Source organism: Echeneis naucrates, chromosome 7, assembly GCF_900963305.1.
Source record: "Echeneis naucrates chromosome 7, fEcheNa1.1, whole genome shotgun sequence".
Classification (NCBI taxonomy): domain Eukaryota; kingdom Metazoa; phylum Chordata; class Actinopteri; order Carangiformes; family Echeneidae; genus Echeneis; species Echeneis naucrates.
This window is the reverse complement of record NC_042517.1, coordinates 9449337-9930372: the sequence shown is the minus strand read 5'-3', so window position 1 is coordinate 9930372 and position 481036 is coordinate 9449337. Positions and strand designations below refer to the sequence as shown.

The window sequence follows — 481036 nt, the reverse complement described above, 5'->3', positions numbered from 1 at the left end:
GGACCAACCAGTGGGAGCAAGCTGGCAGTGGGACCCCACAGCCTGAACTAAATTTTGAAATCCATCACAATGAAAAGGCCACTTGCATTGAGCACTCACTGCATATATAGATACTGTGGAGTTACCATGGTGCCAAAATATTTTTGACATTACGCAGTTGTTGTGCTGTATTTGCCTTGTGGATTCTTGTTGGAAAGGATCTCTATTATAATTCTGAAGAGATGTGGCCCAGAGACTCCTCATTAAACTGGCCACCCATGCAATAAACATATTAAACAAACCACAGATTAGAAAAGGCTGTCTTTTTGTTTTACCAGTCTCTCAGCAAAGAAATTGTCCTGCCCAGTTTGAGATGGATTTGATGGCTCTTAATAGTGTCTGCCTCTTTTTAATATTGCCTGGTCTACAACGCTAGACTATGCTTTATTGGTTTGTTTGAGTCCGAGCTCAGAGCCATTAGCAGGGTCCAAAATGGCCCATAAAAGTTGGACCAACTCTAATTAGCTGCCAGTCTTATAATGGTATAAAGTATTTTGAAATGCATCAACAATGCTCTTTAGTTATATGGATGTTAGACGTCTTCATGGTAATTAGCATAAACAGTCAATAACTGGTCAGTCACTGAAAAGGTCTGCGTAAAGACCTACACTGATGACTGGCCTTCCCCTAATTTTTATTTCTTAATGGTCCAAGTTTCAATATGGGGGTCAGGGCATTCTTCATTGGGCTTTCCTACGCAGGGTGGTGAACTTTATTTCACTTTAGAATTACATGCTTGGATGTGGAATGATTAGCATAATTGTCCCATGTTCACATATGGCTTGTATCGACAGTGGAGCAGAACTGCATATCAAAGAGGACTCCATAATCACCATAATTACAATTGAGGACGCAATTACTGATATTATTGCCTTATTAGTGTTGATTTTGTTTTGCACACTTATCAAAGCTGAATGGAGAAAAGAGGAAAGGGAATGGCTGTGCTGTATGTTAGTGGTATTATACTTCTTAAACTGCTTGCTGAGGTGGCGTTAATTCTTAACCTTCACTGACACGGCTTCCTTGTCCTCTTACTCAAGGTTAATATCTTTAATAAAAGTTAATATGTGGAAAAGCTAACACTCTTCTGGCCTGTCCCACCAGACTAAATTAGACTTTGCACTGGGCCCGGCCTCTCTGTATCATTCTTTGGGGTGACGTGTGAGGAGCAGTAAATTGCTTTCTTATGCTGAATGCTTGTTCTGCAGACAGCTTTGTGTTGTTTTTCTGACCTGTTTTGATTTAAACTTTCATAGCTGTGGCTTGGGGTTCAGTGGAAACTACAGTCAGATAATGTGTGTGCCGACCCTCTCATCGCCTTGCCTTGCCCATCACCTCTCCACCTTTCTTCTTGTCCGCCAAATTTCTCTGCGGACTACTTTGAGGACTGCTTTGTTTCTCCCAAATGCTTTTTCATTACAGCTCTTTCTGGCACTTGAGCAGAGATTTTGAGGTCTCTAAAGTCTGTTATACTGTGTGAATGCTCATGAAAATGGCAAATGTTTTTCTCTTGCCATAAATTTGCTGTTATTCTCCTTTATTTGGAGAGTTTGAGGTGAGATGGTACCGTGCCATTTTTTGCACCCCATTTCATTTCATCGACTTAGTTGCCCCGAGGAGGATGATTCAGCATGAGTTCATGCGTGCCCATGTGCAAAATATGGACATAATATGTGGTGTGTTTTTTGTATGTGATTAAAAATGATGCCTATTTGCGTGTATGGGTATACCAAGCTTCTTACATTTTCTCTGTATCTGTGTATGTGCAGATAGATGTGCATGGGAGCGTAAAGGCAGCATACCTTGTGCACAGAATCACACAATCAAAGCCTCGGGCCATGTTTGCACTGGGTGACAATAACCCCTTTTATTCTGCTTCTGCCTTCACCAATGTTTTGATTTCTACTTAAAGTTTTATGTCAGTGCCCTCCCTCAAGGGTGCCATTACCTTGTATGCTAATAGAGCTATGCATATTCTATTACTGCTGTCAGGGCAAGATAAGGGACACATTCTGCAAAGGAGCACTTAGGGGCCAATGAACCCAGCGAGGGGTCCTGCTGCTCCTGCATTATCAGTCATCTTCACATCTGAATGGAGCTGGCTTATAGGCCTTCTCTTTTCTCTCCCTCTCTCTCTCTCTCTCTCTGCAGTAATGACTAAGGACTCTCTTCCATAATAATCAGTCACTGGGTAACCGCCCGATCCCTATCTTACACACACCCAGACACAGACGGCCACGTGCATGCACACATACACGCACACACTGAAACCATGCACAGCTGCAGGCTCAATCTGAACCGACCACAAAGAATGCAAGAGCAGGGCAATAACACTAACACTGTCACACGGAGACAAACATGTCTCATTTGGGGTCAGTTTGGATGGGGCTAAGTAGGTCTTTATTTTCAGACTGACTGAAGTCTTCTCTCCCGCATAATGGTAATGAAGCCATATGGTATGTGGAATTGGATTACTAACAAATGTTCCATACCACCATCTTTCCCCTGGCTTTCTTTTTTTCTTCACAACCCCCCTCTTCTCTCACCCCCCACCCCCACCCCTCTGTCGCTGTCCCCCAATAAAGCAGCCATTTCAAATTGGAACAGCATGTTGTCTAAGAGTGCGCACCTCATTTATAAGATTAAATTAAAAGCTAGCCATGCTTGGATGGCATTTTGTGATGATGAGGAGAAGGAGGGAGGTTATAGGAGGAGGGAACAGTTTCAGCTGCACACAATCATCTTCCTGTCATGTGATTTGCTGGTTCCTGGTGGTGACACCTTCTTCCTGTCACCTGCTATGATGTGTCAAATGCCACACCTAAAACCATCAGCTAATGTATCCAGGGTTATGAGCTCTTGACTTTTTTTCTTTTAGTTTCACCATACTTTTTTGAATGGTTATGGAAGCCATTTTAACATGTGTTATAAAGTAGCTAAACATGGTTACAGGTTTGTGCCTTGTCACAGACACAATGAAATGATATATCACACTCTGTGCTAAAAGGGCCTTGCAAATTATACTCTATAAATGGAAGAAAATCTCATTCTGTTCTCTACCTAAAAACAGATGAACTTTTATTGAAAACGTGGAAGCGATTAGTTTAAGGGGCGTCTTTTAGTGTAATTCCCAAATGAAACGAGCAGACCCTGTATTTATGAAGCCCGTAGCACAAAGAAGGGTGCTCTTAATGAGGCAATTAAGCTGAGGGGTCGAGAGACTTTGATCTAGAGTGCAGTGATTTTTACAAAAACATCGCACAGTGATAGATACTCATAACTCAGGGGCCTTAATTGTGCTTAATTTGTTTGGAATAGGAATGTGCTTTCAATTAGAGTGTGGATTTGGGCCCATGTGTTTAAGGGAGGCTGTCAAGGAAAATTAAGAAGCAGTTTGGTTCCCCTCCTGTGTTACTGTTTTTTATCACGGTCAGAGAAAGAGAGTCAGCAGATAGATGACGAGACCAAATAAAAGGTAGAGAGAGGTAATTTGGCAACAAAAACAGACCCCTCTGTAGATTCCATGGATGGATGGATGGATGGATGGGTCAACTAGGAGAGAAGAGGAAACTATTTGCTGTTCCCCCCTCTCTTTTTCTGGTTCAGCAATAAGCAACTGTTCTTACAGCAGTTTGACATATTGGGATGTTATATTAGTCATATATTTGTTGTACATTTTATTGTATTGTATTGTGTTATAGCAGAATTTGTACTTTTTTACCCATACCCACGTTTTAAGTTTTAATCATATTATGTCACCAGACAGCTATTATATTTTAATATAGGTTTTTAAAACAAATTATTGTATAGTAGTATAGTAAGTATAGTTCAACCTTCTTTTCCATTACCACTAACATTTTAGGATGAGGTGAAATAAGGCATTGTTCCTTGTGGAGTTGAACAACAGAGGTTCTTCTAACTAAACTAAACTCAGCTATGGGCCTAGATAAAAGGGGCACAAGAAACCTGTTGAAAGGTGAGGAGAAGGCCAAATTGGGGTTAGCATGTGAAAATTTGGCAGGGATAAACCTGATGAATCTCCATAAGGAATGTTTTCTACCATTCATTACTTTATTTTGCTCATTTTAGATTGATACTTTTCAAATAAATTTATGATAAATTCATGAGAAATTAATATCCTTTTGTGCACAACCTTTTGAGAATGACTGACTCAATGAGAATATAAGAAAAAAACAAGGGACTGTGGCGGGCTGTGCAGTGCTAACAGGCAGATGGTCTCTCTTGCTGTCTCCTGAGGTCTTCTACTTCACACTCCATTACAGCCGTCTCTTCCCATCAGTCTGTCGTCTGTCATTCACTGCACTCTACCGTCCACTCCCACATGCTTTGCCATTCTCCTTCTTGTGCTCTATCTCTGTCTCACGCTTTTGCTCATCCTTCCATGGTTGTCTGCTTTGTTGGCTGCATGTCAACTGTCAGGTGCAATCCCAACTGACTGATCCACTGTGGCGTGTGTGTGGGTGTGAAACCAGTAAAGTGATGTCCTCTTCTCCCTCCCGTTTTCCCACATCCCTCCCTCTGTCTCTGGAACTGTCTGCATCAGTAAAGCCTCCTGTGTGTCGAGAGGCCAAAAGGCCCTCGGCAGTCTCCAAGGAGCTGTTTGGGTGAAATCCCTCTAGCAAAGATACTTGGCAGACATTTACAGCTGCTGAGGACTGAACCTCCTCTGATCCGGAGACCGTTAGTGAATGGAGTGCAGTCTTGTTTATTTTTTTCCCCCAGATTTACTCTTCTATGACAGCACTACCTTGTTATGCAGGTGTTGTGGCCACTAATGTCAAAGAGATTACCTTCAAAACCCAAAATGTGTCATGATAGTAATTCCAAAAAAAGTCCCAACATATTACATAAACTATGTGATTTAATGTACAACTTAGATGAAATTGGGACACTTGACTGGTAGATATAAAACAGGAACAACTAAAATTGCTGCAGGAGAGGGAAAGGTATCCTCGCCTGAAGCGTCTTATTTATGTGAAACAGTCAGACGTTGTCCTGCTGTTAAGACCAGTGTTGGGCACAGAACTTCAAAAGAGTAATTACTTTTCTCAAATAGTGACTGAGTTAGTAATGGCGTATAACTATTGTATCACAATAATTGAATGTACAAATATATGTATTTGAACTTTAAATTCAATGGCTTATTCAATTATTTATAATAAAAACTGAATATTACATGATGAATGAAATGAATGACACCTAATACAATAAATGATTTACAGAAAATATTGTTATTTTGGTACTTCCATTTTGAAAACGCTGCCTATGAAGTGTCTAGCCTTGCAATTACTGCACAAGTCCAAATCATTTTTGTGTGTGTGTGTGTGTGTGTGTGTGTGTGTGTACATACACAGTAGTTTACTTAGCCAATCATCATCACTTATAATGTGGCAAAAAATATCAGTAATGGTAACAGCATATATTACCTATTGCTGAAAAAAGTAATGCTATTAGTAACGCTGTTTATTTTAAGGCTGTTATTCCCATCACTGGTTCAGATGAGACAGAACTCTTTCTTCCAAACCCCTCTGCCAGACGGCATGATACAGTTGTCTTCGTAGGTCAAGTACTATCCCTCAGGATAAGTAAATGGCATGTGTAATCTATGGACTGTCCATTTTAATAATGCTCTGAATCTAATAACACTATCACCATTACTCAATTAACATTAACACAATGTCACTTTCATATCAAATGAAAATAGGCTGAATCTGGTTAATTCTCCTCTGCTCACTCTTTATTTACTGCACAATGTATCCTGTTGCTGTTGATTTATTTTCTGCCTTTGTTATATTATCATTTTAACCCTCACTTGGATCACAATGTTCAACACTTAAAAACTAAGATTACTCAACCACACAAGACAATTTATTCAATGCCATGCAAGCAGTGGCTTGGGGTTAGGGCTAGGGTTGGGGGCGTGATTGAACAACCTTCCTAAGAAGCGCAGCAAGACACACCTGTTTCTCACCACGCAGTCATCCCCCTCTTCAAAAAACTTCAGCTCAGTCTCCAGTACTCTGCCAGATACTTCCATCTTGTCTATTGGTGCCAGTTAATGCTAGGTCACCTCCAGTACCTATTTCCACGCGCTGCTTTGTTTTGCCGAGTGCTTTTCACAGTTTGGTGCCTCGCTGCTTTAGAGCTCTCCCATGTCTCCAAAGCATATGTCAGACTGCCTCTGCCACTGGCTGCAGTTTTTGCATTTACTGTTTTTCCCGCCATTGGTGAGGCGCACTAATAAATTGCTACCTAATAGCCAGGTCTCCTGCATTTTTTGGATCCACTTGTTCTTAGACTGCAACAGCACTATATATGTGTATATTTCATTTTTTATGCCTTCATTTCATTCAATAATTGGCAGAGGCCACCAGCAAACATGGAGACAAAGAGAGAAAGACTTGCAGCATAGATCCCAACCGAACCTGTGACGCTGCAATGACATGTACTCTAACCACTGAACGAGTAATGTTGCCAAGTGTCATGTATCATGTATTCTCTTTGATGTTTTTTCTAATGCTTGGCTAGTGCTAGAGTAACTCATCCTCTTTCATCCAATGAAAATACATTGTTAATCTACACCTGTAAATGTAGTTTAGATGTCAATAACAATTTTTGCATGATGTTGATGGACATATTTTACCAGAAAGTGGCAGCTTTCTCAAGGTTTTTAAATAGCTGGAAACAGTTTAGACCAAATCAGTATTCTGATTCTAACTCTGAAAATGTAATTACACAACTAAATAAAATTTAGTTCATTTGGCGCATATTTTAATCACATATATCTTAAATATGTGATTGTTCAGCAGCATTTGTTGCAAATTATCCAAACCTTTTTGTCTTGTAGACACCCACTAGCAGTAGGAGGTGGTAAGGCATTACAGTTAATTTACTAATCCCATCCTTCTATCTCTTTGGTGAAGTGTGGTAAGAAAAGTTTTTGAACATTTTGTGTCAAAATGGACTGAATTAACAGTTGTGAAAGATCTGTCTTTAGGAGCAGGCCTTTTAAAACTGCTTGTCATTTATTAGAGTTCAACTAGAGCAAAGACAAGGTTCTCCAAATTGTTCAAGTCATTGTCCCCCTGGATCACTGTATGCTAAAGATTTGTCAGCGAAGCAAATTGCCTGAGCTGTTTCCTCCTCCTTTCTCTGCTGGCTTTGTTGTAGAGGTAAACCTGGCCTCCCAGAAAAGAGAGCCTTTAATTAGCTTGAATAATAGCCATGCATGTGTGGACTTAATCCCTTTGGCCAGCGCTACTCTGTTAATGGTTTCCTTGTCACTCACCAGGCACTGAATAAAAGCACGATCAGCTTTTCACTCCCAACACCTTCCTTTCTTTCTGCACCATCCCTCCTACCCTCACCCGCCACTCCCAGACCCAAGCATCCTTCCTCATGCTGACCACCAAAGACTTCTTCTTTTATTCTCTCCTTCCATTCCTTGTCTTTTGATTGAGCCTCTGAATTATGATGAATCTGCCCCTCTTATGCTTTTGCAGGCTATCCTGCTTCTCCCCAACAATTACCGGCTGCATTTGCCTGTTAAGTTATGGTTGTCAAAACCACATTCAAAACACTAGCAGGGGAAATGTAGGCTTAAACTACTTTATTTATGAAGGCAAAGTTGACAGTATTCATTTGTGAAGTGAAGATACAATATCACTGATAAACTAATTGCAGCAGCAGTTACCCTCTTAGAGATTTTCATTCAGTGTGGCAACCTAGACATTTAATAAGCATTTAAATCCTTATGGTTTTTCACTGATCGTTAGATTGTTAAAATATGAAATGCCAGTGGGTGGCTTGCAAGACTGATGCATCATACCCTCAATCCATATGTTGACCCACTGACAGCAGAGTTGAGAGCAGATGCCACTGAGGAGAAACACCTCACATACAAAGTCCTCAGATGTAAATCAATAAGAAAAGGAGCAAGGCGATACATTTTCATTGTCGAGCCTCTTTCTGGACTGCCAGTGCGTGACCTGCTCCAGAGGGAGACGAAATATAACTCACCAGCATCTAACCAGGAGCAATATTGAACCCGATTGTCCATTCTATTCATTTTCTGTCTGTTTCTCTTTGAATTCTTTGTTTCGTTTTTTTTTGTTTTTGTGAAGGCTCAGAGGCACACGCTTAACATCAAAATACAATAAATAGCAATAGATGGCTTGCTCCTATAGGCAAAAGTCACTCTACCCCGGAGTTCTCGATGCTTGGTATAAATCTTTTAAATTATAAATCAATAAATAGTTAATACAATAATAGGAATCTTTATAAATATTTAACTAAGCGCATAGAGACAGAGTAAAGGTGGGGCAAGAAGTCAGAGGAACTGTGTGTGCTGGAGAGTGCACAAAGTGACGAGGCTGCATATGCTCACTCATGATCAACAGAACATGAAAAATACAAGAATGTAGAAGTTGGCCCACATTATGTATACTTTGCTTTTTGCTGTTATTTTTTTTAACCTATAAAAAAATGTCCCTGTTTATATGTACCCTAATTCATAATAGGTGCACACCCGTCCACAGAATGCATTTAGGTCCAATTGTAATCCAATTGTAAGTCACAATCAGCTTTTACGGGTATAAAATGCAGGAAATCAGACTTGGAGTGTAAAAATATGCTTTGCGGGTTAGCAGCGCAAGCAAAATGTGTGAGTTGTTATGCTGGATTGATTAAATGAGAGCATCTGATCGGTCAGGCTTGGATGAGGTGAATGAAGGTAAAACATGGCTGAAATGCTTTCTCTGTAGACATGAGTGAGTAACTATTTTAATGTTTAACAGTCACAGGCAATCGGTATTGAGTCAATGTCACTTTTTGTAAACACAGCAAGACCAGCATTGGCATTCATACTAGTTGACTATAAACAACAGCCATGTTTTAGCTGCAGACAGGGTGCTAATATGAACCAAATGCATCCACTGACATAATGTGTTTTAACACCATAACTGAGCAAATGAAAACACAGCAGAGACTCCTTTAAAACACTCTGGTGCTCATTTTCGCTTCTCTCGTCTGCCTGTTTATCCTCCCATCCTTCTATCTCTTTGACAGCCCTAACATCTTTCTCCTTCTCCTCCGGGAGCTAATTTGCCAGAACATTCCCACTGCACACTGTGATCGCCTTGTGAATACCCCCATAATTCTCTCTGCCTCTGCCTCTCCCTCTCATCCAGCCTTGGAAATGACACAGAGGGGTTGACAGTTCAATTTACCCGTAACGGATGGCAGCTATCACAGCAGCGCCCATGCTCCACCGCTTTCCTGTTGACTTTTATTTTTACCTGCCAAGAGAGGGATGCTGCTGGAGCACGTCCCACCGTTCACCCCTCCAGACTCCAGCAGTGCCTCATCATCACTGCTGGTCCTCTGGGGAGAGATGCTGCCACTTGTTTATGTGACCCTGTCAGTACCCCCCTACACATACATGCTCTTGTCCCCTGTGTACTTACCAAGCAAATTATTACTCCATCACCACCCCTTCTCTTCTCATCTCCCTGTTCTTCATAACATAATGGCGCTATTGATCTATATCTTTGCTCATGATGCCTCTCAGCTTGTTGTCGTTACTCCCTCAGCATGCCATTGATATACTCCCTTTCCTCCTCTCTTCTAAATGATTTTCTCTTTCCTTTTGCGTCTTTCCCATTATCCACCTCCGCTTTGCATAAATCCAGCTGGTCATTAGATCCATCACAAGCTAATGGTCATCATCTTTTTCCCTCCACTCCTCTCTTTTTTTCTCCACTTTTTCAGTATGACTTATTTTCTTTTTCCTTTCATGCACACACATTCTGATGCACATGTACACACAAACTACACAATCCATACGATATTGTTGCCATGGTTGGGAAGATGAAACATGTCCATTTGCCCATCAACTCTCACATATAACCTCTAACTGTTTAAATGTACTATTTAATGTGTAATTGCTGATTTACAGCTTTGCTTTAATGATTATCCAGATTAGGATCCAAAAGTAAAGTAAAATGTAGCTGCCTCTGGACTCTTCTGTCCTGAGGAGATGCTCCTTCCTTTTGTCACAGTTGTCAGCCACGGAGGTTGTCTGTTTGTGTCATTCATTACCGTTGTGTCTGCTTTACTAATAATGAGTTTCACCTTTAAAAAAAAGCTATTATCAAGATCTGACAAATTCATTCATACACCATTTCCCCGGCCCCCCTCGCCATTTCTCTTACTGTCCTCTCAGATAGACATTAGCATTTCAGGCTCACTTTGCTCTTCCTTTTGCTTGAGTGGTGTCAAAGCCTGTGCCATCACTCTGAGTGTGGGCCTGACAGACAAATGATGTACCAGGGACACATGTCGCTCATTTGTAATGTTAACCAGGCAGTCACAGTGCCTGTAAAATGAGCTCGCTTGCCCCTTTGATGATGCATGAATGTCATCTTGGGGAGTCGGTGGCCAGAGGTTTGTCATTGAATAAAGGTTGAGGCCCAGTGAAAAACTAACTAATTATGCCATATTTTGAGTTTGAAGTGGGTGTGACTCCATAATAATGATCCTGGTGGATGACTTTGTGTATTGGCTGGTAGCTATTTACGTTATGATATGATTGCTTCATTTGGGGCTCAGGTGATACCCTCGAAAAATATGGGCTCTACTTCAGTGCTTTTCAATATTCTTTTGTTGTTCAATTTGACCAATCAAGGAAGACGGATAAAAAACACCACATTTTAATATACCATGGATGTCCATACATTATCCAAGGAGGGACTTCCCTCCTTCTCAAAGTCCAATTTAACTGGTCATACAGTGGTAATACAAAGGTGGGCACACAGGGATGCAGATGTTTTTTTTTTTTCCGTAATTTGATCAAATCAAGGTCTGATTCACATTCAGTCAGGACACCATGTGAGAAAAGCTTCAAGCAGATCGCCAATCAGTGTACTGGCAGCAAGGGGGAACATCTAGTGTTCCTGGGGGAGACCCGTAGCTTCTATAATCACTGTAACAGAAGGGGAACTTTTGGGATAACGAAGCTCTTTTCATTCACCTGGAGGGTGGTCTTGACACATTTGAGGTCTCCCTCAGACCAGTGATTTAGGAAATAACGTTGTTTTACAATGCCTCAAGTATTTTTGGAAGTAAAATTCAGAATTAAGTAATGCCAAATGGTGTCAAAAACTGAAAATCATTCAAGTCTGAAAGTCCAGCTGAGTATGTATTTGATATTACTTTTGGATACAGATTCTTAATTCAAGGAGTACACTTGCTCAAACATACTCCTGTAAGGCCTTTGGTTGCTATAAAGTCCTTTAAATGTCTGATTAATTAAGATTAATAAATATATAGCCAAGTTGCTCATTCATTTATTTTGTATAATGTCCTTGTGGATTCAGTGAAGCAATTATAAAAACACATCCTATGAAATTACTTTCTAACAAGTTGTTTCCAAATATTTGGCCCAACTAAATTTAAATTTCATTTAATGAGTTGGGCATTTATTATGGACATATAGAGTAATATAAGACCACACTATCCAAACTTTGAGAGTGAACAGAACAAATTGACTAATGAGTGTATCATCCATGTAGGAAGAATTAACTATTGTCATATGCTGCCCCAATCACTGTGATCTATTTCAGGTCACAAGTTTTCAACATTTTTCCCTTCTATGGTGAAGAAAAAAAAAAGAAGAAAGAAACACTCAAGAAATTCAGCATTAGCCAACACATCCATGGATGTGCTTATGCTTATTTTCTATATTAGATTAGTACAGGATGTGGCTTTAAATTGGCAGAACATAATATTTTATATTATATTACATTATTAATCTCGTAATAGCTTTTAGGAAATTACCTACTTCCAGTTGGCAATACTTAATAAAGAGCTGTGACTCTGATGTGCTGTAATACGGTGCAGTGGTCAATTATGATCCATCACAAATGTATTGTCTCTGTAACTTAAGAATTTTAAATTACTAGTTTCATTTCATTGATAACAAAAAATATCCTCAAAGTTTAAAATGGCTTCTCTACAAATATAGATAAAGAAACATTAAGTACATAATGTGTGTGTGTATTTGCGTATGATGCTGTGCGTGCTATGAGAGGCTATCAGCTAAAGTGGGAAGAAATCCCCCCTCAGCACTGAGCAACCCATAAACTGCAGTCATAGCAGTGTAGTGTAAAGGGGAGGGGGTGGGCGGCTGAAAAAGTGAATTTTCAGCAGATTTTAGGCAAAACATTCCTTTCTCTGCTCCCTCTTGTCAGCTTTGTTTAAACATTATGGGCTGCCTATCCTGACCAGCAGGCCATTTGAATCTTTAAGTAGAAGAAGAGGATGAAATGCATCTCCAACGAAACCATGGTTAATGTTTAAAGAGAAAGTAATGGAAATACAATGTCGCGATCACACCAGAGAGAGTCAAAAAAGTGTTTTATTACTGGGGAATATGACTAAATAATATATCAGATGTGCATGTTTTACATCATTGTCAATATTGAAACACCGCTGAATGGGTGGAATGTATACATGGTGGTGATGACCCCTGGGCTTCAGCAGAGACAAGTAACCAAACAAGCAAACAAGATTTTAATGGCTAGTGCGGCGTGTTTGATAATGGATGCAGGAATCCAGGTGCATGGTTTTCTAGACAAAAGGAATGTGACATTTTTGCTTGCTTGTATTTTATTTTATTTATTTATTTTGCATCGTTGTTTTACTGATCTTAATGTATTTTTGAAACCTAGTTTTCAGTTCTCACCCAAGAAGGCTTGATCATCTGTGAACATGAGAAATTCATGTTTCCGAGACATTTAGGTGTTTTTGTTTTGTTTTTTTTTTTTTTTTATATCTTTCCCCCACAAAAATAACCATTTGTTATATTGGAGTTTTATTGAAATTATAGCCACCTTTAGTCTTCTTTTCTACCATCATGTTGTGTCCATTTCTAACCAAGCAGAACAAATGTTAACAAACATGCAGCAGCACTGTCTGTGAAGTATGTTCAGGAAGGTCAGAGCTCTCTGGCTGCCCTGAGGACTGCACTAAAGTCAATGAAGCCTGTTTTAGTGTCACCTTGTCACCCTGATACTCGCACACAATTTAGGTATAACCTGTGGCGGTGAAACTAAGTACAGGCCTGTTGTCTCTGATCACTCACACACAGTCCTCAGCTTTATGTTTGGGCAAAGTATCACAATATTGAAATACAGTTGCCCCTGTAAAGACATGGGTTACTTTTCCATATTCAAATACAGAAGGAGAGATTGGGAAAAAAAACAAACAAGCCACAAAACAAACAAACTGCTTACACATGTGAACTTATTAAGTTTGTAACAAAAAGAAAGATCACAGCAGCAGCCTTGACATTGGTTGGAGTTTAAACCCCTGGCACTAGGGGGAGCAAGTCTCCTAGAAGTTGCCACTAGAACTGCCATGTGAGCAGGGTTGTAAAGGGACAAGGTTTGAAGGACACGGTGGTGAATATGTGGTGGTTACTGTGGTGAATCTCATTACAGAATAATGTATCATCTATTTTAGATTTATAATCATTTTGCAATCAAAGCATATAGTTGATTATTTTTCTAAAATATGAGACACTGGCACAGTAGATGTACAGGTATTATATACGATTATGCTTCATCAAAGTTTCAGTCAAAGCAGCTGCCATGTCTTAAAACTCAAAACAAAACTGCAGGATGTTAAATGCTGACCCAAGGAGAAAACAGACGTTAGCTTTGGCTGTGAGTTTTTAACTCTTAGCAGTCAGGACTAAAAATAATCTGCGCTGTCCAAGAACATGGAAAGAGAGGGAGGCACAAGAAAACCAAGGCAACTACAAAATGGTGTCATTAGTTTTTATAGTTTTCTAAGGAAACACTAATAACCCGTAGCTGGTAAACCATTGCTGTAATTAAATGAGAGTTGAGGTAGGGCATGCTATTTACTTGTCAGCTATGTCATGCCAGGTTGTGGCTTGGATTCCCACACCTTCACTGGGATAGTTAAGGTTGATTTTTGGTGAGCCTTTTTTATGCCTGAGCCAAAAAGAGATACTTTCTACCTTTTTAGTGGTTAAACAAAAAAGACCCACATCAAGTTGAGATCATTAGAACTACGTAATGTTAGCCTTCGACCTTGGACATTAGCTACAACTACAAAGACAAAGGTTTAACAAACACACACTGATAAACACAATTATGAAAAAGGTTTTCATGGATCTCAAGCCCTTCAAAACCAGAGAAGTGAACTGGAAGAGAAAGAATGCATATTTTTTGGTGGGACTTCCCATGAACTTCTCATCAGCATGTGGTAGTAATTAGACAAGGAAGTGAAGGTGAGCCTAAGATGCACTCTGTCCATCCCCCATTCTATCATTCTCTTTCGCTCACCCAGTTTTAAATCTCTATAGCCTCTCACACTTTCTCCTGAGGCCCATTTTGCAGAGTCAGCTCCATATTGATCAAATATGGCTAATTGATGAGCATCCAAACAGGGATGTGGTGCTGGGCCAAACATATTTTCATCAGATGCCTGGCACTCAGTCCCCCCCCAATTTGGAACATTAGCACCGTGACCCATTCATGATCTGTGTTCAACAAATGCTTTGGGAAGTATCCAGAAAGTCATGACCCTCTGTGAACTTATTCATGGTGTGTCAGCCATGTATTGTTGTTTTACGGTTGCTTCCCTGTAGGTCTCTCTCTGCCCCTCTTTGTCCCTCTCTTTGGTTGTACATTTATTTGCTGAGTGACTGATCAAGTTCAATGGAGCGTCCAAAGGATGTGTCATGAGCTTGAACAGAAGCCAGTATCAGCGGCACTTCAAAGCCACAAGCTACCTATGCCCCCTGAGGTGACAGTAGCTCCAGGGGAGCTGCATTTCTGAACACAGTAGTTTTACCATCATCCAGTCCTTTAAAAAAAAAAAATTACCTTAACCTTACCCTTAGATCTTTGACTGAAGAAGAAGATAAGACTGCTGCAAGATCTGGTTGAAAGTTGCTGTATTGCACAAATGGTTGAATACTGTCGTGCCTTTCCTTATTGTTGCATTATTCTCTGTTTTCAGTTCAAATTCTGACAACTGATTGTGCACCTTTTGTCTTTGATAAGTGTTCCAGATGATTATGGTCTGTGAAAGAAAAAAAGTCCTGATTCCAAGGAGTTATTTAAAGGCAGCATTATGTTTGCATATTAGTCACTCTTTTTTGATTTAAGATGCTGAGCAGCTCATTTTCAGAGGAAGAAATCCCCCACAGAATTTTGTCAGGGTAAACTCTGGGCCCAGTCCAAAACGAAAGCTGACAGATGACATATCTCACCCCAAGTTAGGTTTGTGTTAATAGGAGACCCTCACAGGTGGAGGTCTCCTCTTACACAAACACCAGCCGGTGATTGCCTCCACTTAGGACCAGTAAAAGTAATAAATGATGACCGATCAGGTCACACAGTAAATTCTGTCCAGTCAGTCTGATGGATGGCCAGGTCTAGGTGTGGCCTGAGCCAGGTCTGGTAGGTTTAACGAGTGCTTGGTTTCCTCCCATGAGCTTGTGTCTGTCTGAAAATCATTCCATTGGGAAGTCACAGTGGAACATTTTTTTTTCCTCAGAGAAGAATCACATTTTTATGATGCATCGTACATTTTCCCTGACTCAATCTTCCTCATCCAGTGCTCCCTACAGTAATGTAAACAAGTTTTGCAGAGTTGTGGTCTCTCACTGGTTATTCTCAGAAACCTGCCATCAATTATTTTATATCTCAAAAAACTGTGACCAAGTTAACACACAATATGCAAAAGAGTGGGCAAAGCTGTGTCTGCTGACAGAACAAAAATATTTGTTAATTATCCAGCTATGCATTCCACTGTAAGCTTGGGGCAACAGATCAGCTCGTGCTTGTTTAGATGGCTCATATTTTGTGATATTTTCTCTATTTTTAAAAATTGATTGAATAGCAAATAAAATGAACTAGTAGTTGAGAACGCATTAGCAATACAACACTGCTTTTTCACTGTGTTATACACTGAAACTTTATTGTCCACGTTATGCAAAAGGTAGATCGAAGACATTTCAGATTAGAGTATCAGCCATAATCTTTACATTACACTTCAGTGTATACTATAATATTGAGAAACAACAATATAAAAATCCATCTGTTATTTGTTGTGGGCATTTCTATGTCTGTGTGGCCACAGTATTCAGAACATATTGGTAAATATCTGCACTCTTGTTTGACTTGGCCGCAACACATCCTGTGGGGATTGTGCTGAATCCCTTTCCCTTTGGCTGTGTGGTAATCTTGGTTTTACATTCAAAATCTCTAACACATTGCAGAGTTCTCTGTGTTTTCATATAAGTCCATGCAGGATGGACTTAACACTTGAGAGAGCAAGAGCTTAGTTTAAAATGATACAGCTCAGGCGTGATTATTGCTTTGTGATGTGTGAAATGGGTCAGTGCCAAAAAAAATGCACTTCTATAAGAGTGGGATGGATTTAATTAATACTTAAAAATCAAATCTATCCTTCTTACGAAATCTTATTCAGATCTGAAGTAAAATAAATAGTTTTAGATTTTTCCGCAACTTTTTATGCAAGAGCGGAATTAAAGTGGGCATTTAGAGCAGGTATTGAACTGCAGTTTTACTCAACACAAAGTAAATCATTTTTGTGAGCACAATTTAAAAAATCCCCCTTCTGTTGTAAAACTCCGGCAATATTATGTTCGTTTCTGCAGGGTTGCGATATAAATCCTTGCTGTCTGCTGCGATTCACTACGCCACATTAAATTCTTTTAGATCAATTAAACTTCCCAGCTCACTTTACAAACCACCAGTTTTAATGTTGGCTCCCCCTTTCTCTTTTTAGAGCAGGGGAATACTCTTATGGTGTAGGCAGCACAGGGAGCTCTGCAGAATTTATTGAGACATTGCCAAATTAACTGTGGGGGTTGAGCGAACACATGAATTCTTCATATTCAGCATTTTATGCATAGGAAGTGGGGATGTTGCATGGGATTGACCTCGTGTTGTTTCTTTTTTTTTTTTTTTTATTCTTTCCTGTTTTTCCTCCAGGAAGTCACACATGATCTAGAACATGTTTTGTGCGTTTCTGACTAAATATTGTATAAAATAAAAAAAAAAAAAAGTAAAATTTGACAAAGGACAATTTGTGTTCACATTTCAAAGAAGGCTGAATGACTGGATTATGTAAAATTGTGGACAGAATTGCTTTCTGGTATTCCAAACATAACTAAACAATGTTTCTGGTTTATGCAGTCATGGCTGCTTAACGGAAGTGTGGAGGCACATTATGTGTTGGTCTCACTCGGTTGCTGTTTACAACTGAGACTTGTCTGGATTCCTCTTCGTATTTTTAGTAGAGGGATGATCTGAGAGTGAACAGGTGGACTTGGGCTCCGTCACCAGTAGGCAGACAGATTTGCAGCTCTCCTGTCTGTGAATGTTTAAAATGCTATTAGACTGAAATATAGTAATGTAACGTGTGGATGTGATAGTCTTACATTTTTACCATAGCACATAAACTTTAGTCTACTTCATTTTTCAGTTTGATATCCTGTTGCTGGACTTGCACCCTGTGTGTGTTTGTTTGTGTGTATACCCATTGCACTTCTCCTGATCTGTTTGTGCGTAATGTAAAGGTCATTCTCACTCTCTTAGTTTTCACCCATAGTTATTATTCACATTCACAGACCATTAAACCTTTAACAAGCTGTAAGCCAAGACTAAATATCAATTATTCTTTAATCTACATACCAAAGAAAATATAATAATGCCAGGCTGTTGTTAATAAATTGAATAAAGCCAGGTGTGAGCCATGAACATATAGTGCACATTTCTGGGGACATTTAAGAATTAATTGCTGTAATTTTGTCCACTCTTCCCTCTCCCAGCCACCCCCTACAGCGACTTAAAGAGTTAAGGTGCGTGCTGTAGTCGAGCTAAGTAAATTCACTTTATGACACTGCTGTGACATGTGCATCTGTGATTTCACACGCTTAATGTAAAATTTACAGTTGCAGTATTGAATGTCACTCAGGCTGTGGGGAGAGCCGGGTGTAACCCGAGCCCCCGGAGAACAAAGCGGGCTTTTGGCCTGGTCCCCCCCCTTGCGCATGCCTCCCCGGCTGCCACCCCTCCCCGCCGCTCTTTACAGCTGTGGAGGTGTGATCCGAGCACGATGGTTGGCCTTATAACCATTAAGCAAGCACCACGGTGCTTCTAATAGCTAGAGGCCCTAATGACCAAAACACCTGGAAGTATGGGACTGCAGGGAAAACTTGCTTTTCTCAGGGAGCTCCCAGAAGGGGTGGAAGGGTGAATGTAGAACAGAGGCTGGCGCAGGCCCCATCTCCTACATAGCCAGCGACTGTTGCATATGCTCATCGGAGTGACCACGTCTTGCAGCCAGCTTTGGTGGGGTCTGATGGAATGGAGTCGTCATGTTAAGAAGAGAGAGGCCCACGCTCACTTAAAGTTCAAACATGGATTAGGCACGCTCGTCCCTTGGTGTCGTGTTCAATGGCGAACCTCCCCCTCAGGGAATTGATCCCCTACACTACCGTCCAGTATTGATTTAGTTCTATATAGATTATCAACCTCAATGGTGCGATTAAGCTGCAAGACCTGCATTGTGTAGATATAAAAAGGCTTTTAACAGGTGTTGTTTTCCAACTCAGTCAGGTTATTTGAGCTCTATTGCCATTAGAGAGATTAATATGATTGCTTACTGCATTAGCAGTGAAATTAACTCTTGCGCAAACACAGGACACAGGAAGAGTGTCCTTTTTCACATGTCTACATGAACTTAAAACATGTCTAACAAGATGTGATATTAAATATATGGAATCCAGCGTGAGGAGGGAAGGAAAGAGTTTTATCTATTCTGTTGATAAATGAAAGGATTCCCTGACACTGTATGCATATGTCCATGTGGTGTCCATATGTCCATGTGTCCAAAGGTGGTTTTTGAAAAGGAGCAAAATTATTGTGGAGGTTATCAAATTTTCCAGTAAAAAAAACAAAACAAAACAAAACAAAAACCCCAAGACAAAACCAGAAAAACCTTTGTCACAATGAAATAACAACAGCATAACACTTATCGCACATGTAGTCTCATCTTCAGTCTGTTATCAGTTTGAAAGTGTTTGGGGTTTTTTTGCCATCAAGTTTAGAAGAGACAGAGCTAACCAAGAAATTTTATGTGTTTGAAGGACAAACGTCTTGGTTAAATGCTACTTAACTCTGCAAATAATGATGTGCTTTGTGGTGGGTATTAGGCAGCAGTTACATGATTTGACAATCCCTTTTAAAGTTAGTTTTAGTTTTCTGAAGCTGTTGTTGGAGCCTGTTGGTGGGATGCAGAGATTGGACGAATGGGGTCGAGGTTTGGTTTTAGTTGACCAGCATTCTACCAAAAGTATGCTGCCTTCAGTTATTGAATCACTGGCATTTTGTTAAGTCTCCTACACCTTGTCCTCCTCCATTCCTGTTTCCCCATCTTCCACCTTAGGAAACAAGCTGGTGTTATTCCACCAGCAAGTTGTAAACCTGCAATAAAACCGTGCCATGGCCCCTATGTGCAGTATGGGTAATGCCCCATATACTTTAATGGTACACCGGACTAGGTCATATATTTCTTTTCTTACATGAGATTTAAAACGCTAAGGTTGAGGATGAGGTCTGTGGTCCATCTGGTAAGTATGATATACTTTGTGTGTTCATGAGCACCATCTCCTGAAATTGCAAATATTATACGACAGGCATTTCAGAAAACAAACTTTCCTTTCATTAAACACATAATCACATGGAATAAGATGGCCAAATCATCAAACTTGAAGTTTCTAAATGTTTCAGAATGTAAACTGAACTTCATTTAAGTTGAGCTTTTTAATGAAATCTAATTTACAGCATATTGGAATTTTATCATATATAAGCAATTTATAAAAATTTTAGTAGAAATTAACCATAAAATAAAGTAACTGAAATGATCACACATCACTTGACAACTTCAGTGTATACATAAACTGCACATTAAAGGGCTTTCCTTGTCTGTTCCACTAGTCAAAGGGATTTCCATTAGAAGCCTTGTTCAACATATTCATGTTCATACAGAGCCTTTTTCTACACACAAAGCATTTTTACCAGACACACACATTCATCCTGGGAACTCTGGTGCTCTTTATCTTGCTCAAGGACACACAGACTGGGCAAAGGAGCCAGGGATTGAACCACCAACCTTTTCATTTGGAGCCAGACCGCTCTAGCTCCTGAACCCCAGCTGCCCCAGCTGTGACTAAGATAAATTCTATTTATTCTTCTTGATCAACTTGTGTCCTTTTATCACCCAGAGTGTACATGATTAATTCTGTAACACTGCGCCACATGCATGCTCTGATGTTGACCATTTCTACAAATTTCATAACTACTAGAGAAGATAGGTCTTTCACCACTTCAACCACTAAACAAGCCTCAGAATTGGATCCAAATGTGGTAATAGACAACATGTATTTGGGAGTGTGGATGTAACTGCAGACTAAAGACATGTGATACTGAAGATCAGTGTGAAGTTGTGGTTGAAACAGATGTCCAAACAAACAAGTGTTGACAGGCTGAGCCTCAATGTTTACAGTTTGCCCTGAGGGAAAGATGGTGCTTTTTGGTTGTGAGGAAAAGATAAGTGGATGCACAAATCCAAAATGCCTTCTGCAGCTATACTTGTGTAGGAAATCTATCAGAAACATATTGTGTAGACATGCAGTGCGACCTTTGCTTAATCTCCATTAATGTTGAGTTAATTGTTGTGATGTCAAGATATCAGAAATGTAGTTTCAGCACCTACTTTTTTGATTAACCTAATCTTTAATTCTGTGAGTCTCAAAGCAAAATTTGATACCACAACAAAAATACAGGAAAGTTGAGAGGCTGCTGCACACACCTCCAAGTTTGTCTGTTTGCATTAGTTTAAAGTGACTAATATGTTAAGTAGTTTAAGGTGTAAAAACTTAAATCTAAAAAGCTAGCATTATATTTTGCCAGATTGAGCACTAAAGACAGTAGCCTACTATTATTGTGAACAGCCAGATCACCTTATAAACTGCTGGTTGCTGTTACTTTAAACAAGATGACACAAACTTTTGTTAATGTCACATGTTGTTTCAACAAATCTGTCGCACCTCCCAAGTGATATCATTGATGTTTTAGAACATGAACATTTTCATTCAATTTGTTCAACATGTTAAAAATGCACTTAGCCTGAATTCTGCTTGCAGACCAGGATGTCTGGCTTTGAGGCTCAATGGAACTCTTTGCATGGTATCTTAAAGAAAGCTATTGGCTTCAGTGATGTTTCAAACTGTCAATATTGCTTTTAGTTGTGCATAATACATCCATCCATCCATCCATCCCTAAATGAAGTATCCTGTTAATGCAGGGGGTCTGGAGCAATCCCAGCTAATACTTCTTGACAGTTGCTGAACTACCTGAACAAGTCGTCACTCTTGTTACTCATTCACTCAATATTATATACTTCAGTTATAAAGAAACGCTCCTATTTCCCTCTAGTTTAAAGTTTTGGCAAATGAGTTTCAACATATCATTCCATCAATATCTGTTCAATCAATCACAGACGTTTTGTCTTGTTAGCAAGGTGTAAAGCCTGAGCATTTCACCTGTTTAGCTTTCGCTTCCCAAGGAACAAAGTTGCATTTGTAAAACTACTTTAATGGAAACGATACAAGGAAACTTTGTAGTCTCACTGTGCTGAAGGAATGCTGAAAGGATTTAGGCCAAGCCCTGTGTGTCTGTCCCTCAGGTTCAGCCCCGTTTTAAAATTATACATGCAAACACATACAGACACATCCATATTCATAAGAGCAGTTTTTTCATTCCTGAATGTGCACATGGACGCAGTCTTTGTTCCATATACCATGTTAAAATATGCATGGTGTGGTTATTCATTAAACTGCGTTCCTCCACTTTATGCTGTCAAAAGGAAAGAAAGAAGGGATGTGTCAGCTACACTAAGTTTTTTTTTGTTTTGTTTTTTCTCCCCCGCCTGATTTTATAGGATTTGTTTGCTGCTCTGTGTATAAAAAAAAAAACAAAAAACAAAAAACACCACCACCCTGAAAACCCCCTTCAGCATTTTGACAACAACCCATAGTCAACATACTTTGACATAATTTGGTTCATTCCTTCTCAAAAGAGCGTAATACCACTTGGTCAGCTTTGTTTCGTGTCTAGATTTTTGTACAATTTTATGCTGCAAAGGAACTCTGCAGACAAGATTTCAATTTGGCACGAGTATCAACCATGACTCCACCATGTAAAGCTTCATGTCTGTGCTCTTGAATTACGCACCGCTATGGAATCCTCTAGCGTGTATTTTGGAATATGTGTATTGTTGTAAAAAAGTCTTATGCACTTAAAGTTATGTTTACTATAATAAAGCCACATATCAACAAAATTAAAAAAATGCAGGAACCACTAACACTAAATCTGTTAATTATTTAGCGTGACCATCTTTTTGCCTTTAAAACAATATGCCTTCTCCTTTACGCCCTTGTGCACATGGTTCGTGGTCAGTAGGCTGTTCCATGCATGTTCGAAAACTTGCCACAGTTCTTTTCATTGCTGTCTGTCTCTCCATGTAATCCAAGACTGGCTGGCTGATGTTGAGATCAGGGGTCTGTGGGGCATATACCATATCATGCTGCCGAGTGAACTAGGCTGATCAGATGCCACCACAAGTCTGTTGTGTGATGGATAAGAATCTAAATATCTATGTCAGTATTGTATATTCAGGCACTCACATTATAATACTTCACTGTAAACCTAATGGGCAGATTTTTTGCCTTTCTGTGAGTGAAACTGGTTGAGCCTTTTTTTTTTTTTTTTTTTTTTTTCATGTCAACAGCAATAATCAAGTTCAGGCTTATTTTTTACGCCAAAGACAACATAATATGTTTTATCCACATCCACACTAGATGCCCTTAGACAGTGAGATGAAAGACACATTAATCAAAAATTTGTCAATGTTTCTTTTGTAAAATGTTGGGGTGCACATTGGTTTTTAGAGTGTGAGCATGAGGTACAGGACAACCCTGGTGACCTCCAGCTGTGCTCCAAAAAGGACTTTCCCTTCATTTTTTTTTCACTCTGCCTGTCTCCAGATCATGTTTAATGTAACAAGAAGAGGGATAATCAAAACAGCAGCAGTCATTCATTCAAATGCTGGTGCTGAGGCTATGGCTAGACAGGAAATTGATGCAGAGAGAAATGGCTCAACGGCAAACCGTTACGATTAGTTCAACCATGTATTGCAGAGATAGGTTTACTCAGCAAAACTTGGGCTCCACGCAGACAGATTAAGGTTAATATTAAGGTTGTACCACAATGTGCTCCCCTCAGATAGGGTCGGTTCATACCTGGTAGTTTCCATCAAACCTCCACTCACTGATAACAGAACTTGTCTCTCTTTTTTCTCCCCTTGCACCTTTGGCCAGGCAGGAACTTTCACAACTCAACCTGTGTGGCCACCCAAAAAGTGAGTCTGAGTCCAAAGTTTTGCAGGAACTCTGTACAGCTTGGCCTTGGGTTTCCACGGGACTGAGGAAATGAGAAGAAGAGGAAGAGAGAGTGGATGTAACACATAGGTTAGCACTGTTGAGAGGGAGGGAGAGCTGCATGAAAGCACACCAGCGGAGAAGGAAACATGATTTATTATCACCAAAAATCAACTGCAGATGTCAGTTCACAGATTCTCCCTCTGCCACCAATTACAGACACTCACGCAAAGATCCGCTCAGCCCTACAGTTTGTCTGACATGCACAAATACGCAAACACACAGACTGACTGCAGCATACGTACCTGTGTATACAATTCCACGCATAGGCATGCGGACCCATTTGCACGCACCGTTTGAAATTAGACAAAAATCACAATCTACTGTGAAATCTGTGAAATCTGAAATTGAAGGTCTTTCACCCACTTGGATTATTTCCCACTGTGTGCTCTTGCGCTCTGTGAATGCCACTCATGGATAATGAAGATGTCCATAAAAAGTATTAGTGGTGTGATGTCAGCGGTAATACTCTGAAAAATCTCTACCCTCAAGCTTTTTTCCTGCTGCATGTTGTTCCACTGTGTCCGTCATTATGTGCTATTTCAAGTCGTTAGTATAATCACCAAACCATCTTCGGGATTTGGCATAATCTGTCTACAGATTTTTGAATTTCATTGTTTAGAGGAAAGAAGATGTGAACTTGATAATGGCTCACATAAATCATTTATGGGAAACATGGCTAAAGTGATATTCTATCCAGCCTTGTCCAGTGTTTGCACATAATCATGGAGTCACAAAAGAAATACCTTGACTTACTGATTGTTGAGATCCAGGAAGCATTCGGGATCATCCACTCTGACTGGCTCTTGTTTGCTTAAATGAGGGATGAACCAGAAGTAATATTGTAATGTAATATTGTCATATTACATTTTTGGCACACAAATATTCCTTTTGTCTCCCATTTACTTTTCTACCACGACTTCACAAGCCATAAAACAGAAAAAATTAATTTGTATGTTTGCTGGTATTCTTTAGTGGGCTCAAGGGATGAAGTAACAGCGCTCAACTGCGGAAATAGAGAAGTTATTATTCATATTGCAAAATATGCTATTCTATCTATTTTATAGAACTTGGATCAATATTTATTTATTCAGACATCAAAACAGTCCTTTTTTCTGGACAGGGTTGAGAGAATGCAATTTCTCCCCTCTTTGTCCCTGCAAACAATGAACATTCCATGATTATTGTTCGGCCAAACTATTGCTAACAACATTAGCAGTAATGCCAGCACATTCAACAGTTCGCAGATATTACAGGAAAGAAGGAGGCAAGGGAGGATGTAGAAAGGATGCAGAGAAAAGTCAGAGAAAGTTTTACCATTGTGATTGTTGGGGTTAAAGGAAGGATCATTTTGGCCATGCTAACTTGCATGTTCAGCCCACTCTTGTTGTGGACACTGCAGATGGATCAGGAAGAAAATATATGTTTACCAGGTGTTCATGACTATATCTGAAGCGAAATCCAGTTTAGAGAGCTGATGTCACATAATGTAATCATAATCCCTGAGCCAAGTTGTGGTCAGTTCAGTCTGAGCAGTCATGCTTGTGATCTCAGTCAGTGTGGAAAACAAAAGACAAATTTGTAAAACAAGCGCTGTCTGTTTGTTGTTGGTGTTGCATTGCTGCACTGTATTCCCAAGCTCTGACATCAGAAATTGAGCCTGACAACAAACTGTAAGCAAAGGTAGGAGTTGTGTAACAGCATAACATGACTGTGCAAGCCACTTACATCAAAGAAGTTCCTACTCTCAGCCTCAAATGTTTCAGCTTCTATAAAAAGCCTGTGAATGCACCATGATGTTAGACGTTTCAAATTAAAAGTAATAAACTGTGTAAAATACACAAGTTTATGTATTGTTTAAGGATATAAAAGAGATACGAGATAAGTGGAAACAGACTGTGCCTCATGCTGACTGCTTACAACATCCCAATGTTAGACTTTTTATGTTTTACAGTTTCTATCAATTTGACGAAAGAAAACATATAAATACAAAATATTGGCCACAGACTCATTGACCTGCTAATTAGAGACAGCATTTACAACATCACTAAATAAATATATAAATGTACAATATTATGGCTCCAACAATTTCCCTATTTATGTTCGCGCAGGTAACAAGAGAACTGTGCAAACGTACAGTGCTTTACCTGAGACAAGGAAAACAAAGATGATTTTCAGTAACAGGTACTCAAAAGTAAATCCAGTTACAGCTCTCTTTAACTATTAGGGAGGACCAGGTTAAGCTCATGAGCAAGTCAATAAAAAAACATTATTAATAAATAACACTGATGTGTGTACAAGTCTTTTTTGTGGTCCATGTGACCAAGTGAGATGCAGAAGGAAGGAAAGAAAAGCAAAAACGAAACAAAATCCTTGTTGTTTTGGAAAAACTCACCTGTTCTTAATTGTGACAACCACACAACCACATCCAAAACAATTTAGTAGTTTGCTTTTGTACTAATGATTGAAATACACACATGAGTAAAACATTTCAGTTGAGAATACTCCAGGACAACTCTGCGGGCTACTCTCCGTATATCAAACTGTATAAATATTATTGTGGGCAGTCCACCCACCCCTCCCCCTTCTTTCCCCCATTAAATTTTAATTGCTGAATTCTCAAAAATCATATATTTCTTCAACTGGACTTCTACAGCTCATGTCTCCTTAACAACTATAAATAGAGAACAAATCGTCTCCAAATAAAACAGTTAAAAATCTTTGTGTGCCATGGTATTTACCCATTTCTGTTTAAACAAACTGTTATTTCAGGGAAATGTCCCAAACAACATATTTTCTCAATGCAGACAGATATAAAATTTCATTCTGGTTAAAAAAAAAAAAAAAAATTTCAAAAATCCATCCTCTTACAATCTCTGCACCTCTGTGTTCTTACTTTTGGCTTGAAGATTACATTTGAAAGCGTCAAGATACTATTTTGATACTGTAGTTTTTCATGCAAGCACATTCAGTGTTTTCAAAGCTCCAGCCAACAGATTTCCCAGATTTTTTTTTCCTTCATTGGCCTCTTACCTGGAACATGTTGAGTCAAAGACATACTTTCACCTTTGAAAGAGAAAAATGATCTTGCCTGTAATACATAGCAGGCCTGGTTATTACCTATAAAACTATACAACCAGTTCACAATATCCAGGACGACTTGTCATATGTCCTCTTTGAAAGGAGGCAGCTGGAGTCTTATTCTAAGACCGGGACCTTTTCCATCGCATGGACAGTCCCTTTATTGTTGTTATATGTTCAGTGTTCATGGCACTAATGATTTGATGTGTAGTAATATGTAGCTGAACTTCTTTCCTATCTTCTTTCTCCACTCCTGTTTTCCCTGCTGTTTCACTTCCCTGCGCTGTATTACTTATTTATTTGGTCCTGTGGACCTGCACTCATACTGACATTTATATATCATATATGGTCTCCTACATGTGATTGGTGTTGCAGACATTTTGCCCATGTTGTTCTTTCTGTTGTTGCTGCTAAAGAACACTCACTGACCTGTTTCCATCCATTATAAATGCAACACAATTCAAGATTTATGGCTCCTACAAGTACGGAGAGGTAATTGATCAATGAGAAATCTTAGATGATGTGAGATCGACATCCAACAGTTTTCACTGCATTGTAACTTGTTTTACCACATAGAGGCTACTGCTGTGTAATGTGTTAGAGAATTACAAGTTAAAGGTTTTGGGCTGTCAAAACACTTAACAACATTGTATTAAATTAAGCCTTGGCAAAATGTGATAATTTTTACATATTTCAATGCATTCACAACTACAAGGATTACATGTTCTTTAATGTCCACGGTTTACACTGGCTCTGAAACATTGTAATTTGGTATATTTGTGTGATTAATGAGCAGGTCATTGCTGCTACAGGTGACTGACCCTCTGATGAATAGTATGTCCAGTGCCATGATAAATTGGTTGCAGTGATGACACAGCATTAGCGCAGCCTAATCAGAGCTTAATGTGTTAGTTTACACTAACTTAACGGTCTGTGGTCTAAATAACAATAAAACACAGTCTCATTAGTATGTTTATGAGAACACTTTCATTTTGATAGACGACCATGCAGTGTTCAGTGCCGCTAGCTAGCATGACTAGCCTAATGTAAACACCTCAGTGTCCAGCTCTTAGTGACATACCAAGTTGTAAAAACATTTACGGGATTAAGACTATGGTGGGGGGTCAAGACTGAGTTTAGTGTGTGTGTGTGTGTGTGTGTGTGTGTGTGTGTGTGTGTGTGTGAGAGAGTGAGAGTGTGTTTGATGAGGTCAGCTGATGGATTACTCAGGCATTTTTTCTGCTGAGTGGAGTGCTTGGGAAATGGTATTGAGTATTTTTTCTTTTTTTTCCTTGTTGGTGGAAACTAGCTGATGAATAAATGCCAGCACTGTTTCTCTGTCACTCCTCCAGGGCACCATGCTAATACTGTATACTGTATAAACCCAAGCACATACACACATACTCTAACAAACGCTCACTCTGTGCCCAATAAAATGCCCCTTGCAAGGCCCTGATTTTCCTTTGGGATATTATTGCACCCAAAATAAACTGACTGAAGTTGATGTGGATTTTAATAGCCATATATACATACATACATATTGGGGAAAAGCATATATATACCATATATATACCATATATGCAGTATATGTGTGTGTGTATAGGTATGTAGGTATTACTGCTACTGCTGTCTCTCTTTCATCAGCATGTTTTCCTTGAGACACTCCAGTCTAGTTGAGGAATTGACTCTGCACTGCTTTATAAGATAACGTCCTTTTTTCTTTTCTTTTGTTTTTTAACAAGACCCAAGAGCTTTGCTATGTTTGAAAAGAATGTTTCCATAGTTTCATATCGCGAGACCCAAAAAAGACCTCATGTTTGTATTAGAATATTCTAACTGTATATGGAAACATTATTCTGGGCCAGACCTTTTATGACCAAAATTATATGATCCCCAATAAAAAACCTTAATAGGCATATAAAGGAGCATACCCGCCACCTAATGCCCCTTTCTAAATAATTGATATTTCTTGATGTGGTATCAATTAATCAGCTCATATAACTGGTAGCCAGGAATACCATTTTACCGCATTTTGCATTAGTAGTATGTTAGAATGGAAGGTTTAATTCTTAAGAATTAAAATTTTAAGATATGTAATCATAGTGCGATATGACAAATATATTGTACTGTATGTGTTTTTCCAAATGATGTGAAATCATTCAGTAATACAATTTCTTTATATGTCCTTAAACATGTTTTATCATTCACTTGATTTTTTTTTTTTTTTTTTGAGCTCCACAAAATTTGCTTTTTATAACAGCTTTCCACATGCAATGTTATTTTTTTATATCTCTCAAAAGAGGTCACCAGCTAAACCTATTTTTCAGAAATGTGTTTTAAGATTAGCTTCTATTTAACAATGTGTGGAAAACACATTCATCCACAGCACAGAAAAACATCTTAAGAAAACCCCATGCTGCCTCCTCTCAAATGGTTGATTGATTTCTTGTGTTCACCAGTGGAGAAAAACACGTAGAGTATTACGGGGTGTTTTTAAAGCCATTGTGATGGTCCGATTTCCCTCACAGTTCACCAGTGTTTAGTCACAAGTGAGTGAACATCAATTTTCTGCGTAGTATTTCAGCTCAGACCCCCTAATTAGTTTAGCATTAGCAACCACAATCTAACATATGCTGTTCTCAAGTACGGGAAGTCATAAACCTCACTATTTACTTTGTGCGCCCCTGTTTGCACCATTAAAACAACTAATAGGGAACAATGCTTTTCCCCAGTTGATACCAAGTGTATTTAGTGTTTTCAGACTCTGTGTGGGTTGTTCTGCGTTTGACTGAAAACTTTGTGAGCTAATAGCACTACTAAGGCTAATTTTTATGCCAACTCCTCTGTTCTTTTTTTGGACAGTGTTGGCTCAAATTTTTTTGTAAAATTGGTTGTGCCAAAATATGTGTAAATGAAAGCCTAACATTTACACAGTTATGATGAGATTACGAACTTCAGCTCACCTCCTCTTTAACTGACCTTTTCAGCATGTTCAGCCTATCTAATCTTACACCCTGACATCTAGGGAAATCTCATCCAATATCACCAGCTAATGGCTGAAGGGTGGTTTGCCCCCCCGGCTGTTTAATGACTGGCATTTTTTTATGAGACCACAGTGGGCCTTGCAGCCCTGTGAGGTCAGATGGCACGACAGCAGCGGTTAGAATGAATGGCTCATTTCCTTGCTGTGGCATGATGGAGAGGATACAGCGCCTCTGGCCTTTCGTCTGTGCTGTCAATGACAAGACACACAGAGCAAATCTTAGAGTTTGACAAAGCACTGTGTGCCAGACCTGTTTCATGTACCCAACACCACATTGGTCATTATGAGCTGTTGCAGTGTGAATAATTCTCACAGAAGACACAGTCACAGGCCAGTTTGGTTCCAGCATCTCCCCCCCGACCCTAAAGAGCAAGCAGATGCAAATGGAATTAATACAGTCACTGATCTCAGCGTAGCTGGAAAAGGTAGCTTGTACTTAGCTACCCCCAGAAGATGTGGTTGATTTCATTTCATATGGAGTGAAACAGTGAGTCAGGACGGGCTACTGCTGAGCTCTCAATGTAAAAGGCAGCCATCCCATCTGGAGGTCACTGAGTGGGATTTGTATCAGCTAGCACTGGATATCCTTGCTGTCGGCTTTTATACATTCATAAGGAGAAGGAGGTGAAGAAGGAGGAAAATTGGGGGGGTTGGCGGCGCTGCCCTCAAAACGAAAAGGAATTCTGGCTTTTGCCTGTTGTGTTTTATGAGAACTCGGAGTAAACGTCATTGGACAACCCACTCACAGATCAGGCCCCCATGGTTAAAGGATATCTCTGGTTTCCATCATGAAGACGTGTGCAAACATGCACGAGCAAGTATAAAAGAACAATTATACACACGTGCCAACAAATCCATGCAAACACACACAGACTTGTTTATGTGTATGAGCCTCAAACAGAAGTGAAGCACAAATGAAGACTCTCCCTCACTTATTGGTTTCCACTACACATATATCAATATTGTATCAAATACACAATTCATTCTCTTGCTCTCTGTCGCCATCACTTACTCACACACTCTCTCACACACATACACACAGCATGCAGTGAAGGTCTGGGAGCAATCAAATCGCTGCACTACACAGCCTGTCTGAATCCTGTTTTCCTGTGCGTCTGCACCCATGTACCAGCGGTTCCTCCCCAGTGCTCCAATAAAACCTCACTAATGATCCCCCTTGCCCCCCCCCCATCCACACCCTTGCTCTGGCACCCGGCCTGTAGATGCACAAACCAAGGGGCAGTTTACGAGTCAGGCGGCCGTCCTTACCCGTGATGTCATCCGCAGCGCTCACTTAATCCCGCCAATCCCCTGAGAGTTGCCAGCCAGACACACCATAAGAATAAAGTTGCCATTTCTACCTAATTTTTCACCCCTTTGCGTTTCTTTTTCTTTTTTGTTTGTTTGTTTGTTCTTGTAACTTGACTGGAAAGAGGTCTGCCTATGTACCACACACTCTGAGTCTGTGGGTGGATGTTTTTATAAAGGGCTTTTCCCAAAATATACTGCTTGTCCTATTACTGACACATTAACTGCTTCTCATCTGACACACCAAGCAGCGAGCGGACACTGACTCACTGTTTTCAGAATGACTCTATTCAAGTGGTATAGAGGGATTATAGGTTTCTCTCTGCCCTCGACACAGCTACCGCCATCCAAATAGGAAGTACTTTGACATGCACTCACAGCCTGTAAATCTACCACCTCATGTTTCTCATTGGAAAAATAAAAGGGAATATATGATCTACTGCAGGTGACCATCCGTTTTTTTAAGTCAGCCACAGTATTTGTGTTTAAAATAATGTACAGAAATTGGAAAAGGTCATCTCTCTGCAGCAAGTTAATGAATGTCAAACTCCTCTTTAGGAAAGTGTACTTTGTTTAAAGTCATCCTAACTGTTGCCTTAACTTTCCCAGCTTTAAGCCTCAAAGCTGTATCTTTCAACAAATATAAAATAATAATCAGTTTGGTTTGCAAACTTTATTACTACAATTCAGTTAAATTTAGTTACTTTTTTTTTTTTAACAATGAAAGCAGAAGGGCTGCTTTAGTCATGAGTGGTAATTGTATAAACATTTGTTCCAGATTCAGCACCATGGGTCACAGTGTGATGTATGGCTGCTGTCGCCTAATCAGCTCTGGGAAATGAGCACACATCTACAGGCACGTACATTTAGTCACATTTGCACAAACACAAAGTAGCTGTTACATTGAAATAAATGCGAATAAATCCTTTAGTTGTCTGTTTTCAGAAAACATCACTGAAGATTTTTGTCCGTGCATTGGTTTACATAAGTGAAAAACTCTGAGCTGAAAAACCGCAAACATTCCACTATGCATCTATAATTTACATTATTTATAATTTACTATAGTAGACAGTAAATAAAGAGAAATAAAACTTAGAAAGTGTTAACATGGCCTAGTCCTCTGTTTCACACATACATTGTTTTCAGATACATAAGCACAACACCTACTCATACACTCAAACACACACACACACGCACACACACTTGCATTTACACTACACAAAATCCAACATTGATGGTTAATTATAGGGGAAATGGCCCTTACTCATTTGAAAGGTATCCAGACAAGCTCTTACAACACCTACTCAATTAGCGGCCATTTGTTCCCTGAAATGAATGACCCTATCGCTCTTCCTCAGCCACCCAAAACATGAACAGTGCGGTCTTTGATCTGCTGTTGAGTTGGATACATCTTCATCGCAAGTAAAACATGCCAACCCTTAACACTGAGAAACTGGTGCACTACACAGAATGCATATTATTTAAATGGCATACAAATGGTTGCAAATTGTGTTCCACAAAAAAAAAAAAAAACAACATAAAAATATATAAAGGTAGTATTTTTGTTGCAAGTAATTTAAACACCCTCAAGACGTTAAATTGAATAGACATATAGAAACAAATCATTAATTTATATAACTCATTTATTTATCTTCAACCGTTTTATCTGTTTCCATGTTGCGGGGGGTGCTGGAGCCAATTCCAGCTGAGGGCAGGTCACCCTGGACAGGTCGCCAGTCCATCACAGGGACAACACACAGAGACAGCCACAGAGACCAACAACCACTCACACTCAGACCTATGGACAATTGGTAATCACCAGTTAACCCAAACATGATGTCTTTGGACAGTGGGAGGAAACCCACACAGGAACAGGGAGAACATGCAAACTCCACACAGAAAGGCCCCAGGCCGGGAATCGAACTCACGACTTTCTTGTCTCATAGAACTCCTAGTGCATTATTTTTAAAATAAATAATGTATCAAGGGCATACAGGAACCATGTAGTCTTTAATTATGCCAGAGAATAAATAGATGACAATCATTCTAAACTTAAGAGCTAATATGTGAATGTAGCTTTGTAAACTTGAATGAGGGATGTTTTCATTAATTGCTTGCACTGCACTGATTGACATCTATTTGGTTGCAAAGAAATCTATCTAAAAAAGATGGTTCTTTGTAGCAGTCTCCGTGTTTTTTCCTTTGTGAAATCTCTTTAATAGTCTCTGGTCTGAGAGGGTGTTCAGGCCAGAGAGGACAGGTGACTGGCCTCTACTTCCCTTCCTCCTACCGCTGAAAGGAAAACAGTGTCATAAACTAAAAGGAAAAAAAAAACTTTCTCTGCTAAAGAATCCATGGGTTGAATGGAGAGAGGGAGGAGTAGATGGAGCGAAAGAGTCCATTAAAAAGAATGACGGCCAGAAAAAAGGAAAAAATCCCCACGGCAGCACACAATGCCATAGCCGGGGTTAAGTGCTAGGATTTCAGTCGATGGGGGATTTGGGGGTCCCTGCGTTCTTAAGCCTCTGTCCCCAAACCTCACCCTCATCCCACCTCCCTCCCCAGTACTCGCTCTCTTTATTTCTGTCCCTCTCTCTCACACACACATGTACGTCTCTCCTAGATCTACCATCTCCACCCCTCCTTCCCAAAGTCCCAGTCATCTGCCATAATCAGAACGATGATATATGGGCCCCATTAAAAGAGAGGGGCTGCTGACATGCAGGACAATAGCCCCTCACAGTGTGTCCAGGAAGCCTGCCCATCCAGGTGCACTCTCCCTTACAGCCAGAGGCCTGCTTCTCTCGCTGTCTCTCTTTCTACCTCTCTCACCGCGTCCCCACCCCCTCTTTTTTCTTTTTTTACCCCCTCTCGCTAACCCTCCAAACTCAGTGTGAGCCCATTGAGAGGGAAGGAAGAAACAGGAGAGGAGCAAATGGGGAGGGGAGGAGTTGTGTGGGCGTATGAAGGGATTTGTAGGACAGAGATTGGAGAGAGAGAGAGAGAGAGGGAGGAAGGTAGTGTTGGGGCTGGAGGGGCGAGCAGAGCTAGGGTAAGCTCAGGTGTGTTGAAACGGCAGGACATTTGAGCAGCAAATGATAGGGGCGGGGGTCAGTGAGTTTGAAACAATGGTGATAATAAAAGTCTCTCCTTTCACCCTGTGTGCCTCTCTGCCTCTTTCACTTTCTCTCTTTTAGCTCACTGCCCCTGCCTACCTGACCTACCGCAGCGCATCATGGGCCACAGGGGAAAGTTTAAGGGAGAGGGGAGGAAGACAAGGGACAGACAGTTAATGGTGGTGAAAGGCTCGAGGAGTGTGTCGCTGGCCACCCATCAGCATATCCTCACTGACTGTCTGCCTGGCTGTTAGCAGGTAATTGAGACCAAATCCTTCCCAACAATACACACACACATTTTTATATTTATCCATCAGTGCTCAGAATTCCTTATAATGATAGGCAGTAAACTTACTCCACGGCATGAAGCATTGACTTCGATCACCAACACCAAGTTAAATACAGTGAGTTTCAAATCTTTGATAGAATTTGACATGCAAATCTGAACAGCAGTTTGTTGTGAAATGATCTGTATTTACATTTAGAAATCAACTTCGGCTGTAAATTCTACCTCCTTTCAGTGAAGCACTGAGGGATACTTTCTTTCCCTTTCCCCTCAGTGCTTCATGGCTTAGACACTGTCACCAATACCAAGGGCCATCACCAGCCCCTCAAGGGCCTCTAAGGTCCACTGCACAAATCCTCCTTTGCGCCAACTAGTCCCCTTAATACAGTCTGACTATCTGCCTGAAGCTCTTTGTGTGGTCCTTGTCTGTGCTGCTATGAAGAGAAAAAGAAATGGTTAACAGAGATTGCATATCTATCTGAGATTATGTGCCTTTTTCTGGTCACCCATCCAGTTTCTATAGAGTTGTTATTTAGATAAGAAACACTTTATTTTCTTATATGGTTATTTCATCATCAGTATTTTTTTTTTTTTTTTTTTTTTTTTTTGAGCTTAAAAATCACATTTACATGAGTTGATGTGGCATCCCTGAGTTGATTTCTCTATTATTTGTCTCACAAATTCCAACTACTCTAAAATTATCATTGCTTTATTCCTCAATACATCTCGGGGTCTAGTGCTTTTTCCAGGACATCTTGTCTGTGTGCATTTTAAGGATTGCCTTTCTTGTCTTTCGCCAAACTGCACTCCCTCACCATCCTTTGCCTCCAAGTCCTTAGAGGGAAATGAAAGCTGGTTGGGGAGATGCAGTCAACAAGGTGGTAGGAATTTTAATGACTGGCTTTCTGCTGCCTTTTCCTCTCCCGCCGTTTTGGCACTCAAATAATGATCCGGCAGGCTTTGCCATTTGGCACCCACTGACTTTGCTCACTAAAAAGGTGGTGGACAGAATAAAGGGCAAGTCCGCCATACCCCCCATCCTCATTCTTTGATGAAAGACAAAGTACATTTTAATTAAAGCTAAGGAAAGACTGCTTAACTCATGGATGGCTCCCATTCTTCTGACAGCTTTACTTTTTGACTTCTACTTGTGTTTTGTTTCTTTACTGTTTTCCTTTTACTTTTGTTCCCTCCAAATCCTTCAAACAAGCATCACTTAAAGTCCATATCCAGATGGGTAACATGCACTGAAATGAACACGTAGGTTTTATGGAAACACGTAGTCACACATTGTCACACACACTTTATTTCACGTGTGAAACCAAGGTGATTGTCCATCAGGCCCCTTTTGGCAGACATTACATGGGTCCTATACTCAGAGAGCATTCGTTACGACCAATCAGAAAAGGCAGTCACGTTTGTTATTGGAACTCTGATTTTGGAGCCGGGGTGCTCACACACTCAGCGGTAGGTAAGGCAGACAAAGTCCTGGCTTGTGTGTGTATGTATGTGTCCCTTCGCAGTTGTGTGGCACACTCTTTTCCTATCAGCCTTCTCTCTCCTTCTCTTGAAGCAGAACAGATTGTCTGGAAAAGCTCACCCAGTGCCAGAGAATCCCTTTCACCCTCCACACATACATGCACATTTATTCTTTATTGCATGGCTCTCCTCTCTTTGCATATCTCCTGCATTGATCGAATTCTCCGTACATATTTTTCTCTGATTGCGCCCTTCTAGTTTGTATTCTATAGACATGCCTTCTGAGTTCCTCTGGCCGGGCAGAGCTGCTGGTAGCAGACAGCAGCCAATTGTCAATGTGAGGAAACATGTCAGTCTTTCTGGCTATGAGTGCCACAGCATATTGCTCTCTGAATGATGACGAATGCCGTGACATGAACACCTGTTTCTCTGGAAGTGTGTGAGACATGTGCACCCTTGTTGTTGCATCTGCACATATATTTCCAAAATACAATGACTGCTTTTCTTTTCAGTTTTTCTCTGTCAGTATTTGATGAATATTTTCTATTTCAGCATTCAAAATGAGGGCAAAGAAAAAAAAAAAACTAAAACAAAAAACATCTGCATAATTAGACTGAGCCATCTGTATTCCATAGATATTGTGTGATAAACCTTAGGTAATTCTACTTTCAAAAATGGATTTAGAGCGTTCTGCAAACAACCTCTTGCTGTTTTAATTCATACCACAAACACTGCTGTAGACATCCTACTCCCTTCAGAAGGGGAAAAAATCTGTACAGCAACAATTAACACAGAACAATTTGTTTTCCAAGATGCATTATGATGAACAAATTCATTGCTATTAGGTTTTGCATGTTAAATTGCAGAATTGCCTCACAAGCATTAAACAAACAGCCAGATTCTGGACAATCAGGAATTGTTGTTCACTGCAGGCAATGAGAAACCAGAAATCCATTTACATTTAAGTACCACAAAGACGTCAGTTGGTATTAACCATGGTCACTTCATTTCCTCCTCACTGGCACTGAAAAGTTGACTGCAGCCATACTGTTGGATGACATCACACACGAGCACAACACTAACAACCAGTCATTGAAATCACGACACTGTGATGTGGTGACTGTTTTATCATTCAATCGTGTGCTCCAGTACATTCACATCAACAAAGTATTGCAGTATAATGACTTTTCATCAAATAAAAACACTTGGCAACATGGGAAAGAACGTGGCTATATTTCAGTATAGAACCATGTTATTGTAGAGGGATTTGGGAGATTGATATTTGAGTTTTGTTTACTGTAGGCGATTACCTGTAGTTTAGATTTGCAGGAGCATGCACACACACACACACGTGCATATACAGCCACATACATGCATAGAACAGAGTGGACGATCCCAGAGGAAAAGTCGTCAGGTGCCACCGTGACCCCAGTTCTACAGGTGTGTGTAAGCCCTGTCTTCTACACTCTGCAGTCTCAGCAGCTGACAGGCTATAAGTGTACCACAGTAGCCTTGTTCCAACTGACAACTTCAAAGGTCACACTGAATGGGTCACAACAAAACATTGCTTTCAGCATATGTGTGACACGATGGTGGGGAAAAAATACCCAAAATAGAGTGGCAAGTTGTCCAGTTTTACCAGATGGCAAATGTCACCATGTGACATATATGGGCTTATGAAAATGGCAAGCGAGGACAGAGCAGATTGTGAGTCCAATCGTCTGTCACACTTTATTAGTACGACTAGAGAGACTGAATCTTTCCCCTCTTACTCTGGCACATTTGGTCAACAGATGAGCTCTGCTGTAAAACAAGCCATTGGATGTTAATAGAAACCACACTTATGAATAAAAATCCTTCCAGTGATGAGCAGTCGGCATTCGTGTGCAGGCCAATATTTGCATGTCGGCGTCATAGTGAGCAGCTGACAGGCTGTGCTCTTCCCTGGTCTCGCTGCACAAACATCACTTAAAATTCATTTGGGAGCTACACGTGCTGCACTTTGACATGTTGGCTCTTTTTTTTTCTGTGAAATAAGAGGAGAAGGTCCAAGTGGTAACAATTTGAAGTCAATAAACTCTTCTCTGCTAAAATACCCTGGCTTCAAAAGAGTAGTGTGGGTGTTCTGCACGGTGGTAATGGAATTGTTAAGCATGCTCAGGGTTTTGGCAGTAGGCTTCCTTCGGAAAAGAGCAGGAGTGCGGGATGACAACCTGTTAAGATCCAGTGTTTGGTTCTCTCTGTCTGTCTCTCCTGATGAGGATACTGCAGAGAACGCACACGAATGTGCAGTAACACAGGAAACAGGGTCTGTATGTTATAGCTGCTTTTAGTTCAAGCAATAATTATAAAGAATTTCTCTTCATAAATCTGCAGGTATTATATAAATACAGTATGTTTGGCATACATTTAAACAGAAAGGTCTCCTTTACCGTGCCAGTGTTTATCTTCAACCAGTAAACTTAGTGAAAGCCTAAGTGGCCTCTGTCTTGTGGCACTGAAGAAATTTCTGTTAGTGGAGGCAATGTCATTAACTGAAGGGAGAGGGACAAGCTGGGTATGAGTCTATTGTGCAACATGTGTTTGTACATCTGACACAGGAGGGCAGTCTTTCAACGCTTCCCTCCATCTGGGGACGAGACCAGCTGAGTTGCACTGTATGTTCAGAGCTGGGCCTCTGTAGTTCTAATTGCTCTAAAATGTATAATAACTAGATCATGGATCATTGTTGTTCATGCCTGCGTCTTCATCAACTCAGAAAAATGTATGTCTGCTTCTGGTCTGCAAATTAATCCCAACCATAGCTTTATTTGACTTCTATTTGCTCTCCACCTCTTTTCCCATCCTCCCTCCCAACTTTTGCTCAAGTTAAGAGCCACCTCCATCTCCAGTCTCCTTCTTTCACCACTAAGACATCACTTGTCCCTGTTTCTCTCTTTCTCAACACTTACAATTCCTGCTCGAGCTTTCACAGATTAAATGTGTCCAGAGTCGATATTTTTCAGGCTGTATGCAACAATATCTGCCATTTTAGCACTTGCTGTGCGCCCTCATGTCAAATGACATGCAGCTCTGATGCACACTAAAATGTTGTGCATGCATTTCTTCCTCCTGTCTCTTTGTTCCAGCAGTGCTCATGCAGACTCATTATGCAGTTCATCCACTCTGCAGCTGTGAGTTAGAGAAATTCTTCATTAACTCTTCTCTGTGGCCCCCATCGATCCACTGCAGGTTTATGTGCAGGGGTGGAGGAAAATTTTGGAGAACGGGGTGGTCCTACAGGGGAAGTGGCGGCGAACCCCAGGAAGTGCTGTTGTTATTGATGTGTTGCTGAAGTCCCACCCAGCCCCCACCTCCACCTCCATCTACCGTCAACCCTCCCCACCCAACACCCTTGGCTTTAGCGCCTATTAATCATCCTGTCAGTCCAGCAACACACACACTTGGTTTGTTACTGCAGATGCACACATACGCTGTGCAGCAAAACAAACAAATAAATAATGTTGCTGGTCACTCCCAGCCTACTGGAGTCTTTGGGGAGAGTGAGAAAATAATCTCTATGGAAATGGAAACAGTGCAGGAGAGCTGCCGGGTTTGTTTGCTACTTGCAGTGTTTGTGCTTCACTCGTTGAAACCTTTATTGGCCTTTGTTGGGCTGTAGAGTGTTTGGTGTTTTATGGTTTGTTTCCTATGTGATGTCAGGCCTACAGTGTAAGTGTGTAGCTTGGCCTAAGTTATTTTTTCCTTGTGATGGGGAAGTCATCTGCTCCTGTGAGGAAAAGAGCCTAACTTGAAAATGTTTGCCTTAGAGTACAATGCACCAAAGCACTTAGTGGCACAACACTGGACTGGTGTGTGTTACGACTAGGATTGTGCATTTGTGCGGATGTTTATCAGGTTGAGTTTTATTCATCTTAGTGATTTGCTGAAATCCCTTAGAGTGCCCCTCGGATTGAAGGCCTGCATACCTTGGCAGTGAAACCATATTACTGAAAAGCAGATGCAGTTTTAAAAATATCAACAAGACTTTTAGATTTAAGTAAGAAATAAATACTCTTCTACAGCCGACAGTGGCTTTACATGAATATATGTGAGACAGATACACACACATTGATATTTGGACAATTTTCAGAAAATGTTGCTCATGTTAAAGACTAAAGATGAATTATGTTTAAAGCAAATTAAGTGCATCATTACACATGAAATGTCCCGTTCAAGTCCCAACTGCTCAGTGGTGTTGATTTTCCTTCATGAGCTCGGAAGAGAAAACGCTTGCACACCAAGCCGTTCCCACCCCTCTCACTAAGCACTTTTATGACTCTGAGTATGTATGTGTGTGTTGTGTTGTGTTGTGGGGCCCCACTATAACAGGCTGTAGTGACGTCACTCCCCTCACACAGTATTATAATACGTTGGGGCAGTTTCAGTGCTCATATGGAGGCTGTGGGATCTGGAGCTTTTATGTTTCATCCATATTCCTGAAAAAAGGATTTTTTCCCCAAAAAATATTATTTAGAAATCGGAAACTGAAAGGGGAGCAAGTTTTGGATTTAAAGCCATGAATACTTTTTAACTCTTTGTCTTATTGAAATCTCTTTTGGGTTTGGATTTATGTATTTGTCTGTTTGGCTTTTTTTTTTTTTTTTCTTTCTCCTTCAAAAATTTGTTATAGTGATTTTGAATGAAAAGTTAATCATGTTAAGTTAGAGCTTCATGCCCTCATATAGTTCAGTTATATAATACACCTGAAGGTGCTATCCCAGCTATTCTAAATTGATAATATATAACTGTTAATAGTAAGACACAGCAACCTTTGCATGTCCATTCTACCTTGTATATATATACATTGCTCTCAGCTCCACTATATTATCACGGCACAGAAGTAGTGAACGGGGTTAAGTGAAGCTGCTATGATGGGAACAAAAACCCTAATCGGATCTTTACAGGAGGTGAGAACACGAATTTAAGGTTGGACCTTCAACAGGGTTTGTTTCAAACATGAGAACCAGAAATCCTAAAGGTCTCAGAGGGCTGCTCAGCGGTGGCAGACAACTCTCTGAAGTCCTAACCTGCTTCCATGCCAGCCTGGTATGAAATGGACACTTCTGAGCTCGGGCTCTTTTCGATCTGTCCACAGTTGTTAATGATAACATGCCCCAGCCCCAGCACTTGATGCAGCCCACATGAGCCTCTTGTAACCTGCCAAGTTTGGTGTATGTTCTTAGTGCTAATACTTATGCATCTGTGTTTGGTGGCTACTTCACTCATCCTCCACACTGACTGCAAGCCTTTTCATTCATCATTCAATTCATGTATTTCACCTCAAGACCTGTCACACCTCATAATGGTTCAATTTCAATGAGTCTTGAGCAAATTTTCTCTGTTAATGAAATACATTTTAATTAAAAAAAACAAACAAACAAAAAAAAACCAAAACTGGCACTGGAACTCAAATATTATTTTTGCTCAAATATTTTATTAATTTCTTTCGTTTAATGAATTCAAGCTAAATGATTATCTGCCACCAAAACGAAAAAATAAGAATATTTCTAAATTGTGAAATCAATGTTATTTACATTTTGACTACTAATTTCAGAATATTAAAATAGTTTACAAAATGTGTATTTTTTCATTATTAACTTTTAGACATTAAAACTGATGTCAGTAATTTTAGACAGTGTCAGTTATTTAAGAAAAATTGTTAGCAACGCAAAAAGGGGCCCGAAGGCCTTTAGGCCTGTCACACAAAAGGTTTGGTCTTCTCTGTAAATAGATTTTGTCCAGTCGGACACAAAAAGCTCACACTGTTGCAGGAGGCTTTTCCCCTACATGCGACTGAACCTGCATGAAGTGTATGCTCTTTGGCTGAGTTGTAAAATATGACAGGCTATTTTCTCCCTCCGCTGCAAACTAAAAGATTAACATTGTGATTCCCAGTGTCCCAGCAGACACTTTGATTGATTACATCATATTAAGGTCATTTCTACATCGGGGTAATTTTCACTCGAGCCTCCCGGCGATATTTTAATGTGCATTTGTTTGGCGGGGTTGTCGGCTCCTCTGATCTGGCGGGAAATGGATGGCGACATTAACGAGCGATTAATTAAAAAGCAACAACATTAATGATGATGACGGCCGAGGCGATGGAGATGCTTTGCATTTTTTAAAGGCACACACTAAGTTCAGTCAGATCTGGCCAGATTTTTCGTATTTTTTATTTCAATTTTTCCCAAACAGCTTGCAATATAGTTTTCTTAGTAATTAGGCTTTTGTTTTGGAAATCAACCGCACGGCGATGATGTTTAAAAGTGTATATTTGTTGGCATTTGTCATAAGGAAATATCGTCAGGTTACGCTGTAATTTTCACTGTTGCCATTAAAAATTATTTCGTTTTTTACGAAATTAGCAAACAGTTGTCACTGGAAATAAATCAAGCGAGATCATAAAATCAGATTTTCTTTCTTTATTTATTTATTTCCTACTCAGAGGGGGAAAATGAAAAATGATTAAATGGCTGTATGGGTTTATGTTTTGGCCTGGTCATAGCAGCAGTGAGTCAGCAGTGTTTGAGCTGAGCTGACAGCTGAATGTATGTTTCAGCTTTTACTGAACTGACACACAATTAAATAGTCCCATAAAAGAGCTTTTACCAGTGTTATGTTGCAGGAGACTCGGAGTGTTAATTGATGAAGATTTATGTACAGTATTTACCAGACCTGCGACTAAATATGTCGCGAAATGATTCACGTTTGACTCCATTATTTCAAATCATTGCGGGCTTGAAAATGTTTATTTTCATGCATCAATTTATCTCTTCCACCAGCACCTGGAGTCAACATGCACGGTTGCAACTTTTATTTATTTAGTGTGTTCTCTTCTTTTTTTGCCGCTCTGCAAATGGTAGCAGCCAGTGAGCCTCCTGCAGTGTGTGCATGTGTAGGCTACGTGTGTGTGTACAGTCCCTGCCCTCTAACCTCTTTCATATTCCCGCTATCAGTAGCTGTGGTGCAGCTGACAGCATGTTAACAACGCAGCAAAAGGTCCCAAAGAACCGTCTTGGATTAGCGGTCAGACTTCCCATTTTCCCCGAGACGAAAAAGGTCCTGAACCCAATTAATGGCTAATAATTACTAAGGCAGCATCAGTGAGCGCTAGAGAGGAGGGAGCCACTCCACACTCAGCTCCACACACACAGCTCCACACACTCAGCTCCACACACACAGCCACACACTGCTCCACACAGCTCCACACACAGCCACACACTGCTCCACACACAGCCACACACTGCTCCACACACTGCTCCACACACAGCCACACACTGCTCCACACACAGCCACACACTGCTCCACACACTGCTCCACACACAGCCACACACTGCTCCACACACAGCCACACACTGCTCCACACTCAGTCCTCAGTGAGGAGGAAGGCCCTTATCCTCCTCACCGCCGCATTTATCCCTGTCGATCTGTCCGTGTGGTGGAACCCGCTGTTTTATCTATTTATTTTTTTCTTGCCTGATGCCAAAGCTGAGTGTCACCGTGCGGGTCCACACATCACACCTCGGGCCGCGGGGGGTTCTCAGTGTGCGTTTGCGCGCGCGCGTGCTTAAGCGCCCCGCCGCAGCCGGTGACCGTCTTTACGCTCCCATTACATCGACTGTGGCAGAATTACAGTTAGCAAATTTACAATGCTCACAGCGCTCACAAAAAGGGGCCCTCTGTGGCTTTTTGATGTCCCCTGGCCCGCGTCCTCCGCAGGCCGGACCCACGAGGTGCTCCGTTTCACATATCTAATGTGCGCTGATGTTATCTGCGCCCTGCGTCTAATCCGCAGACCCGGAGCCCTTTCCACCGTGGATAAAGCTTGGGTTTCAGCAGCCTGTGTGTGTGTGTGGGGGGGGGGTACATCCACCGCAGTCTGACCACACCAGGCTACAGTGTTATAAACTTCTGTATACCTCCTCCCCCTCCTTAGAATCTTTGAGAATATTTAAAAAATTCCCATCCATGTAGTCGGTAATAATCTGCAAACTGTAAAGTGAAATGAAGACTCAGTCTTTACAAGCAGGCCTTAACCGAGGACCTAATAATCGCTTCATCATTATGAGATTAAGGAAATTGAACCGATTGGACGCAAATTGTGTCATTCATAGTTTGGACAACCCGCCAAACAATCAGCCTCCACATAAAAAGCCCGAGTGCCTATGGGGCCTACTATAGGAGCGGAGGACACAATATGTTGACATACAAACTGCAGTGTGTTGGAGAATTTAGTGTCTCAGGTCAGCTGCACAGGGGTCACATCGTGTCCTTTCCAGTTGCTGTAAAGTCGTTAACGAAAAAGATAGAATAATAAAATAAGCAGCCGAAATAAAGGCCCCCAAATCTTTTCATCATTTATTCAACGGAAGCGTATCGTTTGTTTTTTTTTTTTTAACCACTTTCGACTCATTATAAATTGACTAATTAGAGAGATTAAAAAGCGAATGAGTGAACAGTCGCCCAGCTCTCTCTCTCTCTCTCTCTCTCTCTTTCTATATGTCTCTTCCTCAGGGACGGAGGAGGCTGTGCTGCATTCATGCGCTCCGCACTGCGGTGGGACAAACGGGAGGGTGGTGGGTGGGGGAAGCCACATTTCTGGAAAGCAAATACTCCAAAACACCAGGTATCCCCGCGCAGCCGTTCTACGTTAGCACAGACCCGTGAAAGGTGGGTGTTGAAATGATGCAGAAAAGTGTCCCCCGGCGGGTCAGAGTCGGGGAGCGGCCCGTCTCACTGCGAGCTCAACCGCGCTTAAAAAAAAAAAAAGGTGTTGCACCGAGTCTGTCCACCTCCATGTGCAAGAAATATTCACAGGCCCGAACCGGCTGATGAAACGATCTGGACTAGAAGGGAGGAGTTCTGCTGAATTTACCCTAAAAAAAGTTTCCCTTTGACTGAAGCCAGAGCAAGGACGCGGTATCGACGAACCAATCGTTTAAGAAAATGGATTATTGATAGTGTGTCCCCATGCTCCCACGCTTCCTTCAGATATCAAGAAATAGGAAAAAAATTCAACAAAAACTCCACACGACATAATTTATTTATCTATCGACCCGTTTCTTACTGTTTATTTGTTCTTACTGCGTCACAGTGGAGCTCCTGTTTTTACAGTGTCCTCTGTGTTTAAATGAAATGTGATTTTAAGGATTTTCACAGAAAAACTCAGGTATTTAATAAGGTGACGAATTCCTGACACATAGGTGGCCAAAGAAAACACTACTTTACACGCTTCCTTGCACTCTGTAAGAACCTCTTGATGCCAAGACCAACTACCTAATAAACAGATAATGTATGCTAATTACTGCTGATTATTATTGATTAATGATCAAGGCATTCATTTTCCTTCAACTCTTGGGAAAACATCCCACGGCAATTTCTGTCCAATATAGTCTGGACACGTGTCTGATGAAGTCGAGCCTTTATTCAAATCAGTAGTTAGTTAATGTGCATGATAATGAGCAACAAGCTACGTCTCAAGCATGAAAACCAAAGAACCGCCATTTATTTGCTTTTGTTGGATGTCATTGTCATCATCAGTTAAGGCGATATATTATATTTATATTTATAATTGTTGTTATTGTCAAAGTTATTTTTCCACTGTGGATTTGAAATGATTCCATAAAAGTGCAGTGTAATTGGTGAGCAGAGAATTGACGCCGCTCCTCTCAGTAGACTGCAGTTGCTCCATCACCACCGATCTTTAATAGGCTCCAACATAGAGCCGCCTTTATCCAGCCAAACTAGACAGAAACCATTCCCATATGACAAGTGTGCTGAAGGCCCAGGCACCACATGAATATGATGTCCAGTCTGCAAGCATCCGTCTCAATGAACTTTATAAAACTACTTTTAGAAATGAATACATACACATTCATTTTTTAATAAGGCCTCGTCGTTTCCTTTTTTAAGTTTTTACTTTACTCAAAAATTCTCCCAAAAACAGAACTATAATAAATTTATCAGTGCAATATAATTTATCTTAATTAAACTATTATCATAACATCTATAAATAATATTCTATCAATTATTAACTGCTAATATTAATGCCAATGATTATAATAATTATCACAATGCATAGCCGACAATATATTACAAATTTAAAATCGAACAAAATTTAGCAGTAAAATTTTTAAAGGGTAAAACAAAAGGTAGGCCTAAATTGGAACTTCAGTAATAACAACAGGTTAATAAAAATAATGCTGCAACACCATGTATTTGAGCTTGAGTTTGAATAAATAAATAAATAAATAAATAAATAAATAAATATATATGTATATATATATATATATATATATATATATATATATATCTTTTTTTATGGAACTCTAAAAATTACCTTTTGGTCCTTCAGCCTGCTGGATGCACGGACTAACCTAACGGCGGTCTCCTCCTGCCTGCAGGACAAACAAACAGGTGCAAGGCAAAAGTCAGTCACAAATACAAAGTGTGCAGCCTCTCCGCCTCAGCTCTTGTGATCTGCGCTTAACAGTGAGCAGCAGCACTTCTCCAAGACAAGAAATGCTACAAATACGACTGTTGCAAATTTGAACTTCTCCCCGGTGCGACGCTGGTGGAGGCTCCGTGCATGTGTCAAACAGCTGCTGGCCGCTGCTTGTCCTGGGGGCAACACGATTTACACACACACACACACACACACACACACACACACACGACCAAATCATAGCTTGTAAAGTAGAACTCCAATCCAGCCCTGCACATTTTTACGCCTGCATGTGAATAAATGAAGTTAAAAATAACCTCGGCAACCTGAGCACTTTTTGGCACAACGCATAATGAGATATGAGCTGCAGCAATACAAAGTCCACGTTGAATTTTATTTGAGCATTTCATGACAAAATAGAAAACACAGGAAAATGCATAATACTGACAGTAATATCATAACGATACTAATGATCAGGTAGGTTTCCGCTGCTGCAGGCAGACCTTGACCTCACCATACCTCTGTGGCCACCGCCGCTTGGAGAAAACCAAGTTGTCGCTGTTAAGGGGGTAAAAATCCAAGAAGGTGCTGGCAGGAGCTGAATGGGGCGGGTGGGGTGGGGGGTGAGTTGAGGGGGGACGATGGCCAGGGGGGAGGGAGGGAAGGTGAGATGTTGAGGAGAGCGCAGGAGGAGGAGGAGGAGGAAGAGGAGGAGGGGAAGAGATAAGTGATCTAAAGGGGAGACGATAGGACAAAAAAGTGATGATGATGAATACATTGGAAAGTTTTTTGGCCCCGGCAAGGGTGTCAGATTGAATGGCCTGTGCGCATGTGCGAAGGTGTCCAAACTGACAATGCTGGTGAGATGAAGATAGTGTTGTTGCTGCTTCTGGGCTCACGGAGGACGACGAGAGGAATCTACAAGCCGACAAGATGAGATCCAAGGCGAGGGCGAGAAAACTGGCCAAAAGTAGGTCTTCTTTTTCCACCCTTCTTATCGATTTCACTGGCCGGCTCCAAACTCCCGTTGTCGGTAGATGTCCAATGTGTCCTTGTCATTTGTCATATCCTTTAAAGAGGAGGGGGTCGACTCTTTGTCCAGAGGTAACTTTTCTGGCTCAAAGTGAGTCCACCGCTCCGGCGGCTCAGCCTGTTTCCCGGCACGCCGCGGTCCGGTCTGGGCTTCGGTGCTTCCCAGTGTCACAAAGTTTCATGTGTGATGAGAAACGCCGCTGGTGCTTTCGCTGATCTCACCGCTATAAAGGAGAGAAACGTTTCCGTGCGCTCCTCAGCTCCTTTACATTTGTGCGTTTTCGGGGTTTCTGTCGGAGGTTCATTGCAAGGCGGCAGATTGGTTTCCCAAGTTAGCGAGAAAGTTGTGGAAATGGATAGTAACTTTTTTTTTTTTTTTTTTTTTTTTTTTGGTGAGCCGTTCCAAGTCTTGTGAAATAATGTTCCCGGCTTTTGAAATAGTGGGCGCTGTGGCACCGCTGCTGTTGCTGCTGCTGCTGCTGCTCAGCGCACTCTTTCTCAAGCCTGCAAAACGGAGACGCCAAAGAAGTGCATTTAGTAAGAAGTGGCAACATTTTAATGCAGATTTTTTTTCTTTTTTCTTCCTTGAGTCGGTCTTGCTTGACCCGCAGAACGCATCGCTCTGTGCGGCACCTTTATCCGGTCCCAGGGCCTTCGGACTGCTGCTGACTGGTTCCTCCTCCAGGGAATGCCAATCAATAATGCGTCTTGTGCAAGAAAGCGCCCATACTACAACTACAACCACTACTTAGTGGACTGCTGCTCGCGTCGCACGGAAAATTCATGTATTCAGCTCTGTGAACATGAGCACTCTGTTGTTGGAAATGGAGCATGTTTGTTGTTTGACATTTTGTTTATTGTTGGTGGGTTGATTTATGCATCGCGTTTATTTACAGCGTCTTTTTTATTTAATTACTGCATGATTGCACTTTGTTTTCTACGGACAGCTATGTGGGTCAGTCTGGGGTTTTTGGGGGTTCGCGATTCATTTGAAAGACAATTGAACATTTGTGTGGAATTTGCTTTTGTTGTGATTGTTATGTTATATCCACAGTGAGTTTCGATTTGTATTTAAGTGAAAATGTAGATATAAATTCTCCCTCGTGTTTAGTTTGCGTTGCAAGTTTAGTCAGTTAAAATTATTCAATTATTTTAAAATATACATGTTAGTGTGTTTGTGTTGGGTCTGATTCCATGTTTACAGGCCTTTAAAAACTTTGTAACTTTGCCAAAGCCACTGGTCTCCTTCACTCAACATGAGCCTCGATCTTAATATTAGACATTAAAATATTTACATTTACATTTTAGGCCTTAAGTGAAATAAATATTTGTGCACAGAGTTTCAAACCAACCTGACACGTGTTTATTTGCACTTGTTACAATGTGTTTTAAAAAAAATATTATAATATTTTTTGCGAGTTTCATAGTTAATGCGTTCAGATGAGAATAAAAAGGCAAACTGAACAACTTTTTTATGTAACACATTGACATTCTTATTTTTTTTGCAATCATGTTTTTGTTGTTACGTTTGCACGGTCTCCACGAGTGGTGCACAGGGATCAGGACTGAGACAAAGCTGGAAAACAAAAGGAGAATAAGAAAGAAAGACACGTATCAGACGCTAATTGAGCTACTTTGTGAAAATACTTAAACGTGTCGAGGATCCTACTTCTCATCAGTAATTGCACTTGGTCTTGATCTCCAAACAGCCTTGATAGTCTGTTGATCCGGGTGCTAATGAACACAAATACCTGGCTTTGTGGCACCCTCACATCGGACCACTGGAAGTCCCTGCAGCCCAGAGGCCTCAGATCTGTTGTGCTGCAGCGATGGCAGAGTGAAAACAGAACAGGCATGAAAAATATCTTGTTCTTCTTAACATTCAAAACATGCAGACCCACAGCCTTTGAATGCAACGCGTGGGAGGATATTCCACTCTCGCCTTTTCTCCCCTCTTTTTTTTCCTGCCGCTTAGGCAAAATAGCCAAGTCTCGCCTGTAGCTGAGGACAGCAGCCCCGCAGCCACAGTCAGCAGCTGCTTTATCATTTTATGTGGAAGCTCGGTGTTTAGGCCTCTCGGCAGATTGCACACATGGGCCGCACGTTTCGACCATGGCACTGTAGAAAGTGGGCCCCCACAGCTCTGACTGAGGATGGAGGATGGATATGAATATGCGTGTGTTTTAATAGGGGCGCATTGATGTGTATGAGTAACTCTGGTTTATTTACACAGGCTCAGGCTTTGGGGTCAGGATTAAGTGAGTGTGAGTGTGTTTGGATGATAATGTGATATTACCCTCACAAATCATAAGTGTTTGTTTATTTATTTATTGTCTCGCTTTGGGTTTATTTTTTTCTTTTTTTATTTTTCAGTTTCGTTTTTTATATGACTGTTCTGGCTCAATTACTCACGTTAATATTTAGTTTGTTTTTCTATTATTTCAGTGAATAATAATTTAAAATCTGGGGCTCTACCTTGTGTTTCTTTTCATTCCACGTCATTTAATTTTTAAAAAATATTTTCCTATTTATATATATATTTATTTATTTATTCTTTTTCAATAAATGAATGTAAATCTTATTAGAACTTTAACACAAGAGCTCATTTTATCCAAGATAACAGCTTTGATATGAGACTTGGCCTAATGTTAACTTAATAACACAACCAAAGAAAAGGGCAGTAGAAAAATCATTACTTTCAGTGTGGCAAAGATCACTGTACCCAAACGACAGTGAAATGACTGCACCTGAGTGTTCGGTCTCGGTGCTTTCCATGTTCCACGCGTGTGCGGGTTGTTTGTGTGTAACACTTGGACACCTTGCGGGTTCTCTGATTCCTCTGGGAACATAAGTTGCTTTAAATTGGCTTTGCATCAATTAGGACTTCTGGTTGGAAAAGTGCAGCTTTTTTTTGTTTGTTTGAGTTTAGTTTTTTTTAGCCCGCAATTTTTTCACCGCACAGGTCACACAGACTCGCACGCGCACGCACACGCACGAGCCTGCAGCCGAGCAAAAACTTTCCAGGAAGAAACGGAAACAAATGTAATTTATTCAAACAAGTGGAGTTTTTTTTTAATCCGCTCTCATTCTGAATGAATGTAAACACAAGATTGATATTCTAAACCTGTTTTAGTTCCTGAAGCCGTCTACGTTGTCAAGTCATTAAAAAATTAAGGCAGCGCCACGCATTTATTTACTACCAGTTTCTTTCCTCTTTTTTCCTATTTTATTTATTTGTGCTATTTTTGCACAAAATGAAGGCACCCCAACACTGTGAGCAAACGGACACAATTTATTTTATTTTACTTTCATTCACCTTTCCCTGTCTCCTTCCCCCTTTGGCCTGCATAGACCAGATATTCTATTGATCCTTCACTTAAAGGTCTTTATTATTTGGCCTCCCAGTCATGAACTTGGCTTGGCTCAACAGCTTCTGATGTTTTGACAGAAGTCATAAAAGACAACCCATAACAATTAAAAACCAACAATGGTAGCTATGTAGAAGTTCTGGCCAAACGCTCTTTCTGGTGCAGGCTGGCTCCCATGTATTACTGCTGTACAGCTGTAATCTGTGTCAAATAGCACTGCTCCATGTTCACAGATTAGAGCCCACACATAAAAATGATAGGATCATCAAATGAAAAGGAAATGTAACGTAGGGTGGTTATTGTAATGTACCATCTGATATTTGTGCCCTCAAGAGATTTTAAGTCACTCAATTACAGCTGCTTTAACTTTGAAGTCAGAGCATCAGCGAGCTCATGAAGATGACAGGAATCAATAAATTGTCATTGTTGTTGATTACTCAAATTTTTATGATTTGAGAAGACATTTTTATGTGGTTTCTAACTGATCATGGTTAAATGATGATTAACTGCATAGCACTTTCAAACACAAAGCCAATTTCCAATTCAGTTTTAATTTCAGTTTGTTTGGCAATAATGCAAAATGAAAGTAGCAGTGAACTCTTTATTTTATTGCTGTAGGCTGTTCAAAGATAAAACAGTATGGGAAATCTGAGACTCCTGTGGTTCCCTGGATCCCATTTGCATTCATGTGTGATGATGTGAATGATCTTTGCACTACTCTGAATCAACCAACACTAGTTTTACAGTTTTAAATCTCTGTCTAAAATGACTTTGTGACTGCTGTGATAATCAGTCTCAAAGCTTTCTGCCCACAGACCCGAAGCATCGAAGGTGATATCAGATTGCCCCCCCTCCACAATTTCCACAAATTTTGTTCACCATCCTATTATGGCCTTGCAGTGATTTGTAAAATTAAGTTTGTGATACAGAATCAGTTAATTTGCTTTCTTTTTGATGTTGCTGGAACGTTTGGTCTGAGAATCTTTTGAAGAACTTAAAAATAGTTCAAGTGTTGAAAATGTATGCAGTTTAACTAATTGCATCAAACCACATTTGGCATGACCACACATGCTGCTTAAGTACGTGATTATGCAAGTTTATTGGATCTAAGTTCCTCATCCCAGCATGTGCACGTGTAGGATTCACTGGTGTGTGTGTGTGTGTGTTTGTGTGTTATTAGCAGTGAGACTCCTAGTCTTCTTTTCATATTCATCTGTGTGTGCTCTGTAAAATATTTGTGTATACTGTCGATCCTGTATGGATGAGTATGGCATCAGACACTTTTATTCATAACATTACCATATGTTTGCCAATTTGTACCATGTTAATTTCTCATAGAGAAAGTCACTTTAGTTATGGTTAATTCAATGTCAAGCCACTGTTTGTGTCAGAAACATATGGTCCACATTTGGTGCACATATTATGGTACAAATAAAGATGCATTGCCTTTTGTAACCATATCTTCAAATTTGCTGTGAGAGCAGACTCTTGAAAAATGTTCTTTCCTGTAAAGTCTTCCTATTACTCTGAAATGTGGAGGACAGTGTAGTCTGAAGTCTCAGTTCTGCTTACTAGTTCTAAATCTTTGAAAGAGTCAGCCAATAAAGAAAACTTTCATGATCTCTTCCACCTGTGCAGTGAATAAACTGAAGAAAGACTTAAAATTTAAGGAACTTGTTACTCTATGAATTACTGAAGCTCTAAAGCTGTAAAAAGGAGGGATTAATTTTCTAGAGGATAGTTCAGATGATATATTACAACTGTTTGTTTAAATAGTCTGTTTTACGACTGCTCCATGTTTTCTTTCTAAGTACAGTATGACTCCCTCTCTTCCTCGCCCGCTACTGTGAGTTCAATGCTTTTATTATTCAGACAGTTACTGTTGTAAACGTGCTGCTGTTTTGCCCAAATAATCCTTGTAAGAGAGACCTCAAAGAGACTAATCCGGTCAAGTACAAGTACTGTAAAATGGGAAAAAAACAAAAAAAAAAAACAACCCACTGAGAAATTTGAATGTTGGAGTGACTTCTGGATGGAGCCCTGTATGTCTACGCCTATAGAGATTATTGTGCTGTTTCAGCTCTTTGGTTCATCCACTAAAAAGTGTGACATAAAGCTCTTCCACAATCTTATGAAAACGTTATCATTTTGGATAAAGATATAGTAATAAAAGGTTTCATGATCAAATAAAATGACAATACACTCATATGCAATACAACTATAGTATCCCAATCTGCAGCTGACAGTAGTAGTATTTGGAGACAGTGCTTTGTATCTGGTTTTCAGAGTGAGAAGAAACCACCACAAGCAGGATTATGAATGATAAAGCTTAAAAATGTTTGAAAGACTGGTTTCATAGTTTCCTCCATTGAAGTGACAAGTGCGAGCACATTCAAAAACCGTACATGTGCAGTAATGCAGTTGTGTACACACACACCCACACATGCATATGCACACTTTGGAGGTGACAGATTTTTGGGCATTGGTATGATTTAACCCCAATCAATCACAGACTAGAAAGGTTGAGTGTAAATGTCATCCAAACAGCAGGAGCTGGCACTGTTGGCTGGCTAGGTGTGTGTCTGTCTGTGAATGTGTGTATGCATGTTGTGTGTGTCCTTTTTTCACAGTTGTTGGAGGTCCTGTCAGTGTTCTGAGCTTTGACCTTGGCCAAGTTTGGCACAGCAATGGGTGGGCACATCTTACACCTGAATGTGAACACACCCACACACACACCCACACACACACACACACACATTTCAGCCCCATGCTTCCTGCCTGGTCTCATGCTGGCTAAGTCAAATTTTGAGTTGACATACAAATACCATTGCATTAAGCTCTTGCACATGGCTCTAAATCCCATTCATTCCATTGATACGTTGTCCTCACATTATCCAGTTGGCAAATATGCCTCTTTCCCGCCCTGGACCATGACTTCATCTGTCATATTCCTAAAAACACTGCAATCTCGCAGTCATTTGGCAACAAAGACTGTGGTATGCCTAAGAGAGAGAGATATGTCCCTGTTTTCTTTTTTAGCAGCCCCCTGTTTTTGCCTCTCCTCATATCCTTCGTTTTCAGCCTACAGTTAGGGGCAGGTTCTGGTTTAAAAATAGCTGAGCATTGCACCAAGAGTGGTATGTGTTGGCAAAAAGGAGTTAAAAAAATAAAAGTCATTACACTGCAGTTAAATGCATTTTGTCTTGACCTGTGGCTGCTTATCGAGTTACATCCAACCTCTGCTGGGCCTTTTCAGGAAGTTCCATCCAGCTTCTCTGGGCTAAGAATACGCCACGGCTGCTGGAGTCCCATACCTCATCTTTAATTCTTGAGTACACTGATTAATACTAAATGATGATCTCTCTTTGTGTCTGGTGTGATTGTGCACCACCCGCTGCTAAACGGTGTGTGTTGTTTGCAAAACAAGTGGCAAATGTGTCGAGTCCCTAATTAGCCCGCTTAAGCAGCCCTCATGATTCCCCCTTGCATTGTGATATCCACAGGATTGCTCAGCATTGTGACTAGTCTTATCTGGGTCTAATCCTGATTTGTTTGGTATTAGCCTGCTTGCTTTCTCTCCCACACTCAGTCTTTCCTTTAATTTCTTCATTTGTCCTTTTCCTGCTCTGTTCCTTTCATCCATTCCTGAACCTCCTGTCCTTTTATGTTGTCCTTGCTGTCTTTAAGAGCACAATGTATCCTGGGATGAAGACAAATATCAGTAAATTACAAAGGGCTGGACAATCTTCAGTATTATTGTTGAGCAGTGTTTTTATATTTTTAAATTGTAAAGTGTTCAGTGTAATTTAATGTAATGCTTATATTTTCTAAACTAAACTACCATCTTCTCATTAATACAGTATGACCAAGCCTTGAAGTTGGCTAATGCAGTCACCTGATATCAGATTGTGAGCGAACGGTTTTTTTTTTTTTGTTTTTTTTTTTTTTTAACAAATAAGAGTAAATTTAAAGCCAAAGTGAGAAAAAGGCAACGTGCAAGTATAACTTAACAGGAAGTAACCATAAAACCCCCTTTTACCCACAGAGACTTGTATGCTTTTACAATTAATTCTCAGTGAATACCCCTTTTTGTTGTTGTTGTTCTGTTGTGGTTTCGCAAATTGTTGCTCATCTCTGCACAGATAGCCACAAACAAGAACACTCTCACACACACACACACACACACACACACACACACACACTACAGTTCCAAATCTGTCTGAGTCCAAATCTGGCACTGCTGATGACGGCCCATCCTGTCCAGATATGATAAGCAGACAAACTGCTCTGTCCCCTGGGCTGTTTGCCTGCCCGTCTCCTACATAGACAGTGGTGTGTCGAGGCAGCACGGCTCTAAACTCCCCCTGCCCGGCTTCCCTTTTATCAGACCGCCAGTTCAAAGTCTTGGCTCCATCTTCACTTCTATCTCTCCCACTCCTCCCTCCTGCCCTCCCTCCCTCACTGCTGTTCTCACTGTGTTTCACTATAACCACAAAGATGGGCACGCAGTGTCTCATTAAAGCGGATTATAGACATCTCTACGTCTCACAGGGGCCAAGCGGGACATTTCTCTTCTCTAGTCAACCCCCCCACGCCCTTTTCTCTCAGAGATCAGGTTCTTTGATTTGGCCAGATAAAGACCTCTTTCATGTCGGTGGGGACGGTTAGCGATTACACTGTCAGGCCCATCGTTTTGGTGAGTTTGACAAATTTGCCGTGCTGGGTGGGGCGGCTGTGGGGATTGTGCTGGGGTGGGAGGCTACAAGGAGATTCACAGTAATTGAGCTGTCATTATTCAGTGACCCTGCCAGGCGCTAGTGCGTCGGGCTCACCAGTTCTCTATTTGTTTAATACTTGGCTAACTTTCTTTGTGAGTATGATGGATAGAAAGAGCAGGAGGGAGAGGGGGAGAAAGCGGAAGCGGGGTACTGGTCCCCAGATGAATGCCTCTGCTTATTTGACCACCTCTCTTGAGTGCTGCTGTCCATGAAAATTGGCTCCACTACATCACCACAGTAAGTTTCTTTTCTCACTCAGCTCCTCCCTGGTACAACACAATTAGGCCCATATCACCGGCTGCCATTTATTTTCATACAAAATGAAAACTGGTGGCATGTTGATTACTGAACTCCCCAGAGACAAAAGACCACTATTGCTGTGGTTTAATTTCATTAAGTAGAGTGCGGTGCACGGGATAAATATATTAACAGCTCTCCCTCATTGCAGGCCCAGCATTTACCTCAGCCACTCTGTATGCTAAACAAATTCTGCACTTGTGCCAACGAGGAGTTGAAACTAATGAAATGGTTTTGTTAAGGTGAGACACATTTCTATGAAATTTTTGGGTGGATTTTGAACAACTGTTTCCTGTTTTCTGTGCTAATCTTTGATGTACCCATTGAAAAATGAATACATCTTTTCAACGTGTATTTTTATTTATAAATCGGCCACTGCTGAAGTTGCTGAATTGACTGTACAGGGTGTCTATAAAATCTCTTTACAATTTAAAACATTTATTACAAAAGCAAATGAACAGACAAGTATGTAGAAATTATTCTAATATGAGAATTAGATATTGAATTGTATTTGCTTCATTTAATACACCTCTACATGGGCACCATTAGTTGCACGAAGCACATCAAGACAGTACTCGATTTCTTGCCATGTTCGCTATAGCGTAGCCTCAATAGTGGTCGCAATGGCATCAGTACCCTTTCGATTTAGGTCAGTGACGTGGTGCAGCTTTGCTTGATACACGATATCTTTAATATAACCCCACAGAAAGAAGTCCAGGGGAGTGACCAGGGAATCGGGCCATTCCTTCCAAGGGTTAGGGTTAGGCCATTAAACACTACCTGTTTCATCAACAGGGTAACTGAAATACACAAATGCAATGTGATTAAAAACTTTGATAAAGACTGAGTACATGCAGCAAATCTGATTAAGATACCTCATAAATTCCCTTTGTGATAATTTTTTTAAATTGTAAAGAGACGCTGTCGACATCCTGTATATTTGAGATGTGGGTGTCTGGTGTGAGGGAGGGAGACAGAAAAGTCTTTTCCTGGCAGGATAGTGTGGTTATATTCGTCAAGAGATTTTGATGAAGGAAATAAGAGCTGCCCTCGTTAACCTGGAGTCAGATTGGTTGTGAAGTGATGAGTAGGGTGGAATGTGTGTGTGTGCACACTTGTTTGTGTGTGTGTGTGTGTGTGTAGATGTTGGAGGGGTCTTGGCTAAAACATTTCAAGATGGCCCATTAGCTGGCGCAGGGCCGTCCCCACCCGACACTAGGATTCCTCTGTGCTGACCCCCTCTCCTTCACCCCTCCACCTCTCAGCCCCTCTGTCCCAGAGGCCCACATCCTCATCCTGCCAAGTGTACGGTTCCAAAGTAACGATGAAGCTGCCTGCGTGTGAAAATATTGAATTGCAAAAACATCCCTGGGTGAGAGGGTGTGTGAATGGAGCTTTCAGCGCTGGGCCCGACCCGGGCCCTCCGCTACTGACTGACGGACAACAAATGGCATTTTGTGTCCAGAGAGAGGGAATGAGGGGACAGAGAGGGGGAAGAGAAAAGAAAGGAAGAGGAGATATACACCGAGAGGGGTGGGGGGGCTAAGGGTCTTGAGGTTTTTCAAGCCTCTTCAGTTTGGGGCCCTATATGCAGGTTTGAAATGCCTTATCACATGACTTGTCTGACCTTTGGCCCCCACTCAGCTAAGGCTGTCAGGCTGTTCTCCAATGGGGATCACAAAGCCATACAGCCTCAAAGGCCTCCATTCACCCCCCTGTGTAGCCATACTCCAAAGGTAATAGGTAAAAGTAATGTCAGTGACCTCCACTTTCCTTCACTCTGCAGGAGGGCAAAACTCTTAAGATACCCAGATAATGTCAAAGGTAGAGAGTAGCTATTTTGGATCCTTATCCACTGCCTCTATTTAGCTCCCATGAGATGAATTGAAAAGGATGCTAAGCTACTATTTTGTGACTAATTCATTGTCAAAGCAACATTTTATATATCATACCTCAAAAACCAATGGGGATTTGAAAGGAAAATGATAGAAATTATTAAGTAAAATGCAGCATTGTTTTCTGCTGTTCTGCGCTGGGAACATAGTTGTGTAACTCAGCTCCATGTGTTATCCAAGTGTGCGTGTGGGACATTAGTGAATTTCTGATGTCTCAGATGACTGACTGGGTCACAGTATGACCGTAACCTCCTGTCTCGCTTTGCAACCCACACACTGGCATCTCTCTCTCTCCCTGTCTCTCTCCTGACTGGTCCAGGATTCTTTCTTCCCCTCTCTCTTTCCCCTTCTTCTCTGGAACACTGGAGTTTCTCTCTCTCTCTCCGGTCTCCTTTGAAAAGATGCGGCGTCTTTGTCTGGCTTGATAAAGGATGCCATAGTTCCCCTTTTCCCCTTCTTTGTGGCCCGAGGCTGGCGGCTCCTGTAGAAGTGCAAATGGTATCCTCTCGGAGGGGCTATCCCCGCAGGCCCTGGAGGGCCCTCTCTCTCCTCCAGGCTTGGCTAATTACCACCCCACCACCGCCACCCAGCACGCACGCACGCACGTACACACACACACACACACATACACACACACACACACACACAGCCCCCACCAACTCCGTGGTCCCTGGAACCATGGACGGCACATTCCCACAACCAGCACCTGGCCTTCTTTTCTCCTGGTCTGCTTTGATGGCTGACACCCCAGCCTACCCCTCCCTCCTTCCTCATCCTCTTCTTCTCTCTGCCCCACTACCTCATCTCTCTTTTTCTCTCTCCCTTTAACTTCTCCTTCTCTCACATCTCTCTCTCTCACTGACTCTCATTAATAAGGTTTTAAATTGCTTTCTGACCCTGACAAACTGCTCTTGTTGAAAAGGGAGATGTCGAAGAGGGAGGGCAGCGGATGTGGGGTGGGGGTCAAATTCGTAATGAGTTTGTGTATCTATGGTCTATTATATATTTTGTCAAATTGGAGAAGTTTGCCCTGGGAGCACTCAACCTGCCCTGACTGTAACTGCCCTCAGACAAGGAATATGGTATTTTAAAAGAGAGAAAAAATACTGTGACTGTACAAATATACTCACCTAAAATCCAACTATTTGTTTAGAATGCTAAAACAATAATGAAAAAGGGGTTGCTACATCTTCAAGATTTACAAAAGTGAAGAAAAGAGGTGAACAGATTTGTGCGATTGGGCTCATGGTTGTCTTTAATTAGATTAAGAAACACAAATAAAATAAAATAAAGCAAAACTTTTTGTGCATTGATTACTTCACAAAAAGTAAAAAAAAAATAAATAAAAATTCGAATGCATGTTGTGGTCTGTGGTTAATAAAACTTGACCAGTGGCTGATGCAGATTAAGTTGGTTTTATTGCAAGACAGACACACACATGTACACACACGCACACACACAAACACATTTCTAATTTAGCTGCATACTTGCGTTCTACTAGCCATAGGCTTAATCAATAACCAGCCCCAGTGGATTTGACCAATTCATAGCTGGCCTTTGTGCAGTCTAGCGGTCCCGGTGAGGGCATTTGGACAGCTTTCTGAGGAAAACAAATAGCTCTATTACAAGCTGGCGTCTGTTTGATGCTCAGCATCCCAAAGGCAAAGTGCTCGGCCCTTATTAATTGTACATACTCCACATGGGAAAAGGATGGGTATACTTGGCAGAACGTAGGAGGAGTGCTCTGCAAATATACTAAATTCAATAATGAGTAATAACAATAACAAGTTAAACTGACAAATTTGCCCAAAACAATATTTATATTATATAATATATTAATAATATTTAAAGTGTGCTGATTAATTTAGATAGGAACCTTAAAGTATATTTGTTGAAGCATTTTATGTTTAGCATTTACTGCAATGAGATCTCTATAATAGTTTTAAAGAGTGATAAAATTAGATTGTTTAATTTAGATATTTAGAATTGAGTGATCTTGAGCTGAAAAATAAAAGAATCTAATTAACTTCTGTCTATCGATCAAAGACCAGTAGTGGCGGTCTCTTTCCAGCGATACAAGACATACTGATTACACACAACCACTCAACGGTCCCGGTCCACAGCCAGACCAGTTACACTACTGTAGCTGAGTTTATCTAGACTGGGATTACGTTAGTAAGGAGACAGGCTTTGAATGTTCCAGCAAATTTAAGAAAAGTTTCCGCTGACTTTAACGTTCTATCTGTATGCTAAAAAAAAATCACTGGAACTTTTATGTGACTTTTTAGAAAGTGAATTAGCTTAGCTGTAAGTATCTGTGATGATCTCCCATATACTGTTAACCCATATACTTTTCTAGTTATTACTGTTGGTTTTTGAAGCACAAATAGTTTAATCCAAGACAGCTTGTCTGAGGCATCGCCTGCCATCCATCCTAAGTGTCTCTCTGTGGCTGCCATTTCCCAGCCACAGCTGCCCTTCCCTGTACACTTCACACATCATCACCTATAGGACTTGAATGATGTCATCAACTGGGCTGGGTCTTCTAACAACAGTCATCATTTGGATGTTGCGTCTATGTTGGATCATTCGGGCATTCAAGTGAAATTCTACACTTGGATATTTTTACACTAATAGAGATCAATTTGTAACATTTGATGAATTCCATTTGTTAATTTTCTCTCAAAAACATTTTTATGGAGAATGTGTATGGACTTCCACTTACTTGAATCCTAACTGATAAACAGTGGCATTCATTTTAAGATGTTTGATGTCTTGTGGCTGACTGAAAAAATTATAGCATCATAATGGCAACTCTGCATCTCTGGGCTGACACTGAAACAGGACATCTACTGTTGGCATTCACTAGTTTCTTGAAAATTTTTAACTCCATTGCTTGGTCACTTAGACGCCACTGTCTTTAGGGCTTGAGATGCTACATTTAGTATTTCTAGTTTGGTTTTAGGTAATGCTTCCCAAGTCTTATGTCTACCTCACACTCCACCTCTCTCCTCATCAAGTCTAGCCACATCCTCTCTTTCGAGTGCAGAAAAGGAAAGAGGAAGATCCGGTTTCTGAATTGTGTTTTATGAGAGGTTGAAACGGCCACTTCTGCGGTTTTTGTCTGTCCGCGCTGACCGTTCAACTCTGAGTTCCTGAGGTTTTTGAGATATGTCAATTAAACAGATTTAATTGGGTATATCTTATTCCAAACACATGTTTACACTCTTGGCTCTGCATTTTGGTCGGCTCGGTAGGGGTGGAGGGTTTGGGGGGACTGAAGGCAGACAGCTGGCTGCTACTGTTATTTCTTTCTTTAAGCACCACCTTGGCTTTGTGAATGTGTTTCTCTTCATTTTGCTAAATCCGAGGCTCACTTGGATGACCACATGCGCACACACGCGCACACACACACACACACACACACACACACACACACACACACACACACACACACACACACACACACATACACTGACAGAGGCATCTTGTTTTTCAACCACACTGGAGAGCAGTAAGTGTTTAAGAATGGAACGGTGAAGCAATGACAAAGCAAACAAAAGAGGCAGGTGGGTTAGGCTGCTGCTGGCCTCTCTCTTTTTTTATACTCTTATGGCCTTTTTATTGTGTCCAATATAATAACTAAGGTTCTCTAAAACCTGAAATTTCTTGATTTGTCGTTTTGACACATTTATACAGAACAAGCCCAATAGGTTTTTAACTTTATGTATATTATGGTAATTGAGTTACATGAGAGCATCACTGCTGCTGAACAGTGATCCCCAACTTTTCCCTTTCCCTTTGACAGTCTTCCTATCTCTCTCTTCCCCATGTTCTGCTGTACTGGTTTTCTCTATTTTAATTATAACTTAGTGTGAGGTTTGCCTGCCTCTCTTTTGACACCTCGCTATATATCTGCCGGACACAGGCACAGGGACCAACAGAAAAGAAGGGCAGATTTTTGTTTTCAGAGGACTGCAGGGAACTTTGATGCCAAGTTCCTCTGCGGCAAAAGGCAAGGCCCTGACCCAGCACATCTGAGAGTACTTTGGTGAAATAACAGCAAATGTTTGTCTTGTATTGTATGGCACGCTGCTGGAGGAGTGTTAAAGCCCTTTCTTCCAGCGCCTAAAGCACTTCTTAATAAAATAGTCAAGAATAACTCCTTCACCTTAATCTTCTCCTCAGATTATTGCACTCAGGGCGGGAAATTAGCAGCAGGCCCACACGCTTCCCTCTTTCTTTGACACTGTTACATCTTTACTTGCAAGTCCCTCCTCCTCTGTCCATCACTTTATTCCTGCTTTGATTCTTTGAGTTTTGTTTTCCTGCCTTTCTCCCTCCGTCCATCTACTCTCTGTGTGGTATTTCAGATGAACTTTCTGTTGCAGGAGGGACTATTAGGTCTGTATTAGAAGCAACATGTGGCTAATGGGTGACTGCATTTTCCATGGTCTGGTCCTCATCAGTGGATAGTTGGGGCTTAAACAACTAAACATGGCCATTGACAATTGATACAAGCCCTTTTAAGTGGATCTGCTTGGTTAAAGGGTGGGATAAGGTGTGTTACAGTCTCTGGGTGACCAAATACACACAAGTGTGTGCACATTATGCCTTTGAATTTTAATGAGGACTAGTAGACTGCAAACACACACACACACACACACACACACACACAGACAAACAGTATCCTCTTGGGAACATAGATACTAGTGTCTGTGTGTGTTCGTGTGTGCGTTTGTGTGTATCTCCCTTGTGTCCATTGGTGTAACTCATACCTTGAGTATGGTAGCGGCGGTAGCTTTGAGTGCAGTTTGTCCCATTGGCTGATCCTCGTAACCAGAACTATCCTTTACTGCTTCCTGTCCACTTGGCCCACCTTCCCTCTTGCCCGCCTGCCATCTGGGTCTGCCAAGGCATGCACACATGCACACATGCACACATGAACACATATGCATGTACGTGCGCGTGCACACACAGACACTCAGAGTAGTTTGGATAGGGTCCTCCTGCACTAGCATGTCCCTTCCCCTTACAACTGCCCCTTTGAAACCAATATCACACTGAGGGGTGATGAATGGATGCCATCTAAGTTCTCAGCTTATTGCTTTCTATTCTTTTATGTTTATATAAAGAATCAATCTGTTGACATGCAGTCTGTTATATTTAATTCAGATAACAGTTTTATACTAAGTAGAACCGTTTATATCTCTTTTATTGGTGATTTTCAAACACCTAAAGATTTTTGAAAGCTTAGAGGAACAGATTCCTAAAATATAGTTTGTGGTATAACACGTATCAACCATAGAGCTAGTTGAGTGCTCAATGCTTACCGTTAAATCATGCTTCCAAAGAAATGGAAACATCAGTACAGTAATTTAAGTCACTGCTGAAACATTACCTAATAAGCCTAAGATCATCTTGAAATCCTTCCATGCTCAAAGATTTGTGATAACAGCCTTTTGTCTTATAATGCCTTCCAAAAAGGAGTCTTTAAAATACTGTAACGACAGTATTTGATGTTAAAAATTCTTATTTTCAATGTACCGTAATTTCCAGATCATAAGCCGCTACTTTTTTCACATGCTTTGAACTCTGCCGCTGGGGGTGGGTGCAATATCTCCTGTCTGTTATCTTTTTCACCCTTGACAAGTTTGCTCCCCTGAGCACCTTGGAGAGCAGGGCGCACTGCAGGGGTTCAGTATCAGGGCCTCTGGTTGGCACTTTGATCACTTCCTCCTCTCTTCATACATTCATTGTGTTCAAGATCAGATCACAGACAAACACGCACACAAACACAGAAACACACCACAGGTGGGAGGAACAGTGTTAGGTGAAACAACACGCTGTCTGTGACAGTGACAGCGACAGTGTGTCCTCAAAGCTGCTCCTCCCATCTCTCTTCACCTACAGTCACAGTGTGTGAGGAGCATGCTGGCCAATAAATCTATTGTGTCAGAGAAAAAGTGCCATAGTTTGAACATTTGTGACACTATTTAATAGATTTACAAGTTCACGCTCATACCTCTGATAATGGTAATTTCACACACATGTTGAGGTAATTTTACTTTGCTTTTAGAAATGCAGGAAAAGTTCCCCATATAGAAATAGGCAACTTGATAGTTAGACCTAATAAATTGGACATAATTGTGCAGAAACCTTTTATATTTATTGATGATTAATTATTTACCTAATGGTTTACTGTGATAAAAACGTCACTCTTTCATTCTGAGTACACTGCTGCCATTTTTCGGTGCTATGAGCATGTTGGATGCACAGCATTTCTCAAAATTCAGATTCCCTGACTATTAAAGTTCTGCACCTGTTCAGGCCTTTATTTAATTAGTAAAATTAAAAATATTATTTAAAGCATTCAACCAGCATTCCAGTTTTACTGACATACTGAGATAATATACAAATTTACAAAGTACATTTTCTTCATTGACTTTAATTTAAAAGTTCAATCAAAAGTCCTGAATGTGTTTGGATGGTATAGTCCATGTACATGATGGAGGTGAGAAATGTCTCTTGGAGCATCATGAAGGTGTGTAAACAGAATTGTTTGCACAGGTTTGTCATGCGGTGATGATGCTGTAGGCAGAGTGAAAACAAAAAAGGACACTATTTATTTTCACTGCTGTAGGCGGACACTTGCAGGTAATTGGGTTCTTTTGGATGACTCTTTTACGCAAAAGAGGGTAATTTGTGTGTCTCTCTTGTTTCCAGAGGCCGTAACTGAAGTGGCTTGCTTATTTTAGTAGGGTCTCATGGTCAAGACTCGTGGTGACATATTAATGGAGCAGTTCCTCTTAAAAAAAAAAAAAAAAAGAAAAAGCCAATGTCATGATTGGTCCAGCGGTGTTTGTAGAGCTTTGAAAATTGGTTTTATTTGGCTGGAATGCTTCTAGGTGTTTATTTACACGCTGTTTCAAATGGCAGCTGACTTTCTAGCTCTTTCTGTATCTACATCTGTGTGTCTGTGCGCGCGTGTGTTTGGATGCACATATGGTGTGTTAGCTCACCTATATACATACACAACTGTATGCTACATGTTTGCATGTGGCACATAAAGACAGAGACAGGAGAGAAGAGTTGAGTGAGACAGTTTCCCGGCTCACCAGCCTCTTGAGTTTCCATGTAGCTAGTCATCCTTGCTGTCCACTTCATCCATTATTGACCACATTCATTCACACCAGCCAGTAGACCTTATTACAACTCTGTCAGACACAGTCACAGGGTCATATGCTGCTGAAAATGGCTTCCTATTTCACTGCACACTCAAAGCTTAGACTTATTTCTCTGGAGAAGAACATTGAGTAAATTCAGATTTTAGCTGCCTCTTTAATACATATTTGACATAAACAAAGGGAATTTTTCTGACACAATGCATGTTCCCTATGGAAAATAAGAGCTGACAGTCATTTTATACTTTCTATTCTTTTTCTTTGTGCACAGGCATAAGTAATTTAGATCTTGCACCAAACAGCTGAATAGTGAAGGGGAAAAGTTGTACAGGCCAATGACAGCAAGAGCTCAGTTTGACTTTCTAATGATGAAGTCCAATATTACTTTATATTCCTACCTCAGACACTTCATGTGCGCCTCTCTTAGGAGAAGTGCACATTAGTTTTCCCTACTTCTCTCCAAGGGCTGATATAATCAGTCTGCAGGTGTGCATGCATGTGTGTACGTGTGTGTGCTTGTATGTGCGGTCGTGCATGTGTGTTTGTGTGTGTGTATGAGCTCATCGTTGTGGCAAAGGTAACCACTGCAAAGTATAAACTGTCATCAGGCTAATTTGCAGATTTGTAAGTTGTTCCCTTAGCACTGCTGTAAAGTTGAGTGTTAGGTTCTGCATTCAACTATACTACACACACACACGTAAATACATATGTGTGTAAATGGTAAATTTGTAGGTTATTTTCTGAAACTTGGGGGAAAGAGCTCAGCAGTTCAGTGCAGCTGATGAGTGAGGGAATGTAACAGCTCAAACTCCTACAGTATATGATCACGGTTGCCAAGACAACAATTGTTTTAGCTGGCAATTCTGTGAAGAGGAACATTAGAATAACAACATGAGGCTTCGACAAATTATCCTGTTGGAAAGCTGGAAAAATGACACATTTGTTCTGTATTTGTTCTGGAGAGAATACCTTGTTTCAGGAAAAGGCAGATCAGAGTTTGCTTTCCACCTTTGCCCATGCAATTTTTAGGTGCATCATGGGAGGAACAATTTGTGTTGTATTTTTACAGCAATTAGAATGCAATTTGAGTTTTTGGGTTGACCCAATGGCTTCATGGACTAGATACAATGTTAATCTACAGTGTGGACACAACAAAAAAATAGTCTGTGCTGTGCTCAATTTGCAATCTCTCTAAGCTTCAGCAGGCAGCTAAATGATTCAGATATATTAGCTGTCCCAATGAAGTGAGACTGATCTCTCTCTTTCGCTTTCTCTCTGTCTCTCTGCTCAACTGAAGTATCAATAATAAGATTTATCTTCTTCCCCTACAGCCTTGATTCAATTATCTCCATCTCTCTCTCCCTCTTTCTCTTCCCATGGCTCCCCCCCTATTTGCCCTCCACTGTGGATCCGTTTCCAATTGAAGGCAGGTCATGCTTTGTGTTTCCCTTTGTCATGACAGGGTTCCTTAACGAGTGGAGGCTCTCTTCCAACGCGGCTTAATCAGATCGGAGAAGGAGTGAGGGAGGAAGGGTTGAGGAACAGTTAGGTGGGGGTAACCAGGTAAAACTGGGGTCAAAAGTAGTTTACCTCCGACTCCACATTGTCAGCATTTCCCCTTTTTTGGAAAATTAGATTTGTGTGGTCCCTCCACCTCCTCCCCCACCTTGTAATGTGTGTTTTGCGTCCGATCTGGAGCCTTTGAAGTTTCTCGAGTCCCCTGCCCTTCCACATGCCCACCTCAGCCAAACTCCCTCAACCCCAATACCCCCATATTATCCCCCACCCCCCCACCTTCTTCCAGACATACTTCATTACCTGAGGCAGTATTGGAAGAAAGAGTGGCAGCTAATCAAATTGACTCTGCTGGTTTTCTGCCATCAGAGGAGGCACTGGCCATTGAGAGGTCACTGGTTCAGAAAAACATCACAAACTGGAAAAAATTCTCTGAATCTCAAAAAAAATCAATGGTAGTCTTTGAATCCAGGTGATACATAACATTGTGAATGTACACAAATCTAGTCAACATGAGACACAAAGGATGATTATAGTCACCTTGAATCATGCTCATGAAAAAAAAAAAAAAAGTTCCATCAGGAAATTGTTTTGAAGCTTTTATACATTTGTTGCTCTGGTGCAACTGACTGTTCATACCTCCAGTCCAACCCACCAAAAAGAAAGAACCCGCTAATAAAAAGTGGGGCTGTAAGTTACAACCACCCTGCCAGTGCAGACAGCAGCCCTTGTTGCATGGCATCTGTCTGTCTTTATTTCTGATATAGATTTTTCTTCGACAGCTGTGGTTGGAGGTATACACTTTAAGCATTCGGCCACTGGACACTGGCAGGCCAACTTCCAGTTTTCAGGCGCATTATTTAAACTAAAAACTCAATTAAACAGTAAGTGGCATTTTAGTTGGGAAGTAATCAATTATGGCTTTTACCAGCGCACAGTTAATAATGTAATCTTGTCATGCCCACGTCAATGAAAACACAGACTCATTTTGCCACTTAAAACTCCTGTGAAACTGTGGATCTACTGGTTCCTTGAATGAATGCTAAGGCATCCCATCAAAACAACCAAAGGGAGAGTGAGTGAATTCAGAGGGACAGACTTGACTCTGTTTAGGATTGGCAGGTCTGGAGTGTGAACATGTTGAGGTGAACCTCTGGCTAACTTCATGGGAGCTGTGAATGGAGCCTTTCTGATGGCCTGTACTATGCAAATGGATGACTACGTACTCGCATGTCCAGGAAGTGCACACATGCACAAAGTGCCTCCTCCCTCAGAAAAACACACTTGCATTGACATCACTTGTTGGTACACATGAGGGACGAGGCTGGGCGGTGCAGCTGTTTAAGCAGCCAGAGGAATTAGCTGTTAGAGTTCAGTATTTTTTGCATTGGCTCAGCGTGTAGGTTTCTGGGGATGGGCTCTCGTTTGAAGGTTGCTATCCATTAGGATTTATGCAGGGAATTCAGTTAGATAGATACTGAGCATCTGTCCTAATGCTCATCTCTAAGTGGGAATCTTACTGTTTCAGAAAGTTTGGATTTACTCTTCTGCTGGGTAGATTACAAGCTCTGGAAAATTCCCTGGCCTGAGTTTTTGCTCCAGATTGTGAGGACAAATGCCAAATGAGTTACCATGTGGATTCCACTCAGATGTTATTTCACACACTTTTATCCAGACTTACAGTGAGACACAATGAATAGTATGAATATGTATGCACGGTTGGACTCAGAGGTGACTCTTATGTTGTGGGATACTTTTCATACCCACAAGGCCGTCCTGATCTTCCAGCACTGTCATGCCTACTTCTGCTTCCGTTCTGGAATAATATGGCTTCTGTTAGAGATGAGCATGAGCCACATCAATGTCATGGGTGGAGTCTTTTGCGTGACCGCCGTCAACAGCCTCATCTACAATGGCTGTGTCACATAAACCAATCGGCATGTTTATGATCTGTGGCTGTAAATTTGTGAATTGTTACCATCCATGGTGAAGTCATAAAAGTTGACTGGTCTGGAGAGCTCCAAGAAGCAACATTCACAGACTGGAGTGTAATAATTTTTACGGTGCATTGTTGAATCAGCCATTCACATCTCACAAATCATCAGCTTTGTCTGTTTTCATTTTTTTTTGTGTAAGAGAGAATTGTGGCTGAAAAGAGGAAAACATCATTCAATTAACTATTTATGTGTCATAAAAGTCTCTTTTTTCACAACAGTAATGTTTTAATATAGATGTTTTTCCTCCCTGTGGTTGCGATGATGGTGTGTGACTGTTCTTTTGACCTTTCCACTGTGTGTACAAACTGGCTTGCCCTTCTGTGGCTCTTCCCTTAGGGATCCACAGAAGTGGGAGACGAAGTCATGATGAAGGCCCCATTGGGCTGTGTGCATTTGTTTGAGTGAGAGCAGCACCAACTCGCTTTATATGCGTGTCGCCAAAGGCGAGCAGAGTCGTGTCACGGTCCACAAGCGTCCTCTGGTTTTGGCTTTATGTTGACCTCTCACCTAAATTAAACTTCCACAGTTCTCTCCCTCTCCTCCCTCAACCTTTCTCTGCTGCCCACTGCCAGGCACTTTTGTTTTCACATGGCCGACTTCTCAGGGAACACGCTCATATTTGTGGCTTTCAGGGTTGGCAGCAGTGTGTGCTGTGCCTGTCAAATTTTTTCACTGCGACTTACCCCAGCACCCAAATTGAACTGTTCAGTCATTTCCTGTCATCTCCCCACAACCATCTTCCCATCCACACATTTGCCAATAATGTCAAATTTCATTGTTGAGTCCGCGGTCCGGGCAAAATCTTCATGTCCCGTTATATGTTCTCCCTTCTGCGTCACCCACACTCTGAATTTTATAAAGTCAGTGAACTTCCGAAAACGCAATCGCCGAAAACCTCCAGATAAGAAACCGACTGACTGCTCATGGTGCGTCCAGAAGATTTTGGCTGCTGAGGAGCACATTTGTTTAAATGACCTACAAAGCAAACATAAGCATTTTGGTTTTTTTGAGTACCCACAAAACCTTTAGCTTGAGCACATGGTTGGAGGAATCCTCCATGAATAGGCCGAGCTCATCCAAAGCATATTCTTGAATGTGAGAGGGAGAAAGAGACATGCAAGAGCAAGATGGTTATCTGAAGTGAGGTCAGAAATGAAACATGTCATAGCAAATTAGAGCCATGTTGTTTGAATTACTCTGGCCTGCTTCTTAAAGAACAGTCTGCCCATGAAAAAATGGGCAGAAAGTGTGTTTTGAGTAAGAAAAGAAAAGTAAGAGAAAAACACGGGGAAATGAGGGAGAAGGGAGATATACAATTTTAGATAAAACATACAAGATACAAGTGGGAGCAAAAGAGATAAAGAAGTAGGAAGATAGGAAAAGAAAGAATAACAACACAATTTAGCAAGAGAGAAAACAGGGAGAGAGAAAGAGAAGCTTGACAGAAAAAAAAATGTTTTCTCTGGAACAAATAATGTGACTCGGGCTGAGTCATGGGCCTGCCGAGGAATGATGATGATGATGATGATGATGATGAGAAGAAACCTTGGACTCATTCCTGCTCCAAGCTAAGTTTGGGGCATCATTTACCAGACTACTGGAGAGGGGCCCCTGCGTTTGTGTGTGTGTATGTGCAATAATAACCACATTCTCCAAGCATCTTCGGCCACCGGGGCCTGTTTTTATAGCTGGGAACAGGGATGGGCCAACACTCGTTAGGAATACTATTTCGGAAGATGGGAGGGGAAAGAAAAAAAAAAAACAAAAAACAAAACGGAGGGCTTGAGGGGAGAATGATGAACAGAGGGGTGTGCAGAGGGACAGAGAGCCCACAAGCTCACAGACTGGACCGTCCAACTGCAAAGTGTTGCACCAGCGATGAGCACAAGATCTGGCTCTCTCTGAGAAACTGAGATCTTCACAGGCTTCCTGGACATGGATTTCACAACTGATAGAGTAAGAAACAGTGAGAAAGCACTTTGCAGAACAAAAATTGAAAGGTCAAACTGGTGGCTAAAATTTACCAGCTACAACATATAAAAAAGGCTTTACTTTGCAGAACCTTCTTTGTTTTAAATGGGCCTCGGCTTTGAAGCTGTTTCTCTCTCACATTTTTCTTTTCTCCAAATCCATCACACAAACACAAGTTATATGTGTGTGCGAGAAGGAGCTGGTCAAAGATATCTTGAATGCAGCATATTGTGCCACCACAAAGACAGGTATTAATGGATGCAACACACACACATACACACACACATTAAAAGGGAAATAGTGCAAAACATCTGAGGATAAGCTGAGCTGGTAATCTTTCCTACAACAAAGGAATGCATTTATGAGACACGTGTGTTTGTCTGTTTGTATGTGCCTGTTTGTGTGTAAGTGTGTGGCTGTGACTGTGTATTTGCACGCCCACAGTGTAAGTATCTCATTTTGCATTTGTATTGTGTAGCACTGTGCCACAGTGCTAGCCATGCCACCGTAAACACGAAGGGCGACGGGCGTCTTTGAATAGAAGCAGTGTGTGTTGGGAGGCATCAGGCGGTGAATCCATCACGTTACCACTGACAGGCCCAGCGATGGGAAATAAATATTTACTCTGAGCTTCCCCCAAATCACATCCAGAGATTTTTCTCTGTGTTCTGTCTCTTTTTCTCCCATCCTCTGCCTCTGTCGCTTTTCTATTCCAGTCAGTTGTCCCGTTTCTGCTTTTTTCCATGATCTTGTCATTTTCTTTCCACTTTTACGTCTGCATTGTTTTATTGACTCTCATTCTCTTTCTCTCTATCGTGGCCCTTGACAAAACGCATAGCAGAGAGGGGGCCCAAGTAAACGTGAAACACAGGTCATGTTTCCACTCAAGCACACACACCAGCTCACATAAAAAGGGGTACAAACATATACACAAACATGCCCACCACACATACACGCACACACGCACTTACAAACACATGCAGGGTCAGGCCGAGATATTCATCTGGCGTTTGTCATGTCAGACATGGCCCATGTCTCTCTCTTCTGTAATTATGGCAGTATTTATTTTTTCGGATCGTCCCGCTGGGTTAGGAGCGTCCCGTGGTGTGGTTTGGACATGGAAACACACTCTGCTCAAGACATCCAGCTTAGCAGAAAAAATGGCTCACAGTACATTGACTAGAAATTGGTAACCCATAATTCAGAGATTTAATGTAATGTGAGTGTCGGGTTGGTTTTTTTTTTTTTTTTTTTTTTGGAGTGTGTGTGTGTGTGTGTGTGTGTGTGTGTTAGCGTGTTTGTGCACAACTCGGAGAGTATATGAGAGAAAGTGAAAGAGGCTATAACTTTTCACAGCGGCATAAACATTTGACAGTTTTAGTCTCACCAATGCCAAAAGAGAGGGACTTGATATTATAATGTGTCCTTGCATTACATAACAATTAAGACTCGCCCGTAATTTCTGAATGGCTTTGTGACAGCTTCTGCATGTGTTTTAAAGTTCAGACTTTGCTGGTGTATCTGGTGTATCTGAAGAGCAAACGTCCATCAAACATAACAAACAAACTATGATGCACATTTGTTTCCTGCCTTCTTAGCTTTTGGAGGTCAACTGAAAGAAAAATTTGGAGTGCCTTAGATTTCCACATTGTCATCATCCTTATGGTCTTGAATTCACTGATCAGTAGTTATCAAACTGTCATTCTGAGTATGACCATCACTCCTGCCACTTAATTTACTCCGTCTTGTGTCTGTAGAGATACATAAGTGTCTATGCAAGTCAAAACTAATTGTAACTGTCCTCTTATATTCAGCCTCTTCAATGCCTAAGTCCAGTAGATTTAAGCATTTACTTGCAAATGGGAATGTAATTATTGGTGTCATTTGTCGTAGTTTTAAATTCATCTTGAATTGGGTTGAACAAAACTTGTAGGGTTCTTTTTTAGACTTGCATAATCACCTGTGTAACAGTATATTTATGTGCCTGCCAAAACAACAGAAATGTTAAGTCTGTTTCATTGTTAATGTGCCCCTTGTTTTGAAGTTGTGTCCAGACATGAGCTTCTTATTTATGTCTCTAAATGTGACTGATCAATAAAGTCAACACTTCAAACTGTAGTTTGTAATAGCTTTCAGAATGAAAACATTTTCAACAAAACAGATTAAAACCTTTATGAAAGTAGGATTTATAGGGAGACGATTAGACCACAAGTTACCTCATCTGAACCCCACCAAGCAGCAAATCCTGGAGAACCCTGTCCGTCGTAAAGATGAAGTCTCTTTTATAAAACCTTCCTGTTTTGTACTGGCCATAGTAATGGTGTGTGTGTGTGTGTGTGTGTGTGTGTGTCTGTCTGTCTGTCTGTCTGTCTGTCTGTCTGTCTGTCTCTCTCCCTCCCCAGATGAGTGGAATAACCCTCTGTCCTGGGCACATTCAATGACCTTGGCACTTACACCACCCTTTTAACCGTTCTCCATTCACTCTCCCTTTTCTGTCTGTCTGCCTCCTCATTTCTCCTCATCGTCTTACAAATGCTTTACCCTCTCACCATCTTTTTATCACCTTTCTCCAAGATCCCTTATTCCTCTCTTCACAAAAACACAGATGAGTCCCCTTGGGAAAGAAAACAAAAAGATAGAGATAATGGCTTATGTCCAATCAGCCCATGGTGCTAATCAGCAACCATCGTGGGAAAAGCACAGGGGGATGGGGGTGTTGGTGACGGTGGAGTTGGTGGTAGGAGGAAAACCAGGCCCATTGTCCCGGGGAGATTAAAGTCCCCGAAAAGGCGGCATTGTCCACTGACGGGGATAAATCTTCCTCCTCCCGTCACTCAGGGCCTGAATTCAATTCTCCACAACCCCTCCGAAAAGAGAGGCTTATCTCCTGCTCAATAGCTTGTTGCGCTACAAGCCAGGCAGGAATGCACCAAGTTGTATCCCTGACACCCGCTCACTGAGTTAAAAAGGAATTAGGAGGGAGAAAAAAGAGAGTGAGAGAAAGTGAGCGTCTGAATTGCGACCTCTATTTTGCCAGAGGATGTGCACTGGAAGGCAGATTGAGGTGCCGATAGAAGCTGACAGACGGGGAGGGGACGGGAGAGTGGGATTGATTGACTGCTGCCGGGGAATTGAGGCCAGTGGAGAAGAATAGCAGCCTGCTCCGACTAGTTTCTCCAGGGTTGCGAGCAGCATGGTAAACTGCTGCCCCATTGGAGAACAGACACAGGAAACACAGCGGAAGAAACCACTTGGGAGCTCCTGGCATGTGGTCTGGATGCCACCTAACAAACACCCTCCCCCTCTTTTTCTTCCCTTTGCTTTGCTCTATTGCTACAGCAGCATCTCTGTAGCTGCGGTCCAGGGAGCATCACCAGTTGCTAAGACCCACCGCTTCACAACACTTGGATGGTCCATACCCCCTTCAAACAGAATCAATTCAGACCCCCCAGGTCCCATGAGAAGGGATAGAGAGAGACACAGAAAGAATGGTTGGCAAATAAAAAGAACTTGTGCAGCCTCAGGCCCATAGTCCTGCTCTGTTTGGCCTGGAGAGGAAAAACAAGCCCTGCATTCCCATTTTCAACCCTTTCTCCTTTTCTCTTTGTCTCTAACACCATTGGAGCTATGTCCGGGAGAACCGAAAAGAGAGAGGAGAGCATGCAAGGAAAGAGATATTGATATAACTTTCACCGAATGCCCCTTCCCTTTACCACTGCTCCCCTTGGAAGAAGTGAATACAGGAATCTTTCCTCCAATTTTGGACTCTCTTGCCCCTTTCTACCCTCCTTCTATAAAAACAAAATAAAACAGGATTTTTCCGCTTTGCCACCATTTTCCACATTGGATGTTTATGCCCACTGTGTTCCTGCTTTCACAATGCACCCTCCTCCCCCCCCATTTACTGTGACTTGGCTCCTCTTAATGACGGGGCTTACACCTGCTTACAGGATTAAATTAATTAGCACGAAACGGGGATTGGTATGAGGGAGGGTGAAGAAGAGAAGGCGGGGGGTGGCAGAGGGAGGACAACAACAGGGGGTCACAAGAAGAGTACAGCAGGAAGAAGGCACAATAAAGAAGGGGCAGCTCGGTGACTGGTGCTGGGCCTCATGTTCTGCCGGATGCTGTGGGTGGTTGTGGTAGGAGGGGGTTGATGGCTTGTTTTCTGTGAAGGAAATGAGGTTGGCCAAAGGTATGGGGCGGCTGGTTGGTGTATTTGGGGGACAAATGGTCTTCTGAACAATGTTTGGGTGTGCAGGGTCAGAGGTGACAGCCACCATTGTTGAGACATGTCTGCACCCCAGCAACTCTACTGCTTGTTCCTGGTTTAGGATCTGTTTGTTCTGATGCTAATGCATAACAGAGCTCCAATGCTTAGTATGGAGCAGTCATTCCCAAAGTGGAGGCAGACATCTTCACAGGGGGTCATAACATGTATGCAGGGGATGGCAAAGGACAGAAAATTCTCCTTATGCCTATAAAACATTTACATGGAATCAGAGTAGATAAAATTACTCAGCCATGTAACCTTTGGTTGGTGTCACAAGAAGACATGGCTGTGTAAAAAGGGCTCATGTGCAATAATGGTTGGACAGCATTGCATCAAATAATACAGTGCAAGCTGTGAAGGTTCAAAATCATATGATAAGTTTAAAAAGGTCAAGTTAAACGAGAACAAAAATAAGTACCAATAGAATAAATACTATGATTCAAGCATCAAACTACCTTCGATATTCATGATTCATATATTAAGCCCTCATCAAGTAGCTCACATCTGACTTAACAATCATCATCCATTCACTCTGCCATCCATTATTGTTACCATCTTACAATGTGTTCTTTATTTAGAGAGGGGTTTATGAAAATGCAAAGGCCTCAGTTTTGCCCAACCTCTCCTCCCTGGGCTGGGCTGTCCTCTGTCATCTGTCTCATTTCTCATGACCTCGGTCTTCTCTCCATCCCTCTATCTCTGTCCCTCTCCAGCAGCTTGCTGTGTGGTTAGAGGCCCAGATCCTTCATGATAAGCACTTGCAGATGGGCCTCTACTATCCCTGTCATGCTAAAACAGTGAACTTGTTTCCTTTTGAAAAGCTTGGGTGTTATTGAACTGCATATGTCTGCAGACAAAAGCAGGGGAAAAGGTACATTTGCACACAGATAAACTTAGGTGTGCACTGCAGTCTGTGCAGGATTGAGCCACCAGGTCTGTATTGGATAGAAGATGGTCCTGATGTTGGTTATAAAGCTGTCACGCTGAAGTAAGAAAAACTTACAACTGTTTTAAAAAAATGCTTTTTGACAAGTACTTGCATACAAATATATGAAGTACACACACGCACACGCACACATACACTAGGCTCTCCTTACATGCAGGTCACAACTCAAAAATGACATTCATTGTATCCCTGCCTATCGATAGCCACGTGTCAAATGCTGATGTCTGGTGCCCAGCAAGATTCTTGGCCTCTATGCAAATGTTTCATACACACAGTACAGCGAACTAGTTGGTGACAGATAGTTGGTGTGGGTCAGTCCATTGTGTGGCAGTGGTCACTTCAATCCCTTCCATATGACAGTGATTAGGCAGGACGCACATAATGCTCGTAGATCCCTGCTCTGCCGTGTAACTCACAGACACACACACAAAGGCCAAGACACACACGTACACACACTCTCCTCCCACCTCCAGACTCCCTGGCTTAGCACATTCCGTACCTGTATTAGCAAACAGCTAAGCGAATTGCTTTCTGTTATAAGTTGTCGGTCTGTGCACCAGCAGATTGTGTGTCAGTAACTGATGAGAACAATGCTTATATAAGCATACTATTGTCAAGTGCGTTTGATCATTGTTTTAAATTTAATGAATGATTAGTTTTTTAGTTCTAAATATACATTCTGACTTGCTAACCCTTTAACAAGATTCCAATCGTCCATCTGGACGATTATTTTGCTTATTTTAATCATAAAAGAACCAGAAAATGTCCTGTGAGTAAGCGCTTTTGTTTATTTTCCAGAACACTAAGAAACCTCAATATCTGGCAGTTTGCTGTATGTCAAAAAGAATGTATTTTGCTTAACTATGAAGGATCAGATTTGCCGACTTATTGGAATTATTGTAACGAACCTACATTGGCTGTGAAGCGCAACTGCTCAGAATTCAAAAACTGCTGAAATTTCTCAGGTAGAGCAAACATTCACAAATTTACAGTAATTTGAAGTGCTGCTGTACAAATGTGCCGCTGGCGGCATGCTCATTTTAAAGGGGTTAATTCACAAAGTACTATTTCTTTTACTATGATGTTTAGAATCTGGATGAGGAGGTTACACTTGTGGTTCAGGGCGGTTATCATTATGATGTGTGAGGGTCAGGTATTTTGCTCGTACAAAGATGCTTGTTAGTATGTTGGTGTGTCTGTGTGTGAGAGAGTTTACAGCTGTGACAGTGTGTGGCCTTACCAAATCAGGCCTCACACTGATAACACGTTGACAAGATACCGGTAGACAGTGTTAGTGGATTGTCACTACAGCTTACTCCATCAACAGGTGAAGACCACAGGCTGTAAAAAGCCGCAGAAGAGTAATGTGAAACGTGTTCCACGACTGAATACGCTATGTCTCAGTATGACACATCAACCACAAACTTTACAGTGACTGCCAGAAGTGTCAGTCAGGTTTGTGGAGCTCTTATTGACTATAGTGGCATGTAAGGTTTCCATAGACACACTGTGAGTCGATAAAGAAAAATGATATAAATGTGACACATTTACTCTATATAAGAATGAATATGAAAAAGTGCAGTGGTAACTGTGATGAAGCGAAAACATTATAAGAACCTCATCATGCTGTCCTGTTCCACAGTAGCTATAAAGTAGGCTTCATTGTGGACTGAAAGAAAATTTTTTGTGAGAATAGATGACTGGAAATCATCAATGTGGCTGGTCAAAAGAGCATAATTCATCATTTAAACATTGGTGAGTTATCATTTTAGGTATTTGGCAATATATTCCACTGTAGTTGGCTGATTTGGTCTTTATCGTTTTCTTGTAAACTCTCTAAAAAGCTGTCTTTTTGAAGCATTCTTTTCCTCTTCTCTCTTTTAACTAAAGTAGGATTTCAGAGCACAGAGACTCGATGGCTTATTGGCTGCCCATTTCTTATCCCCTGCCGAATGCAATCAGCAGACACCGCTGGTAATAACTTTCGCTCATACACTTTTTCCTTTTCGATCTTCCCTCCTAGCCTCCCTCTTGCGTTCTCTTTCACATCCCCTACCTCTCTTTCCTCTGATTATATCCTACCTACCAGCTACGTTGGACAATGGTGGCCAAATGAATGGCGATTCGCCCTTGCATGATAAGTTACTTGCTCAAAATGAAACTTTGATTCAGCAAACAAATGTAAAAGAGAAGAAGGGTGTTGGAAGAGCATGGAGAAAGAGACGAGGGGAAAAAAGAGGTCCTGCTTATCCAAGCTTTTGCTTTGATGAAAGACACAACGTATTGAGAAAGAATCATGCTTCAAGTCCGACAGATGTATACGAGCAGATTAAGCAGGACACAAGATTGACTCTTTTTGCCTACTCCTCTTTGAACACACATTTAAAGATGTGCTGTATTTGAATTTCACACATTATTGACTGTTGATGTGTGGTGGTCATGCATATATTCACTTCCTGACTCAAAAGTAGAGATGGCTGCCTCCTGAACTGCTATTTGCCCGAACCATGAGATAAATCACACACTCAAATTTAGCATCAACGTAGGGGGCAAAAAAGACAAAAGCCCCCAAGGACCCAATGCCATCAAAGTGATTAGTGGCTGCCCAGGTAACCCTCCCTCCCAACTCTGCCCCACTTTTATCCTCTTGCCTCTTATCAGGCTAATTGAAGACAAGCTCTTTGAGACGGATGCACAATGGAGCCAACGGTAGAGTAGCATTTGAGACTCAACGGGTGGACTGGAGAAGGGGAGATGCTGGGGTATTCTATAAGCACCCCCACCTACCTCCTCGTCTAAATCCCTTTCTCTGTCCTTCTTTTATCCCATGGCGTCTCATTCAGCACCCTACTTGACATAGCTCGACCTCTGAACCCAGAGTTTATGAACTGAAGCAGCAGCTATTTATTTGGTGTGGAACTAATGTGTGGCTGTACCATTATGCGCAGATTTGGAGCAATGTTAGCATTGTGCTGGAGTTGCTGTGTGTGTTGGATAAGCTTCTGGTCAGCAGACTTTAGTGCTAATACCATTTCAATACCGCTGACAACTTGGTTTGACTAAATTGACATCTCTCTGAAAACCAATAAAATTATGGCAAAAAGACAAACGCAAAGATTTTTCAGTCATGGTTACTCTTCCATGATTTGCCTGTTTTTATTTGAATTTGAAATTCATTAAACCTTTTCTGAACAGTTTGACAGCTTTCTATTTTAGGTCATGAAAACATCAGCGGTGGCACCTGCCTTTTTTTTTCAAAAGTGGATAGCATTGCACCATTCTATCACTTCAAGAGAAATGCAGGCCTCCTCCCACTGAGTACACAGCAGCAATCTTCATAAAAAGATCTGTCATTGTGATTCATAGTTAGAAGGTGAGATTGTCATATTCTGCTATGTGACCACCTATCAAATTTTTCTTTGCTGTTTTCAGTCTCCTTTATTGTTCTATCTAGTTTGACAAATATGTTTTCATAGCTAAATGGGAGAATAATTATTAAAAAGTCAACATTCATCATTAGGTTTTCCTCTGTCCCCTTATTATTGCTTGTGAATTTAATTCATTTTTTTTTTGACACCCAAATATTAACAGTGTTTGTATTTAATTGAAGAGTATTTCCTAGTTTAATATCTGCTGTCTTTAAACCTAAAGGTGTCATAATCTTTCAATACTGTCAAATGTCGTATTTTAATATCAACGAGATGAGTGTCTTGAAAAGTTAAAGTCATGGCTAACAAGCCATGACCTGTCCATGTGCTATCCTCTTGTGTTATTTTGTGTATGCATGCGCACATGTGTGTGCGCTTGCGTTAAGGGAACAGGTTGGAGGCTAGATTTTGAAGTGGTTGTGTTGTAGCAGTCTCTTTGGAGGACATGCAGCTTCAAGCAAACACAGAGCTCTTCTTAAACAAACAGGGCAGGACAGGAGAGTAAGACTAATGATGGGATCCACGCAGCTTACGAACACATGTATAGACACACACTCAGTACACAGATGCACGTAGACACTTAGAAACTCGCTAGAGCAAAGACTAGAGGAATTTGTCCCCGGAAGAGGAGTGTTGGAGATAGACTGGTGATCTGTACAAGAGGATGAAAAGAGGGAAAAGTCCCTGTCTGTTCTTCAACAACAGCCTACCCTTCTTTCTTCACCTCACAAGAGAAGTACAATGTTTAAAATCAAGCATTAATATGATCATGGATCCTTTTTATCCCAAATTTTCACTCTTTTTGTGTAACATCAGTCCTCTATTTTTCATGTTATGTGCTCAGTGTAGCTTGCATTTGTGTTTTGTTGAGTGTGTGTGCACATGCATGAGTCCACGCCTGCCTGAGCAACCTGACGGCATTGTGCAGCAGAGTCCTTGACAGAAGTGAATTAATCAGACCCCTTTGGTCCATTTGTCTCTATTTGGGGGGCTAATTGGAAAAGAAGCAGGTGTTAATAGAGAGAGAGGAGAACCACACTAAGAGTGTGTGTATAAGCGTGTGTTTCTTGTGTGTGTAATGGAAGTCTCAGAGCTAAGTTAACCAGACTTAATTAGGCTTGTTCAGGCTCCAGTAAACCTTCCATCTTTCTCTCTCCTTATCTGAGGTGAAGCAGATGCAGGCTCTCTCTCAGCCATGGAGGGAAGTGGGGGAGAAACTGAAGACTCTAGAAAGGCCTTCTGCATGTTGGCTTGCTGCACTCATGGGAAAAAAAAACAAAAAACAAAAACACAAAATCCCTAAACTAAAGCACAAGCATGTCCACACAGATGCCGGCAGTAAACCTACACAACCACAGGAAGCTTGAGTTTGTGATGCTGCCTGCAGTTTAGAGTTAGCACAGTGGAATGGACAGGGTTGCATGTATAGAGAATGGGAAATACCACTCTCATCTCCGCAGATATTTACTTCCACTGCTGGTGTCTGGGATTGTTTGTTTGAGATGCTCAATTGCGAGTGTGTGGCAGGCCTGTGTCATGTCCTGTGGATAGCTAGCGATAAAGTTTGAACCTGTTTGGGAGCTCAATCAAAGGCCCCACTAGCTCGTTAGCTCCCTGCATATTTAGCTGTCTAAGTGATGTCAGCAAGCTTTAATGGATGGCAGCTTTTCTCAATTACGCAGGAGGGAGTCAAGCAAACTGTATCCAATGCTGTGTGTGTGTGTGTGTGTGTGTGTGTGTGTGTATGTGTCAGGGTGTGTGTGTATGTTTGTGTGTATCAGAGCGTGTGTGTGTGTGTGTGTGTTTGATGTGGTGTTTATCCAGTTGAAAGCTGTCTCCTGTGTGGTCTCGCCACAGAGTTATCCCCCTCCAGATCACACACACACTCACCTGGGGCAGTGCGTTTATGTATGTTTGTTGTGCATGCGTGTGTGTGTGAATGTCTTCATGGAGCGAGTAGGTGTAGGTTCAACGTGTGATGCATCTTTCTCTTTTAAAAATTTTGGTGGCACACTGCTCTTTCCACTAATGTCCGGAACATGCATGTACACAGACACACAAACGCACATACACACACTCACACACAGACATGCACATATACAAATATTGAAGACATAAACATACAACAAAATCTTCCATAATATTTAGATATTTCCCTACACACACAACTCCAGACATGTGCACACCCATGAATATATACAAGAAGACACATTGTTCCTGCTTCTTTCTATCTAACTTCATATCTGTTTTTGTTTCAGTCTCACACACACTCAAAAGTTTTGAGTCTGCAGCAGCTTTCTCGTGCTTCATCACTCAGACAACCAGTCCTCAATCCACCCATCCATATGACTGAGTTGATGGCTCGAAGCTCAGTTGTGTTTTGGTACTCACTGAAATGTGTCTGCAGTGTTTAGTATCACAGTATCAAAGGCTGGTGCTGAATACTTTGTGCTGATTTTTTACTTGTGCTTTGGTCGGACCAATTTTAGAGCTTGTTTAAAGTCTAGGTCACAGTTTTAGTAGTTTATTTATTTATTTAATGAAATAAGAGTTTTTTTATTTTAAATTAAGGGGTTTTACAACACGAGTATAAAGCCATAATTCCTTCTCAACTAATGTTGGCAGATTGTTCTTTAGGAGACAGCGAAGCAGTTCTGAGTTTTTAATTCATTTATCAGATTAGGTGTTAAATGTTACAGACATTCTGTCACTATCATCACTTTATCATAGATTTATTTCTCCCCTTCTTCTTGTTACTCCCACTATTAATTTCTTCCTCTCCCTTTCTCTGTTTTCCAAACTTGCTTGCAACAAGTGTGGTGGAAAATGGTGTATTGTAGTGTGTGTATATATATATGTGTGTGTGTGTGTGTTTTAAAGTTGTGTTAATGTGGCAAAATATGCATCTATGTGAACACTCTGCACTCTTGAACCCAGGATGCCCTCTGACACACACATTCACCCACACACACACACACACACACGCACACACGTGCACACACACACACTTACAGAGACACACACAAGCATTGACACACACACCAGTCAGAGGTGGGATGGCTGCAGGCGAGGAGGCAGGTCGGCAGCGATTAGAGGGGCTGTGTGTGTAATGGTTGCCATGTGCGGGCCCATCTCATCCACCATTACATACACACACACACACACACGGCGCCCACCTCCTGAATCCCTCCAAGATACCGTACACTTTTAAAAACATTAGCCACTAATGCTTTAATGCCCTCGCGTCGACATGGGGTTTGACTCGAGCTAAAATGGCAGACACAGAGGAATGCTGGCTTGTGTTTGCTTAGTGTATGAGGAAGGGCTCAGGCTTACTTTTGATTCAAACATGATGGAGCTGCAGCCTTGCTGCATACTCCTCAAAACATGTCATGGATGCATTAAACACAACAATGTAGTCAGCTTGTTTAATTTTGCTGTTTGTAAATTCTTTTGCATTTGTTGTCATTTACATTGCAACGACTACTGAAGCACCTTTTTTTTCTTTTTGTGACGCTCATTAATCAAACACTTCCATGCAAAATGGCAACCGGTGTGGATATTTACATTAGAATGGCAGGGCAATGCAGCAGAGCCAGTAATGACTAACGAATGCAGGGCACGGCTAGTGGCCTGTCTCTTCAGTGTGCCAGGTGTTTGTTCCAAGCCAGGCTGCATGAAAAGCAGAGTCTGACCTTGGGACGGGTGGCTGAAACCTGAGTTACCTCCACCACATCTAAATGTTGGGCACCTGAAAAAGTCTGAAGCTCCTCCCCTCCGCTTGTTCTTGTTTGCTTACTCTTTCTCTGCTCTGTACCTGTCTTTCCAACCTTGAAAAAAAAGTGGGAAAGTACCAGGGCCCTCCTCCTGCGTCTCCTCCCTCTTCTCCTCCTACTTCCAATGTACGCACTTACAGAACCTTTGGCCATTGGACGCTGAACAGCTTCCTTGTCTGTGAGCTTGGTGAATGTAAACACAACCAGAGAGGGCGCAAAAACAAAAGTGTTATTGCGAGGGATTCACTGTGTCAACATCTTAGCTGGTGAGCTCCATAAGGGAAAAGGGGGCACAGTCTCGACTATTTACTGACAAAAGGTGCTGCACACAAGGGGGTTATTTAATGTACAGTTCACCTCTACATGCCCCCAGTTAACTAATCAGTAAAACAACATTTTTGTCACGGAAGGGTGCTAAGATTCTTCCGGTAGATATATTACAGGGATGTCGCTGTGCAGAAGTGACCCACTCACAAGACAGCCATGAAAAAACACATTGTTCCACCCCAAAGTTTAAGGAGAGGAAATTGATGTAGAAAACAAGCTCTTAATGTTAGCTCCTATGAATATTGGCATTGAGGTGAAGACCAAGCCTTTCAGGTATCACCGATTTCTGCTGCTACATTTGCTAAACATCGTTGGTCTCTGGCAGAAAGTAGCATTCCTTGAAGCATGAATGCTTTTCTTGAGCTTGTTCCTGGAAGGCAGGGCAGTGAGACACATCAGTATAGAGAGAGACCCCACCCAACCTACAACACACACTTAGACAAACACACCAGAATGAGTTAGGTGTGGGCAAGAACCACCACAAAAGAAAAAAAATGCTTTTATCAGCACTGCATTTTAGCCAAGCACTGCTGCTTTACTGTTAAAAGTAATTGTTTCTCAGATCTTGATTAGTAATTTGGGTGAAAGGGTGGTAATGAGACTGCCAGTAACTTGGTACTTCAGTGTAATTAGGGAAATCAAATGGAGGTTAACGTTGACGTTGCAAGGTGCTCGGCCAGTCTGTCAGTAGACTGAACAGACTTAGCTTGTGCCTCCTGAAGCATTCATGTGTTTACATTTGAAGTCAATTGTCTATCACACCCATAGCCAAAACAACCAAAACTAACAACAGTTTACGCGCTAACGGGCTTAAGCTGATATCTTACATGTTTGTGGATGAAGGGAAAGAAGAGAGAGGTTGATGTTTTTGTGTCTTTTTAGAGATCAAGAGTGAGCAACTGAGAAACATCAAAACAACAGTTTCAAAGTGAGTCCAAGCTTTGTATTTGTTGTTTTCCACTGAGATTAATGATCCTTGAAATATCCTTCAGAGTGACTATTGATACATGCTGGGAATGAGCTTTTCACCTCTTCTCTGATTTTCCATTAGTTTGTTCTAATCTATCACTGTGAACCTGTGAACCTGTCGCCTTCAAACATTGATCAAGAAGGGATCAACTTTATCAATATAGAAAGAGCTCTCACTTGTTTGGCTCTGTTCCCGTCACAGTCTCTCCTTCACACTTGACTTGTCCCCCGGGTATAACAGATTAATAATGCTAGCTCTTTGGCTACTCAGTGGAATGCAAATGGAGAATTGTATAGAGGTCCTTAATGAACTGGGTGGCCACTATTGGCTTCAGCAGCAATTAACACAGCCTTTAATTATGGCTCTAATCAGAGCAGCTGAAGGCAAGAGCCCCTGCAACCCTGAATACATGTGCCCTGCTGAGACACACAGATGCCCACAAGCACATGCTCACACTTTGACTGCTGCGATAGAAAAAGAGTTTTCTTGAGAAAGGGCGTGTTCGTTTGAAGCATCATCCAGTCCTTACCCAGCCCCCCCACCCCATTTATCTTCCACTTTTCTGTCTTATTGTTCACCCAAGACCTGTCTGACCCAGCTGAGGGGGGTTGAAACCATATTTGGCCCCAAAATATCACAAACACTTTTTATTTAGAATCACTAAGGCAATGAGACAAGGGTACACGCTGCCCCCATCCAATAACATGAAGCAACAGGAAGAGAATGTCTACTGGAGTAGTCTGCCAACTTCCCAAGCAAGGGGAAAAAAATCTGTATTTTTATTACGAAGAGAGAACGATGACTGCCTGACAGAGAGCTCAGAGAAAAGTTCTGTCAGAAGGGAAAGACTGAGATTTGTGACAGGCAGAGGTAGTAAAGGGGTCACCCATTAGCGTTTTTCCTGAGCATAAAGCACCGTTCTTTGAGCTTAGTTTGTATGATTTCAGCTCCAGTTTTTCAGCAGCTGTCTAAGAAGCAGGAATGGCTGCCAGCTACAGTACTTGACTCTAGTAATAGGGATGGAAGTTAAGCTCTTAAATGTGTAAGTGCTGTTCTGGAATCAGTTTGACTTCTTTTGGATCTGACTCTCAGCCGGACCTGGAAAAGACTCCAGAGCAGTAACCCTCCTGCTTCTCTGGGATATTACAGGAGAATATATCATTTTTGGCATTGACAAGAAGTAATCTCAACTCTCTCTCACATGCATTTCATTTGATATAATTATGGATGGAGTGTAATACCTGCATGGCTAAGAGGTGAAATCTCAAAAGTTAGAAGACAACTATCCAGTGGAAGAGAAGGTCAAACTTTTTAAATCTTCTTGTTCACTAAAAGCTGAAGAGTTTGTTTATTATATTATACTGCTGAGGGAAAAACATCATAAGTGGCCGTGTTTCCCCCTCTAGTTTGTTGCAGGTTGTGACACTAACGGATCAAAGTCACATGACACAGTTTTTTCATGACTCCTAAATGCCAGCCTAGGTCGTGGGCATGTCTTATGTTTGGGGTTTTGGCTCGCGCACATGCAAAGCAACCTGACTTGTATGTTTGTCTGTGTGCACATGTTTGTGTGTATATATGAGGCCAGGTTGTTTTGTGAAATGATGCCTTATAAGGCCTCAGATCAAATGCCAAAGTAGAAACTTCTCAGAGGAGGCTGGAAAGAGAGAAACCAAAGTGAGCTTGTCTCATTCTCATCTGGCTGACGTTTCTATTTATCAATGCCATTTTTTTTTCTCTCTCTTTTTTTTTTAATTTCATCTCATCTAGCTCATTTTTGTGTCTCTTTTGAACTGTTAGCAACGCTCACCTACTGTTTCTAATCAGCTGCCTTTGCAGAAAGCTGTGCTCTAATACCAGAACATGGGTCACACTGGCAGCATGTGCGCACACACACACGCACAAATGCCAGGGGTAAAACACTTTTATAAAAATGCCTTTTCAATATCATGCCATCTGAGCACTGGCAGATATACGTAGATACACACACACATAGATACACATACGTAGATACACTTCCTGTATGTGCAGCAAGATAGCATAGCAGACAGAATGACATTAAGAATGACAAATAGAGGATGATAGATAGTAAGGTAGACAGGCAGAGAGAAACAGAGCCCAGAAAATGACCCTCTTTAAAGCCTGTTAGAAATCACAGCTGTCAGCACACTTGGAGCTGGCATTGCACACTGTCGGAAAACAGCCCGTCCATCTCTTGGGCCTTAAAAGCAGCCCTTCTTTTTCCTTTTCTTTCTTCCTTTCTGTGTCTCTTTGTCACTCTCCAACTTGATTGTACTTCCTGTAACCCTGGTAGCCTTTATTCCGTTTACTGAGAGAATTAGTTTGTAGTTGCGCTACAGCTCCTGGGGCATTGTCTAGATTCAGTGTCTGTAGTCTCTTTCATGCTGTAGGCAGCGACACTAAACCGGTGCAACCCTGAAACTGTCCTCCTCTTCCTCCACTTCATCTTTAGCCTTTAGTTGGGAAAATGGCCAGAAATCAAATCAAGCCAAGTCATATATATTCTGATAAATTTGAGGTGCAACAGATGAGGAATATTTCCTCTAGCCAAACATGCAATAGATGTTTTACAGACCAGAGAAACACAGCATTAGTGCCAATATGAAGTAACTAGACAGTCATGTCAAATATTAAGCCACACAAAGTATGATATCATATTTAATAAGCATTACGAAATGCAGAAAAAAGCTGTCTAATCTAAGACATAAGTAGTTATAGCAAATGTTTTTTTTCGCCAGGAAGTAGTTCATATATATTGAGTACATACAAATTGAGTTGGTTCATTTCAAAGAGCTCCTCATCTTTTCTTCACCTGCTGTGTTTCATTATATCAGCTTGTACATCCACAGGGGCCCCTATACTGACACACACACACACACACACACACTCCCCTAACCTAATTAAAATGGCCTGGTTAAGCACCATGTGTCAAGGCCTAATAGGGGAAGGTGTTAGGCATGTGGAGGAGGTGGGAGTTTTTCATGGTGGGGGTGCATGAATCTCAACTTAAACGCAAAGAGATTAGACAACTTTTGCAAGATATTAGCTGTTCAAAAATGAGAAAAATGTCTCTAAGCCTCTTGTACAAATGCTGGACTTGGTCAGACAAGGCCTTCTTTTGTTTCATAGTCGGGGAGCACTGTGTGTGATTAGTGTGTGTGTGGTGTGTGTGTCCGATAGTAGAGTCATCAGGGTTATAGTGTGCAGGATAAAGGCTGGGACAAGACTGATCTAGACCTGTGTATGTGTGATGTCTAAGGAAATTAATTATAATTTTTTTTTTTATTTATTTTATTTTATTTTTTTTTTTTTTTGCTTAACCACATCTGAAACATTGTCTAACATACACTACTTGCTATTGTGCTATTGTGTTACATTTTATTTTGAATAATTATTTTGAATCATGTAGCAGAGTAAAAAAAATGCTAGTCACAAGGTCTTCAGGAAACAAGCTGAAGAGGATTATATTGATATCAGAAAATAAGACTGGGCAAAGAGACTTACCTTGGATTGAACACTCTGTTCATCCTCTTTAAAGGCACAGATTAACAGAATATACAGTAGATTATGAGTTTAAATGGAGTTCAATAGCATTACTGGAGCAAAAGAGACAAACATATCACCTTTGTATAGTGATAATTAACACCACGTAGAGGATCATCAGCTGTTCACTCTTCTTTCTGTAAGACCTCTACAACTCTGGCTGCCTTAGCAGTGCAAAAACATTGTGAAAAATCCTTCACACCCATTTTCCACCTGTTGGAGCTGCTGCCCTTTGGAAGGCGCTTCAGGTGTATAAAAGCCTGGACAAAAAGATTTAGGAACAGTTTTTCTCCAGAACCATCACAACTCTGAACTTAGACAAGCACACACACACACATATTATATACATCTTCATTTGTTTTTTGTTTTTTTTGTATGCATGTGTGTGTTTGGATGTGGTCACCTTAAGTCGATGTTGAACAAACTTCATTGTATCTTGTGTTCGCGCTGACAATAAAGTATTCAAATTCTAATTCCAAACACTGAGGCCACCCACGAGCCACGAGCTCTTACTGTCTCCAGTGGAGGTGAAAGGTTTGCACCAGAGCTTCCGCACAGAGCGTCACCTCCCCATGTAAATTACTAAGATTGAAATTTACAAGCTGCTCTTTAGCCTGGAAAGTTTTTAGTTGATTAGTTAATTCAGTGTTGACTGTCACATGTGTATATGTATTACCTTTGCGTCACTCTGGGTGCGTTTTGGACTTGCAGCGTGTGTATTTGTTCTCAGCAGTAGTGCGTGTTGTTTTTGTCAAGCTACAGAGACAGAGAGAGATAGGGAGGGAAGGAAGAGGGGTATTTAATGAAGCCCTCTCTGTGTGATAAGGAGAACCAGCAGAGTCCCTGGTGTGTGACATGGCCTGGCCCCTGTCATCACAGAGCTCCTGTTGTGGCTGAGAAATCCACCTCTACCCCTCCTTCTCCCCCCGCCCTTTTCTGTCATTGCCAACCCGAAAGAGAGGGAGAGTTAGGGAGACAGTCCGATAGACAGAAAGAGAGAGTCCAGACAGAGGCCATGTGAGTGTGTGTCATATGGAACAGATTTAGTGCTAATGACCCCCCACCCCTCATTCCTCCACTCTGTGCCCACCGTCTGCCACCCATTCCTCCAATCCCCACCCCTTGTCACTCCGTCCTGGCCAGTATCATCCTTCCATAAGTAATGCTGGTCGGTTCAAGTCACAGCGTCCCCATTCAGATACCTTTTTTAGCCGTCCTCACCTCCCCTCCTGTTCTTGTCCTTCCTTGAGTCTTGACACTTGGACTTGAGTCAAACTTGAGTTTGAGTGAAACAAACCTGTGCCTTGAACCTGACTGTTTTGAGTGATATGAGTTTAAAACATTCATGCCCCATATTGGGCTGAGGTTCAAATTGCAGAACAATTAAAAATAAATTACTCCTGTTCCTTCTTTTTGTATCTTTGAATTGAATATATTTTGTTGTTTAAAGGTGAAAAAAATAAATAATTGGAGGGTGCCGGTCTGGATAATTTTTGACGTTTCTACTTGTCTCTAGTAACTTCAGACTTGACTTGGCCCTCTCCTAGATTACTTGAAGCAACTAGGCTTTTCTGAAGTCTTTGTGAGGTGATTTGGACTTACTTTGACTAACTTAGGACCTTGTTTTAGTTTGTCTTTATCACCACCACAACACTTGAGAAAAGGTCTCGTCTCTGGCAAGCACTATCACTGGAAGGCTGCAGCATTGGTGGTGGAGGGAGCAGATGCTTTGTCTGATTAACCCTTTAAACCAAAGATTCTTACTTTCCACCTGGACGTTTTGCTTATTTAACCATAAAAGTGCCAGAAAGTATCCTGTGAGTAAGTGCTTTTGCCCATTTTTCCAGAACACTTAGAACCTTGGATATCCAGCAATTTACCGTATGTCGAAAGAATGTATTAACGCTTAACAACGTACAAGCGGATTCGCCAACTTCCAGCAACAGTGTGAGTGGAATAACCGAAGTGACCCTATATTGGCTGTGAAGCGCAACTTCTCAGCTTTCAAAACCACTGGCATTTCTCCGATAGAGCAAACATTTGTGAACTTACAGTAATTCGAAGTGTCTTTGTGCCAATGTGTCGCTGGCTGCACGCCTGGTTTAAAAGGGCTGAGATAGGAGAAGAAAATGTTTTGACAGGGAAAGACTGGATTAATGGAAGAGGGGAGATGTATGTAAAAGAAGTTGAAAAGGATTAAATTAATGTGAGAAATTGTCAACAGAAGGTGTATTTCACCTGGAAACAGTGCTCTCACTTCTTCTGACAGCAGACATCACACAGCTCAAACAAACCTGCACTAGTCCCAGTCTCATTGGCAACAATTCCATTGTTTTTGCTTCAAATGACCTCAACAAATGCTTTTTGAGATAAATTACAATGTGGGGATTCTCAGTTCCTTCCAAACGTGGCAGCCTTTGAGTGTCCACTACTTTGGGACTTGACCTCGGCATCGCCCTTCACCCAGCACATCGGCCCACTGCACTTCCCGTATCTCTTTCACATTGACACCGGCATTCTTTCACGTTAGCGCATCGCAGCGCCACAGATAGGCCTGCCAGACACCCCCTGTGCTCGCCCTGTAGCTCCGTCACACACTCACACATGGTTAATTGGTAACCAGGGTTTTATGAGTAGCCGAGAACTTATAGTTCGACTATGCCGTAGGAAGAAGACTTATGAGATAATATGTCTGCATTTGGTGAGTTATGATCACACGTGTGACTGTTGAAGAAGTGTCTTTGATTAGAGTCCATCATGTGGAGTTTGAATTTGTGTTGAGTTGGTGTTGTTTTTATCCCATGCTGGTGTTTATCGAGAGGGACAGCTACCTAACATTTATATGTGCATAACTTGGGATAAAATATAATATTTGTGTTATGTTGTGTCTCTGAAGCTCCTTTAAGTCACACATTTGCAGTTTTCTTCTGTAGCAAAAAGCTATCATTCACAATTGCCACAATTCAGAATTGTTTCTCACACTTAACCTAATCCACAGTTTTTTGGGGTTTTTGATTTATTATTTTTTGTTGTTTCTTGATTTTGAGGGAAGTTCTTTTCCCTCTTTGACTCATCAATCAATAGCAATACAGCGCCCTAGTTATCTATTTTGTCCTCTTTCAGCAACTAAAAGATCAATACTCATCTGTCATGGTTTCACTCGCTGAATGTTATCACTTGTGCAGGAGATTAGCCTGTTGTAGCATCTTATCCTGACATTTTCTGTTATCCTGAGTTATGTGGGTTAGAAGGAGAGGTCTGTCTCACGCTTCCCAGGCTATAATTGCCCAACTGTCTCATACCAAAGAAATACTGTGTGGAGTCGCAGAGCAGTTTTGCTGTATATCTGGTAGTTTTCGCTTTTGCTTCTTTGCTTCTTTTAAGAAATCTTAAGTATGAAGTTATTTTTCTTCTGAAGATTTATGTTCAGGATTTTCATTGCTTCATAAGTTTAGGTTTGCTGTTTCTTTTCTTTTTTCTTATGTTTTTTATTTGTGTACACAGTTGGATGTGAAACAAAAATGAGTCTACAGTGTCTCTACGGGTTTTTTTTTTTTGTTTTGTTTTTTTTTTTTTTTTATCTCTGTCCTACATTATTAGTCTCTTGCTTTTGGGAGAATTATTCTTTGTTAAATTCAACAAATAATTCTATGTTTAATATGACTCTTGTCCCTCTCCTTCATCCCTTTGGGTTTAGTTATACACCAGTGTTTCAAGCACTACTGAATTAAAAGGATAAAGAAATAAAAGCCATATCCCTTTTCATCATGCTACCCCTTTTACTGTCACACCATTGAGGAAGGTCATCCATATCCCAGACTGTCACAGCACCAAACCAGGTCCATCTTTCATTCCCTTCTCATCCTTCAAGTCCTGACCACTCTCCTCCATCTGTCTGTCAGGCCAGGACTTGACCTCTGATCCTTGAAGGCCCGCCCATCTTGTTACCCCTAACCTTTGGTTGATTGTGTCACTGACCAGCAATGGTTAATGTGTCACATTTCTCTCCCGGAACAGAAAAGTTAGGGCACACACTTCACTGGGAATACAAACATTAGGAGCCTTATTGAAATCAAATATAAAGAACCACTGTGTGTCAAAACTAAAAGGGCTTGAATTATTTGAAAACATGGAAAAGTAGCATGTATAAATAGTAAGATGAGTTGTCTGCCCTTCACTGGAGAGTTGGGGTAGAATAAATCAGTTTGAAAAATCATGTCATAAGACGACATTATTTCACCTTCATTGTTTGACATGCTGTTATTTTATATGTGAAGAAGCATAAATTCAATCTCACTCAGTTACATTCCCCATATATCCATCAATGTTTTCATGCAAAGATGAAACAGATAAAAATGATCCACAAGGAAATTTTCTCTTCAGGAAGACTTGCCATTAGAGAGGAGTATAAAAGTGAAACAGTGCAGATATAAATTTCTCCTCCTCCTCCTCTTCTTCTGTCCTTGCACTGTGATTCCTGCTTATGCCCAGACTGATGAGCCCAATTTGGACTCGTTCTGCAGCCAGCTCAGTTTGATTAATGGCTCTGGGTGAGGCAGCATCGGTGCTGCATCGTCCTTATTTCATCACATACGTACACACCTAGCCGCTCATTGCCACCAGACGAACCTTATAATTGATGAGAGCGAACAAACCATTTGCAAACCAAATGTGGGAGAGGTAGACAGAACAAACTCTGCTTCAAATGCCTCTCCACCTTCCCTTTTCTTTTTCTTTCTCCCCCAGCCTATCGGTCTATCTCTCCACGTCCTCCCACTGTCTCTACACCTGCTCTTTCATTAGGCATTTGTCACATTGATATGAAGGGCCAGGGCAGCACTGTGACATGCTCAGGAGGCAGTATAAATATTTGATTAGCCCTAATGGAAATCGTCAGCGCGCTAATTGCGCCACACATTATCTGAGGTGCCATATCAGCGGCGGACATCCCCTTTGATCCTCCCTTTACCTCCCCCCTCTCCTCTTCCTTTTAGCCCATCTCAGCCTCGCTTTCTTTTGTTTATGTAGTTTATTTTGGGTCATGTGTCATTATCTAACCCCCACCCCTCCGTCTTCCTGCCTTTTCTTGTCAGTGGCCTCTCTTGTTGTCGTTATCGTTCTCACCGCTCCCTGACGTCTCTGCCTGATGAGCCTCTCCTTCTCACTCTGTTTGTGTCTTCCATGTTGTCCTCTGGTGCCCTATTTGCCAATGTTTTCCTGTATGCAGTAGCTGAGGATAAATAGCTCTAAGGGCTGCATATGCTACACAGACACACACGGGTGGAGACCAGAGGATACGATATGATAGACAAATGAAATGACACTTTAAACAGCGGTGAAACAAAAGAAAAAAAAAAAACAGTTTGAAATGTGCACATGCTGAGTGGACTGTATGTTTTTGACTGAACATTATATCAAAGGATATTTCGGCCAATAATCTTTTAGCCAAATTTTAGTCTTACATAAGGTGATTCCAAAAGGAAATCCTCCTAATTATTCCCCAACTCTCTAAAGGCTAATGTGTCAGAAATTGCCATACGTGCAACTCAGCCTTAATAGATTGATAGTCATGTTTTAAAATAGGTTGACAGTTACTGATTTAAAGGAAGTTTGTAGTAAGCAGTGAGTTGTTTTTTTAATCCAGTCGTCACTCAGCTCAGTCTATGCAACTACATCCTGACTACAGAACTCCTTGCCTTTATTTTGCTCACTTACTCTATCTTGAATTCAGTAATTCAAATAATTCTTTCTTTGTTATTGTATGATAAATGTGTATCCTTTAAGCAAATGTAATCCTTTTGATGCGCACACAATGACGTTTTTTTTTTTTTTTTTTTCAACTTGTCCTTCCTTAACCTCCATCCTGTGTGTATTTACTTGTTGTTATTTATGGCGCGTCTGTTTGGTGTCGGTCCTCTTTTTTCTTTCTCTCTCTCTCACCCTCCCTTGGACGTTTCCATTTAGCCAAAGACAAAACAAGTTAATTAGATCGGAAGTGCAAGCCTATCAATGGGGAATCAGTATTCAAATCAAGGCCTTGTCTGGACACAAACAGCAGGAAGCCAAACAAGACCCCGGTGCTGCTGAATGGGAGGATGGGAGAGGGAGAGACGGGGAGAAACAGAGAGGAGGAGAGCGACCCTGCTGTTGAGGGAGTGTAGGGGGGTTCAAATTGGCAGAAATATACGGCCATACTTTGAAGAAATGCAACTGATCCAGCACTAACAAACGTTAACTATTGTTGTGTTGGCTTGTGTGAATATCAGTTCAAACTTGACACTGTGTACCAGCACTATGTTGCATTTCAGCAATTCAATTCTTTATTTTGTCCAGTTGTAGTAAAGCTGTCATTTATTCTCACTGTGTTCTATTATTAGCCTGTGAGCTCCTCAAACACACCATTATAGGTCATCTGTGCAAGTGGCTTATTAAGAGTCAGTTACTTTTTATTGATAATCATATGAGTAGCAACAGAGAACATTTATATGCAAGGCGTATGGTTACTATCAGTGCAAACATAACTACTCATGCACTTGTATGGCAGAGAGAATCTCAGGTGTCTTTCTGTCTGCAGCTCCAGAGGGTCTGGATGTCTGGCAGCTCAGTCCTGATGATGTGTTGTACTGGTCCCAGCACCTTCTGTAAGGCTTTGCACTGGAGAGACCAGCACCAGCCCCTGCAGGCCACCATGCTGCTGGCTCATCTCATAGCATACAGAGGAACAGCTCTGTGCTGACAAAACACTGGACCGTGATTCCTAATTAAAACCAGTAGTTATTGTTTTGTTTTGTTTTGTTTGGGGTTTTTTGTCGGTTGTTGTTTATAATTATAATTATTGCTCTACATTTTCAATATATTAGTGACAGGCAACATTCTGCATGTTTATTATCGTACGTTTACCTTAAAAAAAGCTCCAACCACATTTTTTCCTATTACTAATTAAACCATTTTTGGTCCTAACCATAATCAGACTGTGATTATTCCATTGGCTTCATATGTCTACATTGTAACCATGACAACAGATCCCTGTCACCACAGGATCACTTTTTCAGGAGGCAGACATTGGGGACAAATGACCGATATGTTTATTTACACTGGAGGACTCAACAGATTGTGTTATTTTTTTAAGAAAGGTGAAGTAGAAGTAAAGTGTCTGTAACCTGTGGCACTTCATTAGCTATTATCTGAACAAGGTCAAAGGTCAGCCATGGCGCTTTTGAAACTATAATAGCTCAGATAATAATTAGTAAGATTTAAGAATTATTTTACATTAGTAAACATCTGGAGCTAAAACTGGTGCCTTCACCAGCCTGAATATTTCAAACTTTGCCGTTAGTTGGTGGCAAAAAGATATTTTGTGAGGACACAAAACAGGAGGAAGTGGTTTCTTCCAACATAGACAGAGCTGAAAGTTTGAGAGCATTAGCAAAGCCTAATTAAAACTTGTGGCAACATGATTCTTATTGTAATCTTTTCAGTGAAGTAAAATAAAATACAAAGCAATATCAGAGAATGGGGGCTTGTGCGTCAATGTGTGCACTCCAGGACAGAATGTTAGGGTTTGTGGAATATACACCTTTGCTGATCAAAAGAAGAAAAGTTCATTCATTCATTCATCTTAAGGCCACTTATCTGTTTCCGGGTCCTGGGGGTGCTGGAGCCAATCCCAGCTCACACTGGGTGAGGGCGGGGTCACCCTGGACTCAGGACAACACGCAGAAACAGGCAGAGACCAACTACCACTCAGACCTACGGACAATTTAGAGTCACCGATCAACCAAAACATGGAAACCCACACAGGCAAGGGTAGAACATGTTGACAAAGGACAGAAAGGCCCCAGGCCGGGAACCGAACCTGCAACCTTCCTATTGTGGGGTAACAGCGCTGAGCACTATGCAGCTGTGCCGCCCCAAGAAGAAAAATTACCTCAGATATTCAGATCAGGGTCAGAATACACTTCTACCAGTAGATATGTAAGTCAAAGTAAAGAGAAGTGTGAGGAGAAGAGGAGAGGGAAGTGGAAAGGGAGGGGCAAGAGGGAGGTAAAGGTCCCATTATCTCGTGTGGAGGGCCACCTGAGCTAAAGACAGCCATTTGTTCCCAAATCGACCTGTCGACCCCCGCCTAATTACCAGCCAATTATTTCCAAATGGACTGCATTCCCCCCACACCCTGCACATTTAAAGAGGAGAGAGACAAAATTGCCTCTCTCTCTCTGTTTCTTTAGTCCATTCTCCCAGTGCCACTGTCTTCCTTCATTTCTCATGAAGTGGGAAATACCTTTGCATTGTTGCTTTGTTGCATGATTTGCAGTGTGTTGCCCAACTAACAATTCACACATTCAGAATGGTGCACACCTAATTTTTATTCCCACCTCGCTCTGTGGTTCTTTGGCTTTTAATTAAGTAGCCCTAATTATGGGAAGAACTGACACTGAACCTGTGTGTGGGTGTTATTTGAGGTGTGTGTGTATGTGTGCTATTGCATACATATTTAAGAAACAGAAAACAGATAATCACCGTTTTCACACACATGTATGCTGGCAGAAATACATGTCAGGCTTTAAGTGCTGCTTCTTATTTCTATTCTCTCTCTCTCTCTCTCTCTCTCTCTCTCGCGCTCGCGCTCTGGCACCGGTCAGTCTCAGCAGGCCGATGTGTATCGATGGGTCAGGCATGCAGGAGCCAACCAAAGGAGAAGAAGGCTGTGCCCCTGTTCCCAGAATTCTTTGTGGTTGGCCTCCATTGTTCACCACCACTTGTATACAGTATTGTCAGACTGATTGTGAGCCTCCGCTCCCTCTCGCTCCACGGACGGCTAGAGAGCAGAGAAGGGAGACGGAGGGAGAGAGAATGAGGAGGAGGAGGAAGGGAGCAGTAAGCATTGTGTCCCTTGCTCGCCATTCTCCTGCCTTCCCATCTGTTTCCCTCTCTTCCTTCCTGTTTTTGTGGGATAGTGAACAGATTAGTAATAGTACCGGCACAGCTCCTAATAGGGGAAGTCATGGTCTGTAAATACGATGGATCGGTTAGAGATATCATCTGGCTGAGTGGTGCAATAGTTTTGAACTCTGACACCTAGCTGCTTGTTCGCTGACTTTGATCACTTTTGTGGACAGTGTGCGCTTGTGTGTGACAACTCCTGCTTTATTCATCTACAAAATATGTCTAAGTGTTTGTGTTGTCAGTCGATCTCCCACAATAAATGCTCTCATCTGTAAATAGGTTCTGTTTCCTGATCATCAGCCCAGCAAAACAAGAACTCTGACACTGAGCTTAACACACAGTATTTAACATGATTTTTCAATAAGCAACAACAGTATAAAAGTATTAACTATAGAAAACTGTCATTTCACTAATAAATGACACTTTGTTATTTTTTGGTTATGGATTAAAATAACTAATAATTTCAAAAGACTACCATGGAAAGGTTTCAGGTTTATATTATATAAAATGTCCCCCCAAAAATTAAATATCCCTTTAACAGTTTCCAAATCGCATGGTTTACATTTTTATATTGCTCATTTGATCTGACAAACTGATCCCATAACAGGAAGTTGTTGCTTGTTCAATTTCCTTTCATTCATTTATTGTCAGAGCAGTTTCTCCCCTTTGATAAATTAGTAGGACAATGTTTTATCTAGTTAGAGTCACAAGGAGGAATCAATTCTGTTCCGATAAAATGTCATCAAAATTTGAGCATGAAATGCTTTGCAGAGCCAATATTTACTGGAGGGCTATTGTGTTGATTTGTGTTGTATTTACAGGTGTGTTATGGTGCTAACCTCATGCATAGCCTGTGTTATCCTGCTCTCCTACTCCTATTTCAAACGTAATAACTTCACTGGCATCATTTAAGTGTCAGTTGATCTGATCTAATATAGCTTTCTGGATGATTCAGTGTTACAGGCTTTTATGAGGCTTTGTGTGTATGAGTGTGTGTTCTGGTGGGTGTACTGCTCATTGTGAGCTGAGACAGCGCTGCACACCGGCCTCTTGGCCAAGTTTGAAGCTAAGTGGATTAGCATATCTCTCCTGTCAGCTCCATTCACTGTGACAGCCTGATGACATGGGACTGTGTGACGACCTCGACCCACCTGACGTCCATGCTCAGGCTTCCCAGCAGGTGGTCTGGGAGGGAGGGAGGGAGAAAGACAGAGATGGTTTTATGAAAGGCAAAGTCACATTTTCAGAAACCAATGGTTTACTAAAACAGCCAAGTTACTTTTGGTCTCTTTTGCCCTGTGGTGGAGAAATTTTTTTTTTTTTTTTTGTGCCTCTGGGTTGCACAATATTGGTTAATACTTTAAGAAATAATTTGAATCATAACTGTTATAACTGTGTATAATATTCTGGCAAATATTTGTTTTACACAAAGTCTTTTTACATAAATGTCATAAAAAAAATTAGTGTGTTTGTGTGTGCCAGTGAATAAATTTAATTTATTTAAAGCAAACAGTGCTTTGAATGGCCAAATCATGTATTTGCCCAACTAAAATGTATATATATTGTATGCATATTGTTCATACAGAAATTATTCAAATTAAAAAAAACTTTATAACAGTTTTAGAGGCATTTTCCAAAAGCTTCTACTGAGCTATACATTTTTGTATTTCAATTACTTTTAAATCCACACAGACTTACTCCCATTTTTCTTTCTCTTTCTCCGGCTTCCTCTCTTTGTGACTCCTACCACTTTATCTCATGTCCTTTACCTCCCTTACACTTCATCTTCTTCTTTACGACCTTTCCAACTTTCTCTTCTCGCCTATTACACAGACTCACTGGTCTCCCATGACATTTTTGGCCTTCTCATACTCTCTCTCTTTCTTTTTCTCTGTCTCTCACTCCCACCATATTAGCCCACTGCCACCCTCCCCCTCCTCCACAGTCTCGTGCCGGCCCAACCAGGCAATGCTAACACTTTTGTCAGGGTGATTAATAGCACGTTGGATTGTTGTTAATTCACTGGCTAATGACTGGCGGGAGTGGGTGAGAAGAAGAGCGGGGAAAGGCTGCAGAGTAATAGACTGATGTATGGGTGCAGGCTGCTTCCAGTGGCAGAGGTGAATACCCCCAACCCCCCCCCCCCCCCCCCCCCCCCCCACCTCCAAAACCACGCGTCCATCCACACCAACAGCTCTTTGTGCACATTAGAACTACCTTAGACATAGAGCTACTGTACAAATTGGACAAACAGCCAGGACAAATATCAGGGATTCTGTTCTACTATTAGAACAGAATAGTACTGTAAACAGAACTATTAATCAGTTTCAGCATTTTCTGCATCCTGCAAAAATGGCGTTTTGCACTTTCTAGTTGTTTCAAATAAATTGTCTTAGATTTGAAAGGAAAGCTGAAACTGGTTTTCCAGTCTGATTTTTACAAAGCTTTTCGGCTTAGGAATCAGCCCTGCCTGTCTGCTTTAGCTTTGCAGATCATCATTTGACTGTGGTCTGTAAAAGTGGCTCTTAATTGGATTATTTTTATGTGGACAACTGTGGTGATTGGTAAAACTGCCACCATCTTTTGCAGAGAAATTCCAAGAGAAAAAGAAAAGAAAATTGGAATGAGCTACAAGTGCCTGCAAATACAGCAGGGCTCTCTTGCCAATACGAGGTCACAAACTGTCACAATGTGCTAGTTGAATGTAAAATGAAATGAAGGAAAAATGCACACAAAAAAGAGGGCAATGAAGTGAAAGCTATTAAGTTTGTTTTGTCTGCTGCATATCTATTAGATAGTAATATTCTGAACTTTTTCAACATGGAGAAGGCTGAAGTCCTGTAGTTTATAACTCAGACATTACAGGAGGCTCATGAAAATCTCTTGATTTTACTGATGGAAATGTCAATATTCGGTCACAACTCCACGATAACACTAAAACAATAGGTGTTGCCAAAAAGATAGCTCTTTTACACATATAAAGTGCGCACACAGGATCACCAGTCCCCTCTCGAGTTAATAAGAATGGATGGGTTTGTTCTGCACGCTGTCTGCCTTGGTGCTCCCTTAACTGGCTGCTTGGCCTGCTGAGTGGTTGTCTAAATGAAGCTGCACTAGAAGTGGGTGTTGGGACGTGGACACACACATGCACACACACACAAACGTGCACATAGACAGCCCAGCAAAGTGTAGCAGTTTACTGCTGCTTAGTGGAAGGTATTCTATGTTTACCTTCCATGCTGTCTAACTGTGGACAAATGTATATAAAACTAAAGAATTTTAACTCCATTCATAATTTATTGATATAATATTATTTTCTTGATTTTATTTCTTAAAATTAAATGTTGACCGAAAGACTATTAATTTTTATTACATTCCAGTTCATGGTAACACCCCACTGACAGTTTGGATGTGTTGCCTTCATGCATTAGAGCAAAAAAATAAATAAATAAACAAATAACCATATTGAAGGATTTATGAATTGTTTTACATGGTAGCGATGATTTGAATATAGTGGTGGGCATTCAAACTTCATTGCACCACAGTGTTTGTGTGAAGTGTTCTTTATGACTTGATGGCGTCTTTGGTCTGAATACCCCTCATAGTCTGGAGCTTTTCAAAAAGGGATGTATAAAAAATAAAGTTCATTCACACCAGTCATCATTGGCCAACATTACTCTCATTTGCTGCAAAGGCATCTGAAAGCAAACAAGCCTTGGTTTGAATGGACGCAGACAGGTGAAATGTGAAACTGCGCTCCTACTGTGAGGGTTCGGGTCTTTATCGTTACTGTTTCATGTACTGAAATTTTGTGTCTGTATTTCATTCTCCTGCTCCTTTTTTCAGCTCTTTTTTTCACTCCATACTCTTTCCCCCTCACCCTTCTTCCCTCAGGGGGATGTTTGTAGCACAATTTGGCAAATGTAACTAAATATTGATTATTATTAATATTTATCATGTTTGTGAACATGTTTTCTCCTAGTGCTATTAATCTGCCCTGTTAATAAATGTCTGCAGCAGCCTGGGCCCCGGGGGCCCTTGGGACCACAGGGCCAGCACACAGACACACAAACACGCACACATACACCTGCTCTCAGCTGCAGGAGGTTTCCTGCTGTCTTTTATTTGCCTGGAGGTTTGATGTCTTTCTCTCTGCCTCCCTCAATCACAAATACACACAGTATTGGAGGACAGGATGCCTCTTTGCTGCTAAAAGCACAAATATCACATCAATACATCAGCCATTTTGTATTGGCATTACACACAAATACAAAAGTGCGTACTCATGTATAAAAATTCACTATAGCTCCAGTCTGAAATGTTCACATGCTCTTGTTAGTCTTTTTTTTTTTACCCTTCACTCGCACAAGAGAGATAAAATAATATACTACAGGACTCTAAAGGACAATTCAGCAGATTTCAGGGCTGGTTTGACCTTCCTACCACCCGTGGAGGCGTTCTTGATTCAAGGCCGGTCTCAAGTAAATTATCTGCCCAAGTAATCCTGTAATTTGAGGAGTTTAGAGACATGATCTTAATTTTAAAACCTGTATGCTGGTCTCTCTGATTCGATTTATGTGAAAGAAACAAAAATGTGTTGTTAAGCAGAGCATCAGTTTGTGAGAATGAACCAACCTGGGAGAGTCACCATCTGGATGTTATGAAATGTTATGAATATTTTTTTTATTTTATTTATTTTTTTTTTTTCTGTACAAAACATGGCATACACAAGAGCAACAAACCGATGGCGATGTTCCACCTCATGTTTGTTCAGTTGTGGGGTCAGTTTGGTTGTGTAAGTTTCTGTGAGTTCTTCAGTCCCTGTAATCGTCAGCCTAAAACTGATTTGTAGTTTATATAAAAATTTTATTCAATCTGACTCTTTCTTTTTCTCTGTCTGGCACTGTGATCCTTGTTTCCCTGTGCTGAAGAAGCCATGTTGTAATTTTAAGTGTTGCTTGGAAATGTTCCCTGGTGTTTTTACAAGGGGAAACAGTGTGGCGTTCTCACTAGGTGAGGATTGCTGGTATTGTAGCTGACTGTGCCACCATTGCTCACTCATTACTTCCTCACTACTACCGTACACACAAACACACACTTTCTCCCCAAAAAACCCTCCTTTCCTTGTTGCATACTTACATTTCCATGTCACTTTGCATATATTGTACCCCCATGGCACTGAGGAAAGAGTTTTTCACCGCTCAGCCTCACTCTACCTTTCATTTGCACTTGTGTGATTTTTACAGCTGGCTCTCCCCTCTGCCCCCTCTGTTTCAAAGCACTGGGTGTTTAGGCTCTTTTGTGTTGAGACAGAATCATCAAAGGTCTGCTTGCTACAAAAAAACAGGGACCAATATCATTCTGTGGCCCGATAATGCAGCTAAGTGGGACCATATTGACACAATATAGCTCCACAAACAGCAGATTTACTTCAGCTTTTGACGCTTATATGCACATGTGCACACATGTATGCACAGAGCTCCCACATCAAAATGTTTTCTCATTTATTGCTCAACCAGCCACCCATTTTTCATATCTGTCGTACTCCACACATTCTCCCTCTGCATTTTTTTTTCTTTTTTGTTTGTTTCACCAGACGATCATTTCTCCCCATATTTGGAGCCAGTGCAGAATTTTGCATAGTTTTGCCATTTCCCTGGATACTGTCTTTTCATCAGTGGCTGACTTTTCTTTTGAATTGAAGCAGATCAATTTACGGCCAGGCCAAGATACAGTCTCTGTGTGCGTTGGAGAGAGAAGTTAGTAAAGGAAAGAAGATGTGTGCTTTATATGATGGCCATCACTGGCACACATGTCCTATTTCCAACTTTTCCCCCCCCTATTGTTTTCATAGTCATAACCCTGACTGCGGTATGCTGTGTACTGTCTAGCAAACACCTGGCTCTGAATACTTGGGCTTTTGTTACCAAATCTTCCAGTTTGTGATCTGCAGGATTTTAAAATCTGTACATCCTTATACAAAAGGAAAAAAACACCTTTACCTCTGTCAGCCCTTTCTTGATGCATTATTTTTAGGCTCCTTCACAGAATTCTTGGACGCTGTCAGTGTTTCTTTCTACCAGGCCTATGTCGACAATAAAGCTCAGTCCATATACCACAAGGCACATGTGTTAGTGTGCGCCCAGGCAGACGGCAGAAAATGACTCCAGATCTGTATCTTTCTGCATTTAAGTCTAGAGTGCTCTGATTAAACACAACCGCAGAACAATTTGCCCGTTTGTAAGGGCCTTCGATTAAACTGCTGATTTTCAGCACCGTGTCAAGTTATTTTGCCATGGCAACACTGATTACAATGTTATCAGCATTTTAATTTTTGTAGTTTTATCTATTTTTTAGGCTTGAAAGACATAATATCATAGATTTTTCATATATTTCCTTTTTCACATTGTGGAATACGTGCTCTGAAGCTTATTGTCTATTAATATGAAATCTATGTCATATCTTGTAATTCCACTGTGACATGCAGTAATTATGAGATATAATCGTTACCTACAACACCATCTGATCTCTTGCACATGTGTTTAGAGAATGGTAACAGCTCCTGCAGTTGCAAACAGATGTGTGTTTGTGCGATAGCCTGCATCTGTGTTCATATGTGCCCTAAAATCTTTGTTATTGCAAGCCATGCAACAAAGCAAAGAGCTCCGTTTATGGCACGCATTTACAATTTATCAAATAAATGGGATGCCTTCATGTGGCCTGGGCCCAGCTCTCAGGCTAGGCAACGTAGTTTTCCACTGGAATAACACCCGCTGAACAAGCAGCCCATTGTAGCCACAGCCAGCACCGGGACCCCCAAGGTGCGAATTAATGATTGACCCCTGATGTAATCAGGATAAATAGCTCCCTGTAAAAGAGAAAGAGATGGCAGGAGGAACAGAGAGCGAAAGAACAACATAAGGAGCCAGGGAGAGGAAGGCACTATCTGGCCTGGGTGTTTTTTAAGAAGCCCTCGGGGAGACGAACCTAACATCTCTTTCTGGGTCTTTTGAGACCCAGAGCTAACATACAGCTATTTAAAAGCAGCTCAGTCGTCAGTTTTTAGAGTCTTTGCCTCCTCCTCTTGGTCCTCTTCCTGGCCTCTTTCATTATTTTCCTGCTTACTTTTCTCAGCTGCAACCTTTTTCAGCACTGGTCGAACATGGTCAACTTGTGTTATTAAGGGGGAGAGAGAGCGAGAGCTTGTACCTATTTGTGAATAAGCTTAAAAAACAAAAACAAAAACCCCAGTTTTCTCCTCTGGCAACTTTTTTATGAGCTAACAAAGTTATGACTGAGAGTTCAACTTGTTTAATATCACATTGCCATGCCATTTCTGCCTCACTTTACTGCGTCATGCATCCTACAAAAGATGTTTTGTTCATTAAAATTAAGGAGGATTTTCCCCCCTCGTCCTTCCTCAGTTATTTGCCGTAGTGATCTGTACATTTTTGTGCACAGAGGCTCTTAAAGCCACATGGTATTTAATAGATTTTCCAAGGCTGTCTTTCTGCTCGTCAAAGTCGCTCTCAATGGGTCAAGTGCCAGTGGGAGTGAAGGAGTGAAGAGAGAAAGTAAGTGTAAAAAAAAAAAAAGTTTAACAACCTGAAAGCACTTTTGATTGTGCAGAGGGAGCAGCAGATAGGGCCGAGTAATAAAACTTTAATTGATCTGTGAAAAGTGGAAGCTACTGCTGGCTCACATGTTCCAATGCTTAATTGCGTGGCTGGTCTGAGCCCCTATGAAACAGTGATCATTAAAAAATAGGGTTTTTTTTCCAGTCAAAATCACTGGATGACGCAAAATCAGTCATAAAAGGCTGGATTTTACTGCTGCAGCTTTATATGATAAGTTTCCCGGATCTCCGTGGACAGGCTGCAGGTTTGCCAGGCGCTAAAAAGCCCTTGTCGCATGCTTTCATAGTTTCACATTTCACATTTAAAACTTACATGTCAGTTAATTTAACAGCTTTCACAGTCCACATCTGTCACTGGGCCCAAACCCAAATATTTATCAAAGAGCAAAAAGCTGATGTATAGTAGGATGAATGTGCTCTTGTACAAAATTCAGGGAGGACTCTTTTCCTACTTTGGTTTCTTGATTAGCTCATTCAATCTTATGAATTTACAATTTACAATCAATCAGTACAGCTTGTCTCACATTACCAGGCATGTACAGGAAACATATTTTGGAGATGAATATACTTTAAAACCGGACATAGATTTGATACATTTTTGTTTTAATTTAACATCAATATGATATAGTACATCTCTCAGGTAACATTTTATTCAAAACCCGTCATAAAGCGCCACATAATAACAAGCACATTTTGAAATGTCATGTTGGAGCTCCAGCTGAAACCTGGGATGCAATGGCAGGTTTGGCAACAGGCTGCAGAGGTTAGCAGAGGGACAGCGCTTGATTAGAACCACTCCTGCTGTAATTTTGGTCCTTGTTAGCCCTTTGATTGCCTGTCCCTGCATTTCGATAGTAAAACTACAGTGACTAAAAACACCAGGATGTGTCCAGAAATGGAAAGCATGAGACACACATAGATGTGCTCAGTGGAAATATATATACACAAACAAGTATAAAGCAAACTAGGGCTGGGTATTGAACTCCTGCACTCCTCCGGCTAAATGTATCAGGGAAGAGAGCTGGGGTGAAGTGGACCCCTGGTCAGTCTGATTCTGATGAGGTGATTTCTGCTTTGAATCCTAATTTTCCCACATTTATGGTCATATATTGCTGCTTGTATTCAATATTTCAGAGGTCTGATTGAAACATTCTGCAGAAAAACATTTTTATATGCTTCAAAATAAGTCAGCGGTGGTAAAGGGAACACAGAAAATGTGCTGGTATGTCACTCAACTGTGACAGATTTGCAAATGCACATTTATAACATTTAAAAAAAAAAAGTTCTCGAGAACACATACAGAATTGGGATGAAAATTAAAACTGATTGTAATGTTCAGTTTCCACACATGCGGAGTTGTCATGTGCATCATCATTTTCAATCATGCTGGAGTGGTGCCATCCTGAAGCGCAGGCACGATTGTGTTGTCAGTCCCTGTGCTGACAATCCTGACAGGTGACAAGGCTAACCAGGTCAGCGATAGACAGCACCATTATTTGTAAGATGAGTGCTGGCAGAAAACGGTGACTAAGATGGAACTGAGAAGTGTTTCCACCAAGGACTTGGCCAGCCTGAAGCTTCTTCTCTTAGTCTGTCTGGCTCTCCTCAGAGAACATTTGGAAACTCTATGAAGTATGACTTTTGTTGCTGAAGGCCATCAAATGGATAGGTGCTCTTTTCTGACAGTTCAGAGGTTTGGGGATTGAAGTTTTGTTTTTTTTTTTTTTTTTTTTGGTAATTTAGGGTCAACAAGACATCGGGTATATGGTGTCCTACTGAATGTGGAGATGTAACTTTAAATATTTGACTCTGTAAGTTAAAAGTATGTTGTGTTATCCGTTATTCTTTGCTTCTTTTAGGTAGTAATGATCTCTACATGTCTCTTTCTTAGATGACAGTGAGCCAGTGGACAGTATGTACGACACAGAGGCGGACCTAACGGGTTTAGCGGCTGGCAGTGGGGGTGGTGTTGACAGCCCAGAAGACGACGCCGAGGATGGCATCATCAGCATGTCCCCCCTGCCCTCACCAACTCCTTCCCATACAAACAACAACCACCACCATCTGTTGCACCCCCACATCTACGCCACCCACCACCACCACCTCCACAGCAACAGCAACAGCAATGACCAGGACTTCACCACACCCAAGGAGGGCTCACCCTACGAGGCGCCCGTCTACATTCCTGACGACATTCCCATTCCCAGCGAGTTGGAGCTGCGGGAGTCCTCTGTGCCCGGTGCTGGCCTGGGCGTATGGGCCAAGACCCGCATTGGTGCTGGTGAGAGGTTTGGCCTGCACAACACTTTGCATCATGGGACCATGGGGAAAGAAAGCTCCTTTGGATGGGAGGTAAGAACCACCAGAGACCTTGTGCTTTCTTTTGCTTTGTTTTTTTTTTTTCTTTTCTTCTTCAGTTTCACCAGGAATGTCACTTTCGCCCACAAACACAAATGCACATGAAATGAATGAATAACAGTGACAATGAAGCATCACTGCAGATGGTAAGTGCACGAATGAGCTGCTCTTCATTCAAGTTTTTACATTTCCAGCCATCACTGTTTATTCATTGGCCTCTATCTCTTCATCAGCAAAGATGCCAGTTCTATTTGCATCTGTATTTGCAATGATTGGACTTCATCTCTGATTCCTTCACACACAGACACGCACATACGCACACACACGCACATAGAAAACACACTCGTTCAGAATTCCAGGAACACAGCAATGTCAGATGGAAAAATCTGGCTGATTAGTGGAGGTATCAGCTTTTCTGGGCATTGGTCCGAGCGAGCACACTCATTTGGTCACGCCACCCGATATGGAAATCGAAGAAGCGTAGCCCAATGCGGTGGCTGCATATTGAACTATTAATTTTCATTTCAACATGACATTAGAGGATATTGAAGTTGCTTCAGTAAGCTCATTAGGGGAAAAAAAAGGGAACTCGTGATCTCTTTCTCTCTGTCGCTCTCTCTTATTCTCAGATGCCTAATCAGAGATTAAACATGGCCTGGCCTGCATTTTATTTCACTGACGCTTCATTTTTAGGGGTCGCATAGTCTAGAAGAAAGGAGAAAAGAATAATAATTTGACCACCATGTTTGAAAAGATGTAATTTGCTTGAATTAGATGCCGTCGGCTGATTACAAAGTTTTAGCAACAGACGGAACAATGATTTTTAGATGATGGTATCACACTGTGTGCATGTGTGTATGAACGCATAAATTGATGAGACAAATGATTAAGTTCACTTGCAGAGCAGGGAGACATTGCTGTTCACCTTGCACATCTCAGATACTTGCTACTGATTTGATAATAGCAGATTGAGTGAAATATTTGGCAGTGAAACTGAGTTTGAAACGAGTGGATGATAAAAGTTTTGGGTTAAAGGGTCAATATTGGTTGGTATATTTTCAAAACATGAGGCTCTTTTTTTTTTCTTTTTTTTTTTCCAGTTTCTCCTGATGAAAAAATATTGAAAATGTAACTGTTCACAAATCAGTCACTGAAATTTTTAAAGGAACTCCTGGTGGTTTCCACCACAGTCGTCATTTCTTTTTCACTCTGTTTTCTTCAGAGTAGGAGCATGCAGGCAATTAGTGGACGCAGACACACGCTATATGGCTGTTTGCCAGACTGAACATTTTCCTTTTTAAAGTTCATATTGTGGCTAGTCATTTGGGTGCAAAGGGCACCTCTCCAAAAGCTACACTCTCCCCATAGCTCTCATGTTTTCTCTCAGTTTTCCTCCTCCTTCCTTTTGTCTCTCCAGACTCTGACTAATGCATATTCATTATCTAAGCTTTAGCTCTCTGGCTTGTTGGAAAAAGGGCCACCTTGAGCTCTAAAGAAATCTATTCAAATGTGTGCTCATAGAAATGTCCTGGCATATACACACTAACCCTAACCCTAACCCCTCAGGACTGGAGAGAAATAGCATATTGTTGCACTTATAACATGTCTAGTTTTCCTGGCCACCTTAAGATGGAGGAACTAATATCTCACCACTTTTTGGGGAGGATACCATTACTACATGTAATTCAACATCACATTGCTAAGTATGTGGCTCTCTGGTCATTAGTTATTGCTACTGTGCAAATTCTACAACTGACTTTTTGTTGATATTTTGGAAGTGCCATTGTTGTTGTCAGTATGTATATTGCCCATTAGCCTGAAGTCAGTTATGTATTCCTTCAAGGTAAAATCTTGTCTTTCGCCTTCCAGCCTGTCAAAAGGGAACGATTGATCCATCTCCTCCACCTCCTCCTCCTTCTTAATGGTTGTTGGACGAACTGTATTATTTTTTTAAGATATCCTGTCTGGTTTGAGGCTGGAAGCCTTCAGGGGCTCTCCTCTCCCAGACTCTTATCACAGATAGTCATAACAGCCAGTCCATTGATAGTCATCAACAGACTCCCATAGGAGTCCCTCACACCCCCTTTTCTCCCCCCTTTCACCATTTACTACTCTACTCATCTACTGCCTCTGGTCTTAGACAAATAGACAGGGGAGGCGGGCAACAAAAATATAGAAGATGTTGAAGAAATGAGAGCAACTAAGATTAATGGGGATGGATGGAGGAAAAAAAGAAGATTCGGAGGAGTTAAAACTTGGAAAGTCTGTTAATATCTGTGTGTTATGCTGGTTCCCTTCCAAAACAGGGGGACGTGTTATGAGGGATGATGTCATCTGAGGTGTAAATATGATCGTATCTAAGACTTCTTCCAGTGCATTACAACTCAGGCCCTCTTCAAGGGAAAATGAAATTAGATTAAGTATCTTAAATGTGGCTGTTACAGTGATTAGTTTAACTGTGCTTCCATTTTATAAATGAGTAAGTTGCTGATGTTAACATTTTCCTCAACAGAAAGTGTTTCTAATAGTAAAACAACCTTTTCTTCTTGATGACTCAATTTTAAATTGATTGAGTTATCTTGTTATAGTTTGTACTTCACATGGACTGCAGCCCTCTAATCCTTAGAAATACAAAATCCCCCCAATTACAGTTACAAGGTTTTCACCCATCAACAATGATATACACCATCTGCAGCAGTACTCTTGAGTCAAAAACAGTCTAACTACATTGACTGCATTTTTGTGGATTTTTAACTAAGACTGGCAATAACTCATCATGTTGGCTTTGCAAGCACCGCGGTCTACCAATGAAACCAAACAGCTCTAACAATCTCACTATGTACATTGTAGTGTTTTCTGGATATCTCGATGGAGGTGTACGTTGGTGGAATAATAGAAAGAAAGAGTGAAAAAGCAGGAACAAGGGAAAGCAGAGAGGAAGCCTACTATTGTCTGTCCCCGGGCGTTGGGGACTGGAAGAGGTGTTAACTCATACTCATTTCAGCGAGACGGACAGCTCAATCTAAGAGCTGCTTCGCTGCAGGCCATGGCCTTTCTCTTCTGTCTCAGACTCCCTCTCTGGGCCAGCACCGAGTCATCCATTTAAAAACCATTACGCTCCCCCTTTAGCACAACATGATAGAACGCCAGGGCCCCAGGTCTACTGTATGTGTGTGTGTCTCTGGTGGTGTGTGTACAGGGCTGCTGGTCCCTTGGGATCGGAAGGCCTGAACAAGCAGAGTGAGGAGAGGGGATCTGCTGTCAGAATGACAGCTGCTATTATCTGCTTGGTAGATTGGCTTAACTTGCCCATTGATAGAGACATGTCACCATACAATGACTGCAGGTATTGTGCTGCTCACTGACAGACCTTCAGTGGCCTGATCACTGATCTCTTCAAGTCTCTTCTTGGTGGTTCCTGTCAAAAATTTTGATATTTGCATGTAGGAAAAATACCAGTAATGATAAATCCTTCCTTTTTTTGAGTAAGGCTGCATAAAGAGAACCACAACTGTTTGATCAGTAAAAGGAAAAACAATGAAAGTCTAATTTGTGTTCTGAACATTCATGGAGCAAGCAAACAGTATGGCCAAGCCTTTCTGATGTGATATTAATAGTATTTACTCTTCCGTCTCCTTACCCTGTGACCACTGGGTGTGTCTTTGCATCTCTGAATCATGGCTTTTGAAACTCCTCCAGCACCTATTAGCTTTGTCCTTTGTAACCGGCTTTTGTTTCTCCAGCTGAGAGCGTTACTCTGTCTTACTAACTTTCTGCCTGAAGGTCAATGTGAGGCAGCAAAATCTCACTAACCGTGAGAAGAGAGTCACTTGCGTGTCCCTATTGGGCGATTTACTGGCTGCTAACCTTATAATTGCCAATCTTGGTGTTATGGCATTGTCAGCTTACAGAATGTAAACGGTACAAAGCTCACAACCCTCAGGGTATCCTAGGTATCCTAAGGCATGATAAGGGGGATATAACAAGGACAAATTGTGGGTTTTGATTTTAGGGATGTGCATTGATGCAGGCCGTTTTAGAAAAGGTCAACGCAAATGCTTTCACACACAGAACCCTGTATCATAGAGTCCATGTCAGCCCTGCAGCCATATTTGCCCGCTTGCAGCACTGGACCTTGGGATAACTTTGTTGCCTGGCAAACTTCAGTCTCCCTGTTTCTCACTCTTTCTCTGTTTACTTTTTGTGGGGTGATTTTCCATATCAGCATCATTCATTTAGTTATGTGTGGAATAGGGGAAAATATGCTAGTTCTTCTGTTTGCCCTGTTATTGACTTAGTGATATGTTAAGACGTGTGGCCGGCGCTCTCATGTCACCAAGGTTCTCAGTCAGATGCCTATCCAATCATTGTAATGGCATCGCCCTCACCCTCTGTCAGACCCTAGATCTCTAGCTTGACAGCTCACTCTGAACATTGACGGTGTGCTCTTTTTAGTCTCGACCTAATCGCTAAGCTAATCTAATGTTCTAGTCTCCAAACATTTTGGAGAAGAAGTTCTGGCGCGCCCTGACATTTATCCGTCCTGACCCACCTTTCGTCTCCTAATGTTTGCTCGCCTTTTGTGTTTTGCCTCAGAAGGGTGGATGGCCAAGCACTTATGCTGTGAGATATCCCAATAAGGGCATTCAGGGTGCAGCTTGCAACTTGTCTGATCTGTTTGCCTTCCACAAAGGTGTTCTTTATCTTGATAGTGGGCCCTTAAGGTGACTGGTACCAACCTGATAAGGTAGAAACTCCATGGGACTGCCAGAAGACAGTAGTCCCAGCAAGTAAATGGGACATGCGGGTATAATGGGTAGAGAGGGAGATAATAAGATATAGAGTCATTTTCTGCTTGATTTGTCTAATTATTTTTAACAGTGTTTTCACAGTCATGTTCTGGTGTTTGAATTATGAATCCTGGGTAAGGTCAGAGAACTTTAGCAGTCACTAATACAGGAAACCTCAGTCCTTCATGAATCCATTTATTCATCATCCACTTTAGACACTCACACTTAACATTACTTGCGGTTAACTTTAACCCCTGCTGTGCAGACTATTGTATGGCCTAAGTGAAGCTTTTCACATAAATGGGCTCATTATCATGTCTTTTTGTAATCAAATCAGAGCCATGGTCTGATGAGCATGGCCTTCAGTTGAGAGTACTTCTCCCTGAAACCACTTAACATGAGAAACAGCAGGCCTATTAGCTCTATGTTTTCAGTCCTAGTTGTCTAAGAAAACAGAAAATAGGGGTATGTTAAAGGATCTGTTCACCTAAATCATACACTCCTCCAACAACAACAACAACAAAATTCAAAACAAAAAGAATAGCAATGCAATTATGGAGTTAGTTTTGAGATATCAATGACTGAGACTGCTGCTGCTCCTACACAGCAGAAGTGGATGGTGAATAAAATGTATTATGTTGCAAATTAATGTTGAAATGTTTTGAAAATTGTGGGTATAGAAATTTGAACCTGTCTTACTTGTTATCAACCAGCAGGGATAAATATTCAAACATGGTTTGTTGGAACTGTGCTTCACAATTCTGCTCAGGCCATCCACTATGCTGTGTATATAACTGACAATATCCAACAACTTACTGAAGTACACAATTACACCCTATGCATTCACATGCATTAGGTATCTTAGTTCTTAATCAGAAACATAACAAAAGGGGGGAAAAACTGCCTGAATACTTTTTATGATTAAGTTTTAAATTTAGATTTTTTTTAATTTTACAACTAACTGCATATTTTCATTCTAATACATGAAATTGTGTGTCAACATAAGGAGTTACTTTGGCACATGTGCTTATGGTCCCACATTGTAATGAAAGGGATATCAAACCTGTGGTTTCTAATAACAGTATTGACCAACAGCGTGTGGTTTTCTGTCATCATTATTTGACTTTGACAGAAACCCCAAGTTTACACACAGAGCAAAAACACCAGAGAGAGAGCGTAACACCACAAGTCCTGAGCCGGGGCGTTGTAATATCTTCCATTCACGTTCATTTTATGTAGGTTTTAAACATGCCATTAGCCAATTTAATCCAATTTTCCCAGCTTTCGGAGCACTCCAGTGGAACAGATTCCATCTAATATTAAACATATGCTCGCTGTTGCCCCTAGAAACACCACCGCAGCACTGGGCTTTTTTAAGAAGCTGTTAAAGACAAGCCTCCTGTGTCCGAGTGCAAACAATTGTCAATTATTTTCAGTGAACATGGTAATTGATAATGAGAAAGCAAAGCAGCAAATTAAATGTCAGGTTTGATTAGGAGCCTGATGCCTTATCATTTGTTCATAACTCATTACCAACATCTGTTAATTAGTTAATAAATTAATCTGCAGGGCTCAGATGAAAGGTGCACAGGCTCCCAAGGAAGTACATGGGGCAAAGTCATCCATCTTTGAAGAGAGCAGAACTCAACAAATATTGTCCCTGGGATTTGGGCTGTTATTACTTGGTCATTGGTTTCAGACCTCAGCCACTCCAGCCAAACATTCTCAATAGAACCTCATTTGCCTGAATAAACCCCCCACAGTCTCCTCACACATCTCCACCACAATGCTATCCTTTATTGCTTGAGGTTTCTCTTTGCAGACATGCTTTAAACATTAATTTAAGAACCCTCACATTGACCCATCAGTCCTCTGTGGCGAAGCACAGGTAACTCCTGTCCAATCCTCCTCTCCCCCTCGCTTTCACTGTGTATCCAGTGAAACCCAGTCGTCCATCATTGCCTTGATGAATAGTCCCATCAGTGAGGGCCTCGGGGCAGGAGCAGACAGTGATACTGGTCTTTGCCACAGTGGAGGATGATGACATTTTTCAAAGGCAGTTACTGCTGGTGATTAGATTGATGCTATTATGTAGAAATACCCTTTTCCACCTTCCCCACTCTTGCTGGGAGGGTTATATTTAGAAATCAGTCATGAAACAAGGCTCTTCTTACCCCAGCCCTGATTTTTCTGCTCTTTGTCATTTGAAAAATCTTTGTGAGCATTTGTGTATCGATATGTGTAGACGTTTGAGCCCTCTAATGCAAGACCTTTGTTAGTCACAGATCACTCACTCTTTCTTCCACTTTAACTCACTTTCTTCTCGCCCCCCCCACACTAAAACTCAATCCCTTGTGTTGCCTAACATTTCTGTGCCTCAAGCAGGAGGTGGTGACCTATTAATCTGGTTCCCGTGGTTGTTGTGAATGCCATTTTCCTTAATCAGATACACAACACAGCTCAAAAGAATTGGCCCTAAAAGTATCCAACTCCTAACCATTCTTGCACTGTAATGTAGACCTCAATTCATTAGGAGTGAGCCCTGAGAGAAACTGAGGCACAAGGCTTTGTCTTTACATATATATACATATATATCACACCAATATCACTATGTCACCTTATATCTTCTGTATACATGCGCTGCAGGGATGTGGTTTTATTTTATTTTTAGTATTGTCTTTGTGTGTACAGATTTTAAAGACACATTTATTTCACAATTCTGAAGAGAAACTCAATCTCATTCTGCTTGCCCCACAATTGTAACACTCTGCTAATGACAATAAAGTTTGATTTGATGTGACTGAATTACTTTTTATTGGAATATAAAGACTAACATTTCAGCACGTTGTGTGTCTGTCACAATCTAACATTGTTGAAGCAGACAGGATGAAAGCCCCTCCTGAGCATATGCCTGGAGGAGTTGTGTCCACCAACCAATCATCTTAGAGCTTAGAATAGTAAGAGTTGTTGTACATAAAGTATAGACGTATCACAGTTCTGGTGCCGTTTCTGTTCTTAGTTGTATGCAGTTTTATATTTGTTTTAAAAGCCACATATTAATATATTGTATGATTTGGTGAGTGCACGCTGTGTTGAATACACAGACATGTACAGGGATATATACTGTACATTGCGTGCACATACATCCACACAAACATATAAAGACACAGACAGACAGGGAAAAGACATGTTATTCTTTCCTCTACCCAGTCATTTAGAATAACAGGGTAGAGTGAGAAGCTGAGCATGATGACGACATTAGATGTAAAAACAGTGTTGAAGTGTTGAACACGCCGGGATGTCTTTACTTTGGAAAGTATCCGGAATCGCTCGAGTGACTTTCGCTCATTTTCTCCACCACTGTCATTGGGAGTAAGACCTGGCATCTGCTCTGCATGAGACAACAAGGAGGTTTTGACAGAGTCAAGATTCATGGATATGTGCATATTTATATTTGTGTGTGTGCCTGTGTGTCTATCTTTGTGCTCACAGACACACATGTCCACATTTTTGTTCATTAATCATCTTGGGCATTGGTCCACCCTCCACACAAGCCGATATCTGCCAGTTTTCCCAACTTAAACAGGATCTCACCAGGAGTTTGGTGTAGTATCTCAATTTAGGAGTGCTTATGTCAAGATGACAAATAACCGTTTAAACTAATGTTTCCCAGACATTTCATTTATGACATATCACTGCCTCTTTGATTTGTTTGCATTATTTTCCACACTAGTCACTGTGACAGTGCTCTTTGATGTGTAATGGCTGTACAGTGCATTGGTATGGTTGTTGATTATGGAATTTCTTTTCTAAGGAGAAGCACATACATTACAACAGCTATAAAAGAGGAATGTTATTGTTCGAAACTGGCTATAATAAAGGTCTCAATCTCCTTCAAACTGAAAGACAGCATTGGAATCTTTAGTAGTAGTCTTTTCCTAGTAAGATTACAGACCCCATGTAAACTTACATAACATAAGCAAGTTTTCTAAAAGTCCAGGTGACATAGGTGACCACAGTAATATTTCTGCATCATTGCCGAACCTTGCTGAACCATTCTGAATCAAACACCATGTGCAGTCACTGTCAGATAGACATGGAACTATGTAGAATTTACAATGACCATCAGTTTGGTTAGAAAAAAAAACTCGAACTAAGGAACATTTTTGATTTGATTTGATTAGATTTTTTCAATTTGACATGTTGAGAATGTTATAGATAGATGAACAAATGGAGAAACAAAAAACAAAACACGTGACCATAATGTTAAATGATTCTGCCCTGCCCAGAATGTGTCGCTCGTTCTGGAGAGGAGGTAAGCTGATGTCTGTGCAGCTGGTATGCAGCGGTACCCAGCATGCCACCTGGTACCACAAAAGGTTGGAAATAGCAACCCCTGAAAACTGCTTGACTTCTATGAGACTCTTTGGCTTGAGCCATGTGCTGCAGGAGTTTTTGTTAAACAGCAGATCATACGTATATACATATATATGCGTGTGTGTGAGATAAAGATCTAACTGTACACCATTATTTGTCCATATCAAATACTGAAAAAACAAAAGTGTTTTTGACACTGTTTGGTGTCATTTCAACAAATCTCAAAGCTTCTGATGACAAACGTGCCCCCCTCTGCTGGCCGACAGTTCACAGTGCCACTTTCTGAACAAGTGCCTTTAACTAACTGTGTAACTGATGTTGTTGCGTAAGGGAAGGAGAGAGGCCATGAACCCTAGTACAACTGTAGAAAAACATATCGTATCAGAGCACAAGAGCAAACACACACACACAACATTCAGACAACATTTAAAACAAGGCATCACTACGAGGCCCCCTAAACCTATCCCAAAGAATCTTGTGTTCAGCAGTACATTTGTATTCAAACTTGTTTATGTCCCATTACAATGCTTACAGATAGCTCTGACGGTGGTCTCTTTTTGCAAGCCAATGTCAAGTACTGATCTCTGTGAAATAGACATCATATGGTTTAGGACAAAATACTCAACATATGCTTTAATTATGCCCAGATGAAACCCAGACTCAAATCTTTTCTTTTGTGATTCATTGATTTTTTTTTTTTTTTTTTTTTCAACCGCCTCCCTCAACCTTATGTGGCCTCCCTCTCTATTTCTCATCTCTTTCCTTTCTTTTTTTTCTTCTCCTCTTTTCCTGGCCTCCGGGGTCCCAGTGCTTCTAATTCAGCCTTATCAGTGAAGTAATTTAGCTGCCACAGCTTGGGTTTCTGTCGCGCGGCAAGCGGCCCCATTGTCCTGCCCTGCTGTTGCTGAGATAAACCCTCAGATTGAACAAAGTCCATGCTGACCTTTGCAAACTCCCAAATCTCACTCTGTACACCCCACCAACAGAGATTCTCTTTGCCTCAAGCTCTTTTCTTAGGGTGGGGAGGCTTTAGGGCACATCAAGTAGGAGGGAGAAGGCGAATGAGTGCGTGTGCATTTGTATGTGTGTGAAAGAGTGAGAGTGTGTGGGGTCAAGGTGGATTGAGTGAGCGTGAGATGGACAGCAGAGAGGGATTAAGATGGCTGACTGAGCCTGTCTATATTTCCAATGGCACTTTGCTCCAAAAGGGAGGCAGAGAGGGAAAGTGCACTGCAAGCAAAGCATTCAAGTGTGCATTTTTCTGTCTCCTTCAAACTCGAGGCAGCTTTTATGTGCCACATGCTCTGGTCTGACTCAAAAAGAAATATGATTATTATTATTATTTTTTTTTTACAAAAAAGAGAGAGTTTGTGTCTTCCTTGTTCCTTTTACTAGCTGCTGAGGTCCCCGAAACGGTTCATTGAGCAAATCCTGACAAAGGCACTGTTGAACTCCTTGTCCCTCCTTTGTTATCTATCAGGTCATTCATTTCTTGGCAGAAGGCCCGAGAGGAGTCTGTCGAGTTTGTTGCTTTGACACAGTGAAACGACTAAAGAGGAACAGTTGAAGCCAAGTGGCTGGGGGATGGATGATGTGGGGATTGATTCTGTGCCGGGGAGGTTTGGGGCACAATGCCACAGGAGTACCCTCTCCATTGTGAACCACTGTCATCCTTCAGAAACCACTCAACTAGCTCTCCATGGCACAAATCCTCTCTGCTCTCTATTCCAGCCGTCTGTCGGTCAGGCAGGGAACCTCATCAAAAGGTCTTGGAGTTAGGGATTGAGACAGAGTAGGTGGAGAATGGTAGGGCAGCACAGAGAATGGGAGGAAAGAAGTGTTGTTAGTGTTGAGTCAGGGTGGTAGTGTGTTTGTCTGGGACTGAGGGCTAGGGATGGCGTGAAGTGCAACAGTAACAGGGCCCTAAATTCAGGTGTGGGATCAAGTGATTGAGTCTGGAGAAAGTCTGCATTCTGTTGGTCATGGTGGCCCTGTGTTCATCCCTCCATCCCTCTTCCTTTCCACCTCCCCCCACCCACCACCACTTGCCTACAAGCCACCACCAGTGTTCCCAGGGAGATGAGCGCCACAGAGAAGAAGGCCCACAAGGGATTAACTTTTCACATGGCTGGGAGTCCTCGTCTCAAAAGACCTGACAACCCCAGACGGCTTGATTAAAAAAGAAAAGAAGAGAAGAGAAGAGAAAAGGAGGGAGGGAGGGCACAGGAGGAGGAGAAGAGGGGGAATTCTTCACATGATGGCCCTGAGAGAGGGATTTTGGATATTGGGTGTCTATTTTTTTCACTTCATCCAAAGCCTCCATGTCTTTTTTGAGAATGAGCAAATTGTTCCTCCGGTTCTCTCAGCCGTCCCTATGTTGCTCGACCCAAAGATGTGGGTGGGCACCAGCACGCACTGATGGACCTAGATATATCCCAGGTCAAAAGAAATCATGGTGGAAGTGATGGATTTTGATTCCACCCCTCCTTGTTGGTGTTGTTTTTGTCTTCTGCTCCCAAATACAACAAATAACCAGAATATTCAGCCATTAATTCCAATTTTCTACAATGATGCCATTATATCATTTATTAACCTATCATTAATGTATTGTCAAAAGCCTTCTGTTGTTCTGTCTATGTCAGCATTGCATTACAGTCAAGAAAGACATTGGCAGAGAGACTCAGCGAACCATTGCCGGCTTAAAGTTCTAGTGTTCAAGTGGCAAGGCGCCCTATTTCCCTTCACTCTATCCCAGATAAATTGGGCCTCTCAGGTTTGTCTGTGAGAAAGAGAGCACAAAAATCAAAACAAACGCTCCCACTGAAGTGAAGATGGGAGAAGGGGTTGGTTTTCCTCTCTGGCTAGCGGATCAGCAACTCAACCTAGCGGGACAGCGGGCCACTTAATACCTCCCATCTTGTCCAGGTAAGAGAGTGGCCTGACAGGGGGGTCAGGGAAGGTAGCAGGGTATTGTCTTACAGATCACTACTCACCCTCTGGCTTCCTCCACATGGCTCACTTACCCTCTTCTATATCTCTGCAACTGGGACGCACTGACCCTCTCTTCCCACACCCCCGACTGAGGATACAAACATCCACTGAGGGGCTTCATCGATGTTTCTCAATGAGCCGAACCAAAAACTACACAAATGTGACCCGCCATTATCATAATTTTTCCCCATTAAACAGAAAAATACATCAGGTATTTACTATTCAGTTTGATTCATCTACGATCAACTTGAGTTGCAGACAAGAAGTTTTTGGCACAAGTTAGACAAGAGAAGCAAAGCACTGAATGAAATTCAGCGAGTGATGTCAGAAGAGGAGATAAGAAGATAATTGGGTAGTTGATTTCTCTGGTCATGAAAGAAATCTGAAAAGCCCAATTTCTACAGAAAAAGTTCTTACTCTCTTTGGTAACATCTGCTGTCAAAATTAGTTGTGCAAAGGACAAGAAACTCCATATCCAAGGGGTGACTAACACAGTCAATTAACCCTAATATCAGCCCAGATTTCTCATTAATCACGCTGCTTACCAGCCATATGGCCTCAGACTCCAAGGAGGCTCTGAAACCTATTTGCTGTGCACTTGACCTTGCTGATAGACCCAGGGGAACAGCAGAGTGGAGCTGTGTTTCCCAGGATGTTGTGTGTCCCCGCTTCCTGGTCTGCGGCCCAAATAGGTGAACTCACAGACAGATGAGTGCATCTTTGATCATTACAATGACCAGCAAACAATTTGTCTATTTCTTATAAACACAAACCAGCATACAGAGTGAATATGAAATACATTCAAACATCTAGTTAAGGGTAGTTAAGTCTGAGACTCGCCATCAGTTTCAAGCAGTACTGAAATGTGTATCAAAGGAATCAGTAGATGATGAGAAGAAAATCCTTCAGTAATTCATTTATCAAGAAAAACTGCCACTCATTTATTGATTTCACTTCCTCAATGGTATATTTGCACAAATTTGTTGTAGTTTTGATTTCAAAGTGAAAAAGGAGGTGCTTTAAGTATTGACAGATGAAAATTAACACACACACACACACACACATTATGACTGCAGAAGAAATTCATCTCTGTTGATTTGTGTTTCTCTTTTCTGTACAGCTGACAACCGACCCCTCTGAGCTGATCCATTAAGGCAGGTTGTAGTATTTATGATAAAAATTAAAAGTACATCCAGCGTGGACAGTAGCATGCAAGTGTTAATATGACAGGAGGTAACAAAAAGTATGTAAAGTAAGTAATCTCGAATAATATCTGGTCCAATCCTGGAACCCTGCTAGTCTTGAAGTGACAAAAGTGACAGAACTGATATGATGCACTGACTCCTATGCCCCTGACCATCATACTAAATCAGTATCCAATCAGTATTTCTTTGTCTGAGCACTCCTTTCCTGCAGCACAGCTATCATTAAGTGACTCATTTAGCCCATCACAGGTAAGCCCACATTATAGCCTGCTGGTGGCTTTTAATGGGGAATGGTGTTCTTTCCACTGTAATGCATGCTGAAGTAGCCGGTGCGAATGTGACCCCTATAGTTTGGCACTACATTAGTGCCAGAACTCCCAGCAGTGAGCTTTTAACCTACGGACAACAGGGCCATGATTATGTTCACCACAGGGTAGGCTTGGCCAGAGGACACTCAGCTATACACATAAAAGGACACACATGCAATGACATATGTGGAAACCAGGGCAATTATCAGCTGATATTTTCAGACATTTTCTATTGCAGTGTATTTTCAGCTATTGGAACCAAGTTTTAACTTCTGTTTCTACTGTCATATTGTATAATTTTATAGCACCTGTCCTCTCCAAAGACTAAGAGAGAGCTAATGAAGGGTTGATGTGATCAGTTTGTTACAGATTATAAGATTAATGATAAGAATTACAGCTTATACAATCAAATCATCAGAACAATCTGGCCAAAAATAACTGAAGAATATATATATACGTCCACTTGAACCTTGACTTCATGTTACACACACATACACACAGAGTCGGGTTCACCTAGAATAGGCACACTTACTCTGCCTGTCACATTTCCCACCTTGCCACTATATCAACTCTACAGTTACCGTGTTTACTGTCTCTATTCACTCACCAGCTCTTTCTCTTTTTGAATGCACACACTCTCACACACACACACAGGATCCAATCGTTTTTCAAGATAATTCTCTCTCTGTCTCTTTCTCTCTCGCCCTCTCTCGTGCTCTTCTTGTCTCAGTATCCTGAGCCACTAGACACTGAATGGAACACAGGGAAAGTTGATCTCACACACACATATTCATGCACATGCACGCACATACACACACAACGCACACACAAAACTGCGTGTGGTCCCACCGTTTCAGTCCTCACTGCGTTTTCAAATGCTTCATGAGGTCCCAAGGTCGGGGTCTTGGGCTTAAGACTAATCTTTTAAATTCTTCACTATTTCAGTCTCCTGCGTCTCAACAGAAGTCACTTGCTCTCCTTTATCGTTTTCTCTTCTACAGTTTCTTTTTTTGTAAGATTTCACCTCTGTGTGAGTACAAAGGCTTTGGATGTTTTCAGTTCCATCTTTCCCCTCTATGTCCCTCTTCTTTCTATTTTTTCCCTTCTCTTATTTCCTCTTTGCATAATTCAAATCAGAATCCCCATGTGAGCACATTGCTCTTGACCTAGCTTAGAAAGCTCCTGATTGCTTTAATAGCAGTGCTTGGACCTGGAAGGTGGGTGTCTTTAAGGAACTCTGGTGAGAATGTGTGCGTGTGTGTGTGTGTGTGTGTGTGTACAACCAAAGGGTGGTTGATTAGAACTGACCTCAAAAGTGTCAGAAGAAAAAGAAGTACAAATATGTAAAGTGGCCGTGTGTGCTTGCATAATTGGGGCAGAGAAGAGTGTAGTGAGGTCAAGTAGAACTAATGGTCAATAGCATGAACCCGGTCTATAAAAAAACACATGCTGGTCACTTTGAGGTTAGAGAGGTGACGCTGTGATGGAAAAAGTTGCCACTTCCACTCCCCACTCAGTGATGTCCAGTAGTGATGGCCTGCAGTTTGTAGTAAGAAGCTCCCTGATAGAAATAAGTGCAAGTGTGTGAGGAGTAGCGTAACTGAGAATGGGCTTCTGTTCTCTGTTTGCTAACTCCTGGCAAGTAAAATTTAAAATGTTAAATATTTTGCAGAAGAAGCCACAAATGCGCACAAGGCTAAGCCCTTCAACAGTGGGATTGCCCTTAGCATTAGCCAAAGTCAGGAGCCCCAAAGTAAGGCCAGCTAAGGTTGGAGTGAGGCCTGGCAAACCCAAAAATTGAGTCTGAATTAGGCCCACCATTCATAGCTACTGAAAGGAGTTCCTGAGCCTCCTATTTTCTACCAGCAAATTGGGAGGAAATCTGGCTATTGTGCAGAGTTTTGAAGAGGCTGGTGGTGAGGAGGGGGCTGCACACTGTGCTTACCTATAGAAGAGAGTGGAGACAAAGAGTCCTGGGACATCCAGGAGAGGCTTTGAAATCCCTCTTGGCTGGAGACAGAAGGAGCCTGGAGTAGCTTCTGGTGTAGAAAAGGTCAACAGCATAAACACCAAATGGAATGGGGATTTAACTCTAGAGTTTGCAAGACAATTATTTAACTGCAGTAAATAAATGAGAAACAGCACATTCATGTTTGAGGATGAGCTCATTTGTTTATATCAGCTAAATATGTGTAATAATATATATGCTCAGGGGTGCCAAAAACTTTGGTTACCTCTGTTGTCAGTTCTCTGTGACATTCTGAAAGTAAAATCATTTGGAATATGTCTTGAAAATATATATCCAAATATATATGTTACAATTTTTACTTAACATTCAAAGACTTTTCCTTCTGAAACTAACATGCTCACAGAGGATCATCATCATTTAATCTTCCTCATCCAAATACTACATTTACATTTTCTCTATTTAGCAAATATAAGGAATGTATTTGCAGCAGATCTGCATATCATATGAACTGATTGCAGTCAAAGCACAAGCTCAGCAAAGACGTCTGACACCAAAGCAACTCCTAATGATGATGATGATGATGATGGCAGCCTTTTAGACACACTTTGATGAATGAGGATTGATGTGACTTATGTTGAATCGTGTGTGTCTACATGCGTTTCTTTGTATAAGGGAAGGCAGACTCCCCCTCAGGCTAAATAGTCTCTACTAGCACACACAAACATATATTCTGATGGGCAGTGTTCACAGCAGCTCCCCTCTTCCTGAGCAGCAGTGCAGCCCAAGGCTCTTCCGGAGTCTCTCACCCCTACGACAGTCCAACTCTCCCCCGTCTGGCCTACTATACCAGTACCAGCCTTCTCTTCATTTTTTCTCTCCTCTTTCTCTGTCTCTCTCTCATTAATCAATGTCAAGCCGTTCAACAACAAGGCCGACATTCTTTCCCTGCCTACCACCTCTGTTTCTCATATATGTCATTGTGCCCTGACCCTCCCCCTCCACCAACTCAGCTGCCACCATCATCTTTTCACATGGCCGCAGAGCTGAAACCCAGGCCCACACTGCCAACATGAAAGGTTGTTCACAGGCAGCATGAGGAAGACAAGAACAGTGAGGAGGAGACATTTATCCCTTTTCTGTCTTTTCTTCCTCCCTTTCCTAGCCTTCCTCTGGCCGGGGGAAGAAAGGGATGCCATAGTCGTTTACATAATTCATGGCAGACACAGCAGAAAACGGGCCATTGAGCAGCAAAAAAAAGTTTGGATGCAGTGGTCATGGGGGGTGGAGGGACATGTATGCCAGTCTTTGTGCCCCCGAACCCATCTTCTCTACTTCTCTCCATTCATTACCACTCCCCACACACATAGTCATTGTTCCGTGTTCGTCATTAACCTCTGGTTTAAGTCGGTCGCCTCTCCTCCTATCAAGACATGTCTCCATGGGAAAGAAATCATTTCATCATGTCTTGGCAAAGTGGGGCAAAAGACATTTCATGGCACTTTTTCTTCTTCTTCTTTTTTTTTTTTTTTTGTTGCTGATATGAAAATTTTGATGGACACCAAGAAATCAAACTTACATGTGCTGTACCAATCAAGGGAGGATAAAGGGAGAAGCAGGTCTTTGCTTAGATGAAATAGATGCTGACCATATCCACACGAACATGGTCTCAGGCACGTTAGCATAATTTTCACACGTGACAATAACAGACCCAAAATTCTTCAATTCAATAAACTTTTCAAGCATTTTTAGATGTCCCTTCAGTAATTAGCATTAGCATGGGTGTCCTTTTTATTGCTGTGAGCCACTATAGCTTTTTGTTCCCAACGCAGTGTTTCCATTACTAACCTATAAAGCAAATCACACACCATCCTATCACTAATACTGTCTAAACACTTCACTGTCCAGGTTTACATTAAATATGAGACCACTTCCCGCATGAGCTCCTCTGCATGCTGTTTGTTTACAAAAACACAGATTGTCTCTAAATCAGCAGTCATTTCGGGGTAGCATGTGCTTGGAAATCCCGTTCATTCTCTGCGTCCTCCTTGCCTGAGCATCTGTATATATTTGCTGTACTAATGAATGGAAGAAAAGTTTCCGGGGGCCCCGTGGAAAGGGGGGATAACAGGGAAGGAGAAGAACTGTGGTGGGGCTGAAGTGGACTGTGCTGAGTGGTCAGTCGACATGAGGTTGACGGTGAGAGAACAGAGGACAGAGAGAGTGATGGAGACTTGATACGGCAACCTCTTCCCTCCTTTTTCTTGCCTTTTCCCTCCTGCCTCTCCACAAGCCTTCTCCCTAGATGATAGATGACCCTCCCTCTCATTCATGTCAAAAGCTCTTGCCCCTCAGACCTCCAAAGTTTTGGCTTTTGTCTGCACATGTGCACATGCACGCACAATCCACATACACACACCACTGTAGCCGTCTAGTCAATCTCCTCGTCAAACCAAAGACAATCAGTCTTTTTCATCTGTGCTTCTGTTTACTAAGACGCCAACCTCTCCACCTTACAAGCAGACCTGTAGACCTTGACACACAGACAGACAGACAGAAACACACACACACACCATTACTCCCATTGAGACCTTCACCTTCAGGCAACAGGTATGGATTTGTAAAGAGTTGGAGATGAATGAACGGATAGACAGATCAGGCGAAGTCAGAAAGAGAGGTAGACTACGAGGAGTGCAGAGCGGACACTGGGCAGTAAATTACTTTGCCAATCAATCTTCCCCCTGGGTACCCCTGATGAAAGCTGTCCAAACTTTCCCCCTCTCGCCTTAAGTAACCCACCTACAGTTTGTCAGTGGAGGGCTGGGAAATAGGGTGGACAAACAACTTGCAAGATTAAATGTTGGTAGGAGGAGAGTAGAAAGGAGTGTAAAAAGAAAGAGGGGACTCTAGGAAGCAGGAAGAGAAATAGGAGTGAGCGAAATTCTGCGTATGTGTGAAAGGATTTGGGGGGGATTGTACTGTGGGGATGGAAAGGGGCACTCATACTAAAAAAATAGCAAACTGTCAAGGAAGGTTAGCACAGAGGAATGCATCCTATTTCTTCTCACTTATAGTTCAGTAGCTTTTGACTCGCAGACATAGACACACACACACAACTCGGCTCATGGGCCTTCATGGGTGGCACGACAGAGTGACATGCTGTGACCTAAAACATGTGACACCTCCCAATTACAGCACAGTGCAGGGCTTAAACTATTGGGATCTGTGGCTGCCCAAGACACCCAGAAACACACACATAGCCACACAAGCATCATTTTTTAACTCCTCTCTTTTAGAGAGAGCTCAATGAGCACACACACATGCAAAACATGCATAATAAACACAAATAGCCAAGTACGTACTCACACATGCACACACTCCTATTTTCTCTTTTACACTTGCTTTCTGGCAACTTTTAGAGTGTCTCTGCCCAGAACTGTGAAGGGAAAGTGAGGGCTGTTGGGAATGTTAATTTGGTAATTTGTTGTTTTATATAAGCAGGGGAGGGCTGGTGGTGATGGTGGTGGTGCTGGTGCAGTGAGGGCACCATGCACAGCCTGTATGTTTGGGTCTGTTTGGGGGGAGGCTGTGGTGGAGGGAGAGGGTAATGCTGGTTGACAAGGTCCAGCTCAGTGATGCAGATGACTCCCAACCAAGTTATTTTTCTGCTAAAGAATTGGGCAAAAATACCATGACGGTTGTAGAGCAAGAAGTGCCTCATGCCCATAGAAGGTATTAAGATGTTTCTGATACATAGCTGCCCTCCTCCTCCTCCTGTTCCCCATGTCTCTTACCCTCAGTCATTCTCTCTCACTCCTAGATCTGGGATGGTGGCCAAGTGCCACCAAGGACACTAGGGCTAATAAATCATCCTTGTTTCAACATCTGCCCAATCCCAAAGGGCTGCCCACTGCCACCACCCCACCCCTTGTGAAGATGGGTCCTTGGCTTTATTCCTCTTTCAGCATCCCTCGATACTCCCCCATCGACACCCCCTCCCTGACTGACAAAACATCTATTGTCCCATGCCCAAGTGAAGAAGAGACCCTCTTTTCCCCTCTTTGACAAAAGCCGTCTGAAGCCAAGATGGGGACTGCCAGCGGAGATGCCTGGGACCCGGCAGGGGTGCCTCCTCCCCCTTTCTACTTTTCTCCCGCCTTCTGGTTCATCCATCCCTTGCCCTCGCTCTCTTTTTTACTTTTAATACTCCCCTCCTGTGGGGGTCACTCACTCAGCTCACCCCCCACCCTTTTCATAGTGGTGAACTCTCAGCCTTGCATAAAGACATCAAGTGACAGCAGTGAGAGAAAACAGCCAGATTTGGCAGAAAGAGATATTCGACATGGCTGTCAGTGGCCATTCTGCATGCCTTTTGTTCCCTTGGGTGTCGTTGAAATAGATAAATAAACAGTCATAGGCTGAAAAGCCGGGATCAGAAGCTTGTCGCATTTATTCATATTGAACGGAGAAGAAAAAGAGGCAAAAACCTGCTGTTGCCAATTAAGAAGACTGAGACAAAACTCAATTCACACTGTTTAGATTTGTTTTCATGGCCAGGCCTAAAACTGAGCTATTCAGTGTCTTTCTGTGGTTTGCTCTAAAGATGGCAGTAGGTCTTTAGCATTGTGGGTGTCTCCATGTGGCAAAGAAGATCTGGGAAGTTGTCTCTGGGCTCATCAGTTAAGAAGAACTCTTTCCACGGTTACTCACAAGGCTTCATTTACTGTGAATGCACAGCACTTTTTCCCAGCACCTCCAACTCACCCCCAACAACGGGGAGTACCGCCCATAACTATGCCGGGCCAGCCTCTGGCCACATTCACAGGACTGTCTGCTTGCGAAGAACAAAGTCACACCACTTTGACTTGTCAAAAGACTTTGATGGTGAAGCTTGCCAGGAAATTCAGCAATGCAAAGATGTACTATTTTTAAAAGTTTTAAAATATCACTTCAGCTGTCTAAAATATTAGGAAAAAATAGCCAAAATAAATGGAACATTTATCATATGTGTCACCATCTGCTCCATTTTGTGTACCCCTAAAAAAATTTTCATGAAGAAATTTGACAAATTTGATTCCTGGAGGGTTAAGAAACTGGTGGACATAATTACAAGATTAAGAAATGCTACATTGTTGAGTAATATTCAGTCACACTTTCTAGTGTTTACTGGTGGGCCTAAAATCTTAACTTTATGCAAATGATTTCATTTTCACCGAAACTTCTGAAGCAGAGAACATTTACCAACAAGGTCCTGTGATGAATTGGCCAATTAGTGTTGGTGGCATTTTTGGTTTCATATTTTACTGTGAATTATGTAGATTGAGGGAATGTAATTAATGTGTTTTTTTTTTTCTTTCTGTTTTGTGCCTGGGTCATTATGCATGGAAATGTATTTGCCTCTAATTCAGAGCTTTGAGTGTTTTCTCATTAAATGTGGCTTGGGCTTCAGGATGTAAATACATCTCCACAAAGGGTTTCTTGATAGACCTTGTTTACTGTATTCCAGTATCATATGGACAAAACAGGTTTTAATTTTTTCTTTTTCTTTTCTTTCTTCGATTTCCCACAACATACTGATGATCAGAATGAATTCATACCAAATATCATTTCATGAAAATGTTGAATGAAATGTGTAATCAGAATTTTTGCTCCCAGGCCAACCATAGCTCCTCAGCTCTTCTCACCGCTAAACATTTAGATTTCCAATTAGCCCCTGAGAAGAATGGCTAACTTAACACAGCGAGCGGGCGCCTGATGTCTCAATCTCCTGGGTGTCAGCACTGTGAAAAGGAGCACTCTCATGTAGGCACGCACACACATTTATGGAGACACACAACCCAATAAAAGAGAGCATGCTGTACTAAATGTGAGGGTGAGAACAGATCAAGTCCAACATGGGGAGTAGAAGAAAAAGCTAGACATTTTTTTCTTAATTAATGGAAAACAAATAAGAGAAGCCCGATTAAGAGGAAAAAAAGTCAGTGAAGAGGGGTCCTATTGAGGCACTACAGCGGCAGGACAGGCGGCAGTTCAGCCGTGGCCCCAGATTGACTCGTCTGTGAGTGGATAGCCAGCCAGCTCCTCCACACAACACACACATTGTCCGCTGGGCCAACGAGCCAGAGCAGCACTCCGCTCCTCAGGGGGCTGCCTGAGACGAACACATTATAGATACATGTTAGCCTTGGCTCGACCTTCTGTACACTGTGTGGAGCACTCAGCGGAAAGGAGACAGAGGGAGGAAGGAGGAGCTGAAGAATGCAACGCACATGGAAGTTATTGAAAGCTACAAAAAGGATAAGTCTATCCGACAGCTTAACAGCTTTGAAAAAGTCTTATAAAGAGAGCAATCCAATGACTCCTACATCTACTGAATTGAAGATTCTGTGAAACAAGATATGCCCTATCTGGATAGGGGGTGCGAACAGAGAGATAAAGGGAGGGAGATGCTATTTTATGAGACGAGATGTTCACAATAATCCATTGGCTTCATAAGCTAGTGGTTTTGGCTTTGGTCATCTGTCAGAATCAGTTTACTTGATCTTCCATCTTTTTCTTTGTGCCTTACAAAGCCCCCAGCATGTATTGATGGGGAACCTTGAAGCTGCAGCGCTATCATGCTGTGTAATGGTCACTAGCAAGCAGCCAAGTCACCTCCCTCGGCCCTGATAGGGGAGAAAGAAGAGGTATTCCTGTCAGGCTCCCACAACCCAAACAACATTAGTGGCACTGTCCCATTTCTCCCATTCTTCTTTTGCAAGCCTGCTTTTAAACACACACAGTTCCCCACAAAATGTTGTTGTTTCAGCTTTTATATCTCCACTGTCATTAACCAGAGGCAGGCTTACTGTCACTTTCTTCTCAGTCTATGTGTCTGCAACCAGTCCCTCACTCACTTAAGGCCCATCAGCGACCACAGTATTTATCTTGCCCAGGGCAACCCTGTGATAACACTGTTAACAACACTAATGTCTGGTGGGAGGGAGCCACTGGAGCTGCCACTGTCAGGGTGAATAAGTCAGGTCAAGGGCTTTTAACATCTGGCGATGTTGCACCAAATCCACTCCAGCTCCACTTTATGCTCCACATACTCCTGGGCTCTTTGCCTCTTCTTTTCTCTCTGTTCAAACTATTGTCCATCTTTTTTGTTTCATAACCTCTTCCCTTGTTTCTCTTCTTTCCAACGTTAACAGTTTGGAAGGGGAAAAAAAAACCTTGATGGAGCTGGGCAGGACTCAGGATTGAACAGGGCCTTCCCTCCCCACGTGCCTTAAGGAAAACACTGGTGTTATTTTAGAAATCATACTGTTAAAGATTAATGTAGGCCTGGAGGAGTGTGTCATCGTTCCTTAACGACAGAGCCGAGACGCTGAATAAAGCCGGCACTGTGTTCTGTCCCACAGCCCAAGGACAGATAAGTTTCCTCTCACCGAGCTTACCCCTCCTCCCTTGTCCAATAACTCTCTTCGTAAGTCATCTATTACAACCACAGGGCCAAAATAGAAGAAATTTAATGAGCGAATGGCTCCAAAATCAGTTCCTCTCCTGCTCATAGTGTTTTCGGTCTCTCTCTCTCTTTTTTTTTTTTTTTTTTTTTATTGAAATAGTCTAAGTTGTGGGCGAAGAATAGTGTACACTTTGGCTTTGCAAATACTAAATCAACAAAAAAGGGTCAATAGGGTGTTCACAAACATTTTCCGTACTGATTGCTCTAGTTAGATGACTAATGGAAAGTCCCAGTTCCAAACTGTGACCATGCAACTCCCCCAATAAAGTCATCTGTCATCATCCCGTAGACTGGCCAGACAGACAGCTATAAACCAAGGTTCAGAGACCATGACAGCGCATCCTATCTGTACATATCATGTCTTTGTTATTCTAACAGCCAGGATGATCATGATAGCTCTATATTAAAAAAATAAAACTACTATCACTGAGACCAATGAAGATAATAATAAGAGTTTTAACAGCCGATGCTGCCGATGATAAAGACCAGTGATGTTTGATGAGTCTCAAGTCTGAGGTGTGCAAATGGGACTTGGTGTCCCTTGCTTAAGGTTTTTGCTGATAACGGAAGCGCTCGATAAGCCAGGGAACATCAATCTTAGTGACAGAGATAGTCTCTGTTTCACACTAATAGGGTTGTAAAGGACCTTCAGCTTATATGGCCAGGCTGATAAACTCATTTGTGATGAGCCCGAAGGTCAACTGAATAGATATTAATATTCACCTACAAATTACAGGCAGGTTTTGTCTCTGACAAGCTATCAAGAATTTGGTAGTGGGACATACCTGTGATGAAGTGCTTAAATTTTTTAACTCAGCTGTTGATGTTACAGTTGTAACATCATAAAAGAGATTGAACTTTGGAGTGATTTGAGAATCTGTCAGATATTAAAATTCTACTTGGCAGTATCTCGCACCACAAAGTCCACTGTAGTATGCAGTTTTTCCATTCAGTGTCCCAAGGAAAGTCCGAAGCATCATATCATTGCTTTTGCAACATCATTGCCACGCAGTCTTTTGAAGTCTGTGACAATCCCTGAAATTATCAAACTCAATGTCGCTTCAACTCATCCCGGGTTTTTGATGAAAGTCATCTGACAATGGCCTTTGTACAAGGGAGTGGGACTCTACATTATCTACACTCAATTGTATCTCCTTCAAGAAAATCTACAAATCATAATGTCAAATCACTGGGGCTTCAAAGATGCAACTGTATCCCTGTCAAGTTGAGGCCGACAAGCTGTTAAAACACAGAGCTAGTTTGAGCCCTGACACAGATGATCTTTTGCTCGAGTTGAATAAGCAGGACAGTGGTGAATCATCACAATGTTCTGGGACATTGTAGCATTCTAATCAATTTCATTAGCTGCATAAATCATGACAGCTTGACATTTATTGTAGAGGTGATGGGTTGATCCTGTGGACTTGGAGACAGCTCTCATGGTGATTAATGTTGCTATCTCTCCAGAGTGAGGATAAAAGGAGTGTGTGTACAGAAAGATTGAGGGAGGGTTGAAAAGAAAAGTGTCACAGAGCATTAGGTCCTCAAAGAAGTGCAGGAAAAAATGTTAGGCTGTGAACAATGGATAGTTTCATCTGTTATTTCCCATTGTTACTCTGGTGCTCTTCAAATATGTGTGTTTTCCCGTTCTTTAGAGTATTTCCTATTGCCGTCACAATTTTTTCAATGTGGATTACCAAGTGTGGACTGTCAGCAAATAACTGGACAAAGAGCAAAGTCACAATAATATTGTTTGATATTCCGTTTCTATGGCCTGAAAAGCTGCAGAATATATTTAATTGTTAATGCACTTCACAGCTGGTGGAGTAAGGGAATTTGAAAACGACCAGCCACCATGATTTAGCTACCATTATATTCATTTGGCCCTCAAGTTTGCTTCTCTTTTCCTTTGCATAAACTGAATGGAAATTAGGCTCCTCACTGGCCACCATAGTGAAAGAAACCGTTTGTACCTAGTATCTCCAGACAGTATCTTTTGGCAGTAGCAGCTGGCTTAACTGCACTAGTCTTTATATGTTTCCACCATGTAAATAATCTGATTGGCCACCAAAGGAAATCACAAGGATAAATAGTGCAGTAGTTACACTCCATTTGTTATACACAAATACTTTTTGTTTTTTATCTCCACATCATACTCAAAATAATACACATGCTAATAGCAGCCATTAGAACTATTAAGTTGCCATTATTTTTGTTGGTATTTATATCGTGTACGTGCTTCATTCAGTAGTAATTGCCTTTGAATTAAGCCTTGAAAAAATATTTGATTTAAGTTTCTGACTGGACTTGCTGGTGGCATTTTATAATACTGAATCAATCATTTCAAGCTGAGACACACTTTTGATGTTGCATTAAGTGTTTCTCAGCATATAAAAGCGCTCTTTTGTTGTGGCTAATAAAATATAAGAAAAAGGCTGTGTTCAAGTGTGTTGGCCCAGTACAAGAGCTAATAACACAGACTACTAACAACGAGTGTCTTATGGACTGTTTGCACTTTCCTCAGCACACGCTGCACCATTCACCTCTGTCCTATTGATGACCTAACATCTAAGCTCCACGTCTTCCCTATAAACACAGAGGCTACTCCCATACAAAAAGAGCATTGAGGGAGTGAAGACAGGCTAAAGAACCAGGTGGATACTTAGTGTGTACAGTGGACAGAAGACCTGTGGGAGGTGTTTGATAATTTATTTGCATTACTGCTGCTACTGTAATTATGTGATGGTTTAAGTATGTGTACAGTTTGCCTCTTTTTGATGCATCAGATCAAACTTGCATCTCTAGAATACCCTTCATACAAACAAAAACACACTCATACCCTTGAGCAGGAACTCTACGGTCAGGCCTTGTTTATTTATCTGCTGGAGAAATCTCATCAGCAAGTCACTCGGCGTGGCTTTAGCCTTCTCAAGCATCATCATCTTGTGTAGGGCTTGACCTCAGTATAAACCCTTGGAGCCTTGGATAAAGCCCTTGCTTGTCCCGGGCACTGACCCACATAGACTTCACATGCACTTAGCTCCCAAGTCACAGGAGACTATTCGCTTCTATGTTTGGGTCCACACCCAACCTCCTTGTATATATGTGTGAGCTTAAGTGTGTACGATTCCAAAATGTAGAAAAGCCACTGGATGGATTTGCAGGGGAAGCCTGACTGACTAACAAAGCACACACACAGACACACAAATAAAAAAATGCAGTCACACTAACTCTCAAAATGTCTTTTCCTTTCCTTTCTTTGTACTTTGTCTAGCTTCTGTCCACATTTAGTCTTCTGGTGGGAGCCAGTTTTTACTTCCTGTATGTCTGTTTGATTTGAAGAAAGTGCAAGAGGAGAAATGAAGTTCCCCAAAATCCCTCTGTTCATGTTGAAATATACAAATACTCAGCCGGACTCTGATAAACGATATGTGATTTAGTTGCCAGTTATCCATCGTCACGTGACAATATCTCTGTGGCTGCTGCCCAGAAAAGAACCTGATGCGATGAGAGAGCCTCCTCTCTGTTTTTCCACATCTTTTTTTTTTTTCCCCTCATAGGAATTCATAGTTTAAATTGGGGATTCATGCTGGCACTAGGCAGATGGACAGAGATTGTGGTCTAATGTAGTATTTAAAAACATTAATTCAGTTTAGAAAAGGGAAATGGAAATATGAAACATGATATTGTTGGGCTAAAAAGGCAATGCACGATTTATGTTGCACATAAATGTAAACATTCATAAATGTATAGGCCACATAGGCATCTCTCTCAGCTGACGTATGTGAAATTAAAAGTATCCGGGCCATGACCTTTGATTCAATCTATATGCCCTCAAGTCAAAACCCTAAATCTTACATCCATAACCCCCTGCTTGCTTAGAGGCAATATGTGTCATCGGCAGAATAGCAGATCATTAGAAATATGGCAATATTATTTTTCTTCCAGCTACCATGTATCGATAAACTGTAACCTTTATCAAAATGAAGAGGGGGGATGTGATATATCATTATCTGAAAGGCATGCCACAGCAGCTGCTGATGCTGTGTAGGCAATCCTCTTAGGCCAAAAGGAAGCGTAATTTATTGAACTTCAACACTGTGGCTGTCACTACACGTGCTAGCAGAAGATCTATCGGCAACCCCTTATTCACTTATGATTATTACTGATCATCTGCCCAAATGACTTATCAATAAAGCAGAGGCCGAGCAGATAATTTATCTGTATGGTTTTGTCGATATCAAGTTCAGAGTCAACAGCCTTAAAAGGATAAGGGGCCTTTGGAGGTGATGGATTGCCGTACAAGGCCCCCATGAAAATATGACCCTTTTAATAAATCTTACAGAATCCCTCTTCCACTTCCCTGCAACACCCGTTTCTTTCACTCTTTTTCATGAAAGTGAGCTTCTTTCCTAAGGTTTGTTTGCTGACTAAGTGCAAACCTCACCTTGTAACATCACTTTTTTACAAAGACTTCAAACGCCCTTAACTGTCAAACCTATGAACACAAATATTTGATCCGCTCATTTGTTTCAAGTATATTACGTGTGACATGTAGACCACACATGCCTATGCAAGACCTGTGATTCATACAGGACATTGAAAATGATGAGACAAGCCTGTCCGGGGTCAGTGTAAACTCTGCCAGGATAATTCATATGGCATTCTCTTCATAAATCTTACTCTTAGGACATATGGGGTCACTGCTCGTTCTGTAAATATCTGCCGTTTGTATTTGACAAGAGGCCGTGACTTTCCAGAGTCGCACAATAGTTCTTCATGTTTGCCTTCCAAATCTAACCTTTGTGCGCTAAGCTCTATCTCACCAACAGCTCTCAGTTCCGTCAGAGGCCGCACCTTGCACAGACCCATCTGGATGCAGGGTTGGGTAATACTGTTAGCTTTAGCGGTTGATAAGTGTCAAGCCAATCTGATCTCTCCTTTTTCTCTCAGACAAAGACATCCAATACATTCCTTTGGCATCGGTTTCTTCTTTGCCTTTACTAATGAACTGTATAATTTTCTCACATTAAGCTTTGCAAAAAAGTGGAGATAGCGATAAGGAATCAAATAGCGATTGCATTCGTAATAACCTTCTCGACAAGCTAAGACTGCGAAAGAAAGAGTTTTCTATCAGCACTCCCCTCGATGTTTGCCTTGGCTAAAGCACCTTAAAGTCTTCCGCTTATTAAAGTCATGATGAATATATTCTATCTGATGGACGCCCAGCTTCCTGGTATTTAGCAGCGCAAATTTCTACCCTGCTTCCTCCTCCTCCTGTTTTAGTCTTCCCACCTCACTACTCAAGTTTTGTGAGCAACCTCATTGTCGAGGCATGTTTTTAAAAAGTCATAAGATTGCTCTTGTTTTGGGTCAGCTGTCAAGGCCCCTATCTCTGGGAAGTCCCAAAATAGCCCCATTTTACACCCTTTTAAAGGACAAGCCAGAGAAAGGAGTTGGAACTGCAACCAGGCACCAACTGATCTAATGCTAAAAACCAGACTAATACACATGTATATCCTTATTCAAACAATCTCTAAGAGATATTGGCAAGAAAGTGTAAAAGGTTCATTATCAGGGAGTTCAAGTGATATTGAGAGACCTCATAGAAAAACATTGGAGGCTTGATATCCCCATTTCTTTTTCTTCCTTTTTTGGGCAGTAATGTCCTTTCATTGATTGTGAAGTACTCCGATCAGATTTGCCAGTATCAGGGAGTCAGACGAGTCAGATCCATTTGTTGAGATCATGTTTGACATGATGGTTAGCTCCTATTTTAAAGGCTCCAGCAAAGAGAAACAGAGGCTCCCCTTTCATTTTTCTCCCTTTTTTTTAGCTCTCTGATACAAATACAGGCTCTCTGCAGTTTATTATTCAATACGACTCACAGTTAAAGGCCGTTTCCTCTCTCATCTATACGTCAAAGAGGTCAAAAACCCATCCAGCCATTGCCACCACAATGAAATCCTGTCAATGTGCCAAGAGGCTGCAAAAGTTCCCAATAAATGCATAGCAAAACTTTCAATTTGTGGCTTTCTTGGTGTGGCTCTTGCAGCCAATGGGTTGTCAGTCAGGGCCATGTTTCAAAAAGCCCTGAGGTTTGTTTGCTGCTGGTTCTTTTTGGAAACTTGTGGCTTTGTGACATCCGCAGCCATCCATTGGGCCATGTTGCAGTATTGCCTCATATTATCCAGAGTTGAGGAGAATTGTTTTTGGCAACAGAATGCTAACATTTTCCTATGGTACAAACCTCCAAGTGGGGCCCTCTTCTTCGCCTCATGCCTTAGGATGATGATGAGCATGCTTTGTCTTCTCATTGGTAAATTTCATGACTGGATTACTGGATCGGTCGTTTGTCTTGACCTGTACGTGCAAAACCACCGTGTACATTTCATGGCCTAAGTCATTAAGCACCCTTAGTGCATTTCCGCAGTTTTTTCATGTAAAGGAGCTCTGGAAATAAAATGAGCAGGATTTTGCTTCATCATGTGTTTTAGTCTACGACAGGTCTTGTGCAAACAACGAAGCAGTCCACACTAAGTGTCTTTCCCCATGTCGTGTTTTCTTTTGTCCACTTCTGTCCACTTTTGTCATCATGGCATGTCAATATGAATGGTGCTAAAGTGGTGTTGAAAAACTCCTGACTCTGTCCAATAACAAAAGCTGAGCTATGAAACACTAATAATAGCGGGGCTTTCCCTCCTGCCACACCACAGACACGGTAAGATATACATATACACACACTCTCTCACATACACAAACACACATTTACGCATACCCCTAATGAGGGTCTGGACAGCTCTTGGTGGAAGGATTCTGCAGGTGGCTGCACTTTCATCAAGCCACAACTGGATTTGTTTATGTTTGAGGTCATATGGGCCAGAGAGAGAAGTTTGTGTGCCCAGACATACACTTACACATACTTTCTAATTACTCTCGCTTCGGTGTTTTCTCTTTTCCATAAGACATATTGACATTTCAGCATTTAGCAGGGTAGATACAGAACAAATGGACAATTTTACCCCTCTCAGTGTAGTGGAAAGTCTATCCCTCTCAACATTGGCCTGGCTGTATTTGGACCTGTCTCACTGACACAGAGTAAAAGTCACTTTGAGATGACGGTGACAAGTGCAATAAATCATAGCACCGCCAGTCAGTGGTCAATCACATTTTCCCTCTCTAATTAATAGCTTATTTATTTGCTTGGCGGGGTCCCACTGCAAGACTGTACTATTCTATGTGTATGTGTGTTTCTGTGTGTGTGTGTGCACGCCTACATAAAATATCCCAGTGTTGACAGACTGTCTCCACCTGTCTTTATCTTACAGCCATTGTCGTCATTGCACAAGCCCTTGCGTTTCAGCACTTGAAACACACTTAACTGTCAATCTTTGAATTTTACTTAAAAAAAAAAAAAAAAGCAAAACAACTCATTGGGTCACTTCACATGGGGAAAACAATCTGGATTCAAATTGTATATAATTCAAAGCTTTACAATTAGAATTTTCCTGACAGTCAACTCAGCAGTGTTTCTAGTCTCAAAACTGAGGTTTGGACGATAGAAAGCCACACAGTCTGACCCCCCCCACCCCCTTCACCTGAAACTGAGGGGATATTAAAGAATCAGTAAAACCGCCCATGTCTGCTTGCATGTTTTCTACAGTTTTAGGTTACTCTTGTACAATTTGATACACACACATATTTACACTTGGCATGTAGCTGAGCAGAGCAGGGGGAAAGTCCAGAAATCGTCTTATAGTTGTTGAACGCCTGGTAGCATTTTAGGTGACCCAGCCAAGCTGTTGGTTTTGTAAACTGTTGCAGCTGGTCTTGTGCATTACAAGAGAGAGGAAGTGCATTCGCGCACTCGCTCTCTCTCTCTCCCTGAGTCCCTCTCACCATGTTCACAAGCCCGTTTTTTACATACATACCAGACACATTACCTTAATTTATCTTTCTTTTTACTGAACAACCCAATCAATTTGCTGCTGTATGGTTGTATTGTGTATCCCACAGAATAAGTAAGTGAATTAAAAAGAGAGAAAGTTTGTTTGCTTTAGGACAAAATAGCCATTTTGTAAAAGGCTTCCCTTGTTCATTCAAACCATCTGTGCCTCGTCTTTCAGTCTCAGAAATATAATATATACCCTCACAACATGCTGCTTAAAAAGCCAGAGTTGGTATTTATTTGTTATTTAATTAAACGCTATACAAATCTGAACAGCAGCTCTAAAGTTTTTCAAAAGTGTTTTTTCTTTACAGTATATTACATTACATTATGTTATTATGTATATTACATGCTATCTAAAGGTTACCACTCTATGCACCTGTTTCAAACACAACATGCACACAATAAATTCAGACTCAGGACAGCATACACAGATATAGAACATATTGGCTTTAGTTGCACATACATTTGATGATTTGCTTGTTCATTTGTTTTTTATGTGATGGAAATACATTGATGATATTTTGAATTGAGATGGTATTTTAACATGACCTGCTGTTCATCACTCACACATGTTGTTGTTGATAGAGTTACAAGTGAGAACAATGTGACAAATTTAATTGGCCTTAAAGGAGAATGCATCTCTTATGGGAGATGACATGTTTACTCATGATGTTTGGAACTGATTTCAGAAAGAAGAGGCTTCTGTAAAGGGTTAGATGATATGTAAGCAGGCTGAGAACAGTGTTGTAAGTATCTGGGGTGTAATTGCTCCCATTTGGTGAAGCTGGGAAATAGATCCCTTGACAGCTTAATGTAGGAAATCATGGTATATGCTACATTAGTGCACATATGGTCCATCTGGTTCACAAGTTTAGTGTCAGGATAGAAAGAACAATTGAGGGTGAACTTTTTCTCCAATGTCACAGGTCCCAAAAAATGGTTAAGCAACTGAAACAGAAGTTCTAATAATGGGAGAAGTGGTATTTTCATTGTGTAACTACTTTGACAGAAAAGAGCTAACATCCAGGGAGTGATAGTGAGAATACTGAATATTTTGTTTGTTGCTTCCATTGATTTAGAAGTTAATTTATTGGTAGTTTGAAGTGACAACTTTGGCTGCTCAAATTTTGTGGTTCTTATTGCAGAGCTCTCACAATAAAACTTGTGTCATTGTTGTGTTATTGTACTTCAAAAGGGCCCCCATTTAATTGGAAAATGAAGAAATTTGGTCTTGTGTTCATACACGAACTTGAATGTCAGTCTACTCATCCTCACAGATGGTTTCAACAGCTTTATTTTCATTGGTTGTAAGAAATAACATGATATGGGCCAACTAAGCCTAATATTTTGCTAAAAGTCTGAATTACATGGCTTACACTGCTTAAAAGACAAAAACCTCACATTGAGTGTGTGAGTGCACACAGCCACAAGCTGATAGACACAATTCATAATCACATCCTGGGAATTCAAGCCAGGTATGAAAAGGTGCATAAAATGCATTGCTGTTAGCCAGAATTCAAATAATAGCTCCACAGTTTCCATGTCAGATTCCACAACAGATAAAAGTCTCTTTCCCAGTCATGGTGGGCCACATTGGTTTAGGAAATACAAACTCTAATATAGAGGCCAGTCTTGTCACAACACCCAGACAACACACCTACTGTTAAAGGGCAGATGGGGAGGATAGGGAGCAGGAAAAGGGAGGCTCAAATATGCTATGTGTCTGTGCTTGAGGAAGTTTTATTGGCCTAATTTCTCTTAAACTCAGTGAAGTACCACGTCAATCCCCCACCCTTCCTAAAACTGCTCTGAAAACAGTCTGCATCTTGTCTTTGATCCTCAGTTGCCATCAATGGGCTTCAGAGAGGGAGAGAAAGAGACAGACGAATGGGGAGACTCTGGGTTGCCATTATATGTGAAATGCCCCCTCATTGCAGCAGAGCAGCCACATCTCTTCATCATTCCCCCACTTCCTTCATTTCCTCTGGCAGACACTGGGAGCATTCTACCACCCATCTGCCCCCAGTAAATATTGCTTGAAGGCTTAATTATACAGACACTCATAGACTCACACAGAAACAGTCTGAGTGAAATTTCCTGCTATGCTGAAGCGGAGAATTAACGTCAAATCTTTGGCGTAGTCATTCATCAGAGTGTGTGTGTAGTGTTATGTTTGCATCTGTGTGTATTTTTGTGACCTCTCAGTCCATTATTATATCCCTCTGGTGTCATTTCTACCCCAGAGGATTTGTGTGATGAACTGTGAACACTCTGTGCTCATGTCATCAAGTAGCAATGGTCACAATCCATGGCTACTGTCCCTTGCAGGCCAGGAATCAATATTCTCTTTGATTTAATCACAATGATTTAATAAACACATTTTCTTCTTAATCATATAAATGAAAATTATTCTGTTTCACTACATTAGTTTTGCATGACTGGGTGATTTTTGGGACCATGGAACACTTAAATATGTATCTATTTGTGTTTGTTTTTCTCAGCAGATGATAAATGACCACGAAGAAGCCTCCCCAGACAGCTGCATCAAAAAGGTAGGACAGTTATTCCTGCTAATGATTTGTTATTGTACAGGGTTTCCCTACCCATTAAAGGTATCCAAGTGCTTTTGAGGTGAAAGTAATAAGGTAGACGTTTGTACCAAGCACAAAAGGTATGACTTCAATATTGCCCACATTTGTTCCTGTATAAATCAACTTTACTTATACTGGATTAAATGGAAAGTGTTTCACTGTCTCAGTAACACAGTTTATTGAAGAACAGTAACAGACAATGACCTGCAATCGAGGAAGCCTTGTCTTCAGACAGACTACATGCTGACACTCAATACACCCTGTGACCGATACACGCCATTGACCAGTCACTGACCACTTTATGAGGTGATAAATTTATTGAGGAGGGTGGGCTGTTTGTTTTTACAGCCAGTGTCGCCAGGTCAAGACAAGACAGAAAGAGAGTTCATGTCCATCTAATTGTCCGTGAAAGAACAATGGGTGTTGCTGAGGGGACGCTCTCTCTTTCTAAGGGAGACTGAGGCTGAGCAGGGCAAGCTCCAGTCAATGGCATATCAGCTAAAACCAAAATCAATGGCTGAAAATGCAATAGCAGTAAATTATATTTACTTAAAGTAGTTCTTGTTTATTTATATATATTTTTTTAATTAGGTTCAAGATTTATGGAAGCAATCTATATTTGCATAATGGTACCAATGTGTCAAACACTGAAACCACCTGCATGCTCAAATACAAACGCCTAGTTTTGTCTTAAAAAGTGCAATATACAGCTAAATTCAGTATGTCATCTGGTGGCTGTGGATGTTGCTAGCTTATGTGCTTTGGATGTAGTGATCACAAAAAGTGGAACTGAGATTTGGACTTTGTCTAGAAAGTTTCTATGTGGTTTTTGTCTTATCTTTCATGACAGGATGGTCAAAACATCAGCAGCAGAAAATTGTAGACTAGTTTTCCACTCAAAATCCACCTCCCCTTAATCAAACCAGTGTGTGAGAGGAGAGTAGATGCTGACATCATCTCACGAGCAACCTTAACAAGACGTATTTCACTTAAAATCTCCTTTGGCATAATTGACAATTATGGCCAATTTGCGCCTCAGGAAAACAAAATCATGTAAATTTCCTCATTTGCATTTCAGGTCAAGGGTCTAGTTGCTCTACCCTCTACAAACAGGCAGGCATGCAAATCACACACTGCTTGGTTGATGTGAAATCCTGCATTAGTCAATGAGCTTATTTTAAGAGTTGACCACAAGTGGTTTGGGCTGTTCCCCACATGTTCATACAATGTGGAAAATCCTAGACAGTTCTAGAAACTACCTAATCACCTTCCACATGAGAGTGGCCCATGCACAAACCTTTATATGATGCCAGGTACGTAGACACACGCAGTGCTGGAGATGCACAGTGGTAATCCACACACTCAGACATAAAGTAAAGTTACCTACAGTGTGTGAAACACACACACTGGCCACATCTCATTATGCAGAGTGTGAGTTGCGGTGGGCCCTCATCAGGTGGCGGCAGACCACATGCCTGTTATGAATATGAATGAAATTATACATGAGGCCTTCCTTAAGACATGACTCATTCATCCACATCATACATTCACACAAATACACAGGGCATAGGCTTGCAAGTGTGCATGCACACATACATACGCACACAACCACACCTAAAACACATGGATGTAAACATTAACTTCTTCTGCCTCCAACATTTCATTACCTTTGCTATGCTTGATTAAAGCAGAATTTTAATTGAGTTTCAGCTTGTGAAAATAGTAGTTCACTGCAGAAAGGTGTGTTTGCACGGCTGTGTGTTATTAGTTCTCATTCCCCACTATGCTTTATATTATGGTAAAACAGATATGCTGTTGTATATATATCCACAATGTTATATTATACATAGTTAAATACTGCATTATTCAGTCAATGTAAACAGTTTCACCTTCTTTGCAGAATTGGAGTAAAAGCACTGGAAGCACAAAGATGCCTCTCTATTTAATTTACTCGAGAGGGCATTTACATAGATATGTGATAAGTAATAACATTTGTCCCATAAATACATGTCAATGTCACAAACTTCATGTTTGGCCTAAGTATTTTATTCTCAGCATAAAATCTCCACAATTATACCAGACAAAGTGTAGTACGCAGCACAGATAAACTCTGCATTCATGCAGCCAGAAGCTATTTACCATATATATATATTTACCACTAAAGGACTCTTTAAAACTGAACTTTTGTGATTAAGTGATTCAGAGAAAGATTTAAAGAATAATCAACAAAATTTAAAATCAATAGAATGAATGACAGAAACATTATGAGAAATATATTAAGTGGAAAATAACGATCGTATCAAGCGTGTTTTAAGAAAAAAAAAAGATAATAACCTCACAGTAATATTGTAGTTATTGAACTAAATTCAAAGCACAAAACACAGGCTCATTTAATGTTGTTCAGTCAGTCTGAAGGGAGTGTAAAGACAAGTTGGAGGAATCTGGGTTAAGGCAAGGGATAAAACAGAAGCAAAGATGTTATTGTAGCTTCTCCAGCCCACTTACTGAAAGCTGCCCAGAGCCTTTAGCTGTGTGTGTGTTTGGGTCAGTGGATGTCTGTCTGTGTGTGTGAGGTTTAAGTCCATAGATTCATATCCTGGCCTTGCTTAGACTTGGATAGAGCCATATTGGTTTAAACACATGCTCACATAAATACACATGCATCTTCGCGCTCGGCCCACAGACAGAAAATAAAAGGATCTGTTATCTGAATCTCCCTCTGCTTACCTCATCCATCCTCCTCCACTCATTTAATCCCTCTCTCTCTCTCTTTCTCAAGCATAGAGGTTGGTGTTGTTGGAGCTATAGATCGCTATCAAAAGCTATTGGTGATAGAATCAGGGATTATTTGGTTTGGTTTGGTCCAGCCATACAAAACAGCACTATCTGTCTGTTTAGCTGTCTCGGGCCTGCTTATGTATATTCTCATTCACACCCTGCACATATACTTAAGTCTTTGTGTAGTTTGTGTGTGTGTGTGTGTGTGTGCATTAATAGGGTATGGGAAGAGTTGTGTTTCTTTTTGGATTCCTTGGATTTAAAGGTGGTAGCCAGATAGGGAGACGTCCTCTGCTCCTTGTGTCTCTGTGTATGTGCGTGTTAATCCTCATCTTCAGAAGAGGGATGCTGTCCATCCCAATGTGTTTAAACTCTCCAGCAGATCAGATGGCAGATAATGACTTTCAGATAGACACCTTCCATTCAAGCAGCAGGGAAAATCAATGAGCACTGATTGCTTTTTTCCCAAGACAGTCATCTCCCCCCGGGGCTACTATCTGTCTCTCTCTCTATTTCTGTCCTTTCTCTCTCAATTTCTTGGTCTCTCTAGCCCATTCATGCACCTCTCAATACTGCAGAGATTGAATCAATTCATGCTGCTTTTCACAGAGGATTTACTGTGAAAAGATACAACGGTATATCTCTTTGAGGTCATCAAGTCTGTATTACTCTGTGTCGCTCTTCCTCTCATATTTGTCACTGTGAAGGCGGACATGCTTGCCTAACGCATCTCTCCGAAGCACTGATGCTTTCGTGATAGTCATACATTTCGTTTTTTCTTTGTTTACAGAGATGTTCTTTTATCTTATTCTATTCAAACTCTTGTACTAGTTATTCTGTCTGCACCATGATGTAAATTGCACAGTATATATGTGTTTCAGATGTTGTATTAGTTGTAAATGAGAAAAGGGCAGGGGTTGATATGAACTCTGACCTTTAATTACATTTTTCCCAATCTATGTTGAAAGACGAAGGAGCGAAATGAGGATCGGCTACAGTTGTGATTCTATGAGTGTGTATGTGCATGCACTTGTGTGTGTGAATATCTTTCTTTTCTAGGATCAAGCCGGGAAATTGAGTCTCTAAATACACTAGCTAAATGACCCTAAATGTATGAGGGCTATTATACGGGCAGAGGGAGGCTCATGGGTCACAGAAGTGATCCAGTGCTTCGGGCCATAGTTTACCCCCTGCCAACATCACCGCACTTCCCCATCCCAGCTTCTACTTAAATAGGCTCATGATTGATTGATAATTATGATAATTTGTTTGAAATGATTATCTGGATATTATAATCACTTGCCACCCCAGCGTGCCACGGGGCCAAGTCATTTTTCATAATGTTGAATGTTACAAATACCCCCTGGTTATAGGGGTGGCTCTGTGCGAGGGTGCTTGTGTGTGTTTGGGGAGGGGGGGGACTTGGCAGCAGGTTGCCCAGGGCCTGGACTTGACTGTTCAGTGATGAGCCCAAAGAATACACTCACAAACACATACACAGGCATGCACACACTCACGCACACACTACGGTCAGAGCTTAAAGCTTGGTTTTCTTTGACCACCAATCACCGCCCACCTCAATCCACTCTGAACGGTTTAGATACCGTACATATATGTATTAGATGGATGTATGAGATGTTTTGCTAATTGACTAATTGTTTTAGTCATAATATTAGCAAAAAAAAAAAAAAAAACGCCCCCAAGATCTGAAATATTTATTTGTTTTGTACACAGTTGTAATATAGTTGTAAATTGAGTGTCTTTTCATTTTGGAACCATTTTATCAGTTTTCTGACATTTTCTAGGGCAAAATAAATAATTAAGACGAAAGCATAAATAAATTAAATGTAGATTGGTGGATAGATTTATAGACCAAGATCTTAATGATTTGTCTCCTTCTTCTGCTGGGCAGGGTTTCATTTTAATGGCCCCTCAATGACATGTTTTCATTTGTCTGTGTAACCTGCCCCACAACCCCATCACCCAGGCTGCATCACTATCTTAATCCCCTTCCCCCTTGGAAATATGCACAACCAAGTCTTACATTATCTCAGCTTTAACGGGGGAAAAATGATGACCAAAATGTTCTGAAACCAGAGGAAGTCAACAGAGGTCTTCCATGTTTGTCTGGTGGGTTTTGGATCAGAGCTGGGTTCTTGCAGGCAGATGGATAAAGATGCATTGGTGAAAATCATGCATGGATGAAAGGATTTTTCAAGCATAACTTTTACCTGCTAACATCATCCTGTGCATAAATATTGAAGGTTGAATTGAGCATCAACTGAGATATCATTCAAAATAGTCAAGCATGCATGTTGGAAAGGTTTGTAGTTTGATCGGTTGCAGATGATGGCTGGTTGGCATAGGTAACAAAGGTTTTTCTTACTTCTCAAACCAGCACACAAATCAGCTCTTGTTCTTTGCTTGTGTATTGATTTTGATGCAGGAGTTTCTTTTGGCAGTTCAACAATTTTAAAAAAGATACTAATTTGTCTGAGCCAATCGATCATTTGAAACTGAACCAGTTACAGATGCATATGTCCAGACTTTGGTGGCCCATAGTGTTAATCTGAAGGTCACATGGTTCAGACAAAGTCAGGGTTGTCAGAGAGGAGGTGGGGAGTAGGAGGAGAGGTGAAAATGGAAAGAAATGGTCTTTCTCTTTCCTTGTCCGTCTTCTCTGTGGGAACTGTCCAAGCTATGGTTACTACAGAATGCTGTCATTATGCCTTGTGAGGAGCATTCACTCAAAGGCCACTGCTGTGTTTCACTCTGTTCATGTATGTGTGTGTGTGAGTGTGTGTGTGTAGTGCCTGAGTGGCACTTTTAACTTGCTGTGGCACTTTTAACTTGTGTGTGTGTGTGTGTGTGTGTGTGTGTGTGTGGGCCTTGACTGACGCATCTCTGTTGTTATCTCAGATCAAAACCTGACGTCACACTGGAGTGAAGCGCTGGGAGAGGAATTCAAGTGGGAATGAGAGAAAGAAAGAGCAGAACAGATAGAAAGAGACAGAGCGAGGGGGCGGAGGAGAAGCACGAGGTGATCGGAGGCACTTTCACATCAGCTGGCTCCCTGACCCTTCCCTCTCTTTCTTTTCTTCTGTCTCTCACTCTTTTTTTCCATCCCTCATTCCCTCTCTTGCAGTCTTTGTCTCTCCGTAATCTTTCTCTGAGTAGCCATTCCCACCACATTCTCTGAAGTCACCAAACAAAAGGAGGAGGGCAGTAGTCTGACAGTTGCAGGGTCTGTCATATGAGTTTGCACACACACATACGCACAGACACATATATATATATGTATATGTATATATATATATATATATATGTATATGTATATATATATATATATATATATATATATATATATGTATATATATATATATATATATATATATATATACATATATATATATATATATGTGTGTACGCTCACATACACACATACACACTCACTTATACTCGTGTTTTTATTTCTTTGTATAAGGACATTTTGTTTCTCTCTTGCTTAGCGCTCTCCACAAACATTCCTAAGGAACCAAAACTACCCTCTGAAATGCTTGTAAGTGTATCTTGTTGTGGCATGACATGAACTTTTTGTAATTTTGTGTAATTTTCTTTTGTCTCTGCTTTGTCTATGAATGGCCTGTCAAACACTGGTGAAGCTGATACAGTGACACCAAGGTTCAAGAGAAATGAAATCTTTTGCAAAAGGTCCACAAACAATAGCCTAAATATGCCATAATCAGCAGTCTGTTGTAGCCTCAGTCTGGAGCTATATTGCAAACAGGGCAGAAGACCATCTTGCCACAGAAAATACATCCTGTCAATTCATTCTACAAAGTTTGGAAAGGAGATGGCTACTAAAATGGGAAGTTTGGAGGCATTGGCTAAAATGAGCAACCAAAAACATGTCTCGCAATCCATCTGTGATGCACTAAAGATCAGAAAGCAATTTTCAGATATGAAAAATTAATCAAAGACCTGGACATCCAAATGGGTCAGTTGCCCCCAGATGGTAAGTCTTGGCGTTACCACTTGTTTGTAAAATGTCCTCACGGGCTGTGCTTTTAAGGACATTTGGTGCTTATGCACTTGAAAATAGGCACACAGAGTCCATTAAAGCAGACAGATTGAATGCAGAGGGCAGGCTGGTCAAGCACTGGTGATAATAACATGACAATCTGCATGGCGTTACTATGGAGACCAAGAAGCCAAGGGGAGGTGTAGAACAATAATTGTGTGGTCCTGCGCGTCAAAGATATTTTCTTATGTCAGACAAGGAAGATAAAGGTTCATCTGTGCATGAGAACAGCTGGGTGCATTTGAAACTCTGCATCACAAGGGGTAGTGTGTCTTTGTAGTTCTACTTCATAATGTACAGGTCTGTCTTTTAAAGTCATTTTCAGCTGTGATTGCTGATGAAAGAGGAGGCTAAGAACACCTTTATATCTCTAGAATATTTCAGGAGATATCTTGGCATTTTGTGCTTTAGGGATAGTTGATTAACTAATCAATCCAACTGAAGGAAAGACAAAAACAAACATAGATCCTAGAAGATATAGCAAAATGATAACGTCTATAAAGAGACAGAGTTAAATGAAGAAAGTGAATGTCAGTAAAGATGGAAACCCTCAGAGGGCAGGAGACAGCCGGAGACAGGGGGATGGGGGGGGCATGACAGGGAGGAATGCCAGAATGCCCAAGAGAGGCAAGAACTGCCAGCCCAGTCACAGACACAGTCCGTCTGGGGAAGACAGACAGAGAGTGGGGGAGAGAGGCCGGCCCTGCTAACACAAGGTCATGTGAAATAAGATCCAGCTTTCTCCGCCCATCCATCCATCCATGTGTGTACACATCATCCCTGTTGAAACGGTCCCTTTTGATAATTAAAAAAATTAAAATGAGAAAATAGGAAAGAAAACGAGGAAATCTGGGAGATAGAAGGGAAGCATGAGGTGATGGCAGGAGACAGTGGGAGTGTGTCTGGTTCCAATAGGTCTTAGGGGAGCTTTTAACGATGGAGTGGTAAGTGAAGTGTGCCGTGTGTTGAGGCTACTCTGGTTAACTGTCCTTCAAACTTTGAATATGAGCCTCAAACATATACATACTCATGGACACATGTATGTTCATCCATGATATGTTGTGATTTAGTGCGCCTGCTGCCTGAGATAGGCCAGAACATATATTGGCATTAGTGGCTGGAAGGTTCAAGTCACTGTAGCAAAGTTACTGGTGGAAGTACTTTTGAAAAATACAGAAAAGTTTATATGTATATATCCAGATTAATTCATTTGCATGATTAAGTTTAATAAAATTTTTAATGCAATTAGGGCATCTCAAAATCTCGGCGATGCATATGAAGTTTGTCCACGTGGAGTTGCCATAAATTGCTGTCCAAGATGGCAGCCGGCAGCACAGAGCAAAGCCTAGCATTAGTATACAAGACTGTTCCTTGAAAAGGACACAAAACCCTGGAGAAAGTTCCAATAGAAGATTCTGAAGCGACAAATGCGCTTTTATTTTGCATTTATGAATTAGTATCGATCCTTTATTAGAGGTATCGACACTCAAATGAATCTTGTGTGAGTATCATTATCGATACCACGGAATTGATGCCTCCATCACTAGTGGTCAGCTCATTCAGGAGCTCATGAAAAGCTGACACTGCTGGCTTGCAAATATCCAGGTAACACTGTACATAAGAAGCGTTTAGCTCTCCTCTCCGATAAACAAGTAAACAAGTGATTCTGTCAGCAGCTGGCTAAAAGATGAATAACCGGGCCAAGTTAATGTGAATAATTGTTTACAAAAAAACAAAAGAAAGAAAGGGGTGGTTTGTATTTTTATTTTTATTATTTATATAAAGCAATAAGGACACCATATTGGTCCTTTAGTTCAAATAAGCATGTTAAGTATTTATATATTGTAGTATTATTATTATTATTATTATTATTATTATTATTATTATTATTATCGTAGTATTATTTTTTTGCCCCCACAAAATGAAACACAATTAATGATGAATGAATATTAATCGTGATTAATCTAAAATTTAGTAGTTTGACACACACACTGTGTGTGTAGACCCTAAATCAATTAATCATGGCATTGAAGGTGTTTTTCTGTGTTTATTTATTTTTTATCTATACCTATGGCAGAAAATTAGGATACTTGATCGTCAAACACATTCTGCTCTGAAAAAGTGTATTTCTCTACCTTTCTTCCGTACTTGGTCCTTTATCCTTACTCCCCCCCACCATCCCTTACTCTTTCCCTCCAATCTGGGCTGAACAGTATGGTCTTTGACTGAGTCTTAATCTTCATTACAAGGCATTAGTCCACTGGGGAGGCCCTGTCTCGTCTCCCCACAGCGCAGCCTGGCACTGTCCCACAAGGCACGTCCCGCCACGGTACAGCACAGACACCCTGCCACCCCCCTCACCTCCCAACAGCTTCACCTTGGTCGCCCCTTCGCTCAAATGAACTGTTAAATAAATGGCAGGCCTTAATCCGCACGAAGGAGCAGGGGTGGAGGTGGTAGAGTAGGTGGCAGTGCTGGTCAGGAGAAACAATAGAGCTGGCCCTGGACGCCTCCATTTAAAGCCACCATCAATCATACTCACCATGAGACTTCACTTTCTTTCTTTTTTAGACATACATTTTATCATTAATGACTAAATCTCAGGGAATCAGAACCGCGGTAATCTAAGGCATGTGGCTTGGCACTCATATGCAGCCTGTGGACATCGCTTGATGTCTGATGAAACGTGTGTGTGTGTGTTTGCAAGGACTGTATGTGATGCTGATCTGAAAAGGAAAGAGACATACAATAGTTCCAACTTCCATTCTCTATATCCACTTAAACACTGACATGACCCAGCGTCTCATTTAATACCCATCAAAGAATTTTCTATCTGGTGAAACGGCACGCACACTTAAACAAACACAAAGCCCACACAGCCCATCAGCATAAGACCCATGCACTAAGCTTGCGAACAAGGACAGTTGACTCACTGTGAATTAGATAATTAAAGAGGATGGCTAATTGAGTAAACAGGCATCGGGGCCGTCACCCCTTATTAAGTGATTACAAGGAAGAACACACTCAGTGCTAATTAACACACACGCACTGACACACACTCCCCCACTCACACTCACGGATGTGTGAGAACATGGAGAGTTATCTGTTAGAGAAACAATGATTAGGCCGAGTGGGGGATCCCGGGAGAGACGGCCAGTGAGAGGGAAACACACACACACACAAAGACAGAATGCATCATCCCAGGAGAGGAGATTTCTGTCTTAATACCAGTTCCCAGAGGGTAATCCTTTTTATTCAGCCAACTGCATTGAAACTGAAGTTAACTAGGATTCACAGAGAATGACATCCATTTTGCTTCAGTCATAATGTCCATGGCCTTGACACTGAGAGAGATGGCAAATCAAGAGAAGATGCAGATATTTTAGACATTTAAATACAATTAGAACTCTGTTTCTTTTTTAGTGGTGATTGGTGTCTCAAACAAGACTTTCACAGAAAACATATTTTTCCAATTAAATCTTTGTGTACGTTGATTCTTCTCGACTGGGTTAGTAATGAAAAAAATAGATTTTTACCAAACTCCAAAAGAATGCTCTATACATTGAGTCTAACACACTCTAATTTCAGCTGTGACTTTTTCAATCAAGATGCTCACATGAGTATATTATCATGGAAAGTGTTTTCCTGGGGAGAATTATCCAGAACATTAGCCAGGGAGTCACAATGCTTATTTTGTTTCAATTCTTCTTGGGAAATATAACAGCATGTATATCACATAATTTATTATAACATAAACTGTATCTGGTCAAATGTATACTTCAATATGAATGACTTTTGATGAATGACGTTCAGGCAATTCTATCTTAAAAATGCAAAAAGGTTGGTCCACAGTTGAAACTGTACCAAATTGTAATTTTTTTCTTTGAGTCAAAATGGTCAATTTAATTTTACATAAAAGGAGATTATTACATATTTTCATAACTCATTTTCAGCAAGGAGTTTTTCCTGAATGCACAAGGTCAGCTGTAATATTTTTCCTGAGTGTACAGGATTTTCACAACAGAGTACAAAAGCAGATCAGCTTGGCTTAAAATCCACTTACAATGGGGGAAAAAATGCATTAATTAAGAATCGCTCCAGGGATGGAGTCTGATTATTTTCAGAGCAGAAAAGATTTCTCATGTTGCTCAGAATAACTGTGGTGTGGTGTTATCTGCTAACATCAAGGCCAGCCTTTCTACTCCCCTACTGGCACCATTGTAAGGCTGATTTAAGATCCCCAGCTAATGGGCATACCTGCCTGACAAACATGACTTCATAGCAGGTGACGCCTGTCAAGTATGTCTGAAATAACAGGTAAATGAATTAGCAATAAAATGGACTTAGGGGTAACAGGCGGGGGTGCCCATTATTACTGCTCCTAATCACTAAAGAGATGCCATTCACTTGCCTTAAGAAGACAGCATTTTTCACTGCTTGCTGGCCACCGGCCCCCTCAGAGCCACAACACATTTCTAATGGAAGGCTCTCTGCTTGAGCTCCAACCTCCCGAAAGCCCCCAACCATTTCTTTCTTTCGCTCTCTTTTCTCTTTTCTACCCCACCCCCTCCACCCCCCTTCTCTCCTGTAAGATTATCAGTTTTGATTACTGCCGGCAACAGGCTCTTACCAGCAGTCGGAAGCAGCGTCTCACAGACCTGAAAGGCCCTCAGCAGGTTGCAAGAAGGTTTTGAAATTATGGGGCTGGGCTCAGAGGGAAAGTGCTCTGCGCTGCACTTCGTGGCCATTTAATCAACTCCTGACTTTTGATAGTCAAATAATGGCTAATTACAGTAGCACCTGCCCACAGGGTTAAAGAGTGGAACAGATTTAATGAGAGAAAGAGAGGAAAGACGCTGAAAGGGAGAGAGGAGTAAAGAAAGACTATAGAGAATGTATATTATCTTCATGTCTTGCTGGTTGGGTGCACTAAGTCTGTGTGCCCAGGCATGCTCTTCTGTGCCGCCAGCACTTCCTCATAATTTGCAGTTGTTTTTCTCATACATGGCATGTGATTGATAAGGGTGTCATGGTCCAAAGGGAGAAAAAAAATGTGCATTGAAACACTAAAGATACATTTTGATCAATGGTTTGTGTTTCTGTAAATATAGGGAAAGCTTAAAAATGCTGAAGGATGTTTATGTGAGCTTTATGGTTCCTTTTTTGAGCCCTATAATAATTTTTTTTTTTTTTTTGGGGGGGGTGGGTAATATTAATAATTCATAAATTAATTAAGTGGTTTTTAATGACCAGGATTAATTTCAAATGAATAACTTCATGAAATTGGCCCTATGTCTCTTCATGGTGTCAGTCTATCTCTGCCTCCTTCTCTACATCTCCAGGGAGGCAGTTAGAGAGATAATGAGCGAGGAAGAATGGAGCTATTAAAGGGACAATTTGATAGTTCGCACACTGTGTTTGGCATCCTAAAACAAGATGTGCTTGATAGAGCACACCCAAACACCCCCCTAAACACACACATACATGGCCCAGCTGGGGTGACAGATCAAAGCATATTAAAAATGACCTATGTGTCACTGCATTGATCGAAGGCCAGGTGGCACCCATATATTGAGACTGAGCTGCTTGTTTTCTTTTTTACCCCTCTCTCTCTCTCTCTCTCTCTCTCTCTCTCTCTCTCTCTCTCTTTTTCTCTTTCTCTCTCTCTTGCACTCTATTGTTCAGGCACAAAGGCTATGTAAAGACACGTCAGCGATTACAAAGCTGCAATGGCAGAGCTCAATTACTCAAACACTGCTGTGTAGCGCGCTGGGATACATATGTTTGTAAGTGTGTGTGTGTGTTTGTAAGTGTGTGTGTGCAAGAAAAAGCCTGTGTACTCAAAGTAAGTGCATAGCCCATGTGAGATATTAACAGGGTTGTGGCTGTGTCAGCAGCACCGCACTGTTTTTAGTCTTTCATGTTCCATTTATTTGACCCCTGACCCTCAAACACACATCAGCTTCACTTCAGCCCCCTCCATACGCACCTCTGCACCTTTGCACACAAATACACACACAAACGTGCAAACATCCTTACATCTGCAAACACACCCATGCACACATCTTCACATACAACAGAGTAATCCATTTCTCTGTCTAACCCTCTCTTTGTGTGCTATCACAAACTATATTTGCCTGATCCAATCAGTTTGATTAATCGTGCACCAGACCCCAGGTTTGCAATCAGATGACTAGAGCATAGTACAACTCTCCACACATAAACACATCCACTACTACACACAAAGACACACACTAGTGCTTGTGGGGAAGTATTTCCCCATAGACATCCTCAGTGTGACAGCACTATAAACTGGCCATTTATCAAAGTGTCCCCCCAGTGCACATGCACACAAAAACAGATATATGTGAGCCGGTGTACACACACACACACACAGACACACACACACACACACACATAAATAACAAATAGCAACTTTACTGTGAAACTAAAACCAGTTTACAATTTCTCAACTTTGCTTAATACCATTATCATTAAGCAAGAGAATTAATTCTGCACTAATTTTACATGTATTATCAATATTGTGATGTTTTTTGATGCTGAGACAAAATGGCTCATATTTTTGCAAATGAAAAACAACAACAAAAAAAACAATTTAGTTTATTTTAGCCGTGACAGGAATTTGATGTCTGATCTTTCCGAGTGAATGTTCCCCAAATCTGAATGATTAATGTGTATGTGGGCAGCCTGCTTGTGTGTCCATGAGCCCATTGCCCTTTGGTAGTAGCTGCATAATTCTGAGGCTTGAGTAATGCAGAACCCCTGCTGTTCTTTATGGCGCATGGGTCAATAGTAATAATAAAAGAGATATTCATAGACAAGTGGGGGGCTCTCACTCTGGCATATGAACGGAAGATTTAAAAGCCCTGCTTTTTTCTTTCTCCTGCAGTCTCTCTTACTCTTGGTAATATTCTCTCTCTTTCTTTTTGTCTCACTTTCATTGTATCACTCTTTTCTCCTTTCTCCCCATCAACCTTTTGGCGAGGTTAGACAAAGTGGAGCGAGAAGGGAAAACAAAGAGCTCTCAGATATTCTGGCCTAGCTCTTTGCCTCACCATCCTATTGATTTCCATAAAAATGCATATTCACTTTTAAACAGTTTTCTTGCAGGAATTCTTTTTATTGAGACAGCAGCATCCTTCACAGCATCATATTTTGGGCAAAATAGTTTCATATCTGTCTCACAGCTTCTGCTCAACACTCTGGAGTACGGATCACATAGGTGGGTTTGAAGCAGCTCAATGAAGCCTTTTTTATTGCTGGTCTATGTTCCAGAGGGCACTCTGTGTCAGTAATCAGGATATGGGGGTTATCCTGGCTGACCTATGTATTGAGCCTGCTGGCGCAGCCATTTCCAGTTCTAATACTAGTTAAAAGCAACAACTCTCACTGAGAAGTGAAGACAGTCATTGGACTGCTGTCCTTAAACAATACACCAGGCCAGGAACAACTTACTGCTATCAAATACTTGAGCAGATGTTCAAAATTTTAAACAGACATAGTCAAGACAACACCTATATGGAGTTCACATTTTAATATGTAATTTATTGTTTATTTCTACTAGTAACTTAACCCTTGACTGTGCCTCCACTCCGAGAGTGCTTTCCAAAATGTCCATCCGTGTATCAAAGCAAAAAATAAATAAATAAATAAGACAGCTGCTGGGGGAGAAAACAAGATGTCAGTTGATTGTTTTCCAAAGGAATTAGCTCCGCCTGACCCTCTTGAGCTGAGCCATCTTTTGAATAGCTGACACTTTATTTGTTTTGTCCCTATAACAACAGAATCTCCCCAGCACCATAGTGCCCGCTCACCCTGGTATTGTCACAAACAAGTAGACTCGCTTTTCCTCTCCTTGTCTCTGTAGCATGGAAAAAAAGCCCCAGGCTTTTTTACACAATCACAGGAGGCAATGCTGAGGTATGTGTGTGCTGTGATAAGACAGAGCGATGGGAGACAGATATGGGAAGGGCAGCAGTGGTCATGCACTTATGCACGTAGAATCACACACACTGGCACAGCTAGTCCCCAGAAAGCAAGGCCAAGGAACATTATACTGAAGTTGTTGGTGCTGCAAAAGATTACTCAACCAGGATATCTACTATTAATATTTGAATATACTGTATATTTGATCAAAGATAATGAGTGACAGGGTAGACAAAGGGTGCATATACACAACCTTCTCTTAAGTGTGTGTGTGTGTGTGTGTTTGTTCTGTGTGTGGATGCAGTTACATTACTTGAATGTCCAGTTGTGTGCAGGCGCCCCCTATTGCTTATTGCTTTTCACTTTCCTCTCTGCAGAGAGGACACAAGGGGAAATGTTTCACTTCTGAATACACAGACACACTAACATGGACATACCATAAATGCATTTAGAAACAGTAACACAAATCACATAGTGACCAAAAATTCCAGAGTGACACATTCACACATTATCAAGGTAAAGTCAGACTTTATAGTGAAACAAAGGTGCTTAGCTTGTGGGGTCTCTCCCCACATCACTTCCCTCTCCTACAGCACCCACACATTCACATAATTCTCACCCATCAATCCCGGCATAACCCCGTTTCAGATTCATTAACAAGGATTCAAAACTTGCAGACACAGCAATCACCCCAAGCAAAATAAATTCCTTCATCGGAAGGAGAGAGTCTGTGTGTGTGTGTGTGTGTGTGTGTGTGTGTGCCTGTGTAAATTATAGCAGTGCCGTGTCGTCAACTGCAGAATGGAGCAAGGAATCTGTTTGGACAACTGCTGAATGTTTTGGTTCCCCCACAGTGCCTTGGAAAGCCATGCAGCCGCTGTATCTTTTACAAATTAGCCCACGCTGTCTACCAAGCACTTTCTCTTATCCCCAACGTAAGCGCTGTCTGCCCACCATGGGACAAACCTGGGTGTGTTTAAAGTGGGTGTGGTTTTGAGAGATGAAAGGGGAGGAAAACAGCAAATCATGGACATGACGCTGTTGGAGAGTTTGATATTCCGTCATTGTTTTCCTTCAATGATGCATTAATCTTGTTCTCACGATGGAAGTAAACAGAATCGCAACTTGTAAACATTTATATAAAGCAAAATCCCAATCACTTATTATTATCTAATAATGCATGAATGGTGGATCCACACTCATTTCTCCACACTATTGTTACTTCATGTGTATACTGTGCATTGCATAAATAAGATAGTATTAACAGAAGAGAAAAGAAAGTCAAAAATCTTCAGGAAAGATAACTAAAAAATTAAGTCAGATTGCTAACGTCGCCACAGCGAACAAAACTACAATGTTCAGGCTTGTATCAGTGTCTGAATTTCTTTCCATCTGCTGTCAGTTGTAAATGTCCATCTGTGTCTGGTTAGCAGAACTGCTAAAAGCTACAGTAGGCCGAGGTGGGAGATATTTGATGGAGAAGGTCAAAGCTGATCATGTGACGAGTGGAGCTGCTACACAGAGCGATGTTTTTACTACTGATTTATGACGTAAAAGCACTTGGGCTAAAAACCAATGGAAGAGATCCCATGTGTGAGTCAAGTAGTCGATCTGATGATAATGTGAGCAGAGAAAGTATGGGTGTGTATGTGTAATGAGAAGCGCAACTGTCTGTCTGTCTGGACGTCTGCTAGAACTTCAATATCACAAGCGTGTTGTCTAGCAAGTTGCTCGAATTGTCAAGCTGGATTTTTGTCGACAGATAAAAATCAGCAGGTGTGATTCAGGTGTGAATGTATCAGTTATTGTCAGTGTCGTGTCAAACAGGCCTCAGTTTTTAATAAGAGAAAAGGCAAAAGCTCAAAGCTCTCACTTTGTGATCCAAACAAAACAGAATAGAATTCACCCCACTTTCTTATTCCTTCTTTCCTGTTTTTTTTTTTTTTTTTTTTTAAATGCATGTCTCCTCCTCACGATGTAGCGTGTCACATAGTATTAGGTGGTCCACGGATGAAGAGGAAATCCTCTGGGCCGAGTTGAGTCCCTGCTAAACAGTTTGGGCATTGTTCACCTACTCAGACACCAACACCCCCTCCTCTGAAAAAAAAAAAAAAGTGAATCCATCAGGCTGCTGCTCTCTGAAACTCACAGCATGCCACAGTGGGATAAAATAGTATAAAGGTATGTGTATGTGAGAGAGAAAGATTGAGACAGACATTTATGCCTCATGATGGAGTGTCTGCTCTTACTGAACTTATGCATGAAACCTGTAAAAATGATCAAACTAATACAATTGCATGCTCCTGATTGTACACATTGGCATAATTAAAAATAAGATAAACGTGACAGTTATTCATCTTACTAATTTATACAATAAGTTAGACACATGGGGACGGACTCGTCTTCCATCATAAAAATGTTTATACACTACACAGCATGAATTAAGACTTCTATTTAAAATATCTATGGAGCTGTGGATGATTTGGACCCAAATATATCTTGGCTATTAGACCATAAATCTACTAAGGTGCTTTCATATGGTTTTAATAACGTGCTTATCCAGCACTTAATGTTTCAAGATGGTGTCTGTTCAACAAACGGATGAAACAGAGTACATCTTTATGTAAGATATACTGTAACAGACAGTCAGTACTGTCCATCGCAGCCCATATGGGCCTGACCTCTGCCTCTTATCAGTATGGCATTTATTAAAATGAAAATGTCACATAGCTTGAAGAGGGGGAGGTGAAGGAGAGTGAAAAAATCCAATTATATGGCAGAGTTTCTCTTTCACAAAATGATAATGTCAGCAGCTTCTATGCAAATGTATGTTACACAATCAAAGCAAAGATGAAAATAAGCACTTTTACCATTCATCAATTTTAGGTGATGGATCATTACAAAATGTGACAGTACCTCGTGTGAACTTGCTCTTGTCCTTGGTGGTTGTGCTAATTGAAAAATGCCTTACATCAATCCATCCCCTCCTGACACACAGTTGAATTTTTTATTTTTAAAGAACATAAATATGAGATGCATTGTGAACAAATTGTAAACCTGTGATTTTTGACAACTGTTAAATACCAAAGTATGAACTAGCTCCCGTTGCAGTGATTGTAGTCATAGATGAGCCCTCATAACTAACTCAAGCTTCTCTGTAATTGTAACCAGCAGTAACATGAAAATAACATAAACCAGAAGGAGAATTCTGTCTGGTCTGTATTCATCCACTTTATTTTAAAGGGTCCTGATGAGTGGTTGTCAGCTACAGTCGCTGCCAACATACAGGCTATGCGCTGCCGGCTGTTATCATGGCCAGTGAGTGAATAGTTGTGGTAATTGTTTGTGCCCTTAAAATCTTCTGCCAGGTTTTAATTGTTTTAAAATGCTGAGACTGTTGGCATGTTCTGCGATTTATTCTTTTTTAATCCAAAAGAAATGATGCCTTCATAAATAATACACATTTTCTTCAATGAATCATACACCGATTTGTAAGAAAAACGTAGGATAGAGCACAACAGCTCACTAATAGAGAGGGAATATAACAGGCTTACAACTGGGTGAGAAGTAATAGGATGACTACAAGTTTTTGGGGACCTTTTAGGTCACTGAGGGACCAGCCCACATGTCGATGACCCTCGTATATACATGGCTTCATACGCACACATAAACTTACACATGTGCACTCCATGAAATTCTGTCTTTGCAGCACAAACGCGTACATAAGCGCGCACACATACACAAAGTTAGGCACCCAAAGGCCATCGTTCTCTCTCGGTGGTGCTAGTAATTGAATCAAGCCAAAACCAAACGCTGCCCCTCCTGCCTCATTTCCCCGCCCACCCTCATCTCTGCCTTAAAAAGGTAAGTCTTGTGGCTGATGGAAAGCAGATGTGGACTGAGCCCTGCATGGTAAAGGTGCCGAGTCAGAGCCCCACATCCACCTCTGGCCAGGAATATATCTTCATTGAGGAGAATAAGGGTGTCCACTTACATGTGCTGCAGCACATCAAATCACACTCATCTGTGTGTGCGCGCGTGCACACGTGTGCAACAGAGAGCAGAAGGGTGAATGATAACGCTGAATGCGTCTACTTGTGTGTGCACGTGTGTGTGTCTGTGGACCCCTGGGATGTGACTGACACCCGTCCCTATCACCAGACCCTGACAGTTCCACACGTCTGGCTCCAATATCCTCCTGCTGTTTTTAAAGAAATACCATCCCACACAACCATCCGTCGCATAATGATACTTGTTAGCGCATGTATATGTAAGTGTGTATATGTGCGTGTGTGTCTGTCTGTCTGTGTGTGTTACTACCTTGGCTCCGGCAGTAAGATTGAGTTGCAAAAATTCAATTGGCAACCTGAGGCTTTTTGACAGCAACAGGAAGTTGAGAGTTAAAGTTGGGTGATATAATCTGTCTTCATTATTGAATCTAAAGAAAAAAATAAAAATGAACTTCTTAACTTTAGTGAACAGCATAAAAATAATAAAATCTGCATTGTATTTTTCAACATATGCTGCAATGTAGAGCGTTGATCACACAGAAATTAATTATGATGAATAATGGCCAAATAAGGAATAAGCAGTTCTGCTGACTAATTTTCAAATTAAAAAGAAGAAGAAGAAGAAGAAGGAAAAAAAAATCACCCTGTAACCATGTCAAGCTTGCACCACAAGCTCCAGCACAAGCTATATCACTAGCAGCCCTTCATCCTAATTATGCTATCTACCAGGCTTTTTCTGTTTCAGACCATTATGCTACACCTATGTAATTATGGTCTAAAACACTATATGTTAGGCCTAAATCTGGCTTGTCTCTTTAAAACCTCCGGATGGCTTTTCAAGACCTTACATAGCCTTAATTCTCTCCAGCTGTTGCATTAAACATATGTAGGATGTGAAGCGTTGGGGATGGATGGCATTCGAAGCCAGTGAAACCAAGACAGGGCTATTTTGCACTAATACAAGACTAACGCGGCTGCTGAATTTTAAAATGCGTATTCATATAATAACGTTATGAAACAAAGGTACTGTAAATCGATAATTGATCACCTACAGTTTATTGTGTGATGTGTTAACAGACATTCTTGTTCATTTTCTTTTAAAATAGTTAGGATTCGTTCCCTGTCTAGCCAGTCTTTGTCTCTTCCCATCTACACTGTTATTGGATCCAGGAGACACAACACAAACTCTAGGATTTTCCTTCTTTCCTCTCCTACTCCCTCAATCACCTCCTCCCTCCACTTCTACCTCAGAGGATTTGGCAGTTGCTGTGAGCGAAAGAAGGAGAAGAGTGCAAAACACACACTGGACTGTCAAACTCATCAGTTTTTAGAAAGTGAGAGAGAAAGAAATGTTGGGAGGAGAAAGGAAGGAAAAGAGAAATTTGTTTTCACTGCAAAGTTGTAAAGTCCTAGTTAGATCACAAAGGAATTTTCATACCTGTCACAAAAAAAGACTTGTATTGCCTTTTTTTTTTTTTTTTCTTGTTTTTGAGTGGGTATTTAATGTCTACCAGGGGTAAGCGATGAAATGTGTTTAAAACCAATGAATTCCTGAATAGCAATTTCATTTTCGTTTTATTTCTGTAACTCGTGTTTTCACAGCCTCTGTAGTTTGGTCAGTTCTATCAATGCCATTTTCATGGCAAATTTAAATTGCCACTTTAATGACTGAAGAAGAAACCATTGTGATTAGAAATTTCCCCTCTAGACATCCTATTGTTTCCCCACTTTGGGAACCAATTTATTATATATTATAGATATTATCTATGTATTTGTGGTTCAAGTAGCAAAGTTGAGAAACACTATAGTTTTTGTTCAGTCCTTTATTATAATTGGTCACAATGATGGTTTATAGTTGAATATATTATGTATTCCATAAAATGATCCCTTAGAGGGTTCATAGGACACAAAGAAACTGTGTAATATTTTTCACATAGACTAGTAGGTCATCTGCATGCATTCAGTAAAAACTGTGACAAAGTGTAGCGGGCCTTTGAGTAATAGAATAGTCACAGCAGACTTGATTAGCCAAGAAAAGTTCCTTTTGAGAGACAGATGAAACTGGGACACAGAGATGACAGAAAAATACAACTGAGATATAAAATGCAAGTGAAGTGCGAATGAAGAGTAGACAGATGAAGATATTGGACAAGCAAGAGAACGACATGAATGGAAAATACGGACTGAGCCAGAGAAGAGAAAGAATTAGAGCCAAAAACAAGGAAGGAAGGAGACGAGGACATGCCGAGGCAGCGCAAGAGGAGACGTCCCTAGAGAGATGGATAGGGTGAGTTAGCGAATGAGTAGCCCAATGACAGACGGATTGAACCGGAGATGAGAGGGGAAATCCCCTCCATGCACACATTCAATAAAATCACCCAGCTGCACTGTGTACGTGTGTTATTGTGTGGGATTGTGGGATTTTGTGTGTGTGTGTGTGCGTGTAGTGTAATTCAGACAGTCAGAGGGGTGTATTCAGTTTATACAGTGTATTCTACCCTGAGGACTCCCTGTCTATGTTATGTCATCCAAAAGCATTTATACAGACTCTCTACGGGAAGACACACACACACACACACACACTCTCAGGTCTCTCTGTCTCTCTCTCTAAATCACACACACATCCTCTGACAGACATACACACAGAGGCCCTAATGTATTCAGAGTCATAGAGGCCTCCCACTCTGTCAGATGGCCTCGGGTAGTTCTGTTCGTTTGGATGTATTTTGGCCAGGGCTTCCTGCCTGATTTTGTCTTAATGTTGTTCCACACTTTATCTGATGGCCTTAACACACGTGGTTTTTATGTCCCACACACAAGCACACACTCACATCCTCACATGCACACCTAGCCCCTAAGGATTGCACTGCCGATGTTATTGGAATATTTTCACAAATGTAGAAGTATCATTTACCGATGCATTTTTAAATGACATTATATTGGACACCAAAAGACATCAAGATTTTCTTTCCGTTTTTCTCAGTGGACAATTTCCTGGATGTAATTTGTTTAAGGGACTTTCATATATCTGCGCTTGGATCATAGTTTGTATAGAAATATGGTACATGAGCTGAATGATTGAATTATTTTATGGCCATTAATTTGTATGGATGTCCAAGAGGAAGTCAGCTCGGATGACCAGAAAATGACTTGTGTTCTATGGCCAAAGCATGAGAAAGTCTGAAGAGACGTGTGTGAATGCTTGAGGTGTTCTCATAGAAATGAAAGGGAAACTATGTTGTTAACCAGCATTGTTATTACATTTATCACTTATTACCTATTAGCTACTCAGCTGCAAGGTGTGCTGAATTTGTGCAAAGGGAATCTTTTTCTGGATAAAAGGTGAGATGAGCAAGAGACTCATTGCTGCAGTGATTCGCTGGAGTAAAGTGCAGGATGTAACTAAATGAATGCCAACAGTAAAAGCAATAAAGTGGGATCATCGTAAAGCCAAGGGAAGACATGAAGGAGGAAGACAGTATATTGGGAGGAGCAGGGAATAAAATGATCCATGGCTTATTGTGTCAGCCTCCCACAGTGTAGAAACTGACTAAATATGACACCTCTTCACCCTGACCCTGTCTTACAAGAGAAGAGAAAGAGAGAGCGAAAGGGAGAGAATACTTGGTAGTGACCCGCCTCGACCCTGCCAGCTCTTCCTGACCTCCCCTGTAGCCCCATGCTGCTTAATTCTCCCTAATTACATTCCTCACTGACAGAAAGTTGGCCCCTGACCACCCTCACCAAAAGGCCTAGGTAGCAAAACCTGCTGCAGCAAGGGAGGGGGGGGTCCATCTTCTGTAAGGATAAAGACATAGGGGGAATAACCAACGATGAAAAATTCTATAATCCAAGAGGAGAAAAAACAACAAACACACCATTGAATAGGCGGTGTGGTTGTACTGGTGCATCCAATAAGTCCAGTAGTACGTCGATATGACAGGTAGTGATGGATGGTGTTTAGTGTTGGGCTCAATGGGAAGTGGGGGCAAACCTGTTCCATAGTCACTTTGTAGAAATTGTGTGAATCTTTGTGTTGAGGCTTGAAGCAGAAAACAAGCAAGCGTTGTAACTTTTGCTGGATATTGGAGACAACGTGCGTAAGCTAAATTTAAACTCACTTAAAGTGGAAGTGCAAACAGCCATTTAGCATAAGCAGAACTGTTTGTTCTCTTTGACTTGAAACATTTTGTTCCATCGCACACATGATAGGAAAGTCCTACTCTCTGCCTCATTGTTTTTTATCAAGCATGCACTTCCAACCTGGGTACAGTTCAGCTGCATGGTATAGGGTTACAGGAGTTTGCCTGCATTTGTCTTTACAGTGTTATTAAGGGATTTTGGGGACCTGAGGCTTCAGAATGACAAACTCCTCCTGCTTGAGAGAGTTGGATGCTTGGGAAATCATTTGTCTATCAATTTGGGAAAGCTTATTAAGTAATACATTTTGTTGCCACCTTACAGGTTGTTGCTCTTGAAAGAACAGGGATTTGCATTTGCTTGTTCTTCTGTATGTGTTATAGAGACAATTGTGTTACTATGAAGTTGTATACTGCAGATTTAACTGTAACATAAGTAAGCTATTGGACTTGTCAGTCAGTGAGGTACACACATTTATCTCAGACTATTAACCAAAGTTCAAATGTCACCTCTGAAAGAGCAAATATTGTGGCAGAAAACCTGTGCATCCCCCTGGTAATTACCAAGCCTCGACTCAATACGACAGTATAGGCCTGCATTTGATATTCCATAAACATAATGGTCTCATGTGACTGTGTGTAGATAAATATCATGGACTTAGCCTGAGGCAGAGAAAAGGGGGGACGTTCCATTTTTTTTATATCACATAATACAGCTCTTGTGTTCCCACAGAATACAAGGGGGCCTTCTCTTGGCCCCCTCTGCTAAATCCCTCAGCTATCTTTCAAACAGTGATAGTTACGGAAATTAGCAGCGCAGAAATCCATAAGCGTCCATCATCAGGGGGCTTATTAGCATCTTTGTGAGGTTATGAGGGGAGGACAGAAGGCTCGGAGCACCGCAGGGGCTCAGCTGAGACACTGTCTTCACATAATACGCACACATGCACAAGTACAAAGTGCATTCAAAGTACCGCACACAGTCATATACATATATATATGAACAAACACGCACATACACACACATGTATAGATGGAAATGAAAATATCTCACTTTTTCCCCCCCACTGGGCATAGTGCAACTGTCAGACTGCATTTTTTTCTCCAAGCGGACCAAAGAAAGTCAGGCCATTCTGCCAACAGGAGTTGTAGTGATGTATCTGTCAGTGTGACAGAAGAGTCTAACTTCATCTACTGTATGTATGGTGGTCTGAGATATAACACCCCAATAACACACTCCCTTTCAAAAGAAAACACACAGAAAACAATGCTTAAACATAATTATCAGCAAAATCATAAATGGCACTGTGAAATTGCTAATAGGGAGGAGAATGTCTCAGATGATATCACTGTGTGTCTCATAAAAGATTTTGTGTTGTTGCTGGTAAATGATAATCTTGTTATGATGAAAGAGGGAGATTCTTATTTTCAGATAGAATTTGTATTCATAGAATTTCCGATTAATTTAACAAATTTCCATTTGTTCTACTCATTGAAATGTGCTCCTTAGGCCTTGTTATCATCTCAATTTACGAGAAACATTATCACAAGTACGTTTTGGGTTACACAGAGCTAATTAAAGTTGGAGGAAGAAACAGGTGCCAAAAAACATTACCCACTTTTAAAAATCTGCAAACCACTGCTTCTCTTGGGACAAAAGTGCACCCTTGTGCATAACCACACACACAGATTCACTAGCCCAGCGAAATTTCCATGCTATAGAACTTCCCAATATTCCACCTTCATCTCATTTCATCTTGCACCGTGTGTGCGTGTCTATATGTGTGTGTGTTTGTGTGCGTTGTTTGTTTGGGGTAGTGGGGGATAATAAATGGCGGCAGACATGGACATCGATTTCAGTAATAACACGGAGAACAGAGCAGAGGCAGTGGCAGACGTCAGCCTGAGGTCCATCCATCTATGAAACAGGACATGCCAGTAATAGGAAAACACCACACACCGTTATGGCCAGGGGCGAAGCACACAGGCAACTTATCACAGCACTGAACTTTGATGCTTCGCCGCACGCAGGGGAGAAAATATATATAATTCCATTATTTCTTCACAGATGATGAGACACGAGCTGTGCATGTGCTGGTGGGTGTGTGTGTGTGTATTTGTGTTTGGTGTGGGGGGATGTTGCACCTTTGTGAACTAAAAGGAGTCTTGCACATATCCACACACACACACACACACACAAAAAAGACTGTTACTGTTTCCGCTGACTTGGAAAATACACTTGTTTATTTATTGAATTATTATAATTCCTTTTTTCCCCCAAGAAAGGTATGCTCTCTGGGGGCATGGCCAATTGACTGGTATGAGTGTTTGAGCATCTGCGAACTGCAGTAGACCTTATTCCTCTTTGTAATAGTACCTTAATGCACATGTCATGTAACAATATTGTGCATTTATTTTCAAGCTTGAATAAATCAGAAAAAAACACCCTCCAATCCAAAGATGAGAATGAATGGCTTTGAACACACCAGGCTTACTGCTGGATACCAAGCAGACCATGGAGCAAAGCAGCTCTTACTGCTCCATAAAATAGAACTGGGTTGAACATCAAACACAGAGCTTCAGTGATCCTGCCAGCCAAACTGGATTTGGAGGCTTCTGTGTCCAAGACAAAAGCTCTAATACTGAGTTAATCAAAGCCTGAGACTTTGACTGCTCTAAGTACATAGAGGGCCCATCACTCTCCTGTATAATCATACCACAATTGCCTAGAAGAAGTAGGGTGTGGATTTCTTTGTAATGCATAACATCAGTCACTATATTATTGATATGCACCGCAGCCAGGTGATAATATGACAAAACATCCACAGGAAAATGTGTATTGAATTGATGAACAATTAGGGCTAAAAATGCACTTTATCAAACACAAGTTGGCTGATTTATTGCCAGCCGCGTGCTTGAACAATCAGAGGTCGCTTGTAGCAAAAGATAGAAAAGTTATAATTGAGATTATTGTTGATGTATTTTTTGATATATACATAAAAGTTCCACTATGCTGTTCTCATTAAAGTAATAAAATCCAAACATGCACAGTCTCCATTCATTATAAAATAAGAAGTTGGCTTACTTCCTTTTGGCAGCTTTTATTTTATTTTCTTCATTTAAAGGTTTTTGAACCGTAGCGCGGTATGTTCACTTCCATTAAATCCATCCAATGGCAAGAAAAGTACCATCATTACATTTCTTCCTTTTCCCAGCGCAGGCCTCCTAATGGGGAGACGATGTCTTGAAACATGTCACAGGATGAAAAAAGAATGACACATTGCTGCTTTTGGCTGATATTTGGCTTGATGTTTAGAGATTTGCTGAAAATAATTACACCGATATGCACATGCTCACAGCAGGTAACATGGAATAGGTTTCATCTAATCTCCCTGATAGTTCTCCCTCTTGAACTTTCTAGCCATGCCACACGCACACACACACGCCTCCTGTGTAATGAAAAGCAGATCAGTGCTGAAACAATCCCTGTTCTGTTATAGCCTGTCACTCACTCTCATCCAGATGAGCCTCTACCTCTTGTCTTTCATTCTTTCACCCCTGCTGTCTTATTTTCTCTGCTGATGGCCTCTTCTTCTGTTTTCCGATCTTGTCAGTGGCATTACACTGCTTTGTGTGTGTCTCCCATAGAAACAGACAGGCAGTAAAATATACCCCGTGTGATATCTGTCTTAAATTACATTGGGTTTCCTATCCAGGAACTAAATTGTCTCATGAATGGGCAAATGTATGACTGGCTCACCAGCCGCATGATATATTAAATAAAACATAAGAAATATATGCCATACCTGATGTGCCTGCTGTAACATGTTTCAACATTATAAAAGGGCTGAATAACTTCCTTTTCTTACTTATTTAATCTCTCTCCCCTACATCAAGCAAATAAACCAATAAAAAGTGCTGATTCAAGCCAAAAGCTGCAGAAGAGATGTGTGTGTGTGTGAGAGAGAGAGAGAGAGAGAGAGAGAGAGAGAGAGAGAGAGACACAGAGAGAGAGCATGACTGGCGGTGGAGTAAGGGGATATGTGGATGGTGTGAAAAGTATTAAGTGCCAGTAATAATTGGAAGCGGGCCTAGAGAATCCAAATATAGTGTTACAGCGGGAACACTTGTAATACATTGGTTCTGGAGATGGGCCCAGAACACACACACACACAAAGACAGACAGTGATTTTTTTCCTGGCTTTCTCTACTTGCAGATGCACCGACCATTGCCCTCCATTTAATTCTCAAATCCTACCCCCCTTTAGCTTCCATTTGGCCAAAAGAAACAAGGATGATATTTTGTCTGGCACTCTCCAAAAATCTTCTTCTGCTTTGTTCTCCCTGTCCAGGACCCACTGTCACTTTTCCTCCTGAAAGGTGACAGCTCTGGGGGGGGGGGGGTAAGTTTCACTGAAGTGGAAATCCACTAACATGATCTCTGCATAGGAAACAACAAATGACTGTTTATTCTGTGCTTTTTTTCCGCTGGTCAATCAATTAATAGTTTAGTCTTTTAGAAAACTTAACTTAACTGGATAACTGGTAACTCATATTAATATTTGATTAAATGGCAAATATTAATTAATTGTATTTTAACTAATCATTACACCACTGATGTGTGTATAAAAGCTAAGACTGTTGTTGTTTTCTTTCTATAGCTGATGTGAAACAAAGCAAGGTTGAGTTCAGTTTACAGTGCAGTGATCGCAGCCCTCTTTATGCCCTTGTGTTAAGAATAGGTCCGTTTATATATATATATATATATACATATATATATATGAAACTATAACTATAAAAAAGAAACCCTGATTGAATGAGACAATTGTTTTTAAGTTAACTAAAAAAAAACTGAGTAATGGAGATGAGAGAGGGTCTTGATGTCCTGCAGGCCTCCCTGGCAGGTGCCAACAGTGACTTGTCAATAACTGTTAGGAGGAAGCCAGTGGTTGGCCCAGGCATTCCAGCGGCGAGCCTGCCCCGGTTCCCTTGGCTCATACTTCGTGGCCCACCACAGAAATGCCAGCCTCTCTTTCACTCTCTCTCTCTCACACACACACTTGCACAGCTGTTGGACCTAACACTCCACCAATATTGTATTTTTAGCTGCTGCTGTTTTGAAAACCCTATTTAGTGCCCATTTTTTGCCTGGTGGCAAGAGTTAAAGGTTTATTTTAAAAGTGCTCGTATTTCGAGCCCTGGGAAGCAGGTACTGCTATCATTTTGTGGCTTTTGCTGCTATGGCAAGGCAGTCCAAAGCAGGGTGGCTTTTTCTTCTGCTTCCATACCTTGCCCTGTTTTTTTCCTCCTTTGGGAGTTTCTGGGAATTTCTCTTCAACAAAGCTACAGTATACTGTGGTTTGTGAGGTGTTCCTATTTTAATCTGCATTCCTTCTGTGATTGTTGAGAGTTTTCATCAAATTGTGCTGCCATTTCTTTTTCTTTCGCTCACTGTGGAGCATGCAGTCAATGAGCGACACATTTCCCTACAGATGCATGGCGGTTGTCTGCTTTCATGCCTTCACTTTGTGTGAGTGTGTGTGTGTGTGTGTAGAGCAGGATGCTGATAGGCCTGCTCTTTTTCATCCTAATTCCCCCAATTGAGGAAGAGGCCTGAGTCCCCCCCACCCTCTTTACTGCTCCCATTTACAGGCCCCATATCAGATGCCTCACTTTCTACCAGCACTTTATTTAAATAGTGGCCACAGAGCACAACCCTGCTCGCCTCGTCCAGCTGCCATTTGGGTGCACTGTGGACTGCAGTTGCAGTGGGAGTGAGCCCCGTCTTGTTCAAGCAGTGAATGTTTATTGAATTAGCTTGTGTTTTTCCAAGCAAAAGAAGGAGCGTAGTGCAACAATAGAGAGAAGTTTACGTTTAGTCTCCCCTCCTGCTTTGCTACCCAAAGTAGCCCAGCGCTCGTCTTTTCCCAAGAATGTGGAGTTCCTCCTCACGAACCAGTTTCCCGTTATTGCAAGAGCTACAATAAATCCCCTCAAACACCTGCTGATTATTTTTCTCTCATGTTGTTTTCTGTGGTATTTTCTCCTCCACCTTTTTCTTTTCCACCTCTGAACTCAGCCAATTATTTTCTCTGCATCCCCCACGACACCTTGTTCCTCTTTGGAGAATCTTGTCGGTGCTTGTATGTTTATCTGAGGGATGGGGACTTTCAATAAACCTGCACCCTGCACACATCCACATATGTGCAAGCTCATTTCTTCCTACAGACATACAAGCCTTAGTAATTAATCTAAGATAAACACACAACCTCGCACATACACTTGTGTTCGGCAGAAGTATCCTGTAGGCAAATAATCAAGCTGGAGAATGCAAGTTTTAGGCAAAGCGAGATCCTGCCACCGTGTACTTTGGATGGGAACACAGTTTGAAGCGATCTAGAGGACAAACACTGGTGTCTGTTCTAGAGACAGACAAGACTGCAAGCTGATAGCAGCCGCCACGTATCCTGTTACCTCACATGTTCTGCGTTTGCATGAGGTGGATTCCAAAACTGGTAGGAAGAAAAGTTAAAGGTCACAGGATAAAATAAATGGTGATGGATATAGTGTAAATCAGATTAAACATGGTCTTTCATATAGATTTAGGGTTTTGGATGAACATAAATAGTCGTAATGATGAGAGGAGGGACAGGTCATACAGGTTACTTCAGGGGTAAAGGGGCATCTCGAGGAAGGAGATCAGACTTCACACGCACATACACACACTGCCTGAACCGAGAACAAGCTGCATCTGTGAGCTGTGAACGAGGCATAACAGGAGGGAAAGAGGGGAAGAGACAGACAGACAGAGAGAAAGCTGAGCCGGTGGACCACACAGATAAAAGAGTGTGCTCTGTTCTTTTTCCTCCTGAAGGAACCTGGAGGAAACTCCACCTCTGGGATTAAGGCTTGTGTTTCCCCAATTTACTGCCATGGCTGCCTCAGACAATATATTTCTGTTCTGCTTGTCTTGTGTCGTTGCTTCTCTCAGCTTTTCCTCTCTTTAATAAATTTCCCAACAAAAATCATGAGAATTTTTAGACTTTCAGACATCTCAACATGGGAGATTTATTGGTCTCTTATTAACCAATAAAGGTGACTATTTCACAGTAACCCAGTACATTGGATTACCTATCTATATATTAATCGACCACAACAGTAAAATCAAGGTATCCGTCTCATGATATGTAATCACTCAATCAGCTGATATGCCCCAGCACCCGTTTGCTACACATTGTTTGTATATTACAGTTGGCGAAGTAGATAAACTGTATTGTTATGCTGGATGGGATAACCGTGATATGGGGGCATGCTCTGGCTCATTTGGTAGTGGAATTATCAAATTTGCTGTGCACTGCCCCTGAACCACCCTACCCAACCACAAAAAAGAACCAGAGGAGGAGACGAAAGGTCTACACAAACATGGATACACACACATGCACACATTCAGCCTCCCCCAGCAAAAGGGGATGCTCTGCACATTCCCCCTAATTGCTTGTTTCAAGCGGAGACTGATTGTGGAAAATTATACCCTTTGCATTTTCTTCTTCACTCCCCCTCTGCCTTTTCTTCGTTTTTCTTTGTGTCTGCACATACGTACATGTCAAGAGGCCAACTGTACAGTATGGGCTTTGACATGTATACTTTGGTTTAAGTGTGTCTAAATGCGTATGTGTTGATGTGTGTGCCTGTTCTGTACAAGTGTACCATCCATGTGCCTCTGCCATCCACGTGCATGTACTTTGAGAGCCTGGGTCTTTCTGTCCTTGGCTGTGCTCAGAGTTTTTGGTTAGATCCATATCCCCAGTTATTATAAGCTCATCGTCTCCTCACACTAAAGCTTGTGAGTTTTTGTGCGTGTGTGAACACAAGTTTTTGAAAATGCACAATAGAGTATAAATGTGGTAGGTCATTTCTATTCTCTGCGATGGTTGTGGCCAATAAAGCAACAAAGGCCATTATCTTCTACCTTTTCTTTCCTCCTGCTCCTCCCCTCCCTCACTCCTCCTCACCACTCCCTTCACCTCTCCCTCTCCAAATGTGGGGCTTCCTAACAGTGAGTGCTGCCAACCTCGTTCATATCGTATATGCACTGGCCGAGCATTAGCCAAGAGTAACGTATGGGTCTGGGAAAAAAACTGAATGTGTGTGTGTTTATGTGTTTGTACGAGGCTGTGAACTGGGTGCCTCTTGCCACAAGGTGGGCTTTGCAGGAGAGGTTGTGGTGGCTCCTCTACTGTAACTACATAAGTGAGGAAATGAATTAAGTGCACTTGGGAGAAAAGGTGTGTGAGTCGACAGTATATGTGTCAAAGTGCTGTATTTTCATTAAAAAAAAAACACCCATAAAAACAAAGTTGTGATTACAGAAAATGTCTCTACGCTGCTTGAGTCTCTCAAGGAGCAATGTATAAAGTTATAATAATATCAACAAATGGATGACTTAAACATACACTTATGAGCATACACACAAACACACACATGGGCACAGTCTGGCCTTAGAGGCCTCATCTTTTTATAACAATACCTCTCTTACAATATATGCAGCCTGGACTGTCTGGTGCGTTTAAGGGGCCAAGTAAATCTGTCATTTTAGCCCCTGAACAGTCAGTCTGACACACACACACACACACACACAGCCTGGCAGCTGGAAGAAATTAAGCTGTCTCTGCCTCTCTCTCTCTCTCTCTCTCTCTCTCTCTCTCTCTCCCCCCCCTCTCCCTACACCGGGTATGATAACCTTCACCGCTCGCCCTCTGTGATTGGAGAACCATTTATTTTAGCCATTAACAACATATCTGTTGGCCCCTGGGCTAATAGTTGAAAAGACAGAGAACCTTTAGTGTTTTGGTGAAAGGCAAAACTTGTCTTCTGTCTGGGAGTTTAGCTACTGTATCCTTCAACTTGCTTTTCAGTGTCTGGAGTGTGCGCATGTGTGTGTTTACATGCATAGGTCCATGTGTAATGTGTGTCCAACAAACACAACCACAAACACACTCAGAACAGCCTCCTCAAGTCAAACACCCTCCTCTTTACACTCTACTTCACTTCAATGCCACATGCTTTTTGGAGTCAATTTTAGACTGTCTGGTGATGTCACCAGTGTGCATGTGAATGGGTATATATGTGGACTTGCGGTGCCCCTTTGCAAACATGTCAGGCTAATCTGTGCTGGCATTTCAGCTGTTTGACAGATCCCCAGGTTTGAGGAACAAACTGTCCAGTTGGATGACTGGTTATCATGCACACAGCCTCACATATTAGTCTTTATTTGATACAGAGAGGCTTTGTGTTCACATGGACATGTTGTACATGAACACAGTGCCTTACATGCACTAAAATGTACAAAGTTCAGAGAATATAATATCATGTAGCAAAGTGAGTGCTATTTTGCACTTTGTGAATGAGAAGGAGAAAAGAGAGGAGGTAAGGCAGAAGGAATATTCACAAGTAGCTGTGTGACTGAAATACAAGCAGAATAAGCAAAAACACTAGCACTGATACAGTCACAATAAACATAGATTGATAATCACAGAAATGATCTTCTGCTCTACATGCACTGACACACAAGATGCAAGCATATGCTATCCACACACAGCGTGAGCGAGAGAGAGTGGGAAAGAGAGACCTTGTTAATGTCCAGCAGGCAAAGCAGAGCGAGGTGTAGATTATAGAGCACACTGTGACAACCAAATTGTCACTTCCTGCATAATGGTGCTTCAGGTTCCCACCCCCTGCCTTCTCTCTCTCTCTCTCTCTCTCTCTCTCTCTCTCTCTCTCTCTGTCACTTTCTTAAACATCTTCATATTACTTCATCATTCATCAACCCTTAAAATCAAAACAATTTCAAGTACATATGAAAGCTATTAAATGGATAGTTGTTGAATATATGAATTTCACAGACACAGAGTGGTGAACTAATGAACTAAATTACTCCTTTATGGTACAAGCATGAAACTGTATTCAAAATGCTTCTTACAACATAACTGTATTCTTTGAACTTTGCTTCTGGCAACTCAGTGTAATTGACAAGAATATTACAGATTAACATTCACAGCATTAATTATTTTCCATCTTAAATTACCAATTCATTGACTATGTGCATGGGGCTCTATAAGATTGTTTACGTATTTATAAGAGCGGGAGAATGGTCAGTTTCAGTAACTGCACAATTATAGAGCCAAAAATGTGCTGATGAGTCCATAACAAAATAGCATAGAATCAGTTTCCCTGGAAAGTAAGTGTGAACAGTTTTTTTTTTTATATTTATACAATAACCTGTTAAACATATTTTATGCATTTACAGTTGTGTTATCCTATTTTGTTATTCTTTATTTATTGTGTATCAGCATCCACTTAGAGATTGTGACATAATAGTTGAGTCCTCACACCGTCATTTTTCATTGTGTGATTGACTGAGACTTATCGAAAACAGCAGATTTGCACACAGCAAACGCCGTTGTCAAGAAGAATAAATATATAAAAACCCTGCAGGTGGCTGGGAAGGAGCAGACTTAGTGTGCATGTAACAATGAGCTCATAACAGTTTCTCAAATTCAGTCTTCAAAATGGATCTGACATCAGACCTTGAGTGAGGATGTTTTGTTCCAAAAAGGGCAACGGAAGAGAAGTTTTCTGAGCAACTGTAATGTCTTGATCATCTGTCCTTCTCATTTTGATGTGATGTCATTTTACCACTGTAACTTAATAGCGTGCCTTCAACGTAGATCACCAGCATTGCAGAGTGGATAATAATACCTATAAATACACCCAGCAATGGCAGCCAGGCCCTCTTTCTATCTCTACCCATCTCATCATTTTGGAATGTATGACCTTAAATAGTCATATATGAAGACATTTTAGTCCAAAATTGACTTGAGTGTTTATATGATTACAGGTACATAGATTTTTATGCTATATACCGTTTAAACCCTGTTTGACTCCATTCTCAGAAATTCGTATAATGTGTTATGCTTTTAAATTTCTTTTTCTATCTCTGTAATTCCACCAGATCATTATGTGACAACTGATCACTTCTCAGTTTGTTTAGAGGCCGCTTAGAAGCCAATACTGAGCTTGGGGCTTCATTGTGTTTCCAATACCTATTCATATCATTGTAGTTCCGATATATTCCCTCTGGCGTCAATTCTTTTCGGCTCATTCATGCATATTTTGTATTTTGTTCTCTCTATTAATCAAGATCTTTGTGTGTGTCTGTCTGGGTATTGTATTTGTATGCATACTTCAGTGACTGAGAGGAAGAGATGTATACCTTTATGGTTGTTAATAAAGCAACTTAAGAAAGAGCGAGACTATGAGAACATGAGAAAATGGGCAAGAATGCAGCCACTCCAAAGCATTGTGTATGTGTGTGTGTGTGCACGTGCACTAGTGTGACTATGGCAGGTGCGTTCCTTGGGGAGATCTCTTGGCCAGAATAGAATAAGGATATGAATATAGGATATGTGCAGTGCCGTGCACCTGCAGTGACAAAGACCAAATCCCCCCCCCCACACACACACACACACACACACCCACACCCACACACAGAAACAAAATCAGGAGGAGGGAAATTTCCTTGCATTTCATTAGCTCTTTGACAAACTTTACTAATAAGCAGTAACTTGTCAGTGTGGTTGTTTTGTCTGGTTTGTCTTTCAGCAACTCACCAAATTGAAATGGCATTGGTTTTGTTTATACAGAAATGAATAATCAGTTAATTCAGTAGTTAAGCAACAATTTTTTGTTGTTGAATCAATCATTAAAATAACTATTTTGGACTGTTTTAGTTCAGCAGATTGATGACCCTTGGGCTTTTTCACATTTTACAAACAAATGAATATAAAAAAAAAAAAAAAAAAAACACAATGAATTAATTAATAAGAAAAATGATTTGACACAAGCATACTTCATGCTGCACTCTGTGTTGAAGCTACATAAACAGTGTCCCAGGAGCGCTGTAGTCTACTGCTGTACTGATGTATCTTATCACAAGTGTTTAGACAGTTGGACAGTGAATAGACTGCCCTAATGGCACTGAGCTTACACACACACAGAGACACACACCTTGGTCCCGTTGTCCTCCTCCCAGGGGAGCGGTGGTCTCCATTCTCTCCCACTGCTGTGACTGTGAGGTCACGAGGTCTTCCAGATAAGACCACTGGGGTTTTGTAAAGGGAAGCTTGACTTTCAGGACACAGGAAGGAGGGATGAATAACTTGGAGGAAAGTAGGGAGTGAGGTGGACTGAAACTCCAAACCACCTGCACATCTGATAAGGCAGCACACATTAAGGTGAGCGTAAAAGAGAAGGTTAGCAGAGAAATGTCAATAAGCACCCAGAGAGAAGAGGGTTGGAAGGTGGAAGGAGACAAAATAAGGGAAAAATTTTGACAGAAAAAAGAATATGTCAAACAAACATCATGCACACAAAATATGAGGGGCAGAGAGAAACAAAGAAGACGCATGAATGAATTATCAGTGAAAGAAAGACGACAGCCACAGACGTGAATAGGTGATCTTTGACTCGACACAATGCTGCTTTGAAAAGGAGAAGTTCACAATCATTGGAAAACACCAAAAAGATTTACACCCACCATGCTCGGCAGTACCCTCCTGACTGAAATGTGTTGTCGTTTCTGCTCATTGACATATTGAGTGTTTATGACAAATGAAGTGTGGGGGACCTCAGGAAGGCTCTGTGTGGAACCATTGATTTTCACTATCCACACAAGGCTGTTGATTGATAGGGCAGTGCTGGAGTCATTAGATACATTCTCAACAGCATCTGAATACACATTCAGACTCAGGAGGGTGGAGTGTTTGTGGCTAGAGTGGGTAGAGGGAAGAGAGGCAGTTTGAGGGAATATATATCTGCCAAATCTAAAATGCAGCACTCATATCCATAAAAATGGCTGATTGCATACAACTACAAGTCACTGTAAACATGTAACACTCTGGTATTGTGTGACATGAATACAGGGAGTAAATCAGGAAGCTGACGATAGAGGATGAAACAAATCAAGCAAAACCATTTGTGTTGAAGATGTTCTCTGACGGCTACTGCTCTCTTTAATCTGGCCTGACCCTTTGTGCCTAGTTGTCATAAGCTTAGTATTTATTGAGGTGGTGTGAACTCGAGGCCAAGGTGGAGAGCTTATTTTACAGATCTTGCCATAAAACGGTCAGCAGGAAAATATGCAAGTCTTGGCGGGGGGGGGGGGCACAGCCAACCTTTGGGATCCTATTGCAAATTGGTCTGCTTTAACTGGAGATGGACAGGATGTGCGCCCAAGAGAGATACACGGTGGGGGGAGGATACAATGGCACACAATCACACACAGGTTTGTTGACCGAATGCATAACTCCTGTAGTCCATTCCAAAGATATGCATGTTTTCGTTAATGGGTAACTCTAAATTGCCCATAGGCGTGAGTATGCATGTGAGTGGCTCTATATTTCAGCTGTCCAATAGCCTGGCGACCTCTCCACAAGGACAGTGGACAAGTTGAAAATGAATAATTCCAGCAGCAGCATTAAGGAAGGAGCACTGTCATGTGTTCATTAGGTTTCTGTCATAAATTTCATATATTTTTGCTCTGCGTAAGCACATGACATGACCGTCTCCTTTATTGATGTATGTGTCTGTACGATGTGTTGTTCTTTTGTATTGGACTCTCAGTTTTTGGTCTGTTAGCCTGTTCTACATTTGGCTATAATATATATATATAGAGAGAGTACACAATTTCACTACTTGAGTAAAAGTACAGATGCTCTGTTGAGTCCGTTGAGGTCTGTGGGGGGTCCAGTCTCTGCTGGCTGTGCTGTGTGTTACCTCGTGTTGCTGTCTTTACTATTCACCTTGAATAATAGACAGTCCAGAAATGGACGCGAGAATTAGTGAGTTAGAATCGCGGCTAAACAAATATTTTTTAAAAAGGTGGTGACGGTGAAGGTGGGACAAAGTAGAGCAAAGTAAGAAGCAGCACAGTTAGCTTGTAACGTAAGATAACTGGCCAGCTCTAATTTTAACGTCCATTAGCCTAGCTCGACACAAAACATTATCTTTAACAGAAACGGCTGAGTTTGGTAGCTACACCAGAAAGGAAGAGACAGAGAGGAGAGGGCTGCAGCTGCAGTCAGGTAACAGAGAGAGGGACCGGGAAGGGATTTATTTAAATTGTTGGCGTTATTTCCGCACTTTCCGACAAAGATATTGGCCGCAAATTTAGAAGAAGTACTCCACTGCTTCAGACAACACAACAGCACACGCAAGGACCAGGACATTACTATTGTTAATGTTTTTTTGTACAGAAAGACAGACCAGTATTCAGCTGTGAGTGATGTCCACAGAAGACATCCAAACTCTGACTACAAACTAATGTGTGGTGATCTGAATGTAAAAGGTCCGCGTGTTCCAGGTAATAATACAGCCACAATATATAATGCAGAATGAGCCAATTGTTATGGAGAAATAATCCAGGTAGGATGAGGATTATACATCATGACCATATTCTTACCTGGAGCACGCATGGAGGTGTGCGTGTTACAAAAACAATTACAATTAAAAGCAATGAACAGTAATGTTAGAGTAGAGCAAAAGTAGCGAGTAACAAGAGCATCAATAGAAATGTAGCGGAGTAAAAAGGACTTCAAATGTAGTGAAGGGAAAGTAAAAGTATCCAACAAAAATAATACTCACATAAAGTACAGATACTCACAAACTGTACTTAAGTACAGTACTCAAGTAAATTTACTTCATCACTGTCCACCCCTGTAGGCCTAGAAAATTTTCAATTTTTACTGTTGCGACATTTCCTTCAACTGATTTTCTTTTTGTTTTGCTGTATAAAATTATGCAAATACATATACATATACATACATATACATATACGTTTGTTTGTTTTTTTTTTTTATTGTATTTCTGTTGAGAGACAAAAACATAAATAAATAGATCAAACTGGTGAGTCTTAGCAGTAACATATGGTTCAAGTGTCCGACTGTTGTACATCAAAATGTGACATTTACAGTATATTTGTCTGGCGAATCCTCACATGCTGTTTTCTGTCATGTGTGTTTTTGTGTGTGTGTGTGTGTGTGTGTGTGTGTGCGTGTGTGCATGCGTGCACGGTTCCCGCTTGTGTCCCGTCAATCAAACACAGTTTCTGTTCTGTCTGTTGTATCTGACTTTCCTCTGTTGCCACCAACACATCCCTCTGTTCCAAGTCACAACCTTTCCCGGGGTTGATGCTGAAATTTGACATTCAAATAATCATAGAGCCAGAGGGCCATCTTGGCCACTGAGCTGGAAAATGTTACCTTTTAAGAGGGATAAGTCAGGTTTTGAGATTTCCTTCCATGAGAGAGCAACTGTTTACTTATGAAGATGATGTACGCTGGAAATGAGCAGAATTAGTGGAAAGTGTTGAAAAGCGCTGCAAAGTTGGAATGTTTGCTTTATAAATGAGATGAGATTTCTGACTCCATCGTGCAGCCCAGACCTCTCTGGAGCCACAAGACGTCTGAATGTGTCTTTGTGAGTGAGCACACATTCACATGCACACGAGCCAGATGTCCATTTGGCCTTGTAGATGATCTCTAATTTCACACAGTTTCTGACCATCTCTCTCTTTGGGACTGCAGCCACCAGCTACGGGACTTCAAATTATATGCCATCCAAAACACACACATATTCACATACACACACACATCCATTCATCCATCTGTTTATCTATCTTTATCTATACTTTCACTATATCCATTTAATTTCATGTCATTCAGTAGTTTTCTGTCTCAAACTGTAAAGACGTGATCTGTTGTATCTGATGTAATGAAAGGAAAGACTGCTGTGAAATTCTGGACTCTTATTTTTTATTCCATTTCAAAATTCAGTGTAATAATATAATGATGACCAAAAAATCCTCTTCAAACTCCGATCACATTGCCGTAATTCCCACTTTCTGTAAAATGATTTTCTTCCATCAGATATGTGCATTACTGCTTCAAGACTCTATCTCTCATTCAGTGTAGATTCAAACTTTAGCCACAGAAGAAACAAAGCAGAGTCCAAAAAAATTGATTTGGAAAGGTATCCATCAACAAAGAAAAACTCAGTATGTGGAGCAAATATCCAAACGTATCATTCTGACAGCCTGTGACACTTTGTCTTGGAATCATGGCATTGAGGTCAGATGTATGTGTGTGTCTGTTGAAATTTTAAACGTGCTGCAGGTTTGAGGTGAAGCTCATTCACCCACTGTATCACAGACCTGAGGTCATAATCCAGAATCTGTTAATTGCTGGCCTTTTGCCCATATGAAGCGTTTCACGGATCAGCGAGCCCATCAGCCTACCCTCTCCTCCTCTTTGCTCAAATCTAAGCAATTATATTTGACATGTAACGTCAATAATCTCATTTATTTTCTTGTCCACCCTCCACCCTCCCTTACACACGCGCACACACACACACACACACACACACACACACACACACACACACACAGAGAAGGGTCTGCTTACTTCCATTCTCTTATCTGTGTCTGCAGGAAATGTGAGCCTCGATTCGATAAAAACAATTTTTTGCACCATTGATCCTACATCACTTGTTTCTTACTTGTGTTCGTTTCTGTTTCTTGCGGTTCTCGACTATGAAAATGGTATTTCTGGAGGTTTTGTTGTAAATGATGAAGTGAATGGTAGGATCTGGCAGTGTTTTATAAAGAGCAGCAAGGCGAAAGTCCGTGACAATTCATACTGAGATGGAATAATAAATCGCTATAGGAGACACACACCATGAGCTCAGACACCAGATGAGAGGGGTCACTCACATAGGCCACAGAATGTACTGTCTATGCACAAATCCCATACACTGGAGAGAGCGAGAGAGCGAGAGAGAGCAAGAGTCTGTGCACATCTGTTTGTGCTGTTTGTGTTTTCCTGTGGACACTGTTGGCATTGTCTCCACTGAGCAGAGAAGCCATGGAGGCTCAGTGGGTGCCACTTTCAGCTCCCTCCACCGCAGGGCCACAAATCAATATAGCTAAAGTCACCCACCTCCACACACTTGATCTGTGTAATCATTCCCTGCTCTGTGTTCTGCTTCACTCCCTCCATCGGCCAGGTTGTTGTTTATCCTATTATAGCCCTAATTGCCATGCTTATGGTAACCTTTCTTCAGCCTTCTACCCCCTGCACTAAACTAATGGGTAATGGCACAGGAGGGCTAATGTAAGCAGGCTAATTTGGCTGGGCTTATATGCCTACATGGACTCGTCACTCGAGTACAATGCCCATGTCCATCATTCTCTCACTTTTTCTTCCACTACGTGGCTTTCCTTCTTTTACAATGAGCTAGAATCGGCAGTCAGTGCGCCGTGTGTCTCAGAAGCAGGTTGCAGCTAATGAGTTACCTCAGTGCTCTCAATGCTATGGCTTTTTAATTAGTGTCGCAGCGCTAAGTGTCCCTCATGGACTCTGCCCAAGCCCCCTTCCTTGTCATCCATCACCCATTCCTTTTGTTTGCTTTTCATTTACATATATGCACAACCCCAAATTAGGTAGTGGCTCGTTAATTGCACATGTGGGGAAGTAAATGGATGGCAGTATGGCAGAGGAGAGGTGCAGTCAACATGTTTACCTCCTAAATACCCCCCAGGACCACTGAGCTCCAGCACACAGGGAGGTCATAGTGAATACGCCCCTTAGGCTAAAAAGATCCATTGTGTTGTTTGGAGTAATTAGTACAACTAACAAGCTCAAGCCCACATTAATACTCACAAACACATATAGATACAAAAACAGAAGTGTTTACATAAATGACAGCCATTTTGTTCAGTTTATTGTGGTTACAAAATGTGAACATGCATGTCAAACATACTGGTAAAAGACGAGTAAAACAAAGGCACTGTAGGAAAATATAAATACGGCTGCAGAGACGGAGCTAAATCTTTTTTCTGCATGACAGAACCTTGTTCTTTCATGTTACTTTTCACTGACTTTACAAAGTCTATCAAATTAAGTCTGTTGTTTTTCCATTGACGTTTTCTGGTTGAACTGATCGATAGCCAGTCAATAATAGATAATGATGTCTAAGTGCTGAGCGATGACCCGTCGCGCCTCAAGTGTCCTCAGTGTTATCGATCATCTTCAAGCTGCCTCATAGATCAGTTTGTAATCAGCTGTGTCATTTTTATTATTGTTTTCTCTCCTGTTCTACCAACTCCCAACTTTTCAGCAACTCAAAATAAAAAATGACAACCATGATGTGTTTTGTTTTGTTTTTTTTTAACTACAATCCCTTTTTCTACAATATTTTTTTTTTATACATTAAAAGCAGCTGCTTGAATCATACACAGAAAATTAAAACTTGTAACAAGCGACATGTAATTGTTCTCTCCAGTGCAGAAATATCACACACTAATCCAAATGGTTCTATTTCATTATTTCAGCACCTATAAAATTTGGAAATGTTTAGATATGAGTAATATTTAAAGACATCAGTGATCCACATGAAAACAAAACAGTCACCTCCTCGAAAACCTTTAATGTGTTAGTATCTCTTCAGGTTCCTGAACACATATGAACACTTCTATCATGAGGCAGCATCTACAGTTAAGGGCCGTGCACACCAACAACTATAACTATAGCTATAAATATATAGTTCTAAAAATCGTTCTTAACTCAAGTGGATGGCAGCGTCCGCACTACAACTATACCACACGACAACGATAGTGGTGGACCATATTGTTCGGCTCACTTTCAGAGCGATTTGATGAACTATAAAAACACTGACAGCCAATCAAAATCCATCAGGAATGACAGGTCGAGACATTCTTCACGTGACTACGTCACACACACACCCATTCAACGTGGCAGACGACGAAGGAGAGAGGCTTATCATTACCTGGATTGTGCATGGTCACGAAAATAACTTGACATTTATGGATAAGTGATAAAGCATACACATGCAGCAACAATTACATTTGTATTTATTCATCTGCTGTCACTGTACGTCTACCAACTTTAAGAACAAACGCATTATATTTTATTTTCAATTAGTCAGCCTTCATGCAATATACAAAACACTGTATATTCTTAAAAGATTAACAAGGATATTGTGTTGTGCCCTTTCTCCTGTTGTTGTGGTTTAAGGCCACATGACTGTATCCAACAGCCTCACTGTGTGAGGTATATTGTGTTTGTTCCCAATGTTGATTGGCCAATTATGCTTGATTGTGTTCCTTGAGGGAAGCATTCGCTAAGAGTTGTTGGTGAATGGTCAAATTATGCCTCAGCTTTTAATATGACCATGGGGAGCCAAAGACCACTTTGAAAAGTTTGTTTTGAGGGGCCTTTACAAAGCCACGAGTAACTTGTAATGGCAGTATTATTAGTCAAAGGATAGTTTGAAAGTCATTGTTATTTGTGGGTGTGACTTTCATGGCGACTTGGACACTGTGGGCTGTTTAATGAGTTTCCAGATGGGGTTTAAAGTTGGGCCTGTGCCCTTTCTCTGTCCTTCATGACCCATCTTTACTGAGCACAACTCTGTCCTCTCTGATGTCATTTATATTTCCTCACTGAAATGGGTCATACTGTATGTACACTTTAATGATGGATTCATGTTTGAGTTCCTGTGTTTGTCCTGTAGACACACTGCACGCATCAAATATCTGGCGCTGGTTGGCTCAGTGTTTTGCTGTGAGTGTGTGCGTGTGTATGTGTATGTGTGTCTGATGAGCTGTAAAAGAAAAGCGTAGTCTGGCATGCTTGAAGCAGTAATAGAGCATATGTTGTGTCACCTCCCCATAATCCTCCTCCATATCCTCACTGTGCTTGTGTGTGTTAGTGTTGGTGAGAATATGTGTGTGTGATTGATGACACCACTAATGGTGTGTCTAAACACTTGCAGCCTAGTTATCTCTTATCTGACAGAGAGGAGAAGGCTTGTGTCAACAGCTGCTCCTCCTCCTCATTTATCTCTCTGTCTCCTCGTTCTCTCTTCTTCCTGTCCTTTTTCCTCTCTCACAAATAAAAGGCTTACTCAGGGTTTGCTTCTTGTCAGGTTCTATTTCTGATCATTAGTTTTGATTGTATACCTTACTGAGTTATTTGTTGATATTTTTTATGAATGATGTAGTACATTTTTTGATTCGCACTTGTCAAATGGGACCTCTTGCTTGTTTTTTCTTACAAAATCATCTGCAATCAGTAAAATCAATCAACAGGCTAATCATTTCAGTGCTGGAGATTTCCTGTTGCTTTGGCACTACACTTTACCAATCTGTCTCACTACCTCTGCTGTTTTTTCCTCCACCATCCTGCCGTTAATCCATCCCCTCAGCAGCTGTCCTGAGGTGCCCAGTGGCTTCAAGGCTGCAGGAGATAAGACGGCCCTCGAGCCCTCTTGTGCAGCTCCACTATGGGCCCCATCTCCACCATGGGCCTCAATCACCTTAATGCATCCGTTTAGCCATTAGCTTCTCTGAGGGGGGCCCATATCCATCCATTCCTCCATATATCCCGTCATACATTAAAGGGCAGATTGATAGCCATCAGCCAGGCCTTGGCCACTGACGCACTCTTAATAACGTGTCTAACACAAACCAGATGGCTGCAGGGCTCTTCTGTAATACACACATATCCATGATAGACTCACACTCCACAACCCCGGTCTATTTGGTTCTTTCCCTCTCTCTCAGAAGAAAGGATGAGCGTTCTTAATTAAAAGTTGGATATATGGGGCTCTTGGTTGCAGTGGTCAATCAAGATGCATTACCTGTGCACTGGGGCCCTCCAGAGCCAGAGTTAGGGTGAAGGTTAACACAATGAGATGTGGGATAGAGCATGGGAGTGTGTTATTCCTGTCTGGGCTGTTTCCTGAGAAAAAAAATTAAGCATAAGGGGGGAAAAAAGGAAGAAGTTTGAGTCTAAATTGGTAGCTGTGGGTGCTAAAGCTAGTGCAGTCCTGAGCTTAGGCCAGGAGGTGCGATCCATGATCTCAATAGCTGTATTGTGTTCACACTTGAACGGGGGCCAAAAACCCTGTGAAATATCAGGGCAGAGAGAGGGAGAGAGAAGTGTGGAAATGAAACAATGGTTTATACAACAGTGAAATAGGTCTTTTCCTTTCCTTCTCACCAGCAGGCCCAACACTCAGAGAGAGAAAGCTTTATTGGCCCTCCTGTCCTGGTTAGTCTCAGCTGCTGGTTGTACAGAGGAGGGGAAGGCCAGCCTCGTGTGTGTGTGTGTGTGTGTGTGTGTGTGTGTGTGTGCGTGTGTAGGGAGACGTAGAGGCTGGTGTTAGACTGAGACACACACTCAGATAAGTAGACTTATGTTCAGCAGCCACACACAGAGTGCAGATGAGAACACACACATTAAATTATCCTTTGGTAGGGATGAGAATAGCCAGATTTTCTGCTAATCCTGCTGGAGGAGAGTAACATGCCTCATAGCATCACCAGTGGCTCTATGGGTACAGCTAATCCTACTGGGCAGTTATGTTTTTTTTTTTTTTTTTTAATGGCTGCAGAGTCTAAAGCTGACAATAATGATGTGCATCATCAGCAAACAGTGAGACTGGGCTTGTTCATTTGTTGAAAATTAGTTGTTGTTTTTTTTTTTAAAAGGAGTCCATTATCATGTTATCTTGAATTCATCTTTCATATTAAGTGGAGATCAGTCCCTTTATTCGGCATTGGACTAGGTGTGATTCCATTTGGCTTGAATTGAACTCAGCACTTGTTTGTGTTGTATCCAAAATATGATCCATGTGTTCACAGCTGCATTTTTTAATGGAAGGACTTTCAGTCATTGTATTACATAGTGAAACTGTGAAACAAGATTGGATTATGGATATTTATAGCCGTAGTTGTCAAGGCTATAGAGTTTCTGCCTATCAGTCCACAGCCTAGAAAGGCTTCTTCTCCTCATGAAAAAAAAAAAGAAATGAACACAGTGTTTGGTCAGGCAGATTAATCAATACAGCAACCAAAAAACTAGCCATCTGTATATTAAAAATATGTCGTCCGTGTTTTGTTTTGTTTTTTTCTTTTATAAGTTCTCTTTTTCTTGTGGATATATAATATTAGAGTTTAGAGTAGATAATTTTACTGACGAGGCATTCGTGACACTGAGAAGTAAACAGGTGAGAAGGAGCAGAAGAAAAAGGAGAGAAAAGAAAGTGTCTGGTTATTACAGTAAACAAAGATTTTGCTCAGATGGTTCCAATAAGTGTCAGGCCTGCCTCCACACAGGGGTCCTACCACATGCTGCCTGAGCCAGCTGCTGAGAAAAGCTTGTTTTTTACTTCACAATGCATTTTTGTCAATTTGGTCTCTCAAATATAAACCTCATGTAAAAGCCAGATACGAAATAGGTGATGATGGGGTGAGATTAAAAGAGGAAGAATAAAGGGCAAAAATTCAGGTGAAGGTGGGAGTTGGGAGTTGGGTGGGAGTTCTCTTTAGTTTTCAGGAATTATTGTCAACTTCATGGTATACCTTTCTTAGTGTGTCAGTGCTGTGATGTTCTGCCAACTCATTGATCTCGTAACACACAAGAACACCACAATTTTCTCCAATGCAGGACCCAAAAGTCTACCAAACAATCGAAGTTAAAGAAGATGCTTGGGGACAGTTCTGTTTTCCATCAGCCTGCTTCTCCAACATTCAAAGAATGAGGTAGTGGATCAGATAAATGCTGAGGCCAACGTTGATATGATACTGAGCAGGAACCGACATGAAGAGGGGAAAAACTCTTTCAGTTTATATTGTAAGGCCTGTTGTCTGGTTTGTGTCACTAGAAATATGATTGTAAATGAATATTTTTGTCACTGTATTTCTGTCTCTTGTTCTCTTGCCTCTGTCTCCCCCCATCATTCTCCATTGTATCACAAAAGCAAATGTTTTTGAAGGAAGTATTCCTTTATTCGGGTGTTAATGAATAATTGATAGTGTTACATGCTCTACAAATATGTCCTGAGCACCACTTCCCTATTTGTGTTTGCACAGTTCCAGGAATTGTCCTATTTTGTGTTTCACTTCCGATGCCAGTCGATAGAGTGGAGGTCAAGTTATATCAGTGTTGAATGCAAGCTTCCTCACTTCATTATTATTTGCCATTATTCTTGGCATGGATGCATTAGATTTGAGTGATTTAGTTGCTTTGCTTGAGCTCAGGAAATCTTAATTGTATATCCCAAATTTTAGGTTAAAACAGCAAACTATAACTGCATTAAATGAAAACATTTTAACTTAGAGTGAACCACACAAACGTGTATACACAAGAGGTATATGATTTTAGTCACAAGGTGAAGAATTTGAGATGAATGTGCTGACACTGTGTCATTCACAAAAAGAACTCCAAACATTGTGGTTGCAAGTACCAATTGTTTCTTGGTGTATTGGCTGCTCTGGAAACGGCACTGGTACCAATAAACAACTACGTTCCTCACTGAGCATTGCTTCAGCCAAAAAACGCCTTCTCTGTTAACTCTGATCCACTCTCCGTTAATATTTGGCTCTTGAACTAGTAACAATTGTTTTAGCAGATTTGAAAATGCGATAAATGTCGTCTCTTGATTGCAGGATTTCTCTGACCAGTCAGTCAGTTTCCTCTGTGTGCTTTTGACTGATTCACTGTTGTGCTTCTTTTAGTGACATGGACATAAGTCTGCCTGCTGGCCTTCAAACACCACCGACAGAGTGTGTGACCCTGATGTACTGTTCATTTATTTCCCCATTTACACTACACCTGCTTCACCATAATGAGCCAATATATCTGCTCACTAATTGCCCTAAATACATATAACATAAAGCCAGATCTGTACCAGGCCGCACATAACATGATGGCAACTGGTGCACACACATACACAATCTCACTCACACACACTCACACACACACACACACACATACATATGTGCACATCACACAGATGAAAAAACACACATGTACACAGGCAAAATTCATGCACATAAGCACACAAACCTACGTGTACACACAAAATATATTCAGTGGCATACACAAGCATGAGCATTTGCTCAAACACACAAGCGCACACACGAGGACACTCTTACACACACTCATCCAGCCTTTTAACAAGGGGCTGTAAATAACATAAAGCCATTTCATTAACGAGGTCCAGCCTGAAAACTCCCTGCGTCTCTTCTTTTAAAGCACTCACACTTCCTGTTTAAAGTTACCCTAACCTGGCAACCAAACACATGGCAACCTGCTCTTTGAGATGAGCTGCAGGGATGCGGAGGTGGACATGGTGGCGTGATGCTAAAAATAACAAAGTGTAATCATTGCCTACATATTGTTTAAATTACATGTTAGTGACTCAAATATGAAAACTGCCTTTTGGTAGTTTTTAAAAGAAGGATAAAAGAAACTTTTATATTATTTGTGCAAAAATACCCAACAGAGTCATAATTCCTGGGTAACAAAATCAGAATGTATTAATATCAAAATAATTTCTTAATTATTCTTTTCAAATAATATTCATATTAGTGGGTTTTTTGTCTTAGGTTTGCAATGTGTGGCATATAATGTAAAGTAATACATTTCTCTTGTTAATATAGTATAAATATAATTTAGGAGCACAAAAATATGCACAAAATCTGCTGCTTAATATATTATTAGATGCTACAAATGTAGTATCAGCACAGACCGTTTTATATTTATTCCATTACTCTGCCAATAATCATTGTGTGCAAAATGTCCGTCAAGTCCTGAAACAAATCATATCACTGTCATAAATCCAGCCTCTGTTTCTCACCTACATGAGCATTGTTGTCCAATTGTTGCTGGTCAGTCATACTCAAGCAGAACCAGATTTGGCTTTTTTCATGATTTTGTGAGTGTGAGAGATGGATGCTGGAGCGTTTCACATGCGGCTTTCAGTGTGGCACATGCACACTCACCACAAATGATAGCTGTGTGACGGTGACCGTAGAGACTCTGATTTAAGAGAAGCAAGTTGGGTCATTAGTGAGCCGAGCCACATTCTGACATTAAGTGCATGCAGACACACACACACACACACACACACACACACACACGTGCACACACACTACAGCCCAGATGGCTTTTACAAGGCCCCAGGCCCTCCCTGGCCTGCCTGCCTGGTTTTTAATTATGTCGATGGCTGACCAGCCCAGATAAAATGGGTCACATTTAACACGCCTTTACTCACCTTCACAGACACAACACATACACTCACACAATGTGAATACACACTTGCAAAGCCTTGCAAACATTTAGTAGTGATACAACTAACACCCAAAGTGGAAAGGCATGTTTTTTAAAGTGGTACTCACTTGTGCTTTTGACAAACAGTAGATACGGTGGGTGAAACACTGTATGTGATATCCAACATAAGGTCTCTTAACATGATAAAACGAAGCGTGTGTCTTTTTGTGTATGTGCATGTGTGTGTGTGGATTTACAGCCTGTTTCCTCTTTAGCTGTCATTAGGCTGCCAGACAAGGCTACACAGGTGTACTATTACCAGCATCAGTAATAGGCCTTACACACACACACACACACACACACTATTTTTAAAGGCCCAATCCGTGCTCACAGTATGGGTCCTCCTGATGAAACACTTTGGCTCTGTTTCTAACTCTTTATTTTCAAGGGAAATATTTGACATCTGAAATGTAAGGAAGTGGCAGACAAATGGTTGCAAAGGTTTTGCATGCATCATTAAATATGTGTGTATTAATAAAAGCCACATTATCAGCAGAATTTTTCAACTGTTTTCCTTCAGATTGATCAAATTTTTAGAAATAATTTCCATGCTTCAAAGACATTGGCAATGTGTGAATGAAGATAGGCTCAACAGAAATAAGAGCTTGTGTTAGAAATCTATGAGCCCCTGTCACCAATATGATCTTTTGTATAAATTTTATTTATTTTTTTATTCTTTCTGATTTTCCAAATCTTGTCAACACATGGACCACCTTTATTTTCTTGTATTTGAAATATGTTCAGAGGATAATATAGAGCCAAAGTGATGAAATTGTTGCTAAATTTGATTTCACAACCCCAACATCGTACTGGAGTCCATAGTTTCTCTTCATACAGATACTCTACAAGTGCTTACATTCATGGGCACAAACTCTTTGCTACAAGGTTTACTAACATGCAAGTAAAAATAACTGTCAAATTTTCTCATCAGTTAAGAGGAAGGAAGAAAGTCATACACTTTGAATTTACTACAATGGGAACTATCTCTCTTTCGCTCTTTATTTTATTCTCTTTTTTCCTTTCACTCTAAGAGAGGGTTTCTTGACAGGACCCCTTATGTGCCTGTCCACCTCTCACTTCCACACACACCCATACACACAAATGTGGAGGGACACAGTCATTTGGACTGCTGAGTGATGTGGCGGGGTAGGGTCATCTCTGCAGGCCCCCCCCCCCATCACACACTCACGCGCCCTCACACACGCACACACACACACGCACACACACACACACACACACACACACACATACATGTGAATGTGGAGGCTATGAGGATCTGTACTCTGTCAGCCTCTTTATTAGTCCGCCTGTGTGTATATATGTGTGTGTCTGCATGTTAAGGGGCCTCCCGACTGGAAACAGACCCTTTTCCAGAAAGGATATACACTCTCACACACACTTCTTTATTTCTTGTTAGTCATCCTGCACCTTAATTTGCAACACCTCTAACAACCAGCTCCGCAGCCCACTTCACAGCCACTCAATCTGTCACTGTCACTGCTCTTTTTCCATGACTGGCCCTCTCACCAGGGTAAAACAGTCCATGTGTGCGTTTGTGTGTGTGTGTGTGTGTACATGAAATTCTTACTGTCTCCCCTTTTTATATTGTCTACAACCACCTAGGCCTTGAGTTTCTGTATATGTATGTGTGCGCAGCTGCATGGAGGGAGAGAAGTTCATTTCCACCTCTCCTCTTTTTCCCCAAGAGCTCTCATTCCAGACTGCCCCCTAGTGGCTACACGAGGACATGCACAGACTCCTTTTCCCCCAGTTTAACATATTCTTGATTTAGGCAGATTAGAAATAAGATACTTATTGGAAGGCAATCTGCCACTTGTTTTTCCACATACCTTTGAGACAGCCTGTTTTCATTTGTTGGCCACTTCCCCAGGATTTCAGTTTGTGAACCGGGGGAGAGTCTCCTCATCTTCATGGAGATTTCCTCTTTTCCATACACAGAAACTTTTCTGAAAAGAGAAATGTTTTTGCAAATTTTTTCCTCTGTGGTTGTTATATTGGGATGATCGCTTTACTACCTAAGTCAACAAAATATATGTTATTAAACTCCCTGACACAGGATACAATTAACATTTTACAATTTAGGATCAAGAAAAAATACGAAATCATTACTATCATATATACAGTCTGTATACTAATTCATGCAAACTAGGATGTGTTCACATATTGAAACACAGTGAAGTAGAGCATTAAGAGCCACTTATTGAAAATATCCCTTCAGAGACCCACAATAAAAGCTAGGTCTCACACACAAAGTCTACTATAAGTCTACTCCTATCGCCATCTCACATCAAAATCACAATCACCCCTATGCACTGAGCTGCTGTTTCCATTTTCTGCCCTCCGTCAAACAGAAAATAATATATACCTTGTCACCAACGTCTACTTGTACAAGCAACTTCTTTCTACTAATTCAGCCCTGCGCGCCACACATATCCGTCAGATATATCTGGCGGGGGAGAAGGCATGCCGAGACATCCATTAAAGGTTCCGAGCTGTCAAAGGTTCCCCTTTGTGTTGTGAGGAGCGATATAAGTGTCGTGCTCTTATCAGAGCTTCCTGTGGAGTTTGCCCTGCATCCTGTCCACCCAGAGGTGCTTCTCTTTGACTGAGGTCTCATTGTGTCCGTGTGTGTGTGTGTGTGTGTGTCGTTGTGCGAGTTATACTTTGATGCCATTTAGACAAGAGAACTCTGAATTCAAAACGTTTAAAATGAGTTTGTTGCATAGGAAACCTAATGTGAGAAATATTAGAAAATATATGTATCAGGATTTTTGGGCTGACTGCATTTTTATCATTTTATCACCCTAGATGATATCTCCTTTTGTTTGTAACAGCTTATCGTCTTGTCAAATGTTTTGCTGTGATTTGTGTAAGTTATAGCACTGTACAATGAGACCTAGGGTATGTACAGGGTGTAAGGTGGGAAGGCAACACAACCATCACACATTCTGTCATTTTCTCCCCTAAATGACTTATTTGTAGAAATTTCAACACCAGATTGCAACAAGTATCACCAATTTTCATTATTGGTCGAAATTATTATCAAACCAGAAGTTGTGCAGATGTACCTTTTAATTCAGCAGAGGAACAAGGTTGCTGAGCACAAGAGCTCAATAACAGTTGGAAATTTAGACGGGATCTGCCCAAATGGGCTGAATGAGTGAATGAATGAATATGGTAGATTTATCAACGTGCAGTCAGTGCAAGCTGGGAAAAGTGTCACAGTGTCCCAGCTTCTGACCTGAAGAAGGAAAAAAACAGTTCAGGGAAAACTTTCAGTCGTCAGTTTTGCTTTGTTTTGGTGAGACCCTTTTGCACGTGGAGTTTTTAGCCAGGTCCCCCTCATCCACCCACATGACGTTTGGCGGGTGGGTGGGGCGGTGGGGGTGGAAAAGAATGGTAAATAAACAAACAATCAGCTGTAGGCTTGTTCTGGCTCTCCTTCTCTGTTGCACCTCATTTAAAACCTTATAAATCAGGCTTCCACCCAGAGACAGGGTGTTAGCAGGCCTCCCAGACAACACACACACACGTGCACTCACAATACACACAGGTCTGCTGCTCATTACGCCTATGATCAGACCCTGGGGTGTATGTAGGAGGAGTGGGAGGAAAGGGGGTGGTATTAATGTGTATGAATACTACCTTGCTATGTGTTGGTATGGCAGTATTCACACATATGTCAGTCGAACTTCCCCACCTGCCCTCACACACCCATACCCCAAAGAAAAAGTGAATAATACCACTTTGACTCCACCTGGATCTCAGTTTTTCTCCATGTGTTCATAAAACATATAGGATACCTGTCGCCGCTCCCCAACAAAGCAGTGACAAGTGCACTCTGACTCCACCACCTGCAGAAAAGATATTGGTTTGTGTGTGTGTGTGTGTGTGTGTGTGTGTGTACGTGTCATTGAGTGGGTATGCCTGTTTAGTTTTCAGTGACTGTTTTCACACATAAAATAAAAGCCTGGACTTGATCAAGCTGAGTGTTTTAACTTGTAATCTGGAAGTGGAGGAAGCTGTAGCTGTAGATGTGGATTTTTTTTTTCTTCCACATAAACTCACTATCATGTTATTTGTTTCTGGGTATCTCAGCGCAATTTATAGAAAGCACATAGGCACCGCTTTGCATAAACGGTTTTCTCCACTCTCATAATCAGTGAATACATTTATATGGGGATCAGCTACACTTTTTAATTTCACAGCCATGTGGAACAGGGTTTTTAGACGCAAGTTGTGGTTTGAAAAAGTATTTTTAGCCAAAGCACAAACAGGCATTATTACTCTAAAGCACGCATGGTTTCTGAAGGCCATAAACTCACACCTTTGTTCAAAAGAAGCACAACATTGCTGTTTCTTCAACCAAGCATTCACCTAAAACAGTTACCGTACTCACACAAGCAAGCACATGGCAGTTCTTCCACACCTCCTACCAGACCCTTTACATATATATTTACTCACCAAACTTGGCACCTGCACCCCCACCCATGAAAATACACATTCTGCACATGTCCCAGACAACAAGAACATGACCATTCACACTTTACGAGCTGGGGAAAAAACACCAACAAGTCTTTAGAAAAGGAGCCAGTTAGAGAAGTTCAGGAACTTAGCAGATCTAAAAACGTCAGTTGGTTTGTTGGTTCTTCTCCATCACACCTTGATTTCCTTCAGCAGACATTTGACTGTGATTAGGAACACAGAGAGTCGAGCTGGAGGTCAGTTCTGAACTCAGAATGGGCTGATTGGGAGTTGTAATTAGAGGAGTTGCTCTGTCTCGGGCCAGGTCTCCCCAGAGGATTCGCACAGGCTTGGTATCACGTGCAGCACTGGAGCGAAATTGGAGCTTCAACCCCAGCTTGGTGGAGGGGGTTAACTTAGGGGTTTCAGCCGAGCCGCCCCCAGATTCCTTAGCACCATTCAATTCCACGACACACATAGTTTCCAATGCACACACACAATTGCACTCAAAGGAGCCAAGACGAGCAGAAAACTTCTCTGACCATTCGAACAGCAGTCTATTTGAAATTATTGTCTAATGCAAAATATTTTTTCTTTTGTCAAATTTGAGGAAGTCCCGTGTTTCCTCTCAGCAAAACATAAAGCTTTGTTACGCCTTCCTGATATTCAGTCCACAATAAGCCACTCTTCTCTTCCTTCCCTCCTCCTCCACTTCTTCCTTCACCTCTATCTATCTCCTCCTCATTTTCTGTGAAAGCATGTAACGTTAAACCTACTTTCAGAGTCCCAGGGGGATGTAGGGGTTACAAAAGGTGATCAATATGTGCCAGAGAAAGTCTTTAGACAAGTGAAAGAGGCCACAGGTTGCCTACTTCTTGATTATTTCCCTCTTCCCTCTTCAAATTGTCGGGATTAACAAGGTGGCCCAAATACCCGCTGACATGTGTGTCTTAAGGCTGATGGACATCAAACTCCTTTCATTGCCTTCTCGTACGTGATGTCCCAACTTCAAATGTTACATTTCAACCTGCTTGGATATACCTTGGAATATAACATCTTTAGAAGTATTTCACCTGACTTGAATTGGTAGTTGATGATAACCTGTTAATGATATATGTTATCTCCCCATTTGTTAATGTAATTTGTCTCTATCCAACAGGTGGTGGTTGACATGGGCAATGTCAAGTTTGCACTGGACACAGGCCCAGACGCCACCAGCACCAGCTGGCTAAAATATGTCCGCTCTGCCCCGTCATTTGAGGAGCAGAACCTCGCCGCGTGTCACCTCACAGGAGACCAGGTGAGTGGCGCAGCAGAGATGTTCTGGCCAGGATTCGTAGTGCAGATACGAGAAAAACAGGATTAAATTGTCAGAAAGAGACAAAGAGTGAGGGGGAGTGGCAGTCGTTGGTTCCGTCCACTAAAAACTAAAATCTTAGGTTGATCTGTGTGAGTGTGTGTGTCTGTGTGTATTTGTGAGATAGCAAAATGTGTGTGCTGGTAATGACCAAGGAATGGCTCTATTGTGTGTAGCGTGGCACCTTGCCAGCGCTGTTAGAAAATGACCCATGTGAAGAGGCTGAAGAATAGCCTGACACTCCCGAGTCCCATAATGGCCATTATCCAAGGTCCGGTCTTCTTCTGTGGATGCAGCAGTTTCTGTCATTTGGCTTCCCCTGTCTCTTGCTGTCTGTCTGAAGAACTTGGATAAGGCATCAGATACTTTCGAAAGGATCCCCAGCCGGTGCCAATAAAATCCCAACTGCGTAACTGGGCCCTCACTCCAACCCCATGCAATGTGTGTCCCACATCTTCCAGCTGCAATAAGATATTTCTCCATTTTTATTTGTCCTGCAGAGGCTACTTCTTTTTGTTTAGCTTTGCCGACTCATGTCCAAGTTTCTGAAAATGAAATACTGCTGGTGTTACTCTGCCATTAGTTGCCACACATTTCTTGTCAGTTCATCTTGGTTCAGCTCAGATTTGTTTTGTCAGTTTTATTATGATAACTATACAAGAAGTATTTTAATGACTCAAAAAAAGTATCCAAAAGAGCAATGAGAATAAAGCACTGCCTGCACAAATCAAATCAAAGAGAAACACTGGCATAAGACACTCTGGAACATAACACAAAGCACAACAGCAATATGACAGTATCCAAATGCATCCGGATGACTTGCCTGTGTGTTTTCGCATTCCTGTCACTCTGCTCTTATTTGTTTCCTAATCCCTTCCTACACGACTCTTTCCCCCTCCTGTCTCAGTCTCTGGCTGCCTGTTCTCCACTGTCTTCATGTTCTTTCTCTGTCCTCATGTCTTGATCTGCCACCTGTCACTCTGTCACTCTGTCACACTGAAGGGACAGGCTAGTGTGGCCATTTAAGCTTCAGACATTAAGCCTGACCGAAACAGAGAAAAGGGGCCTGGACCAAGTAAGAGAGGAAACACAGAGGGGCCTCTGAGATTGACAAGCACCAATTGGCTGGCAACACCAACCCGCCTAATCCTTTTAAGATTTTCACATCAGTGCCCCCTGCCACTGCCACACAATGTCAAAGAGAGAATCAAGGCACTGGTGAAAATTGCGAAGAATTATTGGACGTAGAAAAGGCCATGTGCACAATGTTGGTTTTTTTTCATGTATTTTATGGTTGTTTGCACTCTGCAAATAGCTCTGCTTTTGTTTGCCTGACCAGTTGCTTGGTGAAGTGGCTCATAGGTATGACCCTATAATTTATTTACAAACAGCACACACACATCTATACAGCCACTCAGAGCTAAAATATATAATTTAACAGACTGTCCAGTGATTTTTCTTTTCTTCTTTTTTCCTTTTTTTTTCAAGCATGCACAATGCATGAGTTTATGGAAATATGCACACAGGGCAAATTTAAATGCAAAGAGTAACCTTTTAAAAAATCAAGTGGATAATTTATTTGTTTATTTATTTGTCATTTGTGATGTACAACAAACGAATGTATGCCTAATGATGCATAATTTAAATTATTTTTTTATATGTACATTTCCATACACATCAAGCCCGTACTGTAAATGTCCACCAGACTGAGTTTCTTTACAGTTGTTTTTCTTTCTTTCTTTCTTTGTGTGTGTGTGTGTGTGTGTGTGTGTGTGTATTCGCATACTTGTGTTTTGGGCAGGTGCTCGCAAAGAGATGTTACTTTCTGCTCCTCTCAGTCAGTCGACCCATTCTTGTTGCAAAAATCACCATTTTCACTGAATCCTGCTTTGTAATGCAATATTCAACAAAACAAGGCGAATCAACAGTGTGCCGTGTGTGTGTGTCGGTGTGTGTGTCGGTGTGTGTGCCTGTCTGTTACGGTGTCTCTGAACATGTGTCTACCACAATGAAACAGTTCCCATTCTTTGAGAACACCAACAATCACCAAAAACTGGTGTGAAAATCGAGGCCATTCAGTTGTTCTAAGGCCAAGTTGAATCTAGTGATGGAAACGGCTGAGAGAGAGAGCAATGGGTGGTGTGTGTCTGTGTGTGTGTGTGTGTGTGTTGGTGTCGGTGTGTGTGCACTGGGTGGATTGGAGATGGGGGTTTGAAAAGAAGACAAACCTTGTCCACCTTCTTGTCAGTACTTCATCTTATGTGGTTTGGAGTGGAGGCCTTTCCAACACCGTTTGATCTGACCTTCTACCCCTGATTGGATCCATCAATAAACAGACACTGTTGTGTGTCTGTGTGTGTGCATGTGTGTGTATGACACCACATTGGGGGATTATTGTGGGCCCTACGGCTGGCATTGATCGATGAGACATCTGTCTCCTGAACACTGGACAGAGACGGGAAGAGGTCAAGACAGGCCTGAGTGTGTAGGCCTTACTGTAGAGTGTGCAGACACACACACATGCACACAAAGATTCATAAAGATTGAAACTGATGTAAACATTACAAACATTAATTAGAAATCTAATTAAATCTTTTCTATTTTCTATTCTAATTATATTTGCTGATCCATAATCTCGTAATAAACCAAGGAAGATGAGTCATTAATGAAAAGCTATTTTATCAGATTTAAAATAAACAAAATGCAGGACATATTGCATGGCCAATAAAATTATGGAGGTGTTTAAACATAAAATGATATTGCGGCGTTGTTGTCCTTATAAATTACTCGTGTTTCTCTCCGGGGCACATTTTCCGGTCAAATTTCTTGCAATGTCTGTTTCTTTTTTCGCGACAATTAAAATCAAAATAATTTAGTAAAAATCAAATACTTATAATGCTTTTCAGAATAACCCAATAATGGATGTATAAAACGAGAACTCATAGAATTAAATAGAAGTGGGATATTTTCCAGTTAATATTTAAATTCAGCCCTCATCTCGGAGTGTAAAGACATTTTGTGTTTAGGCCAGAGTGAATGAAAATGAACGAAATAATGTGTTTAAGAAAAGTTAACCAACGTTAAAAGTCGCTAATAGGCCTGTTTTCGGTGATCACGCACACGTTTGTGCGACCTGCGTGTGTTTTTGCTCCGTGAACGTGTGAGAGCAGTGAAGTGAAATCAGGTCTGTCAGGCGGGTTTATCCATTATTTACATCAATAATAGATTTATCAAGCGGCCGGAGCGCCGTCTGGGATCGGAGATGCGGGGAGGGGTCTGCGCCGCAGATCCCTCAATCCTTTTGGCTGGAGATAAGACGAGGAGGAGTGGCCGACGGGTAACGGAGAGAGCACCAAGGGGCAACAGGGAATCACTAATGAGAAAGAGAGAGAGAGAGGCAGAGAGAGACATCATCCTCATCAAAGACGCGCTCACTGACTAGATCGGAGAGGAGCTCAGCGGAAGACCGCCGGGGCTTCATCCAGCCAGAGGGAACCGTCGCCGCACCGGCCGCCCTGTCCGCCCCAGCTCCCCGCTCCCTCTCCGGTAGACCTAGTATGGGTTGTGTCGCCAACTCCGCCGGGACTGAAGTGCTACTGCAGCTGGAGGCTCTCCGCAGCGCCGCGCAACTTTCCCAACTCTTCCGACTCACGGAGAAAAGAAAGGTCAGGACGAACAAGTTTCCAGAGGCTTCCGCAACACCGCCAAACCTTTGTTCACATTATTATTATTCATAATAATGATAATAAGAAGAAGAATGATGATGATGATTTAGCCTGCTGGTCTCAATTTAAACTCACCAGGTCTTCGAAGTTGTTTTCAACAACCTCATGTGTGTCTGTGTGTGAGCGTGTGTGGCAGTGTATGAGGGTGTGTGTGTGTGTGTGTGTGTGTGTGTGTGTGCTCTGCCCTCCGTTCTCCAGTATTGATACTGTTGAATTGGTGCAGAGCGCCCCCATGTGTTCAGAGACCACCGTATTTTGTCCGCCTGCTCTTAGTGTGTGTGTGTGTGTGTGTGTGTGTTTGTGTGTTTGTGTGTTTGCGCTGTGCTTTATTTATTTGTCATTAAAACACCTTTATTGTGAGTCGGTGGAATGCATCCTCTGTGGAAGAATTGTGTGATTGTTTCTGCTCAGGGTGCTTTGCAGATGTAGATGTTGGACAGACTGGACAAGGCTGGGCCGCTCAATGATTCCGCAATTTGTCATAATTTTATTCTTGTTTTCTCAGTTTTGCTCATTAAAAAAGACATAAAAAAAACCTCTTTGTCCAGGAATAATTTATGCTCGATCACACGAGTTAAACTGCTGCAGTTAAACGGATTGTTGTGAACAGATGAAGAGCCGACATTTCCCGATTTGCCGCAGCTGTAAATAAAAACGCAGCAGAGCAGCTGGACCGTTTGATGTTTATTTTCGTTTCATCCACCACTTTTCTTTTTCAGACTGTTTGTACTCGTTACAGCTGCATTTGTATGGTCTGGATTTTTTCTGCATTTTGTCTTTTTTTTATATTGGCCTAATTCTTCGTGAAAGAATACAACACCACAATTTAATTTTAAGGGATTAATAATGAGGGCAAAATTGTTATTGTTTTCTATTAGTTTTGTTTATTTTCTGGTTTGAAACAATGAGGGAAAAATATCATAGTCACAGTCCGGCCTTTAATTGGGAAAATATTGTAAATATTTCAGATGATATAAGATTTTTATGATCTTCACTCTGTTGCAGCGAGCATGCAGTTTATTTATGGCATTTATTGTGTCTCATTTTAGACGATATTAACATATAAATGTCATGAATTTCTGGACAAGCCTTTTCCACTAACTGTCAATCTATATGTGTATTAAGTCTCCCTCTCTCTCTCCCTCAGATTTATTATAAAGCAGTGCGGGACATTGAGGCGGGGGAGGAGCTCTTAGTTTATATGAAGGACGGTGTTTTCCCGGAGGGATCCATGGCACCCAACCTACAAGGTAAGATTAATGCGCGTCATTAGCGCACTTTTTAAACAAACTCCAACCTGCATCCTGTGCCGCTTCCGCGGCCAACGCACCGCACAACCCGACTAATGCGACGGGGAAAAAGACAGCATCTGTCTCTCCAAGAAGTTCCTCAAGAAAAGTGAATTATGCGAATCATAAATTTTCAGGATGGAATTTAATCACACGTTAAAACATTTGGTCGAAGGCCCTTTTGGAGCAATAAGAAAGGCTGCTGTAGACTTATGGGGCCTCTGTCCCTCAAACACCTTCAACTAACACTTGTCATATTCATTTCTGAATGAAGTTAAGTTGGGAGTTTGCAGCTGTTTATAGGTCAGAGATTTATAATTTTATAATTTATAATTTTCTCCAGTTTGTCCCTAGAAATGCAGCCTCAGCATTTTTGGTGGTGGACTTAGGAAAATCAGTCTTTACAATCCCTCTGGTGAATTAAGTGGCATTGTTAGAATTTCCCTGAATTTAAATTGATATTATTTTAAAATATACATACAAAATGTTTGTCAGTTTTCGTTTTGTTTTGTTTTGGTTTTTTTTTTCTAAAGGATGTACACTTATTCAGTAATTACAAATGCCCTTTGTGGTCAAACCTGGTGTAAGACTTAAATCCACTGTTTTTGTCATCTATTCTATCATCCTTTTTGTAGTAATGTCAAAATTGTTGGCTAAGTAAATTTCACCTTCAAAGTAATTTTTTGATTTATATATAATAGTTTGAGCCTTGCTTTTCCACAGTAAAATGTGTAAGATCGCAGCTTGAATGCGAAGTGCTGAAGCTTTACACTGTTGTCTCTGCTCACCTTTCATGGCCCCCCTCTGTCCTGCCCCTCCCTTTGAGTAACCTGATTCACTGTATTCACTACCTTTCAACCATGTCTCTATATGTCAGATTGAATATTTTCAATATTTTATCTTTCATCTAACTTGGACAGCTGTTCAATGTGGATCTGGGCTTTTCTTTCAAAGTTCACTTAAGCGTAAAAGGGGCCGTAGTTCCGCTGTATTTCCTTAAACATCTTGGACTTATTGTGCTGAAATCCTGTTGTCAGGTAACATTGTTTTGTTGTGTTTCCAGTCTTTCTGGAACTAGGAATGAAGAGAAATCTCATTACTCTGACTTGTCATTGATTATAAAATGGTAGAGAGAGAACAAGATGTTCGTGAGATGTTCTGCAGTTCCCCAGCCTCCCAGCCCCCTCACTCATTTATGTGATGTAAGTTTATGTGCAGCTCTCCATGCCAAAGGCACAGGAGGAAACAGGAGCTCAATGCTGGCTTGATTATTGAAAAGAACCAGATTGGCCTGTTGCAGTAGTGAGTCAAAGATGCTGCAGAGTTGTAATTGATTTGTTCAATTCCTCTTTGTCTATGTATGTAAAGCCGAGAGAGGGAGGCAGAAAAAGATTTTCCACCTGCCAGAAGATATATGTCAAAGGCAAATTATTTGATGTTGTATGTTGGCCTGAGAACAAGATAACATGACAGTTTAGCATCTGCTGTTTTAAAGATGTTTGTTTATGAGGGAGCGAGAGAGGAAAACAGGGAGGAGGAGAGAGGAGGGCAAAGAGAGAGACAATAGAAGTGCACTTACTACAGGGATGAAAGTGTTTGTTTTGTTTGCCTGTCTCCATCTATTTGCTGGAGTGAGAGGGACAGGGCGGTAGCAGGGCTGAGGAGGGGGGAGCTTGGCAGTGCAGCCCTGCTCTCTCTGTCTGGCTTATCGAAGAAGGAATTTGAAGTAGAGGACTTGAGGAGTCCCCTGAGACCTCACCCATGCTCCCAGATTAGCTGCTAAACTGCACATAATTGTGCTTCCCTTCGTCTCCCAGAGAGCTATTAGTCTCCCTTTTATAACCCCTCCACCCCCCCTCATCCCACCCCAACCGTTCAGACCAGACTGACTGAGAAAACACAGGCACACTGATGCACATACGCAAGCACCTTCATTCACATACGTCCTCACTGAAACACACCTTACTATCCTCTCCGCTCCCCTGTTCCTGGAGTTGGCGAGTGCATATTTGATGCTCACCCATTTTCCCACCGTTTGAATCACATTTTGTTTCAGTTGTGCGTGAGCCAACTGTCCCTTTTTCTTTTTCTTTGTTTTCCACCCTTAAGGCTGACAGACAAAATCTATCTGAGATGTTTGAGCTTCTCCGCAAATCACAACCAACCCTCACACAGTAAAACACTTGCTCTTCATGAAATATGTGCACACTGGTGTCACAGTGAGCTAGTTAGTTTAGCATTTGAGCACAGTGTAATGGCCCATTGACCAGAAGGTCATTTATCCTTCTCCCCAAGGTTAGATATGTTGATGTTGCAACACTAATGCCCTTTTAATGTGTCCAAGAAGTTCCAGCTGGATAAACGGTCATATGCAATACAAAGCAGGTGAGCAATGCACTGTAAGTCATTTTGGTCGAACCCATTTAGTGCAGCTTGAGATGATGGATGGGTGTGCAAGGTGTGTTGGGACACTTGGGGAGCCGAGTCAGGCGTTGGCTGTTTGGGTCATGGCAAAGAGGGTATGGCAGGTTGGTGCTGAAATCACCAAGGGGTTGGCGCCACTGTGCCCCTGCTTACCTCTGTTCCTTGTGTCTCATAATTTTTGGAAATTTCTCACATGAGCACATGTGCGCGCGCACACACACACACACACACACACACACACACACACACACATACACATGTTTATACCTCTTCACAAAGACACTCCACTGGGCTTTCCCCAGATCTGTTGGACTTGGCATCAGACTCAGGAACTTGCTATTGAAATAGCTAGCCTGAGTTTTATGCATTTGACCTTGGTGGTGAGAAGTATTGTAAAGGTTATCAACATGGAAGGGGAAGACCAGCCCTGACTGTTTCCCCTGTGTGCTATTACACCTACAGGCTCAAACAAACACTTACTTTAACAGGCAATTAACTGTGTTAATGAAGGCTTCATGTCAGAGTCAATTGATTTCCATTTTATGTGATTGTCAATTGCAGTATTGTTGCTTTTTACCATTTGAATGGGAGTCCATTTAGCTGTCACTAACAAACAGATAGGTAATTGAGGTGTTGTTCTTGCTTAGTATCATTGACAGTGTTTATATAGAGTTCTGCATCCTCAGAAAGGGCTGCGTTAGTTAGCAAATTACTGTCTTGACTTCAATAAGATGTAAGCATCTTCATTTGAAAAGATTTTATGCCAGTGGAAACAGTGGCTTTGTGTCAAACACAATATCAAAAGATTTAAACATGAAATGGTTTATTAGACATGAAATTTGTAAAACTTTTGCTCACCCAGTTAGGGTGAATTTTAAAGAGTGAGTGCCGAATCGTGCAGTTGCTTAACAAATCTGAATGTGCGTGTGTTAAATGTGTAGACGAGCAGATGTACCGCTGTGAAGACTGTGATGAGCTGTTCTCCTCAACACTTGAGCTGCGGCGCCACCAGAAGTACTCGTGCTCCAGTGGCGGCTCTATCTTTGACACACTGAGAGAGGACTTCAAACAGGAGCGTGAGGACAGTGACGAGCCAATCCACGAGTGTAAAGACTGTGAGAAGATCTTCCCAAATGAGTACAGGTACACAGAGACACGTGATGATATTTACCCACAACTTGGTACTGAGACACACAAATGTTCCACACATATACAGTTGTCCACTTAACCTGTAAGGACCTGAATGATTAATTGATCCTGTGATGACAAACTTGTGCTCTCTTTATCAAGTTTGGGCCAGCACATGATAGTCCATACAGAGGAGAGGGAATACAAGTGTGACCAGTGCCCGAAAGCATTCAACTGGAAGTCCAACCTCATCCGTCACCAGATGTCACATGACAGTGGCAAACGCTTTGAGTGTGAAAACTGTGATAAGGTACAGCATAACCGGCACGTAAGTTGTGCACAGGACACACGGGCTTTTTCTGCTTCAGAAATTCTGCTGGTCTTGTGTTTTTAGTCTCATAATGGTAGTGGATGTAGATTTAGGCAATCTAAGAGAACAACATCCTTTATGTAGATATTAAAGCAATTAAAATGCTATATTTTTAGCAATAACAAAAAATTGATTGTCAAAATCTAACAAAAAAGGGAAATTATGTTTTTTTTTTTTTGTTTTTGTTTGCATAGTTAATTATAGTTTACATTGTATCTTTATACGCTTATTTCAAATTTCAGGTGTTCACAGATCCCAGCAACCTTCAGCGCCACATCCGCTCCCAACATGTGGGGGCACGTGCTCACACATGTCCTGAGTGCGGCAAGACCTTTGCCACCTCGTCAGGCCTCAAGCAGCATAAGCACATCCACAGCAGTGTCAAACCCTTTATCTGTAAGTAAGAGCTTAGGAAGTTGGTGATCATTTAATTCCTGTCCATATAATTCTCTATGTACACCAACAATGTGATCCTGTTTACGTCTTCTGAACCAAACAGATGAGAGAATATATTTGTATTGATATTCATTTCAGTATGTTCTGTAAATAATAGATTTAATCTGTTCACCTTTTCTTTTTTTTCTTTTTTTTTTTTTCATTCAAGCAGAGCTGACATTTGGCTTCAATTAGATTTTGGACGACCAAAAAAGCAAAGATAATTTTGATTCATAATTATTACAGTTTTTTTTTTTTTTTTCCTTAAAGTAATTGAATGCATGCAAGTCTTCAGAGTTTCTTGCACATGTTTAGTAATCATTTGCCAGTGAATTACATCACAATGCAAATATAGTAAATCGGGTTTTGCAATTTGCAGAATGATCCACAGAAAACAGCTGTGTTCCTTTTGTAGAGCTATTTTATCAGCCGTTTCTATTCAAATATGTGTGTTGGAGTTGCTTTGATATTCAGAGTTAGAGACAGTGTTAAAATGGGTTTAACCAGGCCCTGATGGGCTGCGTCTTTTTGCTCCCCCAGGTGAGGTGTGCCACAAATCTTACACCCAGTTCTCCAACCTCTGCCGTCACAAGCGTATGCATGCTGACTGCCGCACTCAGATCAAGTGCAAGGACTGTGGACAGTTGTTCAGCACTACCTCCTCCCTCAACAAGCATCGCAGATTCTGTGAGGGCAAAAACCATTATGGCTCTCCTGCGGGGATGTTCAACGCAGGCATTCCCATGAGCTCTAGTCCTATCATGGCCAAGGCCAAGTCCCATCATCCCCATCTTTCAGGTCTAAACCAGTCAGGTTTGGGATTCACTGATTACTTTCCCTCCCGACCTCACCCTCACGCTGGCTTGCCCTTTTCCCCAGGACCTCACGGCTTCCCATCACTCCCACATGGTTTTCCAGGTATCTTCCCCCCATCACTTTATCCACGACCACCTTTATTGCCGGCCAGTCCATTGATAAAGAGTCCGCTGAGCAGCAGCAGTCAGGAGGTGAAGCTGCCTCGGAGTCCCTTAGATGCACCTCCACTATCCCTGGTTAGCTCGACAAACAGCAGTGGAGGTAACGGTTTGAATCAAGTGGAAGAGAAAGAGAACAAACTGGATTTGTCCTCTAGTGGAGAGGCTAAGCCAAAATCTAAGATGGTGGACTTGTCTGACGGTAGCGATCTTGAAGATGTAAATACCACCAGTGGGACAGATTTGGACACCACCACTGGTACAGCTTCAGGTGATGGTTCTGACCTGGAGAGTGATGGAGAGAGTGAACGTGAGCGAAGTGGTAAAAGGAGGAAGTCATCTGGAGCCATATCAAGTCAAGAAAGTCACCAATTAGAGGACACAAACAATACGTTGATATCAGCTGTGTCTAGTTCGGGGAACCTCTCAATCGATCGTCCATTTCTGTCTGCTGCATCATCCCAGCACTCCTTCTTCCCTCCACCAGATGAGCAAGCCCTCCTTCCCACCACCACAAATGCCAATCCAGCTACCACAGATTCCATCAAAGCCATTGCTTCGATTGCTGAGAAATATTTTGGTCCTGGTTTGATTGGTCTTCATCAGGAGAAGAAGATGGGTCCACTGCCCTATCATTCCATGTTCCCCTTTCAGTTCCTTCCCAATTTCCACAACTCCCTCTATCCCTTTACTGCTGATCAAGGCGCTCTTAACCCTAGTATGTTCTTTAAGGCAGAACCCAAGTCCCCTCGTGAACAGCTGCACAAGATAGTGTCTGGTCCCCCAGGAGTTCCTGCTGCCTCCACAGAGTCACCATTTGATCTCACCACAAAGCCCAAGGAGAACAAGCTAGCTATTCCCACCCCAACAAATTCCTCAAACCCTAACAGTAGTACTGGAAGCAGTAGTGGACCTTTAGCAATATCTAGCAGTGAAGAACAGCCATTGGACCTCAGCATTGGCAGCCGCAGCCGGGGGGGTCATAATGGTGTGGCGGTTGAGCCACAAAATCGAAAGAACCATGCTTACGGAGTTGGAAAAGGGGCCAAGGATGAAACTCCAGCTGGGTTTCCACACCCCCACCCCCAGTCATTGCACCAATCCTCCATCTCCCAGCACCAGCAGCCCCAGGCACAGCCTCATCAGCCTCCACCCCTGCATTATGCCAAGCCATCAGCCTTCTTCATGGACCCCATATACAGGTATTTCAGCCCCAATTAGACCCTTAACGGCTATTCCACATGAAGCTTTTTCAGTTCAGCTGAAGTTGGTGATTAGCTTGTGCTTGGAGGCCGTGCATGAGTCTGACCTTGGTACGTAACCCTCTGCCTTGTTGTTGGTCCAGCAGGGTGGAGAAGAGGAAGCTACTTGACCCCGTAGGAGCTCTGAAAGAAAAGTTCCTCCGGCCTTCACCGCCACTCTTCCACCCACAGGTAGGCTCATACACACAGAACACACAAACACACACACAGAAAATCTAGAAAGGCACTTGATGCAATTTTAGATTGAAACAGTTAATGGTGAATGCACTTTGAACAAAAACTACATCAAGGGAATACAAAAGAAGGGGATTGACCTCCAGGTATTGCATACAGGCTGATTATTCCCAGATGCTATCAACTATTCTTTTCAAATCATGCATTATGTGAAAATACTTCAGTCCTGCCTCCCACGCTGGTCCAACCTGAATTGATAGGGCCCTATGCACCATCATTCCTCAGTGTTGATGTTATTTTCTCAAGGGTTCTGTATGATTTCTTCCTTTGTTTACTGAATGGCGCCTGTGTACCTCGTCACTTCTACCTTTTTCTGAAGACACAGACTGTTATCGCAGCCCCTTTGATAATCAGTCATATTGTTTGACTGTCCCTAGACCCACCCTGCCGCTACAAACCTTGATTACAAGGAATGATAGTATTAATAAAAGAGAGAATAATAACCGTTTGAATTGTAACAAACTACCTCTCTCGGCCGCACTAATCTTAGTTGTGGCATTGTTTCATGTGCTGCGAGCCCACAGGCCAGCTAATAACTCAATCCCCTCCAAGTTTTTTTTCTCTGTGGCTGGCTGGCTGGCTAGATAATAGCACCGTGTCCATCAAGGACATCCTGTGTTTGTGTCCAGGAGAATGGGGGGCTCTCGTTGGGGAAGTGGTTTAATCTGACCTGGAAATCTGTGTCCTCAATCAACTGTGACTTTGCAATACACACATTTGGTGCAAATACAGATAAAGTTACACATGAACAAGCATATACATAAGGGGTATTACACAAATATGTGTTTTTCTGCCTTTACAGATGTGTAAAGAGTATAATTTACCAGCAAAGCATTCAGTGAGCTGGGGACAAATACCTACAATCTGGCTTGTCTTCAAGAACTTGCCACTCAAGTTGTTTAATTTATAAAGTGTCACTGCCATAACTGATCAACATCTCCAAGATAAAAGGTTTTCAGGCTTCCTCATAGAAACGTCTTATATGAGAGTGTCTTAGCTGCGATCTTCCCAGTGTTCCAAACACAATGCTACCTCTAATTCAGTCTCATGACGGAATCACCCTGCTCCCCCTCCACCCGTTCTCAGACTGCGAATAAACACGTCGAGACGGAGTGTCTGTCCCTGTGTCTCTCTCGTACTGTATTCTCTAAAAAGGAAGGATGTAAGCTGTTTTTGGCAAATAAACTTCTACATAACTGGTCCCCTTTGTTCACAAGCTTCTAGGGGAAGGGAAGCAGCTATCAGTTGGGGGTATCTTAAACTAAATTGTACAGCTCCAATTGGGGCTCTTGAATGCCTCATTTAGTCAGTTTGCCAGCATGCAACTGTAGCCTTGGCAGAAGAAGGTAAAAGGCAGAGAGGGTGAATTGAGGGGAGTATGGTATTTGATCATTTATGGATGTGCTACAGGTCATGGAGGTGTCTCGCCTTTAACACAAACAAGGCTAAGCTCTGATATACTGCTTCCTCAAAGCTTCCATTCTCCGTCTCGTTCCCTCTCTCCTTTTTTATCTGACATTGTTTCTTTGTTTTCAGAGCTTTCTTTTTTTAACACCCACACACTGCTACAGTGAGCTTGTTACAGCAAAGCTTACAATTGAAGACCATAAAACACTAAGTGAAACCAAATCTGGTTGAATGAAAGTAAATTCTTTATCTAATATGATTTGGTGATCTTACCTATTCCTTTTTTGTTTTTTTTTGCCCTCTCCATGGGTGCCTCCTCACAGATGTCAGCTATGGAGACCATGACAGAGAAGTTGGAGAGCTTTGGTGCTCTAAAACTTGACGCACCGCCTAATTCGCTGCAGCACTCAGCTCATCCACTGTTCAATTTCCGCTCACCACCACCTTCCCTCTCAGACGCCATCCTCCGCAAGGGCAAGGAGCGCTATGCCTGCAGGTTAGAGTACATGACAGCCGGATTCCCATGCAGCGGCCCACCAGAAACGAAACTTTACTCAGACTCAACAAATGTGAAAAAATAAAATTGCACATCATTGAAATTAGCAAACGGATAACTTTTTCTTACTACAGCGTGAATTTAACCTTTTTTTTTCTACCCACCCAGCACCATAATGCACATTAATATACCAGGTGTCAGTGAGTGTAAAAATGGCACAGAAGACAGCGCCTTACAATTGATAAAACCAGGGTTTTGTGCATTACAGGTAGTAGTAATGGCCATGTAGCCACTGTATTTCACTCCTGTAAGTAAGTGAGCCCATAAGAGCGTTTTGGCTTTAACTATCTTTCACCTCCTTCTGTTTAGCTTTAGGCCCATAGGTCAGAGTGATCCATTCCATGATCAATCAAACTGAAGATCTGTTTGATCAAGTTGTTTAATTCTTTGTTCAGTTCTTTGTATTTAAACCCCCCCACCAGGATTTAAAAAATGATTTCCAGTGTTGGTCATCAGGTTTGCAGTCAATATAAACTGGATATTTTATTCATGTTTCTCATCCATCCATTCTCCCTGTCAGGTACTGTGGGAAAATCTTCCCTCGTTCAGCAAACCTCACCAGACACTTGCGGACACACACAGGGGAGCAACCCTACAGGTATTATATTGTATTGTATTCTTCTTTAATTTTGATAAAAGGCTATTACTGTCCACAGATGCTCTCATGGATGTTTTTCCCTTTGTGTGCTTGTCTTCCTCTCATTCTCCAAATCTGATATCCCTCCACTGGTACTTTCTCTTTGGGACTTGTAATTATAATTTGTTAAGATTTGTTGGACTCTATCTGTGTTGTAACAAACTCTCCAACTCGTTTTATTTTCAGACTTTTCGTCATTCTTGGTGTGCTTGTGCTTGCCATGCTTGTAAAAACTGTACAGCTTCTGCTGATCCTATCTGGTTGAAATCAGTCCGTGCTCATAATGCCATGCTGCCTCACGTTTAAACCACGTTTCACCTTCTTTTCTCCTTTGGCAGGTGTAAATACTGTGACCGTTCATTCAGCATCTCATCCAATCTTCAGCGCCACGTTCGGAACATCCATAACAAGGAGAAACCTTTCAAATGTCACTTGTGCAACCGCTGCTTTGGTCAGCAAACCAACCTTGACCGCCATCTCAAGAAACACGAGCATGAGAACATTCCTGGTCAGTCTGCTACATCCATGAGTCTGTTTTCTCTGAGAAAAGTGAGGCTGTGAGAACTGCAATGTAGTTATTGAACAGGGAATGGCTATTTGGTGTTCGTGGACTGGATAATGAAAGGCTCACATTACGTGTTAGAAGAATTAAATCTTTACCTCAAGAAATGTTTACTTAGCTATTGTAAATTATTTAAAGTGGGGAAAACCTTAATTAATTTATATGCATGTACTTTTCCGGCTGTAGTGCCAAAAATAACGTTCTCTACCCATCATGGAAGTACGCCCCATTGGAAGGATGGAAAACAGTTTTTGAACTGAGTGATTGTATCTGTTAGTATTTCCATCCAGGTCATCTGTCATTCACAGTTGTGTTGACAACTATGAATTCAAAAGGACTCTAATGAAACAAGGCACTGCACTTACGCTGTTTGTCCCAAGTTAAGCTGTAAACTGCTGTGCTTTTCCTAGCACACACCAAATTTCTCAAATACCAAAGAATGCCATTGTTTGCCTTTAGTAAAGTATTTTAATAGGAAGCAATTCATAAACAAGTTCCTGTGGCAAAGCAACCAGATGTTTCCTGATGTGTCCTTGATGAGAACACTGCTTATTCTCATTTCTATGCCAAATTGAAGCAAACTGTATCATCTGCTAAAAAAAAAGTTCAGTCTCATCTGGGTGCTGTCATTAAACAGTTTACATGATCAGCTCAAATAATATGAGACCAACGGGCCTGTCTGCTCACACGAGCAAGGCAAAAAAAGGGAAGGGCAAAGCCTCTAATGCTGTAAAATATTTTTTCCCCTAAAGTCTGGTGAGAAAAATCTGTGCAGTTCATTTCATCTCAAGCAAAAGTTTTGGATTTCCTAAAACACATAGATTTAAAATAGCAAATCAGTATCAAAAACTGCATTTCCCAAAGTATGACAGTGTGCAAAAGTGGGAAAAAAGGCAAATGCAGAAGAGCAATATAAAAAAAATCCCCCTGTTAAACTATTAAAGGGTTTGTCTTTTGTTTTTTGCCACTGTTTGTCTTATCCACAAAATTCCATGATGGTCTCCACAGAGTTGTTAAAAATATACAATGTCAGTTTTTGGTATAATATTAACCTTTGAATTATGTGCATAATAACTCTCGTGATATTTAGTGTTCTCCTGAAACTCATCTATTATGTATGTCTGATGATCATCAAACTAATCAGCATACTGCTTTTGGTTGTGTGTACGTGTATGTGGCTGGTGCGCATGTCCATGTGTGTTTATGCGTGTGGGTGTGTATGTCTGCACGCTTTCCTCAACAGTGAGCCAACAGTCCGGGATACTTTCCAACCTAGGAACCACCATCTCCTCGCCAAACTCCGAGCCAGACAATCATGCACTTTTAGATGAGAAGGAGGACTCGTACTTCTCGGAAATCCGCAACTTCATTTCCAACAGTGAGATGAACCAGGCCTCCAGTTCCATGGATAAGAGGTAACAAAAAAAAAAAAAAAAAACACTCGCACAGACCGCATTTGTATTAAGATTTTTGCAAAGGCCTTCAGTGATTGCATGTGATCCAGGAGCATACCACTCTGCTTTTCATGTCAAGCTCTAATTCCTACCCCAACTTCATCTTAAATTTAACCTCAAACCACGCTCCAAAGTAGAAAGATCATTCAAATTACTTCACTTTGACTTTAAACTTCTTATCTTACCAGGATATATAGTGCTTACAGGTATGGGAATTCAGGGAGTTGGACCAAGTAAAAGTTGCAGCAGCTTCTTAGGTTTGTTTGCGACCTTTTCCCTCTCCTGTCTGCACAGCAGCATGCAGCACATGCCGATCCTTGGTACACAGTGCTCTCTAGTGGCTTGAAGATGGTTGGCAATAATCACCAACTTCAGGGCTACATCCCAGTCCCACCTTACAGTTGGTCACTTTTTAATGCCATTTTCATAATATCAGGTATATTTAGTGTGCATAGACTACTTAAAATTAAAATTAAAAAAAATTGTTTCGGTGACAAACACAAGAGTTCATCTTAACAAATAAAGTTTTTCCAGTTTGACACATTTCAGACGTGTCTAAGAAGATCTAGAGCTGTTAGTTGGTGAATTCATCTGTTCACCAGTAACTCTGGGGACATTGATCATCCTGTAGTTTTATTTTTTTTTTTCCCTGTAAAAAAATGAATGAAAAAAAATGGTTAATTTGAACCCAAGAGCAACGCTGGTCCTTGAATGAAAGGGTCAGCCTTTTGCTCTAAATCCTGAAGTGCTTTCAGCGTTAGTAGCTCAGTTGGTGGGAAGCTTCCAAGGTAGGGACAAAGAAGGTATCACAGAGGAAAAGGAATGTTTTTTGTCTTTCAGTCAGTGGTTTGCCTTCTTTCCCCAACTTTGTACACTCTTCATTTTTCTCTAATTCATGATGTGAATTCCTTTCTGGTAGTCTCACTTTCTGTCTGCCTCTTCCTCCATCATCCCCCCTCCCTCTTGTCAACACGCATTATGGCTAGCAGACCTAGTGGCAATTTAGCCCCTCTGCCATCTGGGATCAATACTGAGTCTCATCCACAACAAACTGGCCTGACATTTTAATATCTGTAATTCAGACTAAGTGTTATGCTTTCTGTCCTCCCACCAGACAGCCCACTGTTTATTCTCCCTCTGAGTGACTGAAGTCAAACGCCAAACGCAAACACACATTCATGGATGACTATCTGTAATCGCTCTTAACCGCCCTCGCAATGCAGTTTCTCCCTCTTTTAAACCCCTTTTTCAACATCATAGCCAGTCAAAATAAAAGTCCCTGGTAGCTGTTGTTTTCACATGAAAACTTTCTTTGACTAGTTTCCAAGCTGGGGACGTCATAGAATCTGAGGCAGCACTGCTGGTCTGAGGGTGGGGAGTTTCAGACAAAATAGTTAGGGGTTTAGATGTACAGGATGTCTCCAACGCTGGTATGTTGAAGGAATAGGAGGCGTCTGCCTCCTCAGGACCATAATCCGGGTCATAATTAGAGCTGGAACAAAGATCCAGGCCGTGGCCTGAGCGCTCTGGTTTGGACGAAATCTGGGACTGGGCTTCAGTGACTGGCAGTTTGGACCCTGAGGGGAACTCAGGTTGAGGCATTTATCTAGGAGATCCACTGATGATGGAGCTCTTCCCCCTTCCACTGGCCATACCCATAGCCCTAGCCCGCTAACACAAACACCCAACTGACGTGTTTAGACTAAATGACAAAACCCAGGGCCCCCTATGTCAGAGCTACGCTTCTTTCTCTGTACACAGGCATGGACTTTTTCCCTGCCAAACAGTTCTGCAATTTGATTATGGTGATATTTAATCTAGATTGAAAGAGGAGAACTGCACACCCCCTCCCGCCAAAAGTCCCCCCGCTTGCATTTACCCACCCACTGCGTGTGACCCAATCCTGTCCCTGTGCACCCCTTCCCAGAGGTAATCCTGTCTGATTTGATAAATGTCCACTGTGTGGAAAAAAATGGAAGGGGTAAATTTGCCGTCCCAGAGGAAATGATATCATGAGCCATGACATCGTGGTCTGAGGGTGATGGAGGGGGAGTGGGGGTGCTGGCTGGAAAATGTACAGATGGCAGGTCATAATGGCGGTGTGCTGATAGCCTATTTGCAGATCAGCCTGTCATCTTCCTTCAGTCACAAAAAGTATGCTCCGCCACTGCACCGAGTGCAGAGAATCAGTTTGAAACTGGTCATCTCCGGCTGCGCGTCTGAGGAGCCAACCAATTAATCATGTGTAGGCCGTTTGATCTCACACTGTCAGTACCCATGTTGTTTGTGTGGACACTGGAGTTCAACTGTGCATATGCTGTCAACAGATTATTTATGTTTCTCTTTTTGGCCATGATGAGTCATTTCTTTAGCCGCTCAGGAAATGGTAATGGCCACCTCGCTCCAGACTAGACATGGGCCCCAGAGAACAAACTAAAACAAGCTTCTTTAGTTCCTCTTTAAATCGATCTTCTTTTTGACTCCCTCCTGCTCACTAGACTGCTCACACTCTGGTCCACTGTTTCTTTCACAGTTTGACAATGGCGCAGATGGGATAAACAGAACTATTGAAATGAGACAACTGCAAAAAAAAAAAAAAAGAGGCACAAAAATGAATAACACTTCCTCCCTGTTGTGGCCTTTGATCCCTCGGTAGATGCGACCAGGCTGAGGAGGAACGCCCACCAAGCCACAGCTTGTCCAACTCTAAGCTGGGGCTCCATAGGCTGGAGGAAGAGGAAGAGGAGGTGGAGGGTGATGATGAAGAGGAGGAGGAAGGCAGCCTGACAGAGAAGTCTCACGATGAGGCGCCTGAGTCTCCATCTCCCGTCACAACAGGAGTGTATGAAGAGGATGAGGAGGAGGAAGAGACAGAGGCAGCTCCATTGGCTATGAGCTACGAACACACTCGCAGGTACTCATCTTGTTAACTACACAAAAAAAACACAAAAGTCCAAACTCTGGATGCTTTAACCCGAATCTACACAGAAATCATTACTTTGACCAACTTTCATTTTCACACAACACTCTAAGGACAATGGCACAACACGAACATTTTAAACACTTGTGTTTAGCTAACAGTAGGTCAGTCCTCTGGTTCTTCTCTCTTTATACATTCCCTCCGTCAGTCCGTCCCCTCTATTAATCAAATCTCTCCTTTTCTCCTTTTCTTTCCATCTTAATACCTTATTGCATTAACTCACCATCTATTCCATCCTGTAATTTTTCTTTTAATTTCTTCATCCGTTCATCCATCCATTTCTACCATCCGTGCATCCATTGATGTGCAGGTGTATAGAGGAGGCGGGCTCTCTCTTGGACCTGGAGGGTCTGCCCAGCTTTCCCAAGAGCCTGGATGGGTTACGTAAAGCAGCCAGTGACGAGCAGCCCTTTGATGTTAAAGACATATTTAACACTTCACTAGAGTCGGAGACACTGAAAGAGTCATTGTACAGGCAGGCTAAAACTCAGGTATGTGACTGGACAGAGAACACATGTTCTGAGATCACAGAAAAAAAGGACTAAATTAATCCTGTGGTTCCAGAGAGAAGAGATGAGATGGATCTTTGCTGATGTGGAAAAGAAAAAGTAGTTTTGACCTTTAACATCTTTCCTCTCACTTAACCTTCTAACATTTCTGTGAACTGCCCTTTTCTTTCCTTCGGCCCTCAGTTTTAAAACTGTCTAATCAAACATCATTACATTCTATTTTGTCAAGAATACATGTTGCCTGCGAATCTATAAATAAGTCCAGTGGTGCGAGAAATACAAGCAGTCATGCAATCGTATTATGAAATATCTTGACAGTTCACAGGATAAGTGGAGAAATGTTTCTGAAAAGAATTATTTCAAATATCGAACTGCACAGTTTTCTCTTTTAAAAGCCGTCTGATTTATCCCCCAGGCTTATGCAATGATGCTGTCTCTCTCGGAGAACAACCCTTTGCACGCGCCCTCCCAGAACTCTCTGGACGCTTGGCTGAGCATGGGAGGTGGACCGTCTGAGACGAGCAGCTTTCACCCACTCAACCACATCTAGACAAGAGAGAAGAAGAAGAAGTGGGAGGAAGAGTAGGAGGAACACAGGTTTCATGAATGGATAGAAACATGAGACTGAGTGGACATGAGTAGCGAGAAGACGTGGAGGTCGAAGAAGAATTCAGTCACATACATTCAAGATAGAGAGAATGTGTTTGTGTGGTTACGTGTGTTCATTTGTGTGTGTGTGTGTGTGTGTGAGTGAAAGAGAGAAAGAAAAGAGAGGAGGCAGCGATTGTCCCTGGGTGAGGGGTCTCGCCAGACTCTTTCAAAGAGAAAGCACTGCTAAGCTCCTGTTGATGTGAAGGACATGATGAATGCTTCTCAACAGCATTGAAACTCTGCATTACTCAGTTCCACCTTAAGTCCACAAGGCTCACTCCAGCACCACAGAGACCTGCATCGGGCTCTCATGAAGACACTTAATGACTTATGAGTCTCTAAAGTTTGTGTACACCACCTACTACAAGCACTGCATGTCCACAAGGGGGTGGTGTTCACCAGGAACATAGTAGGCGCGTGCACTAATGCTCCAGGTTTTCCCCACCATCATGGGCAACCCAGTCACTGACCTTGTTTCAGTTGTAAGTGCAAAATCAACAATAGCACCACGCTAAATATTACTTGAGGAAACTTGTGTGTGCTTTCTTCAATTCCAGTAGACTGTTGTGATTTTTGAACGATTTAATGGAAAATGATGTTCAGTGTGCAAATGTGCACAGCAACTGGTGATTTTAATGAACTATCTGGGACACTAGCCATTGTAATTGGTTGCCCAATTTGATCATGCTGAATATGAATTGAAATTATACTCAAAAAATGAGGAAGTCTCTCTCTGCTTTGTTTATTTCATCGTCATTTGTTAATTTTATTTACTTTCTTTCCTCTTAGATACCACAGTATTGTTTCTTTGTAGGCACCACAGTGCTAAATAGTTAATATAATTATTTTAGAGAAGGACCAAAATTGTATGATATTGTCATATGATGTAAAAAATAACCTAGATGTTCATAGCAAGAGTGGTATGTGCCAAATAACCCATAGAAAATGTTCTCTCTGACAATCATTTCATGTCCAAGGGGCTTACATTTGCTGTCATAGATTTTTTTTTTCTTATTACACTCTTATATATTTGATTTGATTTGATTGTGTGTATGTATTTATTTCTGGTTGTTTTGTCATGACTTGAGGAATGAAAATGAAGAATAGTCATTTTATCCCTCTTTTCTTTTTGCTGAAGGAATGAACGCCTATCAGAACGTGGGGGAGATTCTGAATCTCTGGTTTTGATGCGTTAGTGTGCCAAATGGAAAGAACCCATGAAATTAACAGTTTATTTATAGATTAAAGATAGCTGTAGTTAGCTTTAGATCCTATTTGGCATTGTAAAGTCCTGCATTGTTTTGTTTTGTTTTTTCCCCCAGTTCAACAATTGTAACCCAGTATACTGAATGCATCTAGTTCAAATTGCTTCAAGTGTTGGGGAGGAGGGGCAGACTCACTATGAATGTCAGAAAAGGGGCATTACTTTGTCGCACTATTCAATCTGACTTGTTTCTATGACATCAAGTTCCCTTTCCCTTTTTCATTTGATAGGTATCCAACAAATCGTCCTTTTAAAAAGGTCTAAAACACTTCCCTGCATGAACATCCGGTCATGCAAGAAGGATGGCAAGGACTAATGAAACCAAAAGCAGAGAGGAAACTAAACCACAGATAGTATTAAAATGGACATCATATTTCTGCTGGTCAGTCAGATTCTGGATGGAGAAAACATAAACACTTGATCATGAGTTTAGCATAACATTAAATTCCCTGTTATTTCTGAGATCATGCTGAGAACTCATTCCATGTGGACCATATGGTAGCTGCGCCATGGAGGGCATGAGTCATTTACTGTAGATAACTGTAGATAGCTGCAGGAGGCACGGGGGCTTGAGTATTGTTGATCATTGTTGCCTTGGTCCTTCCTGCGTACTGGGACTTTGAGAACTAGGCCTGATGCTGTATTTTCAAACTAGCACTTAAACCATATGGGTCTAAGCCATAAATTGATCAGGCTTAGGTCTCTAAAGCTTACAACACAGATCAATTTTCAGACGAGTTGAACTTTCAGTAGATGAGCAGCGTGTGCTCTACATGGAGAAATAATGAAAACCTGAAATGGAAGCACTGTAATTTTTTTTTTTCACAAAAGCAGGTGGTAGTGTGATGCTAGGACTGCTGCATCATCTCATTTTTCTAAAGACAGAAGTCTTTTTTCTTTTCTTTTCTTTTTTTTTTTTACAATTCTACTGAATGAGATTTCATTCATGGTAAACACATTGTTTTCCAATTCGTGGTAATAAAATGTAAAGACTTGGGTCGCTAAGTTTTTTGGTTGACTATATGTAGTAATTCATGTCATGGACTACTGTAATAAGTACGCGCTGTGTAAAGCAAAGGAATTGAAAGCATTGAAGTATTCCATTTTGCCAACTTCAGAAAGTATTCTGGCAGATGGTGGCTGAAATATATTTCAGCATAATAGAATATGGTTGCTATTTCCCCCCCAACTGTTACAGGAGAAGGTAAAAATATACACATTGTTTCTTTTTAACTGTATAGTATTTTGAAGAATGAAAAACAATGGTGCATTTGTCTGAAGAAGAAAAAAAAATCATTGAAAAATATGGGTTTAAATGGATGGTGCTTGTTTTGTTTGAATCTGAGTTGTATATCGCCTCTGTTATGTTTATTGCAAACAAACAAAAAAAAGATATTGTGCATGACATGTTTAGCAGTCATAATGATGTCCATTTGTGAAATGTGTATCAAATAAAAAAAAAAAAAAGGAAAAAAAAGAAAAGAAAAAAATAAATCCGTAGATGCACTTATTGTACATGTGGTTAGGTTAGTAGGTTTGACTTCAAGTTCTTGACTGCCTTACAGATGTTGGGCAGGTGGCTCTGAAAGACATAGTAAAGATTTGTGGGAGAAGACATAATGAAAAACAATAAAGGATTGTAGAATAATATTGAACAATTCTGAAATTGCAGTTCTTTTGATGCTTGTGATTATTGAAGATGTACTTTAGAGAAATTTCATTGAAAAGATATGACTCTGATGTTAATTCTGTAGAATAGCAATGTATACCAAATGTAATCTTTCCAATGCTATGAAGAATTTATACATGAAATTGATATGCAATAAAACCTGTGTGCTTTTTAAATAATACATCCACTGTGTGTTTGTGAAATATAGGTCAAACAAGAAGACTGTGTTTTAGCGCCTTCATCTTTAAAGCCATTACTGTCAGCTAATAAACCCACTATAAATGGTTTCTCATCATAAAGTTATTCTCTGGTAAGATGAATTAGTATCCACATATTTCTTTCACTGAATTAATTAATTTCTCTCAGAATCAGAAGGTCATACTTAACTTTTTGTCCACAGTAAACACCACCAGAGGTGGTGGAGTGAGAGCGTGGGAGAGAAAGACAAAGCAAGGAAGATCAATAAATGAGAGTAAGAGACAAATTATCTTCACATTTCTAAATAAAGACATACACATTTTATAGCATTCACTAAATATTCAGTTGTTGGTACTTTTTTAAGTGAGAAGCTCTTTTTAAGATAAAAATGCTTAGAGAAACAGGTAATATGTTTAAATTGATCTTAATGTGTGATCATTGCTCTCTTTGCCTTTATAAATAAGATACTTGCACTTACTGTTTTGGCCATACGAAGTCCTAAAGCCCAGATGATCCATCCTCATGCATTACAACGTTCTTCAGTGCTAACTCTGAAATCCTGTGCTGCCAACAACGTGACGGATCTGAGACAACCCCAGCTGTGCAGATTGCAGGCCTTCCAGTAAAAGCCACCATTGCTGTCAGAGGGAATGCATTCCTTCGTTTTACAGACCACAAAGAAGCAAATGGTACTGTGCCCTGTCAGACACAAAGCCAGGCCCACAGGATCAAGGAAGGTTTTGTCAAGCCACCATACCATTAATGTGCAAGATTACAAAGCCAGCCACTTCTGTTTCACTCTCTTCCCTGCTCCTTGTTGTGGAGGAGCCGACCCCAGAAGTCATCACTGTCATCACTGTCAACACTGTCAACACTGAGGGAGGGTGGCACGATGCTGTCCACTTCCAGCACAGTTATCACAATCCGGTCCTCGCCACACTGCTCCTCCCTGTGAGGGTTAGCGTGATTAAGAGGTAAAATCAGCAGCAGCATGAGGCATGTATGAAAGCAGGAGCAACATGCAAGTAAGGAGGAGGATAATGAACAAAAGCAGGGGGAGCATGACAGAATGCAGGATGAACATGGGGGAACAGAGGCATGTGGGAAAGCGTGAGCAGCATGGGGGAAATGAGGAAAAGCAAAAGGAGCAGCAAAGGGAGCAGGATGGAAATGTTGCCCCTACATGATGGGAACTGCGGGTGTGAAGGAGGTGGTGAAGACCGCGGCCATCAGCGGGCCACATTTTCAGAAAATGGAGGCTTAAGGACTAAACTGATGATGTTTGATCATTTGATCATTTAATGATGACTAGTTTTACTGTTGTGACCAACATCAGTGGAAAAATGAAGACTCTTCTGGACAAGGATAAAGACTTAAAGATGGACAAAACAAGTTACCACTGAGATACCTTTCATAGTTTTTTTACACGTTATCATGACAGATTTCACCGAAGAAAAACACCTTAAGCCTTTTGCAAAAAACATTTAAAACAAAAACATCCAATGTCCCCAATTTCAGAAAAAGCTCAAATTGATCACTGAACTGTTGCAGTCTGTCGTTCAATTCCACGTTTAATTGTATTTATCTCTCAGGATCAAAACACCACCCGATCTGTTTCTGAGTTTTGGGAGTTTATCTGAGAATCAATTTTTTCCAATTAATTGATTTTTAATCTGAAAAAAAGGGGACTACTAATGCAACAACTAAGAAATAAAGATTAATTGTTCAGCTCTGATAAAAGTTTAAAGCTTAAAGGTCTCATCGAAGCCAAATTTGGAGAATTTGATGCAATCAATAAAAAAACAACAGTATTTTCAAATCAACACATAATAATTAAAATATTCGGCTGCTGTCCTGTGAAAATGAGTCCGTTTTTATCCCCTAAAACTAATTTGACACCAAGAAAACATGGAGTGGCTCTCAATGCTGTGTTTTCCTCACAAACCGACAAACATTTCATCATTTTTAATCTTTATATTTAACAATTAACATGAATTTAGTGCTAACGTTGACCTGAAACCTTCTTTTCCAGAGTCCAAAGAGAAAAATGTATTTAAAAAGAACAGCAGAAGATGTCTCACCTGAAAAAGACCTGATGAACCGTCTGACTGCGTCAGCAGGAGCCTGCTCCATGGAGGAGGGGACTGCTGACTTCTGTGGACTTTTCCAGGTGTTGGCTGTTTGTTTCAGGGTTAATCTATAAACTGGAGCGATGAAGAACTACCTGACGACCTGCAGCTGCAGGTGGATCAGCAGCACCAACAGTGTCTGACCCTCCGGATCATTTCTACTGCTTTGGTTTTTCAATTGTTATTTTGTTATCATTCTAAATCTGAGAATAATCAGACAGAGTACTGTGGATTGTTTGATCAAGACCGTTTAGTCCAAACTATAACCTGCTCAAACTCAAGCTTTTTTCCGGTATGAGTTTTGGGATTTTTCCTATTCATGGGAGATTAGCAAGGCCTAATAAAGCTAAACACAAAGCACTATCTTAAAACAGGAGGTCGATTCTGGTTAAAAATCAATCAGCTAAACAACTTCTGTGTCCATGAGATTCTCACCTGGTCCTGATAAGCTCCTGAGCCATCCCAGTGTCTGCAACAGGACCCACTTCTGTTCAGCTAATGTTCAGTCAAGCAGCTACAGCTCCATTACAAGTCCAACAGGTTCAAAGACAAGATTTAGCCAAAGCAATGTGTATGTCAGCCACTAGAGGTCTCTGCTGCCCGTTCAGTGTGCTACAGCCAGTTAATAATGCTCAAAGATGTGCTGGTGCTTAATTTGAAGAATTCCAGTTTGATTTTAAAATGCTGATAATTATGTTCAGCTTTTAGCTCAGTCAGCAGCTGATTCCATGTCTTAGCTGTCCTTATTTAAAATGGTGTCAGGCCAAAGGAGACTTTTCTGTGATATATGGCAGTTTCCCATGTGTCCCCTTTAAGAGGAAGGCACCACTTCCTGATATCCCGCACAATCAAAACACTGTTGATGCGCAATGGGTGAGTCCGCATCTCCGTATGGACATTTTCTGATCTGACACACTGAACGATGAGACGGACGGCTTTCTGAGCTCAGCTGTATCCACATGGGGGAGGAGACACAGCAGCGAGCTCCGCCCAGCTGAAACAAAACAAAACAAACAAACAAACAAACAAAAAACACTGTCGAAATGAGCCAAAACGGGTGTAAATGCGTCTGGATGCATTTCTGCCTGACAGGCACGGTAAAGCACAAAGCTATATTTGACAGAAAAGCATCTCATTCAGGTCCGGGTCAACAAACAATTTTCATTTCAGACAGTAATGGTTGGGATGTGAGAAAAGCAGGGACTGACTCCATCACTGAAAGTCTCTCTTCTTCCACAGATCCCTCCAGATCTGCCTCCACCTAACGCTCATTACCTGGCCAGACGAAATTACAATCACAACTTCAGAGTAATTCCCAGCAGAGTATATATTGTTTGAATGATTCTGATCCAAATCTCACATTATACTGAATATTTCCTTGATAAAAATGAATTAAGCCTGGCCAACGTCTAATAAATAAATATAACAAGATTCGGCTCCCTTCAAAGAGCCATAAACTCCATCTCTCAAGGTCACCACCATCACATTTTAACAATTACATTACTTTCTGTGTTCATGATAAGAATGCTGGAATCTTGCCTAACATCAATATGGGGGTTAACACAGAAATAAAACATTTGTTGAAACAAAAGGAAATCGCCTTTCAGGAAGGCAATGGGTAGAAAATGGAAATAAGAGAAGGAAATATTTAATTTTTAAGAAAGCGATGACAGCTTGCAAAGACGAAGCTGCAGAGGAACTGAGGAATGGCAAGGTGTCTGGACACAATGATGGGAAGAAAACAAAACGCCTCACCTCACCGTGTCAGCCCCTGGACACTAATTATTCTAGCTCCTCATTCATGGACACTTTGGTCTGTCATCTTGTGGTTGCCAAAGCGCGTTACAGTGATCAGTGAAAAAGAAACTCACTCCCATCTCAGCATGTCCAGTCTTCTCAGTGGCCATCTTTGACCAAGCTTACATTTGGCTGACTCCTTATGATGATAAGAAAATATTTCATTTTGAAACACAGTTCAACATGTTTTAGAAGAAAGACTCACTTTTTTATTTAAATGCAAGAGACAAATGATATAATACATCCAAATGATTACTGCTGCAAAGCTTTATCATCCACATTTCACAAATACTGCAAACGAGACTTTAATTTACAGGCACTGATACAGTCCTGTATGTCAAGATATTTAGAAACTTGCAAAAAAGAAAATTGTATCAGTGACCATACTCAACTGGATCTCTAACTTTAACAACTCATGAACATTCAGGTCACTGCTAAACATAAATAAAAAAGCAGAGTGAAAATTTCCACAATTTTGTCACTTCCTCACATATTCCAACACTCTCAATCGCTCTGTATTTTGACGTAAATCCAGAAAGCGATTCAACTAAGCAATCAGGAAACTGTTGTGCCGCTCTGTCAATCAGCTACATAGAGCTTTCCTTCTCACATGGTGAAAAGCAGATGACCACTGAATGTGCTATGGTGATTTGTATTGTCAAAAATTCTCGCATTGGACCACAGACGCAAAAACACTACATCTCCGACCTCCAACAGCAGTGTGACACCATTAGCTGAGCTCCCATAATGGGATGGCTGGTGCTCATATGCAATAAAAATATGTTCTCCGTTCTTGACCAGCACAGCGCCTGAGGGATGTGAAGCATGTCCGTGTGCGCCTATGTAGAACTCAAAGTGGTAGGCTCCTCTCACTGGGGCAATGAAAAAACCTGTTGGACATCAGGCATTGTAAGTCAGTTTGAATCTGACAAAAATCTAAGGAATTTATTTACTCTTGTAGATTGGAATACCTGTATTTGGGTTATAAGCATTTCCGATATTTGAAACAACATATCTGAAGACCAGAGGAGTGTGTGTGTTAAATGGCCCCACTGTTCCTGAGCCTGAAGCCAGCAGAGAGGCTGAGAAGGCCACCTGTTTGACTGAGACAGAAACAAACACGGTTAAATTGTCTGGTGTAGTGGAAGGTTCTCGTTATTATAAAGAGTTTGTTTGGAAGAGATGGCAAACCTTCACTTGCTCTCCTCAGAGCCTCCACCTGGGAATCTGTCACATTTGCCTTAGTTTTAATGGTGGCCAGATCTCTGGACTGGGCTGAAATCAAATAAGAGAACAAAAAGTGAAATTCAACTATCTGACCATTTTTTCATCATGTTTTTCATGTTTCTGAGAGTTCGCTCCTGAATGCAGAAATAAGTAACAACACATATAGTTATTTTAAATCTAGGTATGGAATTCTGTGTTGTTGCTGTTTCAATATTCACATTTCACATATAAAAATCTGAATCACTTAAACTGTACCTTGGACCTGTTCCTTCAGCTTATCTAGTTCAATCTTCTGCAATTCCAGTTCTCTGAGTTTTGCCTCTTGTGCTGAAATTAAAAAGGTAAAATCATGAGATTTCTATTCCTCTTGCACAAACAGCTGTGACAAAGCTTTGAATCCACGTGCCATTTCTTCTCATTCCCTGCTCATCACTGTACCTTCACTCTCTCTCTGTAGCTGCCGTATCTCCACCCTCTGCTCGGCCAACAAGGCGCTCATCTCTCTCAGCACAGTGTGGATGTCCGGGTTGCAGGGCTTTTGGGGTGCAGATGTGTTTTCTGGTTGGCCCTGAAATTCAGGTTGCTTCTCACGAGGAATGATTTCATTGCCAGACTCTGTTTGAAGGTGAGCTGTGGAGAGAGGGCAGGTCAGCAGGAACAGTGACAAAATCAGGATCACCTCCATGCTTCGACTGCTGTCAGTGAAGTTCAGCTTTGTAGTTTCTGTACTAATCCCTGCCTTAAATAGTGTCTTATTCTGATCAATCATTATCTACCCACCTTATCTGTCAGTGTCACGGGGGGGGGGGCTGGAGCTAATCCCACCCGGCACTGAAGATAGATGGGGAACACCCATCTACCCAACACATACAGAGACAAACAGCCATTCATGCTCATACTCTTCCGCCTTAGAGTCACCAGTTTAAGTAAAGGTGCTTTGGACTCTGGAAGGACGGCGGAGTAGCTGAATCCAGAGCCTTCTTGTTGTGAAGCATAACATAACAGAGAATAACATAACATGACATATTTCAGGTCATGATTTGAAATCCATAAATGATCATAATCACTGACATGGCAAGACTATGTTAAACATCAATAGATCATATTATAGATTAAAGACCTAAACTTTTAAAGTTATTAGCAATAAGCATAACAAAAATTGTAAACTGAATAACTTCATATAAAAATGGTGAAGGAGTGTAGTGGCGGCAGAAAATTATGAAATACTGTCAAATCACAACAAAGTTACTTCAATGCACTTTGCTTATGGAGCAGGTCTAAACCAAACTCTTGGTTAAGGGGTGCAGAGGTGAGAGACAGAAGATAAGAAGAAGACAGGGAGGGGTAGAGAGAACGAGAGCAGGAGGAAAGAGAACACAATAAAAACACAAGTAAAACATACAAATGTGCAGGACATTGATGACTGATACCGCTAAAAGAGTATTTGGCGATATCAGCAGTAAGTAAAAATAACAGAGCAAGTGAAAGAAACAAAGTTAGTGACATGTAATTCTTTGCTATACATACAGAGAGAGAGGTGGCGGGGGGGCTCTTAGTCACTCTCTCTCTCTCACTCTCAACCCAACCGGTCGAGGCCCCCCTGAGCCTGGTTCTGCTCGAGGTTTCTGCCTCTTAAAGGAAGTTTTTCTTTGCCACTGTCACCAAGTGCTCGCTCATCGGGGGATCTGTTGGATCTTTTTAAATAATTTTATAAAGAGTTTGGTCTAGACCTGCTCTATATGTAAAGTGCCTTGATGCAAATTTTTTATGATTTGGCGCTATACAAATAAATCTGATTTGATTTGATTTGATTTAGTAGCAGTAAGTCAGTAGTAAAGGCCTACAGCAGCTTTTTTAACTGTAGGCTTTGTCATGGAGGAAGGCTTAAGCCTGATCTTTCTACAGCAGCATTCAGAATCAACTGAAGCCTTTTCACAGATTTGTTATATTAATAAATTACAGTAGTCCAGTCTAGAGGTCACTAATGGGTGAACTACTTTTTTCTGCATCCCTTTGAAACAGAGTGTTGCTGATTCCTGCAATATTGTGAAGATGAAAGACAGCTGTCCTAGAGACTTGTTTGTCTTTAAGGGACAAAGAACATTTCCTGGTTAATAATGACTCCAAGATTCCTTTCAGTGAAGTCTGAGGCCAAGGTACCATCTAACTGTTCAAACATTAAGTATTTAATCAGATACAGCAATCTCCTTCACGTTGTCAATTGGCTAAAATAAACTGAGACTTAAGAGAGACCAAAGTTTGAGCAGTAACAAAGAGTGTTTTTCTCCCACTGCTTCCTCAATAAATCAGTCTGGATGAATGCGATAAATCTGGCTTTTGAAGAGCAACAACACAAAGCTACAATAACCTCCACTCTTAGTTGGAGCACTGAGTTGTACAACAAATCTGATCTGATTTGTCCTCACTGACATCAACAAAAGAAAAACATTGTGTTATAAAGTTAGAATTTGACACCGTAGAGCTTTTGATCTAGAAATGAATCAAGACGCGTTGACAGAATTTCTAATCTCATCAGCATATGTCCCAAATCTACAACCTGGTCTCAGACGACTAGGACAAGCCAGAGCAGGCTCTATTGGCACAGGAGACGGAGGTCTTTTGGAGGAAGACCTCAGTAGGCCTACTCCTTAAGACCTTCTACGATACCGACGCGGCATCAGCCATCTTCTATGGAGTCGTCTGCTTGGGCAGCAGTATCTCAGACACTTGAAGGCCAGCTCTGTCCTGCGATGCTGTCTTGACTCAGTGGAGGTGGTGGGTGAGAGGAGGATGAGAGCCAAGCGCTCATTCGTGCTGTCTAACGGCTCTCACCCCCTGCGGGACATGCTGAGAGCACCGGGGAGCTGCTTCAGGGAGAGGATGCTCCATCCAAAGTGTGTGAAGGGACGCTATCACAGACTGCATCACAAACCACACCCCCCAGCACAATAAAAAGTGTGCCATACAACTGCCAGTTCTCTTTTACGTGTGTTGGTAAAATGTTGTTTTATATATTTATTTAACATCCTTTCTGTCCACTTAATTCTTTCTACCTTACATATTCTAGTTACTCCTGTGTGCTTCTATTCTCTGTCTCATATGTCTGATGCTGCTGTAATATGCGAATTTCCCCACTGAAGGACTAAAGAAGGATTATCTTACCTTGAATGTCATGACTACTGGATACTGAGCCAATCCTACCAAAACACCTATTAGGTAACACACTTCTCAGTATACAACTTCAGGCCATTTCTCTGACTTCCGGGTAATAATTATAAATAAAATAAAATAAAATAAAAAAAAAAGTCTAACCGTGGACTCTAAAGGTCATTAGTTATATTTGAAATGCTCTGACAAGACAACAAGCAAGCTGTGTTTCTAAGTATTACAAAGTGGATAAATGAACCAAAACCAACAGCAGTGCTTTAGCCATACTATATTTCTGACAGCGGATGGAGGCCAATAAAAGCATTGAAACATACTTCGGTTGTGAGGTTTCTGTACTCTTCTTATTCAAACCTCATAACCGAAGTATCATGTGTATCATGTTTTTCATGACAGTGTGACCATCACAGCACTGATCTGAGATCTGCTCTGATCCTCTCACCTGTTCCTTCAGCCATCTGTGTCCCCTTTAAGAGGAAGGCACCACTTCCTGATATCCCGCACAATCAAAACACTGTTGATGCGCAATGGGTGAGTCCGCATCTCCGTATGGACATTTTCTGATCTGACACGCTGCCGGGAAGCTCCGCGGAAAAACGACATGCTTCAGCTGAACGACACGGTGGATCCGGAGAGTCCGGGCGCCGCGGTCCTCCACCCCGCGGAGGCCGAGGAGGGGGTGGAGGTTGCCTTCACTCCGCCGGAGGCCGGAAGGAGCCTCGGACACGGAGCGTCCGTGGCCTGCTGCCCCCCGCTGCAAACGCTCACACCCTTCCATGTGCACAACCCCACGGTGCAAGCCAAAGTCAAGGACTATTTCGTGTTCAGGGTAAGTTGCTCGGCGGCAGATCGCAGAGTCAGGTGGGTGTCTGATGGGTGTCTGGGGTAAACAGCATCACTGTCTCTGCTCATCTCAGCCAGGCACCATTGAGCAGGCTGTGAGCGACATCAGGACCGTGGCGCTCCCTTCAGAGGACGGAGAGGTGCTCAGCGTCTGGCTGCTGGCTGAGTGAGTGCAAACTGCTTTACTACCAGCCAGTAACATGAAGCATCTGTCTGGATCAGCTGCTCCAACTGGGGTGATAAGTACTTTGGCAGACTAAAAGTCACGGTTGTGATCTGTTACCGTGTTTGATTAACTGTGTTTATGTTATTTAAGTCTATTGTGTGTTGGATTTCTACAGAGTCGACCACTGGAACAATGAGAAGGAGAGACTTGTGCTTATAACTGATAGGTAAGTAAAGAGAAATTATACTGTTGATGCATAAGCAGAGGAATCATACCTGATTCTCACACTGTGACAACCGGTCATCTCCTGGCTGTGTGGGCAGGTCACTGCTGGTCTGCAAGTACGACTTCATCAACCTGTTGTGTCAGCAAGTCATCAGGATCTCTCTCAACGCTGTAGACACCATCTCAGTGGGCGAGTTTGAGTTCCCACCTAAATCCTTCAACAAGTAAGCTCATGTTTGAATCAGCCAACAGCCAATGAGTGTTTTCTCTGTGGTATTAATGACCTGGCCACCATGAAATTATATAAAGCTAATAAATTTGAGAGAAAATTTGACACTCGTAAGAATGTTTACAAAATTGAGTAAGTCAAGCTACGTGCTACATTGGTAGACATTAAAGATTGCAGGAATGCACAGCCTGGCGCCCTGCTGGCCTGCCCTCACACTGCCGTTATGTTTTTGGTTTTTAACAGGAGAGAGGGCTATGGGATTCGCATCCAGTGGGACAAACGTCCTCGTGCCTCATTCTTAAACCGCTGGAACCCCTGGTCCACAGACATGCCCTACGTCACCTTCACGGAGCACCCGATGGCCCGCGCTGATGAGAAGGTGGCCTCTCTCTGCCAGGTACAATTTCTGTAACTAAATTAGGATTGTTAGGTCCCTTGGTTAAGGCTAGGGAAGAAGAGGGAACAAACCTGACAAACCAAGAATTCCACTGAGTCAGTTGGCCGGGGAAGACCGTTTATTTAAACTAGTCTGGTAAAGGTTTCATAAAGGTTTTTCACAGAGGACTCAAAATGTGGGGGAGAAAAGGGTGCCAAAGAAAAACGACGAAGCAAAATGAGGCCTAGGCTACCTGCCTTTCTGGAAATCAACATGATGAAATGAAAATCCTAATCTAATCCTAACCTATCCTACAAAAGGGCCTCCAAAACATACACTACCAACCTAATGTCTCTAGACAGGGACCGAGGGACTCACAAGGACATAGTTGCATTTTGAGTAGTTTATCTATCAAATGAATTGACACTATTGAAAATTTTCAGCTTAAGTTAAACATGTTTTTTTTTTTTTTGGATTGGCTTTATTAGACAAACATGTCCTTATTCAGAGCCATTAGTTGTGCAACGTGTAACGAACAGACTTAATTTGGCTGTAAGTTTTCTCAGAAATCTGTCAATCTAACCACTTAGTTTTACACAGATATACACTGTAACTATGATTAGAAAGCATCATTGACCATTTTTTTTCGCAGTGGTTGTAAGTATTTTTTTCTTCTTCTATGTAAGTTGGACAACTTCAGGACCCAGCTGGTCCAGGCAGTGAAGAAAGCCCATAAGGAGCACCCTATCCCTGGTCGGGCTAATGGTGTCCTGATCCTGGAGAGACCCCTGCTCATTGAGACCTATCTGGGCATTATGTCCTTCATCAACAACGAGGCCAAGCTGGGCTACTCTATGACCCGCGGCAAGATCGGCTTCTAAACGCCACAGTTTGTCCAAATTGAAAGAGTTCAACCCATGTGTCTGTGTTACACTGCACTGTCTGAGGGAAGCTGTCGCTCCACTCTGGTGTAATGCACAACCAATCAGCGTGTGTAAGTTGAGCCCATGAGATGTCCACACCTTCTTAAATTGGTGTCACAGACAAGTGGTCAGCCTACGGTAGGTAAATAATGTGGAGCACTGCATGGACTATCTACTTGTCCGTTTTAGTCCCCTTCGGTCCCTTCCTGTCAGAGAGCCGTGCGCAGATCTGTCACATCACTGAGGAGTGACTGTTGGAGAGAAAGGACACAGCACTTGCATCAAATCGTTAACTCCATACTTATTCTAGAGCTGAGCTATAGAGTTTTGCAGTCTCATGCTCTTCGTTTGACAAGTAGCTGACAGTATCAAGTTTCATATTGGCTAAATTAATATAGTCAGAAATGAAGGCTCATATTACAGAGCTGGAAAGGAATAACAGTATTATGTTTAATGATCATTGCAATTAAGACTACTGAGATGAAAACTACACTTTTACACTGAAAAATTCTGGGCTCAGCTGGGTTAAGCTGTGGAAAAAAAACAGCCGGATTAACTTTTCAGCATGTTGTGACTTTCCTCTCATGTTGGTCAATGTTGTGCTCCCTCTACTTACATTTGCCTAGATGATATCTGTGCTCAGTGTAGGGAGCCACCGCCTCTGCGTTTACTAAAACAGTCATGTATGTTACAGATGCTTCATATAACATGGACTTTTAAACCACATATTTATGTTTGTTTTTAAGTTGTCTTCACAGTTCTTTAACTTGCATTTGCTCTGAGTATACATTTGCACTTAGCTGAATTCAACTCTGCAGAGAATAACGAATGAGTGACAAATTACAACACATGCATACAAAGCTTTGTAATTAAACTTGTACTGTATGTATCTTGTGAATAGGATTTAGGTGATTTTCTTATGCTGCACCCAATAACATCATTATGCTACCAAAGGTAATGGCCCATACTTTCATCTTCAACAATGCCAATGAACCATTGTGCCCCAAAAAAGCCTTTTTCTGGTCTTAACTTGTGCATGTTCCCTGCACGTTGAGTTTGCATGACAGAAATAGAAAAAAAAAAAAAAAAAAGATAATAATAATAATAACTTGTAAATACTAATAGGCTTTTATTTCTCTCCAATTACTTTGATGAACTTAGCACATAAATTATTATAGAAATTTAGTATTTTATTGAAGGTTAATTATTATTATTAATGTAATTTAGGGATTTTAAGAGAGACTATAAACACATAAATGTGTAATTTTTTTTCCTTCTATATAGCTGTAGCACAGTACACAAAGAATAAACAATGCTTATATGTTCTTGTCAGGGCCTGGTTGTTGTAAAAACTAACATTATGTTCATACTGTCTAAGACTACAACAGTAATTAATTCATGGTTCAAGTGGTTACACAGTGTGCTTTTATAAATGTGACAGCATACAGACACAAGACCTTGATGCCAATTAATATGATTGAAATATCTTCAGTCTGGCCATTGATTTGTTCTTTGGATTTCTACTGGTATTCCACTTTTGTCACAGTACGTGATGACTACTGAATTCTTCCAGTAATAATGCAGTTTTTGCAGATAGAAGATAATGTCACTCATGTAAAATAAAGAATCGCTTTCAGATTACACATTGGAAAAACTGTATTGTCTTTTTTTTGACCAAGCAGATCCAACACCACAAACACCTAGGACTGTGTTTCCTATGAGGATTCATTTGCTTGAATTTACAATTTTCTAACATTTACAAGATACTCATTGACCAATTTGTTTTGAAAAAAGTTCAGTGACTTAAGTCTCTTTGTTTGACAAAATTTATTCAAAATGATTAAACAATAATTCTAATATTCATACAAAATAGGTCAAACTAAAAGTACAGCGAAATCTATAAAACTTTGTAAACATCCATCCTATCACAGTGTTTGGAACTAGTGCTTCAGTATAAACTTGTTTATTAAAAAAAGTGATATTTACCCAACATATTTGCCGCTTGCAAAGAAAGGGAACATCTCAGTAACCGGCACTAAGAGCCTTTGAAGCTTGCTGAGCAGCTGCATGTGAAAAAGATTTAAAAGAGAGTTTCCATCAGTCTTTTAGTGGTCACCCCCCAAAGTGTTTTTGGCTACATAATGTTAGCCAAGTATCCCCGATACTGTGTTTTATGTGTCTTCCTGGTCAGTGTCCATGTAGCATATACACAGCTGCTCCTTTCCAAGCAGTACCAGGGAGTCTCCACTGCAGTGCCAGCTTAGTGACTGGACCTGGATACCAGCTGCCAGAACACAGACGAACAACAAATAAATAAATCAATAAAAAAGAATTTGAAAAGCAGCGTAAACTATGCCTGGTGTATTTCTACAGTACAGGAAAACTCTGTTTCACTTCATCCAAAGTGTGCTCCATTCTAGAAGTTCCCGGATTCAATTAACAAACTGGCAAAAATGTAAGTATTTTGTATAAGACACAAATTGATGTTATACACTGGAGCAGGATGTAATTTCTTTGGGAAGGTTTTCAATCTTTAAATAGCATATATTGACATTAAGTGTTCCTATGTGTACTATGTCTAATTCTAAGCCAGGTATAATTCTTTAAGGTGAACTAAGCAATTTGTGATTGGTGAGTAAGCAGCAGCTGTTCTCAGTGAACCAGCATGTCACCTTCAGTGGGGACCTGGACGGAAACGCAGCCTGCTGGGGACCACAGATAGAGTTTGGAGTTGGCCGCACACAGAGCCAGCCGGGGACGTCGGGGGTCCCACTGAAAGCAGCGCACTGCTGATGCCTGCTCCAGGACGGCTTCCAGGCTCATCTTCTGCATGTCCCACACCCAGACAACACTGGCCATGTTGTCTACAGTCACAAAAACATATTTAAAGACATAAGATGTGAGGTAAATCAAAACAAAAATGGATGTAATGCCCCAAAATCATGATTCCATTAATACATATTAAGCGGATTTCCTGGGCTCCCCATGAAGGTACAACTGTGAACTCTTACCATTTTTGGTGGCTAGAAAGCGACTATCTGAGCTGAATGCCAAAGTAGACACACCAATCTTGGGGTTTGCTCGGTCTGGGTCTGGTTTGGTGACTGGAATTTGGACAGGCAGTGGGCAGATTTCATCTGAGTGAAGAAAAACAATTTTCAGACCGTTACTGGACAAAGTTTTTTACTTGAGCCTTTTGCTGCCTGTTAAAACAACAGAAAAAGATATACATTTGCTCTGGGTGTTGAAGAGGGTTGCGCCAATTGTGATGTTATGTAGTGACAGGTCATCATTGACAACAGCTGGTCTTTTCTCCACTTCTTTATACACAACCTAGAAACACAGAAAACATTAGTACTTCAACTGTAATAACTTCAAGACTCAACTGAAATGCTGGAAATTACTGACCGCTTTTGAGCTGTTGATGGTGGCAGGGTGGTCAAACTGTGCAATTTTCTTCCATGTGATGTGATTGAGGATGCGAACCTGACATGAGGCACAGGCAGAGTGGCAGTTAGTAATGACTCAAGCAATATTACAGAAGTAATATATTTTTTAATATTTGTCTTAATTCCTGTGTTGTATCAAGCTACAGTGTGATATCTTTTTTCTCAAAGTCAGTCATTATTTTTCCGTACTTTTTCATCATAGCTGCCAATGGCCAGGAATTGGCTGCTGGGGCTCCAGGTCACGGACTTGACACCCAGTGACCAATCATAAGCGCTGTAAGTTGACAATAATCGGCCATCCAGAGAATACAGCAACACCTTGTACTGCAGAAAAGATACACAGACATGAAACAAGAGCACCTTCCCTCTCTTTCCAGGGGCTTGATATTAAGGACTAATGAGTGTTTATATAACAGGTGAGTCCTTCTAAAACACAAGTAACTATTTGAGTTAGTCAAAAGTAACAAACTTGTACATTTTCATGATAATTACAGCTCTCTGACTGTCAGACCTTTGCAATATATTAATCCCAATCAGAACAGCTGCCCACAGAAGCATAGTAATTAGCATTGCTGCCCCACAGCAAAAAGTTCCCAGGCCTGGGGCCTTTCTGCACAGAGTTTGCATGTTCTCCTCGTGCTCCCACCATCCAAAAAAAATTATGTTTAGGTTAATTGGTGACTCTAAATTGTCTGTCGGTCTGAGTTCGAGTGGTTGTTTGTCTCTGTGTGTCTCTGTGTGTCAGCCCTGCGATGAACTGGAGACCTGGCCAGGGTGTACCCCCTCATGTACCTGACCTGAATGTCCTGAATGTCAGCTGAGATTGGCCAGAAACGTAAAGTAGTAGAAGATGGATGAATGAATGAATGAGAACAAGTTACTTAATCCTACCATATATCTGTTCCTATAAGGGCATTTTAAATTTTTACTTGCATAATACATTATATAATAGATGTCATACTATGGTGTCAAAACTCCATAATTTAAAAACGTAGTTACTGACAGGACTGGATTGTACACCAAGCAGAAAAAGTAACAGCCCAACAAAAATGTCTAAATTGTTCACCCCCCTACTCTCAGAATATTATGTTTGTAAAGTACTTACCTCCAGACAGCTATCCCACACTGCAAGCACACAGCCATTAGGAGACCACTCCAACCCTCCCATGTCCTGTGTCTCAGTCTCAAAATGCTGTGTTGTTATGAGAAATGTTAAATGAAATTAAATTTAATTTAAAATTAAATTAAATGTTAAATCAGTCACATCAAAATGTTAAATGAAATTAATTAAATACAATGACAGGAAAAAAATGCACATTAGATAAAGTCGTTCTGAAACTAAGACAGCCAAGACAATCTTCAAAGAAAGTTTGAGTAGAAAACAAAACTAAACTGTTCAACGCCTTCAATACTTTCTTTAATTGACAGAAACAGGCCTTCTAAGCACTGCTATCCAAAACCAACACTGTGAACAGATACAGGTTATTTCTCTCCTGACTTGGGGGTTACAAAGCTTTAAAAAAAGTATCTGACATGGCACATGTAAGGCACATCTATGAAAAAACAAACTGATTATCACATGAGCTACTGATTAATCACTCATAAATCGAAAATCATTGCCCATACCCTGTCTCTACCTTGGTTAATGCTATTTTCAGTTGCTTATAGTCTGAGAGATGAGGAGGCAAAGTTCATGCTTCATATTATTCACACTTGCTGACTCAAGTAAATTTAAATGAGCATTAAGCTCAAGCAACTCACTTACTCTGAGCAAATGCCAGTCATCACACACAAATACACTAACATAGTCTTTGCAGTCACGACGCTCAGCCAAAGCCATATAGCAGCCGTCTCTGCTGAAGTCTATACCTGTGGATGAAAGACAATGGGTGAGAGCTGTTCTTTTATGGGCAGCTAATAGTAGTTGCATGTAAGGATGATCAAAGTCTTTAAGTGGCAATAATACTGTAATGATCAAATTTAACTGGAAAAATATTGTACAGTTGACTAATTCAATCAACACATCAATATTTTATCAACATTCAATTGATAAAATATTGACAAAATTAACTTTCATTTGGTCAAAACATTATGTGTCAGCTGTAAAGGGCAGTAATCTTCATAATTGAAGCTTCCTGAGATTTTCAGCCAATGTATCATCTGAAATGTTGGCTAGATCGGGTCGATGGTATGTGACCATCATGGTCATAATATCTATATAATGGCTCTGAAAAGACATAGGTTGCAGAGGGCATAGTGTTGCATGTGGAAAATGGAGAGAGTCAGACAATAATTTTTCCCCTAGTTGCTGACAGGCCTGTTATGAAGAGCATGCCCCATTTACTGAAGAGGGGCACAGCTGTCAGCAGAGAGGACTGTAGTTTGGCCATGTACCCAGGGTCGTGCCACAACGCAAAGAACGGCATGTTATTCATGGGGCATGCAGTGGCAATCCGACTACTGGCCCTGTCCTCAGGTACTCCTGGTAATATAGATACAGTACACTTATAAGCCATTGGAAACTAAATAAAACAATATAATTCTCCTACTCACCCTTCTGACATGCTTTTGGATACTTGATGTAAGACACTGCTTTGGTGCACAGGGACCAAACAGTGATTCTCAGCTGTTGAGGCACAAAAATGTAAAAGAAAGTCAAAATAAGTGGTTACCAAATGGCTGAGATTGTGATATGTAACTGTTGAAAATGCACTTGTATGGGCTCTCTAGTGGGCAAACTGCTAAATTGCAACACAACATTCAAAATTTAAAATAAATAAAATAAAAACAAAAATCTTATTTTATCGGCCATAAAATAAAACTGGGCAGTTATCTGTGAGATGCTGATATATCATTTGAGTTCCCATCAAAGGAACAAATCTAGAAGACACATTAAGACAGGACTGGGGATTGAGTTTTTAAGTAAACATTGCTTTTACATGGCAGTTTGACACAACAGCATGTCCATTTGCAATTTGGTTTATGTCATATATATTCAACCACTGATCACTGCGTAAAGAAGGGAACTGAGGAAGCCATCCACTAAGCGAAGCTTCTCCCAACACCAGTCTTTAAATCAGAGTTGAATCAACCAGGCCACTTGCATAATGAGGCGTCCCAGTGCTCCTCTACACTGAAAGGCTTGTCTATCAGCTGGGCAGATCCTAAACACATCCCAAATTGGCAATGTTGATCATGCCTGTGTCTTTTTGTCTTTGAAGAGGTCACTGAAGAGGGAATGAGACACTAACATGTACCAAACCCATCAGCAGTCCTGTAGGACCCTGAGTGGACTGAGTGTACCTTCACAGGAACTGAATTCATACGTTACAGGGTTGAAGTCACTGACAGGGCTCAAAAGAGATTATACTGATTAAATTAAATTAAATAAATATACATTTTTATAAATAATAAAATAAAAACATTAAATTAATAGAGAATCTGAAGCAACCACTTCCCACACAGTAGGACAAGTGGACTGGTACATTTAGTAGCCAAGAAGTAATCTTAGACAAGTTTTCTATGTGTGCAACAAATTAACAGGAAGTTGTGTGGCCAGTTAATCGCAAAATAAGAGAAGCAGTGCCAAAGACTTATCTGGCCATAAGTCGGCATAACAAAGAGACCACGTGTTAATGCTCAGTTTTGACAGCAGTCACTCAAATAGCCACAAGCCTTACTTTAGCAAGGAGTGATGCCAACAAAGGAAGGTGGCATAGATGCCAGTGCAGCATATTTTGACACAAGAATCAATATGAAATGCAGATTCCTGAAAAAATGAAAACGGGTACTTCTCTCTAACAGTTTTTGGGTGTTGAGCTGTTTTCAAACTGAATTTTTGTTGTAGTGTCACTGTTGAAAACAAGTCTAGATGCTGATAGCATGTATTTTGTACACATAATGAATGTAATAGGACATATGAGCTGTCTTATGAACAGTTATGGAGTTTGGTTCATGGTTCAATAGTTAAGGATCACTTTCCTGACCCTGCACAACCAAGAGATGTTTGTTTGACTCCCTCTAACTTTTACAGTATTCATTACAAAACAATCCAGACAGCAAAGGCATGCAAATAAAACACTGCACCATTATGGGTGTTAAACACATGGTCCTCATACCTTCCTTTACAGCTTACAGGAAACCAATATAATATGGGTGCCTGTTGCCCTGTGTGATCATGCTTTGAATGTAAAGGTGTTAAACGTTGAACTAAGCTGGTTGTATATGTGAGACAAAAGACTCTTAAACACATTCCATTTCTCTTAAGGAAATGTCAAATAACAGGTTTAAAATAAAATGTAATTTATGCTCTTAGCCAAAGTGCTTTCAACAAATAGGCATGTCTTCTTTCATCTTATAGGATAAGAATTGATACAATTTTAACTTTCCCGTGATCTTTGCAGTAATCACTGTAGGGCACCACACAGAAGTTCAGGTGTCAGCAAAATTGAGGTAGGCTATGAAAACATGTTTAGTTTCTAAATGACACCTATGACCCTATTTTGACTAAAACACTGTAGATGGACATCAGAAAAATGCTTTTGCTGGCACAGAGACCGGGTTAGGCCTAGCTTAGGTGTCATATCTTCAGCTGTCAGTCAGATCTCAGTTTTGTTTGAGGCTGTCTGACATTTATTCAGTACTATTATTTTGCAATGAATTAAAAGCAATGTGCAACAAAGTTTCCTCTCAGTTTTTGTTATTTGCATATACAATGCACACCTTTCCTTTTATACAGGTAACGCACATTCAGCCAAGTTATGTGAATAAGTATTTTCATAAAGATTAATATCTATATATGTTGTTTTTCCCAGTACCTGGTGTACTATACAATATCAAATCAAATAAAATCTATTTATACAGCACCAAATCAACAAAGTTACATCAAGGCACTAGATGTAGTTTCTGCTCTGTTCTGGGCAGGCAACCGCTCTGACCAATGCGCCGGCGAGCGTGTTAAACTGCAGCTCTGCCTCCTGGTCTGGACTCGGGAACATCGACTTTCTAGTATATTCAGTCAGATTCTTTGATGTGGGAGCGGCCCCCTCCACAGTGGGACGGACACCATCTCTCCTTATCAGAAAGTCCAGTTATCTATGTAGCTCACATTACCCACATTGTTTTCTGGACACCACCTCGACAGCCAGCAGTTGAATGACGACATGCAGCTATACATATCATCACTGGTCAGATTGGGCAGGGGTCCAGAGAAAACTATGGGGTCTGATTTCGTTGTTGATAAATTACATGCCAACTCCACATTAATCTTTGTGTCTTCTGACTGGCGCTGTTGAATGTTGTTACTGCCGATGTGAATTACCACTTTATCATATTTGTCGTTAACTTCACGTTCCTCACAACAGACTTGACAATAACTAGAGACGGTTTCTCAGCCGGCGTGTTGCTGAGTGGGGATCACCTGTTGGAAACCTGGGCTGGTTGCTGGTGAAATGGGATGCAGCCTGCGGCTATGCCTCGTCTCTGACAGTCACCCAGCCATCGTGACTAGATCCCGGCTGCTCAGGAGCTGCTGGGGGGGAGTAACTCTCTTAACTTCTGTAGGAGCTGCTCACGGTTAGCCTGCAGACTACAGGGGACCAGATAGGTACAGTAGCACAAGTCGGACAAGCTACAGCGCGGCACCTCGCCTCTAACTTATTAATACTGCCATATCTATCAAAAACCTGCATTTATGACATGTACCCTTCTCACAAGTAGAGGAGCAACTAAAAAAGAAGCACACTGAGCAGGAGAAAGTGAGAGTAGAAGAGGGAGAAGAAGAGAGAGAACGGAGAGAAGAGAGAGAGGAGGGCAAGAGGCCATTGGTTATTGCTAAGATAAATTAGCAGAGCCAAAGAATTGCCTGAATAATTTAGACATTAGTGGAAAAAAAGTGCGTAACTAACTGTAAGTGAGTCAGTGAAAGTTCACTGTCACCAAGTTTAAGTGAGTGGCAGATTTAAACCACAGACACCCACAGAGATAGGCGACACGAAGTCAAACAGCACCACCAGTGATCAGAAGTGACGCAACATGCTTAGTGCCAGGTAAGGTATAACAGTGGGATTAGCACGGGACATTTGTAAAATGCCTCTCACGGAAAAAATAAAATAAACAAATGTGCAATGAGGGGTTTGTGCTCTTTTTTGACTTGCAAAGCGCATGGTCTGCAAACATGTATGTACAATGATTCTCCATTACAATTCCACTTTCAAGATACAGATGCTGCGCATTTTTGTTGAATCAAGCTTATAACAAATTTAACAACATTATAGCCAGATATTCTGGACAGAACCGTGTACATATAAAAAAAGGTTATAGTAGTTCATTCTTTTTTCATTTTGAGCAATAAAAATTGCCAACTCTTCATTCCATAATTTGCCCTAAAAAACACTTTCCAAGTGACAAGGTTTTCATCAGTCTCCACACAGGCATTTGAACTGGGATTGAACTGGACTAAGTCTGTAACATAACTGAGCTGAAGTGTCAACCCTCCTGTTTGGTCAAGATATCCAGCTGTGTAAACCCTGTAATAACACCTCACTGCACGCTTCTTGGACATCCCCTCAGAAATGGTGCCATGGCAACCAATATCAACATTGCTCAAACACAAACACACTAAGATGCCTTGAACCTGCTACATAGGGGATGCAGGGAGACCAATACCCAAAAGGCAGCGAAACCTTAAACTGGGTGGAGGAAGGGTAGCATGAGTAAAATAGGTGGGAAATGCTTCTCCATGTGGGGTGGGTGGTATGCAATAAGATCCTTAGTTAGTAAAGCTACACTTAAGATGAAGTATCCTCACTGAAGGTGAGCACCAGCTTGGGGATGGGCGTAAGGACTCGAGGGTGGGGTGAGAAGGCAAAACTCCACTGCAACAGCTGCTGTTTATCCATCTCTGATCCACCTCTGATGGGTAAACAGCAGGTTAACATAAATGCAGCTGGTGATCAGCACATTTTAGTGATCACTAAATGCTTACATTTTAACCAAGTTACCAAGACAAAAATCTTAAAATACTCCCAAATTGGACAATTGCAATACATTTCAACCAGCACATCCATTTGACATCACAAGAAAACAACAGTTTTAACCACACTAAGCAGGAAAAATGTGCGGGCAATATGATAGCTATAATTGATTGTGGACTGAAGGTACTGACAGCAAGCTGAGATAAAACCTCTCTATCAGCCATTCTTATTGTGTGCATTGGCAAATGCAAGAGAATGGGTGAGTATATTGATGCCACATAGGCCTATCTGTCAGCGGAGGATTAGACTGTAGGCATTCCAGATAGGAAGCCATCTCAAACCAATATAGCCTATTTCTCCTGTTACAGCCTCATGCTTCTACCAAGGAACTGGAGCTTCTCGCAGCCCACACATAGGTATGGGTAAGCTATTGTCCCATGATGCGGTGCAGCAGCTGTCTACGTTTGCAGTTTAGTCCAGTAGTGTTTTTGGCAACAATGCTACACGTTAGCCAGGCTCCAGCAGTACTGGCCAAGAATGCTATTGCTAATCCGAGCCCAACAATGTTAAAACCATTAGAGCGGTTTAGCTCAATGCTGTCCTTGGCTAGAATTTTTCCACCCACAGTTTACTACTCCTCAGATTGTAAAGGTGGATTAACATGGATGTGCAGGCGACATTTTTGTGAGGTCCTAAGATAAAACGACTGGAATTCAAATAGGAGACAATTTGCGTGAAGTCTTACAATGGATAAGGGTAGATATCAGTTATGTGACTTTCTATTAAATCGGTTACATGGCACCATACCATATTTCAAAACAGCTGGGTGTTTTTATACGTCCTCCAAAAGTGGTAGTTACACATTGAAGCTTTTAAGGCTCAACAACATTCTACATGCCTTGTCTGTCTACTGTTGTTAATGAAATTCCTGTTAGAATCACTGACCAGTACACCTTTTTCCCCCCCTCCTCCTATTGTCACAATGTTCATTTTGAGTCTATTAATTCGTTTATATCTGCAATCAGAAACCTCTGAAGATATTTTCGGGGGGTTAGAGAGGGGAAAAAAAAAACAACAAAAAAAAAAACATCTACTCAAAAATAATGACACACATAAGCCAGCTAAGCAGATTTACTCACACATAGACAGACAGTCAGACAAATACACACACACACACACAGGCATGATCCACACCACAGGCAGCTGTCCCTAAACAAGTTGATATAGCAGGTTGTTTATGAGGGGGGCTGAAACTCAAGCCTGACACGAACACCCGTCTGGCATAGTCTTAATGAAATTTTGGGTTGGGGTGAAGGTAAGTTCAATAGTCCCCTTGGCAATGTGGTAGGCTGGTACCCCTGGTAAATTAGTTTTGCACATAGACTTTAAATAAAGCTGGACTTAGCCTCCACTATGTCACTTGGCTGTGGGCTTCCGGTTCTAAAGCTGAAAGTAGGCTGCTTCACCATCACCATATTAGCAGAGTTAAACTCAGCTGAAATATGGAGACTTTTTGAGTCAAGTGGCAATTTGAAAATTTGCTGTGTTAATTTGCTGTGTTAATGGCCAGAATTGTTTATTCAGACAACTATAAAGTTTAGATGTAAAATGTCACCACCTCATGATTTGATTTTATTCACATTTGTCATGATTTGCAGAATGGATTCTTGATCTATGTTAAAAACACGTCAATAATTAAATATAATCAATTCATCTATGCATCTAAATGAATGGTGTTACTATAATATAGCCTTCACATGAATGACACAGACAGACAGCCAGATGACCCAAAAACATAAAATCTCCAGCCCTGGCTGTGGCAGAGGCATTAAATACTTCAGTATCTGAACTTTTTTATATCTGAGGTCAAAAACAAAATCACAGCAAGTCAAGTTGCAATCAGATTCATGAGACGGAGTCAACACTGTTACAAGCAGCTACCAAATTTCCGCAGAATGAAGACTCGCTTTCTTTCCCAATCAATTAGTTTTTTGTCTTTATAAGATGGAGACAGACACAAAGCAGACATGCCTCAGACGCCTGCACTCACTGCTCCCCTCTCCACACCAGACACAGTGGTGTTTTGGGCCACAACACCTGTCAAATGATTCCTGGAGTCAGGTTCAGCATAACAGACGTGGTCGACAACGCTGCCCCACATTACTAAAGTGTAGCTGCACAGCCACGACAACACGTGATTACTGTGCAGTGAATTTAAAACAAGAACTGGGAGGCACAGCTAGTATGTAAAGCATATTTATTCATCTATATATCATTATTCTGAATACTACTCAAAAACACTAAACTCTTGACTTTTACTTTTCTTTTGTATTAGATCAAACTGCTGCTAAATACAATGTATTATACTTTCCATCAAAACTTTGTTTTGTGGAAGGAATTAATTAATTTACACAGTTATGTTTATTTTTTGCCTTACATCCTTCAGTAGCATCTAAAGTGCAACCTATAGTACAATGTCACTGCACTGTTGCGGTAGATTTCTGGTGCAATCTGAGGATATTGGGCTTGCAGATTAACTAATTTATTAAATCATGATTTTTCACTTTTCCTTCCTCTAATAGCCTGCTAATAATATAACATCATTACAAGGCCTTGTTGCCAAAGAAAATACCAGCCTTATATTAGAAGGGCACATACACATTGCACCCATGTACAAGAGGTACTTGAGACTCATGTATGACAGGATGCTAACAGGAGGGAAGCTATGAAATCAGACTGAATACATGCAGCAGGTGGGGGGGTGTAGCGGCAGTATAGCAAGGCTCTGGTGTCTGGCTATTTTCAGGTCCCCCTCACTTGTGGGCCAGCAACAGTTGAAACCAGACAAGCATATGTATAAACACACTTCTGTATGCATGAATGCATGCACACAGCAACTTCACACTTACATGGAACTCTGTGGTGTTGAGAACGTGACGTCCGTCTGGACTCCAGCGTGAGGAGACTAGTCCTATCGAGCCCTCATCAATCTTACAGTGCCAGTCCGGCTGTTCAAGAGACCACACCTGAAGAGAAAGACAGAGACAAGAAGGAGAGTAACTGAGGAACAGAAAAATAAACATCACTGATGACATCCCTCATCCCATAGCTCCCAAAACTTGATTTCAAACAATAAGAAAAACCATTGGACATCATGAAAGACTGGCGTTGGATACCTCTTCAAAGGTAAGCTGCTTATGCAGTGACAGATGAAGCTGACATAACTGACATTAATCTACAGAACAGTTTTGTTTTTTGAACTAGAATGGATATCAATTCAAAAGTCATATCCCAACTTTCAATCTTTAAATGAATTATCGCTGTTACTAAAGAAAAAATTAAAGTTTGTATACAGAGTTGGATTTAGATTTTCCGCTGCATCCAAATTTATCATCGGTGCTGTAAAACTTTCTTTAACATAATAATGATAGAATTTTAAAAATAAGGCATAATAGCTGGGCCAATTCTACCTGTGATGTAACATAGGAAAGTTCAAGAAAATGCACTATATGAGAGCAAAAAAAATTAAATACATAGGCATTGTCAGAGAAAACATAATCTACTTGTACTTTTGCATCTTATTGAAAGATTTTTGTTAACATCGGAAGTAAACTACTCACCAGAGTAGCACTTAATATAAATTTTTCCTATTTCAACCAGTCTTTCATGTCTATCAGGAAAAACTCCAACTTGTGCTTCATTGCACTATTCCCAAATTATAATTAGAAAAAGAAATTAGCTTTGCATGTCTAAATGATATTTTCAATATTAATTAAGAATGTTGTGCTTTCATAATGCCTCTTTATTGCCTGAAGAAGTTGTTTCATCTTAATATTTGTATATGCATTTTGTAAGTGAATAGATTTTATCAACTTTTCTTTTTTAGAAAAGAAAATGTATTGCTTACTACATTCTTTTTGCTAATCTAATAGCCAACCAAAACACATACAAACCATTAAATGTCAAATAAACACAAATAGAGTGCATGGTCACTCCCAACTTCTGAAGCTTAAAAAAATTTTACTTTTTTAAAGATAAAGTATTCAATTTAAAAGTAAAAATAGTGAAATTGTAAAGAGTATTTTGATCGTAAAATATATAGTAATAGCAAAAAAAAGTCCATAAACCTTCTAAACAGCCATTAATTAATAATACCAATACTAACAGTGTTAATCTAACAGACAGACAGGCAGTAAATTATCAGGTATGTGACTAAGCAGTACGCTACGTGTTCATGCTGAAGACTCTTCTCCTTCTTCATAACCTACCTGGACTAGTCCTCTCTTGTACATAGCACAAAGAATAAAGAGAGAGTCAGAGGACCATTCCATGTGGGATATCTGGTCCAGGCAGGTGAAGAGCTGCAGGATCTGCAAAGTGCTCACATCACGCACAACCAGCCTGTACTGCACACAAGTAGCCTGAAGGGAAAACCACAAGCCATGTAAGGGAAAACAAGACTTCTGGATGAATCCAGCAACCGGACATTGAGATATAGAGAGAGTCCGGGGTATTATTTACACTCCACAATCGCACACATTCCAAAACTAAAAACAATATGTGGTTAAAAAAAAAAAAACACTTACCAAATATTTCCCATCAGGGGAAACTTTACAAAGCTGGTTGGATTGCTTGAAGACTTCAGAGAAATTCATCTTATAATCACAAATGTTCCTACCAAGAAAAATGTATTAGTTATATAGAACATATTTAATCAAACCATATACACATAATATATATGTATACACATAAACAAACAAACACACACAAATAAAAGCTTGCAGTCTTTCGTCGGCCCTTTAACATCCTAAGGAATAAGCAGCATGAGTCTGCTGAACTGTCGCAGTTTTCATATATGAACACGTGATGGCACCATCAGTCCAGTCAATAAAAAGCATCACCAAGTAAAACCACACAATCATAATACACTGCCCTTCCTGTGCAAAAACAGAAAAGTACTGACCCGAGTCAAACCAAGCACAACTACAGATCACTGACTCGTTTGGTTAGTTGAATAAAGCCTCGAGCAAAATGAAGGATAAAGTCTAAATTGCGACTCCACTTTCTCTAAATTCACTCCAAATGATATTTCGCAGCCAACTCTACACCAGCAGGAGTGAGAGATATGTTGGTTTGATAAAACACTCACGTTAGCTGTTTGTTGTCACTGCATTAGCATGTAAGGCTAATAGCAGTTTAGCCGTCCAGGTAGCTAACCGTCACGGTTTTTCCTGCCAGCAGTTAAACTTACCTCAAACCTCAGGTTTATTCTAACGTGATTTATCAGCGGAGAGGTGCGACGAGCTAGACACGAAGTTCAGGAGAGTTTTTTCCTTCGCATTGTTGTCTCCATGGCGCAGGTTGATTATCTAACTGTTGCTAGTTTGTGGGTTAGAGCCGGTGACGACAGACAAGAGCCAGCCAATCAACATCTGCCTGCAGCCAATGGCTTTCTGGGAAATGTAGTTTATTTGTTTCTTTCTGGGAGAGACCGTGTGCATGAGTATGTCTGTTTGTGCACAAAAAAATCGTATAGACGCAGAAACAAAACACATTTTCTTATGACAACTTGTCAACTTGAAATTAACGAATTTGTGCTGATTTGTATGTTTATATTTCCCACAGCCTGGACGCTCCCATAGTCCTTTTATAGCCCACCCAGTTAGTTTTCTTCACACCATCTTGCAGAACAGTTTTATGATTTGATACCATTTTTCATCTGATCCCCAGCGTTGTGTCTGTGCAGCAGGTTTCCCGCTTGTGTGCGCCGAAACCGCGCTACCGCCTCCTGCTCCCTCCAGCCCAATGAGCGCCTCCGCCGCTCAACTTCCCACCAAATGCACGCAAATCACTTACCCTCCCTCAGCCTCACACTGAATTTAACTTCTCTGAAAGATCAATCATCTCCAACCACTCGTATCTATCATTATCTGATTTCGGTCGATATTGGGTTGTTTGTTCTTTCTTTTTCTTTTTTTTTTTTTTAGTTTTGTATTTTTATGGAGGGTCACTCTCTTGGTATGTTCGATGATAAACAGACAGGTGCTCGGCGCAACACAATCCCAGTGTATTTGGATTGGATAAATAATAACCTGCAGGTATGTTGATTTGTTTCTAATGTACTAACGGAGGTACTGATCCGGACTTGTATCTGCTGTGATGCTTTTTTAAGGCCTTCAGTTTCCTGGTAGACAGATTTCTTAACCAAATATGTCAAATGGTCTGTTTTTAAAGGAGCGTATAGACAAAAACCCCAGGGAGTCAAAGAAGGATACGATTTTGGCAAATTTTAAAATACGTTGCTCTTACATTGTCTTGTATCTTGTTGATTTGATTTTGAAGTTGATCTTTGTTTAGATAATGGTTTACTAAAAGCTGTCTCTTTGTATTCCTATCAGCAAAGAATAGTGATTAAAATAAAATAATAAATAAAATAACACAAAGGCCTTGAAATTATCCATGCAATAGATATTTTCACCTTTTATTACCTTGCATGTCTGATTGTTTTAAACGTAGACCATCGGCAGCTGTTATTCTCTTGTTCAATAACATTTTCAGAGGGTGAAGATTATCACATCGGCTTTTTAGTCTACTACTTTATTTTCTAGATGTTTTGTGAGGATCAGAAGTGACACACGCTGATGCACTTAAAACGACCATCCGCATCCTCTGAATCCTCGTATGAAATATTTCACCTGGGGCTGAGGAGCTGGAATCTAAAACAATTTTAAAATTAATTTCCACTCAGCTGGGACTATGTATTGTCTTTCATAAAATGGCCCCAGGGAAGACCGTGTGTGTGTGTTGTCATGGGTGCCGTAACCGAGACACAAAGTATAGATAGGTGAATGTCAGAGAAGCCTTATGTCAAACTCCCGGAGAGGAGAGGCATTCAGGCAAAGAGCCAGTAGAGGCCGTGCTTCAGAAATAACAGGCCTTACCATGAACAATATTAATGAATAACGTGTCAACAAGTTCTCATTTTTATTCCCCAAATCCATAATTAATTTAAACTAAAGGCATTTAAATGATCTATCTATAATATCAACTGAGATTTTATATGGTGTTGGCTGTTATCATCAGTAGTTACACGTATTCATTGTTTTCCATATTAAGAAACAAACAAACAAAAAAAAAAATAACAAAAACAAAAAACAAAACCGTATCTATCGTATAGTCATGTAATGTTATTTATAATTATATATTATTTTATAGATGATAACATGTACTATATTCTGTGTTATGTCATAGTGAATATTACATGTCAGCAGTGATAAATAAAATAATAATAATCCTTGCGGCAGTGCAGGCCAGAGTAAGTCCTCCCTGTGGTTCAGGGGAGAAAATCCCGGTCCAACTGGGTTTCTGGTCCTTCAGCCTCGGATCCCTGTTCGATCACAGGAGCTGCTCTGGGATCTGCCGTCTGTGTATGAGGCCTTGGCACCTTCCCCTGGATCATCACCATCCTCCTTTAGATCATGAACGTGTATTAACAAAAAGTTTATTAGATGAGCTTACATGTGTGGCAGATCACAGGAGCAGACTAAGGAACTGAAAAAATCAGCCTTTGTTCAAGAGCCACGACATCAGTGTGTGTTTACAAAGCTGCCTATCTTCAATCGATCAGTGCAGACCAAAGTGGAAAGAGACTTTGCTACCTGTCGTTCATGTGGAGATAAGGTTAAACTCACAAGGTCGCTCAGAATCCAATTAAAACGTATTTGTATCGCAGAAGGCTAAATGTAACGCATCCGGAGGAAACCTGCGGTGTGATGAAGCGAGAGGAGGGCTGAGTTCTGGCTGCTGGCTGCACCTTTGCCACAGTTTTCCTGAGCGGCCCTTCAGAGTTACTAAGGAGATGAGACGCTGACTGTGTTCACACAAAGAGCCACAACACGGTCTGTGCTGCATGGGCTTCTCAGGATGGACAGCAGTTTCATTTCTCTTTAATGTGACCACAAACACGGATTTAAACGTTCTGCAGCTGTCGGTATTTTGACTCAAACACCATTCTGCGATACAGCTTTCACGATCACGTTAATGTCATCTGCTTTTTTTTTTTTTTTTTTTGTCTTTGGACAATAAATAAAGTGTGGAAACGTGGGCTTGGAAATAATCCGCTGCTCTTCCTCTGTAACTCTGTGCCCACTGTGGTGTTGCACAGCAGTGCAGGTTGTGTTGTTCTGAGACAACAGGAGGCTGTGTTCAGATTTTGAGGAGGTGATGAAGCAGGCAGGTCTGGGCAGGCTGGCCCCCAGACACCAAGTGCCACCTCATTGGGACTACATTGGTGTGATCACACCTGGATGACTGTGTGTGTGTGTGTGCGTGTGTTTTAAATTGCTTCTCATTCTGACTGATGCGAAAACACAAAATAAGATGTAGTTCATCTGTTGCTTTTTGATAGGCATTATTCTATCAATTGTAAAAATGCTTATTGTAAATAATCTTGTGTGTGTCTTCCCACTCTGCAGAGTGATCTGTCCCTCACCAGATTGCCCTTCCTCTAAGATGTCCCAGTCCACCATCACTGAAGAAGGAGGGACCTTTGAGCACCTGTGGAGCTCCCTGTGAGTGTCAACAAACATGACTTACTTTCCATGTGATTTTCCAAATCACATAATGGCTTTATTACAGATTGGAAGATTCATTTAAGTCTGTCATCACCTGACACTTTTTTTTTTTCAATGACCAAAGTGGGTTCGGGCCAGTCGTAAATAAATACTAACCTACAGTTTGTCTTCATTTGATATTTTAGCTTGAGTTAAGCAGTCACGTACATGACAGCACACATGCCAAAAACACTGAACCAAGTGTTTGACCAAGTGTTTAAACAGCATATGTTCATCTGTGCCCTCTAAAAATAACAAGGTGCACCAATAATTTCACAAGAACATTTATGAAATCACAGCTGCCATAACCCCCATTTGTTGATATTAAATAAGATGTTGGTTACTCTGTAAACATTTGATGGCTTCATTTTCTCTTGGTAGTATATATGAATTTCCTCCATGTCAAATATAAACACGCCAAGAACTACAGCTGGCAAAAAATGATGATGGATTTGTCTCAGTAAACTTTATAAGTCATTTGCTCTTTCTTTTAAAATAAAATCATCCATAAAAGGTCTTTGTCTATAAAGTTATTTTATCATCGTCCTGCAACTGTATGCTGCATGTTTTATGATATGTCTGTGGTATTTTACTAACTTTATATTGGAGTAAGCTCATCACATTGATGACTTAATTTTATTAAACTGTACTAATATTGCTTCTCTGCATGTTAGTTTTTCTTTTTTTTTTTAAGTTCTACTATCATTCCTTGCTGCTTGAATGGCATTGAAATAGTGTTGTTTTGTTGTATTTTAGCACTTTTCACTGCTTCCAGTGATGTAGATTAATGTGCATGGTCAACTAATAAATAAATCAAATAAAAAGACGTGACACCATGCTCATTCACGATGTTTGTGTTTTCAAAGGGAGCCAGACAGCACCTACTTTGAGCTTCCCCCAGGCAGCCAGTCAGGTGAGCGGCCAATGCCTTCGACCAGCACCCCGGGGAGCCACCGCTGCGCTGCTGAGGTTTCAATGGACGTGTACCACATGAGGGACATGAATGACAATGTGATGGTAGGAACACGATCTCCTGTTGTACTTCAGTTTGTATCTTTGTGTTGTTTTTGCTTTGAAGGAGCAGCAATTTATTTGTGTGTTGAAGGGCATTGTCAGATCCAATCACTTGTCACACACACACAAAAAAGAGAGAAAGTAAGTACTTTTTACATTTTGTTGGGAGTATCCGTTTACTTCCCTCCAGTGTTGAGGAGATTCCCTCCATGCAGATTCCCTCTCCTCTGCTGCCTTTTCCCTCTCTCTGCCTCCCTGCTGAGCAGCCTGTAGGGACTTAGGGATGGTGCATGTGTGTTTGTGTGTGTATGTGTGCTCTGGAGGGAGGGGTTAAGGGAGGACTAATTAAACCCCAAGCCAGGACTACATGCTGCTCCACTTTAGAGCCATCTGTAGGCTGGGGACTGCCTGTGTAAACGTGTGTGTGTGTGTGTGTGTGTGTGTGTGTGTGTGTGTGTGTGTGTGTGTGTGTGTGTGTGTGTGCGTGCGTGCGCGACTTAACAAATGTATGCATCTGCTGTTACGTTTACTTTTTGTTTCTTTACACTTTTTTATGTAAGAGGCTAAATAAAGCAGTTTTGAGCTTGGCCACCACAGTTGTTTTAAAAGGAACAGAACATGTTTTGAAGTCAGGAAGGGGCCTGATGCTGCTGCTCATGGTGAGATATTCAGTTAGATTGTGCAGTACCACACTGAAAGGCATCATTGATGCTGGACACTTCCTCACTCTATCAATCTCTGTCTGTCAAATTATACACCAGCAGTCTCTCCAGAGAACACCTTCGGATCTGTATTATTGGTAGGATCTAATCTTTAGGTGGGCAAGCCTGAACCTGCCTGCTCAGTTAATGAATAGTCATGACAGGAAAAAAAGGAGGTGGGGCAAAGATTTGTTGTTAGATGCAAAGCAAGTTTAGAGGGCCCAGAGAGGAAAGGGGAAACAAGTAGAAGAGAAGAGAGACAGGACCTATCATCTATCCTCCATCATGTCCTGCTCCGTACAGAGGCCGCTTGGCCCTGGAGAGCCTGACTCTCATAGTTACATTGACCACAGTGAGAATAAGTCTAAAGAGACTTTGTAGAAACGCCCCACTTTATCATTCAGGAGCCTTAAGATGCTGTATGGTGTGGTAAGTTGACAGAAGTCTTCTTCTTTTGACATCTCATTCTTCTTTTTTTGTTGTGTTATGGTTGTGGAGATTGTTTATGCAAAGTGTGTCAAACCTCAGATATTAATTGTGTCGATGAGCTCAGCATTGGCTCAGGATTGTTGTTTTGAGTCAGAGGCAATCAAGCAGGTGAAATCTGTTTCGCGGGTTGGTGGTGTTCATGTTGTGTTTGTGTTGTATTCAATCAGGATGATTGATGGTGGCAATCGTCTCTGACACATACATACATACAAGTTTTTGCTAAAATAACTTAGAGGATGTTTTTGTATTTTACACCAATTCACATAAAAAAAAAAATATATATATATATATATATAGATGTAGATGTGGCCCCTCTGGGAATAAATGGTTTACTCCTCTGTCCTTTTTCAACTATTCCCAACAGGGGGCAGCGTTCTTACACGGCTCCCCTGTGTCCCACTCTCATCTTCACCCTCATTTAACATAGTCAGAATCGCATTAAGAATTGATGGCACAATTTTTATTAATGTAGCCTAAATTTTGATTTCTCAAGATGTTTATTTCGACAGAGCCACATAGGTGTGTTGGAAAAAAATAGTTTTTTCGGTTTTATTTAATGAGAGGGCATTTGTGTGCTGACAGCCTCTTCATGCTCAGACTATTATGGGGCAAGTGAGGGTTGTTGCGTCTGGCTTATCACTGTTTCTAAGTGATACCAGGATGGATACTCATATGGGGCATCAGATTCTGCTGGGGTGGGAACACTCACTGAACACACACATAGTTGCTCTCACAGTTGCAGCAGAGGCTTTAGCTCTGTTTCAACTTGTTTCACATCGATTTTAAGTATTAAAACCAAGCACACCTGGGAGTGTGAGTGTCAGTGTGACAGTGCGCATGCCTATATGTGTGTGTCAATTGTCTATTGCTGACTTACCTGGGCTTACCTTGTGCCCATAAAGCCCCTTTAACAAGACCTGCCTGAGTGAGATTTGTAGGGAAGTACAGCGTAAGGTATAAGACATTAAACGTAATGAGACTTTATACACAAAGCACAAGAAAAGGAACATATGCCACTTAGAAACATAGAAATGTTAAAATTCATATTTTTCATGAGGATGAACACATTTGGATCCAGCAAATGCTGCAGCTGCTCTACTATATGAAAGCCTTGCAATTCTGCCAATTAACTTATCATTTAATGTACTGTTTCGTCTTGAAAATATTAAGAGACACATAATTTCTTACTTCGCTAAATTAAATCTAAATTTTTTTTTAATCCAACCAACATCCATACGATCATATTTCACAAAGCACATCACAAAAGTCTAACTGGTTTCCAACTAACTGTCTGCAAATGAACCATTTGATGAATTCACTATTCATTTGAGCTTTACAGTTGTGCGATGTGTGTGATTTGGCAGGTAACTGTTTGAGACTGGAAGTAAAAAAAATCCACGGCATTTTTTTCGTTTGTTGTTTTAGACTCAGCTGTTTCCTTTTGATGTTTTGTCCGGCATGTGGTCCAGGACATTGGCTTGTCCATTACGGTTCATCTAATGAACCACACCATGAAAGTGTACATATCCTTCTGTACATTTGCCTGGGTTTTATTTGTCATTGTCTGAAGTCGAACGCAAAAAGTAAAGCTGAGCAGCAGCATGTCAGAGTGAAATGTGGCTATACATTGTGTCAGGTTGAACTTTGTATCCAGAGAACTGTACGGGTTAATGTAACACACCAATATTTTTAGATTGGTGCTGGCATTTCTCCTTCTAATTGATAATTAATCAATTGACAATTAATATCTAAATAAGCCCAGAAAGCTTATTTGTAAAATAAGTGTAATTACTACAGGTTCTAATTCAGATGAAGTGCAGAGCACAACGAGAAAAAAACTTTGTTTGGCTCTAAAACATCCGTAGAGTTTACAGTTAAAATAAACCTTTTATGCAGATTGTTTCCATCATTGATCAGTGTTTCATGCCCAGAAGTAAAAATGTTCAGCCTCACAGCTGATTAAATCCAACATTGATGTACAATAGTCAAATGGGGTCAGGTTCTGACCCTTGAACTCTTGTTCCTTTGTGTTTGCCTCCTTGCCTCCTCGCACTCTCTCTCTCTCTCTAACTCACTCAGACCAGACAGTGTTTACTTAGTGCAGGCCTTCACAAGGTGTTTTGGAGCATGTGTGTACATGTGCCACAGCATTGCCGTCTATGTCCGGGCATGCCATAATTAGAACGTGGTACCATTTTTTGGGTTCCCATCCCTCTTTCGCTCTCTTCTTCTCTCCCCTTGTGTCAGTTTATCATTTCTCTCTCTCCACACCAGTCCTCACCTTTTTCCTGCCCTGACTCTACATGTGTCTGTGCGTGTGTGTGTGTGTAAGAGAGAGTGTGTGGTGTGTCCACTGAAGCACACCTCACTTGAACTCTCTGGTTAGGCGATGGTCCTGCACTCTCTTTGCTTTTTTGTGTTTGGACCTTTCTGATTGACGAGTGGACTAATGAGACCAAAGTACTAAAGGATGTACTACGTGAAAAAGAAGGTAAAGTTTTTGAGTTTTTCTGTTCATTGGGTAACTGTGTGTAATTGTGTGGCTATTCCAGTAAAAGCAGTCATTTTCGGTTATCTGAAACATACATGTAAAACACAGGCTGTAAGGCGAAAGCTGACATCTTTACTTTCATAATCTTGGTTTGGTTTGGTTTCATTTCATTTCATATCTTGTCAAGTGGTTTCTCTTGTTGAATCAGAACTGGCTGTAATGAAATCTAAGATATGAGCTTGATCATAGATAGTAAGTGTTCACATTCATTAGCAGAGCAAGGTGGTTAACTTGCTGTTGTTGGCTATTTGTGTTTTCTGATATCTCTGCACAAGTAAGATGACAAGGAATCAACCATTGAATGTGGATATGGAGACAAAAAATTGACAGAGCCCAAAGGGTAGTTTTGCCTCTATGTTATGGCAGTCAATCTATGGGCCTCCCAGAGTGTGTGGACAGGAATGTCACTGCACACACTTCAGTGCAACAAATCTTCCTTCTGCTCAAACACAGTACAGAGGACAAGAGGGGAATGGCAGGCAATTAGGAAGAGCGCAGATTATGCCCATGTTTTACAACTCTCCTCCTGCATAGCCCCAAGGAGGCTACTGTGACAACCTCACTGCAACTGCAACACGCACACACAAGCGCACATAAGCACTCAAGCTCGTGGTCCTCAGCCTTTCGTGATTTCTTCATCTGGTTCAGTCTATTGTAATGCAAAAAAACGATCCAAAAAGTTGCTCACCACTGATCAGGGACCTTGACAGTTTTCCCGTGTACCCTCAAACATTCAGCATCACACACACCACTTACAACACTCCCTTCCCAGTGTAATCCGACCTCCCTCAAATCCTTTAAACTCCTGTCTCTTCGGCACCTCTACCTGTGTCCTCCCTCCGTCTCCCTCCTCCCTCCTTTACCTCTCTCATTCTCTTCCGTCTTCTTTTCTCCCCAGTCCCAGTACAACTTGCTGAGCAGCAGCATGGAGAGCCTGGGGAGCCGCGCTACATCCGCCAGCCCCTACAGCTCGGAGAACGCCTCCTCGTCGGCCGTGCCCACCCCCTCACCCTACTCGCAGCCCAACTCCACCTTTGAGGGCCTGTCACCAGCCCCAGCTATCCCTTCCAACACCGACTACCCCGGACCGCACACTTTCCAGGTGTCCTTCCAGCAGTCCAGCACCGCCAAGTCTGCCACATGGACCGTGAGTACACACGCTTTCCTTGGTTTTGACGTGCACTCAATGTGTACACAAGTGGGTCTGTTTGGCAATTTTGTTACACTCTTTCACCCTCACTGTGCCACTGAGTAACTATATTGAAAACACATAAACATGCACACAAAGACGCTCTTTCAGATGCAGATGTGCACTCACTCACTCAAGCCAGCACATGTGCAGGCGTGTCACCTGCAAGAAAAAGTATAGCATCATTCAGTGATTCATCTTGTCCTTTACTCACCTCTTATTGTCAAACACCATGTAAAGAATGGAACAGAGAAAGTTTTGCGTGCGGCCAAGATGCCTTTTGTCCTGTGTTCAGTTTAAAAACACCTTTAGAGGCCATTTTGTCTTGTGATGAACATTATGTAGAAAAAGTAGCCACTGAAATTGTAATAGGGATGTTCCTAGTTTAATTTAACGTGAATAATGATGAAGGAATTGTTCCATAATATATACTCACTACATGAGATCAGTGCATTACATTGATCCCACAAGGTTTGCTTGTTTGTCTTGGTTATGTCCTAATCTATATATGACACAGTTGGTGTTGTCTGTTTTGTATTGGAACTCACTGAGTTACTGTATTTGCGTTGACCCTTTGGAACAAGACTCACTTACACACCTTATCAGCCTACTGAGAAGAAGGGTTTGTCATTTTTGCATTGGGACAAAGCAGCACATATACATTGAAAACATGATGAATACCAGAAGTAGTGGTTGTACACAAATCTGAGGAATTTGAAGTGAGGAACTTAGAGAAAGACACACCTGATGAATGCAAACACACAACTGCCGGTGATGTGACGGCGCTGAGAGACAGAGTGAAATGGGAGCTGTGTAATTTGTCAAGACCCAAAAGAGAAGACTCCCACTGGAAAGGTGTCACCTCTGACTGTCACACAGTTGACCTTCCTGAAACAAGAGGAACAAGAGACAAATGGCACTTCCTTCACTCTGTGTGTGTGTGTAAGTGAGTATCTCTGTGATTCTGAGGGGCTCCCCTGTGGTTGTGTTTGCTGGGAGTAACCATGCGTGCTGGGCTGTTTTACTCAGCCCTCAGTGATGTAAGAAGATCTCCCTTTGGACATTAGCGTGGTGGTCTTTGACCTGCTGCTTTTCTTCTCTGTGTCTTCCTTCTGTCACATCTTAACACGCACTTATGGCCATCACCTCTGGCACCTAAAGTTTCTCCCTCCCCCCTCCTGCAATGTCTGTCACCTCTTTTCTTTCATGTTCATTTTCGGACTCTCGGCCCCACTACATCTATAGAAGGAGAGACAAATATAGACCAAATATATCAGCTAGAATAATCTGACAAAAATCTCTCAATGCTCCAGGATATTTACTACTCCGTTCTTAAGTCTTGCCTCACTCTCCCAGAAGTCCCATCACAATGTTTATTGTTCCTAAAAATTTCATCTAAAAAGGACCTGTGGTCCCATGTACTGTTGTGTAGCCACAGCTTTGGTTCACATTGATAATAGTTTGAAAGTGATCCCAGATTTACAAACAAAAACAAGAGCTGAGCAGTTCAAATCGACGCAGCTTCGTGTGTAACCAGAAGAGCAGAAACAAAAGAGTTTTTGACTGGCACACGACCTGCGATACAGATGATGAGGCAGCAAAAAAAAAAGGACTGTGATTGAGGAAACCTGTGATTATTCAGATTCCTCTGCTGCAGTTAAACAGGAGGGATTAGAATGAGAGAGAGGCCTGGTGATTGCTCATAACTTCAATGGAGTTCACTGTATACTTTGTTTTCATCTTGAACATCTGATTATAAGATTGACAGCGTAAGAGAGGATGTATTTAAGGGTTATTATACAGTGGCTATAGAACAACAAAAGTTTTTGTGTGTGAGATGATTATGTTTAATCTTATAGGATAGGACGTCACTGATTAGAAAATTCCAAGTATAAACGACCAGCATGCAACAATTTATTCATGTTTTATGGGGAAAAAACGAGCAAACGTGCAGGCCAAATGCTTTTTAAAGGTTTTAGAAGTGTTCGTTTTCAAAAGAACACAGATTATATTCAAGCCTCTTGGTATGCATACGTTTCTGCTAATGGGAGGGGATTCCCCAAAAGTAAGACCAGGGTTGCATGAAGACTGTGTGTGTGTGTGTGTGTGTGTGTGTGTGTGTGTGTGTGTGTGTGTGTGTGTGTGTGTGTGTGTGTGCCCATGTATCTGGGAGCATTTACGGAAAAAAAAAAAAAAAAATCAAGTTTGAACAGGCATGTTAAAAAAGGATGAGTAGTGAACCAGACTGACTCACCCTAACTAAATGAAGGAGTGGGTTTCTTCTGATTCCTTGTGGTCTTCTTGTGGTCTCAGGCAGTGGGGAATGCAGATTCCCATCGGGGCATTTTGACTGTAGTCAGTTACCCAGTGAACAGTGAACAGTGAATAGCATGCAGCGCTCTGAGTGATTATGAGATAGGGAGCTGCTTTTTGTAGAAAGAACTTCTCATTAAATCCCCTCGTCTCAGGTTTTTCACCATATCACTGACTTGAGGTGAGGCTTGTGGCTGAGGCAGCTGGAAATCAAGTCAGTCCACATCTGCTTCACTATTTAGAAGGAGAGCAGAAGAGAAGAGAAGAGAAGAGAAGAGAAGAGAACAGATCAGGACAGAGGACAATTTTTTTCTCCTCATCTTCCTTCATGTTTCCATGTGCAGTAAGTCCATTCAAGCCTATGCTGAGCTTGTCTGGTAATCCTCCATTCCTGCTCCCATCAAGATTCTGTGTATGAGGGATAAAATCTCTGAAGATGATGTCTTGGCTTGGATAAAGGCCAGCATCACCACAACTGGAAATGGGATCTAACACCTTTGGTTTCTCAAATAATAAAACTTATTTCCATATACTTAGACTTAAGTCAATGTCTGTGTGTGTGTGCGTGTGTGTGTGTGTGTGTGTGCGCGCACGCTTGTACAGTATGTGTCAGAAGAGGGGGGTTGATGTGGTGGGGAAGCAGGTTTGAGCATGCACTGTACAGCGGCTTGTCAGAAGCTGCTCTTCTCAGCTATTAGCCTATCTCCGTTAAAACACAGGCCCCAACATGCCCCACACAATGCATCCTGCCCCTCCTTCCCCCACGCATCATCCTCGGCCACATCGCTGGATGAGCCTCTGACCTGGGAAAATATGCTTATGTTAGGATATGTTACACTCATTTCCCACTTTTGATGACGTTCAGTGCTTAGATGCCAACTCACAAGCAAAGAGATGAAACTGAGCGAATTTGTGTGATTCAAATCAATTTATACAGCAAATGCTGTATTGTGTTTTTACAGCTGATCAGTAAATAAAGTGCTTTAAGAAAAAAGATCAGCCATGCACCACAGGATATATTATCCAGTATCCTCTCTGGCCATCATCCAGGAAATGTTTTACACCTCACTATTCTGCCATGTGTCCTATAAAACTCAGTGTAACACTGAGTATATGTCATGCTGTCAGAAAGACTGAGCTTTCACATTCCTAATGGACTGTGCTAGTAATGTGAAAACAGTGAACAGCAATCAGCATGAAGCCACTTTTTTTTACTACCTATTCTAATAAGTAATAAATAGTTATCTTCACACTTTAGGGAACAGAAATGTTTCTCTCATAACTAGAGATTAAGGTAAAAAAAAAGGGACCTTTGAATAAGAGGAGTGAATTTTAACTTAGTGCGATCTGAAGCAAAAAATCATAGGACTTAACAACTTGCTAACCAAACCAACAAAAACGAAAACAATCTGGTCATTACATCCCTTTTTCCCAAACTCCCATAAAGACAAACAGCAATTACTCCAATGTCAAAGAAAGTGCAATTTTCTATGATTTCAATCCAATATAATTACAGACTGTATTGAGAGACAGCTTAGACTCTGCTGATCAGTACAGCATGCACACTGTTTGTGTGTGTGTGTGTGTGTGTGTGCGCATCAACATATTTGATATTTGGACAGTTAAGTGAATTTGTGGTGGGCAAGTTGTTTCTTGTGCATATGGATGACGGTCTGACAATTATCACCCTGTCTCCAGATGCCTGTCAGGACCTGCCTCTGCTAGCCTACTGTGTGGAGGCAGGGATGGGGAGATGAATGGATGGACTGAAGGCTCAACTATCATTGATTTATAATAAAAGTAATAATAACTGACAACCGAATGGTTTGATAAAGATTTAAGCAAAGCTCGTTTAAAAACCTGATCGTATGAATTACTACATAATTCTACTCCAGAAAAAAAGAGCGAGTGATTCATCCATCCATTTTCTACTGCTTAACTGTTTCCGTGTCGCGGGGTGCTGGAGCCAATCCCAGCTCACACTGGGGGAGGGCAGGATCACCCTGGACAGATCACCAGTCTATCACAGGGCCAACAACCACTCACACTCACACTCAGACCTGTGGACAATTGAGAGTCACCAGTTAACCCAAACGTGACATCTTTGGATGGTGGGAGGAAACTGGAGTACCCAGAGGAAACCCACACAATCACAGGGAGAACATGTTAACTCCGCACAGACAGGCCCCAGGCCTGGGAACCGAACCCGCGACCTTCTTTCTGTGGGGCAACAGTGCTAAGCACAACAACAACAAGTGATTTATTGCTTATATTGCATTGTATCTTTGTTCGTAAAACAAAACCTCCAGAGTGTATCTGGTAAAATGTCACCTTCTGTGCTAGACTGTTGATTTGGCAGGCCTTGTAAGATCAAAACTACAAAGCAAAATGTTTCTTTGCAAAGTCTGGAAAGCTGACGTTGTTTTATGCTGGTTATTTTACAAATATTAGGATTTCTTAACTTTAGAAATGTGTCGTGTACTTTATTTCCAATCTGACTGTAATCCAATTATTTCTTCTCTTTTTGAATTTCCTTTTCTAACTCACCTTTTTGACAAAGGATATAAAGTCTTTAGTCTTTAGTTTAGCATTTGCTCCCTTTCCATCTTTTTTCTCTCCAGCCTTTCATCCTTTTCTGTCTTGTAACAAAGACCATCTTATCCATCACTTAGCATTTCTTGTCCGAACAGGAAGATACACGAGATGCGGTTGTTCCTTTATTGATGCTTCATTCCTGACAATAACAAATTGAGCTGATCTCACAGATTCGTGCACGTGTCTGTGTGCGTGTCGATTCGTCTACGGTGCATGTTCTCACTAGTTTGTGTCCTGGACGAGTTGAGACGTCTCCCATGGCATCTGTATCCCAGAAGTATGAATACACAAAAAGTGATTTAAGATTTTTTTTATGAAGTCTAATACGTCCGAACTGCTGATCCCTACTGTTTCCATTAAGTATCAAGAACCAATGCAATGGTTGCATTTAATTATGGACGGGCAGGATTTTAGAATAGGCTGCTGATAGGCATGCTGATTACTACTGACCTACTTAGGTGATATACTTAAGGAAAAGCTCAATAGTTCAATTATACATAATTCATGTTATACAGCAGTATAACAGACAACAGTCTTGTCACTTGTCCCCTCCTCTATTACAAAGCATCCTTAGTTGTTGCTCTAAGCTTTAGCTGCTTATTTCTAATTAGCTCACATAGGCATACATGTCTATCAATAAATATTTTTATATGAAAGTGTGTATAATAATGTGGTTGCATAGCTATTTTAGTCAGTGATGTTTGATACTATACAGTAGATACTAGTTGTTGCTTGCACAGTCAGAAAGGTTCCTGCATTCCTCTACATTCAACAAGTTATTAAAGAACCGCCATATAACTTCTTTATGCACGGCCGCCTGCTAAAACCTTAAACCACATTTTCAGTATTGTGAATGTTAAGAGTTCTGCAGGCATTACTGTGCAGAGAAAACCAATGGATCATTATTTGAGATTTTTTTTGTTGCAACACGAAAAGTCGTTACGTCTGTAAATAAGATGTCTGTCTCGCTGTTGCATCTCAGAAAATTTATTTATTCATGGTATGGAAGGTCTGTTGAGACTTGCCAGGGAAAGTTAGGTGGTAAAAGGTAATGTTGTGCACAGGTATTTCTATTGTCCTCAAGGGTGTGCTCAGGGCTAAGGGCGTGTGAGTGTGTGTGTGTGTGTGAGAAAATCTGTGTGTGTATGTCTGTGAGGGGGCTTAGTAACGGTGTTGCAACAAGGAATATAAGCAGTCGGTGTAGGAATGAGTTGGGCCAGAGGCTGTTTGGTGAGTCAAATCAGTGTGGATTAGAATAAATATTCATACATCCAGAAAAAAAAATTCTCAATATTCATAAATCACTGTAAATAGACATTGTAATTGGTGGTGAAGGATCAAGGTACAAAGGTCTGACTTACCAAGTCCAGAAAAAAAAGTCTGGACACATTGTCCAATTCAAATGAATTGGAAAGTGTGTCCAAACTTTGACTTCTCTTACCTGAAAAGTTTGTTGTGATTAATCTCGGTAGTAGAGTCATTTTCGATGAGTGGGAGACAGATGGCTTTTGGAATAAACGGCAAATATAAAGGATTAAATGGGCATAAAAGGAATTAAGGGGATTCATGAAAGAAAGAAAAAATCTAATAGTTGAAACCAAAGCACTGGAGGGGAAGAAAACCTGACTTTCAGTCCTTAACAGGGTCACCTGCCACCACACACTCTGCCACCAATATGCACGCTTTCAAACTAGACACCGTCAGTCTATTGAACAACCTTTGCGTTAAAATGCCAACACTCAGAGAACATTGAAATAGGCATTCAAGGTTTTATTTTGAAACGCTGAAAAGCTCTTACAGATTCAAGGTTTTGGTAACCTTGTTTAGCATGCCACACAGACCAGCCTCGCTGAACTTGAGCTACCCAAACAAATTTGAGTTAGTTTATCTAACTAATGATCCAATCTAAGAAGAAAAGCAGTATAGAAGCAAATCACCAAACGAAATAACATTTCCCAAATAAAAACTTTGAAAGTAAAGCTGCAAATAGGCCTCTGTTTGAATTTTTAGCCAGAATAACTGGACGAGCTGATTTCTCAGCTCGTTTGTCTTTATACCTGTTCAAAACCATTAAATCAAAGAGAGAAAAAAATGACATTTAAAAAGAAGGTGTGATTCCAGTGCAGTATAGCAGATATGGAGCTGTAGGTGCCGTACTTCTGCCGTAAGGTGCACCATCGCATTTGTATTCTAGCTCATCGCAGCAAGTCCATACAGGGCAACTGTCTTCTCATGTTTGCTTCTGGAAGGTCCTACTTTGATTTCCACAGAGAAGATTTTTAAGATTTTGTGATTGTGTTGGGGCATGTTAAGGCTTTTCTATTGCTTGTCCCAGTGTCTTTTGGCTGCATCAGAAAAAGCATTTATACACACACATTTACACATACATGTGCATGTGCATGTGTAAATGTGCACATACTGAGGAATCATTTTAAAATATTGTCTTTAACACATTTTCTGACCTAAGTGATTGTACTGAAATAAGGTTTAGTCAGATGTTTTTGGATTTTTTATTTTTTTTTAAATCAGATATTGGGCATATTTTTTTTCCTAAGTGGTACTCACGCAACACATTGTCCACATTTTCCAAATGTCATCTGCACTATCCCAATTTAAACATGAACCTGCTCAGGTATATAATAAATGCTTATTTGTTCTAAAAACATAATAATTTTTACAACACAGACTGGAGTTTACCACTGGCTGTTTTACAGACATTGTGTATTTTCCCTTTCCCATTCTTCAAATGACACACTATCATGACTTATATGATAATTATAGTATCATTGTAGCTGCACCCAACTATTTTATCATCATGTTAAAGGCACTTGTCTTCAACCTTTTATTTTTCTTGTGTCTGCCGCGATAAATGTCTTCATGTTAAATCGCATTAATTTTAGTGTGGCAGCAAATACTTTGAGATGAACCTTCTCTCTCGTCTTTAGATTTATATATAGCTACTCCTTAACAAATCAACTTCAGGTCTGTGTCTTTCATTTCTGCATGAATGTGAATAAATTCATTGATATTTGCTCGATAACTGATCAGATTCTTCAGGACATCTTCCCTGACTACTTTAAAAGTCATTCTGGACATGGACATCAGAAAAATTCCTGAATTGTTAGAATCCAAAAAGAAAAAAAAAAAAGAAAAATCTCCTGCAGTTGCGTGTTCACATTTTAACTGAATAACTGTGATTGACAGTTTGGTGGGTAGTGTGTTTGTACACATGCTAATGTGAGTGACTCGTTGTGATGTGATCTGAGAATATCCAAGTCCGACATTCAGGACATTAAGATTTGTCATTGTTTCGCTGTGAATCTGTCTGTCCCTCCAGTACTCCCCCTTGCTGAAGAAGCTCTACTGTCAGATTGCCAAGACTTGTCCAATCCAGATCAAACTGTCCTCATCTCCTCCACATGGCAGCATCATCAGGGCCATGCCCGTCTACAAGAAGGCGGAGCATGTCACAGAAGTGGTCAAACGCTGCCCCAATCACGAACTTGGACGAGATTTCAATGACGGTAATGACAGAACAGATGAAACTTGTAGTCTGTTGATTATAATTTTGTTTTGAATTTTGCCTGAAACACAAACCTTTTGCGCATCAAACCTTTATATAAACAAGACTATGTGGTGTCTGGATGTGTCGTGCTTTGATTTCCATCAGCAAACTTCATCCCGACCTTCCTTCTTTCATCCTTTTCAAAGGTCAGTCAGCTCCAGCCAGTCATCTGATCCGTGTGGAGGGAAACAACCTTTGTCAGTATGTGGATGATCCTGTCACTGGGCGACAGAGCGTCTTCGTGCCCTACGAGGCGCCACAGGTTGGTGGTTCATCAGCTCCTGTGTGACACAGTCACACAAACTGCATTTTATGAAGTACCTTAGGTTCCAGACTTAAACTTTAGCCATCAAAATTTACTGTATGTTTAAAATGGGCACAGCATTTGGGATATAATGGCCCAAATATTTGGTGTATTTAGGTTAAGTGTTCTTAATCAAGACACACAATGGCTCAGTTCATAACAAAGATATTGGTTTCATGGTAGTATTTCATAGAAAGCACGTCCATGTTGGGCATGTTCAAACAGTCACACAAGTGAGAAATCATCATGTCTGAGACTGCACCTGGGGAGGTGGAAAAGCAAATTGACTGCACTGATATCAAAGTGCCCTGCTGCACTGCCCTCTGGTGGTGGCTGCAAGGGCTTTAAAATTCAATGGTTGGTTTTGTTTTAGCCAAAAATTTCTTGAAATTTCTTATGAATGCCACACTAAGAAAAAAAAAACGACAACTGTGTGTTGCAGGTGGGGACTGAGTTCACCACGATCCTGTATAACTTTATGTGCAACAGCAGCTGTGTGGGCGGCATGAACCGGAGACCCATCCTCATCATCATCACTTTGGAGACCAGGGAGTAAGTCATCGAAACACGAGCCATCTGAACAGAGAGTTCAAAGAAGTGCCAGCTGTTTGTCACTGCTCTGTCACTTTAGTTCTTTCTGGAGCTGGGTACTTGGGTTTATCAAATATGTAAATCTTGTAGAGCAGTGCACAATTGTACATACCAGTAAATCACACAGGACGAACCCACATTTCATCAGGAAGGGGAGAATAAACTACATTTTACAGAACAGTTTATAAATATTATTTCTATAACTATCCATTGCTGTTTGCCATCATTTCATTTCAATCTATGGCTGCAGCCATAGTCTTATATATTAGTCTTGATATATTTTAGTAAACTTTAATAAAAATGATAAATGTAGACCTACTGTCTATTTGAGCTTATCAAGTCCTCAAGAGTATATATTCTTCCCCAATTATGTCCCCAGTGGTCAAGTTTTGGGCAGGAGGTCATTTGAAGGTCGGATATGTGCATGTCCTGGCAGAGACCGGAAAGCTGATGAGGACCACTTCAGGGAACAACAGGCCCTGAATGAGAGCGTGGCCAAAAATGGCAGCGCCAGCAAACGCAGTATGTTGAGATACTGCAATATTTTAAGATGTTGGTTGTTTGTTGAGAAAAATAATTACATTGTAAAATGCATTAGAATCAGCTCTGATTATGTTTCTGTCATCTGCAGACTTTAAACAGAGTCCACCAAATATCCCGAGCCCAAATATAAACATGAGGAAGAGACGGCATGGAGAAGAAGAGATTTACTATATTCCTGTAAGATTCATACAGATTTTATTTTACATAACAATCTGAGCTGCATAAAGTCTTAAATTGCAGCTAATTTACAGTTAATATGTGAAGTTTCAATCCCCTAACCTAAACCAGCCATTCAGCCACATATGTAAATATTTTAACTGACTGACAGACTATTGTTTCAAATTCTGAAATGTACCATTGCCTATGCTGCCTATTCCCTGCTTGATTACGTTATGTGCTGTGCCTGATGCAGGTTCGTGGCAGGGAGAACTTTGAGCTGCTGATGAAGATAAAAGACAGTCTGGAGCTGGTGGAGTTGGTGCCACAGCCCCTGGTGGAGACCTACAGACAACAAACACAGCAGCAACTACTGCAGAGACCGTGAGTCAGTCCGTCACGTACATGCATTAACACAGATATTACTTGGTCCACCGACACACTGAACATGCTGTCTATTCTGTGTGAAACGTGCGCAAATATACCAAAAATCATTAATGTCATTCTCATTTTGCCAGTTGAGCATACAGTTCAACACGTAGATAATCCGTCTTTATGTGAAATTTCAGTTGACTTTATAAGTTCAGGATAGCAGGATAAAAGCCTCACAAAACGCTGAATGAATCATAGAGCTGTCGTGAAGTGACTTTGACACTCACTAACACACACACAGCTAACTAACCTCTAACACAGTCCCCTCTTTTCCCTAGGAGTCATATAGCATCCCCTTCCTCGTACTCGCCACTGTCTAATATGAATAAGCTTCATGCCCACGGAGGCCTAAGCAAACCACCCTCAGTCAACCAGCTGGTGGGGCAGCAGCCCCAGCAACACGCCCCTGTCCCAACCTCCATAGCCCATATGGGTGAGTCTGAACTGGATGTGATTCAAATCTCAATAGATATCTTCATAAAGTTGTCTGATTCAAAGAGAGCATTACAGTTCTTTGTGGCATTTTGCTGACAACCCCTTCCCATTCACAGGTTCAAACATGCTCAACAGCCACCACATGCAGGCCAATGGTGACATGAACGGTGGCCACAGCAGTCAGACTATAGTGTCTGCTTCCCACTGCAGCCCACCCCCTCCGTATAACCCTGACCCCAGCCTCGTCAGGTACCTCACCCTCCAATGACACTCCTTTATTTTCCTGTAAATGGTCAGCAGACAATCAGATGCACTTGTTGGGCTAGATACAAACAGCTGCCATGTTGATGCCAAATCAACTGCTTTGTTTGACCATGTTCGTACAACTTTGGTCAAATTGTTGTTGTTGTTTTGTTTTTTGTTTTTTTAAAGTTCATTTTTGCAGTGTAATGATTAGATGGAACTGTGTTATACAAACAGTTTGATTTAATTATGGCTGCTCTGTAAAGAAAATTACATCACTATTCTCTAAGCAACCATGGCTGGTGCCATAATGAAGGTCCACTAGGGAATTGCCTCCATGGAACTGATGTCCATTTTAGTTCAGCGAGTGGAAAGGTTGTTTGGGATGATGACTAGGTTAATCGAGTAATCGAGTTAAGTAAAAATTCCCAAAATTTTTGCCCACTATGATGTACAAACTGTCCTGACTCTCGTAGTACAGGATAATAAGTTTCTGTCTTTGTCTTTCTTAGCTGGGCAGGAGCAGCTGGTGTTCTTACACAAGCAAACTCTTACTAGTTGTGTCTAACTCGGATGCGTTTCATGGCGTCTCAAGAGATGTAGACCTCCACTATGGCTGCCAGAAACTTGATGTGACACTAAAACCCAAACTGTGTGCCATACACTTGCATCTAAAAACATTCACACTGTCACTGTGTGTATATCCAACATTTACCTTGCAATGCACTAAAGCAGTTTTTTTTCTTCGAAAGGAATTTCAATTGTTTATGTTATATTTAATTTAAGACTCTTTTTCAAATTTTTTAGCAAAATGTGCCACTGCAGTTGTTTTCGCTTTGACTTTACATTTTTGATATAGTTAACTTTGTCCACAGTTTTTTTCTAGATCATTATGTTTATTTACAGTTAAATTGTACAGGTAAATTCATTTTTTTTTATTACATTGTATATTTCGAAAACGTCAACATTTCATGTATTTATAATAAAGATTCTTCACCAAAGCAAAAATTGCCTTATGAATCATTAATAAAAATGCATGTTCACGGTTTTACTTTCACTCCAACAATCAATACATATAGCTTCTGAGATTAATTGGTGCAGTAAAGCTTACACTCAATTTTAAAATAACTAATAACAGCTTGAGAGGACAGTTAAATAATGACACCTGATGCAACAGATGCTTTTCTTTTCATTTCAGTCTAACAATACATTCTGACCCTAATAATAGTTAGAATATATTTTTTTCTCCTCAAGAACTACTGTACCTCTTTCATCAGTGTTAATTAAGTTACTTTTTATATTTAAATCCTTCTTTTAGTATTGAAGCTGTGGTCTAATGGCAGTCTAAGCAGCCCTGCTTTTCTCCCCATACAGTTTTCTTACCAGTCTGGGCTGTCAGAACTTCATTGAGTACTTCACCTCCCAAGGCCTCCAGTCTATCTACCATCTTCAGACTCTCTCCATGGAGGTAACTACCCTGTTCCCGCACCCAGAATTTCACAGTGAACTAGTTTCATAGAAAAAAACAACAAAAATGAAAAAGACACATTAGAGCAAAAGAGCAGTAGTGATGATGAAGTGACGATTGAAAACTAGATAAAAGTGTCCCAAGAAAGCTTCTTTTTAATCTTGTGATATAAGAATATGTTGGCCTGGTGATATCAAAAGGATAACGTGAAGGGTCTGACCAATTCTAATGTATATACAATAATCAAATACAAAAATGCACATCAACTCCTGTTGTGTTGTCTTCTTCTTTTTGTCATACTATAACACACCTTTAATGTATACTTGTGCCTTCTTTAGGATTTAAGTGCACTGAAGATACCAGAGCAGTCTCGCCTTGCCATCTGGAGAGGTTTGCAGGACATGAAACAAGGTGCCCCCATCCAACTGCCTGCCCCTTCTCATCACCATGACTATCACGGCCAGCAGATTCTTCGCTCCAGCAGCAACATGGCTGCATCTGCAATGGCAGCCATTGGGGCTGCTGGAGGGGAACTGCAACGTCAGCGTGTCATGGAGGCTGTGCACTTTCGTGTCCGCCACACCATCACAATCCCCAACAGACCAGGTGTTGTTGGGACGTCAGGGATGGCAGCCTCTGCTGATGACTGGGCAGACTTTGGTTTCGATATGCCTGACTGTAAGATGGCACGTAACAAACACTCTATCAAGGAGGAGTTTATGGAAAGCGATGTTCACTGATCCTGATAACAATCTTGGGATTGTTTATTGTCACAATCAGATGATTTCAAAAGCATGTGGACAGGGCTTCTAAATGTACTGTTAGATGTCAGTGTCAAAATTTATCAGTGCTTTCACAGACAATCAGGTTTTGATTTGAATGTGAGACATGTTCAGTGTGTCAGTGCACTTTCCTGTGCAGTCTTTATTTTTTCCTTGAACATTTGTTCCAGGATTGGATTCCCGCATAAGATGTTTCAAGTCTACATAGCAGATACAGTGCAACAATGCCATTCTCAATGCCATGGCAATGAATACATGAATGGTCTGAACTGTACTGTTTGGAAGCCTGCGAGTGCGTGTTAATAGAGGGAAATATCAATTATTCTTGAAAGTGGGATGTTATTTGTTCTCACTGTGCAATAATGGATGACATTTTTTAACAGCACAAAGTTACATTTAAGGTAAACAAGTGTAGTAGTTGTACAATCACACAAATCTCTGAGTAGATATTTGCAACTTAGATGAGACAATCATCCAGCTTAATTTTTTTTATCATAAAACTAGTTCTCAGCTGACTTATTTATTGGTTTTTTTTTTTTTTTTTTGTTGTTTGTTTTTCAGTTTTCATTAAATGTACAAATGTATATACTGTATCTTATAAATGGTTTGGACTAGATGTGGTTGAAAAGGGGTATTTAGTTCCAAAATGGCTTCTCTCCTGTTTGACCCAAATGTATAGAGCTGAATGGTAAATCAAAAAGTCATGTACATTTTTAATAAGCATGATAATGTGATGACTTCTAGTTGGGTATCGTTTCATTGTTAAAATTATGTAATGGGCTTAGGTCCAAATAGTGTGTATTCATGAAAACTCCTGATGAAATCAAATACAATTGCTTAGTGAGACATTCATTTCCATAAAAATCCTCTTTAAAAAATTCAAGGTATGAAATGTTGTTAATTCTTGTGGGGAGACTACTTCTACTACTGCTGAGAGACAAGAAATCAAAAACAGTATTATGATAATCCTAGACAGTAGACAAGACCGTAGCATTGTTGTCTTTCTCTGTGTATTTTGAAAAACCTTGCAGGGCAAGGTCCTCATATATTAATTATAGCTAGTTGTGGACCTAGTATATATCTTCATGGCACTTGTTTGTGGATATTCAATAGCAACATTCCAGTTTTATTACTAGATTGCCATCCAGCACAAGTAATCATGATACAATTCTTGCATGGTGTCAAAATTGTTTTGAGTCCTTGACACAACATATACTTTCACCTACTAACCACCAACTGGTCAAAGAGAGAGCACTTTAATACTTTAAAGGAAAAATAATTTAGGGTTATTTGTGCTTATGATCAGTATTAAGCATTAACGTGGTGTAAATAATAATTCTTTGTTTTGATATATGTATTTTTAATCAGTTTTCTGAAGATTAAGGGACTACCTTTGTAACTGTTGCTGTTCATTAGTTTCTGAGCTTGTTAATTTCAGTGTTGTTATTTTTTTCTTAAAACTGTGGATATTAAAATATTTGCTTTCCTTTAATGTCTCTTTGTCAGATTTTCGACAAATTACCGGGCTTCATCTCATTGGACATTCAACTGTCATGGATATGGGCTAAATGTAGACAACATGAGACGCGGATCCAAATAGTCTCTTTATTACTGAGGTAATAAGAGACAAGCGTTTCTGTTGTGACGGGCCAATACCCCGAAGTCCTTTTTACTGATCGACGCACAGTCGATCGTCCTGCTCGTCGATCTACTTTTATGTCTGGCGTTTGTTCAAGTCCTCGAGGAAGTACTGACGTGTTCACACCAGTTTGCAGGAGAGGTGGCTAGTTTAGCTAGCTAGGTAGAGCCGGGTAGTGACAATAGCGGCCGTATCAGGTAAGAAACGACCGTCATTGATTATTTTCACAGCAATTTCAAACACAACGAAGTGACGCTGATGGATGTTGAAACTATAGAGAAGGCTGAAGAAAACTACATTACTCAGTGATTAATGATGTGGTTACTAAAGCAATTTTTCATTTGTAATTTTGCTATCTGGCTAGCTGTGGAACCGATAGCAGTATGATACCGTGTCTCCGGAAGTGAGTTGTCAAATGATCGAACTCCTCGCTGGTACTTGTAGTTTAACGTTTTCCTCTTGTACATTGTGTGTGACGGGGAGACCGTAAGCCGTGAACTACATTTTATTTCTTTCGGGCTTGAATTGGCTCTACGCTGGGTTGTGGGTATTGTAGTTGCACAAATCCATTTATGGAATGGAAGGGGACCACCGAAACTTTAAAAAAACTACATAACCCATGTAAACGGTAATATAGGCCAAAGGGCAAAGGCATTTGAATAGATTGTTAGCTTTTTCTAAGCTAACGTCACTGTGTTTTTTAAATAAATTTTCTCACGATATGCCAGTAGCAGTTACCGAATCATTTATTCCGATCGTAGGCACATTGTCTGTCCTCCAAAAGTCAATTTTGGTTAATGTTAATTAATAGCTGCCTTTCCTGCCTTGCCTAAGGTTGTTAGCTAGTTATGCAGCTAACGCTAACTAGCCAGAACCTCCAACAATTCAATCCGGCGTTTTCTTGTTTTTCAAGGAAGAGTACGTCTCATAAATCGATATTAAATATACTGTAATCGCAAAGGTTAAGACAGTGCTGTTGGTAGTCAGAGTTATATCCCAAGAAAATTGATTATCTTTTCGATTCTAAATCAGTGGATCAATGACGAGTCCTGAGTCAAAGTAGCCGATACATGTCGCTATTGGTCAGTTTACACGTAATGTCATTTGTAACAAGAGTTAATACTAGATTTTGTTATGAAGGTCACTTCCCCAATGTCTGTAATTTTCGTGCACTGGTTGTATGTACCTGACATGATTAGTGATGCCCATCTGTACTCACATTATTACTGTTTGCAAAAAAAAAAAAAAAGTAGATGCCAGTGTTTGCCACGGATTCTGTAGAAAAGACGGAGATGCATCACCTAGAAAAGTCATGAATTTCTATGGCCTCCTATGGTTCATCTTTTTTTGGAACTGCTTTCAGCATTACATTGTAATACCAAGTGATGTATCAACAACTAAATTCATTACATTTGTAATTCTTATTTTTCAGGATCATGAATTATAGATGAGGCCAGACGGATTTGGCTGACTCTCTTCCCTTAACAAAAGATAGATGCAGTAACAGTAGCACCTTGCTTTCTAGAAAAGTTGACTGAATTTTGTATGGTCTACTCCAGTAATGCTAGCCAAGCACCTTATATTTCTCAAATCAAAATGTATTATCTGTTACTTATAATGGGAAGTAAAGTTCTTCTTCTTCAATGGCAGAATGTCAGAAGGGGACAGTGTTGGGGAGTCAATCCATGGGAAACCATCCATAGTAGCTGCCTTCTTCACACGAGTTGGACAGGTAACACACCTATCGCACACATTATTGAAGCAATTAGGGATAAATATAGTTGATCCTGAATGCCTCATGTATATCTTATTACCATCAAGCCAAAATATTAAATGCATGTCAATGAAAGTGATGGTGATTAAGGTCAATTCCATTGACTGAATTATATTGTAGTCCCATGTAATTGCTCTGCACTGGATTGTTACAGTACCAGTGCTGCTGGTACTGTAACAATTTAGCTTTTTTTATGTTTCCGTAATATGATGTAATGTTTATTTCAGGTTTATCAGTCATGGCTAGACAAGTCAACACCATTCTATGCAGTGCGATGGGCAGTCACTCTTCTCCTCACTGCTGTCTACATGATCAGAGTGTACATACTACAGGTAATTACTTATTTGGCTCGTCATCTTCTTCTTTTTTTTTACAAAACTAATTTACTTGCCCTATGATAAGTACAACATCTAAATACAAATGAATGGATGGTGTTCCTTGGCCGGATGTGGGGTATATTGACTTTGTATTGCATATCGATCAAACAAGATATAGAATATGACAAAATTGCATGACATGCCATGTTTGCCTTTCTAAAAGCTGCGCTTGCATTTGGGCTCTCTACACAACCTTGTCCCCATTCTCCACATTTCCACGCAAATGAACATTTTCAAACAGGGTAGACCTGTTATTTTTGTATTAACATCTTCTTGTTCTTTGCACAAATACGTATATTGTTAGCAGGATGTTAAACAGCCTAAAGTGAAGAGATTAGCCTCATTTTATTCAATAAATGAATTGAGAAATAAGTCAAAAAAGTAAACCCTTTCTGCATTCTCTTTTGCTGACTCTGCTTTAGTTAAGCTGATTATGGCAGCTCATGTAGCTTTGAAAACTGAAAATATAGTCTGCTTCATAGAAAAGTGTGCATAGTGTGCATCAGCCTAAAAAACACCAAGATTTTGAACATTTTTGTTCATATCACCTATCATATCACTCTTGCTTTGGATGGGTATCATTAAGATTTTAATGGTAATACCACGACTGATATATATTTTTTTGTCTTGAGTTTTTTATTGATTCATACACACATAAACATACAATCAAACTCGAAAACAGATACCAACATCAGCAGACAGCATATCCAGCATACAACCATATATACAAAGGCCTCCTGCAAATCAACATTTCCTTTTTTGAAACAACCACAACATACATTCAGACCCATGTCAATTTTTCCTTATGTCCTATCTACAAAACAGTACTTTCCCAGGCCCTACATAAAAAATGTTCCTCTTCGTTGTTAATTCTAGCTAACATGCGTTCATATGATGCAACTTCTGACATCATTTCCATAAATTTTTTAACATCTGGGACGACTGTACTCTTCCATACTTTGAGAATTGCACATACAGGTCACTTATTTTGCATATCCCTCCTACAAGCCACTAATTCCAATAAACAGATTTCTTCCCAATATGTACAGTTGGGTTATACCATAGAGAGGCGTAAGGTTGTCTCAAGTGCAAAATACTATATATCTTATGAATTTCTCTCCAAACTGCTTTAGAATAAGACAGCACTGGGTTTGAAAAATAATTATGTCCAGAAGTTGTTACATCATGTGAGAGGACATACAGAGGTTCAAACGGGCTAGTTAGTTCCCTTTCAATTTTGATCCAGCTTAGCTCCTGATCTATCCCCTTCTAATGTTTTATCAATCTAGACATTTCAAATGATAGATTATATAATCTTACATTAGGTAGACCCAGACCTCCTATTTCCCTCGGTGACCACATCTTCTTTATATTAATCCTTGGTCTCTTTTTATCCCATTAAAAAGTCTTTGATAATTCTATCATAATGTTTAAACAGCTGTGGTGCTATATTGAGTGGTAACATCATGGAAACATAATTGAATTGTGGTACAACCTCCATTTTAATTAGATAAAATTTTGCCTCACAATGTGAGCTACAATTTTCCCCATTTATCCAGGTTCTATTTTATTTTCTGGAGGAGTGGTTCCATATTTGAGAGCATCATTTCATCCAGATTTGAATTTGGTTGAATGCCTAGCTATTTCATACCTGAAGGTAGAAACTTGAAGCCATATGAAGTGATAATCCCAGAGTGACATGAATGCAATATCGGCATACATACCGTGTCAGTGAGGCGCTTCCTGTCAGCTCGTGACAGCACAGCTCTTCCTGCCTCCCACAAATCATCATCGTTACCTTATTCCCACAGATTCACACACCCTTCGTCTCTTTTCATAAAGTCCCCCGGTTCTCTAATCAGTATCTCACACAAACTTCTCCGTGTCCTTGCTGTCTCGAAAAGTTGTGTCTTTAACACAGGGCCTCAATTTTCAGACTAAGAATGAAGTGTATGTCTCAAGATGTACATAATAAACTGCTGGTCATGGGGAGCTCTCCTACTGTGCTGCCATTTTCCCTGTGGTCCCACGTGACCCCGATATTATTTGTTGATTTGCTATTTATGAAAAAACATCCTTAAGTTATGTGTATTCAATTAGAATTAATTCTTGTAGGTAATTCAACAGAATTGATTGGATCAAATTCCAATTAGAGGCTGATTTTATAAGGATGGAAATGAAAATGGATGCAATAGACTGAATTACTTAACTTTAATAAACACGTTTTTCAGCATTTCATTTTAAAGTGCATTTATATTTACTGTGCGCCCAAAAAGCCTTTCTAACTTGTTGCCATTTCTCATTCTGCTTTTCAGGGTTGGTATATAGTAACATATGCTTTGGGAATCTACCATCTCAACCTCTTCATTGCTTTTCTATCACCAAAAGTGGACCCTTCACTGCTTGACGAAGGCAAGTTGACTAAAATGATATGACTTTTTTTCTTGAGTAGTCATGTTGTGTGCTTGGAAATAGGTTCCTTTTTAAGTTACCTGTTTATTCTCAAAAGCTTTTGACTCATTGCTCTTATGATTAGTAAGGAAACATGTAATCCCATGTTTTTCCCAGCAAAATAAGTGTATGCATTTCACTCCTTAGACCTCCCTAATACACATGTATGCAATTTTTCATTTAATCTTGGTTACGCTAAGGAAAATGTAGGTTTTATACTTGGCGACAGCTGTTGCCAGTGGGAAACCGCATGGTCTTAAAATTCATAAAGTTAACCTATTTACACATATAAAAGATAAGAATGTCTCTAATACATGTAACATATTCTTGGTAAGTGGGTTCGAAAGTTTATTTGATACATGAAGAAACTATGGCAGTGCATAGTGAAGAAAACAATGCAATTACTGTATTTTCAAGATAAATAGAATTAACAGCCAAAACCTTCGACACCAAGCATAACACTATGACTATGTGTTATGCTAGTGGAAACAAATGTTGCTGCACTTACATTCACTCTTTTTCAAAAGATATAATAATATAAAAATAATATAAAAAAAGCAAAATATTTCAGTAATATCAGGTAATGAAGGTATTCTACTTCCTCTTGTTTGAGATTGAAGTGGGTGTTGTTCCAAAGGTGCACACAGGAAGTAAAGTGGCCTGGTCGTGTGACCATCCACAGTAGTTACATACAATTTACTTTCTTTTATTTTAAAACTTGCATTAGCTGTCCAAAGCCAAAACAACAAAATTTTTTTGAACTTCCATAAGTAAAAGAAAACGTCTGGCAACAATTGTTGCCGGTGGGATTAAGCTGTCAAAGCACAAGCAGTATATTCAAATAACATACAGACAGACACTCACCAACACGTGGCAGTAAGTTGAAACAGCTAATGAAATAATAACTAAAAAAAAGTTAGGTTCATGAGAAACTGGTATGTTTCAACTTGGAATTTGTTGGTTTTTAATGCTGATTTCTGGCTGAATATTCTTCCTGTTGATTAAACACCACATCACCCTGTGACCTACATCTCCTGCAGATGAAGGCCCAGCCCTTCCTACCAAGCAGAATGAGGAGTTCCGCCCCTTCATCAGAAGGTTGCCTGAATTCAAATTCTGGTAAGCCTAGTCCATGACAGCTAAAGCCGTCACTTCCATCAACAGACACTGTTATATATTCTTTCAAATGAACTGTTTTTCCAAAGGTTAAGTTATGCAGAGCTCATTTGTAAAGGGAGAAAGCCTAATGTCAACCCTGGATTCACTCCCATCATCTGTAGACAATCCCAGTAAAGCAAACATCTATTTTCTAAACAATACATTTAGGATAAACAAGTACTAATTGATGATCAAAGCCATATTTCTTTGTTTATGATCAGTTGTGTGAAAACTTCGCTGACAGAAATGTGTCTAGGCAAAGCCTGTTTTCTGTTATGTACTAAAGCGTGAAGAGAGCAAAATTGTTTTGCATTTCTCATCAGCATGTATCTGGTCTATGAAAGGATCATCTTTGGTTCCTGTTTTGAATGTTTATCATCACTGTATGATCAAAAACTTGTTTTGAAGTTGACGTCAGTTGTTTGAACACCAGTAACTAGAGCGAAGAATCAACACTGGATTGATTATCGAATCATTAGACTATATTAAAACATTATAGCAGTTGAGTTTGTCACTTTCCGCTTGTGCTATCTTGTACTTTTAATATGGATTGTGTAATAATGTCATATGGCCTTTGTTCAGACTACTATCTCCACATTGATCCCAAAATGAAGCATCCAGTATGCAGACATATTGCACATACATAAGAACATAGAGTGAATGACAGCGTTCTGCAGGTTGTTGTTGACTTGTTAAGGTTCAAAATAGCAATTTTCTCTTCTAACTGGGGCATTGTCGCTTTTCTCGCCAGGCATTCTGCAACAAAAGGCATCGTCATCGCCATGATTTGCACATTTTTTGATGCCTTCAATGTGCCAGTTTTCTGGCCTATACTTGTTATGTACTTCATCATGCTCTTCTGCATCACCATGAAGAGGCAGATCAAGGTAAAAAGCTCACATTGATCAACACTTCCATACTCTTTATACGTTGAGAATGGCTGTAGTAGAGTCAGCCGTGAAAAGTGAATGCTGCGGTTCATCCAAAAAGTGATTGTAGGATCCGATGAACACAAAGTTAAATTTTGTAATGCAAATATGGAAAGATGTTCCTTTTCTGCAAAAACAGGAAATCTTAACATTCCAAGAGAGTATAGTTTTTTAGGATGCAGCATGCCGTCCAATATTTTTACATTGCAAATACCTTGTTTTAAGTATGATTCCCTTATCTTTTTATATTTACTTTTTAAAAAGAGGCAGTCACCAAATTTCTTCATCACATAGATTAAATTGGTAAAATGTATAATCAGACCTGAGAACTGCTTGTTAATTCTACTTTTCCTTTCCATCTTCTATAGCATATGATCAAGTACAGATACCTACCCTTCACACATGGGAAGAGGACATACAAAGGCAAGGAAGACACAGGGAAAACTTTTGCTAGTTAAAAACTCCCACTTAGCCTTCTCCTCTTTATCATTTGAAATCCATCACTCACACCTGGTGGGGAGTGACAAGGGTTAGAGATTTTTTTTTGTGGGACAGTAACATGAAAACATAATGTTAAAAATAAAAGTTTTGATCCATGGTTCAGTGTTGGATGAGGACGTGAGCAGCATGGATCAAATTAGTTTGGGAATTTTGCCTTTGTCTATTAAAGAGTAGGGTTTTTTGTTTTGTTTGTTTATTATATTTTGGAAGATACCACCACCCAATACCACATTTTAGAATACATTTTTGATTTTTTTCAGTAGTAGGAGAAACTAAGTGTGGCTTTTTGCCTTTTTGAACCCATGGGGTAAGTATAAAGTCATCAAAAAGGACCACACTGAAAAAGAAAATGTAGTGAAGGTTTTCTGTTGTTTTTTTTTTATTAAGTTAGTTATTTTGCCCCAGTGGTGATACCAGTACATGTCCTTCTCTCAAATGAAACAAATATGCCAACTTTTGATTAATATATTGGTTCCTACTTATTTGTAACAATTTACATATTGAACAGCAGTAGTGTTAATAGCAAAATAACATGATTGTGTAAGATGAAATATGAAAGAAATGCAAGTCTTCAAACTGAATAAATTTATCTTTTGAGACAAAAGCGCACAGCTGCTCTGGCTTAAAATTGTGTCAGCCAGTCTTCTGTGCCAAAAGTGGACCCTTTGGAGAGGCTAGTCACATAACACTTGAATATGCATTCATGACAGGTAGAGAAGAATTTTCTTACTTCCATCTCTTTAAATGACCAAACGCAACTCAGTGATCATTGAATTGGCCACTACATTTACCTGAGCTACACTGCTGAAGCCAGCGTTAGGAGAATAAGGATGAGTGCTTAACATTTACTTCATTTGAATTGTCAAGCCACCCACATCACTGAATGCGTAGTTCAAGGCAAATGTTCCTAATCCTGACCCATTTAGTTTCCTGTAGCCTGAAGTCTACCTTTTCAGACACTTCATTCTTCCTGTACACCTTTAAGTTTAACAGATGGGATACTGTGTTGTTGAGCACCCCTACAAACCAAAATTTTAAATAATAACAATTGGGGGCATTTAGTTTGAAATAGCAAATCAATTAATTTGCTTTACCTCAGATTTTTACTGTTAAGATGATAATTATAAAAAGTCCAATTTATGAAAAAGCAAGTCTACTTTAACCACAACAAATTTTTCTCTACCCATCTGTGTTTGAAAGTCCAGGCTCAATTTGATTTGTGTAGACTAGTTGATGTAGTCCTTTATAATCTGTTTACTTTGGAAAAAGTTGTGGTAAATAGTCATTCCAAGCAATCTGTTGTTCTCTTTCTTTTGCAGAGGAAACATAAGAAAACAGAGATTCAGAGCTTTTATTATAAGAAATGGATGAAGTGGGTGGCGATCACTTTCTTTTCTATAAACCTGTTGATTTTTTTTTTTTTCCATTTTATCACAATGCTGGGTATTATCTGTAATTACTAAAATTTGATCAGAACTCTAGTAAGGGATCAAAACATTTTCCTGTAAAACATTTTTGTTTCAAAGGATTGTCTGGAGGATTTGTATATATATATATATATATATATATATTTTAAAATATAAAATTTTTTTGGAGATTATTTTTATTTTTGTTTTTTCTTCCAACCACCATACTGTTTCCTACTTTTAAATCCATTGACAGCAGAACTGGTTAATTGGGTTCTCGATTTGATGAATTAAATGTCTTTCTCATGAATTGCATGTTCATGTTTTCTTGTGCTACAGTTATTAAAAAATAGATTTTAATAACTCAAGTGTAATTTTTTCACTCCAAATGCTATTAAAGAGGCTGTGTCCCTTCAAACAGTATATCGGTGTCATGGAATCATATTTTCATACTAGATATTCATTCAAGAGAGTTAAAGGACAACCAAACAAAACACACACCTGAAAAAAATCTAGGCCTCAGTCTTCAATAAGCTTCTATTTTCTGTCATCAAATACATCCCTGTACAGTTCATTATTCAGGTAGCATTTTCCACTCAAACCTGTTGGGTTATAAGATGTACAGCAAAAAAGATCAAAAAAAAAAAAAAAAAAAGAAAGACGCTTTCTGTACCTCTCACTGGTCAAAAGTTAAATTTAGGCTTTGTGGTGACTTCCAAGTTATTTGTGATAGAGATGTTAAATATTTAAACAAATAAAATTTGTATTTATATTGATTTACATTGGCGCCATGTTCAGAACCTTACATGCTTTTGCATACTGATTTGTGAATTCATTTCCAAACATGTATAGCTCTGAATTTCACTCCCACATGTATGTAAATGATCACCGAGGCTTAGTCTTTAGCAGTGCCTCATCTCCAAAAGCAAATCTTTATGTAGTTCACATCTGACAGTTAAGCGTTAACTGCAACAATGAAATGTCCTCCTTCTCTGTGGGTCATGGGATCTCTTCTATGTGCCTTAACTCAATGGACTGGGGCCACTTCAGAGTTTCAGCTAGAAGGAGATTATGTGATAGGAGGACTTTTTGGTGTTCATCATGTCAGTGCCCCCGTTGATCATGACAGACCAGAAGCCATCAAATGCTCCAGGTAAGTCTGAAGAGTCTTTTGAACAAATCTGCCTAAATGTCTTTTTTTAGGTTTTATACTTTTAAAACCTGGTGTCATAGCCTAACTAACTGTTGTAATTACTTAATATACAGACACTGCCCAACTTACGAACAAGTTACTTTCCAAACAGCTGTTGGTAACCTGAACTATTTGTAAAATTTTGTTCATAACAGAGCACATCTTAGTACTAACGCAAATACAAAGAGCTGTGATGCTAGGGTGGATAGCAGCAAAATGCTTAGTAAGCAGAGGAAGCACGCAGAACAAAATCTGAGCTCATTTTAACTGGGTTAAAAATTCCGTATATCTGAATGTTTGTAAAATTAATGTTTGTATGATTGTATTTTCAAATATATCATAGGTCTGCATTATGACTTCAGTTATTAAATGAAATTTCTGTGAGCATCCATACTTAACATAAACAATATACATAAATTATTCAACAAATTCTTCACACTCTCACTGTTCACAGAGAAAACTTGACAGAGTCAAGTCATCGGAGGTTTCAGTTGATGAGATTCTCTGTAGAGGAAATCAATAACTCTACCAACCTTCTGCCAAATGTGTCTCTTGGCTATGAGATATTTGACCACTGCTCAGACATGCACAATTTTCCAGCCATTTTGCATCTCATCTCAGTCAACGGCTCGATCCAACCTTGGAGTGAACCACACAAGAATCTATCCAGTGTGTCCAAAGTGATAGCTTTGGTTGGCACCTACACAAGCCCTAATGCACTGACTGCTGCTCCACTGTTCATGACGAATCTGATTCCTATGGTATATTTGACAATTATTCTATGTTGAATTAAAACTGCTTAAACAGCATTTTAACTCTTGAGACTCTCACTGAAAATATTAACGTATCTCTCATCATCTCTCATCTCTCTCAGGTCAGTTATGGAGCTTCTAGCTCTGTTTTTTCAAGAAAACAGACTTTTCCCTCTTTCTTCCGAACAGTACACCCAAATAAAGATGTCATAAAAGTGATTGTTGACATCATGCTGCACTTCAAATGGCGCTGGGTTGCATTTCTTAATGTTGATGATGATTATGGCAACGATGGGCAAAAATTGTTCAGAGAAAATATAAAGAACACTCAGATCTGCCTGGCGTACACCAAAGCCCTAAATCATCACACAAATCACTCCAAAACACTGAAACAGATAGAGGCACAGAAGATAAATGTCATTATTGTTTTTGCTCCTGAATGGACTGCTGAACCTCTCATTCAGTCAGCAATACAAAATAATGTCACCAATAAAGTGTGGATAGCAGGGGATGCCTGGTCTTTGAACAAGAAGCTCCCCACGGTGAAAGGAATCAGAAATATTGGAACAGTAATTGGAGTCGCAGAACCACGAATGAAAATACCTGGTTTCAGTGATTTCATATATTCTTCCAAAAGCCAGTCTCACTTTGAAGATGCAGCACAGCAGGAGTTTTGTAATCAGGTTTGTGACTGCAGTAACCTAAGTGCAGCAGATATCCTGGCTGCAGATCCATCCTTCTCTTTTCCTGTTTATTCTGCTGTATATGCCATCGCTCATGCCTTACACAACGTCTTGGAGTGTGGAGCCGGCACATGTAATGACAACATTACAGTGTACCCACATATGGTAAGTAACAATTTGACAATTCAATGAATTAGCACGTATTCCAAAGGCAAAAAAACGTCAAAAATCAAAGAGAATGGATTTGCACATACTACTAATGGTTTCCGATACTTCCAAAACATTTGCTTGTCATTATATTGAGTAAATACATTTGTTAACAAATGTGCATTTGTTATGTATTGGTCCTTCACACCTGGGTTCGAAATCTCCCCAAAATCCATTTGAATAGAGACATCACCCTTTTCTTGATCCCTCTTATTAAATCAAAGACCCCATTTAATCAACATCCCCAATGTTCATTTTGAACAAATTTTAATTATATCTATTTTGTGTACCTACATCAGGTTCTAGCAGAGCTCAAGAAGTCGAATTTTACACTTTTAAATCACAATATTCAGTTTGATGAGAATGGCGATCCCAACTTTGGAACCTATGCCATTGTTTTCTGGAACCACACTGGAGATGCACAGGAGGTCGGAAATCATACACTTCACCCATCAAACAAGTTCTTCATTGACGATGCCAAAATTAAGTGGCACACCAGTGAAACTATGGTAAGTTCCTTTTCTCCTGCCAGTAGCTTATATTGTGTCTGTGGTCATTTAAAAATACTTTGCCTTTCTTTTTTGTTTTTGTGCACGTGCATATGAGTTTGGACATATGCAAAAATCTCTCTGCCAAGGAGGTTATGTTTTCAAAAATGTCTGTTTTTTTTTTGTTTTTTTTGTTGTATGTTTGGTTTCCAGGAGGAATACATTCTGCAAAGAGTTTAAAGAGCTAATTTCTGTGAAAATTTGATTGAAACATTGAATGTTTCACTTAAGTTTGGTGTGCCTTGGTGAAGTCATGAAGCAGGTTTACATGCAGTTAAACCATGCCATGGTTATAGGTTGACAAAGCCATCTCATCGGACTTCTGCCCTTGTCCCTGTATAAATGCACGGGAGTGAAATCGATTTATTTGATGAAATCATGTCGCCTTCACTAGGTGGCGATATGCACTCTTTCGACTTGTGGGTAATGGGTCACCTCCAATTGACCTATGTTGTCACAGACAACAACAGAGGTGGAAAGAAACAAAGACCGGTGAGCTAGCAAGTTAGCGACTCAGAGGTAAACTGGCACGACGATGCATAACCACCTTGTAAATTTGTACGTAACTTTGCCACGTTAGCCGACTGCTTTTGTGTGACTTCCTACGTATGCGTTTACATTTTAAATGCCATTCGACTTCATCAGCCCGTTTTGGTCAGTTTTTTTTAGGTGTCATGTAAAAACGTGCTTATTTTCTAATCAGCCAATGGAGGCTGGCCATGTTGCATGTTGGAGGCTTGTCTAAATATAATGTTTATAATGATATTTACATTTTAAGAAACCCATTTGGAGCTCAACAATTGTGTTGTACAGGTGCCTATATCACTGTGTTCCCCAGAATGCCCCCAGGGATACGCTAAAAAGCATGTTGGAGGACACAAATGCTGCTTCACTTGCTACATTTGTAAAAATGGAAGCTATGTCAACAGCACAGGTAAGCCAACCCTCACCCTAACACCCAAAAATGAAAAAAAAAAAAAGAAAAAGAAAAAGAAAACTTTGCCACTTCACTGTTGTGGAGGTGTTTGAGTGTGCCTAGTGATCCTAGGGGCTATGGTTTCAGTGGCAGCATGCCCCTCACAGGGTCTGCAAAGACAAATTGGTCCTGGGTGAAGATTACTGAGAGCTAAGAAAATCAGAACCCAGAGTACGTGGCCAGGGAAAGGGCCCAATGGTGAGTGCCTGGCTAGATTCAACCAGAAGACCCGCTGTTTCCACTGTACTGTGGGATGGGTCCTTGCCAGTCTGATAAAACTGGCTCTTGAGATAAAATGTAACTTCTCTGGTGGGTAAGGAACCTGAGATTCTGCAAGAGGTTGAGAGAGACAGGCTAAATATTGTCAATCTTTTTGAGTGGAGCTGGATTCTTTGCTGGATTTGCATCAGGTGAGAGGTGAGCGGTAGATGTAGGTTCACTAGTAGCTTGCCAACTCTGGTAGTATGTTGGAGTTGTGCATATCTGTGCCTTTAGGTCAGGGATTGTGATTGGCACTTATGCACCAAGCACTACCTTTTTGGAGTCCCTGAGGCGAGGTTGAGGACCTGGGACTTTATTTTTCTACTCAGTAAATTTAATGTCCTCGTGAGCAACAACAGTCTGTCCTGCAGTGGTCTGTTCGGGATGAATGTCTTGCCTGATCTAAACTTGAGCTGTGTTCAGTTTTTGGACTTTTGTGGTAGTCACGATCTGTCTATAACTTAGACCATGTTCAAACATAAGGGTATCCTTCAGTTCACCTGGCAGACCCTAGGTTGCAGGTCGACAATCAACATTGTGGTCGTATGACCTTATCCATGACCATATATTCTGGACACTCAGGTGAAGAGAAGCTGATCTATCAACTCATCACCACCTGGTGATCAGGACAATATCTGAGAGACCCAGCAGGCCCAAAAGAATAATGAGCGTCTACTGGGCACGTTTGACAGGGGTCTCAGTCAGGATGGTCTTCCAACTCCCAGCTCCCAGCAGCTGGCTGCCAACAGGCCAGGCTTTCTGCAGTTTTGGTAGTGGGGGAAAACTCGACTGAGAAATGAGTTGGGCAGCAGAAACTATATTTAAAGGATCTCCTCAGTTCCACTAACATATACACTCACCGGTCACTTTATTAGGTACACCTGTCCAACTGCTCGTTAACACTTAATTTCTAATCAGCCAATCACATGGCGGCAACTCAGTGCATTTAGGCATGTAGACATGGTCAAGACAATCTCCTGCAGTTCAAACCGAGCATCAGTATGGGGAAGAAAGGTGATTTGAGTGACTTTAAACGTGGCATGGTTGTTGGTGCCAGAAGGGCTGGTCTGAGTATTTCAGAAACTGCTGATCTACTGAGATTTTCACGCACAACCATCTCTAGGGTTTACAGAGAATGGTCCGAAAAAGAAAAAATATCCAGTGAGCGGCAGTTCTGTGGGCGGAAATGTCTTGTTGATGCCAGAGGTCAGAGGAGAATGGCCAGACTGGTTCGAGCTGATAGAAAGGCAACAGTGACTCAAATAACCACCCGTTACAACCAAGGTAGGCAGAAGAGCATCTCTGAACGCACAGTACGTCGAACTTTGAGGCAGATGGGCTACAGCAGCAGAAGACCACACCGGGTGCCACTCCTTTCAGCTAAGAACAGGAAACCGAGGCTACAATTTGCACAAGCTCATCGAAATTGGACAATAGAAGATTGGAAAAACGTTGCCTGGTCTGATGAGTCTCGATTTCTGCTGCAACATTCGGATGGTAGGGTCAGAATTTGGCGTCAACAACATGAAAGCATGGATCCATCCTGCCTTGTATCAACGGTTCAGGCTGGTGGTGGTGGTGTAATGGTGTGGGGAATATTTTCTTGGCACTCTTTGGGCCCCTTGGTACCAATTGAGCATCGTTGCAACGCCACAGCCTACCTGAGTATTGTTGCTGATCATGTCCATCCCTTTATGACCACAATGTACCCAACTTCTGATGGCTACTTTCAGCAGGATAATGCGCCATGTCATAAAGCTGGAATCATCTCAGACTGGTTTCTTGAACATGACAATGAGTTCATTGTACTCAAATGGCCTCCATAGTCACCAGATCTCAATCCAATAGAGCATCTTTGGGATGTGGTGGAACGGGAGATTCGCATCATGGATGTGCAGCCGACAAATCTGCGGCAACTGTGTGATGCCATCATGTCAATATGGACCAAACTCTCTGAGGAATGCTTCCAGTACCTTGTTGAATCTATGCCACGAAGAATTGAGGCAGTTCTGAAGGCAAAAGGGGGTCCAACCCGTTACTAGCATGGTGTACCTAATAAAGTGGCCGGTGAGTGTATTTGGAAGAGGAAAGAAAGCTGGGTGTCTTGGAGGACAGCCACTCACCTTTATGTCTGAAGTCATTGTGGCTATCAAACAGTTCCTTTGAGGCAGCACGTCAAGGATGCATGAGATCTACCTTAAATTTCTTGCAGCTCTGGATGCTGTAGGGTTGACTTGGGTGACACGCCTCTGCCACTTTACATGCACACTTGGCACAGTGGAGCAGCAGAAGGGAGACCAGAGGATGTATTTTAACTATAGGAGGATCACACTCAGCAGCCTACCTGGAAAAGTCTGCACCAGGGTGCTGGAGAGGCAAGTTCATCCGTTAGCTGAACCGCAGATGCGGGAGGGACAATGCAGTTTTCACCCATTTGGTGGCGTCACAAGGGTGCTGGGAGTTTTTCCCAAACTTACATGAACTTCAGGATCTGGAGAAAGCACATCTCCCTCGGTTTTCCTGTGGTTTTCTCCAGGAGTATGGGGTGGATGGTCTGCTACTATGGGCCATTCAGTCCCTGCACTATCAGAGTCAGAGTTTAGTTTGCATTGCTGCTGTAGTAAATCAAACCCATTCGTGATTAAGATTGAGCTCAGCCATGAGTGCACTCTGTTGCCAGTTCTTTTCAAAAAGTTTATTGACAGAATTTCTAGGTGCAGCGAAGTGGTGGTAGCCTTAGGATTCCATCTCTGCTGTCCGCAGATAACATAGTTCTCCTGGCTTCGTTGGACAGTGACCTCCAGATCTCACTGGGAAGGTTTGCAGTCAGGTGTGAAGCAACACAGAGAAATTGCATGTCTCACCTCAGGATTCTCCCAGTGCAGCTATAGGAAGTGGCTGGGGAGAGGAGTATCTCGGCTTTCCTCCTAAGACTGCTGCCTCCACACCCCAGAAACGGATAAGCCGTCGAAAACCATTCTTTCCATTATGGGAGCTACAATTTCATAGAAGTTGTAGGAAGAAGATTAGGAGCTTAAGGAGTTATTTTACGTTGATCAGAAACTACATACAGTACCAGTCAAAAGTTTTGGACACAATATCCCACTCAAATGAATAGGAAAGTGTGGCCAAACCTTTGACTAAAGATAAAGTTTTGCATGAAGTAGAAATTGGTTTTAGGAGAATACAGTGTCACAGATTAAACATGCAGTGCTGTTTCCTGAGCTTTTTAATTTATTTGTTTTGAAAAATGAATCTCACTTTTGAACAAATTGTCCCCCTTTCATGAAAACAGAGGATCCCTATTCATGCATCAACTGCAAGGACACAGAGTGGTCTGCAGAAGGAAGCACATCCTGCAGTCTGCGGGTGGTGGAGTACATCCCATTCACAGACATTGGAGCTATACTGATTATGTGCGGGGCCTGGTCCTTCATCGGCCTCACAATAGCCACATCTGTTCTCTTGGCCATAAACTACAACACTCCTGTTGTCAGATCTGCTGGGGGACCAATGTGCTTCCTAATTTTAAGCTGCCTCACTCTTAGTAGTCTTAGTGTGTTCTTTTACTTTGATAAACCAACAGAGTGTTTTTGTATTTTAAGGTCCTTACCATTCATTTTGTTCTATTCTGTTTGTCTGGCATGTTTTGTTGTTCGCTCATTTCAAATTGTTTGCATTTTTAAAACAGCTGCTAAGTTCCCCATGCTGTACAGCTGGTGGATGAAATATCACGGACAATGGTTACTAATCACAGGTACTTTTGTTACTCAGGCACTCCTACTTCTTATTGGCTATTCTTGTGGACCACCCAAACCCTACAATGAAACACTTTGGTACCCAGAAAAAATTATCCTTAGCTGTGAAATTGGTCTGAAGGCAAACTCTGGTCCTGTGATTTTACTTCTATTTCTGGCCTGCCTTTGCTTTATTTTCTCTTACATGGGAAAAAACCTCCCAAAGAACTACAATGAGGCCAAAGCAATAACATTCTGCCTGTTCCTTCTGATCCTTACCTGGATCATCTTTGCCACTGTATACATGCTTTACCGTGGAAAGCACATTCAAACTGTTAATACTTTGGCAGTGCTCTCCAGTGTCTACTCCTTTCTGTTGTGGTATTTTTTTCCAAAATGTTATATCATCATTTTTCAACCGCACAGAAATACACAGCAGTACTTCCAAGGTCTTATTCAGAATTATACCAAAACTATTAGCCAGTAGCTGCCTTGTGGAAACATCTCTCTAGAGACAGAGGAATAATTGGGCTTAAGCCAAATTGAATCGTTTCATTGTAATTCTAGCATTTTGGCCTTTCATAATAACAGCACAATAGCTTACAGTATGTGGTAGACATAAATGTGCATGGATTGAATGTCACTCTTCTGTATTTTTTTTTTTTACATTTTTTTGTATCAAACTCAATATTATGATGCAGACATCAAGAAAAGTTTCATGTTTTAGGTACAGAACTTTGTTAAAATATAAATTCAAAATGCAATTCCGATTAAACTCATAATAATGTATGTTCGTGGACATTCTTATTGATGCATTACATGTAGTTTTCACTTCTGAAGCATTATGTTATGCACCTCCTTGTACAAAAACAATTCTCAGTACACTTAATTGTGTTACTGTAGACAGAGGAACCAAAGTACTTCAGACCTTCTTGATACTTTTGAGAAAATATAAGAACTACTTTCTTTGGAGAAGATGGTAAAAGAGGTACATACCATCTGTCTTCTTTTAGTGCAATGTAATTGTGGTATCAAATAAATAAATACTTAAAAGAAATAAAAATTCTATTGCTTATTTCTTTGTTTTATCTGAGAATGTGCTGATTCTCACACAGGGTTTCTTACCAAGTTAAAGCGATTCAAGGGGAAATGTCTTTCAGCTTCTGCGTTGCTCACTGCTTGGACCAGCTCCCAAAAGATATCACATCAGGCCAAAAGCCCTGCTGGCTTTACTAACAAGCTAAAGGCTGCTCCGTTCTTCACTGCCTTTTTGTATGATCTGATTCTTTTTTGATGCTCAGTGTAAAACACACTGAACTCTGTGTATGATGATGTGCTATACCATATGTGTCAAACTCAAGGCCAGCGGGCCAGATCTGAGACCTGAAAAGGTCTGATTGTCTTAAAATAAATAAGTCAAAAGTGTGCATCGACCATAAACTATTTCCCAAAATGCATGCCGATTATGTTACTCGCAAAGTGACAGCATCCCGCCACTAGATTGCAGTGTATCCAGATTAATGCGATTTTCAACAATTGGAATTCACAAATACAAATGAGCCCAAAATGTCCAGGATGAGAGAAACTGTCGGGATTGGAAGGCTGTTTCATGAAAGAACAATTACTGGTTGTAACGTTATTCTGCCCCTCTCAACTGTGACAAATACGTTTTGAACAAAGTTAATGTCATAGCTGGTGTTGGATGATATTTTTCTTTATTCACTTGGATTGTTTGATCTTTGATTGATTGATTGATTGGAGTAATGTGGGTTTATTAACCTAACAAATTAAACAGATTTATGTTATAATAACAGATCAACAAGCAAATATATATACATTTTACATCTATGCAAATGCATGTGTAATATTATGTGTAATACATTCAGATTTATTTAACATTTAGGAGTGGTTACATTTATACTGGCTTACAGTTACATGTGGCCCGTTCAGGACAACCATTATGCTGATGTGACCCTTGATGAAAATGAGTTTGACATCCCTGTGCTATACAAATTAACTTTCCTTGCCACAGCTCTAGTCTGAAATCTGTCTATGAGTGCTGAACTAGGACAGAAGTCTACAGCCAACATCAGCATCCTAACATGGTCAAAATGGTAATGCTTGCAGCAGAGAGCAGGTCTTGTGTTTGGCAGACAGACAGCCAGACTGCTGGGTAATTGGCACCAAATGCTCCTATTCATCAAACTTCAGTTTTTAACAGATCATGGCACCACGTGAAAAAAGTTGAAAAAACACCAAAGTAATTAAATTGCTTCCATTATTTTGATTTTAGAGCACATTATTTCATTGATGGTTTCTGAATAATAAATCTGAGTAAGTGATCACTTGAAATTTTCACTAGCACCCCTATGAAATTGACATTTTGTGGTTTGGAGTGAACTGTCAATTACATGAATGTCCACATCATTTGATAAAACATGACCTCTTCGAGATGAATTACTTTTGTATAATTTATCACTATCAGCTGACACAAGTAGTGTGATATACTCTCATCTGTTTCTGTTTCTGTTCAGTTAGACACCTGCAATAGTCCGTGTTCATTTATGAAAAAATTTATTATATTTTCCATTACAGTATCAGAACCTGCAGTAATCATATTTGTGCTGCTGCTGCACAGTTTTGAGCTCTTTCACACATTGAGAGTTTAGTCAATGATATTATTTCTAAGATGGAACTGTTAAAAAAAAAAAAAACAAAACAGTTTCTTTAGAAAATAGTTTTCTTTTTGTTCATCTATATAGTCAAATTGTGCTGGGGTTAGGGATTACAATTTATGTAGAGGACCACCCGGTAGCTTTTATCTTTATATCACAGTCGCAGCACTGTTGTGACCAAACAAAAATCTCATGGGCCTAATGCAGTCTTTTCATCAAACCTACTTCCTTTAAACACCGCTCTAAATGTAAAGGGTTAAATAGCATGACAGAGGAGCTTAAATGACATCACTGGCAGTCAGCTCACCTCACAATTATCAGAAGAATTTTTTGATACAAATTTTGAAGGTATTTCCAAGGGTACTGCTGTCACATCAAATAAGTAAGGCGTCAACATTTACTGCGCCTGAATGCAGCATCACAGAGCTGCTCTTACTTGTGTATGATGACATTGCTTATTAAAGAGGGGATGGATACAATTGAACTGATTTTCCATGGCATTCCAAGGGAGATTTTTGCTTTCAAGTATTTTGTCATTCAAACTCAAAACCCAAACTTCAAAAATGCTGAAATGAGTACATGAGTACAAACGGGTCCCAAATACACACGAGAAAGAACTACGCATACAGAATAATTAGGACAAACTATTTTGGGTTTTGCTGTTGCTAACTAACCACATGAAAGCACCACCTCACTGTGATACCTTGTACAAACTAGATTAACTCCCTAGGTCCAAACTTTTGGCTGTCAATTAAAATATCATCCATTCAACCCTACAACCCTACGGAGTCTGACCAAAAGTCAAAAATCCATTGATTGCCTCCACCGTCTCTGCCTGTTGGAAAACTTTGGATACTACAGATGTTCTCAACCACAACCTAGACTTTATGAGAAACAAAGTCCCTCTGTATCTTAGCACATGGGGGCAGAAAAGAATCATCCATTTCCATCACCTATTCCAGGACAACATACTTATGACACAGATAGACTCAGTTGAAACATCTGAAATAAGAAACAGACATTTTCTCCACAATTAAGAAGATCATGCCAATGCTTCAGAATACTACAGTGGTATGAAAAAGTTTAGGAACCTCTGAGCAGTAGTGAATAAGGTTTATTGGATTAACAGAAAATGTGCAGTATGCATCAAAACAAAATTAGACAAGTGCATGGTTGGACAGGTTTGATGGTTGCCGAGCATGCACAGCGTGCTTCAAATCATCCTACAGATTTTCAAAGATATTCAGGTCTGGAGACTGGGCTGGCCATTCCAGAACATTGTACTTGTTCCTCTGCATGAACGCCTGAGTAGATTTTGAGCAGTGTTTTGAGTCGTTGTCATGTTGAAATATCCAGCCCCAGCGTAACTTCAACTTTGTGACTGACTCTTGAACATTATTCTCAAGAATCTGCTGACATTGAGTGGAATCCATGCGACCCTCAACTTTAACAAGAGTCCCAGTACCGGCACTGGCTACACAGCTCCATAGCATGATGGAACCTCCACCAAATTTTACTGTGGGTAGCAAGTGTTTTTCTTGGAATACTGTGTTCTTTCGCCGCCATGCATAACGCCCCTTGTTATGACCAAATAACTCAATCTTTGTTTCATCAGTCCACATGACCTGCCAAAATTAAGCTGGTTTGTCCAAATGTGCTTTTGCATACCTCAAGCGACTCTGTTTGTGGAGTGTGTGCAGGAAAGGCTTCTTCCACATCACTCTCCCATACAGCTTCTCCCTGTGCAAAGTGCGCGGAATTGTTGAACGATGCACAGTGACACCATCAGCAACAAGATGATATTGTAGGTCTTTGGAGGCAGTCTGTGGGTTGTCTTTGACCATTCTCACCATCCTTCGCCTCTGCCTCTCTGATATTTTTCTTGGCCTGGTACTTCTGGCCTTAACAAGAACCATGCCTATGGTCTTCCATTTCCTCACTATGTTCCTCACAGGGGAAACTCACAGCTGAAATCTCTGAGATAGCTTTTTGTAGCCTTCCCCTAAACCATAATGTTGAACAATCTTTGTTTTCAGGTCATTTGAGAGTTGTTTTGAGGCCCCCATGTTGCCATTCTTCAGAGGAGAGTCAAAGAGAAGAACAACTTGCAATTGACCACCTTAAATACCTTTTCTCATGATTTGATGAACCTGGCTATGAAGTCTAAGGCTTAATGATCTCACCAAATTAATTTTCTGTTCCAATTAATCACTTTTACAGGTGGTCAAATCAACACAACGACAAGGGTGCCCAAATTTTTGCACGACATATGCAAGACATATAGTCACTCTCAACCACCAACCCAATGCCTCTAGCAAAATGAGAAAAAGATCCATCTATGTACGCTAACTTTGACATCTGACCCAGATTTGCCAAAATACATTTAAGATGACAAACAATTCTAGTTTACAAATGATCCAATTTAATGTACTCCACAGAATACACACCAATCAACATAAGATGCATAGAATGGGCTTCTCTCACACTGATATATGCACTCAGAACACAGCAGACATCTATTTCACGGCTCTTTGGCTTTGTTCACCTATGGAGCACTTTTGGTCAACAGGCACATGGAAACTCTGCTCCATCTTGGACTGCAGACTCTCACTAATTCCTAACCTTTGCAAATTAGAAAGCTGACGATAATTAACCTCCCAAAACATTGATCATGTCAGGTCACATCACAAGGAATTGATGAATCCCGGCACAAATAACCTGAGCTGTTCTCTCAATCTACAACTATATCCACAATCTACACTTTGATTCAGCTCTTTTGTTAGGACATTTTCTCTTATTTGGACTCCCAATTCTTCAAGGATCAACACACAAATTCTCTGGAATCTTATAATCCCGATGGGAGTGGCAGGAAAAACACAGCAACTTTCACTCCACCATATACTACCAGCACCATCTGCTACCCTTCCCTTGTTCATCCTGCTGCACCTTGTCTGTTCTTTGCTTCCTGCTAGATTCACTGTGGCGTAGCAGTGGGTCAACAAGATCAACAAAGTAGCTCCAAAGGAGGGCTGCTGATGGTCACAGACACACACTAAAATGCTAAGCTGCTTAAACATAATAAAAAAATAAAATAAAAATAAAAAAATATATATATGTCAACAACACCAACTCTTTTCAAATTACCTGAGTGGTTCAATTTTCATTCATGCAGAGCTCATTTGTAAGAGGATGTAGCATTTTAGCATAAACCGAAGATACCTGGTTGAATTAATTAGCTGATTTGTGTTTATTTGCTTGTGACCTTTTGTGATCTCATAACCTCACATCAAGTCTAAATCTTTATTCCATCTTTAGATGATCCCATAGAAAATCTTTCATTAAATAAAAAAAGTTTTAATACTTTTCAAACTATCACTTTGACAAATGTGTGTTTATATAACTGTGATATATTCTTTCATAAAGTATTAGCCGCTATGGAAATCATATTTCAAGGTAAAATATCACAAATGGCTTGTTTAATGAGCATCATGAGTATTTGTTGGTTAAGTTTGTTGAACCTAGTCTGACTTTCAAGCCTTTATGTACAATGCATTATTAGTGAGTCTTGTGTACTAAAGGGTTAGGGTTAAAGAGGAAAGTGGGTTTACATTAGTTTACGTGCAGCCAGCGTGTGTGGTGTATCTTACATTACTCTGCTGAGCTACAGCTGGAAGCCTAAACATATTACTCTGGATACAGTGTCCTTAATTTCCTAGATGATGAGAAAAACGAAATGATGAAATATTGAAAACTAGGGCCCTGTAATATAGCTCTTCTGCGCAACAAATCTACTGTCCTGCATTGTTACGTTTTATACACGCTCACACATACACAGAGTGCAGAGTGCATCTTGCGTGCTTTTTGCATACTAATTTGTGAATTCTCTTCCAACGATTTACAGGAATGTATTCATCTGAAGTCATGCATTCTCAAGTGCATGTAAATGACCGGAGGAGGTTTTCCATTACAGCCATGCTCTGTTTACTAACAGCAGACCAGCAGTAACCAAAGACACATCAGATTGGTAAATGATGACTACAACTATGCCGAATTTTCTCCTTTCTCTGTGCATACTGGAATCTCTTCTACACGCCTTTACTGAAGTCAATGTCCAAGCCTCAGAGTTTCAGTTAGAAGGCGATTATTTAGTGGGAGGACTTTTTGATATTCATCACGTCAGTACTCTTGTTTATCATGACAGACCAGAGGCCATCGACTGCTCCAGGTGAGTGTTCCCAAAAATCTAGCTAGATATCTTATGACATTGACATTTATGACCAATTTAGCGAACACTGAGGATCTTTCCCTTAATTGCCAGACTAAGAGCTGGAAAACCCTTTTTCTATTCAATCAGCGTACAGGGCTTAAGAAATCGTGTTCAAATAAAGTCAATTTTGATCTCCTGATGTTCTTCTTTGTCTATAGAAGCCCCTTATTTCTGTCAAGTTATCGGAGATTTCAGGTGATGAGATTCTCTGTAGAGGAAATCAACAACTCCACAGAACTACTGCCAAATGTGTCTCTTGGCTATGAGATATTTGACCACTGCTCAGATATACAGAACTTTCCAGCAACTCTGAATCTCATCTCAGTCAATGGCTCAATCCAACCTTGGAGTGAACCACACAAGAATCTATCCCGTGTGTCCAAAGTGATAGCAGTGGTTGGGCCTTTTTCAAGCACTGAGACATTGACAGTAGCCCCACTATTCATGATGAATCTGATCCCTATTGTAAGTATCGTGTTCTAACAGTAGAATAAGTAAAATAAGTCGAAAAGTCAACTTATATGAATTATTAAAGATTTATTAATTTGACATTTGGCTACTTATTGTCACTGAAAATTACTTCTCTGTCACTCTTTTAACAGGTCAGTTATGGAGCTGCTAGCTCTGCTTTTTCAGAGAAATCAAAATTTCCTTCTTTCCTGCGAACAGTACATTCAAATAAGAACATTATAGAAGTGATTGTTAACATCATACTACACTTCAACTGGCGCTGGGTTGCTTTTCTTAATAGTGACGATGAATTTGGCATTGATGGCCTGGAACTCTTCATTAAGAGGACTGAAAATACTGACATCTGCATGGCGTATATAAAACTTCTCAATGACAATGTAAATTACACACGAATGTTCAAGCAGATAGAGGCACAGAAGATAAATATCATTATTGTTTTTGCTCCTAAAAGGACTGCTGAAGCGCTCATTGAGTCAGCAATACGACTTAATGTCACCAACAAAGTGTGGGTCGCAGGAGACACCTGGTCCTTAAATGAGAAACTTCCCAAGGAGAAAGGAATCAGAAATATTGGAACTGTCCTTGGTGTGTCTCAGCCAGTAGTGGCGATACCTGGTTTCAATGATTTTATCTATTCTTCAAAAAGCTGGAATGATTGTGAAAATGCCGGACAGAAGTTTTGTAACGAGTTTTGTAACTCCAGTAGCCTGAGTGCAGAGGATATTGTCTTCATAGATCCATCCTTCTCTTTTCCCGTTTATTCTGCTGTACATTCCGTTGCTAATGCCTTGCACAATGTCTTGCAATGCGGAGTTGGTAAATGTAATAGCAATATTACAGTCTACCCACACATGGTAAGTACACATAAATGATGATTTATTACATGAATCCTTTACATATATAAAAGCAGCTTTAACCTGTCTATAAATCTATCATAATTAAAATGTACAATTTATACATGTAACCACAACATGCCTTGTTTGAATCCAGCTGGGGATATATGCTGCGGGCCATTCCCTTCTTCCCATGTTTTCTGTCAATCTCTTATGGACTAAAATGAAAGCATAAAAAAGTCCACCACCACCCTTGCTGCAAAAAATAAAAATCATAAATGTGTATATGTGTATTGTTACCATATATAGGGTATGTGTGAAATAAATCTGATAGAAAATATGAGCTGTGTATTTTACAGTGTAAAGTTTTATGCCAAGCTCAGTCACAGCAACAGCTGATTCTTCTACCGACAAACTATTGTTGACAATACATTTAATTGCATATATAGTCATTGTTCATACATGCACGCAATAGTTGCCTGTATTTTGTGTGCCCACAATAGGTTCTGGCAGAGCTGAAGAAGTCAAACTTTACACTTTTAAATCAAAGTATTCAGTTTGATGAAAATGGTAACCCCAAGTTTGGACGCTACTCTATAGTTTTCTGGAACCACAGTGGAGCTATAGAAGAGATTGGCTTTTATACATTTTTTCCATCAATCAATTACGTTATCGACAATAACAAAATTCAGTGGTACACAGATGGAAAAGTAAGTTCTTTTTTCCTTTCACTAGTTTAAACTATGAGTTTATATCATATTGCATTAAAGATGTGTTGATCATGAAAACACAATCATCTGTAATATAATGCAATAGATTGAGGTTTTCTACTGTATTCTCTGAGCTTTTATCATATCTTCCACGTTATTTAATTTGTGCAAAGACGCCTACTAGTTTAATAATTGCACTTGATAAAGCACCTTATCAAGAAAATAAGCAGATAGAAATGTTTACATATTTTGTGTACTTAAAAGGATGTTTATTTTTAAGAAAAGACATTTAAAATCTGATTTTAAATTTTCTTCACTCTTCACACCATTTTAAACATATCCGATTTGCTGTTGAACAATAATGTTGTACAGGTACCTTCTTCGCAATGTTCCCGAGAATGTCCCAAAGGATATGCTAAAAGGCAAAATGGGATCCACAAATGCTGCTTCGCTTGTGAAATATGTCCCAATGGAACCTTTGTCAACAGCACAGGTAAATGGGTACATGGGTAATAACCCATGTAAAATATATATTTTTTTAGTTTTGATGGATGCTGGTTTCAGATGGGTGCTAAACATATAAGGCTAAATCACTGAAATTATTTTGTGGACACACAAATACTGCACAGTACTGTACTTCCAATGACCACTATGGGTATCAATTCAACAAAGGACAATGCATTAATTGTTTTATTTGTATTCATTAGTAGGTTTTCTTTTGCTCTGTCTTTAATTTTCATAAGTTAATTATAACTGCTAAAATTAAACTCTCTCTCACATAAAAAAGATGATCACTACAAGTGCGTCAACTGCAAGGACACAGAGTGGTCTGCAGAAGGAAGCACATCCTGCAGTCTGCGGGTGGTGGAGTACATCCCATTCACAGACATTGGAGCTATACTGATTATGTGCGGGGCCTGGTCCTTCATCGGCCTCACAATAGCCACATCTGTTCTCTTGGCCATAAACTACAACACTCCTGTTGTCAGATCTGCTGGGGGACCAATGTGCTTCCTAATTTTAAGCTGCCTCACTCTTAGTAGTCTTAGTGTGTTCTTTTACTTTGATAAACCAACAGAGTGTTTTTGTATTTTAAGGTCCTTACCATTCATTTTGTTCTATTCTGTTTGTCTGGCATGTTTTGTTGTTCGCTCATTTCAAATTGTTTGCATTTTTAAAATGGCTGCTAAATTCCCCATGCTGTACAGCTGGTGGATGAAATATCACGGACAATGGTTACTAATCACAGGTACTTTTGTTACTCAGGCACTCCTACTTCTTATTGGCTATTCTTGTGGACCACCCAAACCCTACAATGAAACACTTTGGTACCCAGAAAAAATTATCCTTAGCTGTGAAATTGGTCTGAAGGCAAACTCTGGTCCTGTGATTTTACTTCTATTTCTGGCCTGCCTTTGCTTTATTTTCTCTTACATGGGAAAAAACCTCCCAAAAAATTACAATGAGGCTGAAGCAATAACATTCTGCCTGTTCCTTCTGATCCTTACCTGGATCATCTTTGCCACTGTATACATGCTTTACCGTGGAAAGCACATTCAAACTGTTAATGCTCTGGCAGTGCTCTCCAGTCTCTACTCTTTTCTGTTGTGGTATTTCCTCCCAAAATGTTATATCATCATTTTTCAATCACAAAAAAACACCCAGCAGTACTTCCAAGGTCTTATTCAGAATTATACCAAAACTATTAGCCAGTAGCTGTCACAAGAAAATACATGTGTCTATAAACATATAAACTTCTGCTACTGATTTAGCTTTTTAGAGGAAATTGTAATTGAAATGTTTGGGATTTTCTTCCAGGAGTTATAAATGTATGTTTGGGCAATGCAAATTCTTTATTGAAGTTTGAGGACTACAGTATAAAAAAAGTCTTGAAATTGTTTAGAGTAGAGTGTTAAAAATTCTGAGCAGTACACTGTATATATATATATATATAATATCTTTAATTAAGTGCCTTCCTCTGATAAGAAATAACTCAATATGGTATTTTTGATTACATGTTTCTGGATACAGTCAGACTAAGTTACCCACCCACAGGCTGAGGCCTCATATTTACCAAAATGAGAGTAATATCAATCTTGTCATGTAACTCATAGAAAGATGGTATCGGTATAACTGGTATAACTTTAACTAGGATGGTTTCAATTGAATTATTTTACAGAATGAGCAAACAAAAACACATACATTTCTGGATTTGTTGAGTGTTGAATCAATCAACTCAAATATGTCCATTTACATGAATAAGAACTTGTTATAACATGTATTTTTGCCCCTGAATAAATAAATGCAAGAGCATATGTGCTGCATATGTTGAAACTAACCTTTGGTTAAACAAAGACATAAAATATTATGCATGTTTGGCTTTTTTTGCAGCAACAATCCCACCGCATAATGGTGTCTACATGCTGGTCATTTATTCTGCCTTTAACATCCAATGTGGAATGCTTGTCTCCCCCTTCTGTCATTCAGAGTAATAACAACATTAAATACACGCGAAGTTCCCCACTTCCAAGACAGTATTCATTTTCAAACAAAGTCACTGTAACCATTTCATAGCCCTAATTTCTATTGCAATTCGTTTCACTGCCTTTCAACATGCAAAAGCTATATATCTGCAAGCTGCTGGCAACATTATGCTGTATGCTACAGCGAGACACATAAAAGGCTCCCAGCCCATTTAATTGAGGAACCTTGAGCATGTTGTGATGTGTGTCAAAAAGTGTGAGAGTAGGGACGATAACATAGTAAACGCATCTGTCTATACGGTGCCAAAATGAGCTAGTATTGTTGCATGCATTGCAAACAGTGCAGTTTTTGTATGAGTTTATTGCCTCTGTATTCACATAGGTATAAAAGTGAAAAATAGTGTAAGATAAGATAAAATAAGACATTGCTTAAGTATTATAACCCTCAACATTCATTTGGCGAGAAAACACTGAGAAACTGGTGTGGAGGAGGCTAGTACAGCTAACAAAAAGACACAGTAGGACAAATACACAGCTATTCAAGACTTCTTCCAGCCAAAATACATTCACAACTTGAATTCAACTGAATTCAGAAACTCGTGCTTCATAGGCCAAATTTGTTTAACAGAAACTTTAGTTAAACATAAAAGTAAAATACTACCATTCTTCCTGAAGACAGCTCACTGCTCAGACTCATTGGTAAATATTGGGTTTCAATTATTTATAGTCCACCAGAAAATGGTACAAATGTAAAGAAACAGAGATAAAAAAAATAAATAAAAAAAATAAATGTTTAGGGCTGTAGCTGAAATTTTGTATTTCATTGTTGTTTTTTTTAAAGATTAAAAGAATAAATTGTTTTACCTTATTAAATAACATAGGAAAAATTAAAGACAAAAAAGACATGTCTCTAAAACTAAACAATCAATTGGTTATTATTCCTGGAGATTCCATTTTAAAACCAAAACTAAACCCATTTATTGGATTTGACTTAAGTGCCTGAAACAAATAAATGAAAAATAAGAAGACGAGCACAGCAATATTTCATTTGTTTCCTAGGTAGGAATATCATAAATATTAATCAATATCAACTCACTTTTTTAACTAGCTAGTACAAATAACTGCTACTGTTTGTTCCTACCAGCATTTATGTCAATTAGCTATTACTTTAAATGTAAATGTGCACATTATGTTAAATTTTACTACCCCGTGTCAGTTCCACAGTGTGCCTTTGGTGCTGCATCATTGTAGATGTGGTGCTATGGTTTGCAAATTCCATTTCACAGTGGATGCACTGGAGAGTTTTTTTTGTTGTTGTTTTTTTTGCAACTTGTAATGGTCCCACGCCCTTGACTTTTCCTGACTTTGCTCCACCTTATCTATGATCACACCACTGAATTTGAAAACAACTCAACTCAAGCAGAGCATGGTGTATTATGTGAAATTTACTGAATAAAATGTTTCTATGAAAAAATTTGATTATTTTCTGGAGTCAGATTATTCAAATCTCAATGATTACTCAAGTAATCATTTCAACCCTACACAAGTTAGAAGGAGTTACAAGGTGCAGTAAATAAATAGGAGCCTGGTTATGCAATGAAATGTAAAGGTAGACACAGCTGGTGAACCAAAAACTAAAATTCTCCATCGACCAGACTGTCTAGTTACAGCTCATCCTTGTCTGCCAACAGGGCTCCAAAGTGCCTTGCTTCCAAAGGGACAGGCATTAAATTGAGAAATTGAGAATTGAGAAACAGTGTTGCATGAGTGCACAGAAAACATTTCAGTGGCATTTCTCTGTCCTTTATACCACATGCTTCTGGTGAAACAGAAACATCTATTACCTAGCTCTAAACCCTCGCAGTTTACTCAGACTACACACCAGCAAATGCAACCCAAAGGTTTTTGAAGATAGTGCATTTACCTCTATTTTAATAGCATTACCAAAATCATGGTGTACGAAGATTGGAGCACTTTCAAACTGCCTTATGCTGATTCAGACCTTACCTCCCATATACACTGTTCATTTCATCTCATCTCAAACATATCTACAGCATGAAACTGATTATGACCAACTTAATAAATATACTTCTACCACTTAGTGGAGTGCTTAACACTTTGTTCACTGTAATGCTAATGTTATTCCTTGAAACCTCTCAGATGGTATAGCATGGGAAATGTAGCTGCAAAGAGAGACTGTCTCCAAGATTTTTTACGTGTTTAATTTATTTGTCATTGTTTTCTGACCATCCAGATTTTTCTCACAGAATTAGTTCAAGAGCTTTTGCATACTGGTTTGTACATTTTCTACCAACCATATGCCAATACTCATTTGATTCCCACATGCATGGAAATTTTTGCCAATGCTTAACCATGACCAGTTTCTCATGAATTAGTTAAGGCAAAAGCAAATCTCAAAATTGTTCTCATTAGATTTGTAAAGGATAGCCAAGACAATGAACCATTTCTTTGCTGGTGCAAACAATGTTTTGTGAAGCTACCCTAAAATTAAATGTCAAAGTAGGAATACCTAACTCTCCTGCTGACATTTAATAAGTGAATAAGTTAAATCCTTCACTTTAACCCTTGTGTCCCTTTTTGTATATCCTAACTCAATCATTCATTCTTTCTAATGATTGGAGATTTCTGTTGATGTGATGCCAAAGAAATAGCAACTCTACTAATTGACTGCCAAATGTATCTCTTGGCTATAAGATATTCAAATACACACAAATAACTGTAGTTTTTGCCAAGTAATGATATACTGATTTTTGTGTACAGTGTACCAAATGTTTCATAGTATATACTGTATGTGTAAATAGACATATTTCTAAAGACATGTTCGTATGTATATTTTACAAAATGTCTTCAAGATATTTTAATGTTATATTGGCCGAATTACTATTATGATCAGTACTTATTACCTATTTCTGTTCTTTGCTTTACTTGTATTTTATCTGCTGCTAACAATTTTGTTGCACAGGCACTTGTATCACTATGTTCCTCAGATTGTCCTGGAAGAGATGTTAAAAAGCAAGATGGGCTGTACAAATGCTGCTTCACTTTGTAGAATCTGTCCCAATGACCAAAAAAAACAAAAACAAAGACAAATAAATAAATCAATAAATAAATAAATAATATATATATTTTAATTGCGTGTGTGTGTAAATATATATATATATATATAAATTTGGACATCTAATTCCAAAATGTATTAGTATTATATATATATATACACACATTATATATTATATAGACCATTTTTAGAGTTATTAGACGCTTTCTAAGGAAATTGCTATTAATTTATGTACCTTATTTGAGATAGTGTTTCAGAGCGGTGTTGCATTGAGTATATTTGTTCTTCTTGGTGAGTCACGCTTAAAACGAGTCCCCTGCTCTGACTTCACTGTGCACTCTGTCTCACTTGATGAGGGCCTCTCCCTTCCTACCAAGCAGAACGATGAGTTCCGCCCTGACATCAGGAAGTTGTCTGAATTCAAATTCTGGTGAGTCCAGGCTATTCATCACCATCAACTACTGAGCGGCTGTAAATTTCCTCTAGTGTGAAGATAGAGTTGAACTAATGAATGAATGAATGAATCAGCTTGTGACTGTCGTGTTTCATCTTTTAAAAACTCATCTCTGCTCGGTGAGATCATAAGACACAAATTTCCCCTAAAGATTCATTTAACATCCATTGCAACAACAAGTTGGTGATTAGCATTAAAGTTTTTCTGTTCCAATATAATAAAATAACCATTCTTGAGGATCGTGCATGCAATTACATGCTTTTGTAAAGCAAAAAAATTGATTGTTATTTAACTTAAGTGTTTTAACACGGTTTGGAGCAACTCTTTCTCTCTTGTGGGGTACACTATTGACTGGGCAGCACAACACCATCTAATGTGATTTGGAAAACTAGTAATTTATTCATTTAGATTATTTTAATTGTGTTTCATTCAAATCTGTGGGTTATTCTGTTTATTAATTTGTTTTTTATCTGCACCATGAGAGATTAAATGGTGGCAAAAAACATTTTATCTGTCTTCCGTCTTTCTCTAAACTATATCAATTCCTTGAAACCTTTGGGATGGTATAGGCATTTCAAGTTTTGCAGCAGCAATATAGCTGTCCCTAAGATTTTCTAAACATAGAGTACTTACATACAGAGTGAATTACAAAATTTAAATTTATTTGCAATAGTGGGTATAAGGACACTTTTGTGTTGTTTCAAATAATGCTTATATTTATGCACTATAGGGCAATTGCACCTTCTCGTTTATATGTTTATAATGAATGGTAAGCTGCCTGCTTGTATACAGCAGGGACTCTCTGGCTGCAGTTCAGGTGCTTTTGCATACCGATTTGTGAATTCTCCTTCAACCATGTATAGGTGTGAATTTCATTCCCACATGCATGGAAATGATCACTGACACTTATCCATCAACTGTGCCTTATAAATTAGTCAAAGCAGAGGTACAATATAGGTCACATCAGATTTGTAAGCTGTAACTGAAACAATGGAACATCTTTTAGCTATTCTGTGTGTACTGGGATCTCTTCGATGCACCTTGACAATATGCACTGCCCCAGCCTCAGAATTTTTTCTGGATGGAAATTATTTAATAGGTGGGCTTTTTGATATTCATCAAGCCCATACTCCTCTTTATCATGATAGACCAAAAGCCATTGACTGCTCCAGGTGAGTGTAATAACAAACTGATCCAGTTAATTTCTGCATGATCAAAGGCAAGCTATAACATTTAATCTAAATTCAGTCCTTGTTCAATAAAATCACAATGTAGCATCCATATTTCAAGAAAGATTTGCAACATTTGAGCATAACAGAAATAGCATTGGTTGAAGCACTGCAGCAACATTGTTTCAAATAAGTTAAATTATTTGACACGCTGCTTAATGAATTACATTTTTTAATCTTAATCCTTATTTCCCTTTCTCTGTCCTCAGTCAACCTTTCATTCTTTCAAATTATCGGAGATTTCAGTTGATGAGATTTTCTGTAGAAGAAATCAACAACTCTACTATTCTACTGCCAAATGTTTCTCTTGGCTATGACATATTTGACCACTGCTCAGATACACTGAATTTTCCAGGCATTTTAAACTTAATTTCAGTCAATGGTTTGATCCAACCATGGGGTGAACTACACAAACAGCAAGGAAATAAACCCAATATGTCCAAAGTGATAGCAGTGGTTGGTCCTTTTTCAAGCACTCAGGCTCTGACTGTAGCCCCACTATTCATGGTGGATCTCATTCCGATGGTAAGTTTTTTTTTTCCTTACACACATTGAATGAATGAACAATTGAGTAGATGTTAATGTTTTCTTCAACTGAGTTTGCTTTATTCTTTTTCAACAGGTCAATTATGGATCTTCTAGTTCTGTTTTTTCAAAGACATTCAAATTCCCATCTTTCTTACGAACAGTGCAAGCCAATAAAATCACGATAGATGCAATAATTACTATTCTACAGCACTTCAACTGGCGCTGGGTTGCTTTCCTTAACAGTCATGATAATTATGGCAACGATGGCTTAGAATTGTTCCGCAAGAGCATTGAAGACACTGAGATCTGCTTGCCATACACCAGAGGTCTTAATGATAATACAAATTATTCTCTGATATTTAAACAGATAGATGCACAGAGGATAAATATCATTATTGTTTTTGCTCCCGAGAAGGCTGCTGAAGCTCTAATTGAGTCAGCAGCAAGATTGAATTTCACTAACAAAGTGTGGATAGCAGTGGACACTTGGTCCTTAAACAGGCACCTGTCTAAGAATAAAGGAATCCAAAATATTGGAACTGTACTTGGACTGTCTCACACAGTAGTGTCCATACCAGGTTTTAGTGATTTTATCCATTCTGTCAGAAGCCAGATTGATTGTGAAAAGGTAGAAGAGAAGCTTTGTAATCAAGTTTGCAACAGCACTAGCCTGAAAGTGGAAGATATCCTGGCTGTAGACCCATCTTTCTCTTTTCCTGTTTATTCTGCTGTATATGCCATCGCTCATGCCTTACACAACGTCTTGGAGTGTGGAGCCGGCACATGTAATGACAACATTACAGTGTACCCACATATGGTGAGTATACAAATTTGTGTATTACTTTATGTAAGTCAGTCTCAACATAGATGCATGCATACAAGGTCACAGACCAATGTAAACTTCAATACTCTATAAATGAATGAATAAACTAGGGAGAAGCACAGTTGAAAATAGGATGACACATTCACACACACACACACACACACACACACACACACACACACACACACACACACAGAAGATGAAGATGTCACTTGATTATGCTTGATTAACATTTGCACATTGCTGGGTTGCTGCTTTCAGCATCAAATAATTTTTTCAGTACTCAGCAAACATACTTTCTACATACATTTGAATGATGGTCATAGTATAAATATGATGAGCAAGGAACTGAATTATAGGAAAAATCTCTCTCTTATTCTTCCCCCACAGAGATATTTAGATACTTTTCGAAGCAACCATATGCAATTAATGGTTGTCTATGTTTTGTGTGCCCAAAACAGGTTCTAGCGGAGTTGAAGAAATCCAACTTCACACTTTTGAATCAAAGTGTCCAGTTTGATGAGAATAGTAATGCCAAGTTTGGATCCTTTTCTATAGTTTTTTGGAATCAAAGTGGTGATGCACAGGAGATCGGCTTTTATCATTCTCAGGAAATGGTCAATTTCTTCATCAACAGCACTGAAATTCATTGGTACACAAAAGGAGAAGTATGTTCTGATCTTTGTTATAATCTGTGCAGTATGAGGTGTAACATGAAATACTGTTTTAATATTGCACACTTTTTAATACAGTGGTACTTAGACAGCCTTTGTTTTTTTTTCTTAAATCTAACCCTAACCCTTCCACAAGGATGTGTGTCTGTGTATGTGCATTAGAGGTGGCACAGGACATCTATACAGATATAAAGAACTACGCTTTATCATGAAAACATACTGTCACATGATCAACTCTTCCATCCTCATTTAGAGCTAAATTCCCACAAAATAAAACAACATAGTCTAACAACATAGGATCAGAAAAGAAAAGTAGACAGATAATTGAATCGTGACCTTAAAATTGAAAATTAAATCAAACTGAAGGTTTGGAGAACTGTGGCACCCCTAATGTCTATGTACAGTATATTTATGAGTATATTTGTTTACAATGTTTAAATGGTATGAAGGTTGAATTATTCATACTTCTAGCATGTTAGTCTCTACACCTCAGTATTTTCTTTGCTGAGCTTAATGTATGATTTGCTCCTTAACACTTGTGTTGTGCAGGCACCATCTTCACGATGTTCAGCAGAATGTCCTGTAGGATATGCTAAAAAGCAAGATGGGCTGCACAAATGCTGCTTCATTTGTGAAATCTGTCCCAATGGAACCTATTTTAACAGCACAGGTAAATTACTATACATGAGAGCAAGACAATTATTATTATCACCTCGCAATTTTCTGGCTCTACCACCAGCAAGGTTTCAGGAAATCTCAGAAATTCGCCTGTCTCCAAAATATAATGGGTCACAGTGAAGATCTTGGATATATTAAAAATTACTTTAAACACGGATTTATATGAAAGTACCTTACCATGGAAAACCCAATATGTTCACCTTTCAGTCATCTTTAAGTAATTTTGAAAATAAATATATAAATAAAGTTCTAAAAGTAACTCCCATAAAGGCTAAAAAAGTGCTGTTTTAACTCGTTGTGTCTTTATGTAAGTAACAAGGACAGAGGCAATATGTACTTACGTTGTTGGTCCATCTGTCCTTGTCAATGCAATATATCTGGAATGTCATAATAGAACCCCTCCAATATTTAATTAAATTACTGAATTGGCAAAAGTGTTCGGAGGTCAAAGGTCAAGTTTACCATGAAAGCACGAAACATGCGTGATTGACCACCACGAACACTTTCTTCAGATTAATCACAAAGTTTCACTTACTCAAAGATGATCTTATTTATTGTTTAATTTTTTTAAGTTAACTAATATAAAACATTGTCCCCCTCTCTTATAAAAAAGATGATCCCTATTCATGCATCAACTGCAAGGACACAGAGTGGTCTGCAGAAGGAAGCACATCCTGCAGTCTGCGGGTGGTGGAGTACATCCCATTCACAGACATTGGAGCTATACTGATTATGTGCGGGGCCTGGTCCTTCATCGGCCTCACAATAGCCACATCTGTTCTCTTGGCCATAAACTACAACACTCCTGTTGTCAGATCTGCTGGGGGACCAATGTGCTTCTTAATTTTAAGCTGCCTCACTCTTAGTAGTCTTAGTGTGTTCTTTTACTTTGATAAACCAACAGAGTGTTTTTGTATTTTAAGGTCCTTACCATTCATTTTGTTCTATTCTATTTGTCTGGCATGTTTTGTTGTTCGCTCATTTCAAATTGTTTGCATTTTTAAAATGGCTGCTAAATTCCCCATGCTGTACAGCTGGTGGATGAAATATCACGGGCAATGGTTACTAATCACAGGTACTTTTGTTACTCAGGCACTCCTACTTCTTATTGGCTATTCTTGTGGACTACCCAAACCCTACAATGAAACACTTTGGTACCCAGAAAAAATTATCCTTAGCTGTGAAATTGGTCTGAAGGCAAACTCTGGTCCTGTGATTTTACTTCTATTTCTGGCCTGCCTTTGCTTTATTTTCTCTTACATGGGAAAAAACCTCCCAAAGAACTACAATGAGGCCAAAGCAATAACATTCTGCCTGTTCCTTCTGATCCTTACCTGGATCATCTTTGCCACTGTATACATGCTTTACCGTGGAAAGCACATTCAAACTGTTAATGCTCTGGCAGTGCTCTCCAGTCTCTACTCTTTTCTGTTGTGGTATTTCCTCCCAAAATGTTATATCATCATTTTTCAACCACAAAAAAACACTCAGCAGTACTTCCAAGGTCTTATTCAGAATTATACCAAAACTATTAGCCAGTAGTACCCTTCAGTAATCTGTGTCTGGGGAAGGAGAAATCTGAAGTGATGTCTGTAAACTACAATGGAACTAAAAGTGTTTTAAAATAGAATATGTTGGTACATTTCCTTGCCTCCTTTTGCTTAAATCTATTTGTAATATTTTATGAGGAGTATGTTGTGGACTGTATTGACGAGGAGCTTGGCCTACAGTGTAATTAAATTACATTATCCAAAAATATAAGGCAGATATAATTCATAAATTATTAATTTATCAATGAACATGTGTTTGATGGCCACTTATTGCTTTAAAATTGTTTGAGATTAGTTTGTGTGTAATATTATAGCCTTAGGTCATTCAGTGAGAGCCCGTATCAAGTTTGAGTTCCAATGTTAAGTGCTTGTGCTTTTCAGAAATTTTTGTGGACACGTGTAAGAGTTCCATAACAAAATAACTAATTAAATAAACAGAAAATTGAGTTTGCATTTTTGTCATAGTATTAATTGAACCACATGATAACACAATGTGTCTACAGGCTACACCACATGCTTGTGTGTCTGTTTCCTTTAATAACAGTATCAACCAATGTAGAACGCTGATGACAATTATTACATTTTATATTTTTCAAGAATTAAATGCTCACTTTTACCCTTATTATTAATATTAGACTATTCAATTTTTATTTCAAATGGAAATTACAATTGGACAAACCAGATTTGCCGTTTGAGTGTTTAAGTTCATTCTCAATACTTGTCCAGGCTTTTACAAAAAATATGAAATAGTAGTAAAAGCAGAGCTAAACAATGATTAAATGTATATTACATTCACACAAAATAAGCAATGTATTCCAAAACATATATGTGCCATATAGAGTAAGAGCAGCATGATCAGACGTAAAGCGGTGGTAGGCTTCATGTGAGCCCAGTTGGTTATATTTGAGCTATTGTTTGAGTCCTCTGTACAAAGCATTATAGTTAGGAATCCTTTGTTTAAAGTACATTAAACAAATAAATATGTATTTTTGGCCCTTTTTGCATAGATGGCTATGCAATCTTTAGACTAGTAGAAGTGTAGCATGCATTGAATATTGTGGGAATTCACGTATTTTACACACATACGCACAGTTTACTTCAAAAATACTTTACAGTACATTTGAAACATCTATGGGGTACCCAGTATTTTCCATACCTTAACTATTCTCTGTCTGTGCCACCAAAATTTGAATTTAACTCCCTCCTGGTCTCTTAATGTTAATTAAAGCACCCTTACCTCTGTTTCAGACTTGGCAGTGTGGTCAGGACAGGTCCTACTGTTGGTTTCTGGGTCATAAACTCTGTGCAGAGACCCTCATGCCCTAGAGGAACAATATTGTTATTAGAAACCCAAGAAATCGTGAAGTTTCATTAAATGAAATCTACTGCTTGTTTTTTGTGATTCTAATGAAGTGCTTACACTACCATGGTCAGTATCCCTGACTTAATCTGCTGTCAATGTTGTATGTTATATGTAACATGGCTGATCAAAACATGTGCATAGTATTTGTTTATTCAGGGCTTGCTGGCCATTTCTTCCCTGGTCCCTAATTAGGTCTATTACATGAATTTGATATCATGTCAGCCTTTCTAAATGACCAGCTGAAGGACCACACAAGAGTATTCAGCTCAATCATCTCTCTCATCTCATTACCTTCCCATTGCAATTATTCCATGTACTGGAAAATTAAATGTGACACATAATGATGACAATAGGAACGGGTCCAAATGTCTCACTAAGTGATGGGAGTCACCTTCTCTCTCTCTTTTGAGTGTTCTTAGGTGTTCTCAGGTTTGTCTGACTTTGTTTCCAGGTCACTATCGCATAATTCACTTGTGTGATGTTACTTCAAACACTAGATGGCAGGACTTGACTAGCCCTGACTATGTTCACCAGCTAGTTCCTAATCTTATGCACCTGCTGTTAACTGGTGTAGTGAAAAGTGTTTTTACTTATCGGAAAGTTGTGTGCTGTGATGGAAAATCAAACTATAAGCATAGTGACAGAAACGCTTAATAAAGCTGAGGAGGGAGATGTTGGAGATTTTTGGTAAACTCATCACAAAACAAGGTATAACAATGTTTTACAATGTCATTTTATATATTACCATTGGTAGAATTTTCTTGGTAGAGCCAAAAACAATTGTTGACCTTGAGTGAATCACGTAATGGCTTAACAACTGCTGATGCTGTAGTTGTTAAACTGACGAATAGTTTCTCAAATATACAGATCAAGTTTTAAATAATGCATTCAAAGTTTGTTATTGTTTTAAGAAAGAAAAACATAAACAAAAACAAAAGAGGGTACTGGACAAAAATTAAGTAAATGTCAGCTATCTGTGGAAGTGTGGCAGTAATATAATGGTGTTTTACTATCTGCTGTTGTCATTCTTATTTCATTAGTAATGTTATTAAACCTGTTTTGGACTGAATCGAGTTTCCTGCAATATTTGTCTGGCAGGTCAGCATGTTTTACCCTCTTTCTGATGTCCACATAAGTCTAATAAATAAGCCCTACAAAGAAGAAGTACAAAGTGCTGAAAAATACATGTTGCAAAACTTGGAAAACTTATTCAGGTAGAAATAATACCTGTCTTGTCTCTTCAAACCAAGAACTAGGAAAACCTTTCAATTGTTGCTCGTTGCTGAAAAGAAAAAATAAATACATAAATAAATCGGCCAAGAAAAGCAGAATAAATGTTGATATAAACAATAGAAACTAATCATTATATTCAGGCAATGACATGTTTAAACAGGAAGATAAGTCATCAGAAAAATCAAGACAACAGACAAGATCATTGTTTGTAATAGTCTTTGCCTCTTTGAAGGAAAGAAGCCAAAATTCCAATTTTAGTAATTTCTTATTGTAGCAGGCATTCATTTGATGCACACAATTGTATTAATCAGGTTACTTGAGATTACAGAGATGGATCTATATGATGCAGTACTGTTTGGCACAAACAACTTCCTTATACAGATCACACAGTCTCTATAACCAATTTCTTCATAAGGTGAACATTATAACAATCAGGTCATAATGACTTACTACTGGAGCACCACGATAAACTGCATTCATTTTGGTTCGGAACTGGACATAATAAATTTGCAAATTGAGCGTTTCCAAAAATACATAAAGGCTATGCAAAGGTTAGCTTTTCTTTCTGCTGACCATGACATATTCTGCTGTGATTGCCCTTACAACCATTTTACAATTTATGCAGACCGAGAAGCTTCAAGCATTTAGATTAGAAGTGAAATTGATGGCAGTGTTGTATTACATCAACTTTCAGTCATATGGCTCTTAAGACCTGGGAGGAAATTTTAGCTCACCATTGCTATCAAGCCTCACTTGTGCACTTTAATGCACTTTTCATAGCTGTGACTTTGTGGCATACAAGATAATAAATAAGATTTTAGTGGAATACCACTCAAAATCCAAATTATTTTGAGGTTTAACGTCAAAGTCTTCTTTAATTGATTTACATTTCACATCAAGCTAGCTACTAGCTTTAGCATGACGAATTACCCGAAGACTTAGCTGCTGCACTTGGACTGGGCTCAGCTCAGACTTTATTAGGACCAACACTTTCCATTGGTTTGATAAAACAATGTTTTTACCGACAGGTAAATCCCTCACTGTCAGGAGGACCCGCAGCAAGCATTTACTAATGGACTTGTTCCCGTTTGGCGCCGTAGCTCACCTCCCGCCGGGGCGGCAGGTAAAATGAGATGAAGCTACATGTTAGCAGCTAGGAAGCAGCTTAAAATGGCCGTATTTACACACCCAGTTTACATTCTCACATATCGCAGGACCATCTGCTCCAATAACACGTTATGACAGACTGTGAATGTTAGAGCCCATAACGGAGTTTTACCTTTAAATTATTTAGAGAGAGGGCCTGTAGTAGAACGGCGCCTCCTCCTGTGTGGAGTGTGTGATGAGCTGCACTGAGCAGCCATGAAAACACTTCCGGTGACACTGAACTAGCTTCTCCTCGGCTTCCGTCCAATCGTTATTTTTCCACGTCCTGCCGTAGAAACATTTGGAGACACCTGACCACGGATTGGCTGCAAAGAGTCACGTGAGACGACGCCTTAAAAACAGGCGTAGTGAGTGTGCGCAGGATCACTTCTGATCGTGTCGGTGAATTTTGTTTAGATATTTAGTAAATGGGTGGAAGTTTCGTACATGATGGACTTTTTATAAAGAGCAACATTATCGTACAAATACGATAATAATCGTACGTCTGGCAGCGCTGAGAATCAGATGACCCAGTTGTAGGACCCTATAAATATTTTTTAAATCGAATTTTGAAGGTACTTTGTAACAATTGGCAAATCGATGTTCCATCAGAAATACGATATAACAAAAGACTATAACACAAAGTAGTTTTATTGGTTTATTGCACCAAAACACTTTCTGAAAATGGATTACAGTTTTAGAGATTTATATAATCCAAGAAAAAAACATTTAATTACTTATATATTTCAAGGGTTGTTTAATCAAAATACAGGCGCATAACGGTTATTGAGACTTGTGATGAAGCAGCACCATGTAAACTAGTGCATAATCTATAGATGGCAATTCGGGGCTGCAAATTAATTGTTTTATCATTTTCTCAAATTTCTTTTGCCCACACTTTAAAGTCATCAGAAAATAGTAAGGGTAGAATCAGAGAAATCTTACATTTGTAGTCTCAAAAATATTCTTGTTACTTGGAAAACAGGTCCAAACATTCAGTTTACTGTCAAAATAGCAAAAAAGAAAATATTCACATTTTAAAAGCTACAATGTAAATATGCTGGCCTTTGAAAATGAATCAAAAAGCATAACAGCATAGTTTCCAATTAATGCAATAGTTGGCAACTAATAGAGTAACCAGCTAATTGCTGAAGCTCTTGACTATAACACCAATTTCTCTGTATGATGTAAAATACGGAACACATAAACACACATTCAGAAGCACAGATCAAGAATAGCTGTTAAAATTGATCAGAAATTGGAACAGATTATAAAAATTGAACATTATTTAGTCATAATTAACATTGGAATGATATTGAAAAACATGTAACAGCACAGCTGTTGCTGGCATACAGGTATGAAAACAGACAATCCTGGGCCAAAAGGAGTAGGGTTCAAGTACTGCTGAAAGAAAGAGAAGGAAACCAAATAGAACGACTGACTTTGCCCCTCAACACTCAAACCTCAGATTGTGTATTTATGCACATCATGTTTGCATGTATGGCTACTTATCAGGTGTCTGAAACATTTGATATTTATGCTGCGCCTGTCCTGGCTAGGATACTCTTGTAAAAGAGATTTTTAATCTCAGTGAGGTTTTTCATGGTTAAATACAATAAATGTGATGTTGGTAACAGCACTACTTACCAGTTTTACCTCTTTGTTCAGTTGTTAATCGATTGTTGGAGTGAAAAAAAAAATTAACTTCCAGTCTGTGGGAGGGACATGCGTAAGCTGCCTAGGCCAGGAATCAAACCCACAACCTTCTTATTATGGAGCAGCAGTGCTACCCACTACACCATCATGCTGCTCGAGGGAGTATTGCACAACGTATTATAAAAAATATTATATTATTTTGTTATTATGAATATGATATATTTTATATTTTTATATTTATTTGTCCTGAGGGAAATTCACTTACATGCATCATTCACACAACAAGACATACAGAGACATGCTGCCTCTTACACTGCAGTGTGCTTTACTTCCCAACATGACAGACAAACAGTTCGTTTTTGTAGAGATTAGATGATGAAAGGTTTACAAACTCAAAATAGGCTCAGCAATGGGAGTACGATATTGAAATATCTTTTGATGCTTGTGGCACATGAGATATTGTGCTAAAACAGCTGGTTAATGTCCACACAGCTCCACTTTATGTGATCGGGGAAGAGGCAGAAAACTGGAGTTTGAATTTCTGCGTTTTGCTTCCTATCCGGCAGGAGTCAGTCACAAAACATTTACTATACGGACACAATGAGCACAGTCTGAAACTGCGGGGGGTCTGAGGGTCTGAGGGTCCAGGCCGTGGAGGTCACTGGTGATTGTGCTGTGTTACCTCGTGTTGATTAATAGACTGTAAACAGTTATCAAACTTATACTTAGCTAATCCAGCTGTTTTCTCTTTTCCTCAACTGTCCAGAAGATTCTGAGAATTAGTGAGCTAGAGTCGCGGCACCGCACCTGAGCTAGCTCAGCGTATGCTAGTTTAGCTAACCGCCCCTCAGTAGCCAATGCGGGCCGACCGAGAACAGCTCCTACGGCAGCCGGGAGAGTCTCCGCCCCCCAGCAGCTCCTGAGCAGCCGGGATCTAGTCAGGGCGGCTGGGTGACCGTCCGAGACAGGAGGCATAGCCGTAGCAGCAGCCTCGGTTCACGTTTCCCACAGGTTCTCTCCACGCAGCGACACTAATCTTTTGTATGACTCGGGACAAACAAATCACCTCATGCGCACCACAGAGCCAGATTCGTTCACGAATGAGTCCTTCTGCCGCATATTCTCTGTGCAGGAATGGCTAAATTATTCACGACTCAGAAAACAGGGTCTTTGGGTCTGAGTCTCTCGGTCACTTGTCTCAGTGTAGAAATTTGTGATTCGTTCACGACTCATAACTACTAATGATGGGAATTCCGGCTTTGTTTAGAGAGCCGGTTCTTTTGGCACGGCTCACTCTTTCGGCTCTAAAGTGGCTCCTCAGAATTTTTGTTGCTTAAATTAATTTATTACCATAAATAATGCACAGTTATATGTTAAATTCACTACTAAATGTGAAAAAAACATACATTATATCAAATGTTCATTATTCATATATCTTATAATACTCAACATGGAGCAGAGTGCTCCAAAAAATAAATACGAAAACTAAGTACAAAACAAAGACTCTTCTCAATTACACAAAAGGTCCAATCTCTGATTGTGTACTTATTTATTCATCAACTTTTAACTATTTAGTGTAACACAACAATAAATACAAAAAGAACAAAATAAAAACAATAACAACACAATAACAATAAATAAAAATGTGTAAAACAAAAAGAAAAACAGGTAACAGTTTAAGCTAGTCTTTACAGAAGATTGGCATGGAGAAAGGCCAAGTGCCTGAGCTTTGAGGATCTGCTTCTGTTCCTTCTCTCTGTAATTATTTGCCCTGTTTTTTAGAAGATTCGCTCAGAGGGGACGGATGTGGCTACAATACGCTCTGTGTCTCTGTGCCATCACATCATCATTATCATCATCATAACTACGGGTCTTCCGGTCTGTAGTTCATGATTCACATGGTTAGAGCAGTAACATGACCAATGCTGTTATTTCTGACATTAGCTATGTAGCAATGGGATAGATGTTTAGTTTGTCTTTCCTTTGGAATGAATTCATCCACCACAGGTCTTCAGTGAGCAGGTGGACTAAAGTGAACAGCCTTCATAAAATGAGATTTTTTTTTTTTTTTTTATGATAGGTGGAGCTCTCTCCTACTGACAAATGAAGTAATCAGTAATTTCACCTTCAGTAGGCTATGGTCCAAAATGGTGCTCGATAGTTTAACAATAGCAAACTTGTGTATTATATGCCAAGTGGAGCAAGCCATGTTGCTCTTGAGTGTTTGAGAGCTGCAGAGCCACACTGGCTGCAATGAACGAAATGAACGAATGACTTGAAAAAAATATTATTTCATTTTACTTTAACGATATTATCAGACCTGAGTCAGTAAAAAGATCCTTCCCATCACTAGTTTTGCAGTTTTGTAATCGTTCGGTTTGGAGGGTGGTGCTGTGGCGGAAATCCCGGACCTGCAGCTATACTTGCAGCTATACCCCACTCCAATAAACACCACAGAAGAAGAGAGGAGGCGAAGTGTGACGTCGAGCAACGTGCTCGTTTGTCCCTCCTCTCGTTTGAAGGCCTCTCTGGACTATATGCTCCAATCACTCCACATCAGCTGGTTTAAAGAGTCAACCTGGACTTTATTCTTTTGGCTTCGTGGACTTCTGATTTTTAGTTGATCTATATAACGTATAGCTCTGTTTCCAATCACAAAGTGAACAAACTCAACTTTAGTGTCTTTCTGTTTGGAGCAATTTAAAGATGATGAAACTAAAAGAAATTTTTTATAAAGAGTTTTTTATGGTGGGCTTTGGGATGTGATTTGGGACCAAAAAATAATTTCTTTTCTTTGAATCAGGATATTTTGCTCGTCTTTTTTTTTTTTGACTAGGTGGCCTAGTGGATGGTCTTCGAAGTCCAGCCATTGCAAAATTAATAACAAATGAAGCCTACATAATTTCAATTATATTGATAAATCAAAATTATCACGAATCAACACTCAAATGTTGCTGAATGAATAACTACTGTCAGGTTGCTCAGTTTCAAGCAAAGTTTCACTTTATTTTGAACATAAGTATGTTTTAAGATGATCAAATCCATGTAGAAATTTCGCTTCCCTAATTCTTAATGAGCTTGTAGAATCGTTCATTTCGAAAGAGTCAAGTCAGAATTAAAAACGTGTTACCCACAACTGAGATATGTGAGGGGGAAATTGTATAAAACAAATTTCTGTATTATTATTTTAATTGAATAAATGATTTGCTTTTTAAAATCTCAGTCTGACGTATCCCTGAGTGCTTAAATGTCAAGATTTGATTTTCATTTCCTCATACGTTTCGAGTTGTGACAATGATTTGCTACATTGCAGCGTCCTCATCGCGGACACACACACACACTCTCTCTCTCTCTCTCTCTCTCTCAGACCCCCTGCCAGTGTCCCAGGGAGGATTTGGTTTCGCCCCATCGTAGGGGGCTATGTCACTGAATTGCCATTTTGTTCTGGGTATTCAGTTTCCTGGCGGGGAGAACGGGAGGATGGACCGTGAAACTGGGAACGAATTGGTAAATGGTGCCACTCAACGCGGTATACGACTCGTCTAAGGAGCTGAAGGCTGACACCAACAAATTGACAATTTCATACCAATTTCAGTGTTACATACGCCACACACGTTGACAAGCAGAACTTGCTACAGTGTTGGCACAAATCAGCCAGGTTACACTCAGACTGATAAATTGAGCATTTTAAATATTAAATATAGAATAGTCTAATTGTTTAAAAAAAAAAATCGAGTACATGTTCACACCACAGAGGTGTTTTTGTGGCCAAAGTGTTTTGCTTGTTTCCCCCTTTAAAAGAATCAATTGGTTAAAGTTTCCTCTGCTTAGGAGACACATATTTCTGTTCTACAAAATACGGACCGAAGAAAATCGCAGACACGCCCCGCGGCTTTTCACTTGTACCTTTCAATTTTCCACTTTGCCCAGATTAGGACAAAGTCCTGGAGGAAAAGTTGGCGTGAAACAGGCCCATCCTTTTGCGCCAACGCAGTTAAAGTGGAGGCCGAGTGCCTTTAGTGGCCACATGAGAGTTTCCCTGAAATGCGTCTCGTATTGAATGAACAGATCCCTCGATCATCCAGGAGCCTGATGGTCGGACATGTCTAAACTTCAAATAGCCTCCAGCTGTTCTATTTCCGCATCTAAGGATCTGGGGCAATCTATTTCAAACTCATCAAGTGATCAGTTCCCCTGTCTTTATTAAATTCACTAGCTCCAGTCTATGAGTGTGACCAAGCACAAATTGAATTCACTTTTGAGTAGACTTCAATGTTTACATCTAATTAGAACAGACACGAATCATGTCAGCCACGGCAAGCAGATGGAGTTCATTTTAACCCGTAAAGAGATGGAGAGAACAGGATAGGTTATAAATCCATCAGTGTCAGAGCTGGACAAAATAATCTCAAATATCAAGTGAAAATCGAGGCACAGTGAAAAGGCTAATTGATTCCCTGTTTCCGTCTGTTTTTAATCTCAATTTCCACGTTGGTCATATGCCTGTTATTTTACGCAGGCCAAAGACAGTGCGCTCAGGGATAGTTGCTTATTCTCATTCAAATTGTGCTCAAGTCGTTCAGAGTAAATGGCAGATGTTTTGCAATTCAGGGCGCATCAATACCCATGCGCTTTAGTGTTTAACAATGGCGCCCTCCTTTTGTTAGGCACGTATGTCTTTCACTTCAGAGCTCAACAAAGGCTTCATCCTCCAGCGAGTTATAAAGTTACTTTCCAGTCAGTTCATTTCGTCCCCTGAAAAAACCTTAAGCGATGTTAATGTGCACCTCTCGTCTTTTCATGCGGTAACCCCGGCACACACAGGCGAACAGCGGCCATTGTTTCCCCGAACCAAAGTAAGAAGTCTTTAAATAACCCGGAGAGCAGTCTATAGAAATTCATGATGCTATTTCTGTTTGATGTTTGATCGGAGCTTCGTCAACAGGTCTGTCGCGTGGCTGCTCAGGAAATCCTCTCTATATTTCTAATATTTTTCCAGTGCACATGTCTGTGTACCTGCTCCTTTTACTGTGACCTTGTTCCTCACAATGAGCGGTTTGGTCACACCACTGCTGGCCCGGCTCTCTGTCAATGGAAGGCGTACCGCCCGATTTGATCCGCTGCTGGTGCGTCGAATCACGAGCCTGTGGCTGCATATTTTAACCACGGTCCTCCTCAGACATCCAAACATGGCGAGGACTAAAAAAAAGCCTTGTATTTCTAATATAGAAATCAAACTTTGTACAAGGTGTAAGCCTATAGGTAATGCTTGAAAATCACGTGTTTTATATCCAACCTGAAATTTACATGTTGCTAAAAAACAAAGCTGCAATTGTTGTCTATTGTTATTCTTAACCATAATTAGGCTCTAACTGTTTTCCTTCAAGTTCTCTTCAATGGCTGATGAAGGTAACCTTAGCATTTCTTTTATTGCAGTCAACCGTTTGGTGTAGGTCTAACCATTGGCTTGCAAATGTCTCAGTTTCTCTCCAGGAGGATAATAGTTTATTGCAGTAATTGCATAATTGCTTCACTAATTGTTGTTAACAAGTTCCCCAATAGTCCAATTATTACAGCAGCTTTGTCAGGCTCCCGCCGCAGGCTTCCATGACAAAGGCAGGAGAGGGTTAATCAATGACCCGAGGCTGGAAAGAGAAACTGGAGAGAGAGCCCGAGTCTTTTTAGAAACATACACTTAACTTGTTTTTTAATGGCACCTGCATTATTACGTCAAATTGGGACACAGGTTTCTCGTTGTGCTTTTCTTCTGGATAGATTGCAACATTACAACTTCTAAGAGAAGTCTGGGCTGCATTCCTCCACCGCAGGCCGCTATTATTTATTTAATAAAACCACCAACTTTTTTTTGTTATTCATTCTTAAATGCGTCGTCTTGTTTGGGAAGAGCCGACACTAATTACAATTACACCGAGTAATGTGCGGAGAAACTGTCCTGTGTGGCCCAATAACAGGACAGCCGGGGCTGTGATGGCGCGGCTGCGCGGTCTTGTGTTAAAACCAAGCGTGAAAACGCAGATAATGCGGCGTTCAGATGGGACAAAAGACAGCAGAGAGCCCGCTTACACCAGGACGCCTCACCCAAATTTCATACCGATTAAATGCTTTAGTGTATGGCACCGCGGCGATGGCCTGCAATGTTTCGGTGCATTTTACGCAATTAGTGTCGTACAACACGAACCCGACCTGTCTGTGCTTCAGCTGGTGTCTGAGGGAAACTGCTGCTTCCGCATCAAAGTGGCCCTACAAGCACTCAAACAATCTCAGCAAACACGCGCTGACTCCAGTAACAGGCCTGCAGGTAGAAAGTACTGTGATAAAGCTGGGAAAGAGAACGGAGCCAACGCAGCAATTCTGGAGATGAGCAGATATGACGCTAAACTGCAGAACGCTGTCAGACGGAATGAAGAGAAGAGCAGCTATGTTAGTTCACTTCAGAAGTGGAGGGGATCTTTTTGATGTCCACACGTTTGTGGTCACAAAGCAGAAGAGAAGAAAAGATCAATGGCGCACCATCATTCACTGGCCCCTTTTCACCGGCGCTCTCTCCAGACTGAATACAAACAGCCCTCCTTCAGCCATTTTTACACACGCATTGTGAACGGAACAACACTTGAGCAGAGTGAAGTGGTCATGTCAGCTTTGTCCTGTGGTTCTGGAAACCATCTGAGCCGTTTTCTACACCCGACCCCCACCAAAAAAAAACAAAAAACAAAAAACTGACTAACAAACCCTCTGAAGTGATACCACAAAATCAACAAATTTCAGTGTAACCAGATGATCATATTCCATAAGTGAGTGTCAACATAGCTTTGATTCACCGCCAGAGGATATATTCAGATAGATGTGCGCTCAGGACGTGCGGTGGTCTGAATGTGGGCCTATAGTCAGCACATTGTTTCAGTTGGTATGACTTTCCCAAGCCTTCCCTCCTTTCAGAGACAAGTGTGGAAAATCGGGAGGCGAGGGACCGAGGACAAGGGGCGGCCCGCGATTCTCCTCGGTGCCTCAGTGCTCCTGGTGGGGAAACAAAAAGTGGGGGCGCACAATGGCGAAAGAATCCCGAAGTGTTAACTATTTTTCTAAACCTCCTGGTTACACGAATGGTGTTTGTGTATAAACAAAGAGTATATCCACTCCTTTGCTTGCAGTATGGGCTCAGGTAAGCTGATTGTAAAGCTCTGCAGGTGGAACCGTTTTTCTCTCTATGTGGCCACCAGAAAATCTAAATGTTGTGTGGACACGCAGGAAATTATCACGGTGCTGCCTTCGAGCGGGTGGCGTGAAACTCACATATAAAGGACTGAATATAGGAGGCAACGGTGCCCACACTGCGCGAGAAGAAACACCATGATTGCCCATTATGTTTATGATTTATACGGTTCTCCAAGGTTTTCTGCCCCACACGTTGTTTCTTGGCTATTTGTGCTTAATGTAACGATTCTGCAGAAAGCCAGGGCCTCCATTCAGCCTTCTGCACAACGTGCATGTGAAATTATCTGATGTGATGTGCTGCAGGTTTTCCTTTCTCTTTTTTCCGTTTTGTCTGAAACCTGCATTCCAAAATTTGCTGCTAAATAAAAATCACAGAAGAAAACAACTGGCAAATTTAAGAAATGGGACAAACACAAATGACAAAACTTTGCGGAAACTAAAATGAACTTAAACCCCCTTTTTTTAAATGATTCATTTTTTCTCTGACCTGGTCTTTAGGTTTTGTCTGTCAAAAGAGGTCAGCGTCTGTCTCCTGAGTGCAGGAGACAGGCAGAACTGTTTGCATTGAGATGTTAAGTGGGTGTCTCTATATAAACCCACTCAGGGTCAGCTCCTTCATTCGTGCGACACAGAGCCAGACAGAGTAAGTTCAAGAGGAGCAGATAAGGACTAACAGGATGGTGGCCACTACAGACTGTGGAGAAAAGTCAAAACCCATCTCTGGGCTCAAGGTGAGCAGACCGACTGAAGAGGAAGAGGATTATTAACAGACACTAGAAAGCATACGAAGAATGTCGTGACCAACATTAATTATTATTTAACAGGTATCCAAACCGCTCATGGAGAAGAAACGAAGAGCTCGAATTAACACGTGTTTGGACCAGTTAAAGTCTCTTCTGGAGACCTATTACAGCAGCAATGTGCGTTCACAGGCATTTAAAGCAAACATAACAGCCTAAGCATTAGAAGAAACCTGTCTTAATGATATCACTTCTTCAAACAGATTCGAAAGCGCAAACTGGAAAAGGCTGACATCCTGGAGCTCACTGTGAAACACCTGAGGAACCTCCAGAAGATCCAGAGCTGTGAGTTATGAGACCAAGCCGATATTTGTAGCAGATGGATCATTTAACGTGCTATGAATTATTTCAGATCGGTTTCTCGGAAACCCTTGAGCCTTTCCAACCCTCTCATCTTTCTAAATTGCTTTCAGGCGCAGCCGCTGCTTCCGACTTTTCTGATTACCAAACCGGCTTCCGCAGTTGTTTGGCAAACGTCAACCAGTACCTGTTGATGGCGGACACCCTGAATGGAGGCGACCGCTGGATGCTGTCTCAGCTGTCCAGTAAACTGAGCCCTTCTCCGGGACAGGGGAGCGCCTCCAGCACCATGGACAGCGGCCTGGGCCAGCTGGAGATCCGGGACGAGCCTCCATCGGGGCCCGAGGAGGGACACCGGTCCAGACTGAAGGGCCCCTGGCCCCACAGAGCGAGCACACCTCGGCTTCCCTCTGCAGCGAAACGGGATGTCGCTGCTGCGGCGCCTTCACCGCACAGTGCGGAGAAAAGCCCCAGTCACAAGAAGCGTCGGTCGGTCAATCACAGCAACGGAGCCGCAAACTACCAACAGAACGTCTGGCGGCCCTGGTAGAGCTGGTGGGAGGCTGTAGACCCTCTAAGTTATAGTTTTATTACTGCACTGCATAGATTCACACTATATCCTATTACTGTACACGGTATATGTTTTATTTTCTTAATAAAATTGGCCAAATAAAGTGCGTGTGGTGTTTTTGGCTCGTGAGTGGAGTAGATGGACAGAAAAGTCACTACACTGTGGGAAACTGGCAAACATGTGAACCTGGAACAGGTTGGGTGTTTCTGCTCATCGCGGCCTCGGTCGGAATTCCAATGAGTTATTTATCCGGGTGTCTTAATCTTAGAAACTCAGGGGGTGACACGTTTCATAACTTATTTGCTGCAGCTGCATTCAACATATTGTGAATGAAATGGTCTACAACGTGGAGCTGGCACACAGAGAAAGGTGGACTGAGCGTCTCTCCCCATTCTTCCACACTTTCACACATAAGTACCGAGACAATGGTGAGGAAATGTTTGTTGGACAGCAGAAATTTTCCGCTTCAGGTTGAAAACTACACGCGCATCCTCTCTATCTTCCCGAGGACCTGAAAACACACGGTCCCCGTTTCCTTGTTCTTAATTTCTAAAGAAATTTAATTCTACATAATCCACCCAGCTCCCGAAATTCGTTGCCACTTTCACCTTCAAGACAAAAATTCAAAGAGGTGCAGTGCAGAATGTATCTGTGGGTTTCCATTATTTTAATACAGACTGCACAGGGATTTGGGCCATTGGGGCCAGATCACCAGATCTATCACTGGACTATAGTGTTCTTCCGCTGCTTTGGTGGGGATGTCATAAAGTGTCTCCATTCTTAAGGAGCTGTGCTGGAAAGGATGGCACCTCACAGCGAGGAGAATCGCTCCACGCCCACAGCTCATTCAATCCGCACATCCTGAAAAGGCTGTTCCCCCACAGAAGGCCGCTGCTGCCTCACACGTTTTATGTTCGCCAACCAACAATTACACAATTCATACAACTCCCATGATAAACCTCACTACTCCTTTTGTTTGGCACAACCTGTAAATATTCCTATTTCCTTTATGCACAAAGTGCAATCTGCTCTTCTGATGAGGCCAACAGGGGGAAAATAGGGAAAACGTTTGTTGTATGAATGAAGACTTCTTCAAAGACTGCACCACTTCAGTTTTCCCAAGAATTTCTATGAACTCTTCTCAGAAAACCTGACCTAGTTTGGTTAGCCGTTATAATAACAGGGAATATTAGATGCTCAGCCGACAGCCGAAGGAAGGCAGAGAATAAGTTATTAGCATTTGACTGGGACCAGTCAGGCGACCCAAAGAGAGCCGAAGTTGATGAAGTTCACTGCAGACTCCGCCGTGTCCTCTTCATCTCCCGGCTAAAGAAGTGTGTGAACTCTATCTTGAGCATTTAAAACATACGTTTTCACCCAAAGCCTGAAAACAAAGCGTTATATACAGCCAATGGGGCCGGCAGAGACCCACATGACACCATATAAACACCATCAGCTGATCTGGGGTCCGATTCAAGGAGAGCCAACAAACTAGTTTAGACTGCTTCAGTCAAGAGTAACTTTTCAAGCTTGAATATATGGACTTTTTTTTGTTTTTTCAAATTATATCACACCTGTAATATAAGTTAAAAAACTGGAGTAACTATTGAATTTAAAATTAATTTAGGTGCAAATTAGAAATTATGAAAAGTTTTAAACCTATATGTTTGCTTTTATTTAATCTCCATAAAGCATATTTATTCAGCTTACATGGCTTTTTCATTTGCGCACTCTGATGGTTATAAATGTTATACCTTTGTGGGGCCTCATGCCATAACACACCTCATTGGACCTGAAAGTCCGCTGCTCAATACTTTAAGTGATGCCAAATAGTAGCTTAAAGGAAACTGAACCATAATCATATCGTCTACTGTCACAGAGGTGTCTGAGGTGAATTGCATTAATTACTGGAAAAATATTAGAAAAAAGAAACTGCTATTTTATTATTCGTATGAAATAAAGAAATCTGAATAAAATGTCAATTTCTATTTCTTTGACTGCTCTTGGTGTTAGTGGTGACTTAACCTTTGAAGTGATTCCGACAAATATCTGCAGGCTGGATGGGTTCCTCACTGGGGTCTTGGTCTTGGTAGGTCAGGGTTGTGCTCGCCTCTAATTATCTTATTAGTTTGGAGAACAACATATGCTACAACAATGTCACAGGCCCTCTCAGAGTTGAATTAGGCACTGGAAACAGGCTTTCAGCAGGCCTGTAACCATCTCCACCCAGGGTCTCATCCTGCAATGGGCCACGTTAAAAGTGCTGGGGGGGCTGGCTCAGGTTCAGCAGAATGGGCTGACATGGGTACCCCCTGCAACCCAGCAGAAGGCCTGTGAGTAAATATATTTTGTTAACATAGTCTTTTTCATATCACAAAGGTCTCGACAGGGTCATATAAAAGCAAGCATATTCTTATTGCGGCCAAAGCTTCAGGCTGCTGACTCATTCGAGTCATTTGTGGGGGACTCACCATCTATCCCTGACCCCTGCAGAGACCAGGACACCTCACCTCCACATACGATTTTGACTGTTGAGCCTAATGTTAGCCGGGGCATGGTGTAGTCTTTGACATTTTCCGACGGTGGTCAATGTACCTGCACATCAATACTTTGAATGGCCTTCCTATTCACATAATCACGTCATCAACAATTTGCAAGTACTGCATGTCTGTATGGGTGAAATTACATAATAAAAATAAACAGAGGTTAAGGAAACATGAAAAGTCTTTATTGCGATCATAGAGTCAAACCTCCACTTTGAATGACATGCAGTCAGAGAGAACCTCACCGTGTAGACATGATATGCACGAGCCGGGTTCATTAGCCATCTCGTGTTAGCCTTGGCCACTAGCTAGCCCCAGTCCTTCTTAAAATGTACACATTTATACAACAATTCAGTGTAATACTTTCGATGCAAAAGAGGCGATGGTGACACGTGATGGTTGTGACAGTAAAGATATCAATAAATATGTAAAGACGTTTGAAGGAATAACAAACTCACAGGAATCTGAGTGCACTGCTGGCAGATTATTAGCAAAAGAAATGGAGTGCTGCATGCATATAATTCAGAAAGACTGATCACTCCTTTTCCAGACACAGGATGGCAAAAATGTATTAAATCAGTGTCTGAGTGGAAAGATTTACACACTGAAGAGAGCCTTATAGCTGAAGAGGTAGCATGGAGATTTAACTTTCACAGCCAGGAACCTGCTGAATATGCTAAATCAGCTAATGCTGGCTATCACAGGGATTGCTACATCCATTTTACTAATATAACAAAAATAAAGCGAACCAAAAAGAGAAAGGAAAATGGAACAGAAGGTTGGTATCAAACATGCAGTGTGAAACTGTAAATGTGGATCTTTAACGCTGAACCTGTGACCAAAGAAAAGAAATTAGGAGCTACAATGAGATCCTCTCACACAATCAGGTTCTAACAACTCAAGTTTATTGTGTGCAACTCGCTGTTCAGACATAAGCTTTGTATTTCATTCTACTCAAATGAGCAAAACCATAGTGAAAATCTATTTGTTAAATCAGATCACTGTATTCTCACCCACTTGATTCCATTACAGGAGGGAGTGATTTGCCCATCTAGCTGCAGTGAACACTGTTGAGATGAAGAAAAAAGTAACTTAAATTAATCCCCTCACTCATTCACATTACTTCTGAAGTCCAAAAAAAAAAAGTGCTCAGTAACATTTAAAAACAGCCAGAAAAATACATGCAGTTATTTCCATTTAATCTCAGATAAGGTGACCAGATTTCTGAACTGAAAAACAGGGACATTCAAGTTCAGAAGTCATTAAATATCATTATGAAATAAAAAATGGGGGCAGTTGCGGTTTCATGGATTTTGACGACTTTCAAAAAATGCAGTGGACCACCGTGTCATTGTCTACGGGTGTAAATGTTTTGTTTTTTGTTTTCTTGTCATTAAAAGGAAACTTCCTTTCCTGCTGCTTCCTTTTACTCTTCCATCAGTAATCGTCCTCTCCTAAAACTGAGCCACATCATAACAGCTATCACACGGTAATGTTCAAAAGTCACTATTGCCTTTTCAAAAACGTTACTTTTTTCCGTTTAGCTGTTAGCTCTCTTCTGCTGTTTCCATTAAGGTTATGAGAGGAAACTGATTAAATGACAACATTGTTTACACATCATCATCATCATCATCATCATCATCATCATTGCTTGTTTGCTGGGTTTATGAGGCTGATGTTGGTCAGCAGATAATCTAAGAAACGTGTTATTTCTACCACAAGGACTTAGAGACCTAACGTAACCCAGCGAGAAAAAGGACGCAAGCCAAACTGCTAACGTTACTTTTACACAAAAAGTCACCATACGTTTGAACCCAATATTGTCCAAAACAAACAAGTTGCAAACATTTTAAATAATATAATAACGTCACTTACTTGTCTCCTCCGTCGAACAGCTGTGCTCAGTTCAGCTAAAGCCGACAAGCTAACGACGGCCCTCCCTTCAAATCTTAGCTTTCTATTGGTCAAACTGTTATAGTAGACTGCGGCGTTCGCCTGCATATTAATCAAACTTTAAATCATAGTTGTGGACAAATGTGCAAGAATATCGAGTGACAACAACCCAGATCTAATTAAGAATAAAATAATCTTCACAATTTTACAAATCCAGGTTATCCCTGCCGGGGGATCATTATTTTGTAAAACTAACGCGGTTACGTGGCTTAGGGCCGCCGCCTATTAGATCAACCCTGACTATGTATACGCTGAAATTGAAAAGAAAACAGAGCCATAGACATTTATATCAAATTAGACCAACAGGAATCCAGAGCAGGACTGGGGGTACAAGAGAGACCGCTCAAAAAAAAAAAAAAAAAAATCATAGCAGAGGATGGTTTCGATCCATCGACCTCTGGGTTATGGGCCCAGCACGCTTCCGCTGCGCCACTCTGCTTGGCATCAGTAACCACTCCACATTCATATTAGTCTTTGAACCTTCATCATGGCGCTTGAGGTCATGATATTTTGTCTCTTATGCTTCACTTTCCATCCAGCCAGTCAACCCTGTAGCTGTCATCTCTTCTACGCTTATGCTAGATCCATCCGTCCGTCAATCTGTTTTTGCGTATCCGCTCCCATTTTGACCACTATATAAATGTGTTTCTATAAAACCTATGCACATGTTACAATTTGTGTTACATTGTCACATTGTGGAGGACACTGAACCTACCTGAGCTCCACTTTCATGCAGCCAAATACCAGAATGTACCTTTGACATGTTCCTCTCACCAGAGGACGATACATGCCAACTGGTGCTCCACAACATGCACGTAAAGGTAACAAATGACGTCCATCTGGCAAAAATTACTCTGAAGCATCGTCTTGTGAATTTAATCATTCTTATCTTTTTAACAAAGTCATCATCTGAACAATAAAATCATAACATTTAACATCATTCCTATTTGAGTCATAAATCTTTGAATATGTTACAAAATTATATTTCAATATTGTAAACACAACAAAATGCAAAAACAAAAACAAAAACCCTGACAAAGCAAAGTTGGACAGGGGAATGTGACTTTATGTCTCCAAAGAATATACATTTCAGCAAACTGTTTGGATGGGCTGCAATGAGCGAGCTGTAGACCATTACATGAGAACTCAAACTGAACAGTTAAGTGACTGTGGATGACTTGAAATGTCTATGCCAAACACGTGCAATTGTATTACTTGGAAAGCAATAGCAAATCTTTTCAGAACTAATAAGACTGTCAATTGGGATATTTCAATTTCATATTATCTTTTTATTCTGAGGCTAATCATTTATTTTAGAACATACATCTAATTTGTGCAGACACATTCACTTCAGTGGTTACTCTCCATGAGAGGACAAATTTTGAAGTTTATATCTTTATTGTTGTCAGAAGAAAAATGTTTGTAGTCACCAAATTGTCACATTTGCTAAAGAGAAGTGCTTAATTATTTCAACAGTGCGATTTGTAAAATTCACGTCAGCATCCATTTTGAGTAAGTGTATTTTGAGGGAATTTCTCAAAATTTGGGTTGACGTTTTGAAATTCCCTTTGATGTGACAGAATCACATTCTCTCCCCAAAATATATACTTAGACAAAAGTTTTACTTTTATTCTTTGTACAACATACCTAACTGAGGCTTCATTCACATTACTTCATGGGACATAGTTCAAATCGGGTAAAAGTCTGTGTGGATGCAGTCACAATCATTTCCATTGTATTCACAATATTACCAAGCTTGTGGGTTTAGGTATGACATTATCACTTGAGTTATCCTACATATAGTCAGCCTGAAGGCTGCGATTATTGAATCTTTGGGCATTTTTAGATGTTCCTTCTTGTCTATCTAATTTAAAAAATCATTATCAGTGCTTTTTAAGATGTTATTGAAACAAATACAAGGTAAGGTCTGGGTGACATACTTAGTTGATGCATGTAATGCATGTAAATATATAATGTGCTAAGCAGCTATTGTTCTTAAAGTAAACATGAAAAATGGAATAATAAGAGAAGGGAATGTTTTAAGCAAAGGTCTCATTAAACATTAAAAACACCAAAACCATAAATCCAATATCCTTCATATATACATGACGTGCTGATGTTCTTTCAAAACTGACTTCACATTTTTAGTAAGAATTTTTGGGGTCTTCACATGATTTCTCAATTACTCACACAGCAAACTGGAAAACTGTCAATATTGATGTTAGGATTACCACTCCCAGTTTACCTTGAAAAATGTTCATGTGTTTTGAAAATGAGCTTATTCAGGTGCAGTCAAAATAAGATTAATATGTATGATTTTGCAAACCCATAAGTCAATCTCAAGGTAAATGGGCAGTATTCATGAAAATTTGGTTCAAAAGCAAATGTGTAAATACAACAAAGTACACAACCGTTACAGGCGTAACAAAATACAAAGTGAGTTTAAGTTGTAAGTGCAAAAACAAGTGAAAAAAAAGAAAAAACACCACCTTAACAGCTACCTCCAACCAATTCTTTGAGCATTTCATAATAAACAACATCAAACAGCAAAAACATGATGTGTGAATGTTCACTTCATTTAAAAACAGTTTATTTGTGTTAGTGCTGGGCCTGTGAAAGGTCAACAACAGGACTACTCAAACTTTTCACCAGCCTAAAAACTAAGTGAGCATTAGGCCCATTCAGAAAATATGTCCAAAACAACCAAGGACATTTGGCAGAATTTATACTCATGGGTGGTGGGTATAGTAAAGCAGAGTAGTGGCACAAGTAAAATGGTCAATAATTCACCAATATTCAAGTGGCTTTCATTATGATAACAACCTTGATAATAATGCTGACTTTATGGAGGAAAGTCTTTGTTTTTAGGTGGAGCCTACAGAATCCGAGTGAAAGGTGATGTATCCCAGAGAGGATGCCGAGGGTGTGCTTACAAAACTGTTTGTGCTTCCTTTACTGTTGGCCTTGCTCAGCTGCTGTTGGTGCACCCAGTCAGCTGCAGCTCCCCCACCTGTCCTGGGCCTGTGGGCAGACTGCCCTTCAGTCTGCTGGCTGACTTCGGCCTGGTCCTTCCCATCCTGCAGGCACTCCCAGTAACCTTTACCACAAGCCCCAGGGCTCCTCTTCCCGCCACGTGTGTCTGGTTTCGGGGACCCCTCAGGCGAGGCCCCTCGACTACTGCACCTCTTGTGTTCAGAGAGCCGCCGGAGCGCGTGAGGCTCCCGCTCGAAGTCTGTGAGCGGGAAGTGAGGCAGGATGACGGCAGGTCCGTACACGTGAGGAACCAGTGAGATCGTGGACGTGCGGCGCGGACTCTTTCTGGGACTCGGCAGCGGCGTCTCGTCGATAAAGTTTATCACCTCGTCTCGACTGAAACACCGCAGTTCGTCCTCGTAGACCTCCCCGCCACAAACCACACGTGGCAGGTGCTTGAGAGAGTGCATACTATCCTCAGAGCGCCGCCGCTTGCGATGTGGGTGGCGGTGATGGTGGCTCTCCTCGTGGCAGGAGACCAGGCTGCTCCTGCGCCTCTCGTGGCGCGGTAAGGTGGAGCTGTACTGGGCACTCACTATCATGTCCTCTGTGGAGCCCCATCGATGGAGATATGAGGGGATCCGGTCGCTGGTCCACATGTCTGTTTCGTCGTGGGAGTATCTTCTTGTAGGGGGCACCTGGACGGAAGACACAGACCCAGACCAAACCCTTCAGTGTCTAAATGACTGACCGCCTTCCACCTAGTTCTCCATCTAGCCTGCACTTTGAATAATGGAGCATAACATCATTATTACAGACTGCAACTCACCTACGTTATCAGTTATAAAGATAGTACATGTAGGCTTTATCAAAGTTATGTGACTATGACTGGCACTGAAAATTTTCTGATAAGATTGATTTTCATCCAGTAAGCAGGAACCCCAATGATCTGTGTTCTGCAAATATTTGGGTTGATGACCTTTAGCTCAGAGGAAATCTCTTTGTCATGTTTCCTCTAAAGAAAATTTGTTCATTTTACAATACAGCCTGCCTTTGATAGCTGCACTATTTAAAATCCTACGTTTCATGGAAAAGGTTTTTGTTCAAGATGTTAAATGCAACTTTATAGTTGTTTTTTTTTTAAGTTCAATTAACCCCTCAGAGGTGAATCTTAACATACATGACAGACATCAACAGGGTTATAATTACACTAGTGTCCACCTCTATTATTTGGAGATGAGACTGTGAAGGTTGATAGTTTCCTACATGTTATACTCACATTCCATTCTGTTCTGACAACTATGCAAGAGAGAGAGGGTTTGTCAAGGTGATGTCAAGAGCCTCAAGACTGATATCAGCCTGCCGCCCTGCGGTGGCTTTTAGTAGATGCAGAGAAATGAGACAGCAGACGATACAGTAGCAGTGAGACTGTAAAAGAGGAGGGCTAGACAGCAGAGGGCAGCAAAAGCATTGGAATGGATGAACGCAGGACAGCTTAGCAGGATGGAGGGAGACACACAGACAGGCAAAGAGACACTCACACAGGCCAATAAAGCCAAAGACTTTATTCTGCTATGAAATCACTTGAGAAGTGCCAGAGAGATTCTCAAATGGAGTTGCTACTCATTAATGACTTGAAGGGTTTTGTTGATTCATAGTCTAACTACTGTAGACCTCAAACCCTCCAGCAGCAACCAAAATTGTGTCATTGTTCAGCCAGTCAACCTGCAACTGAAAAAATGCACCTCAATTGTTTCACAATCACACATTCAAGCAAGAAGTAACAGTTAAATTTTACTTAGCAAACAAAGGAGTCTGATGCCATGGTGTACTGGACACAAAAACATGAAGGTGGAGAATGTAATGAAGTGACAGCTACTGTATACATCTCTGTTTCAAAGTCAAAAGTAATGGTTTATTGGTTTTGGAATTGTCCATTACAATGATGAATATCTGGGGTGTTACACCAATTTAAGATTTTTTTTTCAATATATATTTGGAAATGTAAGCTTTGTGGGCTTCAGGCTCATTAACAGAGAAAAGTGAAGCCCTTGCAACGTTGTTTGACAAAGATGACACAGTGTTAAGATGAATTGTTAAGGTTAATATTGTGAGGGCCGTATCAGTTTCCTCTAAAGTTACATATCCTCACCACAGTCCTCCAGGTCAAGTCCAACAAGATTTGTATTGTTATCACATTTCTGATCAGTAATTTTCATTCATATTCATTCAAGGTCTTGTTCTGGACCAGAATTGAAATCTTTAATAGTTAAAATGAAAACAAAGGCAAAAATAGGATTATGCTGTATTGCCCTAGAAGGCTGTGCGTTAGAACAAGCTTTGGTGTTAATGCAGGCTGAAAAGAAGCATTTGACAGCTCTGCACTCTGAGATGAATGCTGGATCAAATGGGCACAATGCTTTTTGGGTAGAACATGAGCAGATATTTGTAGCGCTTTCCTGAAACCTCAAGGAATTCCTGAAATGTAAAAGGTAAGTCAGTTACTAAGCTCTTAGCATCTCACAAAAGAAAAAAGTGGCTAGGACATACTTGTTGATATAAGAAGCACGTCTAATGTTGATGGGACTGCCGATGGTCATATTTACCAAACATTGGTCAGCCAGAGTGTATTTTTGATTCACGTAAAAAGGACAAAAATCAGTGGCATATCTGGGACAGATAGCATTACAAAATGCAAGATGCAAGATATTATTAAGGCCCACAAGGCCATTTCATCATGCACATTAGCAATGTAAATATAGCTCAATTGATCAAGTAAAGCAAATGAAGAAAATCAATAAAATATACCTGCAAATACTGCATTTTATCTTCCTGTTGTTCCCTCAATGGATACCCTTGCAGAACCCCCCTTTCTAAGGTTGAGAACTCATACTTGGCATTACGGTCTATCATCACGATTTCAGGCGCCGAGCTATAGTCATATGGTCTGTCATATATTAAGTCGACATGAATTCCTCCATCTTGGCTGTTTTCTGCAAAGTGCAGAAAAGCACGAACGTCAGGATTAGAGAGCAACGGACTCAATACACAAGACAGACAGACAGACAGACGAATAGATAAAGAGACAAGTTCAATTGTTCTCTGTTTTGTTAAATTTTGTTACGAGCCTCCTCAGGAAAATAAGATTTAGATTTAGAAACGTATACAAAAATCACAGATATTTAATTTAAATGTTCAGAGAGGAATGAAAAAGTCCCAGAATTCAGAAATCGTGCCAATAGTTGAAGAAGCTAAGAAAGGTACAGGGCTTAAATTCTGAACAACAAAAGCACACAGTTTCAAGTGTTCCTGGTGTATAAATACCCATCTACTAAGTTTATTTTCCTAATTACTGCACTCATGTTCATTCAAGATCAATTGGAGATGGGTGTAAAATGCTGATCTTAAAGAAAATGTAGGCCAAAAGATGGAAGATGAAAGTGGCTATTTGCACAGGCAGCTTGGCATGCAAGTCAGTGGCTTTGGAAAAACAGGAAACAATCCTTATACATACAACTGTGATGAGTTATACATGGCAAGCCCTCTGTAAAAAAGCAGAGAACTAGTAGTGTTAATTATCACACCGAATATTGACTGCACTGTGTTTCTTGTGGCTCCTGCTGGACAGTGAGCATTTACTGGGAAAGGTGTCAAGAGGGAGAGGATCAAAAGGTTTGGAGGGTGAGGAACAGGAGAGAAGGGGTTCATGTTGGGGTCAGTTTAAACAGTGCCAATAGAGAAAAAGTCTGATGGTTCATACATTAGTTTGCATCAATAATTAAGAATTATGGACCCAGTCCACGAACCTTTCTATGATTATCATGTGACCTAATTTTGGGACCAAATTTTGCTGACGTGTCTGTGATTCCTTGTGAAATGTTTTTAATTTAGGAATACATCAAATATTTCCGTGATGAAAGATGGAAGTCTTCAACCACTTTGTTCTATTTCTGCCTCAAAATACACAGTAAATTGTTCATTTAGTCACTATGGCCTGACCACTAAATGGGAGTGCTCAAATAAATCACACAAACAAAAAGTAAATTAAAACAAAACAAAACCAATAAATAAATAAACATATATATGAGAAAAGTTCATCAATTCTTTTACAGTTCTCGGCTGTATCCCTTTGTGACTTGAGGGAAATATGACCATCATAATGTAATGAAAATGCATTTCGGCGTTCCCGACAAATAAATGGCGAACCATTTATTTTATCATTGTTTCGTGCCAGGGCATTTCAGAGGAAGATTGCCCAGATTAAATGCACTCAAGTGAAAAAGGACAGAGTGCTGCAAGGTAAATATGTCCTTTGTCCAGCAGTATTCTTTTCCTTTCTTTATTTCCATCAATCTCTTAGCATGGTAAGCAAAACATTTTATTAAGTAAACACCATGTACAAAAACAGAAGACTATATTTTGTATGAAAACTTATATTACACAGACACTTGTCACTTCAGTTTCATCTCCTGACCACGAAGGTCACATGATAGGTCACATGATAACGTCTGACCACTGATTTTAGACCTCAAACAAAAACAAAATACAATGCAAGTAGTAAAGATCTCCCACACACACATCTATATCTTCAAAAGGTTACATTATACCTTTACCAATTTCCAATGTTTTGACATGTACAGATTTGTTGTTATTTTCTGGGTAGACAATATATTGCGGTCCAGTTTGATATACTTAAGCTAATTCAGATCAAGGATTTGGGACAAGCCAGAATCCATACAAATAATGAGGTGGCATCACCATTTCTGTGTCTTTTTGCTTGTTTTTGATTGATCTGCCTGAATAAAGACTGAGAGAATACAATTGCATGGTTTAGTATTTAGAACAAGCGAAGCAGTGACAGAGGGTCAGGATGTACAGCTGGAGTTATCTAGAGTCAAGGAGCAATTTAAATAATGAGCTAGCTCCCAGGAATATAGTATCACCCAAAGTTGCGTAAAAACATCCACAGAAATTCTTAAAGCATCTCTTGGTCGTCTCTGTCCAGAGACGTACTGCTGTAATTGTGCAGACATGTCACATGCAATATCACAGATATTAATCATGTTCTTAAAGTTGAACTCCTGTGATCGGATGGTCATTTTCAGACGCTGCTGTGAATGTGCAGTAATTCACAGACAAGATTCAGCAGATTTATCTTGTCACAAACCATCGGCAGTGGTTCATTTCTCATCATTTTATGAGGTCGTATTTTAATTGAATTTTAAAATCTGATGCATTAAAGAATGTCTCAAATGCCAATTCCCAAATAGATGCAAGTAAATGCACCTCTCTGGATTGTATATCACAGAGATCACATTACACTGTACCTCAAAGACCAGCGGGGAAGATTGTATCCAACATCACGCTACAAAGCAAAGGTTTTATTTTAGCTTGACATAAATCTTTGTTTCCTTCCTGGAGCATTTCTACCCTTAAAAGTCCAAGTACAACTGCTCCCTAAGATAGACTCAAGAACCAGACAAAAGAGTTCCGGTTGATGAGTCATATTTGTCAGTGCAATTCCTATAGCCAAAGACAGACCAAGAGATTTAACAACCTAATTTTCTGTTTCCTAGAGCTGAATTCACAGTCATGCTTAGTGTTTGATTGTCAGTAAGGCTTTGAACCAAATTATCTGCAACATATTGTGCCGTTCTGTGGAACAACACAAAAACCTACCAAATTATCTTTGGGGCCCCCTTGTCCACACAGAGCAATGAATAATGCAAACCATACCTACTTTTACTGACACACACTGAACTTACTGAGGAAATAGGAATCAGTCAGATCATCGGGTGAAGAGGAGGAAAAAAGGAGTCAGGAATGGGGTTGGGGGTTGGGGGGGGCACCTGAAAATGACTTACCCTCATCTGCATCGTCGTTGGACATGATAGCAACACACTTCTCCCACACCATGCGGATGTCAGCCCTATATCGATCACAAGCCCAGAGAAACATGGGCAGCAGGATGGACTGGGCAATGGAGCACCACAGCACACACAACACCATCCAGTTGTAGGAGCGGTCGAACTTCAGACTGGCAAAACTCACCACCTGCATCGTGTCAGAAGACGGTTGGAGAAAGCCACTTTTACGTTAAAACACACAAAGACAAACTTCAGTTGTAGCAAAATGGTTTGGACTGACAGGCAGTAATGAGAAGAAGTCAGGATCACAAAGCTAATGAATGCTGAATAAGTTCTCTACCTGCACGTGAACTACAAACATTTTGTCAGGCATTTGCATTTTAGAAGGTGGCAACAATAAAAATTGCCAACACATCGAGAGACTGAAACACGGCGGCAGTTTTTTGATTTTCGGAGCTCTTATATGTATTGAATATCAGCAGATTTCCTGGTTTCACGAGACAAAAAGAAATAATACTGACTCTAATGGCAACGTGGAAATGAATCTGCTGTGTGTAACTGAGTCAGAGTAGATTCTGTTATATCATATATTGGATAAACCTTTTTAAAGATAATATTCTGTACAATATTATAGTATAGTACATTCCTAGCCAATTAGGCTATCAAATTACTTTTTCGGATACTTTTAGAATATGAGATAGGAGTTAAGATAATTCAAATTCTGCAAACCTTCCAGACATTCATTTGATGCCATTAATTATAGTTCAAATTCAGCCTTATCCAGAATAAAACTTTAAATTAAACAGCTAGTACTTTAACTGCAGTTCTTTTATCACTTTCATGAATAAATTAATTGCTATAGAGAGTGAAAGATTAGAATTCAGGTTGGACAATCCAGGCAATCCAAAAAAAAAAAAAACAAACAAACAAAAAACCCAACAACCACCAAAAAACCAAACAGATTTCCCAATGTTGGATCTTTCTGCAATAGGATTCTGTACACTTCACCAAAATCACAAAATTTTCAGAACTGTAATCAGTATACTAGAGTTTCTGATGAAACAAGAGCAGCATGTGAATGATCTTATGACATATTATAGTTGTTGTCTTTTGCTTATTCTGTAAAACTGGTTTCATTCAGCGTGTCTGCTCAGGACAGACGATGGCCAACCAGAGCCACAGTGGACTGATCACCATATCACAGTTGTATTGATCTCTCTCCCTGTTGTTCTCTCTTGCCCTGGCAGCAAAACAACCAGCACCACTGAAAATGAATATCCGTGCCTGACATACAACTAACAGAATTGTTTTGTTTTTTTTTTAAGTCACACTAAATGATCTAGATTTGCAGCAAAATTAAATGTATAACTCCCCGGTTGAGGGTCCCCCAACAGGTTTTGTGCAAGTTAATTCTTTTTTTGCATAATCCTCTTGACAGATATAGTTTTGGGAACTACAGTCCTACTGATCTATTACCCCACCACTTCAGTGGGATCTTTGTATTGATAAAAAATAATTATTTATGAAAACAGACTGAGTATACCTCCACAATGATTCCTTACTTTTCAAATTTTTTCATAGTTACACCTCACACATCAACTTTATCAGATGTTTTGAGGATGAGCCACTGCATGGGAACTGCACTTCCTGGAGGATGTGGCTACATCTTCCTTTCTTTCCCCTCTAAACTTCTTCAGGCTCTCTGCGCTGGACAACTGGCCATGAAGATGTCTCTACCTCTCCTAGTTGTTGGTGCCTCAGTTCAAACGTTATGGCTCTGGAACTCTGCCCCCCTCTGTGAATTGATCTATTTCAATGTCACATGTGAGCAGTATGCTTGATTTTGTCTTTTGTAAATTTGTATCATCCTTTTCCAAGGACCTTTTCATGAGGGAGGCCAGTTGTTGTGGCTCACGATCTTCCAAAATCATATTCTTTATTGATGTTTCTTTGGTCCCTGATATTCTTTCCTCATCCACATTAATGACCATAATACAGAGAGTGCTTTACTGCTGAGCAGACAAATTTGGGATTTGTGGCATAGGGTGATATCAGTACAATATGGCTTGAGATGTGATACGTATTGACATCATGGGTGATTTCCGGTATTGACTAAAACAACTGTGAATCCTCTGCAGCACATTTAAAGACTAAATTAAAGGCATCTGTGGGCTGTCACACCTCAGGGGCTCCAGCAGGAGGCTGGTTAATGCAGGCGTGTGCCACCACAATTATCAGACATTGTACAAAAGTATCAGCATGGGGTGTGTGGCAGCAGGATGTTTTGTATGCTACTGTATGCTAGACAGCAATCTCACAAAACTCACAATCGTCTCAGTGAAGCATCATGAAAGCATTAATTATTTTCTCATCTTGTTTAAAGTGGGTGATCACAGCATTGGTCTGCGGGTCAAAGTCGAACCCTGGGACCTATTGATGCATGTCACGCCCCCCCCACTTCCTGTTGGCCTCCAAGCCACTTACTGGCGTTGGAAGAAAAGCATAAAAGCCCAAAATAATGTAATAAAGTGCGTGTGGTTATTTCTCCTGGAGAAGTACATCCAATTGGAAAACATGGCATCCCCTGGTGCCATAGGGTGGCACCCATAAATATAACAAATAAACTCTGGGAGAGTTCAGACAATGCCTCCCAAAACTCTAAACTTCAAATTTTATATTGGCTTTAGTAGCCATGGGCCAGCACTGCTTCAAAATATTTCTGACTGTGCTGATGTGCTGCTGAGTGGCATCACCTCATTCTCAGTTGCTAGTGTTTCTCTTATTTACAAGTTAAGATCTATGCTAAGATCCCCTTTTGCCCCCCCGCCCCATTACATGACAATTACTTTCAATTAATCTGCTAATTACTTTCTCAATTAACTGCTCCACTGCCTATAAATCATCTATCAGAGAATTCCTGTCTTTGGTATCATGACCGAAAACATCTAATCCTTACATGTGAGAATCTGGAACCAGCAAATATATTACAATTTGGCTTAAATATTTAGAATCTATTTTTTAATTAACTGCAGATTAATTTGCTGACAATTTAATTAATTTACTGGTTGATTAATTAATCAAATAATGGATGGAGCTCTAGAAGTCAGTTATATCTCATTAACCTCTTCATTCATTTGTGCACTCGGCCACAGGACCATGTCTTAGTGCAGGGAAAAGTTACCTCAGTTCAGCCATGACACCTTTTCCATCCACATATTAAAAACACATTACACTGTGATCCTGGCAAATTTAGATTCTAACTTGTTGTATCTTACAAGTGGTGGTGTCATACATGTGCTGCAGCATACTAAACTAAAGGTTTCCTTTATATAGTCCATGAAATAATAATAGTATCGATGAGAGCATGGGATCAAATGACTATTATGAACCTTATTATCAGTCTCTTTGGTGTCATTTCTAGTTTGACCAAGATTACTATGTGTGCTGAAATACCGGTTTCGAAACATATTTTTGATTTCCATTATCACTCATAAAAAAAAATAAAAATAAAAAAATAAAAATCACTCTCCATCTACCAAAAATGATTTATAGACTAAATTCTAAAATATGGGCATTTAAATTATGGTCATATATATGATGAGTCAGTGATCCTAACTATTTTTTTCACAAGAGCCAGATTGGCAGAGCAAAGTCGAGGGGAAAGCCAAAGATTTTACTCGGAACACCTGACGTTTCACTGCTCATCCCCTCTCTTCAGCGTCTTCATGTTGATTTGCATTTGCTGCTTCCTCAGACTCTTTATCCTCGCTGTTCGTTACAATGCTGTGTGTCTGTCCGCCCGGTTTTTGCCCCTTTAAAATTAGAAATCGATCAATTTTGCGCCTGCATCTCACTGCACAGTCACCAAGTGTGAGGGTGTTGTAGACAATGCCGTAAGCGCTCCAAGTTGCCAGGTTTGACAGTGAAAGGAGAAGTATAATGCAGATGTTTGTAGTGCAGTGTTCAGTGAATATTTATGTAGCACATAAAAAAATCAGTGTGTATCTATGGTTTCCCAACAGTGGTGATTCTCTTCTGTTCTCATCTATCAGTCATCAGTATTTTTCAGTACAACACCACACGACTGAAAACAACTTTATATGTTCATTTGTTTTTGTGTTACAGCTTTCATGCATTTAAATAGCTTATTATACCAGGCCATAAAGATTGCAAACAGACCTTTTGTTGCTTCTGTCATGGCACCGGAAATATGAACCTTTCATCAGCACTGCTCTACGTTCTCTGTTCTGCACACTCAAAACAGGATGTTATTTTCGAAGTAATTTATCTTTTCAGACAAACTCTTTGAACGTCCAGCTTGTAAGACAAGCTCCTCTGATCCTGAACTTTAACAGGTCAGTATATGTTTTCTGACATATTTTCAGGATCAGTGACAACACAGATTATATATGAAGAAATACAGCATATGTTATTCATGTTGAATGCTGAAATCCATTCATAATTATGAATATTAATATTAATTCATAATTCATAAAAAGTTCATTTCAGTTTGGAATATTTTTGCCTGACAAACAGCAACTGTGGTGACTCAAGACCAGTCAGCTATCACTGCTGTGTAAACACCTATTACTTAATAACGACGTTCACTCAATGTCTGTATCTTTATTCACATTCAGTTTTTGTAGAAACTACATCATACAAACATCGCCCCCAAATATCATCTCATCAAACACTATGAACGCATGTTCCTTGCTATGAAGCAAGAGAATTTTTGAGGATGACAAGATTGATAAGAGTGGAAAAGACACCAAAGAAGCAATCACAGAAATTAATTTGTCAGCTTATTAAAAGGGAGACTTTTTGTTTAATGGAGACAGTAACGTATTTAGTATTAGTTAATCAATATGATTTAGTATTAATTAATCAATACGATGTGCTAGGGCTAGCTTTGACAAAGCTTGCTGTACTCCCCATTGCTTAAACATGAACATGGGCTGTTTACTGGAACAAAAAAGGGCGAAGATCTTCTCCTTATGGAAAGGACCAGATGATGGTGACTGGGTTTTGTGATGACACGATTGTTGATTTATCTTCATCTCAAACAATGAGCCTTGAAGTTTCTATCAACTCACAATTCTCTGTAGACAACCTGTGAACCTGTGACTTGTTAAAAAATGAATGAATTTGCAAACCAAATGGCGATCCCTTTCCCCAGGAAGTAAAGGGGAGTCACAGTCTGTTTTTCAAGTCTGGATTTCCCCAAAACACAACACACTCCAGTATTAAAGTGTAACCTCTGACTGGGACAACAGTTCAGGGTCAGGTCTGTGACCTACACACATTATGTCCCAGGCCAGGACAAATTAGTCTGTTGGGGATTTTACAAAGTGTTCTGAGCCTCATGATCTTGATATCATCATCATTGCCACTGTTATTTGCCAGACTTTATCAGCAGTTTGCCCCTTTTCCAAGAGACATACTAGACACTTCGTAAAGACACACATACCACCCATACACATATAGTCACATATAGGCCTACATGAACATTTCAGTTCATGTAAATAATAAAACTGTGGTATGGTGACAGGGTCTCCAGTGGATAAATGCCAACCTCAAACACTTACAGCTGTGTTGAACATTTGATCTGTTGGCCAATTAGACCATGCCCAAGGCAGTACTTCATTAATACAATACTAATATTTAAACAATGGATTTGAACCAGCCCTATCAGCAGCTGCCTGTTTAGACAGTGGACTCACCAGGATGGGGAAGCCAGTCAGAAAGTCGTAGATGAAGACGATGCCACTGATCAGGTAGGTAATCTGCAGCGATGTCTTCAGAGGCTCTGATCCATCGATGGACGATCTGCGCTTCCCCTGGGCATCCTCCACAACTATGGTGGGGACATTGAATTTGTTCTTGTCTGCATTGTGGCCTGCCTGAATGGAGAAGGTCTGGAAGAGGGCAATACCAATGCAGATCACACCCATGGCCACGCTGCCGCCGATTAGCAGCAGAAAGCACACGCCAAAGCCCAGGCCAATCTCTGTCACAATGAATCTGCAGTCAGAGGTGTAGAAGCGGTTGAATGGGTCATGCCAGCCCACTGCTGGAAGGGTGGACAGGATGAAGGACACCATCCAGATGCCCATCACTGTGTGCACTGCCTGCTTCTTGGTGTTACTCAACCTGAAAGCAGAACCATAGTTTTCAGTGTAAAATAGGTTGATTTGCCCCTTAGATATTTAAGTCACATTGGTTTTGGCATTTTTCATGTAGATCTTGAAAACCGATACTGGAGTTGAATGGAGGGAAATCAATTGTTTGCTGATGGCAAAAGATTGCTTTTTACAATCCCTCGGCCTATTTGTCATCTAGGTCTATTTCAGTGTGAAGGGATTTCTATTTCCTCTCACCTCCAAGTAATTGTTACAGTTGAGCAATTTGCTGAATGTTCGCACGTCCTCTAGCTGTGTGGCATTTTTCAAGGTTTGCAACGCCACACGTACATCTAAAAATATGGCATGAAGTGACTGCTGTTCTTATTGCCAGAGCTTGACAAAAGACTGTGCTATCCTGCTAAATGTGAAAGTAGTGAGGAGGTGTTCAATGCATTGGCAACAAAGCATACACCGAAGCTACTGAGTCTTACCTATTTAGTAAAGCATCTGCAAATAGGCCCCACTGAAAGTGATATTTGTTTATTTGTTTCAATTGTGGTTATGAAGGAAGACAGTGAATGTCCGTTGTCTGAGAGCAAAATTTTGGCAGGAAGCCCACTCTGTCTTCCTCCAGAGAACTAGGCATGGTGCCTATCATCTTCTTCCTCTCATTAAAATCCTCTGAGGAGATCTGGATAGATATAGCATATATGCCTCACACTCACACAGAGGGATCCTCCATCTTTGCATTATGGCTTTGTGCAAAGACAAGTGGGTCTTGTTGTCACTGTGAGTAATAATGCTAGCCTTTCCTGAATGTGCCTGAGGTGCAAATGATGGGGAGGTTACGTCACCAAGCTGCTTGAATCTATTACCAGAGAAAGAGCGTTGCGAGGGAAAATGCTCCTAAGATATAGTGAGCACAGGGTGATGAGAACAGCTGCCAAAGTACAAGGCTGGAATTCATAATTCAGGCTTTCAGTGTGTGTTAGTGTCAGAGGCAAGGCAGCCGTGCTGGGTTAACAGCGCAAATGTGGAGTGATTAAATCAAAGATGAACAGCAAATACTTGGTGCGTCACCTGAGTTGCCACTGTACTGTATTGTTTAAAGTGACTTGAAAACATATAGATGAGCTGGTGAGACGAAAGTCAGTCTTCCTAACCAGGAGATGAGGCAGTACAGACAGATGAGTAAGATGAGTAACCAAAGAGAAAGTCATTCGTGTAAATCCTGATATTTCTATGTGGGTGACAGCCAATAGTAACAGCTCCACAAGCAATATAGATAGTAAGATCTAGCATATATTTAAAAGTTTGCATATCTTGCTTGAATGTCTGCTTATCTGCACAGACCTGCAAAACTGGCCAAGCTGACTCTAGGCTGAGCATCTGCAGACATGATGCCACAGGAAGTACAATAGCGCTTTGTTTTTCAGAAAGAAAGGGAGAGCGGTGCACCAGAATACTGATTCTCACCATATTTACCACAGCAACAGTTTCTGCACCATTTCAATATCACACGATTGCTTCTTTGTACTCAGCAGATATGAATGCTATTTTTACATTTGCACAATCTGCTTTTGACACTGTATTTGCTCTAGAAATGCATTCATCTGCAAATGATTGTTCTGCGCCTGATGACCAGAAAATAGCCACAAATAACAGCTGGACTGCAACAAACCAAGACCTCTGGCATGTGCTTCAATGTTAGATTTTCCGAAGATACACAAATTACAACTTGCATATTGATGGATGTCGAGGTATTTCTGTGCAGCTAACATTATAAATTATGATTGCAGACGTGAATCTAAAAATGTAGAAGTCAAACCAATCCAAATGAATGTTATAATCATTCTTGATAATTATATGAAAAAGTAAGATCATTCATAATAGTTTTTTGTAACTGTCCATGTCAAAGCAACAGATTCCCAAAGCATTGGATATTAACAAGAAGAAGAATGGTGACCGTTGTTTAATGATCATTAGCACAGCTCATGTTAAAGCAGTTCTGTTGCATCCGTGAATACTGACAGAAATAGCATCAAAATCTTGGTTCAAAGGAAGCAGCAGCACCGCTCAGAACATCTGATAATGTGTGAACAGCAGATGTGGGAGCCTAACCACACAAAAATTGTGTTACTGCAGCGGGGTTCTGATTGTTAACGTGAGGCGAACCTGATCTTGATTATTCAGTGTTACTTTGTAAAAACACTTGGTGTGAGGAGGCAGATAAAGCCAGAAGCTGGAGTTGGCAGCTGCTTAGTCTAGGAGATTTTACACGGTATTACCCCAAATAACTGAAACTGGCAGATGTGTTGGCAGGAGGCAGATTTCTCCTGATGGAGAACCTCCCTCTCAAAAACTGTTGTCAGCAGTCAAACAAGTGACAGTTAAGGAAGATGACCAAATTTGCACCTGACATGTGAAAATTTTGTTTTCCTAGGTGTCTTCGGTAGATTTTGTGTTTATGACTGTTTTTTTTTTTTTTTTAAACAACAAATTATACAGCAAAACAAGTACCATGAAATGAAATGAGCAGATTCACCTTCAGGTATTATTTCACAAAACATAATACATATTTGTCACTTTCGTCTTACTGTAGCTCCAGGAGCATGGAGATGAAATGTAGTTTCTATATAAACATTCTTAATCTTTGGAGGAATTCACAGTTAAAAAAAAAAAAAACACCCCAAGAAATCTCAAGAGAAAGAAATCTAAAGCCAAAATGATCTCAACTGCGAAGATACCTCGCTATACAACACAAAAGGTACATTTAGAATGTGTCTGAAATCCCCCTTTAAAAATGGTACCACCTCTGTCAAGAGTGTAATCGGGACAGACACACAAAGATCATTCTCGTAACAACAGAATCTAACTATCTTACCTGTAGTTTACAGGCCAGCGCACCATCCACATCCGGTGATAAGACAGCGAGGTGACGGAGAAGCATGTGACCAAAGTGAGAGTGTAGAAGGTGGAGACAAAAACCTTGCACAGCCCCTCGTTCCACTCATAGCTGGAGTGTTGACGGCGCAGCATTATGACACAGTACATGGTAATAGGGATGGCCATGTTTAGGATGTGCGTGCCCGCCAACGTACAGATGAGGAACTCCAGCGGCTTCCACTTTTTTTGCTTGGCACTGACACTAAGGATGCTCCAAGTATTGGCCAGGATGGACACCCCTGAGCAGACCAGCCAAGGCAATGTGTTGGCATTGATGACCTCATCCTTCATGGTGGTTACCTCATCCACCATTTTGGACTGGGGCAGGGTGGAGCCTCTGGCGCTTCAAGGAACTGTTGGTAAGATCAGGTACACGCCAGGAGAAGGACGAGGAGGTGATGGGCATGAGGGGAAGCAGGGCAGCGGACAAGGCAGGCATCCTAACTGGGTGGGCGTGCACTCTCCATGGGCTGGCCACAACAAAGAAAGCACATAGTGGTGCGTCACAGTGCGATGTTAAAGGGGCAGTATGGCAGATCCCAGCCCTAACAAGAACATAGGACAAGAAAAGAATGAAAAGAGTAAGGCACAGTGATTAGAGAAAGGGAGTGAGGATAGAGGGAAAAAATAAAATTAACATTGATCCATTCGTCGTCTACCGCTTTTCTGTTTCCAGCTTCCAGAGTGCTGGAGCCAATCCCAGCTGACATTAGGCAAGGGCGGGGTACACCCTGGACAGCTTGCTAGTCCATCACAGGGCCAAAATAACATCAGTCAATCCAATCCGAAATAATGTTTAAACATCCATCCCTCATCCCAGGACATTACAGCAGTTTCACAGAAAAAATGCAATCAGAAGTGAGAACTACTCTTATGGTCATAAATAAACAAAATGCTATGGCTGATGAACAAAATAACAGAAACAATAAAATAAACCCAAGATTTGTTTCAAATGTGAAGACCACTGTAAATTGAACATCTTTTGGCCTTTGGGCTATTACTCACCAAATGATTAATTATAAATATATGAATCCATTGTGAGTTACAATGGTACTCATGGTGTTAGTATTGCATTGGTCCTGTTACAGAAGTGCTGATTTTATTCAACAGCATATCAGGAAGAGCTTTCTGGTGCTGACTTCATTGTCAAGTGTTTTCCACGTCAGTCAAAAAGGTCAATTCGTTATAATCCCACAGAGAATACTGACCCACTACACAGACTTGACATAAAGTCTCCACTCATTGTGTTTGTCTTCCTGCCTGCATCCTTACTGTTTTGGTTAACTGCCATCTCACTTCTAATTTCACTGGCAGCTACGGCCGGCAGTGAAAAACATCTAAAAAACTCTTCACGGTACTGATCCAAAGACTTTTTTTTTTTTTTTTTAAATAGGTAATATCGATGAATCTGTGTTACAATATGGTGATCAGCTTTTGGAATGTGTTCCCACTTGTTCACACTAACTATTTGTTAAGTAGCACTTTGTGGTGCTTATTTACAAAGTTTCACTTTATTAAAGGGCTTTCTGTTTTTTTTGTTTGTTTGTTTTCTTTCTCCTGGTCTCACTTTCCCTCTTTCTACAATAGACCTGTGAAAATGCTGATATCATTGAACAAACTCATATGTACCGTAGTCTTGTTCAGCAGTTATAAAAAGAACACACACACAAAAGCTTACAACTTTAGCTTTGTGACTTTACAACATAGCTGCAGCCAAGAAATCATTACAAGAGGATGACTTTGGTTCCCTCAGTGTGGGGTGAAAACTGCTTGGCAAAGCTAGAGCATGTTGTCACATCAATTTCCTGTCTTTTGGCTGGTCCAAACAGTGATGTGCTGCTGGCAAGACCCCTGAGAGGGGACACTGGAAATGACAAGAACGTCATCGTTACCCTGCTCTAAATTCCACTGATCTAATCCTCCCCTCTCACTCTTCCCTCCAATGGCATATAAACATCTCTCAGCCAATCTGATTCAGTCCTGCTGATACAACATCTGTATGCTCCTTCTGGCCAGTAGCCATATGAATTGAAAATACACCATGAAAAACTTTGAGCAACACCAATATGTCTCCAAGGAAAATCTGAAATGTAAAACCTGACTTCATACTTGAGTTAGGATAATTGTATGTCATCAACACACCTTGTAATGGAAAAGATGCCAGCTAGTGGTCCCTCCTGCATGGAAATCTTTTGTAAACTACCAACAGCTAACACCTTCACACCTATGATTTTATCGAGGGTCATATATTAGCATATATGATAAGCCCACTGACAATTTCCAGATTCCTTTTGATAGGTCTGTACAGTATTTTCCTGTTCTGTTTGTGTTCATTTATGGCAGAATTCCATATCATCCCAGCAAAAATTTGATTAAATCCAACATCCTCCAGCAGCACTTAACCAGGCCAAAAGCAGCTGATTAAAATGCAACACGATCTGCTCCACTGGCTTCAAAATATTTTTTATTCGCTGCACATTTTCTGATATCAGAAATGCAAAATGGTTAATTACTTTTACATTGTGGTAAACTCTGCAATAAAACCTCAGGTACGCTGATGATGCGCTGTTGTTCTCTTCCTGTTACAGGAAAAACCTAAGTATAACTGAAAATAAGGATAGTAATCGCCTGCTTGGGAAATGGACACCAGGAAACATTAGGAGTAAAAGAATATATGGCTCAGAAATTATAAAAAAACCAAAAACAAAACACACACACACACACACAAGGGGGTGATATTTCCTTTGGACTTTGCTGAACAGTATCTGACAATTATGGTCTTTTTTATTCTGATATATGCCATCAAAATGTGTGCAAGTCTGTTTGTGGAGTTTAATCTGCTGAAGATTTGAAATCCCCATGTGAGGTATCCTCTTTAATATATGTCTCCAGGCTTGAAGCCAAACAGCTCATTGTTTATTTTAGTAGAAGAGTGGCTGTAGCCTTTAGTGTGGAAAAACACATACTGTAAATACTGGCAGTAACAACCAAGAAGATTTTGTTTAGATGCAAAGTGAGTCTAAAGAGCACCCAGTAAAATTTCAGCAGTGGGTTCATTACAAGCCCTCATTAGTAAGTCTTCGAAGAATATGCAGAACAAATGCTCTGTTGTTTTACCATTTGTTTTTGTTTTAGGCTGAAGGAGTCTGGGTCATAATCAGCATCTTATTTGCATCTGCAAAGCACATAAACGTCTTCACAAGAAAAACTTGCTTCAGGTGGAATTCATGGACAGGAAGCTTTTTTCCCCAATGCTGAATGGTAAAACTGAAAAACAGATACTTACAAATATCATAAAAGCAATGTCACAACAGTTAAGTTGCAGTAGTTGGGTTACAGTGGTAGTTGTAGCACTGGTTTTAATTTAACAGACTTCTTTAAAAAAAAAAAAAAAGGAACTAACAGCTCAATCATCCACAATCCCCTTGGCCTTCGAGCCAAATGTGTCCTCTACACAAGGGAAATCAGCACCAACAATTACACACATGCTGTAAAGACTTTAGCTCCAACATCAAGATAGTGAATGTTAACAGCTGAACGGATTCATCGAGGTGTTCGTCGAGGAAGATGTGTCATGTATTTTTATAATTGCTGTTTGCACATACACACGCATATATTAACTATAATAAAATCAATTAATAAACTAAATTGCTTCAAATTAAATGTAATTGAGGAGACCTGATGTCTCCTCCTATATATTCCAGTGCTTCAATCCCAGTTTTTGTGTTTTAGTACAGACTTAGCAGAATTACCTTTTCATTACAAGGCACTGTGCAAATCTTTTAAAGGATGACAAAGTTATCACTTGCACATTCATTTTTTGAAGAAAGTCTTTTTCATTCTTCATATCAAACTATAATCAACTGGGATACACAGGGAGTGAGAAAAGGGTGGCTAGACAGATTTCTGCAGGCATGAGGACAGAGCCATCTGCTAAAACAAAGGCTAAAATGGATGACAGTGTGTCTGAATGAGATCAAACCAGTAAATACTCAGAACCTGTTTCAAAGAGCACAGTGAATTTCAGGCACAAACTAACCACATACATCGGTATAATGTCAGTCAGTGTGTTCGGCGTGATACAGAGTAAAAACCAGAATATGTATGTGTTGTTGACCCACATCTCTCAGCTTCAAATTTGCAGGAGCTGGATAGACGGCTGGAGTGGGCCCTTTTATAAACTCCCTGCTGACAGGTGTGATGCTTTGGGTCTTATTGCCAGACCAGTCACCCGTCCTTGGAGCTGTCAGAGAGGAAAATACTCTGGCCCAGGAGGCAGCACCATTTCCCCAGAGCACAACTTGTTTAACCTGTTTAATATTACATCTCCAGAGCTCACCCATGACAGGTGCTTAGTCTTAAACATTCATACTACAGAGCAGCCCAGTGATAATATATTCCTTTGCATTCATGTTCCTCTTTCATTCAACATCAAAAGCATCTAAAGTTACTTACTGTTTCTGTTCCTTAATCCTGGAAATACACTACTCACAGTAAGTTAGGGATACTGTTATTTACACCGTTTTGCTTACCTCAGTCCAAATGTTTCCAGGTGCTCAGTAATAACCCTCAAGATTACAAGATCAGAGTTAGTAAACTGTAATTGAGAGTTTTCAATGTTTCAAGCTTGAAATTGGAAGTAAAAAACATAAAAATGTGCTTACCAGGATATTTGAGCAGTGTGCTAAATGGTGAATGTGCAGTTTGACTGTGGTCACTGCTGAAGAACAGAGGTTTCTCTGCATTCACCTTAAATCTGAGCTTACTGTGCTCATCAGCAGGTTTGTGTTATCTCAAGTCGTTTGGACAACAATCTTGGTCCTGTATGTAGCTTACACTGGTGTGATGTGATAACCTGAAGCTGGAAGCATACAAATGCAGACTTTTAACTGAAACAGCAACACAACATGTGTCAAGTGGTTGAACTCTCAAAATGTAAAACACTTGCAGAAAAATGACAAATTGTTAATATGAATCTGGACATTATGTTATTTTGGCTGTGTGTGTGTTATTGGGTCGTGATTTGGATAAGACAAACACATTTAGTTGTGGTGCTTGCCTCTAACTCGACCAAGGTCAGCACAGAGCCATTTTGGCCGATGACTGAGCCAGGAAATGGTTATCAGCAAATAGTCTGTGACGGAAGTGGACACCATATTTTACAGACAATACTGGTATTAAAACATATCTCTATTCAAACGCTTAAAAAATGTTACAATTCAAAGGTTTTCTTCATTAATATAATTTTCTCAGAATTGTTGAATATCTGTATAGACAGTGAAGTGAATAAAATATGATGCAAAGCTGTTTTACTGAGTTTACATGTTGTGCATCGTGCCACCCTAACAGTGCAAAGAGAGAGCACTCCTTCTCCCTATAAAGGGATTACAGTGGCCCTCAGAGGCCAAAACACTATCAATCATACTAATCTCCAGTGCACACTCATTATGTAGTTATAAATGAGAGTCCCAAAGATGTTCGTCCTTGTGTGACAAATGAAAAACAAAAATGGATTTAACTCACTGTCCCCTCCAAAAAGGCCAAGTTAACTCTTACAATGTACCTCTTGCCATGAGGTGACCTTTGCGGTGCTGTTGGTTTAATATTTTTGTGAATTAGTGTTTTTGCAAGACAGGGAGAAGAGAAGAGAGTCAAGTCTTCCCTTTGGATTACCCTGAATTGAGTTTAATGTTGTATTGTGCAGGATTACTTTGTTGCAAAAACAAATAACAGAAACATTAAAAGGAAACAGGAAGATTACTGAAGTAAAAATCTTTTTTTTTTTTTTTTTAAACCCACTGACATTTTTTCCTTTCCAATACTGATTGACTGGTCATTACAAAAAGTGGCTCTACTGTATGATCTGCTTGGCCTACTTTACTGTCTATCAATTTTATTATATGTGGCTCCTTTTAAACTACCTTTTATACCCAACAAAAACCAAAAATGGGCCAGCATTTAATTAATTAAGATTGACAATGACATTTACAATGTCTTTCACTCTGCGCTCTATATCCAAAGGTGGAAGCAACGGTTTATAAAGCAGACAGTAAAGACCTGCTCAACTTCCAGCAAAAAAAATGCAGGTAGTCGTGTAGTTAGTACACATGCCATGTTATTGCAGCATCCCGGGTTCGACTCCGACCCGGGGACCCATGCTGCATGTCATTCCCTTCTCTTGCTTGCTGCTTTCGGTTGGCCTCTCTGCCACTTACTGTCTAGGCATTAAAAAAAAAAACAAAAAAAAAAAAACTTTCCCTCCACAGCCAAACGACCACAAATCCCAGCTGTTTTTATTTACATGTCATCTACAGGTCTTATGGTGTCACCAATAACTGATATGTCCTCATTATTGCTTCATCATATCAGTAGTTGGCAAAGTTGGTTCAGTCTATTGGAACCAGACTGGATCTCTTTTTGTGCATGTTGCATAGCAACTTGATCACTCCTGAAGAGAGCATTCAGTGAAAAAAGCATTATGTTTGGATCACACAGTCACAACAGTTACCCTTATAAGCATAAAAATAAAACACTTTCATTGAGAGATAGTGACATAACCCATTCTAAGACATAAAACTGACACTGATGCTCTCTGTCTGATAGCACTTGTACTACGGCAGGCCAAGAATTTACAAGAGCAACGTAATTCTTGCTGAATAGTGCCAAAAATCCAAGAATGATAATTACAATATAATTGCAAACTCAGCACAGAAAGGCCCCGGGCCTGGGAACCGAACCCATGACCTTCTCATTGTGAGGCAACAGCGGAAACCACCCAGCGATGCTGCCCTATTCCCTGTATAAAAATCAATGGAGTTTATTTATGAAGCCTCATCATCCAGCATCATGACTACACAAACATGTGGTTTCAATATCAAATGTCGCAGTTTTCAAGATCAGGCTTAAAACCTTCCTTTACGACAAAACCTACAGTTAAAAATTGAAGGTGTAATTACTCTCCCCCCCACCCCCGTGCATGTACATTACATCATTACATGTCTCTAACTTTGTCTCTTCCAGTAGTATGTGTTTTGTCCCTCCTGTCCCCGTCCTACAGGTGCTGAATCACCTCTGGTCCATGTTCTTTCTCAGCACCTGCTGCTGCAAGAGTTTCCTTTGGTTATCATTACACACTAAAACCCTCTTCCCTTTGTAACCTCTTCTTCTCCCCTGCTGCTAATATTTACTAGTGCACATTTAAAACTACCAGGTTGCAATCACTGTATGCCCAGTTCTGCCCGAAGTTTCTTCCTCTTACAAGAAGTTTTTCCTAGCCATTATTGGCAAGTGCTTGCTCTTGGAGAGATATGTTGGGATATGAGGTTAATTTGTCCAAATTGGTGAATGGATGAAAATACTCCTGGAATACATGCCGGGAAAATAAAAGTCACTCCAACTCTATTTGAATACCCAGATTTTTATATCTAACCAATAATTTTGCTCTGTCCTCACAGTGCAGAAAAAAGGCCAACAATCCTTTTCCTTTTTAAGTATCCATGTGCAGCAATATGAAACTAGACAGCTAAAATGAAAAAATATTCATACTGCTGTGGGGAAATATCCCTTCTGGCCTGCATGACGAGCTTGCAGCCTGCTCTGAAAACCAGCTCCTGTGTCAGCCCAACTGCACTTCAGTCTCTAAAGTTAACCAATAGCAGGTCCCTTCATAAAAAAAAAGAAAGTTCTCAATGGGCTCTATGACCTTGAGCTCTGACCTTTCTGTTAAGAGAAGTAACTAAGAACGATTCAATATTCTTTTGCTGTAGGGTACACATCAATACAACAAACTATATGCAATTCAATCTCTTCAATCAATAAGTTCACAACTGACAAGGAAACCACTTACTGTAAATGAAACAAATAATTGTCATAGCACCATGTCTAAAAATAACTTATATTTTACTTACTGATAAATCAGGCTTTCTTAAAAAGAAATAAAATGGTTATACCCTCTAAGTTTTGTAATATAAAAACCATAGTCTTACTATCAAGTTTGAAACCAGTGTGAAGGAAAAATGTAAACATCAGCTCCTCTATCTGGCGAAGAGGACAAAATGGGGCATGGCTCATGGCAAGACGTCAAGAACCTATCTCTTCCTTTTAGTTACTTTGGTGCTATTAAGTTTTTTGGTGTCCTTTCAGTGTTGTTTTGTTGTATGTTTGTTTAAATTAAGGGTGTTAGGTTAAATTAAGCAGTGAGTTTGAATGGAAAAAGGCATTTCAATGCATTCATTGTACAATGTGCTGCAATGTTCATGACAAAAAAAGCAAATCTACAATCTACAAAAAGCATCAGTCAGTCATTAATGAACTAAGTATTATCAGGGTATGTTGTCAAAAGGCTGTAAACCCTGATTCTTCTTGTGATCTCAAATATCAATCACAAAAGATTAAGTACCACTGATTAAATACTCATCAATTAATACCAACAGTATTTCACTCAGAGGAAATCTAAAACTCCAGCTCTTATTGGCTTTTACATTGCAGAGAAATTAAATGGAGTTTGCAGTGCTGCTCTTCACATTGAAAATAAAAAGGAAAACCATTACAACATCCTCAATGGATATTTGGTTCCACACATAAAAACATTTAAATTTTGATTGAATTTGGTGCGAGTGTGGTTTGATAATCTATTGAAAAGCTAAGTGAGTTCACACTCCATCATTTGAAAGAGAAAGTGCCTATTTTGCCCTGTGAGGATTCATCAACAAACTTCTACAAACATTGCTTTCTTAAACACTGAGGGCAGTCATTAGAAACACCAGGCTTCCAGCAATCATATGCAACACCTAATTTCCATAACTCATAAAGCTGCAGGAAACACCATAGATTAACAGCTGTGTCAACGGATGCCCTACCATAAGTTTACTGATAAGGTAAGATCCGTTAAAAGATCACAAGGCAGGATCCTGAATACTGTTTGATGTTCCAGATTTGGGTATTGCTATTAGCTGAGCCATAATCAGTAAGTAGTTGAATTTTCCATCACAAGTGTAACCTTAGAAGCACTCTTCCTGTTTATGTTAAGCTACCTCTAACTAAGAGCTGGACCACTTGCTGGGCACCATATGCCCGATTGTTTAGAGTTTATCTCAGAATCAGACAATTTTTAAGCTGATGGAACAATGGAACACTAACAAATGAAAAACAAAACAATTGATGAATTTCAAAACAATACAAGGGACTAATAATTTCTAAATGTGCTCTTTGTCATTAATGCCATGTTATTGTACAGTGCTGTCTTGGGAAAGGCGGACTGTTTTCAGTGTGTTGTGGGTAAATCAGAGCAGTGTGAACACAGGGTAATGCGGTCACAAAATGACAGAGCCAAATGTGTGACAAACAAAATGTCACATATGCCCTGTGAAACACTGAGATTTGTAGCGAGGCTTTGTGTTGAAGCAGCAACTGTCACATGTAGGCTATGGCACTCAGTCTGAGAAGTGAATGTCATAGATTGTCTCCCGTGGCTCCCCTCAGACTTATGAGTTCATATTGTTTCCATTATTAATATAACATTTAAAAGAATGGGAAGTCTCTTTTTATTTCCATGGGGTCCTGTGAAAAGATGCTGGTATTACACACAAGAGACATTTAAAGTGCAACTTCACCTTTTCTAAATGCCATGGTGTAAATTTGATATCTTAGTTTATTTTGATTTATGTCACAAGCTTGTGTCAACAAAATTTCTGGACAATGATTTTAAATAATTTGCTCTTAGGTCTCTGAAAATGAATTATTATATGCATGCTGAAAAATGATTTGATACAAAAAAAAAACTGATTCTTTTTATTAATTTGACCTTATTTGTGCCCAATATCTTTAGCACATCATTAGTCTTAATGGTACGGTATAAATTTAAAAACCAAACATGGAAGTTGTATTGCTAAATTCTACATACTAAGTATGCTTCTACTCATTTCATTTCATTTTCACGTTTACGAAGAAAATCAGCGAATCTCATTTTTGCATTTTCCTTTTCCAGATAAAGAAATAAGTGATGAATCTCTTTATGATATCTTGAAGACAACCCTCTTGTCCAAAAAAAAAAAACAACCAAAAACAAAAACTAAGAACTGACTCTACATTCAACACGAGGTGAGCTTGTCCCCTTGATGATGTGTGCAGTAACCCTGCACCTACCAGCTGTGTGATCACTGTCCTGCTCACACAACACAACACAACACAACACAAAGCAGCTCCTCACTTGTCTAAGTCAGTGGGACTGTGTGGTGTCTTTAATGGTTAGTGAGGCTTGTTGGCTCAGATGAGACCACAGCTCGGCTTCAGGACGCCACCTGTTTTTTGTTGTTTTCTTTTTGTTTAGTTTTTTGCCCCCCACCTGTCCTAATGAGCTGACCCCCGTCGGTCTGTCGGTATTACCGGCAGCTGTGTGGGACTCCTCTTACCTTCCCGGGGAGCTGCGGACTCCTATCGGCTCACGGCTCGGACAGCCGGCGGGGGAGGAGTGAGGTCTGCTCGGCGGTGTTTGGAGCGGCCTCCCGGCATTTACATCCAAAAAGAGAGCGGCGACCTGCTAAATGAAGGATGAGCCCGGAGCCCCCACATCACCACAGCTGTGTTGCTCTCCTGTCTTGTTGAAGGTGGAGGGGGGGGGCAAATTATCGACGTTGTTGGGTAAAATGTCACCTTGCTGACCGAGCGGCGGGCGGCAGGAGCGAAGAGTCCGGCTAATGAGAGCGGAAAGGCGGATCCGTTCTCCGGTTTTCGGCCGCCGACGAGTCGAGACCAGGCATGACTGCTGCGCGCTCCCGACAGCTCAGGCGCGTCCCCGGGTCGGGCGCTCGGTTGCAGTGGGAGTGAACGCGATAAGAAATAATTAATGGAGGAGAGGTCGGACTCTGAAGCGCTCCTGCAGGTTGCACATTAGCTCCGAATTAAACCAGCTCCTGTGATCTCCGAAGGAAAATGTTAGTTTCATTAAAGGTCTAACGGTCTGATTAAGGCGTACTTCATTAAGCTTTAACCTCAGATGCGTCTCTACCTAAAACACATTCATCCGTTTTCATCATCCAAACACTTTTTAGAAGGACAACTACATTGAGCTCACTTGTCAGTGGTCTAGGTGCACGTTATTTCTCATGCTCCTTCAAATTGGCCCTTTTCATTGACATGGCACAACTCTGTGTGTAAGACTGGATGATTTGTGTGAGGGACGGTTTATCCCCTCAGGGCTTAGATTGTACCCAGAGAGAAAACTAATAGGCCGGATGCGAGAGGAGACACACACACACAGGCCCCTGCTGCCTTTTCCTCTTACAATTATAAGAATTATTCTCATGGTCCTTTTTGTGTGTGTGTGTGTGTGGATGGTATGGTAAGTAGAGCTCGCTCGCTCTCGCTCTCTCAACTACCCATTAACTAAAATGTATACACACCTGGGAGCTGCCAGTGCAGCGCACTGTTCAGCACTGAAATACTTTCAGAAGAGAGGCTGATCTAGGTACTAAGTCAGGGTAAGAAACCTCCACTGAGTCTCCCAGCTTATCCAGTCAATACTCAGATTCAATTGATGCTCTTGTCGTTTTTCAAATGCAAAATGGCACTCCAGCCAAAACATCCATTATCTGATTTATTGCTGTAAATTTGTCTTGTTTGCCAAGATTTGCTTAATTATACTTGATGGCAAGATTTATTTTTTACTTATTTATTTTTTCAAACTTTGGCACAAAACCACATAATTATTCTGCCGAAAAAGTGGGACTCACCAAAAGAGTCTTGTTTTCTTCACAGGGAAACATGAGTGAGGAGGAGTGCTTTGCTTTTAATGTTACTGGATGGAAAAGGGAAAAATGATTACTACAAATTAGATAACCCAGAGTGCAAAATTTCTTACAAAATCAATCTAAAACTTTTTAACAATTTAGTGAATCACTCATGCCCTCACTCTTGCCTAACTTGTAACAAAAAGAAACTGTAACCTGACAAACCCTCAAACAGTTTCTAAAGTACACAATTGGGTTTTTAAACCAGATTTTTAGATTTAGATGGTTCAACCTGTAACATTTACACACATAGCTAACATTTACATACATTTTTATGCATTGCTTGTTTATCAGATAAAGCGTTTCAAAACTCTGGTTGTCTGGCACTCATGTTGCTCACATTTGTTTTATTCAGCAAAGCTGTCTGATGTCACTGCATCCTCTCAGCCACAGCAGTCAAACTGGATATAGTGAAATGGATAATAGTTACATTTTAGACTGAACGTTCAGCAGCCACACTGTGACGTAATGTTGATAACATGGCTCACATCACACCTGCAGCGACTCACTCACTCACTGAGCAAGCTTTCTTTCACAGAGGTAACATGGTGTTCATTCACTGCGATTGCACATAATAAAAACTTCAGATGGTGGTTTATACGTTTTGAGGGAACACAATGAAACAAGATGAAAGAGCAGAAGCCATTATATGTATGAGTGAAAGAGAGGGCAAAAGAAGGTTGTGATGCAACAAGGGTGTAGAGCTTTTCATGATTGCACCCACATTTTCTGACTACTTAAAAAGCAAATGACACGCTTTGGTTCACAAATTTGTCCAGAGCATAATTTCAGCGAACAGCAGTGTCGACTGTACTCTGCTGAAGTCAGTCCGAATCTACCTTCCTCATAGAGACTCAGTGAGATATTAATTCCTAAGTAAAGTGATTCAGGGGAATTGGTCAAAGAGTGGCTGAATCAGCAGTCCATTTACAGAATTAAAACAGATCAATCATCTCTTATTCACTATAAATGGCCCGTAATAAGTCAAATCTCTTGCGAGCAGTTGTGCAGATGAGCAAAGGCAGTGCAGTGTTATGTTTGAGGTTTAAATACGTCCATTGTCTGAACTGGACAGGGCAACTGAGCCTTAATTTGTTAAAAGAAGAAGACTGTCTATATCTAGCTTCCCCTGTGTGATGCTAGGTGACCTGGAAGTAAAAACTAACAGAAGGCATTCCCGCCCACTGGCTCTGCTGGCACTGGGCTGCCCTCTACTCTCACCGTCAGCTCCATGATCACACATCACATCACACACACACACACACAAGCATCCTCTGAATGCTAAACACTTTTGCATATCTTGCCGTTGTCCTCTTTGCCACCCCTCTGTTTGGACGAGTGCATGTGCCTTACAGTCAGAGGTAGTCTTATTTAGTAGTACTCCCATGAAGGTCTCCTGAGGATGTTAAAAAAAAAAAAAGAAAAAAAAAAAGGATAAAATAAAGGGAGGTTCCAGGCTAGACAAAGTACGGCCTGTCACCTACTCCTCTGCAAGGATGCAAAGGAAGACCTGCTGGCTCTGAGCCCAGCGAGCAGATGAGGGATGAATGTAGGACCTGTATCTCTGGTCTGTGAAGGTGTTCCAGGAGAAACAAAGGCAACTTCTTTTACAAACAAGAAACATTGAGTCGGTTACCCGCACTCTATATGACGCTCAAATATTGACACACTTCTTTTAACAAGTGACCTTGAAGTATAATGTGCACACGGTTCAGGTTTCTGCGTCTTGTTTCATGTGTGGAAGTGGAGCCCCTGCTGTCAGAAAATGACTGACGATGGAGCTGCTACTGGACCGTACACACACAGTGAGGAGAAAATGCGGGTCACTTGGTAATGAAGGCAGAGACGTTTCTCAACACCGTGTCACTTAATCGTTTGTCCTTCCTTCAGCATCCTTAATGGTTTTTTCCCTGAACCAGAGGATCATTCATCATCTGAGTAGCCTGTAGTAGCCTGTCTCTTTATGCTGGGCTAGAGCAATGAGAGGGCTGTTATCCTATAATTTAGATGCAAAGACATGAGTGGATATATGATATCAGCTTATGACAGGATTTCATTATTCACAGGTGTCAGTTTGATGAGTGGCTTGCTCTGATGTCTCTGTGTACTGGGCCCACTGTGTGTCAGTTTATTCACAGATTAAAATGTACTTTATTCTACATTAAAACACATCTCACAACCTTTATTGCTGCCTAGAAGAAAGTGTCTATTTTCTGATGATGGCATCTCTTTTATTTCAACTTTGTACCTCCACATAAGTAACCATGGTAAACATATTGTTTTTACATATAAAAGCCAGCTGTTCCCAATTGAAATGGTGTAAAACAGTAATGAGCACTGCCATGAATGACAAGAAATGACACTCATATTTCAATTTTGTAATATCAAGTCTGCATCTGGCATCTGTGGTGATGCGGTACATCAGGCAGATGCTGTTCAATAAAGGTCATATTTCCCAGAAGTCTTATCTTGCCATCTAAGATGGATCCTGTCCCCTGTCTTCTCCTTCTCCCACCAGATGCCTCAACTTCACTGGGGTTAAAAATAGATATATCCCCCCAGTGCTGCTTGAACCTAACTTTATTTTCACAGAGGGGGATGAGAGGCGCACATGCTGTGCTGGAGAGACTGAGGGGATGAAAACAATAACCTTCAAGATCCAATGATAAATCAGTTTTTATCTATATAAGAAAAACAGTCCAAACAAAAAGACTGTGCTGAGGTTTAGACCTGCGTGACACTTTACTTCAAAGAGCTCTCTCATTTTGAGCTTTATAATATATATATATTTTATAAAAGATGGAATAGATGAACCATTTCTGATCAAGGTTTAAATCTAAATAATCCCCTAATAAATCAGATTCAACTAAGTGTTCTCATTACACAGCTAAGAAACTAGTCCTGATAAATATTTGAACTAGGGTTTTATGGCAAATTTTTAATCAGACCTGTTTCAGTCCCTGCATGTCAATATGGATATTGATGTCTCACTGCTGCTGACCTAGATTCATATGTCTAAAGCGACAAAAGTATGCCTGGATGTTTTATTTATTTATTTATTTATTTATTTATTTTATTTTTAGTTCTGGCTTTCATACGCATGATGAGGACACCTCACAGCTTATTTGGAGACAAAGTGTTTGAGAGGTAAGGTGATGATTGGAGGGAACAGTGGGACAAACAGTAAATGAGATACAAGCAAATGACATGCAAGGGAATGGAGATGGATGAGGATACGACAGTAACCAGGAGAGGCAAAGGAGAGCATGGTAAGGCAGAACAAATGCTAGAGTGTGCGTGTGACAGACAGGCAGAGGAAAAGGAAAACAGAGAGGACGGAGGGGGAGGGTGGGCGTGGGAGAGATGCGAGCTGAGTGAAAGCCCCTAAGCTTCCCTGATTTCTCTGTGAAAGACACAGTGCTGAAAAGATGGATAGCATGTGCCCTCTCTGCCAAGGCATGCCCAAGACAATGACATCATCATCATCATCATCATCAAACTATCAAGGACATGAGGCGAGAGCCCCAGACTCACGCTTGGATCTTTTATTCATTATTATTCACTCACTTATTCATCATTTTCCTTCTGCTCAGACTATCACTTTGCACTGACAGTCATCAAGTCTTCATACTTAAAAATCTTCTTAAAACAAAATAGTACTCTCCCACATACAGTAAGATTCTAATTTTCCACTGACAGTGATCGTTAAGCATTCATACATAAATAAAAATATGCCCAATTTAAAATATGTACTTTTTTATATATAGATATGTGCACACTTTGGTGTATAGCACAGGAAAACATAATCACAGGTTTAACAGAAGCCTACAGTTACAGGAGGGAGAGCTTCACTTCCATTATACCGTATGTGTGCTCTGTGGAGCTGATATACTGTTGTTGGAGGCGTTACATGCTGGTGAGGAGCGGCATCATCACTGCTGGCGCTCCTTCTCTGCCATTCTCTTTGCTTTATTCTGCATGTAACGTGCTTTACCCTCCTCACAACGTCTCTGCTCCTGTTCTCCTTCAATCTGAGAAACAAGCAACAGCACAAAACAGTTTTCAGACACATTCATCAATCACATATATTGGAATGCTTCCCTGCTTTTATTATATAAACTGTAGGCATGAAACTCTCATCTAATTTACCAGTCTGAGCTATTGACAATGCCAGGAGCAGGCAGAACAAAACCACATGAAGGTATTTGCAGGATATTTGCTTGATATCGACACATTTCACATTCCTTTATGTGCATTTTAACATATCAGACAACAATATCAATGCAAAGGCAGTTCTGCAACAGAGAAAGACCTACAGTGTGGATGAAGACAGTCAGTCAGTCAGCCTGTCTTTTAGTCCAGCACTTTGGAATATCTTGAAATATATGATGATGTGGATATATCATCTAGACGACTCACCGGGTTGCACGAAATTTTAAAGGGAAATTACAGCAAAAGTTTAAAAAAGTTTTTGGTGGCTGCTAACTTTTCATGCCCACCAAACATTTGGGTCCTTAAAAAGGTAACTCAGTAATTTACAAAATTCCCCAACGGTGACTGAGGATATTTTACTGGATGAATCTGTTGTAGCATCCTTTCTAGGTGCACTTTAATGCAGTTTTAGTGTTTGTATTATACTCCCTTATATTGATCGTACAGATGTAAACAGAAAAACGTGGGAGCCGCCCTAAGATTGACAGCTGCTTTGAACCACTTTTAGATTTCTGTTTGATATCTTGAGCAGCACGTTCAAGCCTGGGAAGAACAAATCTTCTCTTTCGCCTTCACTTAGCTCAGTTTTTCTCCTGATTCGTGGGAGGACATACTAGCCTCCACAGTTTAATTAGACTGCCTGGCAGCCGCGTGACTTAAACAATAATACCACCACTGATGACAGTGTCAACACTTACTTTTATGAGGCTTACTGCCTTCCCACTCCCTCATCAGCAAACTGTTCAGAGGGAGCAGGAGAGTGTGTTTTACGTAAGCATGTAGAGAGACATGTTTGTGTTTGTTTTTTAATGTGAACTGCCCTGTAAAAGTGAATACTCACATAACAGCATGCTCAGATGGAAGACTGAGACACACCAGGTGATCAGCAGATTCGGGAGCACCTGCCACTCAGCAGCTCACCGTTTGCAAAGCCGCCAGGTCACAAATTTAATGCGGTGAGGATATTAAAATAGTGCAGTTGAGCTACAAACACGATACCAATGGGAATATTTTCTCTGCAGAACAGGTTCAGGAGTTTGGAGCTGTAGTATTGGTGTGTTTGTTGTTTGCTGATTATGTAACATACAACATACTGCTTAGTCAATTTAGCTTTTGCCATTCATCCAAAAGTAATGGTTCATTCCAGTTCATTGACTTTCAAAGCAAAAAAAAAAAGAGACAAAGTTTCTCCACCGTATTTCCAAACATTTACATAAACACAAGCTGCTCAGAAAATCTGTTTTTTCGGTGTATTTCCTCAATCCTGATCAGTTCACAGATATGAAGCTGAATAATAAATAGTGTAATACCTATAGAGAACTTTCAAATCTCATTGTTAACGATTTAACAAATTCCATTAACATATTTAGTTAATGTCTTGTTGCTGTAGTTTGTAGTAGAGTGTAGTGAAAAAGTAATATCACATTTTCTGTTTCGTTTCTGCATAGACACCAAGCTTTTTCTTCTCAAAGTGGTTTCCAATGGTTTCCTGTGTCCATGTTGGAAAGGAGGCAATAAAAACAGGGACTCCACGGATTGATGGATGAAAACGAAAAATGTCCAAGGAAGAGGAAACCACTAGCAGGGAAAATGTTTGATGATGATTGACTGACCCTGGCTATTGAGTTATTGGACTTTACACTTACACTATTGAAGTGATGGACAGTCCTGTGTGTCTGTGTGGATTTTTGTGCATCCCCATGCTGGTTTTCAGGCTTTTCTCACCTCACCAAACAAACCTAACAATAGACTCAGTTATTGTTTTTATTCAAAGATAGATCTGTCAGGTTATTAGCGTGAAATGAAACTATCTGTTGTGTAAAAAAGAAAGCTCCTAAAGTGGTTTGACATAATTATAATGTGACTCAATCCGGCATCTAAATGCAGGTTTAAACACGACAGAAATGTTTTGGGGTTTTTTTTTAATTGCTAACATAGTTGTCGTTAGTAACGTTAAACATCAGTTATAAAATCTTCAAAGATTTAAAATGATGTTCCTATTTCTGTAAGTGTATGTCTGTGTGTACAAACAATTACTCCATTTTCTGTTATGAAAGCATGACTGTTAGACTGCATAAGTGCACGCATGTTTATGCTAATTTACATCACATTTGCATAACACAATGACACAATTCAATGTCAAATTCAAATTGTCCTTTTGGTGTTCACATATAGTGTGTGTTCCCACAGTGGCTCCAGTCTAATAACTATGATTATACAGGATCATCAACATCTACTGGTGGTTCTGACACAGAACCCATGAACCTTGCAAAAAAGCATTGTCTTGCATTTGAATATTTCCCATCCCATTATGTATCAGGAAAGAAATTTCTGCGCTCTGACTCAACTTGTAAAAAACAGTATACATTGCATTAATTTAAGACATAGCTCATAAACCATGCCTGAGGCACACTGTACCGTGAAGACTGGCTCCATCACATCGATCACAGACAGAGCTGGGGGAGCAGCAGACCTTCCTGTCCAATCGCACTTATTTCGGAATTATCTTGTTACTGTAACTCAAATATTTCATCTGGCATGAATTATTTTACTCCTATTTTGCTATAATTTTTAATCACTCGATTGAACCAAGCACAAAATGGCATGAAGGGACAAAATATTATATTTAAAAGCTGTTAATATAGCCTAAAGTGCATCACACATAATCACAATGCCAATGGTTAAACTCATGGCAGTAAGATCGTTGCATCATCGCTCTCTCATCGTGCCCTCTGCCTGTAATTGTCCCCCTTTGGAGCACACAGTTCACAAAGGTGTGGCCATGAAGTTCAGCGTCTCTAGAGGTAGACCCAAAAAGAGATGGTCCAGTCCTATTTTTATCCTTATATTTGAAGGATCCCACTTATTGTCTTTTTAAAAAGTGCTTCATCACTTGAAAGCAGTGAATATCCAGACAGTTTGGACCACAATGGGTTGTTTAATAATTAACCAAACATTAGACAAAAAAAAAATTAAAGTTCAGGTTATACTGTCCAACAGACATTTTATTCAAAATAGAAATTGTGAAAAATCCAGGGAAGCAGAAACAGCTGAATGTTGATATAAAATTCAACAGCAAAACATCTTTACCATTTTTTATTTTATTTTAGTCTGGACTGGATTGGCTAAAATCAAAATCAATAAAGAATACAATTATCAATAATTCAAAGTTAATCTGTCATCCATTGCACTTACACAGCCCTTGAAATATTAAGACGAAAGTCTTCAACTGGGAAACAAGCCAACATCAGACATTAAAGCTACGGCTAATCGGGGCAAATGGACAAGGAAAACAGCTGTTTCACCTGGCGTACTGGTGGTCCAATAAGTGGACAGTTGAATGGAGTGCAACAAACCAAATGCTGCAAAGTTGGAACAGTGACAAGGCTTGTAAAAGGGACTCGCTCAGTCAAAGCTAAATGCTAGAAGGGCTCCTTTGTGTTGGCACAAGCTGTTATTAGAGTGGGCATGAGGCATCAGTGGCTCTGCCAAGTGCCTGTGTCTCAAAAGTAGAACAAAGCTGGAAACTAACAGCTCAAAATATAACCATCTGTATTGTGCATTTGTCAGAATATTTACTTACACTACAATACTCTCATACCCATAGGGTGACATTTTAGACAATGCTGCATTTCCCTTATAGACAAAAAATTAATCATGTCAGTAGCTTTTCTGGATCCATGGAGCCATCTGTTTACCCAAGATTAATATTTTTACACTGTCTGCATGAAATGAAAAGATTATAGATCCATCTTAAACAAAATGGCTGGTTGTTAGTGCTTTGCTTCATCCTAGGCCACTTCAAGGTTGCTAAAAATGTAAAAGTTATATATTTTAGAATTCTCTGACGAAGACTTTTCTTACTCATTTGGAATTTTTTTTTTTTTTTTTTTTTTTAGATTTGTATTTTCTCATCTCATCTGGCGTTTAGTGGATTTTTCATTCCATCTGAGCTTTAATTTGTAACATCAGCTATCAATCAGGTAACAGTGAGCACAGTAAAAACGAACCATAATCAGCAAGCTCAACCAAATCTTATTTTCAGGCATGAATGGAATCCCCATCATTATCTGAAAAAGTCATTCAATAATTCACACAATACATTTATATAAAGATGTTTCAAATTTCATTTCGTTTCATGAATTAATCATGCAAGAAAAGCAAGAGAAGTGATTTTCATTGTCAGGGAGTTGTTCAGAAGTTAATATAATTGTAATGATATATTTCCAAAGGAGAGAAGCACTGGGACACGGATGAAAACCTAGTCAATACATGTTGGCCTACTTTGTGCTTGATTCTCGAAGATTAATTGAGTATATTTCCCACCTCAAGATGGCGTGTTTTTTTTTTTCTTGGCTGTCTGTATCATATCAGGATTTAGTTTGTTCCATGTCCATGTATAGAATTTCTGTCGAATCATTTATTGTCTGTCTAAGTGTGTGTTCTGTGTATACTTGACACTCATATAGTTTGTAATATGGAACAGTGAACAGTCTAGCTCTCTATGTATCTTTATGAAAAAGGTTTCATGAAAAGTTCCTCATTTTAATAATAAGCCATCCTTAACAGATTCATGCCATGACGTGCCATGAACACGGTTCAGCAGGTTCTCCGTGTCATGCCTTGAGTTATCACAGAGACAGAAATATCTGCAACCCTGGCACGATCATACCCGTTAACCCGTTACTGATTGTCTTGAATGGGAGGCATCTATAAATAAATGTGAATCAGTTCCTGTGGACTACAGGAGGTTTCCATGACAACTAGGCTTGTTTTCATGTCAAGGGAGGCCAGCCGAGCCTCTGCCAGGAAGGAGGGAGCAAGATGGAGGAGAGGGAAAACGAGAGACGAAGAAGCGATGAAAAGAGATGATGGGATAAAAAGCAAGGAAGTAGAAAAGATGAATGGTGGTGAATGAAATGAGAGTAAAAGAAGGCAGAAAGGAGAGATATAATAAAACAATGAACAATGAAGGAGAATAATGATAAAGTAAAAAGGCCATTTATGTTAATCTGGGAACTTTTTGTGCAGAAGGATTGCTGAATGAGCACACCTTGTCATTCATACAATAGCACACACCCGCACCCACCCAGTGTAACCACAGGCAACCCCATTCACCCATCATCACAGTGCCCTGCGTTTAAAACGTAGACATTTTACTAACAAGCCTTACTTTAACCTTGAGGCAAGCACTATGCCTTTAAAATCATCAGAAATACAAGCGAGACAAAACGCTAGTCAAAAGTGCTACCAGGCATGTTCAATTATTTCTATACCAGCCCAGTGCGTGCATATATTTTTTCAGCACTTTTCAAGGGTACTGCTGAAGAGAGGAAAAGTATCCCCCCTGATATCCTCCATTCTGCTCAGGCTGTCCTCTTTCCCCACTTCAGCACTACGCACAGTATGCTAACATTAGTGACAGCTCATCTACAACCCCCCACATACACGCAGAGTCCCTAACCCCCTGCCGAGCTAAAAGAGGAAAATCTAAAAATAGTAAATGCAGCAGACTCACTCGAGAAGAAGCGAGAATGAGAGAATGGGGGGAAAAGTACCTGCAGATAAAAATAGAAGAAGCTGCCCTTTCGATCAGGATATTTATAGCACACAACTGGGGCAAAATCTGTCACGGTGTCATGAGAAGAACCATTGGTGAAGGTTCAACATTTATTATTTATTTTTCCCTCTGGCTTTGTGTTTAAACTTAAGGATTCAGTGAATATAAGTTAAAATAAGATTAGATGTTTGGTGTCTGTATAGTTCATTCTGAAAGTATCCAGATGCGTTACAGTCTGATGTTAAAATGACATCGATAAAACAATCTTGGTCTCTGTCTGTCTCTGTGTGTTGGTCCTGTGATGGACTGGTGACCTGTCCAGGGTGTACCCCGCCCTCGCCCAGTGTGAACTGGGATTGGCTCCAGTGACCCCCATGACCCGGAAATGGAAGTGGAGATGAATGAATAAATGAATGAATGAGTAAACATTGGCATAAGTTTTCAGACTCTTAATATTGACCATTTGAAATTTAGCTCAAGTCTCATCCATCCTATGGGTTGATTGAAGCCCATCTATGATGAATTCAGTAGATGGGACATTGTTTGAGGAAAGACACACACTCTGTATCAGGTCTCACAGATGACAATGTACATCAGAGCAAACATCAAACAGCGAGACCATGAAACTGCCTGCAGAGCTCAGGGTTGTGTTGGGGCACAGATTTGGGGAAGGATGCACAAAATATTCTGCTGCATTATTCTGAAACTGAAGATGTTTGGAACAACAAGCACACAGCCAAACTGAATAACCAGGGAAGAACAGCCCTGGCAGGACAGGTGACCAACAACCTGGCTGAGCTCCAGACATCTTGATTTGGAGAAACTTCTCAAAAGACTTCCATAGAGACAACCAGATCCTTCAGATTGTACATTTTAACCTGGCCTAGAGTCACCACTTAGAAACTGTAGGCTAATCTTCGTAAGCAACCTCCCACCAACCCTCCTGCTCTATAAATACCAAAAACACCTGGGCTCTCCCTCTTTGTCTCCAAACTATCAACACCGAGTATCCATTAATGAATGCAATGTGTCTTTGATTCTTTTTCATTGTAAGTAGTACTTTATCTCTCTTCATTTGGATTTCAATGTTTAAAGATCTATATCGAGAGAGTAAATAATTTGCTCAGTTGTTTTATGTTTGAAAATGTTCAGCTTGTCATAGATTTAAATATTAATGATATTGTTTGCAAGCCTTGAACATTCAACGTTGAATTTAGAATTTGATTGAGCAATTTATTTTTTCTGTCTTAGAACCGTGGCATTCATCATGTGATTCATGGACTAACCTAACATTCAGGGGAATAAAGTGTATCTCTAACTTTCCCCTCTTTCCTGGTGGTTTGGGGCTCCAGGCGTTACACACACAACACCTAGTGTGCATATGTTTGGGAAATAAATTTGTTTATGTAATTTCAAACACTAGATGTGATCAATACTAAGAATTCAATGTGACCTTAAAACCTTAAAGAATAAATCCTCACCTTGAATAAGCATTTAGCATAAAGGTATTTTATGTTATCATAAGGCTTCTTAGCTTATTGTAGGAACTTTCAGTGTAAGAGCATCTGAGGGACAGCGATGGATGAAGAAGGATCTATTGTTAGAAAATCAGACAAGACAGTTTAGCATAATCTTATAAGGATGTTTGTAATTTTTAAAAATGTGTTTATTTACCTTTTTTGCCAAGAAGTAGATGAATACAACTCTCTCAACTGTATGCTAAATACGATGCATCAGAGCTGAGAACAAAGACAGTGAACTGCTCATCTGAAGCTCACTAATTGGAGCTCCTTTTTTAAAATCTCCTATTAAGAATCAGCGTGAAAGTGCTGTCACGATAGCACAGAAGAGAAATGTCTTGCTCTCTGGAGGATTATTTTTGGGGGGAGACTTTTTGTAGTCATGGAAACGAACCCCCCTAGAGATTATTGTTCTTATATGGGAGTAAAAACTACAGCTGCGATGATCCTTAGAGGGTTTATTTAGAAAGCTGTATTGCTGTTGGTCGTTTATGCCTACAGCCATTTTTCCCCCGTGGTGAGCATTTACACAAATATTACTGAAATTAGTGCATGACCCTGTGGACTATACACACTGCATATAACATACATGAAGACAAGAGAATTGTGGTCTTGACAGCATTTGTTGTCCTCTGTTAAGCTCTGCATTGTCTGTTTTATGAAGCAAATTGATGTCATCACATTTCCATCCCTCACCGTCCTGTTTCCGCTGTTAGGAGAAATCTAGGTGTTAATTGGGTTGGCCGGATAAACCTTATTTCCTGCATGTGTCACAGCTCTTTTATCCACAGAGGGACTGACATCTGTGCATACATTTCAGACAAACACTCCCTCGTTTTGAGACAATCTCGTCCCACATGTAAGGCCTCGGTAAAAATTCATAAAGCAAGAAATAGCTGTGATTGAGCTTTGTCATCTCCTTCCCGCTCATATAAATAAACCCACGAATATGTGCCCAGTGATCTGTTCAAGAACGTGTGCATCCACACGCTAAGCTCTCTCTCATGCAAACAGACTTGCACATGCAGGAGCTGTGTTGGTCTTTCTCTGAGACACAGACGAAGCCTGTCTATGGTATATCTGTCCAACATTTTCTCTTTCTCACATGCACACAGACAAATTTCTCTATTCCCACGCTTGTTGATATGACTTGCTACATCACAGCCATGGCAGCCCAAGCCCCATTTAGTTTTCCATTTATAGTGTTGAGGATGATTTATTAACATCACCAAGAGATTCTTTTCTGCTTCCCTTTTCATAAAATTGAGGTGAACGGAAAATTACAGTTACTCTAATCATCTCCTGAAATTCCCTGCCATGCAGCTTCTATAAGACGGAAAATCAGGTAATGAATTCATGGAGGGAGGCCAGCCAATAGATGATCCAAATATGGAGCTTTTGTGAAATGGAAATGTGGAGACTCACAGGCACTTTAGAAAAGGCTGAATGGCATAGACACAGATTGGATGCACATTTCTATATGACAAAGGGACAAGCAGACGACTCTGATGTCGATAAAAATGTGTCATGAAATAAAAAATGTATGCTTGAACCTTTAAAATTAGAAATGAATGTTGATATTAAGAAGGGTCACTGCAGCCCTGGGTTGCTTGACTACAAATTTGCAGCAACTATTTTCCACGCTTCATTCTCAGCCACACTGCCAAACTCTGATATTTAGTCCCAAGAATTTCTTATTACACACTTGTGTTATTTGAAACATGGTATGTCATGGTGCTGTGCTTCTATTAAGGCCTTAATGTTGTATCTTTCTACAGGTTTCGGTTCATCATTGTGGCTGGTAAAGAGAAAATATGCAGGTCAACCCAGAAAAAGCATTGTTCTCGCCTTATAGTTTTCCCTTCCGATGCACTCCACTGACTTATTCAGTACTCTGCACACACTTAAAGTTTAATGATTAGCCAAGTCTAAATTCTGTAAACTTCACACAAGGTTGCACTTGATAGAATACGGACATACTGTGGATCTGTAAAATTACAATGAACCCCCAGAACTGACTCTGATCATATTACAAAGATTTATTCTTTGTGTTCAAGTGGATCATATTCCCCAAACTAAAAGAAAAGATTCAATGAGCTTTCAACCAAGATATCAAACAGAATATGAATTACGAAGCCATAATTATTGACTAAATGTTCATTTTCAAATGATTTGCAATCCACTAAATTTTTTTTTTTTTTTTTGCGTCGTATTCGATTCTTATGGGTCATCACAGACACAAACAGGTTGTGTGATTGGAGCCAGGAAATAATTTAAATGTGCTGAGTTTAACAGATGGCCTGTGCATACAGAACAGTGTTTGCATATAAACAGGGTGTGGACCATTGTGTGCTGAGTAACAGCACAGTGGGCCACCCTCTCCTCTTTGCAGGTAAACACACGCGCTCTGCATCCCAGCAATATGTGCTGAGTCGGCAGGACACTGCTGTCCAGGGATGTCTGGAGGATATTAACAGCGAACCTCCAGTGCTTGAGGGTAACACGCAGACAAAACAAAGAATGTAATGCACTGGCAAGAAACAAAAAGGCAAAATTGGCAAATTAAGGATAGTGTCTCAAAAACTTAGAGCTTTTTGAAAAATCACAGGCAGCTCTGGAGAATCAAATGTTTAAAACTGTCTGAAGTACTGAACTGTGTGTGTGTGTGTGTGTGTGTGTCTGTGTGTGTGCCTGACATTTAGTTAGTAATGATTTTCTGTTAGTTGAGTTCAAAGCAATTATGTTGCACAATTTTGATCTTTTAAACATAATTTAGTTTATACATATTCTCTGTGAAGTAAACTTTATTTTTCTGAATGTTTTCTTATTTAGAAAGTTGCCAAAGGACAAGATGAATTATTCCTAATTAGCTCTCATTATGAACAAAGCTGAATAGTGCGTCAAATCTTTTAAGATGATGCCTACACAGAGACTCATGATTTTGTCATCATGAATCAGCTGAGGGAGTAAGAACCAAACAATCCATCTGGATTTAAAATTATGAAAATGATTAATAGTACCAAATGTATTTTGCCACCATTCAGGTTTTTTATGGGACAAGCAGAGTCTGGATTGTACTCACCTTAAGAGGAGGAACAGGGAGCGGCTTATTGTCCTTGTCCAGGGAGATGAAGGTGAAGAAAGCTGAAACAGCACGGTATTTCTCCTCAGTCCCCACCACTGTGTCAGCATCTACCAACACTTCAATTTCCATCGACTTATTACTGACAAAGGTGAGCCGGCCCGTCACTGTCACCACATAGCCTTGGAGAGAGTAAAAATAAAATACATCACATTATCACCTTAAAGGTCAACACAGGTATCACTATTTTTTAAGTTAGCACGCTGCCATAAAAGACATTTTCATTTCAGACAAGAACAGAATTTCATTGCATTTAAAAAAAACTTCAGTCTCATACTCATCTGTCCATCAGCCATCCACAGAAAATGTATTTTATTGTGTTACCTGATACCAAAATTACCAAACTTTCAGATCACCTTAAAAACTTCATGGATATTTATACTGAACACCAACTGTTCTGAGTTTGCTAAGAAACATTTTGGCATCTACTTCACTCTGTTGCATCATGGACATCTTGAGGTCTGTTTCTGAGAAACCAGACAAAATGACACAAGCCAGCGATCTCTGACTGAGGAGTAATTGTATTAGAGCCAGTCACTCTTTTTATTTCATATTAATGCTTTTGTCTGTGCTGAAGTAGAACAGAAGTTTTAAAATGAGTGAAAGTTAAGTATAATTTTAGAAAGGTCCTTTTCAAAGCAGCTTCTTTTGATTTCAACCTGAGATTCATCTGATCCATTTCAGGTTTGACTGATCAAAATGTATTCCTCCTCTCCCTTTGTCAGTGAATGTAGTTGGAATGAAGCAGTCAATTGAAAGTCCTGTGCATTCCTGATATGTTTCTTTCGTCCCTTTCATGTGTCTCTACTGTATTATTACAGCTGTTGCCATAGAAACGGTGAGAGAAGGTGTTATCCCTGCAGCCTGAGACAGATCTGCATGGTTTTGGACTGAGATCTTATGAACAAGTCAGAGTCTTGAATAATGAAATGTGTACATGGAAAGTGAAAAACTCTTTTGATCAGAAAATGTGCTGCAAACCAATCTGACGTTGTGCGAACAATTTCTAAAAGAGGTGCCGCTGTTGTTCAGTGATGGAGCTCTGGTGTGCATACAGGCAACTCTTCAGATAAGTCATGACAGTGTGAAGATGGATAACAAAAATAACAACATTGGCCATCAAATGATTAAAATACTTGATGTATGTTGACCGAGGCTTTCCTGGCAAGCAACCCCTTGTTCTTGTTCATGACTCTGACACAAGAGACCGTGGTTTGTTAACAGTGTTAACTGTTTTCTTTTTCCACAGCAGTGATGTGTATGATATAATATTAATCATGTTTTTGCATCGCTGCAGCTCAATACAGAAACATTCTTTTGCCTCTTCTGTCACCGTGCACCTATATATATATATATATATATATATATATATATATATATATACACATTTATCCTCTCTTCCTTCTCCAGCACAGATGTTTTGGGCTCAATGAAACATGGTGTGCTCAGTGACAAGACACCAAAAGTGAACTTTGATGAGCCTGGTTGATTTTTTTAAGAGCCTCATGGTAAATAATTGATTTATGCAGAAAGTAGATCATGGGCTTGTGCAGCATCGTGAAAATCTGGCAGGGGCCCGTCTCTGAGGAGCCGTTTGATAGGGTTAATCTGTGAGGACAGTCCAAACCCAGGCCTGATGTTGTAGGCACCAAAATGGGACTGCAGGGGGTCGGCTGGTTACAGCGCATGTCACGTAAGCACAGCGTCTCACATTTGAATCTGACTATGGACCTTTGCTGCATGGGCTCAAAGTGGCAAAAACAGTAGTTCCCTGAATGGCCAATTGAGACTGATTCGAAAAATGATTTAAGTCTCCCTTCAGAACAACTGCCTGGGGCATTCATTTTTGTATAACTCACATGTTTAAATATTATTAAGTCATAGTTCATTAATTATTCAATTCAATGATTAATTTTACATAACTGAGGTTGTGCCACTTTGATCAGTGCATTTCCATTGGTCCATGTATCCCTCTCTCACTGTCACTGTCCCACTGTCTTTACTTAAGTCAATACACACTTCAGAGAAATGGGAGGTTTGTGCAAATCATGTCGGGAAAGAAAATTTGATCATTGGGAGTTTTTATTCTGCTTCGCTCTTCACCTTCAGTCTTTGGTTTTTCCCCATGAAATCTCCTTCATCTACCTTTTTGAAGTGCTGTTCCTTTCTTCTCAGTCTTTGTCCCCCTGGGCATTTTGCTGGGATGGATAAAGGAGCGCTGAGCTAACACTGATTGGTGCATCTATGGCCAACACTTCCACAACTTATATTTACAGTTCAAAATAATATAGATTTTTGTTTGGTGCGACATTTTGGTTGCTTCATTGCTTTTCATTAACTGTGAAACTAATAAACAAGCGAATAAGAAGCAGTGACATGAGCATGGCCATTTTCTAATGTGTCATGGCTGATAAAAAAAAGAGTATCATTAATGAATTTGCACACATTTTCACATGCAGTAGTATTATTATGAATTCTCTAAATAATACACAAACCTCTATTTAATCAAATAATGCAACAAGATACAGACAAGATGAGGACTTCCTGCAATCACAGGACACTTTCTAAGAAAAAAATGATTTCCTTGTTAACAAATCAAATTAGCTTTTTTGCATAATAGACATCACCAAATTATCGAAGGGACAATATATAACAATATATAAATGTACTTTTATAGAGAGACATATTTGAGTATGCCATGTCTTCCGGCAAATTTGCATGTTGATAAAGCAGACGTTTTGACAGGGAAACAAATTAGTAAATTCAATAGCAAAATTTTGATTGATAGATTTTTACTTATTCACAACTGTATTTGTATTATTTGTTTAAATAATAGCTTTCCGATTGAATAAAGTGATGAATGAAATAACTTTCCAAATACATTTTGATGGGCCTATTAACCCTTTCTCTGTGTTGTCACATCGCCTCCCACTTCAATCCATGACCACAATGCATTCTGGTTTTGTGCTGATTATGCAAAAGAACAAAACAAGAAATAACAAAGAAATATATGAGGAGATTCTACTATATTTTATTGGGATCAGAAACTAAATCCGTTCCAGCTCTACCTTAATTCATTTTGACTTCTTTGGTTATTTATAGTGTGGAGTCTCGCTCTGGCTGCATATGAAGTTATTTCATGTGGCTTTGTTCATTATTAAACTCTTGAAATCCTCTTTCTGTAGTTTAAATTCAGGTTGCTTTCTGTCTGATATTTCTTTATGTTGGAGTTCTGACCTCCTCGCCAATGATTTTTCTGCTGCTGCCCATGTGACTAAAAATCTGTACAATTAGTTAAGTGCAATGTGCAGGCTCAATACAGTAAAACAAATAAATAAATAAAATCATCCTCTACATGAGCCTTGTACAGACGCAAACCTCAGTCAGCTCTGGGTTCTTTTCATCTCATGCAATTTATCTATCTTCAAGCTTCACACAGGTTTTGAATAGAATATGGCCAGCGCACAGATTTCTGTCAAAGCACTGATTATACACCTTCTGGTATTTTTTCATCCTTGGCAGGGACTGCATTATAATCTGAACAACTAAAGTTTTCTGAACGGTGCGTCATTATGCCTCGTCCACTGTTCTTTCATTCTTCAGACCTTTTCACTATTCCAGTATGTTACAGTATGGAATTCTAAATTTTAACCCCTGGTAAGAAAATCACTAAATGTTCTGAGCACAAATACACAGGATGCTGCTGACCTGCTTGTATAACATGAGGAGGATCCTAATATCCTCATCCTCTCCTTGATTATCCTGAATGATTTTAGGTATAAGTAGAGAAATAATGTTTTTGTAATAATGGAGTTTGCCCGGCTCTGGTTCTCCCATTTTTGCCAGATCCCAACCTGACTGATCTTTAACACTGGCACATTTAGTCTATGTAGTCTAATATTACATTGTGGTCTTCCTGTAAAGACTTTCTATCTAAAAAGCACTGCAGATGGTGAAATGTGCTACAAAGAAAAAAAAATTAAAATACCCAGCTACGCAAAATAACAATAACACAGAAAATGAAATGACAAAATAAATTTGGAGGTGCAGCCTACAACGCCAGTAGCTGTTTTTGTCTGGCTTTGTTTTGATCTGCGCATCTTGAGTTTTTTGTCTGACCAAGTGAAGCAAAATGGAAAATCTACTTGTGACATAACACTTGAGCCACCGTGGAAGCCAGGAGAAAACACGTCACTACCCCCTAAGCTCAGAGGACTAATCGAGGCAGCAACTGGAACGTCCAGGAGAAGCTGAGAACTGTGGACATGGATCTCAACCGATATGTTCAGCTCATTGCTCTGCCCCTGAAACTCACTAACGACTAAGTGACTTATCAAGCTTGAACAAAGACACCTGAACCTCCACAAAAGGCAGGACAATAATTCAATATCAATATATATTGCCATAAGCCATATGTTCATATATATGGCATTGGAATCTTTCATTTTGACCAAAATTTAGATGTGTATCGTTCTATAAATTTTTGCCATGTCGTCCAGCTCGAGTTCCACATAGTTTATACTCAATGTTTTGTAGATGACCTGGTTTAGTTGAACTGAGCTACAACTCATTCGTCCCACTTCATATTTAAAAATGGTGAGAGCTATAGCTGGTCCATTGTTAACATCACATCCTAAGTAATCATAACATCAGAATGTCAGCACTGGATGTCTGGATCAAATCATGTGCAGCATATGAACAGAAAACACACACACTGAGCTCACCAGAATTTCCACCCATAAATGTAATACAGCATTTGTCACCTCTATAAATGAAGTGCTATATATATAGATATATATAGCATATATTATAAAACTATAAATTCTTCTGAGAATTCAGTGGGAATAATATTTTGTGTATATATCTCGTCTGTGGGTGTGTATCTAACTGTCCTTAAGGAACTTTGCGGTCCAAACAGTGCTTTCGATAAAACCTTTCACCCAGTGTGAAACTTTCAGAAGGCAAACACAGTATGAACAGTCTCACCATCACAAGTGGCACTTTTGAGCCACATTCATGCTAAGAGCTACATGGACTATAGTCCCTGTCGAAGCACTTAGATGAGCCTTGAAACACGAGGCTTATGGAAATACGGCATGAATGATCTCACTGTGAGGAAACAGCGCTGGGAAAAAGGTTGGTAATGGAAAAAAGTTTAATCATAACAACAATGCGTCTTTCCAGATGTTGCAGCAGAACGTCAATACACAACTGGCCTTGATTAGTGACAGCCCGATGTGTGTTACCGTTTGCTAGCCCAAATTAACAAAAGGAATGTCTGAGATTGAATTTATAGATGGCTGAGTTTTTCCACATTATCATGTCATCAGGTTTTTAAGAGAGTGCAATTCATGAGTGGGAAAAGAGCAGTTCAGTGGAAGGTCAACATTCTGCAGCACTGACAGCGTTACCTGATTTTTAGAGGTACACTACAGACATCTTCATCTATCAGTAACTTGTGCTCTGAGCGGATTGTTTGCGTCTTGCTCACCTTTACTGATCTTACGATGGAAGTTTATGGGGCCCACAGAGGCAGTGACGACATTGGTTTGGCAGTGGCGAGTGGCAACGATGCCGGCGACATCATCCATCAGCTTCATGGTCCTACCTGTCAGGCAGACAGGTTGACTTTATTAAGAGACACAGTAACACTTAGCCAGAAGATTAATAAATGTTAATCTAGTTATTAAATTGGAGAGATTCTCGGTGATGTTTGACACAACTTGACATTGATGAGATAGTTTGAAGTAAAAGCTAATAGGTTTCCTGATCCAGTTGCTACTTAACTATGAGAAATGTGGTCTGTACCTTTAAACTATGTATGATGATGATAATGATGGTGAATGAATTCTTGACACTGCAGATTGCCATACTTCTTAAGCCTGTTACTCTCTCAGGTGATTTTAAAAAGGGGAGCTGATGTCTTGAATTGAATTGTATAATCCATTATCAAATAAATAAATAAATAAATACATACATACATACATAAATAAAAACGACTAAACAAACAAAAAAAAAACCTATTTTAAAACACACGTAGAAGATGGGAAAGGGGCAAAAGGATGTTTGACAAAATTATGACTGTGAACGTGTCAGTACTAATCTCAGTGAGGAATATGACACAAAATAACACAAAATCCATTACAAACTAAATCTTTTCTGAAGGACAACTTCTATGGGAGCTTCAGCAAGAAGCAAATACTTCCTAAAATAAATTGGAAAATCAGTCATTAACTTTAACCAACCAGGAGCCTATTGGTTGCCTACATAAAGAGAAGCATAGCTGCACTGATGTCATCCATGAATTTCTATTTACCATGAAGACTCCAAATCCTGTTTTCTGTGTCAGATAAAACTCCAAACATTAAGCTGTCACCTTTAAACCTACATGCGAGTAGCTGATACTGAAAGACAGATGTTGGGTTTCACTTTTACAATGACCACTCTTGGTGAACACGTCCATCAAGGAAACCATCATTAAAACTTACAAAGCACTTTTCTGCACTAAAAGCTTGAAAATGAGTTGAAGTGTAAGAAAACACTTTGAGCAGGAAATCAAATGCAGATTATAATACGGCTGAAATAAACTCCATTAGACTGTGACACACAGAGTCTTTTCAGCTTGTCATGTGTGAAATAAACAGTTATTTGTGGGTTTCACACAGAAAATGGGACATCTTGGGTGGGTTGTACATGAGAAAACAGGAGAAGAGTGTCAGCATCTGTTTCTCATCCCTGAGAACGTGTGTGTGTGTGTGTGTGTGTGTGTGTGTGTGTGTGTGTGTGTGTGTGTTTATGAATGTATTACACATTTAAAGATACTCAGACTCTTCCCTGTCTCTCCAGTTGCCCAAGTCATTTCCTTTGGGCCCCTTATTCTATCTCTTATGCTACAGAAATTCAATAAGTCTGCCTGCTGATGGCTGTTAGGGAAAAAAAAGGCTTTTATCATCAGATTTATTTATGACAGCCCAATGTGTGGGAGTACGAACAGAATGTGCTGCTCACTCCCAAATGCAGTGGACCTGCTGAGTTGATTAAGAATTAAAAATGCAATTACTTTAGCATTTTCTATCCAAAATTGTTAGGGCATCATAACAAATTGTATTAATGTGCACGAAGGCTGGCTGAAAGTAATGTGAGATTGTGACGGCACTCATTGTCTTTACCACCATTGCCATAGTTATAGTCCTGTCCATCCATCTATGTATCCAACTTTGCAAAACAATGGAAAAGTTGATTGATAATGTCAATCTTAAAAACCACTGTTGTTCTGACACAGTCAGATGGTACATGTTCCCTTGATTAAAACTGCAAAGAGCCCTTCTCACACGCTCATACACTGATGGAGCAGCCATCAGGGCCAATTTAGGTCCAGGTTCATGTTCTTCGACTGGAGGAGGCAGGGACCAGGCTGCCGTTGACACAGGTGACAGCAGCATGTCAGCTATGAGTGGGTAAGGGAATATCTTGTTTTCTTCCTTAAGTTAGTAGCGGAGCCTTTCCAAACCCATCTTTTCTCCCTCTCTCTCACGTCTCCACTTTTTGTGAAGATCTATGATGTGAAAATTGATGGGCTCTCACTGAGGATTTGAAATTTCCCCCGGGCACAAGTCACAGCAGGTTGCTGCTATTCAAAGCCTGGAGTGGTCGTGTCTAACACTTCATGGAGACCATGACCTGATGAGATGTTCAAGGGACAATAAACAATAAACACCTTATTACACTAAAGTAAATCTAAAATTTCAGTCAAATTTGAAGACTGACTCTTTGTTACAGAAATTTCCTCACAGCTAAATACTCCATGCTATTTGAAATTTGTGAATGAAATGACTTGTAAAACTTGATCTAATATGTCTCAAAAAAAGTTAGTCTACCTGAAAGCAGCATTGTTCTGCTGCCGGGAGAGCTTGTTTTTAGAAATAAAATGTTCAAAAACGGGGAAGCACGGAAGCATAGTGATTTGTGCTGCTCCCTCACAACAAGAAGGTTGCTGGTTCGATTCTGTGTGGAGTTTGCATGTTCTCCCCGTGCCTGCGTGGGTTTCTTCCCACCGTCCAAAGACATCATGTTTGGGTTAACTGGTGACTCTAAATTGCCTGTAGGTCTGAGTGGTTGTTGGTCCCTGTCTGTCTCTGTGTGTAGGACTGGCGACCTATCCTGTCCATCAAGACCCAAAAACAAACAAACATGGTTTCTCTCCCTCCTTCTCCTGCGAGATCTGCCTCAATGTACATATTTTTTTTGGCATTTTTGATGAATGAATCAAAATGCAATTGAAACCTCTTTGGTATAAAAAGACTTGATTGCAGGGTGCATGCTGTTGCACATTTAAAAGCCCCTGATTGGTCCATATTTCAAGGAAAATCTGTTGTCGTGAAATTTGCTTCTCTTAAAATAATTACCATCCTTTTAAATCATCCCTTAAAGAAAAACTGCTGAACCTAAATAAGAGCCAAACAAAGGAACACACCAATAACTAGATAACAAATGAAATCTGAAAGTTCATTCAGAAGCTGTCTTGAACCCACAGCAGAGCTACTTTTAGTAGCAGGACTCTACTCCAGTGATAAACGCCAGTGATTCTAAAAATGAAGTGACCCTACATTTTTAAGATTTAACCCTACATTTTTCATATTTCTAATCTAATATTCCAACTGTGACTATTTACTGATAAGAATTAGATGACTTTTGATATATGTTTATTCTGTTTTTCTGTAAAGGTCTTTTGCATGGTCACCCGAGGAAAGTAAGGGAATCATAAGGGACGAGAGAAAGCACCACTCAGCATGGTATGATATGAAAGAAATGCTAATGTTTTAAAGCAGTCAAGAAAATGATTTAATGGCATGACATGGACTCTAACTTTGTTAGAAACAAATAAATAAAACTGCATGGAGGACTCCTGAGAGATGCTAAGACTGAGTGGAGCAGAGAGAACTGGGCTCCTTTGGTCTTCTTCCCCAGCTCCCCAGTTTGCACAGATTTTAAAAATCTTAAAATTGAAAAAATGAGTTTGGTGGGTGTAGGGGGATAATTGCACTCTCACTCTTCACTTTACCACATTTCCTGAGAGTCTTCCTATGACTTAAAAGTAGCTATGAGTGGCTAAAAATGAGCAAGTTTAGGTTTCAAAAATGCTTATTATGTTATTTTACCAGAGTTAGCTCTAATGGCAGAGATGAGTGTGTTGGAGAAAGCTTCAGCAATTTCCCAAAATGGTTCATTAGCATTAGTATTGTCAGAAGCAAGCTCCCCATATGGATCCAGGGGAAATGAAGGAAAACGCAGATGTGGTGTCTGAATTTGACACACACCATCCTGTAACTCCAGACCTCAGTCATGACAAAACCCTTTCAACAGTAACCGCAATGTGCATGACCTTTGCTAACCATAATCTACCTTTACTCTTTGTTTCCCTGACTTGAAGTCCTTTTAATCTCTAAAAGCACAATTTTTTTTAATATTAATATTACTGCTGTCTGGTTTGGTTTCAATCAACCGTCTTTCAAGCAGCAGGCAGCCATAAGTTTACCTGGTGCAGCGGAGAAATCTGTGACTAAAATCCTGAGGCAATCAGGTTGAGAACTGCACTGTCCTTGAGTACCAAAGATGCTTGTCTTTATTAATCTCTCACCATCAGTGGAACTGTAATTTCAACTCCTGCAGAATGCACTTTCCTTGTACAGTCGATATAAAAGGTTTAAACAAGGCTCAATGTGAGACTACAAATGAGGACAAGCGAGGCCAAGACAGCCCTGGGCCTGGCGTTACACATTCACAGGGTGACATGGCACACTATGACTCTCCATTTGCCGTGGGGTGGAAATGCGAAAGGCAGAATGTGGGGGTGGGTGGAGTGGGTTGCAGTGGGGTCGGGTGGGGGGAGGGGGTGTGGTGGAGGGGTTATAGAGATGGTGTGTGAAGACAAAAGACAGCTCACTCCAAATGGGGCAAAGGGGCAATTAGTAACCATGTCCCTAGTACAGCGCAGTTTGCCAAGGGGCAGAGTACCTCTCTGATTAGATCCCTTGTGAGGATCTCCCTAAATCTCCACACACAACGGCATCTATCAGTAAAAGGCATGAGAACAATGAGGAGAGTCTGCCAGGCAGCTCCTGTCACCCATCCACAAACTTCAAGCCTTTCTAAGTGGAAACGGCTCAGGCACAGTTCACAGTAGAGTGTGTAAGAGTGTGTGTGGCTTGAGCCTTCCTCCTTCTCTTTGTCCCGTTCTTCCCCCTTGTCCATGTCCTTGCCCCCCGGCTGCCTTTATCTAACACTGACAATTCTCCGTCTCCCTCTGTCCCTCTCATCGCTTCCCAATGAGTGCTTTAATCATGGACAATATCAAATGGCTCAAACTGCCTGCTAATGAGCTGTTACTATAGAAACAGCTCTACTTAACATTACAGCCGTGCAGCAGCCCACTCACATCTTCTTGTAAAGTCCCATAAGCTGCAATTTTCTATATTTTACACTTCCAGCTGCGGTGAGCTTTATTATACTTTACAATATCAGCAGATTACTGGAAAATCACTGAGATGTGCCTTCTATGGGTCCTCTGTCAGAAAGAGCACTGAGATAACACTATGATGGTAAAAGTCATCAGCTCCTAGAGATGAGCTTCCAGTTTGTAATAAATATGTAATTACCGTTATCACCACTGAAACATCTTCTCTTTGATTAACAGTTGGATCATTTTAGTGACAGCATGGGTGTTTTGTCCTCATTTCTATTTATAATCACATTTTTGGGACTGTGTATTTTTGCACTTTCAGTTTGACTTAGTTGTCTCTAAAAACTGTTCTCTTACTCTCACCAAAGTAATACACACCCTTAATCTATAAATATTAGTGACACATGATCACATTAAATTGAAATAACTTGCCAAAGATGAACTGTTCATCTGTGTACTTCAGTTGAGCATCACTGGTGGGTTCTTAGCACCCCTCAGTCAATCAGCAGTGACAGACAACTGGCAGCGCGTTTGAATTGCTTAAACGTGTCTATTTCATTTCTACATTTCTTCCTCCTTCCACCCACAGACCGCTACACACAGGCCTTATTATACCAGAGTACAGATTGCTGTGCTCAATCAATTTGATCCTGGGAGTTATAGTTGGATCCTTTTCCCCCTTGATTGATTTTATGTCAGTGTCTTGCACAGGGGCTGTCAACCTTCAGCATTAAAAGAGCCATTTGAGGGAGATTCCCACCAAATAAAACCCACCTGGAGCCACAAAAACTATTTGACCACTATAATGAAGATAGTTTCATTAGAGTCATGTTATTTCAATAAGAACTGTAGTTTGTTGGAGCATTTATGAAATAAAAGAACTATGTTCTGTTTTCCTCAGAAACCTTCCTTTTTTTGGATGTCTCCATGGTTAGTTTAATGCTCAAAATAAGTCACCTGGCTGTCAGCAACAGGTGACCCACACAAGGTGGGATGCATATTTTGATCAACAAAATATATATAGAAAAAACCTTTTATTTCAATGTTACAAGACCAACTAAATCTCCAGAATCATAACTATTCCATTGAAGAAAAAAAAAACTAAATAGAACAAAATATATTCAAATTAAATTGCCATTATTTATTCACATTATTTTCTCAAAGCCACGGGGAGCCACTGCAGAGGGATGAAAGAGTTGCATGCAGCTCAGGAGCCGCAGGTTGCCGACCCCTCGTCTAGCAGAAGTAAACAACCTCTGTGTTCAGTTAATGGCTGGTTTGAAGATGGTGAGACTGCTGGGTTTTTGGTCCAGTTCATTAAAGAGCAATTCACTCAGTTGAAACCATATTCAACTTTCCACACTCATTTCACTTCATTATAATTAAATCACTTTTTCTTTCTTTTTTAGTTAGTTCACTTTGTAACTTTGATTTATTTTCTAAAAATATCAGCTTCCCATTGGGGTTAATAAAGCCCTCTGTAAATCTATGAGCACCAGGAGAACAGACTGTAGATTAAAGTGGATGTAGACTGAAAAGTGAAGCCAAAACTGAAGAACCTTAAAACTGCAGCCTGTCTAATGACCCCACTGGCTGTATGAAGAAGTACGACTGGAATGGTTTTATAATGGGTTTATGGTTTCAATCACTAGGTTCAAGTCTTCAACACATTTTTTAATGATGGCCACATTTAGAGTAAAACAGACCATAAAGCAGGTAATGCATTAGGGCGTGACTGCCATGTGATCGACTCTACAACCCTATCAGGTTATTTCTGAGTTCATGTTGGTTTTGAAGGAGAGACAGAAGCCAAAATACAGGAAGCAATCCACTTACTCCACACATAGGTCAGTCACACAGGCTCCAGTGGGCATTTCCCTGTCTCCCTGAATTCCTCTGTCTCAGGCAGTGACTTGTTTATATTCTGACTGAGGACAGATGTGAGTCAAGGAGAGGTAATATATGGAGCCACAGTGAAGCAAGCTCAGTTCTGACACACACACACACACACACACACACACACAAGAGAAAGTATGTATAGCTTAAAATTCAGTTGACTAATAAATAAAAATAATAACATCCATCAAAGTTTATCTTGTTTCAGAGAATTTTTTTTCCTTATGATCTATTAGTTTTGATCAGATGCAGCAGTGCCAGCCTGTGGCAGTCAACTAAGGTCTCCATGAAAACAGGCAATACACTTCCTTACAAGTGGGGAGAGAGGAGAGCGATCAGGAACAAAGGAAGTGAGTCCATGAGATAATGAAGAGAGGTCATAAAGGAAGGAACAAAGAAAAAGAAAAGAAAGAAACTTGTGTCGGTGGACACTGTGTTGGGCTTGAATGAATGTTTCTGATTTTCCTTCTCTTAGATTTAGAAAATATCATTCCCCCTGGTGTCATCTTGGTCAGTTCCTTCTGCAAAAACAGCTTTGATTGATTTATAAATCCTATTAAAACTTAAATTTTTGCCAGAGGCTACAGTCCACCACCCAAAACTATCTTCTCATGTACTCACTCACGCATTGAAATATTACATTGAAAACCCGTGACTGTAGAAAATCTCTATTGCACAGGATCATCACAGAGGTCATCGTTTTTCACAATGATTGTTTCCTGAGAAGAGAGCAGAAATCCAACTTAAATAGCAAAACTTCAATAACCATATCAGAACTATATATAATTGTAATTAATAGGGTGGTAAAGTCTGTTCATGCCAACCAATTGAAAAATGACTAGCTAAATTAGGAATATGATGCTCCCCGTGGCAGTATAGGATTGCAATTACCTAATTAATCCTAACCAAGTAAAATGCATTAACATTACATAAATATATTGCATAGCACTCGCTCACATACTCAAAGCACAATAAAAATGCTTAAAAACAAACATGCCAAGAAACACAGTATACACACTGTGTTTAGAGATACAGTATTTCCACTGCTCATCATCTCAAACTCTCCGCCTTAAAAAACCTTAAAGATTCTTCCTAAAAAATTAACAAACATTTTGATTTCAGATGCTCAGGTTTTTGAGGATGAGCATTTAGCCTTCTTGGGCTCCTGCTGTAATCCAAAGAGGAGACACTAGGTAAATAACTCATTGTCATGGAGAAGTCAGTTCTGAGCGAGAAAGAGTAAGACAGACAGAGAGAGAGAGAGAGAGAGAGAGTTCCCTGGCTGCCTAACCTGACACAGTCATGCAAACAAAATAAGTGTAGTGAATGCATCAGCAGCGAACAACAGGGAACATTGCCTGATAAACAATGGCATGTACAGAGAGAGCAGTGGTCTGTGTGTGTGTGTGTGTGTGTGTGTGTGTGTCTTCTAAATGACCTGCATTCTTGTTCCACATTTGAGTCTTAATTGGACAGATTTCTCAGTGAGTTCTTCAAATTAAATAGCCAACTATGACACATGCTGCATTTACCTGTCCCACTCTCCTCCTCCTCCTCCTCCTCCTCCTCGTCCTCCTTTCCTTCCCCTGCTCTATTACGTTCCCTCTCTTACTTGGTCAACATCTCCCTTCTGTTTTTCTTCCTCACTATCTGGTGTCTCTCTGATGGCCTCTTTACATAGGTGACCTCAATAGAAATGGCAGCACGAGTTAGGAACATCCTGCCAGAAACAATGTACCTCGACTGATAAAAAGCATCTGTTCTGTGCTGATAAAAGTTGGGATTGGCTACAGATACCGTCAGAATGGTTTCTAAGCAGGGTTTGCTTTTTAATGTTGTTTGGGACATCAGATAATCAAGTTTATTTGGCCACGGTATGGTTGAGCCATCATATATGGATATGTACTTCACTGCTGTCATTCACTGCTTTATCTTGCTTTTAATCCTAGTTTGATCACTGCTGTCTTATTTTTTCTTATGTTTTTTTGTGTGTGTTTGTGGTTGTTTTTATTTATTTATTTATTTTTTCAGGAATCTGGCTCGGATCCAGTTGAGAAAATCGCCAAAGGAGAAACAACAAAAGCAGAGAAAAAAATATCACATTTGCAAAAAAGACTGAATATGTGAAGCAAGCATCCCCCGAATGTTTGTGAGATAGAGGCAAGACAATAGGCCCAACTTTAACACGGGGAAAGCAACAAATGATTGAGGAACCATTTAAACATTTGGGTCGACCAGGTCTGTAAACAAAGTACAATAAATGTTCTGTTACAGCGGCTTCTAGTTTCCATTTGCTGTTCCAGTTGTCTGTTCTCTGCTTTGTCCATTACAGCCATGCTCACAACAGCACAGAAGGCTGTCAATGCAAAGTGACACAGAACTACAGGAGTGTGAGCGGTTTGTTCAGCAACACAGCAGAAAACAAACATTACAGAACCGAAAAACCATTTCTATGCTTTCCTCCCCTAACCATTCACATAAGGGAACATTAGCATTAAAAGCCCTGAAGGATGTTTTACTTCTGAGTGTTTCTTCCTCTGTGCCTCTGCTGTGTCACCACAGGAGACACTGCTCCAACATACAGTCTGCGTTTAATGCCAAAGGCTATAAAAGTTGGATCAAGCAGGAATAAACAAAACAATGTAAAGATGAAAACATATGTGAATGTGAACTGTGTACTTGCATATGCTTGTGTGTGTGTCTGTGTAATTATGAAATGTTAAATCACTCATTGCAGATTTTAGCCTTAATCTCCTCAGTTTGTCTTTTCTCTCCTCATTCTCTGTATCAACACCTATTACTTCCCAAGCCCCCCCTGCTGTAGGTGTCTCTGTGTCATCCTCGCCCACTGCAGGGTTTCCATATCGTCTGGCGTGGCTTGAAAACCAAACAGTGAAGCTGTTTATAGCTCTTTGTGTTACACGTGCCAATAAAAAGAAATCTGACAGATCCTGGAGACTAAGTGTCAGAGGGTGACTTGGAAACACTGAGCGCTGAGCAGTTCGTCAGCAATTGTTCACACCGGATCAATCACACTGCAGTCGCACACTTCGAACAAACCAAAGCAGATATAAAATTATGCAGTGGACTGAACTGAATATAATGGAAATTCACATCACTATACTACAATGTAATATATACATTATTAGTTTTTTTATATGTCTGTCTTTGATCTACACATTGTGTAATTTAGATTTAATCTAATTTTAAAGCGATTACAGCTGAAACAGCCAGTGAATTATGTTGGAAACACAAAAGGAAAATAATACATGTAGCCATCCCAAGACACTCATGTTTCACAGCACACCTGCAGATATACTGCTTGTACAAAAAATTATGTTCAATTAAAGTGAATAATTGTTTGAATTAATTCATATGGTTTTTAGAAATTAGTTTCTGACAACCACATGGCAGAAAGGTGCCTGTTAACAATTGATATGCAGCAGGAACAGAGCAGATTGAGCTTCCGGTTAATTCTAAATATAATTTGGGTAGTCACTGCTCGACAGCTCTGGTTTTCTCACCAGCATGTGAGAAAGACGTAGAATTGTAGGTTTTCAACTGCTGTAGATTCAGTGAGTTCAGCACTGTGTGACTCCTCAAGCTGCAGGTTTCCAACTCATAATATCAAAAGATTTGCATAATTGGCCTATAAAGCCTACTCATTTTTCTCAGCAAATTGTTATGGGCCGACTCTGGAGCTGACCTAAAGACCAGATCTACCTACAATGTGGAAATGCAGTTGCAGTTGGACTCACCTCCGGGAACATAGCTGTGTTGTGTGCAGTCAGACGGCCCAACAAGGTGGATCAGGCTTGACTGACTGAAACCAACAGTGTACTTTTCTGCAATCCAAAAGCACGCATACAAAACAGGAGAACTGTAAATACATTTTTGCAGGAAAAAGACAAATTCTAGTGTGTATTTGTCACTGCAGTGGCCTGAAATACAACCTGCTGAGCAAGTTTGCACACCTTTTGCTGGATCATCTTTGGTGACGCAAACACAAGACATAACTGGCCGATGTCATTTATATTTTGGAATAAGCAAAAATCAATAGAAAAATCTAATCTGAAAGTCCAAATGAAGCCAAACATCAACATCAAGTTGTAAAAGTGTCTTATGGAAATAGACATAGTGATGTGAGCCATGTTTTGTTGTTCTGTTGCACTTCCGTGAATTGATACAAATGAGTAGAACCCCAAGATTTGCAGATTTAACCATATTTAATTTCCCAACGACAGCAGTAGCATAAATTGGCAGATCTATGGCTGAATTTCAGTCTCTATCTCCAACATCTGTCACAGTCCATGAGGGTGTAAATCCTTCAGCTTCAGGTTTCAGTTGCTTGTTTGAATTAACTATGGGCCCTTGGGGTGGGATCTTACCTGGGTTGGTTGGAGGTAGCACTACCTCTTCGAGCCTTGCTTTGGTTTCCAGTCTCTCCATCTTCTGAGCCTCGTAGCGTTTCCTTCCCTCCTCCATTTGCTCTTCACTGACATACTACACACAGAATCAGATCAGATTCGTTATTTTGGTGTAATAGCAATTGGTAGATGGTAAAAGGCAAAATGTGAAGGTAAAACAAACACAACAGGAAATTTACAGGGTAAACATGTTTATATATACTTGGCTGCATGTAAAGTATTGAGACATAATTCATCAAATCGACTTTCTAGACAAACAGGATGAATATGCTGATTTAACAAGGCCTCTCTCATAGGGTCCCTCTCCTTGACTTCCGGTCATGTAGTTTCTTAAATATATTGAAGGAAGAGAGTGAAACGGAAAGAGTGAAGTTGACAGGTAAAATGCCATTCTGTCTCTGAAGGTCAGAGTGGATGTACCTTGATGGGCGGCACCTCCATGATCTTGTTGACATTTTGCAGAGAGCAGGGGACATACCACAGCGCTGCTTTGTTGGCCAGCCTCTTGGCACCTGCAGTCACAGAGAAAAGGTTGAACTCTTGAGCCGAGGAAAATGTCAGCTTGGAAATTTACAGCTTTGGTCAACCAAATAAACGACGGAAGAATTTTGTGACTGTAAACCAAGTTTTGACGAGGCTTGTTGTGCAAAGCAACAATGAAAGCAAACCATTTTCAAATAGCTGTTGTCAAAACTCAAAACAAGACGCTTTCTTGAATAGCCCAATAAAAGCCAATAAAATTTTTTACAAATCCATTAGTGCTGCCCAAAGATTAGTCTTTCTTTTTCAAACAAAGGAGCAGAAAACAAACGAGGACAACATTCAAAGGCAATCATTAATGTCTATTCAGAAAGCAAAACACACATTCACTGAGCTTGTTCGGTTTGCACATTGAGCACAATCCCTTAAATCCTGAACTTTCTCTATTCTTATATTGTGAATATGGATGGAATACACAAACAACTCCCTCATCAAATTCCCTGTGCAAACACTCATTGTTTTCTGGCATCCGACACATTATTAGTTATATTGGATTTGTGGTTGCTTCCAGTCACAATAATAAGGATTTTATGAGGATTTTTTTTTTTTTAGAATACACAAATTGTAACTGTAACAAACAGTCCATAGTAAATAATGATGTTTCCACATTATTCAGGTACACGCTTGGTTAGCGTTCCTGATAATCATTATACGTCAGTGATTGTTTTGATTTTCTTATTTTTGTTCTGTTTTTCCCCTCGAAGTGTAATGAAGTCTTGCATTTTTTACAGCTGAGGTGACCAGTTATTAGAGATAAGAGAGACTTAATGATGACGGTTATTCAGCAGCGAGGTTATTACCTATTTACAGTGTGAATGTGTATGATAAAACATTTGGGCTAAATATTAAGCAAATGAAAAAGATTGCTCAAAAAAAAAAAAATGCAGCTCTGAAATCCATAACATTGTCACATCTTGCAAATCCCAACATGAAACAAATGAATCACATCCCATGCATCTGGAAAACAGACAGTTCTGATCTCTCTGTATGAATCTGTACAGTAAATGAGACATGATGGTGGTTTGAGGCTGTAGCCTCAGCTCTGCCTTCCTATGGAAAGTTAAGAGCCATAAGATCAGAAATCACATCTCATAGCAATCAGGCGGAGGGGTTGTCATAGTGATATCTGCTCTATTCTGCCTACACTTTTTCACTTAATTCTCTTGCAGAGAGAGAGAGAGAGAGAGAGAGAGAGAGAGAGAGAGAGAGAGAGAGCACAGAGCCAGCAGGTTGAAATGAAATAGCTGTCGAGTGGTAAAGGTTTTTACTTTATTCTGCATGTCTGCATGTTATGAATGTAATGGTCAGTGTCATTATCAGAGATAATAAATGGTGTGATTTGTTTGATGTTGAAATTAATATAAATCTTTTTTTTATCTGATCAATTATGTCTTCTTTGAGTGTTTAGTTCACATATATATTACACATATAAACATATAGGTAAAGCAGCATGAACATCAACACGATCATAAATGCCTCATGAATAAAAAGCTGTTTTTAATGAAGATGGTAAAACGTGGTTGACTGCATATCGGCCCCAGACTTGAATGAAAGAAATGGGAAGTTGGGAGAAGAGAGTGGAAGCAGCAGCTTATGGCAGGCTGCTCTTGGGGAATAACATTTGCATTTTACACCCGAGTTAAAACCATGCAGGCACCGGCAGCGTTGCCATGCCGACTGTACTTCTCTCCTCCTCCTCCTCTTCTTCCTCTCATTGGTTCCCGCTCTTGCCAGCAACCAGGAAGTTGCCCACAGGAGAAAGGGAGACATATTTACATATCCTTGACTCTACCAAGACTGAGTGACTGCAGTCTATTATTAGCTTCTGCTGGACCTTTTACATGAATTTAGGATGGAGGTAAGAAAGGGAGTAGGAACAGAGTGAAAAGAGAAGAGGGGGATGCGTTGGAAGGAACCAGTGAGCTAAGATGTTCAACGGATTACCTTTTTTAACCAGAAACTAACAAAGGAACTGGCTTTAGATTTGAAATCCCTCCGGATCCATTGGAGACCACATCAGTCTTTGTCTTTGGCTTTGTCTGCACCCTTATTATCTTCTAAGTACACACTATGTTGGGCTAGGGAAAACAAACCTAAGGCCACAACATGTAACTAATAACTTTAACACGTAGAATATATTCCTCCGTTAAGAGATTCTTACCACTGTGAAATAGTACACAAGTACACAACTTCACTACTTCAGTAAAAGTACAGATACTCCTTGTCAAATATTACTCCAATAGTGAAAGTAGTAAAACCTTTAAAATATAAACAATACGGAGAAGCTGGTTTCTCTGTGATAACAGAGCTAAACTCAGACACAAAGGAATAAGAAGGGAGGACAGCTGGTTTACTTTCATTAGCATTAATGAATTAGTGAATAGGAAGACTTCGGCCGCATCAGCCCTGAACACAAGTTCTACAAAGATGCTCACTTAAATTTCCTCACAGTGAAAAAACAGCCTGCACACTGTGTGCAGGGTTTTTCATGTTCATGTAGTGGCAGCTTTAAAACAAAGACTTTCATGAAGGTAAGAAGTCAGTTTGGCAGTGATGATGACAGCTGAGAATTTCAAAAACCGATGGTACATTGGTGGATATTGATTAATTTGTGACCGGCATGCAGCCATGCACTGAGTTCACGGATGTGGAAGAAGAGCAATGCATGAGTGGAAGGATATTAAACAGTCAGCAAACAGAAAGTGGCAGAGCAGTTATCAAACTGTAAAAATACACAGCTGTGAACATGAAACCACAAACTCTCATCTGTCAATGTGTCTATCCCAAAACTCAATGCTCAGCTGATTACAGGACAAAAATCCAGCAAATCTGGCATCAACTGCAACACAAACAGCAGCAGTGCTGACACAGGCAGACTTGATAGGCAGCCAAATTCTCAAACACCAATCTCTGTCATATTTCATTATACATGTTCACAAGCGTGCTCTATTAGAGGAAATGTCTGCCTCTGCATCATCCAATCCCCTTTAATCTAAGTTTAAGGCATCAATTATGAGTTCACAAAATTCTTTAAATCCCCTAAATGAACATTTTATGTTCTTTGAATGGTTCCAAATCCCACTCTGCACATCTCTAGGACCTTTAATCACTGATAGGGTTGAGTTTTTCCTCCCCTTTATTCATTTCCTTTACCTTAGTCTATTTCCATCCATTTCTTTCACCTCAAGCAGTTTTACTTGATCTAAGTCACCCTCTCTGCTCTCCTTTGTCTCTTCCCCACTACGCCTCATTCTTCCTACAATCAGAAACCCCCCATATTTTCTTTTCTCTTTCCTGAAGAGCATGTTCCCAGCTCAGGGATAATGCAGTAAGGCTCGTTTTTAGTGCTTGATCCCCATGATCTTAACCATAGATTTTTCCATTGTGCTGTGCCAAGGCTCCATTAGTTTTAACTACATTATAATCCCAGTATGGGACGTTACAGCCTGATAGGAATAGATGAGATGAAGCCAGGAGTCCTGGGACAGAGCTCTTCTGACAGAAATAAAACTCCAATACTTCATACTCAGTTTAAGCATCATGTTACAGTGATGAAGATCAAGTTAAATTGTGAGACATAGAAACGCTCCACCACTGACACATGGCAGAGTGATCTCAATAAACTGCTTTCCACTGTAGATCTGTTATGTTCTTTTATTTAGTGTTTAAATTTAGATTTGACACATTTTATAAATCACAGAAACCCCTTCCCATTCCTCGTATTGTGGGAATGATGACTGATTGGACAGTAGAATTATCAGTACAAGCCTAAAACAATGCTTTCTACTCATCCATTTTCATAATATGCATTCTTTCAGTACATGCAGTTGTGTGACCCACTGGGATCATGGCATGAACTGTCATGTTTATTTTAAGCTTCAACCTACAATGCATCACTCTCTGCTGTGTTTATGCATGTGTGCATGTGCACAGTGAGGGAGGACAATCCATGAATGCTGTGTTTATGCAAATGTACGCCTGACTGGGCATGCAGTACACAATTTATTACCTCTGTGGGAATTTGGCCTGGGTGTGTTTATTCCAAGAGCAACTGTGGACAAACGTGCACCAATTCCTACATTAATCTTCAGTATTTGTTCACTGTGTGACAATTTCATATAGGATCATGGCTGCTGATCGTGTATGTCTGAGTACACACACGTCTCTAAATGCATCTATGTGTATCACTTTGGAGCCGTGTATGTTTATGTCAGTGTCCATTTTTCCAGATATGCGTATTTATACACATTTCCATGCATGTTTGTACTTACATGTGTGTATTCAAATTTGTGTGTGCCAATATTTGATGTGTGTGTGTGTGTGTGTGTGCATGTGAAGTATATTAGTGCACATGTGCTATTCCCCCCAGTGGGGACAATCATCACGGCTCGTGCCCACAGTAGGCAGCCTTTCCCTGGGGGGCCGTGACTGAGGCCTGCCTGACGAGATGCTGCCTGACTGACTGTGGAACCTGGATGCTTGCCTCCTCCCCCAACACACACACACGCACACACCCATACACACAAACAATTGGAAACACATGCATTAAACATGAATGCATAAAAACAAAAATACAGTAATATATGTACACTATAGCATGCATGTTAACATACACAAAGCTGCAAAAACACACAGGGCTGCACACACACTCACCCTTCAATGTATGAAAGCATGTATAAAACTATAAGTACAAACTGCAAACAAATAGTCATCAGGCAAAGTAACATGCTGTGCCCCTGTCTAAAGCCTCCATCAGTCTTTTGCCTGGACAGCTATGCAGCCATGAACATGTGAAACCTTGCCAGTCCTGTCTCAGGAAGTCAGTTCTCTTGGAAAGAAGGGGAGTGTGTATGTTCGCTGTGCATATGTGTAGGTGTGAGAGTGCATAGGTGTATGACTTTCTTTTTTTTTTTTAATTATTATTAAGAATGTGTCAGCATGTACAGATGGAGGTCCATTTGCACGCTGGCCGTCCCTAAAGAACCGTGAGTGTGTGTGTGTCAGTGTGTCGAGTACGAGCATGTGTCGCGTCAAAGCATGTGTGCAGGTACATCCACTTGGCGTTTGTGTCTGACTGGGCCACAGTGTGTGAGGCCTGACACTAAATTGACATGACAGAAGCGAATAATGTCTGCTCCCGTTATCTTCTCTTCCCCTCGGCCCTGCAGGAACCTTTTAAAGGGCCAAACACTGATGAAAACGCATACACATTCCCACACACAGACATATACACCCACAGTGCATATACAAAGAACAGGACTCAACAATCCTGCTCATTATGGCTGTATCGTCAAACACACACGTTTGTAGCTGATTAGTTAATAAGGTACTGGTGTTATATTTGCTATTGTTAAATTCCTTTTCCACAAACAAACATTTGTCTTATTTTGTATTTTGCCAGCATATGCCCGTAGTTTGTTGTCAGCCAAAGTTGTGAGTTTTGTTGTTTGCAGCACTGGCAATGGAAAACTACCTCATCCTGTCTGCATGGTATTTATTTATTCCTACAACTGATAAGGACATAAACTGACCAGCTCACTCAACACATAGCTAGAAAATAATTTTATACTGGTAGTCAAACTCATTTACTTAAAATGGGGTATGCTGGACTTGTTTTCACCGGACTAAAACTATTATCTTATGAAACATGAATCGGAATGATGGCAAGGTGAATTCATACATCTAATATGGGCTATAGAAAGAGCAAATTCCACCAGAGATATATTTGTCCCATGCAACATCCAAAGAGCTCCAGAGTAAAGTGTAGCATCCCAGGGGAACTCACCACTATGCCTGCTTTCAACATGAGCATGAGCTATGCTCATCTTCATTACACTCACTGCCCTGACACTGAACCTACACTTGGACTTTAGAACTGTTTTACCTTTTTATCTTACAAATCATCATGATTATTAATGTTGTCATCATCATCGCAAGATGGATTCTGTTTCTTTGAAAAGTGTTGGAACTTCTCCAAAAGATAAATCATTCGAATCCATCAACCCCAGCGGTGCCTTGATTATACTCTGCCCATCAGCTCTCTTCCTGATTGGGGTCCTCGCTGACAGTGCACTGATTTACTGTGGTGGGGTGTCCGTTTCCATGCCTGTATCCATGTTTGCTGCTCCACCTGTCATCTCATATCTCTGCCTCCACCTCCGTCAACCTGCTTCCAGCCCAGCAACCAGCCAACCAACCAGTACAAGCCTGTTGCTAGGGCAACAGCTGTCTAGGGGATACTTCTTTTGTTTCTCACACCTCCTTTCCTTCATCCTTCTTACTGTCTCCTCCCTGCTCTCCCTCATTCTTCCTCTTTCATTCCTTCTGCTATCTTTTTGATCATCGATGTCTGTCTGCTTCTGTCCTCCTTTTATCTCTCTGTCTCCCTCATGCTGTCTTGTTCTCTCGGTCACTCTCTTTTATCTCTCCAACAGTAGGCTGACATGTTGTCTTGATGACACACTAACGCCTTATAACAAATTCATTGATTGAAGTTTTCATGTAATCCAATGAGATTTCCTGTTTTGCATGTCATCATGCACCTCTGTTACTGGAATTCATTTAAAAGCCCCATTTCAATGATGCATAGTGTGTGATTACATGTATTAAAAGGTTTGACATGGTCAATCCAACTTTTATATGAATTCAAGCCACTTGCAAAACTTCAAGCACATGGCATTTTGTTACTTCCGGCAGTCTGTGCATCACTGTAGCCATTGGCATTTAAAGGTTCAGAGATAACACTAGCTCAGCCCAATGTGATCCTCCCTGCGCTCCCAGGGACTCTGCCTACATACATATATGTGAGAAGGCATATCTGTGCACATAGCACACGTTAAATGTGTACAAACCTTTATCAGCAGTGATTACAGACTGCATCACTCGGCAAATATTCTAAAACTGGAAACCAATGTTGCTCTTAAAGCAGCACCTCATGTGCTGCATATCCATCTTTTCTCTATGCAGGAGCTGCATTCCTAGTTGTGTGCTGCCTTCTACTGCTCAGATAGCAGAACATCAGCGTGAGGTCATTCTTCTGTCTCTTAACTTTAACAGACTGAGCGATGGGCATAATAAATAGCATTTGATACAATAAATAAATAAATAAATCCTCTAATTAAAAATCCAAACGGCAGTAGAGTGGGGGGCAATAAGATGAACCAGCCAGAGTAAAATATGTACCACGTTACCAATTATGGTGAGTGACAGAATGACACTTCAGACATCAGACATCAGTTACTGGTTACAAGATTTAGTTGTCAATTATTAAAAAAAAAAAAAAAAAAAAAAACTGACGCCAAAATACTTGTGACTAACAAATAAATGTATAAATAAATAAAATGAAACACAAATCTGTAAGTGTATGCAGTTTCATGCAGCGACCTGATTGGTTCATAGGTAATATATAATGAGCGTATATGACGGATATGACACCAAATCACTTTTCACAGAACCATATCACTCTGCGGCTGCACTAATTGTGATGCTGCTTTGATACATCACATTGATACATGGCTATGAACTGTGAGAAAAAGTTGGTGCAAATGCAGAGAGGCAGACATGACACAATTTAAATGTTACATTAATGTAATTAATTACATTAATAAATTAATTTCAAGTACTGCTTTGATCAAGTCATTCATTAAAAATATTTTAAAGATCCTTATGCTGATCAAAGGTAAAAGATGAGCTACAACACACTTCAGTGGTCTTAACAGGACATAGCAGCTGAGTTTAGACTAAATCACATGTGCAGTGTAAACCCAGACCTGGGAGGAATCAGTGAGATGGCATGATTGTTCCAAAATTTAAAGGATTAAACATGAGGGTCATTTTCACCTTTGAAATTAAATTACAAAGATTACCGTGGAAATAATATTATTCTTATAAAGTAAAGAAAAGCAGGGACAGTGGTAACACCTTCAAATTCTTCCTGCTTCTACATTCCACTTGAACATTTCTCGTTGATTTTTTTTTTCTTCACTCCTCAGCAGTGATGCGGGTGAGAACGAGGCTAAAGGTGAAATGCTGCAGGCTTGAACTCACATTTTGACCGGAGGTATAACAGCATTAAGAATAAAAATGTAATTTGAATCATTTGAGATTAATTTGAAGACAAAACACATTTAAACACATGGTATTATAGACTAATACCTGGGACTCAATATGTAGTAATTTAATGCTGTGAATGTTTCAAATGTGAAAAAGGAGTCACCTGTGAGGATGTTCTCAGCCATGACTTTGACCTGCACTTCCAGGGAGTGCTTGGAGGTGAAAGTGATCTCAGAAGTGACGTGGGCAACCTCACCAACGAACATGGGGGACAGAAACTCCGCCTTCTCCACCCGAACCAGAGCTGCAAGACAGCGGTCCTGAAGAGTAGAAACAGCCAGCCAACAATTTATACAGATATACACACAATCACAGCTTTTCTTTAATGACACCGTTTAGCAAAAGAGACTTTCATCTCTCTGCTGATGAAGAGTGAAGTAAATATAATCTTGAAGTGTTGTTTGAATAGAAAATTAGCTGAAAGCCAAAAGGTTTATTGGAACTCCCTCATTAGTCTTGTGGGATCAGTTTGCACTGTACAGTCACATATCAAATAAAAAATAAATAACCTAACTTTATTAACAGCATAGGAAAAGCAACTATTCTTGTAGGAAAGGTATCTGACCAGTTCAGTCCTATTGAGATTAACAATCTTCAGTGCCACCATGGTGGCAGTTTCATGTAGTTTTAAAGGTACTGTGATGTCTATGTAAGATAAAACTATAGTGCTCTGAGCAGGTATGTGGCCGGACAGACACTGCTAAACCACTAAAATGCATTTAACTAAATTTGACTGCAATGTCACATGTACCCATTCTCATTCCTTATTTTAACAAAACATTTTAAGTGTCTTTATGAAGCAGATAAGCAGACTATGATCTGAATGTTTGGCAGGTAAGATGAGATGATTACAGACCAACAACATAAGTTGGCTAAAGTTCACATGATGGTCACATGATTTTCTAAAATTCAACTTCTAACAATTTCACTATTGACACCATGAAATATCTCAGTATAAGTTCTGAAACTTGCTGTAGTTACTGACCCCATTCTGTATATTGCAGTGCTGTGTGCTCACAATGCATCCAGCTTCCTCGATCATCTTCAGGATAGCGCCACCGTGGACATTGCCCACAAAGTTTGTATCATCTGGCCGCATGATCCTGCAACACAGAGCAATCCTTAGTATGACTGATGGAGGCATCACAGCCTTTGCATCATATCTTATAGGAGTCCTTGTTACTGCTCCCAGTGTTTTCAGAGCTATGAGAGAGGAAAGTTGCAGAAGGTTGAAATATCACTGAGTAATTATTTCAAGAGCCACACACAGTTTTGTCTTCTCAGTGTCATGGAGAGATAATTTTAAAATGCCTTCGTTAAAGCATAGTTTTCAGTTTAGTCACTGAGCAGTTGCTTCCTGGTACTGCCTGCATTTAACACTAGAACCGCCAAAAGATCATTTTGACCTCGCATCACTACAGGCTTTATAATTGCAGCTGTGTCATAACGTAAATGCCCCCATTCCCTGCCAGACCCCTCCCGCACTCCAACCCAATTTTGCCATATTGGGATTTATTTGATTTTAGCAAAATAGCAAGTGAATAAATGCTTATTTATTTTGATCACAGCGTCCAAATTCTACCAATCAAAGCTCAAGGTAACAAAATATAACAACAATTCAATTTAGTTCAACTATCAAACTATCATCATTGATGTAATAAAGCATGAAAGAGCTGTCAAACAAATAAAAAATGAGCATTACTGATAAACATGAACATTTCAATTTCAATCGTAAGTTCCCTAATTGTAGTTCCCCAATATTGCTATTTTTGGGAGATTGTGAGCGTGTGTAAGAGCGTGTGTAAGAGTGGGGGGCATTACTGTAAAGTGTTTTTAGCTGTGTATCTGACTGGCTCTACAATGTATATATACATATACATATGATGTATATGTATATGATATGAATTCAGTGTTTTTACCATTTTTGCATTAGAATGAATGGAAGTCAAAATGACCTCTTGGCGGTTCTTGGTAAAACCACAGTTTTTTTTGTCTCTTTTTTATTCCAGAATCAAGAAAAATGCACAATATGATGTAGAACAGAACTTTAGGAAAAGTCATGGACTGGGAAACATATGGGTTTTACTCAGTCAGTTACATGCTTTTTAAGCGGCAAAAGAGGTTAACATGACCTCACAGCAATTCTAGTGTTGAACACTGCAACATATTAAGTTCACTTGACTGTACTGATTTATTTGGCCAAATTAGACTGATATTTAGTCAAAGCCTTAAATTCCAGGTTCAGTTCCAGCCTGGGACCTGTGCTGGGTTAGTGTTAGGGTCATTTCCCTCTCTGCCACTCGCTAACTGAAGTCAGGGCATACCCCCCCCAAAAAAAAAGACTAGAGAGTTGCCTAACTATGATGAAAAGCTTTGGAGAGTGATGGAGGAACATATCTGCTGAGTCAAAAAGATTTCTATAAACCATATTTCATATATCAGTGAGCTTGACAATGAATAGTAGGATGAATGTAAAGTATTTTCCACAAAGATAAAAGTTTGTCGCCACATGACTCTGAGTCCCTCTGATGTTGACATACACTATCAGCTGTATCTAATTCTTTGGTGTATGGGTTAAACTAGTTTTACCCTTCATAATCTAACCTGTTACTCAGGTTATACTGAACTCATACTCAGTGGCCAGCAAAGGCAGGCACCATTTAACCGCAATCTGGCGATCTGTTTCACCTTACTGTGAAGATGAGCAGATGCTAAATCTTCCTTTGTTACACAACTTCCTTCATCAACAGCATGAGGCAGAACTGCATGAAAGTCAAACTCAAAAACAAAACAGAAGCCATAAAGGAAAGATACTATAGTTGAGAAGTATTTCAGCATTTTTAAAATATAACTACTGAAGGTAGCAAATTAAAATGATTACATTTGATTTAATGTTTCGAAGTTTAATAAAGTACTTTGTGTCAGTATAAGGAGACTTGTCAGAATTGTGTCTGTGTCAGAGTGACTAAGAAAAACATTTCATACATTAAGCATCCATGTGTGTGTGTATGTGTCTGAGTGTGACTCAGACGTGAACTACCTGCTGAGTTGATATTTGAACTGCTGCTTAGCCCCAATCTCACCACCTTCCATGCCATCTCTCCTGTCTTCCTGACTTTGTCTTGCTTGAAGTTTTTCCTCCACCACTTTCTTCTTGCTGCTCCGAGTCCCAAAGCAACTCATCTTTGCACTGTGACTGTCTGTCAGTCTCACCCTCTGCCCTGCCTCCCTTCTGTACGAGCTTTAAAGGTACGGCTTGTGAGATCTGGGGCCTGATGTCGGTACATTACGTTGTGTCATGCAGGGTTTAATGTTGACCCCGCCTTCAACATCAGGACTAGGCAAACTTGATCTCACTGGAACACTTTGCAAAGCGCAAGCTTTGTGCACCTGCTGCCAAGCAAATACTGTGCAGTTAATCCAAAAAAAGTTGTTCCACTCTGTGAATGTCTTCAGGCAATATCTGCGTCAGGAGCTTCATATAACAGAAGTGAACCATCTGTCTAGAATTTTTCTTCAACAAGTGCTAATAAATATATAAATATATAAATTAAATTAAACATATAAGACCTGCGTGTTCACCATAATCCAAAAGATTGTTTGAATGGCAAACAAACCAGCAATTTACCAGGAACACTAAACCATGGCTGTTCAAAAGGAGGACGTGAAGAATATGCCAGAAATATGTGAAATATATCTAATAACCAAGCCGTTTTTCATCGCGCGATAAGATAGGTAGTTTACGAAACACTGCAACATGCGGATTGATTGTAATTAGCAGCGCACATGGAAGCAGTTCATTTAGAAAATTTTAAATGTACACAACAGTGTGATTTTCTTTAATTATAACATATTTAAGATTTGCAGCTTGTGGTTTAGCTTTTCACCTGCCTGCATATCCGCTTTGAAGCCTGAAAGGGCTCAATAGGCTTCAGTGTCACTTCTGTACCAGGACGCAAAAGTCACCCAGCACTTTGGGGCTTTTTTTATTTTTATTATTACTCCAACATGACCAGGTCAGTCAGGTGTTACGCTAACAGGCACAGCTGCAGGCAGCCGAAGGTAGACTTGTTAGCTTAACATAACTCATCTTAGATTTTACAAGTTAAATAGACATTCACAAAGTGGTGAAGGCCAGCTAACGTTATGTAGCATACCTGTAGCTTAATGTGATGGGTCCCGGCGCCAACGCTAACGTGGGTAAACTCATTGTTAGCATTAAGCTAATACCTACACGCCATGGGGCAGCATTATTAGTTAGTATGTATTGACTGCTGACTGCATGTTCAGATGAGCTTGTTCAAATATTTCTCCAGTAAGAGAAAGACAACTGATGAAGTCAGGTATCATTTAAGTTTTACTGACTCATAAATGATGAATCTCGCCGGATAACTTCACAGATAGCGAACAAAAAGACTCAGTAGTCTGAACTCCAACTTGAGTGTATTCTCCCGATTCTTGTTTTCTTTATAAAACTGCAACAAACACAATAATACGACAGAATATGTGCAACAACATAACACTTTCCCCTCCACAGGTTTCAGATGAAGTAGAAATATAATGCTTTCCACAGTCTTTGGCCACGTAAATACGCTAACATCCTTTACAGAGTTTCAGGTGAATTAACATTTCTTTTTCACATTTTGCGACTAGGAGAGCAAATACAGTAAATATAATGAGGTAAGCTAACAGTTAACTCAGAACTCAGACCAATAAACATAAATCCTCTATTATGCTAGCAACCATTTAATTCAGTAAAGGACGATTTATACAAAAGCTATTTGTAAACCGTTACAGTGCATCAGTAAAGTATTTTTGCTCTGTTCCTAAATAGAAAATAGGAAATAAATAATCAAAGTCTGTCCTAAGTCCTTTTTCTGTGAGGACGTCTTCACCCGGCCTCCCTCCGTCATCGGCCTGGGTGCTGCGTTAACGAAAACTCGGAACAGAGAGCTCTCTGTTACAACTCGGAACTTCCATATCATAGCGTTCACGGCACAGGTTAACTCGGAGGAGTAAACATACTCATAAAGCATATTTACACCGTTTTCTGGACGCTAAAATATGTGCAGCAGCTATTTTTGTTTATGTTGGAAGCAGTAATTTCCGAGTTTGACAGCTTAGAGCTAATTTTCCCCAAATCGCTCAGAATGCAGCCCCCTCCCCTCCCCTCTCACCTCTGATTGGCCAGTTCGCATTGGTAGGCGAACTCAATTGGCTGCTTGAACCTGACAATGTCTTGCATCAAGTTTTTATTTTTATTTTTTATCTTGATCGTTTTTTAAAATCGCAGTCCGACGACACTCGCCGGAATATTTTAAGCCCTGACACCTACTGATGGATCTACACAAAGTTAAAAAATAAAAAAAGTGGTGCTGCGCTCTGCTTGTCTTTGTTCTCCGCTCAGTTTCACTGTTCACACTGAAATCAACCCGATGCTGCATGTTGAGATTTCTTAAAGCTACAGTACCTCACTGTTAGAAGGCTGCACGAATCAACAAAAACTGACTACAGTCAGAACAGAAATTGTAATTTAATGTTCACACTTGTAATCAGATGTGATGTGACTGTAAATCAACTCAAATTCGTACTAAACGTTTTAAGCCTGCCCCCGCTGCTGAAAAAAATCCTAGAGGAAACGCTGCAGCTATATAAACACACTGTGACAGCCTGTACTACATAAGAGTATACACCTCAGAAACACCCATCCGTTCATTCATTCATTCGTTCATCCATTCATTCATTCATTCGTTCATTCATTCATTCATTCATTCATTCGGCCTCGGTTTGCGCCTCCATTCAACTCTCCTCTGGTTATCAGCTCAAGCAGGAGTGGAGACTCAGACTCACACCATGAGACCAGAGAGGAGCAGCAGCTCATGTCTGAACCAACGTCGGCCGAAATCTGCACTCTCTCCGCCATCTACCACACCGTTCAACCGGCATCAGCTGTTCACAGCCGGATGTGATGTCACTCTGAGCGGCCTGGACTGGACCGACCTGACTCCGGACAACCGTGAGGATGAAACAACAGTTTTTATTGTTTTGGTGTTTGGTGATCAAAAAGTTTCGAGTTAGCATCATAATAAATAAACGCTGAGTTTAACTAAATCTTCCAGTCAGCTGGTCTGTCCTCACTGACTGTCGGTACGTGCACAGAAAAGGGGTGGAGTTATCACCATTGACCAATAGGGAACAAGCACGAGTTTCCGGCAGAGCGACTTCCTTCACTAATGAAGATATTAATCTCAACAGTTTGAAGAATTTAAGAACATAATAAAACCTGAAAGCAAAACTAATTTTTATAGCCCGGCTTTCCTTCATTATCTATGGCTTTATCTTTAATATTGTTATTGATTTTACCCGTCTGTATTATAATAATGTATTATGTGTGTACATATTCTTGTAATATTTCGATTTTGCTCTCTACCCTATGCCAGAGTAACAAACGGAACTTCCCACAGGGATTATTAAAACAGTTCTGATCCTCATGTCTAACCTGCCTGCTGTATCATTAAAGCTCTGTTGTGGCCTGAGCTATCTCAACAAACCCATTTAACCTTTATTATCTTCATAAACGGCTCTGGAGCAGGTTAGGTTGGATGAAGTTAGGTAAACTTGATTCGGCTTTGTAAACTCCAGCTTTAACCTCAATTTACCTCAATAGCTCCTAATCCTGCATCTTGGTACAGGCCCCAAAATGTAAAACTCTGTAAATGCTTATGTGTAGAAATCTGTGTACACACTAAACCAGAAACATGCAGCCTTTTCGTCAGATGTATCAAACCCCACATCTGTCTGTCTCAGACCCTGGCTGGCAACACAGCCCCAACTTTCTGGTTTTCAAATAAAAGGCTGGATTTTAGTTTAGTTTAGAAGAGAAATTAAGAAATCGTTTAAGAAGCAACCAAAGAAGACTTTTGCCAACCGTAAACTTTCATTCATATCAGCCATCAACGTGGGAGAAGAAGCATTTTTACTCTGCTGCTCACATTTTAGTCAACAAAATGCTTAAACCAGGAAATCATGATAGGTCCCCTCAGGCTACATCACTTGATGAGCCTTGTATTAGAAGTCTTTACACAATAGTGGGCTATTGTTTATGGCATATAAAGCTATAAACTCATACTGATACCAAACAATTAAATAATCAAAGGTTCTGGCATTCTGGGTTGAACAGTCTGAATTGGATATTTAACCATAACTCTGCTTTAAAACCAATGAAGACTCATTTTCATTTTATAGAAATTTCTAACAGAGGCAACCAAAATGGGGTTTTATTGCGTGATTCACTGCTTAACATGGCATTTACTCGGGTTTTGCATAAGTAAGCCTGAGCATAGGCGGAGTTTGACTTTTGAGCTGGGGGGGGGGGGGTCATTTTAACGTGACCGTTTTGTGTTTCCAATTATTTGTGTAGGAAATTCTGAGCAGGCTGCTTGGGACAGCAGTGCTTTCGAGCATTGTTACCCGGTGGTGGCTCGGTGGTGGCTCGGTGGTGGGCCCCGGTACGAGATGTGGTGATGTGGAGTTAGCTGGGTTTGCTATTCCAGAGCTGGTCCCGGGTGTTTCCAGGTCCGGATCACATGTAGGCCCAGGCGGCTCTTGTTCAACTGCTGTTGAAGTTGAAGGGCGCTTTAAAAATCGCCGAATATCCATTTAGTCTTCACCACTGAGGTCTTCACTGAATGACAGCTAGCTATGCTATGAATGAATGCTAAAATTAGCATGTCACGTGACTGCTCAAAAATGAACTTATTACAAAATAAAATATAATAGGATTCATATTCATTTCATACAATCCCCTTTTATTGACAATTTGAAAATATTAATACATTAAAAAAAAAATAAATATTTGCACTGGCCATATTATAGACTTAATGTCGTGACATATTTCAGCCACTAAGGGGGGCAGTGCCTCTGAGCCTGCGTCTCCTTCCTTGAACCTAAACTTAGACAGGGTGGGTTAGCAGCAAGTCAAGATGAGGCATTAAATCATTTGGATAAACCATAAAACAGCTTGATCTGCTCCTGCTCTGAGAGAAATTACAGCTGTGGTTTTTGATGGATGGGTCGAAATAAATAGTTTATTTCCCACGCAGTGGCGCGGCTGCGGGCCTCCACCTACAGGGCAGCACAGGCACTGAACGCCCCAGAGTGCTGCTGGCAAAGGGAGCTTATTCATCCCGAAGGTATTTTAATAGACACCAGTCTTTGACTGCAGCCGCCTAATCGCACGCAAGTCGCAACTTTCTGTTCTTGTTGTTCTTATTTTCCTTTCAGAGATAAATTGACACGTGATTTTACAAAGCAGACTAGCTATTAACCGGAGCCACATTTCTCAACAGGAGCCAAATAGCCCGAAGCCTCCACTGTAAAATCTAACTTTTATAGGCATGTCGAAGAGGTGATGGCGACCTTAGTGTGTCCTTGGCAGTTTGAGCGCGTCGCAGCGGTGATGTGGTCACCGAGAAGCCTCCGAAACAGAAAGCCCCATCGGATGAATGAACTGAAAACAACCCTGTTTTATGAGCCGACACTCAGACATTCAGCCGCTCCAGTGGCCCAGAGACCCGCCGGCCACCGACAATAAGCCGGTACCGGTGTGTGTGTGTGTGTGTGTGTGTGTGTGTGTAAGGGCGCTGCAGCGGGACACAGCGGATGATGCGGCTCATCACCCCGCTATCAGCCGCGGGCTGCTCCCGTGCGGAGGCGGCTCACCATCAGTTCACCGTCCTACCTGCATAACTGAAGGGAGGGCGCTTCCGGGCGAGCCTCCGGGACCGACATGGATGTGCTGCTCTGGTGTTGGACCGAGATCCCTGCTTAATGTGAGACTCAGTGAAGAGTGCCCTTCACTGACCGGCCGCCGGCTGTGCGCAGGCTGTCACGGACTGACGGCTCGTCCGCACCGGGAGCAGTGGTGATGGTGGTGGTGTGGCTGAGAGGAGCTGCGGGGATCTGCGGGGATCTGCGGGGCAGAAAGATCCCTTCAGAGTCTCAAACGACTAAGGCCACACACAAATTGGAGAGAGGCCTTGCAGAGAAGCAGCCGGAAAAACGACGAGAAACCGTGTGCGTGCCCGTCCCGGCCAGAAGGGGGCAGGAGAGACCACAGGAAGCAGCAGGACCGGGGCCGGTGCTCCACGGAGCCGAGTGGGGGCGCCTGAGACTGCAACATCCGTCCGAGTGTGCCGTGTATTCTGTTCAAACCTGCTTCAGATGTGTCTGAACGGGATAGTTCACACTTCAGGAAATGCTGGCTCACCTCCAGCAGCCTCGAAACATGTCCGTCCCTTGTTAGCTTTAAGTCACAGCAGCTTTTTTATGTGAATAGTTTTTTTTTGCTGTCATTGCAATTTCTATTCAACTCACATTCATTTTCGGTGTTGTGTTTGTTTGTTTGTCTTTTCTCTTTGTGTGGCACCCCGGATGTCATTAATGCGTTAAAGATGGACACGAAGAAGAAATTAGTGTGTTGACAAAAAGACAACAGAAGATTTAACCACGACATCGTAGCTTTATTTGTGTTTACATAACATATATACAACATTTGCCACCAAGAGCAAAAATAAAACATCCCAACCGAGATACTTTTAAAGTGACATAGATCATGTCTACAGCTCCATCTGCACAGACTCAGGACACTGACGTCTGTGGTGCAGATTCATACATACACTGACCCCCGGGGTCTTACAGGGCTGTTTCGATAGCCCTTCACCATTTAGTCCACAAAGAGGACTAAATATTAAACGTACACATACATGCAGATTTAAAAAATACGACTGTCTAAACTTGTCAACTCAAACAGGACAACAGACTCGTGCGCAAACGTAAGTATATAATACTCCACCAATACGATCTAACGATGAAATCTGGCTTTTCATCAACGGAAGCGAGGGATTCATTCACTGTGTATATTTACAAGTGACGCTAACTCAACACGCTGCCTGCCTTTGCTATGTTGTGTATTATGCATTTTGCTGGCTTTTCACTTCCCCCCCCACCAAAAAAACCTGACCAGTCTACCAAGGCCTCCACACCGCAGCGCTGACCGGCTGCAGGCCCTGCTGAGCTGGACTGGGAGCCGCTGCCGCACTGGAGCTGCTCCGGGACTGGATGTCCGGTCTGGAGCCGAAACTCGACTTGAAGCTCAAGAGTCTCTGCTGGATCTCAGGGAAGGTCTTGAAACTCTGAGTGCAGCAGTTCCGGCAGGTTGGGGTGACGGTGGCTGACATGGACTGATGAACGAAGTCGTTGACGCGCTGGCACGCGTCCTGGTCCAGGCTGGTCTGGGGAAGCAGCGCGGAGACGCGCTGGAGACAGGCTTTGTAGCCCTCTCTGTAACTGTCTGCGGAATCTAAAAAGAAGGAGAAATGTTAGTTTGGCTGCTCAAATATGATGGAGACGGTGTCTATACATCTGGCGACACAAAAACATGACTCACCTTTGTTGTTAGTGCGCGGCATGTCACTGAGGAACCTCACGGTCATTTCCAGGATGTCGGCTTTTTCAAACTTGGAATACGGAGTCTTCTGGTGAAAACAATAAAATTTGATTGTTAAACATATGAGCCTAGCTGCTGCATTGACTAGAAAATATCTGAAAGCGGTTGGTTTTCTTATATTGCAACGATAGAATTGCTTACATTTCTGCCTGTGAGAGGAAGGATGAGGTTTTTCAAGTGGTTCAGGCTGTCGTTGATTCTGGCGCGCCTTCGTTTTTCCATCAAAGGTTTCATAGTCTGAAAAGATCAAATAACACTTAGTATTGATACAAGACATATGAGATATTCTAAGTAAAATGAAGCAAAACTGAGTGAGATCACTTACCTTTCTGAGCTCAAGAGCCTGTTTTCTTTTGGCCACAGTTAGCCCTGGAGAAAAAGTCTGGAGGGGTTCACAAGTCATGTTTGGAGACATCGTCTTGGTACCAGAGAGGTGTTCTAGTCAGAGGTCGGGGAGGATCTGTCTCTAACGGCCCAGATCTGCGGTATATATGGAAGTCCTTGGCGTCGGTCTCCGTGCGTCACGGCTACGCCCCCAAGCCGGCACAATAAGATTTGAACCAGCTACGTATTCGATGAAAACAACACAAACGCTTCACATTTAGATAGATAACCATCTGTCTTCTACTCTAATCCAAGCGTAACAACTGCAGGGCGTGTCTGCGTTATTATCCATAAACTATATTTCTATAAAAAAAACCTGCCAAAAGAGTCAGAGCAAATGCGTAAAGACGCTGGACGCACCAAAGGCTCATTCACCGAATGCAAATTCTGCAAACTCTCCTACAGCTTTGTAAACAGTTAAATGACGCTTAATTTAGTTTATTGTAGTAAACAGTGGCTTTTATTAGTTTATGCAAAGACGATATAATCGGTCATTGTTTTGAGTGTAAATACTTTATTGGCGCGTAATTGCGCATTAACCAAAAGAAAGACCGAGCCTATATAATAATTGTATTTATTATGACAATTAAAAAATAACGATTTATTAAATTCGTAACAAACCACATTAAAACGAACATCTTACTTGTAACATATTTTGAGATGCAAGCAATAGGATTTGGACATGTGCGCATTTTACTTTATATCTCATTAGCTATTTGTCCAAATTGAATCATATATTTCATTTAGGTAATGGTGATTATTTTAGATAAATATCTGCACTTTTAACAACAGAGTGCAATGCGTACAACTCTGACATAGGGGTCAGGCTTGCGTGTAACCAAAAGTGTACACAGACAGCAGACTTTTACTCCAATCACATACCCAAGCCACGCTACTTTTAAATAACATCTGCTCTTTGATTTTGACAACAATAGTTTTGCATATGACGTTTAATGCAGTTTCTGCCCGGGGGAGTCTACCTGTAGGGTGTATCCCCCTGCTGCCAACGGCCCGCACATGGTGGTGGGGGCTGAAAAACAGAGGGTGGGGAGAGAGGGATGTTCCTCAGTAACAATAGCCACCAGAAAACATAAAATCAGCCCAGGTTAAAACGGGGGTTCAAAGCATTTTAGAATGTATTTATTTACTTTTTGCCTTTTTAGACTTTTGGGCTAAGACCTTATGTAGTTAATGACCCACCATCACGTCCTGTGAGGGATGTGTCAAATGTTGAATCAAAGCTTTGAGACTTTGCAGATTTCAAATAAAAACTGAAGCGACATGACAGCCCATCAAATACCACTGCACTCAGGGGAACCACGCGCGCAGCACGCGCCACAGGGACCAGATGGTTGTGTGTTACCGACCCCCGACCCCCCCCCACACACTGCAATCCTCCTCCATTCGCCCCTTACTCCAGCGACCCAACCCCCACTACTGCACCACATCGGCATCCTCGACACCCAATCCCCCTGTCCAGCCATAGTGTACATCCATATCCTGCCCATGACACACACACACACACACACACGGTCTCAAACTTTACACGGACTGCGCAGGATGTCCACGCAGTTATAGCGTGGGTGTCCCATCTGCATGTGTCTAATGGGTCCATATCCTGACCAACTGAAACCTCCCCCCGCTCCAAACTTCATGACGCACTCATCTCCTTTAACTTGACTCCTGGACATTTTAGCGTCCACGCCATCATGAAAAGCTTCTTTGTGAATATCACATGATGCCGGCGACACAAAGCTCAATCTGTTGATGGGAATGAAAGATGTTTGTCTGGAGGAGCAACCTGCAATACAGCTACTTTCTGAATGAGCATTCAATACAAACCAACAATGAAAACCTCTAACAAGGCGACCACCTCCCAAAATATAATCCTTAAACACCAACAAACATGAAACTCTGAAACATAAAGAGGAAAACTTCCAACCAAAGGATCTGTCTTTCATTGGCACAAATGAATGGTCAGCCATAATAAATGCGCTGACAACAATATTTTTATCTTACAGAGACATACGATTATTTACTATATAGCAATATAAAAAATATATATATAATCAATGGCAGACCATTAATTTGTTCATATATATGGGTATATACGGTATATGGATGTTTATAATTTGGGATTTTGAGCCATTTCAGCTATTTGATATGAGGAGTATAAATTTTGAGAAATTCATATTTGAAGAGGCAACCTCGAGTCAACATCATCTGGTTATGCTGCCTCAGAAAAAAAAGCCCTGCCCTGAAATTGAGAGGCACACTTGCTGCACGCGCCCCTCAGCTCCGCTGGGAGCGGGGGATGATGGGAGGGGGTGGGCCTCGGTGGGTGCAGAGCAAGGTGGGAGGGTCACTTCTCTCGAGTTTGGCTCTTACGGTTAGGGTCCTCTTTTGTCTTTTCAGGCAAATTGGGCGTCGGTAAAACCATCTGTGCAGGCCGGATAACAGGGAGCCTTTGTCTGGAAATGTTCGGGTACTTCATGGGAATTAAGAATCACACATGCGGACTGTCAGTGTGTTAGTGTCAGGGGGTGAGGTGGGTGAGGGGGGTGAGGGGGGTTGGGTGCTGTGAGACTCCACCTGACTTCTGCTGCTGGGTGATGCGATCTGAGTAACAATGACATCAAAATCTTTTCCAACTACAAGACCTGTAAACAACGTTTAATCTCCATATGCTTCGGAGCTAAATGGTGTATGAAGATTGTAGACTTCAGCCACCAGACTCGGTATGACCAACAGATACAGCAGATCAGCAGTGCTCCACAAACACATCCAGTTACTGTTCACTTTTAGGGATTTCATTGGTTTTGTCAGAGCACCAAGTTAAAATGATCACTTCTACATTTGTGAACAAAAACAGTTTTCATGGTTTTACAGTTGTTCAGTTTTAGGACTGAGCATCAAACTGGATGTTACTTATCCAGTCTGTTAAAAAAATGGAGTTTAATGTTTGGATAGTTATAGGACATCTCCAGTTAACCCCCCAGCCTGATCAACTGAGCAAACTATAGAGGTTTTAATTGGTTGTAGTTCGAATACATCAGTCAGGTTCATGGCAAATTTATAGAACAAAATCAAAAGGAAGAGTCAAAACTACAGCACAAGACAAGAAGAGAACTAAGCCACACTGACACATAACAGATCACCAGAGTGAAAGGGGCAAGAGAGCTGTCTCCGAAACCAGACCAACCTCAGTGGTGGGTGGTTTGAGCTTGTTGTCAGCATTCACCCCACTGCTAAGTTACAAGCAGTGGGGTGTTACACTTACAGCTGGAAGGCTTGTGGACGTAGATGGTAAATAAATGAAGCTAAAATTAATCCTGGCGATGAGATTACGAACAGTGAGCCGAGACAAAAATCAAGTGAATAGCATGAGCAATGCCCAGATCCATTAGACTGATCCGCACAGACTCTATGGGAGGAATCCCAAAACACACAAAAAGCTGCAAAACAAAAGTTATCCAATGTTTTTCATGTATTTTAGGTTTTAAGAACTGTTTTGTGTCTAAGCTATAAGCACAACTTTGTGTTTCTGCCTTAGTTACCTGTAAGAATGAATTGATTACATTTTTAGATTTGAATCTTTATGGGAACAATGAGCATTTAAAGCCAAGTAAAAACAGGTCCAGCTCACTAACAACTAAAAGAAAACATTCAATAATTTCAACTTACTGTGACCAATTATTTAAACTTTAAGCTTTAGTCATATGTAAGAGCATATTTTTAAATTTTGTGGAGCTTCAGCCCCCTGTGTCAGACACATTAGGCTTGTGAAAATTAGAGCTGTCAAGTGCAAATATACTGTACGAATGGTGAAAATGCAACTAGATAAACAAAAGATCCAATGTCTAACATCTGCCAGCACAATATTATCATATTTGTAGTATTAAAAATAACAAAACCATTTCACTATCTAGTCTGTAGGTCTGATGTGTGAGTGGTTGTTGGTCCCTGTCTGTCTCTGTGTGTTGGCCCTGCGATGGACTGGCGACCTGTCCAGGGTGTACCCTGCCCTCGCCCACACAGAGCTGGGATTGGCTCCAGCACCCCCCATGACACAGAAATGGATAAGCAGTAGAAGATGGATGGGTGGATCTCACTATCTGTACCATTTATGACCTAGGCGGTGAGTGGGTGCTGACATTGGGCAAAGGCAGGCCACACAGCACACACACAAGCCAGGCCTGGGAATCAAACCCAGAACCTTCTTACAGTCAACAGTGCCAGCAAAAGTTTAGTGTATTGGGTCATGTACATATTATCTCACCATGTGGAGTGTCGAGGCACAGCTTGGCAAACCTCAGGCAAGCATCTGAATTGTTTGAGGGCGAAGAACAGCTTCTTTCACTGTGATCTGTCCATTTCTAAAGTTTGGAGAAAAAAAATCGAAAAATGATTGAAAGTCTTTGTTGTCTTGAACACTTGTTAATGTTATGCAATTCAAGCAAGCAAGCTGCTTTCGATTTGTACAACAGAATATAATTAGAAGCGGTGTGTATTTATCCTGGCTGTGCACATATGATAGATGTCTGATGGCATAAAATGGGGTTTGTAATTAAAAAAAACAAAAAGGTGATGTTGAACTTACTCTTTGGCTGAACTTGCAGGTATCGATGTTGAGAAAACATTGATGTGTCCTCCACTCTAAGCTCTCTCTTAAGCAAATGCTGAATTAAATTTACTAAAAGAGTCAAAAGGTAAGGAGAAAAAACTGGTCCGCTACACAACACAATTTGAACTCTTCTACCAACAGTTCAGACCAACAACTGCTCATGACCCAGACAAAAATCTGTATCTCCCTAAACCATAAGGAGATAAAGAAACGCAGGCAAAAGAGAAAGAAAGTCTGCTACAAGTGTGGGTAGGTGGCAAACTGAGCAGTGGACTGTTCTGAGAAACAAGCAGAGGCTGATTGATGGAGGAGCAGCAGGAAGTGAAAGAAGCATCTGGGTTTGACACAAAGAACGTAATGAGAAGCCAACCTGCACTTCAGACACCAACACCGATACAGACACACAACACCGCTAACCAGAACACCTGTGTAGAGAAGCTCAATGAGCTCGATGCAACACACACACACACAAATACCAACATGCAAATAACGTTCTCTTAGACTCAGGTGCCTCAGAATCAGAATCAGTTATTAGACAGATAGACCACTGCCACTGACCTCGAGAGAAACATGTTAAGACGATCTGTTATGTGATTTGGGCCACCTTTGGGCCAAGAGAAAGTTTTTTACATGCAAACACATTGTCCACCAGACCTTGTTCCGCTTTAAAAAACACGCTGTTGGTCCAGGTGCAGCTGCTAAGGCCACAGAAAAAACGAAAGATAACAACTGCTCAATATGTCCGTGTATATTCTGATTCATCCAGGTCATAGTCATATCCGGCCAACAAACTGAATTGAAAGCAAGTGGACTTAAATTTTTCTAAGACTAGTGACAACTAGTCAGACCGATGCGTTGAGAACTGATGAAGCCCCCTGGATAAGAGGCGAAACGTCTTCTTAAGACAAATCTAAGTCCAGTTGCTTTCAATTCAGTTTGTTGGCAGTCTGCTCAATATCTTTTTCCTCACTAAGGAAAGTTAGCACATGACAATATCTGTGTCAAAAGTGAGTCGTACAGACAAATTTCTTCACAAAGAGTTTGTATAACCTCTCACTACATTTTTGCAGGACCAATGTGAATTGTGGCTTTAACTGGGCAGCTCCTGATAAACCATTTCAACATTTGCAATATATATATTATATATAATAGCACGGGAAAAATGTTGTGCCTTGTGACTGCTGACATGTTTTCCAAATGGGTTGTGATGTTGCAGTAAAAAGTGCTGCTGAATATCTGAGTAATGACATGGCCGCCATTTTGCTTATCACCAAGCCAGCGAAAGTGTATAAGTCCTGTTGCGAGAGAAAATGGAACACTGAAAAATAAAATAGACTTGTCAAAAGCTGTGAAGAAATGAGTTTGTGGTCATTTTCCTGCATGAAAAGCCATGAGAGAATCAGGAAAACCACAGGGACAAGCCAAGAAACTGAATAAAGAGAACTATATGACATCTCTGAGACAGCAAACAACACCAGAATGACGACTACAAAAAGACTGAACAACAACAGCTGCTATGTGTGCGCACCCTCCACACTGATCCTATTCCTCTGGACCTCTCAGGGACATTTAGGCTTATGGCCGCTTCAGACATAAACTGAGGTTCTTTGAAATAGTTACATTTTCTTGGTCCTGCAAGAAAATCAATCTGAGGTGTGTTTCAATTGTCTGCACGTGGATTTTCATTGACCTATAAGGCCTTTGATAATGCCTTATAGGCCAATAGTTGATAAAAGCTTATTACTTCAAAATGTCCTACAACAAAGCAACATAATCACATAAAAAAATACAGTAATAATACTTAACCAAGTTCTTTTTGAATTCACAGACACATCTAAAGACTGCACATCTTATTTTCATGTAAAATTACTTGATGCTATTTCATGCTAGAATAAACACAATAATAAATAATGATAAAACAACTTTCACTTCTATCCAGTACAGTCAGAATGGTTTTTGCCAAATAAGCTGCAATAACAGTTACAAGCTGTAAAATCCATTTTGTTAGAATAAATTAATCTATAGGGGCCAGAGTTGCTTCCTCCCATTATAAATAAATCAGGATAACTAACTGGGAAGACCACAGAAAAACTAAAGCCTCACCAGCATTTATTACTGTGAGGCTTTGGGCTTTGAAATTGTGTGACATGGATATACCAACTCTTTATTCATTTGGAAATAAACCTGTGTAAGGTTGCTTCTGCTCTATCATTGTAATTAAAACTGCTGTGATCTCAGTGTTTCCCGTCACACAGCCAGTTCAACTTCTTCCCACCAATTTGGCGGCAAATGTATTGGCTCCGCACACAGGCAACAATGGAGCAGCTGCTCAGCTTCAAAAGGCTCCAGCTGACCTGCGCCTTTACGCGTCTGCGCGCCTTTTTCCGCCTTTGATATCCCCACAGTGCTCTCTGTAAGGACTCCGGGTTTAACGATAAACTTAAGAACATCCCAGAATAAAGATCACAACACACATCCATCCTCAGAGAAAGTACGTTTATTGGAAATCTTTCGTTCATGAAACAAAACGGGGTTTTCTCTTACATGCCACCAGCAGATGATTTCTAATCCTACTGAACACACAGTGTTTACAGACTATTCTGTTGCACAGACCAAAACATTTTGAAGTCCATCGTGCAAACCTCATACAATTAACCCTTGGGGTTTTACAAAAGTGTTACTTACAACCCATATCTTTGACACCCCAAAGAGGATTGCGTTTTTACAAAGTTCATAGACTTTACAGTTTCTGTGAGATCTGTGCTCTCGTGGCCTCCGGCTTTAACCGCAACATGGGCCAAATGCTGTATTAAATCATTAGGCAGCCATTATTCTTAACTTGTTTACAGCTGCTAGGATACGGCTACAGGGAATATAACAGAAAATAAATAAGACGACGAAATGAAAGGCCATCTGATCTACCAAGGCCTCCACACCGCAGCGCTGACCGGCTGCAGGCCCTGCTGAGCTGGACTGGGAGCCGCTGCCGCACTGGAGCTGCTCCGGGACTGGATGTCCGGTCTGGAGTCGAAACTGGATTTAAGGCTCAGGAGTCTCTGCTGGATTTGAGGGAAAGTCCTCGAGCTCTGAGCGCAGCAGTTCCGGCAGGTTGGGGTGACGGTGGCCGACATGGACTGATGAACGAAGTCGTTGACGCGCTGGCACGCGTCCTGGTCCAGGCTGGTCTGGGGAAGCAGCGCCGAGACGCGCTGGAGACAGGCTTTGTAGCCCTCTCTGTAACTGTCTGCGGAATCTGGGACGAGCAAAGAGGACACTTGGTCAGCAACTGTGATTTCAGGAGGGGTTCGCTTGAAATAAGATATCTGGTGTGATTAACGTTAAAGGTGAAGTGCTGGTGCTCACCTTGGACCGGAGAGGCCGGGAGGTCTCTGAGGAACCGGACGGTCATTTCCAGGATGTCCGCTTTCTCCAGCTTGGAGTAGCGGGCGTTGTCTTTGCCAACAAGAGGCAGAATCAGACTCTTCAAATGACTGAGGCTGTCGTTGATACGTGCGCGTCTTCTCTTCTCCAGCATCGGTTTGAGAGTCTGGAAGAAATGACGGGAAAAGCATTATTCAGCTGCACTTTTTAAAGACAGACTCAGAAATGGTTCCACAGACTGTCAGTTTCATTTTTCCTCACCTTTCTCAGCTCGTTGGCTTGCTTCCTCTGGGCCACGGTGGACCTGGCAGGGAGAGGCTGGGTGGCCTCGGTGGTGATGCTGGGACTCATTTTGTCTCTTGGGTGCTGTGCTTTTGGTTGGGTGACCTGCTCTCTGAGCGGCTAAGCTGAAGTGTGAGGCAGAGCCGGAGGAGGCTCCTATTTATGAGGCTCCGGAGCGTCAGCGCGGAGGGACAAGCCACACACCCCAGAGAGGGGGGCAGGGGAGGGGCAGAGGGCGGGAGGCCTCTGGGGGCTCCTGTCTGGAGCATCTGGTCCCTGTGGGCCTCCGTGTTTACCGCTGGTATGCGCAGTTTCGCGATGGTGTAGCGTTTTATTGTATTTATAATTCTGTATTTAAACGTCAATCGCAGATACAACTACGCCTACAGGCCAAATGACGACCGGCTTCTCTGAGCATCTGGACTTTTTTATTTATTTATTTTTTGCAAAATTATTTACGGTAACTTCTTTTTCGCCGTGCTTTGTTTTTGAAGGGATTATTCTTGTGGTTATTGCTTTTCATTGTTGCATAAAAAAAAAAAAACATCCACACGAATCAGTGACCGAACCAGCCAAATATCAGTTTGTACGACGACACATCTGAAAGTTGCATCTCTTTGAAAGAACCATTAAACACACAAGAACAAAAATAACGAAAATACGCCATAAAGCACATATATTCAGCTCTGATGAGCTTGACTTGCCTCCCCATCACTACTACAAAAGACAAAACCATGGTGGTGACAGCAGTAATCTATTCCTGAAATTAATAAACCAGATACCCAAGCCACGCTATGTATGGATTAACATCTGCTTATGGACCAGCAGCAGCTTTTTTCCAATATCAACTGCATTGTGTTTACCTGGACCGAGGGGGAGGAGACAGTCACAACCTGCAGCAGAGCATCTGCACAATGTGACGGACAAAGAGACAGCAGAACACGCTGCTTTAACACCGCGTCAATGGGCACCAGAAGACACGTCGCCTCTATTTTTATAAAAAAAAAATCTAACTTGCTACATTTATCTTAAATATGTTTCAGTCAAACGTGTTTGTGGACACTGAGTCAATCTCTGCTGTTCCCCATTGCCACCAGTGAGCCACCAGTGAGCTTCACGCGTTCGGCACGCGCCACAACCCGCAACAGATGGGACCCCCCCCCCCTCCTTCCTTCCTTCCTCCACCCCAAACCCTCCCCCACCTCCCACTGTCCCACTGCTGCTCCCATCAGCATCCCGGTGTGGTTGGCCGTCACGACCCCTGTCCAACAACGTCTTTTTTTGGGGAGTGGACTCGGTGCAGTTACTGAGGAAGAGTATCCTCAAACTAACTGTACACCTATGAAAGTCACAGGCAGAATAATCAATCCAGTTTGAAAAGCTTTTTGAAAGTAACATTATGATGAATCCAAATGACTTGTGACCTTTAAACCAGATTCAGTTTTATGTTTTATATTTATAATGTCCCTGGACATGCCAACTCCGTCTTCACGCACCGAAGCAACAGGGAGCTTTGCTTTATACCATTTAACTTAAGGTGGCTTGCTTTCATTGAGACAAACAATCTCATATCATTTTAGTAGAGATGAGCTGCTCTCTGGATGCAAGCTGTCCTGTTTTAGCTTCAGGGTTTTCAAGCCTGTTATTTCTTCAGGCGGTAATAGATGCGCGGGTTTGCACGCGTTGTGCCCCATGGGGCCCCATACAACTGCCACCAAGTCCAGTCTGGGAACAGGCCCTCCGAGATAAGAGCAAAAAAAAAAAAAAAAAAGTTCAGAGGCTTCGGTTGGGAGCCTTTTTGTCCTGGTTTCAGCGTGGGTATCCATCTGTGCAGGCCGAGACACACTGATCCTTTGTTGAAGGACGTATAGAAATGTTTCCAGCCACTGTGCGAGAAAGAGATGGGCTTTTTTTCTAGTTTCACTGAAGGCCAATTAATTCAGTCTTTCTATTTGTGGAAGATTTATGTCGACTAAATTTATTTTATTATTATATTATTATTATTATTTACTATTAAAACAGTGGCATTGCCCGCTTCATCAAGAAGAAATCTGGGTCAAAACGGGAAAAGGTGATTCGAAGCCCTTCCACAACTCATTTTCAATTTGAATGGGTTTGGGAGAAAGATGAACATAAGTGAGAATTTGGGCCTATGAAGGGCATGAGACTGACACGAGCCAAAGACTGAGACAGATGGGGGCGGTGCGGTTTACTGATGTGTGAAAGCAAACGGGTGGACCGGCTCAGCCTCGCCGAGGGGGCTCCTCTGAACACGGAGCCTTGCAGAGCTCTACGTCTTCCCGCAGCTCAAAGCATGTTTGGCATCCCGACCCAAAGTCTACACCGACATCCTCCACATGACAGCTACTGAAGTACTACTGAAAATACTTTTGTTTCAAATACAACTACCACGGTTTCATAAAAATCCTAAAATAACGATAACATTCACTGGGAGAGAGGACTCTGTGTGAAATTCCAACTAAAACACAGACCCTACATTTCTCATTACTGTAAATGTAACCCACCTGACGTACACTGAAAAAGAAATTCTTTTGAAAATTAAATCTGTTTTGGCCACATAAAAATCATGTGCATGTTTCAGGAACAGCATATTATGCTTACGTGATTGTTTTGTGTGTGTGTGATTTTTTACATATTACATATATATCAAATATTTTTTATTTCCTATTTATTTCCTGGAGATCTATCATATTATACAAGAACCTTTTTATCACTTTAATTGGATTGAATTTCCAAATGATTAACAAGAATAATTATTTTATGTTCCTTTAAAAGTAACCTATTTTTCCATCACTGAATAATACCATAATTTTGCATATCAAAGACTGCAAGCAAACCACATCTTCCTTGTGCCACCTACAAAATAATCTACATCTTTCAGAGAATAAAGTGAAGAAAACAAAATATCTTGAACCACTTATTTTTATCCAAAAATGTTTTACACAACCTAAAGCAGCCAAAAACGTTTTGGTGCTAAACACCAAAGCATTACAAACATGTAGTGGAGAACAACTTACAGGTCGCCCAAGGTGTCGATTTGAGTTTATAGTGGTTCAATAATGCCAATCTTACTTTAACTGCCACTGAGCACAGTTTACACTGCCACATACACTGGTGAAAGAGGAAAAAATAAAATAAATGCGATTTGGAAATGACTAAACTAAAGATGTAATCAGCTGAAGTTGACAATTTATAATTACAGCAGAAATACTAACAACTACAGAGCCTTGAATGGGCAATATATAATTATATTGAATTCATCAGTCCTGCTGACATTAGGAATCTGTAAGATATCACAAAACCACATTATGGCTTAACACATAAAAATTTATATTTAGCAAATATGGATGCAAGAGAATGATACTTGCTTAATATGATTATGTATCTCACCTCACAATAATTAAAGCCTTTTGGTTATGTTAGTTTATTACCTAAATGTCCATCTTGACATGCAATGGTATGAGAAAACTAGTACTACAGGTCCTGAGAAACAGACAATTACTCCATTGATTAAAAGGTAAAAACAGACCTGCTGTGTGAATATTGCTCTTTATCCATTTCCTGAAATGGCTAAAACATTTAACTCTGTTAAACATTTTTTCCGTCTGAATCAATCACATGGTACCAACTGGCTAAGCACCAAGTCAAAGACACAAAATTGACATCGTATCTGTCCACAGTAATTTACTTTATGTTGTGACAATTGCAGACACGGTGAATAACATTCAGAAATTCAGTCCGATCACAACAGAAAAGGTTGCTGCACCCAAAAGTTGGCTAAGTCTGCCTGGTCAAAGATAATACACAACCCAAGTGTACAGTCTTTAAACATGCGGCTATCAATTTGTGATGTATACGGTACACATTTGCATCAGCAAATGTTTGTGTTTAATGGATTAAACACAAACTAGGAAAATATATTTCGCAACGTTGAGTCGCTGCTACAATGCTCCACAACATTTAGTTTTGTTGTATGCCACACCTAGCTAGTTTGCTACAATCACATATAGCTGCACAAAAGGACTAAATCAAAGGTAGAAAAGAACACATTGAATTAAGTGTGCTATTCTCCAAACCCCATAAACGTTTCATAACATTTAAGAAGTCCTTACCTTTTCAAAATAGCAGCTTGGAGGTAACCAAAGTACCTGTAACCAGTGGAATGGATGTAAGATGGCTGCTGAGTGTGGCGGTCACAATGTCATGACATTTTACTTCAGAGAGAACATCCTCCATAAACGGTCAAAGTCCAATGACCAACTCATGTTTACCCCTCAAACATAAAACATCCAGAATGTAAAAGCTGCATTCATAAAAAGCCACAACCCCCATAAGACCAAATTTACAGTGTAAGTGCTGTCAGGTTAACTGGTATATCTAAATTTCTGGGTTGTAAATAGGGAAATAGCGTGTGATAAAGCAGAAGCATACAAAAGCATTACCCAAAGATTATTTTGATATATATTAGATCAGTTTTGGTGAGTAGTGGATATAAGACCGGAGGTGAAGCTGACTGTGAAGATGAAGACCCGGAAGCAGCGCGGTAAACCGAAGTAGGCTAACTCAGTGAACCCTCCTTTTCAAAGTGCACCGTGTTGTTTAAAACGAAGAACACACTTTCAGCCCCTTCATCGGACTACTGGCCTATTCTGACTGGGTCTAACACTGTAAAGCAGCGACTCTCATCGTTCACGACAACAGGGTGCTAACTGGTCGTTAGCTAGCACCTAGCTTACCGATACACACTCCGTCTGACAGATCGGCAGATCTGTAGCTGTTGTATAACTTCTCTTCTGGCTTTCAAATATAAAGAAATAGAAATATTTTTTTGAGGGTTCTACTCCAATGAATATGATTAATCTTGTGCTTCCACTTTCCACACAACAGCTACCTGATCGTACTGCCACTGCGCTCCTTCTGGAAAGACGACGGAGGGGGGGAAAAAAAGTCACATGACCGTTCCCATTTTGTGACGTCACACCTGACAGACGACTACGTTGTAGTAATTTCCACCTGGCGATAAAATCAAGGCTTACGAAATATCAGAGACACGCCAACAAACAAAACAATAGAATATTTTAAGAGCAAGTAAATCCAATGTAAAATAATTAATCAGGCTACACAAATGTGCAGTGACATTTTATTGAATTGGACTTCAAAATTGGTTCTGGTGCGTTTTAGCTGCAGCTCAGTTGCAGGAATATGGTCTCGAACTCGAGATGGATGGAGCCTGTGGACTAAAACATGTCAGTGAAATGTGAAATATAACATATATAATATATATACACACATGTATATATACTCCGTTTATTGGGAGAATTTAATATTCTGCTTTTGCTGAAACCTTGCAGTTTTTAAAACTTTTTTCAAGGAAACAATTTATGGTGCTGATGACTTATAGATGTGTCTCTATAATTCTGTCCACCATACTGTAGGCGAAGACAATAAGAACAGCATCTCTCTGTACAACAGCATCAAAACTATATCCTCCAACATCTGATTGAAATCCTGTCTTCGGAAATTCAAAGCAATCATGGAGCTGCACTTTTTTTTTTTTTAATAATAATACTTAAACAGATATTAGAATAAGTTTCTCAGTTTTTCCTGTTCGCAGAGATGTGTTGTGACATTGTTTCCCATGCATCTCCCTATAAACATGAACAAGAAAACCTATTAAAATTTGTTATGAAGCTTCCCAAGCCTAAACTAACGCCATGTTCATGAGGCGTCTGTCATCCGTGATGAGAACCTGAACTTTTTTTTATTGTGCAAGAGTCCATCTGACGTCACTGGTCGTTTCTCTATCCACTTCCATATCGCCACAGGTCACGCGATGAATGATACAGGAACAAAGGATCCAGATAAACCAGAATAAGCTGAAAAAAAAACAAAACAAAACAAAACAAACACACAAAAAAACAATACAAAACGTATTTTAATAAGCAGCCACAAAGATCACTGAGAATAAAGCTTGTACTATAAATAAAATAAATATTTAAAAACACTCAATGACATGAGATTGGTTCAGATCCCTTATGTCCTCTGGACAATATTACGGTTCCTTAAATAGACCTGCCTTCTTCCAATCAAAAATATGAATAGCACATATGCCTATAATATAAAAAAAAACCTGAAGCTGAAATTGACGCTACAGAGCTGTGTGTTTCATTACACATAGAGAGCATCTGCCCCTTCAGACATGAAACAACCCAAAATATACCATAAACCCGGGCCCTATTCTCTGACGTATAAATGCTCAGCGGCTTATGACAAAACTTTGTGTTTCATTAACTTCATAATTTATCAAATTCATTGTCACCGTCCCACTGTTTGAAAATGAGGTCCACTACAGTGCCAAGCATCAAACCTGGCGTCGTCTGCAGGGGCGGAGAGACATTTCCGCGGATTGGCTCAGACAGGATTTGAATATCGAAATAAGACTCACCAAGCCAAAAACCAAGCTGCGAGACAGAGCTCACATCTGGTAACGCACGTTTGTGTTGTTCCTCTAAGTTGACAAAGGTAAACGTATCGCGTCGCATATGTTGGAGGTTTCTCCTCCACCAATAGCTGCTGAGCTCTGATGGTCCATCGGGCCGCATGCACCAGCACTGAGGTTCACAGATTACACAGACAGGAACTCAAAACTTCAAAATCAAGTTTGCTTTATTTTATCATGTCTGGGCAATAGAGGTGAGAGGAGAGCCATCAGAGGCTTGATGGCTTTTTCTTTCTTTTTTCTTTTTTTTTTATTGAATTTCTGATTGAAGGGGATTCATTGTGCTGTCATGTCAGGGGCACGAGAACAGCACGAGCCAGGCAAACAAAGGCGGCAGATGGCTTTCCTGCTCCGACGAATTATTGTGAAGTTACAGATACACAGGGGCCATTAAAGGCTGTCCAGGGGGAAATGAGAGAGCCAGGGGTTTATCAGGAAAATACATTTGCATGAAGGCAGGTATGTATTATTTCTACAATGTCAAATATCGAAGAATATACCATCAAACGCGTTTAATATATTGTGTTTCACACTAAAACGACGAGGTATATGAGTTTAAAAGCCTTAGGCTATTAATACAAGCTGGAATAAGAATAAAGAATAAAAAAAAACATTGGAGTGGATGGATATTTTTCCATTTCTGCCAGCTAGTTTATTTATTTATTTCCAATTTGGCCTCTACAAATTTTACAATTTGAAATGTTAATTCTGTATGTCGTGCTTGGCTGCAGCAGGGACCGGACCTAAAGGGGGCGGGGCATGGATAAAGTCTCCGCCCACAACGACAACGCGCCCCTGTCATTGAGCCACAAACATCGTGTTGTAAAAGGGCGCTCAATACAACTTCAGCCTTCAACCAGCACCGAGCTGCACCTCACTGCTTCACCGCAACCAAGCCCGGTAGGTTCTGTTTTCGTTTTATGAACTAACATTATGATCGGCTGTGTTTTGAACATGTCGCTTTTCTGTTAGGACAGAAGAAGTTAGTTTACCAATAATACCAATATTTACACGAAACCTCACTCTATCGGTGTAACGTGATAACCGCTAATGTCTTTAATATTCAAATATTTGTCTTGGTATTTCATGCTGCCACTATCATGTGAGCTTGAAAAGTTGAAAATGTGTCAGTCTATAACCAAAGCTTTGAACTGAAAAACCTGACTCTGAGGCTGGACATTAGATCTTGTAATATTGACACGCATAGAATCTGCTACAGTGCTTTTGTTGTAGCTATAATAAAAGTATCAGACCTTATATCCTATTGAATAATGTCAATGGAGACATAGAAGCTCTTTAAAGCCATCTTTAACATATTTCCAGAAAATTACATCACACCAGAGGGGTTAGTCTTTTTTCTTTTTTTTTTTTGACTTTTATTGTAGACACTGCTTTGTTAAAATGCCTGTCTTGTCAAATTAGTTGTCCTGTATCTGTCTGCTACTAATGAGCCTGAGTGTGAGAAAGTCTGACCACAATAATTCTCACTGCAGCTTCACGGATGACTGGGTCACTTTGGGAGAGACATCCTGCCTGCCTGGTGTGTCCAGGGTAAGAAGACGTCTCACTAATGTCTCAGAAGAAACAAGGGATGATATGAATCATCTGTTATTTCAGCAACCAGGAGTTAGGCTACTCATTTCTGCTTCTATTGTTCTATCATTTTAAATACCTGTGCATTAATATTTTCATAGATCAACCCTAAATTATATATTATCATGAGTATAAACTCTCCAGGAATGGCTTTATCCTTCTATTGGTTTACATTAGTCAGTATCCTTTTTAAATTATTGACAGAATTACATTTTTAGGAAAAAAAAAAAACAAAAAAACCCTAACCCTAACCCACTTGACCATATAAAATAAAATAAAAAAAACATTAACATGACAGAGGCATTACTAATTCTACACCTGATCTACTGTATCTGTTCCCAGCAAGAAATCCTTTCTCAAACAAAAAGTCAAACTGTAAAAACAGTTTATATTTGGTCAGATTAATCACAATCACTCCAAACGTCAGCAAACTCTAGCAGATCAAAATGAAAAGTCCAATCCATCACAGTTTAGATAATCAGTTCCTGTGAAGTATAACCTTCACCAACCAGAGTAGCTTAAATAAGCCGTACATTTTGAGGAAATATAGTAGCTTTTTATTTCTTAGCCTTAATAAAAAGAATCACTTTTTATGTCAATAACGATTATAATATATATTTTATATCTTCAACTTTAAAGCAATGTTTGCAAAGTGTGCAAAACTTAAATTGAAAAAAAAAGGAACCTTTTTTAATACATTTAATTTGATTTGATTCGTGGATATGTGGATGCATTTGAATGTAGTAGTAACAAATTAATATCAGCTTCAGCAAGGAAACCAGGAAAAGAAAGAAAGAAAGAAAGAAAATTCAGGGTTGATGGATGCAGAATGATAAATAAAGTAATTTTCTGTGTGTGTGTGTTGGTCTTCTTTCAGCTGCTTAATAAAGTTTATTTTGCCTGGTGTCTTTCTTATGAACATATGTATTTAATCTTTATCATGCTGAACCAAAGGCTGTGTGATGATATACAAGCGATGTAGTCATGAGCTCCTGTAGCTCACACAGTGAGGGACAGACGCTTCTCCGAGGAGCCCAAAATACACTGAAGGCCTCTCCGTTGCACGCGCCCAGGTTTACTCAAGCGTGAGCCAATCGCTCCACGGCACGCGCCAACCAGCTGAGCCGTTGCATACAAACGATGACGTAACATGGACGTTTTTTAAAATGTGCTGCCTGCCAAAGAATTGCATTTTGAGGAATAGCTATAATAACAATATATTACGATGGTTGTTCCATAAAGCCCAAATAGATTTATCAATTGCCATCACAAACAAATAAAGAGGATTGTGAATCAGCATTAATGTTTAAATTGCCATTTATCCGTAACAAATATAAGTATGAGCTAAATAGTGTTAAAGCTCAAATTTAGGAGCGCGATGTAATTTTTTTTTTTACTTGGAAATACATCAGGATTGGGATTTTATTTGTTTGTACCTCCGTGCTGTCCGTTTCTTGTTGCAAAGAGACAGTTGGCTGAGTTTTTAGCTGATAAGCAACATGAACTTGGATGGCAAATGTCCTGATTTGAATGTTCCCGCGCAGCAGCAGATGTGACTACACAACAGAGGGGGCCCACGCGCTGAATAATTCCGTCCAATTTGAATAACTGTCGCATGTCCGACGCGTGCAAGAAGTTCCCCAGCTTTCCCAGGATTCCCGGGAAGCCGTTGGCAGCCCCTTCACAGTTCAATGGGGATTTAGCTCCTCAGTGTTTGTCTGTAGAGAAGGCTGGGAAAGACTTCATTAACCATGGCCTCTGTCTGCGCATCATTAGGGCAGGAGGCAGACAAGCAGAAATAGACAATCTGTGGCATTAAGCTAAGCTAAGTTTATTTATTGGTTTATACATGAGGATATCCTAAGTTATCAGTATAGTAAATGCAGTTAGTCCTTTCCCACATTTTTATTTAAACATGGCAAACCAGTTATTAACCAAAAGCCCTAATATGAAGGTGATTTTAAAATACTTACAGTAGTTCATATGTACATATAAAATAAAAACCTATTTTTTAATCTTATTATAGACTTACGTATGTATATATTATGTACGTATATACATATACATTGGTATCTTTCCTATGAGCCTAATAAAAGGTCCAAAATATTTCAGGCTATTTTGGCATTGATGGACTGTCCCTAATTTGTGTCGGAGGGTTTCCATTGTCCATTTCCATCAGGGAATTGTAGCATTAGTCAGAAATACTCGTGGGAATTCCCCTTCCCTCTCCCGCTCAGGCGCGCGGTGTCTATGACAGTTGGACCAATGCAACAGATGGGCCGGCGAGGCACGCGCCGAGCACGAGCCTCGCCCAGTGACTCTCACCCACCCCCACCCTAAGGTCCACACCCAATCCTGCAGATCCGAAAAATCTGAAAACGCAGGAAGCTGGTGTTTAAATACAAACCTTCAGAGCCGTGAAACCGGTCCGCTGTTTTGACAGGTGTGTGTATATCCTCCCTTCAATTTGATTTATTATAAATAATATAATAGCTCATTTTAATGGGGCCGAGGCTGTTAAGTGATTTAGAGAAAGTACTGCCTGATGGCACCTCTGCAGGTAGAGCTGCACCTGCACAATGTGAGGCTTCCCTGCCACCAGTTGGTGGATCGGAGTACGACAGTTCACCGACAGCGGACTCAAACTGAAAATATGCTGGAAAGCAAAGAGCTAAATTTAACAGCATGTGACACTGTGAGTAAAAGAAAACAGTGTCTAAAAATGTTTCACTGGGCGGCTTTGCGGGCTTCAGTGGTCTGCTTCACCACTCGTTAAGTCATTTGACTGGATGAGTGTTGAGGCTTTAACTTGGACTTGGGGTAATATGTGACAAAATCATTTCAAGACAAATGTATTAATATATGGTATTAAGAAGCCTATTAAATTGTTGATTAACTAACACAAACACTGGAACCAAAAAGACAGTTTTTAAAGGCTATATAAAAATAATCTTGATCCGTGGTAACTAATACTATAATTGTCAGACGAAAATAGCTGACCACCACTAAAGCGTGCATTAAGTGAAAATACATTGGTACTTGTGATTACACTAAACTGTGTATGTGTAGTTCCACTACTGCATGCATCAGGTCACACAGAATGTCGTATTTATACATATTTAATGACAAAAATTTTCCTTTACCAACCATTCATAATTTGATATTCAGAGCTTCTCCACTTCCTCAAACAGAAACGGAGGCCTATCTGATCATTGCACAACGACGCAGTGTAACTCACAGAGAAGCATCATAGAGTCTAATTCCTCTCATTCATATCTTTACTAGTTTCTGAACTTTCAACCTAAACCAGATGCTGATTTTTTACACCCTGATAAGAGAAACCTGCAGGCTACAGTTTCATGAGGGACCAACAGATGGACCTCTACTGTGAGGAGACTGAGTGTCCAGAGTCCACTGATCCTGGTTCAGATATAAAATGAGGGACAGCCAGCATGCATGCAAAACAGACTGCTGGTGGGCCCAAAATGCTCAATGCTGATTATATCCGTGTAGTTGACAGACAGCCACTTCCATACTTGCATCTTTCCCTGCGGGGCCACCATCAGAGCTCTAAGGGCCCTGTCCCTTTAACTTGTTAGCCGATTTGAAGAAAGCAGCAGGATGCGGTAGGCTCAGTGATCCTCCCCCTGATGGATTATTTAACAGGCGCACAGTCCCATGTCGACATCTGCTATAGGAGGAAAACACTGCCGAGTACTCTCTGAGGCACATGACACACAGTTGTTTTTCGGCAGGTAAACAAAGAAAATAAGTGTTCATCGGATCACAAACACCAAACTAGCGCAACAGGTGCCGTGCGTCCTGCGGGCTTCAGACGGATTACAGAGAGAGCAGGTCAGTCGATCAGCCCCATCAGTTCAGCATGTGAGAGGTGAAGCCTCTTATAAAGAAAACCTGTAGTTTTGACCACCGAGCTCCGGAGCGATGCGCAGCAACAACTGAGCCATCCTGACAAACCACCTGCCTGCAAACATCCGCCGCTTTGTGAGTATAATGCCGATCCGATCAGCACCCTGAGGTGACCGGGCCACAGCAGGAGCAGCAGCCATGGTGCTGGAGGGGGACCGGACGCTGCTGGCCGCCCGGCAGGGAGACGTGCCGACGCTGAAGCTGCAGCTGGCGGCCAAAGCGCTGACCGGCGACGTGAGGGACGCGCTGGGGGCTTCGCCGGTCCACCACGCTGCTCGGGCCGGAAAGCTCAGCTGTCTGCGCTTCTTGGTGGAGGAGGCAGGACTGCCGGGAAACTGCCTGGCCAACAACGGGGCCAGCCCGGCCCACGACGCCGCGGCCACCGGCAACCTGGCCTGCTTACAGTGGCTGCTGACCCAGGGTGGATGTCGGCCGGAGGTGAGTGACCCGACCGACTCCGTTTCCTCTGACCTGGCTGCTATTTCTCAGCCGGGGAGCCTGCCATCCAATCCCTGCGCACTTCGACCTCAGCAGCTCGGCCAGTCTCACCTGTGTCAGAGTGTTTTCATGTAGAAAACACACACAGTTGGTGTATTCCAGCAGAGTTTACACTTAAAAGCTAAAAGACTAAAATAGGGCGAGCAGCTCCTTCAGCAGATTCAGATGTAAGTACTGAAAGCAGAATCCTTTTATCCGAGGAGTGAAAGGAATGAAGGAAGACTATTTCGTCCAAGATGGTAACTACTGATGACTAAATTAATCAATAACAGATTTAGCAAAAAGAGTTGTGTGTACAGTGTTCACCTTCAAAAAGAAGGGATTGTCAGGAATTGACAAGCAGCTGAATGCTGTTTTGTTCCAGTTTTGATCAGACAAATTGAAAGGCAGCGCATGTTAACACTGATATGAATACAGAAATCTAAAGTATATAATAAACATCTGAAAGCCATTTTAAAAGTAAATTTTAATTATTGTCATCTATGGGTCAGTGGAAATGCACTGAAAAGGCTATAAGATCTTAATGCTCAATTATCAATGTATGGTAGTTGTTGAAAACCCACTTTACTGCTCTGGCTCCTGTCCACAGGGTAATGAAGTATGCAAAACTGACTTTGCATGTGTAATAATCCTTAATATAACACATACTGTGAGGCAGAGAGAGCACAAGCAGGAACAAATAATAGCAGTGTAGTTAGATATGATAGTGGGCAAAATGTTTGGTACATAAATTACTTTGGGGAAACTTTACCATGATGGATTAAACTTTATGAGCTCTTACGACTGACTCGGTTACCTAATTTCTATATCCCTGCTGGTATTAAGATGCAAAGTATTCATTCCAGTGAAGGAATGCAGCAGTCACTTTGAAAGAGTGCCCTGTTCTCCTCATAAGTTTCCCAGTACTGACACAGCCTTTATAGTTATCATCTGTTGAGAATGTAATTCTAGTTTTTTGTTTTTCTTTTTAATACAATGTCGCTCATTACCTACACAAACTAACAACCTTTAATTTTCAATACTTATGACATATTGACAGACAGAATATTTACAATCAATTACCACCTTTCACCTTTATAACTGAAGAATGAAAGCCATGCAGGTATGTGGAGACCATGCAAACCCTGCACAGACAGGACCAGGTCAGTTCCCTCCTTACTATAAGTGTCTTTGGTCTCCAGCTGACCAGGTAAGCTTCAAAATGATTCATACCAACTCAGCAGAAACAGAAAGACCACACCAGAGTCGGGCACACAGTCTGACTTGCAGTAATTCGCGGCTCCAAATTTGAAACACACTGTAATACGAGCTTTATTATCTACTTACTGCATCCATTACTTTTGAGAACTGCCTGACAGAGCAGAGAAGAACAACAAAGAACCTCCCATGTCAATAACTAAGTGATAAGATACTTGGCTGACATTTAGTAAAACCTTTCAATTACTAGTGTCACTTCAATTAACTTGATGGATAGTCAATGCAGTCTCTCACTTTTCACTGTTGTCTTTTGCTTTCCATTACTGTACTCAGGCTCTGATTTGGTGATGACGTTCATTTGGTCAATGTTTCGATCAGAAGAAAAAAGGTTGCTGAAATGTTATGGGAAAATTCAAATATCAAAGAGGAACCGGGAAGCTATAGCCTAATGTTTTTTTTTTTTTTCCCATATCGGGGCTGAATGAGAGAGTTTGTAATGTTGTGTGTTTTTTTTTTTTTGTGTGAGGAAAAAAACTTAAATTACAGCTCTGTTCCTCTTATGGCTTGATTTATAGGACAGGGACAGTTCTGGTGCCACCATTCTCCACCTCGCATCCCGTTTCAGTCACCACGAGGTCACTGATTGGCTGCTGAAGAGTGGTGAGGTTGACCCCGGGGCCACCACTGATACTGGCGCCCTACCTGTTCACTACGCAGCTGCCAAGGGAGACCTGCCATCTCTGCGACTGTTACTGGGGCACAGCCCAAAGTAAGAGCAACATGCTTTTATCTTTAGAGCAGCGCTTCAGATTCCCGTCACTCTGCTCAGTACCTGAACTCTCATTCAGAAGTTATTGGTGTGGTGTTTAGTGCAGAACACCATCTCTAAAGGCAGACTAGGCATCATTGATTGTGTGCAGGTAAACATGGAGTCATCCGTGCAAACTCTTTTTTTTACTAGTGTGTGAGAAATTAATTAAAAGTTAATTAGCATTTATTAACAGAGGTTGCTTCATGTTTTCCCTGTCTTTGTTTCTTTCGCCTGGTCTTTTCAAAATCTGCCTGCAGTCAAGAAGTAAGCCGTGCAAATTAGATTTGAAATGACTGACAACCTTAACTCTTTGAGTGTTATAGTCAGCTTGATCTTGCTGTTTGCGACTGGAACAGACTGCAGTCGTTTCAGGGGCCAGATTCAGATTTCACACTTTAGCAGTCTAAATTGATATTTCAGAAGCTTACCAAATAATTCAGGACTGATACAGAAAGAGTTTTCTTAGTAGATCAGCTTCTGTCTAACTGTAGGATAATGCTTTTGGGGGTCCTAAGTCTAATCTGTTTTACTTTAAAGGTTGTTGATGTGAAGAATCTGCAATGTAACGTATTCATATCGACAGCTGACAGTGGTGGGGCACAACCTGAACTTTGCTTTGGTGCAATCTAAATACTGTCAAATCTTATAAAAAATAAAAAATGTAAGTAGTCTATATTTCCCAAAATATCACACACTGCAAAGACCCTATGTGCTACAAATGACAGATCTAGAACTGACCTGTGTGAGTCCAATCAACCATCAGCGTGGTGTCCGTCCATCCAATGCCCTACAGAGATAATACCACCCAAGTTATAACTTATATCTGCAGCACTTCATACAAATGAACACATTTACAGGGAAAGTTCAATGTCCTGCTCATGGGCATCTATATACCCTGCCTGGTTAGTGATTTAAACAATGAATGCTTGTTAAACTTGTTTCTATTTTAGTATGTTGAAGTGGATTTAGTACATCAACAAACCTGTCTTTGTTAAATTATAGCGGCAATAGCACCAGCCATGTTCAGTTTGAGTTTAGTATTATTGATAGGAACACCTGCTTAGTCATAAAAAAGGAAAATAAGGACGGCTAATTGTTTACTGACAGTTGCCATTTGGAAAAAGAAATGAAAACCTCTGAGTCTAAAAGTTAAACAGCTTGGCCTGTTGAATAGTTCTGACTTTGCTGACATGTCAGGATGAGCAGCTTGTCCAGGCACCAGCTCCGTGCGCTGCAGCTCCCAATATTGTCTGCTTGCACCCCAGACAGGTGCATAGCTGCTGAAAATTTAATGGGCCTCAGGGACACGGCAGCTCCCTGATAGCCGGGTCCCATTCACTCTTCTCCACCACCCCGCCCTCTGTTGATGTTTACCACCATCACCATGGCGACACACAGAGGCGCCAACCAGCGATAAGATAATGAGGAAAACAAATCCATTTGAAAAGATGGACTGCTTTCTAGCCGCTGCCCTCAAGTATTGTTTGGAGAGCAACTTTGCAACAGTGCGATAGCATTCTTAGTTCAGCGTTTATTGCAAGCCGCAAATCAGCTAGCTTTCAGAGGTAATTGGACAGAGATTGTTCTACGTGTAAAATAGATATCACAAGGATAACATAAGCCCCTGTTACATCATCACTCTGTGCTTCTGCACAGAGGCAACAGTACGTACACAACAGTTTGTGAGCAGTTAAACAAACAGCTTCCACCACATTTCATGTCATTTGTTTCAAGTTATATTTCATACTGTGAACCTAAACACAGCTTCAAGGCTGTGAATCAAACTCGTACTTCCACCAAGGCTTTGACCAATACAGACTTATTGAAGCTCAGCGGCTGTTTTGTTTGTTCAGGCTATATATCACTTATAAATGATTACAAAATCTTCAAGAGTTTCTCCTTAAATTGAAAGAGCCTATACAACCAAAATTTACAAGTAAAAATAGTTATATTCAACTGTATAAACTGATGAAACAATGGTCAGATAATAATATTTGGCACACTGAAAGACTTGCAGACAAATGTCTTCAAAAATCTGTCTTGTTATCATGAAACTACATTTCACTGCCTACAATTTTCTGCTTGCCATGCAATCTCTTCCCATTTTTTAAGATTTAAGGGATACAGATGCAGCTGTGTTCGCTGATATTTTAGGGATGGTTAGATTTATGAGGCACATTTGAAGCCGTAGGTCATTTGTGTTTGTCTCAGTGACCCAAAACCAAACACGCTTGTGTGCTGTGTGCCTGCTGATAGTCTCAATACACAAAAGACTGAATGAATGAAAGAGAGAGAGAGAGAGAAAAAGAGGAGGGGGGGGGCAGAGAGACAGAGAGACTACAAACAGGTTATGCAATCAATTAGTGCAGATTAAAATCTTTGGCAAAGCCATAATTCCAACTTGCGGTTGAGAAGGGTAGATTTTTGTATTAGGATATTCTCGACAGTTACCATGTGAGGCTAAAATAGTAGAGATGAAAAAAGAAATGGAAGTATTTTAAGTTCAAAGATATTTGTGCTCTCTCTGACTCCAAGATGCTGAAATTAGTCCTTAGCTTCATGGCGTTCAGCGCTAACTTCAGAGCAAAGGCAGCAAAGGGGAAACAGGAGAGTCATTCAGTCTGCCAAATTGCACTTATTTTCTCCAATTTTAATCTTCTTAATAACATAATAACTACAAATCTTTTTTGTTCTATTTTACAACAGCAGGTTAAATGTGCTATTTTCATATGCTTGAGGCAAAAGGGTCACATTATTAAAACTGTATACTATATAAGAGCATTGTTGTCAAGTTCCAATATTAGACGTGCTGCTCTTAAAGTGAAAGACTTCATGCCTCGCTACAGGTTTCAAGATTTTGGAGAAGCTGGCAGTCAGCACGAGCATCGAGGTGAACACGAGGCTGTTATATCTCATCATTATATGTAGTTTCACAGAGGAATCAGACCGTAAAGGGGTCTGCTCATTTAGAAGCATATAAAATATCGTATGCTGGTGTGTTTAAGGCTGCTGTCAATGACTGACTGAAGAAATTATAGATCCGAGTTGAGTTTATTATTATGAAATCTACAAATTTCCTTGTTGCATTATGGAACAACCTCTAAATCCTACAGACACTGAAGTCACATAAGTAAATAAGGTGTATACATCTTCCCACAAAGGTTTCCATTATTTTCACAGGAAAGGCGATTCCGATCACCCAAGGTCAGCTGGTATTGGCTCATAGGCCACTGAGAAGGATAAAAGCTTTTATCAGGCAAGAAGGCCATTAGTGTGACATCAATTACATTGCTTGTAATGAAGATGACCCCAGACTTTGTTACCATGCACACGGGAGGAATGGGAGGGGACAGTGTACTGAATTATCTGCACTGAACAGGAAATATATCCAATGTCTGGACTGTCTGGACAGTGTTTTTTTTTTCCCCCATTTGACTGACAAAGTGACGAACAGGGACTCACCCAGTGTGTCACTTGCTAACTTCACACAAGACTAAACTCTTTCTTCGTCCTTTGAAAGGGACACCTATTCTCAAAAGGTTCCTCCTCAATCGAGCCACTTTATTTTGAAGCAGGGACACAGCTTCTGCTTCGTTAGAAATGTGTCTGGTTTAGATCAGATATGCTCAGGTTTGTCTCTCAGAGTGAGGTTGTGTTGTTGTTGCACACAGACCTCAGTGGAGGGCTGCAACTTCAGCTTACTTTGGTTACAGTCGTGAATAATTTAGTGTCCACAGCACTGCAGCTTACTTCCCGTTCTTATTTACCATATATTTGCTTTTTACTGAGAATTTCTCCTCCAATCATCCAAGGAAAGCAATTTTTTCTCAAAGACAACTGAACTACATTTATTGGTATACCTTAAACTTCCACTAATGATTTTTTTTTATCTCTTTTCTGATTCAGGGTAAGACTTGATTGATCATAAGCAGGTTAGATTTGGACAACAACGAATCATCGTCCAGGTGTAGATTTAATGTAGGGCCAGTGGTGTTGGTTTGAGCCACAGCCCTCTGAGGGAGAGCTTGGTCAGGTCATGTTTGTGTCTACAGGATCCACCCCCTCTGTTTACGCCCTGCCTCTCATTTCCCTCAACTTCTCCACACCTCTTCACCTATTCAGTCCGTCTTGGCCCCTGCAAAGCCTCCGTTAAGCACACAGCAAGTTAGGCAAAGCCAGTGGAGTGGTAATCCTCTTAGGAGACTCACTGCTCATTTGCCAGTGTCCAAATAAAGCACAACCTTATGGGATTTAGTGGGGAAGCGCTCATTCACCCCCTGACCTCCCACTGTTACTGGAGAGATCTGGGACAAGGAGGAAACTGCGTATTGGACGAGCAGGATTTGGCTCGGCATCAGTGTTGTCTGCTCTCAGAATAGTTACATGCTGACATGTTTTCCTGTCAGTTACCAGTTACCTTCAGACTGCATCTACTTTTCAGCTAAATAAACTTTCATTTTCAACTGAAAAACTTCAGAAAATTTGTGTTTTACTTTTGATCTTCCTCTCATTTATCACTTTTATGGTGCAATAGTGCATTTCTGTTTCTGCTGATTTTTAACTGAAAGCGTACAAACAATTTGTGTATCGGCTCAGGAGTTCATATAAATGTCATCTTGCTTTAACCTGCCATGTTCAAATATTCTACACTAAATTTGTTTAGCTCTGGTTCTTACTGGCAACAACAGAAGATCTAAAATATTATTTATTATTCTACATCAACACTGTCAGTTTTTATTGTAAGGACAATACCAGAGCGGAAATGTTGTATTGTCTCTTTTGCTGGATTACACAATGTTTTTGCATTCAATGTAAATGTTGCGCTGTCATTTGAAACCCAGGAGCTTTCCTCTTAGCTCCTTGGCTCTGAAAAATCTTACTGCCAGCAATCTATGTTTTCTTTCTGTTGAATACATACATACATATACATAAAGCCATATGTCTGGATGTTATTGGATCTTACATGTCACAAATGTGGTTTATTTGATGTGGACTATGACTAATTGACATTGTTTGGGCCCAATTAATTACTTCAGTTGCAGTAAAGTGGTTAATAGAGGATGGGCTGGAACAATCTGAAATCTGGTCTCCAGTATCTTTGCATTTTATTCCCTTGCAGCGTTGTAAATTCCCAAACTAAGAATGGTGCCACGCCGCTCTACCTGGCCTGCCAGGAGGGCCACCTTGAGGTCGTCCAGTACCTGGTCAAGGATTGTGGGGCAGACTCGAGCATCAGAGCCAATGACGGGATGACACCACTGCATGCTGCTGCCCAGATGGGCCACAACACTGTCATTGTTTGGCTGGTATGCTGATATGTCAGGACACTACAGATCAGACCGCACTGATTTATACTCAATGTGTTCTTGTTCTTCTGTAAAACTAAAACTGACAAAATGCACATAATGGTGTATATGTCCAACAAATGAACATTGGGGTGTTTATTTGTTGGAATTTTATTTAATTATTATTATTATTTACTTATCTAATGCTTTGCAATGCTTTGCTTTGCAATTGATACGATGAGTTCTATTCTAAGTCTATTAAGTATTTTGTATCCAAATAACTAGCATCATTATTTAACTTTAGACTGTATAAAATCTAAAATGCTATTTTTTATTAAATAAATAGAACTTTATACTTTTATATTTTAACTATAAATTTACTTTCTATTCCTGCTTTAACTGTAAGTTGTGACACTATTTTTTTAGATGAGTTTCACAGAAATTAGCCTGACAGGTAAGGACGGTGACGGGGCCACAGCCATGCACTTTGCAGCCAGTCGTGGCCATTCAAAGGTGCTCAGCTGGCTGTTGCTGCACGGTGGAGAGATCGTCACTGACAACTGGGGTGGTACTCCGCTTCATGATGCAGCAGAGAACGGTGAACTGGAGGTGTGTCTTGTGTAACGTAAAGCTAGTCTTTAAAAATTAGACTAGAATTAAATCAGCTTAGAATCATATGTTTATAATATGTTCATTTCTCATAAACCCAGCAGGAAATGAATGTATTGGCATGCTCATATTGGAATATAAAGGCTTTGTATTAACAGTGTGCTGTGAATGAAAGCCCTCTCACTCATGGTTTGGCCACGGCTACTACACTGACCTGATACTTTGACTAGGGTTTTGTGGTCTCCAAGTGTGGTCACCGAGCTTTTCAGCACAAGCTTGATGAATAAACAAAATTATATTTTTGTAATATGTTCGCACTGTATTAGACACATTTGAAATTGAAATCAAAGGAACATTTACCCAAACCTTGACTTACAAGGTGCAAGCCAAAGCTTTGGACTGTAGAGAATATTTTTCAGACACTAACTAAAATAACCTAATATGGAAACACAAAGGTTGCTCAGTCTGAGAACAACAGGCTTAGTCTGGCTTCCACCTGGCAGTTGACAAAGGGGTTTCAAAATAGGTCCTTTAAACTATTTCCAAGTTCATACTGGTTACAAATAGCCATTTGTGTGACGAAAGATGAACGTTTCACCTCCGATTTAAAAGCCACACAAGTGTAACAATGATATTTTCAATCTGTTTCGGTGCTATTATATTATTATTATATTATATATAAATATATAATTATTAGGTGTTAGAGTCATTTATGAGCGAGAACGACTTAATAAATCTTTGAATTACATCTGAAGAGTCAGGTGATATTGTTCATGTACTATGACCAATTTAAATGTTGCAGGGAACACAAAACACAGTTGCTTTGGCAGCTGCTTTTTTATAGGCTGAAGCAGATTTTACAGTTATCTCATTATTTAATCTCATCTATTTTCTCCCCCTTCATCACTTTCTGTCTCCTGTGTTAAATCACCCTGCAGTGCTGTCAGATCCTCGTGGTTAATGGTGTGGAGTTGGGGATCAGGGACCAGGACGGTTTCACAGCAGCAGACCTGGCCGAATACAACGGCCACTCCCAGTGTGCCAAGTATCTGCGCACTGTGGAGAACATGGTAAAAGGCACAACTCTAAATGTGTTGATTCACCACATGCTGAACTCTCCATGGACAGGCTCAAACAGAGAGTGAATTTATCAGTGAGGATCACAACTTTCTATCTGCCAAACATCTCAACTTTACCTGAATACTCAAGGAAAGCTGTGCAGTTGTCACCACTGTATATTTAGGCTAAACACAGACTTCACTTTATCTGCCTTTCCAGCATTTTGATCAAGTTACCATGAAGTTTCTTAGAGGTTTCAGTCCAATAGTGATAATTCATTCATTCATTCATCTTCAACCGCTTCTTCGTTTCTGGATTGGGGGTGCTGGAGCCAATCCCAGCTCACACTGGGTGGACAGGTCGCCAGTCCATCACAGGGCCAACACACAGAGACCGACAGAGACCAACAACCAATCAGACCTGACTATTTAGAGTCACCAGTTAACCCAAACATGACATCTTTAAATGGCGGGAGGAAACCGGAGTACCCAGAGGAAACCCACAAAAACATGGGGAGAACATGTTAACTTTGCATAGAAAGGCCCCAGGCCTGCGAACGAACCCGTGACCTTCTTAATGTGGGAAAACAGCACTAACCACTCCGGCGACACACTGCCCCCCAATAATGATGATAATATTAATAACATTTAATTATCTCTTTCCCCAAAACAATTAAAGAGATGTGAAAGAAAACTATTTTTTTTCAACAGAAAACTTAAAATAATTTCCCTAATGAAACAAGCTGTGAAACAAAATCATTGCGGTAGGTTGTACAGCTTATAAATCATATAATCTATAATGGCAGCATCATTAGCAGATGGGTTCATTTTAAGGTGTCACATGTTCATATATTAATGGCTGATAGATGTTTCTTTCAAACACTAATTGATCCTAAGGGAGCTCAACTCTCAGGTCAAAACAAGAGAACATGCAGTTTTTGTTTTTTTTTGTTTAAGATGAAACGTTAATGAAGTGCATCATGTGAAATGTATATATGTTTACTCTACTTGGAAATTGCAAGTTATATCTGCTATACTAACTAACTGATTTATAATCAGTCTGTACTGAAATTATTATTGCTGTGATCATTTATATTCCTTTAACTAATTTTTGCTTTCCTGTGTTTTTGCACCACAACAAAACTACAGTCTCGAAGAACATGAGACCGCATATTGTAACACAATAGTTGCTGAGCAAACATGTCCCTTTACTAACATCACTTTTTCCCAGCTAATTACTAAAACTATTAACACTTGACATACTGTGGGCTCCATTGCTCTCCTGAGTGGCTCCAACAATTACAAGTCCCTCACAATGAACTTCCCTGGCGTTCAGGGAACATACGCTCCCTTCCCTCCCCCTCCTATTCTACCCATAAGGGGCAGCACTGTGGGAAAAGCAAAGAGCCCCAGAGCCTCTCTGATCAGCTGTGAGATGTTTCATTAGTGTGCAGTAATTAAACTCATAACGCTGTTCTCTTCATGTGCAGTCCTTTTCCATGTATTCCTAATAAACTGCCCATTGTAAAAAGATGATGGGTTTTTTTCTAATTTAGACGTAAATGCTTATAGAGTCATTATAAGAGATAAAAAAAAAAATCATCAATATATACTTTATATATATTGATATATATAATATATTTTTCAATCAGACCTTCCCATCACATAATGTCTCAGCTGCTAATGAGAGGGGATCAGTGTCTTGCATAAGTTAATAACTGTAGAAATGTATGTATGATTTTATCAGTCATACTGGTACTTGTATTCATGCGCTGTTATCTCCGACAGAGTGTTGAGCACCGCGTTTTATCCCGAGACCCCTCAACGGACCTCGAATACAAGCAGCCGGACTCAGGCCTCTCCTCTCCAAACACCACCATGCCCCTCACCGCTCAGGTGGCGCACTTCGACATCAGTTCACCATCCAGTTCCCTGTCCAACTATGACTCGGCCAACTCCAGCCAGTCCAGCACTGGGGAGAAGAGGAGCAGCTTGACCACATCACGAGGCCCACCTGCTCAGCTCAACACAGTTGCACACACAGGTCTGAAGCTTTTTACACTTTAGACTACAATTTCGTTTTGTGTGGTGACCCGAACAAAGTGGTCCTGCTTGTGCACCAAAACATTCAAAGCTGAAGCAATTTTTTTCAGTCCATAATCAGACTTAAGTGAAGCAAGCGGTATTGTTTTTAAGCTTTAGGCTTAAGCTGAAGTCGCAACAGCTGCTTCTTTTGCCAGACAAATTTACTAGCCATTCAAAAGTTTGCTTTTTGTTGTTGCAGGCCACAGGTGCATGACATAGTGGTGCTGCGCCCTAGTGGTCTACATGCAGAAATATTATTGTGAATGGAAAGGTTGAGCATCACAGTTGATGTTCCTCACTCATGTTTGCAGGGGTATTAAGACAGGGCTGTTTGGAATATTTACTATTAATAGCTTTGTCTTGATGATTTAAATTGTTATTTTAATAGATGAAGTTCACTATGTTAGGCTCAGAAATCGTCTTCATTATGGACCACGTCTTTGTCACAGGAGCTTCAGAGACAGCCATCTCAGACATGCAAGCATACATGGACATGCTAAACCCAGACATTGGTTCTGACACACCCAAGAAGACTGACACATCAGCTGACGCCACCTCCAAGCCCCCACCACCACCACCAACTTATCCTCCCCCACCTCCCCCACAGTCTCCTCCAGTGCCCCCTCCACCCCCAAGCTACCCAGCACCACAGCCCCCCCAGGAGCCAACTTCAGCTGAGTTCCTGAAGGTGAAAAGCAACTTGCGGCATGTGGAGAGCAGTGCCGGCAGGAAGAGGGTAAGGACAGTGGTGATTAAAACTTACAACTGTTTATTCAAGGTGTTGAGGCTTTACAAAGATTTCCTCATGTAGAAAGAAGTTTCTTCAGAATTCTCCCAGTCACATTTCTTATTGTAGTCAATGAGCGTGCAATGATGACTCTTGCCCTCAGACTATATAGACTATATCTATTCTTATATGAGATGATTCATGACGCATAGCTGTATCTTACATAAAGGAAGTTCAAAAGTAATACGCATGCACTATTTTATTAAAACTGTAGATATTTCAAATTTTGACATGCACATACATACATACAAGCAGAGGGTGCAGGTAGTTTCAGATAAATTGGCTGTTAGCTGCCATTTTCCCTTGTGTCTAATCAGTTGTGCTGTCTTGTCTGGATGCCCACAATGATGTTATTGTGTTAGCTTAGTTAACATGGCCGGCGAAGATGCTCATTAATTTGACAGGCCTTTGGGTTGATACACAATGGTTGTTGTGATGGGTTGATCCTAATTTCACTAATTAATCTGGCCCCAGATCACTCAAAAATGTGTTTAAAGAACTGACAAGGAACCAGCAAGTTTTCTTCAGTTGTGCTTCTGATAATTCGGAGCTGCTATGTTAGAACTGCTTTGTGAATTTGGAATTCTAATTTAACTGTTGTCAATGAGTCCAGGAAGCATATGACATATGATAACCACTCTGAAGGATCACTTTCACACCATGAAAAATTAATTTCCTGATTGTTACAACATCCTCTAATATGATGACATGAGATCCCTGAAGTGCATTTTTGTCTGGGTCAGATGGCAAAAGTTGCCAAAGAATTGTAAGCGTCGTTAGCTTTTTTTTTTTTTGCCATTTCAAAGTCCATGGACAACAAATAGTGTCCTGTCTCCAGGGTGAGCTCTTTCTCTTTGGGCATACACACATGCACATCAGTCATTTGAGGGAGAGCTTTTAATTAGTGCAACCCCCTCTCTGTACCCAGGTGACCAGCCCAGGGCGCGCCCTCATTAACAATTTAACAAAAGGAACACTTGTGCATGTGTGTGTGTGATATATACATTGGGAAAAACAATCTACCTTGGGCACCTAGCAACAGCGAACAGTAGCCTCATCCAACACCGCAGCAGATCAGATGGTTCAATTACCCGAACTTACATATTACAACTGGATGTGTATGAACAAACTCTAATTGACTCACTGTGGGAAACCTGTTGTTCGTTTGTTAATCGTTATATAAGATGTCTCTTCTGTTTCTACTGAGCTCATTTGTCTGTATTTGCCTTGACAAAGGTCAAATGTCATGCGAAACAGCCAAACAAATGGCCGCTGAGCTGTATACTTTTTGTTATTTTGACCTAATGTGGTCCATTCTATCATTACTAGTCCATTTTTTCTGTTGATGAGGGGAAACTGATTGCTATATTATTCTAATAATCCTAAATCTTCAGAGATTTGAGTGCTGCCGGCCACGGTGAGCTAGCCAGCACTAGGGACTTTGTGTTTTGCATAAGAGGCAGTGAGCAGGGTTGGGAAGTGGCTGTTCTGCTGCCTGGTGGTGACATCATTGTCACTGCTGTGGACGGCCCGATAGGTTATTGATGAGGCCTGTGGGTAAAGTGAGAGGGCAGGTAGAGTGACAGACACAGCACTGAGCGGAGAGGTGGTGACGCTCTGGATCTGGTGACAGCTACTCTCTGTGCTTTGCCGAGCTTTGTGGATACGGCTCTGTTCTGTCGGGACTGCAGAGGAGAGGATTGATAACGCTAAGGTAAGGTTTTAAGAGGAATGATAGAGGTCTGTTTTTACCAGTGGGCAAAGCGCTGTCATGTAGACGACCGGGCCGTAGACGAAGTAAACATATGAACAGTTTCTTTACATTCAGCTAATCTTCCAGACACTGGAAGTCATTGAGCTTTTGAGCTTAATTGTACACTTTCTTTTGTCTACGTTTATTGATCGTTTTAAAGCACCCATTTAATTTTATTTACTAATTTTGAACTGCACAAACAGCTGATCTGCATATAGACGTTTGCATATGTATGTATGTTCTTCAAAACCACATTAAAATGTAAGTGAAATATGTTGAATGGGAGTGAGGTCAAACAGCCTTTCATAACTCACACAAAAACATTGGCTATAAGAACAAATATATAACAATGACCTGATGCTGACTGACAGTTGTATATAAAGGGAGGGAGGGGAGAAAGCTGTCTGTAAGTGTGTATATATGTCCGTGTGGGGGATGGGAGGGTGCAGCTAAAATGCTTTGTACATTCCCCATTGTTGACCCACCACCCTGAAGGATGACAATCAAACCATCTGTAGCACTCCCCTACTCACATTACCCTCCCACCTGATGAGTGCTCAGGGACCATTTCTTTGACAGCAGAGTCAACAAAACTAAACTGGCTTTTAAAAACTCAGAACATGACATGACAAAGGAGGAGCGGTCAGGGGTCATCTGACAATTATTTCTGCTTACATTAACATCAGACATCTGCTTAACGTCTCAATCTCTGGATTTCGTGAGAAATCACTGATATGCAAATCAATTCAAGTCTAATTTGAGAGTCAAAGGAACCACAGATTTTGCTATGACGAGTAAGACGTACATGAGGCTGACAGCTGTGAAGGTTTATTACTGAAAATATTACGTAAAAAGGGATTTACTTTTTCACATTCATCCAGTATTTTTGTGAAAAAAAAAAAAAAAGTAAAAAGTTAAATTAAGAGTACTAAATGCAAATGTGATGCTCTTTGGTGTTATAGGAAAATGTCTCTACAGATTAACATGAAAAAGCATTGGCCATTAATACTCTGCTAATTTCATTTTAACCCCCCGCAACCTGGAAACGGATAAGCGATTGAAGATGAATGAATGATTAATTTTATTTTATTCAAAAATATGTCCAGTCTGACTCGCACATATCCTGACAGCAGTATACAGTTTTATATCCTGCCTTTACTGCTGCAGGCTGACATAGATGCCAGAGCTGAAAGTGAGAGTTAGTGACCTCTGAATCTGATCTGTGGAAAGGAGGATTTTCTTACATTGGACCTAAAGCTGCATGGGAATTCTCATGTTCTGTGGCTCTGTCATTTATACATTAAACACGCGGCTGCTTTTACTCCAACTGAATTGAGGCCTTGTTCTGTTATTATTATAAAGCTACTTTGGTCACACGGTAAAGATAATCTGGCAGAAAACCTCTTAAGTATATTTTACAGTGTGTTGTGCCACAAAGGACATGTACCATGATTCTGTTCATTTGGTAGTTCAATATATATGTTGGTAAATATTGTGTTTTAATCATAATTTATTAATTTCATTTCATTTAGGTTAATCAAATATCAAACAAATTGACAAATTACTTATATGTGTTTAATACAACAGATTGATAAACATGTTCATGTTTTGTCAAAAATCTCTTTCTTGTTTCAGTTTGAAAACCTATAACTTATTATACCAAACCTTATAAAGGCCATTCATAGTTCTGAATTTTGAAGTTGTTGTTATTTATCTCTTAAACAGCTCTCAGCTGGAGAAAACTACGAGGCATTGCGTCGCGTGGATTCTAACAGGAAGTCACGGAGCTTCAGCAAGCAGCCCAGCACTGGGGACTACTACAAGACTCTGGGCAGTGACTTGGTCGAGCCCTGTGGGAGCAAAGGCATGGCGCCCAATGAGGAGGTAAGAAAGATTTCTGCTTTTTATGACAAAATTAATATAGTTGGTGTTGTGGCAACATCACACATAATCTGGTTGATTTGATTAAGTCATCCCTTCCGTGCAATATTGTAGGTGGTGTGTGGGAAAGTGACCACTACAGTGGTTTTGCATTTCTTTGTACCTATTTCGATCATCATACACCACTTAGAGTCGACCCGATGACTGAGAAGCGTCCAACAGTGTTTTACAGGCAAAAACATTGAGACACCATTACTTTTACAAGGCATTTAAAGTTCATGATTTATGTACATTAAGAAAAAATTATCATAATCATCTAACAACCACTGAAATCTCTCTAAACTTGGTCACCTTAATCGTCCTTCTGCTGCACTTCAGCTTTGTTGAGAGCAGCATATGACTGAAGCTTTTTCATTTTTAGTGACATTTTAAGGTGTATTCTAACATAAATCACATTTGTTGACTTGCATTAAAATTACAGCCAAAAAACGGGCTGTAATGCTAATGCTACTGGTATATGGTTTCTAAAGGGTTCAAATGTTGTGCCCTTGATGTTCTCTGGGCATCTCAGCTCATTATTAGGTCTTTCTCAGGATAATGTTTGGCTGGGTAATGGCAAGTTGGCATCAGGTTACCACATTGCCTTCAGTATTTGCCTGTGCATTATGCCACTCAGCATATTGCATAATCTCATGTCCCCTTCATCTTTTGTTTGTCACCTAATGCAAACTGCCCTCTAATGTCAACTGGCTCTTGAGTCTCCACCCTGTTGTGTAAACTATCTGAGCACCTACAATGGAACAAACACAGTACAGGAAATCATCAATGACCAGGCATCCTATAAAAAAATGGGAATAATCTGATGTATATTTTATCTAATGTTAGTGGTAACTGTTGAGAGCCCAGCAATGTGTTTCTAATTGTATAAATAAATGCATTAATGTTGACTTTAAATATATTAATCATTATTCAATTTAAATATTTAATATTTTATGGAGCTTTTATGTTTGATATTGGTGTTTCAGTTACTGAATGTGGTTTGTAAGAATGACAACTCTTGAGCTGATGTCTTCTGAGCCATCGGCTGATATAACATGCAACATAATATATTTTTGTGTCAAAGCAGATTAATCGAAATTTTGCTTCTGGAGCGCTGGTGGTCGACGAGGACCTCACTCCTTGTTTCCTGTCGGCCTCTCTGCTAATTATTGACTTAAAAAAAAAAAAAGATGTAAAAGCCCAAAATAAATCTTAGCAGAAAAAACTCTTGCTTTTGTATTTGCCTTTATAATATCCCTCAAGGAGTATTTGTTTTCACCCCATTGTGTCCTCCAAGACTTTTGTTAAATCACCAGTTTGCTGCCACATGCCTGCACAGGCATCTGAAGGAAGACAGCCTGTTACAGCCCCATAAGTGTCCCGGGAGACTCTAATCTCAGGGGTATCATGGTGGGGGCGATTTGGGTGATAAGGGGTGTAATCCACATTTAGCCAATTAAGGTCTCAGTGGGGCCCCTCCTGGTCTCAGAGGCACCCTAACAGATGGGCCGGTTAATCAACGGAAGCAACGGCACGTGTTGCCAAGACCCATCTGGACTAGTCTACCCCCCCCCCCCAACTCTCTGGGGGACATGAAAAGTAAAGGGGGCAACAATGATGAGCACACGTCAGAAGAATAAAGGAGGGTGGGTCGAGTGAAATGTCACAGTCCATTAACTAGCATGCAGCACAGTCATTGCACGCTTTCAGAGCGTGTCGGACGCGTGCCTGCTGGGGGGGCGGCTCAGTGTGGGGGGTTGAAGGACTATCACTTGCAGTGACAGATGGTGTATTTTCACTATTTCCCAAAAGACATTAGGTCATGTTGGCGCCGTTATTAGCAATAGGGTATTATGTTGTTACAAGTTGATTAAAGATAGCAGGAAGCAGAGAGGCAGCCCTCTTCGGGCCGTCTCCATCTGTCACTGCTGACAGCGCAAGAATTCAATTTGAGCTTTTTTTTTTTTCAAATCGCATGCCAATGCAAACACTGTTTATTTCCATTTTATCAACTGGAAACATGGTTGGTCTGCTCAGTCAAAAAAATTTATTTTGAAGAAACAGTGTTAGTTGTTTATGTTTTCCCTTTTTTATAAATGCTGGCAAAATTAATAAAAAAAAAAAAAAAAAAAAACTAGAGCAAAAAATGTCTAGAGTCGAAAAAAACCTCCAGACTGAATTATCAATGTTCAAGCAGTGTTTTAATTTAAGCAGATAATATTATGACATGGTCTCAGCCTGTTATAAGTGACCAAACATTTGGTATCACAGTATTAAGACAATATGGCTGCTTGGAGAAACCAATAGGCTAATCGATATAAAATATGGCCGTCCCCTCCATTCAACCAGGGCTCTGTGTTATTGGAGGAGCCGACAGAAAGTCCCGCCCACAGCTCTGAGAATGGCACCATGGAGGAATCGGTCCCACCCCCACCTCCACCACCTCCTCCACCTCCCCCACCAAGCAACCCCATGGCAACACCCCCTCCACCTCCTCCTTTGCCACCAGAAATGCCAACCTACCAGAATAATGCCACTTCCACCTCCACCAACCAGAGACGCCCATCGTCTTCATCAGGAAGTGAGTGCTCCTTAAATTGTTTCCTCCTACTCTTTTTTTTTTTTGTGTGTGTGTGTTTCTTTTAATTTCATGCTTTTTTCATTCATGCAGATTATTTAATTACTTCTTTACTGGCACAGTATTGTAAAATTCTTCCTAGAAAGCAGAGTCCATTGCATTATGGGCACAATGTAATCTCTCAACAGAGGAGTCTGATCTCAGCATCCTAAATAACAGATTACAAATTAATGACGTTGGGTTACGATTACCCTGAGAACTGGTTTAGTGTTCAGCTATTTCCTTAAGTGGCTCGGTGTCCTGGATGCTGGTGTGGAACAGTGTACACAATTTTAGCTGTGCCTTGTGTGGTAAAACTGAACTATCCAAAGCTTCTGTGAATCTTGAAAATGAAAAAATTTAAGGTTAAATATACTACAGACAAAAATAGAGGAATGTAAGCAAATCTAGCACATCACTTAGCTGAACATGTTAGGCATTAGCACTTTTGAACCTCAGACGACATCAAAAACTATCCAAAGTAATCTGAATCAAAAGTTGTTGAAAAAAATAAATAAATAAACTGGATCAGTCAGATTTAGGAGAGTTTCTTGTGATAAAACATATTTGTCTTTAGCAATTATACTGATGTTCTACTGCATCTGACTGTCAAGACTTTTCTCCTGCTAATATTTACCCAATCCTTTTCTCCTCATTGGCTGTTTAATATTACTGCTAAATTAAATGTTCTGTCCTACCATTCTTTCACCTGCTCCACTTCGACTTGTTTCGCTTTGTTTCCCCTCTCTCTTTTATCTATTTTTTTGTTTGTTTGTTTGTTTTGCCTGCCATGGTCTGTCCTCACTACCGTTCCATCCAGTTTTGGAAAATTCTGCCTCTCCAGCTGAGGGAGAGGCACTAAGACCGATGAAGAGTAAGTACAGACTGCAGCCAAATCAGTTCAATACACATCACAAGAAAATGAATGAATGACTGTTTAGGATTTAGGCCTTTTTATATTCATTCAAGATTTTAAAATCTCTAATCATCTACGATTTTTAATAAAAATATCTGATCACTCTGCTGTCAGAGAGTTGGCAAAGAAATGGATAGAACACCTACAGAGGGCTGCTTCAGCACTCCTGCTGACAAAACTGAGGTGAAGCTTGTTTCTTCTGTGAGAAAAATGCATCCCTCCCAAAAAAAAAAAAAATACTGTTCCTCTGTACCATAGATAGTTGGAGGTTCTCTATTGTTTTCCATTTATCAGAGGAGAGAAGAGTGTCCTTTTTTTCGGGACACATCTTTATCTTCGGTGCTATGACGTGCTCTGAGGCAGAACAGCAGTTTGACTGCTCTTCACGTCCTAACAGCGAAATTCATGCTGTGATATTGATCATGAGAGGCCATTTGTCAAATCTGCTCCACCTTTCACAGCTCCACCCTCCTCCTCACATACAGACCTGCGTCCACACCCCTAGCCAACACACACACACACAAAACCTTTGACTCCTCAAATACAAATACACAGGTGTATTCAAACAACTGCAAGAGCACAGACTTCAGTCCTGTACAACCTTGCTGTCTGCATCAGATCTGGTTTTGGATAATCGATTTTTAAAGGGGCCTGCGGGCTTGTTGGGAGTATGGGTGAAGGTAGGCTGTTATGCTGCCAGATTTTCAAATTTTACTTCTTGTAACTGATCGATTTATATTCTAAGTAAAATCTGGAGGAAATTTTGTTTTTTTGAGGACGGTTGGTTTCCTTTTAGCCACAAACGTTTACGAGCAACAGTTTAAGTCTGTGGACCAGAGGTCTCCAGCTCCGGTCCTGGAGGGCCACTGTCCTGCATGTTTTAGATGTTTCCTGCTCCAACACACCAGATTCAAATGATCAGCTCGTCATCCAGCTCTGCTGAGGTCTGATAAGGAGCCACTCACTTGATTCAGTAGTTTTCCAGTACCAGAGTTGGAGACCTCTGCTGTAGAACTACGCAGTGAATGAGGCTTTTAAATGGATGTTGGTCACTAGTCTCTCTCCGTAGATGTGGGACAATGAATGCATGTGTGAGTGAATTATGTTCCAGGACTGTTGGTCTGGTACGCTGGACTAATGAGCTAGTGTGTGTGTGTGCGCGAGAGTGTCCGCATCCGTCCATGTGTGCTCGTGCACGTATGTTAATTCCTAGCCAGCTTGCCAATGGCTTGCTGTCACTTCCAGTTACTGGTGATTCCTTTAGATTTCCCCCAACTGTGATGATGGGTTTTTAATAGAAAGCTGCTCTCTCCTCCCTTAGAGAGATACAGAAAGGGAAAGCAAGTGAGAGTGAGGAGGAGTGGCAGGCTTGTAAAGCTGTGTGTCCTGTTAGATCTCTGTGCGGTTGCGTCGGTGGGGAACGTTTTTGCCAGGACTCTTTTCCCTTCCCCTAAGTACAAAATGAGGGACTAAGGAAACTCGGTTCATTGGAGGTTTACATTCTCTAAAACAGGTGAGGCAACAGTTGGCTCTTAGTGTATTCAGGCCACAATATGTGTAATTGTATTATAAAATAAATGTGTAGATGTGTAATAGTTATTGTTTGACTTAAGTATTTTACAGTTTCATTATACTTCTTTTATAATTATTGAGTAGATTATACAAAATAATCGATATCTGGTCACTCTTCCACATTTCTAGGGCTGTTTGACCAACACCACCATTTTGAAATGTTCATTTTCAGAAAACACTGTACGTAGTCAGACTGACGTATTCAGTTTCTTTCATTTTGCCTGTTCTTCTTAAGTAAGGTTCTTTAGTAGTAGAATAACCATTATAGGTTGTAGCTGGGATTTGTCTGAGTTTGCTACATTGTTCACTATAAGCAGCTTAGGCAAGAAGAATGTATACATTTTACAAGCCGGGGGGGGGGGGGGGGTTTCTTTTTTTAAGACAAAAGGTTAGCTGTGGCTTAGCTGTGTATTTTAATGTGGGGTGACACTGTGTGTGCCTCCTCTCTTTGGACTCGCTGTAGTGAAATAATTTTGAATTGCTCCTCCCATCTAATCCCAGCTCACTGCGACTGTGAACTGATGCAACAGTTTGCTAGCTGGGAGACGATTAATCCAAACTCTGCCAAACCATTTCAGAGAAATGTGTCTTAAGCAAACCCTGATCCACAATAAGTATAAAGGCAAGTGCTAATACGAGTAAGCAAAAAGCAAACATATGTAAACACAAATTCATTAATTTCGTTAGTGAGATGCGGTGGCTCAGCACACCATGACCTCCCATCACTGTCCAACCTGCTCAGGTCAGCATTGCTACCTGCCTGACGCGATGAAATATTTAACACTGAAATGCCATCCAACCCTTCTCTCAATCCCTCTTCTTCAGCGTATCTCTCTCACTCTCTCTGTTTCTCTTTCCCTTTATTCCAATCTTTCTTTCACATGGTTTCACTTTTGTGTTCCATCCTTTTGTCTGCAGGCACAAAATCTTTCAACATGATGTCCCCTACTGGCGACAACTCCGAGCTGCTGGCAGAGATCAAAGCAGGAAAGAGCCTGAAGCCCACCCCTCACAGTAAAGGCTACACCACTGTCTTTTCCAGCAGTGGACCCACAGGCAGCAATGTGAGTCCATAGCCATACCTATTTGTGGAACAGTCACAGAATTGCTAATTTTACATATTTTGCCAATTTTTTAAATTGTGGATTTGGATCTGTTTAAAAAAAAAAATAAATCAAGTACCAGAAAAAGGAAAGATGAACTGATTTCAATGAATCAGAAAAGGAAAGCAATTAAACAAAACAATCAAACAACACTGAAGGGGCAACACATACTTGCAAAAAATTACCACTTCAGGCACATGTATTTGTCCTTTCTCTGAGTGCAGTTTCTTTGCAGTGGTGTGTAGTCATGTGTGGTTGTCATTACGTCTATAAGGAGCAACTGTTCATTGTGTGCTAACTAATGTGCACTCAACACGCAATAAGCACGAGTTAAGTTCAAAAGAGGATGACTACACAAAACATACATTTTCTGAATAAATTTAATTGGTCATGCTCTCAAAGAAGGCTCTGCATCATGTGACATCAAATTTCCACAAGAATGGGTGATATATCTATCTCTGATATATCTGTCTAAGGTGGCTGTCCCTGTACTCCTTGTTTTCCAATCCATCTGTGTCTCCATATTCCTCCAGGAAAGCACTATATCTCCACCAGAGACCCGCACATCGAGTCCACCAGCCAAACCTGCATCCCCACCTCCATCCAATACAACTGCCACTTCCCCACCTGCCACCCCTCGTCCTAGCCCTAGTCCCACCGGATCTGGGTCAGCCAGGACCATGTCGAGCGCTGCAAGCTACGAGCAACTGCCCTCCAACTCTGTGATCAATGGCGGCAGCAACTCGGCAGGAGCGGAGCCTGCACGGAAGACAAGCCTTGCAGATGTGGAGGCGCTAGTGCCCACTCATGATGAACAGGGGAAAGCCATACCTGAATGGAAAAGGCAGGTGATGGTGCGAAAGCTGCAGGTCAAGATGCAAGAGGAGGAGGAGCACAAACGCAAGGTAGGGATGATGCAAGGCAGTACAAAGGTTCAAAAGTTTTGTTATGTCTTAGCTATCCTCATTTGTGGTTTTGTGAATTTACAGCACTGTTGTAAACTTGGTAACATATCCCATCAGTTCAAGTAATGAAATGCCACAAAGAGGATAGCTGGTGTTTGGATTTGAGTGGATTTTGAATGATGGCTGTGACTTTGCTTTTAGTATTCATGCATGGCATACATATAGCTTGCTCTTTTTTACTTGTCACACAGTTGAGGGTGAAGTCCAAGTGAAGTTCATTTGGAATCTTTAGTTATTAAACATGACAGCTGAAGGAGAATGACGATGTCAAATAGTTACTGAATGTTAGAACAGTTTAACTGTCATCACCTCCTCATCCTTAGAACGAATACCAGACATGAAGTTATTCTCGAGTGTTTCACTCTGTTGACCTTTCTTTCTAATATGTGTATCTGGTGTCCTTTAGTTTATCTCCTGATGAATAGTGACAACGATGTGTAATGATAGTATCTGTATGTAGACACGGTATACTTCAGTAATTCATACTGCAGCAGTCTGGACACTTGTTGGTACTGAGTAAGACAAGCAGGTCTTTACATGATTGATCCCTAATCAAGGATTGCAATCTTAGACTCTTGAATTACCAAACAGGTAGAAATTCATTTCCAATGTCCTGAACTGGTGTGTTGTGTGGTGTTGTTCATATGTTTACATGCAGAAGCATAATTTTTTTAGCAGGCTGTTGGGCTTATGAGTGTTAAACTAAGCTAAACATTAAGTATTTTCACAATATATTTGTCCCTCTAAATAACACAAAAAAATCACTTATTAGTACTTAGTAGTAATAGCAATTGGGCCTATTTAACTCTGAACTTAGATGCTAATGTGCTCACTATTTCAGTTACTTCTCTCTTTCTTTAGGCATCTTAATGCATGTTTTCTTCTATATGCATAATCTTTGCTAGCAACAGACTTTGAACTGCAGTGAACTGATCACTTGGCTACAGAGCCCATCACAGCATTAACACACTTGACTAACAGGTTCAAAGTGTGAGCTAGTGTTTGATGGCGTCTTGCAGCTTCAAGTTGTTACATGCTGATTCAGTGGTGTGATGTTAGGCCCATTCACACTACAGCTCAACCAGTAATAATAGCCTAATAATAACACTAAAAATCTATATAATACCAGCGACATTTACACAGCCCTGTACTTTTATATTAAAAGTATATTGCAATATTATATTAGATATATACTGCAAATAAAGTGTGCATGTTGTGGAGTAAAACAAATATAGTTTTCAAAAAACATAAAAAGCATATTGCTTAAGCATATCATAACCTCACTAAGAGTAATATCACACCCACTCCCTTATTCAGACAACCCTTTGTTTAACTGACCACTTTGGGTTGACGTTATCAACTCTAATGTACCTTTAGCCACACACCCAGTGATGTTTTCCATCACTGTTGGTTGTGCGCTGCATTGTGTCTACCACACTGGTGCCAATACCCAACAGTGATGCACCTACAGAGTTTCATCATATGCAGGTCACAGACAGAAAATGCAGCAATATGAAAACTTCAATAGCTGGATGCCAGCTAAAGCAGACTTCTCAATGTTTGAGCAGTGATTAAATAAACAGACAAAACATCAAGCCTGGCTCTCAAAAGTGGCAAAAAAAGTAGGACAGAATATGCTTTTCACACTTACATCAATATCAGTTTAATCAAGAATTGCCAATTAATTGAAAAAGGACACAGCTTTGTCTGTTCTCTTTGACTCAAAATAAAGTAGAGATTCTTGTGCCTTTAATGAGGCAGTGCCATTGCACCACTAAATCCATGTAAAACCTGTGTCAGGATGGATTTGCACTGAAGCGTGTATTCTCACCAGGAACGCCAAGCTGAAGGAATCCCTTCCTTCCCTTTTTTTCTTGTCTTCTGGTCTCCTTTGACCTCTGATTTAGTTTGCAGCAAGTGGGCACTACCAGCCTCAGGAATGGCACTACTCCCGTATCCACAATGCCATATTGGGCCCATTTGGGGAACTGATGACGGAGGATGATCTAAACCGTATTGAGAAGCAAATTGAGAACCTGCAAGTTATGCACAAAGTCTCAGAAGTTGAGAAGGAGCTGGAAGAACTGGAACGTGAGCTTCACCAGCTCCTACCAGTTTCTGCTGCCCTGAATAAAGGGCACTTCTCAGTCAATCCAAAGCAGGTTCATGGCCAAGCTGAAGATCTTCCAGCCTGGTGTAGCAAGATTTCTACTTTGCTCAAGAGTATGGCCATTCTTCTCGCCACCCTCGGGGGAAAAGAGATAGACATCTTAGATCTTATAGGTCTTGGACATTCTCAGGAAGAGATTACAGGTCAGTCTGAAACAGCTGGATCTGTTGGCACTGGATTTATAGGACGGTCGCAGTCCTTCTCAACAAGAGATGACGTGGAGAAGGAGATAAAACAGTGTGGAGTTTCAGTGAGGAACCTCAAGGCCAATTACGAAATTCAGAATCAGTCCCAGACTGTAGACAAAACAAACAGAGTATACAAACGTAAGCGGTCCCTCCCTGTGGTAAGTGAGTCTAGTTACACTCCGGAGACAATTCAGGAAGAAGTCCCTTGCTCCTCTGCAATGGACTTTGAATCCAAAAGCAATGGAGCGTTACCTTCAGTAGAAGAATCTATCTCACAAATTGTGGAGGAGCCAGTTATTGTGGCATCACATGCTCCTAAGACATATATGCCCTGTGAGATCATGGCTCCGGCTAACATTGAACAGTTCAATCAGGTTCTTTCTGCAGACCACGTTTTAAACAATGATCAACTAACTAGGAGCTTGGAGGTGCAGACAGATCTAAGCTATGTCCAGGAATGTATTGAAATGAGGAAAGAGAGAATTGTTTTGCTGTTCCTTGAGCACTGGCGGAGGTACACTATCTCTGAATCTAATCGCACAGACAGGAGAGGAGGTGACTTGAATGTGGCCTGGCAGGACTACAACCAATTTACCTCACAGATTGGTGGTGAAATACAGAGTGAAGATGACAAACTGCTTCTTTTCATGAAGTCAAAGCAAGTAGTAGGAAATCTGATTGGCCACTGGAGGACAATTATGAGTCAAGTGCCCACACGCCAGATCCGTAGGCTGAGTCGGTCGCAGATGATTTACTGGCCGGAGCACTTTTTACCACACATCAATGGGTCACCTGTGAGCTATGAGAGACTAACCCTCGACCTTTTTATGCTTGGATATTTCCAGTTGCTAGAAATGAACATGTCTCGCAATGAACGCAAATTCCGCCACCTCTTGTGCTATGAGATGTTTGACCGTCTTGGGAGCCATAAATGGGAGATCATAAGGCAGTTTCATAAGGATGTCATGGTGGAAATCGAGAGAGGGAAACGAGACTGGGCGGATGGTTTTGAAGATATAAAACTTAAGTATTTTGGGGACTCTGGTGAGGGGGGAGGTGTAATGACGGCTTCTCTACGCTCCATGTCTCCTGACATGGCCATTATTCCAATGCAAGAATCACTTCCTCCCCCACCTTCACATCCTCCACCTCCTCCCCCATCCGCTCATCCTGCACTCCCATCTCAAAATGCTCAGTCTACTCCATCTGCATCATCGGCACAACCCAACACACCACCCTTACAATCACATGTTTCTCCATCATCATCATCACCTACTCCAACTCAGGATGGTGCAACTGACAACAGCCAGTATACAGGCAAGGGAACCCTGAAGACCTCAGAGGAGGATGATGCTCAGGCAGCTGGAAAATCCATACAGGAGCCTTCATCTGTTAAGGCTTTGGTTTCAAATGGGAAAAGTTCAGCGCAGAGCGATATGCAGAGTTTGGCAACTGGAACTGTGCAGCACTGTGATGCAACAGCAAAAACTGAGATAATAAAAGACTTGTCAGAACCAGAACCAGTGAAAGATGTTCCACCTGTTGCTGTTAAAATTATAGAGGAACCTCATGTTGATAAACCTCCACCAAGACACGAACCTGATGAAAACTCAATAAAAGTGATCTATGAGCTTAAAGAATTCAGCAATGAAGAAATCATCAGATACATTGACCGAAGCTTTGCCTTTTGGAAAGAAAAGGAGGCTGAGCTTTTTGATATCTAACCACTCTGGATTTAAAGTCCACTAAAAGCCCAAATCACCTGTAGAACCAGAGGAAAGGGCAGGATCAGAGAAACTGACCTGTAGACTGGGGAAACTAATCTGGTGTGTTAGCGGTACCATTCAGGTCACATAATGGACTTAACTGCAGCAAGCAAAGAGCATCCACTCAGCTATACTGACTTTATTATTTGCATTTGCTTAAGGGGATGGCCAGAAAGCAGCCAATGGGAGCTGTTTGAATATATGATTCGATTGCCATGGTACACTGCTTCTGGGAAAACAGGTTTTTAAAAGAAAAGATTTGCCATAAAAGTCCTATTGCATTGTGTTTTAGATCATCTCTGTAATGAAGGGTGTGTGATGAAGTAATTGGTTAACACTTGGTATATATGGAAAAATTCAAATTTCATTTCATTTTAAGGCCAATATTTCAGAAAGGTAAGGGAGTCACTAACAAGTCGACACAGTACCTGATTAGACACAAGGCAGAAAATAAAAGGGTGACAGTTTAATACAACTAACCAAACTCACATTCTTGGAAAACAGTATTATTTGAATTGCTCTTTGCTGATTGACTCAATAGCAATAAAAAAATAGGTATTGTGTTGGTTTGTGAGAGTTTCAGGTTACTTAGTTGTTCACAAATACTCCTTGTTTTCAAGTCTTGGATTTTGTTGACACAATGTGTGCCTTTCAGTATACATTATCAAGATTAGCAGTGTGGTAAGGGAAAGACATTTTATTACCAATATCTTCACGAATTCAGAATACGAAAACTAAAATAGCTTTATATTAGCAAATGAAATTCACCTGACAAAGCTGTTACCTAAATGAAACAACTAAATGAGTGTTTGTAGTTGTTTTCCCTTATTTTTTTACCAATTTTTTTTGAGATATGTTTTTGAGAGATTTGCTCAAACATAACTTAATTTGAGTTTCTATATTATTGATTTTTACGTTGCTGTTAATAATAAAGTTTGTTGACTTTTTGTGATGATAGGATTTAAGTATTTCTTTCCTACACACTTCCACATGAGCTGTCGGAAGTAAATCTATGTACATTTTCCATTATCATCATTATCGAAAAAAATTGAGACAAAATCTATTTATTTTATGCGACGGTGTTTCTGTCACATTGAGAACCTAAATAATCCCCTTTCTAAATGTTGCTGTGAAAAGATTGTCAAACGCTGAAAGAAGAACACTACTCTTACTGCATCCACTGCAGCGTTGAGATTACCTTCTAATAACCCTCTTAGCACCACCCGCTGACATGCTATCTGTGGCTTACAGGAGCCATAAAGAGGTTACAGTGAATCTTGATCAACTCGCAGCTCAGAAGGTAGTCGGCTGGTAAACTGAAAGGCGCATATATATATATATATCTTGTAAGGGAACAGCATTAGTAAAGAGCACACTTTAAAATTCAGGCTTTACATTAATTTAATTGCTATTGCAATTCTCTCCCCTTTTTAACAGAATACGTCCAGACTGCACAGAGTTATTTTTATGCATTTATCTATTCCAGGGGTTGGCAAGTTTCAACATTAAAAGAGCCATTTGGGGACAATTCCCACCAAATAAAACCCACAAAACCTATTTGACCACTGTAATGAAGATAGTTTCATTGGAGTTATGCTATTTATATAAGTACTGTTCGTTGCAGCATTTATGAAATAAAAGAACTACGTTCTATTTTCCTCAGAAACCTTCCTTTTTTTTTTGGATGTCTCCGTGGTTAGTTTACCGGGGGTCGAATGCTCAAAATAAGTCACCAGGCTGTCAGCAACAGTTGACCCACAGAAGGTGGGATGCATATTTTGATCGACAAAATATAAAAAGAAAAGCTTCATTTCAACGTTACAAGACCACCTAAATCTTCAGAATAAAAACTATTACATTGAAAGAATTATTTAAAAAAATAGAAGAGATGAAAATAGATAATAGAATAAAAGAGTCGCATGCAGCTCAGGAGCCACAGGTTGCCGACCACTGGTCTATGCAGTAAAAAACTGGTTATGGGCAGGGGTACTGTTTAGTTGTTGGCTCAAACTAGAGGTCTTCTGAGGCATGAAAAAGATACACTGATCTGGCCCATTGACGTATACATATATACACGTACAATCGGTTAGTATGGTCATATAAGCTTCACTGAATTACTGATTGCCAGGCTAATCCAATGCCCTGGATACACACACACGAATGCAGTCCACTGGCACAATTGATGACATGAACCTGACTCAAAAGCAGATACCCTTTGCAGGTACACCAACAAGCTGCATAGAGAATGTGACATAGCTCAACAAAACCTTCACTCAAAATGTGACAAAAGTATGGTGAATCTACTATCTGCAACACCAGAGCACCATAGCTGCATTGATGCCGGTTCTATCTTACCCACTGTAAGTTAACACTCAGAAAGTGCGTGTGATACGTTTCATGTTACTGAAGGATAAGCAGTAAACAGCATACCAGTTTTAATACATTTTGACCATGTAAATGAAGTAACTGTAAAAGATAATTCTTGCAAAATTACGACATGATTTGGCTTAGATTTTTTTTCTTATGTTGTAATTCCCAGGGGATTCGTTAACAATTCACTATGTGGGTAATCTTACCTGCATCCGTGTTTGCCAGGGCAAGTGAAATGCTTTAGTAAAAGGATTACACAAAGGTAATGTATCTTGTGAAGATGGGATATCCAAGATGGCTGCCCTCTGGTTGTTTAACCTCAGCCTGAAAGAGAGTAAATGATCCAGTTACTGCATGTGTACACTGAGAGAAGGTCCAGTAAACACTGTCTTGTCCATTTAAAAGTTTTTTGTTTTTGTTTTGTTTTTTTAAACAAAGGAGAAAATTTATCTATTATAGTCTCTGATGTGCATGACATACAGGGTGTATAATTTGGCCTTTCATAAAAGCTATTTGTCTAAAGATTGACATTTGAGAATGTCTGTGATGGCTGAAATTACATTACATTTCAGGTGTCCCTCTATGCTCTCTGTAAGGTTTAGAGAGGTGACTCTACGGAAAACACATCAACCCCACACAATAAATCAGTTTAAATCAGATTAAGGTTTGCGGGCATGGCATATGTTTAATAACAGTTTTACTTTATCTGATTATTAAAAGTAAAGTTATTTTGTGATTTTGTTTTTGCTAACATTTTGTGATCAAACAATAATCACTATATTTGACAAACAGAGTTACAGAGGCAGCAATCTGAAGATGATGATGGTCAGATATAAAAGTGCCTTGATTGGTTTTTCTTTCCTTTGCATCACTAAGTCCATGCAAAACACGATGGGGCTTGTGTTAGTATTACAATCCTTTATTGACTGGTACAGGCGCCGATATATTTCTCCTATTTGTCTATCTATAGGCAGAGGAGGAGGCAGCCCGCCTCGCATCGATGCCAGCCTGGAGGAGAGACATGATGAAGAAGAAAATGGATGAAGAGAGGTGAGTAACGAAGCTGTGTTGAACCACTCATCTGATTTTCTTCACATCTTGTACTGTATTTATTATATCCTGAGCCAATAGAAATTTGGACTCACTCGGTTTTTGTTTGTTCACGTCTCCTTACTGATAGTATTTTCATGCCACCCCACTCAAAGACTTAGATGTGGAGGCTGTAAACAAATATTATTTTAGCATTGCATGTTTGGATCAATGTAAAGATGTATCTGTTGGAGGATGGAAATCTTGATGAGTTTGTAGGCAGTATTTTGATGCAAACAAACTTTAAGTACTAAGAAAGAAGAGCCACCAAACTGTCTAATTTATTTCACACAGAAAGTATCCCTGGAAATAACCAGAGTATGGTCTTAGAGTAGGTGGTCTTCAGTTTCTGCTACTGCAGACCATTTATTTTTTACATTTATGTAGCACCAAATCACAACAGAGTTAGATCGATGCACTTTACCTTGTAGAGCAGGTCTGCACCAAATGTCTCCAACTTTGGCCCCAGAAATCAACCCAACCTCCGCTGGAGGAGGTTTCTGCTACGGTGCAGAGCCTCCAACTCAAAAAGTCTCTCCTCCATATCTATCAAAAACCTGCACTGATGACATGCACCAAGAGGAGCAGCTGAAAATGAAGCACACAGCAGGAGAGCGAGAGGCCATTAGCTAATTGCTAAGCTAAGTTAGCAGAGTTAAAGAACCGCCTGAGTAATTTAGACATTAGTGTAAAAGAAAGTGCTTAACTAACAGTGAATTTAAATAAACTCCACTGTCAATAACTTCAATAACTTAAAGTGAGGGGCAAACCGAGCTCAGATTTAGGCGACACCAAGCCAAGTCAGACGCCACCAGTGAGCGGAAGTGACGTCACCGTCATCCATCGACCGGTTTTATCAGCACGAAGTCTGGATCATTTCTGCTGATGTCTGGTCGACTGGAGTCATCCGACTTCTAGTTCTTTAATATTTACCTCTTAAAAACTTGGATTCAAATTATGGATACATTATTCCATAAAGTTCTACATTTTTTCTAATATTGCAGAATAACTGTTTCTGTGTAAGATATTTACCATTTCTCTTTTTCCTTTCATGCTCCTGATGTGACAGGGAACAAAAAAGGTAAGGAAACAGTATTTATGCCACACTGCAGTGTTTACTAATCACTAAACTTCTTGTCAAATGTGTTTAATGATCAGATGACAAGCATCAAGCATTTTATAATTTTAATTAATTTCATACCTTTCATTGGATTTTCATCTGAGCCTCTGAATCAGTTGTGATCAATTATCTCACCTAGTGGTCAAAATGGTTACAGTTTGTCTTATTGACAACATAGTGGTTAGTGCTGTTGCCTCACAACAAGAAACATGCAGGTTCGATTCCCGGCCTGGGTCCTTCCCCGCCTTGACCAATGCGAGCTGGGATTGGCTCCAGCAACCCTGCAACCCGGAAATGGATGGATGATGATGATGAATTGACAAATTAGCCTGGGTTATAAAGATGAATCAGAAATGATACTGGCAAACAAAAGTGATAACTGATCCATCCCCTATAAAACAAAACTGCAGCAGTCACAGAAAGAAGTCTAATTATTTTGTTGTAGTAGACTAAAATCACCAGATAGTGCTCCCCTTTCGTTCACTGATAAATCTACAGAGGAGGAGCTGAGCATTTTACATGATGATTAAGTATAAAGACACAAAGAGAAAACATTAGAAGATAAAAATCGTCCTCCAGAGTTATACCAGGTTGCTAATTCAGCAAACCTAAAGCACACAAGAATTGAAGGCAGGATATGGGCAAGGACTAGAATCAGGCTCTATGTGGTATTCTTTCCTAGTGGAAAAGAGACAGTTATACAAAACAACAATCTTGTGTTGTATATACATACTTTTCTCTTTATTGCACATAAAACATTAAAGTATCAAAACAGTATTATATGTAACCATATAGAAATTTTTCACTTACTTGTAGCATTTCTGTAGATATTCTTCGTAATGTTTTAGCGTGACGTTTGCATGTTTGTGCTCTTAGATGACTTAGATTGCACTTCATTTGACTTTGATTAAGGCGACTGAAATTAATGCATATAAATGTAAAGAATGAACCAAATTTCATGTGAAGAAAAGCTAAAACCATGTATGTTTCCTGTACAATTCTAATTTCTCATCTTTCCTCATTGATGCATCTAGAAAAGCTGAAGAGCAGGCCAAGCAGGCCAAGGAGATTGAAGAGAAGACGGAGCTGGAGCGACTGCGGACACTGGGCTACGATGAGACCAAGCTGGCCCCCTGGCAGCGGCAGATTATCTTGAAGAAAGGGGATATAGCCAAACAGTGAACTGAGCTGTCAGCCCCTCCGCTGCCCTGCAGCGCTCTCCGCCCTCGCATTCTGAACGCAAGGCCTTCACCGAATGCCCCCCCTTCCCTTCTCAACCCTGCACTGTACACTTGACAGTGGAGAACAGCTTATGTCTCCTCTAAATCCTGTCTCACTCCCTGGCATCCAAAAACACAGGACCATACTGTGGCTCCGAGGTTCAGCTTGGGTGAAACATCACAGCGGCTTGACACCCCCCCCACCCCCGACTCATGTTACTGATAATCCTGCTTACAAAACTTACTATAAAAGTATCTGGTCTGAACTAATTCAAGGTTTTCTCTGGTATTTTTCTTTTGGCTTTCCTGCTGATCAATAGAAGCTACTAAACATACTGTAGAAAATGTAAGAGGGTTGAGACAAATTGAAAATGAGCATTCAATGGGGGAAAAGTCTACTATTGCGTTATATTTGACCTTTATTAGTCCCACTAATGATTAACAATGAATTGAAAATTAGCTCTGTAACAGTTTTTTCATCTAAAAATTGTACACCGCAAAGCAGCTAATTCCTTGTGTGTGTAGACAGTAATGCCTCTTTAGTTATGAAAGTTTTGCATTAAACTCATAGAAGCAACTTCTAAATTGCTTAATTATACTGCCAGATTTATATTCTTAACACATCTCAAACAAACTTGTTTCTTTAGATAAACTTATTGGCACTTCTCTGTGGATTTGGAATATTAATATTTATTATTTTAGATAATATAAAGATTACATAGTTGAGCAAATCAAATTTTATCAATTGTCTCTGTAAAAAAGCTGCAATGTTTCAATTTAATTTTCTATATGTGACCTAAATGTTAAGCTATTGTGATCTTGACTGTGAAATGTTGTGTGCATGTGTTTCATAATGTGGCATGTTTTAATGTTTTACTGGCACCTAGGGCCCTGCCTTTTCAGAGCAAAACAAATATGAGTACAATCCTGCTAGTTTCTACTTGAACACGGCATTTTCTTAAAAAGGGGAACATATGTGCATGTGCACCATTTTACCCACTGAATATTGCAAATACAGCGAAAAGACACCAGTTCGTCCTGTGTGCTGTTCCGGCCTTGGTCCCATGAGGATGAGTGATTGCTGAGCAGATCTGTTTACAGAGCGCTCTTTACCTGCCAGAAAACGCTGTAACATTAAAAAGGTCCTGTTCCTTAGATAATGTGCGTTGTGTTTTAGTAAGCTGCAGCCACTGCAGTTTGAAAAGTGCAGTTTCAATGCTTGACCTGATGTTTCCAGTCAAACATCTGATCACAAAAATGATTAACAGAGGTTATACAACGTACTGTATAATTAACTATAGACACAAATGCCAAGTTGATCATTAATCATACTAAGTTTCATAGTCATGATTTCACATTTTTTTGGAGTTTGGTTCATCAGTTTATGGTTGAATATGTAAATGTGGATCATCTGAATTGAATATTTTTGGCAGAGCTGGGGAGACTTGCATATTTTTAATGTAGCTGTGCAAGGACATTTAACTTTAACTTGAGTTCAAAGTCGTGAGGAATGTCTATTTCTGAATATAACATATACATATTCTCACATGATAGACAATATTCTCCACGTTTACTAAATATATATACATTTTTACAAATGTAGGGTAGCGAGTGTACACATATTGTAATGGAAGACATGATCCTGGTTTGGGAATCATTTGGAAATGCTCTAGTTCACTTTCATCGGATGCCATATGATGTTGAAATGGAAAGTTATGTATAACGTAATTGCCATTTAAATTTTCTATACACATACTTTATCTATACCAACATATATAAACTGTACATAGTGACCCTCTGAAAATTTTGTCATCCATTGTTTCCTTAACGCATCATATTACATGTCTCAGCCTTGCTTCAATAGGATGTTGGCTAGTTAATGTAATTATATTTTAAGACTGTTAAAATTTGAAAATAAATAAATAAATCTTTAATCACTGAAGTTCAGAATGTGCTGGTGTTGCCTACAACAAATGTACCACAAAATCTATTACAGCTATACCATAACAATTAAAACTAAAAATGTGGATAAATTATTGACACGTCGATTTTAATAAATTTCTATAATAAGAAAGCTCAAAGCAAAAATCCCTGAATTGTGCTGAAGGTGATGTCTTCCATTATCTGTATGCATTTAACGCTGTCCCTTGTTTGTCAGCAGAGGGAGCCAGACAGCTGCTGCCAGTGCCAGAAAGATTTCCAACAGATTTCAAAAAGCTGTTTCTACTCTCAGATTGGCAGAAGCACTGGGACTAAACACGGAGTGTGGTGTTTATACTGAGGGGTGGCCTTTGAAACAAGTCCAGTTTTCAGTGGCTGTGTCTCGGTGTAAATTGTCTGAGACGCAGCTGCCGCCCGCCTCCGGTCTGAGTCGGCGCCTACCTGTGACTGATTGACTCTCACCTGTGGTGACGTAGGCAGCGGTCTGAGGAGGAAGTGAGAGAGGGAGGGAGGGAGGGAGGGAGAGAGAGAGAGGGAGAGAGGGAGAGAGCGGGCGGAGGAGCACAGCCGGACTTCTCCACACACTGACTCCGGACCGGACGGAGGGACCGAGCCCCGGAGACCGGTTCGGTGCGGCTGTTGGTTTGGACGCTCAGCTCAAGCAGGTGAGACGACAGATAAACATCTTAGAGTGGCGGCGACTGCTTGAGCTGTTTTCAGCCATGGGAATGTGAGGCAGACATTTTTTTTCCCTTCCACCCTAATCCGTCTTTTAACTCAAACCTTTTGGAAAAACACAAGGCTGCTGATTTCCCGGGCTAAAACAGCAAGTTATATGTTTTAAACATATATGCTTTATACATTTAAAGCTACTTAAAAAAACTTTGTTATGAATGTTTAATTTAATACATTTGTTTGCGTTTGGCTGTAATAACGAGCTCCTGCGTTTCCACCTGACCCTTCACTCATTGCAAAGGGCTCCTTCCTGTGGTGCAGATTGGTTGGAGCAGGAGTGAGCTGTGAGTCATGGGTTAACTGAGTCCCCTCTTATTATTTTGAGACTGACACACTGTGTGTGTGTGTGTGTGTGTGTGTGTGTGTGTGTGTGTGTGTGTCTGTGAAGAAGTGGATCACGGGTTACGGTCCCTTCTTGAATGGGAGGAGATATAGAAGGCTCACTGTAGGTCACCAGTGGTATTTCAGGGCCATCTGTATAACCCCTGCTGTGAAATGTTTGTTTACAATTGTTCTCTGCTTCTAGTTTGAACTCAGGCTCCTCCGATGTTGAGGATTTAAAGTGCTCACCAGACTGTGGTCGCAGCAGGGAGACACCATGTCCAGCAGCCAGTCAGACAGCTGCACAGGCGACAGTGCCTCCCCAATGGCAGAGAGCCTCTACTTAACAGAATTACATATATCTGAGCCAGGTGATGAATGCTGCCAGTCCCAAAGCTCCTCCACACCTCACTGTGAAACATCCAAGCCTCAGGATGTTCAAGTAGACGCAGTTGTGGTCCCTCAGCAGGTGGTTTTGAGCACCCAGAGTCCTGCATCATTGAAGGTCGGCACCCACCAACTCATCCCCAAGAGTTTAGCCACAGCTAGTCGACCTAAACATCGCCACCACACAACCGTGGTGACGTTTCCAGTAGGACTAGAGCACTTCAACGGTGGGACCCGGAGCCGACACTCAACCCAGGGGCCAGATGTGTCCTGGGAGGACTACGACAGTGATGGAGATGGTTTTGCTTTGAGGAGGAACCGCAGGAACAGGTCATACAGAGCAGCTGTGACAAGCCTGGATATTGAAGCTATGTCGGCAGGAAAAGAGACAATGGCCAGGCTGAAACCTGTTAGAGAGGGCAGAGCAGCCAGTCCTAGTCCAGCTCGCAGCCCCGGACGCAAGGTGAATATTTTGAGGTGCTGGGGTGCACTCTGTCCATTTCCTATTAACTCATAGTAAATCAAACTGAGCTTGACAGGAAGCTGACTAATTACTAAAAAGTAATGATTTTTATCCAATTATATGTTGGATATTGGTGTGTAAAGTTAGAATGAAAGGCTATGGCCAGCAGTGATTTTCCTGCAACAAAGTAATCTACATTTTAATTGAATGACTTAAATTAGAAATCCATGCATCTGTTTATTGACCTTTAAACTAAAGTAAATAAATGTTTTGCTTACAGTTTTTATTCTTCTATCAGTCTGATAAATTATAGCTGACAGTCAGTAGTCAGTAGAGTCAGCAGTGTTGCCATTAACCTCAGTCTCCTTCCAGACCATGCTTTAGTAAGACTTTAATTTAACATTTAAGAATTCAAAGAACGAAGAAAAGAGAGAATGAGATGCTGGAATAAAAGGAGGTTAGAAATATTAAGAATTACTGATGCAATATTCCACAGTGACAGATTCACATTGCAATGCTGTCCCCCCTCTAGCGAACCCTGGGGAGAAAGAGGAACCAGAAACACCGGGGATCCTTTAAAGACGGTTTGTTCACTAATGTGTCACTGTCCACTCCTCTAAATTTGGCTACATGACTACATATAGCTGGGAAATAAGTGTAATGTTTGTTGGGGTTTTTTTTTCCCCAATTTAAAAGTATTTATAAGTTGTGCAACTTCTCAGCAATGACAATGATCGACTGGCTAGCAAGATTTGATGTGTTGGTGGCATGATCTACATGTTGCAGGTCAAAAAAGTCCCTTAGGCAACATGGCAGGACATTTTTTACACTTCCAGGATAAGAAAAACAGTGACTTTGTTTCACTAATTTTAACACAGAGTGAATTAAACCTTTATTTGCTAACTACATTAATACATAAGCATTCTGTTAAGGAAAATGTCTCCATTTAAACCAAATTTCCAAATGATTTGTTCTGAACGGATGTATTCTCACCTCCTGTTGTTTAAATCTCACAGTACACTGTTATTATCAAGTGACAGATTCCATCTCTGCTTTAGCATTTCATTTCCAACGCTTTGCAGAACACCTTAGCTTTTTACTTATATCTGAATAACAGCAGAATTCTGCAAAGGCTCATTTTTATCCTTCCAACTGCACATTTTAGAAATGGTAGCATGTTATTCTGCTTCTGTGGTCAGGAACAATATACTCTCTGTGATGTGAAAAGTCTTTCGAATCCCTCTTGCAAAGCCACCGCACACACTGAGTCTCTGAGGTTTGTTGATGTTGATGTGATCCTCAGCTACACCACGCCTCTACCAGGAGATCCGTGAGCGTGGGCTGCACTCCACAAACCAGGATGAGCTGCTGGATGACTTTGTGGTAGTGGAGCCTCCTGTGGAGGACCAAGGAATAGTGGTGAAGAGCTACCGACCAGCCCAGCTCACCTGGAGCCAGCTACCACAGGTAAGCCTGCAAAGTGTGCACATATCTGTAAGATATGAGAGCACTGACCATCAGGTCGTGGGCTATTCAATAAGTTATTGTTCTTTCTTGCTGTTTAACTTTCCCTTTGTTTTGTGTGGGTCAATATGAAAGCTTACAGGCATACTGTAATCAATAAATGTTTGAATTTCTAAAATAATTTTCAAAATGGTGTTTTCTTTTTGTATGTTTTTCAAAGGTGAAGGACACAGGAATCCTAACAATGATTTCACCTCAAGAAAGAAAGAGACAAGAGGTATGTCTCTGTGAGCGTGTCTGTGTGTGACTGTGCCCACGTTGAACGCACTTCCCAGTATGCCAACAGAATTGTGCTTAAAAAATGTCATTTACTTTTGGTAATGTCAGAAAGCAGGATGAGTCACATATTTTTCATCAGCATCCACCATACGCACACTCATATTCATGCCAGACACAATTACCAATTGCACAAAGGATCGAAGACCTGCTACAAGACTGCTAGAATTCAATGCATCCATATTTTGCATGTGCAGTAGGGTACATTATAATGCTCATAACATAAAAAAATATATATCACTTGCGGGGCGTGGGGGGCTGAAGAGAAAAACACCAAGAGTAAAATTTCTAGATTTCCTTAATTTAAGCCCAGGATCATCTGAATTACATGAGTGTGTGGTGTTCCATTTGAAAATATAAAGCCATTTGTATCTATTTGTAACTTTTTTTTCCAGGCAAACATTGTCTGAAAACAAGTTTAAACTAATTCTCATATGCTCTGTTAAAAGGCTCTCTGGTAAATATAAATTTTCAGCAAAAAAAATTAAAAATAAATAGAAGATAAAATAAGTTGGAATGATTTTGATGTAACAAATAAGCAGATTTCATTACAAAATGTCTTCTGGGAAGCAATTTAACAATTTAACATTAGATTGATACGACCTAAACAGTATTAGACTCACTAAGGGTGAATTTTCCTTTTGTTAATGTCTTTACAAGCAGACGTTGTGTCAATAGCAAAGGTCCACCCTGTGTGCACTGCAGTCCATGAATAAGGCCACACCCTGATAGTGTAACCACATTCAGGCCGTCTCCTGAGCCGGTGCTTGTCTGTGATGCCTCTGATTTGTAGATCTCCATGTCAGCCTTATTTCTACCCTTTGAGATATTTAAGTATTTGAATTGACCTCCTAAAACCTTGTATACTAATATGATGAGATTATGTTTTGGGTTTTGTTTGCCATTATACACATTCATGGACACTTGTTTCATCCTATGGTTGTCAAAGTACAATGCAACAACAAATTCCCATCAACATACATACTAAATAAAGGCTCAGGTCTCAGGAGGTTAAGTTGGAATAGTCTTGTAGCTCAAAAAGAGGACAACTCCACTCTGACTGCTCTTAAGGAAAATCCAGACCTTTTATTAGCCTGAAACATTCAGGCTGAGATTTTCAGGAAGTAGGTTTCTTAAGTTAGTTCAGCTGCCCTTTGGTCCTTTCTGAGTAACTTATGCCCAGCAGTTGCGTGGTGCCCTCAATATCTAATAGCTCACCTATCATCCTGACCAAGTAGCAGATATAAACTAATGCATCTGTATCAAGCATTTATTGTATGTACTTATAAAGAGTTATGCCAATGTGTTATCCCGATGTGGACTTTTTTTGTTGTCGGGTTTATTTTTGTCTTTCACAAATATTCAACATGCAGGGAGGGGAGAAGAGCGGAGATGCACATTTCTACACCCTTTTTCCCTTTTCAGGAAGGTTGAAGATGAAATTAAAGTACTTAAAAATGAACGGTCCACCACGTGCCTGCTCATTTGGATTTGTGTGGTCATTTGACAGGCCATTTTTGAGATCATCACCTCAGAGCATTCGTACCTGCACAGCCTCGGCATTCTGGTACATCACTTCAAGAACAGTGAGGAACTGAAGAAAACGATGACGACCACAGAGCACCACCACCTCTTCTCCAACATCTCTGTCATTCAGCAAGTCAGCCAACGGTGGGCCCAGCACTCTGATCTTACTTTACTTGGGGTTGTGTGTGTGTGTGTGTGTGTGTGTGTGTGTGAGAGGGTGAGAGGGTGAGAGGGTGAGAGGGTGATGGCTAAACTGGTTGTGGGGTTGTTTACCACCTCTCAGGAAAGGATGGGATGATGCTATCAGTGGCTGTTTATCAACCTACACTATCTACTCTACAGGTTTTAAATGGTGTTGCACATGGTGCTTGAGTGTTTGGTGTTACATGTTGTTACGCCATTTTCCCATCTATGTGTGGTTTCAAGCATAAAATGAGTTGATTGAAGTTTCAGGTAGAGCATTTGCCCTTAGCATATCTGCAGTGTCCTGTAAACTCCATCAACATGTTAAAACATGCAGGCATAACTGGTTCTGCTGCCTGGCTGCTCTGAGTGGTATTCCTGTCTTCAAGATGATAATGTGCCTGAGAGCAGGCTGTGTTGCTCTCCACACTCCTGGTTGCTTTATTTTGACTGAAGATTGACTCAGTTCTATCAGTGAGAGAAGAAGTGTCAGTCTTTTGCCTTAATGTTGGGTAACGCAGAATCTATGTAGCCTGAAGGCAGAAGTTTTCTCAGATGCTGCTGTGTGACATTTCTGTTTTACAATATCTGTATTTTTGTGTGTGTCCCACAGTTGCTTCTTGGGTTGGGCTCTTTGGGTGTCATTTTTCTTTTTGTTGTTGACATGACACTTTGCAAGGGTGGGGCTAAAAGTTGCCGAAGTCAGTCAAGTCCAAAGGGGCAACCTGCAGCAGTAATTGTTATCAGTAAAAATGGAAATGTATTTGAACTACTTTTTGCTCTCAGGATTATTTTGACATTCACTTTTTCAGTATCCACTGAGTTAAAAAAAATAAAAAAGTGGAGAGAAACTACTATGAATATAAATACGCTCTAATACTATATCCCTATATACAACCAGGTTGAAAACCTCTTTTCGACTTTGTCTTCTGTAGGGATAACTTTTTAGTTTTATGATAAATTCATCTGTACATTGATGGTACAAGTGTGTTGATATCCTGTTATCACCCTCAGTTCAGTCTCAACAGACTCCTCACCCAATTAGTCTGTGGGAGGAAAAGCGTACTCCTAACTTATCTATTAAACTCCTCCTCTGTGTGTATGCTCAGGTTTTTTGAGGACCTCGAGCGGCGTCACTATGACAACCCAGTGATTCGTGACATTAGCGATATTGTTCAGAACCATGCTGTTCACCACTTTGAGCCCTACATTGTCTACTGCTCCAATGAGACCTTCCAACAGAGGACCCTGCAGAAGCTGCTGTAAGTAGCACAATAAATGGCAACATGTTATTCACAAATGGCAAGGTTAGCTAAACTTTTTCTTTGTGTCTCAAAGGACGAGTAACACTGCGTTCAAAGAGACCCTGAAACAAATTGAAGGGACCAGTGAATGTGGCGGCCTCCCCATGATCTCTTTCCTCATCCTTCCTATGCAGCGAGTAACCAGACTGCCGCTGCTGCTTGATGTTAGTTTGACCTTTACTTTCCCTTTGCACACACTGGGAGAATAAGGGAGTTTTAACGGTATACTGAAGCACATACAAACAATATCACTGCATTGCAACTTCAGTTAGCTTTTGTATAGCTGTTTTCTGAAGATATGGCTCCTAAACAATTAAGATAATTTATAACTGTCAGTACATAAGCGTGATTGTTATCACAGCAGTCTAGCTGCGATTTGTTGTATTGTGTCGTTCAGCTGTAAAGACATTACATTTTGCCAATAATTTAAGCTGGAAATGTAGCATATCATAGAGCGACATCTCTAAGGCTTAACGTGTATACACATAATGGTAGGTGAATGTACAGTACTAAGGTTATTGATGTCGAGTGATGCTGAGCCATGATTTGTTCACAGACGTATGTATGTTTTCATGTCTTTACTTTCTTCTCAGACAATCTGCCAAAAAACTCCTGACAAAACAGCTGAGTACTTTGCTGCTGTTTGGGCTCTGAACGCCATTAGTAAGGTAGTGATGCAGTTTTGTGCTCAGATCTTTAGCTCCAGAGCATGTTTGAAAATGTGTTATTCCAAATATCTAGAATATTATAGTTGTTGTGACGAATATCTCAACAGTTGGTCAGTAGCTGCAATGATGGAGCAAGACGGATGGAGAGGACAGAGCAAATGTACACCATCCAGAAACAGATGGATTTTGGTAAAATCAAGGTAAGAGCCGACCGCATGTTTCTGCACTGACATGTCATAACCCTTGAGCAGAATAATAAGAAAACATTTGGGTCCAGTCTGCTAATCCAAAGTGTTGTGTCTTCACAGCCATTTCCTCTGGTGTCGTCATCGCGGTGGCTGAAAAAGCGTGGCGAGCTCTCCGTTTCCACTGAGGAGCTCAGCATCTGGAAGGCTTTCAGCAACAGGAGCTACTACCTGTTTCTCTTCAATGATGTGCTGATCATTACCAAGAAGAAGAGGTCAGGGAGGCAATAATTGACAGAGTATTATCTCTTTAATTCATTCCCATTTCAAATACATAAAGGTCAGTAAATACCTTCCAGGATGTCAAAATGTTCACATTCTTTGAGATAAAATCTAGTGGGATAACTTCAGATGAATTCATCCTGCTGTAGTATCCTGCTCAAGGGTTCTCTGGTGCTGGGAGTAATCAAACCCAAGCAGGAAGCTTATATAATCAGTCTTTGGAGATGACTTATTGTGAATTTCAAACATTGAGGCATGGCTCTTTAGAATAAAAAGAATCCACTAAACTCGGTACGAGAGAAGCCAAAGCTCAAAATCACACCCATAAAGCATTTTATCATTCATGGTCACTGCTGTGGACAGTAAGTGGGTCCAGCTGGCTGGGAACATGAGAGTAAGAGAGAAGCCAGGAGAGGAAGGGACAGACGAAGGAGCCTGCGTGGATATGGTGCGTGCATACTTGAAATTCTTCAAGCTTGCATTCAGCATGTTAACTTAACTGACTACAGCCGTCTGTTCTGAGTTAGGGAGACAACAAACAATGTCAGCTCAGAGGGAGGAGTGAGGCACAACACTGGAGTCATTTTGGAGGATGTCAAGAGTGACTTAGTCCACTGGAGCTAATGTGTAGAAAATGCAAATGATGGATAGTCCAGAAACGTACTTAATTTTGCTTCCTGTTCAGTTTGGTTTTTGTACGCTTGGAGCTGGGTTTTAGTGTGTGACCATTGCCATTTACAGCCATTTCACATTATAACTGCAAATGCATATATCTGGTTTTACAAAAAGTGATCTAAAAAGTGTCTGTGTACCCAGTGAGGAGAGCTTTGTGGTGATGGACTACGCCACTCTGGAAAATGTGAAGGTGCAGACTGAGGAGGAGTCTGAGACACGGACGACTTCGCCTGCCAAGAGCAGCTCCAGCCACTATCTTTCCTTCAAACTGCTGATGAGCAAAAACAGTGAGGGGAAGTCAGAGCACATCATCCTCGTGGCCGAGTCCAGGTAGTGCTGCACTCCTCCTCCATCAGATGTGAATTATGCCTGAATACCTCAGTTTGAATAATTTCCACTTTAAAACATAATTATTACAGTAGGATATACTCTCATCAGGAAGAATCAACTCTCCTGACTTGTGTTTCTTCACACATAAATTGAAAAAAAAAAAAATCTGCTTTGCTATCTCTGAATGTATATAGTTGAAGTCGCCTGTAGGACTGTTGGCCCTGAGTTGACAGATTCAGCAGTCAGAATATCTGGCATGGCCTGAAACCCAGATCTAATATTTTGTGTCTGGCTCCCTCTACTGACAGAAGTCTGAACACCAACCTTAATTGTTCAAAGGTCCCCTGCATTTGGGTCATTGATAAGGTTATCACATAAACAGTTCACTATAGCGGGCATTTAGTTGTATTTAACAATTCTTTTTTTCCTCTTCCTGTTGCCAAGGATGGACCGAGCACGTTGGATAGTTGCTCTTACAGAGCACTGTCAGGGGGGTTCCTTCACCTGTACAGATGGTGAGTCCCGTTTATGAACCAAGGCTATCGTTCTATATTTCCAGTTTGTCAAATCTGTTAACTCTTTGAACATTTTTATATCAAAAGAGCCTGAAACTATTTAAAATGTAATCTTACTAAACTTCCACTTTCAACCCCTTTCTAACACTGTGTGAATCCTGATCGAGCCAAAAAGTCCAAGGAGCTCTTTGAAGACCTCTGTAAAATTGTGGAAAGGCAGAATTTCAGGGATTGGTTACAAGAACACTTAAAATAGGCTTTAAGAAATTCCACGGGTCACAGTGGCCTGAATAATTATGCTTTTGAAAAATATTTGGACTACCAAGACTCAGGAGCTGTTTGAGATGACTGTCTGGCCAAACTAACAGAAGAGAGGGACTTTCAACAGGGAGGTTACCTAAAAGTCAGTCTGAGGTAGATTCAGGAGTTCTCCACCAATCAAATCTTTGTTTAAATAAAAGGCAGGCGACTTTATCAAATGGCACTCTGAGGACATGAGGAAAGAGATTGTTGGGCCTGATAGCATACATAACATTTTCTAGGCAGAACAAAGACCGTGACAAACACCAGGCCTTGCTTTTCACCTTGCCAACACCATACCTGTGAGGGACAGGGACACTGGTCAGGACTGAAATAGGGATGACTATACAGACTCTTGAGGAAGAGCTGTTTCAGAGTGCACATGAGCTGGTTCCCCCCTCAGCTAAACAATGACTTGAAGCTCACTATCAGAACAATACTGGAGTGGCTCCGGGACAAGTCTCTCACTGTTCGAGTGTCCAGACTTAGCACTATCTATCCAGTCTGACAGAGCTCGAGTCCTGCTGAGAGGACTGTGAGGCAGTCAGTTCCACAGACTGGACTTTAGCACTCAATGTTCTGTTGGCAAATTAAGATGAAAATTTTAAGTATTTCAGATATTAAACAATCTTTTTCCCTTCTTCATACCAATGAACAACATTGTCATGTTCTGTTAGTGGCAAACATCACACAGGTAACAGTCACACATTGGGAGTCTTTGTAATGTGTATTGTTAAGAGTACGTCATATCTGAGACTGAAGATCAGGGTGTGACTTCCCAGAGAGTGATTTGAGAGGCCGTAGATATTCGGTGTAGTGCAGGATGTAGAACTCACTAAGAATAAGCACTGGCACCAGGAACATGCAGGTACATGTAAATTGTACCTGACATTTGGCTTTATTCACATAAAACTATCTGATTGTGTGTCAGGCCTGCCACAGTGCGAGGCCACGAAGGCCTACATGCCAAAGGAGCGAGATGAGCTGGGGCTGCAACAGGCTGAGCTCGTCATTCTCTTAAGGAAAGAGGAAGGTGAGCCTGTGGTAACATTTCTGATTAATACCAAACATGAGTGAGTTCTCATGTGAACTGTGTTCTTCCTAGCCTGGTGCTACGGGGAGAGAATGCGAGACGGAGAGAGGGGCTGGTTTCCTGCTGGCTGTGCCACAGAGATCACTAACCCCACAGCCATGGTGAACAACGTGCAGCGAATGAAGCGCTTGCGCAAAGAGACTAATGTCTAAAAGTCTCAATGGTAATGTTATTGTGCAAGGATGTACAGGAAGTGGACAAAACAACAGGCACACCTTCCAGTAGATTTGTGAAGCTCATTGTGTTCAGTTTAGATTACTGTAACAGTAGCCCAGAAGTCAATTACCAATAGGCCAAATAACATGTTCATAGATAGGCAACGCATTAAAAATAGCCATAATGGACATGGCAGCCAAAGTTATGCACCGGTAGTATAAGATGTATACAAGTGGACCATGAAGTTCTTGGTTTAATTCCCGTCAGTGAACACATTTCATGACCATCCAGCACATTAGGTTGAATTAGATCTTGATTCCGCTATCCAGGCATTTTGTACACGAACCATTAAAGCAGACATTTGCAGGAGCAGGATTTATGCTTCAGCAACCGACCTTTTACTCAACTTGCACAGCACTATCCTATTTCCCTGTTGGTGTGAATGTAAATTTTACACTGACTGGCTGCAGTAAATAATGAACCTCAAATGAAATATTTCAAGTCTAGGAGCTAGAATAATTGTCTAGATATTGTATATATGGCATTCCTACACTGCTTTCAGGATTTTGTCTCCTGAACCCAAGATGAGGAACCTGATCAACATAGTGCTACATACTGGTTACATTTGATCACATTGTCTGAGTATCATTTAGAGATGCTGTATAGGATTTCTTTGTTACCAGATTTTGGTAAAGATTGGCCTTTTTTAAAATACATGATATAGCCTACTATAATTGAATGTCATTTAATATTTACTGCACTATACAATGTGTGTCAAGATGTACAAGATGAAAATACATTCCAACAGCTTACATTGTAATTGACAGAAAACAGTATGGTTTTGTGCCATTGTGTAGAACCTGTTTACTTGAAAAATAAAATAAAGCCACTAGAGACACCTTCTCTGTATTTTTCATTTTTATTTCAGCTTGCCTTTTGTTAAAATGTTTGAATACATAAAAAGTTATTTAAAAATGTCAAACTGACCAGATATCAAATTCCATTTTCTCTTTAAAAACCATTTGGTGTAAAAACTTAGGACAGGTTTAGAAAAACATTTGCTGTTTCCCCAAAACATTTTGTAGCTGTCACATAAAAATAATGAAAAAAAAAAAAAAAAAAAACAAGTCTGCATAGATTCTGCAGGCAATCGGTGGTAATCTGGTCAAATGCATGGTGCAAGCTTGTGAAGTTGGTTAAGGTAAATCTTTATTGCTAAGATCTTGTTTGATGTTTCTTCTTGTTCACAAAAAAACTGCAAAAGAAAAAATGATTTGCAAATTAGTCCCATTTATAGTCTCTGTACACAATCTACATCTCACATTTTCAATCATTGGGTTTATTGGCATATATTGCCACATAATGGATTGCCTGAAAATACGTCCTCAGACAGCAGAAAAAGACTGCAAAGCCAAAAGCTTGTGCTCATATGTTAGACAATAGTGAGTGGGCTCTACGGTGCCAGACAGTTTGCTTTATCAAATCCATCGCATTACCTCATGCTTTAGGTCATCAATTACAGAGAACCCCCCCCCCCCAAAAAAAAATAAGTTACGCAGGCTCACTTGGGGCAAGATATATCTGTATCTAACTGCTGAAGTTTAGCTGTTTTTGTTCTCTTTTCCCTAAAAGATATCTGGATACACATGTGCAGACGTGAAGGTGCACCGAGATCTGCCATAGACTCACCCGGACGATGGTAAAAGATGGTAGGTGCCGGTGGGCAGTTTGCTTCCTACTCAGCCCCGCCCTGCTGGGCCTCGGGAGCGGACGTTTTCTCTGCAGATGGGTCACCTCCTGTCTTGGCCTCCTTGTTTTCCTGGCCGGGCTTGCCGCCACTCTGTTGGCGTCTGCGACGGTAGTTGAAGTTGCGGCGGTAGCGCCGCTGGCGGGGCTGTTGGTTTTGACCACCTTCGCCACCCTGGTTCTCTTTGTCCTCTTCGCCGTCCCGCACCGGTCTGGGACGGGGTGGACCCCTGAATAAGAGCAAAACAAGAGACTTTAACCAAAGATAAAGTTCAGTGACATGGAGATTGCATGCAAAGAACATGCCACTGAGACACAAGGCACAATGCTTTTAGTCTTTAGATAAATGCTACTGAAAAAGTTTGTTTTGGGATGCACAGCTGCAGTTTGAGGTTAGGCTGCAATGAAAGGAGAACTTCTTGGGGCCAAAACAAGTGGCATCATTTTTTTTTTTTTTTTTTAATTAAAAAGGTTATTTTCGGTTATTTCCATTTTGTGGATATGAGACCAGGATCTGGAGTGTCCAATGTTTTATTCTCCCATTATTGCAGCCCTGCATCAATGAAGCCAACATGCAAACCTTGGTCTGAACCTTGGTCGGAAGCCTCTGTAGTAGTTCTGCCTCACTGGTTTGTTGCCCTGGTCTGGTCCTCCTTGGCTCTCATCACCCTCACCTCCCTGAAAGCAAACAGATCAAACAGCAACTGATACACAGCCTTTTCCAGAGTTAGTACATAGGCAAAAAAAACCCCAACAACTTCGGAACACTAATGTAGTGTAGATAAAATATTTGCAACTGCACTTGCCAGGTTGCCATTTAATTTTGAGAATGATATAAGCGCAACATTAGGCACCTCTGACATGGCTGAGGGGCCTATTTGAAACAGTTTGCAAGGAATTGGCAAGACCCCCGATACACCAAGATTAAATTGTTCACAACCACGTGAGTGTCACAGAGGAGAGTGTTCAAAATTGTGCATGACAACGTGTGTCCTGACCTTTTTTTTTTTTTTTTTTTTTTTTTTTTTTAAACACGGGACAGCTGGGTGCCTGTTTCAGGATAGTAGCCCTGTGACAGCGTACCTCAGTCATCTCTCCGCGTGGTGCGTTGGTGTACGGGGGCCGGCGGCCGTAGCGTCTACGTACAAAGTATGGGGGGTAGCGCCGTCTGCCAGGATAAGTGGGTCTGCGCGGCTGTTGCTGCTGGTCTCCTTCAGGGACGTTCTCTCCCCCTTCTCTGCTGCTTTTGTCACGACCTCCGCTGCCAGGCTCACCCTCTCCGTCACTCTGGTAGTTCTCTGGATAGTCTCCACCACGGGGTGGGCCCCTCCGTCGGGGGTAGCGCCTGTAACGGTTCCTGTCAGCAGCGTACTTACTCCCCTGGACTGCAACACCTCCTGGGCCAGTGACATTTGCCGCCTCAGCTCCCTGTGCAAATGCGATTTATTTACCTTTTTTAATGTAATGCTCCACATTCATGACTTGAGCCACAACTACTAGGATTTTTTTTTAGGAAGCTGGACATTTTTACATTTTCCCCCCAATCCAGTCACAAAACTAAATGACAGTGCACACATGTTACCTTCTCTCCCTCCACTACATCAAACTCCACAGTTTCTCCATCTCCAACACTGCGAAGGTATTTTCTCGGGTTGTTCTTTTTGATGGCTGTCTGAAAACACCAACAGTTCAGATGTAACACTTTATATTCATGCTTGGGTTAAAAAAAAAAAAAGAGAGAAAAGAAAAATAAAGAAGATTAAAGGTAAGAAAGCCTTCAACTTACCTGGTGTACAAAAACGTCCTCTTTCGTATCATTCCTAAAGGAAAGAAGAAAAACACTATCACATCCATTTGGCAGCTTCCTGTTGAGCCACAGAATTCAACACACTGCAACCAAACCAGAACTTAAGGATTAATGTACTGCATAATAGTATGGAGACCAGCAGACAAATCGTCTGGTCAGCTTTGTAAGCAAATCAAAGACATAATAGGATTGGGAATGGTCCCTGACACACACACACACACACAGATAATATCAGAGCCTTAAAGAAACTGGGATGGGGGTGGGGTACACATACCTATTGATGAAACCATAGCCATTCCTGACGTTGAACCATTTGACTGTACCCAAGACTTTTGTTGCTGTAAAGAGATACAATGAAACCAAATTAATAAACAGGTTTAAGATCAAGACGTCTTCTTTTCCATGTTGAGCTGCAAAGATATTGTAAAGTAAAAGAATCACACAACAACAGATGATAGGAAACTAACCACGGCTACAGATAATGTGAAAGTTATATTTAACTCGCAACTGTCAACCTTTTTATAGATACTGGTGCTTCGGGGTGCCCTGTGCCAGCTGCACTTGGTGTGAGGCATGACCAAAGAGAACAGACAGTACCGATCACACCGCCTCTTACGCGAAAATAAAAATGTCACTCTCCGCATCAAGCTGCATCTATCTTAAGACCATGCCGTGCTGCAGCACGCCGGTGGCGGCGAAAGGAGTACCGTAGTAGTCCGTGGTCTCGTTTCAAAGTCCAACTAGAACAGACCCACTGCCCCATTTTAAGCCATCCTGCTCAGTTACTGAGCATTCACACGTGGTAGTCGCGCCCGGATACGTTAGGCAGGCAGGGAGCCCAGCTGTCTTGTTAGCTTAGCCGTACAGCTAACTCGGGCTCAACCATGTGGTTGGATTTGGGCCAACAGGCGGAAATGACCGTAACAAATCAGTCAGCGCTTATTGGAAAACAACTGGCTTTGTAGAAATTAAAAGAAACGCGTCGTCATTACAATTATGTGGAGGAAACGTACAACTTAATGGCAAAAATTCGTTGAATCGTACGGCGGACATTTTGGGTGGCCCCTTCAGCCATGTAAATAGCTAAAGTTAGCCGGGTAGGCTAACACGGCTTCTTTCCCACCGAGCTCCCGTTGTTCGGGATCTAGGCCCCAACGGCAGCGCTTCGATTTCAGGCGAAATTCGACAACCGTTGACAGTTGTATTCGGCCATGATTAGAAACCGGGCCGTTGTGGTCGTTCGCCGCCACGCTGACCAAATATTCCCGGGAGAGCTACTTTTAGATTTTAGAAACAATTACCATCGTGGAAACGGGCTCTTTGGTGTGAACAAAGGGACGACCAGCGGCTAGCGTTAGCTTGCTGCTCGACGACATCGGCCGTAGCCGGTTAAGTGATCAGTGTGAAATAGCCTGGTGTTCCTCCATGATGTGTGATTTACATGATATCTACAGTTTACCATCCAACGCCTCGAACTGGGCCGCTGTTGCCCTGACAACCACTTCCTTCGGACAAGTGACACCAACGGCCAACGGACTCGCTCCTGAGAACTTCAGCGGTCGGCGTGTAACGACCAACCGGCAACATGGGAGTCTATGGCGGACAGTGGACATTAAGAGGCCGATGAACAGATTACTAGATTATAATTCAAATTTAGGGATTATTTATTTTTACCATTCGTTTGCACTCCCACAAAACTAATTCTACAGCCAAGAGAGACGGGTAGAAATTACCGCCCAATATTAAATTACCAAGAGGTGGTAAAAAGGTTAGCCTTGTTGGAAACACCGTCCATCTTCCGACTGACGTTTTCAGAGCAGTTTCGCTCGTTGGGAGTAGAAGAAATCAATTTTTTTGCCTGCTGTGGGTAAAACTTAAAATTGCCAGTGTACCCTTGAGAGCCGACACTAATTCAGAAACCCCAGGAATGATCAAAAAACCCGGAGGAAGGCGAGATGTCCCTTTGGCAGGATAAACGTTTATTTTGCCAATTTTAATTTCTTTATGCGAGTTGACGGCAGATGAATGCAAATGTCCAACGGTTAACGGAGCCATCGATCGATTCGTTAACGTTAGCCAACGGCTGCTTGTCCGCATCGCCAGCACTGGGTCCCCAACCTGGTTAGCCAGCTAGCTAATTTCCCGGAGTCTTACCGATGACCTTCTTATCCCCCGCGGAAGCTGCGGCTGCCGGGCTGGATGGGCTCTCCGCGTCGGCAGCAGGCTGCGGCGGTTGTTGTTGTGTCTCGGCCTCGCTGCTCATGGTTACTACTGGTTGGCTTCTGCCGGCGGCGGCTCTCTGCTATGTTTCCCGGTGCTAGATGGTAACCTGGGCCGGCGGTGGTGGGGGCTACTGCCTTCGGGCTCTCTGCTTTCCTCTTCCGCTCCCGTTGCCGATCGAACTGGGGAGACTGAGAAACTGTGCGGGGGAATGTTCTTGCTCGACGGCCCGCCCAACTGAGCTTCCTATTGGCTGGAATCCTCAACGGAAACCAAATTGGATCCCCATTGGCTAAGATAACTGTCAATTACGCGTTTAGTCAAGTTGATTGGCCAAGAGGAGCGTACCTGTCCATTTCCCTGCCCCCTAGTGATGTCAAAGCCAGACGGCTCGGGCAGATAGCCGTCACACTTCTGGAACAGACCGCCCGCATGCTTTCATTTCATACTTTCAGTATTTATTCAGTCATTGAGAAGAAACAAGTTTTTTTTTTTTTTCTCACAGCCTTATAATATCAGTTAGATTGCATGCTTAAAGTTAAATGGGAAGGTTGATCGCCTCGGTGCCATTACAGACGATAAAATACTGAATCTATATTGCACCATGTGCGTTGCGGAAAATGTATGGAGGGATTACTGACCTATTTCAAGCGAAGGATCAGCAAGGCCTTAATATTTTATTTAACGGATCATTTTTAATCACACTGTGTCAGTTACAGTGGTTGTGAATCTCAAACATAGGCCTATATGATACCATTGCAAGATTTAAGAAGAGGGCTCCTTGGTGCACAGAAAGCTTTCAGCAGCTCATACACAGCACACGATAGATACAGCAGCAACACAGAATGACCCAATTCACCACCACTGTAAATTTCTCCGTGCTCCTTTTTGGACCCCAAATTGACTGTTTTAGACAAATGCTATCTTCGGACAGGGTACTCATGAGCAATGAATACATTGTTCTTTCATAGTTTTAAGTCTGTGCGGGTTTCCTCCCGCCGTCCAAAGACGTCATGTTTGGGTTAATTGGTGACTCTGAATAGTCAGTAGGTGTGAGTGGTTGTTGGTCTCTGTCTGTCGCTGTGTGTTGGCCCTGTGACGACCTGTCCAGGATGACCCCGCCCTGAGCCAGTGTGGGCTGGGATTGGCTCCAGCGACCCGGAAGCGGATAAGCGGTAGAGATGAATGAATGAATGAATGAATGAATGAATGAATGAGTGAACGAACTGGCACAGGTTGAGCGGTTAGGGCGCATGCCACGTTATCGCAGCGTCCTGGATATCAGTCCGGCCCGGGACCAATGCTGCATGTCATCCCTCTCTCTCACTATTTCCTGTCGGCCTCTCTTCCGATCACTGCCGTCTGAATAAAGGTATGAACGCCCACAAAATAACACTTTAAACTGGAAGAAAAAAAAAAAAAAAATTTGTTCAGTCCTGTTTCTTACTTGGTTATCATTCTTACATATTATTGCATACGACAGCTCAAATAGCGAATCCTGATACAATTCAATCAAATTGTCCAGCGCAATAAACTGCTATCATGCGGAGTGAAGAGAAAGTCCGCTTCCAGTGGCCCAGAGCAGACAGACCCAGACTGAGTGTGAGACAACCCCACCGCAGCCCCCACCCATTGTCATGTTAATGCTCCACTGGCACAGTTTATGAGCACTGGCTGATGTGTGAAGAACTCCGTGTTAATGGCCAAGCCCCATTCTTCCACACAAAAATGGGTTTTAGCATTGACCCCAGAAAGCCTTCCTATGAAGACCCCCCCATCCCAAAAAAAAAAAAGAAAAAGAAAAAGAAAAACCTTCTTCCTGCCACCATAAGAACAGTGTCTACATCTGAAAGGATTCTTTTGTGCCAGGGGAACATGGTCCAAGGCAGAGGAGGGGGTGTGGATGGATGGGGGAGGGACTCTGGGGGCTTGAATTTGTATGGATGGCTGGGACAAGAAGAGGTAACCATAAGTTCAGCAGAGGATTGCTTGGCACTGTGAGTGTGTGCCTTTAAGGACTCCCGTGCCTTTCGCTGTAGTACTTCCCTCTCTGCACCACAGCAGTGAGGCTGAGATTGAGCATTACCCACTATCAGAATCAAGGGTGAACAAGGCTGAACGTCTCTGCACAATTCATATATATTTATGTATTATATATTCAAGATAACACATCCCTGCTTATTCTGCAGATCAGAAATACATGCAGAAGAGAAAAATGCAAGAAAATCTATCAAAAACAAGGCGCAGGACATTGGGTACACAATGTTCTGAAACTTCAAAGTTGAACTCAGAGGAGTTCCAACCATCCAAACGTAGCCACTCCAATACCCTTGAAGGGAGTTTGAAAAGCAGATAAAGAAGTGGAGTAAGTACGCACAAAGACAGTGTTACCTGTCAACACAACCTGAACATATCACCAGTTTATCGCAGGATAAACATCAAGAGACAAACAACCTTTCACCCTCACACTCATGCCTACCTACGAGTCATCACTTCACAGATATGTGTGTGTCTTTGACTGTGGGAGGAAGTCGGAGCACCTGGCGAAAAAAAAAAAAAAACATGCAGGCACAGGTAGCACATGCAAACTCCACACAAAGGCCACAGGAATCAAACCCAGAACCTTCTTGCTGTGAGGAAACGGCGCGAACCATCATGCCACCATGTTCCTAGCTTCAACTAAAACATATTTTGTGGAACTGGTCAACAGCTATTAAATGCTGCTGTGAGCACAAGGTTAAAGCAAAGCATTTATACATTTGCTATTTGTTGAGAGAGCAAAAACGCCCATTTAAACATTGATTATAGACAATTTAAAAATCCATGAATGTTATGAAAACTCTTTAGCGTGATGCCATTTGCAGAGCCCCCCCCCAAAAAAAAACAAAAAACAAGATCACCCACAAAAGTTTATAAAAATGGAAAACTGTTTATTGATAATAATAATACTACACAGTGACTGAGGAATGAGACTGTCTGG

At 40.7% G+C, this 481036-nt stretch overlaps 17 protein-coding genes across 26 annotated transcripts; 10 read left to right on the top strand and 7 right to left on the bottom strand.

The window, feature by feature from the left end:
- The first annotated feature begins 47218 nt into the window (after positions 1-47218).
- Positions 47219-214997, top strand: prdm16 (PR domain containing 16). Its single transcript, XM_029506118.1, has 16 exons — positions 47219-47455; positions 106280-106740; positions 140343-140393; positions 194285-194425; positions 199355-199457; positions 202862-203063; positions 203211-203376; positions 203661-203814; positions 204361-206029; positions 206173-206260; positions 208054-208226; positions 208807-208884; positions 209262-209431; positions 210729-210900; positions 213596-213853; positions 214844-214997. Exons 1-16 carry the CDS (start codon positions 47419-47421, stop codon positions 214854-214856), a joined length of 3936 nt encoding a protein of 1311 aa, XP_029361978.1. The 5' UTR covers positions 47219-47418; the 3' UTR covers positions 214857-214997.
- Positions 214998-222742: 7745 nt separating this feature from the next.
- On the bottom strand, positions 222743-224048 carry LOC115046872 (uncharacterized). Its single transcript, XM_029507511.1, has 5 exons — positions 223802-224048; positions 223619-223690; positions 223328-223411; positions 223108-223239; positions 222743-223026 (listed from the first exon to the last, which is right to left on the bottom strand). Exons 1-5 carry the CDS (start codon positions 224046-224048, stop codon positions 222743-222745), a joined length of 819 nt encoding a protein of 272 aa, XP_029363371.1.
- A 3002-nt stretch (positions 224049-227050) lies between these two features.
- On the top strand, positions 227051-230451 carry tprg1l (tumor protein p63 regulated 1-like). The gene is made up of 6 exons (XM_029506785.1): positions 227051-227357; positions 227446-227537; positions 227713-227763; positions 227861-227986; positions 228235-228388; positions 229054-230451. Exons 1-6 carry the CDS (start codon positions 227130-227132, stop codon positions 229246-229248), a joined length of 846 nt encoding a protein of 281 aa, XP_029362645.1. The 5' UTR covers positions 227051-227129; the 3' UTR covers positions 229249-230451.
- Positions 230452-230892: 441 nt separating this feature from the next.
- Positions 230893-245102, bottom strand: wrap73 (WD repeat containing, antisense to TP73). 2 transcript variants are annotated; one of them, XM_029506782.1, is made up of 14 exons: positions 244965-245102; positions 244300-244387; positions 243982-244134; positions 242623-242739; positions 239548-239649; positions 235293-235365; positions 234505-234608; positions 233845-233931; positions 232929-233063; positions 232699-232776; positions 232521-232623; positions 232302-232427; positions 231963-232154; positions 230893-231574 (listed from the first exon to the last, which is right to left on the bottom strand). In XM_029506782.1, exons 2-14 carry the CDS (start codon positions 244366-244368, stop codon positions 231462-231464), a joined length of 1452 nt encoding a protein of 483 aa, XP_029362642.1. In that variant the 5' UTR covers positions 244369-244387; positions 244965-245102; the 3' UTR covers positions 230893-231461. The 2 variants fall into 2 exon arrangements, with proteins under 2 accessions (XP_029362642.1, XP_029362643.1); XM_029506783.1 differs by lacking the exon at positions 239548-239649 and having other exon boundaries at positions 230898-231574.
- A 3107-nt stretch (positions 245103-248209) lies between these two features.
- tp73 (tumor protein p73) lies at positions 248210-269182 on the top strand. 2 transcript variants are annotated; one of them, XM_029506780.1, is made up of 13 exons: positions 248210-248283; positions 249192-249342; positions 253979-254227; positions 262515-262701; positions 262889-263004; positions 263489-263598; positions 264017-264159; positions 264269-264357; positions 264593-264720; positions 265047-265201; positions 265320-265452; positions 266821-266914; positions 267253-269182. In XM_029506780.1, the coding sequence occupies exons 1-13, from the start codon at positions 248225-248227 to the stop codon at positions 267652-267654; spliced, it is 2016 nt and encodes a 671-aa protein (XP_029362640.1). In that variant the 5' UTR covers positions 248210-248224; the 3' UTR covers positions 267655-269182. The 2 variants fall into 2 exon arrangements, with proteins under 2 accessions (XP_029362640.1, XP_029362641.1); XM_029506781.1 differs by lacking the exons at positions 265047-265201; positions 265320-265452.
- Positions 269183-269446: 264 nt separating this feature from the next.
- Positions 269447-278348, top strand: rer1 (retention in endoplasmic reticulum sorting receptor 1). Of its 2 annotated transcripts, XM_029506251.1 has the most exons (8): positions 269447-269532; positions 270986-271067; positions 271337-271441; positions 273802-273898; positions 274978-275056; positions 275847-275982; positions 276393-276447; positions 277845-278348. In XM_029506251.1, exons 2-8 carry the CDS (start codon positions 270987-270989, stop codon positions 277853-277855), a joined length of 564 nt encoding a protein of 187 aa, XP_029362111.1. In that variant the 5' UTR covers positions 269447-269532; position 270986; the 3' UTR covers positions 277856-278348. The 2 variants fall into 2 exon arrangements, with proteins under 2 accessions (XP_029362111.1, XP_029362110.1); XM_029506250.1 differs by having other exon boundaries at positions 276393-278348.
- A 529-nt stretch (positions 278349-278877) lies between these two features.
- On the top strand, positions 278878-287291 carry LOC115046109 (taste receptor type 1 member 1-like). Of its 2 annotated transcripts, none has more exons than XM_029506247.1 (6): positions 278878-279084; positions 279578-279884; positions 279998-280723; positions 281065-281274; positions 282127-282247; positions 285846-287291. In XM_029506247.1, the coding sequence occupies exons 1-6, from the start codon at positions 278906-278908 to the stop codon at positions 286772-286774; spliced, it is 2472 nt and encodes an 823-aa protein (XP_029362107.1). In that variant the 5' UTR covers positions 278878-278905; the 3' UTR covers positions 286775-287291. The 2 variants fall into 2 exon arrangements, with proteins under 2 accessions (XP_029362107.1, XP_029362109.1); XM_029506249.1 differs by having other exon boundaries at positions 282152-282247; positions 285846-286082.
- A 5688-nt stretch (positions 287292-292979) lies between these two features.
- Positions 292980-297509, top strand: LOC115046235 (taste receptor type 1 member 1-like). Its single transcript, XM_029506480.1, has 6 exons — positions 292980-293187; positions 293388-293694; positions 293832-294554; positions 295037-295243; positions 295616-295736; positions 296031-297509. Exons 1-6 carry the CDS (start codon positions 292991-292993, stop codon positions 296957-296959), a joined length of 2484 nt encoding a protein of 827 aa, XP_029362340.1. The 5' UTR covers positions 292980-292990; the 3' UTR covers positions 296960-297509.
- Positions 297510-302239: 4730 nt separating this feature from the next.
- On the top strand, positions 302240-307121 carry LOC115046267 (taste receptor type 1 member 1-like). Its single transcript, XM_029506529.1, has 6 exons — positions 302240-302428; positions 302695-303010; positions 303108-303830; positions 304298-304504; positions 305060-305180; positions 305802-307121. The coding sequence occupies exons 1-6, from the start codon at positions 302247-302249 to the stop codon at positions 306728-306730; spliced, it is 2478 nt and encodes an 825-aa protein (XP_029362389.1). The 5' UTR covers positions 302240-302246; the 3' UTR covers positions 306731-307121.
- Positions 307122-320046: 12925 nt separating this feature from the next.
- Positions 320047-321019, top strand: her3 (hairy-related 3). The gene is made up of 4 exons (XM_029507510.1): positions 320047-320100; positions 320194-320289; positions 320373-320454; positions 320583-321019. Exons 1-4 carry the CDS (start codon positions 320047-320049, stop codon positions 321017-321019), a joined length of 669 nt encoding a protein of 222 aa, XP_029363370.1.
- Positions 321020-326455: 5436 nt separating this feature from the next.
- Positions 326456-354193, bottom strand: gpr153 (G protein-coupled receptor 153). Its single transcript, XM_029506662.1, has 6 exons — positions 353854-354193; positions 343383-343989; positions 340097-340526; positions 334374-334563; positions 331318-331502; positions 326456-329207 (listed from the first exon to the last, which is right to left on the bottom strand). The coding sequence occupies exons 2-6, from the start codon at positions 343754-343756 to the stop codon at positions 328401-328403; spliced, it is 1986 nt and encodes a 661-aa protein (XP_029362522.1). The 5' UTR covers positions 343757-343989; positions 353854-354193; the 3' UTR covers positions 326456-328400.
- Positions 354194-358760: 4567 nt separating this feature from the next.
- On the bottom strand, positions 358761-398358 carry acot7 (acyl-CoA thioesterase 7). 2 transcript variants are annotated; one of them, XM_029507424.1, is made up of 9 exons: positions 398139-398358; positions 396084-396201; positions 395202-395358; positions 386867-386958; positions 386408-386522; positions 385774-385864; positions 375156-375268; positions 369605-369786; positions 358761-359261 (listed from the first exon to the last, which is right to left on the bottom strand). In XM_029507424.1, exons 1-9 carry the CDS (start codon positions 398279-398281, stop codon positions 359163-359165), a joined length of 1110 nt encoding a protein of 369 aa, XP_029363284.1. In that variant the 5' UTR covers positions 398282-398358; the 3' UTR covers positions 358761-359162. The 2 variants fall into 2 exon arrangements, with proteins under 2 accessions (XP_029363284.1, XP_029363283.1); XM_029507423.1 differs by having other exon boundaries at positions 375156-375272; positions 385778-385864; positions 398139-398356.
- A 6379-nt stretch (positions 398359-404737) lies between these two features.
- Positions 404738-406028, bottom strand: LOC115046530 (transcription factor HES-2-like). Its single transcript, XM_029506971.1, has 4 exons — positions 405931-406028; positions 405747-405842; positions 405546-405633; positions 404738-405458 (listed from the first exon to the last, which is right to left on the bottom strand). Exons 1-4 carry the CDS (start codon positions 406018-406020, stop codon positions 405124-405126), a joined length of 609 nt encoding a protein of 202 aa, XP_029362831.1. The 5' UTR covers positions 406021-406028; the 3' UTR covers positions 404738-405123.
- A 7077-nt stretch (positions 406029-413105) lies between these two features.
- Positions 413106-414390, bottom strand: hes2.1 (hes family bHLH transcription factor 2, tandem duplicate 1). Its single transcript, XM_029506969.1, has 3 exons — positions 414256-414390; positions 413977-414160; positions 413106-413866 (listed from the first exon to the last, which is right to left on the bottom strand). Exons 1-3 carry the CDS (start codon positions 414343-414345, stop codon positions 413532-413534), a joined length of 609 nt encoding a protein of 202 aa, XP_029362829.1. The 5' UTR covers positions 414346-414390; the 3' UTR covers positions 413106-413531.
- An 11704-nt stretch (positions 414391-426094) lies between these two features.
- espn (espin) lies at positions 426095-461350 on the top strand. Of its 2 annotated transcripts, none has more exons than XM_029506337.1 (14): positions 426095-426757; positions 428590-428783; positions 433945-434131; positions 434537-434719; positions 435658-435789; positions 437566-437821; positions 438312-438598; positions 442128-442286; positions 444672-444903; positions 448346-448491; positions 449064-449435; positions 456960-457039; positions 458148-458159; positions 459233-461350. In XM_029506337.1, exons 1-14 carry the CDS (start codon positions 426458-426460, stop codon positions 459378-459380), a joined length of 2688 nt encoding a protein of 895 aa, XP_029362197.1. In that variant the 5' UTR covers positions 426095-426457; the 3' UTR covers positions 459381-461350. The 2 variants fall into 2 exon arrangements, with proteins under 2 accessions (XP_029362197.1, XP_029362195.1); XM_029506335.1 differs by having other exon boundaries at positions 458139-458159.
- A 538-nt stretch (positions 461351-461888) lies between these two features.
- arhgef16 (Rho guanine nucleotide exchange factor (GEF) 16) lies at positions 461889-473197 on the top strand. Its single transcript, XM_029505899.1, has 15 exons — positions 461889-462024; positions 462621-463265; positions 463798-463849; positions 464569-464732; positions 464950-465006; positions 466576-466736; positions 467885-468037; positions 468114-468243; positions 468673-468747; positions 468855-468947; positions 469056-469207; positions 470031-470219; positions 470664-470734; positions 471966-472067; positions 472140-473197. Exons 2-15 carry the CDS (start codon positions 462693-462695, stop codon positions 472277-472279), a joined length of 2112 nt encoding a protein of 703 aa, XP_029361759.1. The 5' UTR covers positions 461889-462024; positions 462621-462692; the 3' UTR covers positions 472280-473197.
- ybx1 (Y box binding protein 1) lies at positions 473184-478233 on the bottom strand. Of its 4 annotated transcripts, none has more exons than XM_029505900.1 (8): positions 477991-478233; positions 476111-476174; positions 475816-475849; positions 475612-475701; positions 475113-475457; positions 474610-474707; positions 473973-474259; positions 473184-473538 (listed from the first exon to the last, which is right to left on the bottom strand). In XM_029505900.1, the coding sequence occupies exons 1-7, from the start codon at positions 478097-478099 to the stop codon at positions 474019-474021; spliced, it is 981 nt and encodes a 326-aa protein (XP_029361760.1). In that variant the 5' UTR covers positions 478100-478233; the 3' UTR covers positions 473184-473538; positions 473973-474018. The 4 variants fall into 4 exon arrangements, with proteins under 4 accessions (XP_029361760.1, XP_029361761.1, XP_029361762.1 ...); XM_029505901.1 differs by having other exon boundaries at positions 474622-474707; XM_029505902.1 differs by having other exon boundaries at positions 475176-475457.
- Between the last annotated feature and the right edge of the window lie 2803 nt (positions 478234-481036).

What these genes read in the sequence shown, in the direction of transcription:
- ybx1 (XM_029505900.1), bottom strand. Translation starts at nt 478,099, where the DNA reads ATGAGCAGCGAGGCCGAGACACAACAACAACCGCCGCAGCCTGCTGCC. An exon ending in GGGGGATAAGAAGGTCATCG is followed by an intron (nt 476,175 to 477,990) that starts GTAAGACTCCGG and finishes ATCTCTTTACAG; the next exon opens with CAACAAAAGTCTTGGGTACA. An exon ending in CGACCAAGGTTCAGACCAAG is followed by an intron (nt 474,260 to 474,609) that starts GTTTGCATGTTG and finishes GCTCTTATTCAG; the next exon opens with GGGTCCACCCCGTCCCAGAC.
- LOC115046235 (XM_029506480.1), top strand. Translation starts at nt 292,991, where the DNA reads ATGATGACTACAACTATGCCGAATTTTCTCCTTTCTCTGTGCATACTG. An exon ending in TGATGAATCTGATCCCTATT is followed by an intron (nt 293,695 to 293,831) that starts GTAAGTATCGTG and finishes CTCTTTTAACAG; the next exon opens with GTCAGTTATGGAGCTGCTAG. An exon ending in AGTGGTACACAGATGGAAAA is followed by an intron (nt 295,244 to 295,615) that starts GTAAGTTCTTTT and finishes AATGTTGTACAG; the next exon opens with GTACCTTCTTCGCAATGTTC.
- LOC115046872 (XM_029507511.1), bottom strand. Translation starts at nt 224,048, where the DNA reads ATGGAGGTGATCCTGATTTTGTCACTGTTCCTGCTGACCTGCCCTCTC. An exon ending in GCTACAGAGAGAGAGTGAAG is followed by an intron (nt 223,691 to 223,801) that starts GTACAGTGATGA and finishes TTTTAATTTCAG; the next exon opens with CACAAGAGGCAAAACTCAGA. An exon ending in TGCTTATAACCCAAATACAG is followed by an intron (nt 223,027 to 223,107) that starts GTATTCCAATCT and finishes GATGTCCAACAG; the next exon opens with GTTTTTTCATTGCCCCAGTG.
- tp73 (XM_029506780.1), top strand. Translation starts at nt 248,225, where the DNA reads ATGTCCCAGTCCACCATCACTGAAGAAGGAGGGACCTTTGAGCACCTG. An exon ending in GAGCACCTGTGGAGCTCCCT is followed by an intron (nt 248,284 to 249,191) that starts GTGAGTGTCAAC and finishes GTGTTTTCAAAG; the next exon opens with GGAGCCAGACAGCACCTACT. An exon ending in CCAAGTCTGCCACATGGACC is followed by an intron (nt 254,228 to 262,514) that starts GTGAGTACACAC and finishes CTGTCCCTCCAG; the next exon opens with TACTCCCCCTTGCTGAAGAA.
- her3 (XM_029507510.1), top strand. Translation starts at nt 320,047, where the DNA reads ATGGTGGCCACTACAGACTGTGGAGAAAAGTCAAAACCCATCTCTGGG. An exon ending in AGACCTATTACAGCAGCAAT is followed by an intron (nt 320,290 to 320,372) that starts GTGCGTTCACAG and finishes TTCTTCAAACAG; the next exon opens with ATTCGAAAGCGCAAACTGGA. An exon ending in CCTCCAGAAGATCCAGAGCT is followed by an intron (nt 320,455 to 320,582) that starts GTGAGTTATGAG and finishes AATTGCTTTCAG; the next exon opens with GCGCAGCCGCTGCTTCCGAC.
- LOC115046109 (XM_029506247.1), top strand. Translation starts at nt 278,906, where the DNA reads ATGAAATGTCCTCCTTCTCTGTGGGTCATGGGATCTCTTCTATGTGCC. An exon ending in TGACGAATCTGATTCCTATG is followed by an intron (nt 279,885 to 279,997) that starts GTATATTTGACA and finishes CATCTCTCTCAG; the next exon opens with GTCAGTTATGGAGCTTCTAG. An exon ending in AAGCTATGTCAACAGCACAG is followed by an intron (nt 282,248 to 285,845) that starts GTAAGCCAACCC and finishes TCATGAAAACAG; the next exon opens with AGGATCCCTATTCATGCATC.
- LOC115046267 (XM_029506529.1), top strand. Translation starts at nt 302,247, where the DNA reads ATGGAACATCTTTTAGCTATTCTGTGTGTACTGGGATCTCTTCGATGC. An exon ending in TTACAGTGTACCCACATATG is followed by an intron (nt 303,831 to 304,297) that starts GTGAGTATACAA and finishes TGCCCAAAACAG; the next exon opens with GTTCTAGCGGAGTTGAAGAA. An exon ending in ATTGGTACACAAAAGGAGAA is followed by an intron (nt 304,505 to 305,059) that starts GTATGTTCTGAT and finishes TGTGTTGTGCAG; the next exon opens with GCACCATCTTCACGATGTTC.
- LOC115046530 (XM_029506971.1), bottom strand. Translation starts at nt 406,020, where the DNA reads ATGTCTCCAAACATGACTTGTGAACCCCTCCAGACTTTTTCTCCAGGG. An exon ending in AGGCTCTTGAGCTCAGAAAG is followed by an intron (nt 405,843 to 405,930) that starts GTAAGTGATCTC and finishes TGATCTTTTCAG; the next exon opens with ACTATGAAACCTTTGATGGA. An exon ending in GCCGCGCACTAACAACAAAG is followed by an intron (nt 405,459 to 405,545) that starts GTGAGTCATGTT and finishes CCTTCTTTTTAG; the next exon opens with ATTCCGCAGACAGTTACAGA.
- acot7 (XM_029507424.1), bottom strand. Translation starts at nt 398,281, where the DNA reads ATGAGTTGCTTTGGGACTCGGAGCAGCAAGAAGAAAGTGGTGGAGGAA. An exon ending in ACTGCAATATACAGAATGGG is followed by an intron (nt 395,359 to 396,083) that starts GTCAGTAACTAC and finishes TCTACTCTTCAG; the next exon opens with GACCGCTGTCTTGCAGCTCT. An exon ending in GGCTGAGAACATCCTCACAG is followed by an intron (nt 386,959 to 395,201) that starts GTGACTCCTTTT and finishes CTGTGACTGCAG; the next exon opens with GTGCCAAGAGGCTGGCCAAC.
- prdm16 (XM_029506118.1), top strand. Translation starts at nt 47,419, where the DNA reads ATGAGATCCAAGGCGAGGGCGAGAAAACTGGCCAAAA. An exon ending in CGCCACTCTTCCACCCACAG is followed by an intron (nt 206,261 to 208,053) that starts GTAGGCTCATAC and finishes GCCTCCTCACAG; the next exon opens with ATGTCAGCTATGGAGACCAT. An exon ending in TCCAGTTCCATGGATAAGAG is followed by an intron (nt 210,901 to 213,595) that starts GTAACAAAAAAA and finishes ATCCCTCGGTAG; the next exon opens with ATGCGACCAGGCTGAGGAGG.
- hes2.1 (XM_029506969.1), bottom strand. Translation starts at nt 414,345, where the DNA reads ATGAGTCCCAGCATCACCACCGAGGCCACCCAGCCTCTCCCTGCCAGG. An exon ending in AAGCCAACGAGCTGAGAAAG is followed by an intron (nt 414,161 to 414,255) that starts GTGAGGAAAAAT and finishes CATTTCTTCCAG; the next exon opens with ACTCTCAAACCGATGCTGGA. An exon ending in CCCGGCCTCTCCGGTCCAAG is followed by an intron (nt 413,867 to 413,976) that starts GTGAGCACCAGC and finishes TGCTCGTCCCAG; the next exon opens with ATTCCGCAGACAGTTACAGA.
- wrap73 (XM_029506782.1), bottom strand. Translation starts at nt 244,368, where the DNA reads ATGAATTTCTCTGAAGTCTTCAAGCAATCCAACCAGCTTTGTAAAGTT. An exon ending in ACAAGAGAGGACTAGTCCAG is followed by an intron (nt 242,740 to 243,981) that starts GTAGGTTATGAA and finishes CTTTCTCTTCAG; the next exon opens with GTGTGGTCTCTTGAACAGCC. An exon ending in ATGACTGGCATTTGCTCAGA is followed by an intron (nt 233,932 to 234,504) that starts GTAAGTGAGTTG and finishes ATAACAACACAG; the next exon opens with CATTTTGAGACTGAGACACA.
- tprg1l (XM_029506785.1), top strand. Translation starts at nt 227,130, where the DNA reads ATGCTTCAGCTGAACGACACGGTGGATCCGGAGAGTCCGGGCGCCGCG. An exon ending in AGGACTATTTCGTGTTCAGG is followed by an intron (nt 227,358 to 227,445) that starts GTAAGTTGCTCG and finishes TGCTCATCTCAG; the next exon opens with CCAGGCACCATTGAGCAGGC. An exon ending in CTTGTGCTTATAACTGATAG is followed by an intron (nt 227,764 to 227,860) that starts GTAAGTAAAGAG and finishes CTGTGTGGGCAG; the next exon opens with GTCACTGCTGGTCTGCAAGT.
- espn (XM_029506335.1), top strand. Translation starts at nt 426,458, where the DNA reads ATGGTGCTGGAGGGGGACCGGACGCTGCTGGCCGCCCGGCAGGGAGAC. An exon ending in TTACTGGGGCACAGCCCAAA is followed by an intron (nt 428,784 to 433,944) that starts GTAAGAGCAACA and finishes ATTCCCTTGCAG; the next exon opens with CGTTGTAAATTCCCAAACTA. An exon ending in CCCATCGTCTTCATCAGGAA is followed by an intron (nt 444,904 to 448,345) that starts GTGAGTGCTCCT and finishes TTTTGTCTGCAG; the next exon opens with GCACAAAATCTTTCAACATG.
- rer1 (XM_029506250.1), top strand. Translation starts at nt 270,987, where the DNA reads ATGTCAGAAGGGGACAGTGTTGGGGAGTCAATCCATGGGAAACCATCC. An exon ending in TCAGAGTGTACATACTACAG is followed by an intron (nt 271,442 to 273,801) that starts GTAATTACTTAT and finishes TCTGCTTTTCAG; the next exon opens with GGTTGGTATATAGTAACATA. An exon ending in CCATGAAGAGGCAGATCAAG is followed by an intron (nt 275,983 to 276,392) that starts GTAAAAAGCTCA and finishes CATCTTCTATAG; the next exon opens with CATATGATCAAGTACAGATA.
- gpr153 (XM_029506662.1), bottom strand. Translation starts at nt 343,756, where the DNA reads ATGGTGGATGAGGTAACCACCATGAAGGATGAGGTCATCAATGCCAAC. An exon ending in TGACTGGCTTCCCCATCCTG is followed by an intron (nt 334,564 to 340,096) that starts GTGAGTCCACTG and finishes GACACGATGCAG; the next exon opens with GTGGTGAGTTTTGCCAGTCT. An exon ending in ATAAAATGCAGTATTTGCAG is followed by an intron (nt 329,208 to 331,317) that starts GTATATTTTATT and finishes TCTTCCGTCCAG; the next exon opens with GTGCCCCCTACAAGAAGATA.
- arhgef16 (XM_029505899.1), top strand. Translation starts at nt 462,693, where the DNA reads ATGTCCAGCAGCCAGTCAGACAGCTGCACAGGCGACAGTGCCTCCCCA. An exon ending in GACTGCCGCTGCTGCTTGAT is followed by an intron (nt 468,244 to 468,672) that starts GTTAGTTTGACC and finishes CTTTCTTCTCAG; the next exon opens with ACAATCTGCCAAAAAACTCC. An exon ending in CTCTGAACGCCATTAGTAAG is followed by an intron (nt 468,748 to 468,854) that starts GTAGTGATGCAG and finishes ATATCTCAACAG; the next exon opens with TTGGTCAGTAGCTGCAATGA.